This window comes from Odocoileus virginianus, chromosome 8 (assembly GCF_023699985.2).
Source record: "Odocoileus virginianus isolate 20LAN1187 ecotype Illinois chromosome 8, Ovbor_1.2, whole genome shotgun sequence".
Classification (NCBI taxonomy): domain Eukaryota; kingdom Metazoa; phylum Chordata; class Mammalia; order Artiodactyla; family Cervidae; genus Odocoileus; species Odocoileus virginianus.
The window spans coordinates 25,544,256-26,067,883 of record NC_069681.1 but is presented as its reverse complement, the minus strand read 5'-3'; the positions used below and the strand labels follow the sequence as shown (position 1 = coordinate 26,067,883).

Sequence of the window (523,628 nt, the reverse complement as noted above, 5' to 3'; positions counted from 1 at the left end):
GCCAGACATCTGTACCCTTGGAGAAAAGACACGTCAGGATGCTTAGACAGGGCTTGTGATGGAGGCAGAGAGTGCTGTCCTGGGGACGAAGGATTCAGTTCAGTGGAGCCGGGAGACGAGGCCAGCATGATGCATCTCAGGGCGGCTGGCGGAGCAGCCCTGTGAACGATGCTGGGGGCCAGAAGCCAAGAAGAAAGAATGGCTTCCGCCAGCTTCTTAATCAGGCAGTTTTGACAAGCTCCCCGCCCCCGACCCAATGGCTGTTTTCCAAAGCTGCTCTCAAAGGGCGACCCGAGCGGATTCACGATGTTTCAGCGTGGCAGGAAGTAAGGTCTTAGACTGAAGTCAGGTGCTGGCGAGTCAGCCACACTTCTCTCACCCATCTCTTTCATCCTCCTATGCACTCATTTGCAAGTAATTAAAGGCACGCACATGCCTTGTATGCACGCACAAGTAATTAAAGGCACACAGGCACATGCGCACTTGCAAACTTGCACACACACACACACGAGAGCAACTCGAGGCATAGTAATGTCATTGAGAAGAAAAGTAATAAACAGGAGGAAATTAAAAGAACCCAACAAGGCTGAAAAAAAAATCTAACAGATTTTATCAGGAGAAATAGAATATTCTCTGGGCCCTGTTACAAACAGCCCAAGTGCCAAAAACAAAAAAATTGTGGCAGAAATGGGATCATTAAAATGGATGTGGGAAGGGGTGACAGATACACAGATGAAGCGGGGATGGATCCGGACAAAACCAGGAGCCCCAGCAGAATTCAAATGAGAGGTTCAAACCTAGCATAAGAGAGGTGCCAGATGCAGAGAGGAGCGTCGCAAAGATGGAGTGACTGAATCTGTCCGCACGGCCCTGCCAGGAAGCCTGCAGGACTCCCAGGCACATCCTGGGACATCCAGGCATCTCAGGTTAGCTCATCACGTGCCCCTGTCTCTGCCACCACGCGTGTCTGTTGCAGAGTCGGGATCCTGAAGACGTGACAAATCATTGGCGATGATTACTCATTTCATAGACGCGCGTAGCCAGCTCGCTCTACTAAGCGGACAGAGCCGATCATTCACGTAATACAGACAGGGATTAGACAATTTGACTTCCCTGTTAGAATACTTCTCATGCTCACTGATAGACGGGTTCTTGACAAATTGCTCATGGCAGCACGCATTTAGCAATATCATGAATGTCTGTGTCTTGTGAGAAACCTTATCCTCCTAATATTTATTAGAGCATGCCTTAAAAAAGCTTCATAATCAATTACCTAATCTATACCGAAAAGGACTGATGCTGAAGCTGAAGCTTCGACACTTTAGCCACTTGATGTGAAGAACTGACTCTTTGGAAAAGACCCTGATGCTGGGAAAGATTGAAGTTGGGAGGAGAAGGGGACAACAGAGGATGAGGTGGTTAGATGGCATCACCGACTCAATAGACATAAGTTTGAGTAAACTCCAGGAGTTGGTGATCGACAGGGAGGCCTGGTGTGCTGCAGTCCATGGGGTCACAAAGAGTTGGACATGACTGAGCAACTGAATTGAACTGATACTGGGGGCGGGGGCGGGGAGAAGGATGCTGGGGCTCCAACCTCCTTCAAACACATCCACCAAATTATGGCCCCCTTGAGGAAGTACATACATTCTCCACCTATTTATAAACAAATATCAACAGAGTGGTCTCTGCACTCAGGCACTACAGTGAACTTATCCTCAGCGAGGTGTTTCCCAGGTGGCACTAGTGGTGAAGAGGCTGCCTGCTGATGCAGGAGACGTTAGAGATGTGGGTTTGATCCCTGGGTCAGGAAGGTCCCCTGGAGGAGGGCATGGCAACCCACTCCAGTAATCATGTCCAGTCCCCTAGGAAGTGGCAGAGCTGAGTCTTAAATCCACACTGGTCTGCCAACAGAGCTCTGCTCTTTCAACAGTTCATGCCCACTTCCTGTGTGGGTGGAAGGCAGCACCTTCCAACACAGCCTCTGCCATGATGGAAACCGTCTGCAGTTCTGCACTGATCATGACATCCTAACCACAAGCAGTAACTTTAAAGATAAGGATACCCAGGATGGGGAGCCGTGGCAGCCCTGGTGTCGCCAACACAAGGAGAAACCTGGGCTGAGTGAGGCTGCCTCCACTGCACAACAAGCTGCTGCTGCTCCTGCCCTTTCCCACTACAAGACCAGATCATCACTCCCCTGAAATCAGGTCAACACTTGGCTTTTTTAAATGTCTCATGTCTTTGGATCCCCAAGTGCCATCTTCACTTTGAAGCATATATTTACTTTCACATAAGTCGTCCATGAAAAACATCTGAAGAAAAACTACACAATACAAAAAAGGAAGGAGACATAGCAACCCAATCTCATTACCTTGTCTCCTGGCTACCTCCCCATGGTACATGTGCCTACTTACATACCATGTGGCCATCTTCTCTCTTTTTAACTTTCTAAAAATTAGATTGCTCGCAACATCTCCTCTGGGTCCTGCCCTTCTCGCTAATCAACTGTTCATGAACATCTTGAGAAACACAGAATTATTTTAAATACTTTCCTCAATTTTCAAAATATATCCAGGAACATGGTAGTGGCGGTTTAGTTACTAAGCCGTGTCTCAGTCTTGTGAACCTGTGGACCCATCAGGCTCCTCTGTCCATGGGATTTTCCGGGCAAAAATATTGGAGAGGGTCACCATTTCTTCCTCCAGGGGACCTTCCCGACCCAAGGACTGAACCCATGTCTCCTGCATTGCATGTGGTCTTCTGCATTGTAGGCATATTTCTTACCACCTAGCCACCAGGGAAGCCCATCTAGGAACATAAAATTACTTAAATTCTTACATGATATTCTCTTTCCTAGATGTTCACTGGTTTATTTATACAATCCCTTATTTGGGGAAAGTTGGGCTACTTCTAAGATTTTGCTATCTTAAGTGACAGTGGAATAAATTCTGTGTACACAATTGTACATTGAATTCTCTCCTTTTGAAAAAGTTCTCCAAATAAAATTGCAGCATTAAAAAAACACACATTCAGCCATTAAAAAGAATTCATTTGAATCACTTCTAATGAGATGGATGAAACTGGAGCCCATTATACAGAGCGAAGTAAGCCAGAAAGATAAAGACCATTACAGTATACTAACACATATATATGGACTTTAGAAAGATGGTAACGATAACCCTATATGCAAAACAGAAAAAGAGACTCAGATGTATGGAACAGACTTGTGGACTCTGGGAGAAGGCGAGGGTGGGATGTTTCAGGAGAACAGCATTGAAACATGTGTATTATCTAGGGTGAAACGGATAACCAGCTCAGGTTGGGTACATGAGACAAGTGCTCGGGCCTGGTGCACTGGGAAGACCCAGAGGGATCGGGTGGAGAGGGAGGTGGGAGGGGGGACTGGGATGGGGAATACATGTAAATCCATGGCTAATTCATATCAATGTATAACAAAAACTACTGTAATGATGTAAAGTAATTAGCCTCCAACTAATAAAAATTAAAAAAAATAAAAAAATAAAAAAATAAATAAAAAAAATAAAAAAACACACATTCTTAAGACTTTTGATTGCAATCACTAAATTGTCCTCTCAAAAAAAAAAAAAAGTATCACTCAACACTGAACTACAGACAGCTCCTGCAAAAGCATTCCTTGCACTGAGCCTTTGAGTCCTTCTGTAATTTCCCACTCTAACACTCACAGACAGGCAGGACAAAGCTTGCAGCTCATCAGTCTGACAGCCTGTGAATATTTGAAGACGGTTAGCAATCTTCCCGAAGTCTTATATTTTCAGTCAAATAGTTCACATCCATTGAACAATCATCAAGTAAATGGGTCCTAGTCCAGTTTGTTTATGCCCACGTTAAAACAGTAGCTGTTGTTTTTCAGTTACTCAGTCATATCTGACTCTTTGAGACCCCGTGGACTGGAGCACTCCAGGCTTCCCTGTCCTTCACCAGCTCCTGGATTTTGCTCAAACTCACGTCCATTGAGTCAGTGATGCCATCCAACCATCTCATCCTCTGTCATCCCCTTCTCCTCCCACCTTCAATCTTTCCCAGCATCAGGGTCTTTTCCAAGGTTGCCAGAGTATTGGAGCTTCAGCCACAGCCTCAGTCCTTCCAGTGAGTATCCAGGGTTGATTTCCTGTAGGACTGACTGGTTGGATCTCCCTGCAGCCCAAGAGAAGTAGTGCCCAGATTCAAACTGCAAAATCAAGATGATAATAACCATCATTCAGTGTGTATTGACCAATGTGAAATGCCCTTGTAAAGGGTTTCAGATTTGCTCTGAGCCTATGACCCCTGCTATGTGAGTGATGCTCCCTCCTATGTGGGAATCCCATGCCCCATGGTGACTGTATTAGGAGGCTAGGGTTAAATGAGGTCATACGGGTGAGACCCTGATCCCACAGGATTAGTGTCCTTACAAGAAAGGACAGCAGCTCTCTCTGCCAGGGTGAGAAGACAGCTGTCTATCTACATGCCAGGAAGGTTGGTCTCTCCAGGAACCAACCAACCACACTTTGATCAGAGACTGGCAGCCTCCTGCGGTTCCAGTCACCCAGACTGTGATATTTGTTATGGCACCCTGAGCAGACTAAAGCAGCGCCATTCATCCTCAAAGCATCTCGAAAGGTAGATTACTGCTGTCACCCCCATTTAACAGAGGGGAGACAGGTGCACAGAGAGGCTTAACAACTTACTCGGCATCTTCACTCGGCCAGAAAGGAGTAGAAGAGGGATTCAAATGCAGGCAAACAAGCTCTGGGGAAATGGCGCCCCTCTCCAGTGTTCTTGCCTGGGAAATCCCATGGACAGAGGAGCCTGGTGGGCTACAGTCCACGGGGTCACAAAGAGTCGGGCACGACTCACTGTCTGAGCACCAACAGACTCTGGAACCCACGCTCTTAAACCCCATGTTGTGCGTGCTGCCTCTTTTCTCTGATCAGTATTAAGATGAGCGCCTCCCTTGTTCTAGAGTCAATACCTTGATTAATGCAGCTCAGTTTCTTTCAGCAAGCACATTGCATCACTCACATGGTTGGCATTCTGTCTGTAAAGCCTCTGAGTTCTATTTCACAGAAGCTTTAGTTCGGCTCTGATTCTCCCACACCTGAGATGCGTCTGGGATTTTTAAGAGCATTTGCACTTATCACAGGGCTTCCCAAGTGGTGCTAGTCGTAAAGAACCGCCTGCCAAAGCAGGAGACGTAAGTGACGTAGGTTCTATCCTTGGGTCAGGAAGATCCCTTGGAGAGAGAAATGGCAACCCAGTCCAGTATTCTTGCCTGGAAAATCCCCACGGACAGAGGAGCCTGAGGGGTCACAGTCCAATGGGTCACAAAGAGTCAGACACAACCAAAGCAACTTAGCACGCATGTGCACACATCACAATTGAACTCTATGCAATCACATTGCCCCACATTTCAATATATCAAGATCTTTGAGAATCCTGGTTCAAACCCAGCTCCCCTCACAAGTTCTGTGCTCTTCACAAAGGAAGAAGCCCGCTTTATGTAGAGGATATATAACGTGAAATGCTCTGCATATTTGTCAACATTGCTAAACGTTTCCATCCAAGTCACTGATTAATAAATGGGACCAGCAGGAGAATCCTGGAGGAGAAAATGGAAAACTTCTCCATCAGTGTTTCTGCGACTTTTAAAACCCATGCTCCCCTTTTTAAAATACTGCATTCACTTCTTTGCCCCCTCACCTTTCTTTTCCTTCATTGAAGGAAAAGAAATCAGCATTATTTTTAATAAACCATGCTTTACTTTAAAAGAGAAAACTCTATCTACTCAAAATATGATAAATTGCACCATACATAAAACAAAGATTTTATTGAGCTTTGCATTCTATTTTTGCATTATGAAAACAGTATGTACATGTTTTGGTTTCCAACTATAAATACCACATGCACCGCCTCCTCCCTGAGATCCAGTGTTTTCGCTTAAACGGGGGCTGTGGGGGCGGGGCTTCCACCCTGCACGCCCCATCCCCCCCCCCCTGGTGTTGAGAACGACATCCCCTAGACTGGGCATTACGGGTCCCTGCAGAGTGCCCCCCACCATAATACCTGGGGACGGGGGGTGGTAGCCAGCTTCTCTTCAAGAAGCCCAGACCTGAGCATGGCTACCAGTGAGCAGACAGTCATCTGCTGGCACCTGGACCCTGTCCCATCTGGGTACTAACCAGGCCCAATCCTCCTTAGCTTCCGAGATCAGCTGAGATGGGGCGCGTTCGGGGTGGTTTGGCCATAGACTGGCCCCTCTCCTTGGTGAGCTCCGGCTCCTCCTGCTGCCGTGTATACCGTGCCTTTCTTTTGTTCCAGAACGCTCATGCTATGCCTTCCTCCAGGACAACACGAGGCAGCCCACAGGTGTGAACCGCACATAGCAGAGCCATCCCCGTCTTCAACTTCACTCCACTCAAAACGTCCTATCGCTTTGGCCCTTTCTTTCTATCAGCAGTAAAGACCTCTGAGAGTAATTTCAGAGGAGGCGATAAAGAGAGCTCAGACTTTCCCCGTGACACACGCACGCACGCATGTGGGTGCCGACTGCACAACTCTCGTCAGCGGCCCTTCCAAGTCCCTCCAGGACCGACGCTGTCACGAGCGCAGGCTGCAGAGAGGGCTGGGTCTCAGGGCAAAGAAATCTGGTCCAAACGGGTACAAGGCACGAACCCTCCAGAATGCTTCAACCCTGGATGTTCCCAGAAGCATCGAGGTTATGAAATCCGTCAGGCAAGTTAACAGAGCAAATCCCTCGCGGTGACGTCAGAGCTGAGAAAGCAGTTAGCACAGAACCCGAAGGAGACCTCTCTCGACTTACAAGTGTTTTCACAGTATCTCCTTTCGGATAATATTTTTAGTGAAAGAGAAATGTGCTTTGTTTCTCTTTCCCCAGGATTTAGAGAAATGGGGGGTGAGGGGATGAATTGAATCTAATTAAAAATTCTATGGTTGGAAATATTAAGAAATGAATTAAGAGGATAATTTTAGGGTTGTGATGAAAATGCTCTTCCTCCAGGAGCCTGCAAGGTGCGACCCTGTGGACCGTAGCCCTCCAGGCTCCTCCGTCCACGGGATTCTCCAGGCAAGAATACTGGGATGGGTTGCCATGGCCTCCAGGGGATCTTCCCAGCCCAGGGACTGAACTCACATCTCCTGCATTTCCTACCTTGGCAGATGGCTTCTTTACCACCATGACACCTGGGAAGCCCTACAGAGGGGCAGAAAGTCCTAAATCGTGTAGGCTGTTCTGAAATCCTAACCACTGGGAGAGGATCAAAGATGCTCCTTGTAGTGTGGAAGCTGGGGTCTCCTGTGCTCTGGCAATAAAAAGACAGGCTGTGTGGCTCTGAGTCCTCGATGTTCTTACTCATCAACAGTCAGGACTGCGGCGTGTCTGACCGGTGGGTGTGTATGCCGTCCCCAGCTGATACCTACCTGCGAGGGTGGGAACAGACAGGCAGCATTCCCATTCCAACTTAGCGTGTAAATTAGCAAACACCCGTTGACTTGGGGCTGAGCAGAAATCAGGTGAAATCGTAAAAGGCGCTAAAGGGTTAAGTGCAGTCTTCAGTAGGATGACTGCCTTAGCACCATGGATATTTCCAAGTCCACAAGATGTTGGGCTCCTCTAGCCCCTTCATAAATTCTATAACAGACAAATTCAACCCCAAGAAAGTATGCAGGCATATTGGTTTGCCTGGGTGGCCATAACAAATACCACAAGTTGGGCTGTTTAAACAACAAAAATGTATAGTCTCGGAGTCTGGAGACTGGAAGGCCAAGATCACCGCTTCCACGGGTGGGTTCCTCCTGAAGCCTTGAGGGAGGGTCTGCCCAGCCTCTCCCCCAGCGTCTGGTGGTTCCTTGGCTTCCAGAAGCATCACCGCACCTCTGTCCCCATCTTGACACCTGGGTGTGTCTGGGTCGGAATTCCGCCTTTGTGAGGACACCGTCACGTTGGGTCTGGGGCCGCCCTGCTCCAGCAGGGCCCCGTCGTAACCTAACCACATCAGCTGCAGCCCCACTTTTCAAACAAGGTCATGCCTTGAAGGCTCCCCAGGTGGCCTTAGTGGTAAAGAACCTGCCTGCGATACAGGAGACAGAAGAGACGTGGCTTTGATCCCTGGGTCAGGGAGATCCCCTGGAGCAGCCCCACCCCAGCATTCTTGCCTGGAGAACCCCATGGACAGAGGAGCCTGGCGGGCTACAGTCCGTGGGGTGGCAAAGAGTCGGATGTGACTGAATCACCCTTAGCAGGCATGCTGAAGTGTTAGGGGCTGGGGCAAGCGTGCACTGGGTGACACAGTCCAGCCTAACAGCAAGGGCTCCTAAAGGCACATCAGCATAATTCAGCCTTGCTTCTGCACTAAGACAGCTAGTTTGTAACCTAGACTCTCTGCTGTCTTTTGGTCCTCTTGTCATTAAAATGGAAAAAGGGACCCAATGGCTTTTGAGTATGTAAAACTCTTAGAGAGGTTAGTGACCATTCCTGTAGGAACAGTTCTGGGAACGATGTGTGGAGAATAAGCAGAAAATACTTTAAAAGGATCAGACATCAGGACAGGCCTCAAGAGAAACCAGGCAAAAGGCCTGCCTTACTCATTTAACCGCGACGCCACCGCGGGCCAGGCGCCCAGGTCTCTTCTGCGGCTTCGCGCGCTCGGCCAGGACCGTCCCCAGACACGGGGCCTCAGGCAGGCTCTCTGCAGACACACGCCTCTGTTTTGATGACGTGCTTCTCTGACATTCTAGAATGGGCCCAACTGGATCTTCAAGATTCTTTTTAAATTTTTTTTTAATTGGAGGATAGTTGCCCTACAACGCTGTGTTCGTTTCTGCTGTCCAACAGCGTGCGTCAGCTGTAAGTACCATACATCCCCTCCCTCTGGAGCCTCGCCCCCCACCGTCCACCCTCCGGGTCATCACAGGGCCCCGAGCTGGGCTCCTGCGCCTCACAGCAGCTCCCCACGGGGGTCCACGTGCCAGCGCGGCTCTCTCAACCTGTCCCAGCCTCTCCTTCCCTCCCTGTGTCCACAAGCCCATTCTCTGCATTTGCGTCTTCATTCTCGCCCTGCAAATAGGTTCATCAGTAGCACTTTTCTAGATTCCACATGTGTGTGTTGATACACGGTATGTGTTCTTCTCTTTCCGACTCACTTCAGCCGAGGTCCCCCCACATCACTCCCAGTGACCCATTTGCATTCCATTTTATGGCTGGGTCACACCCCATCGCACAGATGCACATCTTGTTTATCCACTCCTCTGTGGCATCTCCTCTGGGACATCTAGGGTTAGGAAGAATGAAGTTAGGGAGGCCTCCTAACGCAGTACACAAAAATAAACTCAAAATGCATTAAAGATTTTTTGACTTTTCAATTACATTTTCTAAACAAATTTTGCTAAACCCAGAAAGTGCAAAATGTCAGAAGCTATTCTTCAGAACCTTGAAAATGCAGATCTAACACTTCAGTCACAGGATAAAGCAGTAAGGAGTCGAGTGCTGCTGCTGCGGCCAAGTCGCTTCAGTCGTGTCCGACTCTGTGCGACCCCACAGACGGCAGCCCACCAGGCTCCCCCATCCCTGGGATTCTCCAGGCAGGAACACTGGAGAGGGTTGCCATTTCTTTCTCCAATGTGTGAAAAAGAAAAGAGAAAGTGAAGTCGCTCAGTCGTATCCGACTCTTCGCGACCCCATGGACTGCAGCCTACCAGGCTTCTCCACCCATGGGATTCTCCAGGCAAGAGTACTGGAGTGGGCTGCCATGGCCTTCTCTGCAGGAGTCCAGTGAGAAGGTGGTTAATTGAGACCAGAGGCTAATTCCAGCACCTCTTACGATACAATATCATATAAAATTGCTATCCTACCCAGATAACACAGTATGAACACACAATGCGGGCTCATAAAATTATTTTGTACCGAATTTCAAGATAAACATTTGCTAAATTATCTCACTTTAGGAAAGGCTTGGTGGAGTCAATGGCAATTTCTCTGTGAGAAGGAGCTCAGGTTCACTCACATCCTTCACCTCTATGTGGGGCATGTTCCTTGTTCATGCAAACAAAGATGACAGTAAACAGGAGTTTTTTTCTAACTTTCGGGCAAAAAAAAAGAGTGGTTTATGTTACACTACAGATGTCATAAAGGATTTCCCGGGGGGGCCCTAGTGGTAAAGAATCTGCCTGCCAATGCAGGAGACACAGATGTTGGTTTGATCCCTGGGTTGGGAAGATCCCCTGGAGAAGGAAACGGCAGCCCACTCCAGTATTATTGCCTGGAAATCCTATGGACAGAGTCCATGGCGACAGTCCCTGGGGTCACAAAGGGTCAGATGGACGCGACTGAGCGCAGCACAGCGTGCCGTTTATCTGTGGGTCTGCAGCCTTGCAGGGTTAGGTATGGCTCCAGACTTCCTAGTGAATGCTATTTTTATATTCGATATTCACAGATTCATATTGTTTTGGCCTACCTAGCTGTATTTCAGGCTAACAAACCTTGGCACGGAGCTGAAGTGAAGAAACACTGGGCTCTGGCAAGACACTCAGGCTATGTTACTATTTTTCTCTCTCAGCACAGTCTACAGAATCAAGAGCTTAAATATTAGCGTTGTTAAGGCACTTCATGCCCCGCTAAAAGGTAGTGAAAGTTCTCAGTGAATCTGAACCACACTTAGCACTTACGTACTAGTGCGAAGAGGAAGTGCCTGGCAAATTGCTAATTTTTGATGGGATAGCGAAAAGGTAGGAAGGAAGGAAGCTGTGCTATGTCCCATAGGAAATGATCACAGTATACTTAGTGTAAACCCTGATTAACCACATGAGCAGTCGCCCTGGATCAGAAGATGGGCAGGCCAGATCTGAGTCAGGCATCAAATGTACACATGAAACTCCTTTGGTTCTGCTCTTCCTTGCCATACAGCTGCCTTAAATGATTTCCCACCAGACGAGATGCTGTTGTACTTTCAAATACTCCCAGGGTTGCTAGGATCACCACTTTCTATGTCAGGCTCACAAGTTCCTGCAACCTGGGTGTGAAAGTCCAGGAGTCCAATAGGTAAGACTGATTCGTGTCTTTCTTCGGGAACTCTAATTTAGATCCATGTGGTCAAGCAATGAGTCTTCACCAGATGTGTGTTTCAGAAACCACTTAGGATTGTATACTCCCAATTTGTACAACCCTTAGCTCCGACCCAAAGCTATAAATCAGTATGTGTGCACACACACTCTCTCTCTCTCTTCAATAGCTAAAATACAATACATAAATCTAGTGCCAAAATTGCAATGTAATTACATTTCAGAAAGCTACAATTCTGCTGCCGTTGTAAACAATATTTGATAAAATAAAAATCAGGGCCAAGCTGGTGGCAAACGTGACCTTTCCTCTGGGTCAGCCCTCACGAACTTAGATGTGCTCAGTGGAATCTGAGAGGAACACACGTTGCTCTTTGGGAAAAAAATGGGGGATTACTCTACAACAAATAAGGCTAAAAATTTACTCAGCCCATGACACCCGCTGGTCACTCCGCTCCACGCCTCCGTGCGCAACCCTGCTTACACGTCACAGCAACTTTCCCAGGAGCCGTCTCATCACCCTGGTTGCACAAAAGAAGCCAACTGCGACTCCAGAAGTCGATGCAAATGAGCCAGAATCTCACAATTGGTCGCTGAACTGTTTCTGGGTCTGTTTCCCCTTCTGCTGAGAATTCTTCTAAGACTGCCTCAGTGGGTCGTTATTAAGGTTAAATAAAATCCTGTCTTATACCCCTTTCCACAGGAGTCGACACCCATCAAGAATTCAATACAAGGTGTTCAATAAACCCAGATGTTTTACTAACCAGTCGGGACTTCCCTGGAGGCCCAGTGGTTAAGACTGCCCTTCTAATGCAGGCAGGCGTTGAGTTCAGGATTCAGTCCCTGGTCAGGGAGCTCAGATCCACATGCCCACACAACGTGGCCAAAAAAAAAATAAAAAAGAAAGAAAACATTGGTTCTATTGACCGTCCCGAACAGGACACAGAGAAAGAACTGTCTCAGTCTGTACAAACACAGGTATGTAAAGAACAGAGAGGAATGTGTTTTAAGGTTGTTGACCTCTTTAATTACATGCCCAGGGAGACTGGACACTTGCTCGCGCAATTCTTTTGACATTAAAAAAAAAAAAAAAAAAGTGCTTTTCTATTCCTCTCAACTCAGAGGACTCTGTGTAAAGGAATGGTGTCTGAGAGCAAATGCAGAACGAAGGGAGAAATCCTTACGCGTGCCCAGATGGAGAATCGTGGGAATAGGCCAAGAGCTTGTCAAAACTTCAGTGTGGCTTTTTAAAAAAATCAGAAAAGTCATTTAACCATACAATTTTTAAACTGCATTCTGACAATTTCCCTAAATAAAGGCTGCATCTACAACAGACCTGATTTCAAATTCATTTTATGCAGTCAGTGGTCTAAGTCAACTTCCCGCAGAGAACACCAGGTTTTTTTCAGAGCAGATTCTCGTAGATAACGTTCATGTCAGAGCCCTCCCATAACATGTTATTTAAGAAATATTGAGCCTTTCCTGGAGTTTTGTGGTTTGTGCCACTCAGTCTGTGAGAAGGCAACAGCCCAGTTTAGGGGAGGTGGGAAAGAGCCTAGACTCTGATCATTGCTTCCACGTATTTCTGCTCAAGTGTTTATAATCATCAGAAACCAACGTTACTTGAACACAGACAACCCAGCTGGACAAATAAGAAGAAATCTTTGTCCCAAACCTCCAAATACCCTAAATAAGGTCCAGAAAGGATGAGAAAGTCACAGAAGGAACTACTATAAATACAGTCAAATGACTAATTAACCTGAAACTCAGCTGAGAAAGAAGCATGCCCATGATCCCTTCCTCAGCACCTCGGTTTAAGTGAGACGAACTGAACCCAGTATAAAAGAGGCTTGGGCTTCCTCTGATGGGAACATGTGCATCTCTTCTGCCAGAAATGGTTCTGTGCAAACGATCTATAGTTCCTGCCCACATGGGTTCCTATCCAGTCCAGGATCATCCAAGGATGTCAACATGTATGTGTACCTCTTCGGCAAACACTGACGCTCACACTTTGAGAAGAAGAGTGAATCAAGATAATAAAGCATTTATCTGTGCAGGCCTTCCAGAGTCTTCAGTTGACGCATCTTAAATGTGTGTGGTTTACTTATAAGGTAACCCTGATTAAGGCTGAAGGCTTTAATTAAATGAACCATCAGCTTGGAGGATGGATGTTTGTACACAAAGAGAATGCGTTAGTTAATTTGGGTAATTATTTGCTGCTGTGAACACTGGTCTACCCTGGGTAGGTGTTGTTTTGAAGAATGGGGAGACGACGTAGATGGAGTTCCAACAGGGTGAGAGCCTCAGCTTTCCCGAGAGCTTGTAAGTGGGTGTCCTCCCTGCGCCCCCTGTCCTCTCCCTCACTGACATGTAAGATCCAACCTACAGGCAGGCCTGCAGACCGCCCCCTCCCCTTCGTCTTATCTTATTAGATGCTGAACCCTGGATTTATTCACCAGCAGTAAACAGAGACTGAGGTGATATCTCTGTCCAGAAGGTATTCCTGATAGTAGGATGATGTGTTAAATTTTGTCAGTGCTTAAAGCTATTGTTTTATGTTATGTGAGTGCCTGATGTTGTCTTAAATCTTGTCAGCGCTTAAAGGTATCAATATAACTTTCTTCCCTCCAGTATTTAGAGACTAGAGCTTTCTCAGTCATTATTTTCAAATGAATCTATCTACATTCTCCCAAACTATAGCTTAGAAGAGAGGGGCTTTAAAAAGAAAAAAAAAAAAAAGGCAAGGAGGTGAAGATTCCAAAAGTACTGTGGACCACACCATCTCTTCCTACACACACATTATCGTTTTTGTCTCCAGCTTCCCTGAAAGTAGCGCTCTTAGCCCAGCAGAGAGCAGGGCACGCTATTGTAAAATTCAAGGTCCTAGGCTCATAAAGCAGGTTCTCGAAACAACTGGATGAGAGGATGGATAAATGAATAGGATGAGCAGGAGGATGTGCTAGAGGCATGACGTCTGAACCAGAAGATCCGAGTGCTCTAGGTCTTAATACGAAACTGCTGGACAAATCATCGCTATTTATCACTCAAGAGAGGATATGAGAAAAGTCTTTCCAAAGAAATTCAAATTAAAACAAAAATGCACTGTCATTTTCTTAACACTAAGAAACATTTTAAGGACTTCCTCGGTGGCTCAGACGGTAAAAGCATCTGCCTACAATGTGGGAGACCCGGGTTTGATCCCCAGCTCAGGAAGATCCCCCTGGAGAAGGAAATGGCAACCCACTCCAGTACTCTTGCCTGGAAAATCCCATGGATGGATGGAGGAGCCTGGTAGGCTATAGTCCATGGGTTCCCAAAGAGTCGGACACGACTGAGAGACTTCACTTCAGGAAACACTTTGAAACAGCAATAATAACTGTTTGCTGTGCTGTGATTAATCGCTCGGTCCTGTCCGACTCTTTACAACTCCATGAATGGTAGCCCGCCAGGCTCCTCTGTCCATGGAATTCTCCAGGCAAGACTACTGGAGTGAGTAGCCTATCCCTTCTCCAGGGTATCTTTCTGACCCAGGGATCAAATCCGGGTCTCCTACATTGCAGGCAGATTCTTTACCAGCTTAGCTACCAGGGAAGCCCTAATAATTATTTATTAATTATCAATTAGTATATGGCATCCTCTTACATTGATGAAAGTATGCAAATTTATCCAAAACTTCTGAAGTGTAAATATAGTTTCATCAGTTAATCCCACTTCTTGGAATCCATCCTATGAAAAAGCTGTCAAATACGAAAAACATTTAAGGCACAAAAATATTCATTACAGATTCATAATAGCTAAGCTTTTAAAATGAGGATTAAGAGCAGTGTATAGGAATGTAGAATCATGCACATGATAAAGCGTTGGGGGTTTTGTAGGCAGGATTTAGTGTGAGCAGAATTATGGGATACAAAACAAAACTTACACAAAATAACCTTGAACCCTTGGTTATTGGGTTGGATGCATGAGACAAGTGCTCGGGCCTGGTGCACTAGGAAGACCCAGAGGGATCGGGTGGAGAGGGAGGTGGGAGGGGGGACCGGGATGGGGAATACATGTAAATCCATGGCTAATTCATTTCAATGTATGACAAAAACCACTGCAATGTTGTAAAGTAATTAGCCTCCAACTAATAAAAATAAAGAAAAAAAAAAGCAAAAAAAAAAAAATTTTAAAGAATACACCTAAAAAACAAAAACAAAATAACCTTGAACAGAGTACACCAAGGTACTTATGAGTCTATTTGCCTGTAGGTGGCAGGACCATGGCTGATATTTTTCCCTTTTTCTCTTGTGTAATTTTCAAATTTCTATGATGCACACATCACATTTGTATGGAAAACTTTTTAAATTTAGGATTTTTGACTTTTCTTCTATAGGTCCCATCACTTCATGACAAATAGATGGGGAAACAATGGAAACAGTGGCTGACTTTATTTTTCTGGGCTCCAAAAACACTGCAGATGGTGATTGCAGCCATGAAATTAAAAGACACTTACTCCTTGGAAGGAAAGTTATGACCAACCTAGACAGCATATTAAAAAGCAGAGACATTACTTTACCAACAAAGGTCCGTCTGGTCAAGGCTATGGTGTTTCCAGTGGTCGTGTATGGATATGAGAGTTGGACTGTGAAGAAAGCTGAGCGCTGAAGAATTGATGCTTTTGAAATGTGGTGTTGGAGAAGACTCTTGAGAGTCCCTTGGACTGCAAGGAGATCAAACCAGTCCATCTCCTTTAGGATATCAGTCCTGGGTGTTCATTGGAAGGACTGATACTGAAACTGAAACTCCAATACTTTGGCCACCTCATGTGAAGAGTTGACTCATTGGAAAAGACCCTGATGCTGGGAGGGGTTGGGGGCAGGAGGAGAAGGGGACGACAGAGGATGAGATGGTTGGATGACATCACTAACTCAACGGACATGAGTTTGAGTAAACTCTGGGAGTTGGTGATGGACAGGGAGGCCTGGTGTGCTGCGGTTCATGGGGTCGCAAAGAGTCAGACACGACTGAGCAACTGAACGGAACTGAACTGAATTGCAAGAGCCCAAATGTTCTATTTTCATTGTCCTCCATTACTGGACCATCTTCCTTGAGGCAAATGGTGTTAATTACTTAAAACACAGATAACATTAGTCAATTTCCCCTGGTTGATTAAGAAAATACCGAGCCCCACCCCACCCAGTGCTTCCCCCGGGGTCCCCCCTCCCCTTAGGCTGATGCGAGGTCCTTCCCTGCTGGGCTCTGCCCTGCGTGACAGAGGGAGCCCCAAGAGCCTGCCCACCCCAAGGGGCTCTATTCGCCATGTGACTTGCGCATTTCACGTTCCCAGCCCTGTGAAGTATCACGACTCCCCCACTCCCACTTAAGGAACCAAACCTCAGAGCCGTTAGGTGACAATCCCGTCACAAGCAGCAGACCACAGACAGATGGAGGACCTTCTGATTCAAACCAATCCATTCTCCTGCCTCCATAATGGTTCTCAAGCCATGCAGTCTGCTTTGACTTCAGCTTTTGGCATCTATCGTCTCCTTCTCCGGGTGGAACTTTCTTCGCTCTCCCGCAGACCTCTGCTCATTCAGGCCCGGATCCACCTGAACTCCACGCCTTTGTGTCATCATTTAGATCATGCCAGTCAAGGTGAGTGGCTTCCTCTATTCAAAATCCAAGGGCCTACACCTGGCTTTTAAACTCATTTCATCCATCACTTGGCGGATCACCTGGTGCTGGGCCTTCCTTGCGCGCACAAGCTTTTCTCTAGGTGTGGAGCACAGGTTCCAGGCACATGGACTTCCGTAGCTGGGGCTCCCGGGATTTAGAGCAGGGGTCAGCAGCTGTGGTGCGTGGGCTGGGTTGCTTCACAGGCACGTGTGATCTTCCTGGAGCAGGGATCCAACCCGTGTCTCCTGCGCTGACAGGCGGATTCTTCACCACTGAGCCATTAGAGAAGCCCCCTCACTTCGACCCAGTTTTTAAGGAAAGTTCTTGACTTCTTTCTCTCCCATTAATTTGAGAAGATAGAGAGGGTGTCTTGTTTCTTTACTTTTTCAGCACCCACGAGAGTCGGGGTAAGGAGGACATTCAATTAACTATTTATTGAATTAATGAGTTCAGTAGAAGTTAGTCCAGCTCCTCAGCTTCCTCTTGTCTAGCATGGTCATCATCTGTAAATATACAACCCACCCACCTGGGTACAGACGAGACAAACAGGAAAGCAAGTTTTCTCAGTGGTTATAAATTTTATTGACAATTCTCTTCATCTATATACATCAGGGTAATTAAAAGTGTTTCTTCTCTTAGAGGTCAAATTCAGATGCAAGGAGAAAATTGTGATGACCATCATGATGTAAAGGAGCTTTTCCGTGTTTTAGGATAAGATACATCATTTGTGTCTGGAGGGAGAGGGCGCCTTTCCCTGTGAGCGAGTTGCCAGGAAAGGTCTTAGAAAGAACACTGTCTAATCTCACTCAGACTTGAGGCACTTTACACAGAAAGTTGGTCCTCTGGTCCAGGGGATGGGAGACTATCTAAGAATGAAAGCAAACTCAGGTAGATGCTGAAGGGGATAGCTCCCAGGAGCAAACGGAATCCACTGGGAGAACACCCCTCCGGTCAGAGGAGCAAGCAGGCTGGCCGACTCAAAGAAGGATGCCCAGGGACAGACGTGTCCCCAGCCTCCACTCTGGCACCCATGAAACGATCACGCGATGAAGTCTCTCCTGTCATTCGGGCCCTCAACATTCTGTGTGCGTGCTAAGTCGCTTCAGTTGTGTCCGACTTTTGTGAACCCATGGACTGTATGTAGCCTTCCAGGCTCCTCTGTCCCTGGGATTCTCCAGGCAAGAATACCGGAGCGGGTTGCCATGCCCTCTTCCAGGGGATCTTCCCGATCCAGGGATCGAACTTGCATCTCTCATGTCTCCTGCATTGGCAGGTGGGTTTTTCACCACTAGCGCTACCTGGGAAGCTCCCAGAATTGTGCTGACATTGAAAAATCCACAAATACAAGGATAAATTGACTGGAACCAGAGAAAAGCTCTTTCCAGATCTGGAAAAATCCAACTTTACAATAAATCACTTATCTATTTATTTATTTGTCTATAAAACAGAATGCAAAATGGATCAACTGCTTTTAAAAAATGAGGTCATTACCCAGAAACTGGTGACCTATGGACATGAACTTGGGCAAACTCTGGGAGATGGTGAGGGGCAAGGAGGCCTGCGTGCTGCAGTCCATGGGGTCACAAAGGGTCGGACACAGCAGGGCGACGCAACGACAGCAAGGCTCCTTTTCCTGCAGAACCTTTAATCCAAGGACCGCTCGTCAGCACCCTTAATCCGCCACCCTGGGGGTACTCGGCTGGACGGAGGACGTGTCCTTGTCACCATCCACGTCCCAGAGCCTGGGAGCCTGTTCCTGGAGGGTCGTGTACACCTCAAGAAGGAAAGAGAATTTTGGGGGTCATTTACACGAAACTTGCTGGGGGCCTTAGGACACAAAATGATTTCATATTCTCTTTTCTTCTCCAGAGTCAAATGTTAGGTATAATTAGTCCTGGAGAAGGAAATGGCAACCCACTCCAGTGTTCTTGCCTAGAGAATCCTGTGGACAGAGGAGCCTGGTGGGCTGCCATCTATGGGGTCGCACAGAGTCGGACACGACTGAAGCGACTTAGCAGCAATAGCAGCATGATTAGTCCAGAAATTCATAACACAAGTATTTTTTTTTTTAACCCAGCCGGTGAGCTGGGACTAATTTTGCATATTTCCCCAGCCTGTCACTGAAGCTTGTCCCCACTCTTCTTGTTCACATCCTGGGAGCTTTGCCATTGATTCAGGCTGTTTTGATTCACGTAAAAAGGAAATTTATGAACTGACTTCTGGGCTGGTCAAACATACCACTTTCAGCTAATTTGGAAAACTCCAAACCTGTACAGTGACTTGCACATGGAGGCCGGGGGAATTTTAAAGCACCTTCCTTCACACTTTGTACTTTGCAAGGAAGTCACTTTGGTTATAAACACAGAGTGGGTTTACAAAAGGCATAGACATGTCTGAATGACTTGGATAGGAAAATAACAACTTTGTAATGTATAGGTATTTGACAACTTTTAATTAAAGATCACAGCAGCCTTAGAAATTACCCTCTGTCGTCCCAGGGCGCCACCCTCGGTCACGGGCCCTAGTGGAACTCATGGGGCGAATGTCAAACCCTGAAGGTTACTGGGCTCAGAGGGCCTTGTCCTTCTTTGCCAAGGCATTTCTGTTTTTTTCTAAAGCATAGGCAGTAGATATAATTTGTGAATGGTATTCTAGGGTACATTTAATAAAAGAGAAATAAGTGTTTACCAAACTCTCACTTGAAAAAAATCAGAGTAATAGTTTCCCCTAGGCATGAGGAAAGCTGAAATTAACTTGGAAGAAGCATGAGAGAACTTCCTGGGGTAACAGTGGTAATGTTCTATGGCTTGACAAAGGTTAGGTAACAAAGGTGTAATCACATACCAAAACTCAGAATGTATACCCTTAAAATTGGTGCATTTCAAAGACTGTAAGTTTCATAGAAGAAGAAAAATCAGTTAATAAATACTGAACTCTACGTAATGATACACATCTTTGCATGTAAGGCAAGTGTACTAAAATGTAAGTTGAATTAATGAATGCAGATGAAACAAACAGATAATAGATGAACAATAGATAGATGATAGATATTAACATAGTAAATGAAAGACAGATAAACAGATAATAGGTAGATAGTAGATGAATAACAAATCAAGTATAATCTAATGTTAGTGATAGAATCTAGGCAGTGTCAATACATGTGTTAACCAAAACTGTTCCAACGTTGCTGAATGTTTGAAATGTTTCTAATAAAATGTTGAAAAATGTTATCCCACTTTATCACTTCGATATGAGCTTCTTAACATAAAAGCCTCTGCCCTTCATACCCCAAAACAAAGTGTATTTACTGCCTAAGATCCAACATCAAGTCAGCTTAGAGAACGTAGGAATACATTAGTCTTCAAGAATCTTCTGGCTGAGTGGAGACAGGATTGAAATATGTGCCTCTCTCTTTGAAAACAAACAACAAAGTTTGTATTTGCCTTCTCCTACCAGAGTCTAAAGTTTCCAACAGTCTTTTTTTCCTGAATGCCGAAATACCCTTGGGGAAAAAAACATGCAAGGTTTACTTAACCACTTACAGAAAAATCCACTTGGTGGAATAACTGGCCCCAGGGTTTATCAAGCAAATATCATCGTGCTCCACTTGACTCGCTCAGAGATACCCACTCAAGGCATCACCTTGGGTAATGTAATCAGCCATGTCACACACTTGGGTGCTTTTCCCACCTGCATCGTTTTTGTGCACTAGCCTGCAGAGAGCTTCTTCCCAACAAATCACCTATTAGCTAACCCCAGCCCACCTTCTTTCCGCCCCATCTTCTCCCATCAGCCTCCCTGTCTCCAGGAAGATGCTTTCCCTGAGTAATTCCTGGTCTTCCTCCTCCAGCTTGACTATTTCCTAAAATGGCTTCCGGCTAATTAAAGAGGAAAGAGCTCCATCTAGCTGTTTGGGAAGCAGCGAGTGTCTCCCAAAATTGGTGCTTCTGAACTGTGGTATTGGAGAAGACTCTTGAGAGTCCCTTGGACTGAAAGGAGATCCAACCAGTCCATCCTAAAGGAGATCAGCCCTGGGTGTTCATTGGAAGGACTGATGCTGAAGCTGAAACTCCAATATTTTGGCCACCTGATGCAAAGAACTGACTCATTGGAAAAGACCCTGATGCTGGGAAAGATAGAAGGGGGGAAGAGAAGGGGATAACAGAGGATGAGGTGATTGGATGGCATCACTGACTCAATGGACATGAGTTTGAGCAAGCTCCAGGAGTTGGTGATGGACAGGGAGGCCTGGCGTGCTGCAATCCACAGTGTGGCAAAGAGCTGGACAAGACTTAACGACTGAACAGCACCAACAAGCAACACCTCTAAGGAAAATCAGATGCAAATTTGCAAACACATGAGTTCAATTACACTAATTCCTGGTGACTGTGTATAAGGTGACTCAGCACCACTTTGCAGGAGGATGCAAGGAGCTCGGGCTGGCTGGGCGCGGTCAGCTTCCAGAGCTTGTTAGGTCCCTCTCCGCATTGTTGGGGGTGAGAGCCCCTGGCCACCAGCTCCAGAGGCCATAAAAGAGCAAGTCATCATGTTTATCAAAGGACGCGTCAGCCTCCAGCACAGAGGGCATCTGACCTGATGCCCTGCCATCACAGTGACTGGTTTCCGTGCGGCTCCGACGGTCAGGGACCAATCTGGGTGGGGCGCTGTGGCTTCTCGAAGATTCCTCCAGGGCAGGGGAGGAACATCAGCCCAGGCGTTCCGGCTGCTGTGCCGCTGGAGGTGAGAGGCAAACAGGGCACACCGGCCCAGCACGTCCCAGTGAGTTTGGAAAAAGTCGACTTGAGTCATTTGACGGGAGGCTGCTGGACCGAGCCATGAGTGTCCAGGCCATTCGGGACCGAGCCATGAGTGTCCAGGCCATTCGGGACCGAGCCGTGAGTGTCCAGGCCATTCGGGACCGAGCCGTGAGCGTCCAGGCCATTCGGGACCGAGCCGTGAGCGTCCAGGCCATTCGGGACCGAGCCATGAGTGTCCAGGCCATTCGGGACCGAGCCGTGAGCGTCCAGGCCATTCGGGACCGAGCCGTGAGCGTCCAGGCCATTCGGGACCGAGCCGTGAGCGTCCAGGCCATTCGGGACCGAGCCGTGAGTGTCCAGGCCATTCGGGACCGAGCCGTGAGTGTCCAGGCCATTCGGGACCGAGCCGTGAGTGTCCAGGCCATTCGGGACCGAGCCATGAGCGTCCAGGCCATTCGGGACCGAGCCGTGAGTGTCCAGGCCATTCGGGACCGAGCCGTGAGTGTCCAGGCCATTCGGGACCGAGCCATGAGCGTCCAGGCCATTCGGGACCGAGCCATGAGTATCCAGGCCATTCGGGACCGAGCCGTGAGTGTCCAGGCCATTCGGGACCGAGCCATGAGTGTCCAGGCCATTCGGGACCGAGCCGTGAGTGTCCAGGCCATTCGGGACCGAGCCATGAGTATCCAGGCCATTCGGGACCGAGCCATGAGTATCCAGGCCATTCGGGACCGAGCCATGAGTGTCCAGGCCATTCGGGACCGAGCCATGAGTGTCCAGGCCATTCGGGACCGAGCCATGAGTATCCAGGCCATTCGGGACCGAGCCATGAGCGTCCAGGCCATTCGGGACCGAGCCGTGAGTGTCCAGGCCATTCGGGACCGAGCCATGAGTGTCCAGGCCATTCGGGACCGAGCCATGAGTGTCCAGGCCATTCGGTGTCTGCGAATGGTGTGAAGCTGGGACACACGTACTCACTGGCACGTATTCTAAAGCTCGTCCCTGAAGGAAAGTCGCTGGAGGAGCTGAGTGGAAATGCCTGCTCAGAAAAGGCTATTTTAGAGGAGGATTTGCAGGAGAGACGCCCAGGAGTTCTAAGAACCTAGCAGACGCCTTGCATCTGCCCTGGGCACTCCGTTCCAGAGAGCATGGAGCCCAGAGCTCTCTCCTGCCTGGTACCCAGTCAGCTGCTCATCCGGGATGAAGCTCAGGGTCTCATCAGGTCATCCACTCCATGGGTAACAAACAGCCACTTGGCTTCATCTCCCTCAGCGGTGTGTGCAGTGCCTCCCTGTGGGCAGAGAGGACAGCCCCAAGGCTCTCGAGGTGTCAGATACCAGCGAGCAGCTCAGACACGGGGTGGGGGTGGGGGGCGGGCAGGCGGCAGTAGGACCAAATAACAGAAAATGGACTTATTTTCATCAGAAAGTCACATGGAGTTTTGCTTTGTTTAAAACAAAGGTTTTGTGGCTTCCCTCTGGACCCCTGCCATAGCGATGGCAGGATTTACTTTGGGACACGTACCCCTCAACACATGCGGAAGATTGAGGGCAGGAGGAGCCGGGGACGACAGAGGAAGAGATGGTTGGATGGCACCACCGACTCGATGGACATGAGTTTGAGTAAACTCCGGGAGTTGGTGATGGACAGGGAGGCCTGGCGTGCTGCAGTCCATGAGGTCACAAAGTGTCGGACACGGCTGAGCAATTGAACCCCACCCCCACATGGCAGCACATGGAAGGGGTGATGGTAGAGGCCATCTAGAGGGATCCTGATGGTCCCTCTAGACTTCTGATCAGCAGAGACACATTATATTCCTGTTGTGAGATAGCTTGGCTGGAGTTTAATTACCTGGCAGATGAAGAAGCTGGGTGTAGGCACTGACTATCTTGCCAAGTTCACTGTCAGGGACGGGATGAGGGTCACAGGCAGGAGATAAACTGAACTGAGTACCTTCTGGGAACCACTGTGAGTGGGTTGCCACATCCTAGGGGTGAGAGAGCGGAGGTGTTTATACCAGCTCCCGGCAGTCATTGGTTTAGGGAAGAGTTTGTGGGTGAACTACTGTGGACAGAACAAGCTTGAGCTGCCAGGAAAAGCCCTGAAGCAAAGAGATGCAGGCACGATGGGCTGGACCCTCCAGCATCACTAAACTAATGAGACCCAAAGGAATGCTGGGAGGATGACTCCTAAGTCCAGTCTGCGTTCCACTTCAATCAGTTGGGGCTGTGCTGGGGTTCATACAAAACCTGGCTCCTCCCTTCGTCCATACACAATGAGAAGAGGAGGTCCATGTATTCCTGCAGTCTGCATTTCAGCTCCTGCCTCCCCACCCCAAGCTTAGTTTTAACTCCCTGGATCTTAAAAATATCTGTTTCACCTAAAGAGAGTATGTTGACTAACCCCCAGTGTCTACTGGAATTAGTCAAATAACTAAAGAAAGGATCATTGCATGGGGATAATCTAAAAGACTCTGGTTTCAGTGTTGTTATAAAATATTCTATTTCCCAATTCCCCAAATATGAGTCAGCTTACGCGTGCGCCACGAACTACTACTACAAGAGAAACAAACTTGGGGCCCTTTTCACCGAGGAGCTGCTGCTGCTAGTTCACTGCAGTCGTGGCCGGCTCTCTGCGACCCCAGAGACGGCAGCCCACCAGGCTCCCCCGTCCCTGGGATTCTCCAGGCAAGAACACTGGAGTGGGTTGCCATTTCCTTTTCCAATGCATGAAAGTGAAAAGTGAAAGTGAAGTCGCTCAGTCATGTCCGACTCTTCGCGACCCCATGGACTGCAGCCCACCAGGCTCCTCTGTCCATGGGAGTATCCAGGCAAGAGGACTGGAGTGGGTGCCTTTGCCTTCTCCGTTTCGCAGAGCATTCCATGGTAATTAAGTCAGACGAGCCCTCAAGGGGTCCAAGCGCTGGCTCCTGTTCGGTGCTGTTCTGGGATACAGAAGAGAGCTATACTGTCCTCTCGGCAGCAACGATGGGAGAGATATGAGAGCTTAGATCAGCCTGCTCTTAGAGCAAGATGTCAGCCTTCATAGGACATCAAACTCCTCAGCGTTTAGTAGAAAAGACGGCTACTGGGAAAGAGAAGCAGCACGAACTCTAGGGTAGAAGTGGAGAAGACGGTCAGAAATGGTAACAGAGTGAGGGTCTCACAGGCAAAGAGCAAGGGAGCATCTGAAACGTAGACATGAGAGGCGAGGAATTCTGGGAGAATCCCTGGACGGAGGGACACTCCCATGAGTGACATGAAGCCAGATGCGGAACCCAAGGATGAAGCCGGGAAGCCAGCGGGGGGTGGGGGGGCCGCTTCAGAGAGAGTCTTCGCCAGTGTGGACCAGCGGCTGTGACCCCGAGCAGATGGGATTCCGTGCTAGAGGGCCCAAACCCAGCTCCCGGGATGGGAACCTTAAAAAACAAAAACCAAAAAAGCAGTGCCTGGACTTCACAGAAAAACTATCCCCCCGCCCCCCCCCCCCGAGTCACAGGTCTCCTGCGGCAGAGTTTAAACCCCTCTAAGTTCTCCTTTCTCTCGGGCGTGACAGAAAGCTTTGATTTCAGGGCTGAGGTTTGCATTCGTAAGCTCTGACTCCCACATCCACATTCTTTCAAAATAGCTGCAAGTCCCGTGAGGGAGAAAGCAGTGCTCAGAAATGATAACAAGGAGGTCCAGGCGATTCAGTCCCTGCCCACTCAGATCGCTCAGCCTCTGCACCGTTTTACTTCCCACTTGACATAAAAAAAAATCTGTCCATGTATATCGTTCCTGTGAGAGGACGAGGGAGCAGTTTCCCAATCACAGAGTGTACTGCATGCACAAGTTGGAGTATTAAAGCATCATATTTTTGTTCCTTCCAGCATCCATAAAATCTCAGAAGCATATCAGAAGCACTAAACTGTTCTCCGCCATCGTAATAATTCATTATGTCATTAACCGGCTGGTGCTTGTTTGTAAATGTGGCCAGAAATGTAGAGTTAGTTCCCCCCCAAAACACCACCTTAGTGTCCTCAGTCAGAGAATCAGTGATAACACACTGTCTCATTTCTTTCTACATCTGCCGTGGAGAAGTGGGGCTCCGGGCCCGTGATGAAAATTCCACTCCTTTTCCCTCCAGGACAACGTTTCCTAATCAGAACATTCTGTGTTTGAACCCCAGAGGTGGTGTGCGTGTGTGTGTGTGTGTGTGAGGCAGAGACTCTGCTAAGAGTCACAGAGGAACTCACGCCACGCCTGGAGAACGTTCTGCAACGACACATCTGCCGTTCACCCGAACAGGCCAGCTTCCACTTGAAAATCCCACAGGAGCACCAAAGAGGATAGCTTCTTCATCGCCATGACCTCTTCAACCAGACAAAGGGTTTCCGGCCCGAAATAATTCCCATCAGGTCCCACGTGAAGGATGAAAGTGTGTGCAACATCCAGTCCGTTTCAAAGCCCCAGTGTGACGGCCAATCTTACACGTCAGCTTGGCTAGGCCATGGTCCCCAGATATTCGACCAAAGGCATCTGGACATTACCATGAACACGTTTTTTACATGAGATGAGCACGTAAATCAGCAGACTTTGGGTGACACAGACTGCCCTTCACAGGGCAGGCGGGCTGCACTCGATCAGCTCAAGACCTTAGATGACACTGACGTTCCTGGAGATGAGGGGCTTTGACCTGAACTGCAGGGCTGGCCCTTCCCTGTAGCCCACCCTGCATATTTGGGGTTTGCCAGCCCCACACTCAGGTCTCCCAGTTCTATCAAATCTCTTTCTCTCTCTCTCAATCTCTCTAAGACAGAAACCTATGCTTCTCACTATTTACAAGGCTGCTGGTGTCTTTCACAAAAGACAGCTGTGGTTCTCAGCCTTGTGAAAGTGAAAGTGAAAGTCACTCAGTCCTGTCCAGCTCTTTGCGATCCCATAGACTACACATTGTCCATGGAATCTTCCAGGCCAGAATACTGCAGCGGGTAGCCTTTTCCTTCTCCAGGGGATCTTCCCAACCGAGGAATTGAACCAGGGACTCCTGCATTGCAGGTGGATTCTTTACCAGCTGAGCTGCCAGGGAAGCCCTCTCAGCCTTGAGGATGGACAAAATGCTGACGGTTCTCGCTGGGAGGGGCTCTGAGGTGAGGGCAGCTCTGGCTCTCAGCCTGTGAGATGGTGCCCAGGTCACTCTGCTCACGGGCATGGTTTCGGCCCTCTCCCGTCGTGGCATCTCCCGTACCATGCATCAGCCAACTCCTCGTCAAGGCAGCCTATCTACGGAGTCAAGGCAGGGTCCTGCTCATCGCAGTGGCCGACGGCGTCTAGGAGGGGCCTGGAGACCAGCCCGCCACTTTGTGCCAGAGAAGTGTGGCCCCTGGGTGGTCCTGCAGACAGCAGGCTGGCACCTTGGAAGTCTCCCAAGAGGAAAGTAAACATCCGACGAAGCATCACAATAGTTGCTGAGGCTGGCTGAACACTGCGCGTGGTCAGGTGCCATTCTAAGGGGCTTCCGGGTCATGACCCACTGAGTCGTCCCAACAGCCTCCGAGGCGCAGGTTTAGGGGATCCCCACTTTACAAGAGAAAACGGAGGTGCCGAGGAGTCAAGGAGCCTCCCCAGGTCACACGCCGATAGATGGTGAAACCAGGAGTCCAGAGACCGCCGCCCCCCCAGCCACCAGACCAAGAGGAAGTGATCTTGGAGGCTCCAGCAGCTGGCTGAAAACACAGTCTCTTGTTGGAAAGTGGGGTGCATCTCCAGGGAGCTCTCAGACGGTGTCTGTGACAGAGACGCGCGAGAGCGCAGGCCTAGGAAGGGGTGTGGGCGTAGGGTGACAGGAGGCGGCTCTGTCCCAGGGCGCCAGCTCAGAACCAGGACACGTGCAGGCTGGCCTCACCCCAGGGTCAAGCCCCAGGTCTCCTGCCATCTGCTGTGAGACTTGGGTCACTTTCTCAGCCTCTCTGAGCTTCGTCTGAATGTCAAGGACAATAAAAGCCACTTCACAGCTTCTGTAGGATGAAGTGTGGACAAAGGGCTTCCCAGGTGGTATGGTCATCAAGAAGCCCCTTCCCAACGCAGGAGACGTGAGAGTGGATTCTATCCCTAGCTCAGGAAGATCCCCCGGAGGAGGGCAATGCAACCCTCTCCAGTATTCTTGCCTGTAAATCCCGGGGACAGAGGAGCCTGGTGAGCTACAGTCCAAGGGGTCAAAAAGAGTTGGACAGAACTGAAGCAACTCAGAACACACACAGGATCGTTCTGAGAAAAGTGGGTGCTTGGCACACTGCCAGCAACAAAATACAGTCCTGGGGGCGTCAGTGTGGCGTGAAGTCACCGCCAGTCGTGGAGCGAGCATCACGTGGCGGGTCTCAGAAGCAGCCCTGGGGTCCAGGCGGCCTAGGAGTAGGGCCAGGACTGGGGTGAGCGAGGGAGGCACCCAGGTCAGGCAGGTCCAGGCTCAGCCCTGGGGAGTGAGCACGTGCTGAAGTCCACACTGATCCTACACGGCTCGCCCAGGACTTCCCCTCTCCCCGGACCTTCCCCTTGCCCTGGCCTTGTGTCCCGGACAGAGCTGGGCTTCAGGGGGCTGTGCCCGATGTGGGAAAGAGGGGGAGATGTCTTATAAGGAGGGACAGTCTGAGGAGGGAACAACCAGGGAAACCACCCTGTCTGGTCCAAGCATGCTAATCCTTCTCTGTGATTTTAACTGACACGCATGGTCAGAGCAATCCAGCCACGCTCCGAAGGAGAATTTTTGGCTACATCACATGAGTGGCTTCACTGGAGGCTCGGATGGTTAAGAATCCACCTGCCATGTGGGAGACCCAGGTTCAGTCCCTGGGTTGGGAAGATCCCCTGGAGAAGGAAATGGCTACCCACTCCTGCATTCTTGCCTGGAGAATTCCATGGACAGAGGAGTCCATGGGGTCGCAAAGAGTCGGACACAACTGAGTGGCTAACACTGTCCTGCCCTGATAAATGAGCCAACCATTCAGATTCATGTTACAGCTTAATACGCTGACTTGACCTACGAGTTGATCTTTTGATATGATAAGTGCCATATCTTCAAGAGAATGTGGGAACATCCTTGGGGATTTGGGTTTGAGTATTATATGCTGGCCCATTTAGTAACCTGACGATGCAAATAAATCTTACACACTGCACACTCACACGAAACTCTCTTAAGACCTGCTGATGAGTACAGGGCACATTGTCAGCCACCATCACTTAAATGTCAAAGGGAGCTTGCGCCCTGCACCACCTCCTGACTTTTCTCCCATTCAGCCTCCATAGCACCAGGAGTCACCATAAAACATGAGGAAGTTTTTACTACCAGGAAAATTTTACCAAGCTTTAGTTAAAAGGCAGTTGAAATGACTGAGGTAAATTGGGTTGTATCATGGAACAACTAATAGATCCTAAAAATGAGAATCTCATTGCCAACCCCAGCCATAATAGTTTCTATTGTAATCACCCTGGACACGCTCCATGACACAGGGTGACTCAACAGCTCCACGCTGGCAGTATCTGAGGGAGAATTTCTCTCTGCCAGGAAGACTCCGTGTTAGGGATTATGTCTGATCCAGCCAAGGGGAGGGCATGCCTCTCCTCGTTTGTGAGCAAAGCCATGTCTTCATGCCTCTGACAGGCACATGCACTGTCCGGAGAAGCAGACTTGAGCCCTTTCTGCGGCGAGGATGCACGCCGCCCACCATGCGGGCTGCTTCCTATCTCCTCCCATCTGTTTTCTAGCATCATCTTGGTAAGTCAGAGTAGGTATTCCATTGAAACCCCACCCTCCACCCCTCAACACACTGGGGACTCCCAATTCTAAGTCTCAGTGGGTCCACGGATGTGAGGTTGGGTGGACCTCAAGTCTAGACTGTGTCTACTCCACAAGACGGGGTCAGTGCCTGTGGCTGCAAGTCCTCCTGAAAATCTTCTTATTCAGGCAATGATGTTACTTTCAAGTCATGAATAACAATTAATCCCTCTTGAATTGTAAAATAACATACATGGACCAAATAACCATTATTAACTATACAAAACTTCTGATCACACATGAACTGCATCGAGCACAATGGAATGAAGTCACAGAGCAAATGGTTTACACAAGATTGCCTTGAGTGTGAGATTCACACAATGAGAGTTATTTGAAAATTAGGGATGGTTGGAATGCCTGCTGGATATCTCCCGGGGGGGCTAGACAAGAGTTCAGGAGAAGAGACAAGAAGGCGCTTGAAGGGAATGTAACCTCATGATTAGATCAAGGTTGTCACGACCTTCATAGACACTGTTAATTTTATTCACACATTTTCCAAAATTTGCTCCTGAGTTTAGTAGTGATAAGGAGTACACACTGAATCAGAGAATTCAGTAATTAGCAGATAAATCTGGGTGAGAGATGCCAATGCAATTTGGGGAAGAAAACTATTTGTTCCATCTCTTTGGACCCGTATATCAAGTCCAATTTGTTGAGTGTCTACTAACTTACAGGGACTCCAGGCACTTCACGCTACCCTACTAAGGAGGAGTTATGTCAGTCATACAGATGAACTCACCAAGGTTCAGGTATGTGAGGCACTCTGCTCAGGGCGGACAGTAAGAGGAAAGACCTGGATATGAAGGTGATTCCACCGTGCTTTACTTGAAAAGTACTTGGAAGCGTGAATGAGTGAGGGAGAGTCTGTCTGCTGATTTTCAGGACTACCTTTCACTGTATTATTATCCGGATTGGTGTTGCCAATAAGACTTGCGTGGAGTCCCGGGAGAAGAAGTGTGATGAGTGACAGGCATCAAAATACTTGAATGATTCAACTATCTGATTTTGTCATGAGTTTTGACTGCCTATAAAAAATAAAACAGGCAAACATTTAATATCACACCAGCTGCTTTTCTGTTGTTTTCTTTTCTTCTGTTAGTAAAATAGGCATGAAGAGTAGAAAGAAGGGGCCTCCTGTCAACCACAAGATGAGCTATTCACCTTTGTAAGATACAAGCATAAAGGAACGGTTATTTCCGAACTCCGCAGAGAGTGTCCTAAGAAAGCCTGTGATGTCTTTCTGGTCTCTTCTTGGTGATTTCACCACAGTCTAAGCACTTGAAGCTCAGTGGGGCCACACCAGTGTGATTCTCAATGCCTTCTTTCCTTTTTCAGCAAGAATTATTAAGGTTCAGTGGTACAGGCCTGCGGGCCCTTCCAAACAGTAGATCAAATAATATAGCTCAGCTGCTAACTCTTTTAATGAATTCTTTATTCTAAATTTCTAATAAAAACTCTAACAGTTCAAAACAGATGACATCAACTTTTATGACATTCAAGTTATTCTATAATAATAATTGATTATGAAATTATTCCAATTAGGTATGGAAGAGGACTGGAGAGTTGAAGTCTGTTCAGTTCAGTCACTCAGTCGTGTTGGACTCTTTGCGACTCCATGAACCACAGCACACCAGGCCTCTCTGTCCATCACCAACTTTCAGAGTCCACCCAAACCATGTCCATTGAGTCAGTGATGCCATCCAACCATCTCATCCTCTGTCATCCCCTTCTCCTCCTGCCCTCAATCTTTCCCAGCGTCAGGGTCTTTTCCAATGAGTCAACTCTTTGCATCAGGTGGCCAAAGTATTGAAGTTTCAGCTTCAAAATCAGTCCTTTCAATGAACAGCCAGGACTGATCTCCTTTAGGATGGACTGGTTGGATCTCCTTGCAGTCCAAGGGACTCTCAAGTCTTCTCCAACACCACAGTTCAAAAGCATCAATTCTTCAGCACTCAGCTTTCTTTATTATCCAACTCCAACATCCATACATGATCACTGGAGAGTTGAAATATTCTTGCAAATCTTTGCTTGTCTTTTCAGACCTAGGGAAAAAAGATAGTTTAATTTCTTTTTAGTCTTACTTCTTATGAGCAAGTATAGTGGGTTATAATACTTGCGTTTTCCACTTCATAACTAACAAGGAATGCCACTTCACAGAATAAAAGAGGAATAATGAAGACATAGTGAGAAGTCCCAGGACACCCTGCTCAACAGTGAGTATGCCAACTACTATTAAGGAAAAAGTAAATGTACATTGGATTGCACAGACTCAAGATTATTTTTTCCTTTCAGAAGTTGTGGGTGGAAAGTTCCAGTGAAAAAATTACCAGGGTTACATTATCCTGAAACATTTTGTTCTTCTAAGCAGTCTGTTTTAAAAGCATATTCTTATTCCAGGGCTCATTACTCATGGAATTTGAGACTGATTTGTTGCTTCTCTTTATGCCTGAAATACAGGTAATATTTTGAATTTTTTAAATGCATTTCATGCCTATGCTCTGAGGGGTGGCATGGCTTCAGAATCTTTTGCACACTCAGTTAATGATCCATCATAAAACCCCATTATCAATCAGGCTTGTCTGTATTCAACATTCTAAACAACAGACAGAAATCTTTTTTAGTAAGAAAACAGGTACCGGACTTAGTCACTCGTTGTTGCTGTTGTCATTGTTCAGTCACTAAGTCGTGTCCGACTCTTTCTGACTCTGTGGACTGCAGCATGCCAAGCTTCCCTGCCCTTCACCATCTCCTGGAGCTTGCTCAAACTCATGTCCATCAAGTCAGTGATACCATCCAACCATCTCGTCTTCTGTCGTCCCCTTCTCCTCCTGCCCTCAATCTTTTCCGGCATCAGGGTCTTTTCCAATGAGTCAACTTTTAGAGTCACTTGTAACCTCTGATAATAGAAGAACTAACTAGCCCCAGCCCTCAAATAAGGAAGCAAAGCTCTAGAAATCCCAAGAAGGTATATGCACCACCTGATACAGTCCATCCATCAAAATCGTCTAATTGGGAATTTCTCCACGGCCTCATGAGATGCCTCTCCTTCAGTGCCATAGATCAAAAAGCTACTTGCCAGTTATCTCCACTGTTAAGTTATTGTGCTTATCTCCACTTTATTATTTAGATATCAACCCAGCACCAGAGTGGCCTCCGAGGACTACTAGAATCAGAATGTGACTCAGAGTGCTGGGGCTGGAGATCAAGAGGACGTAAACCGCTTCTCACCGTGGATGCCCCGGGTCGTCACTCATTTCTGTCACTGCCACCAGCGCACACTCTACCCTCGGCGAATATTTGTCCTAATGGCCAAGAGAACATGACTCTGGTTCCAGCGAGAGGTTTTCACTCTTTTCACATTCTGGTAACCTTGCTTGAATAAGTCATTACCCATAGACACGTCACCTTGATGGAGAAAGAAAAGAATGAATATATTTGGAGCTGGGCATAAAATCGAGGGATCTTAAAGCTGGTAGCACTTTATCGTCAATATGAAGGCTGAGCTCCATAATTCAGTAATTCCGAATTACTAATGAGAAAACACGCTTTCTTGGTTTTATTTTGCAATCTTGAAGCTACATCATCATGCAAACTTGGGACATTTTAAAGATAAATTTGGCTGTCTTATAACGACATAACGGGCAGGGCTATAACAATCACATCACTAAGAGAGGCTCACAGGGCAATTTTCACTTTTTTAGGAAGCGGGAATATTGGAAAGATATTTTTGACCCTCACAGATCTGCGTCATATTAATAGAACCTGAAAGCACTGTTTTCTCTCCTTGATAGACCCCGTCTGGAGATGGTCACCAGTCCTCACCACTTAGGAGACATCGGGATGACAGTCAAGAAGTGAATCCTTAATGCTTACAGCAATGCCAGTCTGTTCATTTCTGAGTTCTGGAAAGGGCTTTGCCCCACCTCAAGCATGAAAACTAAGAGCAGAGTCAGTGTGAGCCGCTCGGCACAAGGCCAGCCCTGACCTGGCAGGGGACACGCCATCGGAAAAGGGCCAGGTCCACTAAGGGACCGGACAAGCTCTCCTGACATGACTTCCGGTACATCCAGTGAAAAGCAGAGACATTCCTTTGCCAACAAAGGTCCATGTAGTCAAAGCTATGGTTTCTCCAGTAGTCACTATGGATGTGAGAGTTGGACCATAAAGAAGGCTGAGCACTGAAGAACTGATGCTTTTGAACTGTGGTGTTGGAGAAGACTCTTGAGAGTCCCTTGGACTGCAAGGAGATCCAACCAGTCCATCCTAAAGGAGATCAGTCCTGGGTGTTCATTGGAAGGACTGATGCTGAAGCTGAAACTCCAATACTTTGGCCACCTGGTGCGAAGAGCTGACTCATTTGAAAAGACCCTGATGCTGGGAAAGATTGAAGGAGGGGAAGACAGAGGATGAGATGGTTGGATGGCATCACTGACTCAATGGACATGGGTTTCATTGGACTCCGGGAGTTGGTGATGGACAGGGAGGCCTCGTGTGCTGCGGTTCATGCGGTCACAGAGTCAGACATGACTGAGCAAGTGAACTGAACTGATTCAACTTTTGCCTTTGAAAAGTACTCATTTGTTTCCAATTTTCCTAACCCTTTTACTCTTTTCCCTTAAGAATGCTCAGACTACCCTGAAGTATTGAACTCATCCATCAAAAGAAGAGTGATGACACGTTCATTCAGCCCCTGACCTGAGGCCACAGAGGTCCGGTCGTGAGGAGGGGACCGCTACTGATACCTCTGCTATGGAGAACACCTCTCTACACCTCTCTGTAAGGCAGCCAGGCGCCCCATCCTCACATAAGCATTTTTAGGAACCTCTGAGTAGGTCTGTAAGTGAAAAGAAAATGTGTGAAACTCCCACCACAAATGGAAGGATGTGCCTTTAAAATCACTCAAGAACCTTTTCCCCATCAGCAACCACCACATTACTTAAGAAGACGGCAAGCAGGCGGTAGAAGACATTGTGACCCCAGTTCATGGGGATCCCACAAAGGACCGTCGAAAGGAGAGCCTGGGCCAGTTCTTCAAGAACAAGGAAATAGGGACTTCCTCACTTTCCGCTGACAACGGACATGATTTGAAACACTTGATGCTGACCTGCTTGGCAAAGGGTTTCAGGTTTAAATGGCTCTCCTCTTCATCACCAGCATCCATGCTTAAATCAGTGGAAATGTAACTGATCTGAAATGGCTTATCCTCTGGCTTCCCTGGTGGTTCACTGGCAAAGAATCTGCCGGCCAGGGAAGGAGACACAGGTTCAATCCCTGATCAGGTAAGACACCACACGCCTTGGAGCAGCCAGGTCCATGCACCACCATCCTCGAGCCTGTGCTCTAGAGCCTGGGACCCAACTACTGAAGCCCTTGCCCCCTGGAGCCCACACTCCACAGCAAGAGAAGCCACCACAGCTAGAAGCTGGACCAACTAAGCGCGTCACAATGCCACTTAAAAAGCCACAAGGGGTGGAAGCGACTTGGAGGGAGTGTATGGTAAAGGTGCACTTGGTCAATCTTTTTTGATCAGTAAAGACTGGAAACCCACAAACATGTAGGGGCCATGACGTTGCCTTAACACTGGTCATAAAAAGATAGTTAATACTAAGAAAGCCGTGAAGAAGAATCAAAATACATCATGAGGTCACCGGAGCGTGAAGCTTTAACATATGCACCGGTTTTCTTTGGATTGTGAAGAAGATCACTCTCCTAAGACTCACAGTCAGTAGATTAAAATGCTTTTATACTTAGAAAGATGTACAGTGAGACATTATACATATGCAATGGGGCATTACTCAGCCATACAAAAAAACGAAATAATGCCATTTTTAGCAATAGATGGACCTAGAGATTATCATACCAAGTGAAGTAAATCAGAGAAAGACGAATGTCATAGGATATCACTTACACGTGGAAATTTTAAGTAACACAAAAGAACTTTTTTACAGAATAGAAACAGACCCACAGACCTTGGAAACAAACCTTCCTACTAAAGGAGAAAGGCTGGACAGGGAGGGATAAATTAGGAAGTTGAGATTGACATATACACAGTCCTCAATATAAAACAGAAAATCAACAAGGGCCTACTGTATAGCACACGGAGCTCTATTCAATACCCCAGAATAACCTAGGTGGAAAAGACCTGACGAAGAATGGATATACGTGTGTGCGTAACTGAACCACCTTGCTTTACACCTGAAACTGACTCAGCCCTGTAAAGCAAGCCAGGGGCTTCCCTGGCGGCTCAGACGGTACAGACTCTGCCTGCCACTCAGGAGATCCAGGTTCAGTCCCTGGGCCGGGAAGACCCCCTGCAGGAGGAAATGGTGACCCACTCCAGCGTTCCTGCCTGGAGAATCCCGTGCACAGAGGAGGCTGGGGCGCTACAGTCTGGGGGGGTCGCAAAGGGTCGGACACGACTGAGCAACTAATGCACACGGCACCCCCTGGGAAGCCCGAGGACCAGGTGAGGGACACATGTCAAACCCCTCCCAGGGTGGAAGGGATCGAGCGTGTCAAGCGAGTTGTCCCTAGGCCATCCCCGCAGGTTCCCGGTCACAGCCCGAGGAGGCTGGCTCAGCCCCAACCCCACCCCCCACCCCTCCGCCAGTCCTGCATACACTGATCCATTCTCACCTTTGGAGACCCTGGAATTCACTCCCTCCATTTCGTATTTTTGGGGCAAAATGAACACATTTCAGTAGAACCCGTGACAAATATGACCCCACAACAATGGCTTGGGGACACATCTTTGAGGGGCTAAATGTGGTTTTATTTCCAGCATAAAGCATTCCATCTGTGTCAAACAGAGGATTTTAAAAAAGGAAGAAACTTAATCTTGTTACAACTTCCCTTCCCTGGTCAGAACGTGTTATCCCTTTTCCCCCAAGTGTCTTCTTGCGGTTTTTATTTCCCATAAATAACTTTCTGTAGGGCTGAGTAAGAGTACTTACTCCCTCCTTTAAAAAGGATTAAAATATAACATAATCCTCATGGTCATTGCCGTTTTCAAGTAAGAGGATTGTTTCTTGTCTACTCGGATGTTCAGGAGGGCTGAAAGGAAGGCGACAGTCACGAACGCAGGGACACCGCGTTTTGTGATTCCCGATGGAGCCGCAGCCAGCCTGGCGTGCGGCCCCCATGGGGCCCCATCGTACGTCCTTCCCCCTCCTGTGAGGTCTGCCCTTTGCAATGCTCACTCTTCAAGACATGATGTGAATCACAGGCGCAAGCTGTGTGGTTTCACACCGGAGCTACCCTCCAGGGCAGAATCTGCAGTTTCTCAGAAAATAGTACCCTGCTCTCACTCACCCACGGCTGTGCTCTCATGGAGGGTTAAAGGCTATAAGTGTGAGCATCGGTGCCCCACCAATGACCTCACAGAGCTTCACAACAAACTTAGAAGGCTAGAAGGCTTGAGGACAGGTAAAATGTGGTTCTTACACCCAAGCATCACCACTATCAGCAGATAGGCTAGGAAAGCTCCAAGTGATCATAACATGTGATGGAAGAGCTAACAGTTTGGTCTGAGCACACGCCTGTGGATGGGCAGCTCTGCTCAGGAGTCAGGCCCCTGAGTAGGGCGGGAACCTGCTGCATGAACTTGGCAAATCTGACCCAACAAAACAAAATATTTTTTTTTTACTAGTACAAGATGAATGACTGAGGGTTTGGATTTATTTAGATAATTTGTAACAGTACTGTGTCAACTACTTAATAACTAACTTGCACATTAAATTTTACTTCTGCTCAAATAGCTATCATGTGGAATATTGCAGGAGACTTTTATTTTAGACGCTACCAAGGACACGCTGGACTAGGATCTTCACGTACTATGACAATAACATCCACACGTCAGCCTCCCTTCCAATCCCCTTCCTTCCAGGCCGACACTTTAGGATCACTTTCTATTATTTTCTCTGATTCTCATCTCGTTGCCAGCACAGTTCAGTTCAGTCGCTCAGTCGTGTCCAACTCTTTGCGACCCCATGGACTGCAGCACGCCAGGCCTCCCTGTCCATCACAAACTCCCGGAGCTTGCTCAAACTCATGCCCATTGAGTCAGTGATGCCATCCAGCCATCTCATCCTCTGTCGTCCCCTTCTCCTCCTCCCTCCCAGCATCAGGGTCTTTTCCAATGAGTCAGCTCTTCGCATCAGGTGGCCAAAGTATTGGAGTTTCAGCTTCAGCATCAGTCCTTCCAATGAACACCCAGGACTGATCTCCTTTACGATGGACTGGCTGGATCTCCTTGCAGTCCAAGGGACTCTCAAGAGTCTTCTCCAACACCACAGTTCAAAAGCATCCATTTTTTGGTGCTCAGCCGAATTCATCTTTTTTGCCAAAAGGGCCCTAAAAACTGCCCCCTTCTCTTTCGGTCCTCCCAGCAGGTGGGACCCTTTCCCCATCACACTATCGCCTTGCTCTTCCCTCTGCCTGGGGTGTCCCTCCTCCAGATCTTTCCAGGCTGGCTGTGCCCGGTGCTAAACATCCAGCCCAAAGGTCACTTGCTCAGAGACCTTCCCTGCCGTCCTGCCTGCAGCGGCCACGCCCACCGCCTGGTCCAGCATCTCTCCTCTGCACCGGAGCCTGCCCTTCATCCTCACCCTTGTTAACCTGAAATCATCTTATTTTGTGTCAGCTTCTTCCGCTACATCTGAGCTCCACATGTTTTTTTTTGGTGGGGAGGAGGGGTGGTTTTAGCTTGTTTGTGTCCCCAAACCCCAGGACTGTGCTTGGCCCACTGCAACTGCTGAAGAGTTATTCATTCGATGAGTGAATCCATCTTCAACTCCAAAGCCAGTGTTCTATATCGGCCTCCCTCAAAATAAGATCTTTCTGCATCTATTTCATGCCTGTCTCAGCTAATAAAAGACTGCCTGGGGTGGGAGGTGGGAGGGAGGTTTGAGAGGGAGGGGACATAAGTATACCTGTGGCTGATTCATGTTGAAGTATGGCAGAGACCAACCCAATATTGTAAAGCAATAATCTTTCCACTAAAAATAAATTTAAAAAAAAATTTTTTTAAGGCTGCTTGGATACAAAGGGCTGCCTCATTTGGGGTCTCAACCAACCCCCATCTTCCTGTATGTCATATGGTCATTGTCTCTTTTTTGTCCCAGGAAGACAATGGAAAATTAGATAGAGAGATGGATACTGTCTTTGAAAAATAAAATAAATACGACAATAGCCCAGCATGGTTCAAGGGCATTTTTCTAGAAAAGATTCCTAACTTGGGATTTAGAAATACCCCACACTGAACACATGAGGCCTGCCCTGGGGTTCCACAGGGTGAGGCTTCAACCTGCTGCTGTTTCCGGGGGAGCCGGCCCAGGCATTCCGGGGGAGAGAACAGAGCCTCTTGCTTCGGTCACAAGGCTGTCTGTTTGCAGCTGACAGTGAGCGAGCACGGGCTCAGCGGCACCTATTAGACCCCGGTGGGAGGGGGTCCCTCTCAGCCATCCGTCAGCAGCACTTGAAACGCCAGGAACAGGAGGGCCCCTGCCGGTCACGAAGCTCCGGGATGCCCTTATTAGGACGTGCGTCATCCAAACATGGATGCCCACGGAACACAAATATAGATCCCCTCCCGGCACACGCTGTGCTGTGTTCTCTGCAAGGATTCAAGAGCGCACTCATTTTAGGAAGGAGGATTTTCCCCTAAGAAATGCAACTTTTTCTCAGTGTTAATTACAATTGCGAAGGAAAAGTTTTCAAATGAAAAGTTACCCTGAAAAAACCTACCGTTTCACAGGGAACAGTGAAATTTAAGATCAATGCGTTCGTAGCATGAATTTTAAACAACTGCTTTAAAAATTAATACAATTATGAGAGTAAAGCTAAATGAAAAACAGCCCAGAGCACATTCATTTTCATCTGTTTACCTGCCCGGAAACAAATGTAGATGGTTGAGAACGTCATGGCAGGAAGCCATGAGACTGTTTACTGCAAATAAACCCTGAACTCCTTGAATATAAACTCTCCGAACCCAGAAAGCAGGTTTCTGTTGCTTTGGCCCCAGTCCATGAAGCAACTCATTTCCCTGGGACTCTGTCAGGAAAAGGTAAATTCACCCCTTTATTTTTTCATCACTTTTTATTTTTAGATTACAGAAGTATTATCTGTTTGACGCGGAAACCTTGGAAAACCCATAGAAACACAAAAGACACTTTCCTAATCGTTCTCTGTTCACAGTTCCACTTCCTGTGATTATAATTACCATCAGCATCTTGTGCTGTTTTTCTGGGTTTTGTGTGTTTTTCTGGGTTCACACACACGTGTTAGCTCTCCCTGCACGATCTCTGTCCATACGTATGGGGTCAAGGTCACTTTTCATTTTCATTACCTTATGAAGTTTTGCCAAGTCTGAAATATGCGTCTCCCGCCTGGTGTTTAATTATTAAATTGTATCATATCGTACGGATTTTTACCATTTCTCTGGTCAGATTCTTAATTTTAGAGTCTTTGACTGTCTCCTATTGCACCCATCTATCCACCTGCATGATATCTCTTATATTTATTATTGCATGTTGTTACTGTTTGGTCACTAAGCTGTGTCTGACTCTTTGCCACCTCTTGGACTGTAGCCTGCCATGTTCCTCTGTCCATGGCATTTCCCAGACAAGAACACTGGAGTGGGTTGCCATTTCCTTCTCCAGGGGATCTTCCCAACCCAGGGATCAAACCCGGATCTCCCGGATTGTAGGGAGACGCTTTCCGTCTGAGCCCCCAGGGAAGCCCATGTATGTTGTATAATGTGTATATAAAAATCTATATGCAATCTTCAGTAATTCTTTTCAAAGATACTTTTACCTGCTACCCAGTATCTATCTTTCCTCCTTTCTTGCTAGGATAATTCTGACTTTGTTAATGTGGAAACATCCTTGGCTAATGATTTCTCCTTCTACATGTCAGAGTGTCGCCCACATGGCGTGCACAGAATTCGCTGAGTGGTGCTTCTGGATGACCCTTTGATGGGGTGTAGCTGTGGCCCCCATTGAGTCTAGGATGTCCAAGGGGTCTTGAGGCAAACTTTAGGGAAAGTGCAGAGGATCATTTCTGTTAGGTAGAAAGCGACTAGATAGCACAGCTCAACTCGGCCAAATTACAGTATTTCTCTTACTTTTATTAGCAGTGCATTAGCAAGGCGATTTGGACAAACATTCCCAACAAAACGGGGCTTCCCAGGTGGCTCCGGTGGTACAGAAGGAGGCCCTAAGAGACGCGGTTCCATCCCGGGTCGGGAAGATCCTCCAGAGGAGGGCATGGCTGCCCACGCCAGTGTTCTTGCCTGGAGAGTCCCACAGACAAAAGGGCCTGGCGGGCTATAGTCCACGGGGTCGCACACAGTCAGACACGACTGCAGCAACTTAGCACACACAGAGACCCCAACAAGGCAACAAAGCACCCAGCTGCTCGGGTACCCGCCCGTGAAGGGCGGGGCGGCCGGGACGCAGGGACGCCAGGCGGTGAGGTTTCGCTGAGTGCTCATGGTAGTTCCTGGGCCGATGCCACGTCACCATCCCCACGGCGGTCATCACACACGACTCAAGGCACTTTCTCAGCATCAGCAGCTGCTCTCACGTACGGCAGAGGGGCCGGGAGCTCGGTGGGTTCTCAACATCTCCATCTCAGACTGCGTCCCTGCTCAGCTCCCAGCAGAGGGACGGACCACATGCCAAGCAACCACAGCACGAACGGGCATCTTCCGAACCCAGATGTGACTACCTGCGGTTCTCGGATCTGATCCCGCCTCCCGCTTCTCTTGCTGTCTCACACACGAATTACCGCAGCAACCCCCCCAGCCGCAGCCTCAGAAGCAACCCCCTCCTCCTTATTTTCTTTGGTTTCTCATCTCTAATACCGCACCCGCCTCATTGGAGGCAGCCCCCTGGAGGCAGACGAACAGGCACACCCAGGAGTGGGCGAGCTCCCCATGCGCAGATGTAAGGCCGTCTGCTTGCTTTGTTTCTTCACCATTTCACCAACCAACCCTCCTCCTCCCTTCCTTCCAAGTTCACTTAAGGATCTACCTCCAAGAAGCCTTTGGAAGGGAAGCCGGCCCAGCGTCTGCCATTCAAGGCTGCTTGTTTGATTTCCTACAATGCCATCGCTTTAGCATCTCAGCATGTGATGGACAGACACCATCTCCATCTCCTCATCCACTGGGGCTCAGCCTCTCCAAGTCCCCGCTGAGTCTTCCTTCATCCTTGCCCTCAATACTTCTCTCCAGAGCCACAAAGTTACAGACTGCTAATCTGAAAGGTTCAAAGGGGTTTCTGAAGCTGCTTCCCAATGCATTAATGTTGTTGTTCAGTCACTCAGCCATGCCCGACTCCTTGTGACCCCATGGACTGCAGCACTCCAGGCTTCCCTGTCCTTCACCGTCTCCCAGAGCTTGCTCAGATGCACATCCATTGAGTTGCTGATGCCCTCCAACCATCTCCTCTGTCGCCCCTTCTCCTCCTGCCCTCAATCCTGCCCAGCATGTTACAGGTTGGAAACCAAAGCCTGGGGGAGCTGAAGAGTATCAGCCAGTCTCACTGCAAGAGAGGAGATGGTCTGGGATCCACATCTTGGGTGCTTCTCACTGTCCCCCTCTTGCTCCAACTGACAACAAATTGCCACCACCACTACGCCTGTCCCTCAAAAGCCCTCATTCCCAGAGCGTCCCATTGGCTAATACCAATTCTTTTAAAATATGACTTTGATTTTATCGTCTCCAATAGCTATTGAGAATGCCGAATCCCAACCACTGGATCACCAGAGACAAATAGTTATAGAAACAGGGCAGAATTTAAGCGTGAGCTTGGCATTTTAGGTCCCACACTCCTGTATCTGCTTGCCATATGGATCCCGATCATTCGTTCCAGTCAAATGAATGCACTCATCTCTGTTTCCCCCCAAATGACACACCATGTCCCTCTCTTCTGCATGCGGCAGACAAAAGGCCTTTTCTCTGAGTATTCATCTGGGAATTTTCTTTGCATCATATTTTTATTTATGCCTTGAGACAAGTTTTTTTTTTTTACTTTATTGATTTATTTTTGACTGAAGGATAATTGCTTTACAGTATTGCATTGGTTTCTACCCAACATCAACATGCTTTTAGAGATTTTAATGCATAAGGCACCTCTGCTGGTGATCAAGCAATTCAGGTGATTAACGCCTTTACTGATGATGATGATGGGAGAAGGAATAACTGTCTTTATGGAGCAACCACTGAGTGGGATGACGTCTGGGAGCTCATAGCACCGAGGGGACACACACCTGATGTCCAGTGTCTGACAGCTCTTACTATTTTCTGCTTTCCCAGGACAGTTTTTCTTCCTGATGCCACTCCAGTCTCACACTAGAACCCAGAGATTTTTAAGCATAATTCTTTCTTGATGACTTTACTGTCAAAAAAAACTTTTTTCTTTTAAAAAGAAGTCTTGGGATGAGAAAGACAGGCCCTTCCCTCTCACTCCTTCTGTTTGTCCAGCCCTGGGAAGAAAGGTCCTGCCTTCCACCCCCGCAGCAGCTCCCCCGCCCCATCTCTGGAAGCCACAAGTGACACAGCACACAATCCACGGAGAATGGGGAGGTTTCCGCCCTTGTTCCAGGCACCAGGGAAATGAATATGAATGAACGGATGACTTCTGACCAATTTAGAGGTTTCCACACTCGTGCCAGGCACCAGAGACATAAATGTGAATGACTTCTGACCTTCAGGAGTTGACAGTAAACAGAAGCTGAGATGAACACACATTACTACAATGTTGTGTAATAAATGCTCTGAGAAGGACCAGGACAAATTCCAGCCACAAAAGAAAAAGTAGTCACCTCCCTCTGAGGAAGGAAGGAAACCCTCCTTGGGGGAGCTGGTGCTCAGGGGGGTTTTCAAGGATGAGCAGACATTCACACCCTGAATGTACAAGGGGAAGCCACAAAGGAAGACCTTCTGTCAAGACACAAAATGCTGGGAAGAACATCCGATGCCCATTAGGACAATGGGGCCTTGAGCTGGCCAGGGTCCCAAGTGACTCAGATGGTAAAGAATACACCTGCAACGCAGGAGACATGGGTTCGATCCCTGTTGAGGAAGATCGAGTAGGAATGGGGAGTAGGAAATGGCAACTCACTCCAGTATTCTTGCCTGGAAAAATCCCATGCACAGAGGAGCCTGGCGGGCCACAGCCCATGGGGTCTCAGAAGTCAGACATCACTGAGGGATGGACACAGGGAGCCGGCCAGGGAGCCAGAGTCCAGAGAGTCAGCTGGGCGTCTGGACCTCATCCTGGAGACGAGAAGGACACGATGGGGTATTTTAAGTGGAAGGGAGGAAGTGATATTCATCTTATTTAAAAATTCTCCAGTCACAGGTCGAAGGATGTCTTGGGGAAGGAGGACCTGGGCCTGAAAGACCACTGCATGCTGGAGCAAGAGGTAACAAGAGGCGGCGGAGACAGAAACGCGATCGCTGAGCCAAACGGTGCCCTGGGGCGGCACCTCCGCCTGCCACGCTCCTCCGGGCTGATGGAGCACCTGCGTGCAGGGTGAGCCTCGCTGGGAGGAACCTGAACACGAAACTGCCTTGCTCCGCTCCTTCTCTGTCAGGGACGTAAGCCTTGGGTGTCTCCCCTCCCGTCTGTGTCCTAGGTGTGGTCCTCCCCCGGGGCCCAAGGGGTGTTGGAGATAACTCTGTGCCCCCAGTTTGGTTGGGGGGCTCCCAAAGACCCTCCCCTTCACTCAGGCGTGGGTTTCAGAAGCAGGAGCTGCTGGAAGGAAGCTGGGACCAGAGCACTGTTGGTCCAGGCACTTGGGGGCAGACGGGGGAGGGGGGGACAAAGAAAGAAGGTTCTAGAACACTGGGGATCTACCTTTCACTCCCACCCAGCGGCCTGAGAGGGGGCAGACCCTCTGGTGAGGCATCGTGTGTAGATGGGGTTGTGAACAGATGGAAGAACTGAAGAAGCTGAAGACTCAGGGCCTCGGGGTCCCAGGGAGAGAGGGAGACCGGCCCTTAGGCCCACTCCATACGGGGGAAGTTGGAAACCAGACTCGGATCTCTGTTCTTTTACTTCTCATTTTCCTCGCCCGTCAGCTGCCCTCCAAATGCTGGGCAGAGGGAGAGAGACCGTGAACACAGGGCTCTCAGGGGTGTCCCCGTACGACTTCGAGACCAGCACTCTTGTCCTCTCTCTGGATGCTCGGCCCTTGGCTCCCCTCCAGGCAGTAAGGCTTCCGCTTTGTTCCACGTTTCAGAAACTGCTGAGGACCACAGGACCCACTGCAGGCTTCTTAGGCCTGGCTTTTCCCAGTGTCCCTTTGGAGACGGTCAGCCCGTCTCCAAAGTGGAAGTGGAAGAAGTGGAAGATGACGCAGGTCAGCTGGAAACCTGGCTAGGATATCTCCCAGTGTGTGAGCCTGGGGCTTCCCAGGTGGCTCAGAGGTTAAAAAAAAAAAAAAAAGCCACCTGCCCACAGGAGACGTGGGTTCAATCCCTGGTTGGGAAGATCCCCTGGAGGAGGGCATGGCAACCCACTCCAGTATTCTTGCCTGGAGAATCCCATGGACGGAGGAGCCTGGTGGGCTACAGTTCAAAGGGTCACAAAGAGTTGGACCTGACTTGGTGACTAAAACAGCAATGCTGAGCCTAGATAAGTTACTTAATCCCTTTTGCTTCAATTTCTTCACGTATACAATGAATGAAGTACTAGTTCCTCTTTCTTGGGCTTGTTGTCAGGGAGAGGGACATATCCCGTGGCAAGCTCTTGTCCCAGGCCCAGGCCCTGGGCTGCGCCGAGTGTAGGCCGGTGAGCACCAGGATGGAGTACTCTGCTCCACCAGGCTGCCCACGCAGTGTGAGGCGGGCGTGTCTCTGGTGCCTCGCTCCCCTTTGGGAATGAATTCTGCGTCCATTCAGGGAACAGCCAGTGTGCCCCGTGCAGGGAAACCTGGGCAGAAAAGAGGCAGCAAACCCCACAGTTTGCAGCGCCCGGATCCCAGCCTACACGAAGACGGTCTCCTCCACCAAGACTGGGGGACTCTGAGGATGGAGCAGATCCGGGAGCCGCGGGGGCGTGCTGGGTGCCGGCTGCAGGATCTGCCTCGGGGGCGCCCCTGGCCGCCGCCGCCGTGCTGGCCCCGCTCCGCACGCACTGGGGTCCCCAGAGGCGCGTCTCCTCCGCCGTCAGCCTCCTCTCCCGCGGCCCCGGCGCCCTGCCGCAGAGTCTCCGAGAAGCTTCGCGGACGCGCGCTCTCGATCCGAAGCTGCGTGGCGAGTGGGCTTTGCTTCTCCCTTTCCTCTCGTTCCTCTTCATTAAAGCTGACAAACGGGGGGAGGAAATGAGGGAAGAACCAGCCCAGGATCGCAGGAGACTGGGGAACAGCTTCTATGTATAGCCTGGTACATTTTCAGGCGTGTAAACACCTCCGCTGATCGCGGCCCCTCGGCGAGACCCTGGGGATTACGGAGCGGCCCGGGAGCTGGCGGCCTTACACGGCAGGCGGGAAGGCTGGACGGAGCGGCTGGGGCCGCGCGCGGTTTTCAGAAACTGCGGGGTGCGGTCCGCGTCCGGCCTGCGGCCCTGGGGGGCCGAGGGCCCCACAGGCCCGGCCTCTCGGAGAAAGCAGGCGCTCGGCCCGCAGGGCGTAACCAGGGAGGGCGGGACGAGGCAGCTCTAACGGCGACTCTGCGACCCCGTGAACCGCAGCTCGCCAGGCCTGCCTGTCCATCACCAGCTCCCGGAGCGTGCTCAAACTCATGTCCCTTGGTTGGTGATGCCATCCAACCGTCTCATCCTCTGTCGCCCTCTTTCCCTCCTGACCTCCGTCTTTCCCAGCATCAGGGTCTTTTCCAGAGGAGCTGACCCCGTAACAGCGCGAGTCCCCCCGCAGAGTGGCCCCTTCACCACCCTGCACGGGCTGGCTCTCCGGCAGCTTCTTGTCAGGCTCAAGGTCCGGCTTCCTCACCTGTAAGCCTGGGCTTCCCCGGTGGCTCAGCTGGTAAAGAATCTGCCTGCAATGCAGGAGACCCGGGTTTGATCCCTGGGTTGGGAAGATCCCCTGGAGAACGGAAAGGCCACCCACTCCAGTGTTCTGGCCTGGAGAGCTCTAGCCTGGCGGGCTAGTCCATGGGGGCGCAAAGAGTCAGACACAACTGAGCGACTAGCGCTTTCACTTTCTTTTACTTTAAACTGGAACGACAGCAAGCTCACCTCACTGGGTGAGCGCGAGAATTAAGTAAAAATAGTGTAAATGGCAAACACCATCCAGATTCCCTGCAAGGGACTGGCCACAGCTTCTGTCATCCAATCCAGAGCTTCTAGACCTGAAAAGAAGTAGCACATCCGACTTAATAAAGAGCAAACCCAGTCAGTGTAAACAGCCCCCTGAGATGTGCAGAAAGAAGGCCTCTAGGACACATGTAGTGAGGACGTGAAAACCTTAAAGAACATGGTTATGAGTGAGCACAGGAGAACCTCGTCAGAGAAAGGGAAGCTGCAAAAGTGGAAATTCTAGAGCTGCAGACCACAGTATTGGAAATGAAAAATCCACAGAGGGACTAAACAGCAGATCATACAGCAGAAGAAAAATAAGTCAACTTGAAAAAAAAATTTTTTTAAACCTGTTCTGAAACAAGGAGAAATATGTGTTGTAACCTAACAGAGTCTTAGTGGCCTCTGAGACAATATCACACATTGTAAGATACCTAGAACTAGAATCAAGGAGAAGAAAGAGAGATTGGGGTAGAAACATTAAAAAAAAAAAAAAATCACACCTGGGCACATAACCACCACAGGGTTGAACATTTTAAAAAATCTTATTTTATTTTTGCAGCACGTGAAACATGTGGGATCTTAGTTTCCTGATCAGGGATCAAACCCATGCCCTTCGCATTGGAAGTTTGGAGACTAATCGCTGGACCACCAGGGACGTCCCAAATGACAATCTGAAAGTCAGCCAGGGAGGAGAGACACGTCGTCTACAGGGACACAGTGATGTATTGATGACAGGTTTCTCATCAGGAAAAATTGAACAGGGCCCAGAAATCAATAGGATGACAATATAAAGGATGGAGGAAAGTGTCAACCCAGAATACTACAACAATGAAAATATCTTTCAAAAATAAAATGCTTCTCAAAAGTAAGACATTTTCAAGCAAACAAAAGCTGGGAGAATTCATCACCATCATATTTGCTCGAGAAAGAAGTAACTCAGGCTGAAGCCAAGTTAGACCAGATGGAAACCAAAATCCTCAGGAAGGCAGAAAGAGCCCAGAAACGTCTCTGCCTCTTTTCATCTCGGGAGGCCGACATCCATCTGCATATTCCAACAACTCCTTGTCTGCCTGGAATAGGCTTATTCAAAAGGCAAAGACAATTGGGATGCTGATGATAAATTATTAACAATCAAAAAGTGTCTTGTGCTGTAAGACTCTCTAGCCCCACCCACCTCTAAAGGCAAAACCAGTGGATCTAATACCTTTTGATATCGTCCAGACAGAACTGTCAGCTTCATTTTTGCAGTCTCCCATGGAGAAGGAAATGGCACCCCACTTCAGGACTTTTGCCTGGAAAATGCCATGGACGGAGGAACCTGGTGGGCTGCAGTCCATGGGGTCGCTAAGAGTCGGACACAACTGAGCGACTTCACTTTCACTTTTCACTTTCTTGCATTGGAGGAGGAAATGGCAACCCACTCCAGTGTTCTTGCCTGGAGAGTCCCGGGGACTGAGGAGCCTGGTGGGCTGCCGTCTATGGGGTCACACAGAGTCGGATACGACTGAAGCAACTTAGCAGCAGCAGCATGGTTTCCAAATGAGGAAAAGAAAGCTTCACCTCTGCTTCCCAGGCTAAGGGGGTTTCTGTGGATGTTGAGTCCACCAGTCCTCCACACCATCAGAAAGAAATCACCTGTGTACCTCTTTATGCAGAAGATAGTTGCTGTTATTTGACAGCTCAGTCGTGTCCAGCTCTTTGTGACACTGTGGACTGCAGCACACCAGGCTTCCCTGTCCATCACCAACTGCCAGAGTCTGCTCAAACTCATGTCCATTGAGTCGGTGGTGCCATCCAACCATCTCATCTTCTGTCCTCCCCTTCTCCTCCTGCCTTCAATCTTTCCCATCATCAGAGTCTTTCCCAAGGAGGCAGCACTTCCCATCAGGTGGCCAAAGTATCGGAGTTTCAGCTTTAGTGTCAGTCCTTCCAATGAATACTCAATGTTGATTTCCTTTAGGATTGACTGGTTTGATCTCCTTGCTGTCCAAGGGATTCTCAAGAGTCTTCCCCAGCGCCACAACTTGAAAGCATCAGTTCTTTGGCACTCAGCCTTCTTTATGGTCCAACTCTCAGAACCATACATGACCACTGGAAAAACCATGCAAAAGGTAGCTGCTCAATATCAGCAGACTGATATTGACAAGAAAAGCTTGCCGTCTACTGAGGACTCAGAAAGAATATAGCTTGAACAATAAAGAAAATTAACTAATTATACATTTATATCATCAACTTGAAAATTCACATTGGAAATCTTGCTTGATCACCACAAAGACACTGAAGCGTCTGCACAAACAGATTTCACACGGAAGGATGAGCATGTTGCTACAACAAGCATGGGTCTCTTTGCACTGGGGGTTGGTCCTCTGGAGCAATACGGATGATGATGTTAATGAGAACGCCACAGATGACACATCCTCTACGATGTCCAGAGAGACAAAGGGACCGAGTTCTTCCCACCCAGGCCTCCTGGTGACACATGCCAGGATCTGTCCTTCTAGATAAAAGATGGAAAGTATTTCCCTACTGGAAATACAATTCTGTAAATAAAAGTACCCATGGATGGAAAGTGAAAGTGAAGTCGCGTCCAACTCTCTGGGACTCCATGGGGTATAGCCCACCAGGACCCTATGTCCATGGAGTTTTCCAAGCAAGGGTACTGGAGTAGGTTGCCATTTCCTTCTCCAGGGAAGCTTCCTGACTCAAGGATCAAACCCAGGTCCCCCACATTGTAGGCAGACACTTTACCCTCTGAGCCACCAGGGATGTCTTCCATGGGTGGAGGCTGGCATCTGAGATCAAGAGGTGGGTTTTCCCAGAGGAAGTGGGACCTGTTCTGGGTGAGAAAGCAGGCAAGGAGGGCAGCATTGCTGGGAGGGCTGTGTCCACTGCCTGGGAAGGTCTGGTCTTGGGAGCTGCTTTCCAGCCAGGCTGGGTAGGGTTGTGACTGGTGGTTGGGGTGTCTCAGTGGCCACACACCAGCAGTAGAGGGTTAGGAGGACTCTCTGTTCACCCACTGATCTGTTGGTGAAATATTTTTCCTGCGCCCCATGAATGCCAGCATCACTCAGAGACTCAGGGATGAGCAGAGAAGATGACACACCCCCGGAGACAGTGGGGAGACAGCAGGTGGTGAGACAGACACCCCCCAAACCTTCACTACATGGCCTCCTGCAGGCTGTCATGCAGATAACCAGCGAGCCCTGAGCCCAAGGCACAGTGGAGCCAACCCCGGCGTCCCAGAGGCTGGGAAAGGCCCCACAGAGGAAGCGACGCCTCCCAGCAGACTTGAAGGATGTTTAGGAAGAAGCCAGGAGGCAAAAGACATCGTTCTTTCCATCAGTTCACTCCATGGGGAAAATCCAAGTAGAAGGATGATCATCGTTTTTAGAAATCGTGCATGACGTATTTTCCGCAGTTCCATCCAACTGGTGAAAGTTCATCCATTGTACTTTCTGGAGGCGCCACGGAAAACGTTGGGACAGCTTTCGAAACTGATGAGTGATGCAATCACGAGGGAACCACAAACTTTTACGAACCCAGAGTTAAAAAACACAGCTTTCCAAGTGCCCCCATTTACATGGGAATAAAAAATAAGCATTTGTTTAATTTATTTTTGGTCCAAAAATAGAGACATAGATAAACCTGGTTTAAAAGATTCTTTTTCCTGGTATCTGATGACCCACAGTGCATTAATGCATCCAGAGTTGAAGCTTCAACGTGTAGAGTCGTCCTTCCATCCTCAGGGCACTGCTCCTCACTTAACTCCAGTCATTATATTTAGAAGTCATTTTGAAAAGTGACAGGACTTGATGGTTGACCCGGGAACAGAGGACAGCCTCAAGATCCGCTTTGTTTCCTGACTGCTGCCTAAGAGTTGACAGTGTTTCTACAATTTATCTGAAGGATTTATTTGAATTTAAACTTATTGAATTGCAATTTATCTGAAAGATGTCAACACACAAAATTTCTTTTAGAAAAAGAGTAGCACTTTAAAACCCCACGTCTTAGAGATAATAGTGTCGAACAACGTATTTGCAAAACAGGAAGTGCAGAGATAGAGCCTGGGGACCCCAGGGGATCAGAGCCAAGCAGGACGCAGGAAAGCGAGCCGCCGGAGGCAGAGGGCAACGTTCATTCTCCTCAGTATTTCTCCTCCAGTCGGTATGGCGAGAGACCCGTCCCTCCCATACACTCCCGTACTTTGGGTTTCAGATCATCCTTCACCTTCCTTCGCACTGGATTCTCATCTCAAGATGGAAATAGTAAAAAAGATAAAAATTAAGCATTATGGAAAAAGTAACGAATGTCCCAGAACATCTCACGTGTTAAGCTACTACAAAGTCCTAAAATGTTCAACAAAGAAAAACCATAAGTAGTTCTATATTAATGACAAGCATGGTTTATCATAATGAAAAATTCAAAACAACTTGCCTACCCAATGTCAAATACACGGTTAATCCAATAGTACAATCCGTGAGTGGTTTTCAGAATATTTCATAACTGATTTCATCAAGCAGGGCATGGCCATAAAAAGATGCTGCCTGACCAGCATGGACCCCGACTTGATGCCATATTGGTGTCCGTGGGCAGAGTATCAGATTTATATGAGCATATTTCAAATGTACTCTTTATAGCCTTGGAAATGTCATTTGTAAGAGTGTCCTAGAAAATGGAAGAATACTTGTTATATGTAAATATATATTTGAATAGTTCAGAAGTCTGGTGGAACTATAATAAAATGTCAACCATGGTTAAATCTGAGCCTGGGTGTTACAGATTTTTTTTCTTCTTTGTGCCTTATTTATCTTCCCAGTTTTCTATAAATAGAGAAAAATGAAATGGCCTCAGTGTTTATGTTTATAATCAGAGAGAAAAAATGAAGTGGCCTCGGTGGCACAGCTCTGAATGTTCACATCTCTTCATCTGTCCATCCCAGGACGGCCACAGGATGCCATCCTTCAGCCTAACTGAGCGTGTTAATCAATTTTTATGCCTATCGGTGGAACAGTGTGGAAAACATTATCCACAGTTAAAATAACCAGGGATGGCATTTCCACTTTTGTGTCTGATCCCGTTGCTGTGCTAACATTTAGAGATTTGGAAAGTGTATTTAGGAGATGAGGTTAACTTGGTTTTTTAATCAAAAATTTTATTGAAATAACTGTAGATTCGCTTACAGTGGTTAGAAGTCACGGGGACAGGGCCCCGCACCCCTGGTCGGGTGGGGAAGTCACACAGGGATGCTCAGGACCCCGACCCCGTTCACTGGCGTCACCCAGATTCCCCCAGCGTTACTTGTCTGAGTGTATACTTGGTCCTGTATGATTAGCCACACGTGCACGTGAGTATCTCCACATCCCATCCACAGACAGAGCCCACCGTCACCTCAAGCGTAAAGACAAAACCAACTTGCCCATTTGTGTTAAATTACCAACAGAGTTGCCAGAAAACCAAAGACTTTGCAAAACTTCTGATACAAACTGGGGCTCTGGCCAACCTCAAGCAGGCCTCCAAGACACAGGCGAGGCGTGAGGCCCGCCGGGAGACCCATCCTTAGAAAAGCATCTGAATAACCTCCACCCACCCGTATGTATCTTTTAATCTCAAATCAAAAACTACAGTTCAAGGTGACAACGACACTGTTCGGTCCAACATCTAAGGAAGTTGAAAGCAATGAAAAGTTGGGATTCTCCGCGTATGGAGGTGTGTGCCCACGTGGTAAGCATTTTCAGTCGTGGTCACCATAGGGTTCATGGAGAAGATACGAAAGACGAGAGGTGTTTCATCTGTGTTTCCTACATTCTTGAGGTTCCGTATCTCCCGTCCTGAGTGTTTGATCTTCTTTTATCACAGATGCCAAACTTTTAACTCAGGGATGTAAGATGTAAGAGGGTGATGGCGGCCGCTTTGTTCCCCCAACACAGACACAGCCCTTTTCAGGACAGGATGCCCTGCCTGGCTTCCTGAGTAAGATTACAGGCAACCAAATCACAAGGACATGAAAGCAATAAATCTTCCTTTGTGCAGAAATCAAGCCCATCTCACACTCAGGTCCCAAGGGGGGCGGGGGGAGAAGGGCGAGGGGCAGGTTTGATGGAGGGCATTAATTACTTCCCTTCACTAAAAATCAGAGAAAAGAGAGAAAAGTCATGAGCCTGCTGTTTTTTCCATTGCTCGTTCATTGCCAGTCATGAAGTCCTCCTGCAAAAGTGTGTCTCTGAGGTAAATCTACCTCGAAACTAAAACTCGCCGGGATAAGAGCATGCAGATTCAGGATCTGAAAGGCAAAACTCCTAAAACGAGATTTCAAAATCACTGATGACAGTCTCCTGCAAAATGAAGTGAGAATAAAGGAAAATTGTAATGATTTCATGGACAGTGGACAGCTTGCTTTTTAAAGCCAGTGGTTGGCCTTCAGGTGATGTCATTGAGAAAGGGAAAAGCCCTTCTTGTCGTGGAAACCAACTCTCTTCATATCCTTTCCCCCTAAAAAAGACAAATAACAAGTAAATGGAGGGAGAAAATTTCAAAAACCAAGGACCGAATATCAAAATTCCAAAGTGGAAACTTGCCAACATTATAATCTAACTCACCATGCTAAGAGAAAACGACCCGTGTTGGAATGAATGTCAGCCTCTCTCTGAGGACACTTAACAAGTCATTCAACTGCCTGAAGCAGCAGGGGGCAAAGCGGGACACCCCTCAAGGCTAGCGCCCGCGCGACCAGGGTCCTTGCCAAGACCCAGGCTTCACGTGGCTCGTGGCAGGGAGCCTCCCACCAACAAACGTAACAGCTCCGAACAAACTTAATTTCTCGAGAACACCCCTCCCATTGTTTGATCCAAATGTATTCACCTATGATTCGTTGTTGCAAATGCATTTTGATGTTGAACAAAATAAAACACAAATACATAGCAATTTATTGCTTCCCCAAGGGCAGTTTAAAGCCCAAAATGTTCTCTTGATAATTATCTACTTTCTTTATTCTTTGTACACAGATAAAGAGAAATTCGTTTTCTAAGTGCTGTGTTATGTCAAGAAAAACAGCTTGTTTAGAAAGGGGAAAAAAAAGAAACAGGAAAGGAAAAATAAATAGCTAGAGTCTGAGAACTGCTGGTATTCAAGATGAAAAGATGTTAGAACCTTGTTTAAAAATAACAAGATACTCCGGTTTTGTGAGTTCAAGTCAAATAATTTCACACTGGCACTTTGGAGCTATTAATATTCCACATAACAAGAAATTTGATAAATGGTGTCCCTTGACTGCTCTTAAGGGAACAGATTTTTCCTGGTATATGTATTCATTCACATGTAAGCTAGTTGCGTATTTAAAGCCACAATAAATTAAACTCAGTACTTTGATACACGAACAACATTCATCTGAGGTTTCTAGGAACTGAATTTAAATCAAATATTGCATAAACGGTGACAGAATTTCACTTCAAACTTTTCTCTCATCAAGCTTTACAAAGTCAAGTGCAAGTATTTACCACATTTTATAAAGTTCAAAGGAGCTTGAGTACAGAGTGCCTTCAGAAAAACAGCTTTATTTACCTGGCTCATTCTGAAACTCTGATTCTATTCAGGGTGTAGTCGTGTTAGTCAGTTAACTATTAAATTCCACTTAAAGCACAATTCACGAGGCCCTGAAGATAGGGCAACTCCACATCTCAGCTTGTTGTGCCATTTTCCTGGTGTCCACGGGGTTTAGCATGTTGGCTTTTGCCAAAGTGTGCTAGTCAATCGTGAGGATATGAGCAAAAAATCCCAGGTATGTGTGTGGTGCTAAGTCATCTCAGTCACGTCCGACACTCTGTGACCCCATGGACTGCAGCCCACCAGGCTCCTCAGTCCGTGGGGTTTCCCAGGCAAGAATACTGGACCAGGTTGCCATGCCCTCCTCCAGGGGATCTTCCCTACTGAGGGATTGAACCCTCATCTCTTATGTCTCCTGCATTGGCGAGCAAGTTCTTTACCACTAGTGCCACCTGGAAAGTGTTTAAGGTACATTCTAGAGTCAACACCAAAATCCTCATGCCTAGGTCGCACTTCAGATGCCCAGACCCGCTAATCCTTGCCCGTGATTATGTCAGTCTGCTTCTCCAGGAAAACAGGGCCAATAGGAGCTGGTGGATAGATATGATAGGTAGGTAGCCAGGCAGACTGTAGATAATAGGCCCATTGGGCTCCTCTGTCCATGGGATTCTCCAGGCAAGAATGCTTGAGAGGGTTTTGCCATTCCCTTTTCCGGGGGATCTTCCTGACCCAGGGATTGAACCTCGGTTCAGTGTGCTTTGCAGGTGGGATCTTTAACTGTCTGAGCCACCACGGAAGCCCAGATAAATAGATAGTAGGCAGATAAGACAGGAGGCAGAGGCAGATTCATAGATGACAGGTAGGTAGGTAGATGATAGACAGGTAAATGATGATAGATGGTAAGTAGGTAGAGAGAGTTTAAGGAATTTGCTCACATGACTGTGGGAGGCTGGCAAATCTGAAATTCATAGCAAATTTAATGTAGTCATAAAGAAGCAGGATTTCTTCTTCTGGGGAAACCTTGGTTTTGTGTGGAAGGTCTTTAACCACTGGGATGAGGTCCCTCTGCCTTACAGAGGTGATCTCCTTTGCTCAAAGTCAACTGACTACAGATGCATATCGGCAAAACTCCCTCACAGCAAGGCGAGTGTTTGATCAAAAAACCGGGTACTGCTCCCCGGCCCCACAGAGGCCTAGCATTAACCATCACGGCAATCCTACCGCCTACAGAAGGAGCGAAGGGTGGTGGCACCTAACCAAACAAGTCCTGGAAACATCCCAGCAGGAGACACCGGGAAGCAAAATTCAGTTTTCACAAAATCCGTGGCATTTGCTAAAACTGGGAATTCAGAGAAAATCCATTCAGGAAAATTCCTCCTGGGAATGGGGAGAGCTCAAGCTTCCTCATGAGAAAAACGTTAGGATTCAGGATTAAGTCCTAAGACCCTTCCTTGAGAGAAAGTGAAGTCGAGACCAACACTGGGGCTGGTGCAGAAGCAGAAGCTTGGAGTCGCCTCTGTGGGAACACAAAAGAGTTCCGAAGGGTTACTGCCTCTTTGACGTGATCACTATTCTCAACAGGAGGAAATGGATCAGGTTTTCTATGGCGTAACATCTATATGTGATTCACAAGTTCAGCAACACTTCCCAGCTGCCATCACTTTTGTTCCTCAGCCAAACCTGTGAGAACAAACGATCGGCGTGTGTCATGACGGTCACCATGTATCTGTGAAGACATTCCCAACACCACACACATGTAATTGTGCATTAAGGACCACGGCTTCGGACCCGGCATCCAGCTTTCTTGTGCCCGCAGATGCACCCTACCCACGCAGCAGAGGGTAAAGCATTGCCTAAGCAACCGTTTGCAAAAACAAGTTTTTAAGGGACTGGCTTTAAGTCTCCAAGCAAGAAATACAAAAGGCCATTAACATATAAAGCAGTGCTTGACCTTGCCAGTCATCAAAGAACCGAATGAAAACAAAGCATCCACTTTTGAAATTGACAAGATGCAGGTCTGTCCGGTGTTTATAGGCACAGTTACAGCCTGGAAAGTCACGTTCCGGGCCGTCCATCACTTTTTCCAGAATAACATTTTATCCAGAGCTTCTTAGACTTATCTTGATTTGGTGTCAAACAAGCTTGTCCCTGTCTCTTAAGTCCATCTAAAAAAAGCAAGGGAGGAAGGGAGAATTTCAGCCATCTAGTGGCTCAGAAGGTAAAGAATCTGCCTGCAATGCAGGAGACCGGAGTTTGATCTCTGGCTTGGGAAGATCCCCTGGAGAAGGGAGTGGCACCCCACTCCAGTGTTCTTGCCTGGAGAATCCCATGGACAGAGGAGACTGGGGGGCTACAGTCCATGGGGTCACAGAGAGTCGGACACAACTTAGCGACTGAACAACAACAATAACAGCAGTTACTTTTAAGATTGCTATAGTATCACTATTCACCTAGAAAGAGTATAGGAGAATATGCAATTCTATGTGAGCTGCAAACAAAAAGTCAACCTGAAATTGAGCCATCTTAGGGTCCCTGAGTCGCATCCCTCCCCCAGCTTCTACACACGCTGCCCAGCCTCCCTGGCCTGTGCTCATGTTAATTTGAGAATCCCACCAGGATAATGACATCCTTAGCAAATGGAAAGCCTGTGTGAACTGCACCCCAGTGCCTGCAATGGAGTTATTATACTCCTTAAACTGTCCTTGGGGGAAGAAAGAATAAAAGAAAAAAAAATGAGCAATACAGTTGTAGGAGTCTTTTATGCAAGTAACAAAATATGACCAATATAGCAGAAGGGAAAAAAAGTGGGAGAACAGAATTAAAGTGCTGTAAAAATGAAGTATCTCCCACAAGTCAGGGAAGAGAGGATTAGCGCATTACATGATCACACAAACACCAAAAGAAACACACATTTAAACTAATGCGTGTTTGAAAATCCCATAAACAAATTCAAAATGCCATTTTGGAAAAAAATACTTCAACATAGAAAACATACTGAGGTTTAATTCCCTTCTACACAAGCGCTTCTCACAAAACACAAAGAGAAAACTTAAGTTAAAAATATAGACTGACAATAAAATGCAAACAAATATTCAATATCATGAAGGAACTTTAAACTGCAATGAGAGGTAGGTTTTTATCTACCAGAGTGAAAAAATAAATAGCTTGATAAACCAAGTCTTCAGTAAAGCCGTAAATAAGCAAGCGGTCTTAGGCTTTGGGAAAACTGGCTGCACTCTCTTTGGAGGGCAATTCACTGCGGTGGGTGATCAACCATTGGAAATGCACGTCCCCTTTGGCCAGCAATCCTACTTCCGAAACTATATCCGCTACACGAACAGCTACGTGAGTCTGTGCCTTCACACTCTGCAACATTCCTGCAGCGTTCTTTGAAACTAGGGAAACCATCTGAAACAGGCTAAATGCTCATGAAGATATGCCTGTTAGATTTATTACAGAATACCCTCCTGAAGAATATCTTTCAGTCCTCTGAAAAAAACGAAACATGGAGAAAAGTCTAAGTGATAGCAAATGAAGAAAGGGCATATTGCAGATGAGAACTCATAGCATAACGACCTCTGAGTAAGGAGATCGGTGCACCCGGGAATGTCCCCAGGGGTTACAGAAAGAGGAAAATTTCACTTTTTACTTTGTGCCATGCAGGAACATTTGGAATTTTGCCCACAAAATAAGAAACTAAAGCAAAAATTAGAAAAACTAAACTTGAGTGGTAATATAGTCCTTGTGTATTGTTGCATTTTAACATGCTGAATATAGAGCAGTGACTTGGCTTGGGAAAGATATTGGGTGAAAAAGCCCATCTGACATGATAATTTTAGGAGAATCCCTTGTTAAATGGGATTTAACTACTTTTGCTATAAAGCTATAGTATTCTCCAACACATCAGCAGAGTTTTATTTCCCAACTCACATTAGAGCGCTCGACCACTGCAGGAAGGTATCTGTCAGAGTTACTTACTGACAATAAACAACCAAGAATTTATTTTACTGCCTTACCTTAAATTTGACATTACCATTCCCTGTTTTCAAAAACTGCATACTCTTCACATTTCTTTCATTTTGCCAAATGCACATCTTTTATCCAAAGCCAGGTTAGAAGTTAAAGCCAAATTTTCTCCTGTGCAAAGCACATCCAGACAATTTGAGCAGCTGTGTTGTTGATTTCTGTGATGCGAAGCTCTTTCATTGCTCTTCGACGTTCAGGTCTGCTCCTAAGCCAGTTAGCCTGTGACCCTGTGCTTCTGAAGAAATACGAGGCTTTCAGGTGGCGGGTGTGGTTCTTCATAGGAAGAGACCAGCCGTCCCTCTCTCAGACAGCCAAATTCTCCTGCATTTCCTGCCTGCAGCCAGACTTCAGTCTGCAATCCACCCCATTCTTTCCAAACTTGGAGTAATTCATTACTTTATCTTTCCTCCATTAGTCGCTTTTTCATTTCTTCTGCTCCAATTCCAAAATAGATTTTGAAGCAGAGGAAATGGAAAATAGGAAAAACATCTCTACTGAAGACTCAACTTAAAGGAATTCAATGATAAATTATTTAGGGCATTTAAAACATCATTTTCGAGCTATCCCTCAGCTGCGATTGGCTTGCAAGGTTTTACTGGAGATGGACAAAGAGCCCAGAGAATGTTCAGTGTGGAGCTCATTAAAATGCCCACCCCACTATCCCGAGGGAGGACTGTCTCCGGAAAGGGGGACTCCGAAAGCGTTCACTGACCTCCCCAATCCTGCCCCTGGGCTGGGAACCACGGTCACAAGCAGTAGAATATAAGAGTAACATTTGAGGACATCCCTGGTGGCCCAGGGGTTAAGACTGCCTTCCTACAGGGGTTAAGACACTGCCTGCCTGCAGGGGTTACAGGTTTTGATCCCTGGTCAGGGAGCTAGGATAACAGGGGCCTCAGGGCCAAAAAAACAAAACATAAAACAAGCAATATTGTGACAAATTCAATACTTAAAAAAATAAAAGTGACATTTCTTTTTAAAGTTGCAACGCCTCGCAAAGTATTTCTAATTATAGGTTTAAAGGGACTTTTTCAACTTATTTTTTTCTCTAGTGATTTGGAAAAATGAAAATATGTTTTTCTATTTGGCAGAGGCATCCTAAAAGAACTCAGAGTGTGAACCAAAGTATAACTGCTTTGATACTTGAAGTGGTATTTGCCTGGGAAGACACAGATGAGAACAGAAAGACCAGAGATTGTGCCCCATGTCCGAGAAACGGGTCCACGGAAGCCTGAACGTCCCCGTGAGAAGCTGTGGGCCAGTGGCCCGAGTGCCTGTTGGCCTGAAGCCCCTGAGAGGAGATGGGACCATCCTTCCTCAGTTCCTCCAAGCATGGAAAAACATTGCCTAATTTTTATCATAAGGAAAGACACTTCCACCTACATTAAATGGGCAGATTTTTCCCACCGTTAAAAAAGTGCTACAGTTTATTTACCCACTCACCTACTGAAGGACAAGTTTGGCAATTATGAATTAAGTAGTTACAAACGTCTGGGTGGTGTGGTGGTGAAGAATCCGCCTGCTAATACAGGAGACGCAAAAGGCACGGGTTCGAGCCCTGGGTTGCAAAGATCCCCTGGAGTAGGAAATGGTAACCCACTTCAGTTTCTTGCTGGGAAATCCCATGGACAGAGGAGCCTGGCAGTCTACCACCCATGAGTTTGCAACGAGTGGGACACACGACTGAGCGACTGTTAAAAAAGAGCACTTCTGTTATCACTTGGCGACTCTGACTGCAGAGCAAGCGCCTCTGCTCACATGGGCACTTATTCCATCTCAACCACCTCACAGTTGATCTCTTACGCCCCTTTAGTCCTTCGCAGTCTTGACCATGGTGATCGCTTCCTTGGTAACTAAATTCTTCTAAAACAGCGGTGCGAGGTCTCTCTGAATTTCCCTCTCCCTGCAAATCCTCAGGGCTCTGCCTCCCCCGTGGGCTTCGCTAGTCCTCATTCCTTCGTTCCCGCATCCTCTTCTGGTGCCTCTGTCGTTTGGAACCCCTGAAAAAGTCTGCAGAAGCCTTCAGAAGCCAGGTTTCATCAGAGCCAGCCCTGGAGTCACCCAGAGGGAAGAAGGTTCAGGACCACGAACAGTTACTTTCATCCATGTGGTGGTCCCTCTCTCCCTACACGTTTTGTGCTTCAGAGGTATGACCCCAGAAGCTTTGAGATGCTCCCCAATAAAAAGTTCTTGGAGACCAAATATTAAAATAGTGCAGGTAACACTCCATATTACATCTTCCACATTTATTTATTATTTTATTGAAGTATAATTTGCAATGTTATATTAGTTTCTAGTGTGCAGCTAAGTAATTTGAGTGTGTGTGTGTGTGTGTGTGTGTGTGTGTGTGTGTGTGAGAGAGAGAGAGAGAGAGAGCTCACGTGCATATGTGTGTTTGGTCATGTCTGACTCTTGCGACCCCATGGACTGTAGCCTGCCCAGGTCCTCTGTCCATGGGATTTCCCAGGCAAGAATAGTAGAGTGGGCTGCCATTTCCTCCTCCAGGGGATCTTTCGATCCTAGGCTTGAACCCAAGTTTCCTGCGTCTCCTGCACTTTCAGGCAAGTTCTTTACCACTAGCACCATCTGGGAAGCCATAGATATGTATTCTTCTTTAGGTTCAATATATCTGTATCTGTGGCTCCTCCTCCCAAAGGAAAACCAGAGACAAGTGTCAAGCAGCCAGTTCTTGGAAGAGATGACTGTGCAGATCAAGTGGGACCACATTTTTTCTCCCTTCCCTTCTGCTCAGGCTACAAGCCTACAAAGATGGTTCTCCCTGTCTTCAGCCAAATGTAGATGGCAAGATGTCCCAGAGAGGGGAGACAAACCTGAGGGTCCCAAATCCAAGGCCATGAGGGTCCTTCAAGAGGTCCCAGGGCCAGGGTGTCCCAGGAGGTGGAGGTGGCCTCCACAGGGAGCAGTGAGGTCCCTGGGAGGAAGCCAGGACTCAGGGACCCTGAGCTGGTGTCCATGTGTCTGGCAGCCTCCAGCATGGGCTGTCTGTCCCCCATAAAACCATTGGGCTTGCTAACAAGGAGGTCAGGCTCCATCCCACACAAGCCCCTACGATGCTGGTGTCTCAGTCCGCTGGGGCTCCTACCGCAGAGCCCCAAGCCTGGGTGGCTTATGAACAGCAGAGCTTTATTCCTCACAGTTCTGGGCTGGAAATCCGAGGGCAGGGTGTCAGCACAGTCGCAGTCTGGTCAAGGTCTCTCTGGGTTCCAGACTCCGCCTTCTGCCGGGGCCCGCGCCTGGCAGAAAGGGTGGGGAGCTCTCTGGGGTCTCTTTCATAAGGACCCTTGTCTAATCCCCTCAGCACTTCCCTGGGAGCTCAGACGATAAGGAATCTGCCTGCCATGTGGGAGACCTGGGTTCGATCCCTGGGTCAGGAAGATCCTCTAGAGAAGGAAATGGCAACCCACTCCACTGTTCCTGCCTGGAGAAGCCCAGGAGCCTGGTGGACTACAGTCCATGGGGTTGTAAAGAGTCAGACATGACTGACAGAGTAACATTTCAAGCCGTTCATGGGGGCTGCATCTTCACGGCCCAGTCACCTCCCAAAGTCTAACGCCATCACCTTGAGCATCAGGTTTTCAACCTAAAATCTGGTGAGGGGCAGGGGGAGGCACTCAGACATTCAGACCATGCAGCTGAGAAATGAAGGGCTCAGAGTGGACCACAGTCCTAAGCGACTCCTCCTGAAGCATCACTGATTTGAAGCATGTCCATCAGAGGCCCCTGAAGAGGGGGTTGTTGGAGAGTCTGAAAAGAGTCACAGAAAAGAGCTTGAGAGCCTGGGTTTCCTGTGGGGGCAAAGCCGTGGCAAAGGCGGGTTGGCAGAGGAAGAAAATGAACTGCCCTTTTCAACATATCGGCTACCATACTCACCCAGAAATAGGGGGGGTCCGCCTCACCTTTCTCCCTCCTCCCGAGACCCTCTGACTGCACTGGGCCCATGACATGGGGGCTGTTCAAAGATACTTGAAAAAACCAGCTGGGTCATCTTCTATCACCTTGTTTGTCTGGAGAAATCAGTTCCAAATTCCCAACAACAGGCCTTAACATAAACTACGGGCCATCACCTGCCTATGAGAGGGCGCTGTCTGAGAAGGAGAGTGTCAATCTGACCCCCGGGAAGAAAGCAATCTGCTCTGGTTCCTTGTGGGAACCTTGTGATGGGAAACTTTGGTGCATTAAATAAGATAGGGATAAGAATGATTTGATTCAAGACTTTAAAGGGGAAAAAAGTTTTCTTTTCAAGAAACAACAGTCATAGGTGTATCAGAAGTAGGATGAAAAAAAAAAGAAGTGGTATGTACTGATCATTCGGTGGGAAAAAAAAAATAACGAAGAAGGAAGTCAGTCTCAAGTTCTCATGGAAAATGAATTATAAAGACGTGAAGCCACTGAAGTCTAGATCAAAGTCGAACCTTCCGATCAGCCTGTGTGCTCATTAACAGAAGACGATGTCATCCGCCTATTTTTAGCTCGGGGACAGGAACGCTTTCAACGTCACGTGGCCGGACGGTGACACAGGTGGCCCGGAACGCGGGCAGCTTTGCTCTTCTCTGCTTGGGAGCAGAGTGCTAGGCTTGCCTGAGAAAACGGGAACTCCTCCGACTGAGCAGCGATTCCTCTTTTCCCATCCCGAGACCAGATTTTGTGTCGTACATAGACAGCCGTGTGTGATTCAGCAGGGCCTTCCAAGCTTGAGGACACACACAGTTCCTTCACATATGTACTCAAACATAAACTTCCAGACTACAAATGTCAGCACACTACGCGTTTAAAAAGCCCCCGGGGAGTTTTCTGTTGCTGTTGTGATAATGCGGTAACTTGTCAGACAATACGAGTTATGTTACAGCTCTGGAGCTCCGAAGTTCAAGGTGGGTCTTCCTGGGCTAAAATCAAGGTGGGACTGTATTCCTTCTAGATTCTAGGGGGGAATCCTGCCTCCTGGTCTTTTCTGCTTTCTGGAAGCCACCGCATTCCTCGGTTCTAATCCTCTTTCTTTATCCGCAGCAGCCAAACTCGTCTCACCGGTCCACCCTCTGGTTCTCTGCAGGTGGGAAGGTCCTCAGGTCTAAAGGAGTCCTGTGACCACTTTGTGTCCACCCAGGTAGTCCAGACTGACCTCTTCAGTTCAGATCCTAATCTAATCAAACCTGCAGGGAACCTTTGCCACGCAGGGTAACACGCTCACAGGTTCCAAGGATTAGGGTGTGGACATCTAGGCCAGGGGGTATTATTCTACCTATTACAGCCACCATGAAATGTCTAATGCCACCCCCCCCCTCCACTGTCACCAGGCTAAAATAAGCATGGGTATTCTTTATTGGGCTTTCCAGGTGGCACTACTGGTAAGGAATCTGCTTGTCAGTGCAGGAGACAGAAGAAACACAAATTCGATCCCCAGGTCGGGAAGACCCCCTGGAGGAGGGCATGGCAACCCACTCCAGTATTCTTGCCTGGAGAATCCCCATGGACAGAGGAGCCGGGAGGACCACAGCCCATGCGGTCGCAAAGAGTGGGACAGGACTGAAGTGACTTAGCACGCACACATGCGTTCTTTATATCAAGAAAGTGTCAAGCTGTCTATGCTTCATGCTCTGGGAGGAACGTAATCCGATCCTGCTGTTGCTCTGATTCTGCAGGAAGGTGAGGTGCGGAGTCTGTTCAGAGGAACGTCCGCTGACGAGAGCCGAGGAGGAAGCCAGCGGCCCTCGGGCGAGAGCCCGCACTAGTGCCTTCCCGCCCCGGGACCTCCCCTGGCCGTCCACCGCCCAGCACCCCCAGCGAGACCGCTGCTCTGGGCACAGCGCGGGCCGCCTGCCTCCCCCACTGCGCGCCTCTCCCCTCGGGCTCCCGCACCAGCGCCCGACCCGTGGTTTTGGGAAGACACTTGGTCCGACTCAGCCTTGCGCCTTTGCTTCCCCGGTGGGTTCCGTCCACCACGCCTCACTGTCACGGATGCAGTGACGGCACCAGACCTTCAGCCCTTTCTCCCTGGATCTCCACGCTGAGCCTCCGTGTCGTTCAGGCTCTGGAGTTACAGGCCCTCGGACTAAAACAATGGGACCTTTTCTTCACTCCTCACTCAAGGATTTGTTCTAGCTTTTGCGTTCTTTGTCTCAGCTGGTAATGTCGCCGTCATACCTCAGGATCCCAAACACAGAAAACTTGTTGTCAACCCAGGCTCCTCTGTCTCAAAAACAGACGCTTCTAGTAAGGCTCTGAAATCTGCCCGTCCTATATAAGAAGTGTCTTTCAAATGCAGCCTCTTCTTTCCTTGAAAAGACTCATGACATGGGAAATGGACACCTAGAGAAGAAAGCCCTCCTTGCTTCCCAGGGAACGGTCAAGTACATGACCAGTCCAGAGGTCAGGGAAGGACTCCTTACATTCGCTTTAAGGCAATTACCTACCATGATTCTGAAGTTCCACAGAACGAAAATGTCCAAGATACACCAATAGGAGAACACGCCTTTATAACTTGCTTAAAAAACAAGAATATTTCATTAATTAAGACCAACTTTGACATTTTCTGTACACACCTCACACAAACTGACAAGAGCTCTTTCATCAATTGATCTTATTGCATTCATGTCCATGTCTTGAATAATCTGAAAAATGCTAATTCCATTCTGAAGTCTTGTAATAATTTGTCCTCAGAATTTTAATGTGAACTAACATAATTTGGAGATGCTACTTCGAAGAAATGTCCACATTAATTCCCAAGAGTTCCAGAAGTTGTGATTATTTGCTAATGAGATAAATTAGTCCAGATTATCCTGATGATATTTTTTCAGTGACTAAAATATCTCCAACTATGCATTTCATTTTTTTTACTTTCTTCAACTTGTTTTGAGATTGATCAGCAACTCTTTCCTATAAAATATTGCAAAACTGAAGTGGTTTCTGATGCGTTTTATTATTTTTTTAATTAGGGCTTTCAAAAAATTCAATAAAGGGATACCTTGTATTTTTAATTACACTTTTCCACTATGGAACATTAAAAATTGTCTTTAATTATAAAAATAAAGCGTTCATATGCTTTTAAAAGTACGTATGATTATCTCTCGTTTCTTGGTGCTTTTATCATCCTGTAAACACACATTCAGCCGCTGGTTTCCGTCGCTCTCGCTGCTGCTGTCTCTCCATCACTTGTCGTGTCTGACTCTTTGCCACCACGGTCTGTAGCCTTCCAGCCTCCTCTGCCCAGAACTGTTGCTTTCGGCAATGCCAGCTTGATAATCGCTTTATGTTTAATGAGGTTTATATTGTGATATAACAATTACTTGTAATTTATAACCTTTGATACATCATTTACACTTTACCTACAAGCGACAGGTAACTAATCAGAAACTGGGAAGAATGATGCTGAGTGCAGAGAAGAAGCCAGCTCCAAGAACAGGGCCTGGCCACAGCCCCCAGGGACTAGACAATGTTGCCAGTCCCCAGGCGGGGGCTCACACCTGGATTATACGCTCCCCGAGTGCCCAGAGAGGGGCAGGCCGTCACTGCGCATCCACCCTCGCAGGGACTCGGGCGTCACAGGTCCTTTATTCTCACGTTGGCCGAGTTTAGGAACGCAGTTCAGGTGCCATGAAGCTGAAGCTGAAGCCTAGCTCCCTGCTACACAGTCAGGATCCAAGTGAGAACTCTGGGTGTTTCCAGGGCAACTAACTCATCTCCATGTTTCTTTTTTTTTCCAATTAAAATGGAGACACAATGGTAACTAATTTGCCTGCCATCTATGCCCTATACCACCCTGAACGCACCTGATCTCATCTGATCTTGGAAGAATTCCCTTCTAATGCAGGAGACAGAAGAGACGCAGGTTTGATCCCTGAGTCAGGAAGATCCCCTGGAGAAGGAAATGGCAATCCACTCCAGGATTCTTGCCTGAAGAATCCCATGGACAGAGGAGCCTGGCAGGCTACAGTCCATGAGGTTACAAAAGAGTCAGACACGACTAAGCAGAGGCACAAAATGAGTAAATATATCTTTTCTGATGGGAGAGTTTAAAAGGACTAAACCCATCATTGCCGTTGCCCCTAAGAGCAGTGGAATATTGCTGCCCTGACACCCTCAGTCATGGGTGACGGACACAGAACAGAAGCTTCACCCTTGCTGCCTACACTCCAGCTCACAGGCACTAGCGGTCCTTGTAGGCATGTGCCTTAGCCCCGTGGCTTGTCATTTTTGACCAAAGCAGAGAAGAGTGCTTTGGGGTCTGGTTTTTATAGATTCCTCCTTCTAGAGAAGTTTTTCTTCCCTGAGTCTTCGGCAGGAGTCGGGGGAGGTCAGAAAGTGGGGGAACTGGGTCTCCCTTGTGGAGGCAGCTGTCCTTGTGGGTGCTTTGCAGACCCAACATGCTGACGGCTAACAGGTGGCCCTAATGTCTTGTCAGTGTGGGTGCCCCATCCCAGGGAGCTTTGGTCTCCAGGCACCCACGTAAGGAGACTGGGGCGTCCCCCTGCATACAGCTCCTATGTGTCAAGAGGAGCTGATCATGTTTCATGATAGAGGTTTGATCATTGAAGACCTTCATATCTCTCTGTCATCTATCATCTGTCTATCTATCTGTAAATATCTATCTGTCCATCCATCCCTCTATTTTTATCATCCATCTGTCTGTTTATCTATGTCTATCATCTATTTATCTACCTATCCCATCTGTCTATCCATCTATGTTGTTTTCAGTCGCTCAGTCATGTCCAACTCTGCGACCCCATGAACTGCAGCACACCAGGCTTCCCTGTCTTTCACCATCTCCCAGAGTTTGCTCAAACTCATGTCCACTAAGTCAGTGATGCCATCCAACAATCTCATCCTCTGTCGTCCCCTTCTCCTCCTGCCTTCAATCTTTCCCAGCATCAGGGTCTTTTCCAATGAATCAGTTCTTTGCATCAGGTGGACAAAGTATTGGAGCTTCAGCTTCAGCATCAGTCTTTCCAAGGAATATCAGGACTGATTTCCTTTAGGATAGACTGGTTTGATCTCCTTATAGTCCAAGGGACTCTCAAGAGTCTTCAGCATGACAATTTAAAAGCATCAATTCTATCTATTCGTCTACTTAATTTTTCACATCCCTTCATTCATACCACATTTTAAAAATCTACTTCTCTCATATCTATCAGCTGAATACCACTGTCAGCCAGTGAGGAACCCCAGTGTGGCAACCATGATTAGCCATGGACTTGTAACGACCCTAAAAAAATTATCTTATCTGGTGAAATTAATTTTGCTTTATCCTGGCATCTCCAGATCAGCCCAACTCTAGGCAGTTCCACAGAAGAACCCTGAAGATGACTAAGGGTTTCTGAGCAGAAATTAGGCAATGAGATTAGACTATTTAGTCTGGAAATAAAGGTTATGAGCCTGCTGCGTATCTTGAACATGATGCAACCTCATATCTCGGTTTCCGTGGAAGACAGACAGACGGAGGAAATGAGCTTGTGCGCCGGTCTGCTGAGGAGCAGGGTAATAACCGTCCAGAGCGGAGGTCAGGGAGAAACAGCAGAGCCCAGAGAAAGTTCTGGGCTCCCCCTGCCTCATTTTTCGGTTTTTATTTCTTTTCACCGGCTAGTTCTAAAATTATTAAATTTGTCCGAGCTCACGTTGTATATTTTCCAGGCACAAACTAACGTGTTTGTGTGTACACGCTACTGCCAATGGCAGACACAGCAGGGCTGAGTCCTGTAGACGGCTGGGCAGGAGGCTGGCCCTCCACCACCGTCTCCAGTGGCTTCACAGACCCGCGTCTGCAGAGCCGTCGCATCACGAGAAGTCTCAGGCGTTCACCGCGTGTGCGTCCTCCCGGAGCTCACCAGAGCGCCGCCAGCCCACCCGCCAGTGTTTCCATCTGGCCCAGAACGTGTGCCTGCATCATGGCACACGTGCACGAACGTGTCCACGCTCTGCGGCAACGGAGAGGGCTGGGATGGGGAGGGAGGCGGGAAGGAGGTCCAGGAGGGAGGGGGCGTGTGTGTTCCGATGGGCAATTCATGCTGCTTCGAGGCAAAGGCCATCTCAATGTGAGAAAGGAATTATACTTTAATCAAAAATAAAAATAAAGGCATAAAAGAAAGTCCGTTCCTAGGAAGGGAGTCACTGGATAAAAGACGATTTTACTTTTAATCCCTTTTGTTTTGAACACACAGTCACGTCTCCAGGTTGCTATTTAAGTAAACCGGGGGTGTTCACACTTGACTGTTCGTCTCCACCAGGTGAAGCGCTCGTCACACGTGGATGTCGGCTCTCAGCTCCTCGGAGTTGCTGGGCTGGAAGGTCTGGGCTGGGGCCCTGCGGTCTGAGTCTGTAACAAGCTCCCCAGGGCTGCTCTTGCTGCTGCTCTGGGGCCTGAACTCTGCGAACCACTGAATTAAGCCATTTGCTTGCTTCCGAGAGAACAGAGTTGGTGTCCTCTCCACTCTGAATGTGCTGGGTGGGACCATAACTTGCCTCTCCGACGTCCCTGCCTGTTCCTGCCAAGGTGAGTGGGCAGACAGGCCCCTCTGGAAGAGCGGGCCAGCCCACCGCCCACTGCAGTCCACCCGGAGCTCTTGCATCCCAAGACGGCCCCCACAGCTGTCCCTGCTCAGAGGGTGCCCCCAATGCCACACGGCTCCCCGGGCACTTAGCACATCTTAGGGCATGTTCCCGCCCATCTTTTTCATGATGTCCAAGATGGAACACACCAACCTCTGTCACCAGAAGTCTTCCCTCCCGTGCACTTGGTTTCCGTTAGGACCACCTTGCCCCACAAGACGGCTGGAAGACTCCACACGGTGCCCTGTCTCAGGGCTGGCCGAGCTTGCGGCCACAATGAGATTAGACTCCACAGCATGCGCTGTTTGCACCTCTTAGATGCTGCGTGTTTAACTCCAGGACGGGAGCCGAGGGATGATTCGAGTCCTGTTTGTGAGTCCCGGCATCCAACAGGGTCCACTTCGCCCAGTGACGAGGCTCCATCCTGGGGACCGCAGGGCGTCTCCAAGAGGCCCCCCTGACTCTGAGGACCGTCTCTAAATTACAGGGCTCAGAGAGGCTGGGCTGGATTGCTGACCACACTTTTGGAGGATAAAATGCTGGGTGCCCTGAGGTAAGGAGCTGCCGTGGGACCTGGTTCTTGGGTCAGCTTCTGGAGATGGGCAGCTGGCCCCCGGGGAAGCCCAGCGGCCACCCTCCCCCACTGCCCTCAGGGTCCTTAACCCCTCCTGGAGTAAGGCCAGGCCTCCGAGGGTCTCTGAGAGATTGCAGCTGAGCTGGAACCCCCTCCCAACACAATCGTGTGGCGGTGAGTAGTTCCACCCGGGAATGTGTGGGGGTCGCAGGCACGGGGATCCCAGCAGCCAGTGTGTTTGTGTGTGTGTGCGCGCTGTGTATGTTTGTGAGGGTGCGCGTGCATGCGCGCGCGTGCGTGTGTGCGCGTGCGCCGGATGGCCGGGGGCGCGCGTGCGTGTGTGGGCGTGCATGTGTGCGCGTGCGCTGGATGGCCGGGGGCCGGGCAGCAGGGCCTGGCGGGGCCTCTGCAGAGCCGCCCTCCTGGGACAGGGCGTGTTTGCGGGGAGCGGGGGGCTGCTTGACGCGGGCTGTGCTGCCCCCTCGTGCCCGTCCGGCAGAATAACGGCCTCCTGGGAGCATCTCGGTCGGACCTGGCGAACTGTCGGCTGGCTCTGGTCCTGGACTCCGACAGGAAGAACGCACTGCGGCAGGCGGGGGTCAGTGGGAGCCGACAGCCTTAGTGCACCCTAGCCCCTCTGTGAGCGAGTCCCTGGTGGATCCCGGGGGTCAGGAGGGCCCTGCTGGGTCCAGCATCGGAGGGCAAGGCCCACGTTCCTGCCGCCTTCCCTGTGGGCGTCCCCGCTGACCCTCCCTGGAGACCAGGTCCCTACAGAAACATTCCTCATCATCAAGAATTGAGCAACTTCTCTGAATGCCTGAAACTTCCTTGTGTTGTTTTGGCTGGAGCTGCCGTGTGACTTCCTCACGCCCCACAGATACACATGGAAATTACTGGAGCCTTTTATGGGAATAAGGAGACTCACCAAGTGCCTGCCCCCAGGCCTGGGTGCCCTCGGGTCCCGGGGCTCTGCTTGCCCGGGAGACAAGTTCCCCAACCTCAGGAGTCACTAGTCCACTTTCTGCTTTGCTTCAATTCCAAGAAAATTGCACTGCATTATTTTTAAATAGAATGAGTTCTGAAAGCATACTTTTCCCCGCATCCTCAGAGAGTGCTTACAACATCATTTGATGGCTTATTACTATTATTCTCTGTTTAAAACAGTTTGTTCAAGATTTTTTTTTTCTTATCTGCTACAGGACAGGTTTTAGGAAGTCATTAATGGTGTTCAGGGTTATACCTCCAGATGCTGTGACCTGAACACATAGCAAGACTTGGTACTTCCCTGTCAATCCAGGGGTTAAGACTCCGCATGCTTCCAACACAGGGGCATGGGTTTGATTTCTGGTCAGGGAACTCAGATTCCATATTTCTCAGGGCAGAAATAAATAAATAAAAGATCATCATAAGGGTAACACATGTAAATCCATGACTGATTCATGTTAATGTATGGCAAAAACCACTACAATATTGTAAAGTAATTAGCCTCCAACTAATAAAAATAAATGGGGAAAAAAAAGATCATCATAGATCACTTAAATATATATGTCCTCATGCTCCACAAATATATATATATATATATATTTATTTAGCAGTACTGTGCACAGATATGGGCTTCCCAGGTGGCTCAGTAGTAAAGAATCTGCCTGCCAATGCAGGGGACATAGGTTCAATCCCTGGGTCAAGAAGATGCCTTGGAGAAGGGAATGGCAACCCACTTCTGGAGAATCCCATGGACAGAGGAGCCTGGCGGGCTACAGTCCACAGGGTTGCACATAGTCAGACAGGACTGAGCGACTAACACTTTAGCTTTAAAACGAGTGTGATGCATCCATGTAGCCGAGTGTGCAGCTTACGGAAGACGGGAGAGGTTCTCTGTGTAGGAAGGCTTGCAGACCACCACCCTGGAGTCAACGGTAATAAACTAGTTAATGAAAGAAGCCACGTTCAGAAGTGTGCACACCGTGACGGCGCTCCTCTTAAAAGAGGGAAAAATTAAAGTCTAGTTTTTATTTTCTCTGTGTTTTCAGAAACACTGGAAGTGTGTGAGCGAGTAGTGATAGAGTTTTCCTGGGGTGGTGGGAGGGGGCGCTAGGAGGAAGGGAGAGGTTTCTCAGAGCTTCTCCTTTTATATATTTTTAAACCAGGCGAATATGGTACTCAAAACTGTATTAAATGGTTTTCTTTAAAATACAGGTTTAACACATTTGTCTGGACTTCAGCTGGAGAGTTCCAGGTGTGGTGTGGACCCCCCTGAACCGTGTGACCTCTGTAAAGATGGGGTGCTCTGTAGCTAAGTGGGGTTCGCACCTGCTCCTTCCCTGGTGATCACGTGAGTAAGCACCACGTCCAAGGCATGCGGGTGCTGTCCCAGGCCAGGGGCTGGGCAGTCTGTGTTACGTCAGTTCCCCTGAGGCTAAATCAGATTAAATTAGATGCCCATTTCACAGGGGAGCATACTGAGGCCAGGGAAAGGTGCCCCAAGCTCACACTGAGTAAAGACAGAGCTGGTGTTCAGACCCAACTCCACGTCACTCCAAGGTCTGGTCTTCAGGCTGCCGAGGTGCCCCCCTCCCCCATCCCCGGGCAATCCCCAGAGAGGGCGGCCTCGGGGAGAAGTGGGGGAGGGAGGCCTAGACTCGGTCAGCCCCCCGGCACGTCCGAGATGACATTCCAGGTCATCTTTGTGAAAAGCAGCGAGTTGCATCCCAGAACAGCCATCTCTTCGCGGCATGCAGCCGCCAGACTGGGCTCCGTGGAAACTGCTGGGTGTCCCCAAGCATTTGGGGATGGACCACAGTCTGCCGGGCAGGGGAGCGTGTTCAGTAACCCACGTGGGAAAGGGCCAGGGCTGCCAGCACCGAACAACCCCGACGGGGGCTGCAAGCCAAGAACTCGATTCTTCTGGGGTCCAGAAGTCTCAAATCAGGGTGTCAGCAGGGCGGCTCTGGGCGGGAGGCATCTGACCGCTTCCAGCCTCCGGTGGTCGTGGTGTCCCCACTTATAGACGCGTCTCCCCCCCTCCACCTCCGGCCCCGTGGCACTCTCCCTGTGGGACTCCATCCTCGCGTGGCGTCTCTCCTTTCTTCCTAAGGATCCTGGTCATATTCGACGGGAGCCGAGCCACTCCTGCAGGACCTCATCTTATCTCACTAGACCTGTGACAACCCTATTCCAAATAAGGTCACAGTCACAGGTAACCAGGGCGTGAACACACCTTTTGGGGGAGCACTACTCAAGCCGTAAGAATAGAGCATCATCGGAGGGCTGGAAGTTCTGTGCAGCTGGTTTAGACAAGGGTCTGTGCAACAGTCATTAAGTCACAGCTTTACTAACCTAAGTTTCAAGAACATGTAAATGCGGTGAGGCCTTGGACAAGAAGCCTTTCATCATGCCCTTCGCAGGCAAGGATTCAAATGTTGCCCACAGAAGTTGAAAAGAAATTGAAAACAGGTTTGAATCCAGTGAGCAGGGCAAAGCAGAAACTCAGGGAACAGTCGGTCAGGAGAGAGCCCTGGGCCCCTGCCGGGGTGGGAAGAGGTCACGCGTCCCCCCAGGCCGCCGAGACTCCCGGGAGACTGCGTTTTCCGAGAAACTGAAGGCCAGGGGTGACCTGGGCTGGTCACAGGACTCTGCAGGGAGGCTGGCCTTGGACGCCCACCCTGGCGCAGCCCACGGTCACACGGTTGGGCCTGTGAGGGGAAAAAAGGCTTCAGTAGAAACTGCAAGAGCTTTTCTGGGAAAGAGTCTGTAAATGCAGGCGACAGAGAGCCCGGTGTTGGATGCCTTCTTGGGAGCCTTTGGCTGGCGGAGGCCCCAGGACTCTGGCTGGTTCTGGCAGGAGGTGGGAAGGCCTTTCTTGGAGATAGCTGACGTTGCTTGCTAGTTAGAATCTCAGACAAAAGGCTTCTGGGTTTTTTGATTTTTTTTTTTTTTTTTAATGTAATCCACTATTTTTTTTTTTAATGTGGGCCTTTTTTTTTTTTAAGTCACTGAATTTATTACAATATTGCTTCTGTTTCATGTTTTTGGTGTTTTGGCCACAAGGAATGTGGGATATGAGCTCCCGACCAGAGATCAAACCCATGCCTGCACTGGAGTGCAAAGTCTTAACCACTGGACCACCAGGAGAAGTCTTAACCGCTGGACCACCAGGCAAAGCCTTAACCGCTAGGTCGCCAGGGAAGCCCCCAAGGTCTGCTGTTAAAGGCTGACAGTGCCTCTTCAGCTTGACCAGCTCCAACTTGACAAGAAGTTGCTGGTGGGCCCCAAGCATGCCCAGCTGAGCCAGGGGACCCCGCCACCCCATCTGCACCCCCTCCCCAGGCAGATGGTCTCACAAGGGCAGCACACGGGAGCAGGGCAGCCAGGAGGGACGCCGAAGCAGAGAAAGAAGGAAAGGGTTCTCCCGGCGCCCACAGTGGAAGCTGGGAGCTCTCTGCTGCGGGCAGAACTTGTATCAAAGACGAGGTTCGTTGCTGGTGTCGTCAGGCTAAGCCTCAACCGGGCCTTCGTGAACCGTTCCCGACTGTCTGCCCAAGACAGCGCTTTCCTTCATGAGTTCCGAGAAACAGACTCACTGAAACTGTCTCGAAACACAAGTCCTCTGCCAGCTTTCTTTCCGTGGTGTCTGCAGTTCAAACCCTGTGCATGCTCCCCAGGCCTCAGAGTCAGGCTTGAAAGGATGGAAACCCACGTGCACACAGGCGGTATATGTTTGCTCAGAGAGGTGGCCGCGGCGTGGGGGCCTTCCAGGGGGTGACACCCACTCCAGGGCCTCAAGGAGAGCCCGCGGCGGACAGAAGTCGCTCGGGGTCCATCTCCGGGAACCTGGGAAGGCATCCTGCTCCCTGCCTTTCCACGGAGCAGGTTCCGCCTCTAGGAATCCAGGAAAACGCCTGCTGTTGCCGCTGCGGAGGCTGAATGTGTGGAGAACGGGAATCTGACCGGCCTCGCCCGCCGGCTCCCGGGATCAGCGCGGGCCCCCTGCCTGGTCCAGGAGCCGAGCTCATCCGCTTACAGCTTTCACAATAGCCGGGCCAGTGCCCCAGACGATGCTGTCAATTTGCTTTTAAGACCCCACTTCAAAGCGGGAGATCCGATGGGATGACTGAAAGGCAGAGCAATGGGGGGAGAGACGACTAACATTAATAAGGCACCACCACCCGCAGGACGCCACAGCGACGCTCCCAGGGCCCTTTCTGAAAGAAAGGCTCAAGAAGATGCAAGGGCTGTGTGTGTATGTTGCTGCTGCTGTTGTTATTTTCAGCAGCTTGAAGGAGGAAACTGCCCTGGATTTCTCACCTTCTCTGGGGAGCACTTGAACTTGAAGCCGGCACCCAAGCTCTGCACCAGGCCCCCCATCCTAACACCCCTCCCCGGAGAGCTGAACCCACATTTTGCCGTCCTGACCTCCTCCGTACAGAACAGGCTCGCCAAGGACCCCTTTCTGTGCACAAAGGTTCTGTCTGTCAGTCCATGCTGCGGAAGAAAAGGATTCTAAAAATCTCAGCGGTTTCTATGAACTGCTTCTCACACTCACAGGCCCAGGGGGGCCTGAGAGTTTCTGCTCTGTCGTGGGTCAGCCGGCCGGATTCAGTCTGCTCCACGTGGTCAGCACCCCTGACGGGCGGCTCCCTGAGTCACCTCTCCGCCTGGCGAAGGTCAGGAGGGCAGGGAGCAGGGCAGCTGGGGCCCCCTGAGTCCTCCATGCAGAGCGGGACCAATCCCGCCACCAGGAGGTGCACCCACTGAAGTGGAGGTCCTGCGTGGTCCCCGTGAAGCGTCCAGTCCAGGGAGGAAGGGAGTTCTCGGGGGCAGGGATGGACTCAGCCTCATGACAGAGGAAACATGGGGGAGGGCCCCCCGGTAACTACAGGGACTTGACCTCCTGAAGGGACGTCCCAGGTGCGACTAGCAGTAAGGAATCTGCCTGCGATGCAGGAGCCCCGGGATCGATCTCTGGGTCGGGAAGATCCCCCGGAGGAGGCCATGGCAACTCACTCCAGTATTCTTGCCTGGAGAATCCCATGGACAGAGGAGCCTGGTGGGCTACAGTCCATGGGGTCACAGAGAGTCGGACAGGACTGAAGTGACTGAGCACGCGCGCGTTTTCCTGTTAGGGTTGCGGGGTTGATCTTTAACACCGTGTCAGGTAAGGATGTTACAGCCAGTAAGGAAAAAGACCACCAGCTGTTTCTGTGCCCACATCATACCCTCTGCTGAGCAGCCTTGCAACCCCTGCGGGGGCCTTTTGTTGTGGACTTGAATCTGTGACTTCCTCCGGGCCGTCTCACCAGGGACTGTCCGGCTGCTATTACAGAAGACTGCCACGCCTGCACTGTGGGGCGTGGCTGTGAGCGGCAGGATGCCCTCTGCCACCTGCCTGGGAGCCTCTCTCCACCTTGTGAAAATCCACGCAGACGTGCTCAGCCATGACTGAGTCTTTGTGACCCCACGGACTAACCGCTTGCTCCTGCATCCACGGGGATTCTCCAGGCAAGAATGCTGGTTGGGTGGCCATTTCCTCCTCCAGGGGATCTTCCCGACCCAGGGATCGAACCCATCTCTCCGCCTCTCTGGCTGCAGAAACTCCTCACAATTCTTTATTTGTGAGAGAGCTGGTTGGTAAATACATACCATCTGCCTGAATTGGCTAGCAAGGCCTGCTTCAAAACATTCTGCAGAATTTTCCCATTTGCATCAGAGAAATAAATCACCGTGGGAAACACGTCTGCTCTAAGCTAGCAGGGACCATCCAGGACAGGGATGATAAAACACAGAACTGAACTTCAGAAGTCACCGACTCCGCTGAAAGCTGCAAGTCTAAAAAAGGCCTTTCCTGATCTCAGCCGAGTGACTCAGTTTCACTGTGACTCAGCTCGGCTCGCGGCCCCCCGGGGAGGGGGCGGGGGGGTGGGCAGCAGCAGATGTGCTGCCGTGGGGTGCAGAGCCCCCAGAGGAGGCGCAGCTATTTCTGGCGGGTAAATGAGGACAGGGCGCGCGTGCGGGCGTGAGCTCAGGAAGTACAGCCTGGGCGTTAATGAGAGGAAACACCCCCCACGCGGAGGCTGCCAGTGATTCAGAGCCCAGAAGCGGCCCCCTCCCTGCCGTGCCTGCGGCCTGGCGGGCCCACAGGTGACCCAGACCCAGAGGAGCCCCCCCGCCGCCGGCAGGAGCTGGTCGCCCCGCAGGGAGCCAGGTCTCCCCCGCTCCCCGCCAGCTCCAAAGTGGGCTAGGAAATGGTTTCCCTGGCCCAAGGCTGCCTTTTCAACTTGCGGAACAAATGCTAAGCTTTAAACAAGCCCTACATGCAAGGTTGCTACGGTCGGGTCCCACCCTTTGTGACCCCATGGACCGTTGCCCGCCTGACTCCTCTGTCCATGGGATTCTCCAGGCAAGAATACTGGAGTGGGCTGCCATGCCCTCCTCCAGGGGCTCTTCCCGATCAAGGGATGGAACCCCCATCTCTCATGTCTCCTGCATTGGCCTGCAGGTTCTTTACCACTAGCGCCACCTGGGAAGCCTCCAGTTACAAGCAAACGTGAGATGCCCTGAGTACCAAGGAGACTTCGGCCTTGAGACGGGTGGCCCAGAGGCTTTGGGTCAGGGCGGGCCGCTTGAGTGGCCGCCCCGCTCCGTCCCGTCTCACCAGGCCGAGTGTGGAGGGGCAAAGACACCCTGGAGGGCGAGGCACCATGGCGACCCCAGAGGAAACCAGGTAATCTGGACTCAGCATCACTTCACACCTATTCTGACGAACACGGAGGCTCCACTGGACCAGTGGGCCGTGTCTGCATCTCAGAGCCGGGAGACGCCTGCGCAGCCCGCAGGAAGAGAACGCTCTCTCAAGACAGGAAAACTCATTTTCAGAAAAAACAGGCTGGTGAAACATTTCTCTCCATGTCCTAAAGGGAAGAGTCTCAGATCTCTGGCATGAAGGATGATGGCATGGTGGATGGTGGGGTGTGGTTTGGAAGCAGAAGAGTGGATTACAGAGCTTGACAATCACTGCAAACCGGGTGTCCTGCCGCCCCTAATGATCCAGTATTTCCTGTGTGTGCATCTTACCTTGTCAGGAGATGTGGGTCATACCACAGCCCCTCCCGGGGGTTCAGGAGAGCATCTGAAGAAACAAGAGCAGGTTTCACAAACGCTTGAGGATCACCTTCTCAGGGTGCGTCATTGCCTCCTAATGAACCAACAAGGAGACTGAGGAATCAGACAGATACAGCTAAGATGGTGGAAAGGAGAAAGCGCTACCTACGGCACTGCCTGAAAACACCTTAAGTCTGGAAGGTTGACGAGGATGAGAAGACTGGAGCCTGACTGTCACACATCCCAGGTACTCAAAAGGGACCCCGGGAACACCTTTTAATACCGCAGAGCAATCACCTCAGATCTAATCAAACTAAACGCTTTGTCTGCATCGTGTGACTTGAGCTCGGGAAAGTGCTCGTGCAAGTCAAAAGGAGGCCAGAGAGATATATCCTCAGGAGGACCTAGAACAAGGAGTGACAGGAAGATGTGGAGAGTGAGGAAAGGACCCTCGCACTCCTCCCAGGAGGGTCTGTGCGCTGACAGCGCCCCCGCCTCGCCTGCAGCCTGGATGGGAGATGAACGTGGACCCACAGCTCAGACTGCACGCTTCTCACTTCATCTCATCCCTCACAGAAACATCTTCAAGGCAACTCTCAGGATCCTCAATTGTAACCCAACCCTCAACGCGACTCCCACCTATTGTAAGACTATGGTTTCCAGATCTATAACCTCAATTCACACACTTGACAAGTGACAGGTTCCTTCCACAGTGAAGTTTTTTTAACAGAAAATTTCCTAAGGGCTTCATATTATTCACTTTCATTTATCCTGTACCTAACCTGGGATCTGATAAACAGGAGGCACACAGTATATGAATGAGGAAGTGGGTGATGGAAGGGTGAATGGGTGGATGGAGAGAAGGATGGATGGATGAATGGATGGGAGGATGGGTGGATGGATGGGTCGGTGGATGGATGGGTGGGTGGATGGAAGGATTGGTGGGTGGATGGGTGGATGGGGGATGGCTGCCTAGATGGACAGATGGGAGAGAAGGGGGGAGGGATTAAGGAGAAGACCATACTTTTTTTCCTTTGTAGTAATTTCTGTAAATGACACCCAGTCCTTGACTCATTTGGAAGAACTACAAAATAAATATGATCTAAGGTGTGCAAAGCTTACAAATTTATTAGTGGCTTGTGCAGTAAGCCTTCCTTTGAGGTTTTTGTGGCAAAACTAGCAACAAATTAATAAAAGCTTAATTTTTATACAAATAGTTTTATTACAAATTTGAATTTTTAAGAAATACACATTTAAAGGAATTACACAGAAGGCCTTAGTAGTCTTAAAAACGTTTTGGAGACTTGGAGTGAAATGTCATTTCAGGCAGAGTGGTCCAATCCTGCTCCCCTGCAATCCAAGTCTGAACACAGCTCACGAGAACCCAAGGAAGCGCCTGAATGTGCCTACAGGTGACGACTCTGACATTCTGCTTGGACAGAGCTGCTTCTCACACCAGGCCGCAGAACGCGGGTGCTCTTAAGATGAAGGCCTTTCAAGGTTGTTGCTTTTGAAGTCAAGTCATTCAGTTTGTGATTAGTGTTTAAAACCCTGAAGATATTTCATACAGAAGAAAAACAAGAAGCTCAAAGGACATGTCTCCCTGTAACAGACACCACGTCCGGGAACCTGGGTTTGGCTTTGGCAATACACAACTTTTGGTTTCGAGGTGAACAATGAAAACTGGTGTTTCACATTCAATACCCTAGCGCTTTAAAAATCTCTGTTAAAGGACAACACAGGCTTTTAAAGGAAGAAACTATGAAAGCTTTATTTTAACAGTGGAAATGAAACTACAGCTTGACCTGCCTAATTGCTGACATCTATATAAATTACTAAAATATATATATATTTCCTTTCTGCCTACTTTGGGGACCACCTTGATTCCACAGGAAATCCGTGATTTCTGCAAGAGCACCTGCGCAGTACCACGCGGAGCAGAGAGACCGACCTTTTCTTTGGAGGGAGGGGGCGGCCGGAAGAAGGGCCGCGGGCCCGCCCCTCCGCCGGAAGGGCGCGGCCGGCGGCTCCGCGCGGCTGGGACAGGCCGCGGGGACCTGCGTTCTGAGGCCGCGCGACAGCGACCCCGGCAGACCACGCACCTGGGGGTGGAACGGCTCTGTCGGGACGCGGGGAGGCCCCGGCCGCCCCGGGATGGAAGGCCCCGCCCCCCTAGCACCCTTTGGTTCCTGGTGGGTCTCGCGTCACACAGGAGCGCACGGACTCAGGACAGACATGCTCTTTATTGCATCGGGACGCCCCGGGGGCTCCTCCACAGGCAGCTCGGTGGACGTGGCCGCCCTCCAGCAGCAGAGGCCAGCGAAGCAGGGGTGTTAGTCTGGCAGGTCCCCGTCGGGCACCTTACGGGTTCGTATGGGCAGTGAGGTACACGGGCTATATTTCTAGAGCTCGTTGCGGTTAGGAGGGGGGGGAGGGGGGGTAGCACCATGTTGTGACGCAGCTGCGGGCCGGCTCGGCTATGTCCTCCGCATGCATACTTGGCAGCGGCTGATGTGCGTGCGCAGCTCCCCGGCCTTCAGCGTGGACGGCGTGGGCTTCCTGAAACGCAGCACAGAGGCCGGTCGCCGCACGGGCCTCCCAGCCGCCGGAGACCCCCGGGGACCCGCCCCCGCCCTGCCTGTGGGCACATCCCGCGGCCCCGGCAACGCCTGCGAGTCACCACCTGCATCCCGTTCCCAGGGCGTGAGAACATGCCTAGAGCCACCCAGGTCGGTCTGAGCCCCAAGTCTCAGCCACTGCCCACCACAGACCCCCACCCCTCCTCGCCCCCACTCCACCACCTCCTCAAATGCCAGCATCAAACTTCTGCTCTCTCAACTCGATTATAAACACCCCCAGACTAAGAAGATACTCTTCTCTGGGACACTTCACACACACACATCTGAAGGGCGTGTCTGACTCTTTGCAACCCCATGGACTGTACAGTCCATGGGATTCTCCAGGCCAGGATACTGGAGTGGGTAGCCTTTCCCTTCTCCAGGGGATCTTCCCAACCCAGGGATCGAGCCCAGCTCTCCCACATTGCAGGCGGATTCTTTACTGTCTGAATCACCAGGAAAGCCTGTATAATGAGAGTACCTTGTCCGAAAATTGAGATGGTTTATATTAGCAAAGTTGGTGAAAATCCTAGTGCCCCCAAATTATTTAAATGCATGGGACCTCACCTAGTCTTGTTTAAGAAGACATTTGAATTAATTGTACCACGCTGCTGGTTTGGGGGAAAAAAAAAACCCATTGTTACCTATTTACCTATAATGGGCAGCCCCAGGAACTGGTGCTAAAATGGTCAAGTCAGAGTTGACGACAAGTTCCCAGCGGCCTAGAAAGTGTCCTGTGAGCTACGAGAAAGGCCCCTGGCTCTTTTCTGATGCTTGGAAACTTACAAATAGTGAAGATGCTGCTTCACCCTTATGATCTAAGCTAGAAAGAGGCAGGGTCACAGCAGAGGTCTGCAGAATGCTCTCCAAAAAGGTAAAGACAGAAGCGCTTATTTCCAAGGCTGAGACGTCCTTATTTGGGGGAAAGAACAGTAAGTAATTGTTCAGACCCCTCGGCATCCCGCAGCAGCTCCAGCAGGTACTAAGAACAGCATAGACGCCTCTTTATGTCCAGGAGAGACTGGGCCCCGCTCCAGGCTAACTTAGAGGTCAGCAGCCACTCGATACCATCGTTTTAAAGGGGAAATTTTGTTAGAGGAAAAGAAAGACAAGTCCCTCCCTATCTATTTTGGCTGCGATTTGTGCTGAAATTAATTTTCCTCCGTGCAGGCCTAAAAAACAGTTACTGGCGACTCACAACACATACGTCCAGTTCAGCCTTATAGACACCGTGAAAACCAAGGCTATTCTCTCTCTCTCTGCTGATCAAACGTATCACGTCTAAAACGATTTGAGCTGTTTTAATGATGCTGCCGTGGATTCACTTTGGAAAACAACCTTTCGTCTTTCATGCTTCTTCAGCAATGAAGGAATGAAGCCTGTCACCTGAGCTCCACCTTTGAAAACGGTCTCGGTTATTCACCCGCATAGAACAGACTCATAGACTCATTCTTCCACGTGGAAGGAGGACTGTCCCTGAGGACTGCTGCAGAACCATCTCTGGGACTCTGCACGGGTCACGGGTGTGGATCATGGCTGACTGAAAAGAAAAGTCGCCGAGGGGAAGGGGCCTGAGCCACTTACTTGAACATCTCGCTCCGCTCTATCGTAGCGAGCCAAAAGCTGTAAGCGTTGGCATAGTAATTGCAAGTTCCGCGGCCGTGGCACTCGATGAAGGGGGCGCTTCTGAACTCCTCCAGACACGAGCCAGGGGAGGCGAGGGCCTGGCCAGAGCCTTCAGCCCCGGCGCTGGTGTGCTGCGGGGAAAGGGGACCGTGAGTCAGCGGGGATCGGGGTGCCCCCCCCTACAGAGCCGCCCCTTCTGCCTCCTGCGGTCACACACGGGCACCCACACCTCCCCGTGGCCAGGCCCCTGGGGACGCTTCGCAGGGCGTCCCAGTAGTGAGGGCGGGAGCCAGAGAGGAGAGGTGGGGAGGTGATGGGCGTGGCTCTGGGGCAAACACGGAGCTGCTCCAAACACTCACCATCACAAAGGAGTAGCCGATCCAGAGCGAGGACCAGCCGGTGGGGCACTGGGGAATCTGGATGGTCTGGCTGTGCACGGCCATCACCATGGCCGGAGCCTCACACACCGCGCACCTGCAAGGAACCAGAGCCAAGACCCTCAGTCGGTGGAAGGGGCCCCGCCTGCTCACCCCTCCCCGGCACCTGCTCTCCAGCCCTGCCCCCAGCCTCGCGGGTCCAGTGACATCTTATCAAACGGAGCAGGTGCCCCTGCCTGGACTCTGAGGCCCAGGGCCTCTCACTGCTTTGATAGAGTTGCCTCGGTGTTGAAATATTAAACTCCCAGCCACACTCAAGACTTGTCATCTCTCCACCTGCTCTGCTATAAGGGGAAGGCAACCCGGAGCCAGGTTGTAAGAGGGCCCGTCTCCTGGGGGAGCTGGGGCCGCAGGAGACGTCTGTGTCTTCTCTGCATACTGCAGCATCCTCCAGCGTTTCAGCGATGAGCACTGACCTCAGCAAACACAAGGAATGCTCAAGAAAAAGGAGACGGTGCAGTTCAGAGGCCAGTGCTTCTGGAACATGGCGATCTGTTTTAAGCCCTGAATCATCTTCAATGTAAGAACATTTGCTGAATTACAGTAACTGAGAAAAACAATGAACCCAGGGCCAGCGGTCCACATGTGCCTCCTTCCAGAGACCATCCAGACCTACAGCCAACAGATCAGTGAGGAGACCTGCCCGGGGCTGGACCCAGAATATTCTGACTGGCTCCTGCTGTACTAAGGGACCCTCTGATGGTGGGATCACGGTTTGTTAAAGAAATAAATGAACAATAGCAGTAACTACATTCAAGTCACAAATGAACACGGGGCTAACAATGCTGATAGATGACTACAAATGATGCTAATAACACACCTAGCTATGCTGGAACATTTGCACAAAAATAGATGAGAAGTGGGAACAGGCCTGAATGAGTCACTCGGTTTTCCCGGACGTGTGAGTCTGCGTGTGTGTTGTGCTACTTCGATTTTATTCACACAAATGCAGATGAATTAAAGGGCTCAATTAAACAACAGTTACTGAAATTGGCCTTTCACATCTGCCGCCATCTGCCCGCCAGGCCCAGGAGCAGACACACAGCACAGGGGAAGGTGACTCATGTCAGCCTCTGCTGCGCTGGCGGAGTCACGCTGCTGCAGAAATGCGGTCTCGACCCCGTGAGATGGGTGTTATGGGACAGAGAATCGCAGGTTTAACGAGCCGCGTCGTCCCCTGAAATTCATACAGTCTCATTCTCCGTATTATTCATGAGAATCTGAGACCACAGCTAGTGCGTGCATAAGGCAGAATTTGAGCTCAGTTCTTGCTCTCAGACCAGTGGTCTGTCCTCTAGAGCAATTAAACAATCCACAGTTTTTGATGCCTCACATCTGCAGAAAGTCAGAAAGTACTTGGAAAATTGAGGCAGGATGACAGCAGAAAACTTGCTACTCTTTCTGCTGGAGAGGAAAGATTTTGTGTTGTTAATTCTACAATTAAGCTTTAGGATGTCCCCAAAGGAAAGGCCTTGGAAAGAACTTGTGAGTTTTGAGAGGTCGTCAGAAACCGCCAGGTTAAAGTGACATGGGCGCTGGGTGCCCTGGAGGAACAGGTGGCGTGATCACAAGAGGGGAGGCAGATACATGCGCTTTAGAGCGGTGACGTGAAGGCTGTGACTTCTGAGGTCTCTTCAGGCCCAGAGCCTGTGGGTCAGCTAACAGGGAGCTGTGAACACCCTGATACGGGCGGCACTGGGGCATTTAAACAACTGGTGACAGGCCCACAGGGAAGAGCAAGTCCCAGACCCAGTCGACTCCTGGACCAGTTTCCGGGATGTCCTAACCCATCCCAGAGCCCCCGCGTCCCAGCCAAATCAAGGTCAGTGTCAAGTTTGCCAAGACGGTAAATAGGAAACAAAAAAGAATCACAATCTACCTGTTGTCCACGGAAAGCTAAACAGAAACACAAAGGTGGTTAGTTCTCGTTCTCGTGAACCTGACACAGTTCTGAGCAAAAAACATCTCGACTCAGAACAGCCCACAGGCACCCCCGACATGCAGAAGGACTCTGCATTTGGCGAGGGGCCTCTCGGGAAGCTCCCGTTTTAAGGTCCAGGAGGTGAGTTTTCTTATGGCTCAAAAGAAAGCGGTTGGATGTAAGGCCTTCAAAAACCTGACTCTTCTCATAGGCATCACCCAGCCTTTCTGCTCCGGGTCCATAGGGTAGGTTCTTTTTAAGAAGACTGATCTGGACCAGCCTTCCATGTGATGGAACCACAGACCCTATAACTGGCTGGCCCCCTCGAAGCCCGCAGTGACCATCTGGGGACCAGGCGGTCACCACGCACCCAGCCCCCACTTCCGGCTGCAGACACCCCTCAGCCAGCACTGTTATATCTTTCCTCCTGTTCAGAAGCTGCTATTTCCCTAAAAGAAACACAGAAAAGCTTATGTTCTTTCTCCTTCTCACTCTGCTAAGGCAAACTTGTCCCGCCTTGTCATTCTTTTTATCCTCCATTATCTGCTCGTGTAGAAGACTAGCTTCTCAGTGAAACAAATTCATACATTTGCCTCTGTTCTATTACTTCTGAGTGCAGCTAAGGAAGCAACTTTTTAATTAGAAGGAAAGAAGCAAAGATAAGACAACTGTGTACTTTTCGGTCATAATAATTCCAGTTTCCCATTTTATTTCCTACCAGGCAGATTCTGGGGGACTTGAAAACATACCCCAGACATTAATCAGTGTGGAAGGCACTTAATTTGGGAAGTCACTCAAACATATGCATTCTCAGTGGGGACAATATTACCTTCAGGGTGCAAAAACTGGTGTAGTGGGGGAGAATATGAGAATTCTTAGAACATACACATGTTCTAATGCACATAATACATCAGTATAATCTTCTTATGTATAAGGCACAGACACACTCTATGTCCGAGGTGTTACAATTTCTTGAGGATTCCCTCACACCCAAAGTTGAGTTCCCACATTAAGTGCCACTGAACTGCACACTTTAAAACGGTCACGATGGTAAATTTCACGTTATGTGTATTTTACTATGATCAAAAATAAAATTCTTTTTAAAATTTCATGGGGGTGGGGAGTGATTCCAAAATATATATATCTTAAAAGACTCCTCACAGAGAGATTTATTTAAGAAAGAAGAAAGCAGAGAAGATGTTCCCACGTTTGTGGGAATTCCAGAGACACTGCTTGCTCATGGCGGGGAAGGTGCTCACCCCGGCGAGTCACACGAGGTACGTGTTCTATCTCACCCAGGGCTTGCATTAAAATTTGTAAGAGGATAACTGACTTTAACAGCCAATCCTTTGCATGGCTGATTTCTATCGCAAAGCTCAGGTATCACAATCCGTAAACAGAATGGCAATGATTTGAATGTTTGCGGGGAAAACAGAAAAACACAAAAATGACCTCCGCCCTGAGGACGGTGGCCTTTCTTCCTCGATGTGTGTCTGCTCCGACGGGCTGGACTCACCTGCTGATGAAGGGCCGGATGCTGTCCCCGGTGATGGGAGCCATGGACATGGGCATGGGCTCCGGGGTGGACAGCCAGTAGGAGTAGTCGTTGCGGGAGGCGAAGTTGCAGACGTTGTTGATGTTACAGAAGAGGAAGGGCATGGTGCTGAACTTGCGCAGGCAGCTGCCCGCCGTGCCTGTGTGGGGAGGGCGCCTCGGCTTACCACTGACAGCCCGCCTCGCTGCAGACCGCCAGAGCCAGCCAGCACAGACACACATCCACGCTCCACGCGCGTGGAGGTGGAGACAAACACACTTGAAATTAAAGACAGTCATCCATCCGACACCTCCGTTAAGATGGAAATAGAGACATTTGAGATTACAGAAAGGAGGAAACAAACACAGCTAAATAAACACACTAGTATGACTGGAAGCGAGCATTAAATTAAAAGCCAATAGGAGACTATCAAGAATTTGCAGGACATTTTGCTGAATGGAAATAAAATGGTTCATCAGGAGAGAGAAACCTTTTCCTGGACTGAACTCCAGAAGGAATTTAATGTGCAGCTCCTTCTACAACAGCCGAGTAACTCACTGAACAACGTTTCTGATGAAATGCAGAGCCGTCTTTCTACATGTTCCCAACCTCCGTGAAAGTTAAAGGTAGGCGCACAACATTAAAATATAATTTGAAGGAGCAGATCCGGAGGGGACTAAGAAAACGATGACAAACACGCGATCCTCTGTCCATCTAAACTTACAGGACAGAGATTAGCACATGCAAAGGAATTCTGGACAGGATAACGTGGACATTTCTTAGAAAGAGCGACAGTAAAGCTGCTCTGCTCTATGATGAATAATGCAGACTGTAGAGTGTTTGCTCCAGAAATCTTGATCCTGTCTGATCACTTGAGGAAGAGGTCAAAAGTTCTGTTAAACTTTTCTAGAGAGTCAGCCTTTACAATTGCCTGGCTCCCCATTAGTAATCTGGTGGCCTTTGGATGGATGGCCGCTTGGTAAGGATGGAGGGAAACAGGGCTCTTCCCCTTCACTAGGTCTTGGTGACACCCCGAACCACAGGACGGGAGAGGAACGCAGCCCAACAGCACCCAGCACTGGAGACGCAGCACAGAGCAGCCTCACACGTCTGTAGGGCCCTCACCCAGGTCCTGGCCGTGCGCCCGCTCGTTGCCTTGCACGTAGAGCAGAGAGTACCCGTGGTAGAGGATTTTGGTCCCAGGAGGACACTGGGGGTCGTCTGTCGTCTGACTGTGCCGGGTCACAAGGAAGCCATGATCGACGGATGGGGTGCCCGGGGGACCCATGGATCCCGGCAGCCCGTCAGGCCCGGGCGGACCCGGGAAGCCTCGTGGACCTGCAAGACGGGAGAGAAGCCGCTTCCTTAGTTACGCGCAGGTGAGACTCGGCACGGCCACCCACAGCCACCGCCTCCGACCTGCAGCCTCAGTCACCCCTCTCTGCATCCCACCTCCGGACGGGTTACAAGCACCATGCTTGGGGCAAAGAGAAGCTCAAAGAGCTCAGTTCTGTGATAAATGGGAAATGTGAGAACACGGATACAGGAATAAATGACGTGATCTGTATTCTTACAGCACTGGGGGCTCCTGTGGGTAAGGATTATCACAGAATTTTTAAAACAACCCCCTCTGAAGGTAGCTTCCCAGCCTCAGTGGCCCCAGGCCGCCTGCAGAAACAGGGCGGGAAGGAAGCTCCCTTGCAGGGTGTCCTCCCATCTCTGGGGGCAACCATGTGGCCCGCAAGTCTGTCCCAGGGCGCCCTGCTGGGCTGGACCCTCCGAGCACTCAGCAGCACCTTCGGCCTCCGGCTTCTCAGCCGTGATGGGACCTGAGTTCCTGCCTCTTGGGAAGCAGCTCAACCTGAACCCGGAGCAGCCAGCGGCCTTCTGGCCAACAGCGTCATTATCTGCTCCCCCTTCCCCACTGCGGCAATGGCGATTACAGACCCTTAGGAAAACATACAGGGCCGTCGACCCGCCTTCTCTCAGTCACGTCCACCTCTGGAAGACACCGAGCTTTGACCAACATCTGTCTCCCAACCCAGAAAAGAGTGATGACGACCCTCAGCCCCTCTGTAAGATTCTGTTTCTCCTAAAAAACAGACTCCTTTGGAAGTCTTTCCAGAAACGCATTCTTCTGCAGGTTTTCGCCAGCCCGGGCCTGAGGCTTCGAGCCGGAAGACGCAGCAAGGAGGCAGTGCGGCTGGGGGGCGCAGCACACGTACCGGGAGGGCCGAAGGGCCCGGTCTCTCCCTTCTGGCCGGGGGCGCCGTCAAAGCCAGGCTCACCCGGGGGCCCAGGTAAGCCCACGGATCCCGTCACACCTGAGCGAGAGGAGAGAGGAGTCAGGATCTGCTCGTGGAGAGCCGTCCACGGGCTGCGCCTCCTCCTTCCCTTTGGAAATGTCTTCTCTGGCCTCCGCAGATGCCAGCACAGGGCCTGGGACTGCAGGCGGGAAACTTCCTCCAGAAGCCCGAAGAGTGACGCGCACGCCACAGGGGTCACAGCCAGACCGACCCCCCACACGCGGTCTGCTCATCACGGAGCTGGGGGTTCTCCCCGGCTTCTCCCTGTTTCTGTTGTCACTGTTCGGCAGGCAGTTTGGGGAAAGGCAGGCACGGGGGGGCTCGGGGAGATTCAATGCTTTTTCATTTTCTCAAGTGTTTCCCCCTCGGCCTTATTCTGGTGACTCAGATAACGTTCAAGCTTCAGATTATTGACGGGGTGGTTCTTCTGTTTGCATGTGTACGCTGCTTTCTCAGGGCACTGAACCTGGAATCTCCGTGATGCTCACTTTCTACTCTAACTGTTCTCCTTTTTCTTTATTTTCCATTCCCGCCCCTCTGCGATAGCTTTTAAAGTGGGGACTGCTTAGCTCGAAGAAGCAGAAAGCGTCTAGGTTACAGTGTCTGCAATCGTAAGGATTTGCACAGATCCTGGCCAGTCTATGGACCACTGTGGAGAGCACCAATTCCCGTGGTGATTCTGGGCCACTGCGCCCTGCCGCCCCCCACCTCGTGGCCGGGAGAGGTGGTTCTCCCCCGCCTTCACCCACGCTGTTCTAAGTGAGCACAGCAATGCTGAGCTGTATGTTCCCCCAGCTTCCCCGTGTTTCATTCTGGTCTTTCTTCATGTGTGCACATGTGGACAGTCACCCAGTCACGCCTGACTCTGCGATCCCATGGACTGTAGCCCACCAGGCACCTCTGTCCACGGGATTTCCCAGGCAAGAATACTGGAGTGGGTTGCCATTTCCTCCTCCAGGGGAACTTCCAAACCCAGGGATCGAACTCGCATCTCCTGAGTTGGCAGGCAGGTTCTTTACCACTGAGCCACCAGGGAAGACCTTCTGGCCTTTTCAGGCCCCTTCGAAAATTTCACATGGTTTTGATATACATTAAAGGGAGATAAGAAAGTCATCTTCAAATAGGAGTTTACACAGTCACCACCCAGAGACTGACCCGAGACACGTGGGTAGAGAGGAAAGCTCGCCCACGTCAGCCCCCTCCTGACCCCACGCCCCCGATTGCCCAGCCAGCTTATTCTTACCTTGCTGTCCTTTCGGGCCCGGGGGTCCCTGAAGCCCTTTCAAACCCGCGGGGCCCTCGGGCCCAGGGAGCCCTGGTTCCCCCTTGATGATGTCGAACGGACCTGGGGGACCCGGGGGGCCGGGAAGACCTGTGGGAATCAAGGTGGCCACTGGTCAATCTTACTGTCAGCACTCGGGCAGAAACGGCATCTGACATGAAACCCAGCCAAAAGCAATGCTTTCAAAAGGAGAATCCCAATCAAACACACTAGTCAGCAGACGCTCACAAGACACGGATCTGCTCATCTCCACCATCTAACCTAAAATCCTGCATCCTCGGGACGGGAAGAGACTCAGGTCACCAGTGTCAACTGTCCACTCCTCTCTGGACGCCCTGACAGACCCTCCGTGCCATGAAGCTCAACCCTCTGAGGGCCTCACCTCCCACCTGGGGAGCCCCAACACGTGAAATTAGGATGTTTGCCCTCATCTTTTTTCTGAAACCCGCCTGAATGTACACCAGAGCCACTGGTCTTAATTTTTTAACGATGACTGAACGTAACCCTCTTCATACTATTCATGGATGCTGGGAAAGATTGATCGCAGGGGGAGAAGGGGACGACAGAGGATGAGATGGTTGGATGGCATCACCGACTCAATGGACATGAGTGTGAGCAAAGTCCTGGACTCGGTGATGGACAGGGAGGCCTGGTGTGCTGCAGTCCATGGGGTCGCAGAGAGTCGGAAACGACTGAGCGACTGAGCTGAACTGAACTGAACCTCCCGCTGGCTGAACGGGTCCTGAAACACGTGGCGCAATCGTGAGGCGTTCCGGGTCTCCCACAGCCTCCCCGTCCCTTCTCTCACTCCTCACACATTTCTCTGTTTTTTCCACTAATCATCCACATCCCTGTGCATTATGGTTACTAACTCCCTCTATCAAGACATGGTCTTCAAAACGAAACGCAGCCCTAGAAATGAGCTCTGGCCCATGGAGGCCAGGGCAGGATGGAGATCATCTCCTTCCCAGACCAGCCGCATCTCTGGAGCCGCTGGGCGCGCCCCGTTCCCATGGAGAAGCCAGGGCAGGCCCTTTTCCATAAAGGGCTCCATGCTGTCCAGCCTGCTCATGCCAGCCGGGTTTCACTCCTTGTTTTCACAGCTGATGTCCGTCTGCCCTCAGAGCCCATGACAGTCTGTGAATCTTGAGTCCCTCATCTGCTCTGTGCTGGATCAACCTCACACACAGATGGAACCAACCTGGCTTTCGGGACAGATCGCAGGTAGACACGTCCACTAGACTAGCCACACACAGCAACAACGCCAAGGAGTGGCCTGAGCGTTGCGACCGCATCCCCTTACCTTTAGTTCCCGGGAAGCCTTGGTCTCCTTGGTCACCTTTAACTCCCTGCAGGCCGGGGAGGCCTTTCTGACCTGGAGAAAAGTAGAACATATCGTCTTGGCACAGAATTCCGAAAGATAACCGTGTGTGCGAACACACGCGAGCGTTGGGTTGGCCAAGAGGTTCATTCAGGTTTATTCTACAAAACCTTATTAAAACCTGAATGAACTTTTAGCCAACCCAGTATATACATATATACACAAACATTTAACACACGCTCGTGTGTATTGCATATACATATACATGCCTACAAACACACATGCATATATTACACATGCACACACATGTACACATACACAGACACACACACAGTCAGCACATTTCCAATTTACGCTCCTAGAAGAAAAGAGCACTCCTTGTAGTCAGCTACGTAAAACTTTTGATGAAACTCTCCTTTCTGAAACCCCAGAAGTCACATTTTTCCAAACACGTAGCAAACTCTAAAACAGTCACAACCAGTGGAGGGGCATGCGGCTCTGCTTTTGGTAACGATCTGGTTCCCACATGTCCCCAGTTAGACCGCAAGATGCCTGCAGGCTGAGAACTTGTTTTATTCACCTTTCACTCACATGTACCTGATTCTTTAGTTAAAATCACATTGCCCGGAAGCTGGTAGGCACCCAATAAATATTTGCTTAAAAAATTAATGAATGGCCCAAATCCCCCATGATTTCTCATCAAGGTCCACTGGTTCTTAGGAAGGAAATTAGGATGGCTTTATACACTCAAGCATGAGAGTCTACAAATGAGGCTGCCATCCAGAAAGGGCGTTTTAATGTGAAGAGGACAGAATCTCGTCCTGGTCATGCCAATCTATCAGCAGGCAGTGCCAGGGTTGGGGCTCTAGAGGCAGGGACACGTGTCTTCAAGCAGCATCGCCTTAACATCTTACCTTGAAACCCTGGAACTCCTGGAAGTCCCATATCACCCTTGGCTCCTGTGATTCCTGGAGAGCCGCCAATGCCCTAGACACACAAGAGAATGTCAATCGGGAACTGCTCAAGGGACGTAAGTCTCTCAAGTAGGCGGCAGTGGGGAAGCCAAGACAGCCCCTCTGTATTCTGAAAGTGGCTTTGTGAACAAATGGGGCCTCGTGGTTTATTAAAGATGTAAGAAGAATGACAAAACCTCTGTGCGTGCTTAAATCAGGATGCTGGAAATGGCAACACTCACTCATTCACTCTGTCCCTTCTGCTGTCCACCTATGTGGTCAGTTCCAGGAGCAGGTGTGAATCTGACATCCCACTGTCCCCACCACACAACACGATGCCATGAACAGAATCGAAACTCCCTAAGCATCTGTCGTGGCAACATCGCAACACCAAAGAACCTTCCTGGAAAACCTTCCTCCTAACACTCAACCATAGTGATTTTGCTTTAGAACTGACTTTATATCTTGTCTTAAAAGAGCTTCTAAATATGGGGAGAGGAATGTTAAAAAGCTAAAGAAGGATCATTTTCCTTTACAATATAGTGATGTTCTTATATTTTTAAAATATTACCTTTATTTCTAGATATTTCAACACAGTTGTTCCTTTCACAATATATAAAAAGTTGTGTTGTTTCTTACTTATATTTATTTCTTTGCTTTACTTTATTTTAACAAGGTAACCAAAATAACATGAACAAGTATTTGTAGATATGTATACATATAATCCAGTAGTCACGTATGGATGTGAGAGCTGGACCATAAAGAGAGCCAAAAAAAACTGATGCTGTCAAATTGTGGAGCTGGAGAAGATCTTGAGAGTCCCTTGGACAGCAAGGAGATTAAACCAGTCAGTCCTAAAGGAAATCAACCCTCAATATCCATTGGAAAGACTGATGCTGAAGCTGAAGCTCCAAAACTTTGGCCAGCTGATGCAAAGAGCTGACTCATTGAAAAAGACCTCAGTGCTGGGAAAGACTGAAGGCAAAAGAAGAAGAGGGTGGCAGAGGATGAGATGGTTGGATGGCATCACTGACTCAATGGACATGAATCTCAGCAAACTCTAGGAACAGGGAAGGACAGAGGAGCCTGTAGTCCACAGGGTCGCAAAGAGTCAGACACAACAACATACATATAATGACATGTGCACTCATGACACAGACTGAAAATGGCATTAGGAATAGAGTGTATATTTCTGTGTTACCGAGGCTTTCTTTTTGTATCATTTGTACATAGGTTTTTAAGCCAGGCATTGAACTATATTTTAAGCCAGGCATTGAACTGTAATTTCAGTATTGTAACATTTCATGTCTGATGGTTCATGTAAAACTAGAGTATAAGAACTGTTGTTAACAGCTGCCTACCGTGATTACTTGCCAGAGAGAAGGGACTGATTTAGAGAGGCTCTGGGAGTATAACATACATGTAATGCATGTGGATACACACACACACACACACACACACACACACACACACACACACAAAGTATTATCTTTTGATCCTTTCCAAAAACAGGACCTGTCATTGGACAACTCACCGGCATGCCCTGGAATCCTGGGTCTCCCTTGGGCCCTGGTGCTCCTGGAGTGCCCGGCCAGCCTGGGTTCCCCTTGTCACCTTTCAGCCCATCGAGCCCGGGGAGGCCTGGAGGCCCCATGGGTCCCGGATGCCCTAGCGGGAGACACAGAAGACACACACTTGAGGTTGGAGGGTGGTCTGATGTACAAGTGGCATTAGACTGTGCTTGTCACGATGCCACCCAAGTGCCCCCAACTGCCCGAGGCAACATCACGTTAAAGCTGCATGAGCCCTGAAGACCCCGGTCCCGGGGAAGACTCAGCAGGCAGCACACGTTGCTTCAGACAGCCAGGCTCAGAGTCCGTGCCCCACGGGCCCCGGGCTCGGGCGCCGCGTCGCCCTGCAGCACCGCTGCGCCGGGGGACAGAGGTCACGCCGGTTTTAACCCCACCGCACGTGGCCCAGCCCTCCCTGTGATGCCCTGCCTCCCTCCCCCGGCTCCCTGCCGTGCATACTAAGTTCCCCGACAGAGAGGACCCGGGAAGAGCAGCAGCAGAGGCCCAGGAGACAGCGGCCCAAAGTCTTCAGCAGTTTCAAGGGGTGAAAAAGGCTGCCAGCTTCTCGACAGAAGGCTCATTCAAGACTGATCATCCGCGTCACACCCGCGTCGTGTGTCCCTCTTTCGGCCCCAGCGCTGAGCTCCTGAAACATCCTTACCTGGCAGGCCGGGTTGTCCTTGCGGGCCGCGGTCTCCTTTGGGCCCCTCTACCGCGTGGCCTGGGGTCCCTGGCAATCCCGGCTGTCCCTGTGGTCCCGGGGGACCCATGAAGCCTTGTTCTCCTTTGGATCCAGGAATTCCTGGGCTCCCGGCTAATCCTGGGAAGCCCACGTCACCCTTTGAACCTGAACAGTAAAGACAGTGGAGATGGTGGTGAAATGCAGGGAAGAAGAGAGACCCAGTGCACCGAGGAGGAGGGGGAGCCTCCAGAAGGCCCAGGAGGAAACCAGAGCTGGGGGCCCTTCTCTCTCCTTTTTACTGAATAACACTTGACTCCCGCCACAGCCCACCTGAAAAACGAAAGCTTAGGATACCAAGAAGCTGCCATCATTCCTTATGCTCTTTAAAGCACGTGTTCTACGGCAAAGGCACTTGCATATATGTGGACACAAGCCGGCAAGGTATGGCACTGCCGAAATTAAGGGCTTGCCCCATCCACAGGTGAATAAAGAAACAAACGGTGCTATATCCATCCCAAGGAGCTCGACTCAGCGAGAAGAGTGAAGGACAGACACAATAGTGGAACTACGGCACCGGTGACGCTCAGACTCATGCCGAGTTAAAGAAGTCAGGCTGAAACGTACATGTTGTAGGACTCCATTTGCGTAAAATTCTAGATAATACAAGGTAGTCGATAGTGCCAGAAAGCAGACCAACAGTTACTTGGGGTGCAGTGGGGTGGAGGGGGCAGAAAGGGGCAGGAGGGGGCTGACAAGGCAGCCCGGGGAACTTCTGGGGCGGTGATGTGTTCACATCTTGAATGTGCTGGTATTTTCATGGATGTGTGCACATATATCAAGATTTATCAAACTGTACACTTTAAATATATGCAGTTTATTACATGTCAGTGACACCTCAATAAAGCTGTTTTTTTTTTTAAATTTCTAAGTCAGAACCTGTAGGAAAAAAACTTGCATGTTTAGTTTTAAACATACTACACCAAACTTGTCAAAAAAATGACAAAATTCTAGGACCATCTTAAAGGAAGAAGGGAAGGAAACAGGGTCAGGGCCTAGAAGGATCACGGGGCCCTCCTTGGGATCCCTCCCACATGCCCCCACTTCATGAGTATGAATCCAAGGCACGGCACATGGCACGGCGGCTTGTCACGCGCCAGCGGAGAGGGTCCTGTCTACTGTCCCAGACCTAAGCTATCACCACCCTAAGTCCAAGGGCTTCCCTGTATTTGCCCGCCCTGCTCTGAGGGCGCTGTGTGCATCAGAGGTTTGCTGAAAAGGAAGAACAGATTTGGCAAATGTGTTACCTTTCTCTCCTTTGCTCCCTGGAAACCCTGGGAATCCTCTTCCAGGCAGACCTACGAGATAAAGGTAAGAAGCCACGTTCACCTCTCCTAAAGCAGACAAGCTGCAGAACAGCACAAAGCAATACCCACTCTTGGCGCCAAAACCATACACAATCTGCAGAACCCAAAGAAATCAGTTCACTGCACTTTGCAAGTAAAACTGTATTCCTACAGTTGTTCTAAGATACCCTTGACTGGATATGTACAATGTAGTACATTTTCCCAAGTACCTCTGAGCTCAGAACCACTACAGCATTTAGTAGAAACAACTTGTACAAATGGGTGCTAATTTCCCATTATTGTCTGGAGACTCACAATCGGCTTTTCTCAGATGACCATCCAACTAACAGCTATTCTCAAAGGGGGTGCAGAGGGCCAGGTGGGCCAGCAGACAGCAAGGAGCCCACAAATGTGCATAAAGCATGTGAGGGAAGATCCAAAGGAGGGAAGTAGGTATGGTGGCACTTTTAACGAATTATTTTTATAGGAAAATGAACATACATAATACAAACATAAGGCTCATAGAATGAAAACATGAGCTGTAGAAGGAGGCCAGTGCCAGCAGTAAGGGGGCCTCTGACCACCCCTTCCCAGCTCTGCGTCCCTCCCTCCATCCCCATGACCGGGGGTCACCTGTTTCACACTGAGTGTCACCCTCCTGCTGTTGGGTTGGCCAAAAGTTTCATTCGGGTTTTTCCATAAGATGTAACAGAAAAACCCAAATGAACTCTTTGGCCAACTCAGTCTACATGAGTATTATAACTCAATATATACGAGTATTATTGCACATGTGATTATCATCACTGGAGCTCACAGCTTGCACTTTTTGCCAAGTTGCCACATCCCCATCAGTGAGAGGAGCAGATTCAGGGGGCAGCAGCTATCCCCAGGACCATCTGTCTAAAGGGAGAAAGGCCAGGCAGAGAAAGCCACGGTCTGGGCTTTCTGTGTATCTCTTTCACCCACCACAAGAGCTCAGGCCATTTGAAGGGCAGGTGCCCAGAAGTATCTGTGGAATAAACGAACACTGCCTCTCCCCTTCTCTCATCCCACCCTGCCCAGGTGTCCACATCACTGTCCCACAGATGAAAGGATGGAACCACATAGGTGTCACTTTACACCGGGCCCCAGTCACCCAGCAAGGAATGGGAAGCTCTGGGAGATGTGCGCTCCAGGGCACAGCCTCACTCTGAAAGGGAACGGACACCCAACGTACCTGGCTCGCCCTTCTCTCCCACCGACCCTGGGATTCCATCGCTGCCGGGCTCCCCTTTCTGGCCAGCTGGGCCCGTGGGGCCAGGCTTCCCAGGAAGACCTCAAAGAGAATGGTCAGACTGGTCAGCACCCTGATCTGTGTGGAAAATGCACCACTGTTCCCAACACGCTTCTGGGGAGCCGTTCCCACCCCTCAAGCAGGCCCAGCTTCCTGCAAGTTGCTCCTGAATCCCCCTCAGCAGGGACCACTGCATGCTGACCCCCAGAAGCTGGAGTGAGTGGAGACAAAGAGTATCCATCCATCATGCCAAGCAGGAAAACTTGTTTCTAAAACCAGTTCCAGTCTAATTGGTGTGAAGACCTTGGAAGACCCTGGAAGCGCCCCCAGACACAGTCTATTCAACTGGAGGAGGAGGTGTGACCCCACAGGTCACCCAGAGGTCACCCAGCCTGATGTCCCGTGACCTCCCTCCACGGGCCCCCATGTGTCCTGAAATGTGGTCTCTACCTGCTTCTCCTTTGATGCCAGGAATGCCATCCAGTCCCGGGAGGCCTTTGTCACCTTTCTCTCCAGGCAACCCAGGGCTTCCTAAAGAAAAACCAGAACACCCGGTTCCTATGACCGTGACTTTCTCTTTGCCACCCCTGGACCCCGAGCTCAGGAGGAGGCTGGCCCACTTACCTGGATAGCCAACACCGCCCGGGGAGCCTTTGGGGCCCGGCGACCCGGGCATCCCTGGGATCCCAGTGCTTCCTTTCTCTCCCTTCTCGCCGGGGCTTCCCGGAAATCCTGATAAGCCCTGGTCTCCCTGTGGGTGTAGATTGGGCCTGTTAATGCTGTTGGGTAAGTAGGCACGGGTCTGGAGGCGCCTCCTGTATAGACGTAGGTGCAGGGACTACAGCCCGTATACATGTGGGTTCGGGGACTAGCGTCTGTATTCACGCGGCTGCAACAACTACCACCCGTACACACGTGGGCGCAGAGACTGCCTGTATACACGTGGGCGCGGGGACGACCGCCTGTATACACGTGGGCGCGGGACGACCGCCTGTATACACGTGGGCGCGGGGACGACCGCCTGCATACACGTGGGCGCGGGGACGACCGCCTGCATACACGTGGGCGCGGGGACGACCGCCTGCGTGCACGTGGGCGCGGGGACGACCGCCTGCGTGCACGTGGGCGCGGGGACGACCGCCTGTGTGCACGTGGGCGCGGGACGACCGCCTGTATGCACGTGGGCGCGGGACGACCGCCTGTATGCACGTGGGCGCGGGACGACCGCCTGTATACACGTGGCTGCAACGACTCCTGCCTGGCGGAACTCCACTTCTGGCTTTCTAAAGGGGGAATCGAAGCCCACTCCAGAAACGGAGGAAGAGCCAGAAACCCAGTGGCAGAGAGCAGCCACCTGTTCTGCTTCTCCAGTTCCTCCGCTTCGCCCCGTGAGAACTTGCTGCTCCAGCTCTCAGCAAGTCTCGGGTCCTCCTTGGGGGAGGCGGGGAGACTGTTCCATTAGGATTCATTTACTGTGTGGAGGGGCTCGCTACACACTCCCTTGCAGCCGTTGGTGACGGAGGGAGACCGGTGGGAGGGGGTTCTGTGGGGATGGGTGGGAGGGGCTTCCAGAGACGGGTGGGTGGGCTTCTGCAGAGACGGGTAGGAGGGGCTTCCAGAGACGGGTGGGAGGGGCTTCTGCAGACGGGTGGGAGGGGCTTCCGCAGAGACGGGTGGGAGGGGCTTCCGCAGAGACGGGTGGGAGGGGCTTCCAGAGACGGGTGGGAGGGGCTTCCGCAGAGACGGGTGGGAGGGGCTTCCAGAGACGGGTGGGAGGGGCTTCCGCAGAGACGGGTGGGAGGGGCTTCCAGAGACGGGTGGGAGGGGCTTCCGCAGAGACGGGTGGGAGGGGCTTTCGTGCAGGATGCAGTAGTTACCTTGTCCCCGGGCCGTCCTGGAATCCCAATGCCAGGCAGACCCGCCTGCCCTTTCTCTCCTTTTGCCCCCTTGTCTCCAGGTAAGCCAGGAATGCCCTGCGGGCCGGGGATGCCAGCCACACCTTTTGGTCCTGGCATTCCTAGAAATACACAATGGAGGCAGAATGTCTGGTTAGCAGGTATTAGTATTACAAATAAGAACGCGCCTCAACAGCCAGTCAAGGAGGCGGAAAAACACACATCTCTCATTTCTTGGACTGTGCGTCATCCAGGAAGGTGCCAGTCATCCCACCGTGGAGAAGGACCCTAGGAAACAGCCTTCCTGTCTTTTAAAGACAGCCACATTACAAAGGGAAAATGAATATGTTAACTGCTCAGCACATGCCCACTTTCCCAACAGCATAAAGCGGCTTCCACGTCCTTTATTCTGCAGTCAAACTTCATGAATCAGAGGGGGCATGATGCAGGTCATGGAGAACAGAACTGTCCCTGCTTCCAGACTCATGTGGACAGTCAACCTAACCTATAAGCAGGTGCCCACAGCAGCTGGGCATTTATATCTTAAATAAAGTGACAGTGCACCCCGCAGAGGCCTGGGGAGGAGCCGTGAGACAGGACTGCTGGCCTGACTTGTGGCTCCAGGAGATTCTGAGACGCCTTGGCACCCAGACCGTCCATGCCCCTCGGCTCTCAGCTTTCTGTCTCCTGCCTCCTCTGTGCCAGCTGTCACTGCAGCAAATGCCGATGGCAAAGTGTGGAAGCCAGCTCAGCACTGGGTCAGAGGGCCCAGAAGAGTCTTCTGAGCTAATGTCAGGAGAGCAGGAGCCTCTGGTGCTGAGAAAACTGAGTGGAGAATTAATTGCCTTTTCGATGGATCCAAATAGACACACCTGGAGAAAGTCCCCAGCCTACCACCCATGTCCATCTTGTTAAATTGGGAGGGCTTTTGTCTGTTTTTCTTAAGCCAGGGACATAGGGTCAGCCAAATGCCCGCCCTTCCTAGGCAAGAAGTCTCACATGAAGGTGTGAGTCTGTGTAGAAGACACGTCTCCCTGGATTACGTCCTCAGGCAGTGGGCCTCACCCAAGCCTCACCCCAGCAGCCCAACAGGTGCCACAGGCGCGCCAGGAAGAAGCCCCCTTTCCTAAGCCCCACGTACCTGGTAGGCCCATTCCACCAGTGGATCCTTTGGGGCCAGGAAGTCCCGGAGCGCCTGGGATCCCACTCACACCTGGATCACCTTTAGGTCCTGGGATCATAAAGACAAAAACCCAACATGTCAACAGCCACGAAGAGCACCAGGTAACACCTCCCCGCACGAGCCCCTGCCGTGCGGGCGACCTCGTGCTTCCCACTGTACCTGGCTGCCCGGGGTGTCCTGCCTGACCGTCCTTTCCAGGCACGCCTGGCGTTCCTGGGTCTCCCCGGGATCCTTTATCGCCGGTCGGACCAGTTTGTCCTGTGCAACACAGGAAAAAGAAAAAATAATGACGATGCAAGTCTACTTAAAGCAAGTCATAGAAACACAGGTGGGTCGGTCATCATGAGGGAAGAACCGGGTAGCTCGTCCGACCCGCTCCCCGCTCCGCAGGTGAGCCTCCTCCACGTTACCTTTCTCGCCTTGGTCTCCCTTCTCGCCCTTCATGCTGCCCATGTCCACCTTATCCATGGAGCCGGGCTTGCCAGGGAGCCCCACGTCGCCTTTGTCACCCTTGAAGCCAGGGTCTCCCCTGGGTCCTGAAGAGCCAGGGAAGCCGTGGTCCCCTGCAGAAAGAGAGGGGGCACCGAGTGACTCGCAGCCAAGGGCCCCGGGCAGTGACAAGCGCGCGGTTCTTTCTGGCCAGTGACGCAACCGAGAAGGAATAAAGAACAAACAGCCTCTCCAAAAATGGCACTCAAGGGCCAGCGTCCGCATTACCCAGAAGAAGGTGATATCAGGCAAACGAACAATAAAGCCATTTCTAGAATTCATTACTTGCTAATACTTCCAACAGATGAGACTTCAGCTCTTAATTTAAATAAATGACATTTTTCTCTCCTTCCTAAATCCCTCCTGACTCCCAGTTCACAGTGGTCCCTCAACTCTACGTGAAGTAATGGAAGGGGAACTCTCCCACACAACTACACAAATCACCACTTTTATGTCTAAGGTTCAAAGTCAATTCTTTTTGTTTAAACAAACAAAACGGAACATTATTTTGGACCAAATGTCATGATACGAAATGAAAATTAAGACTCTCTTTGCTACTCCGACTCTAAGGTTTCAGTTCCCTTGACCTTGCACGACTGAAGATTCCACCCTTTCCAAAAAAAACTCAACGGTGCCAACAAACAGTACCCCCAAACCTGTCTTCTCCCTGACTCTTTGGTGGGGCACAGTCCATAACCCCCACGAACCATGGGTTACACAAGGGGGACTTCTGGACCCTTCACTTGACCTTGTCCTTTCCCAGGTTTCTTGGGATGAACTAGAACCTACACAATTAGAGAATTTCCCACAAGGCACTGGGGCCCAGACATATATAACACAAGCTCTTCCGCAGTCACCGCTCCTTACCTTTGGCACCCGGCAATCCTGGCACGCCTGCTGGTCCTGGCGAGCCGGGCTGCCCCGGGGTCCCCATGACGCCCATCTCTCCCTTGGGACCTGTGGCCGGACAGAAGGACCGTGAACGTTGGTGGCGGAGGCTGAATGAGGGTCGTGAACAAGAGCCAGGAGGCACCTCCCCAGGCCCACGTGGGTGGAGCTCAGTCACTCACCTGGAAAGCCAGGCTGGCCGGGGGTGCCCTGCTGTCCAGGAAGGCCAGGCAGCCCCGACTGCCCCGTCAGGCCTGGGAGCCCCTGGGACCCTTTGTCTCCTTTGGGGCCTGGCATGTCCAGGCCTGGGAAGCCGGGGAAGCCTTTCTCTCCTTTCACTCCGGGGGGACCTGAGACGGGGAAGAGAAGGGGTGTTGGCAGGACTGGCGGGGTTTCCGGCACTGCCCTGGAGCCCGTGTGCCTGTGACTTTCTGCAGAAGGCGTGTGGCTGTGGCCACGTCAGGGTGGGGGCCGTGGAGCTGCTCCCCCTCCTCAGACGGTGGTGTGGGGCCGCCGTGGGCATGCACTGTCCCAAGAGGAAGTGCCCCCTGCCCGCGGGGCATCGGCAGCAGGCCCCTCCACGGCCCCTCCGCGGCGGGAAGACTCAGCCCAGCGTCCCCCGGGCGGCTCTCCCTGGCTGCCCTGTGCCACCCACCACCCCTGTCTAACTTGACGATGATTATAAAGGCAGAGGCAGCTTCCAGACACGGACTCCTGTGTGCCACCCATGACTCACTGCCCCTCCTGCAGGAGGATCAGACAGAGGCGCTGATCCTTCTGAACTAAACTAAAAAGGTACTGAATGTACAGTAAAGGGGAAGTGTCTTTGGCACATAAACCAAGTTCAGAGAGAGGAAGAGAATGGCATCCGTGACTTTGTGTGTGAGTCGCTCAGTCCTGTGCGACTCTTTGCGACCCCGTGGGCTGAAGCCCAGCAGGCTCCTCTGTCCATGGGATTCTCCAGGCAAGAGTACTGGAGTGGGCTGCCTTATCGCTTCTCCAGGGGATCTTCCTGACCCAGGGATCAAACTTAGGTCTCCGGCTTTATAGATGGATTCTTTACCATCTGAGCCATCAAACCTGTATCCACAAAAGAACTGACTTCCCCTTTGAGCCACAGATTGTGGGTTAGGGAAGGGGCATTCTGCAAGAACGCAGTATCACCTGATGACCCTGGGGGTCCCTGTCCTCCGGGGGGGCCCATTGCTCCAGGGGGGCCGATTCCGGGGACTCCCGGAGCTCCTTTGGGGCCTTGCAATCCAGGAGGTCCCGGGTCACCTGGATGGGGAAGAAACAGTGGCCACATCACACAGGGACACGGCCGCGTCAGGAGCACCACCCATCACCCCAGGTGCCAGGACGCCGCCCAGGGTTGTCATCATTCCTTCCACAAACATTTACTGGGACCTAGCAGGGGCTCTGCGCCCACACAAGAAGCAGATCCCTCCCTGCCACCAGCCAGATATGCCCGTAAGACATTACCTCTGAGCCCCTGGAGGCCGGGGGGGCCGATAGCGCCGTGCTCTCCAGGAACTCCCGGTCCTCCGACGCTTCCCTTCTCCCCGGGGGTGCCGGGGATGCCCGGTATCCCAGGCAGGCCTTTGAGTCCCGGCAGACCGACTCCAGGCTCTCCCTGGAGACCCAAAGCACAGAGAAGCTGGTGACCCTCCGAGCCGAGGTTCGTGGGCTGTCAGGCCTGGGCATGCACTCGGGGGAGCTCTTTTGCTATCTGTGGCTCGGGCCACAGAGGAGGCTCCTAAGGACCCCGCGGTGCTCAGGGCAGTCCCCGTCACGACGAATGACGGGACCCAAGTGTCCATATGACGGAAGCTGAGAGAGGCTGCCGCCCACCCTCCCGGGGGCTTCAAGTTGCCTTCCTCCTCCACTCCCGACAGGACACACATTCACGTGGAGACCCAGGACGCACACGGGCAACAGCACAGATGCGAGGCGGGAACAAACGACTCCTCCGCAACGACGCAGGGCTGTATGCTGCCCCACATCGCTGGGTATTTCCTGGCTGATGCTATGGCACATAAAACGTGCTGACCCAACACACCCCGTGGGACCAGCAGCCTACGATTTGTGTGCCCAGTTCATCACAGCGATGCGGACAGCAGTCCGGGGAATGCTCGATACACACCTTCTGGCCAGGCGGACCGGGGTTGCCAGGTAAGCCGTTGAAGCCTTGGCGACCCGGATTCCCAGGAGGCCCAGCGTCTCCAGGTAAACCATCCACGCCTGTTTCGAAGAGTCAAAAAAAATCGTCAATGTAAAATACTACTCCCAACATCCTCCACTTCTTTAACCTGCTCAGATGAACCTGAACAGACTTGAGGGGGTCAACAAGGAATATGAGACCACACTGGGTCTGGTGGGGGGCGACTGGGGGCAGGGACCACTCACGACGCCAGCCGCCCCCTCCGCTTTCTCCCTCTCTCCTGCTCCTCCGTTCCTTTCCTTCTTTGTAAACTTTTTTTCCTATCTGCTCCCTACAAACACACCACACAAGTATCTGCAGACTGGGAATGGCGATTTAGACTCTGGGGACTCCGAGTGAGGTTGGGGCATCCCCTTTGCCTGATTAGAAAACCAGCCCGGATCTCCCAGTGCAGACCTGCATTTTTAAAAAACAAATCTTTGGGCCACACCACACAATACACGGGAGCCTAGTTCCCCGCTCAGGGATTGAACCCATGCCTCTTGCATTGACCGAGTGGAGTCTTCGCCACTGGACCTCCAGGGAAGTCCCCAAACAGGCACGTGAACAAGACCCCTCATGAGGCCCCACCAGGGCTCACCTTTGGGGCCAGGAGGCCCTGGAAATCCAATCCCAGGCTGGCCGATGGCGCCCTTCTCTCCGGGGAGGCCCGGCCTTCCGGGGCTTCCAGGAAAACCTCGGTCACCTGCGGCGGGAGAGGCCGGCGGTCAGAGAACACGAGCGCTTTCCCACAGGCCCCAGGTGAACCGGCGAGAACGCTAAGGGTACCTTGTGGTCCCTGGAAGCCTGGGGACCCGGGAAGTCCTTCTGCTCCAGGGGGGCCGGGCAAGGGCACGACTTTTCCTGCCTCTCCCTTGGGACCTGGAGGAAGAGAACAGACGCTCAGCGTGAGGGCCGCAGGCTCGCGTCCGGGAGAGCGGCCCCATCCACACACCTCCCTCCCTTCCTTCCACCGAAGCATCTCTCACAGAGACCGACCGCCTCCTCTCCACAAACGTCCAGACTGACCGGGACGTTCCGTCAACACAGGCATCCCTTACGTGTCCAAAACAAGAGTCACGAAAAGCTGAAAACTCAGCAGATGCAGAAAGCAAGGCGACCCCGGGTCACCATCTGTCCAAGTCAGGACCCCCTGGCCAGCCCCTCTGAGCATCTCAGACGGGACTGGCTCTCAGCTGCTCTGAGGCCCGTTCGCTGGAAGTCATCTTCAGGACCTGCTCCGCGGGCGACATGAGCCGGGTTATCGCCAGCAGCCCAGAAAAGCCCCTCCCTCTCCAAGCTGGGAGGGGGTGCCCAGCCCCTGGGCGCCCGTGCCTGCGAGGACCACTGGGTGTCAGGATTGAGCTGTGTCAGGGAAGGACCACAGGCCTCATCTCACTGAATCATTGCGTACCTTAAAGAATTCAGGATAATGAGGGCCTCCCGAGGGCGGCCGCCACTCTCGTTAGCTGCAGACTGTGGGAAACGCCGGGGCCTGACCCCAACACATCTGTGCTATCAGCTCCAGGCCTGGGAATGAGGCTTTTATGATCCTCAGAGCAAACACAGCTCTGGCCGATCAGAGCAGCTGGGTCTCTAATCCCGGGGCTGCCGGGGTCTGGAGTGGCCCAGAGAGCTTCCAGAATGTGGCCAACTGCCCGATAGCACTGCCAGCTTTCCCACCTTTAGGAACCTTCTCTTCATCCTCTCAAGACCTATCCGTGTGTGCCCCACAGGCTTTTCTGATGATGGTGGCTTCTAGCCGAGAGAAAAAGCTGATTCCTGTTTACACTCTGCAAGTATTCAGGCTCGAGGGGCACACAGAACACTTGAGATGGTGCTCTGGGAATCAGGAGCAGGAGGGCCCCTCTCCAAGACCGAGGGGCTTCAAGCCAAGCCCAGGACTTCCTGCCCCGAACGGAGTCATAGAAGAGACATTTCTCGGGTCCCTGCTAAACAGCGAACAAGTCAGTCCTAACTTAAGGCCAAGTAACCAGTGATCACCCAGCAATGACAGCAGTAACAACCGACACAGCAAGATGCGTTTGCACTCCCATCAAAGGCTGCTGGCATTTCCTGCGGCGCCGAGCTGATGACTCTATACCGTGCCTTCACAGGAGATGACGGCTCCCAGTGGGGGCCGAGACTGGTGGAACTCGGGGCCGGACACCGGCTCGGGACAGCGGGCAGACGTGTGAGGGCCGGACGAACGGCAGCTCTTCCTGGAAGCCCTGGCCGTCCACTGCTGAGTCACTGTGCTCCCCGAGGTTCCCTGCTCACGGCACTGGAGCCACCCCGGCCACCTCTCACTCTCTTCTCCCACTTGTAAAACGTCCCAGTAACGCGCACGTCCTCTGTCCTCCGTGTCCAGGTCACTCCCGACCTCTCCTTTTCTAAGTGTTGCAGGCAACCATGTCAGCGCTCCCTTCCTTCTCTGTTGTTGCTCGGTCACTCAGGCGTGTCTGACTCTCTGCGACCCCGTGGATTGTAGCACGCCAGGCTTCCCGGTCCTTCATCATCTCCTGGAGTTTGCCCAGGCTCACGTCCATCACGCTGGTGATGCCATCCAACCATCCCATCCCCTGCCGTCCCCTTCTCCTCCCGCCTTCAATCTTTCCCAGCGTCAGGGTCTTTTCCAATGAGTCAGCTCTTCCCATCAGGTGGCCAAAGGACTGGAGCTGCAGCTTCAGCATCGGTCCTTCCAGTGGATCACAGTCAGGTCACCGAGCAGCTTCTGTGTGCGGGTCCTGGGGAGCCCCCTTCCCTGCGGTCCCCGATGATGAACCCGTACGTGGCCGGGGATACGCAGAAGCCAAAACGGGCCGCTCGTCAGGGGAAAAGGAGAGCATGGGCCTATGCTGTTTTAACATCCACATAAAGGGCTGGTTTTCACTGGTACGTACGGCATGGGCGTGCTGCGTGCTAAGTCACTCCGTTATCTCTGACTCTTTGCGACCCCTTGGACTGGAGCCTGCGAGGCTCCTCTGTCCATGGGGTTCTCCAGGGACGAATATTGGAGAGGGCTGCCATGCATGGCATACTTATCTATAAGGAAATCACCTTAAATTCAGCTTCTTGTCATCCAGAGGCTACACACACCCCCTGGCCCAGCTCATAAGGAAGGACTTGCCCAGGCCACAGTCCAGCTCCTGGCAGGACTGGAACCAGACCCACACCGCACATGGCTGAGCCCAGACTCCTGGTGCTTTGAGGCGGTACCTGAGGACCTCGGGCCTCACCTGGCTGGCCTGGGGCCCCGGGGTTTCCTGGGAAGCCCATCTGTCCTTTGTCACCAATGGGGCCAATCGGGCCGAAGCCTGGAGGCCCCGGAGGGCCGATGTCGCCACGGCTCCCAGGGAATCCGACGCCTCCTGGGGGGCCACGCTCCCCTTTCAATCCTACTGAACCCTGGAGTGAGAAAGAGAGCATTATCAGCAGACATACCAGCGCTCCGACCCAGCGCACATTTCCCAGCATTCGCAGTAAATGAGTGACCAGGCTCTAACGTGGCTGGGCTACTTATTCACCTCGACCCGTCAGCAAAGGTCAACCTGCAGTTAATCAACGAAACCAGCATTCTTCCATCTCAGCAGAGAAATCGCCCTGCCTGCCTCCCCCCAGGATAGGGCACACTCCACAGAGGAAAGCATTGATCTCTGGAATCCTCTCTGAAAGGGTGACATGAGCGCCATTAACTTTAAACTTCACCTCCCATCCAGCAGGTGGGCGCCTTTTCAGTTCCCCCAGACCCATCAGAAGACAGTGACCCCCTTATCATCTCGTTGTTCAAGGCAAGGTCCTCAGCTCCTGGGTTTACAGACCACAGCTTCCCCAGGGGACGAGAAACAAGTCTGTCCATGACATCGACCGCCCCCCCACCAGTGGACACAGGCAGTTATGATACCAATAAGTTTATCTGAGTATCCATCCGTCAAGCACTCGTTCAGAGTCTGGGAATCCACCTACCGGGGAGCCTTTGGGGCCGGGCAGACCCGGGTGGCCGTCTCTTCCAGGGGATCCCGCTCTGCCTGGCATGCCGGGCTGGCCTGGGAAGCCGGGGTCTCCTTTGTCGCCCTTGAGCCGTATGTCGAAGTAGATCTCGCCGGGCTCCCCCTTGGCTCCCGGCTGGCCCATGAGCCCCGGGGAACCTTGCGGACCCTGCAAGAACAAAACCTTATGATGCCCCCAGCAAAGACGCTCATCCGGAGAGCAAAGCAGAGCCAGCAAGGGGTCAGGACGCCTGGGAAAGTGGGAACGGGTGCAGTTTCCTCGTTCCCTGTCTGGGAGCCAGCCAGCAGCTCTGTGACCAAGCCCTGAGCTGACCTCCCTGCCGCGTGGCCCTGTAAAAGCCTTTGCTAGGATCGCCGGCGGGGACACAGAACAGCAGCTGTCCCCAGCCTGTGGGCCAGTCCCCGGTGCCTTCCTGCCTTTCACAACTGCTCACATTGCCCAGAACAGGTTAGCTCTGCCTGGCAGGCGTTGGATTGCGACTCCCTGGGCCCAGGAGCCAGAGCTGGAGCTGGGAGCAGCCATGTTCTCCAAGTCTGGCCAGCGCAGAAAGCACACAGCTTCCCTTCCACGCTCACGGCCCTAATTCCGGAAGAGATGAGAAGGTGCAGGGCACCTGGGCAGAGGAGACGCCCAGGGCGAGCACCCGGCCAGCTCCGTAACCGTGATGCTGAGCCATCAACGGAACAGGAGTGAGTTTCCCAAGAGACTATCTCTCAACTCCTGGAAGGCGGGATCCTCAAAGGATGCCCACAACCCTAGAAGGCGCCTCCTCCAGCCTCCTGAGCGGAGGGAAGAGCCAGGACTTCCAACGACTGTTCACTGAGCTCTCTCTGAGAGGAGTCCCTGCTCACTAGGCAGGATTCACGTGGTTTGAGCCCCTTTCCCTTTGAAATGGTTTTTGGATGTCTGTGAAGCACACGCGTGCACACACACACGCGCGTGCACACACCTCTGTCTATGTGTAACCCGTGCTCCTCAATGGAGGGAGCCGGAGGGGCAGAGACACCCAAATCCACACAACCTTTAGACTCCAACATGGCTCCCATTCCCCACACGCCTGCGAGGCATCCCATCCTGGGGCAGCCCTGACTCTTAACCCGACTCCACAGGGAAACAGTGGGAACGGCCGCTCGGCAGATGAGGAGCTAACATTCAGAGAGGGATTCGTCCAGGACCGCACGCCAGAAAGTGCTGATTTCCCGCCGCAGAGCCCGTCCTGGATCCCCACCACACCCCGTGGGCCCCGTGGAGTTGGGTGTTACTAGGAAAGCCCGCCTCGGGCACAGACATGGGGACTCGGCTCGGAGGGGTTCGGGGGCTGGCGCACTCGGGAGGCATTGCCGTGGGGCTGACACGTGTCTGCTCATCTGGCCTCCGAGGAGTCAGAACGATGCCAGCTAAGTTGTGGGGCGGCTGCTCCATCCAGGCGGGCAGCTACCCCTTCTCAGAGATGCGGCCGAAGCCAGCCAGGGCTCTTCCAGAAGCCAGGAGAGGGGGCAACAAAGCTGCTCTGCCCACTACTATTTAAAAACCTAACGTAGAACCTCAGTTCCTTAATCCCACGGCCACACGTCAAGGACTCAGTAGCCACCACCGGCCAGGGGTGCCCACACTGGACGGTGCTGACCGAAGACGGTCTATCCTGGCAGAAAGCGCCGCTGGACAGACACTGCTGGTCGGAGCTGGCCCTGGGCCGGAAGGGCCCCTGGGAGCTGAGCACGCTTCACTCAGCCCTCCTGGGGGATCAGGGAAGATGCTCGGCCTACATGCGCTGGTCCCCGCAGGGGCCACACAGTATTTCCACCAGCCACCCGCTGGGAAGGTCAGCAGGGGTCAGGGAAAAGTCATTACTTGGTTGAAAGCTGCTGTGGTATTTTGTAGCTTTTTTCTGTCCGAGTTAATATTAGCTCCCACGCATCGTTCAGCTCAGTGCAGTTCAGTCGCTCAGTCGTGTCCGACTCTTTGCGACCCCATGGGCTGCAGCACGCCAGGCCTCCCTGTCCATCAGCAACTCCGGGAGCCTACACAAACTCATGTCCACTGAGTCGGTGAGGACGCCCGGCTAAACTCAGAAACCTCTTCAGACAGACCAAGGAGCTCTGTCCCGTTACCACGAGGCAGCCTGGGTCCTCCCTGCTCGCAGGGACGTTCACTGTCTGCTCACCTCTCCACTAGCTTTCAGGGCTTTGAGGGCAAGACCAAGGCTTTCTGTCTTGTCTCCGTGTGTCTGTCTCCACGAGGGAGATGCTGGAGGAAGGACATGCTGAACTGGCGACTTCCATCAATAAAAAATAAATGCCAGGGTAAGGAATGACAGCCGGTGCTGCTGCTGCTAAGTCACGTCAGTCGTGTCCGACTCTGTGTGACCCCATAGACGGCAGCCCACCAGGCTTCCATCCCTGGGATTCTCCAGGCAAGAACACTGGAGTGGGTTGCCATTTCCTTCTCCAACCAGTGCAGACCTTCTCAAAACAGAAGCACCCTCTCATGTTATGTTATGTCAATGATTCACAGCTTAGAAATACAGTGCTTTCTAAGACTATGAGCACAGGGTGGGAAAAATACAATTTTTTTTTTCCCCATACCGATGACCTTGTCAGGCATTAAGGGAGAAATCCAGGGTTTCTTTGAAAAGTGACATTTACAACCCAAGGACATCTCCTGTAGTTTCTCTGCCACAGACCTTCTTAATCCTAAACGATTTAAAGGTCTTTTGATTCTTATCCCTTAAGATAAATACTGAAGAATCAAATGCTGCCTTGGCAGTTCACATCGGCTGCAGCAACTGGAGATCTGAAGACTTACGCAGTCTTCTTCCAAAAAGTGGGCCGCCGTGGGAAAATTCAGGAGACTTTCCATCCGACCAACGCGGGTCATTCCCAGTGACCCCGAACCTGCTGGGGGCTGGGCTTCAGCATCTCAGCATGGACCCTGCTCCCCAAAATCAAACTCTCGGCCTTCAGAGGCCATGTCACAGAAACGTACCCAAGTCAAGTGCAGGACCAGAGGGGTTTTCACTAGAATCTACTTTCCAGTTTGCTCTCCTGGTCTGCAGAGCCTCCTTCAGCCTCCAGCCAAATTCAAAATAAGGGGACCACATTTTTGAGCTCGTTTAACCATGGAACTGTGACATTGCATCTAACAAAAGGAAAGCCGTTATCGTCTCAAGTTATTTACCCATAGAACAGTTTTTAGAAGTGTTTTCCTTCTACACCAAGAAAGGAGCTCTGACGGACAAGGTACCAGGATTTGTTTTTTGCTATACATTTTCTGCATTTTTTCTTTATCATGACTTCTCCTCAACCATCCCCCTTCATTTTTTTTCTCATTTTTATTGGGTCTGGGGCTGGATCTAGGGGTGGGTGTCTGAACTAGGTTCCAGGCAGACTCGAAGCAGGAAGTCTTTATTCCAGAAAGGCCAAGGAGATAAAGACCATGTCCAGACTCTGTCTGTGGCCTTCAAAGTGGTCCCGACTTTGATCCCCACCACAGTCAGCATTCCCAGCTTTGTGAACTTACAACTTATTTAGAAATATTTTAAACAATTGCAACTTCTAACTCAGCTCCCCAGGCACCGGGGAAGTTCTGGAGAGCAGAGGCCCATGATCTGACTTCAAAAGGAGAAAACCATTGAATTCCAGCTGTTTCATTCCTATTTCAACTCACTCTTGGCCTGGCCCACTCTTATAGAACCTTCCAGAAATATCTTTTTAAACTACAAATGTAATTTGTGCACCAAAAAAAGAATAAAGATTTGATGTTCAATTTAGTACAAAAGAGAAATGAAAAGAAAAAAGGAACGAAAGAAATTGGAGAAGCTGGTTAATGCTTACTGAACTTAGAAGAACAAAGACGACATGAGAACAAAGTCCAAAGGTCTAAAAGCTTTAGCAGTGAAGCTGATTACATGCACAAAAGTCACGTCCTTCAATATTTAAGATCATTAGTACAATTTCCTATTCAATGACTCCTTTTAAAACAAAGTAGAAAGGTTAAGAAACTGATGTTCTGTTTAAACTGAAAGGTTTCACATATGGGATTGAGATATTGTCTTTTACAGGTCTGAAAAAGCATCTTTATAATAGATGCTGGTGATAGGAATTTTCAAAATCTATGTCTGTAATAATGAGAATAAAAGAATAGCTCAGATTTCTAGAGGAAAGCAGGTCAGCTTGCCTCCATCCCCATAGAAACCACCGCTGAACTTATTCACTGAGGAGTTCCAGGTTATCTGGTGCAGGATGGATGGTCATGCAGAAAGACGGGCTCACCGGCGCAGCTTCTGCAGTGACCCTCGGTGGCACCATTGGCTGCAGGAGCCCCCAGAGGCCCCGTGGGAAAGTGCCCACCAGCGCTGAGCTGCCCCTGGACACAGGTGAAGTGGCAGCTGAATTCTGACCAGGTGAGAAGACCCGCAAGTTGGGATGCGGGTTCTGGACTCACTGCTTCAGCCCATGCCCAGCTCAGTCAGGGAGGACAAGGGGAGTCATTCTAACTGCTCCACAAAGCAATTCTTTGCTGGCTCCCAAATAAAGCAGGAGTCCACCTGCAGATGCAAAAAGATACGCCTCTGCGGGTTTGCTCAGTGGAAACTTCTAACACACAGGAACTCAGACTGGATTACTCACAGGCACTCCTTCCAGACCATCCCTGCCGGGCAAGCCTCTGTCACCCTTGGCCCCTGGCTGTCCTGGGAAACCTTTTGTGAGAGATGGAGGGAAAATTCAGCACATTGTTAAGACACTTTCTAACAGCTCAAAATACTTCCTTTTTCTTCAAGATTCAAAATCGCTAAGATTTTCATACAAAGTGGATGATGTTTAAAGAATCTCAAGAGAGTAATGACAAAAAAAAAAAAAAAAAAGCCCCAAATGGGCTCAGAAGCCGGGAAGTGACCTTGAAACCCTGACTCTGGATAGCTACAAATCCCTGCCCACCCACCCAGGGACCACTTCCACCAAAGCAGGGCGTGACCTCCTCGGAGACGAGGAAGTTTTCGGAGCTGTGCGAACCACCTGCTGCTGCCCTTTCACTAGGAAACCTCTCTGACGCTGCATTTGAAGGCCGGCTTGATCGTTTTCAACAAAATGGACAAATCCCAGAAGGGCAGATCCACTTGTCACCTCTCGCTTGAGCGCTCCTGCAGACCATCAGGTCAGGCAGCAAGAGGCACTTCAGGCAGCAAGATGCGAAGGTTCCAACCCACTGAAGCAAATCCTAACCTGGTCCCTTTCACACTGGGGGTCTTACCTATTTCTCCGGGGGGTCCCTGTGGCCCTGGGGGCCCACGAAGCTCTGTTGTGTCACAGACGAGGCAACTGTCTCCTTTTTGACCTAAAAAAGGAGACACAGGGTATTACGCGGAATGAGGGAGTAGAAGGCCCGGCAGCACAGTGGCCGCACAGGAGAGGTACCGCCCGCCCAGCGCCCGCTCCGGACGCATCCAGCTGCCAGTGGCCGTGGGTCCTGACAGGGGGCCTGCCCTCTGCCCTCAGCACAGTCATAGGTGACCACGGGGACCCTTCTAAGGAGCCCCATTCTTCTGTTCTGCAGAGGGACAGGCCCTGCCTCAATCCACAGTGAACCAGAACGCCATTCTGCTCATCAGCCTGAGATGACACGATTGCATCCTTCTGTCTCTTAATTCTGGAACCCGCCAGCATCTTTCTCTTTGACTTAGCATTTCTTAGCCAAGTGCCCCTCTAGCCCCGGGACTTTGAACCCGTGTTCCAGGCTGACAGATGACACAGGGGAGTAAAAACGCACAAAAAGCAAGACATGACCTAACACGGAAGACGGATGATGAGAGGAACCCCAGAACTACAAGATGGGAGGACACGCCTTTCTTTGGAAATGCGAATCTCTTGCATCTCAATTTTCAAACTATGCTAAAAGGCCTTTGGGATGTCTTAGTGTCTTCATCCTAAACTTTGAATGTATCTAGTGTTCTGCAACGTACATGGTTGTCAAAATGCTAAGACATTTTCCAGGCATTTGCATTTTGAACTTCTGAAGAGTGCAAATTCTCTGCAATCTAAAGCCAGACATGGGACCCAGAGGGATCAGTCTTGTGGGGGCCACCCTCTCTTTGGTCTGGGCATTAAGAGCCGTACTGTATAAACACCAGAACATCCTTGGTTTAGTCCACACTAAGACAGGCCTGTCTGTACAGAGATGAGCCATCATTCCCAAGATTGTGAGGGGATTATGCTGAGTCCTGGACCCTTGAAAAGGTTAAGATAAAACTAAGAGCCCTGGGTGGAGCTGGCCGACCCAGGAACCCAGAGCTGCTCACACTGATTAAGGGAACTGAGTCTGAGGGGCGTGAACATCCTGTGTGCATGCTTGTGATCAGGCTGAGGCTGGAAAGATGCGCATTCCTGGAGAACAGAATCTCGGACTTTGAACCAAAGGACCGCATGGAGATGTCAATCTGGGAATCTAATCTGCTGACCACAGGGAGGGACGCTGACTTCAAGGCCCCCGTTGCCTCCCCGGTGATAACTGTCTCTCCAGCACCCAGTAATCTCAGCGGGGCTGTCGGGAGGCGCATCTCAGGAAGGGACTCTGAAGAGAGCTTCAAATGAAGAATGTACCCACGTCCACCCAAAGCCGGTACGCATGAAGGAATGTATCACACGCCCAAGCACAATCACCCTGTCTTGAACAATTAAACCTCTCACCTTTTTCTCCAACTTCGCCCGTCAACCCCGGCTGCCCTGGAATTCCGGGGGGACCCTGATCACCTGGCGGCCCGGGCTGGCATTCCACGATTCCGTCTGAAATGGATTTTTAACAGTTACAGGATCACTCCCACCAAGCTGAGCAAGGCATTTTCACCGGCTCTTAATCCAATCTCCATTACAAAACCAAACTACGTTCACGCTCTCTGACAAGTACTGGAAATCCCGCTGTGACCTGCTTCGACACAGTCCCAGTACATTAACTTGTAAAATCAGCATGCAGAGTGTCCATCCACTCCCCGTCACAAGCCGTCACCGCTGAAGTTTCTACTTTACGATTCTAACATGTATTTCAGCTCTTGAGCCCCGTCCTGAACCTTATTTCATATTATCTTGCAAAGTACACACCATTATCCTTACAGATTCAGAAACTGAGGCTCAAAGAGTGATGGTCCGTCCACGTCCTACATCTGTGAGGTCAACACGGACACCTGAGCCTTTATGCCTTTTTTTTCCTGCTGAGCAGACTCGCAGAGAAGTGCTCATTATTTCAGAGGGGCAGACTGCCCGTGGGAAAACACTCCTAATTGTTCCGATTCAATCCTGAGCATCACTGGCGTGAAGAAGCATGAACGTGAAATGCGGTGACACAAACGCCATCTGTTGTGGGTTCCAGTAAAAAACAGTATTGCTTCTGGACACACACAGTGACAGAGTTAGCACTTCCTTCTCTGGCATCTTTGAAGGAAAAGGACAGAGTGAGCGATTAAACTCACGACCGAAGCCCGGACATCCACGGCTGCAGCTCCTGCGTCCGCAGCCCACACACCAGCTCCGTCTGTGCAAAACTCTCATTTAGGAATCACCACTTAACACACTGTGATGTGCACCACCTAATCTGCACACCCAGAAAAGGGCAACTGGGAAACCAAGAGGGTAAATACTACAACGTATTAAACTCCCACACCCTGCACGGTTCTCAGCGCCCAGAAGTTCAAGTCTTTCCGTGACAGGTGTTCACATTTCAGAACTGGCAGATTATTAAGAAAAGGCTCAAGATTTCTCCACGGCTGGCTCTCTCACCAGCCTCTTTGCCGATCACTCGATTTAAAACTACACCCCATGGCCCGCCTGCCCGCACCTCGACCTCTGTCTTCCTCTCCTGACTTCGTCTCCTCCTGAGTCTATAGCCCTGGTTGCCACCCCACCAGCTACTGATTTACTTGGTCTCTGTCTCGTGGTTCACAGCCCAGGAGGTCAGGACCGTTTCGTGGGCTCTGTCACAGGTCTCAGGGCGGCGCCTGGCATCGTAGGCACGCCGATGCTTGTTGAATGAGCAAGTGACCAAGGAATGAGTGAATGAGCACCCAAAGGCCCTTCTGATGCCCACGGGCTTCTCTCAGAAATGCAGAGAAATGTGCCTTTGTGCTGTGTGCCTCTAGAACTTCGCTATTTGATCTTCATTCTCCACGTTTCATATCAGAAGGGGCGGGAGTCCCCGTGAAGTCACAATGGATGCACTGTCGACCCATTAACAAGGAAACACGCGCCTCTGGGCTCCCAGTGAGGCTGCCCGTCTGGAGGCACTCGTGCCGTCCAGGGCATATCTGGCCTCCGCTCGGAGCTTCACCCACAAGAAGTCCTTCCGTGGAGCTGGGTCTGCTCTCTGGGAGTCAACCATGGGCACCTCCGGGAGCCCCTTCCAGCAGCCTGAGGAGCCACGCTGCAGTCACTCTGCTAGGCACAGGCTGGATGGAGTCAGCTCGGCGCACTGGGCCGTTAGCTCAAGTCCCCTCGAAGGTTCTGACGCTCTGCACAGGCTGGAGTGTAGACCCAGCCCCCTGGGCCGTGAGCTCAGGTCCCCTTGAAGGTTCTGACACTGCATAGACTGGCGTGTAGACCCAGCCCCCTGGGCCGTGAGCGCCAGGTCCTCTCAGAGGCTCTGACGCTCTGCATAGACAGGAGTGTAGACCCAGCCCCCTGGGCCGTGAGCTCAAGTCCCCTTGAAGGCTCTGACACTGCACAGACTGGAGTGTAGACCCAGCCCCCTGGGCCGTGAGCGCAGGTCCTCTCAGAGGTTCTGAGACGCTGCATAGACTGGAGTGTAGACCCAGCCCCCTGGGCCGTGAGCGCAGGTCCTCTCAGAGGTTCTGAGACGCTGCATAGACTGGAGTGTAGACCCAGCCCCCTGGGCCATGAGCGCAGGTCCTCTCAGAGGCTCTGAGACGCTGCATAGACTGGAGTGTAGACCCAGCCCCCTGGGCCGTGAGCGCAGGCCCTCTCAGAGGCTCTGACTCTGCATAGACTGGCGTGTAGACCCAGCCCCCTGGGCCGTGAGCGCAGGTCCCCTTGAAGGTTCTGACACTGCATAGACTGGCGTGTAGACCCAGCCCCCTGGGCCGTGAGCGCAGGCCCTCTCAGAGGCTCTGACTCTGCATAGACTGGCGTGTAGACCCAGCCCCCTGGGCCGTGAGCGCAGGTCCCCTTGAAGGTTCTGACACTGCACAGACTGGAGTGTAGACCCAGCCCCCTGGGCCGTGAGCGCAGGCCCTCTCAGAGGCTCTGACTCTGCATAGACTGGCGTGTAGACCCAGCCCCCTGGGCCGTGAGCGCAGGTCCCCTTGAAGGTTCTGACACTGCACAGACTGGAGTGTAGACCCAGCCCCCTGGGCCGTGAGCGCAGGCCCTCTCAAAGGCTCTGACTCTGCATAGACTGGCGTGTAGACCCAGCCCCCTGGGCCGTGAGCGCAGGTCCCCTTGAAGGTTCTGACACTGCACAGACTGGAGTGTAGACCCAGCCCCCTGGGCCGTGAGCGCAGGCCCTCTCAGAGGCTCTGACTCTGCATAGACTGGCGTGTAGACCCAGCCCCCTGGGCCGTGAGCGCAGGTCCCCTTGAAGGTTCTGACACTGCACAGACTGGAGTGTAGACCCAGCCCCCTGGGCCGTGAGCGCAGGCCCTCTCAGAGGCTCTGACTCTGCATAGACTGGCGTGTAGACCCAGCCCCCTGGGCCGTGAGCGCAGGCCCTCTCAGAGGCTCTGACACTGCATAGACTGGCGTGTAGACCCAGCCCCCTGGGCCGTGAGCGCAGGTCCCCTTGAAGGTTCTGACACTGCATAGACTGGCGTGTAGACCCAGCCCCCTGGGCCGTGAGCGCAGGCCCTCTCAGAGGCTCTGACTCTGCATAGACTGGCGTGTAGACCCAGCCCCCTGGGCCGTGAGCGCAGGCCCTCTCAGAGGCTCTGACACTGCATAGACTGGAGGGTAGACCCAGCCCCCTGGGCCGTGAGCGCAGGCCCTCTCAGAGGCTCTGACGCTCTGCACAGACTGGAGTGTAGACCCAGCCCCCTGGGCCGTGAGCGCAGGTCCTCTCAGAGGCTCTGACGCTCTGCACAGACTGGAGTGTAGACCCAGCCCCCTGGGCCGTGAGCGCAGGCCCTCTCAGAGGCTCTGACGCTCTGCACAGACTGGCGTGTAGACCCAGCCCCCTGGGCCGTGAGCGCAGGCCCTCTTGAAGGTTCTGACACTGCATAGACTGGCGTGTAGACCCAGCCCCCTGGGCCGTGAGCGCAGGTCCTCTCAGAGGCTCTGACTCTGCATAGACTGGCGTGTAGACCCAGCCCCCTGGGCCGTGAGCGCAGGCCCTCTCAGAGGCTCTGACTCTGCATAGACTGGAGGGTAGACCCAGCCCCCTGGGCCGTGAGCGCAGGTCCTCTCAGAGGCTCTGACTCTGCATAGACTGGAGTGTAGACCCAGCCCCCTGGGCCGTGAGCGCAGGCCCTCTCAGAGGCTCTGACGCTCTGCACAGACTGGCATGTAGACCCAGCCCCCTGGGCCGTGAGCGCAGGCCCTCTTGAAGGTTCTGACACTGCATAGACTGGCGTGTAGACCCAGCCCCCTGGGCCGTGAGCGCAGGCCCTCTCAGAGGCTCTGACACTGCACAGACTGGAGTGTAGACCCAGCCCCCTGGGCCGTGAGCGCAGGCCCTCTCAGAGGCTCTGACTCTGCATAGACTGGCGTGTAGACCCAGCCCCCTGGGCCGTGAGCGCAGGCCCTCTTGAAGGTTCTGACACTGCATAGACTGGCGTGTAGACCCAGCCCCCTGGGCCGTGAGCGCAGGTCCTCTCAGAGGCTCTGACACTGCATAGACTGGCGTGTAGACCCAGCCCCCTGGGCCGTGAGCGCAGGCCCTCTCAGAGGCTCTGACACTGCATAGACTGGAGGGTAGACCCAGCCCCCTGGGCCGTGAGCGCAGGTCCTCTCAGAGGCCCTGACACTGCACAGACTGGAGGGTAGACCCAGCCCCCTGGGCCGTGAGCGCAGGCCCTCTCAGAGGCTCTGACTCTGCATAGACTGGCGTGTAGACCCAGCCCCCTGGGCCGTGAGCGCAGGCCCTCTCAGAGGCTCTGACACTGCATAGACTGGAGTGTAGACCCAGCCCCCTGGGCCGTGAGCGCAGGTCCCCTTGAAGGTTCTGACACTGCACAGACTGGCGTGTAGACCCAGCCCCCTGGGCCGTGAGCGCAGGTCCTCTCAGAGGCTCTGACGCTCTGCACCGGGGCTACTCTGGAGCCACAGAACACCTTCACTGAGTCAACAGGTTCGTGCTCTGTGCTCAGCTTTGATGGTGGACAGATGAGAAAAAGCCCGGTAAACTACCGTTTGATTTGAAGCCACTTGCCATGTTACCCACAGACAGAGCAGCCCCATCTCATTGTGTGTGTGTGTGTTAGTACCAGCGTGTGTCTCTAGATGAACATGCCAGTCCCAGTAAGAACGCTGTAACTCAAGCAGCCTGCTCTCTACCTTCAGACGCTGGCTAAGCCGGCTCTTGCTCCTACCAGCCAGGTTCATTAGTTTATGTGCAGCATCCTTTCTGAGGTGACTAACTTGGCAAAGACACCCACGTGAGATGCAGATAATCCGTAAGTCGCGGGACACCCAGCCTCTGGCTTGGCACGTGAACGCGGGCACCCTCCCAGCCCTACTGAGCTCTGCCCGCACCCGTCCTGGACGGGACGCCATGCAGGATGTGCCCAGAAGGTACTCACTTGTGTGGCCCGGCTGCCCAGGGGGCCCGGGGGGGCCAGGGGGGCCGGGAAGCCCGTCCCTTCCACTGGGTCCCGGCAGCGACACGCCCGGCAAGCCCGGTTCACCCTTCTCTCCTCTGTCACCGGGGAAGCCGGGGGCACCGATCAGCCCCGGAGTCGGGAAACCTGGAAGCAGAGGAGACCCCCACGGTCACAAGACGACAGCAAGTCTCAGGACAGCATCACTGGCTCCCTTCGCCGCTCTCGGGAGAAGGAGCAGCAGATCACCGCTGAGTGCGGGCTGCTCTAACGGTGAGAAGCGGCACCAGCTTGTCGCACGCACACGCAGCTGGGCCAGGGCTCCCTGCGAAGTCCCTGCGAGGCGCAGGGGCTCACTGTGCAGGCTCTCACATCCGTGCAGCCCCAGCAGGTCAGACAGAGGACGCTCCCCATCTGCTCAGAGAGGACAGGCACAGAAACGCCGCTCAGCAGAGCAGACGTGGTCAGCATGCAGAGCGGGTGGGAACTGGGCCGGAACCAGCTGAGAAGGAGTCAGGACGAGGAGGCGGCCCTGGGCAAGAGCGCGATGCCGAGGCGGCGGGCGGAGCGAGTGCGGGCAGGCAAGCTCGGCCCCCCTGAGTTTTGTGGGGACAAGATTGCAGGGGCCTGTGACAGCCCAGGGGGGTCTGGATGAAGCGCTCGGGACCCAGCGGTCCAGGTGGCCGTGGGGAAGCGACTGCGGCTCCGGAGACTGAACAGCCAGCCTCCGAGAGGGGCCGGGGGAGGTAACCCTGAAGAGCTGGCCCGGGCAAGAGCTCCGAGGAAGGACGGCTGGACCTGGACCCCAGCCGTGAACCTGAGCCCCAGTGAGCCGCAGGAGGCAGGGAGGCTGGCAGGGAGGCCAGGGCCTCCACAGTCAGCAGAGGGCAGGCGGGGCCGCCTGAAAACAGACAAGGCCAGAGCAGCTTCAAAGATGGTTTCTAAAAATCACAGCTTAAGATGCTAATGGGGTCAGATAAGAGGCCTGAGAAAGTAGATTTGGCAAGGGAGACAGGAAGTGACCTGTTTGCTAGAGCACCCGGGAGGTCCAGTAAGCTTTCCGACCAAGAAGACGGGGTGGGAAAGATGGACAAGGATGATCTAAGGGTAGATGCCCACATTTTAGCAGCAAAAAGGTATGCAGGGCACTGAAACCAGCCTTCTTCGACAGTGCGGACGGTTGGGGAGTGGGGGTGTCTGTTCCCGTAAAAATAATGGAAGGGGCTCTGGGAGAACTCTCAACTTAAGGACTGTCAGGAAGGGAAGAATAAAATAACAAAGAACAGTAAGAATTAAAAATAAAGAACAACCAACCAAAACCTCAGTAAGAGTGCCAGCGCTCCGTGTGGGGTCAGTTCCGGGGCGCACGGGCTCCCCGCTGAGCACCCATCACCTCTGCTCCCTGAGATGCACGCAGTCCACACAGACAGGCCTCTGCACCCCAGGAAGCGCAGTCCCCAGCCTCCCGGTGACTCGGCCGTGAGAAACCCAAAACTAGCACGGACTTAGCATAAGCTCCGTGACGCAGTGATCTCCCAAGAAGCAAGATTAAGGTTGATTAGATTAGCTAGGAGAGGTTTCAGCTTTGAGTCCAGTCTCAAGCTGAGGCATTCCAGACAGATGGCAAGGGCAAGCGAGGATGCCTGGTGGTGGGGTGGGGGCGGGGGCGGGGGCGGGGTGGTCTTCAGAAAGGCGACCATACCTCCGGGAGCAGTGGAAAGGCAGGCTGTTAAGTCAGAGCCAGGGAGAGAGGAAATACATGTGTCAAAGTACCTGCTAACATGCAATTTACAGAGCAAACACTGACTCAGGAGCACATCTTGTTTTCAGAGCTAGAAAAATGTGCAACAAAATTGCTAACCATTTTATGCAAGTATCTAACCAACGCAGAGGATAAACAGCGTTCAGAATAGAAACAGCATAGAAAGCATACAAATACTCAAAAAATCAGCTGAGGATGCTCACCTGGAGGGCCTGGCTGGCCTGGTATTCCCGGGAAACCTACAAGGAGGCAGAGAGATGGACGAACTGAGCCTGGTTCACTGGAGGTTTGAGATGTGAATCTCTGTGCTGTGGGCACCCAAGGTCCCGGGAGCAGGGAGGGAGGAGGGGGAGGGAGGAAGGAGGAAAGGGCCTCACCTTTGGGACCTGTCTCCCCTTTCGCCCCTGGACCCCCTGGGTACCCAGGCTCTCCTTTCTCTCCCAAGGGTCCCGTGCCAATCACCTGAATCACAGAGGGAAAGATCATCACACGGCGCGGCAGGGGCTGGGGTGTACGTTATAGCACAGACAAAGAAACACACAGCTTTTATTATTTCAAGACGTGTGAAAGCAGAGAAGCAGCCGTGGGAGAAAAGGAGGTGGGAGGGGGGGGCGTACGGAAAATAGGACCACTGCTCGCCCTGCAGTGAGCTCTGCCAGGCAGTTCTGCTTCCTTTCATAATAATCTGCTTGGCAGAGGCCTCACCACTGCAGGCAAGTTAGAGATATATGAATTCTGAGTTCAGGTAAGGAATATCTCAACGCTCTCACAAGCTGCAAGAAGAACAGACTTCTTAGAAGAGTATTGTCAGAAAAGTTGCCTAAAATTTCCTCAGGAATTATGTAACAGGAACACTCAATTTTTTTTTTAATTGGAAGAGGTCAGAAGTGGGGACTTTTTTAAGGCCCTTGGAATATGAGACAGGAAAAAGGCTCTCTGAGCCTCAATAAATAGGAGGAACCAGTTCACCCCAATTCTGAGTTGCCGAAATTCAAGGACAGGGTACATACTACCCTTCAGATACAGTTCCTCTGGAGCAATTGATGATCTGTTTCTCTGATTATCTTTTTCCTTACCAGACCTTTTCATTTAAGTTTCCAAATGTGTTGCTAATATTGTTATCCATGTGCAACTCCTTTCACTTTAGTCGTCACAGATAGGCAGAACGTGTCCAAGGATGATAATGAGTAAATACCAAACACCACATGATACAAAACACAAATTATCAGTTCAAATTACATGCACCCCCTACGTCAGCATCCTTCTAGGAAGGCCGTGGAGCGTGTGGCCGAGGTGACAGGTCAGCCCATCTCTCTTTCCCTCTTTTCAAACCACTTCACAGATAGCAAATGCCACTGGTACTCACAGTTCCAGGCAGCCCGGGAGGACCTGCTTCACCTTTCTGTCCCTGAAAGAGAAAAACAACTTCACTCGTATTTTTTTTTAATTATAATGGTTGCCTGGAAATTTAGTCTAACCCACTGGACCACTAGGGAAGTCCTACACAGTAGTTTTTAAAAAAATAAAAAATAAGTGAAATAAAATGATATGAAAGCTTAGGGTGGCTAAGTGTATTTTCTTAAAGAAATCATTTTAGTTGAGGATTTTAGGTGTAAGACTGTCTAAACCTGCATTGGAAGTCATAATAAAAGGATACTTGTGTTTTTCCTTTCCTCTTAAGATCCAGCATGACTTGAAAACATCGGGTGGATAAATTCTTATCACTCTGAGGCTTAATTGAACATATATTAGATGAAAAACTCAAGAACTAAATCCTTTTCTATCTAATGTTCTTATGTAAGAATTACAATAATACTTTTAACAGTCCTAAGATATGCACGGTATTTCATGAAAGCATATTTTTCACTTACTTTTTTTTTTTTTCATTTTTTTTCCTTCTAAGCTAAGGCTTTAAACTTGTGTTAAACCAGAAGTAGCATGCTTTGAGTTTTCTTATTTGAATACAAGAAGAGATTTTAGATATATCTATGGGACTTTAAAAAACTCTCAGCTAATATATTCTAAACAAATTTACCTTTTACAGCCTACAAGAATTGCCTTTCTTATAAAGTTACAGCCTTAGAGGAAGACTTCTCCCTTTGTCACGGGCTTTGCTAAGCACACCCCGAGGTTCTCTCCCTACTGTTAGAGATGAATATTTTCAATCCATTTCTTATTTTAGTGGAGATCCACATTACTTAGTCTCATGATTCAAAGAGAAAAATAAACCCACACAAAAATAAATAAATAAATAGAACCACAGTTTTTTCCAAGTATCAGATTGGGAAGTGTTTAAGCCCAATAACAAACAGATGTCAGATGGAAGGGTCCCCGGCTGATGAAACATTCTTTCTTCTGAGGGCAATTTTATCACATGTGGCAAAAGCTTCCCCAGAAATGGGTCTAAACATTAACTCCAAAATTATACATTTTAGGAATTTATGGTGGGAAATGATCAGACAAGTGGATAAAAATACTTAAAATCAGAAAAATATGGAAAAGATCCAAATATCATGCAGAAAAAGGCATGAGCATCCCAAGTGTTGATGTATAACCACATTTACAATGCTGGAATATATCCTCACTACGTCATCAAGGGGAAAAGTCAGCTAAATCATGCAGTCCCATTTTTTAAAAGCTCATGTATATGTGCATACATGGGATAATTATGAATTCTGACCATTTCTGAGCGAATCATAGAAAAATTACACAAGTTTTCTTTTCTATATCTTCCTGCATTTTCTTTGTTTCATAATTGGGGAAAATTAATCTACTCCCAAAAAAACCACATTAAAAACTTGAATGAGTGGAACATTTTATATTTTTTCCTTTAAAAACATATGCACACAAATAGAACCACTGAGTTATGCTTTTCCTCACATGGAACATACATAATTTCTATTCTTTGAGTGCATGGTCCTTTATTCTAGGAAAAACTTTTAGGTTGAGCAAAATACAGGCAAAAAACAAAAAGAAAGTAGGGTCACCATTCACCTTTAAACCCTCTCGGCCTGGCTGTCCTGGGTATCCCGAATCGCCCGGAAACCCCTAGAATGGGACAGAAAGCAACAACAGTTATAAGTGAGTAAGAGCAACAGCTTGCTTTTTAAAATGCTTGGAGAAATACTCACTGGACTCCCTTTTTCTCCTTTTTCACCATCTTTTCCTGGTTTTCCCTGTACAAAAACAATTTAAATATTAGTAGTGCACAAATAACAGTGATAGCTATGCTCTAACACCACGGGTTTGAATCAAATACAAGTTATTACACTGTATGGATCCTCTGGGTGGGCTGGCCACACTACAGTAATAAGTCAGGGAAGATACATTAAATCACTATGAGCCGAAAGGGCTACGACAATAGAAGACTCAGCAATGTTTAACAACTGGAGGGTGACTCTCTCCAAGTCTCCTGTGACATCATGACACCCAGCGGCAGAGCTGACACCAGGGAAGTTTTCCGATTGGCGAGCGGGTGTTTGGCAGCTGATACACCGCTGCTTCACCTTCACAGAGGTTTCCATGCGTCATTTCAGGGAAGAAGCTGAACTCTCTCAGCTGTTGGAGGAGGTGGGTCTCCTGTCACCGGACTCGGGGCGTGGGAAGCGTCTGAGCACTGGGCACCCAGATGCTCTGAGCAGGTGGACAGGTGGCTTTTGGTGAGGGGCCAGTCGAGATGGGGTGATGGAGCGGATGTGCTGTCTTGGCGGGAGAGGGGGCAGTCCTCTGAATAAGCCTCAGCTCCGTCCATGGGAGTCTCCAGGCAGGAACACTGGAGCGGGTTGCTGCTGCCTCCTCCAGGGGATCTCCCGACCCAGGGATGGAAGCCGCGTCTCCTGCATGGCCGGTGGCCTCTCCACCCCCGCGTCAGCGGGGAGACCCCCTCTAATGCTGACTCCCTCCTTACTCCTGCTCCCAGGGCTTCAGAAAGCCCCCTGCAGGGCCCTTGGAGTCTATGCTCCTGTGACCCTGCGATCCTGGGAATGGGGGAGAAACGATTTCACACCAGGAAGGAGAGGACTTCAGAAGCACTTACGCGGGGCCCTGGTTTTCCAGGTTCTCCTTTCTCTCCAATGCCTGGCATCCCCTTAACAGAAAAAAAACAGAAAGGGTGAGATTCGTTCGTACATTTAAATAAACTACTAAATTAAGTAAATGTTACAAAGAAGGTGAAATAAGCTTGTAACCTAAATCCAATACATGATGGTCTTTCACACAAAATAATAATGATAAATAAGACTTTAGTGCTTACCTGAAATCCAGGTTCACCTTTTTGACCCTAAAATAAGTTATAAAAGAAAAGATGAGTACTGGTACAAGGAAAAACACAGCTTTTCCTGTTCCAGTAACCAAGAAATTCACACTGGTCTGGAGCATTCACTTCCTGCCAGTGACTGGGTGATGGACGTAAGGACGGCATAGTGAGCACGCCTGGTCCACGAGCCTGGACCCGAACCTCCCCCATCCTCAGCTGGCTCCCCCTGCAGCCCCGGCCGCCCCCGCCACGTGACCCTCACATGGGAGGTCGGCCTCAAGCCGGTCTGGCTGCAACCCGGAGCAGCTGTCCCTGCTCTCAAGAGGCTCACTTCTCATACGATGGGGAGTCCACACCCCTGTCTTCCAGGTCAGGGTGAACAGAACCAGAGAAACCAAACTCTGACCCAGCCTGTCTTTATCCCTTCGAAACGGTTCAGGATTAGGAAGGCAGCGCTCACTGGACAGAGTCCGCCCCTACCTTCTCGCCCCGCATGGCTGTGTCTCCTTTCGTGATGACTTGAGCCTGTCCTGGTAATCCTGGGGGCCCGCTCACCCCTTGATCACCCTGATGAGGCAAAAATTGGGGGTTAATTGGGCATAAAAATAATTATACCGGCAGGAGAAAGGCCGAAGGGGGAGACACCAAGAATAGAACTGTTTAACACATGTGACTGTGTTCTGTTGCAGCCTGTCCTTGCCTCAGCAGAAAATGAACTTTCCGAGGGAACACGGCCCACCAAGGATAGAAAGCCAGGAGAAGGCTGTCCCGCCCCGTGGTCAGGGCAGCCGCCACCCCGTAACGACGGAACTTGAACGCCTGGAGGACACAGGGATGTGTGCACACGTGCACAGACCTTGCATCACGACAAACAGCACGTGTAATACACACGGGCACACGTCAGCTGGCCTGCCACATTTGATGGCGTGGAGGAAAGGACCCCGGCTGCCTCGCGGTGCCTACAGGGAAAGCTCCCTTCGTGTAAACCAACATGGAGAGAAGCGTCAGGGATTCCTTCCTGGAGGCCCCGCTGCTGGAAGCGGGAAGTACTGAAATCTCAGCACCACGCAGCGACCGAGGCCCAAAGACCTCCACCACGTCCGCCGCGAATCCCTTCCCTCTGAGGTTTACGAAAAGATGGGGTGGAAACCTGGGGTGAGAAGAGGAGGCCCACGGCCGCCCACTCCACGAGGCCATCGTCAGCACTGGCTTGGGAACCACGCGCTGCCACAATCCCAGCCCCCCGCGCTCAGAGCGCGTTTCACTGGCCGGGTCCAGGCGAAGTTTCATCAGGGGCCCGGGGCCGGCCTCGCTCTGGCCAGGATGAGGCTGCCCGTGCCAGGCTGGGCCTCCTGGCCTCCCAGGCCCTTTCCCTCCCGACTCGGGCACAGTGGCCTCATCCTGGAGCATTCAATGTGGCTGTGCCGCTAACAGCCATGTCCTACGTTTGACACTTTGAGGGTGAAGCCCAGCTCGGGCTTTGTCACTGCCTGAGGACATTGTGATCGACCGCTGTCAACAGACAGGAGGATTAGTGGCCTCGCTAAAGCTGTACCTGTGGGTCAGACCCCACACGAAGTCATCTCAGCGCATTCCAGCCGCGATCTCCAGGAAAACACTAACATACGCAGAACGTTCAGAGCAGGGTGACTGCGGCCATCAAAGGTCCCAGAGGCGGAAGCCTTATCCTGCTTAGACCTGTGACTGTGGCCGTGATAACGCCCCAGAGCAAAGAGCACTCACCTTTTCACCTTTTGGCCCTTGAAAGCTCAAGCCCATTTGCCCCTGTTGATGAAAAGACAGGCTTCCGTTATTAGCACTGTCTACTTTGTTCAAAATCATCTAACAGATATGACATGAAATGCAGCAAGATCGTACGTTTAAAGCAATAGCTTCGTCCCATAAAGACATAATATTGATATGTTCAAGAAAGCTGTGATCATGTTGTATTCAATGTCTATTAAAAGCTTTTCTAAAGTATTACTGAAAAGAACCCCATAGAAACCATTTTTAAAAATTGAAGATTTTTAAATTCTGACTTTAGAAAACTAAGGAAAAGATCAAGATTCCATGACTAACAGATGGATAGGAGGAAAGATCAATAGATCAATAATTGACAGATCAATAGATGAGTGGATTCGTTGACAGAGAAGTTAGATTGATGGATTGATGGATAGGTGAACAGACATGTTAAATGTAGAGATAGATATAAAACTTATAATTTCCCAAAACACTTTACAGAGACGTAGAGAATGAGTTACAGCAATGTCACGACAGCCTCACACTAACACCAAAGAAAGACAAATGGAAAACAATCTTTACCTTTTCACCTGGAGGGCCAGGAGGGCCTGGAGGACCCTGGAAGACAGAGCATTTTAATTAAATGTGGTTCACAACCCTGGCGTGCTTTTTTGCACCAAAGTTATCTTCAGATGCCATGGTTAATGTGACAGCTTGTTAGCTGTCACGTGTTTTTCCTGTGCTACAGAACTGCTAACCTTTGGGAGCAACCAGAAATTAGTCCAAGATAATTACTAACAGGGATGCAAACCTCTCAAAATCCCAAGGGCTCCCTGTGGAACCCACAGATCTGAGCATGCACTGAGCAATCAGACCGTGGATGAACCCACCACCAAATCCCCAGCAAAACTTAGTGAGTCCAATGTGGAAACCATGTTGGTCCCCTTTGGAAACTGTGGTTGACCTTCAAAAGCTCAGTGAATTCTTCAAGCGGGTAGACTGTATGAAGTCCCAAACCTTCCCGCGTTTGCAACAGAACTTCAGAAGGCTTTTCATAATCATGAAAAAGGAAAAGCTAGTCATTCTTTCCTCCCGAAATCGAGTCCGTTTATTTACAAGAACATAAAAGACATTACATCTGCAAGAATGGATAGAAGAATTGCCACATCTGACCCCTAAAGAAGGAGCCAATTTAAAAGAGAAGCCTGAAGCATCTCTCCAGGACTCTCAGGCAGGCTCAGGTGAGGATGGCGTTCTCACATCACCCATTCCTAGTGAGCGGGGCACTCCCAAGTAAGCGCCGTTACCATGACCTCTCTCTCGCGCCCAGACCGTGTGACTAGGAGGAGCTGATGCTGCCCTCCTGTCGAGAATCAGCAGCAGCGAAGGAGGCTGAGAGCAGAGCAGAGCCTCCTGGAAGCTCAGCTTCCAATCCCCACCACGAACAGAGCGCAGCTTCTTCACAGCCCCCAGGAGAGCAGGTTCCTGGATGGGGCTGTGTTCCCACGAGCGAAGGTGCAGGGCAGAGCCTGCTTGTCCGTCTCTGCATCCCCCACTCACGGGACGCACCGGCATCCTCGCAGCCCCACAAGTAATTCACGTGTCGCCCGGGGGGTGTCTCGGCCTGTGACATGTGACATCTCTTTATAACCCTTTCCCCACGGCTCTGGGGGCGCGTGGACCATAAACACCAATAACACCCCCTTAAGACAGAAGCTCAAAGAGAAACTGATAAGAGCCCACTGCGGTGCGCTGAGCTCCACTCAGCACTCTAATGACCTGCGTAGGAAGACTCTAAAAACAAGGGGCTACATGTACAACTGATTCTCTCTGCTGCATGTGATGTGCTGAAACCAGCACATCATTGTAAGTCAACCACACTCCACTAAATAGAGAGCAACAACATTCTGTAAAGCAATTATCCTTCAATTTTAAAAATAGGTAAATTTTTAAAAAAATAGAAATTCATTCTTGAATCCGAATTGAAAGGGCTCACCACTGTGTAAAGTTTTCTTGTCCAGCTTTTAATTTTATCTTGGAGCACGGCCGATTAGCAACATTGTGAGAGTTTCCAGTGGACAGCAAAGGGACTCAGTCGCACATATACATGTCCCCTCTGCCCCAAGCTCCCTCCCATCCAGGCCAAAGCGTTCATGCCATTTTATGAGTCTCCACACCTCCACACGGCTGTTCTCTGAATGACAGCCTCAGAGACAGACTCCCCGCTCCCAGACTTACTGGTGGCCCAGTGAATCCCGGGGGGCCGACGGGGCCTTGAAGTCCTGGCAGACCTGGTGAGCCCTGTAAATCACCGAGAAAGAGAGGAATTAAGACGCAACCCAGGCGGAGACTCAGCTGGTGCTTGGAATCATTCAGCCGGTACTCACAGGTGCTCCCGTCTGTCCAGGAAAGCCTCTTTCGCCTACCAGCAGGGTCCCTGGTATATAGCCCAGAATCTCACCTGGATCTCCCTAGGGGATGGAAGACAAGAGAGTCACAAACACTGATGTTTATGGAAAGATACTGAACACCCGTGGAGGAGGGGGCACACACCGCCGCTGTGGGACTAGCCCAGGTCTGGGGTTCAGCCTCCGCCCATGCTGGGGATAAACCGACTGGCCGGCTCCCCTGGTCACTCATCTCCATGACCAGCATGAGGACAGAGCGTGTGGACCACTGAATGGAAGGATGTGGGGTGCTCCCGTAACGGACCCCGGGCAGGAGGGGGTCTAGACAGGGGCCCAGCGCTGGTGGAAATGCTGTGCCCACCGGCCACTCTCGCAATAGAAGGGTCATCTTTCCGGACAAGACCCAGTGTGGCCACGTTCAGGAAAGCAGGGAAATGCGTTTTAGTGTCAATGCGGCCTGGCCCCAGCGCCCAGAGACTCGGGCAAACAGCAGGCTAAGGTCGACGGGGAGGTCCTTTTCAGACAAGGTGGACATTTACATCCACAGGTGTGAAGGACTAAAGTAATAAAGCAGATAACCTTCCACGCTGGAGGAGGAGGGGCTGGGGGCCACCCACCCCAGGGGTTGAGACCTTAAGAGGAAGAAAGACTGACTCCCAGGAAGAAGGGAGACTGCCTCCAAAACCGGACCCATGCTCTTCCCTGGGTCTCCAGCCTGCATCCCTGCCACTCAGACTGTGGACTTGCGACCCTCAGCCACGCACCTCCCCAAAATAAGGAACCTACTTTATCTCAACATATTGCAATTATATATCAAAATACATAGAACTAGATTAATATGTAATCTAAATATTAGAATAATAAGTAAATATTAGAGGACAATGTACACTGTACTATGTATTACACAATATATAAAACATTTTACAATATCATACATGTATTTTAATTCTCCCTCCCTCCCTCCACCCATCCTCATATGCATGTGCTGTATACATATGGTGCACACACATTGCACAAGCATCCCCTCGCACACCCCACTGGCTGTGTTTCTCTGAGGAGACCTGCTCACAGCACCACCCAGAGCTCTGGACAAGGAGCTTCAGGGACCCACGTCTGTTACATCTCCCCCTCACACTATGCTTCCCATCACCGCTTATTTCCTATGAAGAAATGGACCTGGGGTTGAAGATTTAGACTCTAAAATTTAAGTCTGTGTGCAGGACTTCAGTACTCTTTTAATGGAGCAGAGTTTAGCAAACAGGTTAACAGGCAACCGGTCAACCAAAGTGATTTAAAGTTTGTTTCTTGTGGCATCTATTTTACACATACGCCTGGAATGAATCCAATAAAATAAAACAATGTACCTTCATTCCCGGTAACCCTGGTGGTCCCTAGAAAAGAAAACGTTGGCATTAGTTTTGTTTTCCTCAAAAGAACCTTAACATTAAGATATGGGCAGGGGGAAGGAAAGCGAAAGGCAACTGAATGAGAAGAGAGGAGTGATCACACCCTTATCAAACAACCCAATACTCACGGGATTTCCGGCAAATCCAGGCAAACCGGGAGGCCCCACGGGCCCTCTCTCACCCTGGGGACAGAGAAAGTCGCTCTCGAGGGCCGCCAGGGCGACAGGACGTCACCCAGAGGCCCCATCAGTTTCCCCGTCCTGCCCTTCAGGGACGCTACGTGTGCTGTTGGAAGCCATTGTCTAAAAATTGCTATGAGCTGCATTGCTCGGTGCTGCCTCGTGTTGGAAGAAATATATTTGAGAACACACTTAACAGGGACAAGAATTAACACTAGCATGTTCTTATTTGCTTTGGTAATAGACTAGAGGTGAGATTTCCTGGTGAAAGCAACTTTAGAATAAGTCTACAAAATAGAATGGCTTAGTGAGGTCTTTCCTGAATACTACACGTGGGAAAACTGCTTCCTTACCAAAGAAAGATGTAACACAAGCCACTTCCCAACCGTGGCAACTAAACCTGCGTTCACAGGACACTCTGCCCAACTGCCCCACGTGCAAAGTTAGACAAACGTGCCCCCCGCCGGGAGGGCCCAGCTCTAAATTTACCTTTGTCCCGTTGCATCCTGGAATACCTGGGGGACCCGGAGGGCCATCCTGGCCAGGAATACCCTGCAATTAACAAAATGAACGAGTAGACGAGTTAGGAAATCATCGGTGCTACTGTAACACTCATCAAACATCTCATAAAGGAACCAGAAGCCTTTCATATACATACAGGAAGTCCCGGGTTTCCAGGGTAGCCAGGCACTCCCAAGGGTCCCTGTAGAGATGGAAATGAAAAGGTGTTCATTGGGTGCAGGAGAACCCCATTTTCTCCCACCGCACCCTCCTGGATAAGGATGTCAGACCCTCACTGCTGGCATTTGGAACATCGACCCTGAGCAGACAGACAGGCGTCCAAGGACCCAGCCCACAGGTGGGCTGGAGATGACCTGGAGTTTCAGTAGCAGCTCTTCGTCATCAAACCTTGGTGATTAATTACTCCTAAAATCAAGGCTGCACACCCACAAGATAACTCTGCCCTCGTTTCATTCTTTGTAATTTCTAGGAGATGAAAGATAGGTTGTACAGACAGAGAGATGGGTGGGTGGATAGACAGGCAGATAGAGAGAGAGAGAATTTACAGCAAAATCTCAGACAGTTGGGAAGAAGTGGGTAGGCATAAATCAGTTCCCTGAGGGAAGAAAGTCAGAGCTCTTCCTAGCTGAAACCCAGATCTCCACTGCAGACAGCTACAATGTCATCCGCTCTCTTCTGCCCCAAGGAGGATCCAGCAAGGCTGGGCACACTTCCCCTTCCACGAAGTAACAATAACACAATTAAGATGTTTACATTTTACAGCATCTTCCTATTTTTCAAAGATTTTTCAAAGAGCTCCCTGCTCGCACATGCCAGGAGCGGGCATAGCAGACAGCAGAGCGTGAAGGAAGACGGAGCGTGGATCTGAACACGTCCCCGCTTTCCACGCTGACCGAAGGCATCTCTGATGAAGACCTGGAGACGGGTCATCCCCGCCCCCAGTGAAATCCACCCACGGGAACCCCTGAGGAAGGAGCGCGGGGAGAAGCCAGGTGTCAAAAGGACAGGAAGTGAGCCCGTCGAGGGGCAGGCCTGGAGGAGGGGGATGCGGGCCCGTCACCCTGGGGCCCGGCTCCCAGGGCAACCGCTGTCCGCGCCGAGGACAGAGGCGGACGGAGGGGCCCAGAGCAGGGGGACGGGAGAGACGCCCCGGACGGTCTGGAGGCGGGCGGGGCGAGGGGTCCCTCCCCCTCCCCCGGAAGCACCGCTGAATCGGAGCCCGCCCACAGGCGTGACCGGCCCATCGGCCCCTGAACTCACCCTGGTCCCTTTAGTGCCGGGCAGTCCGGGCTCGCCGGTGTCACCCTGGAAGGAACAGAACCAACACAATGACCAGACGACCTCGGGCCCACCCCCCAGCCCCCGCGCCCGTGACGGCCAAGCTCACCTTTTGTCCTGGTGGCCCCTGCGGCCCCTCGGGTCCTTGCATTCCTGGAAACCCGATGACCCCTTGTAACCCCGGGAGGCCTCTTTCTCCCTGCGGAGGAGGAGGGAGCCAGTGAGATGGAGGGCGGGTCGGAGGGAGCAGAGGAAAGAGCAGAAATGGGCCTCGGTCAGCATCACCCCGCATCCCGCCCGCCAGAGCGTCAGAAAAGATGCTGCCGGCTGCGACCCACGTCGGACACGTCTCTGCTGTCTTTAAGCTCCTTTGAGGGCAGGAATGGCCACAGATGACCCCTGGCCCAACGCTTTCTATATACTATACTCCAAATGCTAAGTAACTTGCTGAGCAAATAAAACAACGGAGAGTTGGGTTTTTGTTTTTTCACTGAATTGTTTATAACCTCCTTTGATGAGTGACGCTGTGTTGACAGACACAGCACTTAGATTCTGAGAGGAAACTCCATCAAGGCTTCCCTTCAGGGCTGTGGAAGCAAAGCTCATGGTCGGAGTTTCAGCATCAGATGCTGAGACTTCTCTGTGCCATCAACAGTCTGATGACGGGCCTCCCTGAGCCTCTCTCGAAAAACTGGCTTTGTGCAAAGGTAGAATCAAGGTTGAATTAGTCTCTGCCCACATGGAAAAAAAAGAAATTCAACCTATTTTTTTTAATAATGAATTCTATTTGGTGCATACACGTGGCTGCGATTCAGAAAGACTGGGATGTTGGGCCTTGACATGGCCCTTGAAAGATGAAAACAAAATTAATGCATGAAGAGATGGAAGAAGGTAATTCAGGCAGGACGGAACTAACAGGAAGAAATATAAGCAGGACAAGAATGTGGAGAAAGGAGGTTCTACCGTTGGATCCTGGGAACGTGGTTTCCTGTACAGGCATCAACAACGCAGTGGCCTGATCAAGGATATTTGCAGAAAACAGCCACACTTAGACTGTCCATGGGAAACAGCCCAAAATGGGGACAAGAATCCAAGAAAACCTATTTTCTTCACAGGATATGGACTTTTTCATACCCAGGTGGCACAGTGGTAAAGAATCTATTTCCCAATGCAGGAGACATGAGTTCGATCCCTGGGTCAGGAAGATCCCCTGCAGAAGGGAAAGGCAACCCACTCCAGTATTCTTGCCTGGAAAATCTCACAGACAGAGGAGCCTGGTGGGCTCCAGTCCATGGGGTCGCAAAGAGTCAGACATGACAGTGATTGGCATGCATATGGACTTCAATGCAACCTCATGATCAAATTGAGTAAGCATCTTTAGCCAATTTTTAAAAATAGAAGGCACGTCAGAGACTATAGACAGGATTCCTTACTTCCCCCACAGTTATGTTAGTTCAAAGGGGAAAAAAAAAAACTGACAAGCCATACAGAACAAACATTTGTGCACATGCTGAGTCACTTCAGTCGAGTCTGACTCTTTGTGACCCCATGGACTGTAGTCCGCCAGGCTCCTCTGGGATTCTCCAGGCAAGAATCCTGGAGTGGGTTGCCATGCCCTCCTCCAGGGGATCTTTCCCACCCAGGGATGCAACCCGCATCTCTTAGGCCTCCTGCATGAGCAGAAGGGTTCGTTACTACTAGCGCCACCTGGGAAGCCACCTGGGGGTAAACAAACGTTCACCCTCCCCAAATAGCACATTACCAAGAGCCACTTGAAGATTTCCAATGTTGCATAAATGAAAGAACGCAGAACAGAAACTCCCAAAATCATCCTTCTTTCCAAACTGCTCAGAACTTACAAGTCCCAGAACTTGCAGGTGAATTATGTGCCTGTGCATTTTTAAAAACATGTTCATGATTACTTCTGGCTGCACGGAGCCTCCGCCGCTGCGCACGCAGGCTCTCTCCAGCTGCGGCGAGCGGGGGCTGCTCCCCAGTTGTGCAGCCCAGGGTTCTGACTGCGGCGGCTTCTCCTGCGGCAGAGGGCGGGCTCTAGAGTGCCTGGGCTTCAGCATGGCAGTGTGCTTGGCTGCCCCACAGCATGCGGGCTGTTCTGGGCCAGGGATCGAACCCGCGTCCCCTGCACTGGCAGGCAGATTCTTAGCCACTAGACCACCAGGGAAGTCCCAGCATTTTTCTGAAAAGTAGAAATGTGGTTCTGAACAGAAGTCTCCATCCACTGGGTCTCCACTGATTGTGGGTGTCATTGGCAGGAGGCTGGAAACAGTGTGTGAATAAATGGGGAAGAAGCCCGTGATTTCTAACTCCAGAGGATCCCATCAAACAGGACTAAGCGGGGGCGAGAAAGCCAAGCTCTGCAGTTTGGCGCAGCCGCCTAGAGCAGCTGCATCCGGGGACCAACCAGGAAAAGCAGATGCAAACACGCCGGGCCCTGCAGAGGCCTGGACACAGCGCCGGCTCGGCCTCCCTGGGAAAGGAAAACATTCTCAGGCTGAGACATGTCCAAGGGTGAAGCTCCTTAAAGGCACTCGCTCTTCACCCAAAACAACAGCAGGCGCGAATGCCCAAATTCCCGGAGCTGGAGATGGACGGCACGCTGACATCAGATCAACCTCCTCCCTAGATTCAGATACGGGAAGATTCGGCCCCAAATAGAACTGAACTCCAAACAGCTGGCTAAAAAGTAAACGAACGCTGAATGGAGCGTCCTCAAATAGCCTGGCATGTGATGGGAAGGAGATGTCAAAGGCACGTCGGCAGAAAAGCTTCCTAACGTGCGGCGTGGCATATTTTTAGTACTCAGTTAACACTGGCAGCATCACCAGGAGGCCCAGCTCAGATAAGATTTTATAATTCTCGTTTTCATCGTGGAAGGCCTGGAGGCCCGGCGCCAGATTAGCTGATTCCTGCAAGTTTCTCACTGAGTCAGCACCAAAGCCAAAAATAGAAATGAGGTCAGCCTCTACCTCGGTCCCTGTTTTTTCTAGGTCACTAGAGCAAGCTGGTTCCCAGCAAATATTAAATAGCTCGCCCACAGCAAGTCAGCCCCTTTTATGTCCATTTCACAGATAAGGAAATTAGGACCCGATGTTTTACTGACGTGTCACATGTCACTGGCTGACCCCGGTGTGCTGCTGGGAACAGAATTCAGAAATCTGAATTCCCAAGTCCTGGCCTTCGCCGCAGAACGCATTCTTTCCCAAATGTCACCGGAACACTGGAGCAAGCCCCAGCTCCCCGGAGTTTTGGAGTTAAGTGGCTAAAGAGGAAGTGACTCCTCCGCAGACACGGCTCTTGCCATCTCGCACATACATTTTTTTTTTTTAAGTTTCCTAATCTTTTGTTCAGACACAAATAATCTAGTATCCCGCAGGTTATCCTGGGCACCAGGGCAGAGCAAACAGGCAGGATAAGAATTCGAACGATTATACAGTTATACAATTAGCCGGGACACAGCACACGCTGCAGGCCGACCCAACGCTTCCTCCAAGCTTTCAGCAAGTCTCCATGAGGGCCACAGGGAAAGCAGAGAGCTGGGCAGGTGAGGCAAAGCTTCTTCCTGCCAGTCCTTTCGAAGCCAGACTCGGCAGCGGTGAGCCGTCGTGCGCTGGGGCTCAAGGCTGAAAATGTGCACAGTGGAAATGAGCAAGAGGCAGGACCCCTCAGTCATCTCCTTCCCGTGATGTGCTGGAGGCAGGGACCGAGAAGACCTGGGGGCCCATGTGGGCCCCACTGTCACGGTTACCACGGCAGCGAGAACTCAGAGTGGAGGACGAGACGGAGGAGCGTGTACCATCCTACGCAGAACGATCTGAGACAACGGCCTTCAACAGCTTTACCCCTGAACATCAGGGCAGTCCACCACACTAATTTAAAAACCTTGTACACCAATCATGGAAGTGACTATCATTCTGTCTTCAAATGAGGAAATTCAGAATTTAAGAAGAAAAAATAGCATGCTATAAAGAAGAAAGAATACAGCCATGGAGAATGATCTTGGTATCAAAATTAGCCATTCTAAATTAGGCATGAAATACAGTTTCATGCATGGAACAACTTACAAGTTTTGTATCATACATTATCTACAGAAGGAGAGAACAACAGAAGGAGATTTTTTTTAAATCCATAAAACATGGGACTAGAAGAGTTTTTTAAAAATAATATCCAATTATTTCCCTTCCTCCTAAAATACCTACAAAGTTCATGATTGAAATCCAACACTAGAATACATTATCCCCTTCAAATCTCAGTCAAACCTCCAAATACTAATAAAGCCCCCAGGATGGCGAGGCTGAAAAAGTGTGGTGGTTCTAAGGATAACATAGAAAACATCATCATCAATAACAAAAAAAAGCTGAAATTAACAGGAAATATATCAGAATAAGCCGTCTTCAATCATCTGACACTCAGAGGCCCCATTACGCTTGTTTCAACAGCCAACATGGGATCACTGTCTTTGAGCCGGACTTTGAATCATCTCCTCAGTTTTAAAATGATACGTTCATGGATGGTCACCATGGACTGACGGCCAAGGAAAAGTCCTGCCCGAGCCCTGGGCCCCCTCTCGGCCAGGGACCGACCGTGAGGGGCAGAACCGTCTGCACGAGCTTGTTCACCCATCGGAAAGCCAAACACAGCCAGCAAAGGGTGCTGCCTGAGAGGTTCCGCAGTGGGCGTTCATCTCTCGGAAGTTAAGCACTTCACAGGCAGAGGCATTTCTCATTCATTCAGCATTTGGCACAGACTTTGAAAGTTGGTGCATGGATGGCGAACTAACCAGCAGAATCACATAAACTTACGATGAGGGAGGACTTTATCTTCATAGCCTGAGAGCTTTAAAAGAAAGTAAAACGGTTGCTAGGCAGGACGGAGTCCCTGGCCTCCCTTGCCCAATTTAAAGCCCCACGGGCACCATGGAGCCTGGAACCACCAGCCAAAGAGGAAACAGAAGGAGAGAGCCGTGGGTGGGATGGGACACTGAGTCAGCTCTTTGGGGCCTTGAGATTTCAATGTCCAAGCAAGGCTGCGAATAATTGAGGGAACGAAAGTATGTGCGTTTGGAGCCAGCACTCACCAAACGCTCAGTGCTGGGGAAGTGATTTTGGACCACGGGTCACAGTCAAGGGGGGACTTCAGGGCTGAGCCAAAAATTCCACCAGCCTGACTCCTGGAGCCCAGCAAGATCAGACATCTGCAGGATCATTTCCTGAATGCCGATGCTGCTGGGAAAGTGGTGGGAAGGCAAGGATGGATGTCACGGGGTCATGGAAAAACTCCGGGATGAAGCCCCACTGGGCTTCATCCACACCAGGACACTGGACATCACGGCAGAAATCCTGCGACTGTTGCAGGGGGAAGAGAAGGGGGACACACATGAGCAGAAGCCTGAAAGGGCCTGGTTTTCCCCAGGGGAAGACGAGAAGAGTGACTCTCCTCTGCACCGCCAGACACACACCCGGAACCTTAAGAGAAGGTATATGGCAATCTAACGCAGACCACGTTTGGGGAAGTGAAGGATTAGGAGTCTGGGGTTAGTACGTGCAAACTACTACATACCAGACAGACACATAACAAGGTGCTACTGGACAGTGCAGGGAACTGTACTCAATATCTTAAGATAAACCGTAATAGAAAAAAATATCAAAAAGCACATATATATAGCGACTCAACAATATATATATATAAATGAATCACCTTGCTGTACAGTAGACATTAACACATTGTAAATCAACCATACTTCAATTAGAAAGACTGAAAAATGGGCTCTCTGACTCTATGTGACCCCATGGATATACAGTCCATGGAATTCTCCAGGCCAGAACACAGCAGTGGGTAGCCTTTCCCTTCTTCAGAGGATCTTCCCAACCCAGGAATCAAACCAGGGTCTCCTGCATTACCAGCTGAGCTACAAGGGAAGCCCATAAAAATAGGCTACTTTGCTTTAAATATAATACCGAAGGCTGTTTCACACGTCTGCTCTATCATTGTTGCTACTTTAAGCATTTAACATTTTAATATTAAATTGCATGCATGCTAAGTCACTCAGTCGTGTCAGACTCTTTGCAACCCTATGGACTGTAGCCCGCCAGGCTCCTCCATCCATGGGATTCTCCAGGCAAGAATACCGGAGTGGGTTGCCATTTCCTTCTCCTGATATTAAATGAGGAAAGGGTAAAATCCTCTTGCACCCAGAACACGGCTTCCTCTTGCTTATCTTCTTCCCCCAAGTGTCATTTTCTCTCTCCAGGTTCGGTGCCCTTTCACTCGAGATGGTCAGCAGGAGGACTCCTGGCGTAGTCGTCTCCGCTGGCTCTGAGGGGATACGCCAGGAGCTGGAGCAGGGGTGGGGAGAGGAGCATTTCTGAGAGTCTTCTGGCCATGAGTGCATTCCCCATCTTTTCACATGCAGAGGATGAGAAGAGTCAGTGAGGTATAAAAAAGGCTCCTGCATCCACGGCCTTCATGTTCCGTAAGATCTAGCCTCTCTCCCAAGAGCCTCCTGGGCCCACTCAGTCCTTTCTCACCCTTGGGGCCGGTTTAGGCAAACAGACCCTACGTGGCCCCTCACCACACGCACCTCGACATTCCTCTCCTTGGCCATCAGCAGACTAGTGGTGACGTGCTCTCAAAGACTTCAGAAGCTGCAGATAATCGGGTTTGTACGAAAAGTGGGTTTTCCAGTGGTCATGTACGGATGGGAGAGTTGGACTATAAAGAAAGCTGAGAGCAGAAGAATTGATGCTTTTGAACTGTGGTGTTGGAGAAGACTCTTGAGAGTCCCTTGGACTGCAAGGAGATCCAACCAGTCCATCCTAAAGGAGATCAGTCCTGGGTGTTCATTGGAAGGACTGATGCTGAAGCTGAAACTCCAATAATATGGCCACCTCATGGGAAGAGTTGACTCATTGGAAAAGACCCTGATGCCGGGAGGGATTGGGGGCAGGAGGAGAAGGGGACAACAGAGGGTGAGATGGTTGGATGGCATCTCCAACTTGATGGACATGAGTTTGGGTAAACTCTGGGAGTTGGTGATGGACAGGGAGGCCTGGCATGCTGCAGTTCATCGGGTCGCAAAGAGTTGGACACGACTGAACGACTGACCTCAACTGAACTGATGAGAAGTGGGACAGACACAGGGTTCAGGAGACGGAGCTGGCTAGGGGCACAGCAAGTGTGGGAAACCCTTCCTCTCTCTGCCGACACGTGGACCGCGGCTCCGACGCTGGGGTCTCTGCCCCAGGGCTCTTGAGCAGACATTCCCAGCCCCTGGAGCTGAGTCCATCCAATGGACAAGGTCCACCCACGCCCAGCTGGTGGGTCAGCAGCTTCACGTTGCCCACTGACACACCACTAGCACAGAAGTGTCCCCAAGAGGCCGTGTTCAAGGGTAGGTTTCCGCTGGATAAACCCCGATCTGGAAACATTATTTGCACCCATGATGAATTCTGGCACAATTCTAGGAATTTCAATGCTGCTGTGAAAGTTGGTTGCTAGGGCTAAGCTCGGGCTCCCCTGGTGGCTCAGAGGTTAAAGCGTCTGCCTGAAATGTGGGAGACCTGGGTTCTATCCCTGGGTCGGGAAGATCCCCAGAGAAGGAAATGGCAACACACTCCAGTATTCTTGCCTGGAGAATCCCATGGATGGAGGAGCCTGGTGGGCTACAGTCCATGGGGTCGCAAAGAGTCGGACACGACTAAGCGACTTAACTAAGCTAAACTAACTAAGCTAAGCTAATTGCTAAGCTCAGATCATACATAATATGAAATGAGCAGAGCACCAATCACAGAGGAAACACACAATACATGTTACTGATTAGTCAACACTTGCCAAGAAATAAAACTGTAGATACTTTATGATCTACCAAAATCCACTCTGCATGTCACCTGGTGAGAAAAAAATAATGAATTGTAAAAAGTTCTTCACAAAACACTTCTAAAGAACCATTCTTCAACCCAAGAATAACTTGAAGGAGCCCTGAGTGCCTTGTTACTATAAACAATTTAAAACTCTTCCCCAAAAACCAGCTAAAAGCAAACAAACCTTCCAGCTTTGTTGATCCAGTGAAAAACTTACTAAAACGACAGGCAGACTTGAGGACTGACAAATTGTTGGTGGAAAAAAACTTCAAATTTTTCAAAGGTTCTTAGGACTCATAAATAAATTCCAGACCTTTCTCCGTCATTAGAGCCGAGTATCAGCGATGGCGGACAAAGATGAAAGCTGTCAGCAGTGGCAAGGGTCTTTAACAGCAAATATTTTCTTCATTAATTTGTCTCAGGCTCTTTCTGAAAAAATCAGCCTAAAACACTTTTGTTAATTCTTACTCCAAAGCAGTAATCTGCTTAAAATATTTTAAGTATAAATATTTAAAGTCATTCCCCCAAGTAGTCAGCTTCCCAAATTAGAAAGAAAAGAAAAATATTTTGATAATGTTTTTCCAAAGTCTGGTGGGTGTATTCCATCAAATCCTGTGTATACAGTTCCAGTTCATGTTTAATCGATAGCTTCGTCCACTTTCCCATCAGACAGCAGAGTTGTGTTTCCACTGTTTCCTCATGTTCCACTAACACATTCAGATTTAAATGTGAAGGTTCAGTGTCTCCATGGGTTTTCCTGTGGACCCCAGTCCAATCACCCCCCACTCACATCCATCCTCTTCTGGACTTCAGCCCAAGTCCAGGCTCTCAACCCCTCCCAGGCCGAAACTGCTCATTCCCTATCTCCCACCACCCCTTAGCATCCTAGCACATCCACGGAATCTCAGCTAAACATCCCTTCACTGAGGTGGCAGTTGTTGTTTAGTGGCTAAGTCGTGTCTGACTCTTTGTGACCCCATGGACGGCAGCACACCAGGCGTCCCTGTTCTTCACAGTTTCCCGGAGTTTGCTCACACTCATGTCCATTGAGTCAATGATGCCATCCCACCATCTCATCCTCTGTTGCCCCCTTCTCCTCTGCCCTCAATCTCCCCCAGCATCAGGGTCTTTTCCAATGACTCGGCTCCTCCCATCAGGTGGCCAAAGAACTCCTAAACACAAAGCAATTTGAAGACAACTTTTACACCTAATCTATCATCTTAAGTTAAACAGTAAAGGAGGCATGAGAACATCATGAGAAGCTCTGGGTTGGATGACTCACAAGCTGGAATCAAGACTGCCGGAAGAAGTAACGACAACCTCAGACATGCGGATGAACACATCCTAATAGCAGAAAGGGAAGAGGAACTAAAGAGTCTCTTGATGAAAGTGAAAGAGGAGAGTGAAAAAGCTGCCTTAAAACTCAACATTCAAAAAACTTAAGATCGTGGCATCCAGTCCCATTACTTCATGGCAAATAGATGGGGAAAAAGTGGAAACGGTGACAGACTTTATTTTCTTGGGCTCCAAAATCACTGCAGAAGGTGACTGCAGCCATGAAATTAAAAGATGCTTGCTCCCTGGAAGGAAAGCTGTGACAAACCTAGACAGATATCAAAAAGCAGAGACATCACTTCGCCAACAAAGGTCCATAGAGTCAAAACTATGGTTTTTCCAGTAGTCATGTACGGATGTGAGAGTTGGACCGTAAAGAAGGCTGAGCACCGAAAAATTGATGCTTTCAAACTGTGATTAGGTGGAGAAGACTTTCGAGAGTCTCTTGGACTGCAAGCAGATTAAATCAGTCAATCCTAAAGGAAATCAGCCCTGAATATTCACTGGAAGGACTGATGCTGGAGCTAAAGTGATACTTTGGTGATACTTTGGCCACCTGATTCAAAGAGCCGACTCATTGGAAAAGACCCTGATGCTGGGAAAGACTGAAGGAAGGAGGAGAAGAGGTCAGCAGAGGATGAGATAGTTGGATGGCATCACTAACTCCATGCACATGAGTTTGAGCAAGCTCCGGGAAATAGTGAAGGACAGGGAAGCCTGGCGTGCTGCAGTTCAAGGGATCGCAAAGAGGTGGACACGACTTGGCGACCGAACAAGCCCCCAAGGGCTCTGGCTTTCTGCCACTAGAGGGCGCTGTGGGATCACACTTCCCCCCATCAACATTTCCCCCAGGAGACCCTGAAAGCGTTCAGCCTTTTTCTCTTAAATATTCGTGATCTTAATATACTAATGTTAAACATCTAGGGCCACTGAAGATATCAGTGCAGGTACAGCTAAGAGAAATCATTTCTTATAAGCCTGCAACACAGATCACTAAGGGAATGAATTTTAATTTGAATTAAAAAATGTAATGAGAAAAAAGAGTGGATATGTATAGATGATTCACTCTGCCATACGGCAAAGACTAACACAACACTGGAAAGCAACTATACTTCAATAAAAAATGTGATTAAAATTAACTATGAAACCAGTAACCTGAACACGGAGGCTATTAAGTAACATAAATGCTGTGACCCTAGAAATAACGTGAATTGGGGATGTTTTTCAGTCTGCTTTCTGCACCCATTTTTTAAACCCAGAATCTAACAATACTAAAAGGGGAATCTAACAATAACACGGGGTGGGTAGTAAATCCAGTTTTCTAAGTGACTGGAAATAGTACTTTTTGAAACAACTAAATTGTGCAAAACAGGTACAAATATGGTAGTAAGAGGTCTCTAAGAAACAATCTCTAAATATCCAGCTGCTGGTAAAATTTATTTGAAGACACTTCTCTGGTCTTTCTTTTATCATTTAGGAAGGGGAAAAAAATCCAACCAGATTTTAATAGCTTCCCCAAAAGGTGATATGGGGTGTTCTTGAAAATCAAAATCAGGAATGTTTCTGCCTAAACCTATTACTTTACAATCAGTACAAACTTAAAACTTGTCCTTTAAAGCAGAACAGTAGTACAGACATAAAAGGAACCTGAGAGCAGCTGGGAGTTCCCTAAGCTGGTGGCGCTGGAAGGTCATGTATGTCGCGCACTTCAGGGAGGAGGAGGCAAGATCCAGCTACAGCGGGAACTGGCCTGGCAGGCGCGGGCCTTGCCTCAAGTGCCCAGAGTAACATAAAGCCACCCCAGCAGGGTCTCTGAGGCCTCAGAGGGGCTGAGAACCTGCCTGCAAAACTGCACCTTTGCTCACCAGCACAAGTGTCTTTTCTGTGTTTTAAAAGTCCCCGGCGCTGGTGCTCACTCGCTTTTTATCAAAATCCTGAGTCCTAACTTAAAGACTCAGGAACACAATGATTGAAAACCATATAACAATGGGAGGTCAGGAGCTTTCCGAGTTTAGACAAGGAAAAATGCATCGTTTTTCTCAAAAAGACACTGCTTTATTTTTACTACCTCCAAACCAACAACCCTGAGGTTTAAAGAGATGCACTGTATGTTATCAGCAAATTTTAGAAATACCAATTAGTACACAATGTCTAAATAGTCCTTGGAGGGTTTTCTTGTTACCATAGCTAAGGATGTTATTAACTTGAACTTGAAAATGAACGTGGGTGTGTGACAAGGTCCTGGAAGTGCGTGCATCCTGAACAAAATTAGGGCACATAAAAGTCAGGAAATGCCACAATCTAGGTCAGGGAGTTTTTTTTTTAAAAGTCTGTGCTAACAGTAAATATGAAAAATGCAAAAGGACTATTCTTACAATAACAATTATCATTACTAATATAAAAGGCATGCAAGGTATTCTTAAGGTTTAACCTTTAGAGAAACTGCCAATTGGCAATTAAGAAAAAATGTTTTCTTAGAAAAATGTTCAATGCAATTATCTATTCAAAGTGGGTTTTAGAGGCACCCTCCCAGGGGCATTCCCCCGGCCCCCAAACCTGGCACAGATAGTACACAGTAGGTGCTCACTAAATACTTTCATGAGTGAGTAAGGAAACACAAAATGCTAAAGGTTCCAGAGAAATAATATAAACCTACCAAGAGGGCGCTGATGTAGGAATTCCATTTCAAACTTGGCTACAAAAATAAGCACCCCTGCTGTGGCTGACTGAGCAGAGCTTTGGGGAACCCTACTTTGCATTCTCATAGTGGACTGATGATGCCTTGTGGTGAGGCAAGAACTCTGACTTAGGAACCAAAAGATTTCAGTCCTGGCTGGAGCATCGATCACGTGGACTCCCTGAAAATCCATTTCGCCCTCTTAAGATAGGACCCTGCCCCTGCTTCCCTTCCCCATGGGATCTTATAAGAGTCAGATTTGGTTTGATGGAGTTTTCAGAGTGACCCTGCATTGCCTGAAATACTAAACAAAAGTTTACAAACCAAACCCTCCTGACTGTGGTCCATTTAAACCATCCCTTTTGCATCTATCATTACGTTTCTATCAGGTTCACGGTGTTTCCTATAAGGCCACGAAGTATTTTAAAAGAGAATGGAAATGCAGTATCATCGCTTTTTTGATGCTACCAGTCATGACCCATGAATTATCTCATTCTTGTTTTTGTGGCTAAATTTAACATAGGAAATTAAGAATTTCTTGAGTATTTAGATAAACACGACCATTTTAAGAAACTCCTCTATCTTATGCACAGGAGTTTTCAGTTTTTCCTTAATGAGCATGTTTGATAGTAATTCTTCTCAAGACCAGGGCGCTGTGTTTACTCTCCGGTGTCAGCCCGAGTCTTTCTGAGGCCAGCACATCACCAGCTCATCCAGCTGAGATGACGGAGGTCCCGGGACCCTCCTCTTCTGTTTATTCCGTGAGGACCTGAGAAAACACACGCATTCTGATGCCCCCAAATGATCTGCTTTCCCTCCAACCAGGTTCCCTGACTGTTATCACATGGCTAATAACACTTGCCCCAACATGCTGCAATAACGTCAAGGCTTCATTCATCAAGATCAGAACAGGGCCAAGGAGGTGAAGACATGACAAATCAACTCCGCACATAACACAACACAACACGGCCAACCTTGAGGTCCCACAAAACCCACACTTGGTGCAGTCTCCTCAATGAGAAAGAGCCGTGGTGAGATCGATCCTGATTAATACCCGAAGTTTAACCTGTTTTCAGGAAAGACCACAGTATGTTTTAAAACATACGGTGCCTTCAGGAAAGAAATGGAACGAGACGTTGAAGGCGATTTTCTGGTCGAGAATGATTTTACAACTAAATAGTTAGGAAAAGCATCGCTGTCGTTGCTTGGTTACTAAGTCATGCCCAGCTCTTTTGGGACCCCATGGACTGTAGCCCACCAGGCCCCTCTGTCCATGGGATCTCCCAGGCAAGACTAATGGAATGGATTGCCATTTCCTCCTCCAGGGCATCTTCCCCACCCAGGGATCGAACGCACATCTCCTGCATTGGCAGGCGGGTTCTTTACCACCACTGAGCTACCAGGGAAGCCCCAGAAAAAGCATATGAGTGCACAATCAATCCCAAATAAGGGTGCATAAATTAACCCAACAAATAGCACCTTCTTAAATACTTACAAATAGCCTTCATTTCAATGTTGTTCACAAAAGCAGCAGTCTGTTTTCAAAAGATAATGTGGGCATACATTTTTACCCAGGGGCATGGTCAAATTATTAAAAAATTTAAATGAGCAGTATCTTATTTAATGCTATTTTACTCTATCTATTTTTCAGAGGTGTTTAAGGTTCAATTTACAAGAAGACAGCTTCCTCGTTTTTTTTTATTCTAAGTTACTTAATGCTGATAGAGGTCAGGCCCAACCTCTGGCGATGACCCCTCACGTTGCGCACTCTGGGGGTCTGTGTCATCCAACAGAATCACAGGGACAATTTCTCTTTGGCCTCAGGAGGCTGATCAGTCAAGCACCCTGAGGTAGCCTTCCCTTCTCTCCTATTCCAGATATGAAATTGCCAACTTTGTAAAAATTCCTGAGCTCCCATGAGAATTCCAAGCCAGTGGGAGCCCCCCAGACATCCTGAAAGAACAAACAGGCTTCCAAACTCACTGCTTCTCCACGGGGAGGACCAGCACCTAAGGTGAGAGATGGATGAGAAGTAATCATCCAACAGCTATTTGATGTTCCACATAAACAGACTGCAGTTGAAAAGCTGGGTGCAGAATTTCAGAGGAACAAATACCACAGTGACAGGCCCTACCCCAGGGGCTTGTGAAGAGGCTCACGGAGTCCTGCCCTGCGTCTGTCTGGAGCGTGCCCGGCCTCCCGGCTCCCTCCCTCTGCCCCAGGAGAGGCGTGCCTGGTGACCTAGGGCTCTGGGCACACCGCCTGGGGTCACCCACCTGGGAAAGGGGTCTGGAAAGCAACGAAGGGACAGACACCGCTTCCTGCTGCCACACGATCACGACTGACACTGTGTGGGTGTCCTGAGACTTCTCAAAACAGAGAAGAGGGAGGGGAAGACCCAGGGAACTCAAGAACTGCTACCTTTCACATCAGCAGGCTCGAGAAGTGAATGAGGAAGGCGCGGGAGCTAAAGGCCTGAATCACATTCCTGCCCTCTCCGCATACATCACCGAGAAAGCATTTGAGGCTGAGGACATGTCTGCCTGAGAAGTGCCAGCCCGTTATGGCCTGACCTTCCGCGCTTAGATCAAGGGAGCCTCTGACCTTGACTGCATACCAGGGGCGTGCTGACATCCAGCGAGGCCCAGTGGTGCTGACTGCATACCGCGGCTCCTTCTGGTAAATTACACTTCAGAAAGGGCAGCCGTGGCAAAGCTCTACGAACCCCTGAAATCAGAGACAGTGGACTCGCGGATTCTGAAAGTTTAAGAGCTCCGAGTCCACCTTCTCCCTGCTGGAGATTGAGATCAAAACGCCAAGACTCCTTTTCAGGTTGAGAAATACACCCCAATCACAAGGACCCAGATGAACACGGGCGCCACGAACCAGATCCTTGGAGGGCCAGCCCGTGAGAGGCGGGTCCGGCATCGGAGAAGCGGCTCAGGACAGCCCCCCTCCCCACAAAAGGCTGGGCTCCCCAGGCCCCCCCGAGTCCACACTGCTCTGGGTGACCCCACCGACCGCTGCAGAGAGCGTGGCTGCCTCTTCGCTGCAAGAGGCCTGGGCCCCCACCCCGCCAGCTCTAACGTCCCCCTCCTGCCTTGGCCCCCTGGAGTCCCCATCACATCCAGGAAGAGTCCTGGCCCATGAAGAAAGAGGAAAAGACCCCCAGCTAGAAGCCCAACCGGACCGCGGGGGACAGAGGAGTTGGGGGTTGGGGCGGGGGAGGGATCTAGGCTAAAAGGGTGTGTGCACGTGTGTACACGCCTGTGTGTGTGTGCACGGAAGCAGGGAGATACGGGGGGAAGGCAGGCCCCAGAGAACGTGCAGCACGGATGCTGCACAGAAGAAGAGGTGCGACCGAGCAGGTGAGTGAAGGAGGCAGGTGCTCAGCCTGGGCGGGGGCGGGGCACACGGCCTAGGGCGGGGCACGCGGCCTGGGGGCGGGGCACGCGCCTGGGGGCGGGGCACGCGGCCTGGGGGCGGGGCACGCGGCCTGGGGGCGGGGCACGCGGCCTGGGGGCGGGGCACACGGCCTAGGGCGGGGCACGCGGCCTGGGGGCGGGGCATGTGGCCTGGGGGCGGGGCACGGGCCTGGGGGCGGGGCACCGCGGCCTGGGGGCGGGGCACGCGCCCTGGGGGCGGGGCATGTGGCCTGGGGGCGGGGCAGGACGGGCAGACAGCTCCAGAGGAGAGCCGTGTGGCCCACGCGGGGACGCGGGTGAATGCCCGGGGCCAAGGCGGAGGGCACGGGAGCCCTTCAGAGCCCTGGGGGTGGGGACCGGCCCCCAAGACCTCAGCCTCAGCGCCCACCCCCACAGCCCCGGACCCAGGGGCACCCCGGAGAACCGAGTCCTCAGCAGAGACCCGCATCCAGCGTCTTTAAAACAGACCATCGCTCTGCTCGCGAGCCCAGATGTACTTCCGAGCGTTATTATTAGCTTTTCTGGAAGTTTTCCTCCAGTCGTAGATCACGTCTGCCCCAGCAGGCAGGGCGTGTTCCACAAGCTGTCAAGTCAGGGTCTCCTGCAAGAACGGGGCGTCCGGCAGCCGGAGCGGGGAGGAGCCCGGGAGCCAGGCCGCCTCCCGAGACGGGGGGGTCGTGGCCTCCCGGGCGCACCCAGGGCCCAGCCTGTGTGGTCCAGAGTCAGACGAGGTGCGAGCGCCTCCGAGCTGGGACTGAGCAAACCGCGGGGGTGCCGCACCGGCCGGGGAGGCGCAGGGCCCGAGGCTCGCCACCCAGGGCGGCCCTGGGGGCAGGATTTGAACAGCAACACCCGTGGGGAGCAGGTGGATGTCCGATGCAGCAGAGACCGCGTCACTCTCGGGCCTCCCGGATCCAGAGATGGATGGTCTGCAAACAAAGTTCATCCACGTACCTCCCGCCCTAGCCTGCGAGACGCAGAGCCCCTGGGAGAGGCCCCGCTTAGAGAAAGAGTGACAAGGAGGGCCCATCCCACCCTGTAAAGACGTGAGGTCTCGCAGGAGGAAGCGAGACGCCTAGAGGAGCAGGACATAGCTATCCACGGCACTTGCCCAAAGTGCCCAATCTTCCACCACAAATCAGGGCAAAATGTGATTTAAAAAAAAAAAAAAAAAAAAAAACAGGAGATCAAAACCAGAGCCCAGCTCGTGTGTCCTGAGCCTGCTGGCTGGACTCCACTGTCCGCCGCAGGGAAGCTCAGATTCCCGTCTCTGACCAGCTCGGCTCCGGACCCCACAGGGTCCCCCTCGTGGCTCTGCTTTCTCTGCCCCCTCGGGGCTCATGGCAGAGCACTCAGGGCGGGGTGACTGAGGCCGCTACCTGTCCCTGGAGCCGTCACGTCGGTAAGAATGGGTGCCAGGCACCCCCTGGATCTGTCAGCTTGCAGCCACTGATGGGCAGAACCTCAACAAGACTCCTGGAACGGAGGCGGGTGGGGGACAGGAGACGCAGGCAGCTCACTGCATCCACCATGGATGGACTGAACTCCTTTACTACCTGGGGAAAGCCATCCCAGTCAAGTCTTTATCCAGACACTGCAGGCCTCAGAGTTCACACCAGCCAACCAAGAGCCAGGCTTTCTCACCTATGATCAGTGAATCAACACAGGATGTCAGTGGCCACTATGAAACACCCACTCATTTAAAAAAAAAAAAACTGTGCACAAATCCTCAGGCTCTAACAAAGACATGTGGGAGAGAATCTCATCTCTCATTCATCACTCAGAGTGTCTTCCAGCTCTTTGTAGGTTGGTCTATAAGCATAAGGGTCAGCCCAACTGTATACTGATGAAGGTGACCAAAGAGGGACTTCAAACCGGGAAGGATGTGTGGATGGCAATTCAAGGAGGAGTCGAGAAATGCGAGCTGATTTCCAAGTGAAGAGACCTAGAGTCAGTTGGACTCAGGGCCAGATAAGCATGATGCTTTTTAAAAGCCATGCAGCTATGGAGGCAGGCTACACCACCCGTGGACGCAGCGTGCACGGGAAGCTTTCACGTTTCCATGGGGCTCGGTGAAGGGGAACTGAGACGCTGGGGCAGCCGTTCCCCAGAGCCATCTGGCCCCCCACTTCCTCTACATCCTCCTTTGTTTCGTCACGCACTGCGCCAAGCCACCCCAGGAGGACGGGGCTCTGTGATGCTGCTCTGGGTGCGGTTCTCCAAGCCTACGCAGCAGAGTCATCCCACGCTTCTTGCCAAACAGAACCGTATTTCGATGGCATGTGACCTTCCACCAGCAAACAGCAGGAAAATCCACGGCACGGCTGTGCTTTATCAGGGTCGATGCTGACTCTTTGATCTTGAACTAAAACACGCAGCATTTTGCTCCTTCTAGAAGAAAGCTAAGTTCCTGGTGACCACTGTTTGGTCAGGATCCTATTTACGAAAAAATAACTTTTCTATTAAGAGTCAAGACGAGACTGTCAGGGCTCAGCATCGCTGACAACAGTGTCCACTCACATGAGCGGTTCTGGGCTTTAAAGGACACTGGAGTCCACTCCAGACCTTTAATTTTCTACTATTCCATCTCAACGTGGAAGGAAGATCAACTCACTCTTTTGTAAAGCTGCACTGCATGAGGTGCATTCCAAGTACAGTTACAGATCCAGAAAGTAGAATTTTTATGATTAAAATCTATCTCCAGTGTAACAGGTCTCAGAAGCAGAGAGCTAACAGGTCTCAGAAGCAGAGAGCAAAGGGGCAGATTTCATGTAATGGAGAGAAATAGGAAGGATGAGGTGGATGCTGGGGGAGGTGTGGCTCACGGTCCCCTTTGTGGTACCCAAGAAGCATATTCCAGAGACATCCGCGCACAGGGAGATGTGTGCGTGAAGGATAAAATAAAACCACTAAGCATGGATCTGCTCCTCATGGCTTCCCCATGGCATATGGTTGATACTTCACTCTTGGATTCAGGCATAGTTTTTTAAAATCCTCTTTTTTTTTTTTTTCCTAACAAAACTATCAAAAAGACAAAAGTAGGTGAGTGTGGAAGCCCACACTGATTCTCACGATGACTCTGCCAGATGATGATTCATGTCCAATATGTGGAAATAGGAAATAGGAGACATCTGGAAAAAATCTTGGCATTGCAAGACACCAGGGAAAATGTGGAAAGGAAACAGTGTGCGTTAACCCATCTACCCAGCACACAGGAAGAGAAGTGCGCCATCAGAGCCCAGGGTGGACGTCTCGACCCCAAGGCGATCAAAGCGGACACTTAGGGGGTTGAAATCCATTGTGTGGCAGAAATAAAGCGATTCTGCTCGGAAGTTCCCCTTTACAAATACCTCGAACAAGGTAAGTTGACCTGGGGAGGAGAAGAGTTTGGATACTGCTTGTAATTATATGGGTGTCAGGAAAAGCAGTTAACAGGAAAAACCTATAGAGGTACTTGAAATGTAAGGACGGTGAATAACAGGAGAGTTGGTTCCCCTAATGAGTCTGGAAATGGATGATAAAATCACAGTGTTGACTAGAAATTGGATGGTTGTTCCAGACAGACCTCCCAAGTGAGAACGTCTCATTTTTCCTCCACCGAAAGCATCCAAAAGCTACAAACAGGCTTCCCAACAATGGTGCTGTGATTCTACAAACATCTGACATCTCTCTGATTCAGGTGCTGGGAGAAGCTTCTGTCTTGATGGAACCGGTCCTCCTCTGTGAACCGACAAGTTCTCAGCTTGCCTGCGTCTTCAGGTTTGAGAATCCAGCCCCCAAATGCACCAGTGAGCAAACTCATCGCCATATTTACCCCAACTTCAAAATTCAGCTACTGCTAAAATGATGTGTACATACATGACATTTTAAACGTCCCAAGTGCTTTTTAGGTACCATAGCTTTCACTTGATTCTTTCAGCAAGACTGGAGAATTGTAGGTCAAACATCATTTCCCTTTTTCTCGGGAGAACTCGGCCACATGACTTAGGAGGCGGTGGAATACACACGAGAACCTAGGCTCTTATCCTACCAAGCAGCCTTTCATAATGGCTGCTCCTTGATTTGAGAAACAGAAGGGGTCTGTAATCAAGTGAGTTTGGAAAACCGCATGGGATAAGCCACCCTTGAAGGTTCCAAAGCTGTAACGAAAGGTTCTGAGATGTCCTGGCCTGCAACTCGTGTCCCCAGACTTGTCTCTCCTCCTTCAATAACACTGGTGCACCCCTCAGTATTCCATTCCAGAGGCCACAGCAAGAACGTCCTCCAGGTGGACTGAAGACCACGTCTGCAGAAAGGCTGAACTGACCGCAACTGCCCTTTGGGAAATTCTCAAAGCATTTATAAAAACAGGGATTTCCAACCAGTCTCAAAAACAATACAAGTAATTACAAACACACTAAACAAACCTTAATTTTATTAAATGAATCTCCTACATTACAGTAAGTCGTGCTCTTTTGGCATTTATACTTCATGTCTTAGAAGCAAGAAAAGGAAACTTCTTTTTAATTATAATATACTAGATTTTGAAATCTTACTAATTCAAATGTGGTATGGTGCCACCCACAGAGTTAGTGCTTAATTAATAAATTGGTGTTTTTATTAATAATTCATTGAGCCCAGATCAGTTAATTTACCCAAAGTTCCAAAGACTTTACACAAGAATATTCATTTTCATTTACTTAAGTAAAAAGTAAAATATCTGGGTAGAAACATGACACCTTTAATATTTAGAACAGTGGTTAAATTTCATTTATGGGAAAGAAATTTTCAATGTTCTAATAAAAAATAATAGAAAGATAAGCTTGTTGTTCAATAATCTTTGAGGTCTCAAATCTATGCTACAGAGATACTAAGAATAATAAGAAAAGAGAATAACCAATTGATGTATAAAGTATAACATACAAAGCACTGTCTTCAATTCCCATGTATAAATTAAAAGAAAGATTGATGAAATAAAGATATGCATAAATTGAAGACTAATGAATTCTCAAAAAATGGCAATGAAATATAGTCGCTGTCTCAAAAAGGGAATTTACCAAAGATTTAATGACAACTAAAAAAGTCTCATATGCTTGCGATCTTGGAGTAAGAAAGATCCTTTGTATTAAATGTTCATATTGCTCCTAATGCATTTTTGGAGAAGGAGACGGCGGCCCACTGCAGCGTTCTTGCCTGGAGAACCCCACGGACAGAGGAGCCTGGCTGCAGCAGTCCACGGGGCCGCAGAGTCGGCCACGACCGAGCGACTAACACAGCCATGCAAGGCATCTTTGGCGATCACTGCAATAAGGCACAAAAAGAGCCGGAACAGCAAGACGAGCAAGCAAATGCCTAAATTCCTGTTAAACAGGCGCTGCAGTGTCTGCTGAAAGCGGCTGACAGAGACTAACAGACACTCACGTGAAATGGCACACGCCGTCAGAAGACGGGACATTCTGCCTCTCCTCCCGTGTTTAGATGTGATTTGTGCAGACACTCACGTGAAATGGCACACGCCGTCAGGAAGACGGGACATTCTGCCTCTCCTCCCGTGTTTAGATGTGATTTGTGCAGACACTCACGTGAAATGGCACACGCCGTCAGGAAGACGGGACATTCTGCCTCTCCTCCTGTATTTAGATGTGATTTGCGGTTATGGTTTAGTCCCTACGTCATGTCCAACGCTCTGGGACCCTGCGGACTGTAGCCCACCACACTCCTCTGTCCATGGGATTCTCCAGGCAAGAAGACTGGAGTGGGTTGCCATTTCCTTCTCCAGGGAATCTTCCTGACCCAGGGATCGAACCCACATCCCCTGCATTGGCAGGCGGATTCTTCACCACTGAGCCACCAGGGGAACCCTTAGGTATGATTAGACTTACAGAATTCTTTACACACACTTTTTCTTATTTAGTGTGACCTGGAGAAAAAGACACGAAGGATACTTGCTTTCTGTCTCCAAAAGTAACCTTCAAGAAAGGCCTGCTGACTGATTTGTCCCCGGGGAACTCCAAGCAGCCTGCGGGGAGGAAAGACAAGACGCATCTTCCAGGTGCAGGCAGGGCTGACCATCGGGGGAACGACCTCCATCTCTGTGTCCAGAATGCATGAGAACTAGGGCCAGATTCGCCTCTTGGGAGACCAAGGCGTCATGCCCGGCTTGTAACAAAGATGACTCCTTGTAAACCTGAGTGACGAATTTCCTAGAGGGCAAAGAATATGCCAGGATTTCCTGCAGGAAGGGGCCGGGGAGGCCCCATCCTCACCACGTAGGGACAATGGCATCTCCTGACTCGGGGTTAAGAGGCTCACTTCACTGCCCTCACCTCTAGGTTTTATTCTGAATGCTGTGTGGAATAAACATCCCCCGAAGGTGATGCAATCCTGGTTTCCTGGGCTGGACCGCATCTAAGCTGCCTCAGATTGGGGTGGGGCTCGGACTTGGGCAGACAAGGTGGCTCCCTGTGGTTATTTGTCTATGAACAAGACCCAGGAGATCTGCCCATGGCCCCAAGGCACCAGGTCCATTTCTTTGTGGTCCTCAGCAATCTGCTTCGTCACCACCGATTTACAGACAGGCTTCAGGAGGTCTGCTTTCCTTGGCAGGCAGCCAGCGGAGCAAGCTTACAGACCACAGATTCAGTCTTAGAGCAACGGGATGGTGGTCAAGACTCCAGAATATTCTGAACCACGAGGTCCTCTTGCTGGGCCCTCGCAGGTCAGGATTGTCTTACCTTGAATGGAAATTGATTCGTGCTCTGATTAGCACTTGAATCTGATCACCTGCATCCTACTCCCTAGCCCAGGGGCTTTCAGTTCAGGCTGAGTCCTGCACAAAAGTCCGTCTAGTCAAAACTATGATTTTCCCAGTGGTCAGGTATGGATGTGAGAGTTGGACTGTGAAGAAAGCTGAGCACAGAAGAATTGATGCTTTTGCACTGTGGCGTTAGAGGAGACTCTTGAGAGTCCCCTGGACAGTGAGGAGATACAACCAGTCCATCCTAAAGGAAATCAGTCCTGACTATTCAGAAGCACCAGTGCTGAAGCTGAAGCTCCAATACCTTGGCCACCTGATGAGAAGAACTGACTCATTGGAAAAGACCCTGATGCTGGGAAAGGTTGAAGGCAGGAGGAGAAGGGGATGAAGAGGATGAGATGGTTGGATAGCATCACCAACTCAACAGACATGAGTCTGAGTAAGCTCCGGGAGTTGGTGATGGACAGGGAGGCCTGGTGTGCTGCAGTCCATGGGGTCACAAAGAGTCAGACACAACTGAGTGACTGAACTGAACCAGGCTCCCTTCCCACATTGCTGGCAAGGACCTGAGTACCAGCAGGTTAAAGTATTCTGAGAAGCTGTGAGATGACCATACTGTTCTCATCACTCCTCAAAAATATGATAGTTCTGCTTAATTAAGACTCTCTGTGCTCCCCAAGACTGTGGCCTGGGGAAGCCCCTGTCAAAGTCTCTCTATTAGGAGCCATCCATCCTCTGCCAAGGTCATGTTCATCAACAGGCCACGGGGGTTGCTTTCTCTGATCAGTGCAGTCAAACTCAGCACGGGACTTTAGGCAGACGCATGACAGATGGTCCTGCTCCACATCCCGGTGAGTCTGGAGCATCAGTGAGGACACAACACACCTGCATCCTGCTTCATCCAGGAAGCCGTCTCTTCATTTACAGTCCTAAGACGCTGGGATCACTCCCTTCTCAGGACAAGGAGAGTATTTGTTTTCTCTGCTGTTTCTCCTGCAGTGTGATCACTTACTCTTCAATCGTGATCTATTTCACATGTATATCTCCACCTCTCTAGTCAACTTGAGGCTTCCAGTTTGGACTCTGCAGGATAGGATGATAGCTTTACATAAATTCAGGCTCCTCTGGCTAAAACATTCGTAAGACTTCTTGTGCAAACTCCATTCTTTTTGCAAAGTATAAACGGTTAGTTTCCAAGACCAAGGCAGTCACTCCTGGGACTATGTTGCCTCTTCCAATGCCTCGAATAGTTGAGAAAATGAGGTTATAGAGCAAAAGAAGAGCTTAACTTTTGGCTTGTGCTGAGGAGGCAAGCATTCAAAACCCTAATCAGTTTAAGGAGATAAAATTCCCACACTGCAGAGGCCTCTGGAAAGTCACTGTGTACAAACCCAGATCAATTACCTAGAGAAAACATCTGGGCGTTGGGAAACAAACAAGTCAGCAAAGACTGAAATCTGTGACAAGCTCATGAATCTAAGCTCGGAACAGATCCCTAGCCTACACTGATAACTGTCAGATTAGAAAGCGGTGACCTAAGGCATCAGTATCTGCTGAGGAAATCTGGGGGATATCAGACATTCTGTCAAGGAATCTCATCTCCATGGAACTCAGGACTTTGCCAAAAGAGATTTGGTGATTTACACTGGACATATTCCAATTTCCACTGGTGGATTCTCAATAACCAATATGTTCAAGAGTCCCTCAAGGGGGCATGTCTCAGAAACAATGAGTTGACACTCTGTCCCATTCAGGTAACGTTTACTCCCCCCGAGGTATGTGACATTTTTCATCCTATTTTCAAAAACGCCTCAAAGGTCATTTACGTTTAGACCCTGGAGAACAACAACACAGCCCCCATGAGAACCGAGAACAGGCATCCGTAGCTCAAAAGCAGGTCTGCGGGTTGAGCCGCTCGAGGCAAATCCTGCGATGCTCAAGCCTTTATTCATTTTGCATTTACATCCGATCAGCACATATAGGACTGGCTCTGAGAACAGCGGTGGGAGATGAGGAAGACCAATTCCTCCTGCTGACGTGCCAGCCAAGAATACATTTCTTTGTTATCTGACCTTGGGATGAGAGAAATGGAACCAGATCTGAAGGTCCGGCTCAGGCAAGCTCTGGGTGTTTCCCATCGTTAAACTGATTATTTTAACATCACGTCCAAGACAATAAGTGGAAGTTTAAAATTTCCTCTTTCAGCGAGAGGAAGGCCCTCTTCCCGGCTCATGCTATGTGAACCATGGGACCTGAAATATTTACACTCAAGGGGAGAAAAGACAGAGCTCCGATTTCTGTTTAAAGGATATAATCCTAAATCAGTTAGCTGTTCCTCTAAATCTCAAGAGGCTGTCTGAATCCATTCAATCATTACAGCCTTTTAAAACACAAATTCAGGATGGTTTAACCCACCGCTTGGCAGTTTTTTATTTAAACAGTCTTTACTGAATAATAATAATAAGGTCTAAAACCCAAAGTGGACGATGGAGGAGCCTGTTGAAGCAGCATGGCGACCCCGTGACCTTCCCACCTTGACCTTCCCACGCCTGAGTGGAAGGCAGGCCTACAGTGTGTGTTTCTGGGCCTGGAGACGCACAGACCTGGCCTCCACTGATGCAACGGCCAGATCAAGGGCTTCCACACACTTGGATGTGAAAAGAAACACTTAGAGCCCCTTTCCTCGTCGGGGTGGTGTCAGACACCCCGAGACGCGGCCTGCCTTCTCTGAAGATGCTTTCACCAGCTCTGAACCGACGAGGGCCAGGCCCCCGTCAAGTCAGGAAGAAGTCGGCCAAACATATTTGGAAAGCCGCACCTGGATGAACCTACTTCCTCATATTTAATGAATATAATGAATCCACTTCCTCATGTAAGGGGGAGATTTGGGGTTAAAAGTAAAATGAATCAGGCGCGAAAAATAAGACCGGAATAGGATGTCTGAAAAGCACCAGGGCCTGAGGGAATGCCACCAGGGTTTGCAGTTGAGGGCAGAGAATGAAAACTGAGAAAGCGGGTGGAAAAGACACGTTCTCTTCACAAGCGAGAAACACCAACTCCACCTCTCCCTCCCCCAATTCTGACGCTCTAAGTTACAAGAAAAGCACAGTGATGCTGATAAAGGTCTCCATTTCCTATTTGTTGAAAGTTCCACTTTCTATAGTTTGAAGGATTTCTTTGTTAGCTCAGCGTGCTTACAATTCAAGTTAGACACACACACAGAAAGAGTCTTTGTGACACGAACATCTTGCCGTTACTCTCGAGGATGCAGCCTGGAACTAGCTAGAGACACTTCCCGAGGAGGAGAAGAGGGATGACAGAGGGGAAAGCGGGTGCTGGAAGACAGGAAAACGCTTCCATATGCTTCACTGACCCAAAACCTGCCCAGGTGACCGTGGTGGCACCACCTGCCAACAGACTTTTTAAAAGGATGATGCTGGTACATCAGCAAACGGCTGAAAAGAAATGGGACAATTTTCTGTAAAGTAGAACTTGCTGGATTTCAGAAGTGTGAGCCTGTGATTCAGTGAGCCCTGCGCAGACCAGAAGGGACGGCTTGCCCGAACGATACCTCCAGCTCCCAGAAAGCGGGGAAAGGACCGGGCGCCTCCCCCAGCCCTTCCACGTGGCGTCAGCTGCTGTGGCCCAGCGGCCATGCTTTCCCATGGTTCCGCCCAGTTTCCATGGTGACCCCCACACAGTGACAGGATGCTGCCCTGTCCTGGGGTGAAAATCCTCTCTCCAAACAACTGAAAGGCATAGACCCAGCCTGCCTTCAACAGAAAATGATCTTCATACAGATTTTTGATTCTTAAAGTGAGAGGGCAGAGCATTGCTTAGAAAAAAATACTGTAACTGTACATTTGGGAAATGATAAATAGTTACTGTTTCTGTAAATAAATCTTAGACAAGTATGTTATGAATGCAAAACTGTTTAAAAATTCTGATTTGAATAGAAGGCTCTCAAGTTCAAGAGCAACTTTTTTTTTTTTTCAGAAAAAAAAAAAAGCTAAGTTTAGTCCTCGTGCACTAATTCCAAAGAATGCTATTGACTCAACGGATTTTCTGCCAATACACTTGTTCCTCCTAGAGTCAAAAAAGGAAAGAAACCAAATCGCTTTTTTAGCATTAACTGCCACCAATAATTACAAGCTCTGGGGAGGAGCAGTCAGGATGTCTCAAAAATATTGTTGAGCCTGGTTTTGCTTCATTTGTATTGCGCTGGGGAAATGCCTGAAATGGTAATAAGGCTTCAGCATGACTTGCTGGTTGTTCGGTTGCTCTAAAGTCATGACTTCCACAGTGACGGTGACCCGAGGGATCGCTGGCCTTGGAGGGCTACTCACCTTTTGTCCTTTCACGCCGTGGCAGTCACACTTCCCGCAGCCAGAGCCGGCACACCCACCCTGGAAGGAAGAGAAAAGAGCTTTAAACAGAGGAACACCCAAGCACGGAGGTGCAGGTTTCAACCGAAATGCTTTTGGCACCTTCACTATTTATGGGAAAAACCCGGGTACCAGGAGCCCGATCTTAACACACACACTCTGTGGCCTTGTCCTCGGGGGCGTCCTGCACTTGCTCAGAATCCATCTCTGGCCCTGGCAAACAGAACAGCAATCCCCGAGTGGAACACATCAAAGCATCACTCAGTCCAAAGAGGGGAGGCTGTCACTGACAGGCTGTCTGAGACATGGACTCTCTCCATTTCCCAAGTTTAGCAGGACACCACCCCTTCTTGCAAACGCCCTTCTGATGCAGGACTTTCAGCCCTGAGACCACAGGAAACTCAGAGTGGGGAGTGGGGTCCACGCTGTGTCCCTCGCATCCCCAGGACACAATGACACGCAAAACAAGCAAAAAGGAAATGAATAAGCCCAGAGCCTAAATAACAGAATTTTAATTCCTATCTAACAGGACGCGTATTACCATTCCCACTTTATAGATGTGACTCTGAGTTAGGAGATTTAAAATAACAGCCGGGACAAGGTTGAGATGAACTCAGTTCAATTCCCATCACGGAAAACTGCCAACGCATCAGAAGGCAGATGATGCAGTTTCTTTAGAAGAATTCAAATTCGAAACCAGAAGAGACATAGATATTGTGGACAGAATGGAAGAGGGTGAAATAGGCAGAATTTAGTTAATGAGCTTTGCGAGCAGCTCAATATTAAGCCTGAGATCAAGTGCACACCTCAATGCTGCTTCTGGCACTATAGCTTCTGGAAAATATAACCATACTGTTAACAGGATTGTGATTGCATAAAGCCTATTTTTTAAAAATACACTCGTCTTGGTTCCAATGCCTTGGAAATCTTCTTCATAAAACAACTACATCTGGAGATATTTACTTTATAAAATGAAATCTGAACAAGTGCCTCCAAGACAGTAAGCTGTTCTTAATTTTATATTTTGGAAATGGGGACAACTGACAACAGTCCAAACAGACTCCAGACACTACAAATCCATCCCCCTCCCTGATTCATCTTTCAGGCAATTTTTTCAGCACGCACTCCCATAACCTCCTAACAGTGTACATCAATCCACGCACACAGTTTTGCTTCAGAATCTGCGTTTGAGTGACCACTTACAGCTGTCCAAAGAGATGAGGCTAAAACCTGAAACCCATGCTCCAAAAATTCATCCGAAATGCACAAACATTAAAGAACCAAGGGACTGCAGAAAAGAGCCTTCCCAACCATCCCCAAGAAAGGGCTCACTGTTCTGACCCCGTGCCCATGACATGCAGACCACACCACTCTGTTGTGACAGGCCGAGGCTGAAGCTCCAACACTCTGGCCACACGATGCAAGAGCTGACTCACTGGAAAAGACCCCGATGCTGGGAAAGATTGAGGCAGGAGGAGAAGGGGACGACAGAGGATGAGATGGTTGGATGGCATCACCAACTCGATGGACATGGGTTTGAGCAGGCTCTGGGAGATGGTGGAAGACAGGGAGGCCTGGAGTGCTGTAGTCCATGGGGTCGCAGAGGGTGGGACACGACTCAGCGACTGAACAACACTGTGACATTTATCACGTGTGTGACATTTATCCTTGGCGTGTGTGTCTCCAGGACCCTGAGAACACTTGGAGGGCGGGCCCAGAGAGTCACACCCAGCCTAATACAGTCCATATTTCACCTGCAGCCACGTTGGCTGTAAAACGCACCGCTGACCAAACCACAACACCCCGCCAACTGCTGGCTCTGCGCCAACCCCGGAGGCATTTAAGCACGGACACACAGTCTCCTGAGACAGAGAAGCAGGCGTCTGACCACTGTTGCTTCGATGGTGGTGGCGGTGATGCTGGCGTCCATTGAATCGACCTCAAATAACAACCCCAGATGACAACCCTGCGAGTCTGGTGTGTCCGCTCACAATGCAGGGACCGCACCGCGAGAAACCACTGCAGAAAGGAACTCGGCAGTGAGTGGGGGACCGCTCCAGATCCCCAGACAGCCAGGGAGAGCGGAGTTCGCAGGGGCCCCCGGGCACTGCGCAGAGCTGCTGGGTTAGCCCCCAGCCAGGCAAGCCCCACAGGTGAGGCAGCTCCGGGTCAGCTGGGCTCCAGGTGGCCTCCTCTCTGTGACGTCTCCTCCCCACCAGGTCTCTGCCTCTGAGGTGGGCTCAGAAACCCACACGTGCTCCTTGAACTCTGCTCAGTTCCCCAGAAGGAGAAGCCGATCAGGTTAAGACCCATGGACTGAGGACCTGTCCACCCACCGCCCAGGTTCACTGGGGGGCCCAAGAGCAGCCCAGCGGGGTGCAGTTTCCTAACCGCAGCTTGACAACAGCGGCCTCAAAACCAGACCAGGTGGGAATCTAGCGACCGAAGTTGAAAATGGCCATTTGGTGATTCTGAGGTTTCCTCTCCTGAAAGGCTGATAAAATCTCAGAAGCTTACCTTTATTCAATTTGAGGAAGGTTATAAAAGTGAGTTTCCTGGAACTGTTCCCTTAAGCTATCAGCAAATGCCTTAATTGCGGGGGACGCCAGATAAGAGGTTAGAGGGCCCCCAAGCTGGATGCTGAGGTCAAGTTGTTTCTTGAGCTTTTGCTACAGAAACACACCCGCAAATTTCCCTTGAACAACACTCCAGGTCATGACAACTATTAGATGAAATCAGAGATGAGAAAAAGAACTAAAATCTCATTATAGCCCTCTTACAGAAATAAAGGACCTTCACCCTGCTCCCACCAGCTTACATCAAGCAAAAACAAAATTTCTCAATCCCAGACAAAAGACATTCATGTCTCCTTATCTGCTTAATTCACGTAGAAAATTTTATTACCACTTCTGGCCCTAGAAGACAATCCTGAAGCATTGATAATTCAAAGAACATCTAAACGATGGGCAACTTTTCAGAACAAAAGACATTTTTAGACCATGATTTTTGCTTCACAATCTGGGTGGCCTAGCATTTTATGCACAATGGCTCTTTAAAAAAAAAAACTAATTTTTAGAATAACAAACAGAGATCATGAGAGACACATTTACTTTGCTAAGTAAAATCTACTTTGAAATACTGCTGTTCTGGCCAATACAATGACCTACGCTGGATCTCACCCTGGCACGTAGAGTCATTTCAGCTGTGACTCGAGGGTGCCTGGCTGAAAAGGGCATCAGTGACGTGCTGAGCATCCCTTCAATCTGCCAGACTGTCTGATTTTGCAATAGCTCATTAAATAAAAGCCCACAGTAGTGAGAGTCTCAACCCTCCATCCTGAATCACTGTTCAAAAGGGCGAACGAAAAAATGGCATGAGTTACTCAGAGTCACAATTTGGTTGGGGACCTGACATGCTAAAGGCCGTGTCACAAGCTTCATGACTTCTGGGGAATTACATTCTGTGTCTGGACCTCTCCGCAGAATCAAAAGAGACAAGGCGGCCCCACTGGCTCCAGCAGCCGTCCGCCCCGTTCCCCCCACCCCTCCACCCCCCGCTGGCTCCAGCAGCTCCCTTGCCGCACATCTGAGGGGGTGGACAAGGCCTGCTCATTTTTCCTGAGGTCTGGAAGATGCTGGGCTCTGAGCAGCAAGCTCCCTGCCCACGTGCTTCGGTTTCTGGAACAGGAAGAACTTGTACTCTCTGACGCGCTCACACCCATCCCTCTTGCCTGGCCCCTCGACGGGGTTCGAGGTCAAGCAAACCAGCCCCCAGTCCCCCGAGGAGGCCCGGACCTTCTCCCAGGGGAGACACACACGCTGAACCTACAGTCCCGGCTGACCAGGCTGGTCAGGAAGGCTGTCTCCCCCTGGAAATGGGGGACATGGCTGAAGATCTCAAAGATCACAGCGCTGTGGGTCTTGGTCCGTGTCTTATTGGGGTGGCAAAAAAGATGTCATGGGAAAACCCAGTCGAGCTTTCTGGCCAGCCCTTAGACGGAGCGCATCCATGGCACACAGCAACACAGGTCACTCAGACTACGTGAGGGTAAGAGAAGCCTGCAAAGTCCTCAGGGGCAAAAGAACCACCATTTGAATCCCTAAGGCTGCAGAATAACTCAGTGAAAACCAAGCCAATCTTGATGGCCAGCAGTTCACCACAAGAGCATAACAAATTCCGTCCAAGTGGAAGCCAACCTGAATTAACACTATCTGAAAGAGAAGAAAAGACGACAGCAGCTCTCAGTGAAGTCTGTCAGACACACACACCCTGACGGCAGGGGTCAAGCCTAAACATCACACATAGCACAACTGGAAAGGAATGGCGAGGAACAATGTCAGCGGGGTGCTTCTATATTCCATACGAGGCTCTCTGCACTCTTCACCAGAGGACAGCTCAGTGAATGGAATGCACATTTTCTTTCATGCCCCAATTAAGACTTCCCAGAAAGTCAAATCATCAGAATTAATGCTATAAAGTATGCTAAGTTCTAAAAATTCCCAAAGATTTACGACACACAGTACGCCCGCCAAAGAAGGAAGAGGGGTGAGGGGGGTCAGAGACTCTCATTCAAAATAAACTCAATTTCCGCTCTTTCTCTGGCCTGCAGGCTGACCAAAAGCGGTTCTAGGCTTGCTAATTCCATTTAGAGAGACTTTTTACCTAAGCAAGGAAGCCAGCTGCCACACTATTGTGTGTGTATATGTGTGTCTCCGTGGGTGAGAAAAAGAGAGAATACCCAATCAAGGTAATTTGTTAACTGTGACATATTTTCCATAGGGAAGCAAGTCTGAAATGAGTTAAACAGAGTGAAGTCCTCAATTTTCTGTGGTTCTTTCCCTGCTTCTGATGGGAGATAGCCCTTTACCAACCCCACTGTAACAATTTTTATGTGTTTCACATCCCACCAAATAGGGACAAGTGGATCTCGGCCAAGTCTAAACAGCTTATCTTTCAAATTCCTTTTCACATTCTCTGCGCTGTGCAAAATGTCAGAATAGCTTTGTGGTGATGGGACGAGCCCCGTTTTCTTCCTGGTGGTAGCCCTCCTTCGGAGAATCTCGTGCATAATCATCTACTCCGCTAAAGAAACACGCAAAGACTCGGGAGTATGTTTCAGGGCCACTGGGGCGGAAATTGAAAAGCGGGTACAAATCAAAGTGGAGCTTCCAGACCCCGCCTCCAGGGGGAGCTGTCCAGCAGAACAACCCTTCTGCAACACTATTAGGCGGCGGCCCTGGGACAACAAGGTCAAACCAGTCCATCCTAAAGGAAATCAACCCTGAACATTCATCAGAAAGCCAGATGCTGAAGCTGAAGACCCCATACTTGGGCCATTGATGTGAAAAGCCAACTCAGGAAAGACCCTGATGCTGGGAAAGATTGAGGGCAGGAGGAGAAGGGGACGACAGAGGGTGAGATGGTTGGATGGCATCACTGACTCGATGGACGTGAGTTTGAGCAAGCTCTGGGAGACAGTGATGGACAGGGAGGCCTGGCGTGCTGCAGTCCATGGGGCTGCAGTCAGACATGACTTAGTGACCGGACAGCTGCAGCTGAGCATCACACGTGGTCTTGTCCCCAGATTTCACTCTTGGCACCTGCCCCACACGTATGTGGGCAGATGTCACCAAAAGCCGCATCATACTTGGTCATTACTGAGACCATTTCACAGCATCTGCCTTTACCACCTGCCACTGAAGTTCGACCTTTTCAATTCTACTATTTTTAACTCTGTTTCATTATACCCAAAAAGTTAGTATGGCGGATAAAATATAACACCCTCCCCTCAAAGCTCCATGAGCTCACTCTTTTTGGAAACTAAAACATCATAAAGAAACAGAGAGTATATATGAGCGATTTAATATGTATGTACTAGCTCACACCCCGTGTGTAATTTTAACTAGAGTATGCTATTTCTGGTAATTCTTGTTTTAAATGTGTGTGTACTGCCAAGGGGTTCTGCAAAATGACTGTCAATGCCTCCACGGACCTCCAGGCCAGACAGGAGTGACCTGAAAAAGAATCTTGAAACTTCTCCAACAGGAGGAGAGGGATGGACTAGGAGTTTGGGGTTAGCAAATGCAAACTATTATATACAGAATGGAAAAACAATGAAGCCCTACCATGTAGCACAGGGAACTATACTCAAAATCTTAAAATAACCTATAATGGAAAAGAATCTGAAAAAGAATATGTGTGTATATATAGACAGATAAATACATGTATAGTTGGATCACTGTGCTGTGTAGCAGAAATTAACACAGCATTGTAAGTCAACCATTCTTCAACAAAATAGTTTTTCAGTTCAGTTCAGTTGCTCAGTCGTGTCCGACTCTTTGCGACGCCATGAACCGCAGCACGCCAGGCCTCCCTGTCCACCACCAACTCCCGGAGTCCACCCAAACCCATGTCCATTGAGTTGATGATGCCATCCAACCATCGCATCCTCTGTCGTCCCCTTCTCCTCCTGCCCTCTATCTTTCCCACCATCAGAGTCTTTTTAAATGAGTCAGCTCTTCAAATCAGGTGGCCAAAGTACTGGAGTTTCAGCTTTAGCATCAGTCCTTCCAATGAACACCCAGGACTGATTTCCTTTACGATGGACTGGTTGGATCTCCTTGCAGTCCAAGGGACTCTCAAGAGTCTTCTCCAACACCAGAGTTCAAAAGCATCAATTCTTCGGTGCTCAGCTTTCTTTATAGTCCAACTCTCACACCCATTTTAAGCCATGATTAAAAAAAGAACTGCAGCAGGAGAGCAGACCTCCCGCTCTCCTGTGTGACCTCCCAGCATTAAGATCGAGAACAAGTGATGCCATCAACAGCGAAAGTCAGGAGCCTGCTGACCTCGGAGGGACTGCCAGAAAGGTCTCCGGATGCTGGGACATTCTCTGCTCGATCAGGGTGAGCGGTAACACGTATAAAACTTCACTGAGCTGCAAACTTACGATGTCTGCACTTTGCTGTGCTTTAATAAAGTCTTTCTTGAAGGCATGCTCAAGAATGATCATTGCAACACTCTATCCAGTAGGGAGAACTGGAAATAGCAGAATTAAAACATGGTGGTGGTCTGGACTCATGGAATGAAATCCTTACCCACTGAGGCTGGTGGGCTATGACACGGATGGGTCTCGAAGACTTAGTACCGAGCAACATGGAACCAGGAACAAAAGAAAGAAGCCGGAGGCTCTGATGACATAAAGTTCAAAGCGGAACAAATGAAGTTGCAGTGTGCTCGCCCTTGGGGCTACAGGTGACGAGAAGGGGACTCCAGGGGCTTCTGGGCCCCTGGAAACGTCCTGGCTCAACCTGGTTTCTGACCGAGGAGCCTAAGAGTCACTGAGCTGGGCCTTTACTGATTCACACGTTTCATCAATAAAATCTAACCCTCCCCCCAAAATTCGTGCATAGGATTCAAAAATTCATGACAGGATAACTAACAGGAGCGTGCTGGGTAGCAGGCACGCCACTCAGTACTCGGCAACGACCCCCATGGGGACAGAGACTCTATCCTGAAAATCTTAAAAGAGTGGATGTATGCATGACTGACTCACTGTGCCACACACCTGAAACTGCCGTAAATCCACTCCACTCCAGTTAAAAAAGAACCAAAATCCTACGGTGCAAAATTACATGTAACAAACATTAAACAAAAACTAAATAAAATATTAACAAGTGGGAAGGAATTCCACTAAAGTAAAAGACAAGAAAACCCCATTATTAAAGCTACTATTATGCAGTGTTCTCTAAATTTCCCAAACAAAAAAAGTCATTTACGAAAACAAAGCTAACTAATAACAAGATAGAACACAAACTCTAGGCCAACTGCTGAAGCATAATAATAACTTTAAAAGTCTGCATTTGCACAGCATTTTTTGAACCTCCAAAAATATGCTGGGACCTGTGGATGGAAGGGTGAGGGATGTCTAAGGAGCTCACAGTCCACACACTTTCATCTGCATTTGCTTGACGGTGATTCTATCATCAGCATTTTGTTTTGATAAATGTAAGATGAATGTGATTCCAAAGATCTGAAAATAACTTTCCTCATTAATACAACAGAAAAGAATTTAGTTCAGTAAAATAACATTTCTGTTCTAATCATGGAAAACATGGAAACAGAATATCCCCACTACTTTGAGACTCACAAAACACTTCTGCTCAAATGTGAAAACAACTCCAAGTGTTGATATGTTCTTGGCAAAAAAAAAAAAAAAATGAGCATGAAACATCTGAGAAACAAACTGAACTGTGATCCGCGACATCTCTTGCAGTCAGACTGAGAGCCGAGTCTGCACGGTCGGGGGGCGGGCAGGGGGCTCCCCGCAAGCCTCATGAGCACCCTCGGGTGAGTGCTAGTCTCCGACCTCCATCATGTGACAGCAGCCCGGCTCTCCAGTTTCCCTCGTCGGACCACGTGGCTTGACTCATCTTCCCCTCCCCTCGCCCCTTCCTCCCACGGCCCGGGGAGGGGGGTGAACCGAGGGTGTCGGGCAGCTCCGCCTGTCTCCCGCAGGTCGCTGGGGACCCCACGCACAGACGGGACCATGACTAGCTGCCCCGTGACCGAGGCTCAGATGACCGCGAGCGTCTCCACTGGGACCTGTGGGCGGGAACGCCGCCTGGAGATGGGAACTGGGGGTGGGGGTGGGGTCCCTGGTGCTTGCTGACTCACTGGCCTGAAGGACTAAGCCGAAGAGTCCTTGGACAGAATGTTCTCCCAGAATCACTGACTGTCCGGGATGGGCAAGGGTCCGGAGAGGACACCCCCACCTTCAGAAGGGCCCTCCCTTAGGAGGCTTCTGAGTCTCAGTGACTCCCCAGGAAGCTGGACACCTTTCTCAGCTGCCTGTCCCCCAACCCAAGGAGGTCCAACCAGTCCATCCTAGAGGACACCAGTCCTGGGTGTTCATTGGAAGGACTGATGCTAAAGCTGAAACTCCAATACTTTGGCCACCTGATGCGAAAAACTGACTCATTGGAAAAGACCCTGATGCTGGGAAAGATTGAAGACAGGAGACGAAGGGGGTGACAGAGGATGAGATGGTTGGATGGCATCACTGACTCAATGGACATGGATTTGGGTGGACTCAGGGAGTTGGTGATGGACAGGGAGGCCTGGTGTGCTGCAGTTCATGGGGTCGCAAAGAGTCGGACACGACTGAGCGACTGAACTGAACTGAACTGTCCCCCCACCCAGAAGGGCCATGGCCCCCGCCACGTCCTTCCCGCCCAAGTCCCCAGCTCCCCGGTCCATGATGCTCCCGGGAGAGCCACAGACAGCCCCCTCCGGCCTGCGAGAGGCAGCGTGTCCCACCCCATCTCCTGCACCGTCCTGTTGACCCGCGGGTCACCTTTCCTCCCGCCCACCCGATCTGGCTCTCTGACTCCGAGTCCAGCCCCTCAGCCGGGCCTGGTCCGGGCCCTGCCCCTCAGGCACTTGATTCTGCTCCAGGTCTTTCCCCAGTGGGGCTGGGGGACGGGGTCGGGGGGAGCGGCCTTTGCGCGTCCACACCCCTTCACAGCCCCCCGCCTGGTGTGCCTCTCTGACCCGACCCGCTGGGAGGCTTCTGCTGCGCCTCACCGTTGGATCAGGGCAGGCAGCCCCGCCCCGCGATGCTGAGAAGGCCGAGTTGAGCATCTCAGCGAGCGGGAGGCGAAAATGAGGAACTGCAGTGGTCCGAGGCCCCTCACGGGAGAGAGCAGGGTCCTGCAGACACACGGGGAGGCGGGGGCACCCCACACCTGGTCCCAGGGATGCAGGGACCTCAGAGCAGGTCCCCCGGAAGGGAGAGGGGAGGCGGGTGTGTGGGGAGGGGCTTTGCTGCCCAGAGAGAGGCAAAGGGGGTCAGGCCCAGCAGGAGGGCATAGGGCACCGGGGTGGGGGCACCGCGGGGAGGGGCAGGCCGGTGGGCACTGAGAAGGGAGGCGGCCAGGACGCTGTGCCCCCCTGGGAAGGCGGAGGGCGGGCGGCCTGTGGGGAGGAGCCCCAGTGAGAGGCGGGGAGACAGGGGAAGACGCCAGGTCTCCGCACTCCAGCTCTGAGGCTCAGGGTGAGCGTGTGCAGTCCCCCAAGTTTAACACTCGGTGTAAAAGCACCTGTTTAAGCAGAAGTGCTGCGCGCTTTCTGCAAGCCCATCAGCAGCCCGAAATGCACTTGGAGTGGGAAGCATGCAACGCAGTGCCAGGCTGGAAGGGTTTCCAAGGGCTGGAGAGGGAAGAGGGGGGAAGGAAGGAGAGGAAGGGGCTGGAAGCGAGGAGAGAGGCAGGGAGGCGCGGGTGAGGAGGAAGAGGCGGGCGCCACAGCCCCCAGGCGCCTGAGGTCTGGCCGCTTGCTTGGGGGGACTCATCAGTTGCCCTTGGACCCCCTCCCTGGAGTCTCCCTCTCGCCAGCCATGTGAATCGCACATTCACAGTTGCTTTTAACATCCTGTCTCTGTCTTAGCAACACGGTGTCAACAGTCTCTCACAAAGAGTGATGGCAGATGTCACCAGTCTGCAGGAGAGGAGACTTGGAGCAAGAGGACAGACATGCTCCCCCTCCCCCGGCCTCAGAGACCGGCTCCGACCTTCCAACCCCACTCCAGGGCCTCTTCTGCACTGCAGCTTCAGGAGAATCCCTCATCGGGGCTAAAATGTGAATGGAAAGAACACTCAGGGAGCTTCCGGGGCCCGTCCTTCTGGGGCCGGGGAAACAGGCTGCAGATGTGCTGCAGGCACGACAGTGAGTGAGAACCTCAGCAGCCTGGTCTAACGGCCTAGGCCCCTTCACTGGACAGCCATCCGGGGATTCACGCCGCCCGGCCTTCCCTGCCGTGTTAGAGCGTCTTTAACAACACGCCCGAAGGCCCTGCTTGCGCTGGGAAAGCCCCAGGTAACCAGGACTAAGCCACGAAGACGGCTTCCCGCTGGGGAGGAAAAAGCGCGGTCAATTTCCTGTTGACCCCACTCTGCCCCACCTCCTGACGCTTTAAGGTCCCAGCCGTTTGCAACAGGCTTACAAGGAAACACGAAAAGCCTAAGTGACCTGGGAAAAATGACAATATGACTGACATGCAACTCAAAAACAAAGCTGACTTAAACCAAGGGCAACAGGATTACCAATTCTTTTTTCTTGGAACAAGTAAATATTATACATGACCTCTGGTTTCTCTCCAGATGGGGAAGCCGTACCGTATTTCCAGAAACAAGGCTAGAAAACAGATATTCTTTCTGGTAAGAAACAGCCCAACCAGATTGTGCATTAAATGAGTGCATGTGATATCGCTTCATTCACACTCCTTCCATTTCACAGAGGCTATAAAATACCTTGTTAGGACAGTCATCTCAGCTGTTCCCCTGGCCTGTCAGATACGGGACACGTCTGAGAAAAAGTGAGCATGTTTAGACTGAGCCCGGCAGCCAGGGTGAAGCCAAAATGTCATTTTCATAGCTGTGCTCAGCATCCAGTACCAGACTCATCCTGGAGCCAGTTTTCAGAAATACATGTGAGGTTTTGGATTCCTTATAAATGACAGATTCAAAACCGCTGCAGTGCAGGTCTGCAAACCCAGAGGACTCACTGTTGTCAACATCGCCCCAAAGGAGATCAAGGTGTAGCTTCAAAACCAGGTCTGAAAACTCAAAATGGGAACAGAAATGCCACAGAATAAACCCTGTGGAACAGCAAATGCGTAACAGTGGAGTGAGCCTTCTCCCCCTCTGACAAAAGACGAGAGAGCGGTTCACGTGAAGAATGTCTGTGACAGACGCCCAGGTCACGCGGACATCGGACCAGGGGTTCAACCACAGCATCAAGTTCCTTGGGCTTTTCTGGAAGATGATGGATGGTGAACCAAAAAAACGCTGCTTTGCAACTGCTAAGTGGCATTTTCAGAGGACCTACCTAAAACCACAAGCACAACACTTACGGTTTGAGGAGGAAAATGGGGGAAACCACAGAAGGAAGCGGTGGTTTCTCAGCAACAGTCTGGTGTTTACACTGAGGCCAAGAGACACCTCTAAAGCTGCCGTGAGGTTCCAGGGTCAGCTGTCCATGGTCAATGCCTGCAGAGATGTCATTCCCAAACCACGCACCCCCACGCCGCCCCTGAGCAGAGTCTTAACACTTAAGAAACCAATCCTTACCTTTACCAGCTCCTGTTGAAACCAAATGTCAACCCACTGACCAATGACTATCACAATGTATTAGACTCCAGAAAACCTCACGTCTTCCAAGAGCATTTAAGATAAACATTTAGAAGACTTAAGTCATGCACAATTTAATATGAATATAAATGCGAAATGAATAAAATATGAATCATGCACTCCATAACCTTGGCCATTCAATTCGAATGGTACACAAGTAGTGCTAACTTCTTAATTTTTTTCACTTGTACTCAACAATAATTTACTGCCCCCATTATCTATTATGGAGAGTTTTAGGAGATTTGTGAGCATTTAAATGTGATTTCTAACGGCAAAGAACTTGTGTAAGTGTGTTAACATCTAGAAATATCTGGAAAATCTTTTGCTATTAGTTACAGTGAAGTTTGAAGCTGCGGGAGATGGAAGGCAGAAGGGGCAGAGGGTGACCGAGGATGAGACGGTTGGGTGACAGGACTGATTCAATGGACATGAACTTGGGCAAATTCCGGGAGACAGTTAGGGACAGGGAAGCCTGGCGTGCTGCAGTCCGTGGAGTCGCAAAGAGTCAGACACCACTTGGCAACTGAACAACAAGAGTGAAGTTAAAATTAAACAAGGAGAGCTAGACAGTGAACACGGCTCAAAACAAATATTTTCTGGTGAGGTTTATCCCATCGGAAACCAAAACCACACCTGGGCTTTTAATAACTGTATTTTCACATTTTGATGAAAGTCTTCGTGTGCTGTAAGAAAGCTAAGTCTCTTTCTTTGAAAAATTTTCAGGTCTTTGCTATAAACTGCCAATTCTGGAGTTCAAATTTCTATGTTAATTTCTAAGTGAAAGCTCATTTTTAAAACAGCCTGTTATTATTTCTCATTTGAGGAAACCTGGCATTATTGAAAGGGGAAAACTAAGGAGAATAAAAAAGGGGGATAACTCACACATAATTTGGGGAAGGTGTCCTGAATGCAATGAGCTGGGCCGGCTCTGGAAAGATATTAAATATGTAACAGCCAAAAGCCATGAAACCACTGAAGAGGAGAATCTGGCCAAACAATACATAAAACATGACATCCTTAAGAGATTAATGTTAGCTAAATTCACCACTCGCAATGGGGTCACTTTTCCTTAATACATAGAAGAGGTGACAGTTTGGGACATCAGTGTGTGTCTTACTGTGTTAAGTCATATGACAGGAAAGAGCAGCGAAACGACCTCCACTTCCAGTTCCCTTTATGACTTGCCGATACAATGCCAGGTGGTAACTCAATTCTTTTTCTTTACTTATTTCTTGTTGCCAGATTCCAACACGAATCCCTTGTGTGTGTCCCGTCACTGATCTCTTGAATTATCAAAGGGACTTTGAGTTGTAAGCTAATCTCATATTAAGAGTCAATAACATCCCAATTAAGATACGAATCACAAACTAACCATACCATTTTTAGGGTGCTGTTTCTAATATAAACTTTGTGGTTGCCACTGATCTTACTCTCACACACACGAAAATACAGGCATTATGTATCTCTTGTGTGTCTGCGTGTACATACACGAAATATCCCTTTATGAGGATTAAATTACTTGAACCTTTATTCACTTTAAAAAAAAAAATCAACTTACAGTGTACTTCTACAGAACCCTTAACTTGGAAATATGCTTCTTCTGAAATCGGGCAAATCCAGTTGTTTTGACCATTAAAAGAAACAGTTATATTCTGGATTAGGCTGGTCAGAGAGAACAAAGATGACGTTTTTCACGTACTCGGTGAGGGCTGATTGTTGCACCGTGACGTGCTAGTCCTGTGACACAGCAACTTAAAGGATGAATGAGGTCGTGGCTCCCAGAAAAGAAACAGGCACATCCCTTGCCATCGATGGGAGCGTAAACCAGGGTGTGTGACTGAAACGCACTAGATGTATTTTGAAATTACAACACTTCAACCCATAACCATCTGGATAAGATGCAGATGTGGAGAGAGATTTGGAGAGAGAGGGCTACAACTTGAAAATTCCTTTCGCCACTTTGCATCACATACCTTGAAACAACTTCATCACACTATGGGCTATGCTTCTTCAAAGGCGAAATTTATTCAGTCTGAATAATTACTTGTCCATGCCATGAATCTGCCACTGGGCATATGAAACACAAGACTGAATGTTTCAATATGACTGGATGTGGCTTAACATGTTTTCACTAGTACCCCAAAATACCCAAACTCCACAGATTAATTTAAACAGTGACATATACTTTGAATCTTTATACCTCAGTTTGCTTATTCCAGCCATCTACCTTCTTTCTAGTAAAAATACAGTCTGGAATTACCAGCTGATGTGAGTGATAAATAAGTTAATAAATAATACTAGTTTACCAGCCACAGATTTCAATTTTAGATCAACTAAAGCTTTCGGTTATCTCACCATACAAAGAAAACTAATACACTGTGGGTACCAAGCTATATCTTTTTTAAATCCTTAAATCATTAAATATCTTGGAAAAAGTAAGATTATGTTATGCTCAGTATGGTTTGAGTGGTAGGTACATTTACTTGCATCCCATAGCATTAAAAATGGAAAATGTACACAGGATTTTGCCGCCTGGATCTATCAACCAAGATATTGGCTCACGGTCACCAGCACCCTGAGCACCCAGAGTGTGGCAGGAGGATTTCGGGACGGAGACTTGAGACACTGAAATCCTCCATCTGCCACCTGAGCGCGGGGCCTCCACCAGGCTCTGGGGGTTCCCTGGGCCCTGAGTGAGCCATCGTGGCCCCCGGAGTCTGCCCTGAGAGGTTTAGCCTTCACCCCACTTTCAGAACCACACACAGCTGGGCTTTTTCCACCCTGTTACTTTGCGCACTTTCCCAGATCTGCCCCAGCATCCTCTCCAGATCTTATTTTTCTCTGGACAAACCATCATCTCCTCCTTCTCCTCCACCCTCTGCCCAGCCTTCATCATTGTGCATTGTTTTCAGCTAGGACCCTAATTAGGTGGTTCCATCACTGATTGTACAAGCCACTCTCCCATCTAACATGACATGTTTACTCTAAGCTTCGTTCAAAGATAAACAAGCTGCTTGAAAGCATTTCACCAACAATACTGCTTTAAAAAAAAAAAAAGGCTTGTCTGTAAAATCTAGGTGGAGCAAAGCATGTGATGGGAAATCTCGTTTTAGCCTAAGGAGTCAAAGGATCAAAATGGTCCATCTTTCCTCTTGGGTTTGACTCCATGGACTAGACAGGAAGCTGGAACGGCACAAACCTACCCTTCTTTGAAAATGAGACCCTGTCTTTACCGGAACAGTTCACCGCACGGCCAAGCAGAGGAAAAAATCATGGCCCAGTCGCCTGTGAACCATTTTCACATTTGGGGTTCATAAAAAAAAAAAGTGAAAGCAAAAGAAACCCTGAAGAATGTGCTTGGATTGTGAGAAATGATATGATTTTAAATCAAAAGAAGGCAGACATTCTAATGCAACTCTGCTAATTTAATGGCCACAGAAACCTGGGGCCAACTACTGTCAATGGACAAGCCCCGCCGGGGGGACCACAGACCCAGGCGTCACGTTCCCAGGGGCTCCATCTTCTCCACGTGGCAGATGAGCAGCTGCGTCTAGTCACTGAATGCCACTGTCCTGGGCACTGGGTCACCGGGCCACCCAGTCTCAAGTGCCCGTCCCGAAGCCTGAAGCCAGGAGCCTCCGTCTCCCCCACGCCCGCAGCCCACCGAGGACGGGCCATAGCGCACCAAACCTGACATCCTCAGCCTTCATGTCTAATACAAACCAAGATCACCGGGGATACAAGACACCCATCCCCAGGTGAGTGCAGATTGCGTGCGTCTCACGTGACACAGAGAACCAAGATCCTCCTGTGTGATGCTTTCAGAGTTCCAGTTTGAAACGATGAAGCGCTTACAGAGCTAGGCCACAGGATGTAAAGGCACTGCCTGGATGCTCCAAAGTGGTCAGCGTGGTAAACCGTATGGCAGGCCAAGCTTACCACAATGAGGAAAACTGTGGGTGGCGGGGGGAAAAAAGTTTTCACACATTCCGCTCTCTCTCCTCCTAACCTCAAAGTTCACCCAGTAACACTCCCTGCTGAGAACTGGGCCAACCCCAGGAGATCAACTGCCCACCACAAACCTCCCTGGTTCACCAAGCCCCCTTCACACCCGCCCAGGAAGCATGGCCCCGGCTAGAAACTGACAGTCCCGTTCTCACCGTCAGGCTCTGACACCAGATTCTCTGAAAACAATTCTCATGTTCGCTCTCTTTCCACCTATCAGATCTGCAGACCTGCTTGCTTCCTGCTTTTTGGTTATGTTCTTCTGAAGCACGACCCTTTCTTATATTCAGGGAAAGCCCCAGGACTTCTTCTTTGTTCTAAAGCCCAGGACCTTCCCAGCCTCGGAATCAAGTGTCTCCTACAATCCCTTGAAGTTTACCGAAGCCTCAACTCTCCTAAGCCAAGACGGAAGACACAAAATGTGGGTAGATGGCCAAGGTCTCTCCCACAAAGGCACTGGTGCCCCACCGTTCTCCGAGGCCCAGCATCACAGAGCTGGGGAGTGGGGCCTGAGGCCCAGGGCCCTAGATCTTCCTGCAGTTCTGATGACACCAAGAAGGTGGACTTCAAACCAGGCCCGCCTCCCAGGCAACTGGGCTGCCACACAGGCATTTCTGCATTTCTGTGTGCATTTCCACGTGCATTTCTGCATGCTAAGCCCCTTCAGTCATGTCCTGGCTCTTTGTGACCCCATGGACTGTAGCCCTCCAGGCTCCTCTGTCCATGGGATTCTCCAGGCAACAATACTGGAGTCGGTTGCCATGCCCTCCCCTCCAGGGGACCTTCTCGACCCAGGGATCGAACCCGTTATCTCACACACTTCCTGCAATGGCAGGTGGGTTCTTTACCACTAGCACCACCTGGGAAGCCCTTATGCATTTACAGTGAATCAGAAAACAAAAGTCATTTTCACAAGCTCCCTGTGTGTACAGAACTCAAGTACAGGATTCTGGGATCTAAGTCACCTCTGCTCCTCAGTCTGAATTTAGTCTTTATTTGGACAAAATTACACAGAGATCAACAACTTCTGAGATCCTTTCCAGCCCACAGCCAGGCTACTGTACAAAGAAGAGGAAATTCCGCACACTTGACCCGAGGGTCTGAGTTTACACAATGGGGAGGAAAGCATAAACAATACATTTTCAGGGGAAACACATGTCTCCTGATTCGGCTGCTCTAATTAACATCACCTGCCTGGAATTTCCAGGTGAAGGGTCTCTATTTCCAGCTCTCCTTCCAAATTTTCCAGTCTCAGTGACTTCCCCCCACCAGTCTGTCTTCTGCAGGACACCCTTCTCTGATCAAGGACTGGGTTCTAAAATCAGCGTGCGTGTGTTAGCCGTTCAGTCGTGTCTGATCCTTTGTGACCTCATGGACTTTAGCCCTCCAGGCTCCTCTGTCCATGGGATTTCCCAGGCAAGAATACTGGAGTGGGTTGCCATTTCATTCTCTAGGGATCTTCCTGACCCAGGGACTGAACCCAAGTCTCCCATATTGCAGGCAGGGAAGCCCCTCCTAAAACCAATGTTTCAGTTCAAGTGTGGCCAAGAGTCCACGACAGTGCTGCCCACTCCTGAGGCAGACCCCAAGGGCCCCCTGTCCCAGACCCCTCAGATCCCACGGCCGTCAGACAGCTCCCGCCACAGTGAGAGGGCCAGAGGTTTACACTCGAAATTGTGAATCTGAACTTGAACCAGTGACTCGGCTCCCCAGCACGTAGATTCCTCTGGATTTTAAACCCTGTGTGTGCTTCAAACCTGCCCGGAAAGCACTCACACTAAGAAAAGCAGTGGATGCCCTGCAGCTAGAGAGGAGTCCGTGTGTCCTTCTCTGCTCCAAGCCGCAGAGCAAACCACCTGGGCCAGGCAAGCAGGGGGTCTCGGACGACCTCTGAGCTCCAGGAATGCTGTCATACATGATCTGGCACTTCAAGGTCTGGACCTGACGTTCAGATGGGCGAGCTCCGTGTGATGAGTAAGTGCTGGGAAAACCACCTGAGCATCTTGTCAAGGGCGAAGCACATCATCAAGAGAGGCTGGACCAGCTCGCCACTGCAACCCACTCTGAAACCTCCAGTAAAATGAGCGGCTTTGCAGTCTTCTGTCATCAGAATGGAACCGATGTCACCTCTTGAATGGAATGAATGAAAACCTACATTTTGCCTCTTGGGCGGGATAATAAAAGGTTTTATCCCATGGCGTATTTCATGAAAATGTGAAGTTGATAGTTGAAATTAAGTATTTGCAGATCATTCCTTATAAATACTTAGTAGGTTATTTTATAAACTGCGAAGAAATATAATCTTGGGTTTTCTGTGTCATGACCAACTAAAAATACATTCCTAACAATGGATCCAGGAAAACCCAAAATTGAGCAGCTAAGTTACTATTCTTTCAAAAAAAGGGCAGGGCAGAGTTCCCAGGGCCAGCGCACCTGCGGACGCCGCAGCAGAGGCGAAGTTCCTAAGGCCGTCAGCCACCGCGGCCGCCAGCGAGGCGCGCCCACAGCTGTGCGCGCTACACGGCGTGCCCACATGCGGGCCGCCCTCCCCCAGCAGGAATCCAGCCCCAGCCCGGAGCTGGCACTCAAGCCACACTTCTCAGGGATCTGAGGTCGCGGGCCCCCAGACTCTGGTCCTTCTTAGACGCTGAAGGAGCCGCAAACCACAGGCGGGAGTTCTCAGGGCTCCAGAACGCGCCTGTGGTTCCCGGGGCACCACTCCTTCCACCCGCTGTGGGAGCCGAATCAAAGGCCGGGGCTGCCTGGAACTGCAGACACCGAGGTCGGCCCCCACCACGCGGCAGCCCACCTCCAGGGCCAAGCCCCTGATTCCCGAGAGGGCCGGGAGGGTGAGTGGTGAGAGCGTCTGGGGGGCGCCCGGCCACGCCCACCTTTCCGACAGGCGGAGGGGCGGCACCTCTACTCCCAGGAATTAATCCTTTCAGCCCCAGAGTGTTCCTTTTTTATAAGAGAAACTGTTTCTACCTGCTACCTCTGTCCACTGACTCCAATATATTAGTGTATTCCCCTCCGTCTCCCTGAGCCTATCTCTCTCCTCCCCCAACCCCCTGCGTCCCTCCCCACCTCCACCCCCCTCCCCCATTGCCCCCCACCCCCGCTCCCCTCCCCCATCCCCCCCATTCCCTCCCCCATTCCCCCCTCCCCTCTTCCTTCTCCCCACACCCCGACCTCCCCCCTGCCATCCATCAGTCAGGCACAGACAGGGGCCAAGGTCTTCCAGAGCCCTGAGCTGAGGGGCTGCTGGACCCTGGACCAGATGAGCTGGGGGCGAGGCCTCCTGAGCGGGGTCAGCCCCTCCACACGTGGCGCCCAAGTCCACGGACGTCGACCTTGAGGGCCCAGGGAGCTTGGGGTCTCCTGCTGGTTCCCAGCTCCATTCCAAACGCTTCAAGCTCACCCTGAAGCCACCTGAGGCCCAGCGACGCCTGACTTGATTTCCATTCTGCGAGATGAAAGGGAGGGAGGCGGAAAAGCCGGGAGGAGAAGAGGGAGGAGCCCGCGGTGACCACACCCAGCTTCCTCTCCGCCTGCGGGTTTCATCCTTCTGACCCGCTGGCCTGGTGGCGCACTGGGCCAGAATCTGCCCGCAGTGCAGAAGACCTGGGTTCCATCCCTGGGTCGGGAAGATTCCCTGCAGGAGAAACGGCAACCCTCTCCAGCAATCTCGCCTGGGAAATCCCGAGGACAGAGGAGCCTGACGGGCTAGAGTCCCTGGGGTCACAGGGACTCAGACATAACTGAGTGAATAACACACACGGACACTTGCCCCCACTGCTGGAGGCCACCAGCAGACTCACAAAAGGCCTGGGGCGAGTCCGCAACCGCTCCGAGGGTCAACGTGGCTCCAAACACAAGGTCTCAGAAGCTAGACGGTTGCCGGATGCGGAGATGGCAACCTCCTTCAGCAAAGTTGAGCAGTCAGCGTCCGTGTAGTGAACTCAAGGCCCCGAGCACACGAGTGATGCATGCACACCTATGCATTCACCGAAGATCGTGGCGACCAGCGTGAGCGGCTCACACTCGGGTGAGAGAGGGGACTGCTGGGAACCTGCAGAGCCACCGCAATGACGGGCACAGCTCAGCCAACCGTCCACAAAGGGGCCACAGGCAACACCGCCCCGCCCCGCCCCCCGGGAAACGGGAGAGGCCGCGTGAGCCTCCACCTCCTGTCCGTCCGACCGGGGCTGAGCGGCCTGAAGGCTCATTTCTGAATCCCCGAGTGCATCCCTGCAGCACTTCATCCTGCCGGCAGGCTGAACCTGCCCTTCTGTAAATGCATTTATTTTAAAATTTAGCTTTTATTTCTGTTGGCGTGTGGCTGATTTACAACGCTGCGCTAGGTTCGGACGTACAGGTAAGTGACTCAGGTACACATACGTATCCATTCTCTGACTCTCTCCCATACGGTTATGGCGGGGCCCTGAGGGGAGTTCCCCGTGCTGGACCGCAGGCCGAGTGGATCACGTTATACATACCAGTGTGTATCTGTTAGGGAACCCAGCATTTTACATCAATTTCAGCCCGAGCTACTGAACACCAGGTTCGGCAGATCCCTGAGGCTCAGCCCAGCAGCCGACACGCCGGTCAGGACGGCGGGGCAGTGTGAGAAGTGTGTGTGCCCACCCGCCGGCCTGGGCACCATGCAGCCCCGGGCGCGGGCCTCCGAGGGACAGGGAGCGAGGGGGACGATCCAGCAGTGCCCGCAGCAAGCGGCAGGCGGAGCAGGGACAGCCGTACACTCTGCAAAGGATGAAGTCATGCCAGCCTGCAGCGGGAAGTCCCACACAGCAAAAGGTCGCCACCGGATAAAGGGCTGAAAGCTATTGCCCGCTTCAGCTCTTTCGCAGCAGAGCCTGGGCTGGGCCGACCCGCGGCGGCCGGCACACAGCACCCTGCTCCCAGCGGAGCCCGGGGACTGAGGTGCAGGCCGCCTTCCTGTGCCGCCAGGTGGACACAGCACGGCCTGCTTCCAGCCGAGCCCCGCCCCTGTCACCGTGAACCGCGCTGCACGACAAAGCAAGAAAAGTTATAGAATGACAATGTTCAATGTTCATGAATCTAATACATATGCTAAACTTCAGTGGCATGTGTATATGCTAAGTCATGTCCGGCTCTTTGCGACCCCATGGGCTGTAACCCACCAGGCTCCTCTGTCCATGGGATTCTCCAGGCAAGAGTACTGGAGTGGGTTGCCATTTCCTCCTCCAGGGGTCTTCCCGACCCAGGGGTCAAACCCGCATCTCCTGCGCTGGCTGGCGGATTCTTCACTGCTGAGCCACCAGGGAAGCCCAGAAGAAATCTTAGAAAGTCAGAGATGAAACCCAAATTTTGAAAAGGGGGTAAGCAGGGCTGCACCGCACTGGGGAGGAGCGCATCAAATGGGAAGCACGCTGTTGTGAGCAGCTCAGGATTAGCCACAAAAATAAAACCCCACAGCGAGGGCAGTGGCTGCTGACAGGGGCACAATGACACAATGCATCCATGGGAGAAAGGATTTCCGGCCCCCGGCGGGTGGGAGGCTGCCCTACCATCCGCTGCGATGCCAGGGACCCAGCCTCTCTGATGTCCAGCAAGCCCTCCCGGCGGAGCGGGGGACGTGCCCCTGGGGGTGCGGGGAAAGGACGACTCATCTCCCAGCTCACAAGTCTGCAGAGACAGGGTGGGCGTGGAGCCACGACACCTCGGCCCCTCAGAGGGGGACACGGGCAGGACTCTGGAAAGATAGTTGCTCGGGACCTCAGGGCTTCCCAGATGGAGCTGCTGGTAAAGAACCTGCCTACTAACACAGGAGACTTCAGAGACGCAAGTTCGATCCCTGGGTTGGGGAGATCCGCTGGAGGAGGGCATGGCCATCCACTCCAGTATTCCCACCTGGAGAATCCCATGGACAGAGGAGCCTGGCAGGGTACAGTCCATGGGGTCGCAAAGTCGGACACGACTGAAGCGACTTAGAACGCATGGGACCTTAGGGGTTCCCAACTTAAAAGGATGATCCTGGCTTCGAGGTCTGGCAACACCTGCAGCGTAAAGATGCATGTGTTTTTTCTTCCTTCAGTTCTTCCTGAATTACGTGGCTGTAACCTGAGTGCTTCCGTGTGCACCTTCTGTTAGGAAAACAGGAGCCTTGAGGAATCTTTGCAGAGCATCGCTGCACAGGCAGCTTTCCCTGGAGTGCTCCTTATCGGTCCCTGGGCTCTCTCCCCGGCACCAGCCAAAGACGGCCGCTGCTGGCTCTCCAGGTTCACAGCACACACGTTTGAGCAGCACTGAGACAAAGGCAGCTGACCCGGAGTGAAAGCGTTGAAAGCAGGGAAGCTCAATTAGCAAAGGGGAGATAAACATTATCTAAGAGTCTGCAGTGTTTCACATCCTCAGATTTCAGCGGTTCCCCAAGTCAGAGCACTGGAATTGGGTCAAAATAAGACACATAATAGCCACTTGATGAAAGCACAAATCATCCTATAAAACATTTAGGGCAATGTGTATCAGGTTGGGATCTTAAACTACTTAAAGAAAAAAGTATCTGTTATCACTGGGATAGACTTGATGCATGCTCGAAACCTGGAACACAGATGCCCAAAACAAAACAGAACAAATCAACTAACTGCCCTGGTAAGCATCTGTCATAAAGCTCACCCATCTGATGCCAGGAGAAAAATTCAAAGGACTGCTTCCAAATACCGACTGTGTAAGACACAGCGGCTGGTGAAGGTGGCCGTGCGGGGACGCCTGCGTGGGAGGGCAGAGAGCCGGTGCTGACGGTGAGCCCGTTCCAGGCGCCATGAGCTCACCCCACACCTGCAGAGGACAGAGCGTGTGAACAGCAGACGGCTGTCCACTGCCTGTGACGACCCTGAGGCCTGAAGGTCCAGGCGTAAGAGCTTGGACTGGACACAGGGTGTTAGTTTCCCTTACTTTGTATTGAATTTATGATGACCCGCGTCAGAAACAGTGGAGAAATCATGAAGGAAAAGGCGGCTTCTGGAGCCCACGAGACATCCAGTGGTGTCCATCCAAACTGGACTCACAATGACCAGCCACAGCTCCCCAGCATACGCCACTGCATCATGACACCTGATGGGGGAACGTCCAGACCAACGGCAGCCCCAGGCCCTGCGGGGTGAGCCCAGAGCATCCCCATCAGCCTTACCACATGACACCGACCTCCAGGGGCCTTTAGGGGCGTCTCTGAATTAACTGCACCATAAAGATCATATTTCAGAGCCCAAAGCAAACAGACAGAAAGAAGCACCTTGCATTCCCAGCTGGGTGGCAGGGTCCCACCGTCTCATATACATAGTAAAATCCCTAAAATGTCAGCAGGAACCTGTGAAGCCAGGAACGTGTGACGGCTCCGAAGCTGTGACCTAATTCTGGGAGACGCCAGAACGAAACCCAGCCTGCTGAAAGACAGCAGTGCTCCCCTTCCCGCCAGTCCCACGGCTGCTTGTGGGTCTGGGCTTAAAATACTGGAGCCGGACGGGCCAGATGTGGCTGCAATTCGCCTGGACTGTGGGAGAGACTGCGAAGCTGCTCTGAAGGTGGATGACGTCCGTTCGGGAGCTGAAACTAACTGGGTCCCTCTTCTCTCCAGAGAAAGCAGAGGCACAGAAGCCGCAGAGACTCTAATCCACCAGACAGAGGCCTGCGAGCATCCCGCCCGCTCACTGAGGGCTCAGTAAGGATGTCCACTTCCTGCCACTGTTACTTAATAGCAGTGCCATCTTCCTCTCAGAATTTCCAACTAAGACTGTAAAGAACAACACGAAAAAACAGGGAATAATTAAGAAGATAATATCAAAACCGGCAAGACAGTGGTGTAATAGAAGCAACAACTTTGCCTTAAATCCCCTTAGGCTGTGATGCAAATAGGTAGGAGCGGGAGAGCTGTCTTTTGTCATCCAGCCTCCACTACAACCACGGGAGGGTCACTGTGCGGCCCCACCTTACGGGAAGACACGGGGGCTCCCAGTGGGTGAGAAGTGAGTCCGAATTCCTCCAACATCCGCACTCAGTTGCTTCCAAAGTCCCACACGGCCTCCCGAGGGGGTGCTTCCAGACCTCTAGACACATCGCCCTGCAGGTGACAGAGGCAGGAACTGAGCCCGGATGAGCGAGGTCAGTCTCGGTAACAGGCACGGCCGGGCTGGGAAGTCCAGCAACAGTGACAGGTCTGTAGCAGCGAGCACGCCGAGTTCCCACATCTTGGCTTCTAAACACCGTTCTCCAAGGAGAGGAGCCAGAATTCTGAGGGGGCAGGCTGACCCAGGGCTGGGACAGGGGACACAGGGAGCCTGGAACACACGCCCTGGGTTAGACACAGAAGGAGAGCGGAATGCTAACTGCTTTTCCGGAAAAGGCTTCTCACAGTACATTTTGGACATGAGGTTTCTGAAACAAGAACACTCTCCAAATCCATCACACACTTCTTTCTAAGAAACGCCTCCACTTACAGAGCGATCCCTGCACACGCCGAGCACATGTGGCAGCTCAGAGCAGCCTGGGTGGGGCGTCAGCTTCACACCTGCGTCTCCCGGGTTCTCACTTCCCCAGCCCCTGCAGGAGCCCACTCAGACCCCAGCCCCCTCCCTACAAGCGCCCACTCACACCCCAGCCCCTGCAAGCGCCCACTCACACCCCAGCCCCTGCAAGCGCCCACTCACACCCCAGCCCCTGCAAGCTCCCACTGAGACCCCAATCCTGCAAGCGCCCACTCACACCCCAGCCCCTGCAAGCTCCCACTGAGACCCCAATCCTGCAAGCGCCCGCTCACATCCCAGCCCCTGCAAGCTCCCAATCAGACATGTCAACAGTTCTAGGCAGCCTGCACACACAAGATCAAGTGGGTTGAATTCTGCTGCAGATGAAGAGAGAAAGACACCAAGGAGGCTGGTACCTAACACCGATGACCACTGGTCGAAGCCCCCTTTCTTGCCAATGCAGACACGGATGTTAAAATTGACACAAGGTGGAAGCGGATTTTCTCTATACCCTGAGCAATTAAAAGCAAAATCACATTATAATGTGGACTTTGCTATGCAAATATGATACAGCTGGGGTCAGAATCGCTTACCCCATATCTCCCACCATCAACAGGACAGCCCAAGGGAATGGACAAGGAGGTATAGGGCCGAAAACATCATTTCTTTGGGCTGACAATGCATAAATAGATGGAGAAGTATGGAGTGACGTTTCCTTCCAAATGTTTCCAGAACCTCAACAACGGGAACAAAATGCCCATTCTGTTCCAGAAATTTTTGCTAGCAGCTGTAATTGCCATGCATTCTCCAAGACAGATGACCAAGTATTTCAGAGGCAAGCTGATGTGAACACCCAGTGGTTCTGAGACAGCTTTCAGCCAAGGGGACCCACCTCTCAGGCCATGAGCACCGGGTGGAATCCTGCCATCCCCACTTCTTATTCAGCTCCCTCCAACTGGTCTCTGGGAAGAGTGCTCCAGGACAGAGCCAGGCGGCATGGCCGCCAACACTTTGGAGGTTTCATTTCACCACGGATTTGCACTGGGACCTTCTTGTCTATTTTATATTTGTAGGAAAAGAGTGCTAGAGAAGACTCTTGAGAGTCCCTTGGACTGCAAGGAGATCAAACCAGTCAATCCTAACGAAAATCAACCCTGAATATTCATTGGAAGGACTGATGCTGAAGTTGAAGCTCCTATACTTTGGCCACCTGATGCAGAGAGCTGACTCTTTGGAAAAGACCCTGATGCTGGGAAAGATTGAGGGCAGGAGGAGAAGGGGACAACAGAGGATGAGATGGTTGGATGGCATCACTGACTCGATGGACATGAGTTTGAGTGAACTCTGGGAGATGTTGATGGACAGGGAGGCCTGGCGTGCTGCAGTCCACAGCATCGCAAAGAGTCAGACACGACTGAGCAACTGAACAACAATGAAAAGAGACCGACCGGAACCTGCTGCCTTTCCCTCAGCAACGTAGAAAGAGCCCGAAGAGGTTCGGGCTTATCTCTGTGTTCCAGTCACAAATCAACCTTACTGTGATCTAAAATTACACTGATCTAACGAAAAGCACAGGGTAATCCTATGTGTCAGCTTGAAAGGGTACCCAGGTGGCTGGCAAAACATGATTTCCGGGTGAGGCGGTGAGGACGTCTCTGGAAGAAAAGAGCATTGGAATCGGTAAACTGAGACAAGGCGAGCTCACCTCCCCAGGGCGGGTGGGCACTGCCCAGCCAGCGGGCAGAGCAAGGACAAACCGGCTCTCTGCCTGAGCTGAGCCGCCCGTCTCCTGCCCTCGGATGCCCAGCGCTCCTGGTTCAGACCAGGACCCACGCCACCAGCCCGGAGGGACCTCAGGCCTTCCAACTGCATCCAAATTACACTCAGCTTTCCTGCCCTGCAGCTTGCAGAGGGCAAAAGACCTGGTCTCATTAACTGTGCGAGCCAATTCCTAAAATATCTATGTTTGTCTAACATATATCTGTCTCTATATATATCCTTTTGGTTCTCTCTGGAGAACCCTGACTAATACAAACACTGAGACAATAGGAAATACTGAATACTTCAGAAAAGAAATATAGACACCTATGTAAGATCTAGATGTGTGTGTGTGTGTATAGACGGGGACCATAAATAAAAATGACTCCAAGATGATTTTTAGTCATTTTTTAAATTCTGAGACATCTTCAGGCCGATGCAGAAACTTCTCTGGGGATGACCTGCATTTTCTAGCTTATCCCCCTAAACGCTTCCCTTTTCACACCAGAGTTGCATGAAAGGACACCGCACACGAACTCTGGATTGTGAAACAGCTGACGAGCGTTGAGGAAAACATCTGCATGGCTGTTTTTTGCCATTTTCTTCCAGAGCCCTAATTCAGCAAATCACCGCAGATGTTGACAAGCCTCCTCTCGGCCCCGGGGAGCTGAGCCTGGCTCTCGAGACAGGTCCTCACTGTACTGCCAGAGGCCCCCACTCTGCCAAGGCCCTGACACGCCCTGAGCACTCTTACAAAGGTTGTTTAGCACCAGATAACCCCAAACAGCATAGACAATAACTAATCAACAATTAGTCATCAATTAACAGCATAATTAATAACTGATTAATAATTAGTCATACTAGCTAAACGATACAGCAATTTATTTCTATTATAGTATCGACAATATGCAATGCATCAGTAACTCATTCTCAGCTGTAATTAGCGGCCACCACACTAGGTGTGTAACACGCGTCATCCATACAGCAGAGCGCAAAACCAGTGGAAAGATATCCTGGGCTTTCATCTGGGATCAGAGACGGCAGACTAGCGGCCCACGGGCTGGACCAGGTCTGGATCTTTCTGAATGAACACTTTCAAATTGCGACTGAGGGATCCCACCTCTTCTCTAGACTCTTAGAAGCAGGACCACCTCGGGCTCCCTTTGCAGGCATGTGGTGGATCCATCCCGGCGCTGGCTGCTTACCCGGTGACCTTCAGGCTAGGCCATCAGCTCACAGGGTCCTAACTGACCTTCACTGATAGAAATCTGCCTTCCAGTCAACCCGAACCTGTATTGGTGGGAATGTCCCTCTCGGGCGCCACTGTCCAAGGCAACCGAGCATCCTAAGGAGCCGCCCTCCGACCCCTGCCCACGTGATCAGCACCTGCACACTTCACTTTTGGCAAACCAGCCATTTCTCAGCAATGTCACAGAACAAACGTACCATTTAAAAGCTGGCCACTGACACACTCCATTCTTCTACATTATTGTTCATTTTCTCCAATCCTTTCTTTGCCTGAAATTTCTGATCTGATGACTCATCTTATCTGAACAGCCTTTTTTATCAGGAACTTCACGTTCCGATGTGTAATAACCCCTCCCGCAGGGCTGCCTCGGTAACTCGGGGATGCAGGTACTGGCACCGCACGCACAGTCTTTCTCCCTCGACTACGCAGGAGGGACCACGCCCCACGCGCCAGAGTCCCTGCCCCGTTCCCAAACATCTGGAAGCTTCTGGCTCCCATGCACTCGGGGTGACTCACAACATCCTTTGCACACTTGGCCCTCGGACAGCCTCCATCCTTTCCTCCCTCCTCTCTTCCTTGACCTAAGCCTTCCATGCTGAGTAAGTTAAAGTTCACCCTGACTTCAACCTAGCAATTTTATTTTCTTGAGATTTCTCAATATCCGTTTGGTTTCATTTCCCCTTAATTTTCACATCACCTTTTAAAATCGTTAGTATTTACTCTCTCTATGACAATCTTCTTATTCAAACTTTAAATACAATTTCTCTTTATCAATATGGTAACCCATCCTAAGGTGACTACATTTGATGGAAACTTTTTAAAAAATTCTTCCATGCTTACCCTGTTCTCTTTTTCCTTTTAAAACTAGCACGAGCAGAATTCTAGTTTTCTTATTTCTTGTTCTGTATTTTATCCACCCAATGTGCACACACCAAAGTACTGTGTACTGACTTCAAAGTCTTAAGAGGTTTTCCTCCTACAGATACCATTTTCTGCACACAGTAAACGTTCAACAAATACTCTTCTGATTGTGACAAAATTGATTTCTTCATAGCCACTTCCTCTCCTTTATTTCGTGCATATTCTTTGGACTTAAGTAGGAGGAATGTCGTCAGGGCATCACATAGCCTCACAACTGATGGAAACTCTTTTGCCAGCCACCACCCTGGACTATCCCTTTCTCAATCTGCATGCAGATCCATTGGGGAATGTTGGCTACACCTTTGCTGGGCTACACATTTCAACAGTTCAGAAGCATCCTGTGTTTTTTTTCATTTTCAACCCCAAATCACATCTTATCCTGTGAAATGGCTTCCTTTAGTCCAGGAGTGCTCTGAAACCCACATTCCCCACCCACCACCTTCCACCCATGACTGCCACCAGCAGTCTCCCGCTCTTCCTTTTTAAGCTAGGGCTCTGAACTCACAAGTTCCTCGACGACTCCTTGTAACTGTATTCTCACAGCTATCTTGTTATTTGGCTTCAATAATGATAGGATTCAAAAAGTAATTGTTTCTAAGAATAAAACCATAAGTTATTCAATAAAATTGCTACAGACTCAATGCTTGTGTCCACCCACCTCCAAATTCACATGTTGATATCCTGACCACTCCTCACTACGGGATGTGATGGGATGGGTGTACTTGGGAGATGAGTAGGTCATGAGGGTGGAGAGCTCATGAATGGGATTAGTGCCCTTATAAAAGGGACGCCAGAGAGCTCCCTCACCCTTCTGCCTCACGAGGACACAGCCAGGAGACTGCCGTCTGCAGACCAGGGAGCCAGCCTTCACCAGACAGGTTCTCTGAGGCACTTTGATCTTGGTCTTCCCAGCTTCTAGGACCATGAGAAATAGATTCTTCTTCTAAGCCACCTGCTCTATGGTATCTTGTTACACCAGCCCCACCTAATACAAAGATCAAGGAGACAACCCTCTTCATACCAAGAAAGGGAAATTTTCTTTTACCAAGATACACGTTATACTTTCCACCTCTCCAAATCCCATTTCTCCTTATAATTTCCTTTGGCAGGGAAGTTATTTCATTCTCCTCCATTTCCACCCACTTCCCTTTCCTTTCACTCCACCCAAACAGGTCCTTTAAATATCTTCCTTTCTGCTCACGTATTATCTATACTCATCACTCTTGGGCCTGATTTCCTCTCCTTTCTGCACCACTTTGGACCAACTAGTACACTGGTTTCTGTCATCCCTGCCAGCAGGCTGATCACCATGTGGCTTTTCCTCTTTCCATAATTTTTCCCCAAACAGCTTCTCCAAGCCACGTGCAAGGAGCCACTTATTATCCACACGGCTCCAATGCTACAGGAAGCATTTCAAATGTGGCAACGGGCTGTCAATCATCCTACCACCTTTAATGTTTCTACATGTCTCGTTTCATTGCACTGCTTGGCACTTTCCTGACCAACATCTTCTTAGACACACGGGAGCCCCCTTTGCTCATGAAACTACCGTTCTCGTTTAGTCGCTAGGTTGGGTCTGAGTCTTTGTGACCCCATGGACTGTGGACTGCCAGGCTCCTCTGTCCATGGGATTTCCCAGGCAAGAATACTGGAATGGGTTGCCATTTCCTCCTCCAGGGGCTCTTTCTGACCCAGGGATCAAACCTGCATCTCCTGCACTGGAGGGCAGATTCTTTACCACCACATGTATACAACCCTGTACCACGTCCCCTGGTATATTTGACGTGTTGTCGCTTTTTCAATCACCATCCGCCAGAGAAGGTGAGGTTCTCCTGGAGTTCAGTGCAACACAGTGTAGTACATCCCCAGAGGTCGGCCCCACACTTCTCATCCCTCATCTCGGGATGCCTTCTGCTCCTCCCCACAAAACGGGCTCATTCTCTGAGCTCACTTAATCCTCAGCTTGGGACACTGTGACGTCATTGAGACAACGTTTCCAGGTAGATCATCAGTTCCTTGAGTGGGCAAGCCACATAACAGATTACTTAATTCAGCTCCTCATCTCTTGAATTGAGGCAAGACACATTCAATTCATTCTCTTTTGGGCTCTGAGAGTCACATACACACCTATGGTCACAGGAGGAAACCAAAATATGCCAAACTCCTACTCCACGGGCCTTGTCTTGCGGGGGAAAACATCCCAGTCTCAGATACCAGCCACTTAGGAGTGTTTGAAAAGTGAAAGTGAAGTCGCTCAGTTGTGTCCGACTCTTTGCAGCCCCATGGACTGTAGCCTGCCAGGCTCCCCCATCCATGGATTTTCCAGGCGAGAATACTGGAGTGGGTTGTCATTTCCTCTCCAGGAGATCTTCCCAACCCAGGGATTGAACCCAGGTCTACTGCACTGTAGGCAGACGCTTTACCATCTGAGCTGCCAGTGAAGTCCTAGGAGTGTTTAGATGATTCCTTCAGAGGGTTTTCCCCTAAGATTTCACGCATGTAAGCTTGCTACTGTTGTTCAACTTTCTAACCAGTGCCATTTCAGACCACTCTTTGGTTCTCAGCCACTAACTTTCTGCCATGTGCGTATCTCACCTGGGTGTCACCCAGGAGGCTGTACCGCTCTTGTGGGCTGTGCTCACTGTCTTTGCCTGAATCATGCCCCACATCCACCCGGTAGCCCAAAGAACTTCCCTCTTTTCCCTGCAGTAGTGCCTGCAAACTCTGGTTTCTGCACATCAGACAACTCTCTTTGGGTCTCCCCTTCTGAGATCTCGTCCCTATCTTTCTCTTCTTCATTAATATTTTCTGTTCCTATTGGCAATTTTCCCTTGTAATCTGGAGCTCTTTTTTATTTATGAATCCATTACTAAATGATAAACTTTGCCAAGTATAAATAACTCAGAGTTTTTTAAGGCTTGATTTGAAAAGAACTGAACATGTGAATCTGTTCAAGGAACAAACCGGAGGCAAAACCATCCCATGTGCATTACACACCTCATTGTACAACACAGCCAAACCTCCAGACACAACAAAAATGCACATGCGAGGTGCCCCTCACCCAGCAATGATGGACCACAAGGTTCATGTTAAAGGTCAAAAGTGAAACGCCTTCAGGAGTTCCCTCAAAATCTTAAAATAAAAGTCGCATTCCAAACTTCACAATTCTCATGAATGCATCACAAAGTCACCATTATGCTATTGAAAAAGAAGACAATTAAGTGCTTGTATTACAGGGGAAATATTCCAAAAATGAATTATATAGTAAATTCAAGAATCTCCCATTTCTTGCTCACAAATAACGAGTTTGTTTTGGCTTATTACCTTCCATGGCATGGTCTTGACACATCGCACCTCTGTAGGCAGAGACCCATCCCAGTCCTACATCTGCAGAACTAAATTTGGTGTGTTGACTTTTTTAAAAAGTTGCTTCTCAAAATGCCCTTCCCAATTATCCTAGTGGACCTTCCCCATTCCTGTCCTGTTCTGAGAATGTGGAATCATGTCCCTAGAGGTGAATTCCCTTCCTTTTTAAGATATAAAGCATATCTCATAGTCTTTTCTTTAAAAAAATATATATACTTTATAAAATATATCCAAATATCCAGCTGAAGATCTTGCTGTCTTATATTCTCTCTCTGCCCAATATAATTATCTATTTAGATTACTATATTAAACTTGGTTTGCTTTAGGAATGACCCAATTATTTTGGACCAGCAAAAAAGAAGGGCTTTGTCTTCCACCCCAACTACCTATCCCATTTTTTAACCACTTGGATGTAAAAACAAGTCTCCAGCTCCGAACTTTTCCAGTCAACAGAACATCCCTCAGCCGGGGACCTCGCCAACCTCTCTGACACCATCGAGTGGCCCACCAAACATGGAAGCTGCTCTCCATGGAGCCCGTCTCCTGGGATAACAGCTGTGAGAGGCAGCATTTTTATATAATGACAAGACTGAGGCAGGGTTACCCCCGTCTCTGCATCTGGAAGCACTATCTCTGCAAACAAAACGTGAGAACCGCAAATGTGGAGCATTTTTCAACCTTCCAAAAAGAACTCTGTGCTCCTTAAAGCATAGTTTATGACATTATTTCAAAATGTTTTATTAACATTAGTTAATCCTTCAGCCCTCTGAGACTGACCAGAGGAAACGCCAGGTTAGCAAGAGGCTGAAAACAAGCAGATTATTCAGAAATGGTGAGGAAGGAAAAGAGTCAGTGCTTATCTGCTGTGATGCTGAAAGTGAGGCAGCAAAAATAGAAGAAGGCTGCTATTTCTAACAGGTGGGTTCATATAGAAACTCAATTTCATCAAAAAAAAATCTATAAACTAGTCAAGAACACTAAAAAGTCTAGACTTGGGTGAGTCCACATCACAGTGTTCTCCATCAGATAGTGAAGGGGGACACGCAAACCTCTCCCAACCAGGACACGCGGTTACTAATTTCGGCCAAAGAACTTCTGTAGAGTGAGGGGCTCTTCTCACCGTCTCGCGTTGCAGCCATTTACCACCTGGCCAGGAGCGGCCTTTCCCATCACGTGCTGGCACACAGCCCTCTGTTCCCTCCATCTGCCTTACAGGCAGCCAGCGAGGCTTGAGGACGCCTCTCTCCCACTGAGTATGAGCTTTCCAGCTCACGCCCCGCATCCTGAGTCTCTGTGACAGCATCTCCCTGCGCCCCATCCATGCCCACCACGCTGTGCTCTTCCCCAACGCAAGTCCGCCAGGTCAGCAGCGGCGAGCAGGTCTCACCTCACGCTGTGCCAGGGCAGGGCAGCTGCTATTAACACTGCCAGTGCTGCATCTACAGACACCGCTGCTGCCAGGCCTGCTGGAACTGAGACTGTATCTACTAGACGACTACGCCTGCAGATACTGATCCATCTACTAACACAACCAGTACATGCACATGCTGCATCTACGGACACCGCTGCTGCCAGGCCTGCTGGAACTGAGACTGTATCTACTAGACAACTACGCCTGCAGATACTGATCCATCTACTAACACAACCAGTACATGCACATGCTGCATCTACAGACACCGCTGCTGCCAGGCCTGCTGGAACTGAAAGCGTATCTACTAGACGACTACTACATCTGCAGATACTGATCCATCTACTAACACAACCAGTACATGCACATGCTGCATCTAGGGACACCACTGCTGCCAGGCCTGCTGGAACTGAGACTGTATCTACTAGACGACTACGCCTGCAGATACTGATCCATCTACTAACACAACCAGTACATGCACATGCTGCATCTACAGACACCGCTGCTGCCAGGCCTGCTGGAACTGAAAGCGTATCTACTAGACGACTACGCCTGCAGATACTGATCCATCTACTAACAGAACCAGTACATGCACATGCTGCTGATACTGTGCCTACTGATACTAATAGTACCTTTACTAAGACTACTAACACATCTAATACTACTAACACATCGACCAATACTATTAACATCTTAAACCACTAACATCTCTACTAATACTGCTAACCCATCCACCAATACTACTAACCCATCTACCAATACTACTAACACATCTAATACTACTAACACTTCTACTAATACTACTAACCCATCTACCAATACTGCTAACCCATCTACCAATACTACTAACCCATCTGCCAATACAACTAACACATCTACCAATACTACTAACACATCTAATACTACTAACACCTCTAATAATACTACTAAGCCATCCACCAATACTGCTAACCCATCTACCAATACTACTGACCCATCTGCCAATACAACTAATACATCTAATACTACTAACACCTCTACTAATACTACTAACACATCTACCAATACTACTAACACATCTACCAATACTACTAACACATCTAATACTGCTAACACCTCTACTAATACTACTAACACATCCACCAACACTACTAACCCATCTGCCAATACAACTAACACATCGACCAATACTACTAACACACCTACCACTACTAACACATCTAATACTACTAACATCTCTACTAATACTACTAACACATCTAATACTACTAACACCTCTACTAATACTACTAACCCTTCTACCAACACTCCTAACACAACTACCAATACTACTAACACCTCTAATACTACTGACACCTCTACCAACACTCCTAACACATCCACCAATACTACCAACACCTCTACTGACACGGCCGCCACCTCGGCAGATGCTGACACATCTACTAATGCAGCCACAGACACCACTGTTGCTGCCGCTACACCTGCAGATCTAACAGCACCTCTACTAACGCTGCCGCTGCACCCGCTGACACTGCCCGTGCCCCCACTAACACCACCACTATTACCACATCAACAGATGCTGCCACTCTGCCTGCTGACCTAATAGTACTAACACCTCTGGTAATACTACGAACACATCTACTGATCTGACTGCCACCTCGGCAGATACCGACACATCTACTAATCCATCTGCAGACCCTACTGACCTGCTGTCACTACCGATACACCTGTATATGCTGCCGCTGCTCCTGCACCCGGGAACACCGCTACGACCATCGCTGACACCCCCACTAAAACCACTGCTGCGGCCAGCGCCGCGCCTGTTCGCGCTCCTAACACTGCTGCCGTTCAGTCGTTCAGCTGCGTCCGACTCTGCGGCCCCATGGACGGCGGCACGCCAGGCGTCCCCGTCCTCCGCTGTCTCCGGAGTTTGCTCAAACGATGTCCGTTGAGTCTCTTAACGGCAACAGCCCACCTGCTACACCCGCTGTTGCTGCTACCACGACGACACCGCCCAGCACATCCGCCGGGACTCCCGCCGCCACAGCCCCCACAGCCCCACTAAAGAGCACAGAGCCCCCATCCGACGGGCACGGCCCTGCCCGGTCTGTGTCAGGCCTCCCGTGACGGGATCCGGACGCCCACCGCACAGGTGGTAAAGGGCCAACGCTGACCCCAGCACGCGCAAGCGCGAGCCGGAGAGGCCGCGGGAGGAGGCAGAGGCCGCGACACGAACGCCCCAGGGACAGATGCCCACAGGGCAGGGAGGCTGCGAGAGCGAAGGTGACGCGGACCCAGGCCAGGTCTGCACACGCAGGCCGAGGTGGCCGGGCGCCGCGAGAGACGGGGCGGGACGCTGCTTCACGCTCAGGCGGTGCTCACGCCGGGGCTGCTGGCAGGGGCTGCAGGGCACGCCTGGGGGTCTTGGGGGGGGTGAAGAAACAAGGGCGCCTGGAAGGCTGACACCAGGAGTCAGCCCCAGACAGCAGGGGGCCTGCCCCGTGGGTGGAGACGCGGGGAGTTCAGGGCCAAGGCGGCCGGGACTGGGCGTGCGAGGCGGCCAGGGGTCATCTCGGGACACACATCCTGAGCAAGGCAGCGGGGGGGCGGGAGCAGGCCCCAGAGAGACCAGGCTGCTGCCATGAGACAGAAAAGGGGTCCAAGCCAGCTGGCGGGGACGCCCGGCAGATGTCCACGGGGACGGGACCTTGAGGGACAGGTCAGCAGCCAATGACCCCTCGGGGGCCCTGCAGCTGGCTGCCGCTCTGCTCCCAGGCTCACACACAGCCTCTGCCCTCAGGACCTGCACCCCCTCCATGTCGCGGGGGAAGGACAGACAGACAAGCCCCAGGAAACTAGGTGCTGGGTGGGCATAGCTGGACCCCAGCCTGGCCCAGGGCCGGCCCTGCAGCAACCTCTCGGATGTCCTGCCTTGATCAGGTCTCCCTGCGGCGAGCACTGAGCGCCTCCTGCTGCCTCGGAAGCCCCGGGAGCCGACCCCAGCCCCCCCATGGCCGCGTCCCACCGGCCCTGCCTCCAGGAAGAAGCCCACTCGGCGTTCTGCATTAGCTCAAATCTCTCCTTCCAAACAGGGTTGGAAACGACTCAAAACTCCAGAAAATTCAGGAGTGGCGTTTGGAAAACTGCAGGCAGAGGGCGGGGGAAGGCAAGGCATGCTGCAGGGCTGTGACCCCCGCCCCTGGGACCGCCCACCTGGGGAGAGTCTGGCACCCCCTAGCCCACCCCTGACATCAACGGAGGGTGGGGGTGCTTCCAAGGCCGAGGAAGGGGCGTTGGGCGCACAGAGGCGTCCTGACAAAACGTCTACAGGGGAAGAAGGCTCTCGTTTGTTCTCGTCCACCTTTGGACCACAGGAACAGCTCCTCCAGGCTCGGGACAACTCAGCTACGAGGCGGACGACACGTGTCCCCACCGGGCCCCATGGCCAGCAGGCTGGAGACCGAGTCCACACAGTCAGGGGCAGCTGCAGCCTGGATCCCCACCAGCCGGGGTCCACAGAGGAGCCAGTCCCAGGAATACCTTGCCTGCCTGGGCGCCCCCCGCCCCGTTTCCTCTCCAAACGAGAATGCCCCCTGGAGCCAAGGCTCCCTTTTTTCCCACTGAGCCCGGAACAAATGGGGTTTATGTTGGGATTCCCATTGCGCATGCGGAACTTTCCTCCAGAGGCCAGAGGCCACTGTGTCCAGAAGGGAGTCCAGGTGTCCTTGGGAGCCGCCCCAAGGGGGCCTCCCACGGAGCGCGGCTGGCTGGAGTTCAAGGATGCGACCTTGGGAATCAAAGGCACCTCCCCATCAGGGGGCTTCCGAGCTGTCTGCTTGGAGGAAGTGCAGACAGAGCTCCCCGCAGCTGCTGCCCAGAGAGACACTTCCTCTCGGGGATGAATGGGGGACCTATAGCACCTGCAGCCCAGGAAGCGCCAACCGTTTCCAGACTCAGGAGGGAGCTGCTAAGGACTCAGGGAGCCTGCGTGCCGCCCTGGGCAAACTAGACCTGCCCCCCCGGGTTCACAGTGCTGGTCACACAGGAGGATGCGCCTCACACTCAGGCCTGCTGCCACTCAGGGAAGAAGGCACGGGTTAAGAGATGCGCGGACTTTTATCTCTATAACCAAAATCTGTTTAAAGATTATCTAACCACAGGGAGAGTGTCTGACAGACAGAACTGTCCTCACTTCACTGTGCCAACTTTTATTACCGGGGGTGTGTGTGTGTGTTCTCTGCACAGACAAAAACTAGAAATCATGACAATGTGAGTTAATTTGATATTTTGTCGTTCACTCGCTAATTTGTGTCCGACTCTGCAACCCCATGGACTGCAGCATGCCATGCTTCCCTGTCTTTCACTATCTCCCGGAGTTTGCGCCAGCTCATGTCCATTGAGTCATGACGCCATCCAACCATCTCAGCCTCTGTCACCCCTTTCTCCTCTTGCCTCTGATATAGTTGGAAAGAAAATGAAGATGCATCTAAATTCAGAATTGCGTGGAGAATACACACAGCCACTCCTCAGAGCTAAATACTAACACCCTGCTCCTTCTAGGTGGAAAATTCTAGAAGCAAAAGAAGAGACGCACACGATGCCACAGGCTGTCCTCCATGGGGCCCACCCATCACAGACGACCTCTTCTCTCCAAATCTCCCCTCTTCTCCTACAAGAGGCAGTGTGTGCTTACATGCATCCATATGTGTACACGTGGGCACATCACAAGCTCAGACACCAGGACGGACCAGCTGTGTCCAGAGGGAACTGGGTCCGTGCAGCTGAAGCTTTAACATGAGAGATGATTGCACTGTTTAACTTTTACGTCCAAGACACAATTACTTTCCTGCTTTCCCAGCTTCATCAGGGCATCTAATGACCCATGAGATGTTTATATTACACTAGAGTTTCCCTTAAAAGGCCAGGACATTCTTTACAGGCTCCCCAGGCCGCCTGGCTCCTCCGGCTCCCAGGGCTCCAGCTTCACCCCCAAACTGCACACCCCCACCCTCTGCATGTTCGCTTTCTAACCAGGGCCGCGGCCGCCTCTGCAGGCTTTGTGCTCCCCCCCACCCCGCTGCAGCACCGTCTCCTGGACACCCTCCCCCCAGCGCTCGATCCCTTCCACGCCTTGGGACCCAGCGCCCTCCCCTCCACGGGGCACCCAGCCCCCTCCAGCCTGCTTCATTCTGCCTGTGACCCCGGGCCGCTTTCTGGCCTCCATCAGGGCTGGTCCGTGAACAATGGGAGGGGTCACCAGGCTTCCCCAGAGCTCACGGTCTCCACGCTTCCCTAGGGTCGGGCCTCCAAGCTGCGAGGCAAGAACAGAAGCGGGTGGATCTGGGGCAGGGCCGTCTCCACAAAGAGCACACACCGAGAAGTTTAGGGCCATGCTGACCTTTCTCGCAGGACGAGGTCAAGCCCACCTGCCCAAGAATCCGGGTGGCAGCCCCTCCTGACCCTGAAATTATGCCTCAGCAAATACCATGTGATACCACTTATAGATGCACTCTAAAATACAACCTAAGTGAACTTATTTGTGAGACAGAAACAGACCCACAGACACAGAAGACAATCTTAGGGTTGCAAAGGGGAGAGAAGGGAGGGACAGATTAGGAGGCGGGGTTAACATACGCACACCACGGTCTATAAAGGCGCGAGGGCCACTGCACAGCTCAGAGAATCCGACTCAAACAGTGTAGTGAACCATGATGGAGAAGAACGTGAAAAAGAATGTGTGTGTACGCACATATGTATGTATGTGTGTGTGCATGTGTGTGTATCTGTGTATGTGTGTATATGTGTGTATGCGTGTATATGTGTGTTTATGTGTGTGTATATGTATGTGTGTGTATCTGTGCATATGTATGTGTGTATGTGTGTGTATAAGTGTGTATATGTGTGTGAATGTGTGTGTGTCTGTGTATATGTGTATGTGTGTACGTGTGTATACGTGTGTGTGTATGTGTGTACGTGTGTGTATGTGTGTGTATGTGTGTGTATCTATGTGTGTGTACGTGTGTGTGTGTGTATGTGTGTGTATGTGTGTATGGGTGTATATGTGTGTGTATATGTGTCTGTATCTGTGTATATGTGTGTATCTGTGTATATGTGTGTGCATGCATGTGTGTATGTGTGTATATGTATGTGTGTGTGCATATGTATGTGTGTATGTGTGTATAAGTGTGTATATGTGTGTACGTGTGTATACGTGTGTGTATGTGTGTGTGTATACGTGTGTATATATGTGTGTATGTGTGTGTATCATGTACGTGTGTAAGTGTGTGTGTGTGTGTGTGTGTGTGTGTGTACTAAATCGCTTTGCTATACACCAGAAACTAACACGACACTGTAAATCAACTCTACTTCACAAAAAGAGAGGTGATGTCCCCGAACCCTGCCTTCATGTCTTTTCTCCCAGGACAGCTTCACTGACGCCAAGTAGCAGAGAAAAGCAGTGAAAACCAGCTCGTCTCTTCGACTATCTCCACATTTTACATCCAAATCTCCCAAATTTTTGATATCATCCTTTAAATCCTTCAGCACATCTCAGCCCCAAAGAATGCACTTTGTTCCTCAAGATAAGGTGGGAAGCGTTAACCACGTAATCCCCTCAGCACCAGACTATTTGCACAACTCATCTGTCATATCAGGACGCTGCCAGAGTGAATGGGAATGCCGCTAATGATTAATGATCAGGCTGAGGTCACAGGCCTGGGCTGGCTGGCACCCTGCACACCCCATCCTCTGCCCCACGTGGCTGATGGGAAAAGCTAGACTTTGTGGGTCTCCATATCCTGCACCCCCAAAGCAGGCACCCACAGTAAGAGGGCTTTCAGGAAGCGGGCGGTACCTCCTGGGGCATACGGCTCCCCGAGAGTCCTCCTCCGCACGCCTGACGAGCCTGGGCTCCGTCACATATGCTCAGAAAGGGTCTCTTTTCTACGCTTCCAAAACTCTCAACTGGATTCTTGGGGTTACCCCACCTCTGCCATCTACAGATGAACAGATTCTAGCTGCATCTCTGAAACTCAACTGTTCCCGCACGGCCTTGGCAATCAACGAGGCAATCAGCAGTCACGGGCTGGATGTCCCAACCCCATAACGATGCTGCCTCTGCCCAGGAGGCCGAGAGGCGCAGGGAAACCAAGACGCAGCTGAGGACACGAGATCTGCACACCGCAGAGGCCGTGAGTGGTCCCAGGAAACGAGAGAGAAACGCCACACGTCCGATCTCAACAATGAGATGCATGCTCGCCAAAGCCGTCCTCCCTGGCCAGCTCTCCCACCCGCCTCAGAAGTGCCTGCATCCTGCCTTCTCCTCACGGCCAGTTCGTTGGAGACCGTGTTGAACTGAGCGCTGCTCATATCCACTGTCAGATTCAGGCCTTCCTCTTCGATAAATCGTGTTCAACAGACCTGACTGTAACAACCTACTAGCCAATCCCCCAGACTTCCCAGGCGGTTCAGTGATAAAGAACCCGCCTGCCAGGCAGGAGACGCGGGTTCCATGCCTGGGTCGGGAAGATGCCCTGGAGGAGGGCACGGCAGCCGCTCCAGGGTCTGTGCCTGGAGAACCCACAGACAGAGAAGCCTGAAGGCCTGCAGGCCACGGGGTCGCAAAGAGTCGGACACGGGTCAGTGATTGGTCAACCACCACCAAATCCCCCTAGACCGTACCTATGGAAAATGTCTCTCGGAGAGTCTGAAACATGCTCCGAGCACTGCCTCCTTAAAAGGCTCTGTGCACAGACAAGCTTATGGTGGCCAAGGGGGAAGGGGTCAGTTGGAAGCTTGGGATTGACAGGACACCCTGTGTGCATGCGCGCTGAGTCGCTTCAGTCGTGTCCGACTCTTTGCAACCCTGTGGACTATACAGCCTGCAGGCTACTCTGCTCTAGTGTGGCAGATACGGCTTGAACATGTTACTGTGACACTAGACATACTGGAAACTTCAGCTGACCTCACCTACTCTCCACTTTAAGAAGAGAATTGCCAACTAAGAGTTAAGCCTTTTAAGGTCATTTCTATAATTAGTCCCCACCAAAAGGACTCGGTAACATCATACATTTCATCAGAGATTTTTTACATTAACAGCTTTTCACAGCAGCAAGATACATGGGATGTGGCCTGCCACTGTCTTAAGTCGGATGGCTAATACATCTTACCCAGAACTTTGACCTATGTTTTCTTTCTAAGGCCACTCAATATTTTCCCACAAACAGTCTTCGTGTTTCTGATTCATTGGTCCCTAAGTCACAAATTAGATGGGTTTTGCCCAGGAAATCTGGAAAACTTTGGTCCCTGGAACAAGACTTGAATTCTGCCAAACAGCGTAACTCAAGGGAAAAGGGCTCAGGGGCCAGCTGTGACCAGATCTCCTCCAGCTTCAAGAAGGTGCTGAGTCAGAGGACACCCGCCCTCCTCTCTGGGTGCTGTTTCGCCGTCTGTCCCCCCGGGGTTTCCATACGCAAAAGGGTGACATGACCTCTGCACCCTCTGAGCTGGAGGCCCCCAGAGTGCGGCCCTGCTGGTTACAAAACCACCCCCTCCCGACGGCTGGCCTCTAGTGTCTCCACGCTGGGGCCCACCACCGTGCCACCCAGCAGTGCAAAGTAAGGCAAAGGACCACAGCCTTGCATCATCACTGTTGGGACGCACGCCATTCTCGCTCAAGTGCCTGGGAGCCAAGAACACTGGAGAAACCCACTTGCTTTTTGATGTCCATTCCTACATCTGGTATTTCCTCATCTGATGCCTTTGTCCACCCTAAATCCAAGTTGTTTTCCCATACCCAGCTTTTGTAATTTCCAGGGCAGAGAGGAAAACCCAGCTAATTCATTTCCCACCCGAGAGAGATTTCAAAATTTCTAATCTCTAAATAAATGGAATAACCCTGAATGTTTGCTAGTCTCATGAATTTACTTTAGAGACACAAAATAAGTAATATTTCCTATAAGAAAATTTAATTCTTTTCTTCATTTTTTGTAATTATTTTAACAAAGTCCAATTTCTGAGGCTAAGCCATTCCTAAAACTGCCAAGAGAGACAGCTTTTAAAATAATTTCTAGTTCAGCATGATTAAAGGCCAAAATTGCTTTATTAATGCCATACACAACCTTTGAGGGTAGGAATATTTGTCTGCTTCTTGTTCCACATCCTGGGTGTACAATAAATATTAATTATGAGTAAATGTACAAGTGAATACCTTTAATTACATTGACACATGCAGAATGTGTATGTACACATGTCGCTAATATACGTGTTTTGTTTCTGTTTAGTCTCTCAGTCGTGTCCGACTCTTCGTGACCCCATGGACTGAAGCCTGCCAGCTTCCTCTGTCCCTGGGATTCTCCAGGCAAGAATACTGGAGTGGGTTGCCATTTCCTCCTCCGGGGGATCTTCCCAACCCAGGGAGCAAACCCGGGTCTCCTGCAGGTGAATTCTTTACTACTTCACCCCCTAGGAAGCCCATATGCATTATATACATATATATATATATATATATATATATATATATATATATATATATATAGGCTATGCCAAGTGGCTTGCAAGATCTTAGTTCCCCAACAAGAGATCAAAACAGCACCCCCAGCAGTGCAAGTCTAGGACTAGAAGAGTCCTAACCAGTGGACAACCAGGGATTCCCTGCTTGCATATTTTTTGACCCAGAGTGACTGCTCAACATTCACTTACTGAATGCAATTCCAAATTATTTTGAATGTCTTAAGCAAGATACTGAGCTCAGAACAGATTAATTTGTGTCTGTGCTTAGGTGAATTCTTAGCCTTGCTTATTTTCACTGATGTGAAGAAAGAAAAAGCACTTTGATTTCAAATTTGGTGGACAACCACCACCAAATCCCCCTAGATTAACTTAACCACACAAAGTTATGTGTCTCATATGTGTTTTCCAGTCAAGAAAAAAACACACATTTCTATAATATGTTAGTGAATGATAACTTCCATGAGAGAAGAGAAAAATCTAAGGCCGACAGGAAATAATAAAAAATTACTGATCACAGAAATTTTTTAAAGGTTTAAAAGCCTGAATTCCAAGAATAAAGAAATACAATTTCATTATTTCCAAGTACTTAGGAAAACACATTTTAACTATTACTAAGGCATCCAGAAGCTATTTGCTCAAAGCTGCTTTAACAAACTGATAAGAAGCATCTGCTGCCCGCGTAATGTTTACATGCACAAGTATTTGTTAAAGATAAGGGGTGAATGCAGGATGAATCGAGCAGATTGCAGCTCGTCCTGTGTGGTCAGGAGTGCGTCACCCCAGCGTATCAGCGACGGGGGCTGGCTGGGGACCGCTCTGTGTACTCACCCGAAACCCACGGGCCCAGGGCTGCACCGCCCAAGCTGCAGCATTTTCCCCCCCACCACGAGCCCATCTTCCTGCTTTGGCAAGTTCATCTTAATTTTACAGGCCATTTCCTGACCAAAAATGACGAGTTATCTTAAACCACTAACCCCAAGTGGTCTGAATTTCCTGGAAGTGGATTCGGCCGTAAAAAGACAGAGAACAGAAATTCCCCATTCAGGGGCCAAGCCTCGGAGGAGGTGGTGGGTGAGGCGGGCGTGGCAAGAAGATAAAGTCACACCCAAGGATTCCTGCCCACGCTGGTAGTCCTGGCTTGGGCAGCCTCTGAGCAAACTCTGAGCCCACCGTCAGCAGACGGGAAAGTGAGAACGGAACCGTAAAGATGGGAAAACTCGGATAAACCGTGGATCAACACGAAATACCGGGCACCGTGTCCCCACGTCCCACCGCCAAGCCCTCTCCAGCATCCTAACACCCCACACGCCTGCATCGGGGCCTTCCCGCTCCCCCAACGGCACCACGGGGCTGGACTGCCAGCAGTAACCACAGCCAACGAGAAGAGGGGTCGTCAGAATCGGAGGATAGCTGCAGCGGCTCAGCACCTACTTGAGCACAAACCACTGCCCAGAGGAGCATGTCTGCAACGCACCTCCATCCCGGGGCTGCCCCCGGGAGTGAGGGGAAGAGGTGAGGTCCGTGGTCCCCAGGACCGCAGCATCGCCACTGCCCACTGGAAACGCGATTCTTGGGTGCACCCACACCCTGTTCGGCCCTATAATGGACCTTGTCCATTCGAAGTAATCATGATTATAATAATACCACCTTAACGCAAGCTTTAATGCAGGTATAGTGGGGACCTAAGTTGCACACAACTCAGTAATAACTCCATGACATTAAAGTTATATTCTTTAAAATAAAATGCAACTCAAAAATTAAAGCTAATTAAGAAAACGAGTTGCTTATGTTTAAAAAAATGACATTTTTAAAGCTGATGTTTTTGGCTGATGCAAAGAGCAGACTTACTGGATGCGGACGCTGGGAAAGACAGAGGGCAGGAGAAGTGGGCAACGGAGAACGAGATGCTGAAATAGCATCACTGACTCAACAGGCATGAGTTTGAGCAAACTCCGGGAGACAGTAAAGGACAGGGAAGCCTGGCGTGCTGCAGTCCACGGGGTCACAGAGAGTCAGACATGACTTAGCGACAGATTTTGGATGATGTGGAAATTAACGTTCTCATGCTCAAGAAAAAGTCACTGGTTGCATAAAAGGATATCTGGATTTTAGAACACACTTTGATTGCTTTTCCCTGCTACAAAAATAATATGCTTACTTGTTAAAAATATTGTCAGAGATGTAGTAACCAAATTTGCCACTGATAAAAATATACATTAATATTATTTATTTAATAGAAATGAAACAATACCATAATAGTTATCATTGGGCCCATGTGCAACATTCTGAAAGAGGAAATCAGTACTGACGTGGTACCCTCAAAAATGCCCCCTATGGTAAAGGAGGAGTGTTGGGGGGCATTTATTTTTCTGAAATGAAGACCTAGGCTACCGTGCATCTCTACTCTGCTGAAAGTTATTTGTGATGTTATTTCATGTATTGAGGAAATACTCCTTTGATTTTTATTCTTGATGTTGTATTGTTTCAGCCTGCGGTCCTTAGTATGAGCAGCAATGATATTCGATATCTTCCAGGTCCTCTAGGCATGTGAGTGAGAGCCAGGAAAAGCTTGTGTAAATAGCTTTGGAAACTGAGTTACAAATAAAAATCCTTGAGTTTTGTTCTTCATTAAGGAACATGCTCATTTTTAAAGCAGAGACCCATACAAATATTTTAACACTTTCAATTTAATTTCAATTCAAACACAGGAACACTGCCTGTACACAGTCCGCTGAGTTGGACAACATTTACGGAATCAGGCCAGCTCTGTCGGAAAGGCTCTACCAATGGGTCTCCAAGTGCTGGGGATTTGATGAAACCCTAACCCTAACCCTCTCCCAGGGCACAGCCAGCCTCTCTTGCTATTAGCTGAGTAAGAAAGAGAGGCCCACAGCAGACTAAGACAAGAACCGAGCAATAAACAACAGTAATTCCAAAACTCCAGACAGAATCTTGACTCCAGGAGCAGCAGAAAATGGGGAGGCTGGAGAAACACCGTTTACCAGCAAGAGAACCAACAGATACGCATGGAATATATTGCCTTAATATCTGATGTGGACGCTGGGCATCTGTCTTTCCCTTGACCACAAGTCAGGCAAGCTTTAAAACTCAGATGACAAAAAACGCTCTTAGAGTGTGCAGACTAAAAAACAAACCTAGCAAAGCAGGAATATTACTAAAGCACGGAATAAACTATTTACACAGAGTCCAGCCTTGTGTATATTTCCAAGCTGTGTTTAGTCTGTGGTGGAATATCTACTCCAAATGCCCAGTTGAGAGGAAACACCTTCATTGGCGTTACTTTCCTTTTGTTGCCTAACTCCACCACAGGGGTCAGCAACACAGCACAATTTCTGGGAGCCAGCCCTCAGCTCCTGCCAGCATCTCCCGGGGTCCGGACTGAAAGGCAGCCGGGAACACTGGCCCCAAGATAAGGAACTCACAGCTCCCCTCAAGCATCAGGCACTCCCCAGGTGGTGCAGGCATTATTCAAAGAAGCTCTGTCCTCCAGCACCCCAGCCTCAGTATCATCAAGGGTGTGGTTCCATCACACACAAGACAACGCGACACCAGCCACACGGCCGTGATAACAACTGACCTGTTCTGAGGGCTTAGCGGCTCCACACACACACACACACGACCTCTCTGAGATTTTAAAGGTGTCTGCAGATACTTTCTGCATTGTCTTCATTTGATGGGTCAGGGACCCCAGGTTCAAAGAGATTACACTGCTCCATGAGACACAGATAAATCCTTCGTGACAACTACCCACGCTGCAGGCTGGGGAGTCTGAAGAACAAAGCCAGATAGATTCATGAGTCCATATTGCAAAGAGCATATAAAAGCAAGCCAAAACAAAGCAACAGGAAGATACTACTACACGTCCATTCAAGTGGCCAAAATCCGAAACAGTGACAACGCCAAACGCTGGCACGGACGAAGAGCCACAGGAACGCTCATTCCCTGCTGGCGGGACTCAGACCGGCACAGCCACACTGGAAGACACTTTGCTGGTTTCTTACAAAACCAAACCTACTCTTACCAAGTGATCCAGCAATTCCGCACTTGGGTATCTGCCCGAAAGAGTTGAAAGCTTAGATACACACAAACACCTGGGCACGGATGTTTACAGAATCTTTATTCAAAACGGCTGAAACGTGGAAGCAAACCAAAGTGTCTTTCAGTAGATGAGAGGATAAACTGTGGTCTATGCAGACAATGGAATATTAGGCAATGCAAGCTATCAAGTCATGAAGACATGGAGGAAATTTTAAGCGCTTAAGAAAAAGCTAAAGAAGCCAATCTGAAAAGTCTACATAATGTAATGAGGCCAGCGGAATGAAAAGACAAAAGTACGGAGGCAGTAAAACGATCAGTAGCTGCCAGGGTTTGAGGAGAGAAGGGGGGTGAACAATCAGAGCACGGAAGACTTCCGTTGCTGTCGCTGTTTACTCACTAAGTCATGTCCAAGTCTTTCCGACCCCACGGACAGCAGCCCGCCAGGCTCCTCTGTCTGTGGGATTCTCAGGCAAGAATACTGGAGTGGGTTGCCATTTCCTTCTCCAGGGGATCTTTCTGACCCAAGGATCGAACCCGCGTCTCCTGTCTCCTGCATTGGGAGGCAGGTTCTTTACCACTGAACCACCTGGGAAGCCCAGGAGGCCTTTCACAGCAGTGGAAAGACTCTGTAGGGCTACAGTGGGGGCAGACCCGCCGGAGACACAATGGTGAGTGAACCCGAAGGTCCGCTGCGGACCTGGTGACGGTCCTGGGTCAGGGCAGGTGTATCAGCTGTGACCAAACGTGCCTCCTGGGAGGGGCAGTGATACTGGGGGACGCTGTGCCTGTGGGTCAGAGAGGGTGCACGGGAAAGCGCTGCCCCTTCCTCTCCATTCTGCTTCGAACCTCAAATGGCTGGAAGCAATCAAGTCCTCACTAAAAAACAGACAGACCAAAAGCCACCCAGCCGAAGAGGCGGGAGACCTTTGGTCAGACAGCAGGCAGCCGCTGTGGGATGCCGGGCAGAGGAATCACGTGGCCATGAGGGATCTCGGAAGCCAGCCTCGGGACGCCGGGAGGAACGTGCTGGAGAGAAGACAGGCAGGAAGGAGGGCAGGAGCTGGGAGGGGTGTGCGGCAAGCCTGCCCGGGCGGGGGTCCTGGAAAGGCCAGCCCCGGGGACCGGAGGAGCGGACGGCGGGGGGGGGGGAGGGTGGGGAGAGTGAGTGCCCGGGACACAAGGTCAGAGAGGAGGGTCTCCAACGAGGCCACGGTCCCTGAGCCGAGCATCAGAAAACATTGGGGCGTCGGTGAACAACATGGGCGACTGGAGGAGGGCAGTCCGTCTGGGTAAAGGCAGCTCAGTTCTGGTCACGTTGGCCGAGTCTGTGATCAAAGCTTTGGGAAGATCCCCTGGAGAAGGAAATGACAACCCACTCCAGTATCCTGGCCTGGAGAATCCCCTGGACAGAGGAGCCTGGCGACTACAGTCCACGGGGTCACAGGGGGTCAGACAGGACTGAGCGCGTGGCACAGGCAGTGTTAACGCAGGAGAGCGGAGGGGAGATGTCCAGGAGAGTGTGGACAGCAGCCTGGGCTTCCAGAGAAGGGTCTGGAGTCGCCCTCACGGAACGCCGAGGGGCCGCGGGAGTGAGCAGGGTGGAGGGAGCCAGAGCCGGCTGCAGCCCACCCCTGCGGCCACCAGCCCGAGGGGTCTGGACGAGGAAGGGCAGAGAGGCAGAGAAACAGAAGGACCCAGGCAGACGGACGTCAGGGAACCAAGACCAGAGGGACAATGGCGGGAAACACCGGATGGAAGCGGTCCCGAGGCCCAGACCATAAAGGCTCCTCCAAAGCCACTCGGGGCGGTGAGCGCCCCCAGAGAACCTGGCAAGGGAAGCGTTTTCTGTTTTACATCCCCCTTTCATTGTGTGCACAGGAGTGGGTGGGATATGTCTTCTGCATTGTTCTACAGCTCACATTTTTTTAGTGGTTGTTTAATAATAGCAGGAAGAACAATGCTCTGATGATACTATTTTAGGCATTCTACTGTTGCTTCTGCTTACTGGAGCCCCAGCACTCAGAATACCCAATCTGCCTGGGAGACGTTTCCACGAGGCCAATCCCCGTCCAGTTGAGGAAACCGTCTTTAGAGCAAACACTGGCGCCTCACCAAAACAACGGTTGTAAATTACTCACTGATAGACACCCCCTCCAATTCTAAAAGGATTCGTTTTGGTGCATCACTTGTGGGTTCAGTTTTTCTGCAAAAGCTCTACCAGTTCTTAACTAGATAACCACACTCGTTCAGGGACGACCATCCTTACCAGTTCCAAGAAATCTGCAGACAGTGTTGTTAATGAATAACGCGGGGTTTGAGAATCCCCTCGTGGCCTTGCCCCACTGAGGGGAGGTTTTCCAGCTCAGCTCCTAAAGCACTCATGCCCGCGACCGGTCATCCATGCTGCAACTCTGCAAACGTCCCAACCCACCTGCGACCTCCGGAGAGGGCCCCGGTTTGGTTTGAGCGGGGGTCTTATCACAGCTCTCCAAGACCCAGGGCCATCACTGTGTCTCCACCCCTCCCAGGAGAACGTTTGGACATCACGACTGCTAGTCACAGAAGCAGTGGTATCCTGGTGGCTCAGAGAAGGAAACCTCAAGGTCATCTTTCAATGCAAAGACAGCCTGATAGGTGAAAGGGCTCGGGAAGGACTGTCCAACCTTCTGAGTGTGATGCACATGGCAATTCACAGGGAAATAAGAAGCCGGGTCTATGCTCCCATTGCTCCCTCAGATTCAGAGGTGGGATGTCCTCCCAGAATTTCCCCTGAATTTCCCAAAGCTGGTCAGGTGCTCCTATGGCCATGGGTTTGCCCTGGCTGTAGCATCTACCAGCCTGGGCTGTCCTGGCCTGCTTCTTTCTCTGTATTTCTCAGGAGATCGCAGCCCTCCTGGCTGGGGAGGGCAGGTTCTCCTCTCTGCAGCACAGCCAACGCCCAGCAGAGGGTGTGGCCTGAAGCACTGGGGCACACGTGTGGGATGAAGGCAGGATCCTGGGCCGGAGGGCAGATCTGCCAGGGAAACTGAGGCAGGGGGTGACTGAGTCCTCGGAAACCATCTGCTTAATTAAAGCAGACACAACATTTGGGACCCTCTGGTCCTTAAATCACATGTGTGTGTGTGTGTGTGTGTGTGTGTGTGTGTCTGCCTACAACATTAACACACACGTGTGTTCTACTCGATCAGTCGTGTCTGAGTCTCAGAAACCCCATGGACTATAGCCCGCCAGGCTCCTCTGTTCATGGGATTTCTCAGACAAGAACACTGGAGTGGGTAGCCTTTCCCTTCTCCAGGGCATCTTCCCAAGCCAGGGGTTGAACCCTGGTCTCCCGCAGGCGGATTTTTTACGGTCTGAGGCACCAGGGACGCATTAACACACACTCATAATTCTGTGAGTGTGCACTCACACACAAAGGCTGCACACTTTTCTCCTGGTTGCTACGAGAGGCAGTCCAGATGTGAAGAGCGTGATGGTTTAGACTCTGTCCTCACCAAGCCCCCTCCAGGGACTGGGTTCATGGTGCTGTTTCAGGGACTAAGCCAGAAATCAGCCTTCTCATTTAACTGACATTCCCAGCAGAATGTGGTCCACACTCACATGGGAGTTCAACCTCCCTTCGCCCGAGTTCTAGGTCATTCAGTCCCAGAAGAGTGACTAATGGTCTAGAGATGCCAGCACCCTAGGCGGGCATCACCACGCTTTGGGGGAAGTTCACATGTCTGGTCCTGAGAAGTAATCTGTCAAGAAGCATCACACAGACCAGTCGGAGAGGGGGCGTTTGGAGGCTGCAGAAGGAAGGATTTATTCAGCTCCTGACTGCGTTACTCAGAACAGAGGACCCTCAATCATAACTTTAGGGGCAGATTTTTCTCTTGGGTCTGCATCTTGTTCCTCCAAGCTTGCCTAAGAAAGAAAAGTTAGGGAGGAGTGTGCTGATGAGAAAAAAAAAATCCCTGACTTAGGAAACCTGCCCACTAGTAAAGGAACAGTATGGCCATAGCACATAGGCTCCAACAGAAAACCAAACACCTTTCCTGTGCGTACTAACAGCAGCAAGGGCAGCCTGTGCCTGACGCACACTAGGGGGTGTCTGTGTGTGCCAGCGCAGGCAACACAGGTCCAGATACTCCAGGAAAGCAGACAATCCAAGAAAAAATCATATTGGCTTCTGAATTAGCATCTGACCTATGGGCAGCATCTTATCATTCTAAACGCATTTTTAAATGATATTTTGCTTGGAGCAATACAGAAATTATTCAACTACTTGGTACCCCTAACAGCTGATTTTGGAAGGAGGTAAGTTTTAAAAAAAAAAGTTACTGATGGCATGAAAAGTGAGACCAATTTTAAAATTAGCCAGATATTATTTTTAAATGGATTTTCTCACACAGAGATAAGCCATTTGCATATTAATACATTTTCTCTCTCCTGCTTAAACCAGGGGAAAAAAATATGGCAAAATGACAAGACCCATGAAGTTAACCAGTGTTTAGAGAGTGTCCACCTGCCGATGTCTTAAAACATAACGTGAGATGTGAGGGATAAAGCAAAACCAGGACACGGATGTGCACTTGGGCTTTAAGAAAAACTCAAGGAAAGTAAAACAGTCCCAAACTCAACAGAAATGAGTCTGGTTTCTCACTCACCGAGTGGCTCCTGCTTCACACTGGAGGCTAATTAAAAAGCCGGCTCTTACAGTGGGCTTGGCTTTGCTAACATCATCAATAGGAAAACTCAACTGCAAACACAGCTTCATATTCCAAACAGAGAACTTCTATCATGTCCCTGCCACCTCTCCTTGGAAGTGTGAAATCTTTGCGTCAGAAGCTCTAGACCCAAATAAAGAGTTCAAGAGCTGCCTCTGTTGGAAGTATTTTGTCATCGTGACCAGAGAGCATTTCCACAACTGACTAGGGTGCTGGCTGGCCTCTGGGCTGCGAGAAAAAAAATCTGAAGCTAACTGCTGGTGTCATTCCCTACCCAATGACAACAGCCAGCCAAGAGCCAGACTCGGTGCCAAGGTGTGTATGCATATTGTCAGTTCATTCGGGCAAGTAACAGTCCATCAGTTATATATAATCAAGTCAGTGAGCTTCATTCTTCCTTTAGAGAAGGAAAAAAAAAAAAACCTGAGAGCAAAATTATGTGAAACAGTTAAAGAGTAAGTGGGAAATGCCAAAAACAGTAACATCATTTTTAAACAGTTGGGGGTTGGGGGGGGGATGCAAAATGCGTTTAGAAGCCACACCTTCCTGGGGTTCTGTCTGCAAGTCTGTGGCTCTGGGGAACAGCTGAGGTCTCCGGGGGAAGGAAAATAAGTAAAGAACAGCAGCACATCAGGGATCGTCCAAAGTTGGACGCCTCCACTCTTGCAAGCCTCAGTCCCAGATCCTTTCTGGGCAAACACACAGCCCGAGGAAAGGAAAACTAGCAAAACAGTCTTTGCACAGAACAATAGATGGAGTTTCGTTTTGGTTTCACACTCAGATATAACGTGGTTATAATTTTTTTTTTTTTTTTTGCTATATTAATAAAAGTCAGAGAGTGGAGTTTGGAAGTGTTCGGAAGCTGGAGAACAGAAAGGCTCGCCGCTGCTCCTTAGCGTGCTTCGGCGACAGCAAAGTCGTGGGAAAGCGAGAAGACAGCTGTTTCCAGGCAAAGGGCCCAGGACTGTTCACCATCAACCACCAGAGTCTCCAAAGCTCCAGAGAAACACGCCCAGAGCGACGCCCGGGCACATGTGCGGGGCTCGGAACAGCGCGGGGCGCGCGTGTCCGCCCCTCCCGCCCCGGCCCCCGGGGACACCCGGCGCAGGTGAGGGAGCCCGGCGGTCAGGCGACCGCGACGTACGGGTTCAAGTCCCGCGGACTCCCGGATACCCTCACACAGCGCGGGGCGCTCCAAGCTCTGCGCTCTCGCCCCCCGCCCGAGGAATCCCCTGCCTCGTCCCTACCCAGCCCACAACAAAGGCGGCTCCCCAAGGCGTGCGCCATCGCAGCCCACGGGGGTCCCCAGCGGGGACCGGTCGGGAGAGTGCGCCTGGCGGTGGCGCGCGCGCGCGACCCCCGGGCCCGGAGGGCGGCTCCGGCCGGGGACAAAGGGGCCGCGCGGGGCGCCGGGGCGCGGGGCGGGACGCCGGCAGCTCAGCCGGCCGGGACTCACCTTCGCGGCGGCCCGGCTGCTCTCCTCGTGGAGCAGGAGCGCGGCGAGCAGCAGCAGCCAGACGCCGAGCCGGGGCCCCATGGCGGCGCGCCCGGGGCGGCGGGGACCGGCGGGGGGCGGCGAGGGACGGCAGAGCCGGCGGCCGGGCTCTCGCGGGCGGCGGCGGGCGGCTCACTCTGGCAGGGCTGGGGCTCGAGCGCGGCGCACCGTCCCGGGCGCGGCGGCTCGCGGCGGAGACCTGGGCTCGGCCAGGCGAGCTCCCCAATTTGTTGGCGCTGCCCCTCCCCTCGGCGGCGGGGGCGGGCAATGCCTCAAAGGGGGAGGACCCTGCGGCGCGGGTAAGAGGCCGCCGAGCGCGCGGCCGGGCGACTGTGGCCGCCGCGCGCCGGGACGCAGGGCTCCGCGCTCTGCACCCGCCGCCGCCGCCGCCCGCCGCCCGCCGCGCGCCCCGCGCCCCGCGCTCGCCTACCGGGCCCAGCTCCGAGGGCAGACGCGCGGGCCCGAAGCCGGCCCCGGAGGGCGATCGCGCCTCTCCTGCCGCCCGCGGCGCTGCCGGAGGGCGGATGCGCGCGGACCGCCGCCGCTGAAGCCAGGCCCGAGGTGAGAGCGGCCCCGAGACTCCGGGACCCGCCAGAGGGCAGGGACGGCGAGCTCCCCGTGCCGCCGGGGCTGCACGCTCGGCTCTCGGGTCAGGCAGGGGAGAGGCGATGGGGCGGCCGCTGCGGAGCGGCCCCAACCCGGGCCTGGGGGGGCAGGCTCCCCTCTCCCCGGCAGGGTCGCGGGGCGGCTCTCGGTCCACTCCCCGCTTTCCCCCGTCTCGCGTTCCGAGGCGGGCGGCGAGTTTGCCCTCTCCCCGGCCAAGCTAAGCCCTCTTTGTCTCGCCTTACAGGCTAATAGGGACCGATTGGAGCCCAGAGGGGCCGGACTGGGAGCATGGACAGAGAGCTGCGCGCCGCGGCGCGCCCTGCCCTACGGCGGTAAGCGACTTTCTGCCCGGCCCCTGGGTCCCGCGCGCGTCCTTTTAGGAACTGCCGGGGCCACGCACTCACGGCGCTCTTCCTCTCCCATCAGGTGGCTGCTGCTGGGGTCCGTGACCGTGGGGCTGCTGGCCCAGAGCGTCCTGGCGGTAAGTCCTGACTCTCGTTCTGGGCTGGTTGGCGAGCCGGAGAGAATCTTGGCTCTTGGTTGGGTCACCGAGTAGCGTTGCCAGAAAGCAGCTGGTGCTCACCTGAGCGCGGGTCTGTGTGTGTGTGTGTGTGTGTGTGTGTGTGTGTACTTGTGTGTCCGGGGCAGCCGGTACCCAGCCCAGGCTTTGAGAAAGTTCGCCTTACCCCGCGAGGGCTCTGGTTTGCCTTTCCTTGGGTTCCCCTTCAATCCTGTGCGTTACAGGCGTCGGCTCATCCTTGGGAACCAGTAATTAAAAACATGACCCGCGGCATCCTTTCCCCTCCTTTGAGCAAAGCCCTTGGTTACAAGCAAAGCTGGGCCTTACAGTCTAGGCCGTCAGACACGTGGTTCCCAGGCGCCAGGCTTGGGAGGAGAATGGCCTGTGTGGCATCAGAAGCTGGTGTGGGGTCCTGCCCTTGGCAGAGTTTTCTTGTCCTTTCGAAAGAGGGGTTCTTGGGGGGAGGGGGGTCGGGACCAGGAGAACCTGGGACTTTGTACTCCTGGAAACTGGGAGAGGGAACAATGGTAGAAAGTTCCATTTTCTTGCAAGATGTGCTCTGGCCAGGGGTGGACCAAGGTGGGGGTAGTGCCTCTCCCAAGCCCTGCCATTCAAAGTGACTCTGTGAGTATCCATCCCTGCGCCAGGATTGCATGGTGGGATGTTGTACGTTGTCATAGGAGCCACTTCACAAGAGCTCCATGTGGTGTGCCTGGGCTGTCACAGGCCTGCTGGTTGCTTTCAGCTGAAGGCCCAAATGTTTTAAGTGGGACTGAAAATCGAGAAGACTTGCCAGGGTCCTGGACTCCCCTCTCCTCCTCTGTCTGCTGGAATATCGGGACACCTGGTGTCCTAGGGGGCTCCCCTGAGCCGCCCCCTACCCCCCCCCCATCCCCACTCTGGGTAGTGGAGAGCTGTGTTCATGGCTTGGTTTGAATTCTGTTATTTCCACATTTTTCCGTCCTCATGTAACACAAACGAGGATTTTGCAGGCTGTGAGTGAGGAAGCGCTGTCTGGGAAGGAACCTGGAGCCTCACCTTTCTGCCGTCTTCTCCTCCAGGTCAGGGCCCAGATTGGGAGTCAGAAGAGAACTCTGTAGACTTTGACCAGAGGGTTCCAGACCCAGTTTTCTTCCAGCTCAGGATGTGTCTCATTCCTTTCCACACGTCCCAGATTTAAGATCAGAGACTAGATATTTGAACCAGCCCATTGACCCTTATGAATCCTTATGCACACATGACGTGCAAGACTTGGCTCAGAGCTGGGAGCAGGGGCAGCACACACACACACACTCACACACTCACACTCAGAGGAGGAGCAGGCAGCTCCTGCAAAGGAAGACGCGCCGTCCCGTGTGGTGTGTGCACTGCCCTGCTCTCCCTCCCACACCCCCTTGTCCCCTTTAACCACTTTCGTAAACATGACTGTGTTCCTTCCAGAGGATGATGAGAATCTTACGTGGGACTGAGCCTAAAATTGGCGGAAAGGGCTCTGTGTCAGAAGTGTGTGTGTGTGTGTGTGTGTGTGTGCGCGCGTGCACGCGCACTCAAGTCGTGCCTGACTCTCTGCAACCCCATGGACTGCAGCCCACCAGGTTCGTCTGTCTGTGAGCTTCTCCAGGCAAGAATCCTGGAGTGGGTTGCCATTCCCTTCTCCAGGGGGTCTTCCCAGAGATGAAACCCGCATGGCAGGCAGGTTCTTTATCGCTAGCAGCACGTGGGAAGCACCCATGTCAGAAGACCTGAGAGCCAAAGGCAGCTCTGCCCTGATCTCATCAATCCTGAGCCTGGGTTCCCTCACTCTGAGCAGGCAGAGGCTACCCCCAACTTGTGGGATGCAGCACATCTCTGTGCCTTCCCCTAAAGCCTCTGAGATGCTGCAAACCCATCTGAGTCCCTGCTGCCTGGCCCTTCGATGGGACCCAGAGCGTTTATTGCCTAGCAGTGCTTCTCAAAGGACAACCCTTGGACCCTTACATGCATCTGGAAAGCCTGGTTAAAAATTCAGAACTCTGGTCCACATCTCAGATCTCCTGATCAGGCTTTCTGGGGTGGAGCCTGGGTGTCTGCATTCCCACTTGGGGAATGCCAAAGTTTAGGGCCACTGAGTTAGACTATTGGGTTGGAAGGCACTGGAGTCACTTGTGGGTTTATTTCATTTCCCTTTGCTTTAGACTCTAAAACAGATACTTCTGAGTCGTTTTACTAGAGACATATCGATACATATTATTCAACAGGCATGGAGTTTGTAATGTTCAACAATAGACCTTCCACTTAACTATCTTCTTATTGACCACTGGCTTTAATTACTGTTACTCATGCAACAGTGCCTTAATCCTTAACTGGTTTTCTTAAAAATCTTTTCTTCCTTGTGGCAAGCACAGTTCCTGCCCAGCTCCTGTCTGCCACACTCAAGAATCCTGTTTCTTTGCTCATTTGTGCCAGAGTCTTCCCAGGGGAAGGTCGATTTAGTAAAATGGGCTGCTGATCGTAACGATGAGTTTCGTAGCAGAAGCAACTGAAAATGGCTAGCAGAGGAGGTGAATAATTATTTAAAGTATACTTGCTATGAGCAGATCTGTGTGCCTTAATCCATCTGAGCCTCATAGAAAAGCACGCCTACCTGAGTAGGTAACTCTTATTATCCCCATTTTGCAGATTAGAAAACAGAGGCACAAAGAGTTTAAGCACGCCTTGCCCATGGTGTCTCTCTGTAAGCAATGGATTTGAACCCAGGTGTCTCCCCACAGCTCGATTTCCCGGGATCAGACTGTAAGTCAACTGCTGGGCTTCAGCAGTTGGGTCTCCTGGCCGTGGTTTCTTTGCTCTGGACAGAGATGAGCCGAGTAAAGCCCCCCGGCTGACTGAAGAGCAGGCGCCTAGAGGAGGGGAGAGGCCACTCCACCCAGTGTCCAGCGGAGGAAGGTCTCCGGTCCCCTGGCAGCCTGCGCTCGGGGCCCCACGGGGGCACACACGCCCTGTCCCCGTGCCTTCCTGCAGCTGCCCGGCCTGCGGGCGGGGCCAGGGTGTGGGTGCCCAGCAGATGGCCCGTCCTCAGTGACCACCAGCCCTGACTTTGAAGACGGGTTCCCTGGACATGTGAGCCCCCACAGATCTCCATTGCTTCTTACCTCCAGAGATGAGATAGCAGCCTTACAGATCTAAGAGGGCAGTCCTGTGCAGTTCTGGGGTGGGGGGAGAATTCCAGAGAACAAAGACTTTCCTGAGATCAAACATGCTGTGGGTTGGGCTGACCTCCTGACCCCAGCCAGGGTCTTAGATTCTCCAGTTATCAGGGGCCAGCTAGGACAGCCGGGCACACAGGCACTGTCTGGCCCCGGTAAGTGCTGGGCTCCAGACCGCCTTCCCACCAGCTTGGATTTCCAGGCACCTCCCAGGGCTCCAGGCTCTGGAAAATTCTCTGGGTGCTCTTGCACACTGCCACATCTTTCCCTCCCTCCAAGGAAAGAAGAGAAAGAGAAGGAATATGTTCTTCAGGTTTTCTCTTCTTCCAATCAGCTTATCGATAAGTTATGGCAAATGGACAGTGCGCATTCCCCATGCTCGCCTCCTGGAGATCAGGGCTTTCCTAGAATTCCCTGGAGCTCTAGTCCTATTGTTCAAAGCCTGAGTCCCTCCAAAGAAGGGAAATATCTCAAGGTTCCTCCTCTGTTGATGGAAAAGCAAGCAAATCTCCAACTCTGGTACACTCTTAAAGCACTCCTGTCTGTGTGGCTTGTCTGGCTGTAGATAATGTCAGAGAGTTGTCACAGCATCCCAGAGCAAGACGCAGGTACAAGGGGGTCAGAGGGCCCCTGGCTTCCCCACTGCCCATGGGTATACCTAGAACCAGAAAAAGGGGGAAAAGAAAAAGTGGAATTCAAGTGGAAAGTTCTAGAATAGAACACAAGGATTTTACTAAAATAATAAAAATCAAAGCATGGTCTGTCTTCCTGAAGAGAGGGTAAAAGAACAGTAGGTTAGGCTTCAATTAGTTGATAGAGAAAATGCGAGAGGAAGATACAAGTGAGATAACCCTTTTCAATGACGATGATGTAATGAAGGTCTCAGCACCTGGAAGGTGGTGGTTTTGGAATATCTGGTACTTTCTATCTGAAAAAGAGCTAAGAACCCCTGATTAGAGGACTTTAGAGGAGGCTGTGAAGTCAGCCTCCCGCCAGACCTGGTGGTGCCATCGCTGACGTGGAAGGCGGTGGGTGAGTGGGGGGCCCCCTGGCCCTGGCTGGTTCTGTGCAGGAGTTGGTGGCCTCCACGGCCAGGGGCCCACACAGCAGAGTTGGGGGGCAACCAAGCTCCACCCGGGTGTGGCTCCAACTGGCTGGGTGACCCCAGAGCCCAGTCACTGAACATTGCGAGGCAGGGCTGGTGTCTGTGCTGGGATGCCCCCGGGGGCCAGTCACCCTGGGCAGTCAGAGAGTCAGAGCTGAGGACAGGGGCCCCCCGGCTGTCCATCCCAGGCCGTCCCCAGGCTGGACCCTCACGCTTCCCAGCTTAACCCCAGGAAAGCGGTGCTGTTCCAGGCAGGCATCTGGGCTGCTGCAGAGTTGCGTGTGATATGCTGCTTGGGGCTGCTTATCTGTGGAGGGGGCGGGGGGGGGGGCAGCCGGGGGAGCTTGTGTGAATGATACCTGATCAGCTGCAGCGAGAGGCCTGGCAGGGTATCTGTGCCCACCTCCTGGCCCCTCCCAGTGGCTGCTCCCGCCCTTAATGAGACTCTCCAGGGACAAGCCTGAATGACTCACTCACCCTGGTTTCATCACCTCCCTAGGGGTCTGTGACTTTTTTTTCTTTTCTGATTATCTATGAAAGAGGATTAGGCAAAGATTCCCTGGAAGGAGGGCATGGCAACCCACTCCAGTGTTCTTGCCTAGAGAATCTCATGGACAGAGGAGCCGGGTGGGGCCACAGTTCATAGGGTGGAAAAGAACTGGACCGGAGGGAAGCGGGTTAGCTCACACCCGCACGAAAGAAGACGAGAAGGTGTCTAATCTTAGGGAGACTTTGTGGGTTTCTTCAGCCCCATCCGTGCGGTCAGGGAGGGAATTTCAAAGGACTTGCCTGCAGCCCTGCCCCACCTCCCGGATCCTAAGCCCTTGGGCGCCTGGATCAGTCTCCCAGGTTGGAGTCCCCTATCCCCGCCCCACCCCGCACTGGGTGTTCTGTTCGAATGTGATCAGGCTGCCGCTGAAGCCACGAGTTCTTTCAAGACAGTACTCCTCTCAGTGCAGCGTGGGGCCCTAGATCAGATCCTGGGAGAGACAGAGGACACTGGTGGAAAAACTGGGGCAATGCTGATAGTCTGTGATTTGGCGAATGCACGCGTGTTAATCTCTAGCTTTGACACAAATGGGCTGAAGTTATGTAAGACGGTGACATGACATCCTCGTGTCTGGGTGAAGGGTTGAATGGGAACTTCAAACTCCCTTTGCAATGTTTTGGCCAGTAGCATTCATTTCACAGTAAAATACTGCGGACATGAGTTTGCGCAGGCTCCGGGAAATGGTGATGGAGAGGGAGATGCTCTCGCCTGGGGTGATGCATTCCAGGGGGTCCAAAGAGCTGGACACGACTGAGTGACTGAACAGGCTGACTGAGAAGTCACGGACCACTCGCTGCAAGCGTGCCTCTTCCAGACGGACAGGGGCACAGCGGGTGCAGAGGCAGCAAGTGTACCCCAAGGACCAGCGAGAGGGGATAGTGTCCCCGCGCTGTGCTCTGATAGAAAAAGCAAACACAAGGCCCTTCTGTGTCTTCAGAAATCTAGCAGAAGCGGCCCCTGCCAGGGGCAAGGGCTTTGGTCCCCCCAACGGGTGGAGTTCTTTAACAGGAAGGGGTGGAAAGGCGTCTTCATGGAGTTTCCATAGCTCGGCATCTCCAAGGGGCCCCAGGGCTGAGCTACAATGCCCTCCCTCTTCTCGCTGGTCTGGCGGGAGGAGGCGGGCGGCGGGGGCGGGGAACATGGTTGCAGTGGTGTTCGCTGAGGTCGGGATGGTACAGCGGGTTTGCAGGACAGTCATTTCCAGGAGGGCTTGCCACGCTCACACCTCTGGCTCACCAGCTCGTCAGGCCAGCGTCCCCAGGGGCTGTACGGGAAAGGAGAGCCCCACACCCACCCCGTTGCATGTCTGGGACACTCGGTGGACAGCAGCGATGCAGGTCCAGGGTCCCCGAGCCCCCACACACACAGGCTCCCTGCGTGGCTCTGGAATTTGGAACAGTCGTTAAGTGACCACAACCGCTACTGCACTCACGGGCCAGCAGCGGTCACCTCGCACTTCACCTCTGCCACCACCCCCAGGAGCAGAGCAGCCCTGGCCAGTCGGAGGCCCCTTGTAGCGTATGTCAGAATCTCTGTCCCTTGGAAAGGCCCCTTTTCAGAGTCTAATTAAAATGCCCCCCCATGACCATTAAGAGAGCCAGGACTTTAAATCATCGTCCACAATCGCTGTGCACGTTAAGCATTTGTCTTCACTCATGTAATTCCCTCTACTGGAATGACAGACACCACAACCCAAGGCGCTGGGCACTTAGCATCTCTCCTCCAGGTCTGATCCACCTGGCATCATATGAGCAAGGGCCTGAAATATGGTCGGCACCCAATAAAGCGTCCGTTCCATACGTGAGTGAAGGGGCAGTGAGTTGAAAGTACTGAAACAGACCTCTTAGATGAGAAATACACTCATGGAGCGGCGAGGGAAGGTTAGATTACAATATAGTTGTTCTCCATGTGGATTTTTTCCCCCAATTAAATGCTGCCCCTCACCGGCTGAAGCTAGCTGTTCACGATGATAAAGGAACCGCTGATCTGTCTGTGAAAGATTTGCATTTTTTCCGAGGGATTGTTTCGGCCCCACCCCTAAAATTCCTATTCTGTTGCTTTTGCCCAGGTCAGTGATCTCCCATGTGGGAATTACGGAAGAATTTGTGTTGTTGGATTGCACAGGCCTATTTTCTGGTACCTGGTGGGAATTACATAACGCTGTGTTTTTCTGCATGTCGAGCACTTCTGGGTGCGTGCCTGTCTTTGTGCGGTGGTGTGGGCCCCGTGAGCAGAGGGAAGGGCTTGTGCTCGGGGACACGGTCAAAGGCACGTGCTCCCTGGGTGCCTCCCCGCTCTGGTTTGTCCATTAGAAAAAAGAGAAAGCTGATGAACAACTGCTGGGCAGTAGCTGCAGACTGATGGAAGGAGGGACATGGGGACAGACCCACAGCCCTCCCCTCCTCTGCCCTCGCCCCTGTCCCTGCCTCCAGGTTGGAGAAAAGGAGGTGTCCTCCACGAGTGTCTTTGTGGATTCCCCTGGGATTGACTTATGACAGAGGAGCCCCTAAAGGAAGCTTCCAGCATTCCAGAACCCCAGGGGCAGCTAAAATCTCCCACAGGAGAAACAGCAATTTGGTGCCAGAGACGGATCCCAGCCCACAGGTCTGATCATCCCGCTTAACAGGTGTGCAGACGGAAGCACACAGGTTAGGGCACTCAGTAAGGGCAATAAGGAATAAGGCTGGGAGTGAAGCCCAGGAGTGGCTGGTTCCGTCACCCCTGCTCTTACCGTGGAGCTAGGCCAGCAGATCCGAGCCACAGGGGGTGTGTGTGCACACTTGAAATATGCAAAATGTTGGATGTGTAAGAGACACATGTGTGTTACATGTGTACATTGTTATCTACATGGGATGTAGATAGATGATTATAGGAAGATAGATGATTGATAGAGATAGAAACACGCAAAATGTTAGATTTGTAAAATGCACACATGTATGTTATATGTATACATTGTTACATGGAACATAAGTGAAGGGTTAGTTGCTCAGTCGTGTCTGACTCTTTGCGGCCCTATGGACTGGGACTTGCCAGGCTCCTGTGTCCATGGGATTCTTCAGGCAAGAATAGTGGAGTGGGTTGCTGTTTCCTTTTCCAGGTTTGGAATATAGATAGATAACTGATTATAGGTATATAGATGATTGACAGAGATAGAAAGTAGACACATAGATGGATAATAGATAAGTTGATAGATGATAGATAGATAGATAGTAGATGGATAGATGGGCTTCCCTGGCAGCTCAGGTGGTAAAGAATCTGCCTGCAATGCAGGACACCAGGTTCAATCCCTGGGTCAGGAAGATCCCCTTTATAAGAGAATGGCTACCCTCTTTGGTATTCTTGCCTGGAGAATTCCATGGACAGAGGAGCCTGGTGGGCTGCAGTCCCTGGGGTCTCAAAGGGTCGGACATGACTGAGTGACTAACACATGCAGAGATGGATAGATAGATATGGAAATGAGAGGGGGAAATAAAGAACACAGAACACTCACACTCTCAAACCCACACACACACACACACACGGCCCTTGGATGCCCTAGCTCCTTTCTCCATGAGCACTCCCCAGGCAGGAGAATGACTGTCGATAGACAGCGTCAGGCAGACCTCTTAGGGAACATCTTTCTGGGGTCCCTCTGCAGAGGGACAGACGTCCAAGTATGATGACTAGCAGCTTGTGAACGCTGAACAGAGACTAGAAAGGCTGCAAGGGGAAAGACCCTGGAGGATGACCAAGGAGGACATGGGAGCGGGCAGGGGGAGCCGATCAGCAGGACAGAGTCCCCAAACCCTCCTTCTCCGGGTCCTTTTCAAAATCCCAGGCAGTGGGGATGAGTGTACTGCAGCCACGCAAGGGCGGGGCCGTGCAAACACAGCATCCTCTCAGAGCAGATGGAGAGCCTGTTGGAAAACTGGGAGTCCTGACATGGAGAAAGATTTACGGAAGCCCCCAGGGAGTAAGAGACCCTCCTAAATTATCGTAGCTGTGCAGGGGACCCCCGGACAGCAGCGGCCTGACGCCAGACTCCATTTTTCCTGGACCGGTGCCATCTTCCCTGCATGGGGTCCGCTTGCACCACTGTTTTCTGTCCTGATGTTTTTCAGCAGAGTTCCCACGTACCAACATGCAGACAGGCGTGGTCTGTTAAACTGCATTGGAGCATCTGGGTTGGAGTCGCATGACCAGAAAAAGTCACTTTTCCTTTCTCTGTCTCCTTTTCTTTGTATTAATATAAAACAGGAATGTTAATACCTATGTCACAAGTCACGGTGAGATCATTTACGACCTGATTCTACTAAGAATAATGTTCACTCACAAGTCATGTGCACCAGTCCTTCATGGGCTCGGGTCTGGGTCCCCGAGGAGAACAGGCCAAGAGCAGTGGGAGGGGGGTGTTCTGAGCATGTGCATGTGTGTGTGTGTGTTTGCACACACATGCATTTGGGTAGGCGTTTCCAACTGTCTGATGGAATTTCTAAGTTGGACATGCCACCTGGAGCGTCCTTGGGGAGCGGGCAGCCCACAGAGGCCCCACTGTCGAGGGGAGGAGAGCCACTGTGGGCTCACTGGCACAGCACACGTGCCCTGCGTGTGGCCCGGGGGGCGGAGGAGAGGAGCGTCCCTGCCCAGACGGGGACCCGGCATGCTGAGACCCTGTCTGGGGGGAGCAGCTGAACGGCCAGGAGCCTGAGCTGGGCACCTGCTCCCCACTGCGTGTGCATCCACTTGGCGAGATAGGTGCCGGGGCATCTTCCCAAAGCCTCTGGATGGTTGTTTATATTTTCCAAGTTTGAAAAGCACCCGGCAAGTGAAGAATGTTAATTTTAATTAAAGTGAGGTCAAGGTGTGACTAAATTATTTCCAGAACAAATGGAAAGACTTACAAAGAACATGTTGTTCAAAGAATTCTGAGATCCAAGTATCAGTTAACAAAGCAAGAAAACTCTAGAGGCTTTGGTTTGGCACCGTGGCACAGAAGACACGCCCAGAGCCTCAGGAGAGGATGTCGTTGTCCTCTAAGGGGCAGAGACCGCCCCCAGCCTTCGCCTGCAGGCATCAGCAGGGCTGGCTCACACTGTGGTCCCACAGTCCGGTGAACTGGACACACACCCACCCGTTTCCTCCGGAGCCCCCAGGTGAGCCCGGCCTGTGGGGGCCTCTAACAGGAAGAGTCCAGCTAGAAATTCCAGAGGGACAGTCACCCCCATCCTTTTCTTCCTTACTTGGTCATGGTCCTAACTGTCAGAACCGTCCAAATACGGGCCTGAGACTCTCTCCTTTCCTGTCTGAAATCCACCTTCCTTTCCTACCATCCCCCACCAGGTTTGCCTGCTTCCCTCCCCGCCCCACCCCTCCCCTCCAAGACAATCTTAGCTCAGACAGGATTTCCTTCATCTTAGTCATCAGCTTTTATGGCCCAGCCTCCCCTTCCCGATGCAAAACAAGGAAAGTTCACAGCAAACAGCCTGCAATGGTTTGTATACCTTATGCCAGTGAGTGTGGATATCAGTTTTTATGTCTGTTTATCAACATCAAAATGTCAGAGCCTTGAAAAGGAAATGCGCTTGTGCTGTGAAGTCACACAGTGCAGGGATTGGGGGCTATCTACCTTGGCTTTTGTGAAACTGCAAAAGAGCAAACATGTTCAATTTCCTTGCATTTCTAAAAAGCTGCACAGTTAAAACCACAATGACGATTTTGGCAAAAATCATCCGTGTTTGAAATGATGGTAGGGAACAGGTCTGGTTCCCACCATCACAGAGGAACAGGCCCTGGGGGCGTGAGAGGACGCATTCCTTCCAAGCCTTAAAGGATTTCCTGCGGCTTCCAGGGAGAATGTAGTCTTCATAGTATATCAAGTGATTTTCTGAGGAGCCAGAAAACCTCAGTTACAGGAACAGAAATACAGTTGTCAGATCTGTTCTTGATTGAAAAACAAAGCTCAGCCACCGGCCAGTCGCAGACCCAGGTGCTGGGGCCTGAGGCACAGCCCGCTGTATGCGGTCCAAGGCCCCTCTGGCCACTGGTGACCCAGTCCTTGGACCTGGCTCTGCGTTGTGGTTGGATTCGCACCACATTTGAGCCCTTGAGCTTTGATTGGTCTGTGAGCCTGAGCTCCTGCCCTGTGATTCGCGGGTGAGCCTGAGCTCCTGAGCTGTGATTGGTGGATGAGCCTGGACCCCTGAACTGTGATTGGTGGGTGGGTCTGAGTTCCTGCTCTGTGATTGGCGAGGGATTTCTTTGCTTTTCAATGGGAGCGGTTTGTTATCTAGAAATTGGAATGTCATGTTCTAGAAATAAATGAATTACCTTACTCCAGAGGCGGAAGGAAGTAAGATTAGTCATGCTCACTCTGGATTTTTTTTTAAGCCCCCAAATTCCTTAATTAGGAAGTAAAAGCAGTTGAGACGCGCCTTGACTCCTGTCTAGAAGTTCCAGAATAGGGAATGTCTGTCTGCACCACAATGATGCTTCAAATTTAGAAAGGCTTGTTCCACAAGCAGAGTCAAACCTGGGCTATCCCTTCTGTGTTCATTAAAGTGAGAGCAAAACCAGCACAGTGTCCCAAAAGAAAGGGAATTTATTTAAAAGCGGTTATACATCGGTTCGGTGCTTACCAGGTGGCTCAGTGGTAAAGAATGCCCCTGCAGTGAAGGAGACGCAGGTTCCATCCCTGGGTGGGGACGATCCCCTGGAGGAGGACATGGCAGCCCACTCTTGTGTTCTTGCCTGGGAAGTCCCATGGACAGAGGAGGCTGGCAGGTACAGTCCATGGGGTCACAAAGACTCAGACACGACTGAGTCTCAGAACATGCATACACACACGTCTATACATACATTTCACCCAGTTTTAGAATTGTCTGTCTCCTTTTTACAGTTCCTTGGACAAAAATCTCGATCCTCCTAATTCTTGAGTGAGGACAAAAGGCTAAGGCTGTTTATTCTGCCAACATTTTTGCCTTTGTGTTGGTTTTTCTTCCTCATTGGGTTTAATTAACTAAAGTCTCTAAGGATAAACATAGAAAAAAGTCAGGCTCCATGAGGGTTTTTTTTTTAACTCCTCACATTGAAAAGTTGTCCTAGCTCTTCATTCTTGCTAAGTAGTTCATATGTTAAAAATTAGATACATTTCCTGAAATTATAAACAAAACCTTGACATGTGATTCATACATCACATACACTACACATGTAGTGTTTGTAAACTAATCACTTGTAAATGGCCTCATTAGTGAGACCTCAGGCCTCTTGTGTATCTGCTGCTGCTGCTAAGTCACTTCAGTCGTGTCCGACTCCGTGCGACCCCACAGACGGCAGCCCACCAGGCTCCCCCGTCCTTGGGATTCTCCAGGCAAGAACACTGGAGTGGGTTGCCATTTCCTTCTCCAATGCTTGAAAGTGAAAAGTGAAAGTGAAGTCGCTCAGTTGTGTCCGACTCTTAGCGACCCCATGGACTGCAGCTTACCAGGCTCCTCTATCCATGGGGTTCTCCAGGCAAGAGGACTGGAGTGGGGTGCCATTGCCTTCTCTGCTTGTGTATCTATCTAGTGCCAACCTGTCTGCTTGTCTACTTTTTTAGAACTGTGATAAAAACACACATGACATGAAATTTGCCATCTTAACCATTTTCAAGTGTGCAATTCAGAAGCATTGAAAACATTTACCTTGTTGGGCAATCTGCCTGATTTCCAGAACTTTCTTCATCATCCCAAAGCAAAGTTCTGTCCCATTGAGCAGTTGCTCCTTCTTGCTTCCCCTCACCCAGTCCCTGGCCAGCTCTAGTCTCCCTTTCTGTGAGCTTGCTTGTTTTAGGCACCTTGTGTTGGTAGAGTCTTATTTTAGAGTATTCGTCTTTTTGTGTCTGGCTGATCTCCTGTAGCATAATGTCTGGACGTTTCAAACATGCTGTAGCCTTTGTCAGAATTTCCTTCCTTTTTGAGGCTGAATAATATTCCTGTACTTTTCTAAGGCATTGTTTTACATTTCGGTTTTATTTTGTTGGCTGATGGGTTTCGGTGGTTCGTGTCAAGTTTAGAAGCAGCACATGGGCGCGTTGGCCACTCAGCTTCTGTGCTTGGGTCTCTGAGACTGGTCTTCCCACTTCTGCTTAGCTCAGTGTAGCCCTCGGGATGCGGGTCTTGGCTTCCGGACCATGTTGATTACTCACAGATAGAGTGAGTCCTGCAGGCTCCCTGTTTCTGACACTCTGAGCCCAAGCTCTGTGTCCCCACCGCTGATCTCTTGGTCTGAGAGATGCCAACGGACAAGGGTGTGGATCCAGTGAAAACCCGAGGCCGATCCCCAGGAATTCTGGGGTGGAGTTTGAGGGCCTGTGGCCACATCACTGATTTGGAGCCCACAGGTAGGCTTATCTGAGGCTCACTGGCTGCTCAGATGCTCTCCTCTGCACTCTCTGGGTGGGACCGGTCAGTAGGCTCTGACCCAGCACCCAGAGGAGGGGTGGTCCCAGAAGCAGCCTCCTGCTGGGGACCATATCGCATGTTGGCACGAGGTGCCCCTGGATTGCCTGGCACCTATTTTTCTATGGCTTTTTTTCCTCTTGCAAGTTAGTGGTGTTGACCGTGTCTCTCTAATACTCGCTCCTCTGAAATGACGAGTTGCAGGGTTTACATGAGTGAGGGTCAGGGAAGTGGAGGATCTGAGTCCCGGACAGAAACGTGGCTTCACCTGCCTCCTCTGAGCCCGAAGGTGGGGGGCGCAGGCACAGGGCCTGAGAAAACTCCCAAGGAGGGGGCGCTTGCCCTTCTGCCAAGCGTGAGCGTGGACCCCGTGCACTTCAGGGCCATGGTCATGGGTGCCCAGTGCCCAGTGCAGGTCAAGTGTGGGGGCTGGGATCTGACTCACAGGAGCCCAGCAAGGCGGGGGGAGGCGGGCGTCCTGGTCAGAACGGACGCTCAGTGTTTGGGGGACGTTTTGCTCAGAACCCCAGCACAGGTCGCCCAGCTCAGGGCCAAGGGCACGTCCATCAGAAGCGTGCACCTGCGGCCGTGACGCGCGCTCCACTCTTGGCGGCTCCACTCAATTTGAACTGCTGCATGAAAACTACTGGGGTGGACAGACGTCGGCTTATCTGCAAAGGCAAACTAATGCAAAATATGCTTCCTCTGCAAGACAGAGTGCCAGCTGGGTCCTGGCACGCACTCGGCCAGTGAGGGCTGCGGGCTGAGCTGGGCTTTTTCTTCGGGGCAGAGGAGGTTGGCTAGTGGCCTCCTTTATGCTTCTGGAAGCTCTGTCAAGGGTAGCAATGTGGAAAGGGAACCAGTGACCCAACCTCATGGTCCAGTGGAATGGGAAGGGGGCATCACTCAAACCCCCGCTTATCAATCAAAGCGATAGCTGAACTTGGCCCGGTGACCGCCTCCCCACTGGGCCCGGGATCGAGAGGCTGATGGGGGCAGGGAACGTGCCCGGGAAGTCCCGCTCCCCTGGAAGTGTCGGTCCCTGACATGGAGTCCTCGGAAAGCTCATGAGTTCACGGCTGGAGTCGGAAGAGCCGGGCCAGAGCAGGGCTGGGCAGACTGCGTTTGCTTCCGCAGACTCATGTGCGGTGGTCTGAGCTGGGCCTGGGACCCTGCATTTCTAACCCACTCCCAGGTGATGAGCTGCCGCTGGTCCAGGGACCACAGTTTGTGTATCAAGCCTTAGACAGCCATCTGCAGGGCCCTGTGACTCCTCGGTGGGCCTGTTTGCCACTAGCACGCCGTCGAGAGAGGGTACATCCAGGCCCCCTCGCCTCTAAGAGGTCCTGCCAGGCTTCTAACGTGCTGCAAGAGAAACAGAAGCACACTCCGCTCGCTCACTTGCACAGGCAGTGTTTGGAAAGCCGTGGATAAAAGAAAGATCATTTTCATCCTCTGTTCTCTGGGAGAGTTAAGGACTTTCACTCTTTGCAAAGCATTTTATCTTTTGACACGTAGGGCTGGCTGAGGCCTCTAGGGTCACGTCCTGCCAGGGAGCGCGTTTGACCCTGAGCGCTGCAAAAACAGCCTGTGCGGGGAGGGAAGGGGCCGGGAGAGGGGGCATCATGGCCTATTTCATGGAAACATGTCTATCCCTGATTTAAAAAAAAAAAAGGGTCTTTTTAACACCATCAACCTCAGCTCATCATCGTTTGAACAGTTTAAGCCAGAGAGTGTACATAGTGATCAAAAGTCAACACATTTCGGTGTGGCTGTTCAGAGTCAGGTACTGGAAACAGAACAGCGCTCCTGCGTCACAGAGGGTTTACGTGAAGCCTGTTTCCCATTGAAACGGAATTGGCAGCACACCCCCTCCAGCCTCTTGTCTCTGAGTTGCTCAAGGAGCTCTGTCCCTCGTGGAAGGACACTTGATCTCCCCCAGTGGTGATCAGTCATGCGTCTGACCGCCTCTAGTGAAAGCATCTGTCCGGCAGAGTCCTTTGGAAAATTCCATGTAGAACAAGCATATATTAGAGATACAAGCAGAGGTTAAGCAGGCAGACCTGTCAGGCAGAGGTCTGCGGAGGCAGCCGCTTCGGAAGAGGAGTGGATGGAGGTGGACAACCCTTGGTCTGAGCAGTCACTGAGGCCGTGCGGCCGTGGGCAGGTCCTTCCTGTGGGCTTCATCGCGTGGTCCCCGAACACATCTCTGTCTGTCCTGGAGACTCCGTATTCCCGAAGGTTCTCCTGTCTCCTTCGAGGTACAGACTTTACACTTTGCACGTGGTGGAGGAGGAGGGCCAGGTGTCCCCTCCCAGAGCTTCATTCTAAGTGGTCCGCTTAGAGCCCAGGTGACCTCCGCCCACCCCCAGAGGTGAGGGGCCACGGCCTCACCGGGGTGAGATCTTTAACTCTTCAAGGCGTGTTCTCCTTCTCTGCAAAATGAACTTATGACCCTCTGTCAGCTAGCTGTTGAAAGGACTGAATCCCGTAAGGAACATAAGTGTCTGGTATAGAATCAACATGTCCACAGGTGCCATGATTCCCTGCAGAAGGAAATGGCAAACCACTCCAGTATCCTTGCCTGGAAAATCCCATAGGCCGAGGAGCCTGGTGGGTTGCAGTCCAGAGGGTCGCAAAGAGTCGGGCACAGCTGAGCAACTGACAGACAGACAGACAGAGGTGCCGTGATTACTGTTCTTTCCTCCAAACTCAACCAGTGACCCCTTGATCTTGACCGGGTCCCTGCTTGTTGCGGTCCCTGGGGACACTGCCCCACCCTGGGGCCCCTCTGCACCCCAAGTCATGAAGCCTTGGCAGGAGCTCCAAAGGCTTTTCAGTAGAGAGAGGCTCCCCCAGCGTCCCCCAGCGTGCTCAGTCCCGGACGTGTCCTGGGCCGGCTGTTCATGGACTTCAGTTACTTGCGCTCACGCCGACCCCATTCGCACAGGCCCCTTCTCAGGCTCTTCCCCGCCCTGTGCCACGTCCAGCTGCTCTCTGAGTGACTCGGGCCCTGGGGACGTGTCCCGAGCCTCCATCCACATCCAGCATCTTGATTCCTAGTCTGTTAATTAATCTTTGTGGCAACGTGAAGACCACAGGGTCTTCGCTTCATTGCTGGGCTCTTGCTTACAAATCAGTGAAACCCGCAGCCTCAGACGGCAGCTCACAAGCCGGCTGAACAACCTGAGCCCTCTGTGCCCAGAACAGGCTGGCCGTGGACAGATTCCAAGCCTGGGCTGATGGTGAAGTCCTGTTCACTGTCGACCCCCGCTGGCCCCCAGAAGCTGAAGACAGCGTTCTCTTAGTCACTTTCGGAGCCTCAGCTTCAGACACCTGTGCCTTCCCAACATGCACGCATTCACTCTCACCCCATCGGGGCCTCCCAGCCGCTGGGGGGCTCTCTCCCTAGGCACCCCCGTTTCAGCCTTGGTGGGTTCCATCGGGAGGGTACGTGGCAAACGCGTCTCAGCTTCAGCAGCCACTCTACATGGGCTAGCTCACCTCCCCACAATGGCTAGCTTCCATCTGCATGCTTAGGGACTCACACCGCCCCCACCCAGGGCTCAGCACACACCACCTCCTGCTCTGCATGGTGAAGGCAACTTCTCCCCACATCCCTGACCACACTGGAGTCCATCTGCTGCCTCCCCACTGCCACCCAGCCAGCCATCCTGGCCAGTCCGTCTCAGAGTCGGAATGGCTCTGCGTCTTGCATTTATTTGATTCTTGCCAGTAAGAGACAAAGAACCGAGAATGCCTTAGAATGGCCCTCTCAAATAGCCCCAGGCATTTTTAACATCACAGTTTGTTTTTTTCATACATATATGTTTGTTGCTCAATCATGTCCTTTGCAATACCCGTGGACTGTAGCCCACCAGGCTCCTCTGTCTATGGAATTCTCTAGATAAGAATATTGGAGTGGGTCGCTATTTCCTCCTCCAGGGGATCTTCCCAGCTCAGGGATCAAACCTGAGTCTCCTGCATTGCAGGCAGATTCTTTACCATCTGAGCCGCGAGGGGAGCTTTTGCACACATACGTACATCTCTGCATTTCAGATTCTCTTCCCGTGCAGGTTATTAAGGAATATTGAGCAGAGTTCCCTGCTCTGTACGGTTATCTGGGCCTTGTCAGTTATCTGTTTTTTAGGCACATCTTTTTATAGTGAAGAGCTGGAGATGGGGTATTGGAATGAAAAACAAAGAAATTCAACTTGGAGTCATTGGCTCTTGTTGTTTCAAGAGAGGAATTCATGCTGTGGGTGTCACTGGAGCGTTAACCGCCCCCCCCGCCCCAGAGAAATAGTTCCCCTACTGTGACCCACACCCAGCTAATTTTGTTTCCATCATTAGTTAAGGCGCTGGCTCCTAGGGACATTTGCCCTCTTGGCCGTCATCTTTTAAAAATTTACCCTTTAAAACAAAATTTTGAGCGTAAACTGCCTTTCCCAACCACATACACCAAAATTATTATTTTCCCATAGACTTAGTAAAGTCTAAATAGATCTTTATAACATTTTCCTGCAATTTTACTTACAAAACAGAGTCAATATTTTAAGTGGTTGTTAGGCGATGGTAGAATTATAAACTATAGATTGTGTACCATAAACCTCCTTCATCTAGACTAATAATTATGACTTTGTCATCAGTGAATTGTAGACAAGAAGTTTTCAGTTAATATGGATAGTCTGAATAAGTTAATTGGAAGACCCTTAACCCATTTAAGAAAACAAATCTCCAGGCACTTCTGAAGCACTCATTTACCTGCACAATCTATCCATGGGATTCTCCAGGCAAGAATACTGCAGTGAGTTGCCATTCCCTTCTCCAGGGGATCTTCCTGACCCAGGGATGGAACCTGGGACTCCTGCTTTGCAGGCAGATTCTTTACTGGCTGCACCACCAGAGAAGCCCTTGTTCCTGATAAGTGCTATCACTTTGTTTAAACCATCCTGAAGAACCTCTATGTGATGACCATGACCTCTTAGCTGGATTGTTGACTTGTTTTCTTTTTTCAAATCAGTAAAATTTTGTTTCTCTTTCCAAAATTCCTCAGTTCAGATATTTTTCCCTGTTCGATCTAATGCTGCTACATTAAATAAAATTAGTCCAAATTTTCACTCTAGTTTGAGGAAGAGCCAAACTGGGCTGATTCAGTCCAATGAAACAAAAACAGTATAAGTGGAGACTTGCCTAGTAAGCATTTTATTATCTTTCTCCATTTCATTCCTTTCTTTCATGAAATATAAAGATAAAGCACTGGGCTTTCAGAAGAAATTGAAGTTACAGATAGGTTTAATTCAGTGTGCTAACAGCATGTTGAATTCAATGATTGTACTCTATGAAAGATGACACATGAGGGCATTTTCCTTATGAAGGGAGTCAGCCTAGGTGTTAAAGGTCAGAGGCAGGTGAGACTTTAGGAATCATTTAGTCCAAACTTCTCCTAAAGATAGGTTTGGGGCCCAGAGAGGTACAGATACCAGCCTGAACCACACAGCTAAGTCCTGGTAGAATCATGAACCCAAGCCCTAGTCCAGTGCCAGCCTCGGTAAACGAATGCTGTCATCTAATTTCACTGATTAGGTCATTTTATATATTAGATCATTTTTTAGTAAATTACATGATTCACTGTTTCTGAAAGCTTGTTTTGGAAATGGTAAACAGAACATTCTACCCAGTCCAACCCATTGATCTTCAGAGGAGTACATCATGGGACAAAGCGCCTACTTCATTGAGGTCCCATAAACTATGGCAAGCATAAATTCTTCTATTTCCACACAATGTGTTGGAAGTCCATAACCAAGTCAAGAGATTAAAGCAACATGCTCATCTGGACAAAACGCAGAAGTAAGTTAAACACGGGAAGTCTAGAGCTTTGATCAAGTCAGCCCCTGGAGTATTCAGCTTTCTAAATGCCCAGGGTCTGGAGGCGATACTGAATTTAAAGGGGTGTAAGGTGTTACGTTGGCGCTTTCATGGTTCGGTACCCCTCCAAGAGCAATCCCCATCACGGACACCACCTGGACTCTACTCAGGTTTTGATTTCTTGAGGCTAGAAAGCCTCATTTCCTGAGAACACCTGGCTTGGAGAATCCAGAAGGCTAGGACGAGACTCCTAATGTCCCCAAGGCTTTCTTACAAGTCCTAGACGATAAGGAGAAGCAGGGGAATGGGAAAGGTGAGGGCTGGTGGTTCTGAAGCGAGAATACAAAGAGCGTGATCAGCAGGAGGCTGAAAACGTGGCCTCTGGAGGGTGGTCTCCCTCCAGTGTCCCTGGATGCTGCAGACATGCCTGCCCTCTCGTCCCTGGTCCTGACCTTACGTATTTCTCGTAGGTCTTTCACAGCCAGCATCTCCGTTAGTCCTCAGTGCAGCCTTGTGCGCAGACAGAATGGGCGCGGCGTTCCTATTTCCAGCTGAGGCGGAGGGGACGCGGTGACGCGCTCGCATCACTAGGTTGTGACAGAGCTGACGTCGGATCCTCTCTTTCTCTCGAAGGGCCTGTCCCGAGCGGTTATTCCAGATCCGTGCAGCTGAGTGGACATTTCCACTTGGTATCCCCAGTCACCCCAGGAAAGAAATAGAGGGATTGTTATGACCACCGTGAGGTGGATAGGGAAAGCGAGCAGTCGCACTCAGCCAGTTCCCGTCCTTACCCCAGCAAAGCGCGTCATTCCATCGTGGGCAGAGGAGCCGGCACCAAAGTGTGTCTCACAAGGCCAGCTTTCCCTCTCCTGATGGCAGACCCGAGGGTGCTGGGGGCACTGCGCATATTGCTTCAACTTGCCAGACCCACGCCGTGTGTGTTTTGTTTTGTTTCAAATACACATTATGCTTTTGCAGGATTGGGGAGCCCTGTAAGAATTTTCTCGTGCAGTAGATGGGTGCTGTGTGTTGCCATGAAAGATGTCGAGGCTCTCCGTGGCCCCTTTAACTGCGGATGGCACTTGATATTGTTTTGCAAGTCCCTCTTATGGCTGCTTGACTTCCTCTCAAGCAAGCTAAATAAAGGAATTTTCAGTATTATAACGGTCAGTAAGCAGACAACTGGCATGTCAGCGTTTAGAAGGGGCTGCGGCATCAGGCCGAGGGTGGAAAGATACTGCTGTAGCTCCGTGTTTGACTTGGGTGGCTCGCTGTGGACGTGGGTGGCGAGTTGGAATGAAGCGGGGAGGTGCTGCTGGCAGGGGTCGGGGGAGGAACAATACCCCGCAGAGCCCTTCCCAGCCTCCGTGCCAGCTTGATTGGGCCAAATCCCCTGAAATCTTTTGAGACTCCCCATCTGCTTGTTCACAGTTCATCTGGGCAACTCCGAGAATCGCCTGAAACCATCTCGGGCCAGTATTTCTGGGATTCTCTTATGGTTCAAAGCAAAGTGCATCTCTTTGTTTGCCCAGGTTTCCAGCCCTGGCCATCCACCTCCACCCTGAAGCCTGCTGTGAGCCTTGTGGTCCTGTGTGACCATCGTGGATGGATGGATGCTATACCCTCTGGGTACCATAGAGCTGGAAGACTTGGCCCTGTTCCTTTGAATTAAAGACCTCCTGTTCGATGCTTTTCCTGAGAGCAGTTAGTTTCCAAAACAGCAATTAAGACAAGTTTTCTCCCAGGAACTGGCAGCAGGGCTGCCTGTCTTGACCTATTTTGGCTGACTGCTTTCTTCCCTACATAACTTGATAATCAGGCTGTGAGGCTGCCTTGGAGTCTTCCGAGCCTGCATTCCTCCACAGCGTGTCTTGCATCTTCTTCACTTCTCCATTAAACAGCTACTCATCCAAATGCTATTTCAGTAGTCCCTGGTATGCAGATGATCTTGGAGTCAGTAAAGTTTTTTTTTTTCTTTCCATATAGCCATTTACAAAAGGAACTGTACTGATACTGTTTTCTTCTAGAAAGATCCGAAAGCTCTTAAATCATCCTCCAAAGATCAGCTCGAGCATTGTATACTGGACCTAAAATATACTGAAAATCCTGTGTGATAATGCCAGGCCACAACAAGCTCAAAGTTGCTGACATAAGACAGTTGAACTGTACAGTTCCAGGTTCCTTTAAGGCTCACCTTGTCATCGCTCAAAGTGGTGGCAGGAGCAAGCTGACTTGAGCGATAGCAGACCTACCCAGAGCCTCCACGGTCATGTTTTTCCTGCAGCAATTTTGCATCTTACTCATCTCCAAGCTTTCCATGTTGTTGAAAAGAAAGGCAAGTGCTAATTTTCCCTACTTGTTAATGGTGGGCAAGGCCACACCTGGGCAATCTCCGGGGCTGGAGTGCCTTGACCCACCCAAACTCACGCCCCATCCTCCTTCATCAGACCCTGATTGGCGTGGTGAGGAGAGGCTGGGCAGGGACGTGCCCAACAGCTCTCAGATTCAGATTACTTACAACCACAGAGCTCTGAGACTAAGGGCAGTAGTAGGGATGAGGCAAGATTCCAAGAACTAATTCAAAACAACCAACAGAAGAATTTGATATCTTATATTTACTCCCCCAGTATTTATATTTCCCTGATTACTGATGAGGTCAGGCACATTTGTGTGTATTTACTGACCATTTGGTTATTCTCTCCTGTGATCACGGATGTGAGAACTGTGCCTAATTTTCTCCTGAAAATTAGGAGAAAATGTTTGTCCTGACTTGGAGCTCTTTACCCTAAAAGCAAGCCTCTGTTTGGTTCCATGTGTCTGAAATACTTTGTTCTACTCTGTGGTTCTCTCCAAATGAGGTCCTTTGATGAGCTGGCACCTCAAATTTTAATATAGTCCAGTTTTATCATCTTTTTATGGTTAGTGCTTGCCCAAACTCACCCATTAATTCTAACCGTTTACCAGAGATGCAGTCCTGTGATCAGCAAATGATGGCTTCACATCTTCCTTTTTAGTCCTTGTACCTTTTCTTCTTTTTCTTTTCTTTCTTGCTTTATTGTACTGTCTGGAATATATTAGCAATATCAAGCCACGGAATGTTTTCTAAACCCCTGCGTATTACATATACTTCACCAGTGGGCATTGACAGGGATGTTAGAACTCACACAAGCTCTCTTCAGAACCCAGGTTCATCTTTAAAATTCTGTGATATCTTTTTCTTTCCTTATTGCTGTGGCTAGGACTTCCAAAACTGTGCTGAATAAAAATGGCAAGAGTGGGCATCTTCATCTTGTTCCTGATCTTAGAGGAAATGCTTTCAGCTTTTCACCATTGACTATGATGTTAGCTGTAAGTCTGTCATATATGTCTTTTTTATGCTGAGGGTATGTTCCCTCTATGCCCACTTCCTGGGGAGTTTTTATCATAAATGCCTGTTGAATTTTATTGAAAGGTTTTTTTGCACCTATTGAGATGATCATATGGTTCTTGTTCTTTAGTTTTTTGACCAGTGTATCACATTGATTGATTTGTAGATATGGGAAGGTCCTTGCATCACTGGGGTAAGTCCCACTTGATCATGGTGTATGATCCTTTTCATGTATTTTTGGGGTTGGTATTTTGTTGAGGATTTTTGCGTCTATGTTCATTAGTGATGTTAGCCTGTAGTTTTCTTTTTTATGATATCATTGTCTGGTTTTGGTATCAGGGTGGAAGTGGCCTCATAAGTTCAGAAATGAGTTCAGAAATGTTTCTTCCTCTGCAATTTTTCAGAATGATCTCAGAGGATTTGGTGGAATTCACCTGTGAAGCCATCTGTTCCTAGACTTTTTGTTGGGAGTTTTTAAATAACTGATTCAATCTCTGCACTGATAATTGGTTTGTTCATATTTTTTGTTTCTTCCGGGTTCAGTCTTAGTAGGTTGTACCTTTCTAAAAATGTGTCCCTTTCTTCTAGGTGGTCCATTTAACCAACCTATATATAACTAAGTCACTTTGTTGTACACGTAAAACTAGCACAACATTGTAAGTCAACTATATTTCAATTTTAAAATTTTTAATGAAATAAAAAATAAGATTGTACAATTCCCAAAATAGCTTACTGGACTACCATGCCATAGAAAGTTTCATGGGAAAAAATTTCCAGGCCTAACTCATCTTTAATCAGGTTTAGATCAAGATTCAAATCCAGAGAGAAGTACGCCAGGAGCTCCGTGGTGGTGAGAGCCTGACAGCCCAATGCTGCCACTGCTGCCCGAAACGCATGGCGGGGCCTCCCGCACACAGCTTTCTCCGCAGCGCCCTTTCACCTCCGGTTCTCTGTCCTCCTGGCTTCGAGTGTTGATTGTGGAGTGTTAAATGTCGATGATGTTCTTAAGGAAAGCGCTGGCAGATAGAAAGCAAGAAAAGTTGGGCTCACAGACATATGGATCTACCCAATCTTCTGATGCATTCACTTTTAATAAAAGAACCAGTTTCTCTGTTTGGACCATATTTTGCCATCCTTAAGAGGCTGCTGCGAAAGGTGAGCAGTGACTCCTCCAGCATCCCCTGGGGTCCTGCCTGGCTGGCCAGAGTGTTTTCAATCAGCAGTATTTTCAACTGTGTACTTACTTCCCGCAACGGTGAAGTCTGTAGCCAGGCTCAGTTTAAGTTCATCGCTACCTGAACCCAGTGGTATTTCCAGAAGCCCACATTCCAACAGTAGTTGTGTAAGTCCTGTCTCTGAGCCAGCAAGATAGTGGGTGTGAGAGGCGCTGGGGTTCTCATAGGAGCCAACAAGACTCATTTCTGGAAACGATGTGTCCCACCAACTGAAAGGTAGAGGATGGCGGACATTGTAGGTGCGCATGTGGTCCACCCATCCCCCTAAGAAATACTCTTGGGAGAGGAGCCCCACTCTGCACCAGTGGGCCCAGCCCCCATCTCTGATTTATGACCGCTCCAGGGGTGTGGCTGCCATTCGTCTCCATGCCAACCCTCCACTTCCTTCTGCCTTACCCCCCATCCACAGGCTGAAACGTGCTTCACGCCATCACAAAAAGACACCTGTTTATCTTCTGTTCATAAGATCCCCTCCGCACTTGGACAACAGGGCGACTTTCCTCGTCCTGCTGACCCCCACCCCAGGACCAGCCCGCGTGACTGACCCCAGGCCCTCCTGATGGGCTTACAGTGGGGTTGGGAGCAGCTGAGTCTCTTCCCTTCTGAGAGGGGGTGTGTTCCTGCACCTGCACACGTGTTGGGTCCCCTCTCTCCACACCCAGCTCTCCTCTAACTCTCTGCAGAGGGGACAGCGTTTGGAAGCACTTTTCTTCTCCAAACACATCCTACCTGCTCGAGGATGGGTGTTGACTGGGGTGCCCCAGGTGGACCCCGCCTCTGGTGACAGCACGCTCTCCTCCTCCAGCAGCGCCTCCCTTTTCCCTGGAGATCCTGATCACCTGCTCCCATGAGGTCATCGGCACAGTCCTTCACACTTCCCTAGCCGTCCTCCTTAAAGGGAAATTCATCCTACCGATTCTGAGGCCAGACACAGGAAATATATTTTCTTGTCTTGAAAGTCTCAACCCGCCCCAGCCCCGGGCAAGCCTGCTCCCTGTTAGCTGTTGATGCCCCAGCAATTGAGACCCAACTTCTCCCCAGTCCCTGGCGCTTCTCCGGCTCCTGCCAACTCTCAGTGACCTCTTCTGGGTCTGAAGGTCGCTCTCCCCTGCCCGGAGAACTCTACCTACCCGTGGACGCCTTGGGCATGTGGCACCCGTACAGGATGCTTTTTCATTGTGACATGATTGCTCCCACATCTGAATTCCTTGCCAGTTGTCTGCACTTTTATTAAGGCCCTCAGACAGTCACATCTGCTTTGCCATAAGTTGTGGTTACACATAATTGTTAAGATAAAATGGCGTCAAAGTTGTATCTGCCCTCAACCCAGGGCTAAGTGCCCGACGGCCCTTGCCTCACGTTGCCTCCCTCTGTGCGGGAAGAGCTAATGGATCCTCCTGTTACAGACGAGGAAGCTGAGGCCGGGCAGTTAAGGGAGCGGTGGCCCTCTCCCCCGTCCACTCCCCTGGCTCTGACCTGCCCGGGGACAGTGTCAGCTTTCAGAGCCTGGGGAAGGTGGCTCGTTAAATGTGTGTCCCCAAAGTGCCGAGCCCACGGCCTGCCCCGGGGAGGGAGGCTCCTAAACGCTCCTGACATGAACGCAGACTTCAGTTCTATTTTTGGAGCTGAGTAGCGCATGCTGTCAGGTTGAGCTGTGGGGCAGGCCTTCCTGAGACCTTGTCGGGGGCTGGCACTGTGGACTTTGACCTTCAAGGAGAGACCTAGCTTCCGAAGCTCTTGTTTGTTGGCGTGTTTGTTTGTCAGGCCCCCGGGCGTGGCCTGCCTCCCAGCCTTCATGAGCGTTATTGCCGGGGGTACGTCTGGAGGCACTGGCGTTGTGTCCCCGGTTCTGTTCGGAAGACTTCCTGCAGACCCCAGCGCTGTCACTTGTGTGACAGGGGGGCCCGTGGCCGCATTCTCTTCATGCACATTTTCACTGTGAGTGGAATCCAGGTTTCACGCTTGGGAGCTGGCTTCCGCTCCCGAGGTGAGGAGCGTTCCGTCTCTCTGTCCCCATCGTGGTCACAGCTCGCTCCCTCGCCATGTTCGCAAGATAAACAGGTTGGTTCCTTCTAGCGTAGATGTGCAACCTGGGAAAGTTCCGTGCAGAACGTTGTGGCGATGGTTACGATGATTAGGGCATATTGTCATCGTTCAGTCGCTAAGTCAGGTCTGACTCTTTGCGACCCCATGGACTGCAACACGCCAGGTTTCCCTGTCCTTCCCTAACTCCCAGAGCTTACTCAGACTCAAGTGCATTGAGTTGGTGATGCCATCCAACCATCTCATCCTCTGCCACCCCTTTCTCCTCCTGCCTTCAGTCTTTCCCAACACCAGGGTCTTTTCCAGTGAGCTGGCTCTTTGCATCAGGTGGCCAAAGTATTGAAGCTTCAGCTTCAGCACCAGTCCTTCCAATGAGTATTCAGGACTGATTTCCTTTAGGATGGACTGGTTGGATCTCCTTGCTGACCAAGGGACTCTCAAGAGTCTTCTCCAGCACCACAGTTAAAAACATCAATTCTTTGGCGCTCAGCTTTCTTTATAGTCCAACTCTCACATCTGTACATGACTACTGGAAAAACATAGCTTTGACTATATGGACCTTTGTCAGCAAAGTGATGGCTTAGGAACAAATATGATGCAACCAACATATTGTAGATGTTTTGTTCAGAAAGAGCTTCTAGTAGCATGAGGAAATTTAAAATGTTAAGAAAAGTGAGAGTGCAAGCTTTCATATAAAGCTTCATCTCAGTGATATAGAAAGAAGTATCATACAAGGGGAAAGGCCGCAGGAAAGATGCTGAAACACCCTCTGCTGAGAACTGGGCCACTCCGGCCTCCGAGGGCCGGTTCTGTGTGAGCCGGTCCATGAGCTCCGTCCTCAGCTGAGCAGGGAGGAAGGTGCTGAGCCTGGGACCACAGGACCCGGACCGTCCGTCTGTCTGCCCCTTGCCTTGTGTTCACTTCTACCGTGCTTTGCAAAAATAAGAATATTATTAACTCCTGTTAGCAATGCAGTCCGACTTTACCTGTACTCAGATACTTCTGAACTACCTTTCCACCTAGAACTGAGATAAGTGAAAATAAAAACTAGGAAAGTTCACATCTGTATCAATTCTCAGAGTTTAAAAATAAAAGCAAAAGGAAATTTTTTTTTTTTGGTTTCTCAGCTGTTTCAAATTATTTCCTCCACTACTCTGGAACATTGATACAGAGAATTAAAAGTTGACCATTTCCTCTTTTCCTGGAAAATATTCTAATGACTCTTTTGATATCATGTCTGATTGTAGGTCTCAAGCAGAGCCAATCTTTCATGAACTTGCAGGGAATTGTAATGGGGCTACACTTGGGAAGTGGAATATAATGGTGCTATTCATGAAAAGAGATGAATTCGGGGAAAACGGGGAGGGGGGTGGGTGAATATCAAAATGAAGTGAAACAGGAGGTTTTTATAGGCGTCTTGAAGCAGGGGACATTTTGGAGGACAGCAGAGGAAACTGGGCTGCCCAGAGCTGCTGTCGGTGGAGGCGTCGCCCTGCATCTTATTTCTGAGCCCTGCCCCGGGCCAGCCCTGGGCTGGAGTGGAGCAAAGCGCGGAACATGCAGTTGTTCCCTTTACTGGGAAAGCGGGTCCCAGCTTATCCACATCAGCTTCCCTGTGGCTCAGATGGTAAGGGTTCTGCCTGCAGTGTGGGAGACCCTGGTTCGATCCCTGGGTGGGGAAGATCCCCTGGAGAAGGAAATGGCAACCCACTCCAGTACTCTTGCCTGGAGAGTCCCATGGACAGAGGAGCCTGGCGGGCTACAGTCCACGGGGTCACAAAGAGTCAGACACGACTGAGCAACTAGCACACATTTATTCACATCAAGTTGTGCTGGAGAAACACAGGAGGAGCCAGGACGTCACCAGGCAGCATCACCTCTGCAAATGGCTTATGGGGAGCCTCCTTCCCGAGGATGTTTCAACATTTTCTAGCCACAGCCTTGACCCCAACAACCATCTGAAACATCAGAGTGTCTCACACACAGCCAGCTGGGGCCGCCCGAGATGGCCGTTCATGTCCTGCTCTGTCTGAGGGTTTGTGAGCAAGCACCGGCTCCGTGGGTAGGATGGTGATGCCCCCGTGTGCTCCATGGACACTCACACTGGTGCCTGAGTGGGCTACAACTCATGTTCCCAGATGCTGCTGTGAGTGCTGGCGCTGGGCAGCCATGATGTTTCAATGGGTCAAGGAGAGTGAGGGGAAGGAATGAGAACAGAGGTTATATTTGTATGTGTCTGTTCATGCCCACCCCCTCCATACAGTACGTCACACATATGACATGTGTGTGCACAGTATGTGCTCACAACTCATACATACGTAAGTTTCTAATGCAGTAGAATATAGCCCTAGGGTAATCAGTCCATAGTTCCAGAGTGGAGCGTGGGCACTGGAACTTTTGGGAGCACCTACGAGAATGCTACTAATCAGAAACCACTGGTCCAGTGAAAAATTCATTGGAAGGGCTGATGCTGGGGCTAAAGCTCAAGTATTTTGGCCACCTGATGTGAAGACCCGACTCACTGGAAAAGACCCTGATGCTGGGAAAGAGTGACAGCAGAAGAAGGGGACAACAGAGGATGAGATGGTTGGATGGCATCACCGACTCGATGTACATGGGTTTGAGCAAGCTGCAGGAGTTGGTGATGGACAGGGAGGCCTGGCGTGCTGCAGACCATGGGGTCACAGTCAGACACGACTGAGCGACTGAGGAACATGTGGAAAAGATGCTGTGCTCTGCTGTTTGGAATCAAAAAAATAAGACTTAAGATATAGGTTGTCTCAACCGTAAATACCCAGTGAGGGCCAGCAGCTGACGCGCAGTGGAGACGCAGGCCCGCACGGAGGTCCGGCTGCACCTGCCCTGGCCGGGAGGGAGCTGGTCCCGGGCCCCGGCCCCAGGCCTGCGGGCAGGGCTCCAGGCCAGGGATCGGAAGTGGAGCTGGATCAGGCGTCAGAAGGAAAGCCCGCTCGCGGCAAGTCCGGGCGGGCTGCCTTGGAACCCGCTTGGCCTGGTTGCGATGCTCGGCCTGGCTTGGCGCTTTGGAAGGCCCGGGGCGTGGACGTCCCGCACCGGGCCCCAGCCCAGGGGCTGTGAAGCTGCCGCTCCGGGTGGCTGACCACGGAGGCCCTCCAGGATGAGGCTGGCGCTCGGCAGAACTGGAAGGGCTCGTGTGGCAGAAGGGACTTTGCTGTGTGTGCTGTGTTCCCAGGACATCTTTCAAAACAACTCAGAAGAGAGCAAACACTCGAGCTGTTAAAAATACAGCTTCCGTCCTTGTGAAGAGTAAACGTAGCCCACTCAACAAAAATGCTCTGAGACCAAGGGGCATGATGCCAACAGCTGGAAGTCACCATTCTTGTTGTTGCCTGGCTGTTTCATGGGGCTAACGGCGTGATCTTATAGACTCTGGAACCACAAGGGAAGTTCTTCTAAGTGGGCCAGCTACCACTCTAGGGGCTGTTTACTCCTGAATTATATCCTGAGCCAATTTGTTAAATTTATTATTTATTGAAGTACAGTTAATTTACAATGTTGTGTTAGTTTCAAGTGTACATCAAAGTGATTTGGTTATACAGATAAATATACATATATTCCTCTTCAGATTCTTTTTCATTATAGGTTATTACAAGGTATTGGTTTAGTTGCTGAGAGTCTGAGCAACCCCATGGACTATAGCGCTCTGTCTCCTCTGTCTCTGGGATTTTCTGGGCAAGGATGCTGGAGTGGGTTGCCGTTTCCTCCTCCAGGGGATCTTCCTGACCCAGGGATCAAAGCCGTGTATCCTGCAGATTCTTTACCACTGGGCCACCAGGGAGACCCTACAAGATATTGCGTGTAGTTCCTCGTGCTAAGCTGATTAAGTTAGATCTTTTTTCACAGGTGCTTATTGAGTCAACTTTGCATGCATTTTATAGTCTGGAAACATTTCATTAGTTGATTTGTAATAACTGGAGAAAAGGATCTTCTGTAACATACAGGAAGAAAGAACACTGAGGCAGTGAAGGCTGGACAGTTAGTCCCCAAGAAAAACTCAAGCTGAGAGTCTCAGGCAGGTGTTGATGGGGATCTGATCCCATGAGCTGGTCAAGAGGGCAAAAATGGAATGAGAAACAAGTGGAGTGTGCGTGTGTGTGTGTGAGCATGTGTGAGCGTGTGTGTGTGAGCATGTGTGTGAGCGTGTGAGTGTGTGTGTGAGCGTGTGTGTATGTGAGCGTGTGTGTGTGAGCGTGTGTGTATATGAGCGTGTGTGTGTGAGCGTCTGTGAGCGTGTGTGTGAGTGTGTGTGTGAGCGTGTGTGTGTGTGAGCGTGTGTGAGCGTGTGTGTGTGAGCGTGTGTGTGTGTGTGTGTGTGTGTGTGTGTGTGTGTGTGTGTGAGCATGTGTGTGTGTGTGTGAGCGTGTGTGTATGTGTGTGAGCGTGTGTGTGTGAGCATGTGTGAGCGTGTGTGTGTGAGCGTGTGTGTGAGCGTGTGTGTGTGAGAGTGTGTGTGTGTGAGCGTGTGTGTGTGAGCGTGTGTGTGTGTGAGCGTGTGTGTGTGAGTGTGTGTGAGCGTGTGTGTGTGAGCGTGTGTGTGTGAGCGTGTGTGTGTGAGCGTGTGTGTGTGTGTGTGTGTGTGAGTGTGTGTGTGTGCGTGTGTGTGTGTGAGCGTGTGTGTGTGTGAGCGTGTGTGTGTGTGTGTGAGCGTGTGTGTGTGCGTGTGTGTGTGTGAGCGTGTGTGTGTGTGTGTGTGAGCGTGTGTGTGTGTGTGTGTGAGCGTGTGTGTGTGTGTGAGCGTGTGTGTGTGAGCGTGTGTGTGTGTGTATGCCCCTGTGACAGAGAGAAGAGGACGCGTTACCAAGGGCATGGCTGCTGAGACAGGACACTAAGACTCTGAAACCAAGAGCAAAGACATAGGAAAGGCGCGTGGACTGGGGGAGCTTCCCCTGAAGAGGACGAGAGCCGAGCCCACGAGTCCCGCCCGACGAGGGCAGGTGCCGCCAGCCTCCCAGCCACGGAAACGGCCGGTCTTTCCTGAGAGGCTGACAGTGAGACCCAAGGGGCCCCTCAGGTGAGGGCAAGTGCAGAGGAGCCACGGAAACCGTGGCTTTTCCAGCCTGGTAGGGCTCTTTGCTCTCCTGAGCGGCTGGCCTGAGCTTTGCCAGAGGAAGAAAGCCTCGGGTTCACTGTCCCCTAAAGACAGGCGCTGAGCCAATGTCTGGGCACCCCCCACCTCCTCCCCGGGTTTGGCTCCGCCAGCCTCCAGCTCCTGGCTGCACCTCCAGCTGGGAGATCACGTCGTGTTGAATAAGAAGCCGGGCTTTTTGTTTGGGGCTTTGTTTGGTTTGGTTAAATATCTGCTGGACAGTTTTTGGAAGAGCGTGTGCCCCATAAAAGGAAGCAAACGGTGCTCTTGGATCCCCGTCCGGCCTCCGCCCGCTGCGCCGCCAGCCAGCCTGCAAGGCTCCTCCCCCGAGGTCGTGGGGGGAGCCGAGATCGTGGGGTGGGGGGGCGATGGGGCCACTTATTTCAGATGTCTTTCCTGTTACTGTCTTGTAAGTGCATAGAGGGAACTCAGAGAGAGTTCAGTTACTTGTTTCTAAGTGAGTCAGAGAGTTGGCGATTCTTTTTCAACTATTAGGCAGAAAATCACTGTTTATGGAAAAACAGGACCACATTCAGTCGCTGGAGGAGGATGCAGTGTGTTATCACTATGATGAGAAGATGAGAGTTCCAGATGCAGGAACCCAGAGCACATCCCAGCGCTCTGGGATTTGCATTTGGTATTTTTTTAGCTTATTATAATTGGTAGATAATTGCTTTACAATGCCGTGTTGGTTTCTGTCATAGAGCAGTGTGAATCAGCCATAAGTGTTCATATGTCCCCTCTCTCTTGAGCCTCCCTCCCACCCCCTTCCCCATTCCACCCCTCTAGGTTGTCAAAGAGTGCCGGGCTGGGCTCCCTGTGTTACATAGCAGCTTTACTATTAAGGGCTTCCCTGGCGGCTCAGTGGTAAAGAATCCGTCTGCAATGCAGGAGACGCAGGTTGGATCCCTGGGTCGGGAAGATCCCCTGGAGGAGGAAATGGCAACCCACTCCAGTATTCTTGCCTGGAGAATTCCATGGACGGAGGAGCCTGGTGGGCTACAATCCATGGGGTCGCAGAGAGTAGGACACGAACTAAACAACAACCACCCCCTAGCTATCTATCTTTCTTATGGTAATATACATGTTTCAGCCCTCCTCTCTTAGTTCTTCCCACCCTCTCCTTCCCTTGCTGTGAAATCTAGAAAACTGGCACTGATGAACCTCTTGCAGGGCAGGAATAGAGACGCAGACACAGAGAACAGACTTGCATATTGTACCAGCACCGCACTGGGCCACTGTGAACTCAGAGGGAGGAAAAATCACCATAACTGATGGAACCAGGGTTGGGGGCCATGCTGCTGCTCGGCTGGACACGAAAGCAGTGACAGTCTGAGCATTTCAGAAGCGTTGTAGACCTTGAACATGGACACAGGGTGATGCTGGATAAGCCAATAACACATCAGACTTCTTTGCTTCTATGGGAACTCTCCTGACCCGGTATAGAACACAGTGCTGTTTACCCTGGTTGGACAGGGGTCCATCTTGGTTGTTTATGGTACCATCGGCTTGACTGGAGCCCCTGAGGATGGGTGAAAGGGGGAGTGGGTGATGAACGGGCTTCATGGTTTAAAACCTGAGAACCTTGGGTCCAGTGGTCACCCAGAGCCAGAGGCAGCCGCATCTAAGGACATAATTCCATACGTAGGGCCGCAAATCAGCCAGCAGTTCTGCTGTAAGCTGACTTCTTACTCTAGCAAGTCAACCTTTTCCAAAGACTTCATTCTAACTATATAGAAGAAAGGACAGAGGAAAGGGACCAAAAGACCCAGGGATGTAGGTAATGTCAGAAGAAAATGCCTCAGCTCCTCTCATGGGGCTCAGGTTGACTCTGCCCACTGACCCTGACCTTGGCGTCTTGTCTGAGTTTCTGGGGCAGCGTTTTCTGAAGGGTGGTCCACCCAGCCAGGGCCCCAAAAGTCCAGTCCTCCAGGCCGATTCCAGGAGGAAGCAGAGCACTCCTGTAATTGATGAAGACATTCTGAGGAGCAGAGAACTGTCCATGGACAGGGAGTGTTAAAAACTCCTCAAGGCCACCCTGTCCTTGACTGCTCGTCCCGTGATCTCACACCAGGCTGCAGCTTCTGGTCTGGCGGGTGTGCACACTACCGCTGACGGTCTCCAGGCCTTTCTCCTGCCGTTGTCTGCTAAGTGGCCTCAGGGACACCGCTGGCCGGGACTTCAAAGAACTGCCTCCCTTCCTGAATCTCTTAGGGTGTTTATGGGTTGCTACCAAGGAGAGGAGAAGTATTGTCTATTAAGGGCAAAGACTGCAGAAAGCTGGTAGGAAGAGCCAGCCTTGGCACGGGTGCCCAGCTGGGGATGGTACATCAGAGAGCCAGCCTCTGCCTGGCAGGACTTTCCTCCCAAGGCTGGTGCTTTGGGTAAAAGGAAGCTCTGAGTCGTGACGGCGTCGGCAAAGAAGCAGGGCTGTTCCACTTCACAAGTGTTTGTCCAAGGGGAACAATGGCCAGCGCGTCCTGGAGCTGGACTCCTGGGTACCCAGGTGTCTAAGCCACCAGTTCACGGAGTGACTGCAGCTGTCAGCACCCCTGAACCTTGCCCCCCGAAGCTCCGTCCTGCCTCCCCCACTTTGCATCTGTAGACCTTTTCCTTCTGTAAACACACCAGGAAATCCATCAGCTGGAGAGCCAGTCCCTAGGGACGTGAGCATGGGGCTGACTCCTAAGTTGGTGGTGGTGTTCAGTTGCTCAGTCATATCCCAGTCCCATGGATAGCAGACACCAGGCTTCCCTGTCCTTCACTGTCTCCCGGAGCGTGCTCAAACTCCTGTCCATTGAGTTGGTGATGCCATCCAACCATCTCATCCTCTGTCACCCCCTTTTCCTCCTGCCCTCAATCTTTCCTAGCATCAAGGTCTTTTCCAATGAGTCAGCTCTTCTCATCAGGCAGCCAAAGTATTGAAACTTCAGCTTTAGTATCAATCCTTCCAGTGAATATTCGGGACTGATTTCCTTTAGGATTGACTGGTTTGATCCACTTGCTGTCCAAGGGACTCTCAAGAGTCTTCTCCAGCGCCACAGTTTGAAAGCGTCAATTCTTTGGCACACAGCCTTCTTTATGACTCCTAAGAGCAGGCGGTTACTAGGTGGACATGTCGCCTGCCATCTGGAAAGGACTGGAAACATACTTTAATCGGGAAGGCAGGTCCACTGAAACAGTGCAGATAAGCAAGCAAATTTCAAGGTAAAAAGCACAGTAATCCCGGTGAGAACTGCTTGCTCATCAGCGCCCGTATACTCCCCTGCGCAGTCCAGTTAGAGCTGGCATGGTGATGTTAAGTGTCTACTGGTGAGCTCCTGGTCTCCCGAGGGCAGGGCTCTGCCAGGTCCCCTGCAGACCCTAGTCCTCAGTGAGCATGACAGGCTGTTAGGCTCTCAGAGATGTTTCTAGAAGACATGATGAAAATGACCCAGTGCTCCGCTTTCTGGGGAGCAGGGTGATAGCGTCAGGTCCATGTGCTGGGAGAGAGGGGCCAGGTGTCCAGACCTGGGTGCCGTGTCCGATGGGCGCCTTTCCTCCCCGTCGCGGGCGTGTGGACTTTCCCGTCTCTCCTCCTCCCCAGGTCCGTCCAGTTGCCAGAGGACTGACGTTTCCTGGCTTTTGTTGCTCCGTGGCCCACACTCTGTTTTGAAAGGACAGGAGCATAATAAAAGCGGATATGAAAGAAGGGCCCGATGACATCACTGAAAACCTTTGAGGAAGTCCGCTCTTTGGGACGTTTACAGTCTCAGCATGTTCGTTGTTTGTAATATGATAAGAGCACTTTTGATACATGGGGGAATTACAGGCCTTGTGGCTCAGACAACATTCATGAATTTTTATCTCGGGCTCAGAGCGACGGAAAGAGAAGAGGAGGTCTTGGCTTCGTCCCAGATGACCCTGACTCGCTGGTTGACCTTGGGCACAACTTTCAGCAGAGTTGAGCTGCTTAAGTTGTGCCTCTGCCAGCTATTTGCTGAATAAAAAGAAGAAGAATTCCATTATTAAAGATGAGTTAGCTCAGGAAATGTTTCCTTCTCAAAAATCTTAACTTCGGGAAATTGATGGTACATGGAACTTAAATATCACCTCCCCAAGCTTAACCCCATGAGCTCCGTATAGATTCAGCTTTTTGTGCCTGCTGTTAGAATGAAGACTTTCAAACATTCAAATGTCTGCATGAGCAGCCATCTCCCTAAGCAGTGAAAACGTGGCACTCACTGTGTCCTGGACTTCCCCGACGGCTCAGCAGGTAAGGAATCTGCTGGCAACGCAGGAGACACAAGAGACGAAGGTTCGATCCCTGGGTCGGGAAGATCCCCTGGCAACCCCATTCCACTTTTCTTGCCTGAAAAATCCCATGGACAGAGGAGCCTGGCGGGCTACAGTCCACAGGGTCGCAAAGAGTCAGACACAAATGAGCGACTAAGCACGCACACAGTCAGTCCTAGGATCTGAACCACAAGCGTGGAGATGAGCCGGGATCTCCCCTTTGTGGGTGAAACAGAACAAAGGTTAAGGACACGGCAGCACTGCCTCCTGCCATGTGCCGGACGCCGCGCTAAGCTCATGCCCCAGGCTCGTCTCCGTTCCTCCCCATAAGCACCCCACGAGGTCAGAATGGCAGATGTACCCACTGTACAGATGAGGGGGCTGCAGGGTTCACGGGAGACGGTGGGCCTCACGGCCATGGGCCCTCCCTGCGGACAGGGCATCACGAGAGTGCAGCCCCTTGGCCACGTCACCGTGGACCCCACACACCCACCTGACGCCCAGGCAACAGGGTCGTGGGGCTGTTGGGGCCCGGAGAGACCTCACCCTCTTGCCGGATGAAGTTCAGGGTGAAAACGCTGGATTAACTGTATTGTGCATCAGTGTGGCCGAACTGGCTCCCCGTCGTTAAAATGTGTGCATCTAATTCTGAATTAGCCTCGCCAAAGGAGGGCAGCACCATAACTCGGTCTGGAGCTTCCCTGGTGGCACAGTGAATCAGAATCTGCCTGCCAACACAAGTGACGTGGGTTCGATCCCTGGTCCAGGAAGATCCTACATGCCGCGGGGCGACTGAGCCTAGGCAACACAGCCACTGAGGCCGTTCTCCAGAGCCCAGGAGCCGCAACTGGAGAAGCCCCGCTCCCTGCAACTAGAGAAACGCCCAAGCAGCAGCAGACCCCGCACAGCCTGAAATAAAATGAAATAAATGGATCATATCTTTCAAAATTTAAAAAAAATATAAATCAATCTTGGTCTGAACCAAGTCCAGGGAGATTTACTCTTCCTGGGTCCATTTTGCAGTTACTGTTGCACGTGTTCCCTGATTGTAGCATAGAGCTTGAGATCAAGATTTCCAGTAGCCTGCTGGGGAGCGAAGGGAAGCATGGGGTTGAAAATTCCCTCCTGGAATAGCCAAGTGGACAAACACCCAAGTGGAGGATCCTCACACAGATAGCATTGCCTCTGCATGGAGCAGGACTCTTGACACAGTGCTGCCGGCCCAGGAAGGTGGTTCCACGGTGACTTAGGGTAGGTTTTACTCACAGACCTGCCAATGCGAAGAGAAAGCTGCTAAGCTCATAGCAAAGGAATCCTACCTCACTGCTAGTATGCAAAGGAGTATCACACGGCCTCAGAAGCTGCCAGATGCAATCACCTTGGCCCGGAATGTGCAGAAGAAAGGGCAAGGCAGAAATTCAGAAATTCTAGCCCAGAAGTCAGGCCAGCAGGTATGTGGAGTGGCTGCGGTTTTAGTGTGGACCCTCCACTGACCCGGAGCCCCAAGACTTTGATCCAGGGAGCCATCAGGGTTGCCGAGATGAAGCTGCTTGGATGCAGACGCGAGCCTGCCCAGGCAGACTGCCGGAGCTCCTCGCGGGCCAGAGCGAACCCACACCTGCCCTGCCTGGGCCGGTCCCGCCCAAGCAGAACAGAAATCTTATTGTATTCTGAAAAGGCACGGCAAAGTCTCTTTTCTCCCCGTTCTTCTCGGACTTTTCCCCCCGAATTTGTCACGGAGGGAGGGCTTGGGACAAAGCTTTTAGGCTGGGCACGGGTCTCTGGAACAAATAGCTTCAAGAGATGTATCCACTTCATTTCTTCAGAACAATGTGAAATATTCATTTCAGACTCATCGCCAACTCTCACAACATAGACATTTTTATTCACTGCCAGAGAGCCAAGAACTGACATGCTGTATAAATAAATAAAGTTTTACTGTAGGTGATGTGTGAGCTGATGCCTACACTGAATGAGGTCTAGGTAGACTATCTCTCATAGCTGAGGAAGGCATAAACAGGATTGTTCATAAATATTTAGGGCATTTATGTCTAAATAGAACATGTGAGACTCTTTGCCGTGTGTACAGAGTTCTTACCTCCAGCTATAATTATACAGGTGGCCTCTTAAAAGCTCCTGATGAGTTGTTTTCCTCAACTCTGAGACAGAAGATACAGAACTCTATCCCTCAGGCTATGAAAATGACTGAATGGCATCAGCCTTCATCAAAAAGTCTTTTTTTTTTTTTTAAAGGTCACACTACATTTATTAAGAGAAACATTTATTGGAATTTTTGTCATATAAAATTTAAATCAGGTTTTATGCATCACATGCTCTAGAGCTTGAAGTATAATTTACTTACTGTAACATCAAAAGCCAGTTGTGCTGTAAATGGTAGTCTGAATACAGAAAATGCCAGTTTTCTGATCTTGATGATAGAACCCTTTCTGTGCATAACATTGTAAAATGAAGACATTTCAAGCATACAAATTACCTCCAGGTTTCCATAATGTATAGAAAGATTTTCAGTAGGTTTATTATATATTCATGTACTAAATGCTGAGCAGTAGTGTTGCCCCTTTCAAAAATCTTGAAAAAGGTTTCTGCACTTACATGGCTTGCCAAATATGCCATTATAATGAAACTGCCCTTATTTTAAAATCCAGTTGATGACTAAACTGATTAAATTTTGATAAATAAACATCAGGATTATAGTTTTTTTTTTTTTTTTTTTTTTTAAAAAAAAGGTAGCACTACACGCCATGCAGGATGTTAGTTCCCTGGGCGGGGATCGAACCTGAGCCCCCACAGTGGAAGCTCAGAGTCTTAACCACTCGACCAGGAAGTCCCCAAACTGGTCTTTCATGTGGCCGATTTTCCTGTTATTGATCGGGAGGAGAGCTCCGACACCTAGAGGAGATGTCTTTGTTCTTCCGTCGCTCAGTCGTGTCTGAGTCTTCGCGGTCCCGCGGACCTCCGCCCGCCAGGCTCCCCCGTCCTTCCTGAGCAGGGCAGCCTGGATGAACGAGGAGAGCTTTGCAGTCCGGCCGGTTTTGCCGTCTGCGTCTTGCGTCACTACGTCTGCGTCTTGCGTCACCATGTCTGCGTCTTGCGTCACTACGTCTGCGTCTTATGTAACCACATCTGCGTCTTGTGTAGCCACATCTGCAGGTGGACCCTTGCTCATCAAGAGGAGGAAGATGTCAGGGGAGCGGGGTCAGTCAGGCAGGTTTTTGGGGGGCACCCTGGGTGACGGGGGGGCGGGAGGAGGTGAGGTGCGAGATGAGCCCCGGGTGCACAGTGAGCTCTCCCAGAATTCCGATCCAGCCTTGAGGCCCCAGGCCCCGCCGGCTCCCCTCCCAGGCCCGCCCCCGGCCTGGGTCTCCCGGTCTCCGCCCCCGTGGCTGCTGCTCTCTGCTGGGCACTCTTACCGCCTCCCGACATCCGCTTGCATCAGACCTCTGCCCTCGCTGCTGTAAGACACAGCCCGGCCCTCACTGCAGCCCTTCTGACCGAACTGGAGGAGGGCGTGGCAACTCACTGCCGTGTGCTGGCCTGGAGAATCCCATGGACAGCGGAGCCTGGCAGGTGACAGTCCGTAGGGTCGCCAAGAGTCAGACACAGCTGAGCGACCAACACTTGCACTGTGTTGACTGAACGTGACCTTGACGTGTCTATTCAACCAGGCTCTTACTTTTACTGGGATTAGACATAATGACAGTAGTACCCTTGGACTGCAAGGAGATCCAACCAGTCTATCCTAAAGGAAATCAGTCCTGGGTGTTCATTGGAAGAACTGATGCTGAAGCTGAAACTCCAATACTTTGGCCACCTGATGCAAAGAACTGACTCACTGGAAAAGACCCTGATGCTGGGAAAGATTGAAGGCAGGAGGAGAAGGGGACGACAGAGGATGAGATGGTTGGAGGTCATCACTGACTCAGTGGACATGAGTTCGAGTAAACTCTGGGAGATGGTGGTGGACAGGGAGGCCTGCTGTGCTGCAGTCCATGGGGTTGCGGAGTCGGACACGCCTGAGCAACAGAGCAGCAACACTGGTACCCTGGCTCCAGAGCCGCCCAGGTCTGCCCTAGCACTGTTTTTCTGTGCTCTCTGTGGGCCTGAGGTGTCATTTTGCAGAATGTGACGGCCTTTCAGGAACAGTCCCATGTTAACGTTATACCAGAAACACCAGTACCTACAAAGAACGGGCAAGTCTGAGGTGTGAAATCTGCAGGAGCTTGACTTCCTTGACCCCGTGGGCGAGTGGCTGGTGTGTTCAAGGGAGCGGGTCTCAGCTCTGCGGATGGGGAGCCCAAGGCGGGAGGGAGAATTCCAGGCCAAAGGCACGGTTTGTACACAGACACGTTCCCAGGGAGGATGGGCACCCCGAGGTGCTCGCGCTCAGGCACTGAAGATCCTTGACATTCCACCGCTGTGTGGAGATGTTTTATGAAGCACTTGGCCAGAGCTGAGAGTGGAGGAAATGGAGGAGGGAGAGGGGCGGGACGCATGCCGGTCGGCCTCGGGCGCACCGTCCAGGTCTCGGGTCCAGGGCACAGCGGGGAGTTGGGAGCAGAGGACGTGGAAACAGTGCCGTGTCTTGTCACCGGAGCATGGGGTGGGCTGGAAACCAAAGGGTTAACCGCAGAAGGACGCACGTGCCCACTCAGCCCCTTGCTCTGGTCGGAGTGTTTCTGCCTCCCCCACCACATCCTAACCCCAGGGTGGTATTAGGAGGTGGGGCCTTCGGGAGGGCATCCCACAATGGAGACGAATGTCCTTAACAGAAGAGGCCCAGAGAGCTCTCAGGCCCCACTCTGCTGCGTGAGGACGCGGCAAGAAGCTGGCTGTGGGTGAAACAGGCAGGAGCCCCCACGGGCACCAGTCGCCCCTTGATCCTGGACCTCCAGCCTCGAGCACCGGGATAAACACAGTTCTGCCGATTATAAGCCGCCCAGGCCGGTGTTCTGTTAGAGCAGCCGTGAATGAACACGGGGCATGAGTGATTAATGAAAACAAGAATGGTGACCACCTGTATTAAGGACGGAGGGAGGGGGACTTCCAGAAGTTGGTCTCCTGAGGGACCCACCAAGGAAACCCAACAGCAGGCAGATGATTTCAAACAGAAGCGTTGATCTGCCTGGGCTCGTGTGTGCATGCGTGTGGGTGCGTGTGTGTGCACGCGCTCCTGCCTGCCAACTCCTGCAAGGTGGCTGGTGTGCACACGGGCTCTCAAATCAGGCACACTCATGGCAGCATCACAGAGACATCAGCAAGACGGGCTTTGGTGATGGGTGACCAGATGCTGAGACACAGCCAGTTTGCCTGAGTCGTTGGTCAGACTGGCCTTGCCCCGGCTACTGTGACCACAGGGATGGTGGCCAAGGGGAAGATAAGGGAGACTGAATAGGGGTTTGCAATGAGGGGCTTTCGTGGAGGCCTGGACAACCTGTTTCAAACACTGGACGAGAAAAAGATCTGGTTCTCACCTGAGACTTTTGATACTGTTTCATCCAGTACATCAACATCTAGGGAAGCCCAGGCACACAGAGGTTCAAGAGCAACTTTTGGCATCAAGGGAATGAGCTCTGGCTCAACATAGAATTCAGCTGTAGATTCATAAACGTGTCTACGACGCAAGGAGAATAAATTGGATGTCATAGGAGCTGAGAGCATGGCTGTATCAGACAGAGTGCTGGTGACAGATTCCAGAATGTGGACCCAGACGTGAAAGGGGACCGGAGCTCAGGTGAGCTGGACCTTAGGTGATGCGAAGAATCACCTTCAAGTGGAAGCAATCTGTTCTCCAGGCAGGGACCTCCTTCTGCCTCAAGGTGGGATCAGCCGCATTTGCGGAGACCCTCCTGGCCCTGCACCCACTTTTGAGGCTGCCAGGTCGATCCCACTGCCCAGCCCACCCCAGCCCGTGCGGTTCCTGGTTCCTGACCACGGTGGCACACTCGCCTTCCGTGTCCCTGGCACTTTGCTGCATGCGTATCCAGTTGCTGGGCGAGATGAGTCATCTCTGGTCTCCACCCGGATGGAGGAGCCGCAGGGAGGCCTGGACTCGGGTCTGAGCGGCCCGCGTGGACGCCTGCAGCGCCTCCCACCCGGGCCCCCAGTACAGGGGACACGCGGGGCCCCTGCGTCCCATCTCAGGAGAGGAGGCAAGGCCGGGAGGCGGAGGGAGTGTGACAGGAGACGCCCTCGCTCGGGCCAGGCGCCCACTTGCCTTCACCTGCCGTGGGCCCACCCACACTCTGAGATCATCCCTGCCCCAGGCGAGGTGTTTCTCAGGGAGCCTTGGCTGCTCCCCGCTCCCTTGCCGCCGTCTGGGGCTCCGAGCCAGCAGCAGGGCCTGCGTCGCGTCTCCGTGACCCCTCGGTGTGAGGGCTCCTGGGGCCTCAGCCTCGACGTCACCTGCTCCCGCCGCACGCCTAGGTGGGCCCTGCTGGCCCCATCCTGGGGGCCTTGGGGCCGGGGGAGCATAAGGGGCGGGGCTGCCCCGCCTGGACTCCGCCCTGGGCCATCTTCTGACGCTGCTGGTCTGTGCTGTCTGCTTCTCAGCTTTGCGCTCACCCACAGGGGCTTCCTCACCCCAAGGGCAGCGGCTGTCCTCAGTCTGGTCTCAGTATCACACGCATAAGCAGTATTCTTGGGGAGCGTGTTCTGGCCTTTGGCCTGCCAGCCGCACCCCCGTCTTATCCAGCTCCTGAGATGCTGGGGTCTCTTTGCGTTAGCCCTGCTAGTCAGCCCCCAACCCCAGCATTAAAGATCAGCTGCCTCTGCTGTCCTGTCGATTGTTGCTGTTGATTAGTCACAACCCCATGGACCATAGCCCGCCAGGCTCCTCTGTCCTTGGGATTCTCCAGGCAAGAATTCTGGAGTGGGTTGCCATTTCCTCCTCCAGGGGATCTTCCCGACCCGAGCATGGAACCCACGTCTCCTGCATTGGGTGGCAGATTCTGGAAAGCCCACTCACTGTCTTGTAGATGGCAAGTTCTATTAGGAAAACACACCTCGCCTCTGAGCCGCCTGGGAAGAAAGAGGAGGTGGAGAAGCTGGGCGGTCACGCTGAGGAAAGCGTCTAAGTGTGCAGGTGTGGGTAGAAACGCGGGCGGCTCGCTGCTGTGTTGACTCAGGTGAGGGCCCGCGATGCTGCACCTCCTGGGTCTGCCTGCCCTGTGGGGGGGAGCAGAGCCCTCCGTGGAGCTCACACACCCGGGCAAACCTAAGTGAGCATGTGCAGGGCCTGCCGACTGCATCCTGAAAGGCCTGTGCCCAGCATCTCCCTGTCAACTGCCGTCATCCTGTCTGGCTCCCTGCTCCCCTCGAAGCATCCTCCGCTACTCCATTCTTGCTCAGTCGCTCAGTCATGTCCGACTCTCTGTGACCCCGTGGACGCCAGCACGCCAGGCCTCCCTGTCCATCACCATCTCCTGGAGTTTACTCAAACTCATGTCCACTGAGTCGGTGATCCCATCCAACCATCTCGTCCTCTGTCGCCCCTTCTCCTCCTGCCTCCAATCTTTCCCAGCACCGGGGTCTTTTCAGATGAGTCCACTCTTCACATCAGGTGGCCAGAGGATTGGAGCGTCAGCTTCAGCATCAGTCCTCCCCTGCTGCCTCCCCCAGACTCCCAGCCCAGGAGGAAGGATCTCCCCGCACTCCTTGGTGCTCAGTCAGAGCCCACTGGGGTTGTCCATCTAAATGGGTGACCCCTTTGTCCATCAGGTACTCCGCTGCTTTCGGCTGGTGACAATCTTAGGACCATGCTAGAGTCAATGCATTTATCTTGGGCGCCCTGCAAGTCTGGACACAGGCAGCCGGGCTCCCTGGACTTCCCCCGGGTTTGCAGCGGAGGGTTGTGTTGTGCGCGGTGCCCGTGCTCCACACTTCCTCCGCCATATGCCCTGTCTTGCTAATACTATGTTGGAATGATTTCCTTAATTTCTAAAGCTGCATGTGCGGAAATGGCTTATATTTCCTGTTTTGATAAAGTAATAGAACTTTACTGGGAACTGTGTTCCCAAGTTGGCTTTCTCTTTGTCGGCCTCTTTTTGGATTAGAAGGATAATTTTAGAAAGTCCAGCTTGCCTGGACTTGTGACAAAGACTTGTATAAATTTTTTTTTTTACCTAGAATATGAAAGATGATCACTTTTTAACAAAAAGGAACGTTTGTCTTTTCTGTCAGAATGGGTTGTTCAATAGCACTCCATACAGGAAGCTCCAGTTGAGTGCTGGGGGCAATCAAATGGTAAAATATCTGTAAATTCCCTCCAGATTTGCTCTTTGGGGCTGGAGGTAGGTTGGCTTAAAAAGGCTTTCTTGGACAAAACGTTTCTTGGAACATGTGGAGGACAAAATATTCTTTGTTTGGGGACAAATGAGTTTTGTTCTCGCATCTTCATATAAATTTGATTAATACTCATTTCTTCTGTGCAAGTTGAGAACAATGGTGAGCATTTTTTTCTTTCATGTGTATGTATGGCATCGACTTTAAAGAGTGTCCCGTCTGCAGACAGCAGGGTGCATGTCCGTGGGTTCTGTTCTCTTGATATACATGGGTGGTTCACACGGGTGGTTGAGAAGTAGCTGGTCTGAAAGAGCCTAAGTCATTTGTGTGTTTTATTTTCTGACATTCAAGTGGTTGTTTAGGCCTGTTTTTAAGTGTCCTGAATATCTGGCATCGGGAGGCGTGGTGCTGTGCTGTTCTATGCTGGAAGTGGGGCTGTTCCCCAGACACCTGCACCGGGGCACCTACTGTTCCCCAGGCTGCCAAGGAAGCGCTTTTCCTCTCTGCTCAGTCCTTTGCAATCCCTGATGAAGGCAACGCGATACTGGCTTCCCCTGATGCCAGTAGATTGCTCCAACAGGAGGCAGGGCCAGCCGCAAGTGGGACCGGGTGTTCCCTTAATCCTGCAGCTGCCTCTCTGGATCTCCACTCCGACTCTTCCCTGCATTCCAGTTATAAATGGCAGAGCCATCTCTACTGGAAGCCAGGGAGCCGGTGGCTCAAGGCAAGAAACTCCCTCCTTGAATCTGATAGACGCCTGGTTCAGGAAGCTAGAACCTGGCTTTGCTTAGAACATTCCATGACTTCTGTTCTCTCAGACACAAAAGCTTCCCAGGGAATCTCAACCATGCATCTGGGGATGATCTGGCTATCTCTCGGATGAACTAAAGCCCATGCAAATAGATGTATTTTTAAATCATTCTACAGTGTAATGATGCCAAGATTCAGACAAGGCTCCAAAGAAAAGAATTCCCATGTAAAAAGCTCACTAAGAAATCTCTTGTTCAGAGCTCTCCATGTTGCCCTGGAAACCATCTGTTACATTCCGTTTGGGTAGAATATGATCCAAGGTCTCTAGAGAATGTATCTTATGCCTTTACATTGCCAGTTGGCTCTTAAGCGATCCAGGTCATTTCCAATTCCTTGAATTTCTAATCAGCACAACAGTGCTGGCTACCAATTCAGGACAGCACGAAATTTAGCAAAAAAAAAAAAAGAGTTTCGAAAGGATGTTTTGACTAAGGAAAAGAGAACTGAAATTTTTGGCCCTGTGGTTGATTATAAGCTCGAATTGAGTCCTGACTGCTCAGAGCCACCCTGAGCACGCCCCAGGTGGCAGGGGTCAAAAGATGCCGAAGGTTGGCACGTGTCTAGGATGGTCATGCCTGGGTCCGCCTTAGGCAGGGCCCTGGTGACCCTGCAGGAAACGGCAGTTTCTGCTCCACAGAAGAGATGTCTCCATGGTTTGCAGTTGTCTCATTGTCTCCAAGCAAACCCCCTTTCTCAGAGGCAGCCCATCATCCCTGCTTACCTGGAAACCCTGCTAGAACCCTGGGGCGGGGTCTGCGGTCCTGAGCGGCACCAGGCCAGGCCGATGCTGCATCCACACAACAGGAGGGAGTAGCGAGGGTCTGGACGGAGCAGCGGTGTGTCTATCGTGGAGGGATTGCCTCTTTGACGCTGTGTCTGAGCTTCCCCTCAATCAACCAGTCCGTCCTCCCTGCTCCCCTCCTTCCTTGCCAGCATGGGTTTTGTTCCCATTAATTGTCGAAAGGAGATTACCTGCCTTTCATCTCCTCCAGATGCAATTCAGAGATGTTCCTGGTTTACCAGGCTCTTTATGTTCAGGCTGCTTCTGTCTGACTTCCCCAAACTTATAATTCACTTTCAAAACCACACCCATCAGCCCCAAAGCACTTTTTGAGATGTCAGAATTGGACTCAGACATTCTCCAAGGTTGGGAGTCCTTGCAGCATCATTGGTTCCATTGGTCTGTGAGCTCCTGCCTGCCCTGGGATGCAGGAGGTTCACTCCAGGGTGAGCATCTGGCCAGCTCTGCTGGGTAGATGCAGCTGGTCCAGGACGGGGGCTTCCAGGCCCTGGAGCCGCATCTCCTCCTGAGATGCTGAGTGGCCCGCAGGGGCTCCGGGAGAGCTGCTGCCGGAGGATTGCTCTGCACCGTGTGACCGGCAGGGACCAAGGTGGGAACCTAACGAGCAATGGATTGATGTTTCAGAGAGAGCTTGGCCCTGATGGGTGGGAGCACGCTGTCCTGGAGACTCCAAAGGTGAAGGTCTGGACCAGGGCTAGCTTATCATGTGCGAGGGTGGTGGGCAGACTCTTGAGGTGGGTGTAGGTGGGGAGGAAGCACGTCATCTCTATTAAGGCACTGACAAGAGGACCCTGGTGTGTCTTCAAGTTATGTTGCATCATGGAATCAGGGGTGGCTTGGGCAGTGGTTGGTCTGAGCTTTTGTTCTCTTGTTGGGGGGGGCAGGCAACCAGGGCTGGACCACAGACACATACAGCCCTTCACACACTCATCTGAGGGCCTCCAGAGGACATTTGTGTCTTGAGAATGTTCCAGAGCCCAGTTCGTCTCCAGAGAATGCCAAGGCTCAGCCTGAGACTTGTTCAGCCTCTAAGAAACATCTAGAGCACATGCCCTGCCCTAGAGAAGTAAATACTCCTGTTCATCCTGGAGATCTGACATTCCAGAAGGTGGTACTTAGGGCTCTTGTTGCTGCTGGAATTCTTAAGAGCCCCTCTGTGGGATGTGTGAGATGCTGATGGAAACTCACACAGACACACACACATGCAAACACACAGACACAGAACACACACACAGAGAGACACACACAACACACACACATGCAAACACACAGACACACAACACACACAGACAGACACACAACACAGACACACAACACACACAGACATACACACACACAGACACATACAGACATACAGACACACACAGACATACACAACACACACAGACACACAGATACACAACACACAGAGACACACACAGACACACAACACAGACATACAGACACAGACATACACAGACATACACACACAACACACACAGAGACACACACACAGACACACACACAACACACACAAACAAGAGCTGGCGCTTCCAGGGTGGAAATTGGCTTATCAGGTGGAGGGTTACTCTCAACAATGTCTCCTCCACCTCCTGAGTCAGGGTACCTGAGCCCGGGGCTCATGGCTGAAAAGTATGGAGACTGGGAGTCTTCAGGCCTGCAAGCCTTGTTCCCAAAGCAGAAAGCACTGAATTTTGAGCGGGTTACGAGCGCATTTCTATAACTAAATCCAGTGCATATCCTAGAGCTAGAACAGAAAGTCTGTTAGGTCTATTTGAAGCCGTTAAAGTCGTTTCGACCATGATTTATATACAGGGATTTGGCAAGTGGCTTTAAAATCAAAATTAAAAATAACATGTGAAACCCCCGATGGGGAATAGGAGTGTATGGTTCTCACTTCAGCCTGAGGCGTCCCCCTACCCTTTCCAAGCAACTGGTAAATGAATCATGATTGTGTGAGCAGAGGTCGCCTCGCCCGCATACCTATTCGCGTCCTGGTCATGCAGAGGACAAAGTCCAACGCAGTGCGTCCAGGCTCCTCACGTCGGTGCTCAGGATAATCCGCACACCGTCAGCTTGGCCTGCAGCTGGATGTGTAAACACCAAATATCCAGGGTCAGGCGGTTTAAAAATGAACCCCACTGTAGTTAAACACTGAAGCCATACAAAACTGGGCAAGTACCTAGAATCACATTTGGAGGGCGTGAAAGGACTTTATCCATGTTTGTGTGTGTGAGCTAAATTGCTTCAGTTGTGTCCAATTCATTGCGACCCTACGGATTGTAGCCTGCCAGGCTCCTCCGTCCATGGGATTTCCCAGGCAAGAGTACGGAAGTGGGTTGCCATGTCCTCCTCCAGGAGATATGCCTGACCCAGGGATGGAACCCGCGTCTCCTGCATTAGAAGGCATGTTCTTTACCACTAACACCACCTGGGCAGCCTCTTATCCGTTCATGTTTACTCTTGTGCTCTCTCTGCCTGAGTCAGCTCAGGAGGATACCAAGAGTCTCAGAAGACTTTAGAGGTGCTGGTTTCTTTAGAGTTTGAGATCTTCAGATTTTTTTTTTTTTTCAATTCTTCAAAGTAGTGACAGATGCAGCCGACATTAGATTAGGGAAGGAATAAGAACAACAAGCAAAAAATGTGAAACTGCAACACCACCCTTCCATAGAAAGTACTTAGCAAAGGGATGTATCCTGTCTACAGAAAGGACACTGTGTCTCTGATGAGGTCTAGGGTCAGCTCTCGCCAGGCAGTGTGGAGTCAGAGCTCACATGTGCCCCCAGCACTGACCGACCAGGAGGCTTGTGCTGGCAGGAGGTGTCGAGGCGGCCAAGCAGCCCCGTCCGCATCTCGCCACAAACCCTGGGGAACCGGGAGAACGCTGACCAATGTGCTAGCCCAAAAACCAGACAGAAGAACTTCAGACGGCGTCCCCAGGGGACCGGGACTTAACTCGGAAGGGGAGAAGCTGCCCTGGGGAAATGCGATGCTGTTGAGCTGGAGCGGTTTCTGCGGTCGCGCCGCTGCTTGCACCGTTAGGCCTGGCCGCGTGCTCACCAGGGCTCACTGCACCCAGGGTCCCCGCCGGATCGGCTCTCTGCGGGCTCCAGACCACCTGGGCAAGAGTGAGGAGCCAGATGGAGGCCCCCCGGGGACCGGCCACACTAACTCACCTGCGGGGGTGGGATGGGGCTGCAGGGGGACAGAGCTGACGTTGGGCTGGTCAGAGAGGGGAGAAAGGGGGCCACGCTGGTTGTCGTTTCCGACTCAAAACACTTAGTCCTGTGGACACGGAGCGTGTTCAGACACGGTCCAATCTGCAAGTCCCTCTCATGCCTGAAACACTGAGGCGGAGGGCAAGAAATGCCTTTTTCCTCGTTGGAATCGTCTAGCCAGAGAATTCACCCGTTATCGCTACAGTCATCAAAGAGGGACATCTCAGGGACTGGCAAAAAGTTCAATGATGTCACCCCAACCCAGCTGAGCAAACACTTAAGAAAAGCCTCACCACCAGCCTGCCCTCTCTGCACCCCAAGTTAGCACATCTCCGGAAAGGGAAGGGCGGGGCTTCTCCGTGGAGGGTGGTTCCCTGTGCTGGAAGGGAGGGCCTGTCATCCCACCAGGTGTATTTGCAAATTCTGCCTGTGGATCAGAACCCCCCTCCCTGCAATTCATTACGTCTGGGCTTTGTCACGAGGCTCTGCAGAGTGCCTCGGGCAGTCACCCCACCATCCTACCCCAGCCTCGGACGCCTCTCCCAGAACCCACCCCCACCTTTCCAGGCAGAACGGAGCCTGGAGTTCCTCCTTGGAAATAAAGCGATTAACACCTTATCCGAGGCTCACTTCACACAGGATCCCTGGAGAATGTTCTCCTTGACTTCTGAGCCCCGGGACCCAGCTTGGCCTCTGGCGCTCAGTAGGCACCGAGAAAAGGCTAATCCACCCTGGAATGTGCAGCCCCAAGGGCGACCTTGACGTCAGGCGTGGACTTGGGGGGTGGTTCATCGGTGGAGGCTCATCAGCTATAACACTCGGCCCATCTGGTGAGGGGCATGTTGATAGCTGGGAGGAGGAGGCAGAAGGAGCTGTGCGTGAAACCGCCATTTCTCAGGAACCTCAAACCGCTCTAAAAGCCGATTCTGTTTCCTTAAAGACTGGGTGAATGTCTTGATTGGACGGTTGTTAGACGTGGAAGCACTGTCAGCAGGTGGTATTGTGGCCCGCCCTGTGGTCGGAGGGCAGTAGGTAACGTTCTCTGTGTTTTGTGCCTTGTTTCTGCAGGGCGTGAAGAAACTGGACGTGCCCTGTGGAGGCAGGGACTGCAGCGGGGGCTGCCAATGCTACCCCGAGAAAGGAGGGCGGGTAAGTCACGATGTTGCGAGAAATATTATCTTTGTTTTACTTCCATCTTGTCCCAAGTACTGTATATCACCTGCTTAAGTCATTTGCATACAATTGTAAGAAATTTAATACAGGTGAGTTCATTTCCATGAAGCAAGCAATAATAGAATGCAGAATTGAGTCTATTTATACCACTTTCTTAAGAAATTGAGAAGTGTTGACCTTCTCAAGCATCTTCTCTCTTGCTCATTGTCATAAATACACATGTGTGCATATGTGTACATAACGCAATTATGTTTAATATTTATAGTGTATATAAACATATATTTTGTAAAAATATTGCATAAAGAAAACCATTGCATTTATACTCTGATATCTATTTAAACTAGAGGACATTGGCATTGAACCACCGAGACTACTTAGTTGTATTTATACCCTGGTATCTATTTAAACTAAAGGGTGCTGGCATTGAACCACTGAGAATCACTTTGGCTTTTAAAATTATCCCACACCTTCCCTGAACGCCCCTTATGTAAAGGCACTTCACAGGTAAGTCAGAAGAAAAGGTCGCCCCGAATTATCCGAACATCTGGCAAAGTTTGAAATGTGGACCTGACACTTTAACATGTTTCATCCAAGCGTTGCTTTTAAAGCTGACGTTTGAGTCCAGGCATCATTGAAGTTAAAAGGTTTGTTTATATTCATGTGTTTAGGCCCTCGTTGGTGTGTGGCAGTGTAGGGACTGGTTTTCGTCTTGCGACACAAAGTCTTTGGAGTCCTTACGCTTTGGGGTAATTCCTTTCCCTCCAGGGCTCACCTGTGTCAGGTAGTGAGAGGCCTTCAGGACTTCTCGCCTGCGTCTCCGTGTCCTTGCTGGAATCGGGAATCATAGCCATCCTCGGGGGTTCCCAGTGAGCTCCAGCAAGTTGAACCCTGCGTCAGTGTTTTAAGTCGCCACGCCCCCCCTCACCCACCAGGAGAGAGAGATGACTGGCTGGGGACCCAGCTCTGTAGCTGGGTGTCGGGTCCTGCCTCCTTCCAGACCCGAGTCCCCGCCCCAGAAGTCAAATGGTCAGAGGTGTGACGGGCCCCCCTCTATAGATGTGGGGGGCTTATGAGGCCGACCGTTACCTCGGTGGCAGTGATCACAGCGGAGGAGTGGTCTGCCCGGAGATCGAAGCTCCCGCGAGTCTCACGGGCTGTGTGCATCGCGTCACTTTTTGCTGTGGTTGCTTCCTCTGCTCTCAGTGGGGACTTGGTGCTTAAGGAATTGCTAGTTGAGGATGCTTTATCAGCATTTCACAAGGAGAAGTATTTTTAAATATATGGAGGCCGTTCCCTGAGACTTAAATTCCCCTGGGGTCCCCGGCTATAGATTTTCCCAGCGATGCTTCCGGAGCAGTGGCGGAAGGCCTGACTGCAGGCTCTGGCCTCCCCAGCTCGGCTCGCTCAGCCTTATACGGGCACAGGAAAGAGAAACCAGTGCTCTGAGATCGCACGTGTCTCTGAGATCTGCCTGTGTCGGAGGGAGCCTGGCTCTGGACCATTCTTCTCCCTGGGACCCACCAGAGAGAGCCCAGACAGGCCAAGTAGAAGGGGACTGGGTCTGCTCTTTCTCACTGTTTGCAATTAGCTAACGTAGAACCAGTATGCGAACACTGATGCTTTTACAAGAACATTTTTCTCCCATAAAGATAGTTCCCTCTGATCATTTCCATACGCAATACTGTCCGCACAGCAGTGGATTATTAAAGGACACCAAGGGTCTTCTCAAAGAAGTCATTAGAAGAGAATTTCTGCAGGTCCCCAGGTCTTTCTCATTTAGTAAGTTTACGGCACAGGCGTTATTTCCTGTCATCCCTGATTAAGAAAATACCTTGAGTCTTTCGCCGCCTTGCCAGAAATGCAGAAAGTGACACCTTCTGGTTAATTTCATTAACATGAGTAACCTAGCATGGGCTTGACTTTAATCTGCAGACACATTATCAAATGAAATCAAATTAAATTGAGACTCAGCAGTTGTCTGGGTAGTTTGTTCAAGAACCAGGGCCAGTGATCCACCCCCCACCCCATACCGGGATGGCAGGGATGTTTGGAGTCATAAAGTCACTTTCTGGGCCACACAGATCCAAGCTGGGTGGTTCTAACTGAGGCTGCCTGACTGATTCACATGTGCTATTGAATATTGATCGGTAAGGTGATGGGAGTGACTGAGAGTAAGAAGCCAGGAAAAAACCCAGTGAGAAGAAAATCACTAACCCCGTTTATCACTGTCTACTGGGTAAGCCCAGTGCGTTCCTGAAGTTATTCGTTGTTCGGACAGTCACATAGACTTTATTAAATCTTCTATGAACATAGAATCGCTGTGTCCATTCCACAAACCTGGTGGACGTGTATTAAATCTTTGCCAATTAACAGCTCTACCCAGATGGGGTTCTGGTGAAAGCAGAGCTATTTCTGCCCTCCTTTTGGGCTGATAGTATTTTTCAGAAGTAACGGAATCCACTAAAATAGCCGTGGGCGGACTTTGGGCTCAGAGAGCCGGCGCAGAGTCTGTTCTTTCCCACGTTCTCCCCTGGGGTCCCTCGCCGCCTGTCTTCCCCTCCGTGCCCCCGGAGCAGCCGCGACCGCGACCGCGCCGCAGAGCCTGGCTCCCAGAGCCTCGGGCTCACCCTGCCTTATACGGGCATGGGGTCCAGTTCCTGCGCTCCTCACCATGGCGACAGCCAGCACCAGAAACACTCTGTTACTGAATAACTTCGGGACTCCAAGCAGAGAGCACTAATGTGCTCTGGATTCTGGCTCCAGCGTTGTTCTCGTGTTACCGGATGAGTCAGCCCTCATTTACCGCATCAAGCCAGGCTGGAGGGTGGGTGGCGGGTCCTCACCGGGGGAGAGTTGTTTCTCACAGACCGAGCCACCCGCCCGGGGATCATTCCAGCAAGCCAGTAGCTGGGGCGGGAGGTGGGGGCGGGGCTGAGGCCAGCTGTCTGTGTGACCTGGGCTCCCCGGTCAGAGCCGGGGGGCCCACAGAGGGACCCAGCCTCGTCCTCCTAGCTCACAGAGGGTGCAGTGACATCCGGCACGGAGACCCGCTCCAAGCTGGGGCCGGAACAGAACATGGGCGCTCAGAGTCTCGGACGAGTGCCTGTCCCAGTGCAGTGACCTTCTACGTCTGCAGGCCTTCTGACTGTTGCTACCCTGTGGCGGGGGGAGGCCTGCAGGCAGAGAGGAAAAGGGATGTCACTCTCCTGCCTCAAGAGTGCTGGTTCTCAGGCCTCTCTTCAGCTGCTTCGTGAATCGAAATAGTAAAGCACTTTAAAAAACGAGTTTAAGACTTTGTTGTTATTGGAGAGCTTGTATGTCCAATATCCCTACTAAGTTGTTCAGTTGCCAAGTTCTGTCTGACTCTTCGTGACCCCGTGGCCTGTGGCATGCCAGGCTTCTCTGTCCCTCACCATCTCCTGGAGTCTGCCCAAGTTCCTGTCCAATGAATCAGTGATGCCATCCAACCATCTCATCCTCTGTCGACCTCTTCTCCTTCTGCCTTCAATCTTTCCCAGCATCAGGGTCTTTTCCAGTGAGTCAGCTGTTCATATCAGGTGGCCCAAGTATTGAAGCTTCAGCTCCAGCATCAGTCCTTCCAAAGATTATTTAGGGTTGGTTTTCTTTAAGATTGACTGGTTTGGTCTCCTTGCTTCCCAAGGGACTCTCAAGAGTCTTCTCCAACACCACAGTTCAAAAGCATCAATTCTGGCACTCAGCTTTCTTTATAGTCCAACTCTCATATCTGTACATGACTACTGGAAAGACTATTGGAGTAATTAGAAAGTGTTAAGTCCTAATCCAGCAACACTCCACAGGGCACTATATACAAAGTGTTAGTCGCTCAGTCGTGTCTGACTCTTTGCAACCCCATGGACTATAGCCCTCCAGGCTCAATTGTCCATGGAATTCTCCAGGCAAGACTACTGGCTTGGATTGTCATTTCCTTCTCCAGGGGATCTTCCCGACCCAGGGTTAAACCCAGGTCTCCCACATTGAAGGCAGATTCTTTACCATCTAAGCCACAGGGAAGCCCGCTATATACAAAGAAAGGCAATAACTGAATTCTCAGACACTAACGGTCACACACTCGCCACACCACAGGTATCTGGCCCCTGTATCTTTTTCTGTCCTTTTCTTTAATTGAAGCTTAGTTGGTTTACAATGATTCGGGTGTACAGTTATGTGTGTGTATGTGTGTGTGTATTCTTTGTCAGATTCTTTTCCATTATCGGTTATTACAAGATACTGAGTATAGCTCCCTGTGCTATGGAGTCAGCCTGTGTTTATCTGCCTTATATATAGTGCTGTGTGTGTAAATTCCTTCCAATTCCAAGTTTATCTGCCCCCACTTTCCCCTTTGGTAACCATAAGCTTGTTTTCTGTGTCTGCGTGTCTGTTTCTGTTCTAAATAAGTTCGTTTGTGTCATATTTTAGATTCCACATGTCAGTGATGTCATGACACTTGCCTGTGATCCTTACGAGGTCCATCCATGGTGCTAGAAATGGAATTGTTTTGTTCTGTGTAATATCCCATTGTATGTGTGCGCCGCATCTTCCTTATCCTTCCCTCTGTCAGTGGATGTTCAGGTTGCTCCCATGACTTGGCTATTGTAAATATTGCTGCAGTGAACCCTGGGGTCCAAGTATCCCTTCAGACCATGCTTTTCTCTGGGTGTACGCCCCGGAGTGGGATTACTGGATCAGACGGTAGCTCTCATTCTGGTATTTTTAAGGAACCTCCAGACTGCTTTCCATGGTGGCTGTACCAGTTACGTCCCCACCAGCAGTGTAGCAGGTTCTGTCTTCTCCCGTTTTCTTTTCCTTCTTTCTGTACACACGGTGGAGGCTGAAGGTGGTCGAGCTGCAAGCGTCAGAGGGAGTTTCTGTTACAGAATTCCTGTTGAAGCAGAGTGAGTGTCTCCATGCGATTCGAGGCTCCGTAGCACAGGGAACAGGAGAGACGGCAGGTGGGCCCGTGATTCAGCCAACAGAGACGCCTTGACCTGTGCACATTACCTCACCGAAAAGGCTGTGAAGTGCTCAGATTTTGCCACCCGAGGGCAATATAAATCATTATTCAGTTACTTAGATTCCTAGCCCCTCAGCCCTTTGATTTTTTACCATAAACTCAGGTAAGATAGGTTATTTCAACTTGTGAATGGCATCCACCTTCGCGAGGCACCTGTTTTCCTAGGTAATCGGGTGTTTCACAAATCGGTAATCCAAAGACAGATGAAGCCCCCAGTGTTGGGAATCATCGAGGTGGCTGGACAGCCCCAGAAGCTGCAGTGGGATTGGGAGAAGCCGCGCTGCGACTGGTCCCAGGGCTGTACCACCGGCATGAGCCAGGGGCCCGGCATCTCCCCGCCCCGGGCGGTCATCACCCCACAGTCGCCCTCCCTGGGCCTGTAAGCCGGAGCGTCGAGACCGAAGCCCCAGCTCCTGGAAGGGTGCAGCTGACAGCCCACTCCCTTCAGCAGAGACAGAGCTGACACGAGCTGGCCGTTGCATTTTTTTCAAGGAGCCAAGAGTTTCCCACAGTCTGTGGGTCCCTGGACTTGGGTCAAAGTATGAGCAAATAATTCTTAACCTCACAAGATTCCTTAAGTTCAACAATATAAATCAACGTGAAAGAAAGCAGAGAGGAAGGGAGTGAGAGCGGAAGCACTGTGAACAGAACGCTCTCGGAGGTGGGTGGCGGCGGATGGATGGGGTGCGGAAACGCGGGCCCTCTCGGAGGCCCGGGTGGGTGGTGCCTGAGACCCCTGGCCGAGCGGCTCTGAACCACGGTGATCATGGCCGTGTCCTCTCCCAGGTGAGCTGTGGCCTCGCTGACAGGCGGTCTCTCCTGTTGCATGTCGCTGCTCAGCACCCTGAAACGTGTATAACTGGGAGATGGAGAAAAGTGGAACTGTGTTCTGTGACACAGCTCAATGTAAACTTGAAAACTGGTCGGTCCCTGTGGAGCCATGGGGAGGTGCTCAGCGCATAGATCTTCGAGCTGTATATACAGACGGTGTGTGGCCCGCCACTGGGGTGGGTCTCCCCCGCGCATGGCCACCCGTCTCAGCTGCGCATGACCCCTGCTCGTGTGGAACACGCACAGCATGCTGTGGCGGCCGGCGCCTTCCACAGCCGCTGCAGCCGCTCCGGGCAGGCTCTGCTCAACGGTCTGCCCCACGGGCCTGACAGAAGGCACCCCCGGGTCCGCTGCACGCACAGCCCAGAAAGGGCAAAGAATGATTCAGAAATTGCAGAAGCCCGCCTGGCTTCTGGGCTTGTGTAACCTTCGTCTGCACATAGCTCTCACCTACTTTCGACATCATGGGCTTATTTTTAGTGCCTGTCTGGAAAGGCGGTGGTTCCGGCTAGCTGGACGCCGCGGTGGCTGCAGCCAGCTCAGTTCCTTGACTCCTCTCTGCAGGAAAGGCAGCCCCGCAGCGGATCTGGACGATGCCCGCCTGAGGTGTGCTTCGCACACCAGTGGTGTGCTTCTAACAGGACGCTTTCTTTCATATCTGCCACGGTTAAGAACCTTGCCTCCTTTTAATAATGGAATTTTACATTCTTGCAACCCTCATAATCTGCATTTTGCATCATCTGCGCACAAGGCGCGTGTCTGGAAGAAGGCGGTGCTTCCGTGAGCGGGGGCGGGGCCCTGGAGCAGCAGGGGTGACCCCAAGGCCGGGGCGTGCCTGGTGTCCTTAACGGGCACCGTGGGAGCCAGCGTGAGCCTCACAGAGCGGGAGGTGAGATCCGTGGTGGGGGACGTCCGAGGGAGCGGGGCAGCATCGTGGGCCGAGTAAGGCGAGAGCCGTCCTGGAGACCTGCTTGGAGGAGCTGCTTGACTTACAACTTGCTCAAGTCACCGAGCTCCTAGGGGAGGCAGGTGCGGCGCATACTCTGGTGAGCCAGTCAACGGGGGCCGTTTCTAGTCAACAGCGGTGCCAGGAGGGGCTTCCCTGGTGGCCCAGTGTTAAAGAATCCGCCTGCCAATGCAGGAGACACGGGTTCCATCCCTGCTCCGGGAGGATCCCCTTGCCCTGGGACGGTTGAGCCCATGCACCCCAACTACTGAGCCTCTGCTCTAGAGCCTGGGGGCCACAACTCCTGAAGCCCGAGTAGCCTAGAGCCCGTGCTCTGCAACCAGAGAAAGACTGCGGGCGGCAGTGGAGACCCAGCGCAGCCAAAACAATCAACTTTTAAAAAAGAGACGCCGGGGAACGTGACCCCGCACATAGGCGGTCGGTGATGCACAGCCAAAGTCGGCTGCCACATGAAGTTATTCATTCAGTGAATATCACTTGCACATCTGTCACCCCATCTAGGCACCAAGGATGCAAATAGAGCAGTTCTTACCCCTAAGCTTTGCCTGATACTCCAGCCTTGTTCTCTCGGAAAGAATTTCCTGCCAAGAGGGACGTGTCCTCTACCTGCCCCATCCACCATGGCTGTTTGAGCCCTTGAAATGTGGTTAGTGAGATGGACAAACTAGATTTTAGATTTTTATTCCATGTTGGTTAATCAACATTCAAACCGAATAGTCCCCTATGGCCACTGGGTACTATCAAGATGACAACTGTGAGTGTCAAGGTGGAGAGAGGAGGAAATACACGGTAAACTGTTGGTGAAGAGGTAAAATACTCTGGATATTAAATCTGAAATGTAATCAGGGTTTTGTGAAAGTCAGACCAAGACTTGTAAACTGCTAAGCTTACATCTTTACAGAAAGAAGGGTTTTGTTGAAAGAGAGACCCCAGTGTCGGCACGTTGGCGAAGGTGGCGCGCAGAATGTGGCGTCAGTCAGTGGAGAGTAGTTTCCCCATCGGTTTCTCCCTCATCTTCCCCCTAACCCCAGGCCTCTTAGGGGGTTTGCTTTGCCAGCTTGAGCTCCGATCAAGACCCTCCCCTTGGGAAAGCTCCTTGTCCGCTTGTCTGGTTCAGGACACCTCGGTGGTCAAGCCCCCACAGCTTCCGACCATAACGTCACTCTTGCCGTCTTTCCAGTGAGATTGTTGTTCAGTCGCTCAGTCGTGTCTGACCCTTTGAGACCCCGTGGACTGCAGCACGCCAGGCCTCCCTGTCCATCACCAACCCCCAGAGCTTGCTCAAACTCATGTCCATTGAGTCGGTGATGCCATCCAACCATCTCATCCTCTGTCGTCCCCTTCTCCTTTTTGCCTTCAATCATTCCTAGTGTCAGAGTCTTTTCCAGCAAAGTTAAGTAAGCATTTTCTTAAATTAGGACTTTCAACCCTGTGCTGTAGAAGCGATTTAATTGTGCAGCTGGAAAACAGACAAGCAATTCCAGGACCCCTGGCTTCCTCCCCCGCACCCCGCCCCAATGTGGTAAATATTTAATTTCAAAGGACCATTCTAACATGAGTCACAGTTTGTTAGATAAACATCCAGTTTGGAGCCTATCTGAAAGGAAGAATACATTATTATAATCTTAAAAAAGACAAAATTGTAATACTTCCTTACTACATGGACTCAGAGAACATCATTTTAGACAGACGCTGATGACTGAAAGTCAGCACTTACAGAAAAAAATTAGTTCCATGATCATTGAAACCGTCATGTCCCTGAGGAAGCATGACAAGGTTTACCCTGGATTCCTATGTTGCGTACCAGTAGAATGCATTGTTAAATAATGGGAATCAAGAAAACCCTTGGTGAAAATTAGTCATGATGGTTGCCCAGCATTTACCAACTGCAACAGCAGTTGTCCATGACACAGCTGCTTACGGTGACAGCGGAGCAGATGTTAACATCTGATTAAAAAGTGGAGTCCGCAGAGGACATATTTACGGTAGCACCGTTATCCGTGATTAACAATGGCGCGCTGGCACATGGGCCGCTCACTGTCTGAGTGCAGAGAGAGAATCTAAATGTTTTCATATTTTGTTTACCCAGTTCTCCCTCTTCTGGAGAAACCACACACACACACACACACACACACACACACACACACACACACCCCGCTCTGGCAGCCTCCACCAAATTCCTTCATAATGAAAAAGTCATACTACACCCTGGTCTGTAGGTGTTGCTAAAGAAAGATGCTTACCTAGCGCTGCAAACATTCATATCTTGCGTGAAGTGTCTAGCTCTCTCTAAATACCAGGGGAAGATCACTCTTTCTGAATTTCCATCCAAACGAAATAAGCATAGCACATTCATTCTCAGAGTTCAGGCAGAAGAGAGAATGAACTTGAGAGAGAAAATGACATTTTTTAACCTTTGCGGGTCCCTGTCCTCTGAACCCTTTGACCATAAACTGGGGTTCAATGTTTTTATGGAAAGCTGGGATGTTGGGGAAAGTATGGTTTATGCAGAAGGACAGAAGTGAAGACTGCAGGCCAGCCGACTGGTCATGCACGTGGGGAAGGGGCACGTGGATTCAGGACGGTGGCCTCAGTGAGCAAAACCTCGGGGAGGCCGGCGGCCCACACCCCCCACCGCCACCGGGGATGGTGAGAAAGGGATTAACTGGGTTCCAGTTTCAAGTTGACGCTTCTGGGGACCTGGGCTTCCTTTCATGGCTCCCAGGGAAACGTGTCTGTGGGTTCAGAGGTCAGTTAACGCTAGTGATGCTGTTTTGAGTTTTGGTTGAAAGCCCCACACAGACCCCAAGAGACCTGACAAGCTAGGGGAAGAGAAGGAACGCTGTCCTCTGCTTCTGAGCCAGCCTCAAGCTCCGCCTTCGGGCGCCCTGGTCTCCTACCCTGATGGAATGTTTTGACAAGTAAAGCACTGAAGCGTCTCGCTTTTCTCTTAGATCAGGAATGCCAGTCTTCAAAGACCTTTGTTTTCTTTCATTCACCTCCAGTCCGTCCTTAGTAAACATTTGCAGGCTTTCTAAACCGACCCCGAGCGAAATTCTTACCAGCCGTGACATGCTTTCTAAATGCCGCCTGGAAATGGAAACGTCCTCCGACTTTGTCCTCCGTCACGCGGCAGGAAGAGACGGTCTGAAGCCCTCGAGTCTGCACGTGGAAAAAGCACCCACATCCAGCTCCTCGGGGCGGTGGGGACCAGAGGCTGAGCGCGCCGCGTCCAAGCCCTCCTGCACCTGAGACAGAAAGCTATGGCCTGTCTGCAAATGCTTGAAATTACTCTTCTTATTTTCCCCCAGCGGTTATAAGTGATAACCAGAGGAAGATGGTAGAAATGACCAATCCAGCTGGCACAGGCATAAATTTTCTCACTCTGGGTCGGGGCGACGGTCATCTTTTCTCTGCCTGGTTTTCTCCTTGAATCAGAGAGACTACCTGTATCCCTAAGAGCCGGTGGCAAAGACGCTGCATACATCACTGGTGTGAATGTAAACTTAATATTTAAACAGGTCGATACACATTTGTTTTTAAACACCTTAGACATGGCAGGATTTTCTTAAGAAATTGTCCAACCCGGGAGCCTGAAGGCCTGCAATTCCGAGCCCTCTGATGTCCCACCCGAACGAGCCCATTGTGGCGTAGACAGCCAAGTCGTTCAAGTTGTCAGATGTCTGACTCACACGGGAAGTACAGGGCAGGCCTTCAAAGGGGCGCATTTCCCCCCTGATTAGAAAGATCAAAATACGCCTGTCTCCTTCCTCTCTGTGTCCAGCCTCGAAGTTTAAATTCGAGAAGAATTGAAGCAGAAATAGACCTTCCAGAAACCCAATATGAGCCCTGTATGGATGGCATTGAAATCCCGTCATAGGAACAGATGTTTTTATATTCAAAGCACGGTTAGATAATTCCTAAAGATTTGGTACCAAAAACAAACAAAAAAGCAAACCAAAATGAAATGGAATAATTAATTCTGGATAAATAACATCTTCGGCCTAGTAAGTTCTCAGCTGCATTGTCACCATGTTTTTTATTAAAATGTTTTCTTTGTAAGGCCTATAACTGTTCTTTGGACTTAAAGTCTGTTCTAAATCAAAAAAATAAAAAAATAGGACAATGAATTTTATAGTGAAGTTGGTGTCTCCATAATAAAAATTAAAGTGCTAGCATATAGTCGTTAGCGCACATGTTTTTTTGAGATAATCCACTCCAGTTAGTGACAGTGGCCTTTTTTAAGCCTTGTGAAGATACATCTCTAAAGAACCCTGATGTCAAGGTCAGCTGCATGCCTTGCACCCGTATTCAGCACCCGCCAACAGGACTAGTGTCTCTGAGATTCAGTGAAAGACCCTGGCTTTGAGGACTGATGAGTTTGCAGTGATTTGGAACAGAATGAACAGAATCCCGTGACTAACTGCGAAGCAGTTTTCTTTTGTTTGTGTGGCTTTTAACTTTCTACTCTTTTCGGCCAGCTTAGAGAAGGGGCCGGTGTCACACCTCGGCAGGTGCGGAGGGCGAGATTCACAAATCCTGAGCGGGTTTCACTGTGAGAGCCCCCAGCGCGAAGCCACAGCGTTACAAGCTGGAGGGAAGAGTGGGGGCGGGCTGGGTAGAGGCTGGGCGATTGAAGCAGAAGCTGAAACTGGGAAGGTGGCTTCCTCACTCGGAAACCTGGGGGAAATTCCTCATCACTTAACACCTGATGCTTTACAAATATTTGCATTTCTCATCATAGAATGATAGAAGTGTTGGGGCAGTACATTGAAAATCTTCCCCCCACCCCCGACTTCTTACGCAGGAAGGACTGGGGAATACATCTGAGACTTCGGAAGATTCATTCTATTCTATCCCGTTACTGCAGAGAAAACAATCCAACTCCTAAAAGTTGAGCTGAAAAAATTCAACTTGTCTTCAAAACCACAGTTTCCCTTTGAGATTCTCGCTTAACGTCAAATCCCACTTAAAATTTCCAGACAATGAGATTGATTCCACAGCTTCACTTAGAAGAAGCTCAGTGTAAGACGCGCCGCGGATGAGACGTGGAGGGAGCACAGCTGAGCCCCGAGGAGATGTCCTCCCGTCCACCTGTCAGCGCCACGTCTCTCTTAGAAAGAATTTCTCCGCCGGCCGGTGTTTCTCTTGCCTTTGAAGAGTATATCTTGAAATCAAGAGGTGCCTGGGGATGACACCAGCCTGTTCTCCTCAAGTGTTGTATGGAAAAGAACTAAAGAACATCCCGAAGACACAGAATTCACCTCTGCAAGTTGTAGAATAAAGTCAAATGCGTGCAGTAGTACTGTATTTGAATAGTCACTTTTTTTAAAGTCCCAGTCAACTAGAGACAACCAGGACTAAATAACAGCATTAGGATGTTTCATTTGAAATCCAGGAAAGCTGGATGCGTTTGGTTACAAGACAGCTACATCAATAGCTTTAGGTGAGCTTCGGGCATTGTTACTTTACCAAATGCAGTTCGTGTTCCCAATGAACGGTGAGGCTAAACAAACCAAAAAGTCACAGTTTGGAGCAGAGGAGCAAGGAGAACGGGTGACTCGTGCCCAGAAAACCCCCAAGTCCCCGAAGGGCTTCCGCAGAGCGCTTTTAAGGCCAGGTGACGGAGTGGGATCAGAGGGTGTGTGATCAGCGCGCGTCCCAGTCTCTGGTGGAGGGTGAGGTGGCAGGGTGGTGTCGCAGGGGTTAGCGTTACCAGTGCTTAGGCACCAGCGGGTCTGGGGGCTCCCGGTCCTCGAGTAATTAGTTTCTTCCGTCTGGTGGGGGTTTCAGCATCTGTAACACAGCTCAGGAAATGTGCATCAGATACTGTTATCTGGGTACTATTATCAACATGTTATCTTCAGAGAGCAGCTGCAGGGGAGGCTGGGGTGGTGAGGTGTCGCAGGAAGGCCCCACAGGACCCTGCTGGCCTGGGTACAGTTAGACCCCTAGATGTAATACCGCGGATAAGAGCACATTCCAGCGCTCCTGACAGACGGTGCGGGGGAGTGGCGTGGCCATCGCGGCACCCGGAAGGTGGCCCCCGCTGCAGCATGCGCTGTGACGCTGTCGCCGTCGGAGAGGCTTGGCTTTGTCACATGCCGGCTTCCTGAACAGGAACCCTGCCTTCCCACCCCACCCCACAAGCACACGCAACCCCAGGTGCCCCCGCACTGCCTCTAGCATCCAACCTCGAAGCTCCTGGCACCCCAGTGCGCTGTCTCTTCCCTCGTCCTTCGGCTGGCCCCCACCCCAGCTCCCTGTCCTCTGAATCCATGGATCTCAGCGGAACTCAGGAAAGAGCATGCTCTCCCAACCTTTCTCATACTGAAGTGTCTTCTGCTGTGTTACCTGCACCCGACCTCCTGACCCCAGACCCGAATCCCCTTCTTCCGAGTGTCTTGCTTCCCTCCGGGGATCCTGGCCTCCGGGTTTGCACCTCGCTCTCTAGCAGCTGCATGACCGCCCTCCCTGGGCTGGGTGCTGTGGGTCTGGGAGCTCTGTCGTGCAGCCGCCTCACATTACTGCGTTGGCTCACGAGCAGTGTATTTCTACCCAAAACTCCGGTTGTTTCTTTCAGGAAGTTTTTTGGTGTGTTGCTGCTTGTTTTTTGTCTTGTGATTATTGGTCTTCCGTTTGTGCAATTGATTTTTTAACCTCAACTCAGAATTTAATTCTTGAGGCATCTTGAAAGGTGCAGCTAGTTTCTGATCTAAAATGAGGGTCCTCTTTTTTCATCTCTCTTTACTTGTTTAATACTGATCTAATTCAAACACAGACATTCCATGAAACGGCTATTAGCCAAAAATGAGATGTCTAAATGTTAATTGCCACTGGTATTTTTAGGACTTTATTTTGAGGATAGCATTGATGAAGAAGGACTTGCAGCCATCTGCAGGCCCTCGAGTAGAATAATCAGACTGAGGAAGTAAACAAAAAGAACTTTGTGGATGAACGTGAACTCCTTAATTCCAGAAGATTTAAAAAGACTTCTTTAGTAGAAGAAAATAAAATTTAACAAAGAGAGTGCCCTTCAAAAATGTCAGTTATCTTGGAAGGGAAGATGAGTCATGGAAATGGCCTGTTCATGGGAAAGATGAATAGACGAGTCCTTTGAAACTGGCGTTTCTGAGGGATGAGGGACCCTGGACTGTCATTCTGCATCCTTTCCTGACAGTCGCCGAAGTGGTGAGAGGTCCTAGAGTAAAATAATTCTTCTTAGAATTGACACACATGTTGCAGGAAATAACCTCAGATTTCTGAAATGTGTCCATCATTATGTGTGCATACTCATGCGTACGTGTATTTATGTATTTTAATGTTATATATTCTCTATTCAGACAGTAAAAAGTCTTCCTGCCATGCAGGAGACCTGGGTTTGATCTCTGGATCAAGAAGGTCGCCCGGAGAAGGCAATGGCAGTGTACTCCAGGATTCTTGCCTGGAGAATCCCATCAGGTCCAGTCCGTGGGGTCTCAAAGAGTTGGACATGACTGAGCGACTAGCACTTTTACTTTCAGTCTATGTTTATTAAATAGTACATCTTTTCTGTGTATGTTTCCAGGAGACTAGCATTTACTATCACTGAAAGCCCGTCTTCACATATTCAACGTGGGATTTCAGTTATTTATAGCATCTAATCTTATCTTAGAACTTAAAATAAAGCCCTGGGTGTATTTTTAATGTGCTGAAACTTCATTAGAATGTGTTAATAACTTTCTACATTTGTCACATTTTTATATCAAAAACCTAGTCCAGCTCTTCCTGAGCACTTTGAACAAGAATAAATAAATATTTGCAAAAGCATCAAGCGTCCTGGACACGCTTCTCCTTTGAGCATTGACATTTCCTGTTCTCGGGCAAGTTTCCTCGGGCGGTGTCACGGCCCTGCGAGATAAGGCTAGGCTTGAACTCTTCTGCCTGGGTTCTCCGACGCGGGCAGTTCCTGGAATTCTCTGTCATTCCCGTTTCCACCTCACACTGCCCCACTGATCTCTATATTCTGTTGGCTTTGCGTCAACAGGGCTTCCTGGAATAAACCAGCAGGGAGCTGGCTCACCCGTGGGAGAGGAGCCTGTGGGCTCGGCCAGGATGACAGTGCTGCTGGGAGGAGCTGGGGGAAGCCCCTCACCTTCTGCTTTCTGCTGTTGCTGGTCAGTCCCTCAGTCGCGCCCGGCTCTTTGTGACCCCTTGGGCTGCAGCACGCCAGGCTTCCCTGCCCTTCAGTGTCTCCCGGAGCTTGCTCAAACTCACGTCCGTTGAGTCGGCGATGCCCGCCAACCATCTCGGCCTCTGTCGCCCCTTTCTCCTGCTTTTGCTTTTTTGAAAATAGGAATGCTAAACTCCCCTGCTCCTGATTTTTCAAGTGTCCTTGTATATTGCACAGAAACTTAAAGCATAAAAGGAACATGTTCCATTAGATATTTCAAGATGGTGTTGACAATAATACCATTGATTTCAGACCCTCGGGGTCTGATGGACCACCCTGGAAGTGGATCTCTATAAGGCCCTTTCATGGGGACGGGGTCAGACACCAAGAGAAAAACCTTCCCCAAACCTTTCAATAAACTTTTTTGTTAAAAAAAGAAAGAAAGAAAGAAAGTTTCTGTCTCTGAAAACCACATTGACCCTTTTTTTTTTCTTTGTGTGATTTGTGAGCTATTGTAGCATCTCCTAAGTCTTTGACAAATCAGGAATGTAGAAGTAGAAGTATCATTCACACAGTTTCACTTTTCTGGAGTTTGTCTCATGTTATTCTTTAGTCAAAATCATCAGTGTTTTGCTACTGTTTCAAATTTAGAGACATTTTACTGTTATTAAATAGTATCTATGTGTATATTCCAATTATTTTTATGTGTTATTTCTGAAAGACAAATAACCTTTTTTGCCTATAAACATGTTTTCTCCTTCTGCCAAGAGAGAGAGAACCTGAAAAGACAGAAAATTCCCCATTAACTATAGATATCGCTACTCCTATATTTTTCTACAGTGCTTTAAATCTCATTTTGTGGTCACTATAGTGAAGCCTGAATTATTTTAAAAGCTTCATGTGAAATAATCATTAGTATCTTGTTCCATTTTAAAAATAGCAGGTGTTTCCTTTTGGAAGCTTCTGTTGTTTATCTTCTGTTTATGTGTCTAAATTTCCCATTGTCTGGAGCATGCACAATGCCTGTTATGGAAAGTCATTGTTCTGGTTCAGCGGATTTTATTTTCAGAATTTGGTATGGAACCTGCTGTATGCTCGCCACGGGGACGAGCTGCTCCGTTCTTCAATAGCCGTGTGGGTCAGTGACTCAACTGTGCATTTCTGGACCCATGGTAGTTCTCGGAGCAGGGATGTCCGTTGCCTGTTTTTGCATTTAGTAAAGACTCGTCGAGATCTCATTGTCAGTACTTCCGACCAGAGCTCTTACTCAGCGGGGTGTCTCTTCCGCTCTGGGGCTGCAGAAGAGCCTCGCTGATCTAGATTCCCAGACTCCGGGATCTCCCTCACCCACGCTGCCCGAGCAGTGCCCACCGGGCGGCTAAGGCATCTCGAGGGTGGGACGACGTTCTCCCAATGACTGCCCTCCTCACTTGCACAACACTGATACTTAATTGTCCTTCCAGTAGCTAGTACACCCGAGAGCTTGTTTTATCTTGCCTTCAGGGAGTGTCCATTGCAAAAAGGGTTTGGTGGGGAGATATTTGACTTCTTTGAAAAACAGAAATCAGATATCTCACTGAACAGTCTTCCCAGTGGAACTGGCTGATAAAAACACTCCAGTTGTCAGCGGAGCTGGAATCTTCTTCCTAGGACAGTGGTGGCTTATCCTGTCCAGTCTTAGCGCTTGACACGACTTGGGGGAGGGACAGAAGACAGCATCCAGTTGGGTCTCAGCTGAAAGGACGCCTGTCCTCACCAGCGGGTGAGATGCTTGTGCCTTCGGCTGCCTGAACCCTAGTCCTTCGAAGGTCCAGGAACACCTTCAGTCTGCGTTAGAACGAGAGAAAGCGGGCGTAAATGCGCAGTTCCTGTCCACACTGATGCTGGCAGAGCCGAGCGTCTGGATCCCGTGTGTCAGAGCGAGAGCGCCATCTCCATAGCTAAGGCTGCTGATGGCTGAGACTGTCGAATTGCTACTTGATGCCTCCTTGCATGCATGTCAGTCACGGCCTTTATTCACATGTTTGGCAAGTGGGTTCATTCATCATACAACACAAGTTAAGGAAATAACTGACTGGGGGGAAGTCCTTCCCCACCCCCTCAAAAAGCACATAGATAGATAGATCAGTATAGATAAGAACAAATTCAAAGAATTTTTTTAACCTTTTCTTTTGTATTGGAGTATACCCTACTAGATGTCTATAATGATAAAGAATCCCGCCTGCCAATGCAGGAGACTTAAGACACACGGGTTCAATCCCTGGGTCAGGAAGATGCCCTGGGGTATGGCATGGCATGTATTCCCTGATGCTGGGAAAGATTGAGGGCAGGAGGAGAAGGGGACGACAGAGGATGAGGTGGTTGGATGGCATCACCAACCCAATGGGCATGAGTTTGGGTAAACTCCGGGAGTTGGTGATGGACAGGGAGGCCTGGCGTGCTGCGGTTCATGGGGTCGCAAAGAGTCAGACACGACTGAACGACTGAACTGAACTGAACTGAGGGCATGGCAACCCAGTCCAGGACTCTTGCATGGAGACGCTCCATGGACAGAGGAGCCTGGCAGGCTACAGTCCATAGGGTCACATAGAGTCAGCACGATTGAAGCGACTTAGCAATGCACGCATGCATAGCCGATTAACAATGTTATGATAGTTTCAGGTGGACAGCAAAGGGACCCACTCTTACATACACATGTATCCCCTCTCCCCCAAACTCCCCTCCCATCCAGCCGCCACATGACACTGAGCAGAGTTCCCATGCTAGCACAGTGGGTCCGTGTTGGCTATCCACTTTATATGCAGCAGTGTCCATGTCCACCCAGCGCTCCCTGCCTCTCCCTTCCACCCACGCTTTCCCTTGGCAGCCGTAAGTTTGTTCTGTAAGTCTGTGAGTCTCTGTTTTGTGAGTAAATTTAACTGTAGTATTCCTTTTTAGATTCCAGCTATAAGGGATTTCCTATGATATTTCCCCTTCTCAGAGAATTTCTGATCCAGGAAGGACATATTCTCACTTGTAAATCACATTTTGCAAACAAGAAAACCAAGACCCATCCTGGTCTGGGGAATGCATCCACAGCCTCATGTACAGAAGAGGCTCCCTGTTTCCAGGTCCCCACACCCCCAGGAGATGCCCCAGGAGCAAATGAGTCTATAGAATTGCAACAAGCCTTTTAAAATGGACTTAAAGAGCCAAAAGAAAGTAATAAGAACTGAAGCAACTTGATTCCAAGAAACAAAAGTAATCAGTAAATTATTTACCGAGGAAATAACCGAAGGGCATGCCACTGTCAGAATTCAGATTAAAACTGGCCCCAGTGGGGTCTTCCTGTGTGGGGCCTTCTCTACAGACAGCACGCGAATGATGTGGAGGAGGTGGAAGCACTGTGAAAGGCCAGGAAGAACATTTCCAACCTGATCTAGACCCTCCTTAGGCAAAAAACCCAGTCCCTCCGTGCGTTCCCTCGGTCACAGCGTGATGGTAAGACAGCCTGTCTCCCAGGGTCGCAGGGGACAGCCCTGTGTGGAGGTCGGCCGACAAAATCACAAATGAAAGCGCTCCGGGGGAGAGAGCACGTCCAGATCTCGCGAGGACGCTCCTCCTCTGTTCTCCAGAGTCTGATGGGAGACGCAGTCTCAACAGCGTTCAAGCCCCTTTATAGTGGTTCTTGGCGTGCCACACCCACGGGCACCTGTCAGAGGGTACCGTGCAGACTTCAGGTCCTGTGGCTTCAATAGGACCTCTCCCCGGGGCCGGGTCTGCCCCCCCGGGACATGGGTTAATGTCCAGAGACATTTTGGGTTGTCACAGCTAATTCTTATTATTTAGGTCTTCCTCCCCCCCACAATAGCATGTATTAGTCCTGTTTCTGATTTTTTGGAGGAGATCTTTGTAAAGGGAATTCTTCCCATGCCTTTGCTAATCCACAGAGGTTAGAGGCCTTTTCCTGTACAATTTTAATAGGTTAATTAAATGTTAAACTTTTAATTTTAATATTTTAAGTACATTCTTATTTGTACACACGCTAACTCATTGGATTCTCACATTACCTTAGAAGTAAGATAATGACCCACACACACCCCTGCACGCATGCATGTGGTTAATTTTTAAATGTAGGAATTTTTGCTGTTTTATTCAGAGAAAAGAGAGTCCATGAGACTTGCTGAAGTGCCTGGAGCCTCAGAGCCACACGTTTTATCTCAAATCCAGTGCTTCAAAACATCCCCTTTTCCTTGACAACCTCACCCCAGAAGAAGGAAGCCAACCCCAGCCTTACTCATGTAAACATCTGAATAACCAGGGATTCTTTAGAAAAGCTGAGTCCTCAGTAAATTAAAACACTGTCATTTCTGTGGGGAAATAGCAACTGGTAAGTGCCGAGAGCATCATCCTTCTGCCAAGCGAGTCCCACCCTCCAGCCCCGACAGGACTCTGCCCCAAGGACAGCTCAGCGAGGGAGTCTCGGGTCAGCAGCTGCCTCTCACTCCACGTGAGGTTTGCAGCCCGAGGTCCTCCTGTCTGCCCGAAGTCCGGTGCCTGGACCCAGCCTGGGGTGGACTCTGCTTCTCGCGCCGTCCGCCGTGGTGTGGGCTAGCGTGCACCTCTCAGCGCTGCTTGTGGAGCAGAGAGAGGAAGCTCCTTGAGGACGTGCGAGGGCTGAAGGAGATGAGGTGTGGGGAACGAGCGGCCCAGAGCCGGGCAGGCCGCCAGCCAGCTGTCCTTTGTGTGTGCACACGGGCGCCCGGCACTAACACTCTAGCTGCACTGTGGTCACCCCAGGAGCCCGATCCTACTCCTTAATTGTTAGCTTTTTCAGAGGGACAAATCTGGGCTAGAGCTACAGTGTTTGCTACTGCTGGATTTTCCACGGCCTCCTGATACAATGGCTGCCTCATCTGTGTCTTGCTGTTGGATAACTATGCTGTTAAGCTCGGGGATGTAGAAGCCACTTGGCTGGTCTAAAAGGACCTGCATACATCAGGTCATGTGTGGAGGGAGAGGACCCCCCTCCACCCATTCCCAAACCTTCCGTGTCGTCCAAATGACTTCAGACAAAGCAGCTATGCAGCCGTGGTGTGTTTGAGGACCACTGTTCTGCAAAACAGCTGCGTGGCGCCAGAGCATCCTTGTTGATGAGCCAAATGGAATCAATTCTTTCCACAGCACGTTTTAAATGACTTGAGGGGGAAAAAAACGAGACTTGGAGTTTTCATAGAACAATGTGCACCCGTTTTCCGCCCACTTCCCCAGAGAGAAATGTATGAATCACCCCGGCACAGCGAGCCGAGTGTGAAAACAGGTGCTGCTGCAGAGCGACCCATGAATCCCTTTTTCCTTAGATACCGCACAAATAAAGCAGCGTTTGTGCGCGGTGACTCTGTGTATGTACCCATCTACAGGACCTACACAGTGAATATGATGTTCTGCAAAGCACATAAGACTGAAGAATCTGCCAGACATCACGCTAACAAGTTAGTACTGTAGCATGATATGTTAACAATGTAACAATCCAAATAGCACTTAAAAAAATAAATGGTTTCCTCAAATTGATACAATAACAGAAGGAATATTAATAGAAGAAATCCCAACAATAAATCACGCCCTGCAGTCCATCTTAATGGGTGAACAATTTATTATATTTCCCAAGCAATTTTTTTCCCAAGGAGGTCAAACATAATTGCACATTTCCCTATTTAAAATGTACACTTTGAATAACAGAAAAATGACTGGTAGATAATTTTCTTAAAGATTCATGGCTAGTTCAGTGGTAATAGTTTTCTGTTTATATTAACCTCAAAGAACAGGGTTCAGACTGGAGTTGGAGTGGCTGTTTCATTGTGAGTTATGGATATCATTGTTAAAATACGTACTCCAAATAAACTGAAGATTTTACCAAATTTTGGCCATACGATTCTGGCAGAGGATCAGCTCAAGTAGGTCTTGCAAACATCACTCTCAGTGCATCACATTTTTTAAAAAAGACCTTTGTTTATCTTCTTAAACGTTTTCTTCAAACTTGGGGGAATAATGGTTCGCTCTCAGTGTCCATCCTAGGATGCTGGCCTTTCCCACCATGGAAGATGGTGTCAGAACAAGATCCAGAAAAAAACAAAAAGGAAGCTCGCTGTTTTCTTGTTGCTTGATGTTATTGGACATGCATACTATTTGCAGTACTCAGGGGTAAGACAGGGAGGGAGTGGGGAAGGACTGAGCCCCGGAAGCTAATACTGTCTCACGCTTACCCTAGGAGAGGGCATGGATTCAGAGTCACCTCACCCTTCAGTAACCGGGGCCCGAGAGCTAGGAGGTGGGCTGGTCAGTCACCGGCATCAAACAGAGGTCGAGTTGTGCTTGTTCCAAGCCGAGTGCAGAGAGCATTTGCATGTTACCACCCAATGGTTGCAGTCTTGTGTTAACTTTGCAGAACTAAACCGATTCCTCGTAATTATGTACACACACACACAATCAGGGTGCACTGAAGCATTTGGGAAAAGTCAGTTATATTTTCATTTGACAAATGCTCACATGCTACAGTGTAATTATGGTTTTTGAGGACTGAATTTGTAGGTTTATATCAAGTCAAAAATAGACTTTTTCTCCTTTTGGCTTTTTAGATTGTACGATGTTGTAATAGATATCATCAACCAGAAGTCCTTGGGGGAAAACAATTGGGGATTATTTTTTTCAATCTACATCACATTCAAACCAGCACATGTGGAATATTAGTCAGCTATTAAAAAAAAAAGTGCAGTGATGCTATTTGCTGCGACATAGATGGACCTACAGATTATCTTACTAAGTGGAGTAAATCACAAATATCGTGATATCACTTACATACAGAATCTTTAAAAAAGACACAAATGAACTTATTCCCGAAACAGAGGCTCAGAGACACAGAAAGCATACTTACAGTTACCAAAGAGGAAAGGAGGGGGTGGAGAGAGAAATCAGGAAGTTAGGATTAACATATGCACACTCCGTGTAACATGGGTAACCAACAAGGTCCTCCTGCGTAGCACAGGGAACAGACAGCAACCTAAAAGGGAAAGAATCTGAAGCGGGACACGTATAAAGCACGGCTTCATTCGTTCATCTGTCACTGGGCAGCCACGCTGCGTCCGTGCCTCAGCTACCGTCGATGGTGCCGCAGTGAACACTGGGGTGCCTGTGTCTGTTCATTTCTGGTTTTTCCCAGATATATGCCCAGGAGCGGGACTGCAGGATCACGTACCTGAAACAGTCATTAGCCTCAGAAATTAGCCTCCTTAATGGCCAAGAATTGAAGTGCTCTGAGTCTTGAGATCTGTAGCTCAAGCTCATCCATCAGGAGAAACTGCGACGCCTTGGCAGTTCCTTGATACCTGGATGGCTCCTGAAACGTGTGGGAAAACAGTGCCCTTCGAGGCAAGCCGGTGATGGGCCAGACCTGCCAGCTGTCCACCGGCAGTCCCGTACTGGGCTCGGGGTGGCCCTGAGCCTGCCTGTCGGCGCCTCTGATCTGGAGAGGAGCTTGGGGCCAACTGCAGCCCAGATGGGAGTCCTGCACCTGTTTCTGTGTGGAGACGACTTCCGGGGTTTCAGTTCAGTGCTTCCGAAACTCCTCAGTCCAGAGACAGTAAAGAGAGATCAAAGTCTCAGAGGCCACTGATGGGGCCAAATAAGTACCCTTGTGGTGATGTCATGAAGCCCCTTTTAGGGCATGGTTCTTCCCGTCCTCCTCCCTGCCCCGCCTTTGAAAGCGGAGCGCACCCCGGTCTCTGCAGCCCCTGAACCTGCTCCCTGCTGCCCCAGCCTCGGGTCAGGACTGGCTGCCATTCATTAAAGCAGCGATGCTTTAGAGCGCTGATGGTGTGTTTTCCCTCCTGCTGGCTCCTACCTGCAATTAAAACTTGTGTGCCTTGGATGTTTTGAAAGCTTCCGCGTGGAAGGCATGACCAAAAATAGACTTTCGGGGTTATCCCTAAATGATTCTTCTGTTAGGAAAGCCTGCCAGTAGGAGCTTCACAGGAGATCACCAAACATGGTCACGGGGAGAAGGCAGGGCCCTCCCGTCCAAGCTTGATTTGAATAGAAATCCTCAGATGTGCCCCAGTAGCCAAACTCACAGGCGAGGGAAGCCTGATGTGCAACGTGAAAGCTCAGAGCAGGGCTCAGCCACAGGTGGGAGCCTGGACCCTTCCGTGACCAGCCCACAGCCCGGCTGAGCCTGGGCGTGGAGACGGGGGCGGAGCTCTTGAACCTTCTTGGCGTCCTGAGAGCCGGGCGGGGCACTGCTCCAGAGACTACTTGAAAAGGGAAGGTTCTGGGGCTCTTGGCAGCCGGGCTCCTCCGCCCGAAATCCAGGGCTCATTTTTACTCGTTGAATGGGGAGAAGGATCCCTGTGCTGCGTCCTGCTCCGCACCGAGGCCACTTTTTAGACCACAGAGCAAGATGAGTGTTGTCGGAAGGAATGTGTTTATGGAGGAGGCAGTCGTTACCCATTGGGGAGCTGCGTTTTGACTTTACACATGGCATGAAGCTCCTGCAGGGTGAATGAGCGAAATGCCCCTCCGGTAAAGGAGGGTTTGATTGGTTCGTTTATTGCAGTTTTCCCTGCGAGCCCCACGGAGCCTGCTCTGACGTCAGAGCGTGTGTGATAAACCGAGTCCTCGATCGCGCTGCTCCCACCAAAGGCCTGGGTTCTAAGGGCTCCCGGGCAGGCGGGTCCGCGAGTCCTCCTGGAGCCCCGGGTCCGCCGGCTCTCAGCCTCCCCTTCACGGGGACTCCCCTCCCGCTCCCTGTAACCCCACCCCTCCTGCCCCGCCCAGATCTCTCACCTCGCCCCATCTCTGAGACATGGACTCCCAGGTCCACTCCCCCAGGTCTGCCTTCCCCAGCCCGGTCACAGCATCCTGGGAGACCAGCGTCTTCCCGAAACCTGGTCCAGGCCATGCCTGATAGGCGAGGCCGCTGGCCGGCCGGGGGAGCCCGAGGGAAACTGGCTTCAGACAAAGAGCAGAGCTGACTGCCCTCTGCTCTCAAGGTTTGGGTGAGAGAGTATGGCTTCTGCGTTCCGAGCACCAGTGCGTGCTCGGGGGACATGTCACAGCCTTAAAGCACCAGCATCCCCAGCGTGTGTCCCGGCACGTCCTTGTGCACGTGCTCACACTCATCCCGATTTGCACGTACACCGCCGGGAGTGACTCCACCCTTCCTGACTTGGGATCTCAGAGCGGTAGATGGTGACCTTCACATCCACGTCCCCGCCACTGACCTGGGCATCATCCCCCTGGAAACGGGCCCGCGCCGCACGTCTGTCCAGGGTCGATGATAGAAACAGCCTGGGCTCCAGACCCTTCTCTGCCACACAGACATCTCCCAGGGCGAGGCGGGGGGCTCTCTGAGATTTCAGCTCTCTGCCCTGGGTCCTCCTCCTGCCTGCTGAGGGAGGGCGGAGGGGTCACAAGGTGCTACTGCCCCCCAGACATTTCTAAGGCAAAACCTTTTCAACACCTCCCTTCTTATTTGACTCAGGCCCTTCTCAAAAAAAAAAAAAAATCCACGTTCAATAAGCACATATTAGTCAACCATTCCGTGTACCTGGTCAAACCAACTCAGTGTTATGAAATGCCTACTTAACGTGGCCTGGGGTGATTTTGGAAAAAAAAAAAAGAAATGGGAACCCTGTTACAGTCCCATTCATTCACTCACAAAGTGCATATTGAGTGTGCGCTAGGAGCCAGGTGGGCGTTCCATGCGAGCTGCCGACGCTCCTAAGACCCCCGCCCCATGGAGACCCGCCCCCTCCCCACGGAGACCCGCGGTCCGCTGGAGCTTGGTGCGAACCCCAGGAAGACACCCATGGAGTCTCCACAGGTTCCCCAAGGTCACTGATGACCTGCACCGGAAGTCTTTGCCTGTAGAGTCAGAAGGGACCCCGGCACCTTCTAGCCGGATTCCCCAGGTGAGAGCACAGAGAAGACGTGTTACAGGCAACCTCACATCATGGGTGTCAAGACGGACTCACACCCACAAGCTGACACCCTGGTAAATCACACTGCAGAACCTTTTTCATCTGTAGAACCATGTTTTAAGTTCATGTTTAAACTCAGCAGCATCCACTGCATAGGGTGGTTGGGAGCCATTCTTTAGGGATTGGAGAGCCCGCTCTCATGCCCTTTGACTCTGCTGATGTTAATTCCAAACGACAGATTCTCAGGATGCTTTTGCAGAGGAATCCTATATGGCCGGGCCGTGCGGGGCGAGGCCTGAGAACCCACAGGGCGGCCCGAGGTGAACCTTGACTCCGTAAATCCCCCACGTTCAAGGACTGGTTTAAGATCCCTGTTCCCATGTGATCCTGAACAGTTGGAATTGTTACCGAGTTGGAATTAAACTCTCGTTCTGTTATGCTGAAATCTGTCTTCCAAATAGATGTGGCTTCCCATATATCTAGTGGGAGCCACTTCTTTGGTATCTAACTGTATCTTATCAAACTGTTTATGCAGTTATTTGGGTCACAAGTGAATTATGAATTCACTAGTTTCTAAGAAACTATGGGGTCAGGACTTCTCTTTATGTTACTTCCTCGTTCATACCAAGAAAAAAAAGCGTCCTTTTTTTATTCGTGTGTTGGGGGTTTTGTTGTTTTTGCTTTTGGAGGAACATTGCTCCCAGGATAAGCCCCTCCATGGTGGCTCTCTTGGTAAAAAAAAAAATCCGCCTGCAGTGCGGGAGACCCCGGTTCACCCTCTGGGTCGGGAGGATCCCCTGGAGAAGGGCGTGGCTGTGGACTCTTGCCTGGAGAATCCCAGGGACGGAGGAGCCTGGTGGGCTCCCGGGGTGCTGGCGCGGATGCACTGAGCTGCATGACGTGCCACGCTCGTGTGCTGGGACAGAGCTGTGATATCTACAGGCCCCCAGAGCCCCTCCTCACACTGAGCAAGGGCGCGACTTTGGGTTGCCAAAGAACCAGAAGCATCTGTTTCCATCGTAGCGAGACGGGGACAATGGGAAAGCCTGACGTCACCTTGCCATGCCGAGGTCTGCTCTAGCCGCTGCCTCGCCGACATCGGGCAGAGTGGTGATGCTGAGATGGGGAGGGGGGGGCGCGTAAAAAGACTTCCCAGAGAACTGAGATGCTCGTGGAGAAGGAATTGACTTTATGTATTAGCAGCTTGGCGGCCTTGAGGAAACCCCTCAGCTCTGCGGGTCTTGGGCTTGTGTTCTGCGGGTGGAGCGGTGGGGAGACAGGTGACTTCGGCTGGGCAGGGGGCGGCCTCCCCGTCTCGTCCGCCGCAGGCGTGGCTGGGTGGTCCCTGTGGCCGCTGTAGGAGTCTCCTCTGCTCTCCTCCGTATTCACCTCGCATTTCTTAGTTCCCCTTAGATACCCTGTAAGGTATCTCTTACATTGTGAGCATCCTTGCACGCATTTTTTTTCTGGAACCTTCTCTCCTTTAGTCCCCACACATTCCATACCCTCCCAGGATGATTTTGGAAGAGAATGCAAGCATCTGCGTTTTCAACAGTCCACAGCAGGAGGCAAAAGAATGAGCCGGGAACCGAGTCAGCTGAGCAGCTCCTCAGAGAGTGAGGACAGAAGGCGAACTGGAAGAGCCCAGCTAGTTCCTTTATTCTAGTTGTTCCAAAGGGATTTGAATAAACTCAAGGGAGGACACTGAAGTGGGAGGATAGATGTGTCTGGGCTGGTTACCTCCCAGGTGTGGGGGGAGCAGGTCTGGAGAGGCATGAACCGGGACACGGACAAGAAACCGGGACACGGACAAGAAAGAGATGGGATGAAGTCAACCGAGGGGAGAGAGGGTGAGGTCGCAGGCAGCCCCGGGGCTCTGCGAGGCCTCCTCCATGTGCGTTTGCTCGGGATGCAAAAAAATGCCTGTGAATTTCCAGCCAGACATGGACTGAGCCTCAGATGGCCCTGCCCCGTGCAGAAAAAGCCCATATTAGCACATGGCCATCTCATTCCTGTTTCCTCGTGGGAAGCCTGAGAATCTCCCATCCCCTCTTATCTCATTGTGGTCAAGAATAATAACTGGAGACTTCCTGGCCTGGAAACCATCTGGCCCTTGTGTGGCACCTCCATGCTTCCTCCTCTTTAGCTATAAATTAAGTCCTGGAATAGAGAAGGGGAGGGAGACAGTTTAGTACCCAGAAGGTGACGCAGGGGAAGAGCTGTGTAGTCTAGGAGGCCAGGAGGGATAAACAAGGATAAACAGCATGGACTGTCACCCTCATGTACAGTGAGAAACAGAGGACTCCTTTTAGCCCGGAAGAGGAATTCCAGAGTCCTGGGTAACTGGGAGATTTTGGCACACCCACCCTGGTCTTCTCTGTCTGGGAAGATGAACCCCTGGTGAATAAAGTTAATCCTGTGCGATTCTCTTTTGTGATGTAAAAATCAAGCTCTTTACTTCTCTAACAAGCTCATTTTAAAGACTCTTCAAGAGAAAAGTAGAATTAAAATAGCAAACTGAACTTTCACCAGCTTAGCGTATTAACGCTACATAACTCTCCCATCCAAGAATAATTTCAAAAGCACAGCATTTTTAAATGGCAGTGCTTGGATGTGGAAATGATGTCCGGGTTACTGTTTTATGACTGTAATCCAGTATGATGTAAGCCTTATGTGAAGTTGAAATGGTCTTCCTGTTGAAATGTATTTCAGGTTTCTGGGAAGTAAGGTTTTGAGTACTGGCTTTTAATTCCTCAGTTTTCAGTTATACTTTGTACTGTAATTCCAGACAAGTTCAAGAGAACCTCTCCATAAAGAAAACATTTAACAGTAAATGACCCAGATACAATGAAAGTCAGAATATGTTTTCCAAAAACACGATGGATGCACGTTACATGGTGGGCAACCCCTAACCTCCCTCTGGGGCCACAACTTATCAACACTGATAAGGTCGTGGTGGTTCCCACACAAGCCTGTGGTCCCAGAGTCCAGATGGACCTGCCCTCAACCTCACAGGGGAGCCCTGCACTTGGACAAGACCTCCCGGCAAGAGGGTCTGGGAAATCAAATCGTTTCATTTTCTGGAGAACATGCCTTCAGGACTCCTTGGTTCCCTTTGAGCAAGATGTCAGAACACTCATTACCCTTTTCTTTTTAAATTACTGACGATCCCCAGAAGACAAGGACTGGACATCTCCGCAATCATCTAAAATGAAGCCATTCAGAGTTGACCAAGAGAGGATGAGGCTGACCCTGTTATCTTGTGATGATAAAAATTAAAAGTGGTTTCCAATCCCTAAGAATAGAATGGAATCAGCGTCAGTATTTAAAGAGCTGCAAGCATTTGTCTTCCATCATACTTTTAAATTGCTGAGTGTGTCCACTTGAATCACAGAAAGTGTTGAGAGGGAGGTCTAGGAAGTGTGCACATGTCCTGGGATTTTTATTCTGTCTTTCAAGCCAGAGCATCGACTCCCACAAGCCCCCAAGCCTGCACTCCTCTCTGTGAGCTGGGTTCCAAGGACGTGAGTAATACAGGGTTATTCACAGCCTTACCATCCTTGGTCATAACGCTGCTCAGGGCCCCAGCGGACTGCCAAGACTACAGTGTAGCCCTGTTAATATTATGTGACAGTCAGAGGCATTTTGGAAAACCTCCTCTGGCCCACTGTTTATACGCCCCCATTGATATTTGCCTGAAGATAATTTTACAGTCAGTTTGCTTGCGAATGCGTCACCAGCATCTTGGTCTCCTACTTACAGAGCTCCTGCCAAAGACAGCTCAAACAAGGACCACCCTGAGCCGCCCCCAAACTTAGGCACCTTCTGGTTCTGTCCCCACCACCTGAGTGAGGCGGCAGCATTCATGGGCTTGACAAGGGGCAGAATAGTGAAAGGAAATCTTGCTAATTTCGTATCCCCACTTAGTGATGGATACATATTTTTAGATTAATAAGTTGTCGAACTTTTTCTTTAAGAACCTTGTGGGTGGCATACTTCACAACCTTGGAAAAGCAGACATTTAAGGAATCAAAACCAGAGACCAGAAGCATTGGCTCTGAATGGGGCTGCCACTTACAGAGTAACACGGCCGCGGGAATGATGGATCACATGAACTGAGGCAGAAAGCGATAGAAATAATTATACCAGCTCCAGGAGGCTGAATGGTCCTTTGTGGCCATAAAGCAGAGTGAGTGGGTGGGCGTGGGGTGAGGCAGAGAGCCAGCCCGGCGCTGGGAGCTGCAGGGGGACACCGAACATGGCTTCTGTCTTGTGTTTGTATCTGCAGACTCATTTGTGTTGTTTGGAATCCTGTAAGAAGGTTCCCTAAAGTTGCATTTTAACAGCCACCTAATTTGAAAAGGTAGTCTAGTATTTGCAGCCATGTCAGACCCAAGAAAGAAGCTGTCCACCTAGGACTGTTCACAAATCACTGCAGCCTCGCTCAGCGATAGCCTCGCCCTGCCCTTGAGCATTGTGAGGGCTTTGATCTTATTTTTAGAGAAGCACAAAAATCTGAATTTAAAAAATCAGATTCCTTTTTTTTTTTTTTTGCCTCTACTTCCTCTTCTTTTTCTCACCCCCATCTCCTTCTTGGCTGTTTCCATTGCTGGGTTTTTTGTGGGTTTTTTTTTTTTTTTTTTGCTATTTTTACAAGCAGATGGGAGGGGGTATGCCCACAGTGTGAAATATGTTTATTTACATGCAACTAAAAATAACGAACCACACATCGGTCATGAGGGACACTCATCCAGACCCTTGACATAACAGCAGGAAATACAATCAGCGAAAGATCAGAGATACAAGTTTAGAGGCATCCTTGCCTTTGAAATTAAAAAAGGAAAGCACTGTGGACTTGAGAGGGTACCTGTGATGTCTGGCCCAAATGCAGGTCAGAGTTGAACATCCTCTAGTGAGCGGTCGCAGGACCACCAACCAAATGAATTTAGATTGATTTTTTAAAAAAACATCCCTTTGGGGCCAAATCCGTTTTTTAAAAAAAATTTTTTCCTTCTTCACTGTCTAACTGTATCCATTTTGCCTCAGTGAGACCATTTTATCAGAAGGGCTCAAGCGCAGCCGACAGTTGCAAGAGTGTTCCTCTCTGGCAGTAGAACCCAGAGGATGCGCGTCGTGGGCAGCCTGTGGGTAATCTGGTGGGTGTTTAGGGCGGTGGAGAAGGAAGGGACGCGCGCTGTGGGTCATCTGGTGGGTGTTTAGGGCGCTGGAGAAGGAAGGGACGCGCGCTGTGGGTCATCTGGTGGGTGTTTAGGGCGCTGGAGAAGGAAGGGACGCGCGCTGTGGGTCATCTGGTGGGTGTTTAGAGCGCTGGAGAAGGAAGGGACGCGCGCTGTGGGTCATCTGGTGGGTGTTTAGGGCGCTGGAGAAGGAAGGGACGCGCGCTGTGGGTCATCTGGTGGGTGTTTAGAGCGCTGGAGAAAGAAGGGACGCGCGCTGTGGGTCATCTGGTGGGTGTTTAGGGCGCTGGAGAAGGAAGGGACGTGCGCTGTGGGTAATCTGGTGGGTGTTTAGGGCGCTGGAGAAGGAAGGGATGCGCGCTGTGGGTATTCTGGTGGGTGTTTAGGGCGCTGGAGAAGGAAGGGATGCGCGCTGTGGGTATTCTGGTGGGTGTTTAGGGCGCTGGAGAAGGAAGGGACGCGCGCTGTGGGTAATCTAGTGGGTGTTTAGGGCGCTGGAGAAGGAAGGGACGCGCACTGAGAGAGGAGACAGGGAACACTGCACGCCCCGGGTACCACTTGGCTCTGGCATCATCCCGGAAGCCCTCGGGTCAGAGATGGTGACCTCAGGGCACCACCTGCCCAGAGTCACACAGAGAGGGAGCCGCAGAGTAAGAGAAAGGTCTCCCACAACCCCTCTGCAAGGCTGAGATGAGACCCTCACTGAACACCCAGGGAACCCGCCGGACCTTCGGTGTCAGCAATGCTGGTGTTCAGGGTACAATGGACCCATCTTATCCTTGCTGGGTCTGGGAACGAAGGAAGGGTCTAGCGTTCACCCGGGAGGGATTTTAAACTGTTCTCTGAGTTCTCTGAACCCAGACCTTGAGTCTTGCCTATCTGACCCATTTTACCAATTTCCCTTCCCACAAATGGGCAGATAACAAGCGTGGGCAGCGGCCTGGGTCTTGTGAAACCTCTCATTCTCCAGATGCATCTCATTCCCCAGGTGACGCAATCCACTTTTGTGAAAGAGATGAAAATATTGGAACTTTTCACGAACGGGCTAAAATTTAGGAAGACTTTGCTGTGAAAATGTTTTAACATGAAGATTCCCACACTGCTCTTCTAATTTACTTTAATCTGGTTTTATTTACAATCGGTGGTCTTCCTGGCAGGAATCTGCGAGGCCACCTGCTCCTCTCAGAGGAAAAAAATATTCTGTTGCAAGGCTGAGAGAAGGCGGGATGTAGTGAGGTTTTCTGTGGTCATGGCATCCGTAGCTTGATAATTGCACAAGCTCCTTCTGTAAGATGCTTGATTAACATTCTTGATAGCTTTGGTAATGGCCAAAGGCTAAGAGAATCCAATGTTCTTGACTTGGTTCCATACTCGTAAGATATCCAGTAACCAAGTGTAGTAATCAGACAAACTGTCCAAAACACGCAGCCAGCTGTATTTCTAGACTTTGTTGAGGGTTGCGCGCTGGCTCGTTCTGAAGCCTAATCACCAGCCAGTGGGGTAGTAATTGCCGTTTTCATTCATTCATGTGGGGCACGTTATGTTACATACACCTAATCTTTCCTAATCCTTTGGAGACCCATTTGTACAAGTAATTAAAGTGGGAGAGTTCCTCAACAGATGAGAAGCAAGGAAGATGTTAGATGTTTTCTGAACACTAATTCACTTCTTGGCTCTTGAAATTTCAGGGAAATGGAAACTTTGATCCCTCCCCCACCAGGACAAATATCATATAAGCTAGAACTCAGAGAGAAGTCCAAGGTCAACTCTCATTAACTCAAAAACTGGTGAAGACAACAACCGCAGAAAGAAAAGTACCATTGCCTAGGTATTCAAACGTGTCTTCAGGATTTTAATTAGCAGAAAATCCCAATGTTGTACCTACGCTTCACCAACTTGATGTCTAGGTCTTTGCTTGTGATCCTCATATGTCATTGTTGATATAAAAACACACATTAAAAAAAAACAATGATTATCAGTGTGACTATTATATAATTTTCCAAAGAGGGAAAAGATCATGACTATTAAAACTTTCATTATACTCTTTATAATTGGTTAGATTAAAAAACACGTCTCAATTCCATTTCCATAAACAGCAGAAAAGAGTTATTCAGGAAATAAAGTGCTTGCAATGATTGACCTGGATTTCTGCTTCCTATAGGAATTTCCCTGCTCACATGCACAGGCTGAGTTATTCATTGACGCTTTGTGAGTTCAGTGCTTTGGCCAGCGTTCTGTTTTGTAAGTTTTAGCAGAGAACCATTTGAGGGAAAAAAACATTCTCACAAATAAACTTATATTAGGAAAAAAAAGCAGATGTAGCTCTTGGGGCTTCCAACGCCCCTTAATAGAAAACATCTGCTGGACTTCCTGAATTTTTCTAAGACCTTCAGAAACGCGCCCACGCGTTTCCAACATTTTCCTGACCATCGAGTTGGCTTAGCAGGGCTCAGCTCTGCAACAGACCACTCCATTTTTTATACATTTCTTATCTATCTGTTTATTCTATAGATAAGTACTGATTACCTGCTGTTGATCTAAGGGGGTGGGAAAGAAGCAGAGAAGAGGTTTATGGGTGGAAGCGTCATCAAAACTAAAACCTTGTCTGCAGATGAGAGTTGGTTTAGGGGTTTTGCTCAAGGGAATCAAATCAACTGGCTCCAGTGTAACCCAGGTCTTCTTAAACAAATAACATCGTAGTTTCAATCCCATGAAGCACAACATGTGTCATGCAATCCTCGCAAAGGTGTCTGCCGTTGAAAACCCAAAGATGCCTGATTTCGTGTGTTTAGAACAGACAGGGCAGTTGTGTTCGTGTGTCTGCCTGCCCGTGGGAACTAAAGCAAATGGGACTTACTTGAAAAATTCTTGCTCAGAGTTCACGTTTTGTTTCGGGAAAACCTTTGGCTCTGCTGCTTTCTAAAGCCAGACTTCGTCATGCTCATCTCAGACAACCCGAGATGGTTCGCTCCCTTCATACCCGTGGATGTTTTGAAGGATTCTCTTGGTCTGAAAGGTCTGCACTTGCGTCTCTAAATAACAGAGACTGTTGAAGGCAAAAGTACCATTCAGGAAAAAACAAAACAAAAAGTATAAGGTAGCAAAACAGCCAGGGCGATTTTCCATCTCTCTTATTTAAGCAAATTATCCTTTGAAGGTAAACTTTCGGGGTCAATGCAGATCTGCAGAAGCAAACACGCATTTGAAGGTTCTGCCCTTGCTATGGGCTTCAGACGGTAGAGAAAACCCGAGCAGGAGACCCGGGATTCGATCCCTGGGTTGGGAAGCGCCGGACTTACAAAAATCAATATATTTTCATGATTCCTTTATTCTACAAACAGGCTGCCCCCCACTGTGTGAGATAGCAGGGGACAGGCTGGAGACGCAGGTCTGAAGGAGGCCTGGCAGCCACCCCAGGGGCAGGCCTGGCCGGGCAGAGAGCGGAATTCTCCTCCCAGGAATGAAGGGTGTGGCCTGGGAGGCTGAGGATACCCGCCCTGGCCCGGCCACTCCGAGGGGGGCAGCTGCGTCACTCGGGCGGGTCTCCTGGGGACAGACTCACTTTGGCAGGTGTGTGCGGTGGGATGACTGGGGCGGAGAGGTGGGCGTCTGAGCGGAGACAGAACCCCCGCGTCCCCACCGACTGGAAAACGGAGAGCAAGCAGCAGAGAACGGGGAATCTGAGATATTAGCTGTCCCCAAGGGGGGCTGTCTGTAGCGTCCACCGCCCCAGGGGGGCAAGGCTGGAGTCCACACCCATGTTCAAGCCACAGGTTTAAAGAGAAAGGAGGATTGGGTGCCAGCTAGAGGAGATGTGGGCTGGAGGAATTATAAAATCCCTGTAAAATCCAAACACAGCAGATTAGTCCAGAGATCAAAGAGGTGAGCTGTGCTTGGAAAATGCTCTTTGTTCAGAGGGCCGGCAGGAAAGGGGCGCTGGCTGGGGCCCGGGGGCCAGGGAGAGGGGGGCCTGCTGGGTGGACTCGCTCGAGGACCCGACACTGGGTGACCGGGGCTTCAGGCCTGTGTCGCAGAAATGCCCGCTGGACGGTGCCAGGCGCGGAGCCCCGGGCTGGGCTGGGGCAGCTGCCTGGTTGGTGGGGGTTGGCCACAGAACTCTCCCAGGGGCTGAGGAGTCGGGCTGGAGGCCCTGGGGTGGGGCCAGAGCTCGCGGTGGCGGGAGACAGGGGGGCGTCCAGGCCAGGCTCTCACACCTGCTTCCCTGCCCTCGTGGGTGACCACGGGCACCCCTTGCACTCAGACGCAATGCCTGTGTCTGGGGATGGTGACACGTCCCTCTGGAGTGATTCACCTCACTTTTCCCCTGCGTGTTTTATTTCTGGAGCGAGTTGGTGACCTTTGGTGTTCATGCCCATCAGGGCATGTCCAGAGAACATCCCAGAAGCCAGCTGGGGTCGCTGGCCACTCTGTGGTCACAGCCAGGAGCTTGGGAGGGTGAGCTGAAGGAGCTGGCAGAGGGGCAGTCTGTCTGTTGTTGGGAATCAGCTTCTGGTGGATCACTCTGCGAGCGGAAACCGTGCCAGCCTCTCAGTGGCCAGGTCTCTGCTCCTGAGTCTCTCCTGGCACGTCCCAGCCCACGTCCTTGGAAGTACCACTGTTATCATGGCAAAGAGGAATATTTGCCTGAAAGGAGCAGCTCATGAATGTCTGACAGCATTAACCACAAAGCCCAGGTGTAAACCAGGCAGTAAATTGTCGCCCGTAACCAGCAATGTATCTGGAATCAGGGAGATGCCTACAGGGCCTGCAGAAGCCGATGTAGCATCTCTGCAGACATCCATGGCTTCCTTGATCTCCTCGGAAGCAGGGGGAAGTGGCGTCCTCCCTGGGCCTTCACTGGCTGCAGGACACCGCATGGTGCTGGAAACGCACTTCAAAGATGGTGCGCGGTGTCTGCTCCAGAACCTACGGCAGATCCAGGAACATATCAGAAAACCAGCAGAAATATACGCACAAGATCTGTTCGCATGTGGACTTGAGCTGATCTCTTGCAAAACCAGGTCCTTCCTGGGGCACATTCCAGGGAGAGGTGAATTCCTGAGGATGAGCCTGTAAGGCCGCTGTAATCTAGTTAGAAGCGAACGTTTGGTGGTTCGGGTCTTTTTTTAATTTACAAATAAGCCGAGATGCTTTTCCTGCTACATTGCTACAAGCTGACTTCCAGTCGAGTCCGTATTTTGTTTTTCTCGTGTATTCTTCTCCCTTCTGTATGCTTCACACCTTCCAAGCGTATGGAATGAGAATAGAGCCATGTGCATACGTGTGTATGTATGCACATGTGCACAGGCGTGCAGTCCTCAGCACTGGTTCTAACGCCACTTAGGATCAGGGCTCCCTTGAAGGCATGTGTGCAGATGGATTCGATCGTGGTGGTGGAGATTGATGGGTGAACCTGCTCTCGCTAAGCCTTCAGGAGCTCGTTAGAGGCGGCCGATCCCGTGAAGAGGTGCCCAGGCGCCCATGGGCGCCCCTCGTCCTCTGATGGGGGGGTGAGAAGAGGCGGAGCTCCCCAGGCGGTGCTGCTCCGGGGTGCAGGGCATCTCTGACAGTCATCAGAGACAAGGGCTACGCCGGAGAGGCGGGGCGCCCACCAGCTCTGGGGACGTGGGGGCGCTCAGGGCAGAGCTAGGACGGGGGACCCTCGGCCCAGACCAGGGCCAGGAGATGAGGCCAGAGCCCCCGGCGCTGCCTGGTCGTTCGGAGGGCCCGGTGTGAGCAGGGAGGACGGGGGTGTCCCCGCCGCATGGGTCTGGGATCCGGGTGGGTGAGCGGCAGAGGGCAGGAGGGCGCAGGCCTGGAGGGAGTGCGCTAACAACCTCCGCGTGGGGGTCCACAGTGACCGTGGGGCCGCGCAGACAGATGGAAGAGAGGGGTCCCAGGCCGGAAGCATGCCGGACACAGCTTCCAGGGAACGAGAGGCCTCAGCTCGGAGCTCCTGGGAAAGACGCAAACCCCTGGGGAATCCAGATCTCACAGTGCTGGAACCGGAGAGGCCGAGTAGGACGCCGGGGTGTGTGTGGAAGCCCCGCAGAGCCCAGGTCCTGGGGGGGAGCCCTGCAGAAGACGGGGGCCGGGGGGCCTGGACCCAGGCTCCCGAGTGTCCCGCCCATCGAGGGGAGAGACGGTCCAGGTAGAGGCAGCTGGCACGGGGTCAGGAGTGAGTGGGAGACAGGAGGTGGCTTTGGAACATATTCAGGTTCTACTGGAAAACAGAGAAAATGCTTCCAGGCTCCATGCTTCCCCAGGAGCCACACTCAGAGAGCACTGGGCCCTTCCTCCCCGTCCATCGCCCCTTGCTGACCGAGGCCACGGGCGTCACTGCCGGCACGCAGGGCACCAGCCTGCGAAGGGCCTGTCTGGGCCGCGGGCAGATCACGGCCCGAGGGAGGGCTGGAGGACTGTCTGGGCATCCGAGGCCTTCTGTGCAGCCACGTGGGCACAGAGAAGCCGCCCGGCTCCCTCCTGGCGTGGCCGCTGCCCCAGGGCACCTTCACGTGGGCCATCCCAGGAGGCCACGGCCGTGATGGAACACGAGATGGCTGCCCAGACAGCACACACTCCAAGGGGAGCATCTTCCAGAGCCATCCAGGCTACATTAAGGCTTTCTGGGGCTTGATCCCTCCCAGGAGCCGAACCCTCATCTGTGATGGATAAACCGCATTGCAGTGTATTCTGACCCCCAAAGGCGGCGAGAATCCGCCACCCGAATCACAACTCCAGGTCTGCATTTTCACTCCCCCTGCACTTGCAGAAATAGGATGAAATAAGTGTGGGGAATAAGATGATGCCCTGAGCTCTCGGGCGGCGCTTAGATGCACCAGAGGCAGGTCAGGGATGAGCACGGGGCCTGGAGCCGCAGCTGTCTTCCATCACTGCCGCGCGTCTTGTGGACACAGCGGCTGTTTATTTTTCCTTCAACAAACGCGCTGGAGAAGAACGCGTGTCCCGGAGGTTGCTTTCGCCCCGTGTCATGAGAACAGAGCAGCCGCTGAGTCACTGCTCTGGAATGGACGTTAATGTCACTCCACTTCCTCTCGCCCAGGACCCTGGGCCTCATGTCTGGACAAATGAGCCATCCATTATCTTTCCACCAGACTGAAAAAAGATCAATTTCTCGTGGTTTGTTGTTCTTTTTTTAATTGCGGATGTGTGTTCAGTGTCCCTCCAAATAATCGCTCTGAACCGGGTGGGGAGTCTTAGGAGGGAAGTTCAGGATGTCCGGGTGGCCATCTGCTGGGGCACACTCGCAGGGAGCACCAGCGCCCTGTTGGCGGGGCCTGACCGCAGCGGGGTACCGGAACCCCTGGCCCCACCTCCTAGCGGCCCAGGGCTGCGGCCAGCAGGGTCTCCCTCCCTCCACATTTCCAAAATCAGGGCACTAGGTACCAGGGCTGATCACGTCTTTGCAAAAATTCCTTGTGGAACAGTTTCCAAAATATAGATACTTTTAGCGACACAAGTGAGGAAGGCTGGGTGTTTATATGGCTTTTCTGTCTGCCTTTTAACCTTTCCAAACATCAGACTTCCTATTGCCCTGTCTACCTACTCAGGGCTGAGAGTCATCTTGCTCAAAGCTGGGCTGGGTCTTTCTCCAGGAGCTGTTCCCAAGGCGATCTTCCTTGTGTCCATAATCCAGTGCCTGTCTAGGAGCCTTCAAGAGGTCTGACATCCTGGGAGCCTTCCAGCTCTGCACACATAGAACCCCTGTCACTTGCAGACCCGCAGAATCCGACAGCCCCATACGGTGAAGAAAGAGACACGTGCCCCTCGCCACCCGGTTTAAGGCTTGTCTCCACGCTAACTTCTCCGCCACCTTTCTAAAACCCTCCCATCCATGAGATCCCACCACCATCTCACCATCCCTCTCCTTCGGCCCCTCTTTCAAAGACTCCTTTTTTCTCACCCTTACTCAGCTACCAGTCGGTCTCCTCACACCTCTTTCAACATCAGATTAGAAGCCCAGACCTTTTTATTTTGTTTGCAGCCCAGTAGCCACTGACTCGGACACTTGCCCGCCTGTGCGGGGGAGGCCTGCGCCCACTGGGGCTGGCCAGGGCTGTGCGCGCCTTCTGCTCCTCAGCTCAGTCACTTCTGAGGTTGGTCCTTGAAGCCGTCTTAGCCACCGTGGCCTCCTCTCACCGTAAACTTGTTCTCCCAGGAGGTGTGCAAGCGACTTTCCAGCAACTTCCTCATATCAGAAAGCTTATTCTCTCAAGGTGTGTGTAAGTTGCTTAGTCGTGTCCAACTCTCTGCAACCCCATGGATTGTAGCCCGCCAGGTTCGTCTGTCCATGGAATTCTCCAGGCAAGAATACCTGGCAGTGAGTAGCCATTTACTTCTCCAGGGGACCTTCCCATCCCAGGCGTCAAACCTGAATCTCCTGCATCACAGGTGGATTTTTTTTTACTGTGTATACCGCCAGGGAAGCCCTTACTCTCTCAAAGATCCAGTGAAGCCCATTGTTTGGAAAATGCTTACACCGATGCCATCTTTTTTACCATAAAGCACTGTCACCACCTTAGAAACAGTCAGATCTTTCTAACACAGTCTGCCTTCAATGACTCATCTGTTCCTGGGAGCTGGGGGAACATCGGAGAGAGACCTGTCTGGTGGTCTGAGGGGTGTTTTGATAGCTCAGAGTTTCAGCCTGAGCCCCCGGGCCTTCCTTACATACCTTTAGACCAGCGTCACTAAAAACTAACAGACTTGCCCTGTCTGAGCTTCACCCCTTTCTGGCCCAGTCACTTTCGAGCAGGAGGGGGATTAATGAGCCGTGAAATGGCCCCAGTTGAGCAGCACCAGGTTAAAGCCCAGACGCGGGGTTTTCAGAAAATCTCTGAAGGGTTGCTGTTGGCCTGGGCTTGTCTGGATTTTCGTGAACCCCAGGTGACCATCTGTCTTTTTTGCTGTCATTTTGTCCATCTGCTTTGGGCTTGATTATAGCTTCACAAAGATCAGTAAAAAAGATACGTTCGGGGTCCACGGTCAGAGCCATGACTCAAGGGGGGCTCAGCTGTGTGGTGACAGCAGCCTCTGGAATGTTCTGGAAAGCCGTGTAGGAATCTCCTCCTCCATAGGCCGGCCAAGGGCCCAAACGCCCCGCCTCTGTCCCCCTGTCTGTTGTTTTTAGTTTTCATTGGAGTATAGCTGGTTCACAAAGTTGTGTTAGTCTGCCGTACGGCAAAGTGAGTCGGCTGTATGCTGACATGCGTGCACGCCTAGTCGCTCAGTCACGTCCGACTCTTTGCAACCCTGTGGACTGCAGCCGCCAGGCTCCTCTGTCCCTGGGATTCTCCAGGCAAGAATACTGGAGGGGGCTGCCATTTCCTTCTCCAGGGGATCTTCCCCACCCAGGAATCGAATCCTCGTCTCCTGCATCCCCTGCATTGTAGGCAGATTCTTTACCACGGCGCCACCTGGGAAGGTCTATATGTTCACATGTATCCCCTCTTGTTTGGACTTCCTTACCGTTTAGGTCAGCACTGAGCAGAGTTCCCTGAGCGATACAGCAGGCTCTCATTAGTTATCATTTTATACGTAATATCAATAGTGTCCTGGGCTTTGCTGGTGGCTCAGCTGGTAAAGAGTCCGCCTGCAATGCTGGAGACCTGGGTTGGGAAGATCCCCTGGAGAGGGGAATGGCTGCCCACTCCAGCGCTCTGGCCCGGAGCGTCCCATGGACTGCATCGTCCACAGGGTCACAAACAGTCCACCCGAATCTCCCAGTTCCCCACCCTCCCTCCCCGCCTGGTGTCCGCATATTTGTTCTCTTCGATTGTGTCTCTGTTTTTGCTTTGCAAATAAGATCATCTGTACCAACTTTTTCAGATTCCACATGCAATGCATTAATACACGATAATTTTTTTCCCCTTCTGACTTACTTCACAGTCCCCCACTTATGATACAGACATAAGAATGGCACCCACGTCACAGAGGAGGGCTGGAGATTAAACCGCTTTGCTCCTGCTCTGAACGGTAAATGCTCTGGTCTGGAAATGTTCCCTGGTGCCACAGAGGACCCAAATCCAGTCACTAGGTCGCGATCCCTTGGACCTCTGCACTGCTTCTAGGTTTAAAAATCCCTCAATTATCTATCTATGTGTATATCTGTATCTGTATGTAGAACACATTCCTTTGAGCAAGTCAGAAGGGAAGGGAATTATCAAATAATTAATTACTGAGTGTGATCAACTGCCCGGTTGTTGAAAAAGGGGATTTGATAAGCTCTGTAGACAGCATTGTTGGAATTCTGCAGTCAGAATTTTCGCCTGAATTTTCACCACGGGAGAATAGCTCCCCATGACGAATGCAGAGCCTGCCCTCTGACCCACCGAGGCTGACCTTGCAACCCCCAACGAATCTGAGCCGAGAGTGGGGTGGGTCCTTGTCCCGAAGGGCGCGACTGACCGCCACCTAGCGTTGGTCATCAGAACTGCGGGGCATTCCTCTTACCCGGGAAACCCAGAGGTGATAAGCAGGCGTCTTTTGCTGGCATGAAGTTAAAATTTGATTTTAAAGCAGTGACCGTCAGCTAGCATGGAAAGCCTTCCTTTTTTAGCTCAGCTCAGATCACGCTGGCAAGCTCGCCCCTTTTCTCAGTAACCCTTAACCCTGCTGAGTCACGGTAGCTCTCTGCGCAGCTTATCTATCACGGACAAGGGTGCTCAGATCGGCCTGGTTCAGGCGTTCCGGCACTGAGCCTCCGCACGGGGGAGCCTGCCGTCCCAAGCCCGGCCTCGTCTGCTGTCGTGGTCTCGGGAGATGAAGTCGTCCTCATGTGCCTGGCGATGGCTGCGACAGGGCTGGGTGTCCCCTGCTCCCCGCAGGGTCCTGGGCAGCCTTCCTCTGACAACACAGATAAAACCCTGCTGTCCTCTGGAGCTGAGTCCCGCAGGCCTCGCGCGGGAGCGAGCGGGCGGGGATGGGTCTTGACGTGTTAGGGCGACTTAAGGAATCGGGGCGACAGAACAAGAGAACAGCATTCCCCCCACGTGTACCCACTGACGCTCCACCTTGGACGTGCTTCGGAAATCAGAAACCCGTCATAACAGTCTTAAAAATGGCCTAAAACAGAAGACTGTGGCCTCGGCGTCTGCGCGGGAGCACATCGGGCAGAGCGGGGTGATCACAGAGCCGTGATTCAGTCACAGAACCGCCGTGAGCAGGTTGGGTCTCAGACGCTGTGGTGGAGGCTGGAGACCAGGGCTTAGATGAGGCCTGCACAGAGGGTGCTCTGGTCGGAGCAAGGTTTTCGAGCCCCTGACCAGGTGCAGGGTCAGAAAAACGTCCCCAGAGAGGCTCGCGGGAGAGCCTCCAGAGCCCCCGAGAGCCCAGCCCGTGGGGCAGGCTGTGCAAAGGCCCTGAGGTGCCAGGATCCTGGGCGGGGAGAGACAGCCAGCCCGGCTGCCCCCGCACAGGCTGCACAAGGGGACACGTCTCAGGCGTGCAGAGCAGGTGGGCCCCCGAACTGACCACAGGTCTGACGGGGAAGGTGAGAGCGAGGGACAGGAGGAGCCAGGAGTGGGTGGGGACCTGCTGCGCAGAGAGAGACCTCGCACATGGCACTGGGACCGGTCTCTCCTGGGATGGCAAATAAATGCTCCCAGGCGCTCACAGAGACTCACGCAGCTTTAAAATCTCTGGACTAGGGTCTCTGAGCATGAGGGATTTTCTTCTGTAATCTGTAAAAGGAAAAGTATTGTAAATGCTGAAAATACAGGAAAATTCCATCCTAAAGCGTTTTTCTGGGTCACAGTGCCCGTCCACACAGAAAGACTCCCGCAAGGTCTGCGTGGGGGCCCTGGTGGGACCCCTGGATTTGTAGCTGAAGGTCCTTGGCAGCCTCTGCAGAGACTCCCCATGCTCAAGAGCACGCCCTCAGAGCCGGCAGGGGTGAGCCGCGCGGACTGTGGCAGAAGGCGGTGAGGTGCTGGCAGACACGGCGCTGTGGGCTCCTGGGAGGACCCCCGCGCTTTTCCCTCCCCTGTCCTGCGTGAGAAGCCTGGCTGTGCTCCGGAACTGCTTGCAGAGCTGGTTTAAAAATGCAGACTCCCAGCTCCACCCGTTCCCTCTCCCGAAACCCTGGACCAGAAGTTCTTAAGACGCCAGACTCTTCACAGCTGACGCTCTGGCGGCCAGCCAGCACAGGCCTGGGCTGGGCACCGTCCCCGAGTGGCCCGCTCCGGCTCTGGGGCGCGCATGGCAACCTGGGCTCTTGTTGAGAGGCAGACTGGGTCCCGCGGGTAGAGTCCCAGGGCTCCCAGTGATGCCAGCAGTCCACACACTCCCTGGAGTCCCTCCCCAGCCCGGAGTTGTGTGAAGCTTTGGGAGAGCGCTAGGCTATCAGTGCTGAAGGGCAGGGATGTACCTTTGAAAGCAGTGTAATGTGTGTGTGCTGAGTCACTTCATGTGTGTCCGACGCTTTGTGACCCCATGGACTGTGGCCGGCCAGGCTCCTCTGTCCATGGGATTCTCCAGGCAAGAACACTAGACTGGGCTGCCATGCCCGGCTCCAGGGGACCTTCCTGACCCAGGGACTGAACCTGCATCTCTGATGTCTCCTGCATCAGCAGGTGAGTTCTTCACGACTGGCACCATCTGGGAAACCCAGTTGTAATGTTGGTCTAATTTAAAAATGACTGTTATTCCCTATAAAAGTCCTGCTTAAGAACCAAGCCGGTGCTCCTGTACCAGAAAGCGTTTTGTACAATAACACATGAGAAGAGAATATCCTTGAAAAATATATTCTTGAAGAATGTATTGAGAATATGTTTGAATATTCCTGAAAATATAATGAAGTCCACATAATTGGTTAGAACGTGGGGGCTGATCTCTTTACATTCTGTTCAGTAGAAACATGTGAATTATCTCCTTTCCTACGTTTGTGAGGTTTGAGGGCACGTGAAACTGTGGGTTGTTCCTCTTCTTGGAGGAAAGCAAAGACCCTGAACCTGTGGTCACAGCTCCCGTGACCCAGGGCCGACCGTGTGGCAGGGGCTTGTGGGGGCTGGGCTGCAGTTCTCCCCACAAAAGGAGGCCCCAGGAGCAGCCAGGATGATGTTGGGAGCGGAAACTCTGGACCCTGCATGGGACCCAGGGTTGGCAGGAATGTGGAAGGACTGAGGTCAAGGCCACGATATGACAGCCCAGCAGAGCTCGCAGGCCGGCCGAGGGCGCAGCGCCGACGCCGCCAGGTGCGGACAGGGGCCTGCGACTCTGACGTGTCGCTGGTGGGAACACAGAGGGGAACAGGCTGGAGAACGGCCCTGTGCCTTTTTAATAGAGTTAAACAAACACACTCTTACCATAAAGCCCAGCGTTGCCCGCCCTGGGCGTTCACAAAAGCACGTCCACACGCACAGGAAAACTGTACCCGAATGATTTTAAGTAGCCCCATTCACGCTGACCGAAACCTGGGAGCGATTCAGCTGTCCCTCGGGGAGAGGATGGGTGAGCGTCTCGGCGACGGGACACCATAGGACAGTCTTCACGACTGAAGGGCTCACACGGCTGAGACACACAGCAGGGCGGCGGGTCTCGGGTGCTCAGCGAACAGAGCCAGCCCCAGCGATGAGAGGCAGTGATTCCTCGTGTGTGACCGCCTGGAGGAGGCTCCACCGTGAGGCCCAGTGCTGGGCGGAGGAGGCAGAGGGGGCTTGAGGACAGGGGGTGCGGGAACAGCCTGGCATCTTGAGCGGATGAGGCTCTGAGCACGTGTCCAGACTCTCAGAGCTCCACGGCGGAAAACTGGATTCCACCGTATGTAAATTTAAAAATAAATGTTGAAATCTGGAAAAGGAAATGAAAACCTAAATAACGTCAACGAGGATAAAGCAACAGAGAAGTCGATTAAAGCCAAGGAAGGAGGGGGAGAGGCGGTCAGGCCTTTTGCTGGACGGGGAGGGTGGAGCTCGATTTAGAACTTGTCCTTTTCAGGAACATTTCGGAGGAGATGGACAGGAGGAAGAGCCCCGTGCCAGCCAAGTCGGAACCCGCCCTGGCTCTGAATCTTTTCTCCTTTGTTGGCCAATTTTTTTTTTCATAACAGACCAACTAAATATAATGCCAACCTCGAGAATATTTTTCTTTCTTGTGACTGTGTTTAGTCTAAATGGAAAGGAGATAGAATAGTTGGTTCCGTTCCTGGGCTGTGCCAGGATGCCAAGAGGTCCCTCTCAAAGGCTGCCAGCCCGGTGGGTCCTCTCGGCGGGGAGGCCGCTGTTTGGAAAGCCAGACACCGTGTTTCCTCTCGCTCTTCCCGCCAGAGGCCGTGTTCCCGGGCTGCGGGCTGTCCACGGGCGCAGGGCTCCACACGGGGCAGTCACCGAGACAGCCTGTCATGACGCTGCACGCATGAACTGGCCTACGGATGTGATTTAAGAGGACTCCTAAGGAGCTGGTGTCTGAAATAGATTGTCTACAATTGAGCCCCTAGATATCCACTGCGAGCTGTGCTGATCACCGATCGTCTTTATAAAAATTAACTTTTACTGGAGCATAGCTGACTCATAGTGCTGTGTTAGTTTCTGCAGCACAGTCAAGTGGGTCAGTCACACACACACTTATTCCCACTCGGGGTTAGGTTCTCTTCCCATGCAGGCCGTTACAGGGCGCTGAGTAGAGCTCCTTGTGCTGTTCAGTAGGTCCTTCCGTTCCATTCCGTTCAGCCGCTCGGTCATGCCCGACTCTTCGCAACCCATGGACTGCAGCACGCCAGGCCTCCCTGTCCATCACCAACTCCCGGACTTTACACAAACTCATGTCCATCGAATCGGTGACGCCATCCAGCCATCTCATCCTCTGTTGTCCCCTTCTCCTCCTGCCCCCAATCCCTCCCAGCATCAGGGCCTTTTCCAATGAGTCAGCTCTTTGCATCAGGTGGCTAAAGTACTGGAGTTTCAGCTTCAGCATCAGTCCTTCCAATGAACACCCAGGACTGATCTCCTTTAGGATGGACTGGTTGGATCTCCTTGCAGTCCAAGGGACTCTCAAGAGTCTTCTCCAACACCAGAGTTCAAAGCATCAATTCTTTGGTGCTCAGCTTTCTTTATAGTCCAACTCTCACATTCGTACATGACCACTGGAAAAACCATAGCATTGACTAGATGGACCTTTGTGGACAAAGTAATGTCTCTGCTTTTGAATATGCTGTCTAGGTTGGTCCTTATTAGCTATCTATTTTATGGTGGCGCTACTGGTAAAGAACCCAGCTGACAGTGCAGGAGACATAAGAGATGCAGTTCGATCCCTGGGTAAGATGGTCCCCCGGAGGAGGTCATGGCCGCCCACTCCAGTGTTCTTGCCTGGAGAACCCCACAGACAGAGGAGCCTGGCATCCCTAAGGTCGCAAGGACTGGACGCGACAGAAGGGACTGGGCACGCACGCGTGTGCGGGGCTTCACAGGCGGCACTGGTGGCAAACAGTCTTCCTGTCAGTGCAGGGGACACAAGAGACGTGGGTTCAACCCCCGAGTCAGGAAGACCCCCTGGAGTATTCTTGCTGGAAGATTTCCTGGACAGAGGAGCTTGGTGGGCTCCAGTCCATGGGGCCACAGAGTCAGACACGACTCAAGGGTCGGACCACAGTGTGTATACTTCAGTCCTAGTCTCTCAATTCATCTCTCCCCCTTGCCTCCTGGTAACCATGAGTTTGTTCTATCTGTTCCTATGTCTCTATTTCTGGTTTGTAAATAGGTTCTTTTGTACCATGCTTTCAGAGTCCACGCATGAGCGGTACCCCGTGATCCCTGTCTTTCTCTGCCTGGCCCACCGCACTCAGTGTGACAGTGTCTGCGTCCACCATGTCACTGCAGATGCCACTATTTCTCTCTTTTTATGGTTGGAGAATGTTTTTATAATTCCGGTGACGTCAGAGTTCCCTCCTAGAGCAGGTGTCCCTTCCCCGTCTTGCAGGCACGTCCAGGGCTGCCCTGCACAGTAACTCATGATGACGTCAAGGCTACTTGACAATGCTCTGGTTGTTGCTGTTTCCATACTGTCAGCTGCTGGGCTGGAAAGAGTGTTTCATAGCCATGGGAGCCTGACAGCCAGAGCCCAGAATCAGCTTTTTCCAGGCCCTTCCTTGGCCGCCATCTCTGCTCCCCGAGGCCTTTGGCTCATCCACACGACCCTCCTCCATGCCTTCTTGGAGAACTTAGGAAATCCAGTCTGTCTGTTAAGCAAGGATTCGTCTTTGGGCGGATGAAATGTACTTACTGCTACAAGCACAGAGGCGGTGGAAGGCTTTTCCAGAAAATCGGCCTTCCCAGCCTGTGCCAAGGCAAATCACATCCAGACTATAAAAAGCTCAGCCTCGCGCTGGGCTAAAGCCATTGTGTCCGACTGCCCATGCGCTGCCTATTTTTAGAACTAGGAACACAGTTTTCAGGCTTACTGGTCCTGTGGGTGGAGAAAAAGAGAGGATCCATCTTTCCTTCGCTTTAAAATGTGAGTCTTTCCAAGTCACATCGTCTCAGATAAACTAGCCAATAGCATCTTGTGATCACAGGTGACCCCCTCTGCTTTCGTTCTTTGTGAAAATCACACACGATGGAGACCAGTGACACCCATGGTGTATCTTCTGCTCCTGATTTTAATTTGGTCCTGACAGGCTTCTGGCCCAGCTACCCCACGGGCCGCGGGCTGGACTGTTCTAATTCCTGTCAGGTCGTGCTTAGACAGACCCGCTTCCAGGCAAGGAGAGCTCCGTCTTGGTTTCTTGAAATTCTTTCATTTCCTTGGCACACATTTTAAAAAGCATCTTGCTGATATTTTTGTGTTATGTTAGTCGTTCAGTCGCGTCCGACTCTTCGCGATCCCATGGACTGTACTTGCCAGGCTCCTCTGTCCATGGAATCCTCCAGGCAAGAATACTGGAGTGGGTTGCCACTCTTTCTCCTGGGGGTTTTTCCAACCCAGGGATCGAACCTCGCTCTCCCGCATTGCAGGCAGATTCTTTACCATCTGAGCCACCAGGGAAGCCTGGATGTTTTTAAAATATCCTTTTACAAGCATCCTCTTTTCCTCCATTTACCAATATTATCTGTGTTATCCATTCACTTGTAAGGATGCACCAGAAGAACTGGTCCTATGCAATCTGCCTGTGAGCTTCAGAGATTGCCTTCTTCATCTTTGCTTTCGCCAGACCCCTTTTTTTTTGTTTTGTTTCTTTGATTTTAGGTCAGGTTTATTGGGATGTAATTTCCACGTGATTCTATGAAAACTGGCAAATCTAACAAACATCTCCGTGCAGCGACCACCAGAGTCGTGACATAAAGCGGGTCTCGGACCACACAGTCGCTTTGCTGTGGCTCTGTGCTTTATGCCCTTCGCAGTCCGTCCCCTCCCTCTGTCTCCTGACCTAGCATTTGCTTCTCTGCTTTCTGTCTCTAGAACATCACCTAGCCAGGATAATAGCGCAGTATAGCATTAACAGGACAGACAGAACTCAGCCTTGTATCTGGATCCTTCACCGAGGGCAGTGCCCCTGAGATCCCCCTCACCTTTGCACGCATCAGATACCTTCTTCCATTTTTGTTACTAAGTAGCTTTCCCTTTCGTGCATGGACCACAGTCTGCTTACCCCCTGATGGAGACTCGGGTCGTTTCCGGTTTTCAGCTGAAAGACGTTGCCCCGCTCTGAGCACTTACCTCCAGGGCTTCTGCAAGTGTGTGTTTGGCTTCAGCCGCCCGGGGCTGCGTCCCCGACAGCTCTGACGCGCTTTCTCTGCACCCCCAGCAGTCCTTGGCCTTGCCAGTCTTCTCTGAGTGGGCACGTCAGCCGCTCCGGCAGCCACAGTTACACCTTGCTGCTGCTGCTGCTAAGTCGCTTCAGTCGTGTCCGACTCTGTGCGACCCCATAGACGGCAGCCCACCAGGCTCCCCCGTCCCTGGGATTCTCCAGGCAAGGACACTGGAGTGGGTGGCCATTGCCTTCTCCAGTGCATGAAGGTGAAAAGCGCCAGTAAAGTCGCTCGGTCGTGTCCGACTCTTTGAGACCCCATGGACGGCAGCCTCCCCCATCCGTGGGATTCTCCAGGCGAGAGTTCTGGAGTGGGGTGCCACTGCCTTCTCAGTTACGCCTTAGTCTGCATTTAGTTTGCTTTTCCCTAATGACCCATGGTGTTGAGCCCCTTGCCTGTTTTCCGTCTGCACCTCTTCTGTGATGAAGAGTCTGTTCAGATCTTTTACCCGTTTTTCCAATCAGGTTGTTCGTTTCCTTACTGTTGATTTCTGAGAGCCCTGTCTATACTCTGGATAAAAGTCATTTATCACATATGTGTCTTGTGAGTATTTCTCTCAGTGTGTGGCCTGCTTTTTATGTTTCAGACAGAACCTTTTGAAGATCAAATGTTTCTGTCTCAGCTTTTTGTCTCTTACGGCTTGTGAGTTTCGTGTCTGATGGAGCCTGCTGCTGCTAAGTCGCTTCAGTCGTGTCCGACTCTGTGCGGCCCCATAGACGGCAGCCCACCAGGCTCCCCCGTCCCTGGGAGTCTCCAGACAAGAACCCTGGAGCGGGTTGCCATTTCCTTCCCCAATGCGTGAAAGTGAAGCTGCTCAGTCGTGTCCGACTCCTAGCGACCCCACAGACTGCAGCCTACCAGGCTCCTCTGTCCATGGGATTTTCCAGGCAAGAGTACTGGAGTGGGGTGCCATTGCCTTCTCCGCTGATGGAAGCAGCCCTCGCCTAATCCAGAGTCACAGAGATTCTCTCCTATGCTCCTTTTCTTCTGAAAGTCTCATAGCCCTACCCAGACACTTAGGTCTGTGTTCTGTCTTGTCTGTGGAGCAAGCTGAGGGTCAAGGCTTGCTTCTTTGCATATGGATGTCATTTCCTTCATATCAGCACTACCGTCTGTGTCAGACCATTTTGGAGAACAGGGAGGCCATGTCGTTCTCATTGGGGAATACGTGAAACCTTTTTTGGGATTGCACCCAGGGTGGGACTGATGTTTTGTTGTATATGGATAAGAATCTAGAGGAAAGGGCGGCAGAGTTAACATCAGTTAAGCCAACTGTCTGTCTGTTTTGCCTGGAGTAGGCAGCTGTCCAGTCAGTCGTGTCCGACTCTGTGACCCCATGGACTGTAGCCCACCAGGCTCCTCCATCCATGGGATTTTCCAGGCAAGAATACTGGAGTGGGTTGCCATTTCCTTCTCCAGGGGATCTTCCCGACCCAGGGATCGAACCCAGGTCTCCCACACTGCAGGCAGACGCTTTACCGTCTGAGCCACCGGGGGCGCCCCAGTTGACTCACAGGTATATGTAACGTCCTGTCCAATACTAACGGTCACATTATCATCGGCTTGGAATAGTCACTAATTCACCCTGCCAGGTGATCAGAAATTGCTCACAAATCCTAGCGGTCATCCCTAAGAAAGGTGAGTGATTCTAAAATTTAGCTGAGCAAAATATTTTCCTGAATCTTAAAAGATGGTCTTTCCCACCTTTGGGGCCGTTTGCCATGTTCTCAACTGTGTGTGAACAGCTCCAAGGGTGAACTGGGCCTGGGGCCGGAATCCCCCGAAGGTCACAGGTCACTGCATTGGAAAGGCGAAGGTCACAGGTCACTGCTTCGGAAGGGCGGGAAGGTGGAGGGCAGGAGGGGCCCCCAGGGTTTGGGAGGATGCAGGTGCCTGGAGGGGCACCCGGGGCCCATAAAAGGCGAGACAGGAAGAGTACCCTTAGGAAGGAGAAGGGATTTCCTACTATTCAGAAGCTGGCACGAAAAGCTGATTCTTGTGCTACCAGGAAAACACCATACCGTAGATTAAAAGTCCTGATGTGCAGTGACGTGGGCTGGTCCCTGGAAGTGTTTCTCTCTGTCCTTCCTTGATAAATGAAACTTTCCTCCCTTACCCAACACGAGTGCTCGGGTTAATAAACCGGATGGCAGAGGGCACCTCCTTGCGGGTGTTTGCAGGTGAGGCGTGATTTCTCCGGGCCTTGACCGAGCATCCGTCCTGCACGTTTATTTCAGAGGCTGAGGTCCTGGAGTTCGCAGCGTGTGCACAAATATATTTCGCCCCTTTTCCCAGAAGTGAGAATTCCAAGTGCATGAAGGCTTAGTCAGCGTCTCAGGACGTGCAGTGCATTCCCCTCGGGGTCGTGTTTTTAAGCCGGGTGTGCTCACGTCTGGGCCCTGTGTGCCCTCTGCCGGCCCAGACTCCAGCTTCCAGAACCAGCCAGGATGACCCACTCCTCCTCCACGATGGTTTCCCAAAGGGAGAGACCGTGAGCACCCCTCACCCCTCACATGCCCCGCGTGTCCCTTCCTGGAATTATCACTGGAGCCTAAGGGCGAGACAATTCAATTAGAAAGACTCTTCAACACACAGAAACATTAGCTTTCCCTCTGCCCAGCCCAGGAAGACTGACCTTGTTTCTGAGGTGCAATCTTGTGCTTAGGAGAGTTTTCTTCTTTGAAGATACCTTCCCGGGGAACTCTGCTGAACGTCATGTGGCAGCCTGGATGCAGGGAGAGTCTGGGGGAGAATGGATACGTGTGTATGGCTGAGTCCCTTTGCTGTCCACCGGAAACGATCCCAGTATTGTTAATCAGCTATACCCCAATGCAAAATTAAAAGTTTAAAGATAAAAAGATACCAGCCTTCTCCCATGAAGGGGAGGAGGGCGGGGTCAGGCAGCGGTTCTCAGACTTCAGCGTGCTAGGAGCCCTCCCAGGATCACGTCTGTGCCGCCCCAGGAGGGCTGGGCGGGGCTGAGACTCTGCGGTTCCCGCGAGGTGCGGATAAGGCTCCCCGACCTCTCTTGGAGCAGCAAGGGTGTCATGGAAGATGGAATCCCCCCCAGACCTAAATGCATCCGTCATCCCTAACCCTGAGCCCCCCAGGCCCCCGTTACCTCCCCTCTCAAGCGAGGGTGACGCCGACTTCACACAGTTGTCCTGGGGGTAAAATGAGAGGAGCCCCGTTTATTGAAAGCTTTCACAGGGCTCCATCCCAGAGAACAGAGGATCGCAAGATCCTCTCATTATCGCTTCCCTAGGAAGGTGATAGAAAGTGAAGTCGCTCAGTCATGTCCGACTCTTTGCGACCCCGTGGACTGTAGCCCACCAGGCTCCTCCCTCCATGGGATTCTCCAGGCAAGAGTACTGGAGTGGGTTGCCATTTCCTTCTCCAGGGGATCTTCCCGACCCAGGGATCGAACCCTGGCCTCCCGCAGCAGATGCCTTAACCTCTGAGCCACCAGGGAAACCCAAGCAAGGTGATGCATGACACAAACCAAGTCTCCGGCGGGCAGAGGCAGAGCCCACGAGCTCACGGCTCCTTGCCAGGTGTCTGCTGGCTTTTGAGAAGTATTTTATGGAAATACTTTCATCAAGTATTTTGTGGGACTGTTAGGAGTTTTAGAAGTTTTTGCAAAGACCTTTAAGCTACAGGCCTACCCTTTCTGGGGTACTTTTTATTTTTAACATCGCTTATCACAAAAGGAAAGGAAGAGGAGGAAGTAGCTTTTCCGATCGGGACTTGCCGTCTGAGGCCGGAAGCTGATAGGATGACCATCAGGACAGAGCAGGACCCTTTCTGTTACCGGTCCCGCCAGCTGCTCTCTGCAGACACCCTAGATGCCCCGGGGCACAGGCTGCCCTAGGAGGATCTCACCCCTGATGACTGAAGCACGCGCGCCCAGGGCTCGGACCCTGGCACGACTGTCCTTTCAGCCCCAGCCTCGAAGGGCATGCAGTGAAGGGCTTGGAACCATCCTGGGGTTCCATCCTGGAGGACGAGGGATAACTCAGATGCCCTCCAGGCTCTTCCTGGCTTTTCCCCATTCCTCTTCAGAATGACCCCGATTCACAACCTCTAGGCTTTATTTTTTTAAAAAATAGAAAATAGCAATTAACGGCGGGATTGTAGAGAAGTTTAGGATCTTCACACATTGCTCATAAGAATGTAAAATGAGGCAGCCGCCGGGGATCACAGCCTGGCAGCTCCTCAAGACTTTAGAGTCACCGAGTGGTACAGCCGGTCCACTCCTCAGTAATAGACCCGAAAGGACTGAGCGCAGATTGTGCGTGTTCACAGTTTGTTCATAACGAGCTGGTTTATCCACACAATGGAATCTTAGTCATCCATAGCGTGAAGTAGTGACTGAAGCTATGATGTGGACGGACCTCAAAAACCTTGTATTAAGAAGCCAGACATGAAAGGTCACGTATCATAAGTATGATTCCACTGATGTGAAATACTCCGAGTGGGTAAAGCCCACAGACACCGAAAGCGGAAGGGTGGTTACCAGAGGCTGGAGGCGGGGTGGGAATGATGGTGGTGGGAGTGGGATTCTTTGGGGTGATGAAGGTATTTTGGAATAGATGGAAGTGATGGACAGGGGACACTGTGAATGCACCGGAAGCCACTTTACAACGGATGCTTTTGTGGTTTGGGAATTTCACCTTAATAAAAAGAAAAAAGGGACAGTGTGTTCCAGAAAAGGGAAGACTGGGGTTTTACTGCCAAAGCCAGATTTCCCGTCGGAGAAGCCACGGGTGAGAAGTTTACTGACAAAGGGAGGAAAACAAGGACATGACGTCATTGGCCCCCATCACAGGGAGCCAGGAGCGGCCAACGAACAGGAGACAGAGGGATGCTTCTCGCTAAGAGGCCTGTACTCCATCTGCGTTAACGGTTGGTGCTAGACAGTCATCCTCGGAGAGAGACGTAGTTTATGGGCAATAAAAACACAGTGCAGACGAGGAACGATGCATCCCCCAAGGCTAACGACCAGTAGCCTCTGAGGGCTGCGGGACTTGCAGGCTTAGAGGCTTGGTCTGTGGTCACAAGCGAGACAGAAATGAGCCTTGCTCAGGAAGAGCCAGGAAAATCTGAGTCAAAGCGCCTTGTGTCTCTGAACCACCGACAGATGCGGCGTCCCGAAGCCGCGGGCATCAGACAGGGACGCCACGTTTCCAGGGCCCAGCTGGCCACACGGTCCTCCTGGAGCCTCTCTCACCTCCTCCGGACATTCAAGCACGCTGGTTTTGTGGCTCCGCGTGGTGCTTGCGGTCAGGCTACCCCAGGGGAGCGCTGGCTGGATTCTGCACCGTGTGCGGGGCGAGCAGAGAACCCACCATCTGTGAAATGCTGACCCGGCCTCAAGGGGCCCCCGGGCCCCCTTCGTCTGAGGACACAGGGCCCCAAGCCTCGGGGCTCATCTCAGCCGCCAAGCTCTATCTCAGTCTCCATCTGCATCCTCCGCCCCAAATGCCGCTTCCCCGCTTGCCCCATGCCCTGGGCCGGCACCTGCAGGCAGGGCCAGCATGGGGACATCACAGGCGGGGTCCCCCACGCCCTTCCTCCCCCATCCCGGTCCCGTGTGAACGCGGTGACTCCAGCTGCATCTGAAGGCGCTCACTTCCCCCCAGCGCTGTGCAGTGTCGAGGACAGATTATAAACTTCTGCCAGGACAGACAAACGTCTTAGCGGCACAGTTTATACAAGAAAGGCTTTTTGCAGGCTATAAAAGAGAAGTCTAGAAATAATGACTCAGTACCCCCTCAATCTAAAGGCAAGACAGGCATTTGAAATGGGAGAGTGAATGAGGCTCGGAGAGAAAGGGTCTGTGGGACGAACCAACAGCAGAATCCTTCCTTTAAGAAATCAAGACAGGGTCTTTGGGGTTTGGTTTGGTTTTGTCTTGTTACTTTTTTCAGTTTGGGCGAACCTGGGATGTTCATTACAATAGAACTGTAATGTATAAATTAGTTCCAATAATAGAGCTGGAACCCCTTTTCAATCTTTTCATTTTGGTTGTGGTAAAATGTACGCAACATAAAACGTACCAGCTTAGCCATTTTTGCGCAGTTTCTTGGCATTAAGCACAGTTTACGTTTTGTACAGTCATGATCACCGTTGTCTTCAGAGCTTTTTCATCTTTCCAAACTGAGAGTCTGTCCCTATTAAACCCTAAGTGCCTGCTCCCCTCCCCCAGCCCCCGGTCACCTCTCTGGTACTTTCCATCTCTACGAATGTGACTCCTCTACGGACCTCATATTAGTGGAATCAGACAGCGTTTGTCCCTTTGTGGCAGGCTTATTTCACCCAGTATCATGTCCTCAGGGTCCATCCGTGCTGTGGCCTGTGTGAGAACTTCCTGGTCCTTTAAGGTGGATGAGAGGCATTGTTTGGACAGACCACATCATCCATCCATGGGCGTCTCCACCGTTGACAACTGTGGGAAATGCTGCCGTGAACACAGGTGTAGACACAATCTGTCCGAGTCTCTGCTTCCAGTCCTTCTGAGTGTCGTCACAGAGGCGGAATCGCTGGGTCACGCGGTGATTCTCTGTTTCTTTTTTGAGGCACCTCCATGCCGTTTTCCCCAACGGCCGCGCCGTTTCCATTCCCTGCCACAGAGCAACTTCTCCAAATTCCTGCCAACACATAGTTTCGTCTTTTCTTTTTTAAAACGACAGCCATCCTAAGGGATATGCGAGGGCTTCCCAGCTGACTCAGCGGAAAGAATCTGCCTGCCAACGCAGGAGACGCGGGTCTGACCCCTGGGTCGGGAAGTTCCCCAGGAGGCGGAAATGGCAGTCCACTCCAGTACTCTTGCCTGGGAAACCCCATGGATGGGGGAGGCTGGTGGGCTGCCGTCTGTGAGGTCGCGGAAGAGTGGGACACGATTTAGCGACTGAATGGCAGCAATGGTTTGGATGTACGTTTTGCATTTCAGAAACTTTCATTTTTCTCTGTACACGCACACGTACTCATGTGTGTGTTCCGTGTGTGTGTGTGTGTGTGTGTGTGTGTGTGTGTGTGTAGAGGATGAGAGATTGTCTGACCACTTAAACAACTGGGGGTCGCTTTGATATCTGGATGCTAGTTGTGTCTCCATACCTACTGAGTGCATTATATGAGACAGAGACGATCTTGGGAATTTGTCTGGCACCTTCATTTATACTGAAAGGACTTCTTTTTTTTTTAAGTCAAGTAAACTGATTCTTTCATGCCAACCCAATATCAGCATTTCACAGTAACTTCACTTTAGTACTTGAGGATAATTTTTGTCTCACATTTAGTGTTTTCCCCCTTTGAGCTCTGTTACTTTCTCAGCCAGAAATCACTTAGTGGCTGTCGTGGAAGAAGATGGTGATTTACACAGAGTATAGCGCTTTAAGCATGAAAAGTATAGTTTCAAAAGCAGCACGATTGGAAGCGTTCGTGTGTGGTTATGAATTGTGAACACTGACCGTGTGTTGTTCCCGCAGGGCCAGCCAGGGCCAGTGGGCCCCCAGGGGTACACCGGGCCCCCCGGCTTACAGGGGTTCCCAGGACTGCAAGGCCGCAAAGGTGACAAGGGGGAGAGGGGAGCCCCCGGGACCACAGGCCCGAAGGGAGACGTGGTGCGTACAGAGGCGTGGGCGCCGCTCCTGGGGGGCGGGGGGGAGGGTGTCTCGGCCTTCCTTAAGCCTGTTGCCTTCTTTCCAGGGACCAAGAGGTGTTTCGGGATACCCTGGCGCCAACGGAATTCCCGTAAGTTTGTCATAAGACTAAAATTTAAGAGCACTGTATACACTCAGAGCAATTCATTTATGACATACAGACACATATCTAACTAGTCCCCCTTTCTTTTGATAACAACAAACCCTGTGGGGCTATATGTGCATTTTTAAAATTTTTTCCCCTGGAACCCAGTCATCTCTTGGACAAACTGCTTCCTTTTAAATGGCCTCTGGACTTGGCCTGGAGGCTGCTACGCTAAAGCTGGGCTTCCCAGGACTGCAAGGCCGCACAGGGGACCGGGGGCGGGGAGCCCCTCGTTACTGTTTTGCAGTGACAGGCGGCAAGCGGCACGGATGGGCCGTAAAGAGCCAGGCTTACGCTGCGTTTGAACTTGAGAACCACCTGAGTAGAGAGCCGTCCTGCTGAGAGCAGGGACGGCCCTGCAGTCTTGCAGCGTCTCAGATTCTTGGTAGCAACCACGCAGAGAGAAGACCAAAGGCATGCTTCGTCCATGAGAAAATCTCAGAATGCAATAAAATGTGTTTTTCTAACCTAGTTTACTTTACTTCTTGTGGCACAAGAAAATAAACAGAGCAGCCTGACTCACAGCCTCCTCCTCGGGCCCGGGAGCAGACTTCCCAGGGACGGCTTCCTGCCCATCTCGGCCTCCGGGATAAATGTGTTTATCCCACGTTCAGACCTGCTCCATCCCTGCACAGCTGATGTTTAAGGACATCTGCCTCCAGAACTTCACACTCATGCCAATGCCTGTGCCCTGTCAGCATGCTCATACCCGCATGCACACACCTGCCCCACATGTGTTATCTGTCATCACGCTCACACACACATGCACACACACACAGACACTGCAGGCTGCACAAGTGAGGCTGCCCGATTACAGAAGAAAGGGGGAGGGTATGAGTGGAGGCAGGCACAGAGAACTGCCGCTTTCCCTTAGCTCCACATTCAAGGGGATTTTTGCAGCGGGAGGCAGAGCTGAAGAAAGGAAGCCCCCCCCACCAAGACGTGAGACCCGCATGGCTGTGATCCCGGGTGTCCCCTGGGAGGGGCTCAAACAGACACATCGGTGACAGCACACAGCTGTGCATGGTTAAGGAAATAACTTGCGCGTGAGTCAGAATCTTGAGAAATTGGCAGAGCTGAAGAATTTGCAGATTTCAAGGGTTAAACAAATAACCAAAGCGTTCTCTTACCAGCTGCCTCCGATGAAACTGCCCGTTTTTAACCCACTTTTTTTGGCCTCTTGGATTGCCCCTTGGTGGGCTCCTGTGGAAGCAGAAGTCTGCATTAGATGGAGTGACCTGGTGGGAACAAACTGTAACTGATCGGTGCTGTGTTTCCATTGGTTTTTCCCACTTCATGCTCATTTCATGTCAGAAGCAAATATTTCTCAAACTAGGGAGGGCATGATCATCACCTGGAGGGGTGATCATGGTAAACAGATACCTGGTCATTTTCTCTGGAACATCAGGGCTGCTAAAGTCTCCTTGATGCCGAAGTCTGAGAGACGCTCACAGCAAGTTAACATGAATGCCACCACTATATCTGAGCACCTAATGAACATAGAGTTTGAGGGGCCCGGTACTTTTAGCTGCTTAGAATCATTTCCAGCACATTCCCACTGGCTATCTGTTTTACGTGTGGTGGTCTGTATGTTTCCACGCTTCTCTCTGGGAGCTCAGACCGATGCTCTGAGACAGCCCGGAGGGGTGGGGTGGGAGGGGGGAGGGGGTTTCAAGAGGGAGGGGACATGTATGCCTGTGGCTGACTCGTGTTGATGTCTGGCAGAAAACCAGCACAATATTTAAAGCAATTATCCTTCAATTAAAAATAAATGAACTTTAAAAAAGAAGTCACAAGCAAAGTTTATATGTAGTAACACCTAAGAGCTGTATCATCCAGAAATAGACCTGCTTAGATGTTGAACACAAGATGGACATCTAGCTCAAGAGAATTGAAATTTTCCTTTGAAGGACAAGCTCAAATTAAGATCAGGTTGGCGTGCAATTTCAAATGTCTCAGATCCAGTCTAGGGTAGTCAGGAAGGCCCAGAGCAGACCGATAATTCAGGGAGAGATGAGGAACTCAGAGGCATCTCTTCTGAGAAGGTTTGAAGCTGTCTCATCCCAGTTACAGGAAACCTAAGCCCCTGGGGGCCGGAGACTCAACGGCTTGTCTGTTCCCAGGGCCATCCCGGGCAAGGCGGACCCAGAGGACCCCCCGGATATGACGGCTGCAATGGGACGATGGGTGACGCTGGCTCCGCGGGACCCCAGGGCCCCGGCGGCTTCCTCGGGCCCCCCGTGAGTACACGCAGCGCTCAGCCTGCCCCGCTGGCTGGCTTCAGAGTCTGGGTGGTGGAGATGCAGGAAAGGTCTCGCTTTCAGTAGAGCCTGCCGGGGACCCCCTTGAGAAACTGTCTCAGGGAAGGTCTCTCAGGAGGGTGGGCTGCCTCCTGCCTGCAGGATGGTGCTGGGTGTGGGGGAGCAGGCGCGTGCCAGGGCCGCCTTTACACCCCAGAAAGGGCCGCCTTTACACCCCGGAGACCGTGGCTGCCCACCCTCGGTTAGCAGGCAGGGTGGAGCACGCCTCCGCTGCTGAGACATCTTGCCCACATCTAGGTGTGCTGGACTCGAGAGCGCTATTTCCCCTCTGTCCTTTGCACGCTCAATAGAAGGTGATGGGTTTGTCTCCCTAGCATACCACCACTTCCTCCCATTCAAATAGCAAGAATAATAGTGGAATCGTGGAACTAAAATTTTAAAAAGCTTAAACCTTGAACAGACTTCTCAATTAGTCATCATTTTTATTAGATTCTAACATCCTTTGTGACATGAACAAACAATTTTGTTCTCCAGGATATACAAGGTAGACTTTACTTTTCTAAATGGAAGAACTTTCATATAATCTATTTCATGGCCTCATTTATTTTTTAGGGTCTTTACAAACAATCTTATTTGATAATATGTTGCTACCTTATACCAATATATTCTAAACTCAGGGTTAAACTAACACTTTGTGGCAGAACTTTTTATTTAAAAAACACTTTAAGGTGTGGGAAGGGCAGCAATAACAATCTTCATTGCATTTCCCTGGAGCTGGCCGATTTCTGGTTATCTTCACACTTCTGCGCTCCAGCTCCCCATTCACTGGTTGTTTCTTTTTCATGTGATTCAACTTATCAGTAAGCTACACTGTGCTCTGTTCTAATATCATAGCTTTCGTTATCAATAAATATATCCATCACTTTAAAATACAGGTTTTATATGTGGATATTAAAAGACCTGTGTACTTATGTACCTGTGTATCATGTACTGGGCTGGCCAAGAAGTTCATTCAGATGTCACGGAAAACCCAAACCAACTTTTTGGCCAATGCAGTATACTTGACACAGTCCCATTTTTGACGGATGACCCGGAATCTCTCCCACAAACAGTGCTGCAGAGTGTGAGGGTCGATGTTTTAGTATGCGAACGCAAAGAAGGCAGAGAACAGTATTACTGCAAAGAAAAGGACAGGTCGGGAGAGGAAAGTGTTCATTTGCTGAACGTTTACTTGGGTTTCTGAAAATTAAATCCTATCAAATATTTCTCTTCTAACTTTAAGAAAGATGCTGTTGGGTAAATATGAAAGTAAGAGTCTCACCTCGTGGTTAAGGTAGAGATGGACGTTCAGAACAGTCTCATTTGGCCATAAGGACAGCTGGACATCGCCCACGAGAGGGGGCAGCCAATGGCTCCAATCACGTCACTGCGCTGAGTGCTAATGGACAGCTTGTATTTTTCTTTCTCTGCCGTGTGCACGCATTTAGGGGCCCCAAGGACCGAAGGGGCAGAAAGGCGAGCCCTACGCTCTGCCCAGACAGGAACGCGACAAATACAGGGTAAGTTGGCAGAGACGGGGCATGACCGAGCCCCCGATACACTGCCCATTAACAGAGTGACCTCTGCGTGGAGCGGGGGGATGCACAGTGGGGGAACAAGCCAGAGTCTCCACTGATTTCAAGGTCCTCTCACTGGCCTCCAGGCTGTAGGCCGTCTTACACGAACTGCGGGCCCGCCCTTCTCCTACTCATGACAGCGCAGCTGTCTAGGTAATTAACATCACCGAGTCCCTAGACAGCGGGTGTGTTTTATAGGCTTATTTTCAACACTGCAGTAAAATGCAACTAAGTCCACAGATTCTTAAAAGCTGAAACTCTTCAAACTCTTTCTTCTCAATTAGGGGGCACCTGGAGAGCCCGGACTGGTCGGCATGCAGGTAAGCATTGCTTTGTTAGAGAAGAGCCCCGGCCGAACCTGAAGGGCTCCGGGCTCCACCCGCTTCTGCCTCCCTAACCGCCTTCTCTGTTGCCTCTCCGTAGGGGCCTCCCGGCCGCCCTGGGCCCATAGGACAGATGGGTCCAGTTGGAGCTCCAGGAAGACCGGTAAGTTCCAGGCTCACGTGCTCACCCTTGCGGTTGTCGAACATCCTCCGAGATGCAGGCCGTGCGGACGCTGCTGAAGGCCTCACGCGTGCCTGACACGTGTGGTTGCCAAGACCACCCAGGCCATCCCTTGTCCGTGCTGCCGCCATCAAGGTTGAAGAGCGAAGACTCAATGCCAGCTAGGTCAGATTTTGGCCTGGTGCTGGTCTGGAGCCCTTCCAGTCAGGCAGAAGCTCTCCCAGCCCCGCAGGGGACCAGCAGACGGAGGTCTGTCATCCCGAGCAAAGCAGATCAGTGTCCAGTGCATCCATAAGGAGGAAATGGGCTCTGCTGGGCCAGGCCTTAGAGCAGGGAGGCCACAGCTGGCCAGGCCTTAGAGCAGGGATGGGAGGCCACAGCTGGCCAGGCCTTAGAGCAGGGAGGCCACAGCTGGCCTGGCCTTAGAGCAGGGATGCCACAGCTGGCCAGGCCTTAGAGCAGGGATGGGATGCCACAGCTGGCCAGGCCTTAGAGCAGGGAGGCCACAGCTGGCCAGGCCTTAGAGCAGGGATGGGATGCCACAGCTGGCCAGGCCTTAGAGCAGGGAGGCCACAGCTGACCTGGCCTTAGAGCAGGGATGGGATGCCACAGCTGGCCAGGCCTTAGAGCAGGGAGGCCACAGCTGGCCAGGCCTTAGAGCAGGGAGGCCACAGCTGGCCAGGCCTTAGAGCAAGGATGGGATGCCACAGCTGGCCAGGCCTTAGAGCAGGGAGGCCACAGCTGGCCAGGCCTTAGAGCAGGGATGGGATGCCACAGCTGGCCTGGCCTTAGAGCAGGGAGGCCACAGCTGGCCTGGCCTTAGAGCAGGGAGGCCACAGCTGGCCTGGCCTTAGAGCAGGGAGGCCACAGCTGGCCAGGCCTTAGAGCAGGGATGGGAGGCCACAGCTGGCCTGGCCTTAGAGCAGGGAGGCCACAGCTGGCCAGGCCTTAGAGCAGGGATGGGAGGCCACAGCTGACCTGGCCTTAGAGCAGGGATGGGATGCCACAGCTGGCCTGGCCTTAGAGCAGGTTCACTGCACCTGGGCACAGCCATCATGACAGGTGAGATACTGGACATCGGTTAACCAAGTGACCCTTGGGCCCCCCTGAGTGGCGGTCTACAGGTGTTCCCTCCTTCTGCAAGTCTAATCAGGAGTGAGGCTTGGCAGCCGAACCCCTGGATGGAGGAGGGCCTGCCCCGAGGAGGTTGAGTCCCAGGCCTGGCCGCCTCAGATCCTTCCCGCTGCCCAGGGACCAGGAGGTGAATGGGCTCCTGCAGAGTGCCAACTCTCCCCTGCTCCACGTTTTTTATTAATAAGACAAACAGGCCTTGAATTACTCAGGGAGAGCTGTGGCCGCAGGTGAGAGAGTCCTTCTCAGAGAACACCATGCCCCGAGATTGGGGTGGCCGCCGACGGGGGCGTGGGACCCGCTCCTCGGCCAATGCGGAGACGCAGCGGGCAGGTGTGTGTCTGAGGGCAGGTCCGTCACACCAGCAGCTGGGCTGGGAGTGCGCGTTCGCTTCCGTCAGACCACAGATCACGTCTCTACGAAGCACAGTTTTCCCGGGCCGTGCTGGTTGTATTCCCAGCAGCCCTCCGGCCGTGAGATTTGGCCGAAGGGAAGGAGACGGGCTCGTGTTTCGAGGTGCTCTCGACCCTTGTGCACATGCAGCTGCCCTTTTGCGGCACACGGGCCACGGGGTGGAGGGTCCCCTGCTTTACGCACACAGTTCCGGGAAATAAGAAACGGCAGCATGCGCCCTGCCTCCCCGAGCCGAGGTGCCAGCCTCCAGGTCTTCACGCGAACCGCTGAGGCCTCCCACAGCCCCCGGCCCCATCCGCTTGCTTCTGCGTAACACGCCTGGCTCTTCTAAGGCACGTGTCAAGCTTTTACCCTCGGTGTGGCGTGGACGGGGGCTGCTCTGCAGGAGCACGAGGCAGTCCTGGCGGGCGGATTCCCGGCCCCGCGGAGTGGCCGGACCTAGATGAACGCTGTGCGTGCTCGTCCGCCGGCCCAGCAGCGCGCAGTGCGAGACGATGCTGGGCGGGGGAGCGCACGGGAGGCCGGGGTTGGGGGGCGTCTCTGGAGGAGCGGGGCCTGGGGCCTCGCAGAGGGAGCAGAGCCAGCTTTAGCAGGACGCGGACCAGGTCAAAAGCCTGAACACAGAAAAGCAAGCCAGGAACAGCTGTGCCCGGGCAGCCAGCGGACCCTGAGAGCTGGGCCCGACCCCCCATCCTCCAGCCCCGCGTCCCCGCCGAGATGAATGTGCTGGAAGGCTCTTCACATCCTCCCCGGTGTGCTGAACACACAGCGGACGGCTTTCCCAGGGCTCCCGAGCAGATGTCATCTGGGTCCTGGGGTAAAGAAAACAGCTGACAGATTTCTTTGTGTTTGTGCAGGGACCGCCTGGACCCCCTGGACCCAAAGGGCAGCCAGTAAGTTGTTGGGGGCAGGGTGGGGGAGGGGGCGGGGGCGGGGGCTTCACGTGCTTCTCTGTCTGCTTCTTGACCGTGGAACTACCTGGCTGACAAGCACATCGTTTGTCTCATGAGGAGGACTGTTTCGTAGAGTTATAAGACAAGGCTCTAAACTCCAAGAATAATCCATGCGTGCCCCTGACGGCCACATGAAGTCTCTGAGTGAGTGGATGCATGGAATGACTTGTCTGCAAATCACATAGCATTCCTGTGGCCACATGAAAATCCAGCTGGCGAATGTTTGATTAGAAACGCGGAGCACGATGGGGACAACCCCTACTCATCCATACGGTGCTCACTCACGAGCTGGGGCAAGGCAGAGCTGGAGCTGTGCAGGGAGCTGACGGCCTGCTTCCTGCTGGGGGCAGGCGGGCCCTCCCAGAGCGCACTGCCGGCCTCTGGGGGTGTATTCAGGGAGCTTCAGGCCAGGCTCTGGCCCATCCCTGTCCTCTTTCCATCAGAGAAAGACGGTCCAGTGGGCTGGAGCACCGCAAAGTTGGTGGCTTCTTAGGAACATGGGCACCATTCGGGCTTAATGTGACCTGAGAAAGTTAAACAAATCTCCAGGACAAGCCGTAGGAGGTTGGCGAGGGATGTATTTGGTCAAACCCCGACATGAGTCAGAAATACTGGGCTACTGTTAGGAACATTTCAGAACCACTCTTTGGCCTGTGTTATGGCCAAGGACGCCTCCCCGGCCCACCCATTCCCAGGCCTGTCCCGCAGAAACCCCATCTCCCGGCCGCCCGGGGACCTCAGCTGTCACCACCCCGACCCCAGCTCCCATCATCTCTGACTCAGCTTCCGGCTGCGGCTGGAGCTCGTTAAGGCTTCTGCCCGCCCCCCTGCCCGGCTCCCTGCCGTCGGGCCGCCCAGGGCTGCTGGGAACAGCCCAGAGCCAAGAGATGCAGATGTAGGACGGGGCGGGGAGCCCCGGGTCGCCTCAGATCCCCACTTGGCTGCAGCACAAACAGCCCCAGGCCTCCAGCAGGTCACTTCCTGGTGCCCTAGACACCGGCTCGTGAGGCAGGGGGATGTCGGGGTCCCAAGTATATCTCGTTCTCGTCTCGCCTGGCTGCGTCTCTGTGCTTTGATTTCAGCTCCCCAGCCAGGTGGGAAGGAAGCAAAGAGAAAGCAAAAATTAATGAAAGACTTTGTTTGTATTTGTGGAAACTCGGGGCACCAGAGGCGGGGGGCTGTGTGGTACGGACAGAGATCAGGTGGGCCCCACGGGATCCTGCCTCTCAGCGGGGACAGGAGCCCCGGGAAGACGGCGGAGCCGTGGGCAGTCGGAGGGCCTTCCTGAGCCGCGCGTGGTTTGTCCCACGGCCCTCCTGGCGGGCGGTCAGCCCTCCCACGCACGCGTGGACGCTCCCCTCATGAAACCGTCAAATACACACCAGGGTGCCTTCCCAGTCTGTCTCGGAAGCAGAAAGGATGATGAAAAGTTTGGCTAAACTCAAAGAACACCATCATTACGAGGGTTAGGACTTCTTCCTGTGAAATTTAGGATTAATTTACCAAAGTGAGAAAGTCTGAGGCAGAGGAGAGTATGAATCACGGTCCTCAGATTGGGATCCCAGGCAGGAAGAGGCTGCATTCTGAGCCAGAGGGCCCAGAACCCGAGGAGACGCTCTGAGACCCCTACCTGTAGAGTTGGAGGGCCTGGGATCAGACGTGAGCTCCATCACCTGTTCGCCCTGAGGCTTCGGCCCAAGGATATGACACTCTCCCCATCGATGACGTCCAGACTCACCGTGTGGTCCAGAGGACTGAGGGGAAGTTAGCAGGGGCCCTGGACTGTCAAAGCTTAGGGCCTCCAGGAGGAAATCACTCATAGCTTCTTGGTCATCAGGATTTGAGCAGTAAAATATATAAGCAAGTGGCGAAGCGTCTCCAAGGGTGACAGAACAACTGTTCTTAGCCCCCTGTATTTCAGGTTTTGCTTAAAGTACAAAATACAAATTCCTTAAAAGCAGAGCTTTATTAAAACACTAGTGTATCATTTTTATGAACCCAGAATTTTTATCATTTAAGGTTTAGTCTTAGTGAGCGCTTGGAGCTCGCTGGGAGGGGCCACTTTCTGCAACTGGTACAGCGTCTCGATTTGCTCCTGTTCATTTTATGTGATACCTGGACTCAGACTTTCAGTACACCGTTTACATGCGGCAATAGCGAAAGAAGAGATGTTTCTTTTCCTTTTGTGTTAATTCGCTCCTGGGAGCTGAAGCCAGAATACTATGCAAGGATAGTTGTCCAGTGATGTTGCAAATACATAGATATGAGGTTTCTTTTCCTAAAAGAAATAATTCCATTTCACTGTGATTATTGACTTTAAACTTACAGAAGCCATTTGTCTTTCAGGGCAACAGAGGACTTGGTTTTTATGGAGAAAAAGGTGAAAAGGTAAAGGAAACTTACTAGATTGAATTAGGAAATACTGACAGCTCATTCTAATGTCTTCGTTTTATGCAGTTATCTTGCGGCGCTCTGCACACACACCATTTGAAAGGAAACAGTCATTGTGAAGTGTCAGGTTAGCAGACAGCTCCAGCGGTGGTTACGATCTGTAAGACAGGGCTCTTCCAGACCCGGGGATTGAACTGCTTCTCTTTCGCCTCCTGCATTGGCAGGTGGATTCTTTATTTCTAGTGCCACCTGGGACGCCCGTTCTGATTTATGTCTTGGGTACCAGTCTTAGAAAGCAGTAGCCTAATACATAGCAAGAACCACCGAAACATTTGGCCTCCAGACCAAATAACGTCCTTGTATATAAGTTCGTCATAGGGAGATAATTCCACCGAATCAAATGCAACTGCAAACTGTGACCAAGCTCAACAGCTTATATGCATAAATTCTAAATGATTATTAATGCAAGTGGAAATCAAGTGATTTTACCTTACTCTTATTTTCTTCTGTATGATGTTTTTACATTTTTTTAAATGTTTCACATTGGGGCACAGCCGATTAGCAATGCTGGGGTAGTTTCAGGTGGGCAGCAAAGGGACTCAGCCCTACGTATACATGAGTCCATTCTCTCCTAAACCCCCTGCCACCCAGGCTTATATATGATCTTTATCTTATGACTGTAACAGTATTAACATTGACGTACGTGTGATAAGTAACACGCAAAGACAGGAACAGCAGTTTGCGGTGGGATTGTGCTTTTGTTCATCCTCGATCGTGTCCTTCAGTCTAAAGACAGCGGCTTTGCTAAACCGTTCACAGGGGGAGATGGGACTGCAGGGACCCGGCGGGATCCCCCCGGACAACGGCTACGTGGAGAAGCCCACGCCCCTGTATGAGCTCCTGCCGGAGCAGTATAAGGTAAAGAGGCTGCGGCAGGACCGGCCGCCCGTGAGCTGACGGGAGGAGGAGGGAAGAGGAGCTTTCTTTATCTTATTCAAACAGTCACACTCAAAGTGGAAATGCCCTCCCCACCGAAGTAGCAAATTATGCGTTTGAAAGCACTGATCAGTCACAGGCCTCTCAATACATCATTGTTCGTAATCGTGACGAAGTGGAGCCAATGCGAGGGTCCATTTAGGGGTCTCAGCTCCGTCTTCAGTCTCTAGTGTAGACGTAGCCAGTGGCCACAGCACAGCTCAGTGCCAGGATGCGGAGCCGTGTGAGCAAAAGAAAGCCTACATTTTGCTGACAGGGAGCGTCCCTGTGGGCTTTTTGGGTCAAAGTCAGATTTCTGACTCTTGTAGTTTCTGTTAATGTTTTGTTTGATGAAAAGCATCCTCTTGGAGTCTAAATAAAAATTAACACCCTTCTCTATCACTCATTCACTCAGACAGACCGTTCACCCGTCCTAAGCCTTCCGGGTCCCCTGTGCTTCATAAAGACCGAAGCAGTGACCTGGTAGAATTCTGACCTCGTGGGGCGGCAGGGTGGAGACCAGGGTGAGACGCACCATGAAAGGTCACGGGAGCCAAAGCAAAAATCCCAAACGTAGACCGTGATCCCTGCCTCTCGAGCATCTGTCAGGATGGGTGTGAATGCCGGGGGACGGGTGGGAGAGGGCAGGCTGGCCCCCCCCGACCCCGTGGGGGACGTGAGTCTGGGCAGCTGCGGTGTTAGGAGCGGCTTGAGCGCTGACAGAGGCAGCCTGGGCAGAGGCTGGCGGGAGCCCAGAGGGGACGGCCGTGTGCCAGCCGAGCTGAGAGCGGGACAGCCCCGGACCCCCAGGCCGGACAGGGCCTCTGGGTCTTCAGGGTGGATCCAGGAGGGACTCTGGCTCCTGGGGGCGACCTGACCATCAGCAGCGTAGGGCCCCCATCCAGTGTCAGGACAGGAGCCGGGGTGGAGTGAGGCCAGAGCAGGTGTAATCCCTGCTGAGATCATCAAGCAGCTGAATCACATTTCCCTGTTTTCTGCAGCCAAGAGGGAATGCGAAAAAGCAGAGACGTTAGTTTGCCAACAAAGGTCCATCTAGTCAAGGCTATGGTTTTTCCAGTGGTCGTGTACGAATGTGAGAGTTGGACTGTGAAGAAAGCTGAGCGCGTAAGAATTGATGCTTTTGAACTATGGTATTGGAGAAGACTCTTGAGAGTCCTTTGGACTGCACGGAGATCCAACCAGTCCATCCTAAAAGAGATCAGTCCTGGGTGTTCATCGGAAGGACTTATATTGAAGCTGAAACTCCAATACTTTGGCCACCTCATGCGAAGAGTTGACTCATTGGAAAAGACCCTGATGCTGGGAGGGATTGATGGCAGGAGGAGAAGGGGACGACAGAGGATGAGATGGCTGGATGGCATCACCGACTGGATAGACATGAGTTTGAGTCAACTCCGGGAGTTGGTGATGGAAAGACAGGCCTGGCGTACTGCGATTCATGGGGTCGCAAAGAGTCGGACACGACTGAGCGACTAAACTGGCCTGAACTGCAGAAGGAATGGGTTCCAGGACCTGGCCAGCCTGCAGGGGGCAGTGTGGAACTGCAGGATCCTGGGAGCTGTTCTAGGGTTGATGAGTGAACGGACCCATCGCGCCTTTCCTTCCCCGTTTTAGACTAAGAGAAACGGGGAAAACTGAGCCTATAGCATTGACATCACGGGCTCCCCTGGTGGCTCCGTCGTAAGGAAACCGCCTGCCAGTGCAGGAGACACGGGTTCAGTCCCTGGTGGAGGAAGACGCCACGGGGCACGGAGCAGCTGAGGCCGTGCCCCACAACCATTGAGCCGGGGCTCCAGAGCCCGGGAGCTGCAGCTGCTGAAGCCCACGCACCTGGAGCCCTCGCTCGGCTCCAGGAGAAGCCACCGCAATGAGAAGCCCGCACAGCGCCCCTCGAGAGGAGCCTCCCACTGCAGCTAGAGAAAAGCCCGTGCGGCAGTGGAGACCCCGCACAGCCAAAAGCAAAGACAGAAAATTATTTTGAAAGAAATAAAGCTGGCATTGCTTTCTAAAGCCACTCTCACTTGGGACTGTAACACGCTCCTGATGAGCCGTGTCCTTGGAGGCCCCCCCATCGCCTGAATGACCTCCCGCTGTTTCATTATCGGATGACAGCCCCTCTGTTACCACTGGGGCCGTCCCCCAGCCCCTCTGTTATCACTGGGGCTGTCCCCAGGCATGTGCCCTGCCCCCGTGGGCCCTGAAGGAAAGTCACAGGCAGAAGAGACGGCCTTGCAGTCACATCAGAATAACACACAGTTTCATCTATGTTGTGAAAAATCCAAGAGAAATAGCACATGTTCCCCCTTGAATTTTGAAGCCGCAAGGTTTAGGGAGTCATTTGTTACAAGCCGTTGATATTCGTTGTTTGCAGTTTTATAAAATACTTTGCACCTTATGTCATCAATCCTGACCCATTTTAAATAGTATTCATGAATTAATGAGCCTTTCTTGTCTTTCGTGTCTTCACAGGGTGAAAAAGGAAGCGGGGGAGAGCCAGGGAGAATAGTAAGTCAAGGAATAAAGACGCTTCTTCTCACCGGTGCTTCCCACGTTCTCGGGGGTCCCAACACAATGTTAGACTGTCCGGGGCGTAACAACCCACTGCTCTGATCTCCAGTCCACTCATCTGCGGCAGGAAAGGGTGATCGTTTCTCACGCTGTTTTTCAGAAAACAGTGTCAGGATGTCTTCTTTCTGCAGAGTCAGCACTGGCTGATCACCCTCTTCTGAACTTCATAAATGAGCCCAGACCACTCAGAAGAGCAGTTCCGTGGAGGGAAGGGCCGGGCGGGCTTGGTGGCGGCTTCCTGGCCAGGGTCCAGCCATGTCATCACTCTGCCTTCCCTGATCTGGGTCCCACTTGCCCACGAACCCCCAGTGCTCCCCGTCACCACTTACCAGGTGACGATGACCAGTGATGTGCCAGGTGGATGACCGTCCCAGCCCACTGCAGACATCCTAGGAGCCCGTCCTCCGTGGAGCCGGAGAGGCAGAGGCAGGCTGGCCGCAGCGGGGGCACTAAGAATGAGCCCCCAGAGCAGGCAGACCGTGAAGTGGGTCTTTCTGTTCTCTCCTAGGGCATCTCCTTGAAGGGAGAAGAAGGCATCATGGGCTTCTCGGGATCACGGGTAAACCTTCTGGGCCTGCTGTTGCTTTGCATTGTCCGGCTTTTGGAAAGACTTCATTTTGCTTTCATTTCTTGTTGAAGTATCGTTGGCACACGATAGCGCGTGTGGTAGATCCACAGCACACTGACTCACAGCTCTCAAAGGCTCCCCTCGGCACAGTTGTCATAAGACCCCGGCTCTATTGCCGGCGCTGTGCTGCGTGTCCGAGCAGCGTGTTGTGACGTCGCCGTCTGTGCCCCCAGCCCTCGCTCCACGGCAGAGCTGAGCTGGAAGTGCAGAGGTCTGCCCCACACCCCGATCCCCGACTCTCACTGTCAGTGTCCTGCCCCTCCGTGGACTGTCGGCTCCGACCCTGAGCCTGCGTTGACGGACACGTCACCCAATAACTGGGTTTTAAGACCGTGCTCCCCCCTTTAGGGGAGGGACATGAACAGAACTCAGACACATTTCTGCTTGTATTAGCCTGAATGACTCGGTGGTAACAGAAACGGAGGCTGTCTCCAACAACGAGCCCGATTTCTTATTGCCCCAGGAGTCCAAGGAAGATGTCCCTGGTGGGGTAGGTGGGGTGAGGGGAAGTCTTCTCTTGAGGAGGCTCGGCTGCCTGTCACTCCTGGCCCGAGGGCACACCGCCCTCCACCGGCCAGAGCTCAGTCAGCTGGCCCAGGCCACCCCTCAGTGAGCTGGAAAGGTGGGCAAAGACAGGGGCCTTGGGGTGACTGGCCACAGCCACCCTAAGGACAAGTATCACAGTCTCCAAAAATCAGAACGAAGACTCTGGGAGCACGAAGGTGCAGGGTGCTTTCTGGCTGTACCATTTTGACTGTGTTGTGTTTATGGGTTTCTCCACGTTTCTTTAAGTCACAGCCAGGATGCGTTAGGTGAAAGTGTCGCTAAAATGATGCCTCTCCTCCAGGAAGGAGAGGGAAGTTTAGATGGCGTCAGTATTGTCACAGCAAAGTGTTTACTTATTTAGCCCAGGCAGGTGCCGTGACCGTGCCCTCCAGGATAGGTCGGTGCGTGTTCTTACCTGTCACCGCTTCTGTTTTCTCTTCAACCCAGGGTGCCCCCGGCTTCGACGGTGAGAAAGGTTCACCAGGACAGAAAGTAAGTTTGAGGCATGAAATGCAATCTAGTCCGGGCCTGAAACATCTTACACTTGTCACATGTGAAGACTGAGGCATCCCAGAAAAAAAAACACCCTCCCCTTAACTTTCCCATATTTGCAGTAGCAGAAATGATCCCTCCCTGATCGTCTCTGAAGTGTGAAGGAGCTCGCTTGCACTTTCTGTCGTTTGGCAGGCCAGCACGGGTCCCTCCCACCCCAGGCCACCCATCACCTCCCCCCCACTGGCCACGACCCCTGGGGCTCCCAGTCTGGGCCTTCCTGTGTCAGCAGCAGCGTCCTGTAAGAAGGTGGCCGGCGTGGTGGCTGACCGTCCACCTGCGTTCTCCATCTACTGACCGCTCACGTTTTCACACTGGGTCTTCAGCGACGACCCAGTTTGTTGTCTTTATCCCGGGTTCCCCGGACAGATTTTTTGGTCCGCTTTGTAGGAAGCCAGTGTTCGGTGAGAAGTGTCTTATGAATCTGGATCAGGCGTGGGGCTGTCTGAATGCTGATCTTACGAGAGAGAAGATGTATAAACAGGTCTTTTAGTGACAGTTCCTTTCTTGTCACAGCTGTCTTCACTCAGGCCCCGCCCGCCGCAGACCCCGGGCTGACACGCCTGCAGCTCATCCAGGGAGAGGGAGCGTGCTATTCTCCACGCGTGTTTCCCGCCCAGCGCTGCTCGGGGCTCCCCGTCCACGCGGGCAGCACCGTCTGAGCGGCTGGCTGGGTCTTGCTGGACACGGCTCGGACAGCCTGCCTGGTCACCGGCCCCACGGTCGCCCCAGGCTCCATCCAGGCTCTGGCCTGTGTCGTGGGGCAGTCAGTAGGCAGGAGGTCACTTTTAACATCAGAGAAGTTTGTCTTCACTTACTGTGAAAGAGAGTCAGTCTAAACCAGAGGCCCAACATAAAATACCGAATTAAGCCAATCTTAGTTCACTCTGAACAAAGTAGCTTTCAGCATGCATGCTCCTAGATTTCAAAATATCCTGTAAGGTAATCAAATAATGCACATTTTTATCCCATTGGCATTCTGATTTTAGGGGGCCTTAGCATATATATTCTTTTGCAAGAAGGAATAAATTTCTAGATATTTTTTTGAAGCTTTAAATACCTATCCAGATACGATGCAGACCACAAGGGTAAACCTTGCCTTTCAGTAAGTATTCAAGGGAATTAGAATGCAATCATTATAATCAGAGATTTTTAAGTCAAGAGCAAAAGCTTCCAACTGAAGAGGCTCCACGCTTCTGGTTGGTATCAACTAAAAATTTTCGGAACCCACCTTGGGAGATGGTTTTAATAGGTGGATCGGGTTGCCAGCGCGCCACCCCTCTGGTTAGTCTTAAAGTCCAGACATCAGGGCAGCTGGTGAGTGTGACTCAGCAGGAAGGACTCAGGGCCCTCCGAGAAACACATCTGACTCAAGAGACGAACCTGAGCCTGAGGAGGCCCAAGACCTGACAACCACTCGTGGTCCAGAGACCGTGGGGGTCGAGGAGCCCCTGGGCCAGCTCCCCGAGGGTGGAGTGGGCCAAGCCCCCACGTAGGGCGTTCACACCCAAGTGACCCTGTTTGCTCAGCAGCCACAGGTAAAAGGTACTAAAAAGATAGGAAGGCGGAGCAGCAAGCAAGCTGAGACCTATCAGCCAAACGTCACGGTTTGACTTTTATTGAGTCCTGATTCAAACAAAGCAACTTTAAAAAGACACGTTTGAAACTAAAATCCGGGAAAATTGAGCGCCAAGTGGGTAGAAGGTGATTTTAACCAATTGTTGATTTTACTGGACTTCCCTGATGGTTCAGATGGTGAAGAATCTGCCTGCAATGCGGGAGACACAGGTTCGACCCCTGGGTCAGGAAGATCCCCTGGAGAAAGGGAATGGCTGTAGATTCCAGTGCTCTTGCCTGGAGAATCCCAGGGACGGTTGATTTTGGTAGATACGATGTACTGCGGTCACTCCTTTATATTTCAGAGGTAAAATAATCGCCGCACGTCTTTTCTGCAGGGAAGCAGAGGACTGGACGGGTACCAAGGCTCTGACGGATTGCCAGGACCCAAGGTGGGCCCAGGACTCCTCTGGGGGGGCGGGGGCGGCTCTCACTTCCTTCCTCTGGGTGCTGTTCCCATCCCCTCCTGTGCACCCTCATGGGAGAAGGGGAGGGGGCTGAGCGAGCGGACACTGCAGCAGTGAGAAGGTGGGGGCCCTGGTTGCCATGAATAATCCCGTGGGGGGCGCAGGGGGTTGAGGACTTGGGGCGCACCTGCTACAGCTGTCAGGGGACCCAGCAAGGTGGGGGCGCATCCCACCAGGCGAGGAACTGCTGATGAGGACAGAGGGCTCATGGCCAGGCCTTCTGGGGCTGGAGAGGCTCAGAGGCGTCTAGGCAGCTCGTGGAGTTTGGGCCTCACAGTCCAGACAGTGTTAGATCGGGTGTGGGCACACAGCCCCAGCTCACCCTCACGGGCGATCCGACGGCGCTATCAACGCAGAGGAGTCTTCCCGGAGGCAGGCGGTCCCCGGGCCGCTCCTGGTGTCTGACAGGGTCTCAGGGTGAGAGGGGCCCCTGCCCGCCCCATCCTCTGCCGGCTGGCAGCCGGGAGGCTGGACTGACCGGCGCCACCGCAGCGCGGGCGTGGAGTGCGGGCAGCGTCTAGGGTCTCAGGGCTGGGCACAGGCTCCGCCCGGCTCCTCATCCTCTGAGATCTGGGAGCAGCCGTCGGGTGCAGAGGGCGGCTCACCTCTCGTTTCCCTCTCTTCCTTCTCCAGGGAGAAACGGGCGACCCCGGCCCCCCCGGGCTGCCGGCCTACTCCCCGCATCCTTCCGTGGCCAAAGGTCTGTGCTGTGCGTTCTTCGCGTTCACATCTCCCGGGCTTTGTGGTCTGTGGTGGACCCAGAGCCATGAGCTCGGGGGAAAGACTTTCTGTTCAGCACTTAACCTCAGAGAACCCGTCTCGTGAACGCTCCCTCCCTGTGGGATGAGAGGGGTGGCACGGAGCGCCCCCCGCTTCCCTCCGCCGGGAAAGGCTTTCGTTCCGACCCGCCTCGTGTGGGCTCTGGCCTTGCCCCCCGCAGCAGCACCGCAGAAGCCCAGCCTCGTGCCTGCCAGGCCTCTGTGGGCGCGGCCCAGCACCAGCCCTGGTTTCTGCTCCAGCTCTGGGCGCGCCCGCCCTGGGCCTTCCATTTGGCTGACGTGCCCCCTGGACGTCCTCCCCTTGACCTCCTCCGCTGTCCGCTGCCCGTGTCAGCTGTCAGATGGCGCGGCCTGCTGCCTCTCTGGCCTCTGCCACAGCGGCTGTGGTGCCGTCCAGGCGCGCGCCTCTGTGGGAATCGAATGTTGGTCAAGCCTGTAGCACTGAGCCCGCACACTCACGAGCTCAGAAATATTGTCCACTGTTATTTTCATTCTCCGTGGTCCCTCAAAGTCAGACTTCCCCCCCCACAAATAACCCTCCCGTCCTTTGAAACCTCCCTGTATTGTTTTGGTATCCTGTGCCTGTCTCGTTTTATAATATTTATAGGAATTTTATATCTGTTTGGGCTTCCCGGGTGTCTCAGTGATAAAGAATCTGCCTGCCAATACAGGAGACGTAGGTTCCATCCCTGGGTCGGGAAGATCCCCTGGAGGAGGAAATGCAAGCCACTCCAGTTTTCTTGCCTGGAGAATCCCCTGGACGAGGAGCCTGGCGGGCTGCAGTCCCTGGGGTCGCACAGAGTCAGACGTGGCTGAGCGACTAAACAGCAAGAATGTCAGCCTTGTTTGGTTGAGGTTGAGCTCCCTGATGGCGGGGCCACCGTAGATGAAACATTTGGGCCCTGCACGCCTCGTGCGATGGACAGGGCATCAGTCCTTTACCTGCAACAAGAGCGTGAGCATCTGCCCCGAGGCCTGAACAGTGGTCCTTTCATCGCGGGGTGTCTGTCTCGGTTCCAGGTGTCAGAGGTGAGCCGGGATCCCCAGGACAGCCCGGGGAGCCAGGAGCCCGCGGGGAGCCAGGAGACCCCGGTCTGCCGGGCCGGCCGGGCACGTCCATCGGAGACGAAGGTAGCGAGCTTCCGTGGCCTCAAAGCTAAGATGTGCGCTCGGGTCTCCTGCGAGTCCCGCCCCTCGCTGGTGCTCTGCCCCTTCGGCTGGCACGAGCGTGCCTGCACTCGGGTCGTCTGGATGTGGTCACAGAGCCGCTGTGTCCTAACTAGGCTAGATGCGCTGCTGACGGTAACATGCGCGGTTCTGTCTGTTTCTTGGCTGGGAGGAGCACGGGCTTCCTCCGACGTCTTCGCCAAGCATTCTAACAGCTCTCGGGCCGTCCCCTGGGGGCAGGCAGAGGGGTTTTTAGAGTGGAACAATGCTGATGAAATATACCAGTGGCATGGCCCTTTAGGTCGCTGGCTGAACCATAAACCACTGGTCCAAGGGGGTATCCGGAGTCTCGGGGCACAGCAGCGCTGTGGCTGAATCCCAGGGGCTCACAAGGCTATGTTCACTGTTGGGTTTTCAGATGAGAAGAGAGGCTTGCCAGGCGAGATGGGACCCAAAGGCTTCACAGGAGAACGGGGTTTCTCCGCGGTGTACCCCGGCCCCCCGGGGGCCGACGGGAAGCCAGGGCTCCGCGGCCCCCCCGGGCGCCCAGGACCACCCGGCCCAGACGGTGAGTGGAGGGAGACTCGGGGGTGGGGCGTCCGATGACGGGGCTGGACGAGCCGCGTTCTCACTCGGGTTTTCCTGCTGATTCATTCTGCGGACGAGGCAGCGGGCGGTGGGCACAGAGGTGGCAGGCCATCCGGGGTGCAGACAGGAAGAGCCTGCCGTGACTCCCCCTGCCCTGGGCTGACCCGCGCGGGGCAGACTTGAGGCTCTGCCTTCTGGGCCCCCTCGAGCCAGAGCTGCCGCTGAGCAGGTGGCGATGCTTGACGCCAGGAGTGGCCGGAGCGCCTGGGGAGACACGGCAGCCCTGGGGGGTGCCTGAGCCTCAGACTGGACGGGCATAGTGTCTGGACCCCGGTGCTGTCGGGCGTGGGGCCCCGAAGTGTCAGACACAGCTGAGCGGCCACGCACAGCACCGCAGTGTGTGGGTCCAGCTAAAAGGGAGATTCAGAGACGCGGCTTCTGTCGCTCCCTTTGCTGCCTCTTGGGAAGAAACTTTCGGAGGCGTGAGAAGCGCGTTGGGGGCAGAAGGCAGCCGTTACCTCTCTGGTTCCAGTTTGTCCTCTGAGTTACTCGGGTTCTGTGTTCCCAATTTCCCTTCAACTGCAAAAATCAGATTCTTACAGTCTTTTGAAAAATTTCGGTACAGATATTTCCCTGGAATTTGCCAAGTGGTTTGAGCAGTGTAATCACTAATATTTTTTATTATCCTCACAGTAATGTTTATTCCCATACCATCTGTGATAATGGCTGAGTTTCTCTGAGCATTACATGTCATGAGTCAATGGTGTCTGATGCGTTTTCCCTTTTTTGGCAACGGAACATGATGTATTAAAAATAAAAGCATATAAATATGCCTCTTTAAAAGATGGTGATGGAAGGCTAACCTTGCCATCCTTCCTGTAACTAAATTCCATTTTTATAAAGACACAAACACATACCATCTGGCTTCATAAATCTTACTTAGTAAATCTACAACTTACTCAGAAGTCGTCTGTAAACACGTGAACTAATTTCTGGTCCATATGGTTAACTGAAGAAGGAATTTATAAAATAGATGGAATGGTGTCTGATAGATTTATCAACTTAAAAGTTCAAGAGCACACAACTTTAGTTCTCCTTCAAGTATTCATTTTACCCATGAGACACATTGTTCCCAAATCACTTTTTAGAAGCAATCTCTTGTACAAAAAGTAGTCAAGCATAATGGCCTTTTAAAATAGTTTTGTGAATAGTCATAATGTAATATTGATAATCTTGAGTCCCAGAGCCCTCCAGCCTTTCCCCTGGAACAAATTTTTGGATTCTTTTCTTGTTATCTGCATTTCACCCGGCTTTCTGTGTTGCTACTGATGGAAACCAGAAATTTTAGTCTTTCGCAGCTCCAGCAAAAGCAAACCATGAAGGCATTTTTCTTTCTGAACTAAACATCTGCTTACTCCCAGCTCCAGCTCGATCAACCAGGCTGTTGAGGCAGTTCCATTGTGCTCTAGGATAAGTTAGGGTACGGCCAGATTTCTTACAGCCACCTCAGGAAAATCACGTTGGAAAGATCACAGAGGCTCACTGCTATCCTTTAGGACTCGCTTGAAATTATTACTTTATCAGATGAAGAAAAGGCAGCATAGGAAGGAGGGGGAGAGAGGTGCGCCTTCAGGGAGCCCCAGAGTGCCTTTTCTGGCTAGACTTGCGAACGGTGTGAAGACGACCACAGTGTGTCTATCTCAGATTTTAAAAGCCAGCAGCCCTGAAGTATCCATGGTTAAATAACTCCCTGTAGTACTAGCTTCTCCTAACTCATCAGGAGAACTTGGAGACATAGCATAAAGCCCTCAGTCCACCGCCAGGCTGGCAAGCTCTTGACCTGGTCCCCAGGGCCCAGGGAGCCTATGCTGGGCACCGTCTGCTCCATCAGAGCCCCCGGCCGGCACCCCCAGCACGCACTCTTCTCTGGCTCGGCTGTCTCTCCCCTTCCTTCCGAGGCTCCTTTGCTGGGCCTCCCTTCTTCCCCCCCACCATCCCGTGGAGGAAGGAAGTCCTTGCCCATGTCTCTCCACCCAGAAGACTCCTGCTTTGACAGGAGTTTAATACCATGATGTACCAGCTGATGTACCAGCTGTCCCCAACTGCATCCCCATTGCCAGAATCTTGGCTCCCTGTCCACCAATGCCAAATAGAAATACAGAGACAGAGTTCAGAGGAAATAGAAGAGTGCCTTATTATTTTTGCCAGGCACAGGGGAAACACAGCAGGCTAGCGCCTCGAGAACTGTGCCCCCACGCCTTCTCAAGAATAGGGTGAGGTTTTATAGCCTCTTGAAGGTCTTGCATTTTTTTTTTCTGCGAAGTTTCAAAACGGCCACAGCTGGCATCAGGCAACTCAGCAACCGGGTCCAGTGTCGCTGAGGCTCCCAGCCCCGACCTTCTCTCTGAAATGCAGTGTGGAGCGGGCGAGTGCCAGGTGCGGAGTGCCGTCTCTGTGGGGCCAGAGCGTAGTCAGCCTCGTGAAGGATGGGGTCAGTAAGGGCTGACGGGCAACCGAGGCTGTTTACGTCCTGCCGGCCTGTTGGGCTGGCCCTCGCCAAGGCTGTTCGCGCATTTCTATTCTGCTGACGTCCCCAGCCTGGTCCCGTACGCTGAGCCGCAGACTCCCCCCGGCGGGTGACTGGACACCTTGTCACCGCTGCGTGTCTCCGGGCATCTCCAGCTTGGTGAGCCCTCAGCCGGACTCAGGGTCTCCCCTCCCCAGGCCCCAGCCGGGCCCGTCTATCTCCACCGACGCCAACAGCCAGACCCTGGGCGTCAGCACCCTGCCGTGGTGCTTCTCGGGGATGTACAACCTCGTTCCCGCCACAAGATGGCGCTCCGCTCGAGCAGAACACGGCGTTTTCTGGGCTTTTAGAGTGTTTCTCAACACGTAGCTCAGACGTCCTTGCTTGGAATGGTCAGAGCCCCACAGACGAGCAGGACGCCCGAAGGGTCCCCATCCCGGTGATGGGAAGGTGGGGAGGGGCTGGGTCACAGGTTATCCACACGGTTACACGTGGGCGTGTGTGGACGTGTGTGCACCCAGGGTGGAAGCCCCTGGGCCTGTGCCCAGGTGCACCTGTTCCAGGCCGGGGACAGAGCAGGGAGGAGTTCCCCTTAATCCCTTTCATGGTTTGCTTTTGCTCTGGGTCTTTGTCTTTCTGGGAACCAGAGGTCATGGCGATCTCAAGTCTTTAACACATAAGTAAAATACATGATTAAAAAAAAATCACAACTCCTCTTTGGACTCAACATTTCTGAAAAGTAAAGATGTCTATTTGTAGACTTTAATGGAAAAACTGAAATCACAGGTGTTGGCGTGTCTTCCAGCCCTGGAAGCAGTGGCCACAAAAAGGAAGTCTCTGTGTCCTTCTGAGAGCGCCTGGGCTGGAGTTGGGCGGGGGGTGGTAGTCTGTTGGGAGATACGGCTGTAAACCTTCCCTCGCAGGAAGCCGGCGCCAGGCCCTGGGCTGAGCTGACATGCCGTCCTTGTGGGTCTTCCCCTCAGGTTTCCTGTTCGGCCTGAAAGGAGCAAGAGGAGGTGGGGGCTTCCCTGGCTCCGCCGGGTTCCCCGGGGCTCGCGGACAGAAAGGATGGAAAGGTGAGGCAGGCCGGGGCGAGGGGGCGCGATAGCCCACCCCCCGCTGGTTCTGAGACCACGCTAAGACCCCCAGCCCCGCTCCCCGCTCCAGGGGTGTGAGGACCAGGGTGGGCGCGTCCTGCAGTGCGGCCCTCCCAGCCCAGCCCCTGCCGCCATGCCCTCCTGCCCCCTGCAGAGCCCCAGGAGGGTTGTACCTGCGCGTCGCGGATAAACAGCACGGCGCCCCCTCTCCCCCACATTGCAGGTGACGCCGGCGACTGTAAATGTGCAGACCAGTTCATCAGGGGGCCTCCGGGGCTGCCAGGACCCAAGGGCTTTGCAGGCATCAACGGGCAGCCTGGCAGTAAAGGCAGCCAAGGAGACCCCGGCCAGCACGGCCTCCCTGGCTTCCCCGGGTTCAAGGTGAGATCTGCCATGAGACCGACAAGATGACCTTGACCCCTGACCCTGCGCCCCCCCCCGCCCGGCTTCCATTTACTGAATCACACACGTTAGAGCAGCAGCACTTAGGCACCCAGGGCGCCATTCAAGAAAAGCTGCGTATTCCCAGGGACGCTTAAACCTTTTCCTGGTGGGAACGTGAGGTGGGGCAGCTGTCGTGGAAAACAGCTTGATGCTTCCTCAGAAGGTCAAATGTAGAGGTGTCACGTGACCCAAAAGTCGCCTCCTAAGTACAGACCCAGGAGACTGAAAGCAGGTGTCCACACCGAAACTTGCACTTTGCCGTTCACGGCGGCATTCACGCCCTAGCTGGAAAGCAGAAACAGCCCCGGTGCCCGTAAGTGCTAAATGGATGGAGCAGACGTGGCGTCCCCACCTGATGCAACGTCGTTCATTCATCCAGAGGCGTGAAGTGCTGGCACGTGCTTCAGTGGGTGCCCTCAGAAACACTGTGCTGAGTGAATTAGGACAGACCCGGTGCAGCAGGTACTGTGTGATACCACTCCTGTGAAGTGTCCAGAGCAGGGCTATCCAGGCAGAAAGTAGGTTGGTGGTTGCCAAGGGTTGGAAGGACGGACAGTGGGAGTGACTGATTCTTTTTGGGGTGATGAAAATGGTCTGGAATTAGGTAATAGTGACGGTTGCAGAACTTTGTGAAAATACTAAAAAAAAAAACCCACCCTGAATTATATGCTTTAAAATGGTTAATCTTATATGAGTTATATCTCAAAAAAAGAAACCTGTCTGTACTTCAGATTTAGTGTTTTATGAAGGCTCCCTTCACTCCATAAAAAGCGAGACATCCAAGTAAATCATGAATGTACTTTGGATAAATGTGTGGAACTTTCTGCCTGTGGATTCCAGCTAAGTGGGCCTCGTTTCACAGCCTAAGAAAAGATGGTCTGGAGTAGGTCTTTCTCTGTGGCAGGTTTTAACCCACTAGTGATTTCAAAGCAAATTTCAGGGGGAGACAAACTACTTTTTATTTATTTTTTACTTAAAAAGAGAACTGCGGGACATTCGTACAGCGGAACATCTAGCATTTTGTATATTCAGCAGTAGACTAGTGTTTGCTCAGGACCCCCGGCCAAGGATGCTTAGAACCACCTGGCGCGGTGTCGAGATGCAGGCGGCGTGCAGCCGCTCAAGCTGCAGGTCATTGCTCAAACTGCTTCGTGCTGAGGGAGCTCTGCAGGTGAAAATGAGGTCTAAAGCCCCTCTCTGCTCCATTCTCTGGGACTTCCCAGAAGACAAATGCTTTTATCCAACTGGACATAGTAGGTGCTACATTTCCTGCTAGTTTAAAAATGACATCATCTCCAAATCCTGGCTAAGCATGTAGAAGTTTCTCAAGTATTCAGAAAAAGCGTGCATGGTGTGAATCCAAACTGAGGAATGGTGAACTGGCAGGATGTTCAGTTCTTCGTTAAGTGATGGAGTATTCCGAGAAGCCAGGTGGATCTCATGTTATGCACATGGAATGTCTCCCAAGAGCATGTGCTTTCCCCAGCTGTGTTGCATGCATACCCACAGCACCTGCGTTCAAACGTCTCAGGTATTGTAACTAAGTTGTGTTCGGCTCTTTGCGGCCCCAGAGACTGTAGCCCGCGAGGCTCCTCTGTCCATGGGCTTCTCCAGGCAAGGATACTGAAGTGGGTTGCCATGCCCTTCTCCAGGGGATCTTCCCCACCCAGGGAATGAACCCGCGTCTCCTGCACTGGCAGGCGGATTCTTTACCACCGAGCCACATCTTGCATTTGATTGTATGCTTACATATCTGCAGCAGGAATGCCTCAGGCAGTTTTTTGTGGTTTGGTATCTTTACTGATAGGATCTGCCAGAGCACCTCAAATACAGAAGTCGGTTAGTAAGTGAAGCCGTGCATCCATCCAGTTGCCCGGAACCTCCGAGTCATGCCCTGCCTCTGTGGGAGACTTTGTTCTAGATACAGAGAGAATGTCACCCTTTTCTGCCAAGGAACAAAATCGATAAATCAAGCATCTGTGGACTTTTTAAGGAGAAAAGAACACTTCATTTGAAACATTCCATTTACTTAAACCAACACTTAAATCTCCCGTATTCTTACAAATACCAGCAACCAAGGCTTGCCCCAAACTAGCACGTCACGCACATTAAAATGCATCCTGTGACTTCCCTGCCGGTCGAGTAGCTAAGACTCTGCACTTCCAGTGCAGGGGGCCAAGGTTCCATCCCTGGTCAGGGAACTAGACCCCGTGTGCCACAACTAAGGGTTCTGGCGTGCTGAAACTAGCTAATAAATAATTTTTTTAAATGCATCCTGAAATGTTCATCTGCTCATTTCTGCTCACTGAAAGACCTAAACTAGATTTCACAGCTTTAAATGTGAATGTCCCCAACTTGAGTTGTCTCTAAAGTATGATTTTTTTTTCAACCTTGATTTCAGTTAGGAAGACAAGCTATAGATTAAATACTCTTATTGTTCAATATTGAATGATCACAAACATCGTTCATACCTGGCGGCTTACTATTTGCCCAGATTCTACAAAATTATAGTTGAGTTAGCAGCCTTGAAGTCGTGGTAGAGGATCGCTTCTCCAAAGTTAAAGAGTTTGTGACTGGGGATGGCGTTTCTGCGGCCCTGGGCTGGGCTCTGAGACTCTGCCTTCCTGACAAGCTCCCGGGGAGGCCGGAGTTGCCCACCTGCGGACCACACATTGAGCAGCAATGTTCTTACTTTCTGCATCCAGCCATGTGTGGCTACGTCCCTTAAGTTTTAGCTACTTAAAATTTTACAGTCAGCATCTGAGTTCCACCGGCCCCGTTCAAGTGCCCCGTGGCCTTTGGTGGTTGGTGGCTGTGGTACTGGGCAGCCGGGACAGACGTGTCCAGCTCTGGGCTTGATGCCAGGTAAAGGCCCTCAGGTCGTAGGAACGGGAATTGTTGTCTTCTCGGAGGCCCCGCACAGGGTGGAGAAAGAAGGAACTGTGTGTTTGTTTCCATAGGGAGCCCCTGGTAATGTCGGTCCTCCCGGGCCCAAAGGGATGAAGGGAGATTCCAGGACCATCACCACCAAAGGTCAGTCTCTGTGGGCGGCGGGTCCAAGACCGTTTGCCCCCTGTTGGCCCTGGAAGGGTAGACTCACACCGTGCTCCTCTGCCAGGTGAGCGGGGCCAGCCCGGTGTCCCAGGCGTTCCAGGGCTGAAAGGTGGCGACGGCATCCCCGGACCACCCGGGCTCGATGGGTTCCACGGGCTCCCAGGCCCTCCCGTGAGTATCTCGGGGGGGTGGTAGGGGGAGCGGAGAGAGGGCTCAGCCCTCACCCCCATCAGCCACATTCTTATACACCTGAGAGTCGGAGGTGCTGACCAGCCCGACACCCTCCAGCTCAACCTGTCCTGTTTTAATGAGCAGGAATCATAGTTTTTAAGGGAACAGTGAGTGGGGTTGAGGCCAAGCCCAGAGTGAACATTTGAAAGAAAAAGAGGAAATAAACATTCCTCCTATAATATAGCCTGAGAGACCCACCCCCTCTGCCAACCGAATATTCCTAGATGGATGGGGGAACACTTTTTCAAGGATTGCTTGTAAAACACACAACTTCATTTTCGCAACACACGACACCCGTGTTGCAAGTGAGTGTGTGGTAGAGGCAGCGCCCCAGCCTCCTCTCTGCGGGAAGACGGAGGGCAGACGGCGAGGGGCCGGTGGCCGTGGACCCCAGAGTCCTCTGCCCCGCCCCGAGCTCACCCCAGCCCGCGGAGCGGAGTGAACTGGACGTGGTGGAGCGCTCTGCCTCCCAGCCTCCGCTCTGCTGGTCCCGCCTCCTCTCCTTATTCTAACAAGCTCGCTGCTCTTTCTCGTCCAAAGACTTCCATTTACCACTGTACTCCCCTTGGGAGTAGGAGACCGGTCACAGGTGCTAAGTCCTAAACATAAAATAATGTGTTCCTGCCCCGTTTAGCCAGATCTCTGCATAACTGCTCTCTCAAAGAATTCCTCCTGAGATTGAAGGTCCAAGCAGAGCTTGGAAAAGAAAAATACTCAAACAGATTCCCATCCTCTAGAGTCTTGTTCGTGGCTGTCGTGACGTCTATCCTTTGTTTCTGTGACCTGGCCAGACCGTGACCGGGGTTCCTGTTAATTCCTGCTGTCTTCTGCCCTGCGTCCATAACGCGGAATTCGGGGGTCAAGGCGGCAGGCCTGGCAAGATGGCTGTCTCTGAGGTTTCCACGTGCTGTAAGAGATGTTCCTGATTTCTCACAGGGCGATGGCATCAAAGGCCCCCCAGGGGATGCAGGCCAACCAGGAGCCCCCGGCACGAAGGGCCTTCCAGGGGAGACGGGCCCCCCAGGACTGGGCCTGCCAGGCCCCAAAGGCGAGCGTGGCTTCCCCGGCGACGCTGGATTGCCCGGACCACCAGGCTTCCAGGGGCCTCCCGGCCTCCCCGGCGCTCCAGGACAGATCGGTACGCGGGCCCAGGCTTGCCTCTTTCACAGCCGTGAGACACTGTTTGTGCTTCCACACCTGCTGCTCTTCCCCAGCAGTGTGTGAAAGGGGCGGGGCCGGGGCGGTCACACCAGGCGCTGCGCTGCTCCATCAGTCCTCAGCACGCACACGCGCCACCCGGCCTCGGGGTTTTCCAGACCCAGCACGGGCTCTCACCCCAGCTGGACATACAGAGGCGGAGCACCGAAGCTCAGAAACGGGCCTCCAGTGCCCTGCCCGCCCCAGCCTTCCCACCAGCATGCACACGTGTGCACACACAGATGAGCCAGGCTCTCTCCACCATTGCACAATCGCCTCACCCTGCCGCTTCGTCTCTCCCCCAGATTGTGACTCGGGTGTGAAAAGGCCCATCGGGGCAGACGGACAGGAGACCATCCAGCCAGGTACTGTCACGACAGGACCCTTAGAAACAGTTTACAGAGTCTGTGCTCATGGAGAGCGGCTGGGGGTCCCGCCGGGGGCACGGAGCTGCAGTCAGAGTAGAAACACTTGCGGACTCGCCTGAGAACCCCGGGCAGGGCCAGGGGATGACCACGTGTCACCAAGCTGTCCCCACAGCACGAAGCGGCTGTTCACAGGGTTGGTCAGACTCCATGGATACATGCTTTCTCACCTAGAGCGTGTCTGTATGTGTGTGGACAGCTGTGCATCATGTACCCGTTAAACAGGGTGAGGATCAGGGCCACGTGTGAGAAGGCTTTGGTCCAGCCGTGAACAAATGCTTGAGAGAGCAGGGCCGATGGGTATAGAGAGGATGCCTGGTGACCTTGCTCTGTGGAGGGGAGGGGGCAGTCCAGAAGCTGACCCGGCTGCCATCAGACAGGCAAAGCCTCCAGCCGGGAGGCCTAGAAACTGCGGGGGGAGTTAGAAACCAGTGGGGGGGGGGGCGTAGAAACTGCAGGGGGAGCCAGACAGAGGGGTGAGTCCAGGGGGGTGCCTGGTCAGGATTTGAAGAGCAGAGCGCAGAGGGTGAGGTTTTGAGTCGAAGAGGCTGGCAGGCCATCTGAACATCGGGGCGGCGGTGCCTCTCCTGTGGGAGTCGAGGTCTGGGGCTGACTCTCAGGGTGCAGGCCGGGGTTGGAGAAGGACCTCAGGACCTGCGGGCCCCGCCTCAAGGTGTGGAGGTGAGTCAGGCACTCGGGCCAGCCTGCAGAGCGGGAACAGCAACCCCGGAGCTTCCAGAGGTCTGGCCAGTCTTGCAGCTGCAGGAAGGCCCTGGGGGTGCGGCTCTGCAGGCTGGAGGCCCGGCCCCCTGAAGACGTCCAGGGTCCTTTCTTCTGATGGCCTGGGCTGGCCATCTGGGTGCCTCGAACCGCTCCTGTGGCAGAGGAGCCCACAGCTCTCCTCTGGCCGTCAGGTGGGGCCACAGGAGGAGCCCTGCTGGACCCCAGGCCGACAGACAGAGGGCCTCTCAAAGAACCGTTGCCCCTGCGCAGGTTCCCAGTCTGACAAAACGCCCCTGCGTGGGGTCCCCAGCTGGAGGCGGCCACCACCGGGTTTCGTCCTGCACAAACCCAGCGGCAAGTTGTAGCCGGTTCTGAATGTAATCAAAGTCACAGAGCTTCTTTCAAAGTCTTCCTCCATCCCCGGTGGAAATTTCCAAAGAAAGAAAGGCGCCCACACTGGCTGACATGCATGGGGGGCCCAGATGAACGAGGCTGACTTGCCCTGATGAGGGGGACCCCTCCTCTGCCAGCACGGCCCCCGTTAGCCTCCGATGGGCCTTCCTTCATTTGCATTTCATATTAACATTATGATTGCGTTACACAGTGAAATTAAAGTTACATCAGCGTTAAGATTAATTGAATCATCAGATCACACTGATCATTAAATGGTAGCAGGTTTTCACAGCTGATGCTCTTGACCTTGGCAACGTCTGACGCCATGAGGCTGGGTGTGGACAGTGGTTCAAACGGCCCTCTCCTCTCTTGGCAGGTTGTGTTGGAGGACCCAAGGGATCCCCAGGCCAGCCAGGCCTCCCCGGCCCCCCAGGTAATGGGAAAGCCCTTCCCGCCCTGCTCGGAGCGTCCCCACCTTCCCTGCCCCTCTCTGGCCCTGCTTCTCCACCCCGGTGACGCCCCTGCCCAACGTCCAGGGTTCTTGGTACAATACCGCACGCTGGCCGCTTCTGCGGGAGGCTGACTTGCGCGCATCGCTGCGGGAAATTGAGTGGTGACTAACACCTAGCTGCAGCCCGAGCCCGTGGTCCACACGGCTCTCCATGAGCCTCCCTGCCCGAGCCCTGGGGAGGCCTGTCTGCCGTGGGCCCCACACAGGCACCAAGGCTGCTGCCCCCAGAGTGGTGACCACTCCCGGGGGGCGGGCTCGGGCCCGGGGGAAGCAGAGCCCGGGAGGTGAGAGGAGAGGGGCGTGAACAGCCCTCAGCTTCTGGTGTAGGCCGACATTCTGGTGTGTGTAGACCTACATTTCTGGTGTAGCTCGACATTCCATTGCTGGTCTACACCGACCCTCAGTTGCTGGTGGAGACCCATACTTAGCCCTGCCAGCTGCCAGGGGTGCTGTTTCTGGGCTGACGTGCCCCAGGCTCATCCTAAGAGACCGTGTGAGGTCAGGGGCTGGCCTTGACCCCCCCTGTCCCTCTCCTGCTGGGGTCTCCGCATGCAGCTCTGACGTGTGTCTGGGTCTCTCTGGGTCATTTAGGTGCCAAAGGCCTCAGAGGAGTTCCAGGATTCTCAGGAGCTGACGGAGCGCCAGGGCTCAAGGGTCTCCCAGGAGATCCGGGTCGAGAGGGATTCCCAGGACCCCCAGGTGAGTCGGGGCGGGGCGCTGCTCGGCCCGTAGGTTCGGGGAAGGACTGTGTTCCATCTGGGTGCCCCAGCTCCGTTGTCTTAACGTTTACAAACTGCCGACACAGGCTCAGTGGCAATTTCTGCTGGTCCTTGGGAAATTAAAAAGTGTCTCCCTCTTCATCACTGATGTTTTGTGGAAGAAGCTTACAGATCTTGCATGAGAAAAAAAAGACAGGTAGGCAGAAAAGTTTTTCTCTGGTGGATACGAGGCATTCTAAGGACACGTAAACTTACCCTCTGAGCCCTCATCATCAATATCTGATCTGCTGATCGCTCACTGGATACCACGCAAAGAACACCTGTGTTTTGCTGTTCACGGCGTTGCCTGTCTGTGCTGCAGTTTACAGCTTGTCTGAGTCAGCAGTTCAAACCATTTCATCTACATTTGACCCAGCAAAGCATCATGGGAGCCATTTAGTGGCTGAAAAAGCTTAAGCCCTTTAGCTGTATATGGAGGGAAATGAGCATGTTTCCAGTAATGAACAGTGGGCAGAAGTTGGCAGCAGCTGCCTGCGTGTCCACACACCCTGGAAAACGACTCAGCAACCCCAGACACGGGTGTCCCTTTGGGGTCCCGGCTCGGAGGGGGCGCAGGAGCCCAGCTGTGTTAGCTGGTGTGCAGAGGGCCAGGCACTGGGGAATCGTGTTATCTGAACAAAGCTATAGGTGGCTTCACTGAGGCCCCCCGAGCCAAACACCCGCTGCAGGATCCCAGCCACATCCTCTCCTGGGCTCCCTGGAATCTCTCTCGCCGCCCCACACTGTGAAACATCGAAGCTCTCCTGCTGCTAGAAAGTCCTCGGTGGGAATGAAACCTGCCTCCCAGCAGGTCTCCGCTGATTGTTCCTTGAGTCAGTGGTTCTGCTCTGTAACCACGCCTCACCCACAAGGGGAAACAGTGGCCACACGCCCCATAGACATCTCACAAGTGGGCAGACCTGACCCCAGGAATGCAAACATTTCTTTGTATGACTTAATATCCGTGCCCGCAGAGATCTCCCGTCCTTCTGTGACTGGCCTCCAGCTTGTGAGTGTTCCTTTCAACCGAGCTCCAGGAACTAAAGAGAACATTCTGGATGTCTGGACTCACACAGAACAGTGGGTTCCTTACATGCAGACCCTTAGCAAGTGTTTTCAGCAAAGAACAGCTGAATTGTGCCCCTTCCCTGTCCTGCACTCAGCCAATTGGTCTAATCCCAAACTTACAATTCAGCATCAGTCCCTGATAGCCCTTCTTCCTGGAGTCGGTGTTCCAGGCCATGGGGACCGTTGCAGACCTGGATCCCATTGCCTTTCATGTTGTGTTGCTCCATGATTTGCAGAACTAGGAGGCTTGCTCCCTGTGTCTTTTATCAAGGCCTTGGGGAGAAGCAAAGAGAAGTGTTTCTACCAGCACACCGGGGGGTCGTGCGGTATCATTTTGCCGCCCACCTGGGATGTTGAGAAGTTACAGCTTTGTCCCTTGGGTGACAGCACATGTACTGAAGTGACGTGTGAATCATTTTGAGAGGATGCTAACTCGTTTTTCTTTTTTCACAAATTACAGCATTTTATTATAGAAAAAGCATCCATCCCAAATACAGGATTTTGTAAACACTGGTAGGTGAACAAGTGCAACTTTAAATGTAAATACAAAGCAAAGAGGAAAAACCTACAAGCATTTTGCCTTTAAGAGAAAACGTCACATTCTCCTGCAGAGGCGATCCCACCCCGGCACGAATGCGGCTTCATCTCCCATAAAGGCATCGTAGCCTCAACCTATAGGATGGTTAGGATGCTAGTTGTTAACACCTTCTTGCCTTGAAAACAAAGGGGGTTTAGGAATCATTGTCTGTGTGCCCAGCCGAGCGGGCTTAAACTGCAGGATCAGGCCCGCGAGTCAGATGTGCCCTCATCAGACTGGAGGAGGGCACGGTGCTTGTGAAAGCCCACAGCTGCCCACTGGTGTCCGCAACTTCCCTGTTCACAACCGCAGACCCACGAATGCCACGGGCTTCAGTCCAGGGAACGCTGCCCCGGCCGCCCCCGGTCCACCGTGGCTACCACGCAGGGCTGGGGTCAGACTCGGGGAGGCAGGAGGACACCCCTGGGAGCCATGTGGTTTGAGACCAGAGTCGCCGCGGGCACTCGAGCCGACCCCCCACAGCAGACCCCCGCTGTCGCCAGTCTTTCTGATGCTGACCTCTGCTTATGGGCACGCCCTGTGCTTCCTTTCAGGATTCATGGGACCCCGCGGCTCCAAAGGTGCAGTGGGCCCCCCAGGCCTGGATGGACTCCCTGGCACCTCCGGCCTGCCGGGGCCAGTCGGGCCCCCAGGAGACAGGGGCCTTCCTGGAGAAGTGCTGGGGGCCCAGCCCGGGCCCCGGGGAGACTCCGGACTGCCTGGACGCCCCGGACTGAGGGGCCCTCCCGGAGAGAGAGGCCCGCCTGGCTTCAGGGGTGAGTCACAGAGGCAGAGGAGGGGGGCGCAGGGCCACTGCTCCGAGGCTCCTGGCGGGGGCAGGGTCGAGGATCCCTCCTAGGGGCCGGGGAGGAGCCCAGGACCGCACGCGGGCCCGTGGGTCTCCATCCTGCTTGTCCTCCTTTGTTCTGGCCTTCCTTCAGAACGTTCTAGAGTAGTGATCACCGTGCTGTGTACCGCAGGGGTCCCCAGCCGTTTGGGCACCAGGGGCCGGTTTCATGGAAACAGTTCCTCCGTGGATGGGGAGGGGGGTGGGAGTAATGGGGAGCAGCAGGTCAAGCTTTGCCCACCAGCCACGCACCTTGAGCTGTGTGGTCCGGGTCCCCCCAGCCACGGACTTGCGCTGGTCCCAGGTGGGCAGGAACTGGGGTGGGGGCCCGCCGCCGCAGGGCGGGTGCAGTTGGTGTGAAGAAGCCAGGGGCGGGCTGGGTTCAGACAGGGCTTGGGAGGAAGACAGATGGTCTGGCACGCAGCTCAAGGTGTGGGTGCAAAAGGGGTGGTTTAGAAAACGTGGCGTTCACCACCTCATCCGTGCTTGTTCAGCAAAGCAGCAGGGTGCCCATTGACTGGTGTGTGAGCAGGTGCCCAAAGCTTTGTGTGTCCAGTTTATGCGAAATGGGCCCTGAGAGCCCAGCGCGCAGACTCCCGTGGGCTTGTGTTGCTGGAGGGATTGGGGTGACTGCCAGGCCACTTGGGGTCTCCATCAGAGAGGCATCAGCTGTCAGGTTATCAGCTGTGCTGTCCTTGGCCCAGCGTCCGAGCCCAGGCTGACCGGGGCCGCCTCCGGGGCGTGGGACATGATGTCCCCCCTGCAACCGCCTCCAGACCAGTGGGCATCCTTCACGAGCAACACAGGGTTCTCGACAGGCAGACGGATGCCCCACCGTCAGGAGTATGTGCCCGCCCATCCTGCCACAATCAGAGTATAAAGTCTTTGCCTGAGCTCTTTTACCGAAGGAGGCCTGTGATAGATTTTTTAAATGTAGCTGTTTCCCGCAGACTTCAAAAAGTCTGAGCAAAACCGCAGGAAACAGCAAGCCTGTGGAGGATTCCCACGTTCAGTGTCACCTTGATGAATTGCTGGTTTAGGCAGAGGATTCTGTTTGGTCAAAGCTCTGGCTTCCGAAGCATCGGTTTGGGGAAACTGTTTCCACGTCTGTTTGACCACCCCTGGCGGCAGCAGCGGGCGGACCAGGATGTTACACAGCCATTTAATGTGCTTGTCAAGAGCATTTTAAAATGTGGCCAAGTGCTCAAAATGTAACATCAAGTGAGAAAAGCTAGATGAAAACTGCACTTGAAGTGAGACGTCAGTTCCGCAAACACCTCTTGTAAGTCTAGTCACGGGGACTAAGGCTGGAAGGAAATAAAGCAGGATGGTAGTGCTGTCTCTGGGGGAGGGCGTGAGCTCCTTCCGTCTTGTCTTTATGCTTCTGTGTGTTTTCCTGAGTCCTTACCCCCCGGAAGGCCTGTTCTTACAGGACAACCCTGCGGAGGAGGTGGCCCCTGCAGGAAGCTGCGTGGGGCTGACCTCACCGTCTCGTCTCCCCTCCCGCAGGAAGCCAGGGCATGCCAGGGATGCCGGGCCCGAAGGGCCAGCCGGGCCCCCTGGGACTCTCAGGCCAGCCGGGACTGCCGGGGCCGCCAGGACTGCATGGCTTCCCAGGGGCGCCTGGGCGGGAGGGGCCTTTGGGGCCCCCGGGTGCCCCCGGCTTTGAAGGTAAGGACCCCTGCTCCCATCTGGTGGAGGGGGGACTTGGGCATGCCCTTGGGAGCACCCCCTGCAGAGCCGCCGGGGCTCTGAAGGCACTGCACATGGTCCAGCTCGGGACAGGAGTTCATCCTTCCGCAGTCGGAGGCTAGAAGCCCACGGTCATGGTGGCCTCAGGGCTGCTCCCTCCCAGGCCCCTCTCTGTGGTGTGCGGACGGCTGGCTTCTCCCCACACCCCCATGGGGTCATCTCTGCCTGCCCACACCCTCATCTCTTCTTTCTATAAGGACACCCATCATCCTTGCTTAGGGCCATTCTCGCAACCTCATTTAATTAACCTCAGCCCCCTCTCTAAAGGCCGGCTCTGAATACCCTCACTCCCGCAGTCTGGGGCTGGGACATGCGTGTTCTGTAGGGACACAGTCCAGCCATAGCAGGGTCAGGACACGCATGTCAGCAGACAGGATGCACCGCTCACACCTGGACACTCACCTCTGAGGTCACACTTCCCAGCGTCCTTCCTGGTCGTTTTTCTGACCAAAAGCTGTTATAACCGAGGTCTCCAAGGTATCGTGAGAGGAGTTCTCTCTGGGCGGCCAGCTCATCCTGTCCTGTGTCCCTCCCCCTCCAGGTCTGCCTGGAGACAGAGGGGAGCCGGGGGACACCGGCGTGCCTGGCCCCGTGGGCATGAAGGGCGAGTCTGGGGACAGAGGTGACCCTGGCCAGCAGGGAGCGCGAGGTCACCCCGGAAGCCCCGGGTTTAAAGGCGTGTCTGGAATGCCTGGTGCCCCGGGACTGAAAGGTGCGTGCAGAGCATGACCGGGGACCTGCCTGGGGGGGGGCCGCCCCGCGGGGCTGGGGGGCCGCCCTGCCGTCCCCAGCGGTTCTGGGCCCTGGGGACTGCGGATGCTGCCCAGGCTGGCTGTGACCACTGTGTCCAGTGTGTGAACTTACCACGGTGGGGGGGTGGTGTCTGAGGAGCAGGCCTTACTATCTGCGAGGGGGACTCCCCCGGGAGATGGGGTTCAGGTCCAGAGGCTGCTGAACAGAAACCAACACAGAGAAGCGCTTGGTCCGCGGCCTAGATCCCCCTGCCCGAGCGTGAGGCCCGGCCCTCTGGCCCGTGGCTGAGGCGGGGACACCAGCTCTGTTCTCTGCCTTCTGCAGTGTTGGCACCACGCTGACCCCCGGGGCCTCTTTCTAACCTGGTAGAAAACCACGGAGCGGTGACTTCTGGTTTCCTCCTGTCTGTCCCTTGCATCGGCCTTGCGTCTGGTCCCCGATGGCCCACAAGCTGACTCTGCCCTCACGGCGCAGACGGCTCCTTAGCAAGTGCTGAGAAACCTTACTGAGGTTGAGAGTCTTAGCGTCTCCTCACGCAAGTCACAGTGGGGCTGCCACTGCGCCGACCATCTGTGCCTAACCCATCACTTTTCTTGTTCTCTCTGTAGGGGCCAGGGGCTCCCCCGGGATGGACGGCTTCGAAGGCATGCTCGGCCTCAAGGGCAGACCCGGGATCCCGGGAATCAAAGGAGAGGCAGGGTTCTTTGGAATTCCGGGGCTGAAGGGCCTGGCTGGTGAGCCAGGTGTGAAAGGTACGTCACCTCTCAGCCAGACTGAGACTCACTTTCAGAGGGGCCGACACTGCTCAGAACAGTGTCCCGGGAACCCACACACTAGACACCATCACGGAAGAAACTAGCTCCAGGAACTTGGTCCCTGCCGCAGCACACTGGCCGTGTTTTAAGGGAGTGCCCCTAGCCGAGGGACACTTGAGAACCAAACTGACCTGGCTTTAAGAACCAAAGCATCCTGAGAAATGCACCCATGTATGTTCTGAAGGGCAGGAAGCACCTTTGGTGAAAGAGGGACACGGCAGTCCAGGTGGACCGATCCACTCCATGCCGAGACGGTGACCCCCAGGAGCGAGGCTGGACCAAGCCCCGGGCCCACCCCAGTGGGGAGACGGTGACCCCCAGGAGTGAGGCTGGACCAAGCCCCGGGCCCACCCCAGCGGGGAGACGGTGACCCCCAAGAGCGAGCCTGGACCAAGCCCCGGGCCCACCCCAGCGGGGAGACGGTGACCCCCAAGAGCGAGCCTGGACCAAGCCCCGGGCCCACCCCAGTGGGGAGACCGTGACCCCCAGGAGCGAGGCTGGACCAAGCCCCGGGCCCACCCCAGTGGGGAGACCGTGACCCCCAGGAGTGAGCCTGGACCAAGCCCCGGGCCCACCCCAGTGGGGAGACCGTGACCCCCAGGAGCGAGGCTGGACCAAGCCCCGGGCCCACCCCAGTGGGGAGACGGTGGCCCCCAGGAGTGAGGCTGGACCAAGCCCCGGGCCCAGCCCAGCGGGGAGACGGTGGCCCCCAGGAGTGAGGCTGGACCAAGCCCCGGGCCCACCCCAGTGGGGAGACGGTGACCCCCAGGAGTGAGGCTGGACCAAGCCCCGGGCCCACCCCAGCGGGGAGACGGTGACCCCCAAGAGCGAGCCTGGACCAAGCCCCGGGCCCACCCCAGCGGGGAGACGGTGACCCCCAAGAGCGAGCCTGGACCAAGCCCCGGGCCCACCCCAGTGGGGAGACCGTGACCCCCAGGAGCGAGGCTGGACCAAGCCCCGGGCCCACCCCAGTGGGGAGACCGTGACCCCCAGGAGTGAGCCTGGACCAAGCCCCGGGCCCACTCCAGTGGGGAGACCGTGACCCCCAGGAGTGAGGCTGGACCAAGCCCCGGGCCCACCCCAGTGGGGAGACCGTGACCCCCAGGAGCGAGGCTGGACCAAGCCCCGGGCCCACCCCAGTGGGGAGACGGTGGCCCCCAGGAGTGAGGCTGGACCAAGCCCCAGGCCCACCCCAGTGGGGAGACGGTGGCCCCCAGGAGTGAGCCTGGACCAAGCCCCGGGCCCACCCCAGTGGAGAGACCGTGACCCCCAGGAGTGAGGCTGGACCAAGCCCCGGGCCCACCCCAGTGGGGAGACGGTGACCCCCAGGAGTGAGGCTGGACCAAGCCCCGGGCCCACCCCAGTGGGGAGACGGTGGCCCCCAGGAGTGAGCCTGGACCAAGCCCCGGGCCCACCCCAGTGGGGAGACGGTGGCCCCCAGGAGTGAGGCTGGACCAAGCCCCGGGCCCACCCCAGTGGGGAGACGGTGGCCCCCAGGAGTGAGGCTGGACCAAGCCCCGGGCCCACCCCAGTGGGGAGACCGTGACCCCCAGGAGTGAGGCTGGACCAAGCCCCGGGCCCACCCCATGGGAGGTGCGTGTTGAGGAAGAATGTTCCCAACAAGCTGTGTTTCCATGACGTTTGTTCAGATACCCTTTTTCTGAAAGTGTTATCACCGTCTCTAAAAATACTGAATTGTGGACAGGGGTGCAAAGACCGGGGACCTCAGACCCTGCTGGGGGGAATCTCACCTGGTGCACCCAGGGTGGAGAAGCCGGCGGTGTCTTAGAGAGGTAAACATAGTTACCCAGCAAATCTGCTCCTGGGTGCACACTCCTGGATGTGAGCTGAAAACAGGTCCACACAGAAACTCATGCGCAAATTTCATGGCAGAATGCTTCACACAATAGCCCCAGCCAGAAACAACTCAGACATCCGTCACAGATAGAGAAAACATGGTGTATAGCCATATGGAGGAATACTATTCAGCAAAGAAAAAGGATTAGGCTCTGACACATACTACAGCATGGATGAAGCTTGACAGTGCTAGGTCACATATTACCTGCTTCTGTTTGTTGAAATGTCCGGAACAGGCCGATCCACAGAGACAGGAATGGGGTCCGCGGTTTCAGTTGCTGAGAGAGGGGAGGCAGAGGCGGAGACCGCTTGTGGGCGCAGAGTTCTTGGGGGGTAGAGACGTTCTGAAGTCAGCGGGGTGGGGAGGACGGGGTTTCCCATCACCTGGGTCCCCAGCTCGCAGTCTCGAGGGAGCCATGCTACCCACGGCTCAGCCCAGCAGGGCGCGGGCTCCGCAGACAGGAAGGCAGGAAGGCCACTGTGGCTGAATGGCCTTCCTGATGTGGGTTCTAACACCTGCTCTGGGGGTCCAGGTGGCGACCACATTCTGTTCCCTTCCAGGCAGCCGAGGAGACCCTGGGCCCCCAGGGCCGCCCCCCATCATCCAGCCGGGAATGAAAGACATCAAAGGAGAGAAGGGAGACGAAGGCCCCATGGGACTGAAAGGGTACCTGGGCCTGAAAGGTGAGACCCTGCCCAACCTCGGAGCTGGCGGCCTGGGGTCCCCTGCCTGCCTGGCCCCGATCCGTCTGAGGGTGCAGCAGGGGCGCCCCTGTGCCCACATCCACGCTCGGCAGCCCTCCCGACACCTGAGGTCTGCCCGAGGGGCTGGGGTGGTTCCTGGAGGCTGGGGGGCAGGGCAGGGTCCCCAGAACATCACACCCCTCTTCCTGCAGGCCTTCCCGGAATGCCAGGCATCCCTGGGCTGTCGGGAATCCCGGGGCTGCCTGGAAGACCCGGTCACGTCAAAGGAGTCAAAGGAGACACTGGCATCCCCGGCGTGCCTGGCTCCCCGGGGTTCCCCGGCGTGCCTGGCTCCCCTGGAATAATGGGGTTCCAAGGCTTCACGGGCAGTAGGGTAAGTGGACACCTCCTGGGAGTGCCTCTCCCCAAGGTCTGCTGGCCCAAGTGCTATGGTCCACAACACGGGGCTGACAGCTCCAGCAAGGTCAGCCAGCCAAGCTGACATCTCACTTAGGAGCTGAATGCCTCTGGGAAAATCTCTGATCCTCTCTTTGCCTCCCCTCTCAAATGTGGAGAGATAACAGGACCCGCCTTGCAGGGCCACTCTGAGGCTGCAGTGGGCTCCTGAGATGGGATCCGACACGTTTGCCCAGGTCAGCCTGGCAGAGGGCAGGGTGCAGTCCTGATCATCCCCACCACCGTCACTGTGTCACTGACGTTATCAATTGCAATAAAACCGCCGCTGTTGGGGCTCCCCTGACGGCCCCATGGTGGAGACTCCACCTTGCCCTGCAGGGGCTGCGGGTTTGATCCCTGGTCGGGGAACCACGAGCCCACACGCCGTGCGGGGTGTGACCGAAAAGAAAACTGATGTTGTCACTACTTTGAAGTTCAGTAAGAACAAGTGTGCAGACCATCTACTCTTACTATATTACACTGGAAAACTTAAGGATTTTTCTATAAAATGGTGGCATAAAAACACCTTGAGAACTGGTTTTAGCACAATAGCTGGGTACGCTCACCGTTCAGAACTGCAGACCTCATGAACGGCCTGTAAGATGGTTTCCTGTTTGACTCTGCTCCAGGGTGACAAGGGCGCTCCCGGGAGAGCAGGCCTCTTCGGCGAGGTGGGCCCCACTGGTGACTTCGGTGAGTGTTGCTGGGGAAAAAACGGGCCACCCCCGACCCAGAGCGCCTTGGGCAGTGTGGGGACGTCGGGTCCGCGGGCACTCTTAGTCGTTTAGAAGCAAATCATTGGTATTGAGACTGTAGCACCATAGAAGTTGCAAAAGTAGCCACAGGAGACCTGACCTCAGCCATCTCTTCTTGCACCTGGCAGGCGACATCGGAGACACGATAGACCTACCCGGGAGCCCGGGCCTGAAGGGGGAACGGGGCACGACCGGAGCACCAGGTACCCGAGCCACCCGCACCCCCGCCCTCCGCGGCCCTGCCGCTCCGCTGCAGTCACTCGCGAGCTGGCTTGCGCACCTAGTGAGCCCCCGGACCACGTCGTAGGGCTGGTCTGAGATCTCCAAGCCCGACATACGAGGAAGAGTGGGATTCTTTATCACATTGAGTGTGAGGATGTCGGGAAACCTGTGTCTCCCTGAAAGGGAGACAGAAGCAGCACTCGGTGGTGGGAGTAGCTGCAGCCTCTAAAATGTGCCACTTGAGCCTGGGCTCCTGGGATGATGATGCTCAAAGCAGTGACGCAATGACCAGAGCCCCTGCAAGCAGTGAAGGGTATAGAGAAAAAGGAAGTGGGAGTCAGACCCCTCTCCTGAGTAAGACAGCAAGGAAGGCAACCCCCCGCAGCCTGTGGACGTCAGGGGCTGTCACGCCCCCTCTGTAAGCATCACTGAAGTTCAAGGTCAGAATTCCTGCTGGTGGTCACATCCCAAGGGATTTGGACTAGATGCTCCTTCCTGGGTTTCTATCTCAGGAGACCCCCGCCCACCCTGGCCAAGTGCTCCTGGGAATGCTTAGGGTGGAGGAGTCTGTTCGCATGATTGACCAACGAAGAGGATGCTGAGCTGGTTCTTTAATGAGAATGAGCTTCAGGATGGGAAGGGGTGTCAGTCTAGCTGGGGTCAGATCCTAAGTGACACTTAGGGCCAGGCAGCCTTGCCTGCCAGCTCCTCTGGGCTCCTGTGGATCCATCTTTTGGTCTCCCAGCGGTTCTCATCCCAGACACAGGATGCCTAAGGCTGGCTGGGTCTCCCATCCAAAATAATTAATCAGCGTCCCAGAAACACCACAACGTGTGGCCCAGAATCTGAGTCTGCCAATGAGCAGCTTTGCCCAAGGAGTTCATTTAAAGGGCAGATTCCAGGCATGATCCAGACCTGAGAGGCTCAAACATCTCCTGTTTGACTAACTCCCCAGATTCCCCAGCACTGCATGCATCAGCAAGTGCTCAGATGAGGGATCCACCACTCAGATGAGGGATCTGCTGTTCAGATGAGGGATCTGCTTCTCAGATGAGGGATCCGCCACTCAGATGAGGGATCTGCCGCTCAGATGAGGGATCTGCTGCTCAGATGAGGGATCCACCGGTCAGATGAGGGATCCGCCACTCAGATGAGGGATCTGCTGCTCAGATGAGGGATCCACCACTCAGATGAGGGATCTGCTGCTCAGATGAGGGATCTGCTGCTCAGATGAGGGATCTGCTTCTCAGATGAGGGATCCGCCACTCAGATGAGGGATCTGCTGCTCAGATGAGGGATCCACCACTCAGATGAGGGATGCGCCACTCAGATGAGGGATCTGCTGCTCAGATGAGGGATGCGCCACTCAGATGAGGGATCCGCCACTCAGATGAGGGATCCGCCGCTCAGATGAGGGATCCGCCGCTCAGATGAGGGATCTGCTTCTCAGATGAGGGATCTGCTGCTCAGATGAGGGATCTGCCACTCAGATGAGGGATCTGCTGCTCAGATGAGGGATCTGCCGCTCAGATGAGGGATCTGCCGCTCAGATGAGGGATCTGCTGCTCAGATGAGGGATCTGCTGCTCAGATGAGGGATCCACCACTCAGATGAGGGATCCGCCGCTCAGATGAGGGATCTGCCTCTCAGATGAGCCATCTGCTGCCACCCACCGAGGCACCAAACGCTGTGGCTCAGAGCACCCACGGCAGCTGTTAGCTGACCATTTCTGAGGCCGGGAATTCAGGAACAGGGTGGTTCTTATGAGATTCCATCATGAGATCGGCAGGGCCGCCTCACCTGAAGGCTGGACTGGGCTGGACCATCCAGGGTCAGGTGGTCTTGGCGGGAGGGCCTCTCCCGGGGCTGCTCAGTGTCCTCACAACATGGCAGGGGCTTCCTCCAGAGCGGGGACAGAGGGAGAGCAGTGACACGTGTGTGGCCTGGGCTCGAGGCAACATGGTGTCCTGGCGTCACGCAGTCCAGCACTCAGAGTGGGAGTGGCCGCACAAAGGTGTGCGTGCCAGGGTGGGACCCCTGGGTGCCTGGAGGCTGCAGACCACAGGCGCAGCGCAGGAATCAGGTGGAAAATCAGGCTGAGGAAGGGACACGTCAAGATCTGCGTCCCCACTCACAAGGGGAGCACCCACAGGGAGGCAGCATCCTTTTCCAGGCACCCCTGACCCCATGAGCCTTACCGCACCCCTGACCCCATGAGCCTTACCGCAGCCCTGACCCCATGAGCCTTAACCCGCACCCCTGACCCCATGAGCCTTTACCTGCACCCCTGACCCCACGAGCTTTTACCTGCACCCCTGACCCCATGAGCCTTACTGCACCCCTGAACCCCACAAGCCTTTACCTGCACCCCTGAACCTCATCAGCCTTCACCCACACCACTGAACCCCATGAGCCTTTACCAGGCACCCCTGAATTCCACATACCTTGAGCCCCAAACTGCACGCCAGCTGTGGTTTGATCGTTCCAAGCAGCACGTCTGTGGTTACAGGTCTAAAGGGATTCTTCGGCGAGAAAGGAGCTGAGGGTGATATCGGCTTTCCAGGGATCACAGGCCTGGCCGGAGTCCAAGGCCCTCCTGGGTTTAAGGGGCAAACAGGTAAGGTCCGCAGTCACACCGCCCTCCTGGGCTGGGCTGAGTGGTGCGGCTGAGCCCGTGGTCTCCGGGGGCCCAGGACAAGGCCGGCCAGTTCTGCCTGTCCGCCTGTGCCCTGCCGTCACAGCCAGGAGCGTCCCCCCGCGTGTCCATCCCCACACCCACACAGCCCGGCTGTGCGGGACGCACGGGGCTGACAGCCGCGTCTGTGTGGCTGCCATCTGTCTCTCCGTGAGCGCTCAGACAGTTCCTGTGACGGCCTCCTTTCGGCGTCTGAGTTGCAGAATCTGTCGGAGGGCCCGAGCTACAAGAGTGAATTCCTTTTGTGCTTTTTCTTGCTACTGTTGTGCTCACTGCTGCCCGGCGTTTGTGACCGCAGGGAGGCTGACCCTCCAAGGGTCTCTGGGCTCTGCCCAGGCTCCCGTGTGGGCCCGAGAGAGAGACTCTGCACACGAGCTCTTCTGTTTGGCCAGGCTGTGCTCACACCGCCACAGCCACGTGGAGGGGACGCCGGTCCTCACCCACACAGCCCCTGAGCTGGGGCCCAGGGGGCCTCGGGGTGCCTGCCTGCCCCCTGAAGAATGTGTCTGTCCCGCAGGCTTTCCAGGACTCACAGGGCTCCAGGGGCCTCAGGGAGACCCGGGACGGGCCGGGGCGCCCGGCACCAAAGGAGACTCCGGCTGGCCGGGGAACCCAGGCTTACCAGGTGAGGCGAGCCCCCTCGGGCTGTGAGGAGTCTGTGAAAAGCGTCCAGGAAGACCGTTTTTAAGTTAGTGTTTCTCTCGGGCAACACGGAAGCGACTGACTGACAGGTCCCAGTATGTGCTGAACTGCTCCCTGGTTGTCCCGCCTTTGAACGCAGCGGGGGCCTCCCTGGGGGCTCAGATGGTGAAGAATCCGCCTGCACTGCAGGAGACCCAGGTTCCACCCCTGGGTGGGGAAGATCCCCTGGAGAAGGGCATGGCAGCCCACTCCAGTGTTCTCGCCTGCAGAATCCCACGGGCAGAGAGGAGCCTGGTGGGCTACAAGTCCACGGGGTCGCAGAGTGGGACACGACTGAGCGACCAACGCAGAACAGGCTGGGCGGACGACCGTCCCGCAGCAAATCGAAGCATCTGGCTGCGCTGGGGGTCTCTCTCTGCTGTCCTGAGAACTAACCCTAAGGCTCCCCCACAGGTCTGCCCGGCCTCCGAGGCATCGGCGGATTGCATGGCTTACCAGGCAGCAAAGGCTTCCCGGGATCCCCAGGTAGGCAGCCCCGAGGCCACACCCAGCCATGGGGGCCCCTGGGGGCCACCGGGGACTTGGGGTGAGGGGGGGCTCAGAGAGCTGGGCGGCCTGTCCCTGAGGCCGCAGGGGCGCGGTTCCGCCGGCTGCTGCACAGACCAGGGGGCTTAAGCAGCAACGGGAGCTCCTCACAGCTCTGAGTCTGGAGGTCCGGGGCGGGGGACGGGCTGCCAGCGTGGGGGATCTGGGCGATGATCGTGTTCTCGGCTCCTCTCTGTGTCCTGACGCAGCAGACATGAGCTCTCTGGAGTCTCTTCTTGTCGGGGGCCCACCCTGGAGGCCTCCTCTTACCCTGATCACCTCTCCAAGGCCCTCCATCAGATCCCACCGTGTGGGGCCTTAGGAATCAACATGTGGGTTTGGGTTCAGACAAGACAATTCCACTCACAGCGGTGGTTGGTGTTCAGGGGGCAGGTGGGGGCTGCCCAAAGGAGACAAGATCCATCATCTCCAAAAGCCAGTGACAGTGTGAGGTGTGCACGGCTCCCCGCTTCTGTGACCTCCGAGCACCATCGCGTGGGGCTCTGTTCCTCAAAGGGAATGGAATCCCCTTGCTGCTTTAAGCTTCCTTTTTACGCTTGGATATGCAAAACTCTCGGCCACTTCCCAGACATTTCTTTATTTTAAATTTAGCTCCTTTCATCTTAAATCTTAATGCTCGGTCATCACTACATTTTTAAAATGTGTTCACTGGACTAGTAATATTTGTAAACTATGCGATTAATATATTGTTTAAGCTTTTATTGTTTTCAGATTATAAAAATTACTTATGTTGAGTGGAGAAAAGCTTTAAAAAATACACTCTAACAAAAGAAAAACAAATCATGCATAGTTCTACCACTGCATTTAGATTACTCTCTTTATAGCTGTTTTATATCATCAAGAGTTCATCTGTCTATGGTAAATTTGGGTGTGTGTCATTGTATATAAATTCGCACACTCATCCTTCAATTAAGGTTTCAATTCCAGTTTAAATGCCCAAGTTATGTCGTTCTTTCCTGCCACCCACTGCTTTGAGTTCCTGATGGGTGAGCAGAGCAGGTTTTAAACAGCGCTTCCCTTTAACACCTCTGATGTAGCATCCGGAGCCCCAGCTAGGAACCTGGAGCCCTGGGCAGGTCCCAGCTCAGGACCATCTGCGTCTCTGGATCCAAGCCTTTTCTGAAGGGCCTCTGAGTTCCCCCCTATGAAGTGAAGGGCTCGACTTCGATCCCCAGGGTCCCTTCTGAGTCTCAGGCTCAGGGGCGTCGAGGCTGCTAGGAGGCTGCGGTCTCCAGGCTGTCATGGGCTGCTCTTGTTTCCGAGTCTCCCCCTTCCTCTCATGAGAAGGGACTCTGCCTGGTCCAGACACTGACATCATTTGTTCACCCGGCTGCAGGTGCGGACATCCACGGGGACCTGGGATCCCCAGGTCCTGCCGGGGACAGGGGTGACCCAGGAGAGGCCAACACCCTTCCAGGCCCCACGGGAGCCCCAGGACAGAAGGGCGAGCGTGGAGTCCCAGGTGAGGCCCCCACCCCAGCACCACCGTCTGCACCCCCAGAACCAACTGTGGTGCCCACGAGTCTGAGGGATGAGCGGCCGGAGCAGGCTGGGTGCCGACTTGTCTGTTGGAAACCTCCCACTGGCATTCCACGGTTCATGCGCCCCGTCCCAGTCTTACTCCGTCGGGGTAACTGTTGACCGCCCCCTCCCGTACCCCATCCCAGTCTTACTCCATCGGGGCTAACTGTTGCCCGCCTCCTCCCGTAGCCCATCCCAGTCTTACTCCATCGGGGTAACTGTTGCCCGCCCCCTCCCGTAGCCCATCCCAGTCTTACTCCATCGGGGGTAACTGTTGCCCGCCCCCTCCCGTAGCCCATCCCAGTCTTACTCCGTCGGGGCTGTTGCCCGCCCCCTCCCGTAGCCCATCCCAGTCTTACTCCATGGGGTTAACTGTTGACCGCCCCCTCCCGTAGAGGAAGGGTAGGATCACGTTGCCTCCCCGTGGAGACCCCCCAGGGCACCGGGTGAGGGGCTCCGCCCATCACGTGCGCACAGCAGTGCTGGGGAGATGACTGAGTGAGCGAAGGCGTCGCAGCCCTGAGCTCTGCCCATGTGCCGCCCTGGAGCGCGGCAGGAACAGACCAGAGAGAGAGAGGTGGTCTCAGCTGCTGGGAGTGAGACCCCCACCCAACCTGTCCGCCGGCCACCAGGCTGGACCTAAACTGGCAGGGGGCATGTGGACTCGACTACACCTGGCATCTCAGAGCGGAGGGCTCCCAGCCCTGTGGTGTCCCCCAGTGGGCTTTGTCCTCTCACACCTGGGCCCCCCGCCCCCGAGCTCAGCCCAGTGCCTCATCCGAGGCGGCCTGGAGCCAGGCGCTGCCGCTGGACCCGACAGGTCACACCTGGGCCTCCAAGACCCGGGTCTGAGCGCTGGCGCTGAAACCAGAACCATCGGCCCTCAAAGGGAAGGCAGGCCCTGAGGAGGCCAGCAACCCCAACCTCCGATGGATGGGGGTGCGGGTATCCCACAAACCCCATCATCTGATTCCCCCCAGGTCTGTCACCTCCCCTCCACCTGCACCAAGCAGAAACCCCAGAACCCCCGGTACCCGAGCCCCAGCCTTGATCCAAACCCCAGAACCCCCCGGTAGCCAAGCCCCAGCCTTGATCTGAACCCCAGAACCCCCCAGTACCTGAGCCCCAGCCTTGATCTGAACCCCAGAACCCCCCAGTACCTGAGCCCCAGCCTTGATCTGAACCCCAGAAGCCCCAGTACCTGAGCCCCAGCCTTGATCTGAACCCCAGAACCCCCAGTACCTGAGCCCCTGCCTTGATCTGAACCCCAGAACCCCCCAGTACCCAAGCCCCAGCCTTGGTCCGAACCCCAGAACCCCCAGGTAGCCCAGCCCCGGCCTTGATCTGAAGGCAGGGGGAGGAGGTGGACCAGCCAGAGGGGCCAGAGGGGCCACACCGTGAGTCCAGGGGGCTGCTGGGGCTCATGCAGCCCCGCTCAGGGCTGGGGTCCAGGCCCCGTCCAGCCGCACGGGACACCTGCCCCATAGCCCAGCCCTAGGACGCCTGCCCCACAGCCCAGCCCCAGGACGGTCCCGTCATACAGGGTTTCTTCTGGGAGGCACATCTCAGTCTTCCTGAATCTCTGGACCACACTTCAGTGTGAAGTCTGGGAGCCGATCGAAACAGCCAGGTTGCCCTCAAAAAGCACAGCCAGGCAGAAAAGGTAGCCCTAGACAGACATTAGGGGAGCCTGTTGACACCCCGAGTGTGACTCAGAGCTCCCCTCCAGGAGGGGCTTGTCCAGGAGCCCTGTGGGGCTGCCTGGGGCCACCAGTGAGCCCCAGTGAGGAGGTGAGATGCCAGTTCAGCCACCATGGGCTGGGAGGATGGACCCGCCCCAGACGCTAGACGTCCAGCCGGATCCCGGGATCCTGGGGGCGGCTCGGGGGGGACTGCAGCGGCCGTGCTGCCCACCTTGGGCTCTCCCAGCACAGGTGCTTGCTGGGCCCCCAGGGCTGCTTCCAGCCGATGCCCGCAGGGCAGGGCCAGGCGTCCCCCTCAGGTGGCCCCGGCAGCTGGCCGCTGAGCAGGTGGCGTGCCGGTGAGGGCAGCCTCGCAGCAAAGGCAGGGCCACGGGCCCCCTGGGCAGCGGGAGGGGGCTGGCGGGCATGTGGGCAAGAGCCCCCCGTGGGCACCTCTGCTCGGCCGCTCTGCTCCTGGATGGGCAAGGGCGTGACCCAGGATGGAGAGCTGGGTGCTGGCGCTGATTAACTTCCGTTTCCTTCCCAAGGGGAGCGAGGCCCGATCGGGAGTCCCGGCCTTCAGGGCTTTCCAGGCATCACCCCTCCTTCCAACATCTCTGGGTCACCAGGGGATGTCGGCGCGCCAGGGATATTCGGCCTGGAAGGTGAGCTGGTTCACACCCTGTGGGCTGGAACCTCTGGGCACAGAAGCCTGGTCACTGAAGGCAGGGGACACCTCCGATCCCCCTTGAGGACATGATTCTGAGGGAGGCAGGCCAGACGGGAAAGGACAGCACTGACTCCACTGCAGGAGGGCCCGGGAGCGTTCCCTGATGGAATCGATGGGCTTTCCCAGGTGAAGCAGCAGTAAGGAATCCGCCTGTCAATACAGGAGATGCAGGCTGGATCCCTGGGTGGGGAACATCCCTGGAGCAGGAAATGGCAACCCATTCCAGTATTCGTGCCTGGAGAACCCCATGGATGGAAGAGCCTGGTGGGCTACAGTCCATGGAGTTGCAAAGAGTCAGACACGACTGAGCACAGAGGAATCCAGTCACAGAGTCAGAACATGGATGCCGGGGGCCAGCGCTGGGGAGTGGGGAGGAGAGTGTTCAGTGAGGACAGAGCTTCAGCTGGAGGATGAGTGCCTGAGCTCATCCAGGGAAGGATGGTGGTGACGGCTGCACGGTGATGTGAACGGGTGCACTCCAAACTGGTTAAAATGGTAGATTTATGTTAGCATATTTTAGCACAATAAAAAGCAAAATTAGCTGCCCAGGGTTACACACTTGCCAAAGCCCATCCCCCAGGGGTAACTTTGCGTGCACGCCTTCCTCCCGCATACACTCACCTCTCTCCCGACTGACGCCGGCAGGTTATCGAGGGCCCCCGGGGCCACCCGGGCCTGCAGCTCTTCCCGGAAGCAAAGGCGATGAGGGGAGTCCAGGAACCCCCGGAAACCCCGGGACCAAAGGATGGGTCGGGGACCCTGGGCCTCAGGGCCGGCCTGGCGTGTTCGGGCTCCCGGGAGAAAAAGGTAACACGGGTGTCCCGGGAGAAGGGAGGGCTTCTCTTGGGGATGCTGGCCAGAGATGGCCAGAGGCCCCCACCCACACTGGCCCTGCGTGTCCTCAACATCCTGCTTGTCCTGAAGGGCCCAGAGGGGAGCCAGGATTCATGGGCAACATAGGCCCCACTGGGAGCGTGGGCGACCGAGGCCCCAAAGGACCCAAAGGAGACCGAGGACTCCCGGGTGAGTGGGTCTCAGGGGGATGCCTCGGAGGTCACCTTGTCGCGCTGGGGCGTGGTGGAGCAGGGGTGCTGGAAGGGCCATCTCTGCAGAGCGAGGCGGCTCGGGGAGGCTGGAGAGTGGGTCCACGACTGGGTCTAGATCAGAGCAGCGGTTCTCACGCCTTGCCTGGCCTTTCTTCTCCCTTCCAGGTGCCCCCGGTCCTGTGGGGGCTCCAGGCATCGCAGGAATCCCCCAGAGGATCGCGGTTGAGCGGGGCCCAGTGGGGCCACAGGGCAGGAGAGGCCCCCCAGGGGCTCAGGGGGAGATGGGGCCACAGGGCCCCCCCGGAGAACCAGGTGGGAGCCCGGCCGGGGGCTGGGGGGGCTCCCTGGTGCCTGCTCTGTTTCCGCCTGTCCCTGCCCGCGGCACTCACCCGTGTCCCCGTGGCCCTGCAGGTTTCCGCGGGGCGCAGGGCAAGGCCGGGCCCCAGGGACGAGGCGGCATGTCAGCCAATCCCGGGTTCCGTGGAGACCAGGGGCCCGTGGGGCTGCAGGGACCGGTGGGTTTCGAAGGTGAGTGATGGGCAGGGATGGGGAGGTGCCTCAGCTCCACCGTGGGGCTGACAGGTGGACCGTGGAGCTCAGGGAGGGGTCGGACGAGCCCCGAGGTGAGCAGCGCTGAGGGGCCGCCCCCCGAGTCCGGCTCCCGGGTTATCAGGGCCACCCCGTGACCCCTGACCCTGGCCGAACACTTGGCACAGGGTCCCCAGCACAGGCTGGCCCCCTTCCTTCCCCTGAGACTCAGGAGGTGGCTCAGAGAAGGAAGCAGGTGACGGGTTGGGAGAGACAAGATTCCTGAGCTCTCGAAAGCTGAGGACGGTGAACTACAAGTGACCGATCACATTATAGGCGCCACTGTGAAGTCTTTTATTGTCGACTTCTAAAAATTACTTGCATGTATGCAGGATGGGATAGGCCCGAAGTAATAGTCATTCATGCAAAAAAACAAGTCCTAGGAGTTATAATCCACCTGCACTCGGTTTGAGCCGGTGTGCATGTTGTGCACGGTAGGGGCAGGCTGCGTGGTCACACCCAGACCCCAGCAAGTGTCCACATCACGCTGCCGGAGCAGGAGAGCCTGTGACATGCCGGGGAGATGGTGGGGGCTGAGGAGGGGCATCGGGGCGAGGGGACGCCCTGTGGGAGAGACAGGGTCACCTGTTGGGGGCGGATCAGCTGTTCTGCGGTGTCAGGGACAGAACTGGGGCCCTGGGTGGACATGTGGGGAGTCGGGTTTCTAACCCTGGGAATGGTTGCTCCCCGAAGGTCCAGCAGGGAGCCCTGCAGCCTGGCGTGGAGGAGGCAGGCAGGGCTGGACCACAGTGCCCCTGGGCCCCTATATAAGAGATGCTGCAGTTCCCACTGGGACGGGGGTGACTGGGGGGTCGGCTCATGGGGCCTCCGAGTCCACGCCCCTGCCCCCCACCCCCACACACCCCCACCTCCGTCCAGCCTTCATGATGGCCATTCCGCGATCCTTAACAGGGAGGGCGTACTGAGCGAGGGTAAGCCCTCCCCAGGAGGCTCCTGGTCCCCCAGGGCAGAGCCACTGACCGCCGTGCCCGCCTAAGCGCGTGGGCTGCGGTCCGCGCGGCAGCTGCAAGGCGGCCTCTCTGTCTCGCCCAGGGGAGCCGGGCCGCCCCGGGAGCCCCGGCCTGCCGGGCATGCCCGGCCGAAGCATCAGCATCGGGTACCTCCTGGTGAAGCACAGCCAGACCGACAAGGAGCCCATGTGCCCCGTGGGCATGAACAAGCTCTGGAGCGGATACAGCCTGCTCTACTTCGAGGGCCAGGAGAAGGCCCACAACCAGGACCTGGGTAGGTGCCGCCCGCCCGCCGGCCAGCCCCACCAGGGGTGGCAGGACCCAGCGGCCACAGCCACCTCCTGAGCCCTCAGGAGGCGCCCAGATGCTCCAAACCCGGGGTCGGGGAGCGAGCACTGCCCTGCGTCCAGGGCGGTCTGTAAGGGCAGGGCGGAGGTGCCCTGGAGGCCTCGGGGGATCGGGGAGCCTGAGCTTGGTCCCGCCGCGCCTCGTGCACGCTGAGCGCTGCGGCGGCCGGGGCGTGGCCAGGCCCTGAGCGGGCGGGGCGCGCAGGGCCCCGCCTGCCGCGCACTCAGCCGCCCCCTCCGCAGGCCTGGCGGGCTCCTGCCTGGCGCGGTTCAGCACCATGCCTTTCCTGTACTGCAATCCCGGCGACATCTGCTACTACGCCAGCCGCAACGACAAGTCCTACTGGCTGTCCACCACCGCCCCGCTGCCCATGATGCCCGTGGCCGAGGAGGACATCCGGCCCTACATCAGCCGCTGCTCGGTGTGCGAGGCTCCGGCCGTCGCCATCGCGGTCCACAGCCAGGATGTCTCCATCCCCCACTGCCCGGCTGGGTGGCGCAGCTTGTGGATCGGATACTCCTTCCTCATGGTACGTGCTGTGCACCTGCTGTGACTCGGAGCAGTGACCCGGGTGGAAATCAAGGTCCTCTCCCCAACCACCCTGTGGCCGTTTTAAGACTGATCGGTGCGGTTGTTCAGGTTGGGCACTGCACAAAGGCCCCTGGCCCAGGGAATGCTGAGAGCTGGAATGCAGCCTGCACTTTGCTAAGCCGTGTTTGGCCTGGGGCTGCTCCCATCCGGGTGGGACACAGTAGTTTGCCACCAGGCCTTTTTACAACCTTGATGAGGACGATTTGACTATCATGACGGCATTCCTTAACAATTTTCCTGTTTACTCCACTATCACAGGGAGAAAGGAAAGTCCAGAGGGGTCTGTGTTGCATTTATATTTATTATGACTGTCGTAACTCCCATTGTGTTGACAGGATACCCAACATGTTTAATATTTCATAAACTATGTCAATAACATAATATATATAATAAATTATACCATGTTTGCTAATTTTATCAAAACAATAGGGGAAATTGGAATCTAGGGAAGGAAGGGATAAACAAGCATTGATTCTTTAACATTTTTAAGGGAGCAGTGCTGCAGTAATTTGAAGCAACAGGATCTCTAGGTTCTGTGCAGGAGCTGGCAGCGTTCCACTTTAAGGGGCTCCTCCTGTCGGGACCTGGCAGCAGACAGAGCAGCCCCCGTTTGCCCCTGGGTCTCAGAGGAGGAAGCGCTGGTCCCTCCTAAGTTTTAACTCCCTCGTGAGATGAAAAAGGAGGATCTTCTTTGTCATGGGAATGCCTGCCCTCTATCCTGAAGGTCAGACAGCCCTGCTCTTAAGAGCATTACATCTTGAGCCATGTCAGAGGAGAAAGGATAAGCACAGTTGCCCTAGTGGTCAAGAATCCACCTGCAGGAGACATAAGAGACGCCAGTTCAATCCCTAGTTGGGAAGGTAACATGGAGAAAGAAATGGCAGCCCACTCCACTGTTCTTGCCTGCAGAATCCCATGGAGAGAGGAGCCTGGCAGGCTACAGTCCATGGGGTCACGACTGCACAACTGAAGCGACTTAGCACACACCCATTATCCTCAGTACCCTCCTCCAGCCAGCCTAGACCAACATGGCCAGTGATAGTAGTAATAATAATTCAAAGCACACATACCCTCTCTTCATGCACATTAGTAAAGGAGGAGGAGAGGGGCACTTTCTTTGGAGCTTAATTGTTTTTTGGCCCCACCGCACGACTTGTGGGATCTTAGGTCCCCAACCAGTGATGGAAGCCGGGCCCTCGGCAGTGAGAGCACAGAGTCCTAAACACCGGACCAGCAGGGAACTCCCTGATGATTGATTTTAAGAGTCTGGTTCTGACCCCCATATTGATTTTATCTTTATTTTATTGAAGTATAGTTGGCTCACATTGTCTTAATTTCCACTATACGGCAACGTGACTCAGTTACACGTACATATGTTGTTCAGTCGCTCAGTCGTGTCAGCGCTTTGGGACCCCATGGACTGCAGCACGCCAGGCCTCCCTGTCCATCACCAACTCCTGGAGCTTGCTCAAACTCAAGTCCACTGAGTCACTGATGTCATCCAGCCTCATCCTCTGTCGTCCCCTTCTCCTCCTGCCCTCAATCTTTCCCAACATCAGGGTCTTTTCCAATGTGTAGGCTGTTCACATCAGGTGGCCAAAGGATGGGAGCTTCAGCATCAGTCCTTCCAGTGAACACCCAGGACTGATTTCCTTTAGGATGGACTGGTTGGATCTCCTTGCAGTCCAAGGGGCTCTCAAGAGTGTTCTCCAGCCCCACAGTTGGAAAGCCTCAATCACACATACATGCATACACATTCTTTTTCACATTATTTTCTAAGATGGTTTATCACAGAATGTGCAGAGTTCCCTGTGCTCTAAAGTAGGACCTCGTTTGACTTTTCCTTGGAAGAAAAACAAGCTAACGTGTTGGCATCTCTTCCGCCCGCTCCCCCGCGCAGCACACGGCCGCCGGTGACGAAGGGGGCGGCCAGTCGCTGGTGTCGCCGGGCAGCTGCCTGGAGGACTTCCGCGCCACGCCGTTCATCGAGTGCAACGGGGCCCGCGGCACGTGCCACTACTACACCAACAAGTACAGCTTCTGGCTGACCACCATCCCCGAGCAGACCTTCCAGGGCACGCCCTCGGCCGACACACTCAAGGCCGGCCTCATCCGCACGCACATCAGCCGTTGCCAGGTGTGCATGAAGAACCTGTGAGCGGGGCAGCGGCCGGACACGCCCCGGGCACGCCCCTTCTCCAGGCCCGTGCAGTCCGGGGCCACTTTGGTGCTTTTCTTAACTTATTACCTCAGACGCCGACCCCTAAATTGACTGCTTTTTTTTTTTTTCTTTAAAAAACAAACCAAAAAGAGAAAAAGGTTACCAAAGGAATTCAGCACCAGCACTTGGACCAGATAGGCCCTTGTCCCCCGCAGGCGCTGCCTGCTCCCCCCAGGTCTGCAGGACACCCTGTCCCCCCAGCACGGGAGGCGGTCCACCTCCCGCTCAGGCCGTCCCGGACTGCCCCTCGCTCGGCGTCGCTGACGTCCTGCTGCGCACCCGTGTACTCACCGCGCTCCCAGCCACCGCTGTTAACCCGTTTTCTGAACTCACTTAAGGGGGGTGTGGACGGATGAGGCCGCTCAGCCCGCGGGCTCCCGGGTTAGGGCCCGGGCCCCGCTCCCTGAGCCCCCAGGACGCGCACCGCCCTCTCGAACGTGCCGGTGGCGTGAAGGACCCTCGTCCCCCGGGAAGGCCAACTGCGCCTCCTTGTGTCTGAAAAGCCGCTGCTGTTGGCGCCCCGGCCATCGCGCTCCCCACCAGGGCCTTCCAGACCTCCCCGCCGTCCGCCGTCCGCGGCGAGTCGGCAGACTCCGTGCGGCAGGCAGAGACGCCCCCGCCGCCTGGGCCGGCCTGAAGATCCACTCCCCCTTCTGTGCGCTGAGCAGCACCCCTCTGACTACCGCCTCCTCTGTAACCAGCCCAGAATAAAAGTTACTTTAAAACATTTTTATACCCCACCTTGTTGCCTGCCTGATTTTCTCAAGTTCGTAGGGCACGAAATTTGCGCTGAACCGGGAACCTGCATCCCGGCCCAGCTCCGCGCTGTTGTTTTTTCCAGGTCTCAGCAGACTGAACCGAAGCCTGCAGTATCATCATTGGCCCCTCAGGGAACTGTATTTGTGTTTACAATGTGGTGATGTTTACAGAAAACACTCCCAACCTGCACTCACAGGCGTTAGGAGGGAGGTACCTCTAAACATGCTGCCAAAGTCATTCAATGCACCCCGGCATAACATCCCAAATCAAATCCCAGAAATCAAATCTCCAAGACACATTTCTGCCTTCAGTTCCTCCGGAGCCTGGCTGACGCCTGGGCACCCAGCTCAGAACTCAGTCTCACATTAGACCTTCTCTGAGATCAATCTGTACAGTCACAAAGTAAGCATTCCACGTGATGAAGTTATTTGAACACGATCAGCCCCGGGCTGGCCTGCCTTCCCCGGTGCTGCCCGAGCCAAGGACCGTGTGCCCGAGGGTTAAGTGAGGGCGTGACTCCCGGCGGGGAAGCGGGGCTGGGCAGAAGGAGGGTGTCTCACTACAGGGCTCAGGGCTCAGTCCACGCCCTGCCCCCATGCTGGGGAAGGCCCACACAAGGACCACTGATGGGGCAAGGCACATTTTCCACTTCCAGCTCTTGCCCCCAGGGGCCAGGCTGGGTCACAGGTTCAGGGATGCTGAGCAGGGCTCTGAGCATCCCAGGGGAGGCGACAGAGAACCAGGTGAAGGTGATGGGAGTTACGGTAGGCTCCACCTGTGCGCAGCTGGTTTCCATAGCAACAGTTATAGTGGGACGCTGAGCCCTTAGAGGCCAAGGCTGGGGCCTGAAAGATGCCCGCACAGGAGGCTGATGGGGCAGCTGCTCTTGCCAGACCCCAGTCCCCGAGATCGCAGGGTGGTCATGACACTTGTCACAGCCCTGAAGATTCCTGCTCGATTTGGTCTAGCCTCTCCTTTTAATTGAATGAAGGATTCTTTAGATTCTATACTGTTTCACAGTTTGCAAAAGTTTCACACCCATGGTCTCCTATGGCTTAGCTTCGCCTCCGTGTGGTTCCCAGGGCATTAGGTGCCCAGCATTAAACACCGAAAAGTCCTGGACTTCACGCCTGAAACACTTAAGGAAAGAAGACCAAGACCAGGTTCTCAATACATAACTGGACGCCAAACTGTAAACCAGAAAATATAAACCAAGTACAGACAGATAATCCGTCTCTGTCTGTGTGCATGAGCCCAGGATTCCGCACAAGTGTCGCTATCACAGGTGAAGATTCCTGGTCTGAAGTCAAACAGCCAAGCTTCTGAACCTTGAAAGTTCAAGCTGCCCTTCACAGACCAGAGCATGCTGCATGCGATTTCTCTGGTCTAGTTTTTCAGGGCTAAGAACAACCACTAGCCCGGAAGCTAAGGGTCCTTGAGTGGCCAACACTGTCCCCACTTTGCGGGGAGAGCGAGTGGGCGCCCTGAGGTCACAGTCACCAAGGTGGCTGTCCCACCCCTGCCACAGACGGCGCCCGGACTCCCGTGAAACCATGAGACGCCTCTGGACGCACCCTGGCCGGTTGGAGGGGCGCCGAGAGCCAGGCTGAGCCCGGGAGGATTGCTGCGGCTCCCACGCCCGAGAAGAGCCAGTCGGGAGGACGCCAGAGCAGGTCTGAGCTCAGGCTGAGCTCAGGGCGGGCGGCCCTCGGGGGAGCCGAGACAGAGACCCCGCGGGCGGCCCTCGGGGGAGCCGAGACAGAGACCCCGCGGGCGGCCCTCGGGGGAGCCGAGACAGAGACCCCGCGGGCGGCCCTCGGGGGAGCCGAGACAGAGACCCCGCGGGCGGCCCTCGGGAGAGCCGAGACAGAGAGAGACCCCGCGGGCGGCCCTCGGGGGAGCCGAGACAGAGACCCCGCGGGCGGCCCTTCGGGGAGCCGAGACAGAGACCCCGTAGGCCACGGTGGTGTCCTGAGCATTAAACCCACTCCTGTGCGTGGAAGGGCCTGCAGAGAGCTGGCGTGCACACCGTCGTTCGAGTTTGGTGTCAAGTCTGCTAACTTCTGCTTGAGACACTTGGGGGGTTTATTTATATGTTTAGATGGAATATCTCCATGATTCTTAGTCCTATGATCTGAACAAAGGCAGATAATATGTGTAAGTGGACAATTTACATTTCCCAAGGTGGTTTGAGTACTAAATTTGAAATGAGTGACAGTGTATTTTTTTTTAGTGAAGGAGAAGACAAATCACAGATATGATGACTCGTGTGTGTGCGGGCGGGGTGGGGGGTCTTCCTTGTGTCAATGCCTCCTGGACGCTGGCCTGGGGACGTGCAGGCCAGCTGACCTCTGTTCTGCAGAGGCAATGAGACTCTGTTGTTGCTGCTGTTTCTGTTTAGTCACAAGTTCTGTCTGACTCTCTGTGACCCGTGGACTGCAGCCCGCCAGGCTCCTCTGTCCATGGGATTCTCCAGGCAGGAACCCTGGAGTGGGCTGCCATTTCCTCCTTCAGGGGATCTTCCCCACCCAGGCAGACTCTTTACCAAGAAGCCCAACGAGGAGCTGGGTAAGAAGTTTGTCCCGGATGCTGCAGAAGTGTGAGGTCGTGCTTCACCCACAGTCCAGGTGAGAAACCCAGGTCCGTGTGACAGACGTTAAAGGCCACGGGGGCACAAATAGGTGTAAACCAAGGTTCTTCTTAAAATAATTTTAATAATAAAGTGGCTCACAATGCTGCAAACATTATAAAAACAGCGATTCCTGATTTTATATAAATTAACATTTGTCAAGAATCGTTACGAGGCATCAAGACACAAGTACCGAATGGCTGGATCAAAGGTAAATCACAGTGAAGAGGAGCCTTGGAGGGTCACGCAGGCGCGGAGACCGGGGGATACGTGTCAGAGGCCAGGTGTTAGGACGGGGCAGCGAGGGGACGCTGGCTCTGCAGGTGGCTCCTCCGGACGATCCGTCTGCTCCCCACCTCCCCAGGCAGCGATGGATGTGGAGGCCCGGTCACACGGCCCTCGTCTCGGGGACTGGCTGGCGCCTCCTCCCGGCCCCTCCTCCGCGTGCAGTCCTACAGAGTGACCCCCGATTGGCTCCTCGGGCCACCCGGGTCCCCGGGGCCGGGCCGGGGCGCGTCAGGAGCAGCACCCGGATCTGGTCCGTGCAGGCGGCGGGGCGCTGGCGACGTCCACGGTCTGCGGCGGGCCCTGGGCCCTCTGCCGCAGGATCACGGGCACCACCATGTCGAACACCGTCTCAAACAGCAGGTCCACGTTCTTGCCGGTCTTGGCGCTCGTCTCGAAGCACATCTGCTCAGCAGCCGGCACGTCCTTCTCGTCCAGCATCTTGTACTTGAGGATCTTCTTGTAAAAGGCCACTGCGTCCTCCAGCTGCACCTGCTTGGACAGCCGGGGGGTCGGGCAGCCGCCGCCGCCTGCCTGCCCAGAACTGTGTCCTCCTCCCTGGCCGCCCTCCCCAGGCGCCTCCTCACTCAGGTCCACCTTGTTGCCCACGACGGCGAAGAGGCAGTCGGCACTGGCCGTGTCCGTCAGGCCCAGGAACCGGTCCTCCAGCTCGAGCAGGCTCTGGGCGTGGTTCACGTCGTAGGTGAGGATGACCGCAACCGCCCCCCGACAGTACATGGAGCCCAGGCCGTGGAACTGCTCCCGCCCTGCGAGGGGAGAGAAAGCGGCTGGTTATCTCTCCTGACTGGAGGCGCCCCCTGACTGTGCACAAGGGACCCCCGGGAGGGACCATGGATGGAATCGTGACCCCAAGAGTCGGCACGGCTGCAGCTGAACCAGATGGAGAGCCTGCTGTGCAGAGACGGGGTGACGGCCGGCCCCCAAGCCAGCAGCTCCCGCACAGTCGTGTCTACCCACGGCAGTGAGCCCACAAAACAAGGCGGACACCCGCGCCCTGCTCTGCTCCTCACGGGTGGCGGGGGCTCCTATTCCTGCATCTTAGTCCTGGGTGCTTAGATGAAACACTCCCACCAGGGTCTGGCTTCTGGATGACGCAGTTGGGACCCCCTCCAGGCGGGGCCTTCAGCCTCCCCGGCCTGCCCGCCTACCCCGGCCCCAGAGGGCTCACTCAGCCCCCAGAGCCCCAGGCCCTGCCCCGCCTCTGCGACCACCGCCCCAGGCTGCGGGCCTCCCGGAGGAGGAGCTCGGAACGCACACACTAAGGAAACACGCTCTCCTGTAGGGAAAAGAGGGCAACTCGGGCTTCGAGCCAAGCCGGGTGCTGCCGTGCACACCACACGCAATGCAGGCAGGGATGTCTCCCCGCCGCGGACGGGCCCGCCCCGAAGCCTGTGCCCCCCTGCCGGGAGCGGGCGGTGGCAGCGGGGGGAGTAGGTCCCGGGTCCCTCACACCTCCTGTCTACCCCCTCCCCTGCCCACAGGCACCCATCAGGGCTGCAGGAGCCCCAGGGGGCAGCCCCCAAGGGGCACGGAGGTCCAAAGAGGACCAGACGCCAGGACAATGCTGGACCCCAGGAGCCCAGAGAGCCTCACCCAGCCCGAGGCTCTCTTTGCCTTTTCAGTTTTCAGGGTGTTTTCTGAGCTGGGCAGTAACAGCCAGAGCACAGCAAGGCTCTCCCGTGGGCAGACCTCCTCTCTGGTCCTCTGGGGGAGGGTGGGCACCCCCGAGGGCTTCTGCTGTGACTTTCCAGGGGGTCCCTGGCCCCCCCTTCAGGTCCCCCTGAGCCTTGGCGCATTCAGCACAACCCTGAGCGGGGGCCTCAGTTACATGGCTGACAGACACCCATCTGCACAACAACACTCAGGTCGATTAAGCTCGCTGCGCATGTGAAGCCACAAAAATCCCTCCAGATTGTTTAGAAAAAGGAAAAGCAGGGTGTTTTCTTATGTAAGATTTCTTGGTTTTGTACCAGCTTGGTCTGATGTGCTGGGTGGTGGAGCCTCATTCATGTCAGAGGCTAAGATGACACCCTGCCCCCATCTCAACTCCCGCCTTTACTGAACTGCAGACACAGGGGGAGCGCAGTGATGGGGAAAGCGAGGGGGTGAGGACAGATGAGGGGAGGGGAGGGGAGGGGGGAGGAGGCAAGGGAACAGGGGAGACCGAAACCCTGATGCATCAAAGCCCTGAAGAACTGAAATTCCGTCCCACTTGACTCCCTGCATTCTCCCATGTCAGATCTCCAGAAGCGCTGGATGCGAGAGGCCCAGACCACAGATGGCGGCAAGACAGCACCCCTCACACCGGGGACCCCAGCGTCCACATTGGGACCGTATTCATCCCCGGGTTTTCCCAAACGCCCCCCGGTTCCCCTTCTTCCTCGTTCAGGACGGGCAGATGGCTCAGAGTGCATGAAGGGCAGCCCCTAAATGCAGGAGGGGCCCCTTCCGGAAGGCGTCCCAGGCCCCCCTGCACGGGCGGAGGGAGACCTGCCACCCACCCCCGGGCCTGTGTGTGGAGCAGGACGGGCAAGCCGGACTCTGCGCGCCGGGCCTGTTCCTGTAGCACCGACCCTCGCGCCGTGACCCTCAGCTGAGTCACGCTGGCTCAGCACCTTCCGTAAAAGAACGCTGCCTGCCGCCTGGAATATGCTGGAATGTGCATTCTCCCAGCTCTGGCCTTCGAAGGTATAACTCATTTCCATTCATCTTGAGATAAATGGTTGCAGAACAGAAAAATAACGATTGTCTTGTCAGAGGCGGCACCGGACCTGCAGACAATGGCCAGAACCAGGGGCCCCAGCATGGAGAAGCTGGCATCAACCAGCCTGGCCCCTGCCGTTCTAGAAGAAACTGGACTGCAGCTCGGGGAAGGTGGGTCTTGGGGACGATAGTCGACCACATTCTCGGTCTGCTGGCTGTCCGAGCAGAGTGGCTACTCCTAGCCCCAACAACCCATCCCTCGATTTACTGGCCTGTCACACAGCGAGCAGCCCGAGGGTGGACTCCGTAACAGGGAGACCTCTCTGGGCGTGTCCCGCCCCCCACGGAGGAGCCCAGGAGAGGCCCCTGGACCGCTTGCCCACACTCCCTGCTGTCTGCGGGGCTCGCCGTCCTTCAGAACATCCTGACACGCCTGCTCCGAGCTGGACTCTGAACTCCGCAAGAACAGGGCCCGGAGTCTGCCTTCATTCCTCGCTGGGGTGTGCGGGGTGCGCACCCCGCCCCAGCCCCCACAGGTCTCAGGTGGATGTGAACCTCTCAGGTCAAAGTTCAGCTGTAACACCCAGGCCAGCAGGGAACCAGAGGCCCCCAGGCAGTCCCTCCTCCCGGAGCCTCCGGGCTCTGACCCCCACCCCCCGAAGCACCCCAGCCTCTCTGCGCCTGCCGGACCTCCCCACCCATTTCCTCCTGGAAGGACAGGGTGCGTGGAAGAGGTAGATGGCAGGCAAAGCTCCGGGGAAGGTGGGTCAGGGTGGGATCGTCCGCCCACACACCGGACGCAGATGAGAAGACACCCGGTCAGTGTCGGCAGAGAATGGACGTCCCCCTGTCCCGACCTCGTGCCTACACAGCTCAGCTGTCTGCGTGCACGCTCCCCAGGTGACACCAACGCATCAGCCCCAGCATCCTGCACCCAACCCCTTGCCCCTCAACCCACCCAGGGCTCCCCCATCGGGCGGAGCACCGAGCCCCCAGCCCGTCCTGCCAGCAGCCCCTGGCCAGGCTGTCACGGTCCCAGTTTCTAGTCCAGGGTCCAGAGGCCCCCGCTGACCACAGTGGGGCAGAGCGCAGGAGTCCGTGGCCTTGAACCGGGAGAGGGGGAGTATCTGTTCCCAGCATCCTCTGACCGAGAGCTGGCATTCCCTCTGCTCCAAGGACTTCAGGCAAGCAGAAGCGACAGCAGGAAGCAACGCCTGCGCTTCACTGCCGAGAGCAGTCACAGCGGCTTTCAAGCCTCACTACAGCTGTGTGCGTTTACCGTCAGCTCAACATCTCAACGGGCATTAACCTGTCAGTGAGGAAACCCGGTGTTCTGGCCAAGCTTGGCACTTCACTGCACGTGTTTAAGCACAGTACTCAGAGAACGTCGTGGGCAGGTGCCACTCGGACACAAGGGAAACTTTGGCACAATGGAAATGAAAAACGTTTGGCTCAGGGTCTTTGGAGCATGAGTTGAAGGCATGACACCCCCACCCATGTGTTTATGTAAAACACAGTGGCCTTTGCCAAGAAATCAGTTTTCAGCCAAATGGCCAAGAAACGTAAACGAGTTCCACCCCAATCATTCTGAGATGGTCACATCCTGTCACAGACGGCAGCCCGGCCTCCTCGGGGGACAGTCTCCTGCCTGAGTGGCCAGCCCTGGAGAGAACAGCCCGCAGAGAAGGACACCAGGTTCGGGAAAAGGGTCTCAGGGGCTGCATCTGACCAGTCACCTCCCTCGCTCAGAGAGGGACCCCAAGCCAGGGACCTGCTTCTCCAACAAACCCCAAGCATTCCCCAAGCGATCTGACAGGGAGGCGAGCTGGAGAGGGGGCAACTCAAGCAGGTCTGGCAGGAGGTGGAGGCACGCATCCCGTGAGCTCCCGGGATGCTGAAGATAAAGCGAGTCCACAGCTGCCAGACTCCCACCACTGGAAGGGCAGCCCGCTACCCCGGTGCTCCCCACATCCCCTCTGTCTGCACCGACAGCAAGTCTGCCCTCTGCCTAACAACTTAATTGCAAATTTCAGGTCAAATTGCCCTCTATGCCTCCAGGCAGACACGAAACAGCATCCTGCTCCCTTCATGAACCCCTATGGGAGATGTCGACAGAGGCATCTCCCCAAACCGGCAGCAGGAGGCTTTAGTCAGAAAGAAAAGAAAATAAATGCTGCTCCACTGTTACCACTGGGCCGGGACCTTTCGTCTCACACACACTAACCTCAGACAGCGAGTGGCAGCTAAGAGCACCGTCAGCTCCCACCCGTTAGATTTCACAAGAGGGTAGTGAGCAGGCACGACAGCTTCCACATCTGTTACATGGTTTTCTCTGAGGACAGCAAGGCGACTGTTAATGCCCAAGGCCTAAAATAGCTTTCCTTTCCAGATAAAACTGTCTCGCTTGCCCTTTAAAAAAAAAAAATCAAAAAAGTAGATAATAATAATACCAAAAGAGAAAGCAAAATAACTAGCTGAGTAAGACCTAAAACATCCCAAATGCCAGCCTGGAAAGAGGTGGACGCAGCTGCTAATCAAACCCTGGATCTGCCATCTACCTGTCAACCAACGCAAACGAGCTGAACGCTGTGACCCCAGCTAAAGAATTTACGATGGTGCAGTTTTCAGGTTTGAAATTCTCAAATCTTGCTCTGGATCTAACCCAGAGCCTTTAGCCCACTTTTCAACAAGAGTAGTGTCCATACTAAGACCAGCCAGTCCAACAGGGAACAGAGGCTCTGAACTTGGTCCGAACTGCCTCCAAGCGGGAGCCTGGCATTCCTGGCATCACAGAGGCAGTGAGGATCATGGTGGGAGGTGGCAAGACGCAGCTGTCTGCAGTCGGCTCTGGGCATATCTGAACCTGAGGCTCTGGAGCAAGTTTCCCAGGAGTTTGTGAGTGTGCGCTGAGCAAGAAGTCAGGCCCCGCATCTGGCCTGCTGTAATGTCAGCTCCTGGACCCCTCAGAGTGATGACTTCCCCATCTGTGTGATGGGCTTGAACTGGGATGCTCACAGGGTCCTCCCCGAACGCTCGGATTCTGAGAAGGCATCTATCTCTCTCTCTCCTTCTTTCCCCAAGCCAGGTCCCTGAGCCCTGGCTCCAGAGCAGAAGCTCCAGGCATTCCGGCACTTTCGTCTTCTTTGTGGTCCATTTCTGGGGCTGTCAGGGCACCGGGCCCACCCTGCACCGGCCCTGAGGATGCAATGAGAAAAGTCACCAGCTGCTTCACGTTTAACCCATGCAGCGGAGGCTCAGGCTGCCGGGCTTGACGAACCCACGTGGCCCTGACGGGCGGTTCCCTTGGAGCTGGAGACAGGGGCGGGAGGAGAGGCCCAGCGCCTCCACCTCCAGGCTGTGGGCAGTCTGCAGGGCTGCAGGAGGGCCGGCGGAGGGGCAGCCCAGAGCTCTGCGCGGTCTGTGACACTGCTGACCAGCCTCCTGCGTCCTCCGTATTCATACCAGGCATGCTCTCGGAGGACGACCTTCTCCCCCTTTCCCGGGGCACTTGGTCATGTGACTCCCGCCCACTGAGTCACGAGAGCTGAAAACCAGCCCCGGGCAGGAGGACAGAGGTCAGTGGCCACAGCCGCCCCGCCCGGCCGCCAGACGGCGCAGGTCCACGCCCAGCTTCCTTCTCTTTGATGCTGCAGGTGACGGCACCTCCTGCCAGGTGATGACCAGCACTTCAGCCCGAGGGGCACGTCCTTTTGGCTACACAGTTTTAAATAACCAGAAACCATGTCGCAATGCTGGCTACACATTTTAATCATGGGGGGGGTGCAGCTTTTAAAAAATACTGGTGCTCTCAGACTGCCCCCACCCCGGAGCACAGGAGCCAGGATCCGGGGCGCGGGTATCCTGCGCCTTTAAAAGCTCGCCTGGTGGACGTGATGTGCCCCTGTAAGTGACTGGAAGGGGGAGAGAAGAGGCGATCGCTCTGGGTAAATGACCCTTATTCCCGGCCGGCTGAAGAGCGAGGTCCATCGGGAAATGTAAGGGCAGACACTGAAGGACAGAGGAACTCTGAAAACACCCACAGAAACACTGACGTGGCAACATGAAGATAAAAACAGAACCGGAGCCGGGGGCACAGACACACACCAGGGCCGTCTCTGAGACGACCCAGCACCGCCTGGAGAAGCTCAGACCAGAGCGAGCCGTGACGTGCTTCCTGTTCGAGATGAGTGTAAAATGTGAGATAAAACCCTTCTCCAAAGTTTCCAAGCTTCCCTGCATCACTGTAAACAAACCACCTGAAGGACGGCTTTAGTTTTGCCGTGCACAGCGTGGTGAGTTTCGACGATGGATTACCATCACAGGCGAGATCCAGAACGTTCCGCCGGCGTGTCTGTGTCCACACTGACAGAAGCCTGGTGCAAGACCGGCCTGAGGAAATGGCTGCCCCCAGGAGCGGCCACAAAGAACGGATGCCTAAAGCTCCGTCGTGCAGGGTCTGTGCGCCTTCCCAGGGTGACAAAGAAGGTCATCTCTGTGTGGGCCCAGCGCTGGGCACGCCGCCTCCACCTGTGTGTGCAAAGCCGCTTCATCGGAAAGTCCACCCTCCGCCCAGAGGCTCCAGTGCATTAGCCTGAGTGTCCGCCACTGAGCTGCCGGGTGTGATGTTTAATCTTACGAGCTGACGTGGCCAGGGCGTGGTGCCCGGTCGGTGGTCTGATCTGCATCTGGGTGTCGCCAGGTGGGTATTTTTGAACGTGATCAATGTCGGCAATCAACTGACTTAGTATAGCTGATCACCCCCATGATGTGGGAGGGCCTTGTCCACCAGTTGAAGGGCTTTAAGAGCAAAGACGGAGATTTCCTGGAGAAAAAGGAAGTCCACCCCCAGACAACAAGCTGAGTCATAAGACATCGTGCCTGAGTTTCCAACCTTGGTGCCCAAAAGCTGCTTCCAGGTTTTGGACTCGAGATGCAACAAGAAGTCTCCCCGCGGGTCTCCTGCCTGCCAGCCCACCCTGAGCAGTTCAGACCTGCCAACCACACAGTCCCAGGGCCAGTTACTCTCCCCCTCCCAATCTAAGTCCATCCCTGCCTCTGTCTGTCTGTCTCTCTCAGGAGGATGTGTACACACGCATCCTCTTGGTTCTGAGTCTCGGGTGAAGCCTCACCGCACACTTGCTTCTCTGCCAAGTGTCCCCGTGTGAACGCGGCCTGCAGCGGGCAGGACTGTCTCAGCAGCCCATCTGCCCTTCCTCTCCGGTGCCCTCCCCGAGCGGAGACCACCCCGCCAGCCCCTCCCGCCTGAGTCAGCTCCCCGCTGCCCTCCTGCACCCAGCACCGGCACCGCGGCAGCCAGAGGTCAAGCCTCGCAGCCAAACCGGCCGCTGGGCCCAGGGGAAGGGGCCGTGGCCGAGAGACTCTTCAGCGACCACAAGGATCATTGGGACGCGAACTGCCTTAGGCTCCCGCTCCGTCCCCCTCGCTGGCCTGGCTGCTTCTCCTCCTAAGTCAGGTCAGCAGAGGGAGGAGTCTCCCGCCCCACCCGGCCCGGGGCAGCCCCGGTGTCAGGACGGAGCAGCGCCCACGGACCTGCCACGTCCTCTCCAGCCGGGCATCAGTGGCCAAACGACCAGCACAGGAAGGATGGGTCTCCACGTGGGAAGGACGGGTCTCCACGTGGGAAGGACGGGTCTCCACACGGGAAGGACGGGTCTCCATGTGGGAAGGATGGGTCACCACACGGGAAGGACAGGTCTCCACGTGGGAAGGACGGGTCTCCACACGGGAAGGAGGGGGTCTCCACACGGGAAGGAGGGGGTCTCCACGTGGGAAGGACGGGTCTCCCTATGGGAAGGACGTGTCTCCACGTGGGAAGGACGGGGTCTCCACGTGGGAAGGACGGGGTCTCCACGTGGGAAGGACGGGGTCTCCACGTGGGAAGGACGGGTCTCCACATGGGAAGGACGGGGTCTCCACGTGGAAAGGAGGGGGTCTCCACATGGAAAGGAGGGGGTCTCCACATAGGAAGGACGGGTCTCCACGTGGGAAGGACGGGTCTCCACATGGGAAGGAGGGGGTCTCCACGTGGAAAGGAGGGGGTCTCCACGTGGGAAGGACAGGGTCTCCACGTGGGAAGGACGGGTCTCCACGTGGGGAGGACGGGTCTCCACACGGGAAGGACAGGAAGGACGGGTCTCCACATGGGAAGGAGGGGGTCTCCACGTGGAAAGGGGCCCGCGTTCATTGGGTGCGGGGCAGGCCCAGCACGGGGAGGTGAGGAATGAAACCGGGGGTTTATGTCGCTCTTTTCTCGGGTTTCAAGTTGCGTCCCTTTTGATCTTTTATTCTTGTGTTTTGTCCTATAAAAGAGGCAGTTTTGAAAGCCTCCTCTCTGTCGGCGGGGGTTGAGTGGCAGGCCCTAAAGACGGCGGCCCTCACCCGCAGATCCTGCGAAGGGAACCTCATCCGGACTCTGCAGGTGTCATCAGGCTGAGATGCATTCGTTAGGCTGGAACCTAATCCAGTGTGAACAGTGTCCTGGTAAGAGGAGGAAGTGAGAAGGGCGTGGCAACCTGCTCCAGGATGCTTGCCTGGAGAATCCTACACGGAGGGCAGCCTGGTGGGCTACAGCCCACAGGGTCGGAGAGAGTTGGACACGACTGAGCAACTCACACACACACACACACACACACTCAGATGGATGATGATGCAAAGACGATGCGTCCCCCAGCCGGGAACACCAGCATCCACATGAAGCTGGGGGTGGGGGGAGCCTTCAGAGAGAGCACGTCCCTGCCCTCGCCCTGATTTCAGACTTCCAGCCTCCAGACCCACGAGACGATGCCTTTCTGTTGCTTTAAGCCACCAGCGTGCGGAGTTTCATCACGACAGTCCCAGGAACCTCCCACTCCACAAAGGTATGACTCAGGCTGCAGGCCGGTGGCCCTCCCATTCACAGATGCCGACAGTCGTGAACTGAACAAGGACAGCATCCACGTGGTGGCCACGAGAACCTGCTGTCGCACCCCCACCACTTCCTCTCCTCTCCCGAGCTAGGCGCTCGTGAACTTCAGTGAACCCTCCGGAGGAGAAGTTGACAAGGATGTCAAGATAACAGGGAACTCAAACCTCAGGGAAGATGAAGAGTCACGTGCTGCCTTCTGAGCCCGAGTCAGCAACTCTGCCTGCTTCCTGAAAACAGGCCCTAACTAGCGCACAGAGGTCAGTCACAGCGACAGAAACGCCCAAAGCCGCTTCACCGATTCCAGCTCGACCCCGGGCTCCTCAAACGAATGACCTTTAACCTCTAGGCTGCCTTGCACAAGAAGAAACCACCACCCACGTCTGGCCCACTGTCCTTTTTGAGAAATTCCAAAAGGAAGAGGTGAGGAAGATGGCAAAGAAAACTAACAAATTATCCAGATGAGCAGCAGCTCGTGGGCTGTGTCTTACGAGGGGAGATGTCACAGACGAGCAGGTGAGCTTCAGAGTGACCAGTGTCCCCGCGAGCAAGGGGTCACCTCGTCCAGCGAGCAGAGCAGAACCAGGAGCAAGTCTGGCTCTCACGGCGAGCATGCTGTGTGTGAATAACCTTCCCAGAGCTCACACATCTGCAGTGTTCACAGCACCCACGCTCGTCACACCCGCGGCCACTGAACCTCTCCCATCCCCCAGGGCGACTGCGGCCTCCCCCCCGACCTCCAGGCCTGATGGAAGCGCTGACAGGAGACAAGGGCCAGGGGCACGCAGGCAGAGGCGGTCCTGAACCCCAGGCACCAGATCTCGGGGCCAGGGGCCAAATCCTGGGCGCAAGGCTAAACTGCCAGATCAAGTCCTTCTCCAAGCTGGGTCAGCGGGACGAGACTGGGCTCGCCTGCTCCCTGGAAGGAGCCCTATGACCAACCTAGACAGCATGTTAAAACGCAGAGACATCACTTTGCTGACAAAGCTCTGTCTAGTCAAAGCTATGGATTTTCCAGTGGTCATGTATGGATGTGAGAGCTGGACTATAAAGAAGGTTGAGCACTGAAGAACTGATGCTTTTGAATTGTGGTGCTGGAGAAGACTCTTGAGAGTCCCTTGGATTGCAAGGAGATCCAACCAGTCCATCCTCAAGGAAATCAGTCGTGAATATTCATTGGAAGGACTGATGCTGAAGCTGAAGCTTCAATATTTTGGCCACCTGATGCGAAGAGCTGACTCATTAGAAAAGACCCTGATGCTGGGAGGGACTGAAGGCAGGAGAAGGGGACGAAAGAGGATGAGATGGTTGGACGGCAACACCGACTCAACAGACATGAGTTTGAGCAAGCTCTGGGAGACAGTGGAGGATAGAGGAGCCTGGTGTGCTGCAGTCCACGGGGTCACAAAGACTCGGACACAGCTGAGCGGCTAAGAACAACCACCTCAAAGTCCAGAAGAGGTAACCACGGGATGCGCTCTGCTACCGCTCTGCTACCAGAAACTGAGAAAGCCTCAAGCAAGATAAGCACGCACAGCGAGAAGCCGGAGTCCTGGCAGTGGAAACAGCCCCCTCAGGTGTGGACGCCCTGAGGCGGCCGTGCTCTGAAGGCTCCCCGGGATGTCAGCCTGGCCTCACCAACCGGGTGGGGTGGTCCCGGGACCAGGCGCCTCCCTGGCTGAGCCCCGGTCACCAGCTGGAGGTGAAAGCAGAGTGCCTGAAGAGGAAAACAATGAAATCCTGCCCCACGACGTTAGGGAGGGTGTCTCTTCCGCCAGAAGGAAGAACTGAAAACTCAGCCCCGATTAATGCATAACCCCAGCCAAGGCGGTGCCTAGATAGTTTTAAAGATAAACTGTTTTAAATCCTATGATCCAACTGAGTTTGCTTGCATTTACAGGTCCTTTGTTTTTAATCGTCTGTGACCATCAAAAGGCATCCCAAACAGAGCCGTGCTTCATGACACAGAAGAGGTGAGTCTCCCAGGAGTCGGGAGGCCCGCAGGCTGACACCAGTAACAGAACGAAAACCAGTCTTGTGGGACTTCCTCCCAGATCTGTCGGCAACTACTTAACCGCAGTCACCCAGCCCACGCCGTACGATGAGGTTTTTTTCCTTCTATAAATAAAGGGACCCAAACCCCAAATGATTTCCAAATCAAGAAATGCCAACACATGGGAGAGAGGAAAACGTATTTATTTCCACATTTCAACACATACACAATGACATGTACCCAAGTCAGCATCTGTGTCATTTCTGTTGTTTCTGTTTGGCCATTTGAAGCCTGAACAAAGAGCAAGAATACATATGATGTACAAACCAGCCAAACAGTTACCTGCTCATAAATTAATCCCTCGCCTACGATTCACTGACTGGGCTTTATGAAATAATTCTCAAGGTCAAATAATTAAAACTGGAATTCTCAAATTACTTCATTCTTTTCAGACATAGATTTACTAAAAATAATTCAATGACAAGACCGAACAATTCAAATAAAGGGACATTGTTTAGCAGTCTAGTATTAAGAAAAATGGCAAATTCAAAGAAAATACACTTATATAACAGATTTAACTTTAAGAAACAAAAACTCTCACAGACGAGGATATTAAATCCCAACCTCTTTTACCTTCAACAGATACTCTGTTGTCCTGGGAGAATTAATTTTTAAAATGAGATTATCAAAGAAAAAGTCAATTATTTGTGAAATCCTCTACTTACTAGCAGGAAACTAAAAGCATTTCAGATTTTTTGAAGCAAGTTTTAACTTGCTTCAAAGACAAGATTGAACTGCAAATACCATGTTAAGAAAGGTCTTTAACTCTATGAAAGGTTTTCTCAAAATATTAAGTTATCTAAAATGGCTTCTGATCTGGGGTACCCACTCAATAGATACCCTAGGTATTTCTAAAAGAATTTGCTTTTTGTCTTCCTCTCCATAATATAAAGTCTTCTGAGAAATACACAGCACACAACAAATGTTTTCCTGAAACAATCACCTCCCTTACCTGAGGTTTCACTTTCCACTGTTTCAGATGACACTTGGTCAACCATGGCCCAGAAATATTAAATAGAAAATTTCAGAAATAAACAGTTTGTAACTTTTGAATTGTGTGCTGTTTTATTTATTACAGGGTATTGTTATAACTGTGGTATTTTATTAGTAGTTACTGCTGTTAATCTCTTACGGTTCCTAATTTATAAATTAAACTTCATCAAATGTATGGATGGTGTAGGAAAAACAACTTATAGAGAGAGTTTGGTACCACCTGCAGTTTCAGGCATCCACTGAGGGTCTTGGAACACATCTCCCAACGATAAGGGGGGAGCATGGTAATTCTAACCCAAGGGTTAGATTCTGAACAATCCAAAGGAAACAAAGGATTTTACACGTTTACCAAGTCTAGTTATCTCCTGCTCGACAGACTGGGTGTGTCCTAATACAATTCCCTGGAAAGTACACTGTCCACAGACAGATTGTAAAATCAGAAATGTCTTCTGGGGGTGATCAGGTACCTGGATATAACTGCATCAATTAACGGAACAAAAACTCTTTCAAATCAATCATTTCAAAGTATTTTGTTTAAATTTTTTTAAATGCCATTGACAAAAAAAGTATTTTGCTTGAACGTAGTTTCTCATAGTTAAATATAACAAAATTATGCTATACATAAAAGTAAAAACTTTAAATAATTCCCTCAAAGAGTCAAATTCACAGAGATAAAAAGCAAAACAGGAGTCACTGGGGGGTGGAGGGCAGGGGTCAGGTTTGAGTTTAATGGGGACTGAGCTTCAGCTGGAAGATGAGAAAGTTCTGGAGACAGCAGCGGTGATTGTCACACAATGATGATAATGAGCTTAATGCCCCAAGCTGTACACAAGAATGAGTGAAATGCTAAATTTTACGTGTATTTCATCACAAAAAATTCCACGTGGTTAAAAACTGGCAGACAGATGACAGATAAGAAAGGAGAAAGATGACGGACAGGTGATGCTAAGTAGAAAGATGATAAATAAATGATAGAACTGCATGTGCAAACAGCGCCAGAAAGCGCCAGTGGCCTGACCCTTGCCCTGGACGCCCACAACTCATCTGCCCATGGCTGAGCAAGCCCAGGCTCCTGGCCTGGACCCTGACTCGAGGGCGACCTGCTGAGATGCAGATTCCGCACGACCGCACCCCCACCCCCGGGCTCCCTTGAGGGGCGGGGTGACTATAAACCCCGGAGCTCACCTTCGCTGGTCTCAGGGCCCGGGCGCAGCGGCAGGTCTCACTCAGCTGCCAGGCTGTTCATGAGACTGGGAACTAGTGCCGTTCAGAACAAGCTCTGCAGAAAAGGTGCCGACCAAGGAAACAACAGGTCAGCAGGCTCCGAAAAGTGGGAGCGCGGTGTCCTCACTCCGCCCGGGCTGTGGGAGACGAGCCCAGCGCCACGCCGTGGAGGCCGCCCTGAAACTGGAGCCTGCCGAAGAGCTGCAGTCTCGGTTAGAAACAGCCTCCGCTCACGCTGACCTGCCCGTTCTCAGCACCAGCGGCCAGTCAGACAGGAAGAACCACCCCTCAGGCCCTGGTTCCTGGAGTCGTGGAGTCTCGTTCCTCTCACCCAGCCGGCCGGTGCCCCTCGGAAGGCTCAAAGCCAGCCCTGGCCGAGGGGTCGCTGCGGGCGCCGGGCGGGGCGGCAAGCTAGACATGAGCGCACACACATGGCACATACATGCACATGCGGACACACATCCTATACCTGCCTGCACACACATGCGCACACACCCGTTTACCCGCCTGCACACATGTGCGTGTGTACATGTATACACACATGCACATGTATGCCTACCTGCACACTCACACACATGCATGCACAGGCACGTGTGTACAGTATACATGCACACATACATGTCCACCTCCATGCGCCCACACACACGTTCACCTACCTGCACACTCACACACACATGCACTTGTACAGCGCATGTGCATACACATGTACACGTCTACCTGCATGCACGTGCAGGCACCTCACCCCCACACACGGTTAGTGGCACAGTTCTACAGATCTCGAAGCAGAGGCCAGAGCACACAGCTGCTCGAGAACGCCCGGGAAGCAAGCGGCCAGTAACTGCGACAGAGGCGTGAACACCTGCTCGGTGAGGAAACGCCCGACGACAAGAGTGCTAACGTGGGGAAGGGGACACCGAATTCTGTTAGAACAGGAAGGAGACTTGGTCAAGCATTTTTCAAACAATTCCACCCAACGTCTGTTAAAAGACAATTTTCGAGAAAGGGCAAAATCACGACTCTCCAACAGATACAAAATAAAGGCATGCTCAAGGCCTGTTATCTCATTTACTGAGGGAGCCAGACCAATGACCTAAGCAGCTCAAGGGTCAAGAGAGCACAGGCGATCGGGGGCCCACATGCGGGGACCCCGGGGGCAGGGGGCGGCGAACAGGAACACGCAGGGAACAGCAGGGATGGTCAAGTCTTGTGCAGACACAGACAAACTGCTTCTCCACATGGAAAAGTAACTACCGCATCCCCCCAAATCTACCTCAAGTTCCCAGTGACGTCCCCAGTCACCCACACCTTTTCTTTAGAGCACCAATCACACAGGCTGGGTCTGTTGCCAGCAACTTGACCCAGGTTCACTCCAGGACGAGAGGCCATCTGCCTTCTTCACTGTGGTCCCCCGGGCTCAGCACAGTGTCCAGTTCACAGGAGGTGCTTGAAGAGAGTGTGGACAGAACCGGCGAGAGGCGGGTCCAGACTGTGCTCACCCGGTGCCCATCAGACCTGAAGCCAGGAGGAGCCAGGAGGGGCCTGGAGGGGCCAGGAGGGACCAGGAGGTGATCAGATGGGGCCAGGAGAGATCAGACAGGACCAGGAGGGGCCAGGAGGGACCAGGAGAGATCAGACAGGACCAGGAGGGGCCTGGAGGGACCAGGAGGGACCAGGAGGGGCCAGGAGGGACCAGGAGAGATCAGACAGGACCAGGAGGGGCCTGGAGGGACCAGGAGGGACCAGGAGGGGCCAGGAGGGATCAGGAGGGATCAGGAAGGGCCAGGAGGGACCAGGAGAGATCAGACGGGGCCAGGAGGGGCTTGGAGGGACCAGGAGGGGCCAGGAGGGATCAGGAGGGATCAGGAGAGATCAGACAGGACCAGGAGGGGCCAGGAGGGACCAGGAGAGATCAGACGGGGCCAGGAGGGACCAGGAGAGATCAGACGGGGCCAGGAGGGGCCAGGAGGGACCAGGAGAGATCAGACGGGGCCAGGAGGGGCCTGGAGGGACCAGGAGGGACCAGGAGGTGATCAGACGGGGCCAGGAGAGATCAGACAGGACCAGGAGGGGCCTGGAGGGACCAGGAGGGACCAGGAGGGGCCAGGAGGGATCAGGAGGGATCAGGAAGGGCCAGGAGGGACCAGGAGAGATCAGACGGGGCCAGGAGAGATCAGACAGGACCAGGAGGGACCAGGAGGGGCCAGGAGGGATCAGGAGGGGCCAGGAGGGATCAGGAGGGATCAGGAAGGGCCAGGAGGGACCAGGAGAGATCAGACGGGGCCAGGAGGGGCTTGGAGGGACCAGGAGGGGCCAGGAGGTGATCAGACGGGGCCAGGAGAGATCAGACAGGACCAGGAGGGGCCAGGAGGGACCAGGAGAGATCAGACGGGGCCAGGAGGGGCTTGGAGGGACCAGGAGGGGCCAGGAGGTGATCGGACGGGGCCAGGAGAGATCAGACAGGACCAGGAGGGGCCTGGAGGGACCAGGAGGGACCAGGAGGGGCCAGGAGGGATCAGGAGGGGCCAGGAGGGATCAGGAGGGATCAGGAAGGGCCAGGAGGGACCAGGAGAGATCAGACGGGGCCAGGAGGGGCTTGGAGGGACCAGGAGGGGCCAGGAGGTGATCAGACGGGGCCAGGAGAGATCAGACGGGGCCTGGAGGGACCAGGAGGGACCAGGAGGGGCCAGGAGGGGCCAGGAGGGACCAGGAGAGATCAGACGGGGCCAGGAGGGGCCAGGAGGGACCAGGAGAGATCAGACGGGGCCAGGAGGGGCCGGGAGGGACCTGAAGCCACTTTGCTGAGACGGTGGCTGAGGTGCCACCCAGGGCTCCTTGGAGGTGGACGAGCCCAGGAGCTGAGGGTCAGCCAAGGAGGAAGATGAAATGCCCACCCCCAGAGAGACGGCAAAGGCAGGTAAGAAGGGGCACAGTGAGGGGGTCAGATATTTTGAGGACACAGCGACTCGCGGCCTCCGACGGGGCAGGGCGCACCCTCGGAGCCTAAGGCCCAGCCTTCTGCAGCACCCGGGCTCCTCAGAAACCCCCTCCGCCACCAACGAGGCTGCAGGGCCGGCCAGCCACAGAGCATCCCCGGCACCCCGCCCTCCCGGTCTTCAGGGACCGCACCTGAGATCAGGGAAGGGCAGACTCGGCCCCGCCATCCCCAGGGCAGGTGGAGACAGCCGACCGCTGCCCCGTCTGTGTGAGCGCATCTCAGACCACAGGGCTGGCCTGCTGACCGAGCGCATAAACACGAATCACTTCGCCTGGCTCAGACCCCCACCAGTGAAGCCCACCTCACTGCCTCCCGGTCTGATGAGGGGCCCCAGAGTCACAACACACACGGCACACACAGGGTTGAGGCCAGCCCTGGCGTTCAGTGCTTCCGAAGCAGCAGCTACCATCTGGCTAAAATCGGTGCTGGAGCCGCGTCTTGGGGATGTTGTAGAGACCGTGGCTCATTTTGTGCAAGATCCCTGAAGGGCCGTGTGTTTCTCCATCTCTGCCGACGGTGTTATCAACTCGCCGTGCAATTTATTCTCCACACCTGAACATTCACTTTCAAATCCAGGTCAGCACTTCAGCTGTGACTCGGAACAAAAGAGCTTCTCGAGGAGATGCAAACGGTCACCCTCTCCCCACTGGTAACGCTAGTTTCTTCTCTGTGAGCCTGCTTCTTTTTTTGTTACATTCACTAGTCTGTTATAGTTTTAGATTCCACAGGTAAGTGATATCATACAGTATTTGTCTTTCTCTGTCTGACATTTCACTTTGCACAATACCTTCCAAATCCATTGCTGCTGCTGCTAAGTCGCTTCAGTCGTGTCCGACTCTGTGTGACCCCATAGACGGCAGCCCATCAGGCTCCCCGTCCCTGGGATTCTCCAGGCAAGAACACTGGAGTGGGTTGCCATTTCCCTCTCCAGTGCATGAAAGTGAAAAGTGAAGGTGAAGTCGCTCAGTCGTGTCCGACTCTTAACGACCCCATGGACTGTAGCCCACCAGGCTCCTCCATCCTTGGGGTTTATTGATGTTGTTCCAAATACCATTATTTCATTCTTCTCTATGGCTGCGCAGGATCCCATGGTGTGTATAAACACCACATCTTCTTTACCCACTCATCCGTCATCTGTTGACAGACACTCAAGCTGCTTCCACGTCTTTGATATCGTACTGTAAATAGCGCTGTGAATGTTGGGGTACATGCATCTTTTCCAATTAGGGTTCTGAGCACTGCACTCTTTGAGCCAATAAATACTGCTTTAAAAGTTTTCAATTCAAGGCAGAATAAGAGATTAGATAACACCACAATTCTAATCTGGAGTATTATTTGATGGACTAGTTCAGCATCACACAAAACCACCTTCAAGAGCTAGATTTCATTACTATTTAATCTTAGTCTTTCAAGAAAATGCTGTATCTGGAAATTCTCATGGCTGAGGATTTTTGATAAGATTCTGGCAATTTAGCATTCAGTCACTGTGCGTTTGGCCACAATGTGTAATGAGGGCGCCTCTGATTTTTAGAAATGGAGGAAAACACGAACTTATAGCACCTCCGCCGTGTTCTCACATCCCAGGAACAAGTCCACCTGCTTGAGTGAGGAAAGCAAGGCCGTGAGGGAGACTCGGAACCCAGGAGTCCTCGAAGACATGCCCAGCCCAGCCACTCCTGGGGAAGTTCTTCAGAGCGGCCTGGAAACAGGCTTCTTCCAAGTTCTTCCAAGGCCCCTGGTGAAGTCTCACAACGTGGATGACAAGCAGCTACTGCAGCTCTTACCAGAAGACAAACGCAGCTGCCGCTGAGTCGGGGGACGGAGGAAACCTGGGACCCTCAGGTCGGGGGCACCGGGGAGGCCTCGGCCCCGGGCGGCCGCCCACTCTGCCCACCCCTGCCCACGGCCTTCACCCTCCCGATGGCCACCCCCCACGGAAACACTAGTTTTACAGACAGACGTGGGAGCATCTCAGAAAGAAAGGCTCTTTTGTTCCTCCAACCAGAAAAACCCATAGAACGTATTCTTCTCAACCAACGCCCTGGCAGACGGTGGGCTCTGGGTCCCCTCGCGCGGCCCGCCCCTCCCCCGGACGCAGCGCAGACACCCCCATGCCCAGGCCTGGCTCAGCCGGCTCCCCTCAGCCAGGCCTCTGCTCCAAGACACGGGGCCTCGGGCGCCTGGGTGCGGGCCTGCGTGGAAACAGAAGTGGCCCTTCAACAACGGGAACTGAACGCGTATCTGGAACCGAAGGGGAAAAGCGAGGTCCCAGCCCCGCACCCTCTTTCCAAAAGCAGGTGAGAAATTATAAACTGGAAATCGAAATTTCTACTGCAGGCCACGGCAATCGAAAGTCGTAAAGGGAGGACTTCCCCGGTGGTTCAGCGGTTAAGAATCTGCCAGCTGATTCAGGGGACATTGGTTTGATCCCTGGGTCAGGAGGAACCCCCCGCCCCCGCCTTGGGGCAACCAAGCCTGAGCACCTGCGCTACTGAGCTCAGGTGCTGCAAGCACCGCAGGCTGAGCACCGAGGCCCCAGGCTCCGCAGGAGGGGACGCCCCACAGCGGGCAGCGCAAGCACCGCACCTGGAGAGGGGCGCCCACGCAGCCAGGGAAGAGCCCGCACGGCAGTGAGGACCCAGCACAGCCACACATGAATCAGTAACTGCTTTCTTAAAGCTGTAAATGTAGATGCCAATCAGCGGTCATCGAACAGCCAGGGATGGGCCCAGCCCACGTGCAGGAGGCCGTCAGGGTGAGGGACGCAGGGCTGGGTCACTTCCCGTCGGCCGCCTGCTGTGCTGTTCCACCTGTCCTGCTCTGTCTGGGGGCTGCCCAGGCATGAGGCAGCCAGGCGGCACCTCACCCGGGTCTCCGTGGGCAGCGTCCCCGGGGCAGCAGGCGGGGGAAGTGCTCTGCACGCGGAGGGTGCCCGCGTGGTGCCCGGACAGGTGCAAAGGAGCCCACTACGCGTGACGAGACGCCGACCTCAAATCTGGGCCCCCAGCGCCCCGCGCCATCTGGCCCTGAGCCTCCTGGTCTGGGAGAGGCGGTGGTGAGATGCCAGCCCCACAACGCCGCTGCGGGAAATGAGACAAGGCCCCAGCAGCACTCCACGTGGTGCCTGGCACACAAGAAGACAAAGGCACCCCTGCTACTCACACTGGTGGGGGGCCAGGGAGGACAGGGCCATGAGCCAGCAACCCGGACGCCCGGAGAAAACATTGCCCAAGCCAGTCCTCCTTGGGACACCACCCTGATTTCTGAGCAGACTGCAGCGGGGGAGGAGGTCAGAGCACAGATGCCCCTAAAGATGAAGCAAGCATCCGTGATGGAGGGAACAGCAGCGTGAAATAAGGTGCTAACGATGCAGAGACTTTGGTTAAGGCGTCACAAGACCCCGGCTCTGGCCCTTCTTCTGCTTGGACGTTGGACAGATAACTTTCGGAGTCTTGTCTCTTCATCTGGAAGAGGAAGACGCTGCAGAAGCACACCTTTAAACCCCGCTCTGGCCTGACAGGATTACAGCAGACTCCGTGGCCTGCGATGCGGGACCCAGCATGCTGGCTGCACTGCCAGCTGCTGCGCTCGGACCCGAAGCCTTTCCAGAGCGGAGGGCGCTCCGGCGCTGCTCCCGCTGGCCTCGTTTTTGCCACGAGCAAATGCTGTCAGGTCAAAGCTAAGCGCCGCTTTGCTCACAGGTCTGAGGCCACGTGAGCCCAAAGAACGGGAAACCGAGCAGTGGGGTGGCTGAGCGATGTCCGAGGCCCGAGGCCGGCCCACGGAGGCCAGGCCCACGCCGAGAGCAGCGCCAGTTCACGCCCACTTCCTCTCAGCGCACAGGACAAATCAACCAGGGTTTACAAACGCTCAGCAGGAGATACACACTCAGCAGGCCTTCTCTTGGAATAGAAACACTCGGGTAAGTGTGTGGGTCTGGGTTCACTGGGGCTGAGCAGGAAGGCAGATCTCAGAGAAGAGCTGGTTTTGAAGGCTGGTTGGAAATATTTGTCAGAGGGAACAAGGGGGTAAGCTGTCCCCAGGCTCCACGAGTGAGCGTCCTTCTAAAGGGCTCTGCGCAGAGATAGAGCCGCTAAATGTATCTGTTTTATGGCCAAGCAACAACCAAGATTAAAACCTTACAATGTGGGTCTTATTCCCAGTGCCTCTCTCCGAGCACCCTGCCGTTCCAGCAGCACTTCTGTGACCCTGGCAGAGAAAGAAACGAAATTTCCATTGCAAAATTAACCACATGTGCCTGCATAAAGTCAGCTAAGGAAAACAAGAAACAGACCATTTTCTTCAGAAAAGTGTCCAAGAGCTAAACTACTGAGTTCGCTCTCCAGAATATTCCCCAAGTCTGTACATGGAAACCTGAGTTTCTCAACACATGGAAGTTAAAAAAAACTGACTTTCTAACTAACGGGGCAGTGTCAGGCTGGTCTTCAAGATGCACTGACCGGAAAGCCCAGGAGTCTTACTCCTCGCTGGCTGACCCGGGAGGTGAAAACTCACATTCCTACAAAACCCTCTACACAGTGTTCACAGTGGCTTTATTCATAATCACGAAAAACCGAAAACAACCCAAATATCCTTCACTGACGGACGGGGTGCGTCCACACAACGGGACTTTGGTGGTGGTGGTTTAATCAGTGGTGTCTCACTCCTTGTGAGCCCAGGGACTGTAGCCCACCAAGCTCCTCTGTCATGGGATTTTCCAGGCAAGGATACTGGAGCAGGTTGCCATTTCCTTCTCCAGGGTACCCTCCTGACCCAGGGATCAAACCCACGTCTCCCGAGTCTCCTGCATTGCAGGCACCAGGGCCACAGGGGAAGCCCACAGTGGAACTTTACTCAGCGACCAACAGGATTGAACACAGACAACAACACAGGTGAATCTTAAACGCAGCAAGCAGAAGAAACCGGACTCAAAGCTCTCCATCACATAATGAGCCCAGAAAAGACCATGCTAAGGACAGGAAACGGACTGGGGCCGGGGGCTGTGGTGAGCAGAGGGGTGGCGCTGAGCGACCAGGGATCTTTTCTAAAAAGATGCGAACGGCTTGTGTCTTGGTTGTGCTTCTTACACAGCTGCATCTGTCAGAACTCCTCACCACGCACTCAGAGACCAGGGTGAATGTTACTGCCTATGTGCAAACATTCAGTAAACCTTACTTAAACCAAGACAATCTACCAAAAAAGCAAAAACTATTATAGCGGCAAAAATTGTTCCCGATTTTTAAGCTACAAAGCCAAAAGCTTTTACATTTCATGTGGAGGAAAAAACACCTCCCAGGTTTACCTAGATAGCACATTAAACATGCAATTGTATACTAAATAGCATCATGCTGTCATTTAAAGGACAGAAGAGGTGAAAAGTCTGAGTCAAGATTTGGCACTTGTTTCCGGATTCACTTTTTGTGAAGATGAACAAAAATTGTAGGTCAACAGGCTTCATTAGACATCCCTGGTGGGGTAGAGGCTTAAGGATCTGCCTGCCAGTGCAAGGGGCACAGGTTTGATGCCTGTTCCAGGGAGATTCCATACACCAAGGAGCAACTAAGCCATAGCTACTGAGTCCACACTCCACAACTACAGCCACACCCCAGCCCACACACCTGAGAGCCCGTGCTCCGCCGCAAAAGCCACCACAATGAGAAGCTCCGCGGGAACCCGCATGAGAGAGGAGCCCTCGCTCGCCCGCACACAGCAACAAAGAGCCAAGCACAGCCAGAAGCAAATAAATAAATTAAAATTGAAATTAAAAAAAATAGTCTTCATCTGTTTTCAGCACCTGGAAAGTACCACGCCACTTCCTTCTGACCGCCTTGGTTTCTGATGAGTCAGTTATCTGTTGTCATTATAACCTTCTCTTTTCCCCACTTGCTGCTTCAGAATATTTTCCTGGGACTTCCCTGGTAGCCCAGTGGTAAGACTCCACACCCCGCGTGCATCAGATCAGATCCCACACGCCACACAGAGCGGCTGGGGAAAAAAAAAAAAGATGCGTTCCTTGCCGTTTAGTTTTCGGAGTTTCATTATAGTGAGCCTTGCCCGGGTCTCTCTGGGTTTTCCCTGATTGTGATTCTCTCAGCTTCTGGAATCTGCAGGTTTATGAGTGCTACTGGATTTGGAAAATTTTCAGGCGTTATTCCTGCTGGTCCTCTGTCAGCCCCAACCCCGCGTCTCCCCTCCTTCCCCGCCCCCATCGAGGCAACGTCGGGTCGGGTGCCCACAGGTCCCAGCGGCCCTGTGCACGTCCATTCCTTCCTCTCCGCATTTCGACCAGGTGACACTGACCACTCTGCCATCAGATAGAAGGCGAAACACAGTTAGGGAGACGAGGTCGCGCAGCGGCACGGTCTGCACGAAGGAGAAGTCCGCTCCACCATCCACCACGGCTGCGCGAGGTATGGGACACAACTCACGCTGGGCGTCACCAGGAGCGGGGACAATCCCAGAGAAGGAGGGCCCGCGGCAAACGGAACAGCGGAGCAAAGGCCGGGCATCTGCGACGAGTTCCCAGGGAGTCTGGGCCGCTCTGAGGACCCGTCTCCAAAAGAGGAGGAGGAAGGAGCCGCGAGGGCCTGTCATCAAATCACACTCATGATGAAGTCTCGTCCCAGGAAAAAAACGCCTGTGTACATGCGTGTACATGGGTGTGAAATTTCCTTTTCGCAAAGAGGGAAGTTCTGCGAAGTCTCAACGAAGCGAGAAGGGCAAGTTCCACTAGGGATCATAGTTTCTATTTTTGCCACAAACTTAAAGATGACGAAGCATGCAGTTACTGTCCAGAGACATTAAATGCGATTCAGGTGTTAGCTCACAAATGCGGTGGGCCTCAGTTAGTTAAAGTCTCCAGAATCCAAGCCCACTCGCGAGCCTTAAATACCTCTCTCCGCCCACCCTCAGAGTTCCCAGCGCCTCCTCCAGGGGGCCTCCGGGCTGACCTGCCAGCACGGGCAGCCACACACAGGCAGCCTTTGTCCTCTGAGATCTCTCGGCACAAGGGCGCTTTGTGCACCCCGCCCAGCCCAGGCTGCTGATTCTCTTCTACCTATCTTAAAACCCACATTCACATCCAGACCACTGACTTTCTCAAGAAAGCAGATGAATTCTGCAGATGACACCTTGACCCCAGAGGGTGCCCATTCAGAGTCTTCAGTGGTACTAAAGATGTGACCAACCCACAAAGACATGGACCACCCACAAAGATGTGGACCATCTATAAAGATGTGGACCACCCACAAAGACGTGGGCCATCCACAAAGTGTGGACCACCCACAAGGATGCTGACCCACTCACAAAGACATGGACCACCCACAAAGATGTGCACCATCTATAAAGATGTGGGCCACCCACAAAGACGTGGACCACCCACAAAGACATGGACCACCTACAACACAGACTTTACATGCTTAGTTTCCAGATCCCAAATCTAAGATTTCCAAGAACTTTTTCCCAGGAGAAGCCCGTGCTGATCTTAAACCCAGACCCCACCCTCACCCAGTACAGCTCCAGGTGGACCCCCAGGGCAAATCTGAGAGCTGCTTGTCCAGTTTAACTGAATCAGGGGTCCCCTCAGTTCCTGAACTCTTTCCTAAATGCTAAACTCTTTGGAGAGTTTCTACAACTACAGAAAGTTCAGTTCAGTCACTCAGTCGTGTCCGACTCTTTGTGATCTCATGAACCGCAGCATGCCAGGCTTCCCTGTTCATCACCGTCTCCTGGAGGTTACTCAAACCCATGTCCATCAAGTTGGTGATGCCATCCAACCATCTCATCCTCTGTCGTCCCCTTCTCCTCCCACCTTCAATCCCTCCCAGCATCAGGGTCTTTTCCAATGAATCAGCTCTTCGCATCAGGTGGCCAAAGTATTGGAGTTGCAGCTTCAGCATCAGTCCTTCCAATGAATATTCAGGTCTGATTTCCTTTGGGATGGACTGGTTGGATCTCCTTGCAGTCCAAGGGACTCTCAAGAGTCTTCTCCAACACCACAGTTTAAAAGCATCAATTCTTCGGTGCTCAGCTTTCTTTATAGTCCAACTCTCACATCCATGCATGACCACTGGAGAAAACATAGCCTTGACTAGACAGACCTTAGTACACAATGAAGCAGGGCAAAGGCTCACAAAGTTTTGCCAAGGGAACAACTGCAGAAAAGACTTTTGGAAAAGGATTCTCCTTTTTTTTTTTTTTTAAAGGTGAAACAAATACTTTTATTGCACATTTATAAAATCTGCATAGTTGTAGCAAGTCTTTGACCCTCCCACAATTCCCCTGGCAATCTTTAAAATTTGGTTAAAACATAATACCCAATCTGGAGCCTTTTAAAAATGGTCAATGGGATATTTCTCTCTCTACATATACATATATAGGGAGGAGATGAAAAAATGGGTTGTTGCCTGGCTCTTGACAGGAGATGAAAAAATAGGTTGTTGATGAGCCGCCACCCTTTCACATGTGGGTAGAACATAAGGTCATGTGGCAGTAAGATGCTGAAAAGTCAAAGGAAAGCTGCCTCTCCTTTCTTTCTTCTATTTTATTTTATATTTTTAAATAAACCGGAAAACCTCATACTCAGTCCTGAGTGAAAGAAGGGAGAAAGCATTAAGGACATCAGATGGAATAGCAGCATTGTGAAACTTGACTAAAGATCACATTTTCAATGTTGTAAACTATTTAAAGGTAAAATTTTCTAGCATCTGAAAATGGCTAAAACGCATGGCTAAGGCTCCTGCTGGTCCAGAACATTTCAATGCCCCGCCCCCCTTTTTCCTTTTAAAAAATAGGGGATGTGGGTTTGTAAAAAGAAAAAGAATATATATATAGGATTCTCCTTTTTATGGGACCTAAAGCAGCGGTCAGCAAGCTCTTTCCGCAAAGGGCCGGACTGAACACGAGTTTTCCGGCGCTGCACGGACTCTACCGCAGCCACTCAGCCCTGCAGCTGCAAACTGCTGGGGGGCGTAGGGGAAAGTGAGGCCCAGGTGAGCACCCCGACCTGCAGAAACGAGGGGTCGTCCATCCCTGTCACACCCGTCCTGCTTGTCAGATCAGGGCTTCAAAAGCACTCAGCTGCCAAGAGAGGCAGCTACAATCGGAGCCCTCTGCCCGCTGGCTGCACGCATGGTTCTCACGGGCTGTCTGCCCACTTCTGCCCCAGCCTCTCAGGTTAAACGCACAGTCCTCGCAGGCCGGGCCAAGGCACCGGGGATCTGCAGCTCTGCCGCCCCCGTCAAAAACAGCACTTCTCCAGGATTCCCTCTTCCTGCACAGCGTCCCCCCTTCCCCGATCCAGGAGCAGCTGCCTAGAGAGGGGCTTGTGGCCCTTGGATGGACCGTCCACCTCACCTGGCCTCTGCACTCGTGTGCTTCCCGGGGCCCCCCGGGGCCCCCCGGGACAGCATGGCCGTTCACAGGACCGAGGCCCTGGTCCTCCACAGCAGCCCAGACCTCCTCCCTAAGTTCTCAGTGCGAGCAAGGACACCCCCTCCCCCAGGCACCGCGACTTCACACGCCGGAACTCCAGCATCCTCTCCAGGTGTACCCTTAAGCTGCTCAAGAGAAAGCCCTTAACCCAGCTGCTCCGGAGACCCCTTCCTGGAGCTTTCCACTTCCTTAATCATTTCTTGCGGACCCACCCAAGCCTCTCTTGTCCTGCTGTGACAGATTTGCCGGTGGTCATCGTGGTCATGAGCACCCGGGGCTGGGAGATGCTTATTTAGCAAAACACAAAGCTTCCTCCTTCCCAGTACTGCTCAGAGCACACAACCCATATTGGCGGGTGGATTCCCAGCAGCAACTACAGCTGCCCCCCTTTGATAGAGGAGGAAAACGCGGGGAGAGGCGACACAGCCCCGCAATCACACATGTGGTCAGCGGCTGTCGTAGGCAGAATGCCTGCCCCACCCCCACCAAGACGTCTTCAGGCCTGGCATCCGTGAACACACCGTATTAAATGTACTAATCCAAACGGCGCACCGGCCAACCCTAAATGAGGAGACGCCCCTGGATGACCAGGACAAGCCCAGGGTAATCACAGGGTCCTCCGAATATGGGAGGGGGCATGACAGCCAGGGTTCGAGGGACGTGAGGAGAGAAGGGCCCCGGCAGACGTGCCGGCTCGAAGACGGAGGAGGAAGAAGCCGTGGGTGCAGGTGGGCTCCGGGGGCAGGAAGGCAGGGAAGAGAGTCCTTCCTGGAGCCTCGGAGAGGAACAGTCCCCCTGATGCATGGATCCTAACCAGTGAGACCTGCTGGGGACGCACCTGCTCTTCTAAGCCACTAAGTCTGTGGTCATTTGTTACAACAGCAGCAGGAAACCAAAAGTGATACTGGGAGTGGGATGCCGCTGTAACGAACGTAGAAGTGGTTTTGGAATTGGGCAATCACGGAGCCTGGGAGAACTTGGGAATGTGGTGGGAAGGGCCTAGATCGCCTTGGACGTGTGTGCTCCGTCATGTCTGACTCTCTGCGACCCCATGGACTGTAGCCCGCCGGGCTCCCCTGTCATGAGATTCTCCAGGCAAGAATGCTGGAGTGGATTGCCATTCCTGCTCCAGGGGATCTTCCCGACCCAGGGATCGAACCAAGTCTCCTATGAATCCTGCGCTGGCAGACGGGTTCTTTACCGCCAGAGCCACCTGCGAAGGCTACCTTTGAATGAACAGTTAGAAATACAGATGCTAACCACTTGGCCAGTGCTCAGAAGGAAGTCGGAACACGGAGGAGAAAAGCCAGTGGTCTTAGGGAACCCTGGTCTGCACGAACAGACAACAGGCAGGCCCTGGATGTCAAGGGCACTGCAGGGCCTCCCAGGTGGAAACCGGGGTGTGTCACTAGAAGCTGGAGCAAAGCGGATTTGTGCAGAAAAGCTCTTCAGATGCATTCAAACAGGAGTCAGCTATCACCCACCCCAAGGCCTGGGGAAGGAGGAAGGAGAGCTAAACGAGGGAGCACAGGACCCTGCTCTGGCGGGGTCTGCCCTGGGGTCTGACGGGGTCTGGTGGGGTCTGACGGGGTCTGCCGGGGTCTGCCCTGGGGTCTGGTGGGGTCTGCCCTGGGGTCTGGCGGGGTCTGCCCTGGGGTCTGCCGGGGTCTGCCCTGGGGTCTGACGGGGTCTGGTGGGGTCTGCCCTGGGGTCTGCCGGGGTCTGCCCTGGGGTCTGGTGGGGTCTGCCCTGGGGTCTGATGGGGTCTGCCCTGGGGTCTGCCGGGGTCTGCCCTGCCTTGGGGTCTGGTGGGGTCTGACGAGGTCTGCCCTGGGCTCTGATGGGGTCAGCTCTGGTGTATGGTGGGGGTCTACTTGGGCACACTGCTCACTTTCCCATCGCCCTGTTGCATTTTCTCCCGGACAATGATGCGATACGACATGGATTCATGTGTTTCCTTGTCTGCCTCTACCCCTCGGCTGGAACTGGAGCCCACCGAGTACTGACCCTGCACAAAGCCCAGCCCCACACGACCTCCACCAGCTCCAGCCCCATCTTGACGGTGCCACTCCCTCCAGAGGAGCCCTGTGCCAGCTGATAACCACCCAGCAAATCTCCTCTCCCCGCTCGGCTCCACCCACCCCTCCGCTGGCAGCCTGAGGTTGCCAGCAGGCACTGCTGTCCGGAAGGACGTGCCAAGAGTGGAATAGGAACTCTGACGCCTCACTATCAGTTTTATTATTCAGCACCCGCCCACCCCGCGTGACCAAGAATGGTGATAAAAAACAGGCGTCCTCTAGCCGGTCCTCATCCTTCTGCCTCAGTTACACAAATTAAAATAAAGTAACTTAGAAGACAGAGTAGGATCTAAAGAAACTTTAAGGGCAAGGCAAGAGGAGGAAAAAAGTGGGGCTTGTGGCTCAGATGGTAAAGTGTCTGCCTGCAGTGCGGGAGACCCGGGTTCGATCCCTGGGTTGGGAAGATCCCCTGGAGAAGGAAATGGCAACCCACTCCAGTACTCTTGCCTGGAAAATTCCATGGACGGAGGAGCCTGATAGGCTACCATCCTTGGGGTCACAAAGAGTCAGACACGACTGAGCAACTTCACTTTTTCACTTTCCCTAAAAGTTCAACTTTTGCATTTCCAACAAGGATTATCTAAAAGGCAAAAAGTCATACGTGCCTTCTCCCTCCAAGTCTCCCTAACCCCACAGGCACAGAGGTGACCTGTGTGACCGCTGACTCCCAGCTCTGAGCGCCCTGAACACGTGTACACTGGAGGTCAGAGATGTGCCCACAGATCCCGGCATTCCACTGCCCCGGGGGCCCGGCTGAGGTCACACTTGGGGTTCCGGGAAGAAGGTGGGTTTCCCAGGCAGCCAGGAAATGAGTCGCTGCCCCCGGAGCCCAACCAGACACCGAGGACATCTCATCAGACTTATTACAAAATCCTCTGACGGTAAAGATTCCGGCTGCAACACGTCCACAGCACTGAAGAAGGAAGTGGCTGATCAACAGTCCCTCTTCGAGCGACTGCGAAGATGCCTGCTCTGACACCAAACGGTCAGCTCCTGTTCCAGAAACACCGCGCATGTGGTAGAAGCTTCCAATGGCGGCCACAGCAGGGTTCTGGGATTGGGTCCCCCAGCACCAATCCTGGACTATCCTTGGGTAAAACCAAGGGCACAGTGAGGTCCAGTCAGCCAACCAAAGGGGCCTCGGGACCAGCCTCGTACAGAACACGCAGATGAGTTATGTTAACTTGGTCTGATTTCTACAGCCCTGGTTCCATCGCTACCAAATGCTTAGCGGTGGAGAGTCGGCTAAGGAAAGGATCTCAGAGGAACTTCACTCTGCAGCCTGGAGGCAGAGAACAGAGCAAGGGAGGGACACTTATACCTGGGAGACTGCATTTGGCTTGCTTTGCAAATAAATTAGTGAAGATGTTAACAACCGTAACAACAAAAAGGACAGCCAAGAGAAAGCAAGAGGGAGGGAGGAGGGGTAGACGTTGGAAAGCAGCCATCATTAATTCAGTTTTAAATAGAGGATGAGTTACATTCTTGCTTATTCAGCAGACTGGTGCGCCCAAGTTGGCAACTTTTAAATTCCGCAGGAACTTTCAGTGTAAATGTCACTTCTTAAATGCAGATATTTAAAAAGTCAGACCTTGAAGTCTCAGGCTTTAAAAAGTCAAGCCCAATGAAAACACACCATACTAATTTACAGCTTACTTACTTATGGGATTTTTATTCTTTTTCACGGGGAAGAAAATGTATTCTATTGTAACACTCTCATGTCAGTGTAATTACGCAGAGTTAACAAACTGAAAGGTTGAATCAAGATCCTCTGATGTATTATACTTTTGAAAAGACACAAATATACTACACATACTTAAAATAATCATTGTTGTTGTTCAGTCGCTAAGTCATCTCTGACTCTTTGTGACCCAATAGACTGCAGCACACCAGGCTCCTCTGTCCTCCACTATCTCCTGGAATTTACGCAAACAAATGGCTATCTTCAAAATGCTTCTACAGAAAATCACTTCTAAGCCCCATAACATGCATGAGCCTTGACGATGGCTACGATAAGTGGAAAATGCAGACATGTCTGGCACTGAGGGAGGGAATCTAAGATCTGCTTCCCACCTAAGCCCTCAGGGAAGGTTCAGGGCCTCTGCTTTCTCTTTTGTCGGGAGAGGCAGTTTATACTAGCTCCCCTCACCCCTCAGGGTTGCTGTGGACAGCGGCTGAGACCCTGTTGGTGGGAGGGCTTCAGTGCCTCCAGTTACCAGCAGCTGGCTGGGCTGGGAGCTCCTCACGCAGGCACCAGCGGGTTCTCTCTTTGGGGCTCAGGGAGCTTTCCTGGAATGTTGCTAAGATGCACCCGGTGTCTGAATCCTCAGCTTTCCCACCAGCAGAGGAGTCAAGTAGGAACAGAGAGGGGCCAAGGGTGGCCGCACACCGTGAGAAGGGGCCTGATACAGAAGGCGGGGTCACCTGCGGAGCAGGAGAGGGACCCAGCGTGGGGCCGCAGACGCCTGCCCTGCGGGCCCCTGCTCCAGGAGACCCTACCCTGGGGAACCCCTGCCCTGGGGGACGCGTCTCTCCAGCTGGAAGACCCCCGCCCTCACCTGCAGTGTCCCAGATGGAGATGTTGTAGGAGCGCCACTGCTTCAGGTAGAAGGCGCCGCCCACCGTGCTGACCGTGTCCGGGAAGCGCCGCTCCATGTACCTCTGGAGCAACGACGTCTTGCCCACGTTCATGTCCCCCAAAAGCACGATCTTCCCGTCAGGCTTCCTCATCTTCCCGTAGGGGGCACCCCTCCGCTCCCCCACGCTCTCCTGGCCCGTGCGCCCGGGGCGCGGCTGGAGCCGCCGGACGTCCCGAGGCTGCTCCGACCCGGGACTGGCGGGGAGGCGGATTCGCGGGGACCCTCCCTTCCGGACGCCTGGGAACGCGGGAGAGAAAGCGCGGCTCGGCGCTGGGCCGGAGCTGGGAACCAGCCCGACGCCCACCTCAGTGTCCGGGCAGAGGCGGCCAGTCCCGGGTCCAGGGCGGTCGGCCCCGCCCCAGCCGCCCACGCCCCGAGATGGCCACGCCCCCCGATCGCCACACCCAGGGTATGGCCCCGCCCCCAGACAGCCACTACCAAGATACGGCCCCGCCCCCGACCGCCCACTATCCGGGATGGCCCCGCCCCCAGGCAGCCACGACCCAGGTCTGGCCCCGCCCCGACCGCCCACTCCCCGGGCTGGCCCCGCCCCTGACCGCCTGCGCCAGGGCTGGCCCCGCCCTCGCCCCGCCCCTCAGGGCGCCCACCTGCCGCCGGCCAGGCGCGGTGGACGTATCTTCCTGCAGGCCCCGCGCTCTTTCCCCCAGCGGGCGGCGCTCGGAATACCCGGGCAGGTGGGGGCGCCAGGTTGGGGAGGCTGGCGGACGCAGAGCGGAGTCCCGGGGTGGACACAGCGCAGGGGCGCGGCCCGGCTGCTGTCCCAGGCGTCCCGGCGGTGGGGCGGGCTCCAGCCCCCAGCACCTGGCTTCCTCCTCCACAGGCACAGGTGTGGCCGTGACCGTCCACGAGGACCGGTCCTCCGCTTGTCTGCCGGGTCGCTGGCGGGTGTCGTTTTCGCTCACTTTGGCGAGAGCGGCTTGCGCTGTTGTGGATCAGAGCGAGAGGAGGACCGCCGTCTCCACTTCACTTCGGAGTGCACGTCTGGCTTTGGCAGTTGTGCTGATCGGGTCTTCACTGGAGACGACGGCGGTGCTCCAGTGTGAACACCAGGGGCGGTGTTTGCTGAGGCCGTGCCGGTCCGGTTTTCTGCAGGAGAGGCGGGGGCGCAAAGATGCGGACGGGAGGCGGGGTGTGAGGGCGTCTCACCCGGGAGTACCGGCCTTGCGCGGCTCCTGCCCGCAAGCCCGAACTCTGCCCTCGGTCACTGCCCACTGTGGGCCCCCACCCCCGATTTCTAGAGTCGCTCTCCCTCCATCCCTCCGTGACCCTGTCTGCTTACTTTCTACCGCTCCCTAATAAAACTGTGGTTTTACCGGTAGTTATATATGGATGTAAGAGTTGGACAATAAAGAAAGCTGAGCAGTGAAGAATTGGTGCTTTTGAACTGTGGTGTTGGAGAAGACTCTTGAGAGTCTTGGACTGCAAGGAGATTCAGCCAGTCCATCCTAAAGGAGATCAGTCCTGAATATTCATTGGAAGGACTGATGCTGGAGGTGAAACTCCAATACTTTGGCCACCTGATGCGAAGAACTGACTCATCTGAAAAGACCCTGATGCTGGGAAAGATTGAAGGCAGGAGAAGGGTACGACAGAGGATGAGATGGTTGGATGGCATCACCGACTCGATGGACATAAGTTTGAGCAAGGTCCGGGAGTTGGTGATAGACAGGGAAGCCTGGCATGCTGCAGTCCATGGGGTCGTAAAGAGTCAGACACGACTGAGGGAGTGAACTGAACTGAATAGGGTGTACTGACGACCTTCCATGCAGCCTCCCTCTCTGGGAAGTGAGCTGCAGGAGGGAGGGACTGTGCTTCACTCACCACTCTGTGGGCTGAAAAGTATCAAGCACCTAGTAGCTGCTCAAGAAAGCTTAGGGTCAGGGCACAATGAGTGACTTCAGCATCCTGGTGAGGCCAGGAGGGGTTCCATGCAGACATCACCGCCAGCTGGGCTCCGCACCCAGGTCCTCTGGTGGTGTGTTTCCCTAGGATGGGGAGCATCTTGTAAGCTAATTCTGCATCCTGCCAGCTCATCGCACCTTTCCAGGCAACTCCCTCATCCAATAAACACGGGGTCAGGAGTCCCCCCTGGAAGATGGGATTTTTGTTTATTTTTAATTGAGGATAACTTCTCCTGTACAACAGGTGAATAAGCCATCTGTGGAGTTGCTGAATCAGCCATAAGTGTCTGTGTGCCCCTCCCTCTTGAACCTCCCTCCAACCTGAGCCCCGTCCCATCCTTCTAGGTGGAGGCTGAGTCTTTTGTTTCCTTTCTCTGGCATGTTCCCAGTGTCTACAACTGGAAGCCAGTCCCACCTCAGCCAGTGTGTGTTTGAATAAATGCGTTGGTTTGCCAAATGCTGTCTCCATTTGAAACACTGATGTGTTTTGAGCCGGTTTTGAGGAGCAGGGATGGTTCCAGTGGCACAGTGGAGAAGGAATCTGCCTGCCAATGCAGGAGACCCAGGAGACCAGGGTTCAAACCCTGGGTTGGAAAGATCCCCTGGAGGAGGAAATGGCAACCTGCTCCAGTGAGAATCCCAGGGACAGAGGAGCCTGGTGGGCTACAGTCCAAGGGGTCGCGAAGAGTCAGACATGACTAAGCGCACACGCACACGCAAGCACACACACACATACAGCATATAGAATTCTGCCTGAAACATAGAATTCACTCAGAAAGTTTGTTAAAAATTTTTTTTAACTGTCCAGCACTTTGAAAAGCTAAATTTAACCAGGAGAATGTCTCCATATCAAATTTCAACCACTCCTTTAAAAAAAAAATGCCTTAAAGACTGCCAGCTGCCTCTTTCCTCTTTGGGAAGCATGACTGAAGAAGAAGTTAAAAGGTTAAAAGTCTGTTTAAACTAGCTACTCTCCTGCCAAGTACAATGTTTGTTCTGCCTGCACTTAAACCACTGGCCTAACAGGGTAATTCTTTTTCCAATTGCTCAGATGAAGAGTGCCCAAGGCCCAGAAAACTAGGTAGTGCCTTTTTAATGAGATGCAATGTGAAGAGTTCTGGGACTATCCACCGTTACAGTAGAAGGAGTAATAGTGTGGTTGCTTCTGACAATTTGCAAAGTGTCTTGGGAGTTTATAGGTACTTTGTTGTGGAACAATTCTACCTTTTAAACTACTTTCCTCTTTTCTTAAACAAGCAAACAAAAAACCCCTGCCTATCTACGTGGTTTTGTTCAGTGGGTAGGAACTAAACTCTGAGCCCTGACCTAAGGCTAGAGCAGTGAGGAAGACAGCCAACAAAATAAGCAAGAAAAATACAGAGTGTCCTAGATGGTGATGAAATGCTTGGTGGAGAAAAACAGAGCAGGGGGAGAGGGAGCAAGGCCTGGGGTTGGATGCAGGGGGCACAGTTATCAACAGGATGTTTGCAGAGATGAAGCTTCTGGAGAATGCGGTTAGGGGTTAAACATGCATCTGGAATTACACATCGGGACATGCAGACAAGACCGGATTTGTGGACACCGGGGAAGGAGAGGGTGGGATGCACTAAGAGAGTAGGACGGACATGCATGCGTCATCGCGTGTGAACCAGATGGCCAGCGGAAGGCCGCACAGTGCACGGGCCTCAGCCTGGTACTCTGCGATGATCCGGGGGCGGGGCGGTGGGGGGCGAGGCTCATGGACGTGCACACACAGCTGACTCATGCTCTTGTGCAGCAGAAACTAACACAACATTGGAAAACGATTATACTCTACTTTAAAAAATACAGTAAGAGAAAAGAAAGGTGCGGATGCAGAGCACAGTGAGTGCGAAGTCTCTGAGGCAGGAGCCTATGTGGCGGGCTTCCCGAGAGCGCAGACCAGGGAACAGAGCAGGGGTCACGTGTGGATCGTATATAAATGCTTCAGATATAAATGCAAAACGTATATAATTTATAAATACACGTAAATAAGTTTCTGTGATACTTGCATATATGGGCTTCCCCAGGTGGCTCCGTGGTAAAGAATCTGCCTGCAATGCAGGAGGCTCAGGAGCCATGGGTTCCATCTCTGGGTCAGGAAGATCCCCTGGAGGAGGGCATGGCAACCCACTCCAGTCTTCTTGCCGGGAGAATCCCATGGACGGAGGAGCCTGGCAGGCAGTCCATACTGTCCACAGTGTCGCAAAGAGTCAGACACTAATGAAGTGACTTGGCTCTCACATATGCACACACATGCATGTATAAAGCTTACATGTATGTATTTGTGTGCAAAACTATGTTAACCTGTTTATGGTGGTTTTTTTTTAACGTGCGTGTGAAATTTGCTTAGCTGTGTCTGACTCTTTGTGACCCCATGGACTATATACTCCATGGGATTTTCCAGGCCAGAATACTGGAGTGGGTAGCTGTTCATTTCTCTAGGGGATCTTTCCAAGCCAGGGATCAAACCCAGGTCTCCGGCATTGCAGGTGGATTCTTTCCCAACTGAGCCACAAGGGAAGCCCTTTTTTAACATGCAAGTATTTTTTATTTGTATGTAACCAAATCTACCAACTTCTCCTGCCTTGTTTCTGGCCATTTCAATATCCATCTAAATTTCCCACTAAATCTCCTGCTAAAGGCCTGGTGTCAGCTGAGTGAAAGGAAAGAGCTTGAGATGAGCTAGGTTTGCAGTCCAGGCTGGCCGCTTTTTCAGGAAGCGACTCTGGGCAGATGTTCCCAACTGTCCCAGGCTTCGGTTTCCTCATCTGGCGAATGCAGGTGGCCCCGCCCCTCTCAGTATTACGGCTTGTGAGCCTCTACCCAGAGAGTGCACCATGAGTGTCTAGCCCCTTAGCTCCTCCTCCACAGGACCCCCTCAATTCAACCAGCATCCCTTCAGCCAGCATCTCCCCGCACAGTCAACAGGATGAAACAGGGCCTTGGGGACACCAACCTTACCCCAGCGTGGACAGGAAATAGCGGGTATTCATCAAGTCTGTTCCACCTCTCATTCTCTGACACCATCCCACCCCCCATCCTAAAGCCTCTGCTCTTCTTTCTCTGAGAATTCCCGTCGTCTGCTTCCTTCCGCATCGCTGGAAGCCTCCCCCCGCCCCTGACATTCCGGGTCAGGGAGTCAGTGCCTCTGGACCCCTTTGCAGGGCTGCTGGGGAAGCAAACCTACAGAAAGATGATTAGGCGGAAACATTTACACCCAGATTGGGAGGAGGGGTACCTAGTCAAGAGCATTGAAAATTCCTTCAAACGCTTGACAGAAGTAAAACAAAACACCCAAAGCTGCCATAAGATGGTAGTTTATATCAGCAATCTGCCAAGAAGATGGCTTCTGAGATTTCAGAAAATATTTTCATCTACCTCAACACAGATGCCTTCTATCAGCTCATCCCACTTACTGTAAAAATTATCCTAAAACTGAAACGAGCAAATTGAATGGAATTTTGTAGAAATGGGAGTAAAATCAATACTGAATCCCAAGATGGGAGATTTCTGAGAAAAAGAAAATCTTCCGAAATAAAAAGCATGGGGTACCATTCACTGCCAAGGGGCGGTCACAGACTCTGTCTTCCGCGCCCTCCACCCACCTCCCGCCCTCTGCATAGACTCTGTTATTCTTGTTCTCTATCACACACGCTTCGAGGAAATCTCAGGATTATTCCTGCCCTGAACCGCACAACTGGCCCAGGATCCGCACCAGGCATATAACGGCACTGTTTCCTCCAAGTCATTTTGTTCTTTTCACCTCTAGTCAGCTTAGCCCGCATCCAGGCGATCGCACCGGTCACCCCCAAACTGCAGGTCATCTGTCCTGTCCCAGCCCTGCTTGCAGTGTCTCTTGGTCTGGGACGATGGCAGGTTCCTTGGGGGCGAGTCACCGACTTCCTTTCCCTGGTAGGTTTCCCTGGTGTGCTGTAACAAGCACCGCAGGCTGAGCAGCTGTCCATGGCAGACTCTCCCCCGCCATGCAGGAGTCTGGACTTCCGAGACCAGGGCCAGTCCCCACTCAGCCCTGAGGGCATCTTGGTGCTGCTGTTGGCAGGAGCCCGGGCCAGCTCCGTCCCTGCCACCATATTCCTTGTGGGCCCGGGTCTAGACGCAGGGCTGCTCTGTCTCCCTTCCCACGCGTGTGGGACAGGTCGGCTTGGTCTCAGCCTTGCCCTCCTGGTGGTCACGGAGGATGCGGCCCCCAGGGGGACTTTGAAGGGCCCTCGGGACGAGGAAAGAGGGCCTGGAGGGCAGCTCCTGGGTCAGCCCTCAGCCTCTGCTCCCCTGGGGCGTGGGCCTGGCCGTAGGTGTGAGAGTGAGTGCTAGTGTGAATTCAGGTCTGCGTGAGAGTACAGGTGTGGGTGCGGGTGTGAGTGTGAGAGCAGGCATGTGAGTACAGGTGTGAGTGTGGGTGTGAGTGAGAGCAGGCGTGTGAGTACAGGTGTGAGTACAGGTGCGGGTGCGGGTGTGAGTGTGAGAGCAGGCATGTGAGTAAAGGTGTGGGTGCAGGTGTGGGTGTGAGAGCAGGTGTGTGTGCAGGTGTGGGTGTGAGTACAGGTGTGGGTGCGGGTGTGAGTGAGAGCAGGCGTGTGAGTACAGGTGTGAGTACAGGTGTGGGTGCGGGTGTGAGTGTGAGAGCAGGCATGTGAGTACAGGTGTGGGTGCAGGTGTGGGTGTGAGAGCAGGTGTGTGTGCAGGTGTGGGTGTGAGTACAGGTGTGGGTGCGGGTGTGAGTGAGAGCAGGCGTGTGAGTACAGGTGTGAGTACAGGTGTGGGTGCCAGTGTGAGTGTGAGAGCAGGCGTGTGAGTACAGGTGTGGGTGCGGGTGTGAGTGTGAGAGCAGGCGTGTGAGTACAGGTGTGGGTGCGGGTGTGAGTGTGAGAGCAGGCATGTGAGTACAGGTGTGGGTGCAGGTGTGGGTGCAGGTGTGAGTGTGAGAACAGGTGTGTGCACAGGTGTGGGTGTGAGTACAGGTGTGGCTGTGGGTGTGTGTGAGAGCAGGTGTGTGCACAGGTGTGGGTGTGAGTACAGGTGTGGGTGCAGGTGTGGGTGTGAGTGTGAGAGCAGGCGTGTGAGTACAGGTGTGGGTGCAGGTGTGGGTGTGAGTGTGAGAGCAGGCGTGTGAGTACAGGTGTGGGTGCAGGTGTGGGTGTGGGTGTGAGTGTGAGAGCAGGTGTGTGCACAGGTGTGGGTGTGAGTACAGGTGTGACTGTGGGTGTGTGTGAGAGCAGGTGTGTGCACAGGTGTGGGTGTGAGTACAGGTGGGGTGTGGGTGTGAGTGTGAGAGCAGGTGTGTGCACAGGTGTGGGTGTGAGCATGGGTGTGGGTGCAGGTGTGGGTGTGAGTGTGAGAGCAGATGTGTGCAGGTGTGGGTGTGAGTACAGGTGTGGCTCTGGGTGTGGGTGTGAGAGCAGGTGTGTGCGCAGGTGTGGCTGTGGGTTGAGTGTGAGAGCAGGCGTGTGCAGGTGTGGGTGTGAGCACAGGTGTGGGTGCAGGTGTGGGTGTGAGCAGGGGTGTGTGTGCAGGTGTGGGTGCAGGTGTGAGTGTGAGCACAGGTGTGGGTGCAGCTGTGGGTGTGAGTGTGAGAGCAGGTGTGCAGGTGTGGGTGTGAACACGGGGGTGTGTGTCAGCGTCCTGAGCTTGGCGGCCCCCTGGTTCCCACCACACCTCCCTCTCTGCTCAGACAGGAAATTCCGTCTTTTCTCTGAACAGAAGGTTCACGCGGCAGTCCTGGCCCTAGGACCCCTCTGCTCCTCCCCTCCAGGCCTGGGGTCCTTAGCATCTGGCTGTCCCCTGCGGTCCCAGGCGGGTCCTAGGAGCTGATCACAGGATGGGTGACCCTCAGACCAGGCCCCAGACCTCAAAGCACCGGGCACCCAGACACAGGAGAGCGCTGACCCCAGCCCACCCCCACTGACCCAGAAACGCTGGACGGGCCAGACCTGGGGTTCTCTCAAGCCCCCCGGGTGAGTCCGAGCAGCTCCAGCCTGGCGCCCCCGCTCTCGGCTGACACCCGGCTGACCTCACTGCTCCTGCCTGGTGTCTAATCGCAGACGGGCCGGCCCTGCTGATCGGAGGCTGGGCCCTGAGTGCTCAGCCTGCCTGCGGCCCCTCTGACATCGCCCCGGGCTGGTGATCAATCTGCGTTTGGAAGTTGCTCGCCCCTTCCCAGCTAACCTAACATTCGGGTTTAACAGCTCTGCGCCTCTTGCGAAACCACGTGAACTTCCCCATCCAGGGGGAGCGGGAACCCTACATTCACTGCCTTCAGTTTGCCAGCAATTGATCAGCGTTTTGGACATTGTTAAGACACTGTCTGTAAGAGGCTTTTCCTGGTCACGCTCATCTGTCCACCATCGCCTTTTCGGTCTTACTGTTGGTCCGCGTCTCGGAGGAGAGGGTTTCTCATTTCTGGGAAACCGTCACTTCCCCTGGTCCCTTGTGGATGCCTCCCCCCCGGAGATATTCCACTTCCCACCACTCCCGTGTCTCGTTTTCTCATCCCTCTGGATGCTCAGCTCCATCTTCCGGGATCCTGCTCGGCCACATCCCTCCTCCTCCCCGGGAAGCTGCCCTTTCCCCTCTGACCTCTCCAGGGCTGCAGAGCCCCTCAGTGCTGAGCGGTGCCACTTCCTCCAGGGAGCCTGCTCCCCCAGCCTCCCTGAGACTGCGGTCACCCATCACCGGTGACCCATGAAACGGTCACTCAGTCTTCCAGTGCCTTCCTAGCCTTCGACCCTGTTTCTCAGTTCCTTCTTTGTGAAAATCTCTCCCCGTGGCCTTCCCATCTTCCTGACTACAGGGCCTCCCCAGGATCCACCTTTGATCGCAGGAGTTCACTTTTTAAATAAACTCACCAAACGCTTGCAAAATATCCCATAAGTCTTCATGCCCTGAAGCATCTGTTGCATGTAAAGTTGCCTATTTCCTTGAAACAGAACTTGGGCCCCACTGGAGTCAAACCTAAATCCTGCCAAGAGTAGGTGTGTAAAAACATCTTTTTTAAAGACTCTAGAATTTCTGATACTTTGAAAAATAAAGAAGAAACAATGACTGTATTTGTGCTGCATAAATCCATCACAGGGTTTTAAGCCACCACAGGAGCGGAAGCTCTTAATCAACCTTGAGAAATCCTTATCTCAAGATTTCCTAGTTCCTGTAAACTTCTCAGATTGCATCATGATGAGGCTTGGAGGCTTTACAGGGAAGAGAGACTGGAGATCCCACCCGTGGGCAGAGGTGGGGCAGCACACGGCCGTCTTCAGGGTCCAACGTGGGGTGAGTTACGAAACCCCAGAATGCCCCCTTGAAATCTGGACTGTTGAGTTGGTGGGGGCGGGGAGCTGAAAAATTCACAGGAGACAGAGTAACAGGAAGAGAGAAAGCACGTTTTATTCACATCCATCTGAGTACGTTCAGACGCAGAGGCCCCCTGGGCAGCTGGCTACAGGGGAAAGGGGGCCGAAAGGGCTCCTACCAGGAGACACAGGGGCCTTCAGGGGAATACCTGGGAGGCGTGGCAGCTGGTAGGATGTTTCCCTGGGCAGTTTCCCATCCCCTTGTGAGGAGTCAGCCTCCTCCCCCATGAGAGGAGTCAGCCTCCTCCCCCATGAGAGAAGGAAGTGCCGTCTTTAACCCTGTAACCAGATAAAAGAAGCTCCAAAAAGGCTTCCTGCTCCATCAGCTGGATCTCAGGCATCTTGGTCTACAGTAACCTTCCCATCCGTCGGTGGGGCCTGGTGGGTTTCATCAGACCCGATGGAGACCTCGCTTAGAGTCTGACCAGAAGGCTATCTCTGCAGGCACACCTGGTCCAGACCCCCTGACGTGTGCCGAGGGAGCTTCCTGGGCCTCCAGAGACGGGAAGGCCGGAGTCTCAGCGTTTCCTGGAGGAAACAGGCCCAGGTGCCCGCACTTTGTCGCACGCTTTACTTCTCACTTCCAAGGCCTACAGATCCATACTCGCCAGGGACTGGACATCTGTGTCCCTCGCCCCATATTCCTGTGTTGAAATCCTCACCCCACAGTGATGGTGTTAGGAGGTGGGACGTTTGGGAGGTGATTGTGTCATAAGGGTGGAACCCTTGTGAATGCGTTCAGTTCAGTTCAGTTCAGTCACTCAGTCGTGTCCAACTCTTTGCGACCCCATGGACTGCAGCACTCCAGGCCTCTCTGTCCATCACCAACTCCGGGAGTCCACCCAAACTCATGTCCATCGAGTTGGTGATGCCATCCAACCATCTCATCCTCTGTTGTCCCCTTCTCCTCCTGCCCCCAATCCCTCCCAGCATCAGGGTCTTTTCAAATGAGTCAGCTCTTCACATCAGGTGCCCAAAGTACTGGAGTTTCAGCTTCAGCATCAGTCCTTCCAACACCCAGGACTGATCTCCTTTAGGATGGACTGGTTGGATCTCCTTGCAGTCCAAGGGACTCTCCAACACCACAGTTCAAAAGCATCAATTCTTCGGTGCTCAGCTTTCTTTGTAGGCCAACTCTCACATCCATGCATGACTACTGGAAAAACCATAGCCTTGACTAGACAGACCTTTGTTGGCAAAGTAATGTCACTGCTTTTTAATATGCTGTCTAAGTTGGTCATAACTTTCCTTCCAAGGAGTAAGCGTCTTAATTTCATGGCTGCAATCACCAACTGTAGTGATTTTGGAGCCCAGAAAAATTAAAGTCAGCCACTGTTTCCACTGTTTCCCCACCTACTTGCCATGAAGAGATGGGACCGGACGCCATGATCTTGCGATCAGCACCTTATGAAAGGGACCGGGCCCCCCAGAGCTCTAGCGCCCCATCCGCCACTGAGGACACAGCCCAGACCCTGAAGCTGCCTGCACTTTCCTCTTGACCTTCCAGCCCCCAGAACTGGGAGACACAGGTTTCCGTTGTTTACAAGCCATGCAGTCTGTAGTATTCTATTATAGCCGCCTAAACGACAAGGTAATGCTTGCTTTATTCCACCCACAGGAAATAAATGAGCTTTCCTTTCCCCGCATACTTACTACAGTTTGGGGCTGCGACGGGAACAGACGGGAATCTGAAAACGGTGCTTCCCTGCCGTGTGACCCGCCAGAGCCAGTACGGGCCATGCTGCTGGCTGTCACCCCTCCTTAAAGGAAGGCACCAGGCCACTCAAACTCCACCTTGAGACATTCATCGTTTACGAGCAGTGATTCGTCTGCAGTGTGGCTAGATACTAGCTGATCATATTTTGGGTCCTAGTTACCTCTCTCCCGTGTCTCTTGTTTGACTTAATTCTCTATTTCTCTGGCCCTAACTGACCACGGGTAACTGTATATTACAGGACAGAACCAGAAAACTTCTTCCCAGGCACTAATCATTTAGAACCATATCTGAGAACCAGCGAGGAGCGATGCTCAGGTCTGCATTCCAACTGTCTTTTATTCTTTAGAAGAACAAGTTCTTTTTATTGCCTCATTGGACAAACATTTCTATAAAAGATCCAGTTTTAATGATTAAGGAACGAATTCTTCAAGCTACTCGAGTAAATATTAACATGGATCTCAAATAATTTCAGAGGAACTGTGATCAGCTATTTATAACTTGAAGTTAATTTTTAAAAATTGTTTACCACTGACTGAGTCTTAGGTTTTAAGAAGCAGGCAATTGATATAGTGGGGTTCTACTTGTTTCTGTTGTTCTATTTGTGCTTTTCTGTATTTTTCTCGTCTTCTACAATGGATGCATATTACTTTTGAGAAGGAAAAGAAAGCAGATCTAAAATTAAGTTTGAACGTGGGGGAAAAATGGGATGGACTTTTACGGGAAGGACCAAATGAAAAGCTTAAGATGCACTGTTTCCTTTTCATTGCAACTCTATTTCCTCGCACCATTCAGAGTGTTTACGGCTTTGGGATGGAGGAAGAGTATGGTTGGTGAAGTTGTGTTTAAGCTGCAGTGTATCAACCCAAACATCCTGAAGTGTTACTGTCAGTGGGACTTTGTCCAGCGCTTATGTGACAGACAAATCTTAACAACTGCTATTTGTTGAGTGAAAATATTCCAAATGTAGGTTGCACAGGTAGCAGCATTTTGTAAAAGCCCTGCCGATGATTCTGACGTGGGGCGATGTTTAGAACCCCCAAGACCAGCCCAAGCTCCGCAAACGCTGCGACTCCCAAGGCAGGTTCTTGTGCCCCCTACTGGCGACGGGGGTAGTACTCTCCTAATCCAGAGTCAAGGAAGGGGTGAGCCCTCCGGAATCCTGAGGACCCCACTGGGGTCCACCTGAGCGGGGGTTTGAGGGGGCGTCCAGGGGGAGAAGGATGGCCGTCTGCTGTCTTCCTCACAGAAGCCCTCGTCAACCTGCTGTTCCCTGGGAGTCCGTGGGGATTCTGAAGTTCACTGAGCTGATGACACCCAGGGTGAGACTCAGCTCGACAAGGCTTTCCCCAAGGTGGGTGCCTGTGGGGTGTGCTCGGGGCCACCTCTGGGCCTGAGCTCATGATGCCCTGCGGACCTGCCACGGCCGTCGGCGGTGGACGTTCAGAGCCCGTCGGGGCGGGCCCAGTGGACCCAGGACAGGGTCCCGCCCCACCCGAAGCGAGGCCAGGGTCTGCTGCTAAGAGGCTGCTTTGGTTGAATTGTGTCTCCGAAAGACACGTGGAAGCCCTAGCTCCCCAGACCTCCGACGGTGACCTGGCTTGGAGACAGGGTGGTACTCGACGTGACTGTTAACAGTTAAGATGAGGTCATTGTGGAGAACAGGGGAGGGGCTGACCCTGGACGAGGAGTGTGCTTGTTAAAGGGGAGAATCCAGTCCCCAGGACACGGAAATGAGGAGCCACGTGGTGCCAGAGGCGGGGGCTGGAGGGATACCATCTCAGGTCAGGGGTGCTGGCGACCCCCGAAGCCAGAGACGCCGGGAGGGCCCTCTGCGTGGACTCCCTGCAGACGCCTTGATCTCAGACGTCCCCACTCCAGGGACGGGGGGACAGACTTCAGCTGTTTCAAGGGCAGCCTTGTGATACTTTGTTTCAGCAGCTGGGCCACACAGAGGTGGCCCCCACCCCGACTGCCTCTTCTGGGCTGGGCCCGGCTTCTCGCAAGACAGACTCTGGGTCTCCTCAGGCAGGGTCAGCCCAGGAGCGCGGCCCACGAGGGCCTGGGGGCCAGAGGCTCCTTTCAGGAGTGACTCCATCATTCCTCTTCTGTTTGCAATAGAAACTCTTTAATACGTGATAGTGGTTTACAACACCGATGATCATTCATCAAGGAGTCTTTTGGGCCTAGAAAAGAGAACAACAGTCTCAAAGGCCCCTTGCTGAATCATCTAACTTTGGAGAAAACAAAACAGAATTTTAGCTCCACCCTGATGCTCCAGGCTGGTTGCATCTATCTGGGACTTATCACCCCCTGTCCGGAAACCTACCACCACCTCCACCCGCCCAGAAGACTTATCACCCCCTGCCCAACTACAAACGTCATCTCAACAAAAGAATACTCAAAATATCCCGACTGATTGACGTTTCCCTTATCGCTTCCACAAACCTCCCTATAAGTATGAAGCCTCCGTGATCCCTCCCGGCGCTCAGCCTGGTCGTAGGGCTGACTGTCGCCCCTCCTTGCCTGAATAAAGGTAACCTACTTCTGTTGAGGTCTCTTTCCTTTTCTGCCTTGCCGGAACTATACCCTACAATTTAAAATGCTAGGAAGCAAAAATTTAAAAACACTTCAGATTGCATTATCCACAAATAAGCAGCGTTAGTTAATTTACTAGAAGCCATTGGAACGCTCTCCCGGAGAGTCCCTGACCGCACCCCCGGAAACCCCACAGTGAGTTTCAGAGGCACCGTGGTGCGTGAACAGAGCGCACCGTCTGTGAGGGAGCATCACCGGCCTTCGCACTCTGCTTGCAGGTCGTTTCTAAGCCTCCATACTCGCAAGCGCGGTTGGATGAACACCAACAAGGCTTTTTTCCTCTGGAATCTGTGGGAATCTGTCCTCAAGGAAAATTCCCAGAAGTGAGACTGCCCCATCGCCATTGTTTGTTCTTTTGTGAAGAAGGAAACCGCAGGCCTGCGATGGAATCGGTCATCTTGGGCCCATGGCAGAAGACCAAGACTTAATACCTAACCTAAGGACACGTCTGACTTCCCTGGAATGTGATCTCGCATCAGCCACCCTGGCATTTCCTGCTGGCCACTGGGGGTAATTTTTTTTTTTTTTTTTTTAGGGGTAATCTTGACTCCTAGACCCCTTCCATCTCTGGGAGGAGTGCAACCTTACCTCCAACAATGCATTCTTTGTTCAAAATCCCCTCCCTCCACCCACCTCCACCTTTAAAATCCTTTCCTTTCCTGCAGCTCCTTGGAGCTACTCATTTCTGCTTGCGAGGTGGGATGCGGTCCAATTCATTGTAGCTGAGCAGGACCTCTCGGGGCCTTCCCAGGACAGGGACAGCCCTTCCCCACACCCTCTGCTTTAGCTCCTCTCTGAAGTACCTGTTGGACAGACGACAGTATTTGATGCACATTTTCTGAGTTTTGCAGACGTGACACCCTCCACCCCCAACAAAGGGAAGATGTCAAGTCAGTGATGGCCAGGAGCTCACAGCCCCAGGCCTCCTGGTGCCTAAGGACTGAGAATGTTGATTCCTGAGACGCCACCCTGTTACCTCATCACCTGCCAATCAGACAACCCTGTACAAGCTGATCACATACCCTGCAACCCCAATCCTCACCTGACTTTTTAAAACGCTTTGCCTGGGACATTCCTGCTGGTCCAATGGCTAAGACTCCATGCTTCTGTTCCAGGGGGCCCAGATTTGATTCCTGCTGGGGAACTAGATCCCACATTCCACAACTAGGACCTGGCATAGCCAAATAAATAAACAAAAATTTAAATTTTTTTTTTTTGCTGAAACCCTGGGGGAGCTTGGGGCTTTTTAGAACATGAGCCACACATCTCCTTGCCTGGCCCCGCAATAATCCTAAATGCTGATAGAGCCACGGTAGAAAACAGCATGGAGATTCCTTAAAAAACTAAAGATAGAACTAGCATGTGACCCAGTAATCCCACTACTGAGCATATACCCTGAGAAAACTGTAATTCAAAAAAAAAAAGAAAAACACAAGTACCCTCAAGTTTACTGGAGCACTGTTTACAATAATGAGGACGTAGAAGCAACCGAGATGCCCATCGACCAACGAACGGATAAAAAAGATGTGGTACATATACACAGTAGAGCGCATGCTAAGTTGCTTCAGTCGTGTGCAACTCTGCGACCCCATAGACTGTAACCTCCAGGCTCCTCTGTCCATGGGATAGACAGGGTTGCCGTGAGTGGGTTGAGTGGGTTGCCGTGCCCTCCTCCAGGGGACCTTCCCCATCCAGGGATCGAATCGAGTCGCTCATGTCTCCTGCACTGACAGGCAGGTTCTTTACCTCCAGCACCACCTGAGAAGCCCACAGTGGATTATTACTGAGCTAGAAAAAGGAGCAAAACTGAGTCTGTTGCAGTGCTGTGGGTGAACCTACAGCTTGACATGCAGAGTGAAGTAAGTCAGAAAGAAAAACACAAATATCGCCTTTTAATGCTTATATACAGAATCTAGAAAAATGGTGCTGCTGAACCTACTTACAGGGCAGGAGCAGAGGCCAGATGCAGAGGGCAGACTTGGGAGGGAGAGCTAGGGCAGAGCCGTCTTTTTAAAAAGTCATGTACTGATTTCAGTTTTTGGTTTTTTTGTCTATAGCTCTCGGCATGTATGATCTTAGTTCCCTGACCAGGGATCTAACCTGCTCCCCTGCAGTGGAAACACAAAGGCTTAACCACTGGACCGCCAGGGAAGTCTCCCAGAGCTGTCTTTATAAGGATGTGTCAGGCCCGTCTCCCCATGTGCTAAAACTAGAAGCAGAAGCCTGTTTGCAAACACCAACATATTATCAGTAGGGCAGTGTTCATCACACGTCCTTACCATCAGCGATAAAAGAAGTGTTCACATATTGAGATACAGGAAAGTCATTCTGGCTGGTACCTGATTTAACCTGAATTTGGCGCTAACTAAAGCAGCCTGTTTATGGCCTCTCAAACACACATTGCACATCTGCTTTAATTGTTCAAGAAAAGGGCACACTGGCCAGAAGTGAAGAAGGTCCGTGTTAAAAATAATGCCTCCCGTCCCGGGACTCCAGTACTGGTCCTCCTTTGATGTGAAGACTCCCTCCCGAGGTGCGAGGGCAGGCTGATCTTCTGTGTACGTGCTGATCTGTGCGTGTGTGTGTTTCCTCGAAATAAATCCCTGACTGGCTTAATGTTCTTTGTTCTGACCAGATATAAAACTACTGGAAACCCTGCTTCTCTGGAGCAGCTTCTGAGTCACCCGAGAAGTGGGCTTCCGAGCCAGTCTTCAGTTTGGCTCAAATAAAGCCCTTTTCCATTCGTATTGTAGACCGTTTACTGATTATGTCAGTCGACACCCGCCAGCCTGTGGCTGACAGCAGCACTCTGCCCTCACCTCGGCCTGCCTGATTGCTCTCCAAGCTCCCTCCGGAGTCCCTCCAGCACTGGAGACAGGCTGTTCAGAGAGCAAGCAGAACACGTTCCCTTTGAATCCTGTCTGTCAGCTGCACGAAAGCGGAGTCAGGGACTTCCTTCCCTGGAGGTCCAGTGATTAGGACTCCATGCTTCCAAGGGAGGGGGCTCGGGTTTGATCCCTGATCGGTGAACTAGGATCTCACATGCTGTGTGGCAGGGCCAAAAAAAGAGAAACAGACAAAACAAGTGAAGTCAGCAAAAAGAAAGAAAAGTCTGCCCGTAACACCGACCCACCAGCGCAACACCTAAGACCTTCTTTTTCTCATGGATTAACATAGGGTTCACCTGTTCGGCTTAGGAAGGGAATCTCAGGAAGGCTGGAGCTGCAAGTTAACCAGTGTGGGGAGGGTAGATCACACTCAGATGCCGCCCTGCCTCCGCTGGGTGTCTGGGTCTCACTCACCTCCCCAGGAGGTGTCATGCTCCCCATCCTCTCCAAAAAAAAAAAAAAAAACCAGGTATGTTTAAGTCCTAGCTGTCAGCACCTCCGAAGTTAGGAGCCCAGTGTGAGAAGCCTGGTCAGGCACTGAGCGTGTCTTAATTTCCACAGAAGCAAAACTGCACATCCCTACCACTGTACTGATCACGGGGACATCAGATGCATTCCTCTGGCCTTTTAAGGCAGACAGTGTGATCTCTGCTTTTCTCTAGAGTATTTATTGGTGATCTAAGCTGACATAAAATGCTACATCCTTATTATTCATCTTTCCTAATTGCTCCTCACATCTCCTAGATGGAGGGTGATAAAACTTCAATGTTCAGATTTTTACTTAGTGACTCATGTGGCCTATAGAATAAGCAAATGATTTTCCTCCTCAAACTTGGACTGCATCGTTTTTTCTCTACCTATTAAGTTGGTTGACTATGCCAACCATTGTTTTAAATTTAATAGTACCGTATTCACTAAACATGATAAATGCAGCCTGGCTTCTCTTTCTCTTTTCTTTAACTTGCCCCTGAGTCAGCTACAAGAAATGACTCTGGCCCATAAAATCGTTATGCTCACAAAGCAAACAGAAGGTCTAATCCTCTCTTCAAGATTCTTCACTAGGTCTCCCTATTTCCTGGATTGGACTCAAATTCCTGGATCTCATGTTCAAGGCCACCTGCCAGTTTGCCAACATCTGCTTCAGGCTATTTCTTCAAGACAGAATGTAAGTGTGAATGTCAGACATCGACTCTTAACAAGGCCTGCAGATGTAACTTCTGCCAAGAAGAAAAGATTTCGCGGAAACAATGGTGACTCAAGACTCTAGAAAGGTGTATGTTCCTCTCATTGTCAAGATAAAATTTCATAATTGACTCCTGAGTTAATTTCTCACTTACCTCCAGCAGAAGTTCTACTTGAATGACGTCTGAAGGATCAGACATTAATACAGAATTCTCTGGTAAGGATGGTTAGGTCTGGGCCAATTTGCAGAACTACTTACAGAAATGATCATCATCCAAAATTACTCACCTTGAGGACATTTCATCCTAGAGACAGTCCAGGGTACTCCAGGTAAACATGGAGCAACTGAAAAAGCGAACATCCCAGGATGAAATGTGACCTGGAGTGTTGGGTATAGCACACGATACAGCACAAGCTGAAATTTCTCCTGCTCAAAGTTGACGTGTGTGTGTGTGTGTGTGTGTGTGTGTGTGTGTGTGCGCGCACATGTCAAGCATGTCCAGCTCTCTGCAGAACCAGGCTCCTCTGTCCATGGAATTTCCCAGGCAAGAATACTGGAGCAGGTTGCCATCTCCCCCTCCAGGGGATCTCTTCAACCCAGGGATTGAACCCAAGACTCTTGAGTTTCTTGCATAGACAGGCAGATTCTTTACCACTAGCGCCACCTGGGAAGCCCAAAGCTAACCTAAATATTTTCCAATTGTTTAGTCCCTTAATATACTAGAGCTGTACCGCCCTGCATGTCAGACCATGTGTGCCTATCTAAATTTAAGTTCATTCAAATGCAGAATTCAGTCCCTCTGTGGCACTGGCCACGTGCCATGGTCTCCATAGACATGGAGGGCTCACGGCTACTGGAGTAAAAGCACAGATAGAGAACATTTCCATCACAGAAAGTTCAAGTGGACAACACTGTTGAAGCCTCCACTCCCAGGTATATTGCAAATGATTGCCATCCTCCAGTAGGCCACTGTGGCATAAAGATCCTTCTGAGCTGAAGCCAATTAGGAAACAGCAGACATCGGAGAAGCTCTCTGCCCTCCACCTGGCAGCCACGGTGAGGGGCTGGCCCTCTGTCCCACCCGGAAGGGAAGGACAAGCTGTATCTCCAGAGATAGTGACAGAGCCAGGATGTGTCTGATAGACTAACCTTCACCGAGGAGCCCATGGCCCCAGAAGTGTCCCCAGGTGCCACCTTTCCACAGTGCTCCACCCCTGAAAGCCTAAAGCCTCTTTCCTTTGTCTCGTCATGTGTCCACAGCTTATCACCTTTTGTTAAAATGGCATATATACACCCCCTTCGCCGTCCCGCTCCTAATCATACTGCTTCTTTGGGTCTTTTTTTCTCTCTTTCATGGGAGAAAAATTAAAATATTAACAACAAGTAGAATTTGTCTTTCCTCCTGTTAATCTGTCTTTTTTCACTTTAATTCTCAGCCTCGTACCCTAACGGGCAGAGGAAAGGCTTTCTTGCCTCCATTACACAATTTGCCAAGAATAACTGAGAAACACAGCCTAATTTAGCAGAGAGGCTGAAACTTTGAGTTTGATGGAGCTTGTGTGTCTTAGGTACAGAGGATATGTCCAATCAGGTGACACCACCCTTCCAGGGGGTTTCTGTAATTTTATTCTGGATAAGAACTTCAATTGAAAAAAAGATGTAGGGGAAGTATTTTAATCTTATTCGGCACTTGCTCCATTTAAATTCTAGATTATTGACAAAACCCAACCACATTTCTGATCCTCTTATAGGACTTTAAAACAATAAGTCACAAACTAAATCAAAGATAAAATATAAGCAGAATGTATTACTAGATTAAGCATGTATGTTTCAAGAGCTGACAGAAACATTAGAGGCTATCTAATCTAATTTCAATTTTTGGTGATGAAAACTATGACTCAGAAAGTTTAGACACCTCTCCCAAATTCTCCAAGCCACTGTGCAGGAATTAGATATCTTATATCCAGACTCAACGCAGCTTGTGTTTTTTCTTTATGTTGTGATTATAGAAGAGGAATCATATTTTTATTTTATATATATATTATACAATTAAATAAAATTATATCTAAAACTTTATATTTATTATTATATTTTTGTCAGAAACGTGGGCCTTCTCAAGTCTTTGAGATTAGAGCTATTGAGAAAAGCCTGTCACTTCATTTACTGGTGGCTGATACATAAGTGTGCAAATGTGCACACACACAACTAGATGTTTTATTTCCTCTCAGCCTAACTTCCTGATTAGGGATGAATAAGGTGAATTCCACCATCTCAGATTCAGCTCAGTGTGACTATTTGGTAAATGCAGGGAGAAAGGATGGAGAAATATGCTCCTGGATTTTATGTAGGAGAAAGTAAGACATACACAGCGTCCTCTGCAAACGTGACAAACCTGAGCAGGCTTTCATCATTGGAGTTCTTAATAATGATTCTGTTCCCTGATCTCATCAAACTGATCAATGAGAAGAAATTGCAGTGAAATTACAGAAGTTCATCCTCACCCTCCAACTGATGCAGCAATAGCTGAAGTAGATCAGTCATAGCTAAGCCGATCAATAGCAGAATCTAAGTTTTCACTGATTACTTTATTCGTGTTTTTAAGAAAGCTGCTGAGGCACTTCCCTGGTGGCCCAGTGGCTAAGACTCCATGCTCCCAGCATAGGGGGCTGGGATTTGACCCCTGGTCAGGGAACTAGACCCCACATGCACCAACTAAGATCAATTCAGTTCAGTCGCTCAGTCGTGTCCAACTCTTTGCGACCCCATGGACTGCAGCACTCCAGGCTTCTCTGTCCATCACCAACTCCTGGAGCTTGCTCAAACTCATGTCCATCCAGTCCACGATGCCATCCAACCATCTCATCCTCTGTCGTCCCCTTCTCCTCCCGCCTTCAATCTTTCCCAGCATCAGGGTCTTTTCAAATGAGTCAGCTCTTCGTATCAGGTGGCCAAAGTATTGAGAGTTTCAGCTTTAGCATCAGTCCTTCCAATGAATATTCAGGACTGATTTCATTTAGGATGGACTGGTTGGATCTCCTTGCAGTCCAAAGGACTCTCAAGAGTCTTCTCCAACACCACAGTTCAGAAGCATCAATTCTTTGGCACTCACTTTCTTTACGGTCCAACTCTCACATCCACACATGACTACGAGGAAAACCAAAGCTTTGACTAGACGGACCTTTATTGGCTAAGATCTGGCGCCGCCAAATAAATAAAATAAATACTTCTTTAAAAACAAAAACAAAAAACAGTCCCCAGGGACCGGCAGAGGCCAGCCCGCGGGTGGACCGGGCCGGGATCAGGAACCCCGGGAAGTCGGGAGCCCTGCGGTGGCGCGCAACCCAAAAGTCCGCAGAGAGCGGGACGCCAGCGGCCGCGCGGGGGCGACTGGGAGCCCGGAAGTCCGCCGTGGGCTGCGGTCCCCGAGGCGGCGCGGGGACTGCCGGGAGCCCGGAAGTCCGCGGATGGCGCTGGGTCCCGGCTGCCGGGCGGTCCGGGGCTGCCGGCCAGGTAAGCGCGCTCCCGGCCTTCCGGGGCATGGCCGTCCGGGCAGGGGCCGCGGTCGCCAGCGCCGCCGTGGTGGCGGTGCTCTCGGCCGCGCTGGCGCTCTACGGACCGCCGCTGGATGCAGGTACTCGGCCGCGGGTCCGGGCGGGGGGCGCCGCCGTGGGGGCCCCTGGGCGTGTGGAAGGGGGCCGCCGAGTGACCCCGAGGGCCCGGGCTCGGCTGCTGAAGAGGAGGGCGGAGGAGCAGGGTGAAGCGGCCGAGCGCGTCCTCGGTGTTCGGAGTGTTCCTCATGAGCCTGAGGAGAGGGTCTTCAGGGCGTCTGTGGGCCTGTCGCCTCCCTTGTGACGACGGCGTGGGGAGCCTGCTGCCCTCCGCCGTGGCAGAGGGGCGCTCTGAGCCAGGCTCCCCCCTACAGGGGCCGGGCCGGGGAGACGCTCGCTGGCCGTGCCCCTCGTCAGCGGGCACCCCGGGGCAGAGCCGTGGGGGGCTGTGCGCCCCAGTTGCCTCAGCTGCGCTCCCTCAGGCAGGCCAGCCCAGGCCCGCCCCCCGCCACGATTTTTCTGTTGTTGTCGGTCTCTGTCTGTCTAAAATCCATACACGCTGCCATGGTCTAGCAAGAGTTCTCTTTGAGTCGTCTTGAGGTTTCGTCATTAGGCGGACCTGCCGGACTTTTTACCAGAAAAAGAAACACAAGTTCAGGTCAGTGACTTCCCCTCACGGCCTTAGGGCATCTCCAGGTTAATTTGAAGATTGTTGTCAGGGGTTCCACATTAGCCACAGTTCACTTGGAATTGCTGAGATTGCACAGTTGTGAGTGGCAAGTAATTCTAGAAAACAGCCCAGAGTAAAGAAATCTATTTAACTCTCCTCAGCCACATACATTCGTTGAACACAAACAAAAACCAGACAGGTTTGACCTGTTCCTCCAGATTCAGAATTGTGTGAAGACAAATTGCTTAATGGGGTAAATTTTAAGTTGCCTCTCCTCAAGGCCTTTTTATCCTTAGGTTTGTGGTGTGTATGTTTCAGTATTTCTGTGGGAAAGTCCAAATGGTGTATATTAGAGAGCTAGCTGAAACTTGCTTTTCTCTGGAGTGTAGGGAAATTTTATTGATCTTCCTTTGGCTCTTTCAGGAACACAGATTCATCTCAGCTGAATGTTACGGATGAGCAATGTGGGTTGTGCTTTGCATTCATACAGTTGCAGTTAACTAAAACTACTGTACTTCTCAACAGTGATATGCTTCTTTTTTTTTTAACCCATCACAGATTGCTTTCAGAAGGCACATGAGAAGGATTTGACTTGTCTTTTGGTTGGTGGTGTGATTGATTTTTTTTAAAAATTAAATTTTTTTTTCTTCCTGAAAATGACAGCATTTTGGTGAAACGGTGTGTTCTGCCCAGGCTTATCCATTCATAACCATGGCATCTTTGCAGTTCTGTCTCTGAGTCTCAGTTTCCTTGTCTGTAAAAGAAGGATAAGCTAGCTTCTGGTGAAGAGTGAACCACGATGCCTTTACTTCATCAGACATTTACTGAGTGGCTTATTTTGTGCCAGACTCTGCCCAGGGTGGTTGAGGGTGGAGTCCAGCCCTTGAGTCACAGGTGGGAACCCTGCCTACAGCGCTCTGCAGAGGTAGAGTGGTAGTCTTAGGGGTGTTTTGTGTGTAGCTAGGTGCTTAGATTAAAGTAATGGTGACTGATAAACGCAGAACATTGTAAGGACCCCAGAGTAATCCTCGAGTGACTGTTAGGTTTGGGTTCAGTGTCCATCTTTAGAAAGCACCTGTGTTTACTGTTCTGGGATGTTTGGAGGGGCGGCCATTCTCTGGTGGGCTCTCATTGACCAGTCATGTTGAAACAGGTGCCTGGAGAGCACCTTGACCGCACAGCCGTCAGTGGTCCGCAGGGCCGCCCTTAAATTCTCCTGTAACAGCTCAGGTTCCTGTCCTGCAGCTGGCTGCGGCGCCCACGCGGGCGTGTCTCACCGCCACTGTGCACGGTGGGAAGGCAGCGCGTGGCTGGGAATCCGGGGCGCAGACGGGACTGGGGGGAGGGGAGCGAGAGCTGGGTGTTGGCCCAGCACCTCGGCGGCGGGTCAGGTTGGGCTGGAATCAAGGGTCAGTGGCTAGGCTGACGGCTGACCAAGCCTTCTTGTGCCTTTTCATGGCCACAGGTTTACAGTGGTTCTATTTGGAGTTTTAATCCTGTGTTGACTTGAAAGAAAGTGGGAAGGTGTTTGATTGGATGGTAATTAATATTCTTTTTACATCTTGGGTCTAAGCATCTGATGTATCAACTAAGGAGGCATTTACATCTACTCACTAAAGAATATTACTTGAATAATTTTTGTTGAATGAAAAGTAAAACAGTACGAGCAATATTAAGATAAAGCTGTTTTACCACATGGAGCTGAGTCAGCTTCTGGTCTTCACTTGAACTTATGACCCACGTGTAGTTTTTCTCCACTGCTGAGATAATGGGAAGATAAAAACATTGGATGCCTTTTTTGTGAAAGTATTGTTCGTATCAGCAAAGATCCTGTAATTCTAAAGAAAATGCGTGCTTTATTATCTGTTCATACATTGGGCTCTACAGAACATAGAATTTCTCTCACAGTTGAGATGTTTTAAACAACATGGCAAAACATACAGCACAGGAAGTTTTTCAAGAAAGACTGATTAAAATTAGCTGTTTATAGACAGTTCAGGGATCAGACTATTTTAAAATTCCACTTTGGGGACTTCCCTGGCTGTCCCGTGGTTAAGATTCCATGCTTCCACTGTGGGGGGGCCCAGGTTCGATCTTGGGTCAGGGAACTAAGATCCTGTGTGCTTTATGGCATGGCCAGAGAAGTGAAAAACCACTTTGAGCCCAGTGTTAGATGTGTTCTTCCTTTATGCCATTTCCAGGCTGATTAGATACTTGGTCAGTAACTAACTGAGCATGGGAGCTGAGACTAGAGAACTAAGCTGGGAAGGACGTGAGCCTGTCTGGCTTGAAGACAGTGGAAAGTAACAAAGAGGGAGACGAGACCTGATAAGCTTGCAGGATTCTGTAGCTCAGTAAATAATAGTGGAGTTAGGAAAGCTTTCTGAAGGGTTAAGTAGACTTCAAAGACTTCTGATACATTTCAAAGTAAATCTGGTACTTAACCATATGTGTTAAGTGTTGTGTTGTTATTTCTAAACCTCATTTTCTTATGGAAATGAAATAAACCACTGAATAAAAGTCTGCAGCATTCATGTTAAGTCAGCTTTGGGAAGTATTTTGATTAGTGTCTCTTTTTTATATATATTGATAGCTGTTTACCTTTCTGAACATTTTCCTGTTTTTCAGTGTTAAAAAGAGCATTTTCGCTGCATAAAGCACACTCAGTAAAGGACATGGAAAATACTTTACAGCTGGTGAGAAACGTGGTACCTTCTCTAACCACCAAGAAGCACAAAGGGCAGGATGGAAGGATCGGTGTGGTGGGAGGCTGCCGGGAGTAAGTGATGCATCATCCACCCGTCCATCTGTCTGTCGATCAGGAATCATTTCCAAGTTTCGGCTGATACTATGACAGTATTTTTCCATGAGGAACATTTGATTGAACAGCAGAGAAAGCAGGGGCCCTGACTGGGTGAGGTGACCGTGGCCTCCGCTCGCCGTGCTCTGCCCCGTGGGTCTTGCCCCTGGGGCACTGGCTAGTCCAGGGGCTCTGGCCTTGAGCACACTCCCTCTCTGCAGAGGCCTTTGGCGAACTCTCCCTGGCTTCTCAGACCTCCGGAGTTTTTGTTTTTTGGTTTTCCCCCAACACGCATCCCCACCCGTCCTCCTTGCCAACAGAACCCCAGTCCTGTTCAGTTGGTGTGGCATTTTCTCTTACTTGTACCTGTGGGCATTTCCGGTAAATCCAGTGCTTTCTGTGTCTGTGTTAGTCTAGAGAGAAGTGTCAGCTCTATAATATTAAGTCGTCATCAAGTGTATATCTCTGCTCTACTTTAATAGGTTTAAAATTTTTCCCTGTAGAGTTACCATGTGTTTTTATAAGGTTAACTCCTAGAAAGTTTATGATTTTTGCCAATATTGTAGATGCTATTATATTTTCCAATTAATTATTCCTGGAATTGAAAAGTTTTTTTCAGTTGATGGAAATCTTGCTGAACTAGTATGTACTAGGAGATAATTTTTCTATTGAGGTCTGGATAATGCTTGCCTCATTCTGACTTTAGACTGTAAATATTTCCTTAGGTACACTGGAGCCCCCTATTTTGCAGCAATCTCAGCTCTCAAAGTGGTATGTTTGCTTATAGCTTCTTTGTTAGGATTTTTTTAGTGAAAGTGTCGGATCACTTAAATATGACTGCAGCAGATGTTTTCTGATAGAAATCTTGGTACCGTTTCAGGTAACCTTGGGTGAGAGACACCTTTTAATCTACCCTGACCTTTTGTGTAGCCACAGGGTAACTCAGATGGGGACTCATTTTTCTCTTAAAGTTTTATTAGAAGTGCCCCTTGCCACAGTGATCCCGGGCTGCCTTTTCAGGCCTCGCACAAGCAGTGGACACCTTTTCACCGTGGCCACTGCCCGGGCATTTTGATCTCGCGCATCCCGAGGGCCTGGTGGCCCGGGGATCTTAAGGTGGACCCTGCAGCCCACAGACCTCATGGTGACGCCGTCTGGCTGGTGGTGACCTGCCCCTTGTTCAGCCGCTCAGTCGAGTCCAGCTCTTTATGACCCCCTGGACTGCAGCACACCAGGCTCCTCTTGGGTGGCAGCAGTGTCCGCCTTTCATTCCAGGCCTTTCCCAGGCTCTGCCGCTGGCCAGGGCCTTCTCAGCCGCCTCCTGGCGGGGTCGAACTGCAGCAGTGGGCACTCCTGTGGACCGTGCTGGGGTTGGGGTGGTTGTAGCCGGGCCACGCGCTCTGGGCGTCTGTCAGGCGAGTCCCGCCTGAGCCGCCTGCTGGGCCCCTCCCCAGGGCGCGGACCTGTCCCACGTGTTCTGCACCCAGGAGGCCGCGCCCGTGATCAAGTCCTACAGCCCGGAGCTGATCGTGCACCCTGTCCTGTGAGTGGGGCGGGGCCACAGGCGTCCCCGGACAGGGGGCGCGGGTGCGCATCAGGCAGGTGCAGTTGTTCGTAGGCTGGTGGTGGGCAGTGGCATAGGCGTGGTGTCCGGTGAGGCCCGCGGACACGGGGTGGGTGGGGAAAGGGTGTAGGAGCTCACGCTGGAGGCACTCTGCGTGGGTGCTCAGGCCAGGCCAGGCGACCACAGAGGCTCCAGGCCACGCGGTGCAGGTCGTGAGCGTCATCGTGAGGGCTTTGGCTTTGACTTACATGAGACAGGGGAGCCCACAGTTTTTTCAAGTGCCCGCCTAGCTTTGTGAACTTCACAGAGGTTCTGTGGAGCCTCAGGCTTTTAAAGGCTCGTCAGGCCACTGTGTTGAGATTAAGCCCTTGGGGCCCAGGAGTGGCAGGGGTCCCACTGGGAGGCTCTTGTTGGGTCCTGGGGGCACCCTGTGGAGGAGAAGGGCTGGGTGGATGGTGTTTAAAGCGGGAGGCAGGGGTGTGTGTGGGTCGGAGGGCCTGGTGTGCAGGCAGCAGGGAGCAGACAGGGATAGGGGGTGGTGGGCGTGGAGGAGGCCAGGAGGGCATCCTGGGACAGGAAAAGCACCCTGGGGGACAGCTGCCAGACGTCTGTAGTGTCATCAATAAAGGAAACGAACACGTGAAAATAAGCCGTTGGTGTGTCTCCTCCTTGTTCAGAGACAGCCCTGATGCTGTCCGCGATGTGGAGCAGTGGCTGCCCCGACTGCACGCCCTGGTGGTGGGGCCTGGCCTCGGCAGAGACGACGCTCTTCTGGAGAACGTCAAGGTAGCCTGGGGCTCTCCCAGGAGACCACTCTGATCGCGGGAAGTCGGAAGCGCATTGTGTTTCCTGTGCCGCTCGTGGTGGAGGAATTGGGGTTAGGGGACAGAGGAGGAAGGGGAATGAGGAGAGACGCATGTAGAACAAGACCGTGCTGGGTGGGTCCTCTCTGGGGCACGGGCCCTCCTGCTGTGGCCTGGGTGGTACTGCGGGTCCCGCTGCGATGCGGGTCCCAGCCTGGGCCAAGCGGTGTTCACGGTGGCCCGGCTCAGGTCAGGCTCGTGGTGCCCCGTCGCCGGCAGCCTGCTCGGCTTGTGGTCTGGCACTCCCGTGAGGGCGGTGTGCCCCCAGTCACAGAGAGCCATGTCTGCGGAGCGCCCTGCAGGGGCCCGGTAGGCATGGGACTCGGAACAGCTGGTACTGGGGGCGTCCTTGTCACTGTGACCCAGGGGATGTGATGATTGCAAAATGTTGCAGTCGTGATGGCTGCAAACTGTACGCTTTAAATGAATAAATTGAATGGCATGTAAAAATCTCAGTAAAATTCAAGAAAAGCAATTTCCTTGCTACATGACCACCTCAGGGATGTAATTTAGTTTCTCTGGGATTCAGTTTCCTGCTTTTCTTTTCAGCAATTTTAGCAAAATTTTTACGCATACAATTCATTCATTTAAAGTGCACGGTTGCATGGCTTCTAGAGTATTCGCAGAGTTTGCAGCCACTGCCACAGTCAGTTTTAGGACAATCGCATGAGGCCAGAAAGAGCCTCATTCACTGTTAACGGTTATCGTCACTCCTTTAAAAACACGAAATGTGACTTAACGAGAGTGCATGAAAACAGAAGAGCCGGGCGCTTCTTGAGACGTCAGTTTCTGACCCTGAACCCCGAGGGTCCATAACTGTTAGGATTTGGAGACGCCAGCTTGGGGTCGGCCTCCATGGGCCGGCGTGGGACCCAGCAGCGGTGGTCATCCCGTGGCTTGTGTGCTCAGGGTCCCATGCCGGCCCTGCAGAGGGGCTTTTCTGATTGTGTTTTGCACTTGCTTTATGATTTCCCACGTGTGTGTTGATGGCCTGGTGTGGAATCCGTCAGAACTGCTGTTTCTTTCAGCTTTCCTCAGGCGACGGACTCAGTGCTCAGCTGCCTTCCTTTCTTGCAGGGCATTCTAGAAGCATCCAAGGCCAGGGGCGTCCCCGTGGTCATCGACGCAGTGAGTGTGGCCCCTGCCCCTCTTCACCGCAGCCCCCATGGCCGCCCCCGAGTGACCTGAGTCCTCATCTGCAGGACGGGCTCTGGCTCATCGCCCAGCAGCCGGCGCTCATCCAGGGCTACCGGAAGGCGGTCCTCACCCCCAACCACGTGGAGTTTGGCAGACTGTCCGAGGCTGTGGTGAGTCAGCCAGCCACCCAGGTGGGCGACTGCATGCACTCCAGGGCATCCTCCGGTCAGCGTCCTTGACGGGGTGAAAGCTGGGTGGTGGACTCGGGTCAGCCCGGCCTCCAGGCCCTCCAGGCAATCACTTCATCCCTGCCCTGCGTCCCCTCCTCTAACAGGTGGGGTGGGATGGGGTCCGCGTCACAGGGTTTGTGAGAACGAGATCAGACCGCACGCTGACCCCACAGCACGGGGTTAGGCGCTGCCGCCTGCACGCTGCTGAGAACCTGAGGGTCGGCCAGCACGGCTCCTCCACACGTGCGGCTCCACCTCCGTGGATTTAGCCAGCCTGATTGTGAGACAGCCCACGTGTAAGGACTGCGCCATTCACACGGAAATTGTTGACGGGTCAGCTGCGTCTGTCCACCCAGCGTCCTTACGTGTTCGTGCCCACGCATGTCGCTCTTCATCCTTCTGTGCTGTGTCACTCGGGCAAACCTGCAGGCTCCCTGCCATGGGCCGGGGGCCTGACTCTGCTGGGACAGGTCGGGGCGGGCGCCCTGCGGTGTTTCTGCCCTGAGCGCCGTGTTGGTGTCTGCCTGGAGTGCGGGTGGCCTGGGCCTCAGGGCCGACCTCGGTCAGCAAGTGCCAGACAGGCCCCCAGACGAGTCGGGACCTGGGCAGACGGGCTCTTTGTATCCAATGAGGATGTATCTGTGGTCCTGTCTAGCTGGGGGCGCCCCTGGATGGTGGAGACCGTCATGGAGCTGTGCTGAGACTCAGCCAGGCCCTGGGCAACGTCACCGTGGTGCAAAAGGGGGAGCAGGACGTGATCTCTGACGGCGAGCAGGGTGAGTGGCCGCAGGCCTCACACCGCGTGTCGGCCGGCTGGTACGGCCACGCTGGGCACCAGCCCCAGGAGGTCCGCTTGTCCACAACCTCAGGAAGCCTGTCTGTCCTGTTTCTGAGTGTTCTGTGCGGGGAGGTGGCCGCAGTGGGGCGTGCTGGCCCGGGCTGACCGCGGCGTGGCGGCTGACGCTCCGTCCCTGCTGTGTGCGATGGCCCAGGGAGGGCTGCCCCCTCATTGCAGATAGACGCGGGTGCCGAGTGTCTCCCGGCTGCTCGTTCAGTCTTACAGCAGCGCCCGGAAAGTGGGGACACCACGAAGCGGCCGGGGGTGCAGGAGCCCCCAGGCACCAAGCGCAGCCTTGGGGGCCGCCTGCCCGTGTCCTCCCCCGGGGCTCTGGGCGTGAGGCCTCTGCTCCCCGCAGAGTCCTCTCGCCGTCCCAGTCCCCCAGTGGTATCGCACTCACACTACACACACGCACGCACTCACACACCACACACACGCACTCACACACTCCATACACATGCACTCACCACACATGCATGTGCACACACACTCGTGCACACACACGCTCACATGCACTCACACTACACACTCCATACACATGCACTCACCACTCACGCACATGCATGTGCACACACACACTCACACGCACTCACACTCCATACACATGCATGCACCACACGCTCACAGACACCACACACATGCACGTGCACACACGCTGCACAGGACATGCAGCGAGCATTCTCCGAGGGACCCTGAGTTCTTCAGGCCATGGGTTCTTCAGATGCTAGAAGGTGCTCTGAACCCTGACACAGTCAGAGTCACTATGGCTTCAGACACTTTCGAAGAAATGGAAACTTCTCACAGTGCAGACAAGTCCCAGCTGGGGCGCCACCAGCTCCGAGTCTCCGGGTGGACTAGGTGCTCTGGGGGTGGGCGAGCTTGTCCCCTTAGACCCCGGGTGCTGGTTGGGGGGCGGCCTCCTGCCATGCTGGCCTGGAGAGGCGGCCGTGTGGGGACGGCGGGGGGAAGGAGTGGAGGGTGCCCCCAACGCGTCCTCTTCTCCGCAGTGCTTGTGTGCAGCCAGGAGGGCAGTGGCCGCAGGTGCGGGGGTCAGGGGGACCTCCTGTCTGGCTCCCTGGGAGTCCTGGCGCACTGGGCCCTCCGCGCGGGCCCTGGGAAGACTGGCGGGTAAGTCCCATCTCATCCCTCCTGTTTGAGCAGCTCATACGTATAGTAAGGAGCAGACTGGAATGTTCCCGGAGAAACACCGGTGTCACGGGGAGGGCTCCCAGGGCCGGCCAGGTTGATTCCTGATGCTGGTCTGGCTGCAGGAAGCGGCCCCATCCCCCTGGTGGATGGCCTCCGGGGCACCGATGGTCCTCCCTGCTCCCATCCCTGCTGGAGGGAGACGCTGCCTGGGGCTCTGTGGTGCCTGCTCTCAGAACAGCTGTCGTGGGGGGGACACGGGGGTCAGGGCAGCTCCTGTTGGCAGATGTCTCCACGAGGCGGCCGGGCTCTGAGCTGCGGGGCCCTCCCCAGACGGTGTAGAGGGAGCTGGGGCACCCCCACCCCTTGGGACCTAGACCTCTGCTCTCTGCACCCATCCCGGCCACAGTGACAGCGCCAGCCTGCAGGGTCACCGCACACCCGCGGGGTGTGTGCAGACAGCGTGCTGGCAGGTCCAGTGACATGGTTAGCAGGTGTCCCTGGGGGGTCTCAGTGACATAGTGAGCAGGTGTCCCGCGGGGTCTCAGTGACCTGATGAGCAGGCGTCCCCGGGGGTCTCAGCGACATGATGAGCAGGTGTCCCAGGGGGTCTCAGTGACATGGCGAGCAGGTGTCCCGGGGCCTCAGTGATGTAGTGAGGTGTCCCTGACCTCAGCATCCTCCAGGTCCTAGAACATGGCTGGCCAGGTGATGTATGTGGTCACCTGGGGCAATGGGCATGTCAACCCTTCCACACGCACAGCTGTTTCTGATGCTTGTCCGTCGGGATCGTCCACATCCCGGTTACTGGCTGTGTTCACTGTAGGGAGGCTGTCTCAGAGGCCCTTAGACTTGAGCTTGCCAGTGTGGGTCCCGGGGCGGCAGGCAGGACGCACGGGGTGCGGGGCCGCCCCTGAGACCTCTCCCCACAGGCCCAGCCCGCTGCTTGTGGCCGCCTTCGGCGCCTGCGCCCTCACCCGGCAATGCAGCCAGCAGGCCTTCCAGAAGCACGGACGCGCCACCACCACCTCCGACATGGTCACCGAGGTCGGGCCCGCATTCCGCAGGCTCTTTGAGGCCTGAGCCGGAGCCGCTGGAGGGTGGGTGCCGTCCAGCCAGGTCCCCCGAAAGGTCTGCGCTCTGCAGGTTGACACAACGCCAGTTTGAAGCATAGCACTTTCTGCCGAAACTGATACGGAACGGTGTTGGTGAACTTTCCTCAGCCTCTCTGCAGCGTCAGAAAAGAACACAGAGAATAACGTGACGAGACAGTCTGACGGTGCCTCAGCCGGACTGTGGGCTCTGCGCTCCACTGCTGCCTGGAGCGGACCCTGTGTCTGAGCGTCATGTTCCTGCGAGAAGGGCCCTCGTGACTGGGCCTCTCGGGGGTCCCGTCTCTCATTCCCAAGTGTGTGTGAATCATGTTTTCTAAGTTGAGGTCCCGCAGAGGCTGTGGTGTTCATTCTTTAGCTCATTTTTACATTTTAAATGGTAATTAGGTCAGACACATCTGGGCAGAAATATTCAGCATCAGTTGGTTAATTGGCTGAAGTGTTCCGGAAAAGTCAGCGGTCTGTCAGCACTGGAGATCCTGTAGGCCCCTGGAAAACCACCGAACGCAATGATGCACCCCGGCCCGAGTGTGCAGGGCGACTCTGGGACACCTCACTTTCACGTGTCCGTGCAAAGGCATGCATGGTGACGGGCCCCCGTGGGGAGGGGCGCCCAGGGCTCCCAGGTCAGGTCCCAGGTGGGAGTGGGGGGTCGTGTTCTCAGGAATGTTCTGAACATGTCGTCTCTGCGCTGAGTTTTCTCACCGGCTTCGGGTCAGCCTGTGTGGTCCGCGCTCAGTGGCCCGTTCTGTTTCTCCGGGGGGGTCAGTCACAGCATGTGCCCTTGAGTGCATCAGCCACGCGCTTTCTGTGGGGCAGGCCTGACTTGTGTCCATCTGTCCTCAGCGATCCCTGCTCTGTGGTTGCACAAAAGATCCCGCTTTCTTTGAACAGCTTGGACTTCAGATTTTTTTAAGGTTGTGGATCACTTACATCTAATCATAGAAGAGCCTCACTACTGTCACAGACCTTTCTTCCTTAGGGGAATTACACCTAAATCATGGTCGTTATTAAAAGGCAGACGTGGTTGATTTCACTGGAGAGTTGTGTATTTTTTTCTCAAACAGCCAGAATTCACCTTCAGTTTGGTCCTCAGCGAGGATGTTCTTAGACACGAGGGGGGTGGATACACAGATGCCCAGCCAGCTGACGGTATGGCTCACGGGCGCCTGTCATGCTGCTGAGGTGAAGTGATCAGCCTGGAATACAGCAGCTTCTCTCCGCAGGAGACGTAAGGCAGCAGTCACAGGAACCACTGCGTCTGTGAGTCCCTCTGCTTGATGGGGCAGCTGGGCGATGCTCCTGGCTCCTCTGCAGACCCAGGTGTTCACCAGCTCCAGGCGGGATACACCCCCCAGGAGAGCAGCACTCGGCGCAGGCCAGGCTCGGCCGTCAGCCAGTCCCCCCCAGGACTGAGCACCTGTCTCCATCAGGGGCCTGCCGCCTGCCCTCAGGGGGGTTTTCACTGCTCCTCAGGGTCCCTCCTCTGTAGAATGAGGGCCCCTGCCTGTCGGGGCAGCAAGGTCAGTGAAGAACTTAACGTGGCTGCCAGGCAGTCCTGCTGCCCGGGGCGGAGCCATGGACCGGTTCTTGACGGCCCAGGGGCCCGGCTGAGAGCTGAGCGGCAGGCGGTCCCCCCGTTTCCTGTCGGCGCCCTGCACAGCTAGGGCTCCCCACCTACATGAGCAGGGAGACGTGGCGAGGCCGCCAGCCAGCTCGGTCCCTGCTCACCCTGCCGGCTCCCACCGCGCCACCCAGACACCCTCACACAGCCCTGCCCCGGGGCGTCTGCTCACAGTGGTACCCCAAGAACCCAGTGCTGAGGGAGCGCGGTGCATCGGAGCTGGACGCCTGCTGGGGTTTTCTCTGGGAAACGTGTTAGTTTGTTACCAGACACAGCAGATGGAAACCCACAGGCCCAGGCCTGTCACGCAGGGTCCAGGTGACCCTGGGCAGGGGTCCCGCCCACCCCCGCACCCCCAAGGTTGTTTCCCAGGAGCCCGTGTGGGGCTTCCGTCCTGTCTCCTGGCTGAGAGCTCACCAAACTTCATCTGTGCCGTCCGTGCTGAAAGGAAACCCTTTTCAACACCTACTCACACCAAGGGGTGGCGTGGGCTTGGTTTATTTTAAGGGAAAACAGCCACAACAGCACCTTTCACATGACGCTTTACTGTGACTTAAGGGCACAGAACCCTGTCAGACCACAGCCCCGCGTCCCCCGTCCTCAGCTCCTGGGTGTGGGGTCCTCTGTCCTCGGATCCAGCAGCTCCCACGTGGACGAGCCGCTCCTGTCCTAAGGAGGCAGACGGCCCCAGGTGGGTGGAAGGGCAGGTGTCGGGGGTCAGGGGCAGGCCCTAGCCAGGGGCGGGTGTGCTCCCGGGAGAGACACCGGCTGAGCCCCGGCCCCGCGGAGCGCTCACCTTGATGCTAATGCCGTGGACTGCCAGGTCTCTGCGCAGCTCGTCGCAGGCCTCCAGCAGGGGCCGCCGCTCCAGGAGCCGCTGCCGCCGCGCCTCCCCAGAAACCTCCCCAGAGGCCAGAGCGAACTGCCGGACCTTCAGCCGGAAGCGGACCAGCTCCTCCACCAGGCTGTGCAGGGCGGCCGGGCTGCCCGCCCCTGGAACACCCTGAGGAATGGGGGGGGTGGTGAGCGGGGGTGTCCAGGTGCTAGCGGGGCGAGTGGTGTGTGCGGAGGTGTGAGCCGGGTGTGCAGGCGTGAGCGGCTATGAACCAGCATCCGAGGGGCTGGGGCGCATCTTCTCCGCCCTTGCCCCATCCGGAGGTGCCAGCGTCAAGGTGTCACGACGCGAAGGCCCAGGAAGGCTCAGATGGGGGGACCAGAGGCTGGGGCTGGACGGCCCTCGGGACGGAGCTGGGCCTCTGCCATCCCAGGGACCTGACGGGTGGAGCCGGCAGTGCTCCCCGCAGCTGCTGTGTCCACCGGGGGGGTCCCTACAGGACACAAGGGGCCCATAGCACGCCACGGCCGCTGGTCTGCTCAAAACCTCGTCATTGCAGCTAGCGCGTGCTAGCTCTCACTGTGCGCATGCGCCTTTCAAGGACAGTGATACGTCTTAAACGTGTAGGAAGTTTGGCCTTATAATTACGCATTAAAATCAGCATTTAGGAAGGGAGGAAGCGTCTGTTACATGCAGGCACGTAGGTGAAGTCCCGAAACTGAGGACTGAAAAGAGAAGGCAAGCATACCTGTCGCTCGGCCAGAGAAATGCCCACTGTCTCAAAGAACTGCTCCACAGAGGCCACGATGGCTCCCAGCACGGCGGGGCTCCGGGGACCACGGGGCTCCTGTGACAGCCACCGGGGAGGGCGCTCAGAGACCAGAGCGCAGCCCCCGCAGGTCAGCCCGGGCGGGCGGGAGACGCAGCCGCCAGGGAGGCCGGGCGTGTGCTCCGCGCGCCTGTGCCGGCTGGTGGCCCCCCGGGTGTCACGAGGTCATGAGTCTCTGCGCGGAGCCTGGCCCGGGGCGGGCGGGGGCTAGTTGGGGTCCCACCGCGATCCCCTCCCCCAGCTCACATCGCTGTGACCTACTCAGACCCCATGGAGCCCGCGAGGCAACAGCAGGTGCCAGGCTCCTGTCCACACAGGCCCCCTGTGCCTGCCCGGGGAGGTGGCTGCTCCTGGGGAGCGCGTCCCAGGAGTTACCTCGGCGGCCGCCTTCAGCTGCCTGTTCCCGTGGTGGACGAGGTCCATGACGGCGTCCACCGCCCGCACCGTGTCGAAGTCGTCCGCCAAGGCCGCCCGCACGGCCCCCTTTGTGCGGCCCAGCCTGGGGGAGGAGAGCGCGGGGCTGTCGTCTGCCCCATCCCCCCTTCCCCGCACTGTCAGGACCCCTGCGGGTCCCTCGCTCACACTTCCCACATGCCCACACGCCCGCATGCCCGGCCGTCACCGGCCCCTCAGGGCGCTGCCTCCTCCCTGCTGTCCGTCCCCCCAGACCCCCCGCTTCCCGGGCACAGGGCAGGCCTGGCAGACCCCTCGAGCGACCCTGAAGGGGAGACAGACTGCTGTGCGTGCTCCGGCACCTGGCGGGCCTCCGCGGACGGACACACAGACTCCCGGCTTGCCTGTGAGCAGGTGGCCGCTGCCTGCCCACCCCCTCGCCTGGGGGGCCCGTGGCTGATGGCTCCCGACCTCGCAGGCCAGGCGCTCGGCTGCGCTGCGCTCCGCCGCGGGGGCCAGCAGACCGCTCCCCCGTCTCCTCCTAACGTCCTTCCTGCCCAGCCCCGGAGGAGTCCGGGCTCGCCACTCTCCACGGTCCTCGGGGAGGCGACGCCAAGCCCCCAGACCCAGTGGCATCCGCCTCTGGTGGCCCGAGGGCCCCCTCCCCTCTCGCCCCCATCATCTCCCCAACTTCGCACCGTCCCTGACGTCAGCCGCAACCCCCCTCCCCGAGTCCTCTGCCCGAGGCCGGCCCGCTCCCCACCCGCCCCCACGCGCTCACTCCTCGGGGCCCCCCTGTGCACCCACCTCTCCCACAGCACGTCCTCCTGGACGGGGCCGCCGGCCAGCTGCCCCCTCATGTAGGCCCGCGCGTCCTCCGCGAAGGCGGCCGTGGCCCGCAGCAGGCGCCTGGCTTCCAGCAGGGCACCCTCGCTGTAGTCAACGGCTGCGGGGGGGGAGATGGGGGGTGGGTAGGGGGTCACAGGGCCAGCCTCACCCGCGGGGCCGCAAGGGGCCCCTCTGACCCTGGACACCGGGGGTCGGCTGGGGGCGGCCCCGCTGAGGCTGCTGGTCAGGCCCTGGGTCCGCTCAGCTCTGCCCGGCTCAGGACGCGGCAGGGGCGGCGGGAAGACCCCCAGGCCGCGCAAGGCGTGGGGCTCAGGCCTGAGTGCAGACCCGTGGCTGCCGGCCGAGCACTGGGGCTACTTCCTGGGCGTCTGTCCTCAGGGTTCCCAGCCTCAGGGCGAGGGCAGCACGCCAGCGGGGGCCGTCTCCCCGGGTCTCAACTCAGGGTCCCCAGGAGCTCAGGGACTCAGGCCACGCAGCCGGCTCACCTGACCTGTAGCTGCTCCGCAAGCAGAAGAGCCGGAAGACGTCGGGAGAGGCGGACCGGAGGAAGTCCTGGGGGGGCACACGGGTGAGACCAGCCACTGACCCCCTGGATGGACGGATGTTTCTCTGCACCGCCTTCCCCCACCCACCTGTGGCCACATCTGCCCCGCGCTGTGCCTGCTCATCTGGCCAGAGGGCCGGCGGCCTGGCTCACCCCGGGGAGGGCAGGCGTAGCTGCCCGTATTTCAGTGTGATCAGCGCCTGTCTGAATCCTGCAGACTGCACTCTACTCAGAAACACTGAGCCCTGGGAACGGTCCCCAGGCCTCACCAGGCCACCCCCGGTATCCACGCGAAGACCCATCTGACCTGGTTATCTCAGCGTCTACGTCCGCCTCCTGACGTTACCTCCCGGAGTGTGGAAAAGGGGTCTTTCCTGGTCCTCTTAGCCCCCCAAACCCGCCAACTGGAGGCCCACCCGGGGACACTGCAGTCTGCACGTGAATTGACGCAGTCCCGGCCCGAGTGCAGCGGCGACCACAGCGACCGCGTCAGGAAGGGGAAGAGACCGGGGACCTGGGGTGGGGCCTCCCGCTCAGGGCAGCCTCCACGACGTGTCAGGAACGCGGGGGCCCCGAGAGGCACGCTACCTTAATGGTGACGTAGTTCTTCAGCGACTTGGACATCTTCTCTCCTCCGCCCTTCACGTGCAGGTGCCCTGAAACGAGAGCGTGCTCACTCGGTCCTCACCAGGCGGGAACGAGGAGCCCTTCCTGGAGCCCAGCCTCCGAGGACCCCGCCCCGCTCACTGCCCCTCGTGGGCGCCAACACAGGACCCCCCGACCCGCCGCCCAGGAAGGGGCCACGGCCACTGGCCGGGCATCACAACACGAGGACCGCCCTCCCCCTCCCACGACTCAGCCCCCGGGGGGATGCCTCTGCTTCCCCCCAGAGCGCTTTCCCGCGGCAGCTGTTTCACTGACATGTCCCCGCCCTGGCACTGTCTCACACACACACCATCCTGTGTGTGTGAAAGACGGGGAACCCGAACCCCTCAGGATGCCTTCATCCGAGCCAGGACCTCCTCCAGGACTGCCTGGGTACCAGGCTCACTTCCCAGGAAACTGCTTTCCCAGCAGAAGGTTCGTCCACCTTTCCTGACATGACTTCACTCAGGGTGCCCAAGGCCAACTTTCCTGAGAACTGCTTACAGTGCAGCTTCCAGAAAAACACGTAACCCTCAATGTGTAAACCCAGTAGCACGCCGCTTACACCAAGTGCAACGGAAGTTTTACAAAACCGACGACGCTGGAGAACGAAACCCATCCGACTGCTGAACTCCACTTCCACCTCCCTGTGTGTGCAAAGCCGCTCAGTCGTGTCCGCCTCTCTGTGGCCCCAAGGACCGTAGCCCATAGGCTCCTCTGTCCCTGGGACCCTCCAGGAAGAATCCTGGAGTGGGCTGCCATGCCCTGCTCCATGGGATCCAACCGGCCCAGTGATCGAGCCCCGTCTCTTACGTCTCCTGCGCTGGCAGGCAGGTTCCTTAGCACTGCACCCAGGAAAACAGATCGCTTCTCCAGGTGTCGGCACACACCATTCTTCCTCCAGGACAGGGCGGAAGGGGGACAAAGAAGGATCCAACGTGCTAACAGACTGCTTCTTAGCAGAACACAGAGCAAGCCTGCCCACATCTAAACAGCGGGACACATGCGTGTGCACACGGACCTCCGTGAGCGCTGGCACTGCTGACGGTGCTGTCTGCGCCCAGACCCACGAGGCAGGCCCCGCATCCTCAGGAGCAACACCCGTGGTTAACACGGGGTCACCCGATCCCGGCCCAGGGATGGGAGCCTGCATCACCAGCCCTGTGACTCCTCCCCACACGGACTGCGGCTCTCTGCTCTCCTGAGTCCCCCACCCACGGGGAGGCGGTTCCACACGGCTTCTGAAGAGAGGTGTGGGCCCCTGACGGGAAACACGCTGGGTGCTGGGGTCCCTCCTGGTCCCCACCCGGAAGCCCTGGAGGAACGGCCCGTCGGGCGCTGGGCCGACAGAAGGGAGTGATTCTGGCCACTGTTGAGCTCCGAGCGGCACAGGAAGTGGACACCAGACCCCGCTCCGGTGCCAGGGATAGCAGCCCCGCGCGTCGCTCAGCTGACCTTGGGGCAGCAAGAAGGCTGGGGTCACGCGGACAGCGAGGGGGTCCAGGCGGGGCAGACGCTGGGGCAGCTCCAGAGCAGGGTGGGGGGATGTGAACTTGGGGTGAAGGAGACGCAATAGTGAGTGCACCCCAGTCACCCCACCACAGACTGGAAGCAGCTTCCACATGTGCTGAAGCTGGAGCTGCTCGCTGGGAAAACCCGGTTCCCTCCACCCAGAGGCTCACAGAGACGGGGCCTGCGTCTCCCGAGCTGACCCGCACCAAAGCCCTCCATCCCCTGCCCTCGGACAGTGCCAGGCCCGTCCCAGAGCGGTGGTGACACCCGCGCTCAGTGGCCCCGCGACCTCCATCAGAATGTGGACACATTAACGCCCCGTGCTTCACGGGGGCTCCAGAGCCGCCTGGCCCGGGACGCCGCTGTTCCACAGCTTGGGGTGCACCTCTGGGAGCGGACGGCTGGTGTTAATCATGAGGTGCTTGAATAGTGAGACGGACAGCGGTGCTCTCAGAGGCTGACAGACACTCGTGGGGACGCTGCCACAGCTCAAGGGCAGCGCAGTCATGATCACTACGGCGGCGGGCTGTCTGAGACCCCTCGTCACAGCTTCACGGAAAGCTTGTTTTCCAAATTCTCGTCAGCTCACACTTCAGTTCCAAAAGGCATACTCAGCATTCCAATCCAAGGAAGTTCACGTCCAGCTGACCACAAGTCAGAGACAACTGAAGGGACGGCTGTCTCTTGTCCTACTAGCTGATCTCTTGTTCAGTCGCTCAGTCGTGTCTGACTCTTTGCGACCCCATGGACTGCAGCGCGCCAGGCCTCCCTGTCCATCACCAACTCCCGGAGTGCGCCCAAACTCATGTCCATCGAGTCGGTGATGCCATCCAGCCATCTCGTCCTCTGTCGTCCCCTTCTCCCACCTTCAGTCTTTCCCAGCATCAGGGTCTTTTCCAATGAGTCGGCTCTTCGCATGATGTGGCCAAAGTACTGGATGCTTCAGCATCAGTCCTTCCCGGGAGTGTTCAGGGCTGTTTCCTTTAGGATGGACTGGACTGCCTGGCTCACGCAGGTACACCCAGCGGCGCTCTCTCGCAGAGCTGACAGACTAAAGTGGGGCAGGCTGACGGGAGCGGTCACTCACCAGAATGCAGGAAGTAGTTCCCCCACTGCGGGCACTGGTGGAAGGCCTCGCACTGGGCGATCTCGTTCTCATGGTGCGGGAACGCCAGGTCCACGCCGCCCGAGTGGATGTCCAGCCGACTTCCGAACACCAGACTGCAAGGCACGGGCAGGGCAGGGGGTTAACCGGGTCCGGCCACACGGTCTCCACGCCCTTCCTCTGGTCACGCCTGCCAGCCCTCTGCGCACGCCGATGGAGACCAGTTCTAAGTGCGTGATGACTCGGCTGACACACAGAAACTGAAATTGTTTTCACATCATAAAAACCCCTAGTTTTTATCATAAAAAAACCCTAGTTCACAGCCTTTTCTCCTCGTAGAGACACTTCACTTTCTTTGCTCTGCATTCAGGATGTGGTTTTAAAAACAACAAAGCATTTGCACGCTCCACTGAGCGAGCCGGGCACCACCCAGCGTACAGGTCAGCACAGCTGAGGCTTACCTGGCGATGGTGGAGCACTCGATGTGCCAGCCGGGCCGCCCGGCGCCCCACGGGGAGCCCCAGGACGGCTCCTGGGGCTTCGCCGCCTTCCACAGCGCAAAGTCACTGGCGTGCCGCTTGTCGGAGTCCACTGCCAACAACAAGTGGTCCATCAGCGGAGGGAACCCAGACCAACATCACAGCGGCCACAGAACAGGTGGGACACACGCCCGAGTCCGCTGCTCGGAGAAGCAGCCGCACGTCTCTCCTGCAAGTCTGTCCCTTTCCCCCGTGCAGGCCGCGGCCCCGACCCCCTGACCAGAGCACGCCAGAAGCACGCGCGCCCCGGCCAAGAAAGTTTTAATTTTTTTCAAAAAGGTGTTGCTGATGCTGGCATGGGTACTGGACGTTCCCTCCCCGCTTCCCTAAGGCTAGGCCATGCCTCGCAGGCACAGACGGTCAGGGACCAGCGGAAGGAGTGCCTGTAGCAGAGACAACAAGGACCGCTCGGGAGGCCACACACAGCTAGAGACGGGACTGACAGGACGCGGCCGCAGGGCAGGGCGGTTACGCCTAAACCACACATGCCCTGCCTGGGGTTTCTGCTCACTTGCGCTTAGTTCTGGTACATTGTATCCTTTCAAAGTGTCTTTAATATAGTTCTATACACTTAGTATTCTTCCCCATAAAAACGATCTGACCTAAGGAACACTGGAACAGAAGAGGGTATAGGAGCAGACAAACGCACGGGAACCTGCCACAGAGGGAGGCTCACGAGGGCGTTTACGCAGGACGGAACACCTCGGGGGTTTAACGTAGGAGCGGCAGGATGGACAAGAGCGTTAAGACAGGACACACAGCCGGGCGCGTCCATGGAGCTGACTGGGGAGGAAGGAGACCTCCACGTGAGCGCTCTGTTCCAAAACCCCTAAATTTAAATCTCAGCCATGACCGACGTCTGGCAGTGTGACCATGTCTGAGGAGCAGGCGTCCTCACCCCCACCCTCCTCCCCGGGAAGGTCTGGCTTTCTCCCTGGACGCCCCACAGGAGGCGGGGGGACCCACCTGGCTCTCCCTCCGGCCCGGGCGCCACGCCGACCAGCTTGCCGTACCTGTCACCTCGCGACTGCAGATCAAAGTAGACGTTGCCTGTTTCGTGAGGGGGACGGTGAAGCCCACTTCTCAGCCGTCAGCACCGCGTGCGCGCTCGTCACAGCTCGTGGTATTAGACACAGCACGCGGCCTCCAGCCCCAGCCGCCCCTCCCTGGATGTCTAAACCGCGCCCGACGACGCTGTACGAGGACCCTGTACTAGGGAGGCACGCGTCCGCCCGTGCCGCGGCCGTCCAGTGGTGGAGGTGGAAACACAAACGGAAGGTCGCTGGGTTCACTGGCGGCCTACACTCAGCTCTGGCCCCCATGTCACACACCCATCAACTGAGACAACCCTTCCTAGTCCAGACACCTCAAGAGCACCCTGCCGCTCAGACTGCAGGCAGCTCCTCACACACGCATCCCCGTGGGGCGCCTTCCCGGACCTGCACGTGTGCTCCCCGGGGCCCTGCGGAGCCAGGGCGGCTCCCACCCCTCCAACCCATGGGGCGGCGGCGGGGAAGGATCCGTGTTCAGGAGGGCTGCAGCCACGGCCACTGGACTGCACTCCTGGATGGCCGGCGCACACCGCGGTCAGTGCAGGGCCGCGGTCGGCGGAGACGTCTCACCTGGACAAACCTGCAACTTCTCACCCGCACCTTCCTAGCTCCAACCCAGTCTAACTCTCATCTGCACCGCCCTTCTTGGCTTTGAAGACGGGGGCCTCACCTTCCTGTCTGCACTGCCCTCCTTGGGGGCCGCGGCCTGGAGGACGGGGGCTCACCTTCCTGTCTGCGCCACCCTCCACGGGGGCTCACCTTCCTGTCTGCACTGCCCTCCTTGGGGGCCGCGGCCTGGAGGACGGGGGCTCACCTTCCCGTCTGCGCCACCCTCCACGGGGCCTCACCTTCCTGTTTGCACTGCCCTCCTCGGGGGCCGCGGCCTGGAGGACGGGGGGCTCACCTTCCTGTCTGCACTGCCCTCCGTGGGGGCTCACCTTCCTGTCTGCACTGCCCTCCTTGGGGGCCGCGGCCTGGAGGACGGGGGCTCACCTTCCTGTCTGCACTGCCCTCCGCGGGGGCTCACCTTCCTGTCTGCGCCACCCTCCGCGGGGGCTCACCTTTCTGTCTGCACTGCCCTCCGCGGGGGCTCACCTTCCTGTCTGCACTGCCCTCCTCGGGGGCCGTGGCCTGGAGGACGGGGGCTCACCTTCCTGTCTGCACTGCCCTCCGCGGGGGCTCACCTTCCTGTCTGCGCCACCCTCCGCGGGGGCTCACCTTCCTGTCTGCACTGCCCTCCGCGGGGGCTCACCTTCCTGTCTGCACTGCCCTCCTCAGGGGCCACGGCCTGGAGGACGGGGGCTCACCTTCCTGTCTGCGCCACCCTCCTCGGGGGCCTCACCTTCTTGTCTGCACCGCCCACCTTGGGGGCCGCGGCCTGGAGGACGGGGGCCCACCTTCCTGTCTGCACTGCCCTCCTCGGGGGCCGCGGCCTGGAGGACGGGGGCTCACCATTCGCTGTGCAGTAAGCGTGCCCGTTAGCGATGATCCTCTCGATGAAGGCGACGATCTGAGGCATGTGCTCAGTCACCCGCAGGTAGGCGGTGGGCGGGAGGACCTGCGGGAGGGCGCAGACCCGAGGTCTCCCCAGCCCCTCATGGACGGAGGCCCCCAAACCAGCTCCATCACTCAGGCTTCTCGCCAGCCACCTACCTTCAGGGCCGCCATGTCCTGTTTGAAATCTTCTTCGTAAAGACGGGCCAGGGATGCGGGCGACACGCTCATCTGCAAGAGAACGGGGCGGGGCTCCATCTGCAGGGGCCAGGATGGAGCCATGCAGGACAGCCGTCCCCACGGGCCTGCAGCATGGCCTTCGTGCGGCCCCGCTCACAAAGGCCGTGGGCCTGCTCTCTGCTTAGACTGAAAACAGAATAAACGATGCCATGACCTACATTAACTCAAAACAAAACCCCCCAAAATGACAATCGTCCTGGATACTGCGGCCTGGGGGTGTTTACTGAAGAGATGAGGCTGGTGGAAAAAAAAAAAAAAAAAGATGAGGCTGGTGAACAGAGTGTCTTCTTCACGGCGATCATGGGCAAGACAATACACGTCTCTTAGCTCTCTTTGCAACATGGAGACAGTCCCACCAAATTCCCACTAGGCCCTGGGGTCCTGTGTACACGGTAAGACTCCGGGGACGGAAGACACCAGGTGGGGACGGAAGACACCAGGTGGGGTCGCCAGGCCCGCTGGCTCCTCCCGAGCGGCCGCTGGTAGCGGAGCGGGCCCCGAAGCAGTCAGCCAGCATCCGCCAGGGGCAAAGGCCGAGCAAACCCCAGACCCAAAAACCCAGTGTCACTGCCACTTCGCAAGTTTCCAACGGTACGCGATTCTGGACCCAGGGAGCAGATGGCCGGATGAGTTTGCCTGGTTTTCATTTTCTGAGCAGTAATCCTCTCCTGGGGGTGGGAGGGAAGTGTGTCCCCGCCCCGCCCCGCCCCTCCTGGAAAGCAAACACCTTCGCCTTGTCTGTGCCTCCTCCCGAAGCCCTGCACGCGGCCTGAACCTGGCGCCCTCGGCTGAAGGCACATGGTGCGCAGGCCCCGGGCACGCAGCGCGCCGAGCCTGATGCACTCGAGTACACCCTCATGCACGCACACACGGGGGCACCGCCCTGAGCCACAGACCCACGTGTGACACACGGGTGCGCTCACGCACACACGGGGCAGACCACGTGTGACGCCCTGCTCGAGGACACGCATGCACATCCTCGGTGGCCGCTGCCAGCGCCTCCAGAGGAACGTGAAATAGCACCTCGCTCAGGCGCTGCTGAAGTCCGGCTAGACCATGGTCATGAAGGTGCTGAATGTAAACGGCGCCTTCTCACTGCATCTCTAACCTGAGTCTCTCCTGTTCTGAGGGAGCATGAACATCTCCAGTGTTTAGGGACCATCTGCATTAAACCGTCTGAAGTTAACCACGGCTCTACCAAGCTGGAGGTCCTTAAGTGGAGTGAAGTCGCTCAGTCGTGTCCGATTCTTAGCGACCCCATGGACTGCAGCCCAGCAGGCTCCTCCGTCCATGGGATTTTCCAGGCAAGAGTACTGGAGTGGGGTGCCACTGCCTTCTCCGAGGTCCTTAAAGTCTTGTCTTATTGATACGTAGGAAGTATATTCAAAGAACAGAAATAAACCTTTTATCCTCCATATGAATCTCAACTGTTTCCAAACGCCTTTCAACTTAACGATTATTTTATGGTGCACAGAAAATTTCACTTTCATATTTAGCAATCTTTTACACTTGTCAACCTTTTCTGGGTTTGAAAACAAACTTAGCAAAGCCTTCTGAACAGGACGCTATAAAAAAGTGCTCCAAGGTTTACTCTAGTAACCCATGCTTCCACGTCTTTCTGTGAAATCTCTGATCAGCTTCAAATCTGGTTGTGAGCCATATATCTGACTTTGGTTTATTTTCTCCCCCAGATGGTCACCCAATTGTTGACTTCTTACTGAGCAGTTCTTCTGTTCCCTGTTGATGTGAAATGCCATCTTTACCAAAAACAAATTTCCATAATTTACTGTGTCTGTCTCTGGACATTGTGGCGTGTCCCATTGCCTGTCTCTTGTGTAACTGTGAACTGGTGTTTAATCTCCGAGGTCTCCAGACACAGAAAGCAGGCGGGGGGCGGGGGCAGAGGGGGCTTGGGGGGCGGTCAGCCTGGCCACAGGGAGTACAGGTGTGGAGGGCGTGTCGGGCTGGACCCTGCGTGCACGCCACACAGCTCCCCCGTGGCGGCCCTGCATCTACAGAGCTGTGTAAAAGGGGAAACAGTAAAGAAAAACAAACAGCTTCCTGCAGCCCCGTAACTGCTGGCGCTCGGCAGGGCGCCTCCTCCTCCGGCCTCTCCTTTTACGGACTTGTTCTGCTCGCCCCTGGGAACCCCAGACGCAGGCGGTCCGGCTCCGGTGACAGACACACGGGGTCCTTCACTTGCGGCTCAGGCCCCCTGTGCTCACACGTGGCTCCTCCCGCCCCTCGCTGGGACCCTGGGGACAGTCACAGGTGACAGTGGGCTAGAAGTGGACACGAGCTGCTGCTGGCGCGGGGGACAGGGAGTCAGACCCCCAAACTGCCCCCCCGAGAGGGGCTCACCCTGCTCTCTCCACAGCACCGCCTGCAGGAGGCACTGCTGGCACAGCATGGCCGGGCCTGTGACTCCAGACCCGCCCGGGGGCAGGAGGCGCTTGGGAGGCCCTCGGACAGTGAGGAGAGCCAACCAGTCCCTCCGAAAGGAAATCAACCCTGAATATTCCCTGGAAGGACTGATGCTGAAGGTCCAATACTCTGGCCACCTGATGCGAAGAGCCGACTCATTGGAGAAGTCCCTGATGCTGGGAAAGACTGAAGGCAGGAGGAGAAGGGGACGACAGAGGATGAGACGGCTGGATGGCATCACCGACTCAGTGGACATGGGTTTGAGCAAGCTCTGGGAGACGGTGAAGGACAGGGAAGCCTGGTGCACCACAGTCCATGGGGCCTCAAAGAGTCGGACACGACTGAGCGACTGAAGAACAACAGATGCCTGGGCTGAGCGCCACCCCAGGCAGGCAGGGGACCCTGGACGCGTGTCCAACCTTCCTCCCGGAGAGAGCGGCACGCAGGCCAGGGTTCCGAGGCACAGACACTAACTCTGCTTCAATCACGGAGACATTTAGCATCATTTTTCTTAACACAAAATGTAGCCCTGTGAATATACCTTGTTTCGTTTCATTCCTCCCCCAGAGATCCTCCTGCAGCTTTTATTCCTGACAAACAATAAAACTGTGCCAAAGGTCAAGAAAGTGATTCAGATAAGTGAAATATAATTTAAACTATTTTAAGAGCACATACTGAAGCAGATGGCATGAAGGATACGGCCATCATCAAAAAACACCTTGCCTCTGGTAAAAAGAATAGCCTTTTTGTCGGACACTAAGAAACCAACAGGTGTTTTCATAACTATGTGCTTCAGACCCCGGTTTACCATGCTGAACCAAGATTCTATCTTTAGAACAAAATAGACCACGTGATGCCAGGTTAGCATCCTGCTGTGTAACAAGTATGGACTCGCTCAGCTGTCACAAATTAAAACACTCTCTACACTTAACATTTTTAAACCAATTCTGCCAACCTTTTTCCACCCCCATGGGCCTCCACCAGCTGAGCCTCATGACACGTGGACAGCCCACCTCCGACTCTGAAGACTCACAGGCGACCCCGACTCAGCCAGCACGGGGACACACCTCTGCAGCCTCAGGTCCCGCCGCGCGGACAACCCGCGCGCCCTCCTCCTCACCCAGCCTGGCGCCCTCTCTGCCGGGCCTCACCCCCCACCACCAACACTCGTCCACCTGCCGTGTCAGGGGCCCCCACCACTCCCTGCCCTTCCCAGCCAGCCAGGCCCGGCCCCAGCCCGCATCGTGCTCAGCAGCACGGGGCCGGCCTTCCCATCGGGGCCCGGGGTCCTGCTCAGCCCCTCCCGGACCCCGGCAGCCTCCAGAGGGACTGGCAGGCCTGCCCCTGCCCCCGCCTGTCCTGATCGTGGACGAGAGGCGACTGCTTCCTGCAATGGACTCGCTCAAAGGCTCCTCTGGACCCCAAAGCCTCTGCCCCAGCGAGTGTCTGAGCACAAACTCAGCGCTGACGGCCCTGGGCGGCCCCAGGGAGACAGCGCAGGGCCCTGGGCGGGTGGCGGGAGGTGGGCAGCCGGGGCAGCCCACTCGCTTCCCGCCATCACCTCCCACGACCCCTCAGCTCCCCACTGACAGCGCCTACGGCCGCGCCAACATCGCCTGACCTCGCGCTGGGCCTACGTGGTGGCCAGGGCGGACACCGGACCCAAAGGGAGAGAGGCACAGGTCAGGCATCTGGAGACCAGAGAGAACAACGCAGACAGTCAGTGCCGGGAGACCAGGGGGACCGCCGAGTACCCCCGACACACTCCCCCGTACGCTGCATGAAGGCAGTCACTAGGAAACAGGGAGACGGGCTTCCCAGAAAAGAAACCTGAGAGAAAGTGACAGAACAAGGGAGGAATGCAAGAGTCCAAAAATCAGGACAGTAAGTTCAGGGACAGTAAGTTCAGGTATGTCCCTGCCTTTTAAAATGTTGAAGACAAAAAAATAAAAAAATAAATAAGTAAATAAATAAAGTGTTGAAGAGTACTTAAGAACAGGAAAAAACACTCAATAAGTGGGAAAAGCAGATTACAAAACAATGTAATAAACTGGTTTTCCAGAAAAATCTATATACACATTCAGACATTTTTAAAGTTACAGGACATAAAGCACTCAGCATAAGCTTTTCTATAAATTAGATAATTTAACAAATTTTTATATATCTTTAGAGGTAAGTGTTATATATGTGCATGCATGCTAAAGTCACTTCAGTCGTGTCTGACTCTCTGAAACCCTATGGACTGCAGCCCACCAGGTTCCTCTGTCCACGGGATTCTGCAGGCATGCCCTTCTCCAGAGGATCTTCCCAACCCAGGGACTGAACTGGCTTCTCTTATGTCTCCTGCATTGGCAAGCAAGTTCTTTACCACTAGTGCCGTCTGGGAAGCCCCAGTTGTTACATATAGTCATACATAAATTGTTATACAGGGTTGGTAATTATAAAATGCAGAGGAGGTGATCCTTTGAAAGCAGACTTTTAGAAGTAACTATAGGGAATTCCTCGGTCACCAGTGGACAAGATCCCATGCTCTCACAGCTAAGGGCACAGGCTCAATCCCTGGTCGGAAAATCCCACAAGCCTTGTGGTGCGGCCAAAAAAATAAATGAAATAAAAAATTCTTAAGTAAAAAAATTAAAAATGTAACAAAATACTTTAAATCCCTATGCCAGAAATTCCCCCCAGTCCTCTAAATGCCACATGAGATATAAGAGGAGTGTGGTGATATAACAAGTGAGAAAATCAAACCTCACAGGAGCTAAATTCCCAAGCCAGCCTCTGACTTCCCCCGTAACAGGGACGGAGGTTTGTCCTGTAGGCTGATGGGGCAGGGAGGGCCTGGATTCAGCCCAGGAGGTGTCGACTGAATTTCTCTCACCAGGGTGAGGAGACCTCGCTGAAAAGCCTCAGGGGGTCACATGTGGATAGCAGGCGTGAAAAGTCTCGGGAGGCCCAAACAACTGTCAGGTGGGGGTCGCCCACTCCCCGGTCAAAGCGCCTCGCCACGTAACCGCATGACCCATGCTCACCTCGTTGGCACGTCTGATTATCTTATCATCCACGTCCGTGATTCCCATCACCATGACGACGTTGCACCCAAACACCCTGGTGAGGATCCTCCGAATTATATCAAATCTGACATAGGAGCTGAAAGGAGAAACATTACGGCGTCTTTAATCCTGAAAGTCACCACTGTGACTTTCAAAAGAGGGTGCTACCTTTACCGTGAGGCTGCATGACTGTGTCATCAAGGACGTTCAAGGGCAGCTGGAAAAGGAAAAGCCTTTCACCAGTCTTCTCGTGTCCACAAGAGAAAAACTAAGGTGAGGCCTCAATTTCGGGACCCAACACGAGCACCTTTAACTTTAGAGCTGTTGTTTGAGTGAGTTTACATCTGTTCCACTGTAGAAAGATTCACTCATGATGCAAAGTCAGGGGGTGGTCAAGATGCTGGGTGCTTTTACTGTCCATGTTCATGTTCTAGGATAACTAACGTTTTACCGCGATGAGAGACAGAAGCAAATAATAAGTCAAGACAGGGATGATCCCATCAAAACTGGAAAGGTCACTCCCAGGAAGTGTGCACACGGTTGTGGAAAATAGGAACTCCAGCTTACGGGCAGACTACATGGAGAAAGAAAGGGTTTAAAATCCAGCTCAGTTCAGTCGCTCAGTCATGTCTGACTCTTTGTGACCCCATGGACTGCAGCACACCAGGCCTCTCTATCCACCACCAACTCCCGAAGCTTACTCAAATTCATGTCCATCAAGTCGGTGATGCCATCCAACCATCTCATCCTCTGTCGACCCTTCTCCTCCTGCCTTCAATCTTTCCCAGCGTCAGGGTCAGTGAGTCAATTCTTCGCATCAGGTGGCCAAAGTATTGGAGTTTCCACATCAGTCCTTCCAACCAAGATCTACTTAAAATCTCAAGAAACTAGATTCCCCATAAAAGCAATCTTAACTCTCCAGGTCAGCCAATCTCATGCTCATCTCTGTTATACACATGGCCTCTCTAAACCTGGGTTCATAGTCATTTTCCCTTGAAAACAAAGCTCTTCTTCACTGTATCCCTTGTACTCCCCAAACCCACCCACCACAGACACAGTTGACGCCAAATCCTAGGGCCAAGCCATCTCCAAAACTCCTTCCCAAGGAGCTAAGAGGTTAAACATCCCTTCGAAGCCTCAGACTGCCGATTCACAAATTGGACACAAGTCTCCTCTCTCACAGGGTTGCTGTACATTATCTCAGTGCCTATGCAGCAGAAATTTCAACTAATTCTGATAATAAATATCATCCCAGTGCCCCTCATTGTCAAGTCAGGAAAACACTACAAGAAATGAGATTTTAAGAGACAAAGTTAACAAGAATTTACAACAGAGTGAAAGAAAAACTTGAATCACACGCATGGCTGGAAGGAGTTGTGGAGCCCGATACCCGAGGGTGGCTGCTCCCTGGCCTCACCCGCCCTGCGGGCACCTCGGGAGCCCAGGGGTAGGTTCGCTCACCAGGCTGAGGCTGCTCCACACATGGGAACCTGGACTCTGCAGCCGGCCTGGCTCAGCACTTTCCACCCGGGATCCCTCCCTGGTTACACTTGGGAGGTAACAGCATCACCAGCTGGCGTGGTGAGAGCAGCATCGCCTGGGGTTTGCGGGGCATTTAGAACAGTGCCGGGCACAGAGTGCTGTCCAGTTAAGCATCTGTCTCTTTAAAGCAGAAGCAGGTGGGGAGGAAGGCGTGGAGGCAGAAACCTGAAGAGTGAGCAGGGACAGACCCACAGACGAGGCGGTCTTGGGCTTCGGGCTTTTGAACTCAAGAGCGCTGGACTGTGCCTGACCATCCCAGCCCCTGAGACCACAACCTCTCCAACGTCTTAAGCTTCTGCCTCACAAGGGACACCCCCGCTTGATGACTCTTCCTGAGTGGCGCGCCCAGAGCCGTCACCCTGGCCAGGGAGTCAGACAGGAGGCTTCCGGGATGTTGGGAACGTTCTGTCTCTCAGTCTGGGGCCCGGGCATCGGCTGGGCTGCACAATGCATGTTGGCACGCTTTTCCGCATCAGTAGGGACAAGCACAGATTGCAACTGAAAGGCCCGAAGCTCAGTGAAAAATAAGGGCGAGACTGCCTCACTCCCCTTTCCTTTCAGAATTTCTTCCTCGGCCCTTTCAAAATGTATATAAATGTTTTCAATGGCTAAGTAGGCCTTATTCAGTCTCACAACTCATTAAGGTTTCAAGGACCCAGAAGCCTTCTCTTCCAAACAAAGTTACCAAGAAGGTCAGAACAGGAGGGGCCTAACCCCTGCAACTCCAGGCCGTAGACCTGCCTGAACCAGAGAGCTGGGCCCACCTACCTCACACGAAACCTCGCCAGTTCCTGCTATTTCTGTGATCCTTTCGGCAGGGGCCGGCGTACCCCATACTCGTTTCATTCTCCTTCAATAACAAAAATGTTTTCTTTCTCTTTTGCCTTTGTGGAGAGCTTTTCCAGGGTAGGACAAACAGTAACCTCTACTGTTTCCAATATTTCCCCAACATATTTAATACTTCAAAAAAGAGACCAAAATATGCTTTTTATAACTAATAGTACTTTGGCCACCTGATGCAAAGAGCTGACTCACTGGAAAAGACCCTGATGCTGAGAAAAATGGAGCAGGGAGGAGAACTGGGCGACAGAGGATGAGATGGGTGGATGGCATCACCGACTCGTACATGAATTTGAGCAAGCTCTGGGAGACGGTGAAGGACAGAGAAGTCTGGTGTGCTGCAGTCCATGGGGTCACAAAAAGTTGGACACGACTAAGCAACAACAAATTAATAGTTAGCCCAAAGTGAAGAGGGAAAAAAAATGACTACTATTTATTTTGTTATAATACAAGCTAAAAAGTTCAGATCTTGCTGGGTGATGCATAATTTCTAAAATACATACTGAATCAAGGTAACTTTTAGTCTAGATATGAAAGATAAATTTAAGAGATCCACAAGAGAACAGACAAAATATTAGGAAAAGCAGCAATTTGGACAAACCTAGGAGACAGAGTTACAAGACAGAGAGAGAGAGCGTGTGGAGGTCAGACGTCTCAGGCTCCAGCTCACCTGCCACGCTTCCTAAGGTGTGCCCTCCCACTAGTTACCTATCCTGGAGAACAGGTGAGCCTTCGCCAGCCTTCCCACGACAGGGACTGGGCTAAGCAGCACTTTGTGGGGTTTATTTCATTAAATTGTCAAGATTCAAAAGAAGAATATTATTATCTGTATCCGAAAGATGAAGAAACCAGGACTCAGTAATAAAGTGACTTGTCCAAAGTTGGGAAGTAAATGGCAGGGGGAGGACGCAGAAACACTTGACCAGCTGACTCAAAGGCTCTCTGAATGGCCTCATCTCACTAAACACAACAAGAAACATCAGATTGCAAAACAGTCCTTTCCCCTGCTCTCACTGCATCCCTGAGTCTCCTCACCCGAAATGTGACGAAGTGCTTAGCACTGCTACGGGGACCAAATGAGGATGTAATATGTATGCTTCCCACAATGCCTGGAATACACTAACTACCGAGGATTCTTAAGTTGTCACTTGAGGGATAGGGGAAAACAAAACCTGCAAAAGGCTTTCTTTCCAAAATAAACGGTCCCTTAAAGTGAAAATTCAGCGTCAGGACACTCACCAAGCATGACCCAGGTGTGCGTGATCGTAGACAGTTGGTCCACAGCTATACCTGGGGACAGAGGTAAGACCCACCATGTGAAACAAACTTGCAAGAAAGGACGCCACGTTCTCAGTCATAATCAGCATATAATCATGTCTTTTTGTAGAAAAAAGAAAAGTAACGCTTTGGGGGATGCGTACCCGGGGGTGTATGACCCTCGGATCACTAAATTCAGCGCCAAATCGGTGAAACGCTGCGACTACCCCAGGGTCTTTACAGGTGCTGCCAGAGTACTTCATCACTCATTAAACGCCTGCACCTGAGGACGTAAGCCCCCCCCCCCCCCCCCCCCCAACGCAGGGCACCCGCCTCCGGAAAGGCTGGGTGTAGCCCCTCCCGCCCCGCCGCACCCGCTCCCCGAGTCCCGGCGGGCTACCAGGAGGCGGCGTCCGCGCGGCTCACAATCAACGGGTCCTTCCTCCGGGTGAGGCTGTTGTACACCTTGACGCCCGTGTCGTATCCCGCGGGCTGCAGCCAGCCCTGCCCGCGCGCCCCCGAAGCCCAGCGGCCCGGCTTCGGGCCCCGAGCGGCCCGGAGCAGCCAAGCGCCCACGCGGGCCCGGCGCGTCCCCAGCATGGCCGGCGCGCGGCGCACCGGCCACGCCCACCTGGGAGAGGGGGTGCTAGGCCACGCCCACCGGAAGGCTCTGCGCGGCCCCGCCCACCAGGAAGAGGCGGTCCCGAGTCCGCCGGGGCGTAGAGGGCGGGGCCGCGCCTCGGAGTGGGGGAGGGAAGCGGCAGGAGTTGGTGGCGGCCCCGCCCCGGGGCGGCGGGCAGAGTTCCGCCCTTCTCGTCCCGGGCGGCGCCGGACTGAGCTGACCCGGTGCAACCCCGGGCTGGGCTCTCAGGAGTCAGTGCCCGGGGAGGGCAGCCGCTGACGGCTCCGCGCCTGCTCCGGAGGCACGTCTGCACCCCAACACGGCTGATGCACACACTGAGCACGTCTGCACCCCAACACGGCACACCCTGTCTCCGGATGAAAGGGCAAAGCTAAGACACCACCCATTCATCAAGTACGCGTAGTACGAAATGACTGCCTGGGATTCACTTTAAGGTTGTAAGTTCCGTCATCTGGTCTCTTGAGAACAGAAGCATTCTGAATTGCGGTTTCAACCAGACTGTTTAAAGGTGGCTTCTCTTGAAGTTAACTTTCAAATTATCTCGACAAACGCGTCCTTATTGATATCTTCCAAAACAGCGTCTCAAAAAAACAAAGAAACCCCCCTTGCTTTTGCAGTCCTCAAAACGGCACGTTAAGTTCCTCAGTTCTTTTGGGGGTTGTTTTGGTCGTTCTGTAGCAAGGCAAGTGCTCCAGTAGAGACAAACAAGTACCTTCCAACAGCACTTAAACTTTCCCCAAGACCTCTGGAGTCCAGTTCTGCAATTCCTTGGGAACTGTGTCTGAAGGCGTGACGGCTGAAGTGTCAGAGCCTGTCATTCACAATTTGGAGACCTCCCATCAGAGCCAAGACCCTCTCCCCCACCACTCAGAGCCCTACCTCATCATTAACCCCCTCCCCACTGCCTGCACGCTCGCCTTGTTGCTCTTTTGTAATTCTCCTTTCTAGGACAAGATGTGTGTTTCTCTCCCTGATTATTTTTGGGTTTTTTTCTTTTTTCAAACTTTAAACTTTTTATTTTGCATAGGGGTATAGCCGATTAACAATGTAATGGTAGTTTGAGGGGAACAGCGAAGGGACTCAGCCACACATGCACATGTATCCATCCTCTCCCAACCGCCCCCGCCCCCCCCATCCAGGCTGTCACAACCCTGAGAATTCCATGTGCTATACAATAGGTCCTTGTTGGTTATCCATTTTGATTATAGCAGTGTGCTCCTTGAGTACTTCATATTGTAAATTATTTTCTACTCTGTTGTTGTTTAGTTGCTCAGTCCTGTCCAACTCTTTTGAGACCCCACAGACTGTAGCCCAGGAGGCTCCTCTGTCCGTGGGATTCTCTAGGCAAGACTACTGGAGTGTTTTGCCATTTGCATCTCCAGGGGATCTTCCCAAGCCAGGGACTGAACCCATGTCTCCTGCTTGGCAGGCAGATTCTTGACCACTAACCCACCTCTTTCATTGTGTCCACCACCAAATTCAGAAAAGGGTAATCTCTGTGGAGATCCACCTGTTGCAGGTGGGAGAAAATCTGAGCAGTAAAACATCTGATAGAGAAAGCTCTGACAGATATTAGATATGCCAGAAAACTAAGAAGATGAACAAAAGGCTTGACTGCAATCTGTAAGAACATGAAGAATTTGAGGAAAAAGCTAGATGTCTTTAAAACAAATTTAGTAAGACTGAAGATGGAACCCTGCATGTGAATCTGGCAGCTGGCATGTTTTAATTGGCCATGGGACATCATGATTTTTTAAACTAACAAAGGTATATTCTGTCCTCTGAAAACTGGTCCTGTAAAGTGCTCAGCCCTTGGCCAGCAGCAGTGCTACCTTAAGTCTTTTGGGAATCTTCAAACAGTGAAAAACAGACGCATTCTTCGCTGATGTTTAAAAGCATGATTCCTCTTGCAAGTTCGATATTAAAACGACCAGGAAGATGTGGTAGCATACACACCCAGAGAAGGAGAGCAGGCAGCTCGACCCCTGCCAGTCTAGGCCAGTCTAGGCCGGGACAAGTCAGTCCCTCGGGCTCAACGGTCCCGAAGCGTCGCCAACGCGCTTCGCGCCCCTTAGAGGCGACAACAGAGCTAGTCCCCAGCGTCACGTTTTGCTCCAAAGCGAAATCTGTGAATCCAAAGCACAGTAGGTGAGGTAGCACAGATTGCTTAGGCCTCTTCAGGTTTGAGATGAACGTGTTAGGATTTATATTTTAAGCAGGTCAAAACAGAATTATAGTTCATCTCTTTTTCTTCCGTAAGTTTGAGCATCTTCAGTGAAACTGGAACTATAACCTTAGAAAAAACATTTAATATCAATTTTTGAGACACACTCCAAAGAACAATAACTGAATCTACCCAAATTCTTCAATGTATTCGCAAAATTAAGCTCTTTTCTTTAGTGGCATTTTTAAATGGGTGATTACAGTTATGCTCTAGCTATTGGTCTTCTAACCTTGTCCATTCAATGTTGAAGTCATTGGCATACATTTTAAGAACTTGGTAAAACTAATCAAATATTTTCTGGCTTTTTAGCCCAAGGGGTAAACTAAATGACTTACAAACATTATTCACCACTGCTTCCCTAGTGCACATAACAGTAGCTAGCACATGGTGAAGTGTGAAAATCGCTCAGTCATGTCCCACTGTTTACGACCCCATGGATATACATACAGTCCATGGAATTATCCAGGCCAGAATACTGGAGTGGGTAGCCTTTCCCTTCTCCAGGGGAGCTTTCCAACCCAGGGATCGAACCGAGGTCTCCCCCATTGCAGGCAGATTCTTTACCAGCTGAGCCACAAGAGGAGGAAGCACATGGTAGGTGTTCATTAAATATTTTTTGTCGAACAATTTTTTTTTTTTGTCTCACTTGTCTGTGAAGTCCATGAAAACATGAGGAATCGCTGAGATGACATCGTGATTTAAAAAAGAAAACCAAAATAAAACAGTCCAGCTTGATTATCACTGAAAGGAGTAAATTCTTTCTCACCTTTATCCTTAAATCCAGATGAACACTACTCAGTTTAAGGCAATAAATGCCTGGATTAAAAGTACCTACCTCTTTCTTGCCAATGTACTTTAAAGTTACTTGTATCTTTTTTCTTATCCAGCGTTCACTCTCTAGTCCACATAATATATTCGTTTCCACATAGCGTCGTAGTACTAAAGTCTTGTACAGGCTAGTGGCCCATAAATGAAGTTGATAACTCAGCGTCCTCTTTAAACTGGGCCCAAACTGGAAAAATGTGAATCTCTTAAGTAACAACCGTTTCCCCAAATTTTCGAAGTGAACATTCTCCTGATTGGGGCGGGGTGGTTAAGGGGGCTGAGCGGAAAGAGGAAACTCATTTCAAAGCGTTAAGTACTATTCTGCGTTGGTCAGCGCAGCAACGATCTAACGTGAAAACTCGTTTCGAAAGACGAAAACAGCTCAACGCGGTCTTGCGCTGTTTACGAGCCCATCACCTGGCCAGGGCGAGCCGCGCTGCGGACAATCGCCCATTTTAAAAACACCGGGCTGGGCTGCAATTCTACTGGTTACAGAGAGGGACTGAAAATTTCCGAGCGGTGTCGGCTGTCAATACGCTGCTTCTGCGGACACTCCGGGCTCCACCAGAGCCTCGCTGCCGGGTCGAGGGGCGGGACCGCGCGGGGCAGCAAGGCACCCGGGAGGGAGGGAGGCCGAACCCCGATCCCCCCGCCGAAGAGGGGGAGCAGAGCTGGTAGAGGACGCCCGTAGGCTGGGGCCGAGCTACCGGGCAGGGTTAGAGACGGCGACAGGACGTCTGCGCCCAAGGAAAGGAGACACACGGCGCGAAGACAACTCCGCCGAGCTCGCCTGCCTGCAGCAGCGGTTCAGGCGCAAACCCCAGGCTCGCGGGACAAAGCCCCGCCGTAGCCACGCCCACGGGGTGGGGCCTGGACCGGAAGGGGCGGGCACCCGCGCGCGGGCTCGTCGTCTAGGCAACGGGGCTAGATGAAAACCCAACATAAGTTTAGCGCCAGAAGGACAGAGACGTGGGGGGAGGGGAGGGCCCAAGACTGAGAGAGAAACCCCCCCCGGGGTCCCCTGACTGGAAGCCGGCCCCGCCCCGCCGTGGGTGGTATTTCGAACTGGGGGCGCGGACTTCAAGAGCGGCATTCCAGGCCACGAGAGAAGAAGGGCCGCCTGGCCTCTCCCGGGGCCCGGCGTGAGTTCCCCTCTCGAGCCCCTTTGTCTCCAAGCCGCTTGGCTCCAGCCTCCAGCCGGCGACACAATAAGGGCGGGCGGTGAGGACCGCGCAAGCGCGCGAGCCGCCGGGGCCGCTGGGAATGGTGGTCCGACCGCCGATGGTAGGTCTCTCCCGCGCGGGCTGGCGGCCGCCGTGGCCGCCGTAGTGCGCACGCGCGCCCACTTCCGCCCGGCTGGGCTCCGCCCGCCCCGGGAGGACGCGGGTTTCCAGTAGTGAGACCCCGGCGGAGGGGGCGGTACCCGATCTCACTCCGCCCCCTTCTCGTCCTGATTGGACCATCCAACTGAGTGCGGCAAGTCAATTGGCTCCCGAGGTTGCCAGTCTGTTCCGAGCCGTACTTATATATTTCCCCGCTGCAGCGCGGGTTGGGGGAGTGCGAGGGGCTGACGGCGTGAGGGATGTAGTCCATTGGGCTGGCGGCCGGGATTCTACTGCGGGCACGGCTCCGGCCGTTTTGGGCGGGGCCGTCTGCCGCCCTGCGGCCCCGCCTCAGTGGGAGTGCGGTGCCGCCCGGCGCCGCTCTGCGTGCAAGTGCGAAACTCCTAGTAAAGTTTGCGCCCCGCCCGCCGCCCTCTGCCCGCGAGACCCCCGCCCGGGCCGGAGTGACAGGCAGAGCCCCACCCCCGGGCGGCGGGGCTGGCGAGGGGCGTGCGTGCGGCGGGGGCGGGGCCCCCGGGGGAGGGGGCGGTGGCGCCGGGGCGCATGCGCGGTGCCGGGGGGCCGAATGTTTCCCAAGTGTTTGAAACTGGTATTTGGGTTTTCCACGTTGGACAAGTGCGGCGCGGCGGGCGGCGCGCGCCCCTTCCCGCGCTCGCTCGGCCCCGGCCCCGGCCCCGGCTCCGGGGTGCGCGCCCGCACGCCCGCCTGTGCCCGCCCCGCGCCCGAGGCCGCCGAGCACCGGCCCGGCCCGCCAGGCGCCGGTCCCCGGGCCCAGGCGGCGCGGCTCGCAGATGTAGCGGCGCGGGGCCGGCTGGAGTTGGGGGGGGGCGCGCCGGCGGGCGGGAGCCTTGCATTTTGCAGCTCCGGGCTCCGAGGGGGCGGGGGCCGGAGGAAGCGGAAAGCCGCGCGGAGTCGCCGGGGACCGCTGTGAACCATGTTGAGCCCTGCCAACGGGGAGCAGATCCACCTGGTGAACTACGTGGAGGACTACCTGGACTCCATCGAGTCTCTGCCTTTTGATCTGCAGAGAAACGTCTCTCTGATGCGGGAGATCGACGCGAAATACCAAGGTACGGCGGGATGGATGGGCGGGGGCGGCTGCTCCATCCCCGCCGGTGGCGGCGCGCCGCGGGGCCGCGGGCCGTCCTGCTTCCCCTCCTGGAGAGCCGCGAGCTCGCGGCGGGGCCTTTGCCGGGCAGAAACAAAAGGTCTGGGGCGTCTTTGATTTGCCAAGGTCCTTGTGCGCGAAGCCCGGGCACGGAGGAGGAAGGAGGAACGAGAGAGGTCTCGATGCCAGGCTGCGCGAGCAAAGCGCTCTTTGTAGTGAAGTGACGAGGCGGGGTGCTGCGGGGGAGGGGGCGCAGGGGGCGCAGGCTACGGCGCCTGGGGAGGGCTGTGCCGCGGCCGTCAGGCTGAGGGGCGCGGGGACCGGGCTGCGCGCAGGGCTGCCGGGAGGGCGCAGAGGGCGAGGGGTCCCTGGAACCACCTCCATCCAGTCCCGAATCTGAGTGTTACGTAAAGTCCGGGGTCCGTACTCCGCGTGGTGCGGCCCCAGTCTTCCCCACCCAGCCCCCAGCCCTCGCGCGGCGCCGGACACCGAGTGAGGGGCGCCGCGGCCGGGTGTAGCTTGCGGAGGGCCAGGGCTTTATTTCGTGTGTGCCGTGGGAAGGGAGGGGAGGGAGGACGGAGTGAGGAAGTCGTCCACCCGTGCTACGCTCGAGGGGCGCAGGCAGGTACCTTCGGCTTGGAGAGGTACCTGGCAGGGGAGGGGATCTGTGCGTCGTCCTCTGCAGACCCCGCCGCTTAGACTGCCCGAGAGACGCAGGGGTCGGGTCCGCGGGGAATTGTCGGCCGTTGGGGAAACTTTGCTGCCTGGTCAGTCACGGCGCTGGGGGCTGTGTCTGGGCGGTGGACAGTCCCTCGGAGTTTACTAATGTTTACAGGGCTGCGCAGCAGGGAAACGGAAGAGCGGGGGGAGGTGGATAACCAGGAAGAGCACCGCAACAACTTGACCACCCGTATGGCAAGGCGCCCCTGCGCGCTCTGCCCAAGGCTCGGCTTCGCGGCGGCTTATATAGACACCCGATTAGCATATTGCCATCGTTCCGCCTCGGCCTCCTGTGATTGGCCTTAGTATCTCCCATGGAATGTCCTTATCGGTCCGTCGCTGACCCATTGGTTCCTCGGCCGGATGGGGGCGGGCCTTGCACTGTGAGTGGCACTGCTGTGTTTCCGCTGCCTTCTTTTTTCCCTTGCGTAAGTGGGGCGGGCAGGAGGGAGGTGGTCGAGTCGATTCGAATGTCTTCGGGTCGCCCGGCCTTGGGCTTCGCATTGGCCATTGGTGCTGCGGAGGCGGGCTGTGTCCTCCCTTCCTGCGTCGTGATTGGTGCCCCGCCTGGCCCCCGCCCCCCCCGGCCCGGTGATTCCTATAGGCAGTGGTTCCAGAGGCGGGGCGCGCCGCCCGCTGGCCGCCTCTCCATTGGTGGGGTCCGGCTCGGTCCCGCCCCCACCCCACCCCCAAGGACGGGAGCAGGTCACTTCCTCCGCGGAGCAATGGCGGCACCCGGGGGACGGGGCGAGCCCGGCGCTCCGTGCTGCTGGGACTGGCGAGGGCGCAGTCGGGCCTCCCGCCCGGGCCCTGGGGGCCTGCGGAAGCGGACGCGCGGAGCGGCGGTGCCGTGAGTGACCCGGGCCTGGTGGGTGGGTGCCCCGGGCGCGGATGGCGTGCTCTGCGCTCGGAGACGGAGAGTGAAGACTCTCCCTGTTTTACCACCTCAGAGCCGAGGTGACAGCCGCTTCTCGCGTGTCCGGCTCCGCGGGAGAAGACCAGCCCCACCGACACCCCGGCGGGGCCCCAAGCAGCCTCGTCACCCGGCATATAGTGGTCCTAAGTTATTCGGTTGGGACTTATTATAAACGCCGAGATTTGCAGTGCAGTCTAGTCTAGAAATTAAGGGTTCATTCTTAACTCCTCGGTTGCAAGTCAAGCTGTGATTAACAGTATTTGCTTATTTTCAATGGGACATTAATTTATAACGATGGATTGTAATTCGTTTGCGAGTGATATCTGGGGTTATTTTCAATTTAAAATATTAAAATGCTGATGCAACCCCAAGGAAGAGGGCTTCCTAATAGAACTTTGGTGCCATGCCTATGTAAAATTAAAATACATTTCTAATAATTGGACAGATCAGATTAAACTTTGCTGCAACCTCCATTAATCCTTAAGATTCTTTTCCTGGTACCATTACTTTCACAGGGTGCTCATGTGTGGAGCCTTTTTAGAAAAAAGGGTTAGCACCAGTTGGAGCTGATGGAGCTTAAGAAACCAGGATGCCTCTCTAGTTAGACCCGGGTTCTTGTTTACAGATATTTGTACTTCCTTCGCTCTGTTGATAAAGAGTGCCTTGCTTGGGGAATGTATACTTGAAGGAATGTATACTGTTGTGTAGGTAACAGAATTATTTCTTGGTGATTTTCTGACGGGATGTTTGTTTCTTTTCCACAGTAAGGCTTAACGGGGCTGTGAGCTTGGTTGTGATGTGAAAGGTGTACCTGTTAACTTTCAAATTAGTGGTATGATGGAATTGGTGTCTTTCCAGTAAAATGCTAACATTGTCTTCAGAAATTTGGGTTACTGATTAAACCAAGTAATACAGTTTTGTAATGTGTAATTCACTTATAAATAAATGGCAGAAACTCATATTTTAACACCTATGAGATAGAACTTGGATAAGTTGAACAGAGCTGTTTGTTTTCAGGATTACTTACTCCAAGAGCCCCTGAGACTGTGGCATTCCTCCTTTCTAGTAGAAGACAGTCTGAATAATATAGCCTGGAAAAGAATACATGCTTAAGTTGTGTTGGCCTAAGTTCATAGGTTTACCCTGGTGTTAGGTGTGTGCCTTATAACTAATTGGAGATAAGATCTGGAAGTGGTCATGTCACATTTTATACACCCTCTACCAACATCCTCCCCAACTTCCTAGCTGGAAAGTTGAATTGCCTTATCTTAAGAGACTGCGAAGGGTTTTCAGGAGTAAAATACTGTATAATGGTTACTGTTTAGGGAAAATAACTCTGGGAATTTCTGTGTATTTAGGTAGAGTTTTGGCAAGAATATTTACTTTCCTTATTTCAGTCAGATTTATCTAACAGCTTTTATTTCTTGAGAAATTGCCTAGTTCCATTTGCCAAATTACATTTTAAAATCAGGTATACTGTTTTCTAACCTGTCCAAATAGATTAACATTTAGTAGGAGGGAGTTTTGTTTGTTTTAAAATCTGTTGCCTTCTATAGATACAAATGTCATTCATTGTTCTGAGCAGTAAAGGGAAAAGTGAAATCTGTTACCTTTGTCCAAGCAGGGCTGCTCTGGTCTGACTCCTCCTTACAGACCATTCTTGTCTTCAGTCACAGGGTGATACAGAGATATTCACATGCATGCTGTGATGCAGTGATGTGGCATAGTAAACTGAGGCTGGGCCACTGAAGTATTTATATAATCTCTCTAATTTAATAGTAGCTTTTAGATGTCGGTGCACTAAAATAAAGAGAATAACAGCCTTTAAAATGTTCCCAAAATGCTTGGATAAAAATAATGGAAATATAAGACATAATCTTTAATTTTATAGAAAATAAAAACTTGGACCTCAATACGTCGCCTAAACTTGAATTCTCCCCGTGGCCCCTTGTCTAGGGAGTTTTTGTTACCTGTGCTCTGAATGCGTGCAGTCCATTGGGATGCTTTGGAGTGCACTTTGATAAATGGGAACCATGTTAACGTTTGTGTTTAGTTCCAGAGATTTCTTTTTTTTTTTCCTTTTTGTAACGAGGAGTAAAAAGCCTGTTAGAAAGGCCTTCGTGTTACACATTTTTTTGTACCAGGAAGCCTTGCGTTGATCATTTTTGTCCCTGGCAGCCACGGATTTGTGGGTTGGAGACTGTGTACCCCGGGGGTCTAACGGTTGTTTTCCCCTTGGCAGAGATCCTGAAGGAACTGGATGAGCACTACGAGAAGTTCAGGCGGGAGGCAGACGGCACCCAGAAGCGGAGAGCGCTGCACTGCATCCAGCGGGCACTGATCCGCAGCCAGGAGCTGGGCGACGAGAAGATCCAGCTCGTGAGTCAGATGGTGGAGCTGGTGGAGAACCGGGCCCGGCAGGTGGACAGCCACGTGGAGCTGCTCGAGGCCCACCAGGAGGCCGCTGACGCCACGGGCCACAGCAAAGCCGGCCAGGACAAGTCCAAAAACGAGGCGATCGCCCAGGCGGAGAAGCCCAACAACAAGAGGTCCCGGCGACAGCGCAACAACGAGAACCGGGAGAACGCCGCGAACAATCACGACCACGATGACGTCACTTCCGGGACGCCCAAGGAGAAGAAGGCCAAGGCCTCCAAGAAGAAGAAGCGCTCCAAGGCCAAAGCGGAGAGGGAGGCGTCCCCCGCGGACCTGCCCATAGACCCGAACGAGCCCACGTACTGTCTGTGCAACCAGGTCTCCTACGGGGAGATGATTGGCTGCGACAACGACGAGTGCCCCATCGAGTGGTTCCACTTCTCCTGCGTGGGGCTGAGCCACAAGCCCAAGGGCAAGTGGTACTGCCCCAAGTGCCGGGGCGAGAGCGAGAAGACCATGGACAAGGCCCTGGAGAAGTCCAAGCGGGAGCGGGCCTACAACAGGTAATGGCGGGCCTGCTGGACCCGGGCGGCCGCAAGCCGCGTATTTATTGCGTCGCCACCGGGCGGGTGGGCGCAGGGACGCACCTGTGGACGGAGGAGGACCGTCCTCGGTGGGGCGCCGGGCGTCTCTGCTCTCCCGGCGGTGCGCGTGTAACAGGAGCGTGGTCTGTGGACCAGCGTTGGAGAAACTGCAAATATAGGTTTGAATGAAACACCCAAGTCAGTCTCTGATTTTTTTTGTTGTTGGGGGTTGGGGCGTCTTGGCAGCAACCTCACGCATTAGATGTGGGAAGAAAAGAGTCCATCTCGCCACTGTTTTATTTGAATAAAAATGTTACTACTTCATGAACACATTTTTTTTTTAATTAGCCAAGTTGCTAAAACCATGGCCTGTGGCCAGTTTGTTTCTTGCTGTAATAGTGTGTATCCGTGTAACAACTCAATAGACAAGTTTAACGCTTGAAAATTGTTTTTTGAAAATGCTAAACGGTTAATTTTACCAGGCAAACATTTTATATTCTGGCCTATTCCCCAAATGGCCATTTTTAAATGACTGCGTACGTTTGTTCCTGAACCAAACCGGAGAGATCCAGCTTCAGAGCACGCTTTTGCTGTCACAGATACCAGGGTAGCTGTCTCTAACTTACAGAAGTTGTACTGATGAGGGTTTTCAAGTGAACCTGGCACTTACTGTATTGTAATCAGAAGTGCAACCAGATGCCACCACGTGCAGGAGAGCGGTGCAGACGTGACGTCAAATAAATGCAACTTGGCCAGTTTGTTCATCTACCAGTATATTTAATCTTGACATAAGTACGTGTTACATTTTTGTCTTAAAAACGTGTACACCAGCAGTATAGACAAAGCCTTAAAATTTTGTATTATTGTTCTCACTTAATCAAGTAGAAGTTACCCTAATTGCCAGGAAAAAAATAAGTGTTAAAATAGGAGTGTATGTTTAGACCAGGAGTTGGGAAATGATTGTCCACAGACCAAATGCCGCCCACCACCTGCTCTTGTTTAGTGTGTGAGCCAAGGATGATCTTCAGATTGTTAAATGGGTTAAAAAAAAAGTCAACATAAGGATACTATTTCATGACATATGACCTTCACGTTTTAGTGTCCGGAAATAAAGTTTATGGGCACAGCCAGGCTCATTTGCTAACACGCTGTGTGTGGCCGAGTTTGTCCAGCGTCAGAGTCGAGCGGTTGGGACCGAGACCGCAGGACCCACAGAGCTGAAGTCGTTTCCTTCCCGGCCCCAGCCCCACCGAAGGACTGTGCTGACGTCGGATTTAGACTAGCATCCGGTAGCATCCGGTGTGATCATAGGCGTCTTCACTGCCCACGTATCGCGTGGGTCGGTGGAGCTTTGAGCTCCGAGTGGTAAGGTGGTTCCCTTTAATCCCACATGAGCGAGGGTCGTTTCTCTGCAGGGTCTGCTGGGTCTCTGAAGCCACCACAGGGGAGCTCGGGCCGCTGGAGCGTCTGGGGACACCTGTGGCAGCTGTTCACTCCATGTGAAACCATGAGTCCGTTCTCTGACTGTTACCTTCGTCTGGTAAACAGTTACTGAGAACTTTTTTTGTGCCAGATGTCATTCCCTAACTTTGACAGTGAATTGCCAGTATAGAGCACTGTTTGGTAAAGAAAGGGGCAGTGTAACTGATCATACATTAGAACGTGAACTTTTTGCATTTCAGTGTCTACAGATAGGTATTTGCTTTCCAGCAAAACTCTTGAACATTTAAGAATCTTAAGTGTTTAAGTTTGATAAGCTTTACCTAGACAAATGGGCTTCCCTGATGGCTCAGTGGTAAAGATCCTCCTGCCAATGCAGGAGACGTGGGTTCGATCCCTGGGTCGGGGAGCTCTCCTCGAGGAGGAAGTGGCAACCCATTCCGGTATTCTTGCCTAGGAAACCCCATGGACAAAGGAGCCTGGTGCGCTACAGTCCCTGGGGCTGCAAAGAGTCAGACACGACCTAGTGACTGAGCATGCATGCATGCAGGTAGACATATAAAACAGGAAGGTTACTAGATAAAAATAAGTTACCTGAAATAATAACAATCCAGTGGCAAGAAAAGTGGTTTAAACAAATCTTTGCTTATATAAATTATTATTTAAAACAATTCTCTCTGCTGGTTTTCTACTTTTAGTTATCGCTGATAATGAAAGTTAAGTTATAAAAGTGCACATTGAATAGCATATCTTTGCTAAGACTGGGCTTCTTCCTACTTGTTCAGGTTTAGTGCCGACGGCTGTCCTGGAGAGAGACACCCAGGGGCCACACCTTGTAGTGTTGGAACCCCATCTTTGCCCCTTAGGACTGCTTGTTTTCCAGTTGCTAAGATTGTTTCTGGCTCTTTGTGACCCCATGGACTGCAGCACACCAGGCTTCCCTGCCTTCACTGTCTTCTGGAGTTTGCTTAAACTCATGTCCATTGAATCAGTGATGCCATCCAACCACCTCATCCTCTGTCACCCCCTTCTCCTGCCTTCAATCTTTCCCAGCATCAGGGTCTTTTCCAGTGAGTTGGTTGTTTGCATCAGGTGGCCAAAGTATTGGAGCTTCAGCGTCAGTCCTTCCAATGAATATTCAGGGTTGATTTCCTTTAGGGCTTAGGTCTTGAATAAATTGCCTAAATCTGGATCTACGGTTCTTCACTGCTAAAATACAGTTCACCCTTGAACAGCACTGGTTTGAATCGCTCGGGCCCACTTACACGTGGATTCTTTTCGGAGGTGAATGCTCAGTAGCACACGACGGACGCGCAGTTGTTGCATCTGTGGACCCTGAGCCCTGGATACCGAGTGGCTGGGGTTGGGGGGGTGGGGGGCTGACTCCGAGGTATACGCAGGTTTTCCACTGACAGGAGTCAGTGCCCCTAACTCCGGGCATTCTCATGGGGTGGTAATGAGAACCAATGAGTGAAGTGAGTAGGACACTGGCCGCAGGGTAATCTAACGCTGGGGCTTTTGTTCCTACCTTAATGAAGTTTGCCATAAGGACCAATGGCTAGCCTTCTGAAAAATGAAATGTTACAGAGGCAGAGTCCGTTGGGAATTCGCTGTCTTTTAAACCACTTTGGTTAATTCTAGTGGACGCTGGATAAAAAGTCACAGATAAGTACTTCTTTCTGGTCCAACTCTCACATCCATACATGACTACTGGACAAACCATAGCTTTGACTATACAGATCTTTGTTGGCAAACTAATGTGTCTGATTTTTAATACCCTGTCTAGATTTGAACTCCGGGAGATGGTGAAGGACAGGGAAACCTGGTGTGCTGCAGTTGATGGGGTGGCAAAGTGTCGGACACAACTGAGCAACAGAACAACAACTTCTTAGAACATCGAGATTTAGGCTTTAGGTCATGATAAAACAAAGTCCAGGGAACCCTAGGGGAGCCCTGAAAATGGTCCTGAATTCTCTCTGTAGAGGTTAGTGAAAAGCTATCTGGTGGAGAACAGTTGCTTTTGTTTATTTTCTTTTTTCTTTTTTTTTAAATCTGAAAATTTTTAATGAGATATAATTGATATAACATTTTAATGATGTCTCAGGTGTGCCTCATAGTGAGTTGATAATTTGTGTATATTGCAAAATGATCACCCCTGCATCTAGCTGACATCTGTCACCACGCAGTTACAAAATCTTTTTAATCTTGTAATAAGGACTTTTCAAGATTTACTTTCTTAACTTTCAGATATGCAATGTGGTACTGTCAACTGCAGGCATCATGCTTTACCTTATGTCCCATGACTTATCTCTAACTGGAAATTTGAACTTTTAGACCCTCCTCACCCGTTTCATGTACCACCCCCGCCACCTCTGCTAAAGCCAGTTGCTTTTATTTAATAACCAAGTTATTACAATTAAGATGAGGAATCTAAAATGTTTCCATTAGAACCTCCTTTATTATTTTCTCTTTGTTTGTGTTAAACTTAAGCTACCGTACAGTACGTGGATGGCGCTGGTGGTAAAGAACCCGCCTGCCGCTGTAGATGTAAGGGACAGGTTTGATCCCTGTGTTGGGAAGATCCTCTGGAGGAGGGCATGGCAACCCCCTCCCGTGTTCTTGCCTGTGGACCGAGGAGCCTGGGCAGGCTACAGTCCATGGGGTCGCAAGGGGTCGGGCAGGAGTGAAGTGACAGCCCACACGCATGCACAGCGTGTGGAACTCTGCTTAATGTTACATGGCAACCTGGACGGGCGGGGGTCTGCGGGGAGAATGGATATGTGCTCATCTGAAACTACCGCAACATTGTTACTTGGCTAATACAAAATAGGACATACTGTATTCTGACCTGGGGCAAGGCAGCTCGGTTCATTCAATGAATCACCACATACTGGGCAGCCACTGCGTATGGCGTTTCTGGGTGCGGGGCTCGGGAGGGTGCGCGCGGGGTCCTGCGAAGGAACACGGCAGTGACCTGGCCGTGGGGCTGTTTCGGTAGCCTCAACCACCCACGGGTGCGCTTGCTGAAGTAATAAAGCATTTACCAAAGCAAAATCCTTTGTGTTTTCACTGTTTTCTTTACTCTTTTTTTTTTTTATTTATTTATTTAATTTTTTACTATATGCTTATTTTAGAAAGAACAGGTATTTACTTGGAATTTCCTTTCGTGTCTCCTGTCTATATCATGCTCCAGGCCATGTGTATTAAGGCACTAAATCTTTCAGGAAACAAGTTGCGAACATTCTGTCTTTGCACGTTTAAAGACAACGTGCCCCTGCCAGAGGCCTGGCTTTTCTCCATCGTGCTGTCGGAGGTGATTTATGACTCTTAGCAGTTGCTGGCACCCACGCAACGAGGCTTTATGGAAACGGTCTGTCTCCCTCCCTTGTAGCCTTCGACCCATTCTGCTTTCATCTTGGTCCCAGGTGGTCTTAGGCAGTTTGGGGGCCAGACTTCTGGGTTCGTTTAATCTGGAGAAGTCGCTAGTCAGTTGAGGCTTTTCTCTCATCTCCCTCCTTGGCTGGGGAAAGAGGTGTGTCGACTCAAAATAGCCTCCGGGTTGTTTGTTTTGGCCGTGCCACGTGGCGTGTGGGATCTTAATTCCCCACCAGGGTTCAAACCCGAACCTCTGCAGTGGAAGCACTGAGTCAACCACTGGACCACCAGGGAATCCTTCTTCCGGGAGTTTTAAATGAGGGGCTTTGTTTCAGAATATTTAACTATATGGTTGTTTTCTTCACAAACTAAACACGAGTTTGCTGTGTCCTCTCCTCCCCGCAAAAAGGATGACAATGAATGCGTAGATTTCCTGGAAGGAAGAAAAGCATTAGATCACTTTTCTGTCACTGCCTCAAATTCATTTGACTTCATTCAAAAAAAGGGGTTGATAACTTTCTCAATTTAAAAACCCTACTTGAAGTCACTGCAAATGGAGTAACAGGTTAAATCTTGATTTGCACCATTTAATACTTGGTTCAACCTGAGTGTACCTGTTAAAACACGTTTATTTAAGCAGGTCCACTGGAGATAGAGTCAGCCAGCGTTGCTGACTAATGAACAGCCTCCGTTGACCGCCGGCCACGCACTGCTCAGAGGTGGGTGTTAAGTGTTTGTTTGCTTAATCCCTCACAAGGACCCTGCCTGGACGGTGTCCCTGCTCCAGGTGAGGGTGAGAACTGATTTTCGGAGGTCGCCGTCCCTCCCGGGGCTGCAGAGTCTGAGTCCTCTTCCCTCCCTCCCCATCCTGGCGGGACCTGCAGTCAGGACCTGACGCTGCTGCTGCCACCTCGATCTCACCTCTGGCCTTCGAAACCGAGAGGACGGAAGCAGGCAGAAGGAACGTGTGCAGGAGCCCAGGGCGCGGGCAGTCAGCCTGGGGTCCTCACTGCCGGGCCTGGGCCTGAAGGAAGGCCCCGCGCTGCCTGTCATCCAGGTGGACAGCCGGCGCCCATCCCACCCTGTAGTGAGTGCAGGGCTGGACCATAAAGGCGGCTGAGCTCCGAGGGGCTGACGGTGCTGGAGTGACTCTTGTGAGTCCCTTGGACTGGCAGGAGCTCAAAGCAGTCAGTCCGAAAGGAATCAACCCCGAATATTCATTGGAAGGATGGATGCTGAAGCTCCAATACAGATGCTGGCCACCTGACACGAACAGCCAACTCACTGGAAAAGACCCTGTTGCTGGGAAAGATTTAAGGGCAGGAGGAGAAGGGGGCGACAGAGGATGGGATGGTCGGATGGCATCACTGACTCGATGGACATGGGTCTGAGCAAGCTCCGGGAGATGGTGATGGACAGGGAAGCCTGGCGTGCGGCAGTCCACGGGGTTGCAAAGAGTCGGACACAACTGAGCGACCAAACAACAAAAAAGCATTTTACCAGAGGCAGGGCAGGGTCCTGGACTCAGCTGAGATGTGAGGTCCGACGGTTTGAACCAGGGCTAGCTTGCCTCATGCAGTCTGACCTAGGGGTCGTCACTTCTCCGCCCAGTGTCCTCACGGACAGCCTGAGGAGGGTGACCGTGTATCTCCTCCCCCGGCAGGAGGACCGGCTGGACGGAGGTGTGCAAGCATCTCATAAACGCTCAACTCCATGCAGATCACGATTGGAGCCGTGTTTTTGGTCAGTTGTTGGTTATCCCAGTCGTCCGATGTATTCTGAAAACTGAAATTGAGATCCCTTACAGCTGGAGAGAAGCAGTCAAGTGTAGCCTTAGGACAGACTGGTCACTTCCTCTCTCCTCCTGCGAGAGGAGCAGATCTGCAGCTGCTTTTCTAGAAGTCATTGTTTCTCTTTGCGGAACACAAAAGTAAGTAGAGAAATAGAGGTTTGTTTCCAGCAGCTCTCAAAGCCCAGTAACCTTCTTGCTGACTCACCTCTTGGTGGAATTTGAGCATAGAGAGATGAGTTCAGTCCCTTCGGTGTGCAGGAGAGGAAGCTGAGGCTCAGGTGACAACTTGACTCAGCACGTCAGCGGCAGAGCTTAGACCCGGCGGAGCGTTGTGACTGCAGGCGGCCGGTCCACGGGTGGCCCGGTGCCACCCCAGGGCCATCAGGGGGTCACTCTTCACGGGAAGCCATCGACCTTCAATAAACACATGTTGAGTAAATAACGAATCTGAGAATTGACGTCAAAAATCCAGACATTTTCCTCTCTAACTTCTAAATAATAGTCATACCTGAAGTGGAATTTCAGTTGGTTTGTGTGAAGGAAATACTTTTAGGACAAATGTATAAGCTATTAGAAATGCAGAATGCTTCTAAATGACGGATATCTGAGAAACTGAATTTGGTTAGATTTTGATTACCCAAAGGCATTCAATGTTTTCTGTTATAAAATTCCATAAAAACAAACATCAATAATTGTTCATGGGGTTTATTAGCAATTAGCCATGTACAAAGATGCTTAGAAATGGTTTGCTGTCTTCCAAATTTTATTTTGCATGACAGATTGCTTGATAAATACTTTGATTTCCTCCATGACTGTATTTGAGCATCTTCTGGTTGCAAGTGACAGTAATTGACTATGCCTTACGCAAAGGTGGCAGAGAGGAGGGAGGGCTCAGGAAATCCTGGGGCTGGAGTAGCACTGAGGTCAGGCAGCACGGCTTTCTCTCTGCGGCTCAGATGCGACGGGAAAGTCGGGCCCTCATGGCGTCAGCGACGCCCAGCAGGGCAGATGGTGTGCTAGACTCGGAGCTCCTGCAAGTCTGGCTCAGATGATCAGGTGCTATGTTTGGAGTAAACCTTTCTGTTTTTAAAATTCTTCTTGCCCTGATAGATGCCATGTTTAAAATGGGTAATTATGCTGCCACCATGGCAACCAGAGCGGCTCTGGCTTCGTTCTTTCCCCGGTAGTTGGGACGTGCTCATCAAATGGAAATGATCATTTGTATCTTAAAGTAAGTGAGAATTAGTTGGTGGTGAGGGTTATCATTATTCTACGGTCAATATACATGGTTTTCAAAATATTTTTGGCTCCTTGCCTCATAGGTCGGCTCCGTAAATATGAAAAATCCCGAGCTGACTCACAGGGAAATACCCTCTGGGCACGAAGATCTGCCCTGAAATCACAGGTGCAGGCACAGCAGAGAACACTCACAGCGTTCAAGGCAAAGGCCAGTAGTGAGCTTTTCACTTTGAAGCTTTATTTCCGGAATGAAGAATATTAAAAGTCAGCGCCAGATGAGCTGCACACGAGAGAGGTGAGAGCGGCCTGTGGGAGAACAGGCAGGAAGTAGCTTCAGGGCTGAGTCCGCGTTACGCCTGAGCTTCTGCGGTGGCTCAGAGGGCAGAGGATCCTCCTGCAGTGCGACGGCCTCAGGAGACGAAGCAGATGCGGGTTCGACCCCTGGGTTGGGAAGATCCCCTGGAGGAGGAAATGGCAACCCACTCCAGTGTTCTTGCCTGGAGAATCCCATGGACAGGAGCCTAGGGGGCTAGAGTCCACGGGGTCACAGAGTCAGACACAACTAAGCGACTGAACAGCAACAAAATTCCAGAGAGATTAGCTGTTTCATAGTAAAAAGTCAATCAATCAAATCAATCAATCACAAGGAAACAAGGTACCAGAACTGAGAATAAGAGACAAAACCCTCAAAAACTTCAGAAATTAGAAATGTCACACAGCAATTGTAAAATAACTGTTTAAGATGATTTGAAAATAACAATCTCAATGATATGATCAAATATTGAAATATGAAATCCATAGTAATTATTCAATATGAAATCCTGCCGTTAGCAATAACATGGATGACCCTAGAGAACATTGTTTTTGTTATTGTTGATGTTTAGTCGATAGGTTGTGTCTGACTTCTGCAACTCCATGGACAGCAGAAACACCAGGCCTCCCTGTCTTCCACTATCTCCCTGAGTTTGTTCAGACTCAAGTTCATTGAGTCAGTGATGCCATCCAGCCAGCTCATCCTCTGTCATCCCCTTCTCCTCCTGCCCTCAATCCTTCCCAGCGTCAGGGTCTTTTCCAATGAGTCAGCTCTTTGCATGAGGTGGCCAAAGTATTGGAGTTTCACCTTCAGCATCAGACCTTCCAATGAACACCCAGGACTGATTTCCTTTAGGATGGACTGGTTGGATCTCCTTGCAGTCCAAGGGACTCTCAAGAGTCTTCTCCAACGCCACAGTTTGAAAACATCAGTTCTTTGGTGCTCAACCTTCTTTATGGTCCACCTGTACATGACTACTGGGGAGACCATAACTTTGACTATATGATCTTTGTTGGCAAAGTAATCTCTGCTTTTTGATATGCTGTCTAGGTTTATCATACCTTTTCTTCCAAGGAACAAACATCTTATAATTTCATGGTTGCAGTCAACATCTTCAGTAATTTTGGAGCCCAAGAAAATAAAGTCTGTCACTGTTCGCGTTGTTTCCCCATCTACTTGCCATGAAGTGATGGGGCTGGATGCCATGATTTTCATCTTATGAAGGTTGAGTCTTAAGCCAGCTTTTTTCACTCTCCTTCGTCAAGAGTCTCTTTCATTCCTCTCTGCTTTCGGCCTTCAGGGTGGTGTCTGTACATCTGAGGTTTGGGATATGTTAACACTTTCTCCCCGTGCACAGTTCCTCCAGCTTTTTAGTGTTTGACCGTATTGATCAGAGGCTCTTCATGGCTCCCAGAGATATTTGATTTTCATCACCCGCATTTATATTTCCAGGGCTGACCTTCTGCTTTCCCCGCACTCTCGGGCTCCCCTGGTGGCTCAGACGCCGAAGAACCTGTCTGCATTGCGGGAGAACTGGGTTCGATCCCTGGGTTGGGAAGATCCTCTCAAGAAGGGTACAGCTACCCACTGCGGTATTCTGGCCTGGAGAATTCCATGGACAGAGGAGCCCGCCTGGTGGGCTACAGTCCATGGGGTCGCAAAGAGTCAGACACGTCTGAGCAACTTTAAGAAAAAAGGAATGTTGGCCTGACATCTCAATCGTTAAAGATTCCGAGTCTCCCCGCCGACCTCAAGGGGAGCACCCACTCTTGGTGGTGGGACAGGCCTCTCTCCCAGGCATGCCCGGTATTCCTTTCCTTTTTTTAGTGGACACTTCGTTGTTATTGACTGACTGATTTCTGGCTGCCCCGGGCCTCTATTGCAATGCACGGGGCTTTCTCGAATTGTGTCGGGGCTTCTCTCGCTGTGCGGCACAGCTCTAGAGCGCAGGCTCGCTCCCTGCGGCTCACCGGCTTGGCTGGCCAAGGCCCTGTGGAATCTTCCCAGACCGGGGATCAAACCTGCGTCCCCTGCATTGGCAGGCGGATTCTTAACCACTGAGCCGCCAGGGGAGTCTACACTCCAGAGTTCTGACCTCACTGGTAAGGCCAGAAATGCCGCTGACTAGCTTCTTTCCTGTGTCAGATATTAGAAAATATTAATAAAATTGTCATCAGAGTCAGATGACAAAATAACCTCATAGGAATCAAAGAGGAAATAAATGAGTAAGCCTGTCTGTGTGTTTTGCTTCCATAAGACACACACGCCAGTAATTTCAGTAACCCTGACATAGACTTTTGCTCTAATGTTACCGAGCTTGCTCTTCTGGGGCCTATTCAGTTGTCGTATTTTCCAAAAGTTAGGTTGCCCTGCAGACTCAGTGGCAAGAGTTATAACTTCATCTTAGATTTGCATGATACCAATCCGTCTTGCCAGAGCTTGATAACAACGGTACGGGTATGCCTGCTGTACGGTGACCTTTGAGAGCGGTCGTGAATCATGGCCAGTGTGGCACGTTTAGTCGCTCAGCCATGTGTGACTCCTTGGGACCCCAGGGACTGTAGCGGCCCAGGCCGCTCTGTCCACAGGATTTTGCAGGCAAGAGTCCTGGAGTGTGTGACCCAGGGATCCGACCTGTCTCTCCTACATTGGCAAGCGGATTCTTTGCCACTGGGCCACCAGAAGCCTACACTTTGTGCTGTGTTGTTGTTGTTGAGTGGGGTTAGGGTTAGGGTTGTCGAACTCTTTGTGCCCCATGGACTGTAGCCCGCCAGGTTCCTCTGTCCATGGGACTCTCCAGGCGAGAATCCTGGAGTGAAATGCTGTTTGCTCCTCCGGGGGTCCTCCCGACCCAGGGACTGAATCCCTGTCTCTGGCACCTCCTGCTTTGGCAGATGCTCTTCCCCCTTGAGCCGCCCGGGAAGCCTCAGATGAAGGTGAATCCCTCCCCCGAGGCTCGCTTTTCCCTCTGCCGGCTCACTCACCCGAAGACCAAGTAAAACTAAAATCCCAGCTGCTGGATTGGTCCGGCCACACAGCCCTTGGAAATTCACAGCGCGCACACACACACACACGAAGTCTGGTAGCGCTGGTATGTTTCCAAACGCGCCCCTCCACCCGGGACCAGGGTGGAGAGAGACGGCTCTCCAGGGGCGTTCACTCCTCCACAGCAAGCCCGTTCCTCTTTCCCGCTCGATGAGAGTGGGCTCCATGGGCTTTCCCACGGGGCGGGCGCTGGGCCAGGGGGAGCCTGCCAGGCTGCGTCCCCCAGCCTGGCTCTGCCTGGGCCCACGCCGCCCTCCAGGAAGAAGCCACGACCCCAGACTTTGGCCTGAAGGGAGAACACTTTTGGCAAAAACAAGGATTTCTGTTTTTCTTTAGCTTTGGCCTGTGTGGATTGGGTTTTTTTTTTTTTTTCAATCTCATGCTATCTCCAGAGTTCATTTTAAAAATATTTTTTAAACATATTAATCACTTCAATCTGAGGATGTTCAGGATATCTAGCCTGCCATATTGCTGGGGATAGAAGTCTCTTATCAAACCATTTCTAGCCAGTAAACTCAGAGTTCCCGGAGACTGGGAACCGTGACTGATTCATTATTATATCCTGGGACCTGCACACATTGCCGCAGGCACAGGAAATGTGTCTGAATGCATGCCAAAGCCAGTAGTTTCAAGTTCAAGTGGTTAGTTTGAAATTCTAAGTACCATCAAAGCAGGTTTGTTTTTTTTTTTCCTGAAAACTCTAATTTTTTTCCTTGGCTGCACTGCATGTCTTGCAGGATCTGAGTTCCCTGACCAGGGATCAAACCCTCGCCCCCGGCATGGAAGCATGGAGTCCTAACCACTGGACCACCAGGGAAGTCCCTGAAATTTTACACTTTAAGTAAATGGAAACTGGAAGTGCCATGGTCTCTATTTAGAAACGTGAGTGATAAAATTTAATACAAACCAAGAGAAAATACAACCAAAATATCTGGAACATATTCCTTGGCCCTCGTGAGCTCGCTTCTCCTGTTGTTATTTATCCATTCTCTTGGTTCAACTTGTAGTTTTTGCATTCTGAATTGAAATGCAGGCTACATGTACTTTTCACTCATTCCTTTAATATCTTGGTAGACCACAAAACCCCCAGGAGCTGCCCAAAATTGTAAGATGCTTATAATTTATTTTATGTTATCCTTTAAAAATGTCTGCTTTTAGGGAATTCTCTGGAGGTCCACTGGTTAGGATGCTGCGCTTTCATTGCCAAGGGCCTGGGTTCAACCCCTGGTCAGAAAGCCAAGATCCAGCAGGCTGTGTGGTGTGGCCACAAATGAAAATTTCTATTTTTATGTTTTAGAATATATATTAGCATGTTTCATGTAACTTACAGATATGCATAGACCAGACTGCCTGCTCAGGCATCATTTGTTAGTGGGGTGAACAACGAAGACAATTTGGAGAAGAATGGTTTAATTCTTTTCTCAAAAAAAATAATAATAATTCTTTTCTCAAGCAAAATGCGTTTGTTTTTTAAGCGTATTCTACCAGGCAACGGCCCCTGTCCCCTAATCCGCTATCAGTTCTGCTAACATGGGATTTAAAGGGCGGAAAATCTGAATCATAAACACAGTCTTATCTTACTGCTGAAAGTGAAAGTCGCTCAGTCCTGTCTGACTCTTTGTGACCCCATGGACCATACAGTCCATGGAGTTCTTCAGGCCAGAATGTTGGAGTGGGTAGCTTTTTCCCTTCTCCAGGGGATCTTCGCAACCCAGGAATCGAACTGGGGTCTCCTGCACTGCAGGCAGATTCTTTACCAGCTGAGCTACCAGGGTAGCCCCCAAAACACCCTTCTCCAGGGGATCTTCCCAACCCAGGGACATTACTTTGCCGACAAAGGTCCATTTAGTCAAAACTATGGTTTTTCCAGTGGTCACATGTGGATGTGAGAGTTGGACCATAAAGAAAGCTGAGCGCCGAAGAATTGATGCTTTTGAACTGTGGTGTTGGAGAAGACTCTTGAGAGTCCCTTGGACTGCAAGGAGATCCAACCAGTCTATCCTAAAGGAGATCAGTCCTGGGTGTTCATTGGAAGGACTGATGCTGAAGCTGAAACTCCAATACTGTGGCCACCTGATGCGAAGAGCTGACTCATTGGAAAAGACCCTGATGCTGGGAAAGATTGAAGGACGGAGGAGAAGGGGACGACAGAGGAGGAGATGGTTGGATGGCATCACCGACTGGATGGACATGAGTTTCAGTCAGTCAGTTCAGTCGCTCAGTCGTGTCTGACTCTTTGCAACCCCATGAATCGCAGCACGCCAGGCCTCCCTGTCCATCACCAACTCCCAGAGCTTGCTCAAACTCATGTCCATTGAGTCGGTGATGCCATCCAACCATCTCCTCCTCTGTTGTCCCCTTCTCTTCCCACCTTCAATCTTTCCCAGCATCAGGGTCTTATCCAATGAGTCAATTCACATGTGATGGCCAAAGCACTGGAGTTTCAGCTTCAGCATCAGTCCTTCCAATGAACACCCAGGATTGATCTCCTTTAGGATGGACTGGTTGGATCTCTTTTCAGTCCAAGGGACTCTCAAGAGTCTTCTCCAACACCACAGTTCAAAAGCATCAATTCTTCGGCGCTCAGCTTTCTTTATGGTCCAACTCTCACATCCACACATGACCACTGGAAAAACCATAGCCTTGATCAGATGGAAATTTATTGGAAAAGTAATGTCTCTGCTTTTAAAGATGCTATCCAGGTTAGTCATAAGGGAATTGGTGATGGACAGGGAGGCCTGGCGTGCTGCAGTCCATGGGGTCGCAAAGAGTCGGACACGACTGAGCGACTGAACTGAACTGATCTTGCTCACACTGTGGTCAGCGATAAGAGTCGCTGTCTTTCTGAGGTTGTCTCCCAGGGCCAAGAACTTCTGAGCTTCTTTGTGAGGACGGAGCGTCCTGGCAGCTGGTGGGGCGGATATCCTAAGAGAAGTATGAACGGGCAGCAGCTCCCTGCTCAGGTCATATCATGGAGGTGCCGGCTGGGGCAGGGCTGGGAGGGGGTCCCTGAGAGGCCTGGAGCCGAGGGTCTTTTCTGTTCCCCAGACCTCAAGGCTGAAGCGTCTCTGCTTGTTGTTGGCTCTGCTCCCCACGAGCTCTTCTGAAAACCTCATGAACGCCTGCAGGATCGCTTCACTGACACAGGTTTTAAACTCCCACCTCTACTTTAAAAAGAAAAGTTAAACAAATGGAGAGGCTGGTTTTATTCTGTTTGCTAGTTCAGTGAGTAGTGCACTACTGCATTTCACAAGCTTGATTTCAAGCTTGATTTATTTTTTAGCTAGTTTTCATTTCAAAATTTAAATTTTTTCTTTTTTAAAAAAATTTGCTTTGCCTCTTTGAAGCTTGATTTCTTTGTTTCGCATACTTGCTTCATTATTCAAAATTAATTCACGGCCCCTGCAATTATATGTTCTGTGCGTGCGTGCTCGGTCGCATCTGGCTCTTTGCCATCCCATGGACTGCAGCCCTCCAGGCTCTGTCCGTGGAATTCTCCAGGCAAGAACACTGGAGCCAGTTACCATTTCCTCCTCCAGGGGATCTTTTTGACCCAGCAGTATGAACCCACGTCTCCTGAGTCTCCTGCATTGGCAGGCGGATTCTTTACCACTGCGCCAGCTAGGAAGGTATTATACATCGTGTTGGTAACCTAGGTTTTCACTTAGTTTAAGGAGTAATGTGTGTGTGATGAAGTATCTTTCCAAGTTCTGGACAGGGTTGATGAAACCCCCTTCATCATTTTAAAACGTGCTTGAACTGAGAGGTCTGCTTGAGCCCATCACCCTGACGCTCCAGGGAAAAGGCACTTTGGAATCTTGTGCTTCAATAATTTATGGTTTCAAATTTGTATCAAAATAGAAAATTTTCGCTCGTTAATCCAAGTGCCTTTCTAACAGGATTCATCCCTAAATAAGCTTCCTGGTCTTTCAGACATAGGTTGGCGGTTGGCAGGTTTTATGAGTGAGCAGTCTGGCCCAAAGGCGCCAGGCATAGGGCCCCGCGCACGCAGACCCCTCGGTGCCCCCCGCCCCGCCCCCCTCCCTTGCAGACTCCAGGGGGTCAGCACACCCCTGGGAATGCCTCCTGCTCCCGCTCGCCGGTCCTTCTTCAGTGCAGCCAGTGCTGTTTTCGGTCAACCAGCAGGCGCTCCGCAGGTGAGCCGCGGGGCCCCAGCCCTTGGGTGGGAGCGGGTCCTCTGAGCCCGGGGTCGGGCCCCCAGAAACGCCGTCTCAGCCGCAGCATAACGGGCCGGGCTGTGTGTGAGTCCCCCCGCCGACCCTCAGGTGGGGCTTCCGGGCAGGCCCCCCTCTGCCGAGCATCGCAGCGCGGTGGCCACCACCCCGGGTGGGGCCCGGTCTCCACTGCTGCCCCGGCTTCTCATGAGACGCGGAGAAGTCACCTGCCGCGGCTCGTCTAACGGGGCTCCGGTGAGAAGCAGCGAGAACCCCGGGCAGGGACGCGTGCGCTGCGTGAGCTAGAGTTTGTCAGCTCGGGCCGCTGCTGCGCGTCCGCGTGGGTGGCCGTCCCAGCCTCTCCTCCTCCGCCGACGCTGCGCTGGGGCTGGGTGGTCCCTGCTCCCAGGCAGGTCTGGGACACCGACCCGCCCGGGGCTCCCGCCTCCTCACTCTCTCCCGGCCCCGCGGCCGCCCAGGCAGGGGTCTCCAGGCTCCCGGCCACCGTGGGGGCCTCCACCCACGTCTCCCACCAGGGCTCCCCCTCCTCGCCTCCCAGCACCCCCTTTCTCCCCCGTGAAAAAACACATCATTCTCAATATCTTTTCCTTGTGGTCTTACTTTCAGGTTTTTCCATCCAAAGAGCTCATTTAAACGCGAAGGATTTCCAGACCAGTGAGGAGACGCTGGGAGAGAGGATCTGGCCTTTCACTGACCTCCGGATGGCCCCGCACCGCTGCTTAGTCCTTGGATTTCCAGCACTCAGGGTCCCCGGATCCATAGTTAATGAAATCCTAGTTAGCTGGAATCCTGTTTAGGATTTTAGTCTGCTAAAGCCCAGTTGGCTAAATCCTTTGCTGGAATTCTGTTTTAACAGGCTCACAGAAATATCCCAGGTACTTCCCTGAAGACACCTCCTCTGCGGGGGTGGGTGGTAAGGGGGTGTCATCTGCAGACAGGAAGACCACAGCCCTGCCACACACCCGGGAACACCCGGGGGCTACGGGGACCAGGTGCAGGGTAGGGGCCTGACTGGACCCTGACCCCGAAAAAGGACGTTCACGGGAAAACCAGTGAGGTCCAATGAAACCTGGAGCTTAGTCAACAGTAACGTTCCGACGGCAGCTTCCTTGTGACAAAGTGTACCGCAGTTATGTACGGTGGGAGTGTGGGAGAAAGTGGGCACGGGGTACGTGGGATTGCCGGCATTTGTAACTTTTTCTGTAAATCATACAGTATTGCAAGAGAAAAAGTGGTTTGAAAATGTGTCTTAACTTCAGACAGTGGTGAATTCAGAATAAAGAGAATTACACAAGTGAAGCGTGGTACTTTGTAATGGGAACAACATTTGCTGAAGTAGGACAGATGCCGATTCAGTGGGGCTGGGGGCTGAGTGTTCAGCGGGGCTGGGGGCTGGGAATTCAGTGGCGTTACCAGCAAGTTGGGCTGGGCTGGGCTGGGGAGGACGTCTGCGTGGTTGAGCCAGCAGTATTAATGCCAGATAGGTGGCCTGAATGGTTGGGAAGGCCAGAAGGTCTGTCTTACAGGCAGCTGAGTAGATAAGCAAATGTACTGCAGATAATGAGAACCATGTTCCAAATACTTAAAAGATTATAAATATGGAAATGGGGGAGCTTCAGTGATCTCTGTTGTCGGGATTAGAATTAGTTATGTCAGCAGGAACCCATGGCTTTTAACACATCTAGATAGGGAAGCTGATACTGATGTGTGTGGACGCACACTTCCTAGTTCTGTCCACTGAAGGGCTTAGGGGCAAGGGCAGTCCAGCGCCAGTGGGCACACACGGCTCAGATCTTGGTTTAATACCATCCTCCACTGAAAGGAGCCTGGGCCTGCAGAAACACGGCTGGCTCCCGTCTGCACAGGGAAAATGCAGCTGAGCCCGGGACATCTTGTGCCAGAAAGTAAGACAATGTCAGAGATGCTGGGAACATGTCAAGACCAACACAGGAGCCGAGGCAATGGAGCGTCTATGGGCCAAATCCAAGCATCAAATAAACAAAGATCGCAAGAGGTTATGACCCGCTGAACAGTGAGAATCCATGGATCCCTTCTGACATAAATCAGTCCATGCGTCAGTAAGGAAATGTCAGCCAGTACAATTGGAGTGAGGGATGGAATCAGAGATGCAGCCCATGGCCCTCCCTGTAGTGCTTGAAGGCAAGGGTCGTCACTGATGAGAATCAGGACAGATACACCATTTCAGAGGATCTCCCCGCCCACAGTGACTGTCACATGGACAAGCCTGGCAGACACCACTTGACCGGGGGATGAAAGCCCACCTCATTAGCAATGAGACAAACTGACGCTGCACACCTCCTGATTTAGCCCGCTGCGAGGAACGTAGTGCTGCTTCTGCGGTGCTCTTGTCGAAGTGCATAATGTGAGTATAATCGTGAGGAAATATCAGACAAATTGAGCGACACTGAATAAGGTAACTGGGCTGTGCTTTCTGCAACTGTCAAGGTCGTTAGAGGTGAGTGGGGGCTGAGGACCTGGGCTGGGCTGAATGAGACTGCAGATGCACTGTGCATCCAGGTGGACCCTCCGTCTCCGGAGGACGTGGGCAGCTTGGGAAATTTGAACGGAGTCTGTGAGTCAGAGGGCGGTACTACATCAGTGCTAATATCCGGATTTGGGTGATTGAGAAATGGAAATAAGCGGAGTCAGACTCACCTTCTAACCACGTGTGATCCAACAGAGAGAAACCGAGTTAGAAAGTGGCCGTCCCAAAGAGTACCGTTAGTGAAGTAGGTCTGATTGCTAGGTATCAAACTTTGCATCTTGAAAAAACTACACCTTCCTTTTTACTGTCTACCGAAATTCGCTTGTGTTACTAATTCGCCTACAAAGAAAAGCCCAGTAGCATAGGTCCAGTGGATGGTGGTTTATTTCTGTGAGCAGACACAGCTGTGAATAAACAGCTCTTAAAATCCGTTCTGTCCAGCAGTGAGCTCCCTTTAGAGCGCTGTGTCTCTGAGATAACGCAGAGGTGGGCGGTTTACCCAAAGGTCGCTGAATTTCAGGCTGCTGTGCAGATGTGCGCGGGGTCTGAGAGCTCACAGAAAACGCCCGAGCCCTTCTAGGCCTCAAGCCGGCAGAGCGGAGTGTCCTCAGCGGTCACGCTCACGCATGTGCTGCTGTCTCTGTCATGAATGTCATGAGTATTTTAAAAGTGTGTTTGCTGTTTCTTTCCTTCTCAAATTTTAAAAACAGCATCTATACTATTTGTATTAAAAAAGTCGACTTTGTCCTTTTCTAGTTTTAGTTGCTTATAAAGTATTACTAATAGATATGTTACTTTTATAATGAGAAATAAACAGTAATTATATTGTTAAGTCCTTTTCTGGACCTTCTGTAAGTTTGTCAGTTACCAGGTGAGTCTGCAGAACCTAGAGGGATGGTGGGGTAGGGGTGATTTGAGCCGTGTAGGTCATCCCCTCGGTGATGGGGAAGAGTGTCTTCCCGACCCTTAGAGAAGCCCGGGTCCTGTCGTGTCTGGAGGACACATTGCTTCTACTCCACGGGGAGGGAGAGACGCTCTCAGGGGGTCTGAGAGCTGGTGGGGCCTCAGATCTGGGATTGAATAGCCCTTGCCCCAGGCTTTCAAAATAGGTTAAGAATCAATGAGTCTTCCCAGTGCACCAGCCCTGAGCACTTGTCTCACGCATCCAACCTGGGCTGGTGATCTGTTTCACCCTTGATAGTATACATGTTTCAATACTGTTCTCTCACAACATCCCACCTCGCCTTCTCCCACAGACTCCAAAAGTCTGTTCTGTACATCTGTGTCTCTTTTTCTGTTTTGCATATAGGGTTATCATTACCATCGTTTTAAATTCCGTATATACGTTAGTATACTGTATTGGTCTTTATCTTTCTGGCTTACTTCACTCTGTATAATGGGCTCCAGTTTCATCCATCTCATTAGAACTGATTCAAATGAAATCCAGAGGGATGGAATGGGGAGGGAGGCGGGAGGGGGGATCGGGATGGGGAACACATGTAAATCCATGGCTGATTCATGTCAATTTATGGCAAAAACCACTACAATATTGTAAAGTAATTAGCCTTCAAATAATAAAAATAAATGAAAAAGTTAAAAATAAATCTCAGGCGGAAACCTAAAAAAAAAAAAAAAGAATCAATTGAGAGTTACTCTTATGGGAAAAGGTCGATAGAAATTTTAATGAAAAATTTGACTTTGACGGCATTGGAATTCAATGGGTTTGAATTTTGAAACAAAGCCTTTTCCAGTCCACGGTCACGTGGTCAAGTGCCCAGGAGGCCCCAGGGTGGGCCTGGGGTGCTGACCGGGGGATAATTAAGGGTCGTGTGCCCTGGAAACCAGAGGACGTTTCCTATGTGGTCACGTCCCAAGGTCAGCCCTGCGGGAGACACTCTCCAACGCTGGACTCAGCCTCATGGACCAGGCCTGCAGGGCGTCCACACCCACGCCCCGCCCTGGGAGCTATCTTTCCTGCCGGCGCCTCCCTGCCTGTGAGCCCGCGCCGCAGGGCACGGCCCGGTCCGGGCGGTACCGGCCCCCCTGGGGAGCGACGGAGCCGCAGAGGCCGCTCCTGCTCTGCGGCCTGGATCCTACCAGGACCAGGACCCGTCTGTGGCCTGGGGGCTTGGGGATGCGAGGCACAGAGGAGGGCGAGGGGCCGGGACAGCTGGAGAGGCTGAATGCGTAAAAAACCAACAGCTGCCGAGAAAGGCGAGCCCAGACTGACTCGGGGGCTTCCCTGGCGGCTGGGCTGGTAAAGAATCCGCCCGCAGTGCAGGAGACTGCAGTTCGATTTCTGGGTTGGGAAGACCCCCTGGAGAAGGGATAAGCTACCCACCCCAGTATTCTTGGGCTTCCCTGGTGGTTCAGATGGTAAAGAATCCTGCAATGCGGGAGACCTGGGTTTGACCGCTGGGTTGGGAAGGTTCCCTGGAGAAGGGAAAGGCTACCCAATCCGGTATTCTGGTCTGGAGAATTCCATGCACAGAGGGGCCTGGCGGGCTGCAGCCTATCGGGGAGGAAAGAGTCAGACACGACTGAGCGACTAACACTTCACTTTTCAGACTGATTCGCCCCAAATTCTACCAAACCTTTAGAAAAGAGTTCATACCAGTTCTCCCCAAACTCTCCCCCAAATTAAAGACGAGCACCTCCCCACCCGTGCCCCGGTACCCACGCCAGAGGAGGACTCTGCTCTGCGCCTTGGACACCCTCCTCCTGCTTCTGGCTCGCCTCTCTAGGTTGTCTGTGTTCCCTCTGATTGTTAAGGCCGTTTAATTCTACAGGACTGTTCGATTTCAAAGACTAAAATATTCTCCAGGCAAGTCTACTCTTTTCACTTTATGTTCCAGCATTTCCTCATTTATTTCACCCAATTCTTTAATTTTTAGCTCTTTATTAAAAAGCGTCTCTTTCTTCCTTTCTTTTGTAATGGTGGTGACGTGGTGGTTTCGTTGCTGAGTCGTGTCTGACTCTTTACAACCACATGGACTCTCGCCCGCCAGGCGCCCCTGTCCAAGGGATTCTCCAGGCGGGAATACTGCAGTGGGCTGCTGTTTCTTCCAGGGGATCTTCCCAACCCAGGGATCGAATCTGCATCCCTGACATTGCAGGAGGATTCTTTACCACTGAGGCACCTGGGATGCCCCCAAAGTGTTTGTCTCTATTCCTGTGTACATTACATTGTGTTTTTCCTTCCTCTGAACTGAACTCACTTTCTCCTTTTATATTTAGTTAATTTGGATCTCTTTCTCTCCTCTAATAAGATAAATTTGTCTTTGTTTAAAACTGGCAATACGATCTTTTTTCTTTTGTGATGAGTATTGTTTCTTTAACGTCTGCCCCTGTAGTGAAGTTTTATTTTTCACGTGTGTCTTCTTAGGACTGTCTGGAGAAAGAACATCCTTTCGGGGCGCTTGGTCTGTCCTGCCTTTGCAGCTGCGAACATCTTGCTCAGTGGGTAGGGAGATGGGTTTTAGAATTCTGCAGCTCTGCTCCCAAGGCGCGTGAGAGGCTGTGTGCTGGCCATGGTGAGGGGGGGCGTCCAAGTGGGAACTGGGGTGACGCGTCCCCGGGGTCCCCGAGACCAGGGCAGCCCTGCCGCTGTGAAGAGGACACGCTCTTAGAGTGAGCGAAACCGTCAAATTCAGAAAAAGGGGTGGGAGTTACTATGGGAAATTATCTAGAATCCTGCTCAACCTTAGCAATGGTGGACCGCCAGACACCCCCGGGGCTGGGTGGGTACAGCAGGAGACGGTGTCTATAGTTCAGGTCAGCACGTTCGTAAAAATTAAAACATCCAACACTCAGGGGAACAGGCCCTTTCCAAAAAAAAAAAAAAGGCAACTTGGTTTAAACTTTTCCCTTGGAAAGTTTTCAAAAGCCAAAAAAGCTAGTCTCATCACTGGCCTCAGCAGCCCCTTATCAGACATTTATCTTAAGAATAATAAAAGCCAATGACTGCTTCAAGTGCACTTGTTAATCTAATTTTACAGAAACACCACGTCATAGAAATGATTAAGACCCCTAGTTCCTGGTGCGGACGCGGAAGCCAGGGCACCGAGCACTGGAGAGGGGTCATGGGTCAGGGGCGAGCGGTGACGGCGTCCGGAAGGAAGGAGGGGGTCTGGGCTCCGGGTCGGGCTTCCGTGGGGGGCGGGGGTGTGCAGAGAGGAGGCTGGGGGCGCGGGGGGCGCTCCCGTCCAGCTGGGCACCAGCGCCTGGCAGGAGGGCATGTGAGCTGCGTCCTGGGCTGGTCCGGCAGTGTCCTCGGGCTGCGGTGAGAGGTTTGCACACAGACGGCTTTCCGCAGAGGATTCGCCCACTGAGTCCTCACTGAGGGGCCAGGCTTTCTGCTTTTGTTTGCTTTTCATTTATAACCCTGCGCCTCACCTTTTGTCTTCTGCTGCCTCTGGCTTCTAAGAAGGCTCTAATTTTGCAAAAAAAAGACATACTCAGTCTGCAGGAAGAGAGATTTTCCGTTTACTGACCAGCCCAGGGAGGCCAGCTCCTGGCTGAGGACAGACACCCGGTCGGATTCTGAGGGTTACTGAGAACACTCACTGTGGAGTGGCCGCTATTAACAAGGTGTTTTCCTTCAGTAACACTTTGAAGTGTATGTTCGCTGCGGGGATGATGAGAGCTAAAGCTTGACGAGCCGGTCAGCTTGGGCAGGATGGGGGAGAATCTCAGAAAGAAAGCAGCAGGGCTCACTGCACCTCCTTGGTCAGCCTGGGGACAGGGCTGCCTACCGCTCCCGGACCCAGGCTCAGAGCGCCCGTCAGGGCCGCGGTGACCCTGCACGGTGCTCGGCGGCACGGAGAAATACCTGACAACTCGTTTATTAGGTGGTGACATCCAAACGGCTTAAGGAGTTGCATCCTCACAACCAGATGACTGTTTGAAAAAAGAATGCCAATATACCAAGATTGAAGCCAGCATCTCGGTCATCCTCACAGGGGCAGCGTTTCCAGCTGGGGGCGAGCACGCCTGGCCGTCCGCGTGGCGGCTCTGAGCTCAGCCCGCCGGGCACAGCCACCCCCGCCTCGTCTGTGTAGATGGCCCCTTGGTTCCTGTGTCTCAGCTCAGCGGTTGAAGTAAGCCCCAGCTCCATGAAGGCTTGGAGCTCTGCAAGCCGCTGGGAAGTCATGGCCTCCAAGGAACTCGTTGTCCCCCGGAACTTTATCGTGCAATCCTTGGAAATACCCAGCGTCTCGGAGCACACCGGGGGTTGTTGTGCCCCCTCCGGGCATCAGCCCAACACAGCCTGGGCGCCATCAGCACAAGTTCCGATTCAAATTCAATCATCACTTTGGAAAAGCAGCCCCAGGAGGGCTCCCCTCGTCCGTGATCCTGTTGACCGCGAAGGGTTTGTCGCCTGTGAAAAGTGGTTCTCAGTGGCCGCAGGGGTCAATCAAACTTCTCGTCTTCCTTTGTACAGAACGCAAGTCCATTTTCTGGGTCTTCCTTTGGGGTGAAGAAGGCCAGTGAGCATGAAAAGAAATATTCCGAGCTTTTTTTCTTTTTTTCCGGCTGTGTGCCTGTGGAATCTCGGTTCCCCAAGCAGAGATCGAACCCAGGCCACGGCAGTGAAAGCCCAGAGTCCTAGCCACGAGGCCCCCAGGGGACCCGTGATCAGGCTCGCTCCGAGTTGAGCTGGCCCGCGCTCCCGTCGCTCGTAATCCGCCCGGGCTCGGCCCCTTCCCGGAGGCGTCCCTGCCAGCGCCCACCCCACCGGTGGACAGCACCTTGTTACGCGCATCCGCCCTCCTGAAGGTGGGCCTCCGGGTCACCCCAGCCTGGGCTGTTACGGGTGAGCCTTCTGTGGCTGTTCTAGCACAGGACCTTGGCGGGCACACGCCTGTCTGTTGGGTGTGACAGAAGCAGGTTTGCTGGACGCGGGGAGGCGCCTCTGAGCTCCGTGGAGTCTGCGGTGCTTTCTCACGGTCGGTTCCCCGTGGAGTCCCAGCCGCTCCGCGTCCCCCTCAGCACTGGGTGTTGGCCCTCCTCTTCCCGCTGGCGTCGGGTTTATTGCATTTCTAAAGAGTCTGCGCCTGGACGTTCACAACAAGGAAGGTGAGCAGGGCTCAGCCAGCTCTCGCCCCGGGGACCAGAGTCTCAGGAAAGAGACTGGCGAGCGCGGGACTTGGCCTGCAGGAATGAGTCCCTGGGAAAGCGGCATTTCTAGCCACAGATTAGCAAACCGATGTGGCTGCTTCACGGTCTGGGTTAATAGGAGCTTGTCCTGAGGACTTCACTGCCTGCAGTGAGGGCCGGGTCAGGGGAAGAATCCGTGTCTGCAGAAATCAGAATCAGGCTGCCTCTGGGGGTGAGATGGGTCCCAGCAGCTCTATTTGTAACAGAAGCAGGAGGGTGTGTGATGGGAAATTTCTGGTGCTGAGAATGTTCTGGAGCTTGACCTGGTGTGTACACACGGGAAAAAGTCATCAAGTGCACCCATGAGGTGAGCGTACTCCACAGATTACACCGTGTGTGTGTGTTGACCCCTGTTTTAAAAAGTAGCTTAGTACCATCGTTCTGGATTCTGTATATACCTGTGGTTGATTCATGTTGATGTGTGGCAGAAACCAAAGCAATATTATAAAGCAATTATCCTTCAATTAAAAATAACTAATTTCTTTTTTAAGAAGTAACTTAGTTCCCATCTCTTCCCTTGTTGGACAAAAGAAAGACCTCTCACAGCCCGGCCGCTGGGACTTTGACCACAGGACGGGGCGGAGGAGGCCTGGGGCTCCGTCGGGGAGAGCGGGCAGGTCTGCACGAAGGTGCCTCCTCTGAGTCGGGGGGGTGCCCAGCGTGTGCTGAGGATAGTTGGAGGACCGGGGGAAATAGAAGCCTGTCTGTTCCCCACATGTCGGCAGAAGGAACAAGTTAAGGGAATGGTGTTAGCTTCAGAGTCATAAGGCGCAGAGCTGGGGTTGCCAGTAAAAGAAAACCCAAGTGCTCAGCCAGACTTTGAAAAATATTGCTTGGTCCCTGAGTAAAAGCAGATGTTGTTTCCTGTTACAGACACGAGAGCTGTGTGCCCTCCGGTTCCCACCAGCAGCCAGCCATCCTTTCTCCCTTTCGAGGCAAGTGAGAATGAGCGGAACTCCAGCTTCTCACCCTGGTGACAAGCGGGTGGGGAGGCTGTCGCTCCTGAACCGTGTCCGCCTCGCTGTGGTTTTCCTCACCCTCCCATCACAGCTGGACCAGAAGAGCCCGGGCACCCGGAGTCCCCTCTCCTGGACCCTCGGCGCGGGACGTTCCTCCAGGAAAGGACCTTCCCTTCCCGCTGGCTGTGGGGGCTGGGAGCTGGGCTGGTGGCTCGGCCCCCACTGATGGAGCTTTTCCAGTTTTGGAAAGTGGCGTGTGCCTCCTCGCCCAGGCAGACGGTAATTTATGCTGTGAATTCAGGCCTGCGTGTGACAGCTCAGTCCTTTCAGGCCCCTGAAAACCTGCCTGGGGGGCCAGCTCCTGGCCAAGCCCCCAGTGGGCACCGCCTCCGGCCTCCCCCTCGGCTCCCTGTCCCTGCCCCTCTCAGGCCCCTGCCTGCAGCTGTGCCCGCTGAGACTGTCACCTCCAGCACGTGGATGCGGTGACACCTTCCGCAGGGTTTTCAGTCGGAGCTGCATTCCTCTGCACCCTTAACAAGCAGCCTGCTCCAAAATAAACCACAGAACAAATGCACTCGCTCCGTTGTGGCAGCCTGAGCTCCTATTTTGCCTGATTTATGGGGAGTGAGACTCAAGGAGGCCTGGGTCTTTTCAGATGTTGCTAAGTGCACGCTGACGCCCAGCGGGGTCGGGAAGGAGCTCAGGCTCCCACAGTCCAGCAGGGGCACAGGGCCTGGCAGCCGCGGGGACGGAACAACGTGGGGAAGGGGGCGGGGAGGACCCCAGCCTGTGCCCACCGCCTGGCAGAAGGGCTCAGGCCCAGGGGATCACTGGTGCGTCCCTGAAGTGTGACCCCAAGGGGCAGCCCGCCTGGGAGAACCGGCCGTGGTCTCCACCCGCTCCGCGCAGCCTGGTCGCCCTTGTCCCCTGGGCCCTTGAAGTGTGGTTCCTGGAAATGCTTGACTACCTTTTATTGATTGCTGTGGTTTAGTCACTCAGTCCGGACACTCCGGCTCTTTGCGACCCCATGGACTGTAGCCCACCAGGCTCCTCTGTCCATGGGGTTTCCCAGGCAAGAACACTGGAGTGGGTTGCCATTTCCTTCTCCAGGGAATCTTCCCGACTCACGATCAAACCCACATAACCAGCATTGGCAGGCAGATTCTTTACCGCTGAGCCACCTTACCTTCCATTAATGTGCAGTTTTACTTAACTAGCTACTTTATTGGACAGCACAGCTTTGGACAGCGAGGCGAAAGAATTCCATATTTCTGCCAATGTTTATTTTCCTCTAACTGAAATATTCAGGGTGGCCCTGGGGCCCTCACCAAGTTGGCCTCTGGGGGAGGGGTCACTGTGGTGTCCTGGGGGGCGCCTGGCTGGGAGGTCTCACTCAGAGGGTGACAGTGGCCCCCGGCGGCTCATTCAGTATCATAAATACCCTGCATGGGCAAATTATCTGGGTTTGCAAATTATCTGATTTTAAGGAAAACATCACTGCAAGCTCCAATATTCTGTCTACCTGATATGAAGAGCCAATTCATTGGAAAACACTCTGATGCTGGGAAAGATTGAAGGCAGGAGGAGAAGCCAGTGATGGAATGTGATGGTTGGATGGCGTCATCAACTCAATGGACGTGCGTCTGAGCAGACTCCGGGAGACAGTGGAGGACAGGAAGCTGGTGTGATGCAGTCCACTGGGGTCGCAGAGTTGGACACGACCGAGTGACTCGGTGCAGCATGTGGAATCGCAGATTGACGGTCACAGTGACGAAGCAGAAAGGACGGAGGGGTCACTCCTGCCCCAGCTCGGCTGGTGGGGGCTCCGCAGGTCCAGCTGGACACTTGCTCCAGCCCGACGAGGTCACAGGACCCACGGCGACCGGCAGGGGCTGGGTGACAGATTCACCTTCCCCAGCCTCCAAGGTAACCCTCTCCCAGGTGTAGGTCATGTCTTGCAATATTTGATCACAATAGTTAAAATCACCACAATGAGAGACAGGGATCGAACACATGAAAACGGAGACACATCAAACACAGGAACAAATGACATTTTTTTCCCCCACCATTTAAAAGATACTAAACATAGTACATTATAAAATTCTACTAAATGCTTGATAAGGTTCCAGAAGCCTCTTTTGCACTTTCAGATTTAGCAGCAACTTTAGTCCAACCCCACCGAGGAAGTGCTTCCAGCTGTGGTTGAAAGAGCTGAAATACAAAGAGGATAACGGGCGTCGTGCTGAAATGCTCGCCTTTGTCCCGGGCGCCGTGGGATCGCGTGGGAAGCGTCTGAGGCTGAAAGAAGCAGGTCAGGGCAGCACGCATGGGGGGGCGGTGGTGACGGGGAGTGGAGGGCAGGGGTGGGGGGGAGCTGGGGGGGACGGCCCGGGGGGGGGGAGCTGGGAGGGCTGGATGGGGAGCCGGGGGCAGGGAGCTGGGAGGGCTGGATGGGGAGCGGCTGGGGGGCAGTGGGGGGGGTCCACAGGCAGACGGGCAAGCACACAGAGGCTCCTTTTTCAGCATCATATTTTAAAATGATTTCAGAGTCACGGAAAAACTGTGAAACTAGCCCAGAGAGCTCCCCTTACCCTCCACCTGGCTCCCACCTAGCTACCACGTGTCGGCCACAGCGGGACAGCCACCCTGACCTGGCAGGGGTTCACCAGTCTGCCGACCCAGGCCCTCTCCCAAGTTCCCGCCACCGGGTCCCAGCAGGACCCGCTTTGCGAGAGTGTGGGGTCACCCCCCCACACCCGTCTGGGCTGTTCCCTAGCCTTTCGTGACCGCACCCTCCGCACGAGTCCTGGGCAGGTACTTTCGGGCATGTTTTTCCCTTCAGCTTGTCTGACGCTTTCCCAGGTGTGGGTCGAGGTTCTGAGTTTTTGGCAGGAGTGGCTCTGGGGGGCGGCCGTGTCCCTGTCCCCCCTCGTCCAGGGTCCACGGGGTGCATGCATCTCACTGCCGGAGATGCTAACAAACCTCCACCTCCTCGCCGAGATCTGTCTCCCCTGAAAAGTTCTGTCCTTCCTCTCGTAATTAACAGGTATCTGTGAGACTCTGCAAATGTCTTCTTCCTAATCAGGGTGTCTGGGTATTCAGTACTTATTAATGTTGGCTGTATTCTGCTTCAAAAATTAAGTTGGAAAAAGGTCTATTTTCCCCTGTGTATCCAAAGAAAGATGTGACATAGGACACATTTTCTTAATAGTAAATGGTCATTTTCTTAAAGTCAAAAATTTAATGAAAAAACTGTAAGCCATCTTACTGTCTGAAGTAGAAAAGGAGAGACTCTGGAGACAGTCACTAATGGTATCTGGGTAAGTGAGTTACAAGTCAGACTCTTGCAGACAGAAATCTGCTGGGTGCTACAGGCGTCACCAAGACACTGATGCTGATTTAGAAATGAAACGTAAAAGAACGTCTATGGTACTTGATAAAGAGGTGGGGAATGACCATGAATATTTGTGGTACCAGAATTATTCTGGTTAACTTGTAGCAGGATAATCAAAAGTGTTGAATTTAAAGATGAATTAGAGTTTTCCTTTACACAACACCAGAGCTGTCCAAATGTTGTGACCTATCCTTGGGAAAACAAATGGCTGTCAGAGGATATGTCTTAACAGATAGCTTTAAAATAATAAGCAACACTTTTAATTTGAAGCTTAAAGATGATGGTGATTTTTGAAAAATGACCAAGAAGAACAGCTTTATGAAAGAAATTTGAGAGAAGCTTTTGAAAACAGATGGGTCTTCATTATAGCCCAAACTGATGTGTGTCATATATTAAGACGCTCCTGTCTGCATACTTTATTTTCTGTCTTACTTAACAATCTTCCCCAAAATGATGGGTTGTAATTCCATTTGCTAAAAATGTTAATATGTAGTGACTTATGATTAATTTGCAAGAACAACTAATTGACATGAGGGAAGATGGAAATTTACCAGCTGAATTTCAACCAAATGTTTGCATAATTGGTGGATAAGATCGAAAAATGAGTAACATGATTTAGTAAGTCACTTATTCATTGCTATTTGGATTTGCACTTCTTAGAGGAGTACTTTTTACAAGTTTGAAAGCCATTAAAATCACAAAGTAAACAGCTTGGAATGAAACCTTCAGATGTTGTATCAGGAAATGTTAAACTAAGCGTCTCAAAAAGAGTGAAGTGTGAGGCAGAGTCTGTATCACCTGAGCCACCAGGGAAGCCCGGAATCACATTCAGTCCAGCTCAGTCGCTCCGTCGTGTCCAACTCTTTGTGACCCCACGGACTGCAGCATGCCAGGCCTCCCTGTCCATCACCAACTCCCGGAGTTTACTCAAACTCATGTCCATTGAGTCCGTGATGCCATCCAACCATCTCATCCTCTGTCGTCCCCTTCTCCTCCTGCCTTCAATCTTTCCCAGCATCAGGGTCTTTTCCAGTGAGTCAGTTCTTCACATCAGGTGGCCAAAGTATTGGAGTTTCAGCTTCAGCATCAGTCCTTCCAATGAACACCCAGGACTGATCTCCTTTAGGATGGACTGGTTGGATCTCCTTGCAGTCCAAGGGACTCTCAAGGGTCTTCTCCAACACCACAGTTCAAAACCATCAATTCTTTAGCACTCAACTTTCTTTATAGTCCAACTCTCACATCCATACATGACTACTGGGAAAACCATAGCTTTGACTAGATGAACCTTTGTCTCTGCTTTTTAATATGCTGTCTAGGTTGGTCATAACTTTCCTTCCAAGGAGTAAATGTATTTTAATTTCATGGCTGCTATCACCATCTGCAGTGATTTTGGAGCCCCCCAAAATAAAGTCAGCCACTGTTTCCCCTGTTTCCCCATCTATTTGCCATGAAGTGATGGGACCAGATGTCATGATCTTAGCTTTCTGAATGTTGAACTTTAAGCCAACTTTTTCACTCTCCTCTTTCACTTTCAAGAGGCTTTTTAGTTCCTCTTCACTTTCTGCCATAAGGGTGGTGTCATCTGCGTATCTGAAGTTATTGATATTTCTCCCGGCAATCTTGATTTCAGCTTGTGCTTTTTCCAGTCCAGCGTTTCTAATGATGTACTCTGTATATAAATTAAATAAGCAGGGTGACAATATACAGCCTTGACGTACGCCTTTTCCTATTTGGAACCAGTCTGTTGTTCCATGTCCAGTTCTAACTTGCTTCCTGACCTGCATCCAGGTTTCTCAAGAGGCAGGTCAAGTGGTCCAGTATTCTCATCTATTTAAGAATTTTCCACACTTTGTCGTGATCCCACAGTCAGGCTTTGGCGTAGTCAACAAAGCAGAAATAGATGTTTTTCTGGAACTCTATTGCTTCTTTGATGATCCAATGGATGTTGGCAATTTGATCTCTGGTTTCTCTGCCTTTTCTAAAATCAGCTTGAACATCTGGAAGTTCACAGTTCATGTACTGTTGAAGCCTCGCTTGGAGAATTTTGAGCATTACTTTACTAGCATGTGAGATGAGTGCAGTTGTGCAGTAGTTTGAGCATTCTTTGGGATTTGGAGAAGGAAATGGCAGCCCACCCCAGTATTCTTGCCTGAAGAATCCTGTGGCTGGAGGAGCCTGGTGGGCTGCTGTCCATAGGGTCACACAGAGTCAGACATGACTGAGGCAACTTAGCATGCATGCATGCATTGGAGAAGGACATGGCAACCCACTCCAGTATTCTTGCCTGGAGAATCCCAGGGACGGAGGAACCTGGTGGGCTGCTGTCTATGGGGTCACACAGAGTCGGACACGACTGAAATGACTTAGCTTTTAGCTTTTTTCTTTGGGATCGGAATGAAAACTGACCTTTTCCAGTCCTGTGGGCACTGCTGAGTTTTCCAAATTTGTTGGCAGATTGAGTGCAGCACTTTCACAGCATCATCTTTTAGGATTTGAAATAGCTCAACTGGAATTCCATCATCTTCACTAGCTTTGTTTGTAGTGATGCTTCCTAAGGCCCACTTGACTTCACATTCCGGGATGTCTGGCTCTAGGTGAGTGATCACACCATCATGATTATCTGGGTCGTGAAGATCTTTTTTGTATAGTTCTTCTGTGTATTCTTGCCACCTCTTCTTAATCTCTCCACTAAAAATATTATCATGTAGAATAGTATTGTTTTAGGGAGGATAAAAAGGTTTTCTGTAGGATAAATAAATAACCCACAATTGTTTTAGGGCATTGTTTGTTTAATATTTAATTCATACTTAAAGCATTTTTATGGTTGTGCAGGTTTTAAAATATAAATAATATGGAGACTTCCCTGGTGGTTCGGTGGCTAAGACTCATTACTCCCAATGCAGGAGGCCCGGGTTCAATCCCTGGTTGGGAAACAGCCCACATGCTGCAACTAAGACCCAGCATAGACAAATAGACAAATCTTAAAAAGTAAATATATTTTAAAAGATTTAAACAGTATACAAGTAGGATGTTAGCACGGCTGTTCTTACACGTGGCTTAAAAATACACAGTTATGTAAGGAGGGTTTGCTCAGCTATTTTCACCTTTGGAGAGGTGAGGTCAAAAGTGTCCATAGTCCGCTGCTCTGAATCCAAGATAAGCTTGGACCGCAGAGCGAATCTGGGGCAAGTTCCTAACCCTCCCTGGATGTCGGTTTCTTTGTAAAGTTGAGTAAAATCCCAGCCTGCCTTGGCCGTCCAGGAAACCAAAGGCGCAGAGCCCCTGCCTCAAGCACAGGACCCCTCACCCCTCCTGCTCCCCGCCCCTCCAGCTCCATCCCTGCAACCTAACCCTCACTTCACCGGGAGACGCTTTCATCATCCAGAACATCTTTCTTTCTGCAGCTGTTCTTGTTCAAGACCAACAAGAACAAGTGAACACGTGCCTACTATTCTGAGCATCGCAGGGACTGTGGCCTGCTTTGGGATTCTAACACACGCCTCCACCTAGGTGCACAGACACACCTGTCCACCGCTTTTGAGAACATTTTTCTTCCCTTGGCCCCGCCGAGTGGCATGTGGGATCTTAGTTTCCCGAGGGATGGAACTGGTGCTGCTGCATTGGAAGGGAGGAGTCCTACCCACTGGACCACTGGGGAAGTCCCCCACGCACTTTTTTTTTTTTTAAAGATTTTTCGTTATGGACCACTTTTTAAAAGTCTTTATTGAATTTGTTACAACATTGCTTTTTTTGTGTGTTTTGGTTTTAGGCCGCCTGGCATGTGGGATCTTAGGTCCCTGAGTAAGGATCAAACCCCTGCCCTCTGCAGGAGGCTGAATCTTAACCACTGGACTGTTAGGGAAGTCCCTCCCCCCGTGCAATTTTATGGGTGAGTCTGGCTCCATCCAGAAAGACAAGGTGGGCATGGCTCCAGAGAATGCATGAAACTGGACACACGTCCAGCCCTGGGGCGGCTGCCCCGAGCAGCGCTGAGTTATGGTTGTGCCGGAATCTGGCGTGGAACTGGACCCCCAGGTATAGGCAGGATGGTCACGGCCATGCACGGCCACCTTGATTGCCAGAGCTGACCCCTCCTCCTACCTCCCCTCCCCTTTCCTGATATCTTCTGGGGCAAAGAGGACGCTGTCTTGATCGGGGTGTGTGAGTAGCTAGCCCCTTCATTGGCAGTTTTGCCACTAAAAGACCTCATTAAGCAAAGCATCTGAGAGTGACCAAATGGAATTTATTAGCTTGGGGGAGTTCCAGTGTGGTCTGCATTAGACCATGACCGGAGAATTTCACTCCAATGACAAGCCGAGTGCTGGTGATTCCTTCTGAAAAAGTGACTTTTAGGCGGCAGCCCTGGTGCTCTTTCCAAAGAGCTGTTACGTGATACTCTGTGAACTGCAGGCATTTTCCAAGTGAACACATGAAAGCAGCACTGCTTGGTGGGCCGGGATTCCTTGGACAGAGACATGAAAGAAAATGTGCCCTGAAAATAAAGCCCAGAAAGAGAACCTCAGTTTCCAACTGGAGGTCCCCCAACGCATGGCTCATGAGCTGTGCTGATTCTCCAAGGTCTCTCCCGGGAAGGCAGTGAGGAGGGAGCTGAGCTTCCTCTCGGGCTTGCATCCGAGTCCCTGCTTCTCCCCCGTCCCAGGCTGTGCTGATCCCTGCAGATTTACTGGTGGTTTCCAGCCCAGTCTTCCGCCCTGGTCAGGCTCAGACACAAGGTGAGGCTGGGAAAACAGGAGAGACGGGGTGTCTCCCTTGTGCAGCCTGAGCCCCTGAGAGGCCTCGAGGGTCCTGGGTGAACAGACGGACCCTGCAGGGCGGCGATGGAGACTCCCGACCACGTGTCACCCGATGAGAGCTGGCGGGGGTCACACCAAAGCCCGTGCTGCCTTTCCCCAAGGCTGCAGAGAGGCAGCAGGTCATGGCACCCAGCGCCGGCCACTGGCTGATGACCGTGGCCAGGGGATGGCTGAGCAGTGTCTTGAAGGAAACAGTGTCCTCCCCCCCCCCCACGCGTTGTTTGTGAAAGCTGACTAACGGAGATAATCCAACCCCGGTCCGTGCGCTGCTTCAGTAAACACTGGGCAATCAAACAATAGAATGTATTTAGTGAGTTTAGTGAAGTCGCTCAGTCGTGTCCGACTCTTTGCGACCCCATGGACAGTAGCCTGCACCAGGCTCCTCCACCCATGGGCTTTTCTAGGCATGAGTGCTGGAGTGGGTTGCCATTTCCCCCTTTCAAATAATGAAGAAGCTCTACATGTACTGCAATGAAACAGCTTCCAGCACATAAGGTGAGGCAGTGGGGTTAGCATGCTCTCCTTTGTATGAAATAGATTATACACATGTGTGTACAGACACCGATTGCACACACGTACAGACAGTGATTGCACACACTGCACATGCGTGTATGTTGATCGCACACACACATACAGACACATTGTACAGACGTGTACAGACACTGGCTGCACACACTGCACATGTGTGTAAAACACTGGTTGCACATGCGTGTACATTGATTGCACGTGCATGTACAGGCACACTGCACACACGTGTACACACACTGGTTGCACACCCATGTACATTGATTGCACATGCATGTACAGACACACTGCACACATGTGTACACACACTGGTTGCACATGCGTGTACATTGAATGCATGTGCATGTATAGACACATTGCACACATGTGTACACACTGGTTGCACACCCATGTACATTGATTGCATGTGCATGTACAGACACACTGCACACATGTGTACACACTGGTTGCACACCCATGTACATTGATTGCATGTGCATGTACAGACACACTGCACACATGTGTACAGACACTGGTTGCAGACACGTGTACAGACACGGGATGTAGACGAACGTAACTTTGCACATGACACCTGTGGTGTCACAAAGCTGGCACCAGCACTCACTTGTCTCTGGATGGAAGAGCAGGAGCCGGGGGAGGCCTGATGCTCCTGTTACACATGCGGAGAAGGTCACAAACGTGAGTGTGAAGTAGAATGATTAAAAATCGTTCTGTCTTCCTTTTGGCCATGTTTACTAACCACCCACGGCTCACCCTGCGTGAGGTGCTGGGGTGAGATGGAGAGTGAGACGCACCAGGGTCACAGTGAGAGTCAGGCCTGGAGGCGAGGTGGGGACGTGGGTGGTGGGGCTTCCCCGCGCAGCCGGGAGCCTGACGTGGGCCAGCCCGGGGGTCCCGGGATGCTGCTCCCCGAGGGGCTGCGGGCTCCAGGGGCTGTTGGGAAGCCCTGGGCTGGCGGGGGGCTGTGTCTGCAGGGTCCCGGCACCTGCTGGGTCCACACTGCTGTCTGCAGGTACAAGCACCAGTACCACTTTGCCTTCAGGGAGTTCAGCCTCTGGCCTCAGTTAGATGGTGTTTCTCAGAGCGGGGTAGGGGGAGCTCTGTCTGCTTGTGTCTGCCTGGGACAGTCAGGGTGGACGGGCAGTGTGGACGGGCAGGGTGGGAAGTGAAGGATGGACGCTGCAGGAGGCTGGGGCGTGGGTCCTCTGGGCTAACAGAACTTTCTGGTTAAGAGCAGGGCTTCCATTGTGTGCACTGCCAGTCCGTTTGCAAAGCGCCTTAGCTGGAATGATTCCGACTCGCTCTGCTGCCTCAGAGGCGCCTCAGCGCTCAGGGTCACCCTAGAAGCCCATCCTGGTTTCACGGGAGAACAGAGATTAAGTTCTGAAACATTTGCTGGGAAGTGGGGTCTCTGGCCTCCGAATTCCCCCGTGCCTGGGGGCTGGCCCTTCGCCAGAGGACAGCCCTGCGCTTGGACGGCAGATTCCTTGTGAGAGGTACCAGGCAGCAAGGCCAGGGGTCTCCCAGCGGAGGAGACAGGCTGCAAGCATCAGACTCTTCATCTCACTCTTAAACAGCAGGAGGAAACAAACTACAGGTGTCAGATCTTTCCCCTTCTCTATTCAAATTTAAAAAGAGGTTTCTCTTAAAGTTCTGTGTCGCCATGACGACACCCAGTTCCACCTGGATTTAACTTTTCTCCAACCTTGAGCTAACCAACGCGTTTTTCTTAAGGAAATGTTGACTTCAGCTTTGTTAAAGAACTATGTATTTACCCTAGACTGTGTCTTTCTTCATGTCTGTTCTGCTTAAGACTCAGAACCGATAAGGGCTCAGCAAAGCTGTATATTTTACTCATACATGGTTCTCGTAATCTATGTTAATGAAACTATATATTTACTTGGAAACCTGCCTTTCTTCAGGATTCATGTCAATCGTTTGATGGCCTGGGATGACTCACCTGGTCATGTATGTTGTGGGTGAGGGGCCTGGTGCCACTCTCTGAGCTCTGGGACATCTCCTTTCTCTCATTAACCGCCTGCTGATAGGAAGATAACCTGCTGCTAAAGGTTAGCAGGGGGAGCTCTTTCTGCCCCCTCTGATGTCTATGTCAGAAGCGTTCTCGATCTCTTTTATACTTAAATAAAACTTTATCACACAAAAGCTCTGAGTGATCAAGCCTCGTCACCGAATTGAATTATTCTCCTCCGGAGGCCAAGAATCCCGGCATCTTTCCTGGTTCAGCTACAACCTTTCAGTTGCCTGAAGTCTGAGCCCTGAGTGCCTGAGCGATGAACAGCGTGGGACAGCACCAGCGCCTCGATTTCAGCAGCAGGGAGTCTTGGGTTCCCGAGCTTGGCCTTCATGGCAGGGCGTGGTGTGCGAGGTCTGCTCTGGAAGGACGGGGTGCAGGCCTCCGGCAGACGCTGACGGCCAGGCTCGTGGGTGACTCCCACGCGCCCCGCCGGCCACCTCGGGGTGGGGCTGTCTGCTCCCCAGGAAGCTCTCCACTCCTCTCACCCCACGCTTTGAGTCTACAGGAAGGAGCATTCCCCCGCGGGCCTCACCGACCTCAGTTGATTAGTGAGCTAGGAGTAGGGAGACAGCTGCCCAGCCTCCGCGTCGGGCCTGTCTCTCCCCGTAGCGGGCCGCCCGCACCTGTGAGTCGGTGAGTGCATTCGGGCCTCATGGCACTTTCACTCACACCCTCAACAGCCCTTTGAAGCGGGCGTTTCCTCCTCCGCGAGAATTCGAGAGAGAATTCGGGGAGGTGGGCCGCCTGCCCGCCTCCCCACGTAGACGTTTAAGGGTGCCTCGGCCCCCACACGCGGAGATGCTCAGAAAAGACTGCATCACCTCCCAGCACGCAGCGTCGCGGCCCTCCCCGCGGCCGGCGGTGACACCGGGGTGATGCCGGCCACCCTGGCCCGGCGCTGGGAAGGAGCAGAGGCCGGCTGCCGGCATCCTCGCCGCGGAGGGCCAGCGCAGGGTCCCCCTGCCCTGGGGACGTGAGAGCCGCCAGCTTCTGCTTGGAGCCCGTCCTGGACGGACTGTGCGGAGCAGGGACGGGGCGTCATTTCCCTCGGTTTCGGGGTCCTGCCTCGGCACTGTCCGTGAACGGCGCTTCCTGTTTATCAAACAGGCACCGCGGCTCTAACGCAGGCTGTGCAGGTGTGACGGGCCGTGGTCCTCGGCGCCCCCTGCTGTCCGGCTGTCCGTCTGCGCGTCCCCCTGTCCACCCACGCGGTGCTCCCAGCTCAGCCCTGCGCTGTCCTCCTCTCTGGAGGGCAGCTGCCCAAGCTTGCTTTTCTTCCACGTGGCCTCGACTACGCTGGGTCCTTCATTTTTTCCATAATAAATTGGACAATTTTCCATAAGGAAAGAAAGACCTCTGTGATTTAAATAAAATTCTACTGAATCTACCAGACTGTTTTTACCTTTTTATTGCTATTTTCTAGAGTAACATTTTTACTCAAAACAAAGATTCAAGGTTCATGTAGAAAACTGGAAAACCTATTAAAACAAAAACACAATAAAAGAAAAATCTCTAGGGAATTCTCTGGCAGTCCAGTGGTTAGGAGTCTACGCTCTCATAGAGCTGAGGGTTGGGGTTCAATCCCTGGTCAGGGAACTAAAATTCCATAAGCCGCCAGGCACAGCAAAAAAAAAAAACAAAAAAACAAACAAACAAAAAAAAAAAAACAGAAAAAAAGAAAACTAAAAAGAAAAAAGGAAAAATCACTAAATCAAATCTTACCATTAGAGAGAAGCACTGCTAACATTTTATTTTTTTTTTAACTGCTAACATTTTAAAGGCTATTTAATCATATTTTTATATGCAATCTATTATATACAAAATGCTTATTGAATAAATGTGCACATGTATGGAGCATATATGAATATAATCCATGCATATAATTATAGGGTCTTCCTGGATGGCTCAGTGGTAAAGAAACCACCTGCCAATGTGGGAGACGTGGGTTCGATCCTGGGTTGGGAAGATCCCCTGGAGAATGAAATGGCAACCCACTCCAGTGTTCTTGCCTGGGAAATCTGCCAAGGACAGAGGAGCCTGGCCGGTACAGTCCATGTGGTCACAGAGTTGGACACGACTAAGTGACTAATACTTAACTTACTTTAAAGTAAGACAAAAATAGCTCTTTTGACAAGTATAAAGCGAAAATTCTAAATGTTGAGAGGAGCATCGTTTTTCGTTTAATTGTGGACACTTCCCCTCTTAACTGGATATGGACTGATGGGATGTACCACGTGTATGCGGATGGCTGTCACGATTCACTGGTTCCGCTTAGTGTGGTCCGCACTAGGGGCCGCTCCTAAGTGGGAGGTGTGGGGGCGTTAGTCCACTTGCTGAGCTGCCTGGTTCACAGTGGGTGCAGGGCCTGGAAACCCCTGTATTCCCCATAATTGGGAATCACCTGTAGTTTTGTCTTGACTGACATGAGTTATCAGTGGCTCCTGCTACTTATCACGCCCAGACTGAGATGTGACGTTGCATTTTAAGTACCATAGGTGTTATGTATTGTTATTTATTTATGCCGAGTCTTAGTTGAGGCATGGGGCGTCTTTTCTTAGTTGCGGCGTGCAGACTCTTTGCCGCTGCAGAGCGGATCTAGCTTTGGCCAGGTGGGTGTCAGACCCTGGCCCTCTGCGTGGGGAGCCCCTCGCCTCCGGTTGGGATGGGGGTTCAATGGGCATCTCCAGGGGGCCGGGCAGATGATGCGGATGGCACTGCTGCCCCCTGCTGGTGGAGGGGAGCGTCGTCGGCCAGCGGAGCAAAGGTCACCAGTTCCACATTCCAGGGGAGCTTTCCCACGGGCGGCACCGCTAATTTGAGGCGAAATCTGGGATTTTCCTGTAACGTCCAAGTGAATACCACCTGGATACACAGCTCTGAAGCAGTAAGGCGTTGCTACTAGAGTCAAGCTAGTTTCAAGTAGAATTTGTATGTATTTCCTACAGCTCACCATGTTCTAGATATTTATGGTGAAGCTGTTTTTCCTGGATACCTGACGTTGTAATGATTTCAAATGTATTATTTTGTCCTACATGGTGTATTCACCTTTATTAGTTTTTTAACTTGTAGATGGCTACCCTTTAAAGGAATCATGTAAGTTTATTTTACTCTGCTGTGGGTTTTGTGCCAATTTTTAGCATTTGTTTTGTCAATATGATTTTTTAACTTTAATTTTTAAAATTATGAAAGTATAGTAACACATTTATAGGAGACTTGGAAAATACAGAATAAGGTTACATGTAGTCTACTATATTTTATAATCTTTTATAAGTAGATAGATTAAGATTTTTAGTTGGGAGTTTCAGTATTAAACTCTCAAAAAATAGAATGAATATACAGAGAAGTAGTATAGTTTATATACATTTATTCTAATTTGTTTTATGTTGCTGTTTGCTTTTTATTTACAGGTATTTTCTGACATACAGTTCCCATGTTGGCTTTTAATGGTACATGAAGTACTTGTAAATTTACTAGTAACTTTGTTGTTTACTTGTGCCCTATATAACAGTACTTAAAATACAATATATCTCTTTTTGGCTATATGGCTTTCCATTTTTCTTTCTCAGGTTTAAATTACTGTGATTTAAAACATCCCAACTGGATTCTAATTTAAAGAATTAAAGAATTTAATTTAAAACATCCCAACTGGATTCTAATTTAAAGAATTAAAGAATTTAATTTAAAACATCCCAACTGGATTCTAATTTAAAGAATTTAAAGAATCCCAACTGGATTCTAATGTACAGAATAACTTTATGTATGTGCACTCCTATAGTAACACTTCAAACTAGCTTTCAATACATAAGTGATTTTTTAAAAATCCGAAGACTTTGTGCTTCAGAAAAGTCCTTGTTGGGTCAGGAGCCCATATTCTGGGTGGGGCGGGGCTGGGTCATTGGCTGCTGTCCCCGTGGGGGTCCCGACGGGGAGCTGACGACGTCCTGAGGATGGGAACATAAATGACCTTTGTGGGTCAAGGGCTCTGGGGGCGTCCTCTCTCGGTAGCAGGTGACGCCACCGTTAAAAGTTTCCTCTGAGACAGCCACTTCCTGCCACTTTCCCCAGGAAAATCTTGGGAAATAGGATTTATTGTCTCCAAGGCCATAGCTGTAAGCACACACAGGGAGGGATCGCAGGCCTGCGGATTGCCTTCACCCCCGAGGACACGCCCCGGCGTCTCTGGAGGGCGAGGCTGCGGGACCGGGAGCCTCAGAGTTCCGGCCCCGCCGTGCCGCCCGCCCGGGTGCACGCGCGTCCTCGACGCCCCCTCCCCGCTGCAGGGGCGGCTCGCGGGGACCCTGCCGGCCCTGAACCGGGCTGCCCCTTCCGCCAGCTCGTCTCTGCCTGCGGTTGCGTGGGCTCATGGAAATCAGAGACCGGGGAAAGGCAGTCGGCGGGGACGCAGGGAGACGCTGGCCCAGAGTCCAGCCGCGAAGGACGGGGCTCGACCCCTTCCCTTCCGCGTCCACCCTTGGAGGGAGACCGCCTCCCCAGAGGTCAGTCTCCCGAGTGAACTGTGCCGGCCGGGGGTGGCGTCCAGCTTTTCAGCCCGCTTGTGGAGCCCGCCCAGCGGAGGGTGTGTTGGGGAGATGCTGGCGGCCGGCCCCACGCCCGTCTGCAATGAGGGCTTCAGGATCCAGAGCGATCCGCTGTCCGCGGTCACCGATGGCCTCCTCACGTCACGGTGGGAAGGAGGGTTCAAGTCGCCCATGCTGCGGCTGACAGCGTGGTGACTGGTTAAGACATTTAAAGGGGGCGGCCCCCAAGTCCTGCGGCGAGCTGAGCAGGTGGGGGTGGCTGGCCGCGGCAAGTCCAGCAGGCGCGTCTCCTCCGTTGAATCTGAGCTGCCCTTTCTTCCAAGGAAGGTCTGGTCAAAGTACATAAACCACTGGACATGCCCGGAAAGCCCAGACCTCACGCTGCATTCACGTGAACATGGTTCCTCCGTCTGCCGTGCAGAGGACACCGTTTTCGGGAATGGGACTGGGTGCAGAAGAGAGTGAGCGCAAGCACTTCTGGGCGCTTCCCAGCCCTGGTGGGAGGTGGGGTGCGGGGGGCTGAGATGCATCAGGTCCACGACCCCTCCCGCGGGTCCCCAGCCCCGTTCAGGTGCGGCTGGCTTCCGGGAGCCCCCACCCCCTGGCGCCCCCACATCCAGGGTCACAGGCCTGCGGTCACCGCTGGCAGCGGGCTTGGGTGGAACACCGCGGTTTCTCTTAGCAAACACAGACGCCCCCTGGGGCAGCCCAGCAAGGCTGAAGACTCACCGGCTCCTCAGCTGCTCTCCGCCCGGCAGACAGGCCTGACGGTGGGCCGCCTGCCCAGAGAAGCCCCTCAGCCGGGCAGTGAGGGGCTCTGGTCCAGGGTCCCCTGCAGACCTCTGCCCCTCTCCTGGGACCGTCCACCGCCCCCTCCCGGAGCCTCCAGGAAGGAGACTCGGCCCAGAGTCCCTCCCCACCTCCTGCCCCGGAAACACGTCCCCGCACCCCCTCTGCGTGAGGGCTCCTTGGACCCTCCTGCTCTGCAAAGGGGAGCTGGCCTCAGGGAGAGGAACTGCAGCCCCTTCCCACCAAGGCCCCGGGGCCTGGGGAGAAGTCACCCCACACATGAAGAGGGTGTCTTTGCAGCGTCCTGCCCCCCGGCCGCCCCCACCCCAGCCATACTCGGGGGAGTCAGTGCTGGATAAATATGTGAAGATGGAGCCAAGTCTGGGGAAAGATGGAGTCACATGCAGGCCCCAGGGTCCCTCCTCACTGCAGAGCTCGCCTTCTCTCAGCACCCTGAAAGCTCCCCAGCGGATGCCTCTTCCCTACCAGGACTTTAGTGTCCCCAAACCTTTGGGTTTCCTGCTGGCAATTTCCTGAAGGGCAGTTTTCAGGTTGAGAGAGGGATCAGGTTTGAGAGTTTACAACTTACTTTGTAAACATATTTACCTTTCAAGCCAGCTCACTGATCCAACATGTATGTGGATATGAGTGTTACTTGCTTAGTCGTGTCTGACTCTTCGCAACCCCAAGGACTGGAGCCCGCCAGTCTCCTCTGTCCACGGGAATACTGAAGTGGGTTGCCATTTCCTTCTCCAGGGGATCTTCCTGACCCAGGGCTTGAACCCCGGGTCTCCTGCATTGCTGGCAGATTCTTTACCGACTGAGCTTCAGGGAGATCAAACATGAATCTCACTCAACACCTTACTGAAAATTGAAGCCAGAAGCAAACATGCTCTGTGTGAAGATGAGAGCTGCAGACGCGGCCTCCCTGCAGCTCCCCGCGCGGTCCCTTCTTCCTGCCGTCATCACCCACGAAGCCTCAGCTGCTGGGGCACCAGAGAGACCAGCCCGGGGGCCCAGCGAGGCTCCTCCCGGCTGCGTACAGCCTCTGAGCCCCGAGGCTGCTCTGCTGCCCCCACACAAAGGAAGCTGGTCCTCTGGGGCGGAGTCGTGAATGAGCCGGTGCCATGGCCAGAGGCCAGGGTTTCTCTTTTTGGCTGAATTGCCGGTTGCCCAGGTGCCGGGCCCATTGAAGGCTCTGAAGCGGAGGTTGGGGTGATGCTCCTGCCAGCCATGGGCCGGGATGGCTGGGAGCCCCCAGGAGCTGCAGGAGGCAGAGAGGACGCTGCTCGTCGTGCCTCCAGACCGTGGAGGTCCCTGCTGCTGAGGCCAGGCGGTGCGCCCCCCTGCGTCACATCAGTGCTGGGGGCTCCTGACCCACAGTCGAGCGGGGGCGGGCGGCGGGGGCACCTCTGGGTCCCGACGAGCAGACGGGTGCAGGGAGCCAGGCTTCGTCCCTGCGTGACCCGGCGGTGCTGCTCTGTCATCCTCCCTCTAGGGGCAGGGTCGTCATCAGGGACCCTCTGGGGTGACCGCCAGGGCCTCTGGGCTCTGCTGTCCTGAGAATGAAAATGTCAATCGCTCAGTCGTGTCCAACGCTCTGCGACCCCGTGGACTGTAGCCTGCCGGACTCCCCGGTCCACGGGATCTCCCAGGTTAGAACCCTGGAGCAGGCTGCCCTTCCCTTCTGCAGGGGGCCTTCCCGGCCCAGGGATTGAACCTGGGGCTCCTGCATTGCAGGCAGACTCTTCACCATCCGAGCCACAGGGAAGCCGCTGCTCCCCGAAGCCTCATCTGATTCCGGCCTGTGGTCCTCCGGCTGGAGGCGGGCTCCCGCTCGTGTGCGACCACATGGCGGCCCTGTCGTTTGTCCAACCCCGCGATGCCAGACGGCGTCACTTCTCTCAAAGAGAGGTGAGGCGATCAGGCGTTCACGGCCCGCAGGCTCAGACGGCAGCAAGGCGCTTCAATCCCGGTGCCTGTCAGCGCCTCCGGCCGGGACCAAGGGGCCAGGAGGCTGGCAGGACGGTGCCCCTTCAGGCCCTGTGCCCGGGACGACCGCCTCACCCTCCCATGTGCCCCTGGCCCTCTCCGGAGCAGGGTTCCTCCTCGTCCTGCCCTCCCACGACCGCAGGGCCGGCCCAGGAGCGTGCTCTGGACTGGGGCTGGGCCCCCGGAGCCCCCCACGCTGCCCCCTCCTGCTGCGTCCTCCCGCTGCGGGGTCAGGGACAGTGGGGAGGCCTGAAGCGCTGGTTCTGCCGGGACACGAACACTCCCAGCTGTTTCCTCCTGTCCCCGAAACGCGGGTCTTCCGTTTCGCTTTGGTACAAAGCTCAAGCCAGAAACCTGGTACTTTTCTCTGGCTGGGGTGCCTAGTGGCGCGAGGAGACCCTTCCGTGGGGCTTCACTGTGGACGGGCAGGGCTGGGGGACAGGCCACACGGTCCTGCTGCCCTGCCGTCGCCTCCCATCCCCTGGGCGCACCCGCCACACGGTCAGACGGTCAGACGGTCCTCAGAGCGGTCCACAAGGGTCAGAGCTGACGGACACGGTGAGGGCGGTGAGTGCCCCCGTCACATCAAACCCGGTCTAGTTAGTGACCTGCATTGCCGTGCGTGTGACCGGGGGTCTAGGCGCCTGGAGTGTAAACCGTCAGGCCCCTCCGCGTCTGAGGCCTGTCTCCCCGGCCGCCTCCACAGCTGCGCGGGCGCTGCGCGTCTCTGGCCCGTCTCTCTCCCTCGGGGCAGCGCTCCGTCGCGGGCACGCGCTGACTCTGAGCTTCCGTCTAGGCTGGGCTTTCCTACCGTGTCTTCCCCGGTGGCTCAGTCGGCAAAGACTCCGCCTGCCATGCGGGAGGCCCAGTTCCATCCCTGGGTGGGGAAGACCCCCTGGAGGAGGGAAGGGCTCCCCACCCCAGTGTTCTACCCTGGAGAGTCCCACGGACAGAGGGGCCTGGTGGGCTGCAGGCCGCGGGGTCGCAGAGCCGGACACGGCTGCGTGCCCCACACCGCCACTCTCCCTGATGGTAAGACCTGGTCGTCAGCCGCCCCTTCAGTCTCCGGTGGCGGGGGCCGGCCCCCCACCGCCCCCTCCCCTCAGGCAGGCCCTGGCTGCGCCCCTCCCGTCCTGAAGGCCAAAGGCCCCGCCCCCTGGCCCCCTGCAGCCGTGTGTGCGGTCCTCTCCGCTAAGGCTCCCCGCTCCACGTGCAGGCAGGTCACGGGGAGCCGCCCCCCGGCGCTCACAGCCTTGCGGTCTGCCGTGGCCCTCTTCCACAGCCCGATCGCACGTGGGGCCCCTGCCCCTCCTCGCCCCGGCTTGAGGCTCGTGTGCCCCCTTCTGACGCAGCTCCAGCCCGGCCGAGCGCCCCTCCTTCCTGAAGGCCGCTCCCCGCGTCCAGTCAGCCCGCTCTCCGCGCTCCTCCGGCAGTCTGCCCACGTCTTCTCTGCTCAGGTCCCCGTCCTCCGGCACCCTTCACACGGAGACGTCTCCCTGTCTTCTCTCCCCACACACCTGTCTGGGTGAGGTCACCCTTCCCTCCACCGCCAGCTGAGCGCGTCTCAAGTTCCGCCTTCCTAGGTCTTGCCAAGTCTCAGACCCAAAGCCCCGCGCCTGCACCGGCGGCTGGTACCCTCACGTGCCCGAGTGACGGGTTACCCGGGTCCCCCTGGAAGCGCCCATGGCCCCGAGCCCCGCCAGTTGCTCACGGGACCTGGTTTGGAACTCGTCTTCCGAGAGAGCCAGGCTAGCATGAGCTCAACAGGCGGGCGGCGGTCCCAGACCTCTGTGTTCTTACAAAAAGCGAGAGTTGGACACGGAGACAGGTGCACACGGTCAGGGAGAACGCCTGTGAGGGTGAGGGCGGGGGCTCACAAGCCGAGGACCGGGGTCTGGAACAGGGCCTCCCCTCCCCACGAGGCACCAGCCCTCGGGCACCTTCCTCTCAGACATCTGGGCTCCAGAACTGGAGATGATCCTTCTGCCTCCAGGTTTGCGGCACTTTGTTACATTATATATAACATACATAACATCTTTCCGGGAGCCACGTTCCCTTGAAGTCTGTTCCAGGCGTTAACCAATTAAATCCTCACCAGCTGGTGAAGCAGAGGCCGTTTCCCCATTTCTCAGCTGGGAAGACTGAGGCTGTGGAGGAAGACCCAGGCTGCATGGGTCTCCAGAGCCTGCGCTACCGTCTTTCTGCTCCCCCTCTGACCCACCAGACCACCCTGTCCAGGGGATAAAGGAAGAGTCCGTGTAAAAAGGCCAACAGCCAGTGCACCAAACCACACACATCAGGCTAAGACACCAGGGAGAATTTGTAAATCTTGGTTCCAGTGGGAAGCCGTAACACCCCCCTCTCAGAATCTGACCAGTTAAGAAGGAAATAAACAGATATTCAAGATACAAATAGGGGAAAAAAAAGATGCAAATAGGAATCAGGGAGTGTGTGTGTGTAAGACACTCTCTTCTTGTGAAAACAGAAATTTCCTAATTTCTTTGATATCAAAGGACTTTTCCATAAATTGCGAAAAGTAGAGTTCTTACAGACCACACTAATCTGGAAATTAATAATAAAAAGCCAAAGCAATTATCTACTTGGAAATTTGAAAAAAAAAAACCATTTTGAATATAGTTCCCTGTGTATGCAGGACCCTGTTTATCCATCTCATATGTGATCGCTTCTGTCTGCGAACCCCGAACTCCAGATGCTTCGCTCCCTTACCTCGCCTCTGCCTTAACAACCATAAGTCTGTCCTCTACGCGTGTGAGTCTGAAAAACACTTTAAAAAGTGATTCCCAGATCAAAAGGCAGATAACTTATAAGTGACTAGTTATATAGAAATCTATGAGGTGAGTACGTGCGTGTGTGCTTAGCCGCTTCAGCTGTGTCCGACTCTTTGCGACCCGATGGACCGTAGCCCGCCAGGCTCCTCTGCCCCTGGGATTCTCCAGGCAAGAATGCTGGAGTGGGTTGCCATGCCCTCCTACCAGGGGATCTGCCCAACCCAGGGATCGAACCTGGGTCTCCTTCATTGCAGGCGGATTCTTTACCAGCTGAGCCAGCAGGGAAGCCTCAAGGTGAGTATATTGCATCTTAAAACCTTTAAGATGAAGCTAATGTTATAAACAGAGAAGATTTTGTAGCTTTATCCATAATTTCACTGTTGAGCAGGAAAGTTTGAAATGAACAAGTTAAGCATTCATTATAAGAAACCAGAAAGAATGAACAAAAGAGCCTAAGAAGGATAAAATTAAGAGTGATAAAATTAATAGAGTGTCAAAAATCCCTGAACTAGTAAAAATACCTAAAGCTGGTTATTTAAAAATATATATATTAGGAAAGAGAAGTTCCTGGCAAGCCTGGCTTTTTTAGGAAAACTGAGAGGGAACACACACAATCCAGTCGAGAAATGTGCACAGAGAGCCAAGAGATGAAGGGAGCTGTAACCTCTGTCTGGATACCTTTCTGTCAGCGTGGATGAAATTACTGACTCTGTGGAGACTCACCCTCGGGGTGGGTAGCCGGACCACCCTGTGATCCCGTGACAACCACAGCAAAGACTCTCCATCAGATAAAGGTGAAGAGCTGCCAAAGCCAGCCAGTTTCTCATGTGACTTTACCAGATATCCAGGGAACACTCATAGAGTCCCTGCTTACACAAACTGTTCCAGAACAGAGGAGAACGGGGCACCAATCATTTATAAAACCTTCACAAACAACCTAATAAAGATCCCCGCCACCCCCACCCCGTAGGAACCGTCCTTCCTCCAGACAAGTGCACACACCAAGGGAACGGTGAGCAGGCTGGACCCAGCCGTGACACGCTCAGCACACACGTGGTCCAGAGCACGCAGACAGCTTTCTCACTGAGCGACCCGCCAACGCCACTCAGCACACCCCACCTTCGAGAACAGTCCTGGGATCTGATCACCGCACGCCCAAAACGTATCTGGTGACCCCTCATATTTCCTAATCACAAGGCGGGTGTCAAGAGAAATACAAGAAAACTTAAAGACTATAAGGAGAGTAACTTCCAGAAAGCAGCAACAAATATCTTAACTGAGGAGACTCTGATGGCGAGAGAAGTCCGTCTATGTAACGTCACCGCAGACGTTTCAATCAAAGCCGCAAAGCAAGAGAGCTGAGGATAAGAATATTGTCAGAGGAAAGTATTAGATCAAGAGAATTCAGCAAGATGACTGGACACGGGGCAAATTTATGCAAAAAACCCCTTTCATATTGACATTATTGTTAGAAAATGAACAGGAAGAAATCCCATTTGTAACGGCAGCCAAAACCAAGAAACATCCAAGAATGAGTATAGCGAGTGTCTACTGACGCAGTTGTGCGGGGGGGTTAGTCGCTCAGCCGCGTCTGACTCCGTCGTTTATACACTCAGGAATCACCAGCATCACCACAGACCCAGGCTGGAGCGACACGTGCTGAATGGGACGACAGTAACTTGGAAAGGCCAGTTCTTTTTCAGTTAACACAGAGATGCAATGCAGCTGGTCACTCGGTTCTAATGTACGGCAGGAAAAGTAAGTGCATAAGAGGATCAAGAGCAGAAACGGTGACGAACAGAGAGGACACAGTGAAAAGGGGCGTGAACACCGTCTAACGGCCAGAGAGCAGGACAGAACCCGGGTGCCCTTCCAAGCACTGGAACTTACTCTTGGACAAAGGTCACGTCGCAAACCCGCGTGAAAGGAAGCCACTCCGTCAGTGTTTGTGGCCTGGTGCCTGGATACGTAGGAGAAAACAGACGTTGATGCTGGTCTCATCCCATATGCAAAAATAAATTTCAACTGGATTAAGAACAACTGTAAGGAGACCCAACCCGTCCATCCTAAAGGAGATCAGTCCTGGGTGTTCACTGGAAGGACTGATGCTGAAGCTGAGACTCCAATACTTTGGCCACCTCATGCGAAGAGTTGACTCATTGGAAGAGACCCTGATGCTGGGAGGGATTGGGGGCAGGAGGAGAAGGGGACGACAGAGGATGAGATGGCTGGATGGCGTCACTGACTTGATGGACATGAGTTTGAGTAAACTCCGGGAGTTGGTGGTGGACAGGGAGGCCTGGCATGCTGCGATTCATGGGGTCACAAAGAGTTGGACACGATTGAGTGACTGAACTGAACTGAAGAACAACATAGAAAAACAAGATCATAAAAGCACTAAAGGAACACACAGCACAGTATTATTGAAATCCTGTGGCTGGGAAAGCAATTTTATCTAAGAAGTTAAATTCAGAAACCTTCAAACAGGAGGACAAATTTGGCAAAAACCTTCCATAGTTTAAAGACACCAGAAAAAAGTTAAAAAACAAGTGACAGAAGGGTCAAAGATGTGCCATACATAGAAGATTGATACAAAAGCTGATATAAACCAATAAAAACGGCAACCCAGTAGAAACGTGCACAGAGCATACAAGTCACAGGAAAAATAGTTTAGATGACCGATGCGCTTATAAAAGGGTTGTAACTGAGATCTCTGTATTGAAACTGGCTTCGAACTATGGTCAAGTCCTTGTTTAAATTCAGTTGAAAATGTTTTGTCCCTGAGAAACATACTGAAGCTTTAAGACACGGATTCTGGGGACCCTGAGACAGAGGCAGCTTATGCTCTGGGGCTGCTCCAGCCACCCCCTGACCGGGGTCCATGAGTCCTCATCTTCTCATTTGATCAAGTCTGACAGGCGCTAGAGACGAGTTCCTGTTTTGTCTCTTTAATTTGCATATCTTTATTCATTATGCAGACTGATCGGCTGAGCTATCCCGTCACTTTGCGGGAGCACTCCTGAATTTGGCAGATATATTCTGTCGCACTCCATAAATAAGTTTCTGAGACGAGTCTGTGTGCTTCACATTCACAAATTAAAGGCGGGGCAGGAGGGCTTGGGTGATGACTTCCATGTGGCAGCGTGTGTAATTCAGGCAAATCTACACTCCACCGAAACTGCGTTTTCAATTCCTTTTTACTGTATTTCTAGCTTCTTTGCTATGGGCAGCCTCTCTCAAGGTGAAGCAACTACTCCCTTTCCAGTTTCAAAACCAGCCTCAGATACTTTATTTTATTTTTTGGTTCCCTGACCAAGAATCGAATCAGAATCTTTAAATATCCCCATTCCGGCTTTAAAAATCCCCACCCAGTCAAGGAGCCAATTTACTCAATCTCAAGTAATTTGAATCAGATGGAGAAATTAAAGGCAGACCCGACCGCGGTGAGCATCTGGGATAAATCAGAGATGGCCATTCCCGAAGGCTTTCCGGGGAGCGCTGTTGGTTAATCAGGAGCAAGGCGCTCCGCGGCCCCCCCGGAGGGTCTTGTTCTTGACTCTGTGATGCTAGAAGCAAAATTAAACTTGGCTCCTTTGGGTCCCAGACGTCCTATGAAATGCTAATTTCTCTGTCATCTCGTTCCCCGTTTCTCTGTGCCAGTTTTCAGCTTTTTCAGAGAGATCTCTCCTGTGACTTGGCTGTATACATTTTTTTCATCAGACAGGTGAGCCCTCGTTATATTCAGGGAGGAAGCAGGGGCTCTCAGCCTCTTTCTAAGACGTCATTACCAGCGTCACTTAATTTTCAACAATAAACAATAACCAGGTACCTGTGGACAGACGCCCTGGGCACAGACTGGCCTTGCTTATCTTCAGGGCCTCCTACAGTTTCCGCCAAATGACCCCCGACACCTCGGTTCCCAACCCTCCCCTCCCCCACGAGCATCGCAGAATTTAACCCCATCTTCCTTTTCCAGGTTAAGTGGGTCATGTATACCCAGAACCTGGAGATACTGCATCCGCTGTCCCCTCCTAGGGCCTGTGTGAGCTGCCTGGTCTTCCCTGCTCCCACCTGCACCCTGGATGGGTGTGTGTGTGTGTGTGTGTGTGTGTGTGTGTGTGTGTGTGTGTGTGTGTGTGTGTGTGTGTGTGTGTGTGTGTGTGTGTGTGTGTGTGTGTGTGTGTGTGTGTGTGTGTGTGTGTGTGCGTGCACGCTGGGGTGCATGCGCAGTCACACCCAGATCTGCTCTGGCATCTACTGCATTCACAGGGACGCGTCCGGATCGGCTCGGGGCCATGGGTCCGGTCTAGTCTCTCCTCCTGGTCTGAGGGGCATGGGCTTTGCTCACATGTCCCGGGAGGGTGCCCTCAGGCGGGCGTTAGGTGTCAGGTCCCCACATGGTGGGCTTCCTGAGTGGTTCAGCGCTAAAGCATCTGCCTGCCAATGCAGGAAGCGCGGGCTTGATCCCTGGGTCGGGACGATCCCCTGGACGAGGGCATGGCAACCCACTCCAGGATTCTTGCCTGGAGAATCCCATGGATGGAGGAGCCTGGCGGGCTACAGTCCGTGGGGTCGCAGAGTCAGACACGACTGAAGCGACTGAGCACACAGGCACTCCAGAGAGGATAAAGCACGTTCACCAAAGTGAGCGCTTCGGTTCACGTCCAGTAGAAACCATTCGGACAAATGAAGTTTGGAGCAACTGCTGTGACAGCGCCTTTCCTGCCTGACCCCCTGGGGGGTGAGGGGTTCGGCCTCCAGGCTCCCTGACTGTGACCCACTAACGCTCCATCCGCCGCCCCCCTGTGAGCACACCTCTTAGCCGGGTTTCCTGCGGCTCAGGGGGCCCCTCTCTCCCGTGTCCCCTCCCTCTTCCTGCTGCTGCTCTTGGCTGGAGCCTGGGGGGCCAACTGCTGCCCCCCCATCCCAGGAAGGCCCCGAGACATGCTGGGAGGGGTCAGGAAGGCCGCCGTCTGTCAGGGGACTCCCGGATCCCGGTCAAATGGGAGACTGGCTCACATCAGCACCGTGTGTGGCGTCTGCCCGTGGGGTCAAGGCAGAGACTCCACCTGGGACTGGGAACGGCTTGTCTGTGAGGTGGGCTGGCGGCTCGGAGGGCCTTTCCTGTTTCTGGAAGGTTGGTGGGGAACACAGGTGAGCAGGGCCTCCTGGGCTTGTCGGCCAGGGCCCGTGAGGGCGCAAATAGCCGGTTGTTTTAAGAGAAGAGAGGCAGGCAGAGAAGGTTCGGGAGGAGTGAGGAGTCAGCTGCACGGGCCCGCAGCACGGCCTGGCCAGGCTCCCCCGGCTCCCCCAGCCGGCCGTGCTCTCATCCCGTGTCCCGCCGCTGGGAGAAGCTGCTGCCTCCAACAAGGCTGAGGCTCCTCTGCCTCGCGAGCTGCGCGTGTCCCTGCAGCCGGCCTCCACAAGCCAGAGCCGGCGCGTCCCCGGAGGGGACCCCTCCCTCCACGTCAACCCCGAGAGTCCTGAGCTCTGCCATCCTGAGACCCAGCTGCCCGCGGAAGGCCATGGTGCATGGGGCCATCGCTGGCACGTGGATCAGAGCTTTGTCCTCTTCCGGGACCTCACCCTCATCTCCCACTGCAGCAGCGGCCACGGCTGCGATCCCAGCCCCGGCCGTCGCCGGCTCCGGGCAGACGGTCGGTTTCTGGGGGTGAAAGCTGCCCTGTTGCTGTTGGGGCCCTTCACGTCTCCTCCTTTTCCAGAGTTCCAAGCGCCGGGAATACAGAATCATGTCATTGTTGTGAGCTGGAGAGTTAATGTCGTTTGATGTCTGGGCCCATGTTGTTTTGCTGGCAAAATCAGCTCAGGCTATTCTGAGTTACAGGAACTGTCAGGAAAGCCCTAAGCAGGGCATGAGACGATTCTTTTAGCAGGAGGGGGCGGGACCGGCTTGCTGAGGCGTCTGCTGAGATTTTTGTAGCTGTTTCTGAAAACACTGGAGATGAATTCGCTGGTGACAGCGCTGTGGCGGTGGTAAACGGTGAAACAGAAAAACCTAAATTTTTTTCCAGCTTTCCCGCTGCACAGGAGTCTTGACGTTGAGGGAGGTGCTGGGGAGGGGGTGGTACTTAGAAAGCTTGGGCTTGGGATAACCCAGTCACGTTGTTCTATTCTGATCTCTTATTTTATCCTTAGAACATTTTAATGTCTTTGTCTCAGCTCTTCCTAAACAAACAAAAAAACCCACAACAGCAATGGAATGAGAGGCGGCTGTCTCCTTCGCCTGCTCCCCCATCGCCCCCAGCCCTCCGGCCCTTCGGTGTTGCTGGGAGGGGGTGGGCGCCCCTCCCGTCCCCGAGGTCCACGCCTCTCCTGCACGTGCGCATGTATGCACCAGCGGCTCGCAGGGCGGGTCTGCACCTTGTAAACGTGCACACTCGCACCTGCGCTGCACGCGCCGTCCTGCACTGCGCCCTGCCGTCCAGGTCACGCCTTTCGGTCCCCCCGACCCCCGGGGAGCCCTGGCTCGTGTCCACGGATGGCCATGCAGGGTCACGTGTCGCGGTCACAGCGGTCCGTGAGTCCAGCTGCCACGGCTGGACGCGTAGGTCGCCTCTGATGGTTCGCTCTTACGATGAACATCCTTGGATGTGTCGGGGTCGGACAGTGTCTGAGACGGTCCGGGGGCTTCTAGGGAGACGGCAGCGGGGGCGAGGAGCCTGGGGGCCGCTGTCTCGCGCGCTCCCTTGCCCCGCCGTGAGCTCCCTGCGCGGAGGGCCTCGTTTCTCCCCTGTCTGCTGCGGCCTCGGCGGAAGCGACGGCGCCTCTGACTCCGCGGCCGGCGCCTCTGCCGCCCTCCGCCTCTGCGGCCCGACGGTCACTGGAGCACACGCGGAGCGCCTTCTCCGGGCCGGGGTCCCCCCGGACGCTCTCACACCGCCCGGCCCACTTAGTCTCGCTCCCTCCGCAATCCCTCCCTCCCGAGGCTGCCCGGGTCACCCCGGCCCTTCAGGCCCTTCACTCTGCTCGTGGTTGCTGTCATCTCATCCCCCGCCCCGGGGCCCTTGCCTAGCCGCATACCCCACCTTTAAAGGCAAATTTTCTTTATTTCATTTTCCAGCTGCTTGCCACTGGTATTTAATACAAGGGCCGATAAGGCTCTTCAGATCAAACACAGAACCAGTGACAGTTTGGCATGAACTTGATTTTGGTGAGTTAAGCAGAGGAAAATCTGAGTGTATTCCTGGTCAGTGTGAAAATGATGCCCACATTAAAAAAAAAAAAAAAGTATTAATGAGAACATTCGTTTTCTTCTTAAAAGTCCTAATTTAAAAATTTCTTCCCCATCTGTATTATTCTGAAGCTGATTCTAGGCAAAGTAGAATTCCAGTGTAACAATTCAGTGTCATGGTTTGAACCACCATGTATCAATCACCCAGGGAAGTGAGGAGGCTGCCCAGTCAGAGCTTCTATGAAGCATTCTCACCCCCAAGAAAACAGTCGAATTCTGTGCAATTCCAGGACAAACCAGATGTCCTGATCTTTAGCAAATTTTAGCAGATTCAGTTAATGCTTTCCAGTAACTGTCATTAACGGTTCACCACGAAGTCTTTGAGATTCTTTAAGACACAGTCCGCAGAGGGAATGAGCGAATGGCATTGTTTCTCCACTCCTGCAAATCGGCCACCCTGGCGACTTCAGGATCAGCCCCTTAAAACGGCTTCCAAGGGCACCTGGGCTCGGGCGTGACGACAGGTGCCTGCCCGGGAGAAGGCGGCAGTGACTCGGCACACAGTGACTTCTGGGCACTTCTGAACGGTGGCCCAGGGGCCTTTTTCATAACGTACAGAGAGGACTGAACGTT

The 523,628-nt window shown here is 52.6% G+C and overlaps 6 protein-coding genes and 1 long non-coding RNA gene across 17 annotated transcripts; 4 read left to right on the top strand and 3 right to left on the bottom strand.

Moving 5' to 3' along the window:
- Positions 1–79,599: 79,599 nt before the first annotated feature.
- COL4A1 (collagen type IV alpha 1 chain) lies at positions 79,600–211,989 on the bottom strand. Of its 2 annotated transcripts, XM_070471414.1 has the most exons (52): positions 211,755–211,989; positions 158,607–158,666; positions 132,320–132,409; positions 132,193–132,237; positions 131,069–131,113; positions 130,900–130,962; positions 130,360–130,413; positions 130,190–130,216; positions 128,805–128,888; positions 128,656–128,718; positions 127,000–127,035; positions 126,421–126,462; positions 125,158–125,244; positions 124,675–124,701; positions 124,459–124,509; positions 123,554–123,598; positions 123,417–123,470; positions 121,789–121,830; positions 120,800–120,884; positions 120,626–120,661; positions 118,643–118,807; positions 113,592–113,687; positions 112,159–112,242; positions 111,537–111,607; positions 106,864–107,055; positions 106,137–106,305; positions 103,687–103,779; positions 103,499–103,603; positions 102,841–102,938; positions 102,180–102,330; positions 101,862–101,975; positions 100,880–101,047; positions 100,677–100,766; positions 99,731–99,883; positions 99,480–99,578; positions 99,279–99,368; positions 98,120–98,259; positions 96,867–96,993; positions 96,693–96,773; positions 96,186–96,284; positions 94,931–94,981; positions 93,606–93,791; positions 92,908–93,041; positions 91,335–91,407; positions 90,403–90,474; positions 89,061–89,189; positions 87,737–87,835; positions 86,637–86,849; positions 85,494–85,671; positions 81,979–82,093; positions 81,578–81,750; positions 79,600–79,934 (listed from the first exon to the last, which is right to left on the bottom strand). In XM_070471414.1, the coding sequence occupies exons 1-52, from the start codon at positions 211,833–211,835 to the stop codon at positions 79,853–79,855; spliced, it is 5,007 nt and encodes a 1,668-aa protein (XP_070327515.1). In that variant the 5' UTR covers positions 211,836–211,989; the 3' UTR covers positions 79,600–79,852. The 2 variants fall into 2 exon arrangements, with proteins under 2 accessions (XP_070327515.1, XP_070327516.1); XM_070471415.1 differs by lacking the exons at positions 79,600–79,934; positions 81,578–81,750; positions 81,979–82,093 and adding an exon at positions 83,102–83,952.
- On the top strand, positions 79,653–83,036 carry LOC139036310 (uncharacterized). 2 transcript variants are annotated; one of them, XR_011489037.1, is made up of 2 exons: positions 79,653–79,742; positions 81,164–83,036. It is a non-coding gene; the product is annotated as an uncharacterized lncRNA (long non-coding RNA). The 2 variants fall into 2 exon arrangements; XR_011489038.1 differs by lacking the exon at positions 79,653–79,742 and adding an exon at positions 79,994–80,104.
- A 275-nt stretch (positions 211,990–212,264) lies between the features above and the next one.
- Positions 212,265–372,796, top strand: COL4A2 (collagen type IV alpha 2 chain). The gene is made up of 48 exons (XM_020913460.2): positions 212,265–212,354; positions 212,644–212,731; positions 212,826–212,880; positions 262,286–262,366; positions 317,773–317,907; positions 317,993–318,037; positions 320,215–320,331; positions 321,840–321,911; positions 322,253–322,288; positions 322,392–322,454; positions 324,875–324,910; positions 327,317–327,358; positions 328,181–328,279; positions 330,827–330,862; positions 331,434–331,484; positions 332,547–332,591; positions 334,607–334,660; positions 335,369–335,435; positions 336,535–336,645; positions 337,100–337,249; positions 340,780–340,872; positions 341,117–341,274; positions 344,298–344,370; positions 344,456–344,562; positions 345,559–345,760; positions 346,125–346,184; positions 347,737–347,793; positions 348,463–348,570; positions 350,829–351,050; positions 352,631–352,792; positions 353,415–353,585; positions 354,235–354,378; positions 356,860–356,982; positions 357,195–357,376; positions 358,068–358,131; positions 358,322–358,396; positions 360,925–361,032; positions 361,628–361,735; positions 362,206–362,277; positions 363,695–363,820; positions 366,110–366,226; positions 366,937–367,098; positions 367,216–367,314; positions 367,503–367,649; positions 367,749–367,865; positions 368,979–369,170; positions 369,487–369,773; positions 371,736–372,796. Exons 2-48 carry the CDS (start codon positions 212,688–212,690, stop codon positions 371,991–371,993), a joined length of 5,133 nt encoding a protein of 1,710 aa, XP_020769119.2. The 5' UTR covers positions 212,265–212,354; positions 212,644–212,687; the 3' UTR covers positions 371,994–372,796.
- Positions 372,797–375,509: 2,713 nt separating this feature from the next.
- On the bottom strand, positions 375,510–407,128 carry RAB20 (RAB20, member RAS oncogene family). The gene is made up of 2 exons (XM_020913436.2): positions 406,709–407,128; positions 375,510–376,496 (listed from the first exon to the last, which is right to left on the bottom strand). Exons 1-2 carry the CDS (start codon positions 406,878–406,880, stop codon positions 375,961–375,963), a joined length of 708 nt encoding a protein of 235 aa, XP_020769095.2. The 5' UTR covers positions 406,881–407,128; the 3' UTR covers positions 375,510–375,960.
- A 20,753-nt stretch (positions 407,129–427,881) lies between these two features.
- On the top strand, positions 427,882–439,423 carry NAXD (NAD(P)HX dehydratase). 5 transcript variants are annotated; one of them, XM_070471411.1, is made up of 10 exons: positions 427,882–427,989; positions 431,326–431,476; positions 432,223–432,268; positions 432,952–433,040; positions 433,739–433,847; positions 435,002–435,052; positions 435,127–435,252; positions 435,947–436,067; positions 437,137–437,257; positions 438,208–439,423. In XM_070471411.1, the coding sequence occupies exons 1-10, from the start codon at positions 427,944–427,946 to the stop codon at positions 438,356–438,358; spliced, it is 1,011 nt and encodes a 336-aa protein (XP_070327512.1). In that variant the 5' UTR covers positions 427,882–427,943; the 3' UTR covers positions 438,359–439,423. The 5 variants fall into 5 exon arrangements, with proteins under 5 accessions (XP_070327512.1, XP_070327513.1, XP_070327511.1 ...); XM_070471412.1 differs by having other exon boundaries at positions 427,883–427,989; positions 435,127–435,231; XM_070471410.1 differs by lacking the exon at positions 427,882–427,989 and adding an exon at positions 427,996–428,110 and having other exon boundaries at positions 435,127–435,231.
- A 1,043-nt stretch (positions 439,424–440,466) lies between these two features.
- On the bottom strand, positions 440,467–463,417 carry CARS2 (cysteinyl-tRNA synthetase 2, mitochondrial). 5 transcript variants are annotated; one of them, XM_070471408.1, is made up of 15 exons: positions 462,864–463,417; positions 459,144–459,194; positions 455,502–455,619; positions 449,968–450,039; positions 449,767–449,872; positions 448,229–448,312; positions 447,185–447,314; positions 446,706–446,839; positions 444,050–444,117; positions 443,403–443,469; positions 442,876–443,014; positions 442,051–442,174; positions 441,595–441,693; positions 440,808–441,014; positions 440,467–440,675 (listed from the first exon to the last, which is right to left on the bottom strand). In XM_070471408.1, the coding sequence occupies exons 3-15, from the start codon at positions 455,553–455,555 to the stop codon at positions 440,565–440,567; spliced, it is 1,395 nt and encodes a 464-aa protein (XP_070327509.1). In that variant the 5' UTR covers positions 455,556–455,619; positions 459,144–459,194; positions 462,864–463,417; the 3' UTR covers positions 440,467–440,564. The 5 variants fall into 5 exon arrangements, with proteins under 5 accessions (XP_070327509.1, XP_070327506.1, XP_020769046.2 ...); XM_070471405.1 differs by lacking the exon at positions 462,864–463,417 and adding an exon at positions 459,562–459,807; XM_020913387.2 differs by lacking the exon at positions 462,864–463,417 and adding an exon at positions 459,562–459,806 and having other exon boundaries at positions 440,467–440,680.
- Positions 463,418–465,070: 1,653 nt separating this feature from the next.
- Positions 465,071–470,098, top strand: ING1 (inhibitor of growth family member 1). The gene is made up of 2 exons (XM_020913375.2): positions 465,071–465,266; positions 469,183–470,098. Exons 1-2 carry the CDS (start codon positions 465,131–465,133, stop codon positions 469,881–469,883), a joined length of 837 nt encoding a protein of 278 aa, XP_020769034.1. The 5' UTR covers positions 465,071–465,130; the 3' UTR covers positions 469,884–470,098.
- The last annotated feature ends 53,530 nt before the right edge of the window (positions 470,099–523,628 follow it).

What these genes read in the sequence shown, in the direction of transcription:
- COL4A1 (XM_070471414.1), bottom strand. Translation starts at nt 211,835, where the DNA reads ATGGGGCCCCGGCTCGGCGTCTGGCTGCTGCTGCTCGCCGCGCTCCTG. An exon ending in CAGGGTTACCGGGAATGAAG is followed by an intron (nt 128,889 to 130,189) that starts GTACATTGTTTT and finishes TCCATCCCCTAG; the next exon opens with GGAGATCCAGGTGAGATTCT. An exon ending in AAGGGCCAAAAGGTGAAAAG is followed by an intron (nt 125,245 to 126,420) that starts GTGAGTGCTCTT and finishes TTGCCTCATCAG; the next exon opens with GGTGATCAAGGGGTGAGCGG.
- COL4A2 (XM_020913460.2), top strand. Translation starts at nt 212,688, where the DNA reads ATGGACAGAGAGCTGCGCGCCGCGGCGCGCCCTGCCCTACGGCG. An exon ending in GCGCGCCCTGCCCTACGGCG is followed by an intron (nt 212,732 to 212,825) that starts GTAAGCGACTTT and finishes CTCTCCCATCAG; the next exon opens with GTGGCTGCTGCTGGGGTCCG. An exon ending in GGGCCCCCCCGGAGAACCAG is followed by an intron (nt 367,650 to 367,748) that starts GTGGGAGCCCGG and finishes GTGGCCCTGCAG; the next exon opens with GTTTCCGCGGGGCGCAGGGC.
- RAB20 (XM_020913436.2), bottom strand. Translation starts at nt 406,880, where the DNA reads ATGAGGAAGCCTGACGGGAAGATCGTGCTTTTGGGGGACATGAACGTG. An exon ending in CTCCATCTGGGACACTGCAG is followed by an intron (nt 376,497 to 406,708) that starts GTGAGGGCGGGG and finishes CTCCCCTCGCAG; the next exon opens with GGCGGGAGCAGTTCCACGGC.
- NAXD (XM_070471409.1), top strand. Translation starts at nt 428,017, where the DNA reads ATGGCCGTCCGGGCAGGGGCCGCGGTCGCCAGCGCCGCCGTGGTGGCG. An exon ending in GTGGTGGGAGGCTGCCGGGA is followed by an intron (nt 431,477 to 432,222) that starts GTAAGTGATGCA and finishes ATATTTCCTTAG; the next exon opens with GTACACTGGAGCCCCCTATT. An exon ending in TCCCCGTGGTCATCGACGCA is followed by an intron (nt 435,053 to 435,126) that starts GTGAGTGTGGCC and finishes CCTCATCTGCAG; the next exon opens with GACGGGCTCTGGCTCATCGC.
- CARS2 (XM_070471405.1), bottom strand. Translation starts at nt 459,761, where the DNA reads ATGCTGGGGACGCGCCGGGCCCGCGTGGGCGCTTGGCTGCTCCGGGCC. An exon ending in CGCGCGGACGCCGCCTCCTG is followed by an intron (nt 459,195 to 459,561) that starts GTAGCCCGCCGG and finishes CTCTGTCCCCAG; the next exon opens with GTATAGCTGTGGACCAACTG. An exon ending in GAACTACTTCCTGCATTCTG is followed by an intron (nt 444,118 to 446,705) that starts GTGAGTGACCGC and finishes CTCTCGTTTCAG; the next exon opens with GGCACCTGCACGTGAAGGGC.
- ING1 (XM_020913375.2), top strand. Translation starts at nt 465,131, where the DNA reads ATGTTGAGCCCTGCCAACGGGGAGCAGATCCACCTGGTGAACTACGTG. An exon ending in GATCGACGCGAAATACCAAG is followed by an intron (nt 465,267 to 469,182) that starts GTACGGCGGGAT and finishes TCCCCTTGGCAG; the next exon opens with AGATCCTGAAGGAACTGGAT.